The sequence below is a fragment of the Pezoporus occidentalis genome, unplaced genomic scaffold, assembly GCF_034315485.1.
Source record: "Pezoporus occidentalis ecotype Australia unplaced genomic scaffold, CSIRO_AGI_Poc_V1 ctg130, whole genome shotgun sequence".
Lineage (NCBI taxonomy): Eukaryota > Metazoa > Chordata > Aves > Psittaciformes > Psittacidae > Pezoporus > Pezoporus occidentalis.
Window position 1 is genome coordinate 1,684,386 of NW_026913104.1, and position 470,553 is coordinate 2,154,938.

Below are 470,553 nucleotides of genomic sequence, written 5' to 3' on the forward strand. Positions count from 1 at the left end.
CTAAGTATTGAAGCACCTGGAGGAAAAAGCAATTGCATAGTTTTACCATTTTTACCCTGTCATGTATGAAGATGCAGCTAAAATCCAGCAAGTCGAGCAACAGGTAATTTCCCTCTGTAACGAACCCAAGGCATTGATGGAGTCAGCCCCCCCCACCTCCTTCACTTTAATTTTAAATTATTTATTAATGTTTGCATTCCCCACTTTTCATAATTCAGGGGGATTTGAGATTTTTATGTTTTCATTAATTGTAATATCACATGTGTTAAACAAAGTAGTAGGTTACTGTGAGGCTTTGCATAAAGCCTTGTAATTCACAGTGCTGGTGGTTAGTAGCTTGATCCAGTTTACTTTAGAGTATCAAAATGCCATTAAATGACAGCAATAAATATTTACCCCCATTTTTTGTGATGCAGTGAAGTAGTTTATGCTTTTGCAATTTCAGTAAAATTAACTCCAGATCTACTGAACTAAAATCACTGAATGCATGGAGAGGCTGCAGATGGCTGCTAGTGTTCTCTGATTGGTTTTATAACTTGTTTTATGAATTTGATAGCGGACTAAATGCTTACAATCCCTGCAAGATTTAGATATTTACCCTTGTCCTTTGAGGAGCAGAGAAGCCAAAGGTAGGCTGTCCCTAGCCACAGACTCATTGAAGACATAACCCAAAATTACAGGATTAAAAAATAAGAGTAAAGAGGTAATCTGTTCAAACAGCATAGAAATGCAAAGCACAAACAGGATGTAAATGTAAAATCTACTGTTTAAATCATGTCAAGATGATACACTGAGAACACCAGTTCATTTATCCTGGTCCACCTCAGTGGCAGTTAGTAGGTGTCCTTTTGCATTAATGCTAGGCAGCAATGAAGCACTTTTAACACTTGTGCTCCACCCGGTAAGGACTACAATGCCTTTGAGCAACAGCAGGATATAGAGAGACTGCCATTAAGTCAGGGCTTGCAGTGCAACCTGCATTTGTCCATAGAGCTTGTATGTTAAGTCTTGGTGGGCATCTAGTTTGTCAGGGATGCACCCTGGCTTTGTTCAGAACTGGGACACAGCTATTTTACCCTCTAAACTCAAACCAGTTCCAACGTACATGCTGTCTATGCACTACCCTCAATTACAGCAACGAGATATGAGATACATAACACATCCTTCAATCACAGTGCTCCCCATGCCATTGCATGGCAGGACACATTACACAGCATGACGCTGAGGGGGCTGTCAGCCATATGGATTGAGCAGCTGGCTTTGCATATGAACCGTACAAAGAGTCCTGGGCTTCCTTTTAGAAATATAGTGCTGGATCTATATAACAGACAAAACTAAAACGTGGTACAGACGAGGGCATTTTCTCCTAGGCCAACCAAGCACAGCAAATGACAAAAAAACCTCCCATGCAGTTATTTGTTATTAGTACTGAGAAACATTTTGGTCACCCCTATTCCTTGTACCCCTATTTTCTGGCACAAATCAGGGGACCTAAAGTCAAATGTGTCACCCATAGTACAGTAGTGCCATCACTAAGAAACACAGAATTACTATCTCAGCTGAACATGTTGGGGGAACTGTGAAGAAACTGACTTGGATTGGAGAGGCTATTCAAGCCAGAAGCCCTGTCCTGCATGCCCTTTTGGATCAACCAAGAAAAGCTGTGACTGAAGTCTGAAATTCAGGTGAACAGTTTCAGTCCCATATCCCTATTACAGAGCTTCTACATACTAGAACACCAACACAGCAAAAGACAACGTGTTCTTATTATATGTGCCAGGCTTAGTACACACTTGCTCACAGTATGTTTTCCACCACAGATTTTGCCATCAAAGATTTGCTTCTACATGGGGTTTCTTATCTTTGAAACAGAACTCCCTTGCTTGAACAATATGAATGTCAGAGAACAGAAACAAGGCTATTTCTGATGGTTAGACTGAGAGGCAGAGCATGCTGAGCCATTCTTCTGTTTATTGTGGTAACACAAATGCATCCCAGGTGTATGCGTGTGGTGAAAATGCCTTTTAAAAATTAAATGCTAGCTGTCCCATTTGTGTGTTTCATTCTAACTGTTCAAGCTTCTTGTAGCAGGAATCATCTTTTTCTTTCAGTTTGGTAACACCATAACAGATGCCTTTGAACGTTACCTTTGCAAGAAGCAGACAAGTAGGTAGGATGGCGGTTTGGTTGGTGTCATTGCCCTCTCCTGGCCAGTTTCAGCATAACCCTTGTACTTGCCCCTGTTTAATTCCAGGCAAGGAGCATTACAAAGCACCGTTGCTGCTCCATTTCCTGTTGCTGTGATGAGACTGTGGTCGTGTCACAGCAGCACCGCCAGTATCAACACATAAGCTTTCTTTCAAGACTTTCATCCAAGGACTTTAAGACACTTTATCAACATTATCTGATTGTTTCTCTTATCAGCCCTTGAGAAAGAAAGACCAATGCCCACAGTTCAGCTTTTGAGAATAAAATTTGATCTGGAGAAATAAAAGCAAGTGAAGATGATTCAGAAGCAAAGGCTGTGAGGCTTGTGAGACCAGGACTCCAGCAACAGCAAAAAGAGCTGCCTAATGCAGCTAATGCCTGTGTGTCACCGAGTGTCCCCTCCCAATGTCTCCATCAAGCATCCAAAACAGAAGTCAAAAAAAAGGGACTCCTGTAAACTCACAGAGGATGCAGCAGGCTGTGGTGTGTATCGAGGCACTGTGTCCATCAGAGTTCCCATGCTGGATGCTACAGCTCAGCTCAGTGAAAATGTATCAGCACTCCTTCCCCCTTGAAGCCTGAGGGTGAAAACCAGATGTATTAAATACAACAGTTGCACATACCGACAATTATATTCAGGGATTTTCTGGTAATTTGGATTGTTTTTTTTTTGCTTAGTCTTCCTTTAGAAGTTCGTAGTGAGGTCTGGTGAAGTGTGGGAGTTTGGAAGAGTTAACAGAATGGCTTAAGGATTCCTTGAGAAAGGCTGAACAACAGTAGGAATTGCTTTTTAACAGTAATTAAAAGGTGGGCAGGAGTATAACCCTTAGGCAGATGATCACTTTCACCTTGGTTGTGTCATCCTGATACAATTCTAGGGACCAAAGGTCAGGGGTAGGAGAGGATGGGTAACACAGGTGGGGGTGCTGAATCTGTTCAGGGTGGAGGTATTTCGGGGCCCATTCTGCAAAGTGGGGCTCATAGTGAATGAGCAGGGAGGCCATAGAATCAGAATCATAGCATCAACTAAGTTGGAAAAGACCTTTAAGGTCATCAATTCCTACCTTTACCCCAGGACTGTCAAGCCCACACTAAACCATGTCACTAAGGGCCTCGTCTACATGGTTTTTGAACATTTCCAGGCGTAGTGATTCCACCATTTCCCTGGAATGCTTGCTCCAAGAAGAAACTTTTCCTAATATCCAATCTAAACCTCCCCTGGTACAGCTTGAGGCTGCTACCTCTTGTCTTATAATTTGTTACTTGGGAAAAGAGACCAACCCCCACCTCCTTTCATTAGGTTTGGGGCAAGGATCTGAGGCCTCAGAGGGGCTGTGTGGCTGCCAGTTTCTCTGGAAACAGAGTCGACCCAGAGGGACTGGAGCATAGGAATCCCCAGGAGCAGGGCTGGCTGGCGGAGACCAGGGTATGGGGAGTGGCAGGACCAGGATGGGGGCCTGGGGTCCTGGGCGGTGGGGAGCCCCCGGGGAGGGGGTGGCACAGGGAAAACCAGGGTCCCCTTGATGTGTGGTAGGGGTGCTGGGAGATGCTGAACCCGCCCCACCAGAGCCCCGCGTCCTGCCCCCTTACCTTCACCCGGGCCGACCGCGGCGCGTCGCCGCTTGCCATGGGAACGGAGGCGGGACGGGGCGGACCCACGTAGACCACGCCCGGACGGGGTGGGACCGGACGGGACGGGACGGGACGGAATGGGGCCGTTCTGCTCCGTAGCGTTCGTCGGCAGCAGCAACAGGTCCCTTCGCATGGGGCGGGATAAGAGTCAGGAAGCCTCCAGCTGGGGGGGTCCAGGCGCTCTGCAGGCGTTCAGCCGGGGCCGCGTGCGCTCTCCCAGAGTCCCAGTGCATCAAGTAGGCAACAACCTCCCCCCAAAGTGCACGTTTATTAGTTAAAACTAAAAATTACATCTTTAATGTTCAAGGAACATTTGATACATTAACACTCGTTTAACACCTAAACATAACAACCTCGGGAAACACAGGAGATACGCTGTTGGAAGCTTTTAATATTCAGTGCAAAACCAAGTCCTTTAGAAAAAAATCCTTACTGCAGAGCATGTGACTTTCACATTTTATCTATTCAAGGCCTGGTAAACAGGCAAAATTAGTGCTCTTGTTCCCGTGTAGAGCATCTGATTATCTCTAAGATATGCTGTACTTCCAGAAACAACAAGTGCTAGCTACATATGGAAGCTGGAGCTCCTTAAGGAAGAGATGAACTACCATTCCAGGCTCTGAGGCATTCATTAAAAGATACTACTGTAGCTCCCAGTTAATTCAGAATACAAAAGGGCTGATCTAGATCAACAGACATGACTAACTAAAAGCAAGTTCCTCTGAGCCAAACCCAGTCCTACTTAGGTCTAGTGCAAAACTGGTTTAACCTGATGGATGTGCAAACTTGCATCACTCTGGGCTCAGGAGCTTGACCTCAGTGTCTGTGCAGCTTGGTGTCCCCAGCCCCAGCTCTTCTGCTGGGTGAGGAAAAACTTCAGTACCACATGCTGTGTGTGCCACTGCAATAGCAGGCTGTTTCACTTAAATTGTGTTTAAAAATAACCCGTTGGAGTCTGTACCTTCTAGAAAACCTCCAATCTCCTGAAAACAAGTCCATACTTAATAATGTGTCTAAAAAATCCAATTTCTTCCTATGACAGGGAGGGCTTGAAAGGAATTGAAGCCAGCATCCCTTTCTAGTTCTTGTACCAGCGATTCACGGCAAGGAGGTATACAATTGGTGCCCAGCATGAACCAGAGCTAGCAGCACTGAGTGCTAAAGTGTCTCATGACTCCCTGACATACTCTTGTAAGTAAATCCTGTGCCCATTCAATCCTCCTCAGTCCAAAGGCCAAGTTTTCATGCTGGGCATGGAGTACAGAAAGGAACATGGAGGAGAAGAAAGAGGAATCATTGGCACTCAAAAGAACCAGCCCTTAGAAGAATATAATCCTGTACCTATTGTAAATGAAGGGCTTTCTACTGCAGACTTTACAGTAGCCCCCCTGAGGTCAGCTGGATAGCATGGGCAAAATAACCCTTTTCAGGTAGAAAAATATACTGTATCCATTATAAAAAAAGGGGCCTTCTCCTTCAAATGTTCCTCTGGCCTTATAGTGGCCCTGCTGAGATGGGTGAAAAGGTAGAAAAGATTGGTCCTCTAAACACTTCCATCTTAGCAAACACTGCCCTTGCCAGCTTTAGTTTTGTAATGGGCAGGAATTCCTTCATGCCTTGCATTTAGCTGAGCCATAATATGCAAAATTATGTCTGTTTAGACATTGTATCAGGGTGTCCATTTTTAAATGCTGGCAATAAACAGGTTGTCCCATGATGTGCATTTAGCTATGTAAACCATTATTTAGGAACAGAATGTGGCAACCATTGATTTAGTGCCTGAAGATACCGCTTGGGGGGCCTGATCAACTGACAGTGCTGCAACTGCCAAATGCAGCTCAGTGGCAGAAGCCTTTCTGATGATTGCTATACTGGATTACTAACACTATTTTAAATCCATAAACAACTTCTCAAAGGTGCATCTGGGAGGGTCAGCAGAAAACACCACATGGTGTGTGCTCTGTGTTACTGGGGTTACCTAAGGTAGACAGTACAAAATAAGGAAAGCGGAGGAACAGTGCAAAGCCCTCTTTAAAGTCGACCAGGATCCATCCCCAATATCTCAGGCATGCAGACAGCTGCTGTTCTCTAAGGACTGATAACTGCCCTAAATATAGGCAGTGGCTTTTAAATGCCTGCCTTGCAGTTAAATTGTGAATTTTCCTTGTTTCATTTCCAGTCAGATCCAAGAGCTCACTACTCCCTTTCTGGGCTTGTTGGGATAAGGATGCGTATCTGTACATCCCTTCAGTGAAAGAATTTGTTCTGTACCCCTCAGTTAATTCTGCATTTCTGGCCTTGGTTTTAGCATGCTCTGCATGGTTATAGAACACCGCTCTTTCTTTGAGAAAAGAAGGATTTACATAGGACATGACTTCAGTTACAGTGGCAGGTGTTGGGAGAAGACATTGCAGTAGACACTGTTACAAGTTTCATGCCATTTCTTCACAGTATCATCCACATGTCATTCTGCACACTGCAGAATTTTCTTAATGTTGACATAAAATCCGATGACATCTCCCTTGTCCCAGTATTGAATCCTGTACGCCATGTTCCCAAATCCATCTGCAGAGCAGCACTCAGCTCGTCCTGTGCCACAGCAGGAACTTTCTCACTGCAGCTCTGAGCTGTGAATTTTAGCCTTCATCAGCCAAGAACAACTCTGTCTTCTCACAGTGCTGAGAGGAGATGGGTTGCCAGTTTCAGAGGCAACTCTTCCAAGAAGAGGTGATTTTTGCCAGCAGAATCAGATAGGAAGCTACTCATCATATGAGAATAAATATGTCTGTATCCTCCAAAGAGAAATGCAAGTGGAAGACACAGCCTCTCCACACTTTCTCAAGGAGAGCTGACATGTCTGTGAGGTTAGCTTGTGTCTACAGCCTTAAGTCTGTGAAATCCTTTTGCTGCTGAAGGAGAAGAGGACCATCAAGACATTATACCAGGGTCCCATTCTTACTATCATATTTCAGCCTGGGCCGGGGAAAGTTGAGGGTGGCATACTCTGTGGCATTCTGCATTTGTAAGTTCTTCACCTCTGCTGCAGAGCGCTCCCGGACCTTGGTGAACACTTGGATGTCTGCGTAATGAATGCTGTCATCCTGCTTCATGCTCCTGGGTTTACTCACAGTGGCGTAGACAGGAAACTCAATGACATCTTCATACATCGGAGCCTTTGAGGAGAAAGAGCTCTGGAAGGTCAGCTCCCTGGGCTACTGCTACACACACCATCCCCAGACCAAGCAAAGACACCCTTCACACCTTCCCCAGCATCATCCAAGCCTTTGACACCCCAGGAGCAGAAAGAGATTTCATCTTACTGCTTCCACTGCACTTTAGGGGGAAAAAAAGGGCCCCCATCACTGTGCAGCAATGCATGTTGCTCCCACAGCCATTAAAGCCTATACAGAATGAGACAATTCATGGCTCTGAATAAGCTGCCCCATGTCCTCCCAACCCATGTTGCCTAGGATGTGGTGGTCAGCTCTGTCTCTTCTCAATATAGTTAGGAAAACAACTCTGGGAAGCTGTTTACCTTCCTGTCAGGCTGATGCTGTTGGCTCTCATGTCTCACATTAGTTCCTGAAAAAGAAATACCAGAGGTTCAGATTAACAAAACCATTGTTCCACCTTTGAATGCAGAAATGCAGTGTCTGTCCCATGGACTCTCCTCACTGGACAAAAATCAAATTTCCATCTCATCTGACACCCTCACTCATAATGCTGTCTCTGGGAGCTGCCTCCAAGAAGAAAGCCTGAGCTTATTTCTTTGGAAAAAATAAGGTTTCCTGGGATGACAACATGCTGTGGACCGCAGTGTTCTTGGCAGAACCTAGGACAGACACAGCACAGAGAGCTTCCTTGTTAGGCCCTTGGAGATGACAGATCCAGTTTTGACTTCATTTCCTTTGCTGCCTGGTAAACATATTTTGCCCAGCATGGTCCAAAGGCCACTGACTACAACTGGGATATTAAAGGAACGCACTTTATTCCAGGGGACTGATGTCAGGTGGATGTTTACAGCCCTTACAGTATGGGAGGGGACCTCAGCCTCACAGATCCAATTCATGCCACTGACTAATGTTATCTAACCAGGGGCTCAGTGACTACGCCCTTTCTTGACCTCTAAAGCATTTCCACAAATCCTTACCTTGCTTTTCTTTCTTTCTTTTAAAAGGCGAAGGACAATTCCTGAAATCAGAGAAAGATGTCAGCACTGAGAAGCCCCAGCCTCTGCTGTCATAACATGCAAACCCAAATGTGCCACCCCAGGGTACCATATCTGTGGGTACTGAGAAAGGCCCAAGAAGTGTCTCACAGAAGAACTACTGAGCCAAACCAGAACATGAGTGACTCTTGCAAGGAAAAGGTCCAAAGGGGAGTTGTGGAGTTGTGGAGATGTGTTTCCTTCTCCTTTGGCACAGCTACCATGCCCCACAGACACCCCCAGATCTCCTTGCCTTTCAGCCCTGCCTGGCTGTTTGATGACAAACAGATGATGATGATAACAGATTTCACTGTGGATTTGCAACTACATTTCCACAGCTGTATGATCAAAGATGCAGTATATATGCATGGATATTGAGCATGCCCTCAATTGGAACAAAACCCTTCTATTAGGGCTGGATGCTCTGATAGCCCCACACACTCCACTTTGCTTGAAGGAGCAGCTATGTGCAGACCTTGTGCTAATTTAGTGTTTCAGACAGTTTTCCTGTTGTCAGATTTCCACTTAAAACACAACCAAACCAACCAAGCACTTAGTACAATCCAAGCCAAACCCTAATCTTGGCTGTACCTGCATGATCAGAAAGAGACTAGGCAAATACAGCTATGTTCCAGCCACAGAATGAACAGGAGGTGAATTCATTTCAGCTGTAACAACAGAGCCAGGAGCTGAGCCCACTGGTGCTGGCAGGAGCATAGGCTGCCTGGCAGAGCAGAGATGTGTCCCATTCTGGGTCAGATGCATGAAGGCAATGTTATCGTTCCATCGCACTCAGAGGGCTGGCTGGAGCAGAGCAGGAGCCAGCCCTTGTGTGGCTCCTCCTGCATATGCATATCCATCTGGTGCTGGCCGCTGACCAACACAGCATGCAGCTGAGGGTCTCACACAGGTCTGTGTCTCTGCTGCAGCACTTATAATGGGGCTACAGAGCTACCAGATGGTTCCCAAGAAACACTTTATGTCCCACATTGTGTGCATTTGCCAGACAATCCTGCCACAGGCAGGAACAATGCCATTCCTGAGGCAGAGCTCTGCCTTTCCCAGCTTCTAGAGGCAGTTCCTGTGGGCGGGCAAGCAGGACAGCGTGTGCTGTAATGTCTTTGGCACTAATGGCAAAACAAAAATAACCATGAATGCAGGCAAAGCACTTGGAGACCTTCAAAACGGTCACTAATGATTAACCAGGCTTGCTAGATCAGGGAAGTCAAAGGCAGCTTTGGGGAAAGCAGGCTGGCCATGTGCCGATGCAGAAGGATCCAATGCTCCTTCTCATGCCTTAGCTGCGTGCAGCCCCACAGAGGCAACAATGGCCCTCCAGTCCTCGACAGGCACAATCCGGGGGGCTGTCCCCACGAGTCAGGTCCCCAGCTCAAGGCAGCATTGCTTTTTCTTGTGGTATTTCTCACTTGGCTCTTGCAGCTTCCTTCTCCACTGTCTCTGTGAGCTTGCAGAGACTCCAGGGCCCTCCTTTGCCAAGGCTCATGTGCTAAAGCACTTTGCTTCTCTACAGCATTCAGCCACTCAGTATTCAAGCTGCTTTTGCTTGTTTTGGTTGCTTTCCTTTGTAGAGAGCACATTAGCAGCCAGTGTGTAGGCTGGAACTATTCTGAGGCTGTCTGCACGCTAATCACAGCCAGGCAGGAGACAGCATCTCCCAGCCTTAGATCTGTGGTATTTAGAACGGATATGGCAAGGGAAACTAGAGCAGGGCAAACCTCTCACCCCTTCTCAAAACCAGGTCAAACATGTTGTAACTCACTCACAGCCAGCTAAAAGCACATTGTACATTCTACATGACAACACATATGTCCCTGCTCCTGTATTTTATTCCCCTTTCCCCATGTCAGTGACAGCCTGATTTCTGTCCTACACAAGCCTGCTTTGCAGTTGGTCCTGAATTTTGGCGTCTTTTACTCTCCATGCACACCAAAGGCCCTGAGTACTAAACAAAATGGTGACAATACCCAGGGCCTGCCCCCCACAGGGCCATACTTGCAGAGGTACCCAGACCTGAGGGCACACTTTCCTTCACTGGTATCTTTCTTGTGTGAATAAACTTGCTGTAATGACTTTTCTTTAAAGGCAACTCAGGCTGTCACTCCTTGCTCTGTCTCCCTTAGGGCCTGTGCTTTGGTAGTAATCAAGACAAGGATTTCCATACAAAAGAAGGTGATTACCTATCTCCCCTTAGCCCTTTTTTAAGTCTCACCGTCATTTAGAAAGCTCAGCTCTTTGCTGACACAGCTGTGGTGCCGAGAAAATACACAGAAATAAAAGTGCAAGAATCTCGAAACACCTGAACTAAAATTAAGTACCATTTTCCCTTTGTCACCAAGGTAAAGCTATGAATCATGCAGACTTCTGCAGAGGGGCTTCAAAGAACCAGTCTTCTCTTAACTGTGGTCCTCTGCTGTCTATGTGGTCCCATGCTAACAGCACATTCCTATTTACCTTGGAAGGACCTCTGTGCCCTGATCCTCCTCCTTTGCTTCAGCCACTAGGTGATGCTCTGCCTCTTGTCATTATTAAAAAGCCCTGATGAATTTCTAATACTTTTAACAGATGCAGTGTTGGAGAGAATGCCCTCGGAGCTTCATCTGATATTCATGGCTCTCCCCTTGTACCATGCTCAGAGCTGAAAATATTTCCACTTGGCACCGAATGATGCTCCACTGTGCCCTTTTTCTCTAAGCAGGAGGTCCAGGGCACAACATGAGCCAGGAGGGATTAAACTGTCATCCTGCTCCCAGGGAGAAAGAGCAACATCATCTGAAAAACGTGGCCCGGATTTCCCAACTGCAAATAAAGCCCAGACAGAGGCAGGCGGGGAGAAGGGCTGGAGAAGCTGAGAGTAGGATGGCGTAGCTGACCCTATGAGCTTTTAATGCCAGCACTGCCCCAAGGGCCCCTCCCTGCACTATGCCAAAGGGACAAGTATGGTATCTACCTGCCCAGAGACCACTGGGGCAAGGACAGGGATTTAACCAGATCCTTCCTAGAACTGAGCTATTCTCAGCTGCTGGCATGGCTGTGCGAACCCAAGCTACCAGTCCCATGAGGGCTGAGGGATGTGAGCAACAAAGCCCCCTCTCCTTTCCCTTTGACAGCAGGGGCTGCCCCAGGCTGCCGCCCCCGCCCCGGCACCTGCAGTGACCCAAGTGTCCGTACTGACTTGCTCTCGGTTTCGGTGTGAGCTGGCACGGTGCAGTGCCGAGAGCCGGGCAGGAGCCATCTCAAACCCAGCACCAAGAAGCAAAGCTTGCAAAGTCCACCCAAACTTCAGCTCAGGCTGCCCGGAACTTGCGCTGCCATCCCCGTATCTGGCGGATGCCGGACTCACCATGGTCGCCCGCAGCTGCAGCGATTGCCCATGTCGCTCCCTCCTCCATGAAACAGAAGTGTTTTCCGGACAGGGAGAGCGTGTATTTCCTGGTTCCTGCTCGGCCCCTGGCTATTCCAAGGGAGTGTCTGGCAGTGTCGGATTTCTCTCCATGCTGTAATGACGCTTTGCTATAGGCCCGTGCGTGCCATCTACCGGAGCGCTTGCCCTGGGCTCTCCGTGCCCCAGGGACAGCGCTCACCTCTTGCTACCCAGGTAGGAAAGGGCAAGGCAGCAGCATCCCTCTGCCCTGGGGCTAAAATGCTGCTTTGTGATTTGCGCAGTGGATGTCCCTCCGCTATCCCGCTCTCCCACCAGCGCAACCAGCTGATACCAGCAGTGATGCAAAAGAGAATGAAGGAGGGACTTCAAATGTTCCTGATCGAAAGGACAAACACCAGGGTGGGAGCTTTCAGTGTGTTCCTGCTGTTCATCATTGCAACTCCAGCAGGATGTCAGAAAAATGTGCAGCACAGGCTGGCATCACCTGGGAAAGAAAGTGTATTTTCTTGGGAGGGAAGGTGGTATCCCAGCAGAGGTGGGAGCAGGCTTGCAGGTCTACCCTCAGCTGAACTGTAGTGCTGCTGCTTCTGCCACTGGCATAAAGGCATATGAAAACTCAGGGACATTATTGGGAATCTTTTTTCTTACCTATGTAGATTTAAGTGTATAGATTTTTGTTTTTGAGAATGACAGAATCCCATAAGGGACCTCGCAATATTAAGGACCTGCAATACAGCTGTTAGGCTTACCCCTTAGGGCCTTAAACAAGAGCATTAATGTGTATTTTACCTTTTTACCCCTGTTGAGAGCCCTTCAGACTGTGCTGGGTCATTCCTAGACTAAATGACAGGTAGCTGATCTCTGGCATCTCTAAGAGCTGATGCTCAATACTGAAAAATACCTTGTCAATGTAGTCCTTGAGCAGAAACTGTGCTCCACAGCTTTGATTTGGCAGACAACCCCAGTTCTGTGCAGGTCTGAATGCTTCATGGGATGTGCTGACAAGTGGGTAAGTTTTAATTCATGCTTCTGGCAGGCTATCTCAGGAACCAGTGCTAGTCCCCTATTCCAGCTGTACCCATGTTCTCAGCCAGGCTCACAAGCATCATTTATCATCTGCCCAAGTGCAGAGCAGAGCCTGTATCTGTCCAGAAGTGGAAGGAGATGAGTTCTGAACTGCAGGGCACAGCTGCTCTCTTAGCTGAACCCTGGATGAGCTGCACTGTGACCTTCAGAGCCTGAGTCTTGCTCAGAAACTGCTCGTCAGCATGTGGCTGGAGAAACTGTTTGGTTTAGTCTGCACCACAGCAGCCCAGGGAGAATTTAGAATCAGATTTATGTGGGTAAATGGGATTTAGTCCTGGTCCCAACAGGACCATGTTCTCAGGGTTCTGCAAAGATCTGGTCATCTCAGGAGTCTGTCCCTGCTTCGGAAGTTGCAGACTGTCTCTGGGTTTGCCACAGACACTGTTGGTTTAGAGAGCCAGTATCTGTTTTGATTTCTGGGATAACTTGGGCTTTGTTGCTCTGTGGACAAGCAAGAAGAAAAGGCTGGGAGACTGTTCCCATCAGCCCCTTTCACAAATATTGGAGCTGCTGGTGTGAGCTCCACCAGAGAAACAGAAAGGCATCAAAAACATTGGCAGAGCTGGAGATCACTTGGCTGCCACTCTGCATTCCCTCCTCAGTCTGTGTCTGCAGGGATGAAAGACAGCATGGCTTCCAGCGCTCCTGCTCAGCAAACCGATCAGGATATTTTGTGCAAAGCCTTGCAGGGTGCAGAGGAGCAGCCCAGTGGCTGACACCAGGCAGTGCCAACCCCTCTCACTGCATCATTGCTGAGGCATCTGTCTTCATGCTCTCAGGGACAGCGTCTGGGTAACAAGCTCTGCAACTGGCACAGCATGAGCCTGCAAGTGCCCAGCAATAGAGAATGAACTCATTGGAGAGCAAAGGGAGGGCTAATAAAAGTCAGAGGGGAAACAGAACGGTGTAATGACTACTAATGCTGTGCATTTCTATTGCCATAACGTCAAGGTACCTCAGCCATGGAGGAACTGGAGCCATGCTGCGATAGGTGTGGTTCAAGGACAGAACAAGCTGACATTGCCTATAAAAAATGAAGGGCATCCCTCAGCAGTACAGACTGTGAGTGTGGGGTACCTGATCTGCACTGCAGGGAAGGAGTCTTAGCGATCTTCCTGCTTGCTCTCATAAAGCCTGCAGGCAGGGCTGCACTTAAGTTAGCTCTGATCTTCACTAATGGTAGGGGCCCTGAGAAGTTGAAAATAGCTGCACAGTGGTTTGCTCTGATCTGGATCTCACTTTGCCTGGCAAGTGTGAAAAAGCAGCCTTGTATCACTGTTTCAGCAACTGAGGAGGTATGCTTCACGGGACAGACTCCTGAGCAGAGCATTTCTGGCCCAATTTATTCACGGAGGAAGAGTTCAGAAGTCTGCAAGTCACATCCCAGCAGGGAGAGGGAGAAGCTCTATCCACAGGGACCTTGGTACCTCCTCTTTCTGTGAGAAGGCTGCACTGAGGCATGACAGGGGCCCCCATATTTGGCCAGTGACACAGCATTTTGGCTTCTTTAATTGGCTCTGACAAAAAAGGATTGCAACTGGCACCTGCTGAGCCCTTGGGGCCATCCCAAGGCAGCAGCTGCCACTGACAGCAGCACACACGATCCCTGGCCCAAAATCACAAGACTACTGAGACATTTCTCATGTAGCCGGTAGCATCACACTGTCTGCAAAAAGGACCAAATTCATCCCCCCTGTGACTCTACAGAGAGTGCTGGCATGTAAGCAAAGCACTTGGGATCTGAGCAGAGCCTTTCCTTTCAGCAGTTTGGGGTTCATTTCCCTCATAAGGGCTGAAAAGATGCATGTGTGAACAAGCATTATGTCCCATAAACTAGAGGGCTGAAGTAAGCAGAGGCCATGGGTTGGCATTTATTTAATTGGGCTAACATCAGCTGCAGGTCTGGAAATGCACAGTGAGCCTCCAAGAGCTCATCACTCTGCATCTTTTCTCCTTGAGGATGTTGCCTACTGTGGTCTCCCTACAACAGCAAGCAGCTCCAGCTGCACCTGAGCCAGGAGAGTCAATCACAAAGGTCCCCCTGGTGTCCCATGGCCAGAGGTCCTCCAAGTCCTCACTGATGCCATTTCCACAGATGAGCTCAGTGTGAATAATCTACTGCTCTGCTCCCCACATCTGGAGCAGTTAAGGCTCTGTCCATCCTTCTGCTGCAGAGTACCTTAGCCAGAAGGAACATGAATCCAATGGAAACAAGCGAAGATCAGAGGCAGATTTATTCCTCTTTCCTCCTGAGAGCTGCAGGCACTTTTACAGACCAACAAGCACCTTCCATCTCCATAAAGGTCAGAAGCAAGACTCTGAGATCATCTGTTCCCTCTTCCCAGTACCCTTCTGGGCTAGAGCAAAGCAGCTGTTTTAACAGTCCACTGTGACACAGCCTCACAGTTTAGAGCAAGAGTGACCCTTGCCATCTGGGATGAGAGGAGAGCACCCTGCATGGTGCTCAATGAGCACTAGACCTAGGAGAAAACTTGCATTACAGTCCCTCACACCAACTCACACCCCTCTTTTTTTTGGTTCCAAGTCCCTTTTTCCAGCCATCAGCCTTAAGAAGCAAAAATCTGGCATATATATGGCTGCTCACAGCCCTGCTAAACACTGATGATGGGAAATAGGGGTCTGGCACCATGGATTCCCCATCCCTGTCCCACCCACCTTCCCAATGAAAGCCCAGATTAGGGGCCTTTAGGACTCTTTCTTCTCTTTTCCTTCCCCAGACTGTTTTTGTTTCCCCACTGGCTGCTCCTGTTGAGTTATCTTCACCTCGTTGACTCTGGCCTTTATCTCCTTCCCTGTCCGGGGAGCCACAATGCTTAAAATGCCATCATGGGACAACGTGGCTCTCACCAGCAAGGGGTCAACATCCAGAGGAAGGATATAGGTCCTGGTGAACTCTCGAGAGATGAAGCCGTGGCGATCAGCCTTCTGTGGGTGCTGCCCCATCACCTCCAGCAGGTTGTCCACAGTGCGGACAGTGAGCTCATCCGGCAGGAAGTGACAGACATCCAGGAATACTTCGAATTTGTGTTCATTGAGGCTGATCTCAGAGGTGCCTCGATCCAGCTGCTTATTGATCCGAGGCCTGATGTAGTAACCATGGTACAGAGCAGGTGCTAAGATCTCACATGGGGACACACCTGAAAATGAGATGCAGTGAGGAGTGTGGGGTTTCCAGGGGAAGGAGTCGCCGAAGGATGGTTGGCAGCAGACAGGGGAGGCTGACAGGAGGAAGCTAGGGCTTGGCAAACACCTTGGTTTTGCCACCACATCAGCACAATATGGATGCAGTCTCTTTGTTCCTACCTTTGTATCCCTAAAGCACATACACAGCCAGATGCCTGCCAGACACGGCCTCGCACCACAAAGCCAGGAACTGCCAGCAAGAAAAGGACTGGTTCCAGCTTTTGCATGTCTGCTGGATGAAAGGAGAGGGATTGGTAGGTGCACTGGGTGCCCTGCAGCGCACAGCACACAGCCAGGGATGGGCATGGAAAATGCTGATGGTGAAGAAACTGCCCTGAAGAACTAAAGGCCTTTTGTGTGCCATTGTCCAAGAGGCTTTCCTTGGAGCTTTTTGCATTTTCACGCTGTTGTGCTGGTGCTGAATGGTTCTGCTGCTGCCCACATTCCTTCCCCTCTGCCAGCCACTGCCCAGCTTTGTGCTGAACAGCACAGCTCAGCTTTTCTCTACAGCCCCCGGCTGCAAAAACTGCCCCCCCCACCTCTGCCCCCAGAGCATTTTGCTCCATGTTTGCACAGCGTATGCATGAATGCCAGACCACTGGGGGCATGAGGGAGGACAGGAGAGACAGCAGTAGGCATGGATGGAGGAAGTGGACCTAAAGAGAGAGACCCTGGACGTTCCCTGGATATCCCCCACCTCCATTTGGGTTCTTGCACTTAAAATTCCTTGGCTCCACCTTACCTAGCCTGCTCTGGAGCTCAATATCCCCAGGGAGACTCCACCAGCCCTCCTGCAGCAGAGGAGAGAAAGGTGCTTACCTTCTCCAAAGTTCTGGTCATAGATCTTGCTAGGGTTGGCAAACTCATACTCCGAACTCATGGGGTAGGCATGGGGGACAGTCCTTGCAGCCATGGTGTGTCTTTCCAAGCACTCACTGCCTCTGAGAGTGAAGGCTGCAGATTGCAAGGTTTTAATTGGGTGAATTCCACAGGGAGGAGTGTGTGATAAAAAGATGGACCAAAATAGCCACAAGCACAGGCCCCGGGATGCCTTGCCAGGGTGACGACGGAAGCTTCTCACTGCATTCCACTGTCTGCAGTCAGGGACCTCTCAGGAAAATGCCATACCTCCTCCCACCCTGTGAGATCCCCTCCTCGAGCAAGGGGTGCAGGAGGCAAATGGGCAGCCAAGTACAGCAGGGAGGTACAGAGGTGAGCTAAGGGAGGCTAAAGCAGAACAGACCCCCGGCTCTGCTGCCTGTGGTGCTCACAAAGGCAAGGGCAAGCAGGAAAGTTCATTGTAAGTAGGCTCAAGTAGTCCCTAACACTGGTCCTGCTGGCTGGGCAGCACCCCATGGGGATACGGCAGTAGCTAGTGATGGCTGGTGCCTGATCAGGTCATGCACAATCACATGAAGTCACTATCACACCCATTTCCCCACTGCGAGCTTAGGACTCAAATCAGCCCTTCCCATGCCCTACACACAGGAGGTTCATTTACCCAGCAGCTGAGCATATGGCTCAAGCCTTTTGTTCCTATGAGTGGTGAAGTGGTGCAGGTAGTTAACAGGATTCAGATACTAATGGCTCTGCATCCTGAATGGTGCTGCTGCAAGCTGCCTGCCCAGACTGTTCCCTGTCCAGAGCTTTGGCACAATGTAACGAGACCCAGAGAAATGTTTGTGCCAGAGATCAAGAGTTAACAGTGATCTGAAGCTGGCACAGATCCAGTTTTATTGAACTGGGGGTGGTCAGGGGGAGGGAGGAATGGGACATGGATGGGGGAAGTATAGTGTACCCTGAAACCAGAGATTTCCCTGAGTCCATGTCCCTGCAGTTTGAGAGCAGGTGCACTACTGCTGATGTAATGGGGAATTGGAGAAGGTATTTATGGCCTGAGCTGCTGCACAGAGCAAACCCTGCTCCCTGTTCTTGCAGCCACACTGAGATGAAGAGGGCCAGAACCTTTTGCAAAAGACTGGTGGTGCTAGCAGTAAGAATGATGTGCCTCTGGGCCAGTAATTGTGTTTAAGTTGCAAACAAACACAGGCAGAGACTAACTCTTGCCCTTTAAGGACAGTTGCTGGGCTGATGCTATTGCCATGATTTAGGTTCACAAATGAGGCAGGAATTAAAATGTGTGAATGAAGGCATATTAGAAGCATAATTACTGGAAATCAGCTTACTGCAAGGGCACAGGCAGATAGAGGTAGCTTGGATCCCTGAGAAGGCATGTCGCAGTGTACCATCTTGGAGGCTGTTGGCACAGGATCACAGAGTAGTTTGGTTTGGAAGTGACCTTAAAACTCATCCAGTTCCAGCCCCCTCCTGCCACTCGCAGGGACACCTTCCACTAGACCAGATTGCTCCAAGCCCTGTCCAACCTGGCCTTGAACACTGCCAGGGATGGGGCATGAGATGGACTAAACAACTATGATAGTCAATGAAGACATGCCCTGGGAAACTCCCCATCATGCCTGGTTTATCTCTGCTGACAGCCCTCTGGACTACTCTGAGGTCATAGTGTGGGGCTTTTCTGCTCACTCCAGCCAAGTGGTTTCTGCAGTGGGCAAAAGATGAGAGGTGTTGGGCTGAAGCACTGTGAGGAAAGCCATCTTTCGTTCACACACACCAATGGGTATCCACTAAGGCTTACTGGGATGCAGAGAACTGCATTGCCAAGGGTACCTCGGCAAAGACCTCCTGGAGTCTTTCCTGCCCTCCAACTAAAGCAGGCCTGTGCCCTCTTTTGCCTTAAGGAGGGGCAGAGCTCTCCCTAGGCTGGTGGGTGATGTATGACTGAAGTCTCAGTGCTGGCAGTGGGAACAATGGCCCCTTGTCATTTTCCCTGTAAGCCAAAGATAGGAGTTGCATTGATCCTGCTGGCATCCAAAGCAGCTGGGAACATCCGCCAAGCCTGCCTGGGTCTCTGCAGATAAACAGCACGTGGGGAGCAGGGCGGGTGGCTGGGCAGTTTGGCTTCTTGCTGCCCCATTAGGCTCCTTTTCTTCTTCTCCCCTTCCCCCTCCTCCTCAGCAATGTGTTCAAATCCCTCAGACAGCTACTGGGCACCACTGAAGGGACCAGCCCAGGAGTGGGACAATAAAATCCCTGACACCACTGTTCAAGAGGCCTGAAGGGGGGGGAAGATCAGGCCAGCTGCACGGGTATAAAGCTGTCCTGCGCTCCCGGCACAGCACTGCAGCACAGTCGTTTGCCAGCCACCTCCAGCGCACTCCAATGGATATCACCATTCATAACCCCCTGATCCGCAGACCCTTCTTGTCTTGGTTGGCACCGAGTCGTATCTTTGACCAGATATTCGGAGAGCACCTGCAGGAGTCAGAGCTACTCCCTGCTTCCCCCAGCCTCAGTCCCTTCTTGATGAGATCCCCCATTCTTCGGATGCCCAGTTGGCTAGAGACAGGACTCTCTGAGGTAATCTTCCCTTCTTAATGATCTTTGTTATTGCTGTGTGCACATCCTGATGGGTCTGGAGCTGGAGACCCATGAGAGCTGAGATCTTGGAAGCTTCTTATAGGTGGTTATTAGGAAAAGGCCGAGGAAAAGGGTGCTGTGTTTGTGTCTCTGCTCTTCTGCATTAAGAACCTCTGTATGCTTGTCTAATCATTTGTAACTGAGTGCAAGTATTGCCATATCATTCGGAATAGAAGCAAACTGTGGCAAACGAGCTGATGGAATAAAGGAAGAGCCCTTATCTCCCTGTCTGCTGTGCAAAACTTTCAATCCCACTCCCTCCTGAGAAGCAAACAGAACAGGGGTAGTTGGCAGGGGTAATGAGATACTCATGTCAGGCAGTGTGGGAGCTCACGCTGAGGAAAAAGGGGCCTGTTTTAGAGAATCGCTGCTGAGAAGAGAAGCATTTTAAGATACAGGACCCAAAAGATCATGAAGCAGCTGGCTGCTTACTTCAGGGGCTGAGCCAAGAAGCACGTAGCTCCAATAAACTTACCTGTTCTGTGAGTCAACTGTCTTATTTTCAAGTAACTTTTAGAGCTATTCTAAGACAAAGGATTGAAAGTATTGTTTTAATCTGCATAATGTTTCCCTTGATTTAGTGACCTGAATCTGGCTGTTCCTGAAGCAGCCATAAAAAGCACCACAGGTAACAACATCTCAGTCAGTGGAGAAATCTTCTGGAAGGAGGAGGAAGCACTTAGCCTCCCAGGTCAAACTGCAGAAACCAGTAAGCAGAGCTGGCACAGAGGCTGCCTCCACATCCCAGAGCAGAGCTCCAGGAGGCTTGCATGTTCCTGACCATGAATGCAGCAGGAAGGCTGACACAGCCAGCTCTTACAGCAAAGTTCCACAGATGTGCCCAAGACAGGCAGAATGTGCAAATTCAACCTCAGAAGGCAGCAAAAAGCAGTGTTTAATAGAGGTGATAAAGTGCAAAATGGAGGGGAAAGAGGCGAGATTAGCAACAGGTGATTTTGAGTTTCAGCAAAAGTCCTGCTGCTCAGATTATGGAGGTGAGCAGTGAGGCTGTGCTTCTCACAGTGACACATTATTTGGGTTATTAAAGAGCAGTGATACAGGGGAAAGATTGCGAGCTTTCATATGAGCTTCACTCAGCTGTACAGGCAGGGTTTCTTTTGCTTTTAAGACTTGGCAAAATCCAGCCACAGAAACTGGAAATCTCCAGACATTCTGTAAAAAGAATTGGATGCAAAACCCGTACACCAACAGAAGAGTCAGTTTTAACAAATTCAGATTTAGAATCTCTTCCTTGCTTCCAAGGAAAACATCTATCAAGAGAAAGCATTCACATTTTAGATACCGCAGTGATGGGCATTAATGTAACAGGCCAGCAAAGGGCAAAGCCACCCAGATCAGAATACCAAGTCTGACACTGCATGTGTAGATACCACAGAGTCTTGAACTGCTGTATTCTGAGAGTCTTTTTAAGCTGAAGCCCTCACCCGCTCTTTTCTGAAGCCACCTACTTGTTTTGCAGATGCGACTGGAGAAGGACAAATTTTCTGTAAATCTTGATGTGAAACATTTCTCCCCTGAAGAGCTAAAAGTGAAGGTGCAGGGGGACATGATAGAAATTCACGGGAAGCACGAGGAGCGCCAGGTACTTCTACTTTAATTGTATGACTGATTGATAGAGTCAATGTGAACTTCCTCATCTATGGTTAAACAAGGAGACTGCAAAATAATCCTCTGTGCTCATCTCAAATAGTTCTGGTTTCTTTATTAACCAATCCTAATGGAAGATGCTCTGTGCAACACCCCACCCTGCCCAGATGATCCCAGGCTGGGCAGCAACAGGGTGAAGATTTATTGCTGATGTTACATGAACTGTGAACTGAACTGGAAAATCACCTTTGAAATGGGCATTTTTGGGCCTCCCTCTTTCTGTGAAGAGGCCAGGAATGCAGGGAGGCATTCCACAAGCTAACAACAAACTGTAATAACTAAACCACATAATGAATCAGTGCATTACCCTGTTCTGTTACCATGAGGCTACCTCTTCCTGAAAAAGGCCCATCTTTGTAATCTTTAAAGATTGTATTCTTTCAGCATTGCTTGCTGGCTCAGGAGACCTGTGTGGCAATTGGACAGACAGAAGTCAAAAGCCATGTCCAAAGCTGTATGCAGCAGGGTTTGCCAGTCTCCACCTCCCTCCTACCACTGCCTCCTTGCCAGAAGGAAACGAATACATGTAATAAAATAGCTATGTGACTGGAATTGTCAGCTTTAAGAGCTTCTGGGATCACAAAGGTCTGTCAGTCAGGAAATACAGCATTACTTGTAGCTGGTGGAAGCCTATAATCCTGACATAGCTTCTGCAAACTTTTTTGGCTAAGAAAATAATCAAGTACTAGGGCAGAGATCAGCTCACTAGAAAGCTGTGTATCTCTAATGTTCTGGGGACCGTCAGGAACGGGGGTAGATGGCACTGCACATGAGTCTAGCTGCTGCATCTTAGGAATGACAGCACACCACTGTGCAATGAGACCAGTCTCAGGCACATATAGCTCCTTTAAAAAGTGCATCTGCATGCACCTGCAGCCTAGGCAGGGCAGTGCCTCACTTCTGCCTGTCTTGTCTCTTTAAAAAGAGCATCTCATAATGAAAATTCTTCTAATTTTCTGAAAAGTTTTCCTGTGAGAGCTGGAGCTTCCCAATCTCGGACTTTACGCAAAGAGCCCATGGTTTAGGTGGAACTGAGTGAACATTTCTAACCGGGACTGTTCCTTCTCTTCTCCTTTTGAAGGATGAGCATGGCTTTATTGCCAGGGAGTTCAGCAGGAAATACAGGATTCCAGATGATGTGGACCCTCTGACCATAACTTCATCACTCTCTCTGGATGGTGTCCTGACTGTGAGCGCACCAAGGAAACAAAGTGATGTCCCAGAGCGCACTATCCCCATCACCCGTGAAGAGAAGCCTGCCATCGCAGGAGCCCAAAGGAAGTAGGCTGCTCTTCCAAGTCACCCTGAGGGGGCCATTTGAGAGCACTTTTCATCAGATACCAGCTATGCTGAATGGCTACTCTTATTATTTATGCTGAGAAAGTTTACTAACAAATAAAACATGAATAAGCAGCTTGTACTTTGTTGTTTTAGCACTGAGCACAAGGAAAGTGGTGGGTCAGAAAAGCTGTGTGAGGTTGCTGTGCAGGGAAACATACCTGGCATTATTCTTGCTTACAGCTTTGAGTGGCAGGTGTGTCAAGGAGAGTTTGTCTTCGTATTCACAAACACTTTGCTAGTTTCACTTGGTGTACTCTGATGTTTTGCAAACATCTAATTGCATGAACCTTCTCCTTCAATGTTGCCAGAGGATTTCAGAGTGTTTCACAAGCAACAGAAACGTTTTTCCAGTGGAGACTAGACTGGTAAAACAACTTCATGACAGTCAAACCCCTTTGAAGTGTGGGTATTCGATAACAACTGACTGGAAGACAACTGCATCTTAAATCTCTAGAATGACTCATGTTATGGACAAGCATCCAAATGCTGCCACCAATTCAGAGCAGTTGCAGTTTAAAACTGCAGAGCTGCAGTAAACGCAGGTATATCTAGAGAGGAGAACATTCTGCTCTTGTGATGCAAATCACATCACTTTGAAACCATGTTGTCAGTGCCCTTCAAGCAGGAAACAGGATCTGACGTCTACACTATTAATCTGACTTATGCAAACATTGCTGAGCGGTACAAAACACAAATCTTTTCTATAGAGTAGGCTTTTGTTAGCCTCAAATTCGGGAGCAAGAAATAGGATTTTTGAGCGAAAGTTCATTGGGGATAAACGTGATGAGGTTAGCTAGACAAGAATACTTGAAATGCAAATACCACTCCCTGAATGACTTGAAATACCTGTTCTGTGATGGCACAGGAGTGCAACTCAACAATGAGAAAACAACCTTGTCATCTCCAAGCACAAATGTCATTCAGAAGCTCTTCTTTAGCTACACTACTGATCCAACAGACTGTGTTTCAGTTCTGTGCATGGACTTTTTATTCTCCAGTGCTTTGACTTGTGGTAATCTGAAGAGAATGTTGTTTCAGTGAATATACTGAAAACCTCACCCCACGGGGCTTTTGTTGATAAATCATTTCATTGGTGGTGCATTTCCAGCCATACTGGGAAAGTTTAGAAGTGCTGCCCAAGTCCATCCACAGCTCCCCAAGGCCAGTAGCATACATTAAGGATCATGGAGGGAGTTGTACATAGAGATCTTGGGCATGATCTGGCAAGAGAAATCAACAAGTCCCTAGGATCATCTTAGATCTCAACAGCAGTTAACATGACATGGAATATTGTCCCTTCTACTCCCACAGTCACTGGAGAGGGACTTCCTATACTTGTCTGTGTGACAGAGGGCACCAGAGAAGAGCTGTGCTCCTCCTTGAGGACAAAAAGCTTTTTTGATTGGTTGATTTTTGTTTGGGTGGTTTGGGTTTGTTTGGTTGGTTTTGTTTCTTTGTGGGTTTTGGTTTGTTGTTTTTTTTTTTTTTTTTTGGGGGGGGGGGGGTAGGGGATGGTATGGTGTCTATTTCCCTAAGCTTTGATCCTGCATTTCTCAGTACCGAACACATCTCAGAATAACTTACCCACCCTTTGAAACGAAGTGATTTAGTCAAGGCCACAGGGACCTAATGGGCAAACTGACCTCAGACCTCATTGCAGGCAGTATCTCTGTTGGAGCTTGCTTTTTGAACAATTTTAAGCCTTCCACTGTCAGTGACTCCTGAAACACTGTCCTTGGCCTCTGCAGCAGCTGCGGGCACACAAATAGAACAGGCACCAGTAAAGCACTGCTGTTCTCTCTCAAGCCCTAACTCGCAGTCCTGAAGCTACACCGTCTTCTCAGTTATAGCTGCTGGCCTCCCCTGGGGCGCCGGCAGCTATCTGGGCTCTGTGCAGAGGGTCCGTGTCGGGGAGCGGCTGCACACAAAGCAACCGGAGATGGCCGCAGAGGCCCCGGCTGCGCCCGAGAGGAGAAGCCGCTTCCGCAGCGCGTCCTGCGGAGCCCCGCCGGGGCCAGCGGCGGTGCGGCCTGATGCCACCGGCAGGCGACCGGCGGAAACGTCATGAGGCAGCGCCGGGCTCCGGGCGGAGTGCGGGTATGGAGCCGGTGCGCCGCGTCCTGCTCATCGGGGAGGGCAACTTCTCCTTCGCGGCCTCGCTGTGCGGGGCCGAGGGAACCCACGTTGTGGCCACTTGCTACGGGAGTGAAGAGGAGGTGTCCGGGTGTGGAGGAGCAGCGGAGAACATCCAGCGTCTGCGGGAGAAAGGTGGGTTCGCACCCCCGTCGTTGTGGAGGGAGGGTGGTGGCGGTGGTCCTTTCTCACAGCGTCCTAGGAGACGGGGAGAGGAACGGTGTCGGTAGTGCTCAGCCCTTAGCTCTCACCGCTGTTGTCGTGACAAGGCTCTGGAGCGGCGGCATCCCTCCCTTAGAACGAGGATCCGGCGCTCCCATTGCCTCCTCAGGAGCTGTGCCGTCACTCTATAGCCCTTCACCGCTCCACGCACCTAAGACGACTGCTTTTGCCACGAGGAATTTGAATTGTCCAAATCGATTTGCCCTAAGATCTAATCAGGCTGAAACAGAACTGAAACAAGTAGCCAGCAGAAGACTCTGCAAGCCAGGAAAGGGAACCTAGCCTTTGTGGTTTTCCTAATGCGCGGGTGGGAAGACGCCTGGTAGCTGCTGCTCTGATATGCTTAAAAGTGGACTAGAGGGCTAACTGCTACCTTCTTTTAACATTTTCCATAACGATTAACATCAGTCTTGTTTTTCGATTACTGTTGAAGGAGCTGAAGTTATGTTCTCAGTGGACTGCACCAAGCTGAAGGACTATTTTTTACCAGGAAAAAGAGAATTTGACTGTATTCATTTCAACTTCCCTCACTGTGGAAGAAAGGCTGGGGTAGTGAAGAACAGAGAACTTCTTGCGCACTTCTTCCATAGGTAAGGCAGACATAGCTCTGTGCTAATTAAGTGCCATGATACAGATTTCTAGCTGTGTTATGTGTGTTTTTCTCACACTGTAAGACTTCTGGGTGTAATAGCAGGATTTTTTTTCGTTTCCTGGCTTTCCTTCCAGCTCTGCAGAAGTGCTATCAGAGGAGGGAGAGGTCCATGTGGCTCTTTGTAATGGACAGGGTGGGACACCTGCTGATCAGCCAAGGAGAGAATGGCACAACAGCTGGCAAATAGTGGCTGTGGCAGCAGGAGCTGGATTTATCTTGAGTAATGTTCATCCTTTTAAAGCAGAGACGATCCATGGATATAAGTGTACAGGCTACAGGTAAATGTGGCAAAACTGAAAAGATATTTGTGCTCTTATAATACTTAGCACTAGTATGGTCTTTTAGTATCTTGTTTGTTGGAGAGAGGAACTTCCTTTAATTTTCTTTAAAATAGCTACAGTTCTTTTTTGCCTGTGAACAGACTAGCCAAGATAAAGTGCAAGCTTCTTGCCAAACTACCCTTTAAAAAATAAATTTATTCTAGCATTTTAAAGGTCAAAATGGCCCATTTGAGAACAAATGTGAATCTCGGCCTCGAGATGGGAGGATGGCTGTGGAACGTGTATCTGCTTAGCAGACAATCGAGAATCACAGCATGGTTGATGTCGGCAGGGACCTCCAACAATCATCTAGTCCCACCCCACAGCTGAAAGCAGAGCCAGCTAGCTTATTCCAGTGCTGGACCACTCTCCCAGGCAATGTTGCATTTTAGCACCTTTTAACAAGACCTGGGATTCAACAAGAAGCAATTTGATTCACTGCTGTAGTCTGGTAATGCCTGTGCTGAGTGGCAGTGGTGATCCTGACTGTTCTCATTCCTTTTTTACCAGTGAAAGTGCAATTAGTTCTTGATTGTAACATGGAGAGAAACACCACTGTCCTGAAAACATGTTAGCCATTTCAACACTTCTGATGAAAGACTTGGCTTGTTTGGGTAATTATTAGAAACCTTTATATCTGACACTGTTTTGGGTAAGTTGCTGGGCTCAAATTATGATCACAGGAAGGTATCTCAGGGAAATCTGTTTAGTGGTGTGTGTAATTCACACTTTTATTTTCCACAGGGGTTTCCTAGAACCAAATTCAAATCATCCGGTACGGACAGTAAAGGAGAAGCTCACTGCAGAGCTTTGCCAAGCCTTTCCGTTACAAAACATTGACTCCTGCCTTCCTCTGCTCCACCAAGGTCAACTCAATGGTGTCTGTGACTCAAATATCTTTTGGATCATTCTGAACCCAGAGGAGACTCCAAGCACTGAAGAAATGTCTAATGGACTGGCAAATGCAGTTTCATTTCACCATGTTGATTTTTGCAGGGATGCAGATAGGAATGGCTGGGTGGATGTACAAGAGGGATGCCACACTTCAAAGCGGTATTATCTTAGACCTTCCCTTCTACCTTATGCTCAGGCAGTAGTACAAAGAGGAGCTTTTCTCCCAGAGACCCTTTATGTTATTTCTGGGCTGGTTTTCAGGAGGTGTTTTATCACTCCTCACTCAATGCCTGTTTTTCATGAGATGTTTTTTGTAAGCGCCATTAACAGAGGTACAGAGAAAAGCTATATCCAGATGTTGGTGGATAACATTAAAACTAGCATACATTCTCTTCACCAAACTGTTTCCAGCTTTAAACTGAGTATCAACCTGCAGGAAGCAATGAGCTTTGAAACAACTGAGCTAAATGACTTTGCTGCTTTTGAAACTCAGCTTAGTAAAATTCAGTACTTAATCTGTGTGGAGACAGATACTTCAGGCTCCCATGACAAGGGCTCCTGTGTGGGAGTTATAAGGACAGCTCATTATGAACTAGTAGGCAGTGAACTGGTTATTGTCTTTGCTTCATTGAATCTTGACCTCGTAGCCATGCTGATCTGTGGAATATGTGGTTGGCGAATGCTCTGGACATCAGACAACCGGTTCCTCCATCAATTTCCTAGAGGAGAATTAAGGCTATTCAAGAGTTTTTCTCTCTATCCACCTTCCTATGTGCATGATGTCAGCTTTTGGGTTCCTGATGGGGAACAGTTCGATGAAGTTGCTTTTCACACCATTGCCAGGCAGGTGTCGTGTGAAACGGTCACGTCCATCCAGTTAATCGACAGTTTCCAGCAGTCAGAGACGCGACGGAGGAGCTTGTGCTACAGGCTGACCTTTCAGTCCTGCGACAAGGCCCTGAGCCGTCAGCTGGTGGCGGAGATGCAGCTGCTCCTCCGGAAGGAGATAAACCAGCACTTGGGTGTTACTGTTCGATAGAGAGGTGTGTGTTGGTTTCGGGTGATTGAGCACTGCCTGTGCCTTGTATTGATGGGGAAATGCGGTCCTCGACACCAGGTGCTCCGCAGCGCCCATCGCTCCCAGCTGCAGGGCTTTTAGGGGTTTAAAAGGACCGCCCCTGGGGCCGGAAGGGGAGAGGGGTGGGTTTGTGCTGCGTAGGCGGGGTCGTGGTACGGGCGGTGAGCCACGAGCCCAGCGCGTGCTGCAGCCCCGGGCGCCTCGCGGGAAGGCGGGAAACTCGAGGGGATGCTGCACGCGCCGGGCTCGTGCCCCCTCACCTCAGGGGCGCCTCGCGCGTGGGCGGGAAGAGCGGGAGCGCGCATTTACCTCAGGGGGCTGAGGGGGCGTCTGAGGCAGACGGGAGCGGGACCCGCCGGGGGACGGGACGGGAGCCGGTGCCGCCGGGGAAAGGGTAGTGATCGCCTCGGGATGGGAGGGAATCGGTGCCGTCGTCTTGTGGGGGAGGGTCTGTAATTGCCTCAGGATAGATGGGAGCCGGTGCTGATGTCTTGGTGGGGAGGGGTCTGTAATTGCCTCAGGATAAATGGGAGCCGGTGCCGTCGTCTTGGTGGGGAAGGGCCTGTAATTGCCTCAGGATAGAGGGGAGCCCGTGCTGATGTCTTGGTGGGGAGGGGGTCTGTAATTGCCTCAGGATAGATGGGAGCCGGTGCCGTCGTCTTGGGGTGGGGAAGGGTCTGTAATTGCCTCAGGATAGAGGGGAGCCGGTGCCGTCGTCTTGGGGTGGGGAAGGGTCTGTAATTGCCTCAGGATAGAGGGGAGCCGGTGCCGTCGTCTTGGGGGGGAGGGATCTGTAATTGCTTCAGGATAGAGGGGAGCCGGTGCCGTCGTCGTGGGGGGGGAAGGGTCTGTAATTGCCTCAGGAGGGATAGGAGCCGGTGCTGATGTCTTCGTGGGGAGGGATCTGTAATTGCCTCAGGATAGAGGGGAGCCGGTGCCGTCGTCTTGGGGGGGAGGGATCTGTAATTGCTTCAGGATAGAGGGGAGCCGGTGCCGTCGTCGTGGGGGGGGAAGGGTCTGTAATTGCCTCAGGAGGGATAGGAGCCGGTGCTGATGTCTTCGTGGGGAGGGATCTGTAATTGCTTCAGGATAGAGGGGAGCCGGTGCCGTCGTCTTGGGGGGGAAGGGTCTGTAATTGCCTCAGGATAGAGGGGAGCCGGTGCTAATGTCTTGGTGGGGAGGGGTCTGTAATTGCCTCAGGATAGATGGAGCCGGTGCCGTTGTCTTGGTGGGGAAGGGTCTGTAATTGCCTCAGGATAGATGGAGCCGGTGCCGTTGTCTTGGTGGGGAGGGGTCTGTAATTGCCTCAGGATAGATGGAGCCGGTGCCGTTGTCTTGGTGGGGAAGGGTCTGTAAATGCCTCAGGATAGAGGGGAGCCGGTGCTAATGTCTTGGTGGGGAGGGGTCTGTAATTGCCTCAGGATAGATGGAGCCGGTGCCGTTGTCTTGGTGGGGAAGGGTCTGTATTGCCTCGGGGCGGGTGGGAAGCGGTGTTGTCAGGGAAGGGTCCGCGTCCGCCCCAGGGCGGGCTGGCGGCGGTCGGTTCCCGCCGGCCGGGCTGGGCTCTGCGCCTTCCCGGGAGGCGCGCGCAGGCATCGCTGCAGGGGGTGCAGCAGGACCACGGAGGATCCAGTCTCCGCCTGGAGCGGCCCGGAGCAGCAGAGAGCTCTTCACCCTCGTCCCTGCAGGGAGCCCCGGAGCACCCATCCCGTGAGAGGAGCTGATGGGTGAGCGTTTACCGGGTGGGAGGGGGGGGGGGGGGCGGGGGGCAGGGGGCCGAGGGAGGGGGGGCGGGGGGCAGAGGGAGGGGAGTCGGGAGTAGGTGTGGGAGGACGGCGGGGCCGGTGGTGCTGGGGACAGTTCCCACGGGGCCGGGCGGGGCTGTGGGGAGCTCCCGGTCCCTTTCGTCCCTGACCGCGCTCTCCTGCCTTCGCACCGGTCTGCGGAGCAGACAGAGGCGGCGTCCGTCGTGTGGCAGTGATAGGCAAGAGCGCCTTCAGCCCCGGACGCTGAAGAGGAGCGGAGAGGGGAAGCCCGGGAGACTGAAGAGGAGCGGAGAGGGGAAGCCCGGGAGACTGAAGAGGAGCGGAGCGGGGGAAGCCCGGGAGGCTGAAGAGGAGGAAAGTGAAAGGCACTCTGGGCACAGGGACCTCCTTGTCACGGGGGCTGGGGTCACACAAGGGCGTCACTGGCACCTTTGGGGTGCCCTGGCTGGCTTTGAGCTGGGTGCCCTCCTTGTCACCAGGGTTGGGCTCTTTGCTTTTGCCATGTTGCTCCGTGGGTGGGTAGCCTTCCCGGAGAGAGGGGCAACCTTGTAAGCAGGGTGAGAGCCACCATCTCCGCAGCCTGGGGTGGGGGGAAGAGGAGCTCCTGAATATGGGGCGTTGTGCTGCAGCCAGGTTAGCCAGCCCGTACCTCGGGCTCCGTGGGGCTTGTTGGGAGTGCTGAGCTGAGGGGGACCGCCCTGTAAGAAGGGCTGTGTGTGGCCCCTCTGCTGGGCGGGCGGTGTTGGGAGGGACCCCTTTAATCAAATGGGTGTTTCTGTCCCTGACCTTTCAGAGGCATGGGGCTGAGATGGGTGGTTGGGCGTGCCCTGCCCTGGGCTTCTTTCTCTCTGCTCTCAGTACCTGGGGCAGTTTAGGAGGGTGGACGCTAGTGGGGAAGGTGGGAGGCTGGGGCGAACCTGTCTGGGACCTTCCTCTGAGGTTGATGTCCCTCACTCCCCCGGGCGGAGGACCTGGTTTTTGCTTGAGCCCTCACTTCCTTGGCAGCCGTCCCTGGACAAGAACATTGTGTGGAACGGTGCCAGTGAGCACCACGGGTGAGCTAGACGAGGGGCGGTGGGCTGAACACAAGAGCACTGCCAACACCTTTAACTGGCGGTGCGCTGCGTGATCTCCCTGTAAACACGGCTGGAGTCTTTGGCCTTTTGCCACGATGCCCCACGGTTTGGCTGCCCAGAGAGCGTGGCAACCCTGTAAGGAGGGTGAGAGCCACCGTCCCCGCACCCGAGGGGGAAATGGAGCTCTCTGGACCCCTAGGCCACCCTGTAAGCAGGGGAGGGCCGTTTCCCTGCCCCAGCAGCAGCTTTCTGCTTGCTGGTGGCCTACCCAGCGTGACCCCCTGTTGTCAGGGCGTGTCACAGCGTTTTCCCCTTGGCGTGTTGAAGCTCTCCGGCTTCCACGCAGCCCCGGGCGCGGTCCGAGGCTCTCCTCTCCTGCTCGCAAGTAGGGTGACTCCCCAGGCATTGGCTGCACGGAGCCCACGCTCTCTTTGTGGAACTTCTTTCCTTGTTTGTGTCTGCGATTGTGTGCGTGTCTTTGCGTGCGTGTGCATGAGCAGGAGAATGAGCTTGTTTAGGCCCTTGTTAAAAAAGCTGCAGCGTATTTAGCCTGAACTTCCCGGGAGGGCAGGGCTCTGTGCAGTAACAGGGGGCCCCCCTCTGAGTCCGTGAGCGGAGGGACGGTCTGGACTCGCCCCTTCTTTCCAAGGACGGCACCGAGCCGCTTAGTCGCGGTGCGGGCAATGCGACCCGCCTGTAGTCAGGACCTGGGTCTCTGCCTGCGTGGCTGCCTGTCCCGCTGGTGCCCCGCCAGCGTGACCCCCTGTTGTCAGGGCGTGTCACAGCATTTGCCCCTTGGCGTGTTGAAGCTCTCGGGCTTCCACGCACAGCCACAATAATCGGTGGAGCCCTCTGTCCCCTAGAGCAGCCCCAGCTCGCTTTAAGCAGGGCTTGGGACGCTGTTTTAGCCAGCCCACAGGAACGAACCCTCCCTCGCCCTTCAGAGGGCGCAGGCCCACCTTTGGCTGGGCTGACCTCCCCCTGCTTGGGGTCGAGGTCGCTCGCTGGGCTCCTGCAGAAGTACAAGATGATGATGGTGACGATGATGATGATGTGCTGCAGCCACGAGGCCCGCCCGTAACTCGGGCGCAGGTCGGAGCCTCAGGCTCCGTGGGGCTTGTTGGGAGCGCTGAGGTGAGGGGAGCCACCCTGTAAGGAGGGCTGTGAGTGTCCCCTGCTCCCAGTGGGAGTGCTGGGAGGGCCCCCCTGTAAGCAGGCGGGTGTCCCTGGCCCCAACCTTGCAGGGGCAACAATTCGGAAGTCGTGTCTTCTCACGCCAGAACTGGAATGGCTTCTAAAACGCCAGGGAACGGCCCTGAGCCAAGTACCTCCCCCACACCCATAAAGACCCTCCCCAAAGCACTAAGGATGCTGTAGTGTGACTGCAGCCCCGGTGACAGGGACCGTCCCTTTGCCCGGAGTGCCTTTCTCTGGGCCCTTCTTCAGCCCGCTGCTTCTCCTCCGGCTCGCTCTTTCCTTGCAGTTCCACACGCGAGGGATGCCTCTGTTTAACCTTCTCCTCCGGGGCCTGCTGCCAAGGAACCGGGGAGCCTCTGCCCACTCCTCCGCCCGGTGGACCGCGGGGCGCCCGCCCCGGAGGAACATCCCTGCTTTTGTTTGTCCAGAGTCCTGGGCCTGAGAGCAGAGACCGAGCGGACCAGGGCACGGCGAGGAGGGTGGGATGGGAGCAGGTCGAGGGTGGCCGGCGGCGCTTGCCCGCCTCAACCACCACCCCGTTTGCAACCAGCTGCTCGGCGTTAAAGCGACAGCTTCTCCCGAGGGTGGGGGGAGAGACCCACTTCAGGAGGTTCTGCCCAAGCCCCCCGCCCCTCCCGGGACCTGCCCTTGCCAGAGCTTCCAGCGATTCCGCTGCCCCTAGGGCAGGAACTGCCCCGCACTCTACAGAGCGCGCAGCTGGCAGCCTGCGTGGGGTGACCGCCCCCCTAGTGGGGTGCGGGTCAGGGTGCCACTGAACGGGAGAGAGGGGGCCCCAGAGGGGCTTGGGGACCAGGGCCGCCCCCTCCAGCCGCTGCTTTGCACGCCCAGCAGCGCGTGCCCAGGGTGCCGCCTCCGAGCACGCCTCCAACGCCGGCGAAGCCCCGGAACCTCGCTCCGGTGAGAAAAGGCGAGTGCCGAGGTGTTTGGTTGGGGGGGGGGTAGGGAGGGAGGGGGGGGGGGGGGGGGAGCGTATGCTGCGGGGGCGGCGGAGCAGCGGGGACTGCTAGGCCCTGACTGCCTCCTCTGGCCCCTGCAGCGGCTGCTGGCGGAGGGGTCCGTCGAGCGTGGAAGGACCAGCGGGGCAAGAGCGAGCGAGGAGTGGAAGTGCGGGAAGAACGCGCACGACAACGCGGTCGTGAGCAGGAGATGTCCTGCAACAGCTTTTGTCGCTGCCCTTTTCCCAGCTATTTACTGCGGCGGGTACCCAATAAAGCGCTTTCTCCAACCGTCTCCTGTCTGTTTGGCTACTGTCCTGCCCGAGTTTGCCCGGGCAGGGACGGGGCCGTAGGCCCTCGGGAGCATCCACCGCCGCGGGGCTGCTGCCGTCTCGCAGTCGTGGGAAGGGGCGACCGGCGGCTACCATAGCCGTGTTCCGGCTCCGCTTCCTCTGCTGCGGGGCGCGCTCCGCACTCCGGCGGAGCGAGCTGACGGCGGCCCGCGCAGGCGGCGTGGAGGCGCGCGCCCGTGCCCACACCCGGCATGGCGGCCGGCGGCTTCGGCAGCGCTGTCGTTCCGTTCGCTCGGGCCAGGTAGCGGGGTTCTCGGCTTCCCGTTCTCGGCATGGCCGCCAAGGGGGCTCGGCAGCGGCTGCGAGCTGGAGGTGGCGGGGAGGCGGCCCGGCCGCGGTCGGAGGCCGCGGTCACGGAGGAAGCCCGCTTGGAGTAGGTGCCGGGGCCGGCGTCGGGAGGGGGGGGTCCGCGGCGAGGCGAGGCCGGGACGCGGTGGGCGCCGGGCGCGTGCCCTTGCAGCCGGGCGGTGCGAGCGGCCGCCTGTCGTGGGCGGGTTCGCAGCGGCATCCCCAGTCGCCGGCGGGGCCGGCTCCGCTGCGAGCTCCCGCCCAGGTATTTCCGGGTCTTTGCGTCCTGAAAGTGCCCGGAGCGAGCCCCCTGCAGGGGCTGGTGCGTGCCCAGCCGGCGCCGTGTGTGCCGTGTCCTGCTGCCGTGCGTTAGGCACCCAGGGCCCTTGTTCCGTTATGGTGTGGGGTGGAAGATGGTTCTTCCTTGGCACGGAACCGGTAACCCCCCAAGAAAGGAGTGAATGAAAGAGACTTAGGTGACAGAGATGCAGATACGCTTGTCTGTTCTTTGCGTAGCATCGCATTGTTAGTCTTGAGCTAGTTGCCGGGTCTTCTACGTGTGTATCTGTACTTTTCTCTTTGGACTAGATCACCTGGGAGCAAAGCAGGACAAGTTTGGGCTCCTGAAGGATCAACGGCTTTTAAGTGTCTCATTTCAGCCAGGTTCTGTGCAGCTCTCTTAAGCAACATCTCTGACTGCGATGAGACCTTTAACTATTGGGAGCCGGTAAGTGGCTTTGTCTCCTCCGGGATACTTGAGAGTTTGTAGCTGGCTGTGCAAATGCAGCTTTATCTGGAACCTTGCGCTAATCTCTGCGTTTCAGAGAAATTAGGGATTCAGGGGTGAGACATGCAAACCTGTCTGCTCTGTGTAATGCGTGTTTGTTTAATCTGAATTGTAGACGCACTACCTCGTTTATGGCAAGGGGTTTCAGACATGGGAATACTCTCCAGCCTATGCCATCCGCTCCTATGCTTACCTGTGGCTTCATGCCTTACCAGCTTTGTTCCATGCTAGAGTTCTACAAACTAATAAGGTAAATCAGCCAGCTGTGTGGGTGTTTCTTTTCTGATGAATAAACATGCCTTTAGCCTGTGTTAAAGAGGTGCTCTGTTTGTTGTTGGAGTGAAAAGGACTGGTATTTACAAAACACCCCTTTGTTTACAAATACCCCCCTTCCTGTAATAATTTGCGAGGCTTTGTAAACTGACTCAATGGGATCCAAGGAAAAGTGATTGGGAAGTTGCAGAAAAATCCCTTAAGGCTAGAATTTGTCTTAGAAGCTGTGTTTGAGGGGCTGGTTACTGGCCTTTTGAGTGTAAGCAAATCTGGCGACAGTTAGCTGGCAGCCCTTTGCTCTCATCCACTCTTGAGACTTTCACCCTGATGTTTTAGAAGCCTGAATTGTTTTTTATGCCCATTGTCAATGACTCTTTGCTTGTTTTTCCAATAAGCTATAATAAGTTACTATTTTGCAAGGAATATTGCAAACTGAACTCATTGAAATGTAAAAAAAGCACCAGATGCCTTCTGTTTGGGTATCCGTGCCATACTTGGCATATTTCTGCACAACAGAAAACAAAAGGGGGCAGTTCTGTACATTCAGTGGACTGTGTGCACTTTCCGTGTTTTAAAGGACTTCAGTGTTAGAGAGCTAGGCCTTGAGCTGGCAGGACCTTCAGCATCCCTTGGGGTTGGGATTTAGGTCTCCCAAGAACAGGCTCTTTGACAACTGCCACACTTGCTAAAAACTTGCTAAAATCAGGTGCATGAGCTTTACTGCAAACCTTGTTCAGACTCTGAGTATGTTTCCTAGGTTCTTGTGTTCTACTTTCTCCGATGCTTCCTGGCCTTCCTGAGCTGTGTTTGTGAACTCTACTTCTACAAGTGAGTGTTAAAAGCTGTCTATAGAGAATGCTTTGGAGTCAGGTAACACATTCAGTTGCTGCAACAGGAAATGTATTGTGAAGCTCATATCTGGTAAATTGGGCTACTTCACAGTGAACCTTTGAAACGTATTCTCATGATAACTTAATGAAGTATTGGTCTAAATTCCACTGTTAGGACAAAATTATATTCTTAGATCTGCCACCTCCATCTCCATTCTAGTATTTTGTTGACTACACTCCTTTTCTGATACCAGCAAGCAGGGTGGGTGTGTTGTAAACTGAGCTGTGCTGAAGGAGACACTGGTACTGTGTTTGCTTACCATAGTGAATTTTGGTTTTGATTGTTGCTGTCTGTAACGTATTTGCTAATGGTATTTACATCCACTAAAAGCAGTAGCCTGAACATATAATTATCTTGTCTACGCTGGATTTTTTGTCTTACCTGCTGCTGCTTCGTTTGGGGCTTTCAGACTATTAGCTTACATGATTTTTGTTTGCAATAGCCTGGTTTTTAGAATGTGAGCTGTGGGGTTTTGCACATTGGGCTTTTGTGAGGGGTGAGAATCTTAGACTGATGTTGTTACAGCAATGCAGGCTCCCTAAGTTCCTGAGATTTGTGCAAACACAGCTGGCACTGCTATAAGCCAAGTGTTTTGCACTAGTGTAATTAACGAGGATCTGAAATCCCAGGCCAGAGGCAGCTGTGTGGCTCTTCAGGTGGCCTTCAGTGTCTGACTAATGAGGCTCCCCCACCATAAAGGTGTCAGGATACTCCATGGATTGTTTGCGGCTCTGCATGAACTGGATACTGTTTGTTTATGTGCTGAGGATATTTTTGGCCTCTAATTCTCTGTTGCTTCCTTAGGGCTGTATGCAAGAAGTTTGGGTTACATGTGAGCCGGCTGATGTTGGCCTTCTTAGTACTCAGCACTGGGATGTTTTGCTCATCTGCAGGTAAGATTGCTTAGGAATAACACTGACCATTACTTTGTCCATAGAAAACAAAGCCAGGTTCAGAGAGAAGATCCACAGTACTAAAATATCTCTTTAGTAATTGTTTGTTGTATTCTGCTGCATGTATTTCTTTGGCAGGTGTGATGACAGAATAGGTGTTGATTCAAATTATGTTCCCTGTATCATGCTCTTGTACCTTTCAGTTTTCCAGGGCGTGTTTGTTTTTATTGCTGCCTCCAGTTTCTCTAGGATGGGGCTTGCTTTTTAAAAGAGGTTTTTGGAGGGTCATGTTTTAGCATTGTTGTTTGCTTGTGTGTCCTGTCCCCCTGGCTGGTTGTACACGTTTGCTTAGCCAACCACTATAAGACTTATAGAAAACATAGAAAACACCTGCCGAAGGTATTGAGGAAGGTGCAGAGGGAGACTTTGAGCAAAGTTTTTTTGTATTGTGTGCACACAAGAACTTAAAGGGAAGTACCACAGGTTATGAATGTTGAGATTTTCTCTTTTACCCTTTTTCTGTTTATGGTGAGTGGAGAAAGGACTTTCCCTTTGTTTTTGCAGTGTCATGGGTCTCGTTCTTCGCTTCTCACCAGTCTCTGCTCAGTTGTTTCAGAGACTGTATCCAGTCAGCTCATACCTGCTGCCACTTGAGCAGGTTCATTTCATTCTTTTTTTAACCTAGCAGAATATGGAGGATACAGCAAGTGTTACAGGTGGTAACTGTGGATGCTGTTGGTTACCCCTGCTGAGTGCAACCAAGGAGAGAGGCCTTTGTACTTAAAGGAAGTATTTCTTGTCTTGGCAGAACAAGAAAAAGAATTCTCTTTTATTTTTGCATTCACTTAGATGAACATGTCCAGTACAGCATCCCTATTTCAATGGAGTGAATGAGAGATTATTAGGCTTATCTTGGCCTTGTGCAGTTCTCCCACTGCGGGAAAGCTGTGCTAACCCTATTTTTTCCTTGTGTGGCAGCTTTTCTCCCCAGCAGTTTCTGCATGTACACCACGGTGATTGCCATGACTGGCTGGTATATGGACAAGACCTCTGTAGCTGTGCTGGGGGTGGCTGCTGGAGCCCTTCTGGGCTGGCCCTTCAGTGCAGCTCTTGGGTAAGGAGAGGAGGGTTCAGAAGTTTTGTGCTTTCCAAATGTTTCTTGCCTGCTTGGGGAGAAGGCAGGGGCTGGAGGAAAAAACTAGCAGGGACCAAGCTGTCAGCCTAGTCCAGGATCATTGCTACAGGCTTCCATAGCCTGATTTCTTTGATTTTGAAGGACCTAGGTTGGGATGATTTCCTTACCCTAATATACTGAGGGTGAAACCTCAGTTGGATGACTGGAATATGGAGTAGAGGCAGAGACAGTGGAGTTATGGTTATTTTCCAGCTACTGTCCCACTTGCTTTGAAGGGGTAGAAGAACCTGCAGTGAGGGAAGACAATGTCTCCAGTTGATAGCTGGTCTCTCTTTCAGGCTTCCTATTGCCTTTGATTTCTTGATACTGAAACAGAGGTGGAAAAGTTTCCTGGACTGGTGTGTGGTGTCATTGATCCTGTTTTTGGTAAGTGCCTGCAACAATGCAGAGAAGGAGTAGATTTGGCTTGCAATAGAAAGGGTGGGTTCTGTTAAGAAAATCACATGGAGTTTTTGGGCAGTCTGGCCAAAAGCTTTTGGCACTTGAAGTAATAGATGCTTTTTTTCAGGTGCCCTTGGTAGTTGTGGACAGCTATTACTATGGGAAGCTGGTAGTTGCACCTCTCAACATTGTTTTATACAATGTCTTCACCTCTCACGGACCTGATCTCTATGGTGAGTTTAAGACAACAAGACAGAAAGGGAGTCGGCGGTTTTCTTGCTACTGTCTTGCTCCCGTGACCCATCAGGTCTTGATTGCCAATCCTTTTTCTGGTGTACTCTTAAAGCAAAAGCAGCCGCCAAGCTCCAAGGGGATGCAGTTCCAGTTTTTTGCCACAGGATGTCTCTCTCGAGCCGGGAATCGCAGGCCATTGTCGGATTTCTCCACGCTGTAAAGATGCTTTTGTTTGCTTTCAAGTTCTGTTACCCGTCGTGAGATGTCTAAGGGCCACAGCAGAGAACTGTAGTAGCAAACGTGTCTGGATGCTACGCCAGTGCTGTGGGCGGAAGCAATGCGTGTGTGTGTTTGTCAGCTTTGAGTTCTTGTCTGTTTCTCACGGTCATGGTGCAGAACCTTGGGTAAGTGGATAACAGTGCAGAGTCCGTAACTCTTTAGGTGCCAGTATCCTAAATGGCCAGTACCTTCTGAACCTTGATGGCAATGGTGTGTTGTTTGTCTGGGAGCTGCCACTGCACTAAGTTCTTCATATCATCTTATTTCTGGAGCTGAAAAGCAGAAAAGTATTACATTTCTAGCAGGGCTTCAGAGAGGCTGGCAGAGACCTCAAGGAGCTTAGGGTGTAGGGTCCTTGCGTCATCTGTCATCTGTTTCCGCCCTGTTGAGATATTCTAGGAGGGATTCGACAGTGGTAAGCAGCAAGGCTGCAGTGCCCTCCAGGCCATGTTTGCTGGTTCCTTTGTAGGGCTGCTTTGGGTGGTGCTGAGTGGTGATTTGTTACTTGTGCTGTGACACAGCAGGGCAGCAGCTGCTTTGCCATGTTTCTTCATCTCTGCAGGAAGGCTCTGAAGTCAGTTGCTGTGAATTTTCTATAAGTAAACTCCAGGCTTTGTCTCTGATAGGTTTTGGCATGGGCTTCTGCTTGACCTTTTCCACAGTGGTGCGTGAGTTGCTTCCAGAAGCCTCTAGGGACCAATCTATTCTGAAGTGTTTTATTCATAATGACATTCATATAACATCCTCAGGCTAGTAAAAGAGCTTGCTTGAAATTGCTCTTTAATGTAATGCGGCCAGGACAACGCTGTGTGTTTAGAGAGCTTCAAGACACTTGGGAGAAATAACACTACCAGGGGAGATGAGAGTCTGGCCAGTCCGTTTTGGCTCTGGAGCTGGGATTTCCCAACTTTCACATGATGAGAGCAGGAGCTGCTGGAGGTTGTAGAGTCCTCAACCCATATCATGTTCAGTGTAAGCACCACAGTATTTTCCCTTTTGCCTGTGTTCTGGAGTTCTTCAGGCAAGATTTTTTTGTTTGTTTGTTTTTTCTTTAGCAACACATTTCTGGATAAATACAGTCTGTGTAATAAATACTTCCCTGGGGTGATTAGATTTCTCCAGCTAATGGAAAGTAGCTTATAAGCCTATATCCCTAAGCCTGATTCTGAGGCTTTGGGGTGTTTCTGTGTACATTTCTTCTAAGAATGCGTAATTTATGACAAAAGTTTGGTCCCACTTCCTGTAATCAGCCTTGGCTGTGACTTGCAGTGTGATGGAACTTTGGAAAGCTTTGTTCAGCTTGGGTGGGAAGGTGCTGGAGCTTATTTATATGACATCTTGCTCTATTGAGTCCTGGTTCTTAAACAGAGTGAAAATAAGTGAAATGCAGAAAGTAGACTATTTATTATATGTGCACTGAATCAGGCTTGCTTAGAAAGAGGGTTGTTGATCAAATTATTGTGACCTGCTCAGCTCTAGCATGTGGCATACTTGCAAGAAGTTAAATCTGTCATGGTCTGAAGGTGATACTGTGGAAGCATGTTCCCAACAGTACTATGCATGGAGAGTTTCTTAGTGTCCCTCCCTGCTTGAAGGACATTGTTCTGGCCCAGGACTTCTTGCACTGGGGTTGCTCTTTTTTTTTTACATTGCATTCTTTCTCACATCACTCTGGGTCGTTGTGCATAACAAGAATAAAAGCATTTTGCCCTGGGAGGCATTGAGACTGAATGCCTCTGAATGGGTGAGTCATCACAGTGACCAAGCCTACTGCTTTCTGCCTGGTGTCTGTGAATTATTTAATTTGCCTGTGTGCACTGTTCTCTTTGTTTGTTTGTTTTCCTCATCCAGAGAAGAAAATCCCTCATTGGAGAAGGAGGCTCCAGTGCTTCATTCTTAAGGGCAGTTCAGTCTCACTGAAAAAAGAACCCTGAGAAAGCGGGAAAGTAGCCTTTTTGTTAAAGCTGTGCTTCTTCAGAACAGCTGACCTCTTTATTAGCAGAGCCCCTCAGGACACCTCAGGGCCTTTAAGGCTGTATCTGGATTGCGGAGGAAGTGTGTTGCATGAAGTGTCCATAGTTGCTGAGTCCCAGTAAACTAGAGAAAGCCATAGTTCATTTCCTTTACTTGCCATAGCAGCCAGGGCAGGTGGAAAGGTGACAGAATGGTCCTTGATATAATCCTTTACAGATCTGGGACTTGGCTGTGCAGTTTAACTGCAGCCAGAAAACACCAGAGGGTTAACAGTTTGTGTCAGTTTAAGAAGCTTTGTATCTCATTCCGGCATCTTCTATGATAAAGTGGCTGTGGTTCATAGCAGTGGGAGTGGGGAAGCAGGCTACAGAATCCAAATCTAGTCCTTTTTTTTTCCATATAGGGGGTGGCCTTGGCATTCTACTGAAATAGTTACTAGAGTGGCCGAACCATGTTAACCTGCTGTAAATCTTTGAAAACCTGCACTGTTGTCTCAGAAGAGAATCTGTGGAGGCAGCAGGGCTGGGAAGAAAGCAAAGCCTCCTTTGCACACATGTTTTCTAAACGTCCACTGAGAGATTTACAGTGTGATAGCCCACGCTGCCTTGGGTTTTCCCTCACAAACATATCACAGTCAGCAGCCCTCATCCTAGGAAGGGTAGTATGCTTTAGTCCTAAAATGATATGCTTTCTGTATGTGTTCAAGATCTATCACAGTGATTATTTAAATTGCAGTCCTTAAATATGGAGAGTGCCCAACGAAGTCTAGAGAAGGGGAAGGGTTGTTGCTGCTATTAGAATGTTGCCATACAGATAACTGTCATGTCCATCATTTGACATGATCTTTCAATCTACAGTACCCGATATTCAGCCTTTCACAGGCTGAGGATTTTGTTCTTGTAGGACTTGAAAGAATTAAGAGGCAGTTGGAGGGAATACCCCCTAATCCTCAAAATCCAAATCTGTAATTGCTGTTTGCTTTCAGTGCTTATAGTTTAGGTTTCCTAAATGAACCTCTGTTGCTTGGACTTGGCCTTAGTAACTCCAATGACATGTTTCTAACATTACTAGTACAGCTTCTAATCATACTTAGCTGTAGGAGCTGGAGAGGTTTCAGGTTTTCCTTGCTGCTTTTCAGTTGTCTGATTAATTTCAACATGGACCCTATTTAAGTGGCTCTGATTGCAGGAAATTGCTGTGGCATGTGACGCATGTCACAACAGTGCAGTGATTAAAGCCCCCGCGTGTCATTTACTGACTGATTGAGCTAATCACACAGAGAGAGTGGAAAATGTGTGAGAGAAACTGGCATTCCTTATTGTTCAGGATTTTAAGCATCCTGAATTAAGAGTCCAAATAAATGACAGTTGGACTGTGGAATTTCTTTCAATTTATATCATTTGAAGCTTGCAACAAATAGTCAAGTGTGTCGTGTTAGGAGGCACAGTTGGCTTGCTCCTGTTTGAAGCTACACTGTAAGAACTAATTGAAGCAGGGATATTTTAAATAGTGTTGATTCTAAGGAGGCACCAAAACTAGCATCTGAATGAACTTCAGTGGCAGAGTCTTCGCCGGGGTGAAGTATGAATGTGAACTCTTTCTTGTTCCTTTTTAGTACATTTTCTATTCTGCCAGCATGGAGCATACGTCATCACTCCAGCATTATAATGATCCCTTATTAACATTGTGCTTTTTTGTATTATTCCTCTGTTACTTCTCTGCAATTAGAAAGGATTAATTTGGAGCAGAATTTCCTAGTTTTACAGATTTCTGCCTCCAATTTCTTGCTGTGGAGCCTTTCTTAATGTAAGGGTGAGTTCTGTGTCACAGAACTCTGCTGGGCAAGGCTGTTAGAGTGGCCTGTGATTCATGAGCAGCAGGTGTGATAAGGACTGTGACCCAATGAAAAAGGAAGGAAAAGAATGGTAATTTTTGAAAGGGAAGACAATGAATTTTCGTGGGCAGCTATGCTCGTGAGATACTCTGGTGCCTTTGTATGGCTATTGACTAACTCTCATGCCACTGTTATGGTAGTTTTATGGGTGAAGGGCAGAACAATGAGACTGCTTTGAGATGTCTCAGGCTTATTCCATGTGGCTGCATCCTCTGTCCAACTGCAAGATGTTCTGTCCACACCCTTTCTCTTCTTTGGTTCCACTATGCTTGCAATGGGGAGAATTGATTTCTGCTGCTGATTATCTCAGCTTGTGTGAGGCAGAGAAGGAATGAAGGTGTTGTTAAACCTAGATCTCATGCATGCTTGTATCTAGAAACTCTTGTTTCCTTTTGTCATCCTTTAGGAACAGAACCCTGGTCCTTCTATTTCATCAATGGCTTTCTGAATTTCAACGTGGCGTTTATTTTGGCTCTGCTTGTGCTGCCATTGACTTGTCTCATGGAGTGTCTGCTTCAGAAATTTCATGGTGAGTGCAAGACAGCTGTGAGAGCCAAGCACAGACAGCCCAGATCTCAGCCTTGTTGCTAAAGGGAGAGCTTTCCTGCCAAAGAGCAGCTTTGCTTTATTGGAAGTGAAACTAGGTTCACAGAAAGTCTTTGGAGTAATAGGAAAGTTCTAGTGTTCATTATTCAGTCCAATATTGACTCCAGTTGGAGTTGTGCTATAGAAGGAATGCACAGTGAGATGCGTCTACTTATGTGTTGTGTGCAAAAGGACAGAAACATTTCTCTTTTTAAGGATGATTCCTGTGTTCTCTGCTTTCAACTCGGGAGGATCGGCGTGTTATCAAGGCTGAACTATCCATACCCAGAGTAAGCTTAGCAAGTTGTATGGTACATAACCGTCAGCCATACATGCAAGTGCATTAGAAATAACCCCATCAAAAATCTTAAGGGAGAAGGAAACTAAGTACCCATTGTTGTTTCCATCTTATCTGCCACTGAAAATGGTAATCTTTAGAGTTATTTGGAGAACCTTTTACTGCCTCTTCCATTGCTACTTTTTTATACCACTGTCATAATGATTTTTAGCAGCAGTTGTTCTGAGAGAACAGAGTTGTTATTTCCTTTTTGATTGTTGGGGCAGAGCCTACAACAAATGGGCATCCTCTGGTCTCTGCTGCTCCTGCCTATGTTGGGAGCAGCACTCTTCAGCTTGCAGGGCTTAAGCTCTGGCAGGGCAGTCTTGATATCACGTCCTTTGGGAAGCCTTCCCCATAGGTGTGGATATACTGAAGTAGAGAAAAGAGGACCCAGAATATTCCCTACATCAGGTTGAGCTTTCTCTTAAATAAAATGCCATCAGTTTTAAAACATGACATTTGGCAATTGACTCTAGAGAAGAAAAAGGTGTTGAGGAAGTGTGAATTCTTCTTCACTGTTTTCCTAGGGAAGATTTATTAAGTGTCATCAGCAGCCTTCAGATTCATTGGTCCAATTAGTGCTTCATTCTCATTTTTTTTACTGAATATAAGAAACAAAAGCATCATAATCCTTGCTGAAAATGTACGTTAACGGGTTTATTCCTTATATCTGTTCCCTTTATATAAGGGACATACTGTCAGAAACCAGTAAAAGCTCAGTAGGACATCCTGTAAATGCAAGATTTCCTGCTGTTCACTTGGTGCTCTTGTACTTAACAGCAGGAACGATTCTGCCAACTGCTTTGTTCTTATTGTCTGTGAAATGCCATTAGCTTAATTGTTTAACTCTTCTGTTGGGAGCACCAAGGGGGCAGAAAAGGGACTGAAAATTGTCAGGCGCTGTAGAGCCCTCCTCAGTGTGACTAAAATTCAGGGTAATTGTTGTTATTTTTGAATCGGTTATTTCCTCTGTTAAGCAGAAGGTGCCTCTGAGACCTCTCATGCTGTCATTTTTGTAATGAAGCAATGAAGGTAATGGAAATTTCAGTCACTAAACAACCATTTGTAAGTGGAAGGGTAGGTTCAGAGGAGATCCTATCTGATCTTTTCATGTGCAACATAATATACAGCAGGAAATCTGGTATTTCTGGCTGCCTGTTTAGACATGTAAATTCTTGATGGGTTGTGTCTTTTGCTTTAATTCAGTAACACAGTCCCTTATTTTCTGCTTTTGGTCTTCTAAAGTCTGTTGAAATTGTTAGCATTGTATCAATCTACGAAAATCCTTAGATCAAATTCTGTACTGACTCTTTGGACATGTTACCTGGATTTTAGCACACCGCTGCTTGGAACATGGTGTGTTTGGGTCTGAAGGCAATGGTTTGGGTCTGAAAAAAGGGAATTTTGATTGTGAGAATAAGTATAAACCCCTTATTCATACATTACTGCTTTGCTGAGTGTTTGTTTCTTTCAGTTCAGAATCTGGGCCGTCCCTACTGGCTGACACTAGCCCCTATGTACATTTGGATCATGATCTTCTTCAGTCAGCCCCACAAAGAAGAGAGGTTTCTCTTTCCCATCTATCCCCTCATCTGCCTCTGTGGTGCTGTCGCTCTCTCTGCTCTTCAGGTAAGTTTAAGTGGAATATGTTTTTTTTTAATGAGCTCATACCTTTAGGAAGCATAACTGTTAGCTGAGTGCTTTGACATCGCTTCCCAAAGTAAGGGAGCATCTACAGAATATTTGTGTCTGTGACACAGTCTGTAGTGATTACATAGTTCAGGACTGTCCTATGCATAACTTTTGATCATTGTCTTTAGTATGTTAGCTGGTACAGTTTTGTTTTTGAAGCATGTGTTATGGATAGGTCTGAGACTCTGGAAGCAAAAGGCACAGCTGTTCTAACACTGTGTGTGTGTCTTGCTGATTTTACAAGCTGAACCATAATCTTCCTCTGCAGGTTGATTGAGAGTATCTGGAAAACTATTAGCCCTCTTTAAGATGTGATGTAAAAGCAAAAATGTTTGGGATTTCCCTCCCGAGTGTCATACAGAATGAATTCATCTAATAATCTTGGACTTCAGTGCAGACTGCTTAACAGCCCAGCAAAAAAAGATCAGATTTCTTGGCTTTATAAGGTGATCAGAAGTGAAGTCATAAATGGTTGAGAAGATTTCCTTGCTGCTAATTGTTTCATGATGACTTCAAGTTGTTCTCTCATCCCAAGTGGGAATTTCTGGTGAGGAAAAGTTGCAGTGCTGTAGTGTCAACACAAAACAACATCCAAGAGATGTCATAAGGATTAGTAACTTACAGCATTGTGCCTCCTTTGTCTGCTGTTAAGCAAGCTTTAAGGGGTAGGAATGTGTGTATGTAGGAAATGCGTTTTGTTGTGTTCTAGTAAGAATCCTTTGTTAATTTACAAAAAGGAGAAGTGTTTAGGCATCTGGAAAATGCACTGGACATTTGAAAGAGCCAAAAATTGCATGTTTAGTAAATATCACTTGAAACACTTCACAGAGTAAAGCACTGATGTAGATTGATACAGATCTTTCCAAAGCTGAAAATTATTCATCTTTCCTCTGTTAGAGAGGTCCAGGAATGCAGTTACTAGTTTGTTTGAGCTTCTTCCAGCTGTTTGGCCTCATTCTGCTATTACTCCTCTGTCCTGCTGTGCACCACTGATGGCTGTTCTGTGTTGGGCTCCCCATCACCATTTCTTGCATCCCTCAAATCACTCTAACTCTTTCCCTGTTCAGTTGCTATTCTGACATTGATCTTCCATCACTGCTGATGCTTTGCAGAGCTAAGCTGGAGCACTTCAGATGAGTTTCAGTCTTTACATTCGTACAGGGTCAAGCTCTGTAATGTCAGCAGCTTCATGGCTCTGAGAATTGCTATGTGCTGTCAAAACATTCATTGAGGGAGGTGATTTAGGACCTTTGCCAAATATGGCTTTAGGAAAATCTGTGGTATATTTCTGTCCTGCATATTTTGACAGTTTGATAACATGTTGTCCAGTATTTAGTATCCAGCTGAGAGCTTAGAACTGATTGCCCACCAGTACAGGCTTGTCAGAGTCTACTCCTCTAAACCATGTGGATCTGGCTGTTACAAGAAAAACGCAAACAAGACAAGAGGAACAGAAACAAGATTAGGATAGGAAGTGAATAATCACTCTTGCAGAAAGGCAGAGGAGGAGGGGTGGACTATGCCAAGTATGCATGTAGTTCTGGGTATTCCAAGAAAGGCTTTTAAAATAGTAAAACCTAAAGGGCTTTCCTTTAATAATTTCAGTGGCTCATGTTTAAAGGTGGATGCAGAAGGTGCTGTGTATTTTTATCCACTTCAAAGCTGTACTTTGTGCAGACAGGGTAAACAACCATAGGTCACTCAGTGAATCTGGGTCATGGAACTTCTGTTAGAGAGGAAGTCAGTCCAGCATTGAAAAAGACGCCTGTCTATGTAGGGAAGTACTACAGAAGTGTCTGAAAGGGACAGTTGCTGCTGGTTCACCTGGGAACAAGCAGGCTGGAGCCGTGGTAGAGAACAGTTCACAGTTTGAGTAGAGGCTTTCCTAGGGAAAAGAGCTGAGAATGTCTTTAAATACCCTAGATTATCCGTTAAGAAAAATGATTGAGCCATGTGAAGTTCTGTGCTTTTTTTATGTGTCTGAGTGAAAAAAAAAAAAGATCAAAGATCTCGTGGGAGGTGCAGGCACTGCTGAAAGGTCCTATAAAAAACAGAATTTTGCTGAAGATATCACAGTTGAAGTAATTTTGTGCTCTCTGTTTAATCCTTCCTCAGAAATGTTACCACTTCATATTCCAGCGCTACCGCCTGGAACACTACACAGTCTCCTCCAACTGGCTGGCTCTGGGGACTGTCTTTCTCTTTGGCCTTTTGTCCTTGTCACGCTCTGTTGCCTTATTCAGAGGTTGGTATATAAGATTTGTTCTGTGCTTTCTTGGGTATTGGTCTTGGCAAATCTTAAGGCCTGCCAAAGTTGTGTTGCTTTGTAGCAGCACAGTAGAGGTAGGGAACCTTGTAACCTTGGGTGTCATTGAGGGAAAGGTGGGAGTTTTAATGGTCACCATTAATGAATGATTGCATGTGTGTCTTTGTATATGCATATTTGTATGTATATATTTGTAAGTATGTATGAATGTATGTATGTATTATGTGCATATGAATGAATTACTAGAATTTTATTAGTGAAAAATCTGCCGCCTTTCACCTTCAGCAAGTGCAACTATACTGGTATAAAACCTGTATCCAGACTGGTATCAGAGCAGATACTGTCATTTTCAAACACGATCCCACTTGAAAAAGCAGTTTTCCATTTAAAACTTGTGATTAGGTGCATGTGTCCTTAATGTAGATGGATTAGATAGGGTCCTTAAGTACTTTCTTGAATCAAAGCCATGCAGTGAACCTTCTCATCTCAGCAATATTTTTTTGCTTGATGGTAGCTATTCACAGTCAGGACAGGAGAACATGAATAAGGGTGGTAGGGTACAAGCACTGCTAAATTGAGGGGGAGCTTTGGAATTCAGCCACTTTTTAGCATAGAGCAATTAATTTATTCAAGAAATTATCAGTTAAAAGGTTACATGTGAGCAATTTATTGTAGTCTTTCAAAAATAGTAATGTGAATGTCACCTGTTTCTTTACCTTTATTTAAACTTTCTGCCTTCCATAGGCTACCATGGGCCCCTGGATCTCTACCCGGAATTTCACAGGATTGCTTCTGACCCAAGCATTCACACTGTGCCAGAGGGGAGACCAGTTAATGTGTGTGTGGGAAAGGAGTGGCACAGATTTCCAAGCAGCTTTCTCCTGCCAGATAAGTAAGTCATTTAATGTAAAAGGTACAATTTGGTGAGATTCATAAGAAGGGGTGTTTCTCGTAAGAATTATTTATGGGAGTAACCTTCAAGACCTTGTGTATCTGATGACACCAGTCTATCCAAAACAAAGGGTTCTGAAGTTTGTTGTCATCAGACTATGTTGGCCACGAGCTACTGAAAATTTGTAGTGTGACTGCTCCTCTAGCAGGTCTGCCTACCTTCAGGAATGAAATGTCCTTCGTTATGCTTTTGGTTTTCTCAATACAAAATGTTACTAGCTCCTGCATTTTCCTGCTGGGCTTTCTGACACTGTTCTCTGCAGTTGGCAGCTCCAGTTTATCCTCTCAGAATTCAGAGGCCAGTTACCAAAACCATTTGCCAAGGGACCAATGGCCACACGGATCATTCCCACTGATATGAATGACCAAAACAAGGAAGAGCCATCTCGATATGTAAGGATTATATTCCTGTTTTCTTTACCTTACTGTATAATTTGTATTAATATAATGCATATGATTGGGTCTCCCCATTTTATTTCTGTGGGACTGTACAAGTTACAGAAAAAGATGGGCTCTTTGCAGCACTTGGAAATTTCCCCATTTATGAGTGGTTTCTGTTTGCATTTTATCTGCTTATTTTTCATTTAAAGACAATAAAAAAGGAGAAGTGGAAGTAATAATTCTTACTTACTGCAATTTTGGGTTTAGTATAATGTGTTACTGTGATCACAGCAAAGTGAACTGAATGAGTAATTTGAAATCCCTCAAAGTGTTTGTCACTAAGCAGGGATTTAATTTTTCCTTTGTATTTTCCTTTATTTTTAAATATAAATGTTTACACCATAATTGCAACTGAGAAGGAGGACTTAATTTGGAACTTTACTGAAACAATTCCATCAGTGATTTCAGTGGGAATCTGTAAATATACACTGGTGCTATGAATTTGTTACTTTGCTAGCTTGTATTGTGTAACCTAAAACCAGTGCACACATACGAATGTTAAAGTTATTGTCAGCTGTCTTCTTTAAAATTATTGAGCAGGTTAAATCTTAGCAGTGCACTAAATATTCTTTTCAGTGCAGTAAGTATTTAGTCATCCTTTCTTTTTTTGCCTAGAGGGTTGAATGAGAGGAACTGCCAAGAAATGCATCATATTTTCTTCATTCTCTCTTAGCACCTTGGAGGGTACCTTTGATATGTCTGTCAGTATATAGGAAGCACCCACATGTAATGGACCAGGTCTCTGGTTTACATGAATGATCTGGCTGAAGGTGATAAACATATACTTCATTATGTGGCTCCTGTCTTTGGTCTGTTAAGACATTGTACGAGCACTTTGCGATCTGCTCATAAAAGTGGATACTATACTGTCACACAGGAGCAAATCTTGTGGGTAAAAGCAGGGATCAGTCTTCTGGGTTAAAACACTCTTATTTTGAGCCTCATTATGTAGTTACTGGAAATGGGAAGGAGGCGTGTTCCCACCTGAGAGCAGCTGTCTGCTGCAGTGTATTTAATTTACCAAATCTTTAACTGTGGCATATTTTTAGCACAGACAGCTGGCTGGTGCACAGCCTGTGACTAATGGAGCAAAACACACTTTTGTTTCATGGTTGTGTCTTAATGTCACCCTACAATTTTATTATTTCTTATGCAAGCAAAAGGGCCTAGGACATTAGAAGTTAGCTACCAAATGTGAATTTTAAATTGACTCCTAAAACTCTTTCTTCTGGCCTGCTAATGACACCAAGAGGACAAGATCTTTTTTTCAAGCTTAGAGAGCTTATAAGTGCAAACACACCCAGATTGCTTTAAAAAATAAAAAGTTACCAAGCACTGGAAAGGACCATCATAGCAAATAAATCTAAACAGCATGAGTCTATTGGTCATTTAAAGGGGAGAAAACAAATCATTTAAAAGGATTATTTGAGCCACAGAGCTTAAAACCAATTAATGGCTACAGAAACAGGACTGATCTCTCAGTTTCAGGTGTAAGTCTTTATTACCGCTCTGCTTGAAAATTGAAGAGTAAATCTTGGTGTTTCTGTTGCCATGAGACACTGGGGAAAAGAGTGATTTGATCTTCTTGTTTTGCAATTCTTCCTTCTTTAATCATGTTGAACAGCACTTTACTTGTACTTCTCCTATTTTGGAGATGCATTTGTCTCTGAAACTGCTAAGAAAGAGGTAAGGAGTATTGTTTCTTACAAGGATGTATCCAAGCAGAAATAGTACGTAAGGCCTAAAAGCTGAAACTGTTAAAAACTCCTCCCTTCAGAGTTGTTGTTTGTTGAGCCACTATTTTCACTTCTTTTCCAATTGCCTTTAGCACTGTTTTGAATGGTAGAAACCACCTGAAGCTTGGTCCTATTTTTTGAAATATGTGTTTGATCAGTAAAAAGTCTCCGGTTTTGCTCAAAACAGTTGAACTTTAGCTGTGGTAAACCAGACAAGCTCCAGCTGTACTCAGACTGGCCAGGGTAGCATCCATCCAGACACCGAGACACATTTGGCTACAGCAGTACAGCAGCAGGCTGTGCCCTTAGCTTCATCTCTGTGCTATACTGTGCCCACTCCTGTTATTCAGGATGTGATCAAATTCAGTTCTCCACCACTTAGCCTAGCAGTTACATTGAATAAAGGAAGAATGAGAGGAGGAAAAGGAAAGGAGAACAGAAGAGGACAGGATGTAATTCCTTACAGTTCTGCTCACTAAAGCTGACTTGTTTCTACAAAGAAACATTTCAAGGTCTGTACGCCACTAAAGTCTTGTGTAAATCCCCAAATAAATACATACGTGCTCTGTTTGCTCTCTGGCTAGGATGAATATTATCCTTAGCTTCAGCGTAACTTGAAAGAATGCACTGCTCTACTGGCAGTGGTAGAAGGGAAATCTTTCTTTCACCTGGCGGAAAATCCCTATGCATTGGAAGTACCATCCCTTTAGGGAGCATTTAGCGACAGGAGAGAGATCAGCCTTAGAGCTTGAGGCATTAACTTGTCTTTCCCTGAATGATTCTACATCACTTAGAGGAAAACTTCATTAATGGTTTGGGAGTCTTTTTGCTAATGAGCCAGAACCTCTCTCAGAGCCTGGAATGTTCTCTCATACAGTGCAAGTGGATTCAACATTCTCCTCAGCTGAGTTTCCCATGGTGTGATCTCATTTGCCACTCAGTTTTGATGCCACAGAGCCATCTGGTATCCACCTGATAGAACTTGCTTTGCTCCAGTGGCTGAATATCATTATGCCAGCAAAAGCTCAGCCTTGCTGCTGTCTGCTGCATTGTAATAATATAGCTACCTTGGTGCGCTTTAAACATGTATTAGGCTTGGGATTAGTTCACTTCTGAAAATGTGACATAGATCACTTAAAGACAACTAGATCTTCAACAGGAGGACTTCAGCCGTTATTTGCAACTTATTCTCTCCTCTAGATGTCTTGCACTCAGTGCAGAGGTTTCTACACAATGTAGCCTCTTGCTGGACTACCTTGTATGAAACTTACCTCTAATGGATATTAATAAAATTTGTCCTGGTAGGAGCTCAAGTTGTCTTTGCAGCTGGAAGTTTGTATTGTCTTGGCAGTTATTCCTCAGCAACTATGGGGTACCTGTGAGGAGGGGGCTGTTAGCCAGAAAGGATACAGGGTATTTGTATAAATGAATAGTACCTCCTGTTCGTATCCAAGAGCACTCTCCCCAGCAGGAAAGAGAAGGTTGCATAATGTGAATCTTCTGAGGACATTGCCCACAGCTCATTTAGCTGGGCAGTCACATGCATAATTCATTTGTGTGACGCTGCTTCCTTGAAGTGGTACTTCCTCAGCGAGGGACCCTAGAACTCTCCTCCTGTAACCACACCAGTAGTGGTAGTCTGTGTTCCCTCAGAAAGGTTTTACTTGAAAATGTTCAGAATATTTTACCATGTGTCCTGCATGAAGCATTTCACCCGTTGTTAGAAATTTAACCCCTTCTCATTGATAAGTAACAGCCTGTATGAATGAGCATATACAACCAGAAGCCTACAGGGAATAAAACACACAAATGTCTGTCTTTCTGCAGATTGACATTTCCAAATGCCACTATCTCGTGGACTTGGATACAGCAGCTGAAACCCCAAGGGAGCCAAGGTACTCTGCCAACAAAGAAGACTGGGTAACCATTGCCTACAAGCCATTCCTAGATGCTTCCAGGTATGCTTTACATATTTGAGAGGGAGGGAGAAAGACTGGAAAGTCTCTGAACTAATTCTGTTTAGTTATCCACTTGCAAAAGTAGTTGTGTATAGGAGGGAAAGATATATTGGCAAATGCTAGCTTGTAATCTAGTTTCCAGTAAAGGCAGCTTGCTGGCTACAGTGGAACCTTTGTCAAACTTCTGCTTGCAAAATTGATGACTTAGGTTGCTTTGAAGGGTGAAGCAAGCTGGGAAGGGTGTTGAGAAGGATTAGTTTTGAAAAGAACCCTCCATGTGCAATTCTTGCTGAAGTAATGTTTTTAGTTTTGCTTTCTGAGGAGATGAGGTGTAGTTTCCTCCAACAGACTTTTGAATCTGCTGACTTGTTCCAGCTAAATTCAAGGCAGGTGTAAGTCAGTCTCAAAGAGCATGAGATCTTAAAGCTTTATGAAAGGTGGCAGGCAGAGAGAGGAGGCAGTCTCGTCAAGTCAGCAGGATCACACCTTTATTAGGCTTCAGAGAATCCATGGGAGAGACCTGTGTTAGAATATGTTTTTTATTAGTTCTGCTGCTCACTGAACAACTTGCTTGTGTGTTTGAACAGGAACTTCTGTGAGAAGCAGAGATTGCAATTGCTCTTTTTCAGGCTAATAAGGGGTGGAATCAGGGTTGTCAGAGTGGTAATGCTGTTAATACATTCCTGCGAATACAGAAACTCTCAGCTGTAAGGAGATGGTTATTTCATATAAAGTCATTTCAAGCTCTGGTCATGTGTCTGTCACAACAGGACAGTTCTGTAAAAAAAAAAAATCTCTGTAAAAAAAAAAACTAACGGAGAGTTCAGTGCCCTCCTATTTTCTATGTGAGACCTTATTACTTCCTAGTAATAGGACCCTCCAGAGAGGGTGGCTGGTAAAAGCAGTTGAACAGTGAGAAAGAGTGATAAGGTTAGAGCAGCTCCCAGGAGTGCTCTTATGTTCCCAGCTTGCTGACACAAACAAGTTTTTTTGGCAAGGTCTTTTATGAACTATGTTTTCCAAGAGACCTGCTGTTACATTTGGGCAGGACTTTAGGGAAGGAAAATGAGATGGCCAATGAGTCTTGTTAATGAGGCAAAAGAAGCATCTGCGTTAAGAGTTTTGCAAAGGACTGTTTGTGCAAAGCATGTACTCCTGCATGTGCCTTTCTGCTTTTAAGACACATTCATGTGTTTTTAAAGCTGGTTTATCCTCTGCTAAACAGCCAAGCTTTGATTGTTTGGACCGCATCTGAAGTCCTTTGAAGTCAATCAGAGGTACTGAGTCATGTCCAAGTGACACTTTAAGCTACCTTGGCTTAACCATGGGGCTGTAATGTTGGCTGGAATCAGTGCAAGGAGTTAAGCTGGAGTTAAACACACAGCTCAGTGAGGAGCTGAGTCTTTGTCACTCTCTTCACTGCTTTAATGCTGTTTCTGCAAGTCACTCATGACATTTTTCTTTCTTCTTTTCCCCTTCTTATTGGGAAATTGATAGCCCTAAGGAATTTCCCTACTTACAGCTAAACCCCTGCATCCTGCCATGCATCTGTCTTGCTGCTTATGAATTTAGCTGAATACATAGGTAGATGTGGTGGTGCAGCTCTGTACTTCTAGGGGAAATGCTGTCAAAGTACTTCCTGCTAGACTGAGGCTGGTAACTTAAATTCCTAAGCTTGGCACTGCAAACCTGTGCAATCATTTTGATTTGATATATGATACTGTGTGTTGCATTTAGATCTCAACTCCAGCTAGATTCCTAAGCTGTGTGCTTCTTGTTGGCTAACTGTCTCTGCAAGCCCACAGCTAAAATCTGCTAACCCACTCAGTACAGGGATGTTGATTTCTGTGTGTGGTCCTTCATGTCTGGCTTGTGAAGGGAGAGTGCATGTGACTGTTACCACTGGAACTAATAGCTTGGCTTGTTATAAAGGTAGCATCTCACTATGGAGCAGCAGGGAGCTGCAGGGAGATCCTGAAACTTCAGAGCATTCTGACCCTGTAATGATGAGATGTAAAGGGAGAATACTGACGGTGGGGAAAGCAGAACATACTTACTGGCTATGCAATTGGCAAGACCTTAGAAAAGATCATCTAAAGGTGATGGGGAGGAAAGAGGATCTTTCTAGCTGCTGTGTCCTCCTTAACAAAAGATGCTGTTGCACTAGTGGGAGACTGGAATAAAAGAGGGTTTGCAGAACGTGTCCCAGGAGGAGATCAGGCAGTAAGACCCTTAGCCCTGCTGGTGTCGCCTGTCAGCCTCCTCTGCTCCTGTTCTTGTTCTGCATGGAAATTCTACATGCTGTTCCTTACCAACGGCTCACAGCTGGAGGAGAGGGGAGGTGTGGTGCCTTCACCAGTGGAGGAGGCCAGGTTGCCATAGCAGCAGCTCTGATTTCCATTCCTGCTGTTAGTACCTTCAGAGCTCCTGCAATTTGGAGCGCTGGGCTCTGTCCCTTCAGCAGTCGGCAGGTGGGGCAGCTTGAGGGCACAGTGCTAGTGAAAGACTAGAAGGTCATGTGCATACCTGGGGCGGGTACCACTGGTGCTGAGAGAACCAGCAGTGTCTCCTCATCTTGTCACCCTGCTTGTCTGACAGATTCTCTTTCCCCTGAAGAAGAACAGTAAGCCAGAAACCATGGCCTGTCTGACTTGGTCATGTATTTTATATTTCTTTCTGTAGTTTGGCCTTTGGAGAAGAGGTAGGGTGGATGAGTGATACAGGTGTTCAGCTGAAACTTGGTGCTCCCTCGTGTCTGTCCAGGTCTCTTAAACCTTCCCTATGTTGGAGTTTCCCACTTGAACTAAAAGTTTATTAGGTTCCCACTAATCTCCAGGAGTTTGTTGGCAATGAATGCAAGAGTGAGGAGCTTCAACTCTGTAACAGTGGTGGCAGGTAAATACCTATCCGTTGTTTTGCATCTGAATATTGGCATTTTGCTGCAACATCTATACAGAGGGTTTGCATTTCTGAGCATGTACCACCCCTCTCCCCAGCTCAGCAGAATGACACATCTCAAATCTGGCACCTGCTTCCACACAATTGTGAAATGTCCCCTGCTATTTATGAAATGAAGTACAAAACACTATGAAAATGCAGTCTTTTTAACAAAAGGCAAGGTGGAACACAAGTGTCACTTCAGAACCTTGCTGTGAGGGGAGCTGCCAGTGTAGTTTTCAGGTCTGTAGCTCAGTGGCTGCAGAGAAAGGAGCATTAGGGGGGAAAATTCCCATCACACACCTCCCCCCCCCCAACCCTGAACTCCAGCTCTTGTTCTTTGAAAATAAATGACCCCAGCAGTTCAATTCACTCCTGCTGAACTGGAGGCTTCTGGGACTCACTGCTAGTCTCACATTGACGTCAGCAAGTGCAAATGTAAATCTCAGCTGGCTCTGATAAATGGTGCTGCTAATTGAATTAGGGAGCACTCCAAGCCACCAGCTAATTATGCTCCTCAGGAAGCTGCTTTGCCAAGGTCCATTTAATTCTATATTGGCTGAGCACTCCGAATCTGGCACAGAAAAGGGGAAATATATTACAGCTCCCCACCGAGGGCCACATATTTTCCATCTCTTTAGGCTGAGTCGTCTGCTTACTCCAAACGCTTGGGTTTTCTATAGAAAAAAAATATTCTTAGTGCAAAATTAATGATTCGGTCACGTTGTTCTAACATATCATTACCCTTGTTTGATAAAAGGCTTTGTTTCATTCCCTTTAATGGTGCTTTATTCCATGTTACGTGACATGTTTTCCCTACTTTTGTTTTATGAGTGGCTAAATTACTTCTTAGGTATATTGTTGGTACAAAATTTAACGCATAGAGGAAATACAGACATTAATGAGGTTTCAGAGAGCTTTGAGCATGAGTTTCCTGTGTATGCCTATAGTTAAAGGTACTAGGTCCTGCCCATGTGTCAGACGTTCAGCATCCTCCTGCCTCTTCTTTTTACCATTCCATTCTATTTGTTCTTCTCATGCTTCTTTCTGATTTCTGTTGTTTCTGGGGTAAGAAGTTCAGGCTACAAGATGCAGTTTGGAAAAATCTCCCACCACTGTATTTATCTAACTAACTGCTTCCATTCCATGTCAGTGTGACATACTCACTTAGCAGTCCTTGCTTCCATTCCAGAAGAGCCTACACTGACATTAGTAGAACAGGACTTTGAGTTGCTTTCTCCTGAAGTCCGATAGGTAACTGACAGAAATACCCTCAGTACTAAATGGCACTGTGGTTCTAGCTCTTCTCAGCCTACTGGTGAATGAGCATCTCTATCCTAACTGGGAGCTTCTCTGGGTGCTGCAGCAGTCACTCCCCTAGAAACAAAAAAGCTGGGAAAGAATTCAGACCTCCCCTGGAATGTGGGATACCTTCCGTGTCTGGAGCACAGCAAGAGCTGGGCAGAGTTCGCCTGTTGATTAGCTCCAGCCTAACACCCACCGCTGAAGGAGCCTTGCTGCATCTCTGTTCCAGTAGCGTGGCACGATGCTCTTGGCTACCCAGCTTGGAGTGATTGTGGCCTTGATCTTGGTACCACCATGCTGCTTTGGAGCTCTATGCTGATTAAGGCTACGCACACTCACAGTCTCTGGGGGACAAATTTAGAATCAAATGCAAATAGAACATTATATATATTCACTGTCATCCGCCATCCCAACCCCTTCCATGTGCCATCTGTTGTTTGAGGTTGCTGAGCCTGACAAAGCAAGGTGACAGGAGGTTAAGGTTCCGTGCCTGAATATAAAGCTCAATCATGACTTTGTGAGCTGTAGGTGCATCAGCAGCTATGGTTCTGATATGGCTGCTGCTGAAAGGAGGCATCCAGGGCTTTGCTACTCTATAGTTACCAGCAGCAGGGAGAGCAGCCTTGTGCTTGTGTCCAGTCTGAATCTCTTTTCAGTGATAAAGTTGCTGGTGAACAAATGCAAAGGCTGACCTTAGAGCTCTGGAGCAGATGTTGGTGCTACCTGTTTACCATGCCGTATTCAGGGTTTCATATTTTTTTTCTGAGATGTGATTCTCTGAGCACATGAATATTATTATTTTTCAGATGCTTCTTTTTTATGTTGCCTCTTTTCATCTTGTATCCTTAGTCTGGGTAATTGGAACCAATGTAAACTGTTCTCTTTTCACTTTTGTAAGTCTCGTTAGTGAAGAGTCATTTTTCTATGGCACCAGCAGCCTGACTAACACCTGGTGGAAACCAAGAACTCCTTCACAGTTTGACTAATACATCATTTCACTTTTGGGGTCTCTTCTGGCTAAATGAATTTTACAGCTCTTTGTTCCAGGAGCACGTACTTGTTTTGGGGGAGGAGTACAGGATTGTAGATCAGGTGTGGCCTTTATATACTAATTCACTGGATTGTTATTTGTCATGAGTACCTTGGCATTATGTATGACATCCAGTGGTGGGAAGAGCACCTATCTTTCTGTTCTATGTTTTTCATCATTTTCCACCCTCAGTATTTTTTCCCATCAGTCATTCCTGCCTCTCCTTTTTACAAACAGTGTTCTCCCATTTTACTGCTGATGTAAACTGTGAAGCAGTGAACACTGACATTTAAACTGCTGCTAGTAAGGGCTGAGTTACCAGCAAAGTTAAGAGCATGTAGAGAGCTTTTGTTGCTCAGAGCTGTTGTTTCAGGCTGTCTGCAACCTCGGGGTAGTTACACTGAGCTGGCTTATATGGGAGGATAGTTTTGCTACTATCAGCTCCTGGAATATCCTTTTGTTCTAAAAAGCAAAAGCTGAATCCTGCACATTCTCAACATATGCCATAAAGATCACAGGAGCACAACCATGTGAGCTGTATTGGGCCTGTATTTCAGAATGCTAAAGAAGTAAACGGTATAAGGAGTGCTTCTCACAAAAAGTGTAAAGAAGAGGAACTTCAGACAGGATAGTGGTGTTTCTGCAGAACTGTGAGGGGTACCAGCACTGAGGTTAAATACAGGTGCTTAGTTTCATTTCATCCAGCAATTAGACCCACCATTACTGGGTGCCCAGTGCGCTGTACAGCGCTGGTCTGGGCAAGCAGCCAGTATGTAGATGCATCCAGGTCAAGGGGAGGATGTGAAGTGGGTGCTGTTGTCTGAGGCTGTCAGCTCTGTGTCTTCACTGAGCAACTGAAAGTATTTTCAGTGCTATGGACTGTATACTTGGGACCTCAGCCATGAGCTGAAGGTGCTGCCTTTGTCTCTGTCCCTGAGCTGAACCACACACGATTATTTCAACAGATTACTTCATTTTAACCCAAACACACATCCTGAGCTCTGGGGATTTTGGCTAGTTTCTGTACCTTTCTTAGGATGTAGCAGCAAGCTGGTACTCTACCTTGTTTTTCATTTTCCTTCTTGTAAACAGCATCCCAAGCAGCTTGAACACAATTGCTTTTTCTTGTTTTTCTTTTCTTCTGCTTTGCTAAAGGGAATTGAAGTGAAACCACACCAGTCACAGATAACAGCCATGGTAGCAATGGTGGGTTGTCAGCCTCAGAGGAGGAGATGCCAGAATAAGTTCAGTAGTGACATGATGTTCATTAGCCACAAGAGATGGAGGAGGCAAATCAAGCATTTGTTTTCAAAGGGATGCCTTTGCTTCTAGTGACTGGCAGGAGGGCTGACCTCCAATTTCCAGGCACAAGGAAATGACAGCTGCAAAAACTGTTCCTTGTTCAGAATACACCAAAATTACCATCTTCTGCATAGTTATTTGCTACTAAGAGATTCTGCTTTGAACACGTTCTGATTCCAGCACCTCAGGAATTCACAAAGAGCAGCCATTTCCAGTGATTCTTTTATTTAGAAACTTTGCTGGGTGCTTTACAATTTGTAAAGAGCCTAAGTATTATCACTGAGCTTTTTGTTCTTGCAAGTGAAGCAATCAGCATTTTCATATCCTAAAGCACAAGCCCAGTGTTTGGCAAAAAGCAGGCTTACAAGATGCTGGATCTTGAAAGGAGGCAATCTCACAGTTAGGAGGACTTGTAAATTTTAGGAATTCAGACTTGTTCAGCTCTCTGAGGGTAGATAATACTTTCTGCCTCAGTTTCTCCTCGCCAGTGTGGGAAGAATACTGTTTAGCCTGTCACTTTGTTTAAAGAGGGAAGATTTCATTTGACAAAAATGCCTTGCTTTGTGCTTGTATGGCATCTTATGTAACAGGACCCTGCTGCGGAGTGGTGCTATGCCGATGCAAGTAGGTATCACCAGTCTTTTCCTGGGCTGTCTTTTACTCCAAGTTGCAGGAGATTAATTACAGTAAGGCTGTCTAAGAGCCCTAGAAGCCTCCAGGGAGATGCAGTTCACAGTGGCAGTTCCTGCCATTGTTTTTTTAGGCTGCATTTTTGAAAGATATCCAGTGCTGTCCTATAATAAGCAAACAAAACACATTTCAGCTTTCTTCTGAAAAAGTGACTTGAATTGGGTGTCCAGAACGTTGGCTGTGTTACCAGCAAAGCCATGTGAATTGCAGTGAGCAAGTATGTGCTCACCGTACCATCCCTGACCAGTTAGCATGCTGCAAATGAAATTTGAGTGCTGCTGCTGCTTTTCCAAGCTTTATGTGGATGGAGTTAGAGTTATGTCTGTGAAGGGTGGATAGTTTACCAACAAGTTGATTTTGAAGAGAGAAACTTCAATGCAGAGTAAGCAAGACTCTGCTCCAGCCCTGTTTTCAATAAATTGCTCAATTTTTGAAGCCTCTAGCAAGGTTCAGTGTTGATGCTGAAGGACATTTTGTCTGCTTCACATTTAAACCTGGATTGTACTATTAGTTTGCTCAGTAGAGAATACATGCATTTAAAATGTACTCAGCTAGCACAGCTCCAGCAATTAGCAGCCGAACAAAAAGTACTAATTTGATGAAGCCATTAAACCCTCCATGCTTGAGTACTCCAGTGGTTCAGTTGTTGCAAAGTGCTGTGAAATGCCAGCTCCCAGCACCAGCAGGGCATGGAGTGAATGCTGGCAGCCTGCGGCAAACTCCCTTGTAGGCTTTAGAGCAGTCCATCCCTCTTTAATTCAATACCTTCAACACAAGAGCAAAACTTCAAAATGCCAGTGCCCATCAAAGCTTCTGTCTGCCCTCCAGACGTGTGGAGGAATAGGCAGCCAGAAAGATTGGCTAGAAAAGAGGAGATGCCAGGAGCTAAATGCAGCCTTGCTATTTTCACCTTCATAGTGTGCCCTGAGGAACGGGAGGCCTGTCTCTGTGTGATACCAAAGGGCTATATTGCCTGCTTTTTGGATGGTGATATCTGGGATCTAAGTTTATTTCAGTAATTACACCACCTTCCTGCTCTCTCTCCCTGATGACCCTACTGGAATGGACAGTCGGCATGCTGAAAAACTGGGCAGGCTGCTGCTCTTAAACTGGTGGTGCTGGAACTAACCAGCTTCGGTCCCATTGACAAGGAGAAAATGGAACTGGGCTTTGTATGCCTGAACCATTAGCATTCCTCATGTCACTGACTCACCAGCCCAAATCTTTTGCAAAGCCTCATTTGTACCATTTTGACCATACAAGCAAATGAGCACTCTAAGGATGATTTGTTTTTTCCTCTCTGGTTTCAGGTCCTCAAAGCTGCTGCGTGCATTCTACGTCCCTCTCCTCTCAGAACAGTACACATGGTATGCAAACTATACTATCCTGAAAGCCCGGAGGTTGAAGCAAACCAGGAAAAAAATGGGAGGCTAGCAACACACCTGGGCATCAAAATCAAGGGCATCTGCTGACACTCTTGGACAACTGCCTAAGCCATCTTCAGTCCCCTTTTTGAAAGACTGTGCTTATAAGATTCATGAACAAAGATTTCCCATGAAGTGATTTCACTCTGCAAGCTTCCAGCTGTAAAAAGGGTGCATCATCTGCTTTCAGTTCTCGGTGTCAGGTCTCAGCTCTGCCTACACGGAACATATTGGTAAGAAACCATTTGAAAATCCAGCAGCCACCTACGAACGTATTATCCCTGCTGCTCCCTGTGTTATTATATATTACACCAGAGAAGAGAAAGATGGAAAAGAAAAAGGAATGACAGTGTGAGGTTCTACTCTAGGTTGCAATTGGGCACTGGGAAAATCCAGCTCAGCCTCTCTCTCCCACTGCCCCACATCCACCGTCCTCATCTGCTTAAGTAGCGGTCACCTTCTCCTGTGGAATTATTTTCAGGTAACAACATTTAGGATTTTTTTTCTTAAAAAAACAAAAGCAAGGGGAAGAGGAAAACACCCGAAAGACAATTAACTGCCATGCACTGAACCTCAAGGAATGAAGTAGCACACACCACAGAAAGAGCCTGAAGTTGCTCTGTCCAGGAGACACTTTCAAGGATGTGCTTTTGGGAGAAAACCCCTCAAACTTAGGAGTTGAATCAGTTACCTGCTTTAATGGAATCCAGGGTGAGGGTTTTATGTGTGAAAGCAAGGGTTTGTTTGCTGTTTGTAATAATTTTGTAACAATACCTGTAATATCCTCTGAATTCTAGACTACAGCATCTTAAAATTTCTGGAAACATCCAGAGAGGAGAGGAAGGATTAAACCTTTTCTTTGCAGTTCTGTTTCCCAGAATAGACAGTGTGTGTTAAATTAGTACAATATGCTTCAGAGCAATGCTGTATTTATTATATCTCCATTTTTAAAACATGCAGTATCAGAAGCTAGATGGAGTTGTTTTCACTCACATCCTTGGATTTCTGTGGGGAAGAGATGGCATGAGATGGAGCAGAGAGGAAGTTCCTTTTCCCAAAATGCTGCACAACTTCAGTGCTCCACTGTGATTAGATTGGTGTGTGTGTGCAGTGACAGAGCAGGTGGATCAAGAAGCAGATCTGTATGTTTGGAAGCTGTTAGGATACAAACAGTAGAGCATGTGCCTCTGAAGATACATGTGTTGGTCCAGGTGCAGAATGCAGTGCTAGGGAGGTTTCTTGTGTTGTCTGCAGGTTAACAGCTGAGCAGGATGTGAAGGACAGGCTCTACTGATGAGGCAGTGATCTAACAGGCTACTACTGGGACAAAGCAGGAGGAACTGGATGAGGAGCAAGGCATGGGTTGAATATATCAAATGAAACAAAATATCACCCTTCATAAGAGTCAAAGGTGGAGCTTCAAGGTTTTCATCCAAGAAACTGGTGTGTTGGCTGAGTTGGTCTGGAAGCTCAGAGTCACATTGCAGATCAGTGGTGCAGTGTCTGTCTTCATACTATTCCCCCACATACCTCCAGCTGGCTCTACCCCTCATAAAAGTTTACATATGTGGAACAGGGCTTTATGGTGCCTGTAAATCAAAACCAAAACTCTTGCCCTGCTTGTTGCCTCTCCCTTTGCTAATCCTGACCTTAAATCAAATAAAGAAACAAATGCACCTCTCACTGGTGCTGTTTGTGTGACTGTTCCATGTTGTCATAGCCCGTAACCTCATGTTTAATGTGAAAAGACAGTGCAGTAAACAACCATTTCAAATTACTCTGGCAGCTCCACCTTCCTCTCCAGGTTGGGGTGGTGGTGGTGGGAGACTGATAACTTGACAATAATTAGGAGTTATCAGTGTTTTCCAGAGGAGTGCAGCTAATGGTAGTAAACATAGGCGCAGCTCCAGGTAGTGGACAGCTGGAGAGCTTTGCATTCCAGACTTTCAAATCAAGCCAGGGACTCTGTTTTGCTGCTTACCATGCAGACAGGTGGAGTCAGTCCTGGAGAATCTGCAAGCTAAAGAGATGAGGCAGAGAAAGAGAAGGTTGTTGCTGTTGTTTGATGACAGGAGTAGGTCATGTTTTAATGCTGATTTCATGGGGAAGTCTCAGTTCTGCAAAGAACTTGACCCAGCAACTCATTTAAGGTCACACGTGAAGTCTGCCTGCGAGTTCTTTCTCATCTAGTGAGTCTTTGGCACAGAACCAGCTTTCCTGGCAGCAGGTGAAAGAGCCAGGGCCTCTCTTCCTTTAGTCCCTGCTAAAGCATAATTGTCAGGGGTAGTGCTACCAGGCAGCCAGGATGTAGCATATAGGTAATCTATCAATCCCATCTGAGACAACTGGGAATTGCTGCTAATTTTTTGTTTCTATCATAACAATTGAGCCATAGGTGAGACTTCTGAAATATTAATGCTCCCTCATGTTTTCATAATTCACAGGTCAGGACTATTGCACTCTGTGCAGTGCTAAGATTAAGCAAATAAAAAGAGCAGTAGCAAGGAGATTGCTAGGAAATAACCACATTTGGTGGAGTGAGCAGTACAAGTCCAAGGAGCATTTTCATTGGAAGCTGAGGAGGAGACTAAGAACTGCCTACCCAACTCAAGTTTAGCTGAATAAAGGATCTTGCTTTTTGAATGTGGATGTGGATGCAAAGAAGTTTGTGCCAAAAGGTGGAGCTGTATCCAAACCAAAACATTTTAAAAGGTATTTTGTAGTTTGCTTTTCTGCTTTTGTTAGCAAGATCGAGGGAGGGGCTTCTTTCTTGTTTTATTATTTTTCTTCTATTTTTGCTTTGACCCTAATTAAAGCTAATGTATGATCTCATGGTGAGGAGGCAGGTTTGGGACAGCTAGTTTATGATCTTTGTTAGAAAATAAATCAAGTCTTGTGGTTTGTGAGCTTGTGGGTAAAGGGTCAAACCACAAATTGCTGATCTGTCTCAGCTGGATTCCCTGCCTAGAGTTGCCTCAGGCAGAGAGGGGTGTTGTGACCAAACCTGTTTAGTAGCCCATCAGGACTGTGTAGGCAATCCACCTTTGTCTCCTTTCTGACTTTGGAGAAAGGGCTCTTCGTATTATTTGAGCTGGTTCTGGAAAAGAAGGTATCTAGATGGCTTTCTACAGTGCTGCTAGTGTCCGACCTGACACACTGACAGAAGCTGGTTTCTTGGTAGATCAATAGATGGGCACAACCTCGTGGTCGTGACTGCCTTGATCAGGTGTCTGAAGCAGAGAATGTACAGTGGTTACAGTATTTCTGGCTTCCTCTTTGCTGGCAGTATTTCTGTAAACTGAGGCAGAGAGCACTGCAAGTTGGACAAGTGCTGCTATGAAATACTGGGACCCAATAAATTTCATCTTGTCTGAGCTCATCCAGTCTTTGTAACAAGGAGCACCGTGGTAGAGAGTCCCTGAGGAAGCACCAGCAATGAAACAGATTGACACTGTCAGAAATAGGCTGAGGGAAGTCACGATTTCCACAGAACTATTTTTTTTCTGCTTGTCTGCTGCAGAAGGATTTAAGGTCCCTTTCAGTTTTGCTCCTGCTTTCTCTGCCTGTTCTGGGGTTCATCTGTAACTTGCTCCAAAGGCAGGTGTATGTGTAAGCTAGTCATCATCACCTACGGGTTTGTCTGGGCTCAGGGGAGCATCAGAAGAGGGCGCTCCTGGACTCAACCATGTTTCCAAGGATGTCCAATGTAAATTTGCTCTTGTTTTGAAAGGAAAATAAAAAGGACACTGCATCTCCACAGGGATGATACTTATGCTTTTCTTGACTCAAGGTTTTTTCCTGTTTGAAGTTTTTTGTCTTTTTTTCTGTAAGAAAATTAATTGAAATAACAAACTCTTAGAAGTCAGGAGCTGAGAATGTGTGTGAAGAAGTAGGGGCAAAGGAGTTGAGGCATGTGGGGCAGATACCTTGGACATGAGTAACAGTTAATGAAATGTTGAAGCCTGCGTGTAGACGGGGAAGGCATCAGGCTGACTTAGCTGAGGATGCCCCAGGCCAGCTATCAGGTGTGACTGGCAGATCTTCACAGGAGCTGGTTGTTCTAGGATAGGTACATGGCATATTGACAGCTGGTCTGTCATGTCAGAGCGCAGCTGCTGTTTGGCAGCTCTTCTCTCCATAGGAATGGGGAAGCGCTTCCATGTTGCACTGCCAATGTAAAGGAGATTCCTGTAAAGCATGGTGGGGGAACATGATTTCCAAAGCAGACTGTGTATCCTCTGAGTGATAGTGAATGGACTGGACTTGGGGTTTGGTACCTGGGACAGTGATGGTCAGTGGTCAGATATGGTCAAATAGAACTGCTGTTCTTCTCCCCTAATCCCCTGCCTTGTTTCTAGGGAGCCTAATGCTTAGACAGTTCTTAGTTGTGGCTTTACTGGTAAGTACGTGTACTAAGCTCAGAGGCAGGGACTATCTTAGCATTTGACTTCACCTTTCATCCAACAAAAGGTATCAAGTTAGAAGGTTATATGTTTATTTTGTTGCTGTAAGAGGGCTTAAAGTAGCAGTGGAGAGAAGCCCTGGTAACAAAACTCTGTGGTTTGAGTGCCTAGCTCTCCAGGCACTGCTGGAGGAAAGAGCTGTGAATTTCTTTCTCCTCCAGCAACTGTCAGAACCTGAGCATCATCCCAGCCTTGCTGAGATTCAGCGCATGTCCCCGTGAATAACTGCACATGTCTCTAGCTGCTTGCCTGGAGAGGTACTAACGAGGCCCCATCTGTCTGCTTTGCAAACTCCAACTGTGTCTGCTAAGCAGCAAAAAAAGGTCAGGCTGGATGTGCAAGGTGAGAGAGCATCACCCTAGCAGGATTCCTGATCAATGCAGTGTTCTGCTGCCTTCCTACCTGTTCTTCATCCAGAGGGGAACTGCTGTACAAGACTGTAGAACTGCAACCAGGACAGGACAGAGTTTTGTTGTAGGATCAGTGAAGAGGCAGGGCCTGAGGCTGGATGCAGGGGTGGAGTTTCCCTTGTTTCCTCCAAACAAGTGCATATGACTGGATGCCTCAGTAGAGACTAGACTAGAGAACGAGGAAGTTGGGTCCTGTGCAATACTGTCACTCACTTGTAACTCCATGAATCGTGCTTGGGAGGTGAATGACTGGGTACGTGTTTAAATATGATTGACAAAACATCATGCTTCAAACAACTGTTTCTAGAAAAAGGCAAGCTTCTCTGTGTTCCGCCTACAACAGAGAAGGCTGCTCTGGCCTTCTCTAGTTTCTAATAATCCACATGACACTGTTGTAAATACTCCTACCTGGAGAAGGCAAAGAGGTGTCCTCTCAGAAGTTTCTTCTGTCTTGTGTTGAAATGGCCTGGTTGGAAAGACTGCCTGGCTAGTGAACAGCAGGGTGGAGAGCTGATCCCCGCAATTATTCTGCCTCAGAACATGCTGTCCAGGTGCTGCCCTGTGCTGCAGAGCCCAGCCCTGTTTTCTTCCTCATACAAAGGGGAGGCTGTTTTGACCTTTCCCATTTTTAATCTTCCCCTCCTACTTGGCTGGGGAAGCTGCAATTTCAACACGTTGTATCTGAGTCAGCAAGAAACAAAAACAGGGCCACTGGATGTGGGTTTTGTGGTGAATTCATAAGCAGTGTCCCTGCTACCAGGTCTGGTTTGAGACCAGCTCAGTGGTCAAGGCATAGTAGCAGCGATATGCCGACTGGGCTTGTCACCTTGATTTTAGGGACAGGTAGCTTTCTTCATCCCTGACATTCTTTCCACTGCTGCAAAATCCTTGAGGCAGGTGCAGTCCTTGCCTGCATTTCACAGTGCGTTGCGCTGTGGATTCCTGGACTCTGCTTAGTGGTGGTGCAGGTGTGAGAATCCCATGGGCCAAAGGAAGAACTGCTGTTACTAGGCTACTTGGCTTCTTAGCTTGTTCTTTAGACAAGGAGTGGGTGCTTGGCTTTTCATGGGAAGAGGCTTTTATACTTCTGCTCCAGCATCTCTGCTGGCTCTCGCTGCATCTCTGAAGAGACAGAACCTGCTGGTACCCTGCTGGCTTGAGCCCACTGCAGCTGGACTTGGATCCTCCTTTAACTCACGACTTCTCAGGAATATGCTTTGGGGACAAGCAGGAGCTTTTCAGCAGCTTTATGCAGTGCTGTCTGAATCACACAATAAAAAAGTCCAAACCCTATTATTAGACTTTGGAAACTGCTGCCTTAGAGACAGGTTTGCTTATAAATATCCATTATTTTCTCTCTGGCTCTTCACTAGGGAAGCTGGCAAGAAAACGGAATCTCTGTGTCTCCAGGATTTGCCTGCCCGTGCTGTTGTTGCTTCTTTCCACCTGAGCTCCTCCAGCCTCCCAAGTTCTAGCTGTGCTAATAAGACATTCACTTCAATATCAGCAGGGTAGCAAATGTGAACTATTTTGGAGCGGGACAGGAAAACAATAAGCAACTGGGAGAGCACTTGCCATGTAGATAACGCAAACCAGTTGCTTTGGTGGCTAAAGCAGAAGTGCAGGGGCTAGTTCCCTACTCAGCTCCAACGCTCCCCTGTGAGAAAGCCCCAAAGCTTCTTGAAACAGGGATGACAACATTTCATTTCTCTGCCCTGTTTGAGGAGGGGCAGATTTAAAGACCTCCAGAAATCAGTGGAAATGCTGATTTTAAAAAGCTTTGCAGCATGCCTCTGGACTGCACTGGCTATCTTGTAACATGTGAATATGTCTGGCCTAACAGGACTGCTGTCTCATTCAAGTTTGTTAGCCTTCCCATCCTTATGAAATAGCAGTCTTCTCCCCATGCTGGTTCTACCCAGCAGATTGCCCTGACTCTCCCACCTCCCTGTGCTGCTGCTCTGTCTCTTTCAGTTGCTTGGCATGAGTACAGACAGGTATGCAAGTCTCCTAGTCTATCACAGGAATGCATCTCTGGCCTTGGTCAAGGTAAGTAAGCACTGTGCTGCCTGTTGTGTGGGGCAGCCTGAACCACGTCTGCTCCTGGCATGCATGAGACAAGAGGGCTGCGGATGTCTCACCTTCCTGGATGCCTATCTTAGTGAGAGCGGTATGCCCTGCCTGAAATCCTGCTGTCAGTAGGAAAGTTTTGACTGTATGTGTGTGTGCATGTTGAATTCCTGTGCAAGTTGGGCTGCTGCCTGGCTGTGGGAGAGTCCTCTGTGTGCTTTCCAGATTTCTGCAGGCATTTAAAGCTATGCAATATTGATAGTACACCAGGCAGGGTGGGAAGATGGAGGTGCTGAACAGGTAGGGAGCGAGGAAACTTGATGCCACCCCACCATGCCAAGAGTTTTCATTCTCCCTTGCTCAGGGATGCACCCTTTGCTACTGTGCACAAGAACTGAGAAGCTGAACCAGGGCCTTCTGGCAGAGCAAGGCCCCTCCCTTTTATAAAGCAACCCAGAAGACTTTCCTGCCTAATTTGGATTATTTTTGGATCTCATTTTCTGTAGAGTTGACACCTATTGACAGATAATCCATGTCTGTAAGGAAAGCTGACAATTAACTGCTTCCTTTCAATTAGGAAATTATTTCAGTTATTTCCTCTACCTTATAGAATTTGTAACAAATATATTACTGTCTGTCCAAAATAAATAGTCATCCTCATGTGGAGCTGGTGCAGAATCCAAGGCTGTACTTGTCTTTCCCAGCAATAGCAGGCCTGGGGATGAGAGTTGCTGTGAAGGAATAGATGTAATCCTCATTCACTTTTGACCACAGACAGATGAGAGGGAATAATAGTAACATAGGCAGAGAAGAAATGGGTGGTATGATTTCTACTTTTTGTGACAATGTGGAGAACAAGGCAGAACTGCTAACTGTAGGAGTTCTTTTATTTTTTCTTACATCATAAAAACTCTATGGAATTTTGGCCACAGCATATATTCCATGGTATTCAGGCAGGGAGGTATTTTCTCCTAAACACAGGGAAAGCAAAGATTACAGGTGCTTGCCAACAGACTCAGGGTTAATGGAACTACCTCTTAAATGTCAGTTATGGTCCAGCATGCCTGCTGCATTAATGATTTACAAGAATAGCAGTGTGTGTATCTGAGCTTTCATTATGAGAATGGCTGTGATGTCTGTGAGAGTCAGATGATTAGAGCTGTGTTACAACCCCCAAAAGCCTTCTTTTAACTTTGGCTGTCGGGCAGTCACCACACAGGGCACTCAGATTGCACTGATAAAGGACTGTGCATGAGACAGTCCATGAATTTTAGTGCTTTTTACTCATGAGTTCACAGATGCATTCCTGTGGACTTTTATCTAACAGTGGGGTGATGAAAATTGTTGATGTGCTTTTGTGCTTGGTCTTCATGCCCTAAATAGCTCTGGTGAGTTCTCGATCAGCTGACTGAAATGCTGATGGTGTTCGGAGAGCAAATTCTGCTAAGGAAAGCTGGTGCAGGCAAAAGCTGAGTTGTTCAACCTGTAGAAAGGACTCTGACAAAAGAGGGCAGACCAGTGTCCAGTATCTCCCCAGCAGGAGCTGGGTTTAGTTTCCTTTTCTGGAGCACTGGAGTTTCTGGCAGTCTGTTCTAACTCCATGGCCATCCTCCTCCACTGGGACAAGGAGGTGTGCACACTCCCCAGGCCTGTTTACCCTTAGTGGTGGTATGTGAATTCCTTGTATGTTTTTAGGTTACTCTCTAGAGGCTGCAGGCAGGCTCTGAGATTTCTTTGTACATGAACAGAGCCATTGTGCAGACCAGTTGTTTAGTACCACCTTCCAGAAATATTTGCTAAGAAGCTTCCTTGAAGTTTTTTGTAAGCCCAGTGTGCTTGCTAACTTGGGAGGGCTCCTCTTCTGTGCCAGAACTGCCCTCACTAAAAGGAGAATGAGCTGGCTTTTTCCAGTTAACCAGTCAATATTTATTCTTCCAAGCAAGCTGTTAAAATGCTGTTGCTCTCTTGTTTTGGTATTTGTTTCTCCTGTCTTGCTGGAATATTGCCCCAAAGTCTCCCACACTGGCAGCTCTTGTTTGTGTAGCAATGACATGTGGGCGTTCATAAAAGACAAGGTTGTGGGAGCCTTCCAGTGATTGCCAGGTCATGTTTTCATTTTCTCTTCTGAGTGTGGAGTATGTTTCAGCCCATCTGCTTCAAGAAAGGCTGGAGTTTGGGAAGAGAAAGCCACAGGATCATTTGTTCAATCCCAAGGTGAAATCTTGCTTCCACTGAAGTTCATGAGAAAACTCCTGTTGACTTCAGTGGAGTTTATTTATGTTCTGTGTTACCAGCACAAAGGCATTCCAGGTCTGGTTTTGGCAATTCCCACCTCCTCAGTTTGCTGTCTGCCTTTTTGTCCTCCATCACTGTGTGCCTGGGCTGCAACCCTAGTGTTCCTCAGCAGCTCCCTGAAACTGCGACAGAACACATAATAAAAAGTGGGATACTGTTTACCCTGGTGAGAATGTCAGAGGCATCAGAAAAGCCCTGTCTCATCAGACCTTCAGTACAGTGATGCTGGAGTGTGGGTAGCCTGACCCTTAGGCCTTTTTGCTGAGTTCAAAATTAGTTCCACCTTAGACTGATAGAAATGAAGCTGGCACACCTCTTCCATCTCCCCCTCCCCCATAGAGTTTAGCATGGTTTTGATCATAGTCTTGACATGATTTTGTATTTGTTACATGTAAGGATACATGGCATCAAAACGATGTACAACAGTAAATGTCAACCTAAAGCTCTGTGCACAAATCCATGATTCTCCCACACTGGCCTGATCTTGACAGGATACTCTTCAAAACCCCAGGGTACACGTTTTTAAATGACATTTATTAAAGCTGCTTGTGTGTTAAAGTTCCCTTACAGAAATGGAAGGAGTATTTGGACTTTCAGATAACCATGATTCTTCCTAGTGTGGAGAGGGAAGAGAGATGCCCTAAATTAAGAAAAACTCCTTTGAACCTGTCTGAGTAGATCAGTGCAGAGGGATTTCCACTCTGATACTGTGTTTCTGAAGCTGGGATGTAAGCCAGCTCCCACATAGGAAACTTTTATCAAGTTAGCAAAGTTTTACACCTGTAGTTTGCTGAGGCAGAGTGGTTAGGGTAGTTCTGTAATAGCCAGCTCAGTGCATGAACTGGAGGAGTCATTTCTAGCTGCATTTTTCTATGCCATCAAGCCATTTGCATGTGTACTGTAAACCATGCTAAGTTGGGCTCTGGTGATGACAGTCCACACTTACATTACTTGCTGTGTAAAGGTAACAAGGATGCTCCTTAGCAATAGCTTTTTGGGGAGTCCTGATAGACATCTTGGCCAAACCTTGTCTTAATGGATTTTTGTGTGTGTGTACGACTTCAGTATAGCTTGCATGTAGCATTAGTTGGAGCTTTTTCACTGCAAGTCCTTGGTCTAGCAGCCTGCTCTTTTTTATTTTCAGTTATTGTGACACTTAATTTCCTTATTACTGCAATTTCCTATAATTACCAAGCATTTTTTTTGAGAGAGGAATTACATTTGCTGCCCTGCCTTTCAGAGTAGTTGCTGCTGCCTTTCTGGTTTCACTAACAAGAAGCTTGAAGATCTTCACTGTGCAAATTATTTAGTTTGTTTAAATTATTTGGCTCCAGGAAGAAACTTTCCCTCTCCACTAGCAGGGGAAGGCAGCATGGTCCTTAATTGTATTCTGCAGCTTAGCCAAGTGAAATCTATCTTTATGCCCTTGGAACTGAAGCCAAAAGAAAATACCCCCCACTGGTCCCTCATACTTTGCAACTCCTCGCTGAGTGAGTCTGCTTCCAAGTGCTTGTCTCTCTTGAGATTTAAAACCACTGGGGTAATTATCTGGTTTATCTTTGTTTAAAAGTCCAGGTAGAAAAGACTGGAAAGAGTTTTTGTGAGAGAGGAAGAGCCTGGCCTGGACAGTTCTGGAAAGCATATCTCACTCGTGTGCATTATGTTTGTGTTGATGGCTAGATACAAGCCCCTAGCTTGTGATTAAAGGCACTAAGCTGACTCAGGTCTCGAGTTGAAAATACAGCTTTCCTTCTGTGGTACTGCTTGTGAGTGTAAGCCTACACCATCACCTACCATCTGTCTGGATGTACTGTAGCGATGGCATTCTTCCTTGTGATAGAGTGTGAAAGCTTGAGCAGAGATGTTTCTGTCTCCCTGGTCAAAAAACCTGTCCAGTGTTGTGCTAACCAGTAAAGCTCCTTGTCCTTCATACAGCTGCAGTCTCTGGCCTCAGAGAGCGAGCTTAGGACAACTCTGCCTTAGTTCTGTGTCTGTGTGGGGTAACTGTTCTGTGCTGGGCCTGCCTCAGAACTGTGAAAGCAGAAATAATTTGTCAAAATGGTATTGACTTGCTGGTACCTAGAAACTGTGTGGAAAATCATGGAACCTTTTCAGGTACTGTTTATACCCTTGCAGGGAAGGGGATTAAAACTCATCCAGCCCCAAAGACAGGTTGTTGTTGTCTTTCGATAGCACAACTGGGAATATGTTGCCCTAAACCTATCAGAGTATTAAAGCCCCAATTAGGCTGAATTCTAAGAACATGATGAGGACCATTTGCAGCAGCTGTTGGGCAAAGTGGAATAGGCCTTGTTTGTGCAGCTGTGGAGTACACAGTTCTCCTCTTGCACAACTTGTGTTGCTTTGACTGCTTTATTCCAGAGAGCTTGTACACCACAGCGCTGGGAACAGTTTCACAAGCTAGAAAATGAAGTCTCCAATGCCTGCTTCCCTCCAGCTTCCCTGGCAACATGGTGCAGGTTAGCTTGGTTGGACGGAAATGGCTTCTTCAGCCCTTGTGGGTGTATAGTGTTAGGTAATAACTGAAGAAATGCCATGGCATGTTTTTCTTGAAGGCAAACTTTTGGATAGTTACATTCTTTTGACTGATGGTAATTTACAAAGCTTAAGGAATTTTTCAGGTGATTCTAGGTTGACTTGGTGTGTGATTACTGAGCAATTATGAGCAGATATAAATAATAGTGGATTTAAGTATGTATAGATGCTATAATTAAACACTCTATTATAATATTTATTAATATTTAATTATAGATGATGAAGTTTCTATATAATTCTGTAGAACTTGACTGATATTCCTGGGGAGGGGACAGCTCCTCTGTTTAACTACAGCAGTGTCTAGGGAATAAAATGCTGTCCAGACCACTATTGGTCTCAATGTATGATCTCAGTGGCCGGAGCCTAGTTAGCTTGCTGGGAAGTGCCTGGCTTTCATGATGGTTTCTTTCTGTGAGTACATTAAGTGTCTTCCCAAACAGAAAGGCAGGATGACCTCATAACAGGGCAGTGTGGACACAAAAGGTTGTCTTAGAGTCTCTTTGCTCATAGCGTCTAGGACATACTCTTGAAAGTAGGTGCTGTGTGTAATGGCAGACTGGTCTGAAATGTTGTGTTCCAAAGTGGAGCAAGACAGTAAGGGTGAAGTGATGGGTAGAGGACATCAGTTAATAATCTGGTTAGTAAGTGCAGAAAATCTTTGATGTGGTGAGTGCTAAGTTGCTTGTTCTCTTACCTCTAGATGGAGGGAAGAGCCCAAGATTTCCCACCCTGTTATATTGCTCATTTCATGTGACGGGTAGGATGGATTTTGCAATTAAACGTAAAAATAACTTTATCTGTGGATTTTATCATGGGTCTTCCAGGATTTCTACCTGCTTTGAAAGACAAGCCCCCTATGCAAGCAGCTTTACCTAAGCAGAAAAGGCAGCAATAGAGAAGGAAGGAGACTAATAGCGAGGGCAGGGAGAAACCATGTCTGAGGTCCCTCCAAAGGAGAGTGGCTGCAAGGCCTGAAAATTGCTTTGATTTTGGTGGAATTTCACATTTTTCATGGAAGTTCTTTGTTTTGTATGAAAGGCACCTCAGAAAACTGCCCTTGCATCCCACAGCCTATGGTGTGCAAGAAGGGAAATATTTACCCGAACCCCTCCTGTGTGACTCTGCCTGTGTCTGAGACAGCTACCTTACACAGTGAAAGCTGCAAACACCCCTGTGCTCATTTTGCTTCAGTTCTCTTGTCCTTGCCTTTGGTTTACTGAGTCACAGTAAAGACACAATAAAGACTGTACTGTCTCCAAAATCCCCTGTGACAGAACAGATCCCCCCCAGCAAACTTTTTAGCTTAGCCTGCCTTATGACTGAGACCTGCTTCAAAAACAGGGAGAAGGGCTGAAAACAGAATGCAGCAGCTGATCCTTGCTCCAAATACCCTGAGTGCTTAAACTACCTATTGCTTCAGGAGGTCAGATGCTAGTGGCTGTCAGCTGCCTTTCCTCTTAGGAAATTTTTTGGCCATTTTTCTTTCTGTTTAGATACACCCCATAACCCCTCACATGCTGCCTTCAGTCCAGAAAAAAAATGCTATGTTTCTAGAGAGCTAGAGGAGTGCGTTCTGCACGATTGTGCAAGCCGGGGGGGTGTTTGCGGGTTATGGGAAGGCCATTGCAGAGGGACAGTGCCTGTAAGAGCAACATACTGACTTTTTTCTGTTTTATGGATCAAACCCTAGGTGCCAACATCACACTGAGGATGTTTTCCACAGACCAAGGTGTTTGGTAGTAAAAAAGAGCTTTTTATGTGTTGCATTGTCTTCCTGGAGCTCTCCTTTCTGTTTGCTAAAATTGATGCTTGGATCACATCAGCCTCACCCCAGTGGCTTTTGCACCAAGAACACCTCTAGGATGTGTAGATTGGAGCAGGCATGCAAGCACCAGACCATGCACAGCCTGCAAAGTGTGGCACCAGGCAGATGGACAGCACAGTTGTCAACCTTAATTCTGTGCATCTGGAGCATTTGGCCTGCCTGGCTGCTGCTAACAAGGTCTGATTGCCATTACCTGTGAGCATTCCAGAACCATCTCCCTGGTGGAGTGGGATGTAGGTAGAGTGTGTGGTGATTGCTGCATGGGCTTGCTGATAGCTGGTGACATGGAGGTAAGACTGGAGGAGTAAAGGGGATTTGATTGTGGGGTGGAGGTGTACTGTGAGGGGGAAGCTCACTGGCTGGCTGGAAAGGGGCTGGGGAGGGCAGGTGAAGGGTGTCTGGGAGCTCCAAAAAGAAGGGTGTTTTGGTGATAGAAGCAAGTCATTGCCTGATAGGATTGAAGGCTGGTGCTGTGGCAGGACAGTGAGAGCTGCACCTCTGGCTGCAGGGAGCAGTTTGTTCTCAGTCTGTGCAGAGCACGTGCTGTGTGAGATGTGGCTATGCTTGGCAAAAAGGGTAGTGGTTCCACAGCACCAGTGGCTCCCTATAACCACAACCTGATGCTGGGTTTCTGTATCTTGTGTGTAGCATGTCTGTGTTAGGTCCTGTCCAGACTGTAGAATCCCTGCCCTGAGTGGCTTCTAGTCTTTCCTAGGAGATGGTTCCTGAAAAACCTATGCTTATATACCGATAGCCACTGCTCTCTGTTAAGTAGGATGCCTTTATGTAGTTGACTTGATCTCAGAGGTGAGGGTTGCTGTGGAAAACTAACTGCTAAGTACAGATAATCTTTGTTACTAGGTGAAACGTGCAGCTGTTAGTTGCTTTACAACTGAACATCTCTGAGCTGCTCAGTGACTACAGGAGGTCTCTTGGCCTGAAACGTATGTTTTCCCCATCCCCCTGCGACCCAGCTAGGAGCAATGGAGGGCACACTGTACAAAGAGGGCTGTAATAAAGCTGCCAGCAGCTGACGTTGCTTTCCCCTCTTGAGGTTTTCAAGGCTTTATTTTTAGGCAGTTTACAATTAATTGTTTTGGAGAAGGAAAAAAAAAAAAAGCCATTGTGGCTTCTAGGAACTGTTGATATAAAAATCAGCCCTTGTAAAGACTCATATTCTGGGAGGAATACCCCAGGGAATGACAAAAATCTGGGTAGGTCGTGCCAGGGCTCTAGGCAACATGTTTAAAATAAAGCAAAAATGCATGGGTATTTCTTGCACTTTGTACTTCTCACTCAGCCTCTAGTTCTGAGTCAGGGGTAATACACGTATGAGCTGCTTATGAACCCTTGTTTTCTTGTTCTTGCTGTGTTTATGTGTGGATTTATCTTGATCAGATCATGTCATCTGAGCAGGTCTGAAGGGAGTTATCAGGACTTGTTGGTGCTCAAGAAATACTTGCTCAGGGAGCTAGACTGTCTTTGTGGTTCCTTTGAAGGAGGTTGTGTGAGCTTTTCTGATGGTGATTTTGTTGGTGTGTTTTGCATTTTTTGTTTGTTTGTTTGTTGGTTTGGGGGTTTGTTTGTTTGTTTTTATCTCTTGGCCAGTGAAATTTGGCTATTTCTGTTATTTCTATTTCCATCAGCAGCTCTGCAAATAATCTGTCTTGCCACCGCTCCAGCCATCTTCCTGGGGAACAGCTTTCTCAGAGCACAAAAAGGGTTAAAGCACTTCAGAACCTTCCTTGGCTTTCTGTGCTAAATTACCTTAAACTTTTGACAAGTAGGATGGCCTAGACAGATGTGTTGACATGGCAACAGCTCCGAGGAAAGGCTTGTCAAGAAAGGAGACCAGCTGGCCTCCAGTCATGACAAGGTACTGCAAGCAGGAGGCTGCAGCTAGTGCCCTGGCTGTGCCCCCACATCTTGCTGTCAGGGCTCTGATTAGTGTGAATAATTTACGTCCCTCTAACAGCCTTTAATGCAGCTGCAGTGACGTGAGCAGCGCTAACAAGACTCAACTGCTAATTTGCTGCATTAATAATGTCCTCCTGCTTTTGCTCATAGCAAGTATATCCAGGGAAGGAGGTTATAGCTGGGTTTTCTGCAGGAGTGGTTCCAGTTGTGCCCGTCTTCACCCCAGACAGCCTCAGAGCTTACAGTCTGCAAGGCTGGGAACCTGGGGTGGGAGTGCATGCCTGAACTCTGACAGGCACGACCACTGGGTTTAGCTCCCCTTCTGCCTGCTCTGAAGGCAGCAGACCCAGCTTGCTGGAGAAACAGTGTGGCCTAGTGGCTGGGGTGCTGGGCTGGGGTTTGAGCACTCAATTTTCCAGCTTTGCCAGTGTTTGGGGGTTTCTGGGGGAGTGATGGAGGTGCAGAATTCTGCCTTTATAGGTACTTACAGAGTTACTTGCCTACAGCACTGCTGTTCCTGTACCTACCATTTCCTGGGTGCTGTGCTCTGACATTCTGACAGTATTTGCTGGTCAACACTGCTGTGCAGTTCCCTTTAGTTGTGAATCCCTCATGCAGATCAGACTCTGTATACTGGCTTGTGGAAGGAAAGGACCCCAGGTCTTGCAGAGCTATAAGAAGGGGCTCTAATGGCTTTGTAGGTGTTTAAGCATCTGATTCCTGAGACCAGCAGTGAAGTGGCCTCTCCAAGTGACTAAGATGTAAGCTGTTAATTGTAAACAGAACAGGCTGTCCTGGAACAGGGAAAGGTTGCCTTTCTGAGAGGTTTTCTTTTTGGCATGCATGTATTACTGTACCTGTCTCCTGGTACATTAACTTAGCAATGGTGCTGTAATACTGTGCTTTCAAAGAAACAGATACCCCTGAGAAGCAAAATGTATTTATTTCTTGCTGGGGGTGGTGGTCCTGGAGAATACTTACTCCATCTGATGTAACATTTTCCATGCAAGCCGATACCTGGGCTTCCCAGACCTCTTTGCAGCACAGTGTGCTCAGCAGGCTCTGTGGAAAAGGGTAATGCATACCCAGGTGACTTCAGTACATGGTATTATTTACCCTATTGACGTCAGCAGCTGCATGCTCTTGACTTCTCTCACTATAGCAGCCTGCAGGAGACGAGCTGCAGAGAGCTTATGAACTCCCTAAATGTGCCTAACCTTTCCAGAACTCAGCATATAATTCTCAGCTAAGAAAATGTCCTATTAGCTTTCCGTGTGCAACTCATTTTGCTCCTATTCCGCAAACCAACACCGCATGGATTCTTATTAAAACACTGTAGCTTTTATTTGCTGTTAAGTCAGTTCAGCAGGGACTTACATAAAACCATATTATAGCATTTTCCTTGCAGAAAATTACCACATTTAAGTACCTTTTTGAGCAAAGAGGTCTCTTCTGAAACCACCATATTTAAACTCTTTCCTAGCACTGAGTGACAGCTCTATGGGAAATGGAGCCGTCCCACTAGGAATATTGTATAGAATCCTTGCTGGAGAGCCCTAGAAAAATGGACAGATAGGACTTTTGAAATGAAGTGCAAAGATCAGATGTACAAGTCTCCTTTCCCTGAGTAGCCTTTTACTGATATCACTGCTTGTAGAGGGGCAAAGAGAAATTGATGTGTCTCATCATAATTTCATTTTCGTTTTAGCAGTAGGTTGTGCTTGGTCAGAGTGTTTTGGCCATCCTGGTATTATCGTTTGGTGCTGCTATTGGGTGCTTCAGTCTCAGCTTTGATTAAAAAGTATGGCTTCAGCAGTTTGGGTTAGAAAAAGCTGCTTTGATGTGAGCTGAGTGTAACAGGAGCAGAGCAGAGCTGTCTGCCTGGGTTTGCAGGCAGTTTTTGAAAGAAGTCACTCTGAGCCATGTACTGAACTGCCCCTTGTATGTCTGTAGCTTTGTAAGGCTGGGTGGGAGGTTAACGAAAGTTCCTATTTCATACTCCTGCAGTCTGGCTGGTGGGAGAGGGAAGATCCCACACTTTGTTTAGAAACGGTTGTGGTTAATAATGTGGCAATATAGCAAACCACAGTGTGGGTTCTTATAGGAGGGGAAGAATAGTGTATTTTAAAACAAACCCGGCTTGAGTTGCTTACACCCTTGTACCCACATGTTGATGAGCACGTTGCTGTGATGTGTATATATCCATGTGGTCTGTTTGGGACTCCTTACCATGATGCTGAGGAGAGGGATGGTGCCCTAGGATATCCTGCTTGTGTCTCTGGTTGTTCTTAGATTGGTGGTGATGGTCGGGTTTTGGATATGCCTTTTGACCCCTTTAGGAGCTGAAAAGGTTCAGTTTCTTAATATTTACCCCCTTCTGGCCCCCACCACTTACTCTGTGAGGCCCTAGGATTAACTGCTCATCCTTTGTAGTATTGGGTGATTTTCTAATATAATACGCAGTTTTCCTCTTTGGTGTCAGCTTGTGGATAGTAAGTTATTGGCACTAAATGGTTTTCTCTGTTGCTGAAACTGTAAGTGTGACTTTTCATTAGGAGCCTTTTAAATTAGAACATACTGTGAGCTACACATGTCTTTCCTGGTTTCAGTTTCCACTCTATATTGGGATTTTGCACTCAGATTAACCTAAAATCTCTTTTTCTGTCTGGATGTCCATGCTCTGTTATAATTACTATTTGTTCTACTGATTTTCAGCCACTGAGAATCAGAATAACCTGTCCACATCTGGTTAATATAATGTTTGGTCCACACAGAGTATATTCCTTTAGACTCTGAAACCTTAGTGTCACTGTGTTATTCTCTGTATCTTGAGGTGTAAGCAATAGTCCAGGTGCTTTGCAATCACCACCATAAAGCAGTGGAAGCAGAAACATTCCTTGCTTTGCAGTTGCCATTAAAAGGCGTATCAGTCCCCACTGAGAGAGAGTGTTTCCCTTGATTGGTGAAGCTTTCAGATTGAATCTCATTGTTCTCTTTTTTTTTTCCCCTTCCTTCCTCCCTACATGTTTTTTACCTCCCTGCTGATTGTCCTGCTCCAGTTTCTTTCTTATGTCTTCCTTGACTCTGGTGCAAGGTGAACAGACTCGTAGAGATGCTATGCACCAAATGCAGACGCAGTTTTAAAGCTACACTCGGATTGTAAAAGCCTAATCAGCAGAAGAGATGTGTATGCAGTCTGCTTTCACCCCATGCATAAACTGTGGTGATGGTTGGATGCTACCTCATGTGTATTGTGTTCCTGTGACAGCTTTGCTGCTGACCCATCTGCCAGGGACTTAAATGAGCACAGTCAGCCAGATAACAGTGAAAAGGAAAGCTCTGCTGGCCTGAGGCCCAGCAGGGAAATGCTGTGTTCTGCAACTCTGCAAGGGATTTAAAGGCTCTGACCTAGTCTGTAAGTCAGAATTTATCTCAGTGAGGGGGAGGGCTTTATCCTGTCTCCACTGGAATAAGGAGGATTTAGCCTTTGCATTTTGGGACTGGGGAGATGGGGAGGGGGGTCTCTTCCAGGCAGCTTTTAAGGTTAGTTGAGGCAACCCCTCAATGTGTGACCTTCTCTGGTTCTGCTGACCGCTAGCAGTGAACGGCTATGTCTGTATGGGAAAGTTCTTTTTTTCCTGTCCCTATGTAGCCTGTTTGTGGTGCTGTTGGGGAAGGAGTGACTAACAGTCCCTGCCTCTGTGCAGCTTGAGTCATGCTGTGATCTCTGGCTGACGTCTCTGCTGAAGCGGGGCACGCAGGCACACACTGAGCTTCACCCCTCGCTTGGATCATTGCCCAACATGGGAGTTTTAGGAGTCAGCAGAGGAGCAGGGTATGTGGGAAAGCAGCCGTAAGGGATCTGTTGAATGTGTCAAGCTTGGTGTAGAGTTAAGGCACAGTGTTACCGATGTCCTGTCCAGGTGCATAGTCCAAAGGCTTCTTGGTACTTCTGATTCATGGAAAAGTGGAAGATGATCAGTCAGTCGGTCAGTACTGTTACAAACCAAGCTGCTAACTCTGTTGCAAAGTGTTTTGTGTCCCAGTGTGTCACACAAACTGCTGGGCTGCAGCTGCTCATGTCCAAGTCGTAGCTGAGGTTGCTACATAAATGCTATTGCAGTTTCAGTATAGGTGAATCTGCTGGGTACTATGCTCATTTTTACTCAACCTGGCTGAGGGCCACAGGAATGGTGCTAGTGATACTGAGGAAAGAGCTATTGAGAGGTTTTTCACATATACGCTTGCATCATGAGCTTTTGTGCCATGTAACTATTGTTGCAACCCTATGAAAGAACTTTAACTGTTTCCCTGTGTTAGCAGCCTTCTGGTCTCTGATGATGCTCCCCCTGTGAACAGCATGGCATTTTGCTTCTCCACAGAGCCTCTTCTGGAATTGCCTGTTCTCTCTCTGAATGTAAGCTTTCTACCTAAATTACCAGAGCAGACATGGTCCACTTGGGGACATGGTTGAGTGGTGGACTTGGCAGTGCTAGGCTATCAGGTAGACTTGATGATCTTTTAGGTTAAATGATTCTGACATTCACCCTCAATAGGACAGGAGTGCTGTAGTGCTTCAAGCAACACAGCAAGATGAGTTTTTCAGTGCTGTGTTGCTTACAGTCCTAGAGGAAAGAAGCCTCTCTTCTAAGAGCAAAGGCAAAATCAGGGTAAAAGGTTTTAAGCACTTATCAGGATGCAATTCATCAATATCTTTATCTTATTCTATTCTTGGGAGTGGGGCTTTGCATCTCAGGAGGGTTCAGTTCAAACTTGCTATCTGAGCAGAGAAGGGGGAGAGCAGAAACCAAGGCTAATCATTTCTGATTCTACAGAAAAAAAAATATTTCCAGTTTTGCCAGATTTTTTTTTAATCTCAAGTAATTTTGAAGGAATCAGCTATTAATGAAGGTGGAAAATGCTTTAAAAATCTTGTGGCACAAAGTTTTCCAGTCTCTACAAAAGGCTGCAGTGACCCATGATTCTTTGGTCTGTCTTAAAGACTGACAGATGACCTTGCCTGTGCTGGAGACGTGCTCCTGAAGTGTTTTGTCATTCCCTGGCATAGCAGGCAGTAATGATTTTTGTTATTGTTGTTGAAACTGTTAGAATGCTTTGTCCATTCACGTGTGCCTTCAGAAATGAGTGGTATCAACTACCCCAAGTACGTCAAAATGAGAGGAAGCCAACTTCAGTCTAGAAAATCCAGTCTTTGCAGCGGACATTAATTTTCTTTTTTTGCCATTTGTACCTTGGTGCCCCAGAGAGAAAATAGCCTCAAGATACTACATAGAGGCTGCTAAGAACAGAGGAGGGGTAGGGGCTGCTTTAGCTCACTAGATATTTAAAAATGAAATGCACATATTCTTTATTTTGTATTAATACACTGTAACTGCTTTACAGAGTCCAGCATCTCAGTTGCATGTAAATACTACAGATGAACTTGCCAAACTGGAGCTCACAAAACTAGTGCATTTTTCCCAAAGCCGAGACTAAACCCTCTAAATCCTTAAAAAAATACATTAAAGAACGTACCACACACACACATATTGCACTTTTCTCCATATGAAATTTTTACCCCATATACATCACACCAAAGTCTCTTCAAAGGAGTCTGTAATACAAGATAATAAAGCTAGTAATTACTTTAACAGTAGTGTACACAGTTCTCTAATGTTAGATGTAACAGATTTGAACAAAAAAGCCACTTCAGAGTAGTACAAAGTGGTGCCCAATGGATATGCTGCTCTATTAGAAACCTTTTAGTTTAATTGGCTTGAAGGAAATTACATGAAATGTTAAATATGCTTTTGGTGGAGGGGAAGAGTCAGGCTAAACTGTATTAAAGAAATACTGTAGCTTTCCCCTTACCAGCACTGCAAAGCTCAAATGAGCTTAGACTAATTGGCACATCCTGATAAATGAATCACAGAACTCACTAATAGTATTATATTTGAGTACTGAAATGTTCAGTGTCCTGGAGTTGGATGGGGAAGGAAGAGGTTACAGTTATGGCAGTAATCCAGCTCCTGGAGCAGAACTGGGCCTGACTCCATAGGTGTTGTGTGTCCTGTTAGCAGTTCTCTCCATATAGCTCCTTGAGTGGTTGGTCTGATATTAAAATTCCAGAAAGTGTTTATTATGCTGTGGGTAGGGAAGGAGGAATGAAAGGACAGGACTCTTTGTTGCCTCTTTTTGCAGTAGTGAAATGCCTGGTCTGTTATGCTGCAGTATTTGTCAAGCTGTTTCCCTTCCCTTTGTTAGTCACTTAAGGTGTCATAGGGATTTCTGTGGGATAGCTGTGTCAGAGAAGTTTCCTTTTGAAGGGAAACCACACAACAAAAACCTTTTTTATCTTGGCTATTTAAAGTAAAGCTTTCTTGCCCTCTTTATCTTGCATTGCAGAAGTAGTGTATAACCCTGTTCTTTAAATTCTCTTTTGCTGATGCCTTGAGAATCACTGTGATATCAGAGGTAGAAGCTGAGCACTTACAGATTGAGTCCAGCTGCACAACTGGACCGATACCAGAGCAGGCTACCTAGCAACAGGAGTTGCCTCTCTAATTGTAGTATATATGAAGCCAGGTGCTTCTGTCAGTTGTTAAACCCTTCCTTCACACAGCCTACAATGCAGTGACTAAATCCTACTATTCCACTTTTAAATGCAGTCTTATTGCTGTAAATGCTGGCTGATTATCCACCTTGCTAGGCTCTCATTTGTAGTATCAAAGATCTTAGCTCACCAAACTTTCCAGCAAACAGGGATGTTTCCTACACGATCAGCACAGTTTCTCTGCCATTCTTTGTGCTTTAATGAATCTGCAATTGTGCTTAATGTTTGCTTAGAAAAGGGCTGAACTGTCCAGCTGTCAGCCTTGTTTGTCTATAGTCCTGTAATGTCCCACAATAATTAAAGGCTACAGATAAAACTCAAATTAGAGATCTAAACTTTCTGCAGATTCCTAATCTATGCTCCTCCTGTGACTTACATTTCAGGACTTAAAGTTCTGAAGACACAACTGCTTGTTGAGTATTTCTTGAAATGGTTGATACATCAACAGTTCGTGATGCTAAATATTGCTGCAATACTTTCAATGTTATATATACATGAGCAATCAAAACACTAAGAAAGTTAAACACATTCCACATGGTGGAACATGTGCTCTGAAGGGACTTTGGCTAAAGCAAGGATATAAATGGGGCATTGTCTACTTTCTTCAGAAAAAAGCATATAGGCTGATAAAGAACTGAAAAAGGCACAGCACTATCACTTCACAGGGTTGGTTTTTTAAGCTCATTGTTTTTATCCTTAAATTCTAAACCCCTAAATAATTGTCCAAATATACAAAGCTCAATAAACCACCAGTAACACATACTGCTAATTCAAAATACAGTTTGTTTGCTTGCTTTTAAAATGCAACCGAAGGACAGATGGATCCTTTCCAGTGATCAGAACTTCTCCAAGACAGAGCCTTCCACAAAGGCCTGCCTGCAAAATGGGTTGATTTCAAAAGCCACCCAGGTGGACATTTTTGTTTTTGTTTTAAATGTCATTGGCTGGAGCTCTTGATTTTTGTCAGGGTACTTCTTACCTTCTATCTCCCTGTTAAGCTAATCCTTTATACTTCAGTATTCTGTTCCCTACCCAGAGGTCTCTACAAACCACTGTGGTGCCCTGTGTCAGTTCCAGGTATCTTTTGACAAAGTCAACATGTCACTTAGCAGAGATCCAGAAGCTTCCCTTAGTGGGCAATTAAGAGTTCCTTGGCAGGCTTGGAAAATACTGTTTACTTGCTAGCAGGAGGAAGTGGAGGCTGCCTGAGATGCCTGGTGATCTTGGAGACTTACCATCGAGTAGTTCCAGATCAGTAGCTTAACCATCAGTTGGATGCCGAAGTACAACTCTCCTTTAATTCCACCTCACGCTACTGTTTCAAGAATACTACAGTTGCCATCAGCGCAGACCCAAATCTACCCTGAATTTCAATGAAAACTATTGCTTTTTATTGCCAAGAAGTACAATGTGCACTCATTCTCATTTCTCCAAGTGAATGTCATAGAATCATAAGGGGCTCTAAAATTCACCTTTTTTACCTCCTCCTATGCAAACTAGTTCTTTGGGGGATGAAACTGCACTATCTGTTCTCTAGCCCCTGCCATCAGCCAGAGGGGCCAGTGGCCAAACACTTCTTGCCACCTCCTGCTTTTGTTTTCCAGTCAGGTGGATTTTCAGTTCCCCTGTTAATTCAAGGGTTGGAAAATTACCATGAATTTTGGGGTAAAGCCAAAAAAAAAAAAAAACCCAAAAAATTCACATGCTTCTCCATTTGTCCTGTCTTCCACTCATGTTAGTTACCCCATGGTATTAATTCACCAGGACATAGCCACTGTGCTGGGGATCTACAGTCTCCATCATTTCACAATCAAAGAGTCCAGGCAATTCCGATAGGGCTAATGCATCATAGTTTGACTGGGACTCATGAGATGCAGAGCTGCTCTGGCTGTCGGGCAATGCTACACTGCTCTGTTGTGCTGGGTCCATGGAATACTGGCACTGGTCTGGGTAGTCTGGCTCAGAAGAGGTGACAACAGGCAATTCACAAGTCTGATATGAATAGGGTAAGGACTGTGGTGGCTGCTGCACCTGAACTGGTGACGACAACCGTGATGAGCTGGTGATTGGGGATGATGGCAGTGGATCCAGCTGTACTTTCTGGTATTGACTGAGGAAGGGGTCATATTGCATTTGTTCCGAGGAGGGCTCCATCACGGGGCTCAGAGGCTGCTGCAAGCTGAACTGGGTTGACTGCTGCTGCTGCTCCTCCTGGCATGAAAGTGGCAGTTGACTTGACCTTGGGTATGAGCTCTCAGCTATTTGCATCTGGTTAAAATAGGCCTGCAGCTGGGACTGCTTCTGGAGAAAGAGTCGCTTCTGATGCAGCCTGAATCAAGGACATAAACAGCAATTATTTTTGCCTTTTGAAGTGTTAAGCCACTAGCATGAGTCCTGCAGGCTAGTCACTCAAACAGTGTAGCAGGGAGTGAAGTGCAGAATTGGACAATTTCTGGACAATCTTGTTTATTAAATTTTACAGCAGGCCAGAACCTTTCAGCAAATACACACAGGGTGAGTTTTTAGACCTCCTTTTGACAAGTTTTTTAATCACCTAGTGAACTGGCAATTAAAATCTTGGCTATAATCCATACATGTTTTTCAGAGGAGTTTTTTTTCTAAACTGATGTTATACAACAAGAAAAAACTGGTTTCCTGTACTGTAAAATTATTGCATCATGGGTATGAGACAGGAAATACCTCGGTGACTGCAGGGCTTCCCAGCAGGCAGAAATACATGATCCATGTTCTGACTTACAAGATATACTGCAATATGTAGGTTATAAACAGTGGGTGGTTTGGAGGATGAGGGTGCAATTAAGTATGACCATGTTAGTAGTAGGGTAGCTTCTGCCTATGCTTCTATACACCCATTAGCACTAACTGAAGTAGGCAGGTATTTGCTGTTTACCTGCATTGTAGCAGCGTTAGCTCATAAAGAGCTCCTAGCACAGAAATTTGTAAGTACGTGGCAGGACTGTTGCCCCTCTTTTAAAAGGGGGGCTGCGTCCTTACACATTTTAAAGTGAAGCTTTCCTTTCCTAAAGAATTTATAATTGGACAAAGATTGTTCCAGTTCTCTTATTTCTCTTGAGAGTTAGAATAAATAACATATCTGCATAGTCTGAAAGCCTCTTACCTGTGCTCTTGTAACTGCTGTTCCAGACTCCGGGGCAATTCTTTGCAGTATAGCTGGCAAGTATTCTGAGCTTTTGACAGTAGAGTAGGTTTCTGCAAGAAAAGCAATGCTGTTTTAAATTGCATTTGATTTTAATGCATTAGTCCAGAAAGCAAGTGAAAGAATCCTTAAGACAGTGTAACTGCCCAAGCTCCATTTTTCAGAAGCTGTCAGTAGAGCTACTATCTAAAACCACAGGCCCTACTGTTTATTGGCTTCTAACTCTTAGACAAAGAATCTCTTTGCTTGATAGATGGTATGATAAAAATTTAATGATGGATTTCTTTCCAAGTGAAAGAGAAGCTGAAATCTGGGGAAAAGAAGTTTCTTTTAAAACTAAAGCCATATGAAAATTGGTCTAAAAAGAAAAGGGGGGGGGGGAGGCAGAGAGTAAGAGCCCCCCAGGGGGTCAGAAGTGGCTCCTCAGATGCCGATGCATAACCTTTATGAGGTGCAACACTGATAATAGGTATTCGCTAGCAGTTAACTTGAAATTGCTTTAATAACACTATACAGTTAAGAGACTGAGTAAGAAAACAGCAGTAACATACTTTTTGCATAATGAGGGTTAATGTCTGGCAGAAATTCAGTGTAATTGGAAATTCAGCTGTTCTCCACTAATTTAGCCTTTGATGGATTTTCTTGAGTAGCAAATCTAAAAGGCTAGTTTGCTGTCTAGTAACAGCAGAGGGTTTCATTCAGTGGAGGGGAGGTATGGTACCTGGAGCCTGTGTTGTAAGTATTGTGTTTCTAAGCTCTGTCGTAATAATGGGGGATGTGCACCATTAGGGAAAGCAGATGCAGCTTCCTGCTGCTGCTGAGATCCTTCCTCCTGCAGAGAGAAGAGGAACAAGTTTCATCCCCAGAAAAAGCTTTTCTCCCTCAATCCTTTCTTTAAGGATGTCCCCTGGCAGAGGTTTCACAGTTGCCATAAGGACTGGTCTTCGGTGTCACTCACCACTTGGACTGCATGGCAAGGGAGCCTAAGTTACAAAGCTTTGAACTATCTCTGCTGCAAGATGGCAGAGTTACACCTGTAACTAAAATGATATATATTATACATACTGAATTTTCTCACTTGCCCTCTGAAATAGTAAATGTACATGGTTAGAAAACTGTCTGAACTCTGAAAGCGTTTTTGTGCAGCTGTCATTTCACACCTTCAGCATGGAAGGTGAAAAGCTTTCAATAATGGTTGAGAGGATATGCATGGAGTAGGCATCCATACAGTAAAATGTTGGATTCGGAAAGCTCACAAGGCCATTGCACTGAGATATCATGAGGATGGTAAAGGCTGGCCTGCAAATGCCCATTCTATATTTTGCAGAAGACAGAAAGGAAATGAGAGAACTTTATCTGTAAATTAGCTCTTGGCAGATCTCTAGAACACCTTATTCTTTCCTTGTCTGTCCCAAAGCATTAGCATCTGAAAGATGGAGCTTGATTTCTGTACCTGTGAAGGACTATTAATGAGATCCTGCAACTGGGTGGCAGTTGATGTGAGAGAAGGTTCTTCTTCTGATCCCATCTGTTCATACAGCAACTGGACTTTGTTTAGTTCCAGGATTCCTTTGGTTCGTGCCAGATTCTGGAGGTGTTGTCTAAATGCTACAATTCCTGGGGAACAGTTGAGCAAAAACCCTTCTCAGAAAATCAGTTAATTCGGACCTGGTTAGTACAACAAATGTGAGATAAGCTGAATAACAACCAAGTTACAAGGTGGCTTGGTGCTTCTTGTGTATGGAGTACATGTACTACCATGTCTAGATATAATATGTCATGACAATGGTTATAATTACCTTGTGTGAGGGATGTGTCTGAAGCTCTGCGCCCCTCTCGGAAACTGACAGGAGAGCGGTTGTGGGTCTCTCGCTTTTGAGAGGCAAGTGCCTGCATGGCTGGATTGGCAGGTCTCAGACCCAAGAAAGGTCTTGTCATTCCGGGGGCTTGTTGGTTAGTTAGTACCATTTCTTTCAAGGAAGGGGTGTCTTCCAGGAATTTAGTATCTCTCTGAACGGATCCCATGTCATACTCTGAATCAATACTGCCCAGAGAGGAGTTTTCATCCAGTGAGTAGACTTTCCCTATGACAAAAACCAAAAGCCAGAATAAAAGTGAAAGTCCAGCAATAATTTAGCAAAGCAGAGGAAGTGCTACAGGCTCCAGTTCTTCCTGCCAACAGTGACTGTCTTAGAGGAAATAAAACAGATAATCAAGGTTCATAAGGCAATTGTCATTTAACATTTGCAGTACCAGAATGGGGATTTGCTACTGGTTTTTGCATTACTGCAGGAGTAAGACACCATGCAGATGATGCTCACTGGCTTGCTTGGAGAGCATCCAGTTTTGGGTTTGGTCATTTTTTTGTGTTTGCCTGCCTCTCCCTGATAATTCTTGTAAGACTGTAGCCTGAGCTGAAAGGCTTGGTCTTGTTGCTGACTTTGGAATACCCGAGAATTCAGAGGTTTTGGTTTCCCCCATGTCCTCCTCTTCCAGCACACTTTTAGGGGATGAATGATTTGGGGCATTTAGTTATGTGGAAAAAAAACCAACAAACTAAATCAATTTGCCAGACTTTACTAGTTGCCATTGGGGTTGTACGTGACTGTAGCAAGCTGTATATTTGCTGCTTTGGTTTTATACTGTCTGTACAGCAGGTTTTGGGGTGTTTTTTTGTGGGTCCCCCCCCCCCCCTTTGGCCTTTATAGCAAATACTAAGTAACAAAACCAAAAAGCTTTGATCTATGCTTGTCACTCTTAAAACCTACTCGTTTTCATCCTGGGCTTATTAGATTGAGTGCTGGGAGCAGGAAATGAGGTTTGAGATGTCCGTGCTAACTTCTGTACCTGTGCCTGGCATCATCACCAGCTGGTTGGTAACTTCTGCCAGAGTGTGACGTCGCTTCCCACAGCGAGCTGCTTGTAGGGCTGCAAATGACTGTGCAGGGTCATCTTCCGACTCGCCTTCTGTCTCTATTCCTTCATCAATAGAAGTTTCCATCATGCTGGTAGGTAACGATTGGCATCCTTTCCTAATCGTCACGGGAGGTACAGGATCCAGTAGGCAGCCATTTACCTAAATGGTACAGGGAAAAGATGTACAATTTTCAATGACATACACAGAACATTACCTCCAAGTGCTAGAAATCTCTGCCTGTCATATAGACTGAAGGCAGCCTGGGTATTTAAAATGTGTAAACCTCCCTATAAGCTACCGAGTTGAGTAAGACTTGTTAAGAATTGAATGTGACAGGCAATTCCCTCCAGGTAGGCTCACCACTGACATCTTAGTATTCAACTCCCTAAATGTAAGCACTTTCATTTCCACAGTATTATGTTCTCTTTGTGGTGTTTGTGTGGTTTTGTTTGTTTGGGGCTTTTTTAAAGAGTTATTAAAAACCTTTGCCAGCTTAGTCACAAACATGTAATATTTATGGAGTGCACAATATTGCTGTTTCCCCTTACTATACCTAATGCGCTCCTTTATCATGCTTAGATAAGCACTAAGAAAAAATAGTAGTGTATTTAATTCTGCAGTATCCTTGCAGAGCTGCAAAGATTTTTTCCACAATAATACAATAAATGCACCCTTTCCAGCAAAAGTCCATTTGGTTCATGGCGCTCCTCTGCAAACAGAAGTTGCCTGGAAAGGATGTGGAATCCCCCTCCTTGGATTCAGTCAAACTTATACAGCACTAAGCAACCTCACCTAGCTTTGAAGTTAGATGTGCTTTTAGCAGAAGGTTGAATTACAGGTCCTTTAGGAGGTACCTTTCCAACCTAAAATACTTCTAGGACTTTAATTCTCTTTTTATTCTCCAAATACTTCAGTTTGTCCTGAACGTTTCTGTACTTTAATTACTTATTTGCCATATACAACTATATGTTTCGAGGTTTTGAGGACTGTGGCCTGCATGTGGTGCCGTTTTGGGGTGGGTATTGTCTTCTGGAATACCTTAGAAGCTCTAATTAGTTTCTCATTGGACAAGTCACTCCTAAGGTTTTGGTAGGATCAGGTTGGGTAAAATATGGACAAAACAACACATTTAGCATAAAACCTGACACTGTTACAGCTACTGGTAGTACTCTAGGAAAATATTTAAAGCAGTATTAAAAAATAGCTATAAAAATTTTTGAGCATCAGTAAAATGATGATGCTTGCACAGGAAAATTCTGGATCTCCTGCCTCTATTTTAATTTAATGGATTGTATCTTTAAGCTTAATTTCTTGTACACATTACTTTCCACTTGTGACTTTCCCATTCAAATGCCTTCTACTGATCCAGCAGCAAAAGCACCAGAAAGGATTTTTAGTGAACTGCTGGAAAGGCAAGAGAGAAGCAATACCATGTGAGCAGTTGGCTCTCTGCAGTTTACCATAGCATACAGATCAGAACTTGGAAGCCTTTGTTCTGTAGTACTTAAGACACCGAATATTCCTGAGTCACTTTGACACCTTACAGTAGCAACCATTTGTTGATTACTCTGGCCAAACTGCATCTATAAAAGTAAAAGGGGATGCAAAATAAAGTGTCAAATGTTAATTTCCAAATGTCTTTGAATGGTTTTTTGCTTTGTAGCTCCAAGAGACCACACAAGGAGTTACTTAAAACAGCGATGAGAACCAGGGCCATGCTCCTAGTGTTGGTAACTAACCAGTGAGTGAGCAGTAAAAGCTTCAAAGTGGCAAGTGTGAAATCAAGCCCCTAGCTGGCACCAAGCAAACCATAATATGCTGAAATTAACAGTTATAATGTCATGTCATATGGGAGAAAATACCAAAAGTTTAATGCGAATAGTAATGTAGTTCACAAACGTAGTTATTTTAAGCTATTTCCCCTTCCTCACAAAAGCTCTTAACTACTAACTCCCATGTATTACACTTAGTCTTAGCTACCCTGCAGAGTATTCAGAGTTGAATGGCAAAATGGATCAGACTACAGCTTGCTTCAGAGACTTGAGCTGTAACCCACATTGTAGGGCTGTGAAGCCGTCATATCCTATTAGAGTTCAGTTAAGTCTGTTAACTGTGGAGGTGTGGAAAGCCTACACAAAGTCTTCCAGTCTGATTACAGGAAACAAAACCCATTAGATGGAGCTGCTATTTTACTTGGTCTCCAGTGAAGGTTTTACAGGCGCTTCTAGTTACAGAAATGGCCTAGCTGAGAACTCCTACAGCCTATTTGAAATGCTGCAGTTTTAATAGTTTGACAGTCAGAAGGTCCTGCTGGCTATTTACTATTCAGCATAAAAATTAATAAAACTGTATCACTTTTGGCTGGCTTATTATGGAATTGGCAGAGATATGGAATTTTAAGTGCATGGTATTTTAATTGCTTTAATTAGCAATGGAAGCTTCCACTTAAGGTTCCATTATGCCTTCCTGTTCTCATCTGTCTGAACTTTTGGATAATTTAGTATAGATAACCAGCAGTGAACCATTTGTATTAGAAGCTGTATATGAGGAATCTTCAGGGCCCTTAAAAATCCATGAGAAGAAATAAAACCCAACCACTAGGTTGATTCTTCTTTTGCAAATGACAGTGTGGTAACATTGCAATGTAAGCAAAGAATACAATAGGCAGGTTAATGATCAGAAAAAGTCACAGCTGTTGAAAGTTATATGCAAGAGAGAAATAGGAAAAGAATCTTGGAATACTTAGGACTCTGACACTAAGAGAGTATTTTAATTTAGGCAAACCAGCACAGTGTGTTCTGTCCAGCTAGTACAAGAAATGTGTTTAGTACGGTCAAGTATGCAGATATGAAAGGTCTTTGTATTTGACTTGCTGTCTACCCTGAGAGTTTACCCAGGAATTAACCAGCAAGAGTTTTGTGGACAGCCAGTGCTTGAAAGTGCCTTGAGCAGATTGAGAACATTGGGTCTTTGAGGAAAAGGCTACTGAAAAGAGAGAAGCAGCAGGGTTCTCCAGTTCAGCTGCCCACAACCGTCAAGATACTCGAGGTATACTAAGGTCAATTAAGTGCCATTAGCTTGGATTAGCAAATCCTCTGGCCCTGATTCTGCAGTGCTTTGTTCTAGGATGATGAACTCTGAACTCTGTCAGAAGGAACTGATCTTCCATCAATTACTGAAAAGCTACAGCTACTACTACTACCTGTGCTTTTACTGGGCAGTAATTTAAAGGGCAACAATCTTTTTTAGTCTCAATGATTTCTGACAAAACACTAGGGTGATTTTAAGCTGTACCTTTGGTGTCTCAACTCTTTCTTCCTCCATAAATGCTGTGTCTCCCTGGCAGCTGGATGGAGGGAATGAAAAGGCTTCTGCTCCTGAAGCTGAGGGAAGGCCTGGAGACTGCAACAACCTTGCATTTTGTGAATGCAAGTTAACAGAGGGTACCACAGCTTGTGCCTGGAAATGATTTTAAGAAATCCAAAACCAGAACGATTTTAGGTAGAAAACAGCATACAAGGTCACAAATTAAAAATATACAGTAAGTAGACCGTTTCCAAAGAAGAAGTATAAGGCTTATTTCCATGTTCTTGATGAATTACCTTCTTAGTCTTTAGACTTTAGAAAAAGCACCACCCCCTGCAAAACACACAAATGCCAAACCCCAAACGTCATTAAGCGAGCTACTTATTGAAGCTGAGCACTTATGAGTAGTAAAGACAGTGTTATGGATCCTCTGGTGCCCTCCAACTTCTGAAATACTAGAAATGCTTCTTATACTCAGTACACAATCTGTTAATATTACCTAGTTTCGGTGACTATTCTAACATGCCTGTAGGAAAAAGTATGAGAAAGAATGGAGCAGACTGGATCTGAAAGAAGATACTTTAAAAGAGGGAGCACTGTTGAAGGGAGAGATGTGCCTCAGGGAAGGCAAGCATTGCACAGTTAGGAAAACAGTGGCTTTCACTGTTTTTTAACCTTAATTTCCTGAAGTGCAGCATGCATGCAACTTGTCTGTCCAAAAGGAAATAAGTAGCCTTATACAGGAGCCTGTGGTGCCACCATGTGTGAAAGCAAATTATCTTGTTAGGATAACTGCAAGATTGCTTGCAGTCCTAAGGAAAATGTGGTAATATGGCTATAAAATACAGGAATTTAGTACAGTAAGAAACTACCTTCTAGGAGGTTGTTTTTCTTCCTCCTTGTTTATGTGTCTCCACCTGCTTTTAATGAACCTTATGATTAATAATCTATCCTTAGAACTACTATCTAAGAAAATAGCTGGTTTTTATCTTTGTCAGCCATTTTATTCCTGGACCTGTGTTTTCACAGCTGAAGCGATTTGGCTTTCGTTTCACCAGAACCCAAAACCAAATAGTGTCTTGCCATCTCAAGTGAAAAGGAGCAGCATGGTTGTGATTTCTCCTGGCAATGATCTGGGCACTTGTTCTATACAGCAGTAATAGAGTACCTAGCAGGCTGTGAACTTGAAAGACTGCTTACTAGAGACCACAATAAATCTGAGTCATCTTAGGCCAAGTCTTTCATGTTTCCAGCTATGTATTAATAGAAATCAAAAGCTGTATTTTTCTGTGTATCTTAATGAAACAAAAGAACATGTGAAAAAAAATAATCTGAGAATTATTGGAGTAAGACATGATAAACTGTATATGACCTTTCTTTCTGAAGGGGAAAAGTAGACTGAATAGCTCTGGAGCCTGTGCTCAATCCGGCAGTGTAATCAGCGAGGATACTAAATAGACAGTCTTCTGCAATACGAGGGCTGGTACCAGATGTAAGGAGCACCCAGAATTGCTCTGGATAAAATAAATGTAACATCCTTAAGTCTTAAAATACATGAGTCATCGCCTTGGCTCTATGCACATAGAGGTTTTGCAGCCATGCTGTGAAGCCTCCCATGAAATTGGAGTGTTGCTGGGTCACAGGAGAAAAAGTGGTGCAAACCTTAAGAGAAAGTACATCATTTAGGAACAGATCTGAGACTTGAGCCATTAAGACTCTCATGATAATGATATTTTAATCAGGTACTTAAGATATTACAGTGAATTGGCATCTTAACCTGATAGGTTGTTTGAAATATTTTCTTTTGGATGCCTCTTATTCTTTGCCACACTTCATTTCATGGGAGTCAGTGCATCTAGAGAACAGCAGGGGAGAAAGTAATTGTATTTTCAACGGGTCCCTTTAGAGTGACTATGTTTATGACACAAAGTAGAGCCTGCATGCTTTTAGCCCCCATGCTAGCACAGCTCTCCATAAATTCAACAGCTTGTTTGTCAATCACACTGAAGATACTCTAAGTGTTGTACAGTCTCCAGAAATGGTATTTCTCTAACATTTTAACCCATGACTGCCCAGCAATAGGCTCAAAATTCTCAGAAATGGAAGTGTTCCAATTAGAAGCACAAGCACAAGTACTGAACCTGGGAATTAAGGTTAAACCAAGTGGATACCCAAAAAGCTAAACCCATAGTTTGATTCTGGACTTAAAAATACAGTTAAGTTCCATTTCTCATTTAAAAGTTCATCAGTTCTCTCAGACCTCCTTTCTGCTCCCTGCCCCACCCCAGGGTGGGGAGGAGGCTGCAGCAGCAGCTGTAGGAGGCATGCCAAACAACTGATGATGATTTGTCATCAAACAGCTCTGACAGGAGGTAGATCCAAAAAAGTCTTTACAAAACCATACTGTGAGTCTGCATACTATAGAAACCAGAAAACAGCAATGGATTCCAAGTGAATCTATGTAGAAACACCCTTTTGAAAAAGAAGGGTGTCTTGCACAGCCTTAAACCCATCTCTGCTAGTAATGAGACCTTACCTTGGCTACTGTCTGTTCAGCAATTGTGCTTGGCCGACGCTGACGAGCATCAACTCTCTGTTCCACAGGGAAGCTACTCCGATGGGATTTGAGTCTTTCCACTAACAAGTAATAAATAGCAGCAAAGTGGTTATAACTCTTGTTCTGCAGAGACTGAAAAAGAGAAGCACAAAAGTGTGAGTACAGCCAAATGTATTATCATTTATATTCTATGAGACCAGGCAGAAGACAGAATTGCAGGGGGGTGTGTGATGAACAGAGGCTATTTAAGAGGCAGTGGGGTGAGCAAATCTTCTCAACTGAGAAAGTTGTTTCAAACCAGAGTGCCATGTCAAAGAAAAGCATCAACCATCATTTAGTGGCAAGCCAGCATAAGGTACACAGGTGAAGTTGTCTGTGGGCCCACTGCACAATGTTTGCATAACACAGAAGCCTCCTCTCTGCTAGGGATTATTTTTTAGTAAGCTTTCTGGAGGGATGTCTCTCCTCTTTCTGATTAGCTTGCTGGCACAGGCAGCAGTAGGACAGAAGGGCAGCAGCACAGCATGTTTAAAATGTTTGCCCTTACTAGGGTCTCACCAAGTAAAATATAGCTCCGGTTTTGGCATTTTGTCCCGTTTCACCCCCCCCCCCCCCTTACCACCAACTGTTGAAACAAAGAATGTTGCAAGCAACTCAAGTACTAAATTCTAGTGACAAAAACAAACCAGGAAACCTTCCACCTAGGGACAAGTATCTGTTTGAGTCTACTTTACCTCAACAGTTTTCTGTTGGTCTATTCCAAGGCTGTGCATTAGCCGTAAGACCTGTTCATTATACTCTCCAACGGAAGGCTCGTTCTCCTCTCCTGGTGGATAAAGAATAGGTCTTTGTGCAGGAACTTCTATAAGCATCCACTTATGCTCCTTAATCTGAGCAATAGTTAACCGTTTGGATGGGTCTAGGACCAACATTCTTCTAATCAGATGTTCACACTCTGTTAGGAAAAAAAGAAAATTACCAACGTGCTCCCAGAACAGCATGACAAGAGGAAACTGCCTTACTTCTGCCTGACTTCTCTGCTAAACACATTTCCTTAAAACAGCCTCTCAAAACAAGGTTAAAAGTCACATTAAGAAGGACAAAACCCCAACTTCTTTAAATGCATGATATGGCTAACAGTGCCATTTCTCCTACACAGCTTCCACATGACAGTAATGGTAATATTTTATGCCTCTTTGAAGCTGCTTGTGCTGTTCTTAGTACAGAGCTACCATAAACCAATAAAGCTTCAAATAATCTCTGTGAAGCGTGGTGGGGACTACTTAGCATCCTTCTCCAGCAGTCTGACCTAGCTTGTCCAGGCTTATAAAACAAGGGATTGGCAAAACTAGGGTTTGTCTGAAGTTATTTAATTCCACCCTAGTGGTTACAAAAGCAAAGGTAAAAATAATGTCCCTGTGGCTGTGAATAATAGCTGGTGGATCTTCAGGCTTATCTGTTTTAATTCTAGGACCAAAGTACAATCAGTAGCTTTAGGTGCCAGAATAATTCTAAACACACCAAACCATTGCTGCTTTCTGCTACCACATGCTGGGCAGCACTAAAACCATACATTTTTCTTCAGATCTCAGTTGTTTTTTTGGAAGATGAGGGCATGACAGATGAACATGCAGTTTGTATGTGATAGGAGGTCAATGGAAGTTCCTTTAAGGGAGTTTATCAATCTGCCATGCATTTCTAGCTGACAGTGATACTGCTACAGTACAGTAGTTACAAGTCAGTCCATTCAGGTAGTTATAACAAGTAGTTTACAGAGAGATTTCTGGCTATTTATTCCTGTTTCTCTCTCCTGTTTTCACACCCTTCCCCACTCCCTGCATCACCATGTGATCAGCAAGGGGAACGCAGACAGCCTGTGAAACAGCTGATCTACACTGCAGGCACAGCAATGACTGCAACTCATACAAAGATACCTGGATCTAGCTTGCATACCCATGTCAGCAAAGTCACAGAAACACAATACAGTTCAGCACTGGCCACAAATGTGCCTAGGATGCTGAAGGGTTGCCTTGATTCCATAACGGCATTGCTAAAAGCAACCAAATGCACTATAGCTACACAGCAGTGGTTGTTTTCCAAGGTGGTATGCAGGAGTACATGCCACCAGAAGGAAAATAGGGAAGACCGTAATGTTTTATACTACAGAACCCTTAACAACAGGGCTGAAGAAACATATTTTTAATTCACTTTGAAGAAAAGCACAGAAGTAGCATATCAAAAGAGGATCTGATTCAGGGAGATTGTTTTGAAGTAATTTGGTTTAGAGACCCTTTAATACAGGGAAGCTGAAGGACACCATCAAAGTGGTGAAAAATGCCCCCACTTGTTCTTATCTGAACAGGCATGAGAGAAAGTGAAACTCCATAGATAGGGCAACTAAATGAGGGAGAGATCTGTCAAATATAAAGTGCCAGATACATGACAGTGAGATCCTGGCATATGAACTGGTTGTGCACGTTTTGCTTTTGTTTAGCAGACACTGTCAAAAAGCAGGAAACACCCAATACACAACTGAGGTTTTACAGCAATCCTACTCTCAGCATATTGTCTTTCCACATTGAAATGTCTATGGCATTGTAGGACAAAAGCTAATGGCTACACACAGATCTGCCTTTCCCCCACATCCCTGTATTTCTGTTCACAGTAGGATGAGATTTCCTCCAGCTTCCATTTAAACTCTCTCTGCCTGTGGGTACAGCCACACTGCAATCTCCAAACCTTGAGCAGGGAAATATGTGTTGATTTGCCTACTAGCAGGCTAACTGCAAAGGCTCACCTAGGCTTATTTGTGTTTCTTTTGAACAGGAACAGTCTGCCATACCATAATCTAGCGTGCAGATGCACCATCTTTTGCTGTATTGCAACAGAGATTATTCTAGAATTTACTCAAGATTTACCACACCAAGAGCATTGTTACCTTCTGACATAAAGTAAGGGATCCTGAACCTTCCTTCAAGAACTCGCTGCCTCAGTATGGGGAGTGTTGGTCCATCAAAAGGTAACGCTCCACAGACCAAAACATAAAGAACTACACCCATGCTCTGTAAGAAAGAGAATATGACTTTCATTTTTCAAGCTACAAGTTAAGTTTGAGGTTGGCTAGCCAAATCCTGTCACAGAAAAAAATCCAACTGTAGTCTACAAAAAGGAGTTGGATTTCCAAAGGTTCCCTAAATATTAAGAACACCCAGCTAACCCAAATGGCTGGTCTTGCAGTACCTTGTGCTGATAAGCAGGTAAGCTGAAGTGTAATGGGTTAGAGACTCTGGCTGCTAGCAGGAAGCTCCACTCAGATGACTGAATGATACCTGAAAAGTGAGTCCCAACTTCAGGTGAGAATGAGAGGTACTTTTTATTAACCTCAGTGTTGCTCAAACAAAACCAAACCTCAGACAGGAGCTTCTTGAAATAAGAAACTGTAACCTTTTACATTTACCAGCTTGCAAAAGCCTGGGCAAGCCCCACAGGTAACTGAACAGTCAGCTTCAGGAGAGCACAGTAATTCTGCACTGCAGTGTGCAGGGCTGAGCATGAGGGATTATTTAATATGAGCCAAAGGAGACAATCTGGGCAAGAGCTCTCCTCCAACTGCCAGACTAACTTTTGAAAGTATGCAAGTTAATTGGCACTGCAAGTGGAAATAGGCTTAAAGTATATGCCAGAAAAATACAGTACACTAGATGAAACAACCGCACCAGACCCTCGTGCCAATCAGGTGGCATAAGATAGCCACAGCACTGGATTTCTCAAGGGGAAAAAAGAAAGTGGTCACTTAAAACTTCGTAAATACAGAGAAGTTTTAAAATGAAAAAAAAATTTAAAAAGTCATTTTTCTTCCTTCCTTAACCTGCCAAAAACTGCGTTGTGGATTGTTGCATTCTTCCTGCAAGCTTCGTACCTTCAGCAGACTTACTCTGTGATTGCATGTTGTAAAGAGATAAAGAATCCTTAAGTCATCTCAGAAGATAAGTAGACTATTATTTTTATGCTAAACAGACATGTGCTTCCCTTCATGGGCAGGCAGATTCTGTTAACGGTTGAGAATGTTATATATTTAAAAGAACATCAGAGATTCACTTGTGATTCAAACAGTGCCTGTGCTACTTGAAACAGCATAGCTGAGGTCTGCTGTATGCTTATTTACCAGTTACTAAAGGTTCAGAAAGACCGTAGCATTTTTTAAATCTAGCTGCATATATATGTGTGTGCATATGATTCATGCCTACACACCATCATATGTACCTAAAAGCACGGTTCTTATTTATACTGTTAATACAATCAGATTAATTTAAATCTGATTAGCAGCTGAAAGGTGACTTTCCATGTTTGTGTAACAGGCTCTGGTCAAAATCTCAGTGCCTGTGTTGTAATGCTGCGTGCAATATTATCACTGCAAACCTGATGCCAGAGCAGGGACTGCCAAATTCAACTGTCTCTGGTTGCTTTTGGATATGAACCTATCATTGCAAGTACCAGAATACTAAAACCAACAACCTCCCCGCCGTCCACCTGAACAAAAAAAAAAAAAATCAATCCCAAACAAAACCAGATTAGGAATGAAAGCCAGTCTCTGAGAATGCACGAAAGGTGCACAGCACTTCTTCAGTTCATTTCAGTCCCTTTCCATTTCATAAGGATGTGGGTTGTGCTCTCTGTCCTCTTCCATTAGAGCAGTATGCATGGAGACACACTGATTCAAAACCATGCAGTTGCCTCAGTAGAAATGTTTGTGACACAAATATGCTTGTTTCCCACTCAAAGAGCAAAGCGGTTGTTCTCTCTCCTGTGTTTCAGTGACTCAGAATCCTTTTAACCTCATGAAGAACTTACAAGCTTACAAATTCAATTCCCACTTAGCACAGAAGATACTAAGAGCACTGAAAAAAGTGAAGTTCATGCCTTCAGTCAGGAGACCTTTTGGAGGAGTTACAGCTTTTCATCTAGTGGCCTAACGTATACCTACAGTGTACATTTAATAGACACCTGGAAAGGTAACTTCATTTCCATTCTATGTTAAGAGGCATTTTATGACACCCAAGAAATAAAGCTGAAGGGAACTGCTCGTCTGCAGCTTAAGAAATATCAGGAATGATTCCTTTGTTCCAGTTTCCTAAAAGTTTATGTGAATTTGGTTAAAAAAAGAATAATGATACCCAGATATCCAGCTGGGGTCCCTCGTATTGCTGTCCTTCAAAGACTTCTGGGGCTGCATACGGCGGGCTTCCACACCATGTTGTCAGAGGCTCACCACTCTTATAGAAATTTCCAAAGCCAAAATCTGTTGAGAAATTAAAGGGAAAGTCATTCCAAACTCCTGCTACATGACAAGGAATAATGACATGCACTAGGCCTTAAAGCCCACTTTCATTCATGAAAGGCTCCATCACAATTTCTTTTACCTGTACTCCCCCTGGAAATATTTATTGGGATGCTGAATGTCCCATACTGCTATTTTCATGACAGCTGTGTAATTCATAAAACACTCTGCAGAACTTCACAACCTGGAGGAGTTTTGAGGAAACTTCTACCAGTTTGCTAAATCCAAGTTTATAAACTGCTATCACTAAAACTCAAATTGACAATCATGCATACATATGAGCTTATTTACTTGCCAAGAGATATCTGAGATTCAGTACTCAATTGGAGATATCCAGAGTTTTTGTTAGGTGCTCTCTAGCCTTGAATACACAACAAATTCTGACAACAAAAGCATCAATGTTGGAGATGGGAGAAAGGAACTCTGCCAAAAGCAACAAGAATGGAAAACAAAGCCTTTTGCTAGGAAGGAAACTCTGCTACTGGAATAGTCTCAGCCCTTTCAATATACAACTGAAATTTACCATCCCACAACTAAGCAGTTCTTTTAAATGTTTCTTTTTATGGCTTAATGTGGGACCAGACATGGGTCCCATAGGACTTTGGTATTAGTCACCATTTGCAATAATCCAATAGTGAAAAGCAAAATGACAGCCACTATTGCATAGAGACAAAGTCAGATAGTCTTTTTTTTAACTTCCCTTGTTGCTGCTCCCCCAGGTTGCCCTTTCCACCTCCCACAGAACAATACAGCAAACAACATTAATGTTGAGGAAGCTCGCTTAATGACTGAACTGAAACCAGCTATTTTCAACATGCAGAGAGTTTCAGGTGGCTGTTACCACTCCCTAGTGCCCATATTCTCCAGTGCCTCGTACATCCTGTCATCATTCTTGCTCCCTTTGCTTGGTTCATACATCATTTTCTTCAGCATTCTTTACTCTTCCTGCAGGCATCCACTGCAGGATACCCATTCTGAATACACTCCTTCCATGACAATCCTCAGTATTTATACACAAGGCTCTTATTCATCAGCCTTTGAATAAAGCCTTTGCAGCAGTGTTTGGATTCACCTGTTCATACCATAAATCAAAACAATCGCTCTGCTGAAGTCTGGTGTTTTCTCATGGAATTCTATGAAACCAGCATTTCTCCCTGTTGCTCCCAGCATTACCACCTTGTACTGCTTAGACCTCTATTCCACTTGTAGTGAAGGCCACCCTGTATGTTCTCTGTGACAACTGCTTGTAATACTAAAGCAACGAAGAAGTTGTCAAGGAGAGAGTTTCTTCTTAAGATAATCATGATTTTGCCCTTGTAGCTAACCAGGCTCCTGCAGAGTAGTACTGCAGGCTGGTGTGACTCAAGGAATCGTGAAAGTCGATAGTGTTGATAAACAGTAATCAGGCCGTTGATTTAGTACTATCAAGCACTGAATACCTCAGAGGCACGTTAATTTAGTGCAACACTGATATCTGGTACACATGGCACGCTCAACAAGTTAAATGTCCAACATAAGCCCAAGGTCTCTGTATTAGCTCAAAGTCAGAAAATCAGATACCTCATCTCGGAGCAATGAACTTTTGAGTTCATTCATAAAGAGGAACCTCATTTGCCTATGTGTAAGAAGGCGCCAATGCCAGAAAGACTATGTGAAGGTCAGAAACATGACAACCATAACAGAGTCATGCTCTCCAAGCACACAATACCCAACAGTTGCATTAACAGTTACGCAATGGCATCCTGGCATGTCACCATACTCTGGAGGTGCAAATGGCCAAGGTCAGCTCAGATTTTAAGTCAACATAGAAAACACATTCGTGCCATCCTTTCATTTCCAACCTCCTTCAGCTGTAGTAACAGAGTGGGGAAAGAACAAAATCTTCTACCAAAAACTCCCCCAATCACTGTATGTCACCTGCCTTTTTCCTATCACAGCTGGACTTGTTGTGAGGGATTTTTTGTTCTCTTTGAGGTTTTTCTTCACATGTAATTGGGTTGGCAACCCTGACAATACTTCAGGAGACATGAAGCAACTACTTCTCTCAGAAGCATTTTGCCATCTGTGTAGGTATCATTAAATCTGATCTCTCATTTAGTTTAAATTTGTCAGATTTTCAACATCCTCTTAGTACTGCAGATAAATATCAATATCTGTGAACAGCAGCTTCTACTCAGATGCCACCCACATAAATCTTTGTCTCAGATTCACAAGTCCATGTACATATATTTGTAAGCACAGCTATAGAAAGCATGACCTGCTTGGAAGTTCACAAGATGTCAATTCCTAAGAAAGTGAAACTATCCAGAGTAAAGTTAGTGATTTGGTGAGCATGAACACATGGAAACCACTTCACAAAGAAATGTGAACAAATCTGAACAGCAAAAGACAGAACAGTCTTGAAGCATGACTGATGAATGTAGTAGAAAGTTCAGGTTTATGCCACAATTAGGATTTATGTTTTTTTTTTTGTTTGTGTGTTTTTTAGTATTATCTTTACAGGCTTAATTTCCTAACACATAGTAGTTTTAATTATGGTTACCAAAAGTAGCTCAAGAGCAAAGACATTTTGGAACTGAATGGCATCATCCCTGCAAGGCTGTTCCCTATCTGAGCAATAGAATTACAGAACTTACACTGTTGAGACAATGCTTGACTGGAACAGCAATTGGCTTGCATCTGATGGTCTTGTGACACCATAGATGATCAAGTTTTATTAGGCAAATCCACAAATGAAAGGCCTCTACATTGATACTAGAAGCAGCAGCCAAGGATGCACTCTGCATAAGCACTAATACAACAATATCAGCTGCTGGGGTTTTGGGGTAGGGACAAGCACGAAGGGGATACACTGCAGAAAATGGTATACTCTTCCTGTCATTGCTAGGTGGATCAGTACAGAATTCCTCATGAGTCTGTGTGCCTTGTCTAGGAGTATGTATCTTATAAACTTGGAAAACAATTCCTTTATTCTGCCTTTAATCTGCAATTCTACAACATTAATTTCTTCCCTTTTATATGGGTAAGGAACACCAGGATCTTTCAGTTATGAACTTCTGCGGAAAAAAATAGCATGCATTGACGATACAAAGCACAGGAAGAGCCAGATACCTCCTAATTGATACTGGACTTTTTCATGTCACATAGGACTTAAAAACAGTGTTGCACATTTCAGCAACCTGCTCTCACCTTCAGAAAACAAAGTATATTCTATTGTTGGAATAATTATCTGTGTTGGGAGATCAGCATTATTTGTTAGGGTACATAAATTATTACGGTTACCTTTTATTGTTTCCATTACGGTTTCCACAATTTAACCTTCAAAGCACATTAAATCACTTTTTAAGAACTCAAGAATTCATAACACCCACAAAAACCATTTCAAAGAAAAAGTTCAGGATTTAGGTAGGATACAGGATGCTTGGTCCATTGGGCTTCCTCAATCTTTAATTATCACACTGTCAATTTAGTTGTCCCACTTTTTGGAGTGTTAGAATGGCCAGGATTCAATTAAGCACAAAACAATCACCAGTCTCCCATTCTCTCCCCCCTTTCACCTTGTTTCTACTTTGCAATTGGTGATCTACCGTAATCACTCTAGATCAAAGGTAATTGTTTTCAACCTAAGAACACTGTTAAGATTTCTCATTCCGGAGAAACAGATTTTAAGACCATTACTGATGTTTAAGGGAAAAATGTGCCAGCCCTCAAAAAAACCATACTCCAGCCACAGAATTCTGAAAGGCCCGAAATTGGACTCATTACCAGAGGACTGAGATTATATAATGCAGTGATCATCTTAACATTTGCCTGAATCTGCACATTAAAAAAATACGACCATTTGCAGCATTGTGTTCAGTTGAATAAACTCTGTGTTTGTGCAATCTGCAAATATTGGCTCTCAACATTTGTGGTATTTTCTTTCTCAATCTCATTACCCCCTTTAGAATAATCTTAATTTTAGAAGGTATAATTTTTTGAACATACATCATTTAAATGGAATCTGCTTTCCTGTTAAAAATGGAAAGAGACTAAGATTTCAGACCCGTTTGCAATTTGAGAAATGGAAGCTCCCTGCCAGAGCTACTACAACTTTTGCTGTACATCTAGCAATGTGAGGTAGTCTCCAATTTGTACCTCTAAAAATCCTTTAGAAGGGATACTAGCTTCAGAGCTGTAATTAATCCATTCTTCTAAAATTACCAACAGAATTCAATCTGCCTGGCTTCATAGAGCCTTAGGGATCTTTTGTCATAATAGTAAAGTGAGCAAAGGACATTATCAGGAGAGAGGTTACTGATAAAGGAAAGGTACGAGTGTGTTAGAAACAAACCTGACCCACTTCATGAACTGAATGCTGATCAGCCAGTTCTGACGTCAATGCATATTTTACTGTCCACCAGCAAGACAAACCAGCACTACAACCTACTTCAAAATAACAGTCTCTCCTACCTGATCTGGTTCAAACACAGTAGCTTTACCATCAAGATGGCATGATTTCTGCAGACATCTATAAAGTCATTTTAATCTGGCAGTTTTGTGGGGCTGGAAGCATAGGGAAGCTCACTGTCCCATCCGCAGTTCAAAGCTGGATTTAATTTTCCCAAGTGCACAGAAGCTTCACTGTGCAGACAATGAGTGAGTTTTATTTGATGACAGCATAGAACAACAGTGACCGATAACTGAAATCCAGTCCATATGATCCCTTCTAAAAAAAACCAAAAGGATACAGGAACAATTCCAGCTGTCTACAGGGAATAATTTCAAAACAAAGAAGGTTTACCTTGCTAGTGCTAAAAACAAATCTGATGTCAAACCTGATGGAGACTGTCTGGTAGGGCATTCCTTATGTGCTGCCTTCTCAGTGGACACTTTATTTGATTAATACCTTCTTTTATGTTATACATGCTAAAATTTAAGTTAGAGGCTTTTGCTCTGAACTACCTAGTATCTTCTAGAAAGTAACAGTCTATCGAAGCTCTCACCTCAACATCTTTATGCATCTTCTCTTTCTTGTCCTCTTACTAAGAGTGAAAAGAAAGATCCTTTGAATTCTATCTATTCTCTTCCTTATAAAACAGTATTAACACAAAACTATTTCAGTCCAGCCTCCTCTTGTTTAAGCATAAAAGGTGGTAGTCTCATCAGCTGACAGGTTTAGGAAGACTTCTTTTTATTCTGTATTTGACTAAAAAAAATCGTTTTAAACAGTAAAAGCTTCAAGAAAAACCTTAGAAGCATTAGAATGAATCAAGAGGTCCACTGGAAGTTAGGAAGAGCCTGGAATGGCCAGGCATATCTACATGAACTTTATAGCTGCTTGGAGTGATCAGCAAAGGACAGCCCTGTGCATAGTGCTGCGGCCCAATGCAAACACTGACGCTCCAGAGCTTTCTATCAAAAGAATTCATCAGTTACTGTGTTGTTTTTCAATTGCTTCATTAATTCAAATTAGAGTGTAATTCTAGCTCTCAGAGTTGTGATCCTGGCTCCCCTTTGTTCTTCCACAGATTGATAAATGAACCATGAGGAATATGAACCACTGGAAGAGACTGTTCTCAGGGACCTACACAGCACCAGGTAACTCCAAAATCACAGATAAACCGTTCTGTGGAATTCATCATCTGTCTCCTTTACATAGACAAATAAAACAAATGACCCAGCACAAATCACTACAGAAGTTTCTAGCAGTCACAACTGTCCTCCAGCTACTTTATCACCAAAGCTGGGCACAAGAATTGTATCAACCTGAGACAGCTTGACAAACATACACAAAAGAATCAGACCATATAAATCACTGCCAGTTAATGTGATCATTTACATATAGACCACCTGTAATTAACTTTCTGTAATACAGAGGTAGAGCACAAAAAAACCTAAGGGAAGGAAAGAGACTGCAGCAGCTGATGGAATCTAGTAACTAACAGTTATGAATGCTTTTTGTCGTTGGAGAACCTGTGCATTGAAATTCCCTGTAATGGAATAGTCCATGTCTTTAACCTTTCTTTAGTTAATGAGTCTCCTGAGATGCCTTTGAAGTAGTGTTTTTGTGAGCTTGTGTCATGCTTGCACTGCAGTGTTCAGGGAGGCAGGGAACCTGCATCCCTGCAGTGCTAAAGACATCCATGAAAGGAACTTCTGAATACGGCCCTGCTCCAGTGCAGTTGAGACCTGAGGAGTTCTGAAATCTAGCCAGGCTGAACGTGACAAGCTACGGTGCAGAACACCGATGTGGAGGAAGAGAAATTAGAAGGGATAGAATGTGGTGGTGAAACTAGTGTGAAGAGTGGCAGATCAGAAGGTGGGGAAAGAATACATAGGTGAAAAGTAGCACAAAAGTTCCCTTTAGTTCAGTTACTCATAGTAAGGGGGTCCATGTGACTTGCAGCCCTTAGACACGGTATTTACTGAAGCCATTGTCCTGGTAAATACAGTTGTATGTCAGTCATAAATTGCAGGTGCTATGACTGTCAGTAGGTGCTAGAAATAAATGCAAGTTTATCAGAAATGAGAAAAGTAAATATACACTATGAATGGCAGTGCTGATGAACCGGCTATATTAAACCTCAACAAAGTACCTAAATGCCCTATTAGTTCTCAAAAATTCTGAGACATCACCGCCAACTCAATGTCTTTGTTATTAGTTATTATACTTGGGTCACTTTGTTTTAAAGTCCAGACATCATCTCCATCCCAAACTGTTTCTTTAGCTTTCTTCAGGTATCAAAATGCCCTAAATAAGAACTTATACCAGAACTGCATCTTCTCACTACAACAGCTGCAAAACCCTTTTCATCTGATGATAGCTTTTAGTATTTTTACAATTTAACATTAATACAAAAGCCTACAGCAGAGTATAGAGAAAATTAAAAGATAACCATAAACAGTTTAATATCAAATGAAATGAAAGAGGCTACTGCAAAGGCTCTGCTATTAATTTATATAGAGCATTAAATAACAATTTTTACAGCTTTTATGAAGCTGCTGTAAAATTCCCACTCTGAGATGCTAAAGAGCCATGAAATACAGAGAACGTGCCGAAGAACAGATTAGTAAGCTTCCCTCTCTAGCTTTAGAGATGGTTTTCCACACTCTTCCTTCTCCCCCCAAAATTCCTACCTTACATTTAGATTTGACAACACACAGTAGCCTAACGTTATGAAAATCATGATTCTGGTAATCACCAAGCTGTATTTTCCTTCTCCTCAGTTTTAATTTATGCATTACTTAACCTTTCTGTAAACTATTAAACCATGTGAAAAAGATGCTAGAGGTGGAAATGTGGTGGTAAAGGAACAAGGATGAATGTGTTAAATGTACATACAAGACCAAAGGTCAATACAAAAGCAACAAACATATACAGTACTTTTCATCTGAAAGGTGAGTGATTATTGTAAAACACTTTGTAGATTTCACATTCTGGTAAGATGATTTGAAAGGATTTATAAGATTTTTCCTGAGGGTGAAGTTAATCCCCAGAATTAATTACCTAGTCTTCCCAGTGTTTGCTGTAGTATTGCAGAGAAAGGGGTGAATCTTTGTGACAGAGATGTTAAACAGTTAAACAGGTGTTAACTTCTCCTTTAAAATCTTTAAGGACACTGTCTACATAATCCGTAGACAAAAAAGAACGAATCTTTTGGAGAGCTGCTGGCACATTTAATGCTTTTCTGCTATTTTATCCTCACAGAAAAAGCAGTAGAGATTGAGATACATTTTCAGTTCATCCTTTTCAGAGATACCAGAGAGGAAGTTCAAGGGTAAAATAATCCAGCAGCGATCTGCAACTCAGAAATCATAGAACAGTTTGGGTTGGGACTTCTCAGCCTGACTGGCTATATATTCACACTTCTTTCTCAGAACTAGCAAGCTTACTCCTATACAAACTAGCTTCTAACAGTAGTTAGCCTTCCTTTCCTGCTCCCATATTACTGATGACTGAAGTTCAACAGTCCTCCAAATTGAGCTGTTATCTAGCTTTCGCATTCCAAGTGTCGCTAGGCTAAAGTCAGTATGGAAAGAGTCATGGAATTGTAATGAGTTGACAACCACCAAAATGATTTCCATTGCTAGCAACATCTGCTGTGTCTAAATTTATAATTAAAATGAAATCATGCATGCGAAAAGAATAAAATCAATAAGCTTCCATTTTGAGTTTTGCTAATGTCGAAAGAAGTTATTTGATTAACTCTGTTTTAACCTGAACATCTGGCAGCATTATAGACATGTTATGACACCCACAATAAATGACTATCACTCTAAAAATTATTTCCTTTTTCCTGAAAGTATAATAGAGCTAATCTAGGAATTATTTTAGCTACATATAACTGTGATACCCATAATGCAAAAATATTACATGTGTTAATCACTCCAATTTTCTGTACCTGAAGCACAGCAGGATATCTTGGGCTATCCAGATATTACTGGCACGGCCTTCATAAAAATAAGATGTTATTCAACATCATCTACATTCTAAGTACCTGCTATTTTGATGTTCATGTTGTTGTCAAGCAGAAGATTTTCAGCCTTCAGGTCACGGTGAACAATCTTGCGGCCATGGCAATACTCCACCGCTGAGAGGATCTGCCAGAATTTGCGCCTGGCCTCAGACTCGCTTAGACGGCCATGGCTGGCGAGGTAATCTGTGACAATAAAGCAGGTTTAAATGGCAAAGACAGTAGGCAACAACCCTGAAATTAAATCATTTCTCTTAAAGTAATAAGCACCAGGAAACTCACAAACTGTCTCAGCCAATCCCAGTTTCCAAGCCATTATTCTCTCATCCTCCCCTCTAAAAGAGTAGAAAAAGGGATAACAAAATCTGCTGTGTAATGAAACTCTATTCTCGGTTCCTTCTTTTATAGTTACCCAACTATTCTGATAAATATTTTCATGTAACTAATGTTATATGAAATGTATGTTATATATGGTACTCCTGTGGAATGGAGAATGCTTGGAATAACTGGCTTTACCATCATGAGGTTCTTTAAGCTTTAGCTGCTGTCAGTTCATGTAAGCTTCACACCACGCTTCTCCCTCTAAAGCCTCACAGGGGCTGTGTGGTGGCTAAAAGTATTTTTTCTCTGGAAATAAATCAAGTATCTATAAGGTATCCAACCTGACCTCTCTCTTGTCTTCACTGCATCACAAGCAGAAAGAACATTTTGTTTTCATATTTATATGTTGTGAAAACTAATGTTAGCCCTGAAACAAGCGATAGCTCTGAAACTGAAGACTTCATTTATCCTCAGGAACAAAACCAAGCAAAACAGCAGCTGTGAGAGTCTTGACAGAAAGAGCTTCTATAGCCAATTCTATTCTTTCTCTTACAAGGCATGAAATCAAAGAATGAACTGTTAAGATGGTTTCAGAATTGTCTTCAACGTCCTGCAAGGAATGAAGTTAATGGCCAAGATGCAACAATATAGATGCTGTACCCAGTAACCACAAGCAAGGGCTGAGCATATATACACATAGCATTCTCCAACCACTTGCTGCATCACAACTAGCACTAAAGTTAAACAAAAAACAGTGAGCAAAAACTAAACTGCTAGAGCTGCTGCCAGCCCTGCCTAATTATCAATGAAAGAGAAAGTCCCACGAACAGGAATCACCATTTACAGATCAGCTGACACCAACATTTCTGAGTTCAGTTAAGAGGTTAAACCAGCTGCTTCCACAAGGTGAAAAGGGAACATGATGTTATGGAGGTTTTTAGCCTCCTTCTGTTTATAAGGATCCTTGAAAATTTCATAAGTAAAATGATTAATCCCATCTTCTATACCGGTTATTTAATCTCAGTGATCCTGGCTTTGTTAGGGTGCAGGGGTTCTGTTAATAAAACATCATTTACAGGCTTTATAGATGCTTTGCAATATTTTCATTTAAGCTTTTCTGCTTTCTTTACAATAAGCACAGAAGGCCTGCGCTTTAAACTGTACTTTAAACACACTCCAAATCTGAAAATATGCTTTCAGTACAACTTTGCTGATTGTGCACTTCTGCTTCATTGTTACTACAGATAAAGACAGAAAAATACATTGTTCAGGAGGAGGGGGCACAGATCCACCAGCACACCCTGAGGATTTTTGTAGTTATTCAGGAAAACATGGAAAAGAAAGTATTTTTTGTTGTATCATATAAAACCAACCACTTTACTGACCTTGCATTATTATACATCCTGAGCCCTGTGCTGCCACTTGGGTCAGTAGACGGCATTACCATTACGTGCTCCAGACAGTGTCATATTGATTATCAAAGTGAATTCTGCATTATTTTTTCACTCATGCAGTTTAAGTAAGTAAATGCAATCATTAACATACCATCTTCCTAGCATGTTCAGTAAAACAGGCTTATTTCAAAGATATTTAATGGAACGGTAATTTAGGAAAAAGTTCTATACTCCATTACCAAGGAAACAACTTTGTTTTACTTGTGGCAGGATTGAAAGGATTTCATGTGCTGCTGCTACTGCCTTGCAAGCACAGAGGTGGCGGCTCCTGAACGATATGAAGTGGCAGACTAGGGACCTCAGTTGCAGTACACTCATTTCAGCATCCCTTAAAAAAACATTTTTAAGCAAAGCACATTAGACCTGATCCCTGGATCCTGCAGATCTGAAAACTCTCCTCAGAGCTTCTAACTCACCTAAGTCTTAATACACTTCAGATGATTTAACTTGGCAAAGCATAAGAATAAACAAAAGCGTGGCAGTAAGGGGAGATCATAATATTTGCAAGCGAAATATCATTCAGTCACAAAGTGACTGATAAATCATATCATAGCAAGGTGAAGTCAGATATCAAAGGCACAAACTAAATTACAATGAATGCAAGCCAGCTCTTTAAGCTGTTAATCTGTAGTTTGTTAGCAATGCAGCAAACAAGTTAATGAATCCAAACTCGTCATTTGCTTTTATGGATCCAGTCTGTCAGGACTTATTTAAAGATTCCAAACCACTTTGGCCTTAAGTATTGCACCAAATCTAGTAGTCTTCACAGAACACATCATTTAGTCTGAAATACACCTCTTTCTCTCCTGGAGAACTAGAGCATACCACAATCTATCTAAATACGTGACACTACGTGCAAGGATACTGTTTGCACATGAACTAGCTTGCAAATAGGAAAGGCTGGGATACAGGCATCATGGCAGCCTCTGGGTGACAGAAACCACTTTAAGCCAGCTGAAGTTTGCCAGAGACATTCTGCCACACAGCTGGAATCTGGACACTGTTTGAATATGCGTATATATACTTGTGAAGCCAAGAGCCACGATTCTTTAGTTTTTACTGCAGGTACCTAGAGCAAAGTACCCTGTACCTTGCAAAGACACCCTCATACCTTGCAAAGACTTAAAGGCAGCAAAGCTACCTGTGCTTTCATAAAGATACCTTTTGACAAATCTTAAGCTCATGTCATACCTTCTGGCTATGTGTTTCTATGGTAGGTTTTTCTGCCATTTTTCTATAATTAAATAGAAACCAGACACTATCTTAGACTCAGCTTGATCCACAGCAGAAAGCAACAGGACTTTTGTCAAAAGGCAGCTTCCTGTCCAGCCTCCTCAGTAGTCCAAAGGACATTAATTTACTGGACAATCAAAAGCTTAAGATGTATTTACTTCAGAACACATGACTCTGAGACATTGTCTGGCAAACCCAGTGGTCAGCGCTAAGTATGGTTCTTCATTTAGGTAGACAGTGGTACGCATCTTAAGTTTGGTATGTTAAGGCTTTTTTAAAGAGTACATACCAAAACAAGCACAATGAAAGATAATGAAGATGATTGTTGTGGTTTAAGCACAACCCAGGACAATGATTAAGGGATTGGAGAGATTGTCATACAACGGGAGTCTAAAACAGCTGTAGGTGTTCAGGCTGAGGAAGACAAGGTGTAGAAGGGAATCTTATTGCGTGCATAAATACTTGACAGGAGGAAGACAACTGAGCCACTTTTCTCAGCAAAGGTATCCAACTGAAACAGGAACTTTAATTTACACCCATGAAAAAGTCTGTTTCTGTGCAGGTGGCCAAATGCTGGAACAGGTTGGCTAGAAATGGTAGCCTCCATCCATGGTCCTGAGCAACCTGCTCTGGTTGACTCTGCTCTGAGCTGCAGGGCTGGATTAGACATTCCCTATAAAATCCCTTTTGACCTCAACTCTCCTGAGATCTGCATTCAGTGTTAGGCACTCAAGACATCACTCATCTGGTTCAAGCTTAGTAACGAACAAATATTCCCTTATTAGGGGACACACTGTATTTCTAGTCTTAAGGATGCCTATTAACAGAAGCAGTGATAATTGGTTAGAATTTCAGCTAAGGAAATCTACATTTAACATCAGAAAGAATCTTTATAATTAAAAGAACTCAGATCCTAAATAGCTTTGTCTAGGAAGGTTACTGAATCTCTCTCTAGGGAGATTTCCAAGAATGATGCAGCTGATGCTATGACAAAGCTGGGACACGGCAGATAGCAGCTCAAGCCCATTCCAGTTCAGTTTTCTGCATCTCTGCTCAAAGCATGTATGAAATTACCCAGGACAAACTACTAGGTATAACTAGGCTCTTACAGGTGTAGACATAATTAAATACTAATACTTTAAGAAATCAAAGAAATGTTTGAATATCCCTCATGTGGAAGCATTTCTGGATATACTTCAAGTTTATTCTTCACTTTCTTTCCCCTCTGCAGCCTGCATTCTGGTAATATATACAGTCACCGATGAGAACTAGCTATTCAGAACAGGTTCACTGTAGTTAGTTTAGCTAACAGATAATCTGCTTCTCAGCTGGTTTAGAGACTTCAGGTGAGGGATGCTGAAGGAGGTTACAAGACAGTGGCTGTGAACTTTTAAAAACAGAGCAGAAACAGGTAGTTAAAAATTTCATAGCTCTGTAGAGCATTAAGCACAACTGAAACCTTCTTAATTCAAAGGTTTTTATTAAGTCTGAAGACCTTTTCAAAAAACAAATCTAAACTGTAGCAGCATTTGAAGCCTCTAGGCTAAACACACCATTGACTGCAATGACTTTAACTAGCAAAAGGCAAATTCAGATTTGCTGTTGAATACAGAAAATTTCACTGAAGCTATAAAGACTGTTAGTACAGGGGTTAAAAATAATCCTGTCCATGACACTTGGGTACAGGACTCCAGAAAAGCATCCCACTACTTGTGTGGTTTGAAAACTAATGGCATAAAAGGGAGACTATTCCACACATTGTTAGACTTGATATGGCAAATTCAGTACACCACAAGCACAGTCAAGACAGGAAGGACGAAGTGCTCATATAGTTTGAGTAGTCATCCTTCTACTTTAAGATACTACCCTACTTTTCTCTACTTTTACAGTTACATCAAAGTTGCCATGGACATGGTATCCTGCTTATGACACAAACAGTCCAATGATAAGGACTTAAAAGGGGGAAAAAACCCCACCAAAACCAAATACTGAGACAAGAAGGAACTTTGAACATTTGAGTTCTGTTTCCATGAAATCCATTCCCCCACCCCCCAGTGTAAAAAATAGAGATCAGCCAGACTCCACCTCTTCTGTGCTCCAATTACCAGGGCCCTTTACATGCTGAACTCTACTCCATTGCCCTCTAAGTTCATTTGGCCTAACTGTTTCAGAGAAACTTTCTCAGCAACTCCAATTTTATTATTGGAACTCAAATGCATGCGAGAAGTCTTAAGTACCTGGGTATCAAGCATAAAGAAAAGAAATACTAAAAAGGAAAAGAAAGAAAACTAAAGAAAATTAAAAAGAAATACTGAATTTCACACAAATTTAACACTGAAGTTCTACTTGAGTGATAATTATGAGAAAAAGAACAAGAATTAATATGGATTTGACTGTGCAAGTCCATACAGACAACCTAAAATGTTTATTATACATGTAACCTGACATCCTCTCCTGCCCAGCACATATTTCCTGAAAACATTAAAACATCACATCTGATAAATTTGTACACAACTGCACAAGAAACAGATTCTCCTGTTAAAGTGAATATCGTTTGGGTAATGTTCATTATCAGGCTAAATGTTTCAATAATAGTTTTTCATCTAACTCAATGCTGAAAACCTGGCAATTCTGACAGCTGAGAGTTTACCCTGCACTGTTCTATTTAACAAGCCTTTGTCTTCTGCTGAAGGAACATCAGTTAACAATTAACTAGTGTACATTGTAGCAGTTTTTCCTGAAGTTATTAGTCCTGAAATAAGGAACGCTGACTTTATTCTTGACAAATAAAGGAAAGTGACATACTACAGTAAGAGGGATGCTTGGGCAAGACAAATATAACTGACAAACTTCAGAAGTCAACATTAAAATGTTGAACATGAAAATACTCTCTTGCTTACCGAAAATTTCTCCATTTTTGGCAAATTCTGTCACAAGGTACAACATGCTTTTGGTCTCCATCACCTGTTGACAGAGAAATCACATGAGAGGATTTGTGGGAAGAGCAAAAAGCAAGCACCCAAATGGGTACATATTTTCATTGTTTTCTTCTGGTAAAGGACATGAAAGTCTTTGCCTTGCACATACAGTTATCACGATCTTTCACTTGGATGTTTCAAGTTACCTCAACAATTTCAAGGGGAGCATTTGTATGCTAAGAACAAGGATAAGCTTTATATACTGCATAAAGCCAGCATCCAGAGGAGGTGGATAGGATTCTTATCCACAAGTGAGTAACAAAATCATATCCTCAGTTTAAAGCCTTTCCTGTAAGGAATTAGCCAACTTAGTGTTCATGGCCTTGAAGAGAAGGTTATCACCCAACAACTCAAAATTCCATCCTTCATGATATCAGCTGTGGAAAGCCAGCCAAGTCAGTTACCTTGCAGCTTTCTTCCTAATGATCTACTCCTCAATTGCTTAAGCAGCTAGTCAGGAATGCATTGCACAAATAGAATCATCAAGATATACACCCAAAGTGAAAAAATCCTCTGCTTCCAAACAGTAAGTCCTTTAGGACTTCCCTTCAGTGTATTACTACAATTTCAACACCCAACACACTTTGGGCCTATTTCAAGAATCACAGTGAAATCATTCAATCTGAACTGCCTGTGGACAAGACCTTGAACTCGATTTTTGTATTTTATTTATGCATAAGCTTTAAAGTACTGGAACATGGCTCAAAAATTTCTTCTTTTTAGAGGAATGCTAAAAAAAAAAACAAAACACCCCAAACATCGTTATGATAGAAGCAGAATTAGCAAATCACTGAAAAGCCAGCTGACAGAACAAGATGGCAGTTCTGCAGTCCCTCCTGCAGCCTTGTTTAATTCTACAACAGCTGAGCATGCAATGACTGAAGTGTCTGTATCAAGAAGGCAAAAAACATTTTGGAAAGACTGTTTTAAATTAACATCTGGAGACAGGAAGCTGCAACATTGTATTATATATTGATTACACATATATATATTTATGGAACCATTCTTAATCAAGCCAAGATCAGTAGCTTCATTACCTGACTTTGACAATCCTCAGTAAGTCCTTGACATGAGACAATTCAGAAACTTGTAGTGTGGACACAGTACAGCAATAGGCACATTATACAAGCAAACTACTAAGACAATTAGATTGAAGGGTTTTGTAAAAATAAACTCGCCTCTCTACCAAATGCATTTCTAACAAGCCAATCCCTTAGTAAAAGGGATAGTAAAGGGGTAAGCATTACATACAATTACCCTCTCTAGACTCTACCACTTCTGTGATTTATCATTCGTTCAGAAGGAACTGTGGCAGATACTACTGAAGCTAGTTACAGATTTAACTCCTCAAGGTCCACCTCTACTCAATAAATTGATATTTTTAAGAGGAAGCAACAGTCTCTTTCCCAAAAGATGGAAGCTAAACAAGTCTAAACCAGGATCTTCACCTTTATTCAACAGAATAATTCCAACACTATAGGTCCAGGTAAATCCGTCTGCTCACATTGTCTTTATAGACATCAGCTTTAATAGCAAGGGTTAACTGAAGTACAAATGGCAGCAGCCTCAAACATTCTACCATATGCTAACAGGAACAGAAAATGAAACAATATAGAACTAACCTATATTCTACTATACAAACTATGCACACTAAAAAAAGTCACAAACATTCAAAAGTTTTCATTGTCTGCTTTATCACAAGTGAAGGTTTTTCTCTTATGTGAATACACATTGTTATATTGTAATTATCAATCCTTTATGTAAAAGGGATGCATTCAATTCCACCACATACATAATTCACTTTAGGATGAAGTATTCAATTGTCCACATCCACAACAGAAGTGAAATGCAAGATTCCACAAAAATAAATCCCAGGTTGAACTAGTTATCTGCATCCAAGTAAACACGCTTCAAGATACAGTGTTTGGGAAGCTGTTGCTTAGTGCGTGCATTTACGTCACAAGTACGTCTGCAGAATCTCAATTTACATGTCCTCATGTCTTATCTTTGGATGAGGAAAAAAAGGCTGAAAGTACTCCTTAACCTGCATTCTGAGCCAAGACATGGCTAGGGAAAACCACTATATCCATACAGATCCTCCCAGCTAGTACTCAATGTAGACACATAAGGCTGAATCTCCCTATCCTCCTACCTTATCTACTAACTGACAGCAAAGTTTCATCACCAGGTATTTCTAACTCAGCTCTCTCCCTAACGTAAATTAACAACCTTCTGTGTATTTTAAGCAGATTGCAGGTACACTGGAGTATCTAACATGGCCAGCCTAATTGGTACCACAGAATGAACAAGACCAAAACTGATGTACTTTCAAAGAATTTAAATGCTAACCCAATGCAAATCAATTCCAGAAAAGCTAGAGTTTGTCATGGGCTGGTGATTTGCCAAAAGTCATTGGCCTAGAGCAAGCTTTTCATACAGGAGCAAATGAGAGAGGGGAGTAGGAAAAAAAGAGACACCACTAACCATACCTGGTAAAGCTTTATTATGTGTGGGTGATCAAGCATTTTCATTATCTGCACTTCTCGGTAGATCTTCTCCAGATTCACAGCATCCAGCTGAGATTTGTCAATGATTTTTATTGCCACCTGCAGACAAATCACAAAAGTCAGATTAAGACTCCCCAGTGTATTCCTCATTAGGTTGCCCTCATTACAAAGGGAATAATAGGGAATAATGCAACCCTAGATAACTCGGAGGTTTCTTCTAGCTCAAAAATACACATCGCCCACTTAAAACTATAGCAGCACCACATTAAACATGTCAGTAGTCCCATTAAAGTGGCTTCAGGACTATCACCTACATCAGCATGTCAGAAAGAGCGTTTTACATAAAATGGAAGACACAGGACCGGTGATGAAGGCCAGTACTCCAATGAGCCCGGGTGCAGAATGCTCTTACCGGTAGCAGGTGGGAACAATCAAGGACCCTTCATGAAGCAGTGTTGTAAAGACAAAGATCATCTTAAAAAGCTTAATGGTATCCATTTCTGGAGTCAAGGTAACCAATTTGAATCCCAAAATGCTAAATGATATTTAAAATGATCCTGTTGGCTCAACACAAAGTATGGTAGATCTGTGCAGTTTCAACATTTTAACTAATTAATATGCTACTACAGAAGGACATCTGCAGCTCATCTGTTCAGAGAAAAAAACTGTACAGATGTTTGTCAGTCAAACCTTGTAAACAGATCTCGATTAGTTTAGAAAACACATCTTGATCCTACTGACCTTGTTTTTAGCCAATACCTGCAAAATGAATTACAAGTAATTACACGTGCTTTGGAAACGAAAAATTTCAATGTGCAAAATATAGCTGCATAAAAACCATGCAAAGGTAACAACACTAAGGAGTATTCAATATATAAATGGTGTTTATTCATCCTGAATATCACATTATTAATGCTGAAGCAGGAACAAACAATATATAAGTCACACAAACACTTCCAATTATAACTGCATTTCACAAACTATTGAACTATGGGAGACAGCTGCTATGCAGGAGACAAAAATCCACAGGAGGTGAATCTCATTATCTGCAGTAAGGCTGATTATGGACCCACCCGAATTCAGAATTAACTATTTATTGACTTCATTTCAGTACCCTTTTGCTTGATAACCCTTTCAAAAGTCACTGTCTTCCCCAACCACCAGAAAAATAAGACAAGGCTGAGTGAATAAACTAGTATAGCCTTGTAATCAGTGAAAAGTCATTCTGATTTCTAAGATGCAGGATGCACTCTTACAGAGCTGAAGCAGAACAGGGCTATTTTCCAAAGCAAGCAAACAGTTTTTTGAAACTTTTTTCAAAAGATAGGATATTGCTTGTTGTTTTTTTTAACCAATGTCCCGTTAATGTAGAACTCACTAAGGCTGGATTTATCAAAGGCCAGTACACATTGATAAGAATAATGATATTACACCCATTTGGCAGAAAACAAGAAAAAAAGGCTTGCATCCTGTAACATTTTCACCCTTAATCACGAGTTAACTCCATAGCCTTAATCCTTCAAAATGTAACAGTGGGTACCTTGGAAGAAGTGGTACCTAAAATGGCATTCTGCCACTCCACACAGCCTTCCTGTCCTCCCCAGCTCTCTGCACCATTCAATATCCTAGGTAACATACAGCAATTCAGGGGATCCTGATACCTGATCTTTTCAGAAGATGCTTTCCCCGTTGTCTTTTGCTTTTATTTACAGCTCTCTTCATAATGCATCTGCTCTGCCCTCTTTCAAATTACACTGCACTGAGAAGTGTTTGGGAACAGTGAAGCTCAGGATGGCAGGGTCCTAAAAGATTACAGGTCTCCCTTTGTAAGTTTCTAACTTGACTATGAAGATATTCGCTAAACCATGCAAATGAAACATGTTTCTGCTCCTATTTGTTCCCCCCCCTCATCCTATTCCCATTCTTTCCAGTTACAATATTAATTTGCTATCTTACACTTGGCATATGTATAAAACTTGATAATAAAGGCCTGGCTTCACATATGCAAGGAAAAAGGGCAGGAAAAAGAACAGTAACATGCACAGGACTGGACTTCCCACTTGGTCTTGCCAGATCTGCACTCCCTTTGACTACTCCCTCCAGCAATTGCTCATTCTCTCAGCAGGTCCCCTTTCGCTCACTTATAAAGGCAGAACAGCAAGCTGCTTCCTTATTTGGTCTGATTATATGCCATGTGGCAGCAGAGGATGCAAACAATCATTCGTGCTGCTTAAGAAAAAACACCACACAAAACCCATACCTTTAATCCTCCCTGGCCTTATTTAAAATCACACCTAATGAAATGACTTCTGGTTACTGTTTATGCTGGTTTTGCAGGCACTATTTGGTAGCCTAAGAAGAAATCACTTCACTAGGAAAGTTACAAAACGTCAAAGTAATCAAAACAAAGCACTAAAGCCAGACAAAATTCTTGTACAGCAGGAAAACATTTACTAAAAACAACCCATGTGTCACATTTCTCCCCTTCCTCTATTTTATACTGTCTCTCTGGAATCAACAGACCCACAAGCTGGTTTCTCCTTCATTCTCCCTATCTAATCCAGTTTACCCCCGTTATTAGGGTGACCTCCAGAATTAAGAATGGAGCTCACCATTTCTTATTTACAAATCAATGAGAAGATTAATCTGTAGCAATCTTGCATTCCCATCACAAAACAGCAATACAGCTTGCAGTCAAGCACCAAGGTATCTCCAATCTTGGACAGATCAGGTGTTCAGGAAAGCCTAAATGCCTCCTTCATCAATGCAGAGTAGTGAAAAAAAAAAAAAAAAATAAAATCAGGCTGCAGTGTTGTTTTTTTTTTTTTTTTTTTATTTCATGTTTAATGGCAACCTAATTAAAACAGCAATTGACACAGACAGCATCAGCTTCTCAGGAACTTGAGGTATTTCCAGTAGCTTCTTTCTTCGCCTCTTTCTTACTTCACATAATCCACACATTGCATAAGCATTACCTAAAACCTGCCTCACTTTCAACTTTTAAAGCTGCCTCCTTCCCTGGCTCTGGTTCATTGAATTTCACCTTACAGCTGCGTGCATTTCTTCCCCATAGTAAGGTGTTTTAGGAAGCTCTCCAAATCCAAGCAAAAAAAAAAATACAGTAACTTTCTGCTGTTTACTAATCTTTCATATAGGAAATGTGTGCATTACAGAAAAACTAGTAAAAGCAAAGCTATGTATGATTTCAAACAGAAGAGGTTAAGTCTAGCCTAGAAGAGGAAAAATAAGTGAAACTGCAGCAAAGGATTAAATAAGGGAGGTTTGGACAATCTGGGGGAAAAAAAACCCACACCACAGCAGCTTGCTCTGAACCTCTGTTCATCTGTCCATCACACTACCATCAGATTGATTAGCACTAATATTTAGACTTCCTTCTTCTGTACTTCTCACCTCCTCCTACTGGGGAAGGGGAGGATTCTGCAACTGTACAGCTACTTTTTCCTAGTGAAAAACCTACCTTTACAAGTACATTGACTCTTGCTGGGTTTTTTTCCAGTACAGTTTGGCACTTCCACAGTTTGCTCTTAAATTTTGAGTATTCCTTTTACTGAAAGTTCAAACATGCAGCCTGTGACCACTTCCAAGCCTACCTACATGTGTCTGTGCTGCCAGCTTCCTCCAGAGATAGACATTGTTCTGCATGCTGCAGTTCCTAGCTTTTAACATCCACAGAGTTCCAACAGAAAAAGTCTTCTAACTTTGTTTTCCCACCTAACAAAATTATCCAGTTCCCCAGGAAAACCTACGTATTTCATTTGTCCTTCTTCAGTTTTAAAGATTAACTACTTCCATTTTCCCTTCAATTTAATAATCAGTGCCTAGTGTAGTTTTATGTTTTCCAAGGTTAATAAGACTATGCAGCTATATAATAATTTCAGTTACTAAAAAGTAATTCTACATAAAAGGCATTTTTCATCTTTACAAGGTTGAGATTTTTGAACAGATTTTATTGCCTAAGAAGCAACAACCAGTGAAACCGCATAGAGAAAAGAAGCATTTAAAAAAAATAATATAAAAGGCTCATAAATTTGGAAATCATGGCTACAAATCCTCCTATAACCTTCACTCCACTTTCTGGCCAAGAACAGTGCTTCGTGTTCCAATATGTCCTACTTTCTTCCCTTTCCAGAATTTCCCTATCTCTCTTGTATTTAGAAATACAATTCCCAAAGACTGTTGCAAGACTGAAGCCAAATCCTTCTCCTGAAAATGTAGGAGCAAGAAAACAAGTCTTCAAGTCACATATTTCTTGAGCAGAATAACTCCAGAAAAGTCCTCTTTCAGTAGTCATGAAACATTTCCTTACCTCCCCATACCACAAGGGAAAAGTGATCACAGATTTAGTACAAGCCACAGAAGGTTAACGCTCCACAGGAGCACACAGTAACATACTTTATTGTCTACACAAAGACTCACAAAGTGGTAACACTAACATGTACCACTGATGGAAGTATTATGCAGTTACAGCTTTTGAGTCTGAAAAGACCTGTTCTGTTTAGACGCTGGACACCGAGGTACAACAGTGTATCAAGGGCTTGGATACTTACATAAAAATGTTTTTATGAAGATACCACCAGACACGAATGACAGAGATAAAGTGCTCTTTATTAAGTCAATTAATACTGAATTCCTACAGGCAACTATGGAGCTAGAAAAATGATGTTACATGTGACTTTGCAAACATTGGTAAACAAATTGGTTTGGAACACTACAAAAGGAGCCACTGTCTCAGCAGGCTACTTGCTACCTCTGTCATCACGTTGAGATGCCTTTTGGTCTGCTACATCTGTACTCTGTTCAAGAAAAAAAGACAAACAAGACTTCTTTAGTTGGATCATTCAGTTAACAGCTATCACTAATATAGTCAAAGTGTGCGGTATAACCACATCAGTTCACAACCTCTCAGATATCTGATAAAATTCTACGCACAGCTCTCCACTAATTATCTTATTTGAGATACAAGAGGAAGAGATAAATTAATGAAGAACAAGCTATATTTCTATTTTTAATAGGTTTTCGATTTAAAAAACCCATATTACATCAAACCATATTTTGTCTCACAATGTGGAATTATTTGGTACTATTAAGCAGTTGGTTTTGAACAGAGTAAAAGCGTGTGCCTACTTGAAGGAAAAGAATTTCCTATTTGCAGTCCTTGTACAACTCTTAATGTGCATATTATATACATGCATACTGTGGCAGGCTTCTGTAGGAGAAACAGCATAGTAGCAGCTGGCTCCCACTGCTTCCACAGTCAAATGCAGATTAGATATCTCAGTTTATTCTGAATCTTCATCATTCATGCATCTTGCCAGGGCCACAGAAGATACAGAGAAAACCCACTTGGAAATACTTAAAATCCAGCAACTTCTTCATAATGATGTGAAGGAACAGTGCATTCAACAGCAACGGCTCACTTTTGTCCATGATCTCAGCTGTGTCATGATGACAGGAAAAAGGGAAGTAATTCTTAGAGGTGGAGAAACTGCTTCAAGATGGGAAAGAGTTTCCTGTCTGAAAAGTGTTTTGTCCTTGAATATAGAGCTCGCTAACAACTACTAGCATCTTGCACAGATGGTGGAACATCACTTTGATCTTTTGAAGACAGTGCAGAGAGACAGCCTGCACACACAAATGAATTCTCATTTCTCTAGCATGGTCAAGCATTGCCACAGCACATGCAAACTAACTCTAATCTGGCACGTACCAAATTGAGGACAATTACACAAGTTTTCTGACCCTAGTTTTGGCCTTTTTAATAGTTATCACTTCTCCTAAGGATAATAAAAGACAACAAACTGGAAAATCCCAACCAAACATCAGTATATAGTATTAGCACATACTTCAAATAAAAGAGGGGATCCTGTTCCTTCCCCTATCACTAGTTTTTGGTGCTTAAATTTGTATTCCAAACTATCACTGCAACTTTCATGACTGCTTTTAATGTAAAAATATTAGGAACAGCATGCATTTCCTTCCCTCTTTTACTAACAGCCTAGAGAGCTGGCCTAACAAGTCGACATAAAAGAGAGGTTTGTCCATGCCAGTGCAAGCTTTAAGGTTTCATGCAGGTTACAGAAATTCATATTTGCCTTGTTAACCCAAGGCATCCTAATAGTAGATAAACTGCATTAAAATTAATCAACACAACTTCCTGCAATCTGGAGCTACTCCAAATTGCAACAGCAAAGTGCTTGGCTATCACAGATTTATAAAGGCATTAACCTCCTTTAGGGTTATGCTCAACCTGTGAGCTCACACCCTCTGCCTCCAGATATATGTTCCTCCTCTCCCCCTTGCCAAGGGATCCAGAGAGCTGGAAACAGTTAAATCAGCACCCTCAATATATATATATGTTTGGGTTTTTTTCTGCAGTAATGTCATTTTCCTGCTGAATTACTCCACTAACCCAAACTTCATGCTACATAGCAAAGGGAGCAGCTGTCTCTGCTTGTATCTTTCATTTTTACACAGACCTAAGCACATATTCACATCTAAACTAGTGTCACATCTTGTATCAGGAGCTGGTAATTTTCAAAGAGAAGTGCAAACCACGTGTAACATACCAGGCAGTTTAAAAGCCTAACTGTGAACCATAAGGCCATACTAGTCAGAAAGGTTTCATTTTCATCTGAGGAGCAATGGCTAGTATTCTTCTGTAGATGACTAATCCTTAGGGGATATTAGTTAGAGTTTTGGGAGGTGGGGAACATGACTCTCTCACAGCCTATTCACAAAGGCTTTTCTTCATCTTTAAATTGCATTGCTTCTTTCCAAGTAGTACCTTCATCTATGGCAAGAGCTTTTCATTACTGTTCACTGCTTCATGTCATCGTATTTCAGCAGATGAAAATATCCATCTTCTTGAACTTTATGCTTGCAAATACTTCTGCTCTCTTTTAGACTCCTTCTGAGGAAAAATTTTGCTTATTTGTGCATGCCTCATTAACAAAAGTTGCCCTGAGATCACAGGATTTCTCGGCAACAGGATAAATAGGCAGGGCAGGAAAGCACGTGAATCTGAATGGCAACAAATACAAACAAGCAGCAAAGCAAAGACCACATGCAACCATGCAGCCCCTTCTGGGGCACTCTTTATGGACTGTCATTAGTGCCATGCACTACCTCTATTACTACAAATAGGAATCAACCCCCCATTTTTCTTCTTTTTGACTATTAAGTCACGCAATTTTAGTATTGCAGCAATACAGGATTCTAGTTATTATTTCTGAGTTTGCATAACCATCTACTACCCTGTCTTACGTGTATCTTCTGCTTCATGCCTAGTTTCTTTTTATTTTCACCGACACTTTGCTAACATTTTATGGAACTATGCTTACTATTTGCAGTTCAAGTTAAAACTCTATACTCTGATATGCAAGTTTTCCTTAAAAAGGATGGATTCCTTACATAATCCCCAAGTGCTGACCTTTCCAGGCAAGAAGAGCCCATCTTGCTTGAGAGTTACTGGCTAGTCAGTTACACAAGCAAACGTACTGATGCTAAAAAAGCCCAACAACAAACAGGTTCTGAATGTAAAGGGTTTAAATACAGAGATTCACGAGAAACTTGGACAAGGAAAGTCCTTTGTAAAAGAGCTTTCTGAGCAAGTCTCAACAGCAACACAGCGCAGATCTGTCTGCAGTACAGACGTAATGGGACACAAGTACAGCCTTCCAAGAAGCTAGTAAGCTGAATATTCTTTAGCTGCAAGTTTTGTAAAGGCACAAATGAATGTGAGAAATTAGCAACTCAAGAAATTTAAGCAACAGTTTAGAACAAGCCTGAGAGACAAACATTAATAAGCAGGATTTCCACGTTAGATGTATACTGAACTAACAGTAAATGAAATGAAGTGGTCCAAACTTGAAGCGCTAATTCAAAGTAGCATTTGGCTAGAATTAATTTCCCCTGACATTACTAAGAGTAATCATAATAGGTTTCCCCTTCCTCAGAGGCCACCTAAGAACTTTCAGCAACTAACTCAGCAATTAAGTTCCAGATAAATGTTCTTGGATCTCTTACTGCAGAAATCAGTGTAGCTGTACTGAAAAATGAAGGACTTTGATATCAGCCTTCAATACAGGCAAATTTGCTGCAAAAGTCATGCAGAAGATCAAAAGGGTTCAAACTGGGCACAGAGTTTCTCAGAATAAGAAAGCTGGTTAAAACATTTCAAGACTGTATTAGAATGCACCAGAATTCAGCAATTTCTTAGGACACTGATGGAAAAATCATACCAGAGTTGGGAGCTGCTATGCTCTGTTTTCTGTAGCCTTTGTTATTTTGAACAATACTAAAGAAATACACTTTCTAAAATGACAAAAATTAAAGTTTTCATCCCCGTCACAAAGTCTGCCACAGAAACGAGAACTAAAAAGTAGACAACAACTTACTAACTTCAAGTGAAGCATTTATTAGTTTGGCATATGGCATCAAACTTGGGTACAGGTCACTAGTGTTGCAAGGGCTTTGCTTGGCTATTCAGTAATAGCAAGGAAGGAGTTAACAATAATTAACAGTTTATTCTAAAAGTTGAGAAATAAGACAATAAGAGAAATCTATTTTAGTACTTGGGGGATGCAAGCCTCACCTATCACTGCATGGCCAGAACAATGTTAGCATTGCAGGTTTGTTTTCCATAACTGAAGCCCAAACTAAAAGCATTTTTCATTCCTGCAAGGAATGATGTTACCACACAAGACCACAGAAGCTGAATAACTGCAGTTTTTTTTTTTCAGTTTTCTACCTTGCACTTCAGATGTATTTTATTTACTTTTGCCTGGTACAGAGCAGCACAATAAACTCTTCTTCAGTAAACAATGAAAGCAACCATTACAGCCTTATGAAAAGCTTAACACTAGGTGTTGTGACTAAAACCACCTAAAAAGAAAATATAAGAGGAAGCTGATCTTTCAAAGCCATTACCCTCATCAGATACCAGTTTTTAAAAGTGACCATAACTACATTTTATCTATACAGACTTACAGTAATTTGTTTTAGGCAAAGCATAAGATATAAGAATCCACTGACTAGTAATCACCAGGTAACACAGGCACAGAGGGGAGAGGGGTGGTGGTTAAACAAAGAGACTAAAAATGGTTGAATTTGGTTAACTGGCAGGATTATGAACTGAAGAATGAAGAACGACTTTAAGAAATCAGGGGATGCGCACACAGAGACATTCCTTTGCTAAAACAGATTACCGAGGCGTATGACTGCTCATCTGCAAGTACTGGCCAGGTCAGGCAACCGTCTAACATTCAGGACATGAAAGTGAGTACAACACAAGGTTTGAACCTTCCCTGTTAACAGAAAGTTATCACTGTCTGATGGTTATACTCACGAACTAAGCCAACAGCCGCCTGACCCCTGCACCCTCCCAACCCGAGCATCCTTACTGTGACAGCAACACACCGCCTGTGGCCTGAGCCACTTGGGGCATCCCCCTAGAGCTAGACCAGGCAGAATTATCATTGCCCTTGCCAGGAAGATGAAAGCAAGAAAACAAACAATAAACGCCGGCTAAGGCTCCTGCCCGCAGCCGAACACCTCAAGTAAGAGATACCCCCCCTCCTTACAGAAGGAGGCTCCAGTGCCGAAAGGGACAAAAGGAGCAAGCAGCCTGTAAAGACGCCGCTGCGCGCTCCGCCGAGCCATCCCCCCCCCCCCCCCAAATCCCTAGCTCCCGAGCAGACCCCCGAGGCCAACTGCCCGCCCCCCGCTCCCCATCCCGGAGCACAGCCGCGGAACCACATCGCTCCGCGCCCGGCTCCCCCAGCACCCCGCAGCCCTACGGCCGCCGCCCCTCGTTCCAAACCCCGGGAGCTCCCGCGGGCACCCGCGCTCTGCCGCCCAGCGCCGGGCACGGCGAAGCCCGGGAAGGGCCCGGCCGGGGCAGAAGGCGACCGCGGCCCCCGCAGCGGCGTCTGGTTTGGGCTCACCTCGCTGCGCGTGATGCGGTGCCGCGCCAGCTTGACCACCGCGAAGTTGCCTTTGCCCAGCGTGCCCTCGATGTCGTAGAAGCCGACGCGGACGGGCCCGAGCCCGCGGGGCAGCAGCGGGGGGGGCCGCCGGGGCTCGGCCATTACCATGCTGGGCGCGGGGGGCGGCGGCGGCGGCTCCGGCGCGGGCAGCGGCGGCAGCAGCTCGAGTCTGTCTGCGGCGCCCCGGAGCCCTCCTCCACCAACCGCACGTCACAGCGCGCGTCAGCGCGGGAGGAGCCTCGCCATGGCAACCGCGGCAACCGCGGCCACCGCGGCGGGGCTGGACCGCACCGGGCTGGGATGCGCTCCCCTTCCCGGCGGCCCCGGCACCCCCGCCGGAGCTCCCGACCCCGGTGCGGTGCGATTTGAGCCTCGTCCCAGCTCTCCTCCTGCTCTCCGCTGCGCCCCCAGCGAGGCTCTTTGTAGAGGGGTGGAGGCACCTTGAGCGCATCGTTAGCAGGAGGAGGAGGAACGAGCCAGACCCAGGTGACTCTCAATGGAGCCCTCAATCAGGGTCTCCCTAGCCCCAGGGTACAGTAAGAGCCTTGGGCTACTGCACCTGGGTCAGGGACCCTTGAGTATATATTATCCTGAGGGAAACACCCTCTCTCTACCAGTGAGCAGCATTTTCAATGGGCCAGGCTATTCCAGATCAGAACGATGCCTTTTGTTAGTACATCAGCCTGCCGAAATCCTGGTTATTGTTATGCAGTACTCATGTTGAGCACTGTGTGCAGTTCTAGGACCCACAACTTAAGAAGAATGTGAAGGTATTGGAATGCATCCAGAGGCGGCAACAGAGCTGGTGAAAGGGCTGGAAGACACATCCTGTGAGGAGCAGCTGAGGACACTGGACTTGCCTAGCTTGGAGAGAAGGAGGCTGAGGGGTGACCTTACAGCTTCCTGAGGAGAGAATGTGGAGAAGGAAGTGCTAATCTCTTCTCCCTGGGATCCACTGATAGACTGTGTGGGAATCCCTCATCAGGGGAGGTTGAGGCTGGATGTTAGGAAGAATTTCTTAACAGAGAAGGTGCTCAAACCCTGGAACAGTCTTCTTAGAGAGGTGATCAATGCCCCAGACCTGTCAGTGTTTAACAAGTATTTGGACAATGCCCTTAAGAGCATGCTTTAACTTTTACACTAATATGGTCAGGCAGCTGGACCAGATGATTGTTGTGGGTCCCTTCCAACTGAAATAATCTGTTCATTTCCTACACACCTGGAAAGACAGATTTGGAAGCTTTTTTAGGTCCTTTGACATAACATGGTTAGATGCCTTTCAGAGCTGACAATGTAAGAGTGAAAAAGGTTAAGGCCTTTTATGTTAAATTTCCTTTCCAGTACTACATCCACCTAGTCTGCTTTATGTTTGCAGTATTTACACATTAGCTTGCTTTTGTCTTTAAAATGCCATGCTCATTTCAATTCTGCAGCAACCTTTCCCCTCCTGGTTTACGCCTGTCCCTCTCTCATCGCTCCCTCTCCCCTGACCCATCTCACACTGGAAGACTGGTACGTTTTGACATGTGGATACCAGGAATCGTGCCTGGGGGCTTTGCTCAGTTCCACTGACTAAACGAAGCATGTCTAAAAGCTGATGATACAAGAGCACACGTGTCTGAATCAACTGCACTTTCAGCAGCAGTCACAGGCCTTTCATGAACACAGAGTGCTGTGCATGCAAACATAGCAGAAAACAGTATTGCCACAAAAAGTGAGTGGAAGAATGCAAGAAACAACCTTCTGCCTCTTGCTTTCCCTTTGTATCCACATCTTGCAGATAAAGCTGCCTCATACATGTGGAAAGTTGGTTAAATTTGTTACGTGTCAAAACAGCAATGACTGTTCTGCAATGGGAACTGAAGACATCCGTGAAAAGTTAATGCTTGTCCTTCACTGCACTTGCAGTTCATGAGATTCCTCTAAGGAATGACATTTTGAGATGACGCTGCTGACTTAGGCTGCTATGGATAATAACTGTGCTGTTACTGTTCTATTTATCCCCTTAAGAAGCTCTAGCAATGACTAACTGATGACTTGAGTTAGTCAGACATCCACCCTTTTAAATGATTGATAGGTGCATGAGCAAGCTTACCATAATCCTACTTGAATAGAAAATGGTGTCATCCCAAACTGCTACTTAGGAGATTTCACCCTGTTTCACCTTGTAGGATGCTTCATTTTCTTCAGAAACCCGAAGCACTGACCAGTCAAGAATTCTAGTATGAGGCAAACTTGGTGTGTTCAAAGTAATTTTTACAACACTGTTCAAAAATGTTGCCTTATTCACAGTCACTTTATTATAAGTAGAAAAAAAATAGTAATAAAACATTTACTTGCTTTCTGCCCAATTTTATCCTGTAAAGTCTCACCAGACTGGTGTAAAATCAATTATTAAGTCAGATTTTGTGTTTGCAATAGAAAACTTTTGTAGAAACTTTATTCTGCTAGTCACCACACTGCCATTTTTGGCCTGAAAGTTCAGGTTACAAAAACAGTTCTTAATAACTCTGCTAGCAGAACTGCAGTCACAAAACCATTCTTTGTCTAGCAGCCTTTAACGGCCATTGATGGCTTTTGCTGTGCTTCAAGGAAAGCGATCCAAGCGCTTCTCACAGTGGTACGTACAGAGGAGCTCTTCAGGCCCTTTCCAAGACTCGATTGAATGACACAAACTGTGGAGCAAACATGCCCTCTTGTGGTCAATGTTCCTGCGCAGAATACTACGGCTGTGGTGCTCAACTAAATGGAGATAGCAAAGAAATGACAAAATTATCTTGCCTTCTAATAAGTTCCAGCTGAGCACATGCAGCTAACTCTGCCTGAGTTCAATAAGCCAGCAGTTCCACACTTAGTTGCCAAAATATAGCTTTACATGCTTACATACCTAATCCCCAACATCTGGCTCAAGCATTTTCATCTCATTTCCTATTTTTCAATGCCTAAAAGATGCTTAGTGTCTGCCAAAACAAGAAAAAAAAAAGGGAAGAGATCAAGTGTACAAGACTCAAAGTGGATAGAAACACAATTGCTTGATAAAAACACTAATTGCTGCATTAGAAACCCCGGACACTGCAAGCATCCAGCAATGACTATTCTCCTAAACCAGGCTTTTGCTCTGCAGGAGAAATGGTTGCAAACGTGGTGTCATTTTCAAAACAGAAGACTTTTATCTCATTTCCTTTTTAGGGGACTACTTTTTTAGGGGCTTCATCTTGCACCACTGAGTCATGTGGAGGAACAGTGCGAGATCGGCAGACATTCTGTGACACCACAGATACGCATGACAGCCATTGTGCACATCAACTTCACCTGTAGCATTTGGGAAATGAGAGACGCAGCTGTGGCAACTAACCAAAATATTTCCAGGTTTATAGCAGACAGCAACAGCACACAGATCCAGAAAGGACTTCCTGCATATTTGCATTGGCAGGACAAATCATGGCCATGTCATGCACTCATTTCTGTTGTTGTTTCAGTCCCACATTAAACACCTTCTGCCAAAGCCTTTGCCACAACTTTGTTTCCCAGTGGCTTATGCAAATTGGTTTTGCTTCATTTCCCTATTTATTTATTCCTGTGCAATGGAGAAGATCAAACTTTTATGGAACCCTGTCAAGAGCTGAATGTGTTTCAGGTGCTTCATAGACTTGTTTGGCAGCAGAATGTTGCTCTCCTGGAGCCGGAAATACTCACCTGCAGAGCAATAGGTGAGTAATATTTGTGTTCCTGTTTGACATGCTTTATTCGTTTGGTCATTCTCCCTCCATTACCTTGTCTCTCATCAAAGGAAAAAACAACTCCAAAACCCAGATGGATCCAAAACCCAGAGCTTAGCAAATCGCTAGTGTAAAGCCAGACAACAAAGATGTAACCGTCTTTTGAAAACTGCATACTGAGGAGTTATGGCTTCAGTAAGCATTTTACGGTCTCAAGATTGCCTCAACCTGCACCTTTGTTTTAGCTCTAACCAATAGAGAGTGTCAAAACTGAAGCTTTTAAATGCAGGCAGAGATAAACAAGCATCTACTATTTTTATTTAGCTTGTGAAAAGATCAAATGTGATCTAACTGAATAAGTAAAAAACATTACTTGCTACATACAGGGTTAGGTGCCAGAGCTGCTTAACCAAACCATATATTTTAATCAAATAAATTTTTATACAGCTTCTAGACATGCTTCAAAATTGCTGCACAGATCTGCTGGTTAATAACATCAATTTTATCTATTACAAGGCCTCATTATTGTAGTCCCCAAAACACTTCAAAGTCAATTATTAGATTTTAGGCTTCCCTGTAAGCCTGTGAATTGCTGTTTTTTCTGTTTTTCATATGGGACTGAGGCACTCATAGTTAAGAGCAGACTGAGACAGAGTACGGAGCTGAAACCAAATGGCCCCAGATACATGATAATGCTCAAAATGCTTTCTTTCCTTCAGTGCAAATATCCAGCTTCCAAACATTCAACATACTTGGCTTTTTATGTTGCAATCCCACTTATTAGTTCAATGGGATACAAACAAAACTCCATTTTTAAAGAACAATTCCATTGGTGGAATAATTGAAAACAGAGCAAGTACAGTGCTGGTTTACTCAAAGCTGAACATATTTGCCTTGAGAATCTATAAATCAATGGATGAAGCAGTTGAGATGCCAGATCAGGCAGGACAAACAAGTCTTAATGGTCTGACTTTGCAGTGTTTTCTACACATATGCAGCTACAAACATGCCAAGATCCCTAGCAAAAAGCTGTACAGCTCTGAATGCAACCCCACATTCATGACTTCTTTATTAACAGCTGGACCCCATTCACAAACTCAAACTGGCTCTGTACTGAAAAAAAAAAGACTCCAGAGGCCACAGTGCTGCAATCAGTACCTATGAGAAACCATAGGTTTATATATATCTATATATATCCAGTCACTAGTGACTTTTAACACCTTTGAAGGTCAGTTAAATAAATACAGATTTTTGATTGCACTTTAGTTTCAAAGGCATATCTTTGGAGTACAAAAAAAGAATAAAGAGAAATAACAAGCCATTCCCAGGGGACAGGAGACTTGATGCAGAGCAAAATATATACATTCTTTTCAGTCTGGATCTTTAAAAACCCATATTCTTTCAGAAAAAGAGAAGAATATAGGGACAATGCAAAACTAGGATAAACATCACGTATACTATTATTAAAACAAGTGCATAGGGAAGGCAGGTTAGCTTGTATCAACATTCACTTTGTCATCCATATCCCAGGATTTGTTTTGTTCCATTTCCTTAATATCCATAAATCTCATTCTCCACCCAGGCCGATTCCTTGCTCCTCCCCACATGATGTCCACACATCTCATAGATATCATTGGTCACAAAGCCACTTTCAGTACTGGTCAATGTCACAAAGCCACTCGATGTATTTGTTGCTGCACCACTGTAATCACTGGGGAAACTGTCAAGCACCTTATCTTCCTGTTTACGAAAGGAAGAATTCTTAGTGTCAGGCCTGGTTCCAGCCAGATCTGCTTCTGATTGCTTCTTGATGACTTTGTAAATATCCAGATTTGGACTGTTTCTGCTGTGGTTAGACAGCCATGCATCTTCCTCCTTTGGGCTTGCATCAATTTGCTCCTGTCTCCTTAGGGATGGAGAAAAGGGGACAAGTCATATGATTTTTTACAGAGGCAAATACAAAACAGTACCACACCTCTCAGTAATGTAATGATGGCCCTTGGGGAAAGCTGACACTTAGAGCCTGGACTCCGGATGACATTTGTTATTGCTTGCTTCCAGGTGTGTTCTATGGCAGGACCTGCTGAGGTAGTCCTTGCATTCTGGTGCCAGCTGAGATGCTGAGGCAGCAAAACTCTACACTGACACTCCCAAAACTACAGCCAGCATCACCATCAGAGGTACTGTACACACAAGGAAAGCAAGGAGAGGGAACTGGGAAACGTTACTTGCTCCAAATGTATGTCCTTTTATTTCCAATATGTTTTTCACTTTTTAAGGGGATCTGATATTTCAAGTATTTTCTTTAATAAGAAAACTTCAGTGCTAACAATTCAAAATCATCATCTTGTTTTACACTATTCCCTAACTACTATAGGTCTGTGAAAATAGTAAAATGGCCTAATGTGATTTACTTGAATTTTTACTTCACAAGTTACTTAGCCTGGAGCTAACACCTTTTAAACATTTATTTGGCTGAAATACGACACAGTTTAAACATATATTTGACTGAAAACAGTCCTCTCCAGAGCATCTTGCAGAATTCTAATGCTAGCTATAAAATGATTTCCAGAACAAGGTATCATATATTCACTAGTTACACAAAAAATGTCACTTACCTCTTCACAACAAGCCAAAACCAGAAGATGCCTATAACAACTATGAGGAGCAGCAGTACAGGAATGCTGGGAATAAGGATGTAGGCAAGACTCTGAACAGGTTCTAGGGGTGAAAATAAGATTCCAGCTTTTATTCACTTCCAGTTGCATTTGATGTGCCCAGAACTTCATAGAAAACTTAACTGCTGCAAGAGGCAGCATCATCACAGCTCAATGGGCTTCTAGTTTTGCTAATAATCTAACAGTATGTCCTTCTCAAAGGCAGCAAGTCTAAGAGTCCAATCATCTACTTAAGCAGGTTAAAGTAAAATAAGCTCAAATCTTCAAGATTATGGAAGCCAATAAACACAACATACCTTGGGCTTTCACAAGTGTTACATTAGCATCTTTTCTATGGTGCTCTTTTGGGAATAGTGGGTTTAAGGGTTCTGTTGCAACACCTGGAAAGAAGCAATATTTCAGATGTTATTTGAAAGAGTTTAAGAATCAAAAAGTGAGGGTGAGAGGAGATTGAAGAGACTGTCAGCTGCAAAGACGTGCAAGGTATATTGGTACTATTCTGCTTAAATTTCTGCAAGCATGACCAGTGGTCCCAGATACTGCATCAACAAACAGCAATACCGTGTTCCTGCAGAACGGGTTATAGAACAGCACAAGGAAACGGCAGGGATACTTCTAGCATAGCAGTTTTCAGTGTGTGATTGTTCTTAACAATGAATGTCACAGGGTATTTTTTACTGAAAGTTATCATGTCATTAAAAAAAGGCTCAGATATCTGTAACTTACCTTTCTGGGAATTCTCTATTGGAGCTCTCGTTGTCTTCTCTAAAAGAGAAAAATATATGCAGTTTCGTCATAAGCTTGACTAGGGAGACCAGGTGTACTGAATATAGTCTAATAGCATGAGCACCCTTCTTCAGCATTCTCTGCCCCTCAGGCCACGTTTGAGGTATCAAATGCTTTATAAAAATCCCCCGAGAATTCATGAAGTCACAAAGCAAGTAGCTACAGAGATTGTTTTCCCCGTGACTTGCATGAACCTAAAGACATCTGTCTCTCACCAGATATTTCCAGTAAATCTAAGATAGGGTTTCCCTATCAGTTATAGCAATTTTCTCATACTTCCTCTTGGGGACTGTGAGCAGGTTGGGTTTTTAAAGCTACAGAATGACTCATTACCAAGGGAATATTTGCAAATGAAGTTATTTTTCATGTTGCATCTGTCATCGTTCCATTGAAACATGTAAGGACCTCCAACACCTGGTGGGGCAGATGGCTGGTAGTACATCACAACACAGATTTCACTCCCACAGGATGGCTCATCTACATACCAGTTCCTAAGAAAATACAGCAAACATGTCAAGTAAGACTTGACATCACTTTCCATGATACTGCAGAAGCTCACATAGAAATACAGCATACAGGGCACCACAAAGGGCAGAATCTAAGAGGATGACAGCTCAGCACACCCCACCCCACCCTCACCCCCCACTTCCACTGTGTAAAAGTAGGAGTGCTGAGCACTTCATGAAAGCTGATCAAGACAACAGAAGTAATTCCAGATACACCAAGGTATTCAATATGGAAATAAACCCCACACATGTCAAATCAAGCAGAACTTTTGAGGCTAAACACGTTTTGGTTCTATGCTGAACAGAAATGTGAAAGTAGTGAAAACAACTCCAGTAAACTCGTATTGGTTTTAAAGGTTATTGCATTTATAGTTTAACTACAGCAAATGCTGTAAGACTCATGTCTACAATAAATACTGAAGCTCTCCAATCTTACTGTCTAGCAGGAAAAAACGCTATTCCCTCAGCAAGGAAAAAGAGACAGGCCCATTGCTTAGGACACCAGGGACAAAACTTCAGGGAATCTGAAGCAGAGGGACCTTCAGGTCAAAATACATTTTCTTCATGCCTAATCAGAGATTTTTAAGACCAGATCACTTGTTCATCCACCTCCTTTTAGCAATCAGAAACTACCAGTCTAGCCCCAAGCTAGACATTCTAGGTGCTTCATATGCAGCAAAGAGAAAGCAGGGTCTACAAAGGGTAATTTGTCTACCCCTTACATCTGGGTGGGATTAATTGCTCTCCAGAGATACTACCACTTGTCAGTGACTGCAGAAGGAACACAGAGGACAGCTAGAACAACACTGGTTGACTCTTGAAAGAATCCTTTCTGACTGCTAAAGGCAGTTGACAGTCCCTAGCCAGTTTGCTTCCCAGAATTGCCCATAGGTACCTACCGGAAGTTGGATGAGCTGCCATCTGACCAGAAGTAGAGGTTCTGGCAGTCTGTACTGTTGTCTACCTCCTTTTTCCTCCTAAGCCCTATCCAAAAGTCTCCATCAGAAGCTAAGAGACTGTCAATGAATCTTTCAATCAGTCTTTGCTCTGCTTCTGTTTCAATACTGACTAGATGTCCACCATCAGTTCTGCAGGCATGCTGTGCTTCTTCGTAGCTGATCCTGCGTGAAGCATCATGAAAATAAACTATTTTGTAGCACGGTGGCTCTGTTCCACGACGACAAATTGTCTGTCCTGCAGAAATGGAAAGACCTGTTACAGAAACTGCGGCTGTTAGTAGCAAACCTGAATGCTAATACTTCCATTTGGTTGAGTTTCACACTGTATAACAAGGGTTCAAGAAGGCTTTTTTTTAAATTAATATTATTTTTAAGGACTTAAATTGGCTAGAATTAGAGATCCCCTTACAGAAGCAGAGATAATTTATCTTCTGGGGTTTATGTGCTACTTTCATGGAGCGTACACTCAGTGTATTACGATGTGTTCACACAGTACAGTTGTCAGCATTGCTCTGCACTGTCATGTTACTGACTGCCCAGGAAGTAAACAATGTCTGCTTTCAGACTGTCGTAAGCCAAGGACTTTCTCATGCATGAAGCAGCGGGGCTTATTTTGATTACAAAGAAAGGAAAGATCAAAGTGAAAAGATACATAATCTAAAATTATGCACTTGTATGTTTCTCAGCAGAAGAGTCCCAATATTTAGACTGTGCAAACAAACAGTTTTGTTTTACTTAGTAAATATTTCTATTCAAGCACCGGGCAGGCACAATCTGCTAACCTAAATGTTTTTATAGCAGAGAAACATTTAGCAACATTTGCAACATACTCTGAACAAATGGGATGCGAGGACAGGTCATTATGAACCCCTCCATATGCTGCCTTTTCTTTATTCTTCTACAGCCATTCTAAAAGTGAGACTTTAAACACCTTTTCACTGGAATTTTCGAGCAGTTCAGTCCTAAGAAGCACAGAATCTGCTGCCATTTTACACATAAAACTGGCTGTACCGCAAAAGCAGTATTTAAAAATACATCTTTAGGCATAACCTATGTTTCCCTCCGTAATGTAACACTTATGCAGGCTTGTTGAAAAAGAAAAAAGAGCTTACCTCTTCTGAGGGATATGTCCACTGCTATTGTGAGAGACATAAGAAAGTTACTGAGACATCACATTGTTGTTAACAGCAGCAACTGTCTAGAAACAGTGTCACAAACTGCACTTGGTTTCTTTTCCGATACACAAACATATTTTTTTCTGCATTAACTGGCAGAAAATCTGTCTTCTCAGACAAACTTGCCACTGCTTTCAACTAGGGGAAAATCTATTGTACTTGATTACTGTCTAGACTTCACTGCTGGTTAGGTTCCCAAGTATAATTTATGTAAGAAGTCAAATGGATGTGTAGCTCTAACCAATGCTGAAAGGGTTCCTCATGTTTTCCCGCTATCTCCTCATTGCCTAGATGGGATCTGCCTCAAAGCCTGCTGAGCCTCGATAATTCAAGACTACGGATAAGTCAATTATACTGAGAAGTATAAATTTCATGAATAGAAATACATCCTGAACCCCACAGCTGGCAGCAGAGTCCTCCAAATCACTCCCACAAAAGTCCTACTGCAGACAAGAGCTTCGCAGAATTAAAAATGGATTTATAGATATAATAAAGCTATTTGCCTTATATTAGATTAACATAAACATCTCATGGGTGACAGTGTTCAGGCTTTCTGCTAAATATCATGTCAGGCAGAAACTTCCCCCAGACTGGCTGTTCTGTACCCTAAAACCAGACTAGACTTAACTAGTTTGGGTACTACATCCAAAAATTACTGCTGGTTGAAATTTGAGCTGCCGTATGTCATCTATTCCCATGAAAGGCATCTAAATAGGCAACATTCCTTTGCACAAAATCAGGAGACGAGACTCAAGGAACACTTTGTAGAGGAAGAGTAAGACAATCTGGTGTTGTCTGGAAACTCAGCCAGGCTGGTAGTTACCACTGACAAAAGTGGTTCCATTAGCCAGGGCGTCACTGGAAATTCCTAGGGCTGAGGCAAAAATACAGCAGAGAAGGGTTTCTTATCAGAAGAGGAAAATGAAACTGGACTACCAGCGTACCCCTTTTACAGCCAGGAACGAAGGGCTGCTCCCACCCAGAGTGGAGGATGTGGAGATCTCTCTTGGGCAGGGCTAGCTGCCGCTGGGAGTTAGGAGAGAAAAAAATCACTGCTCTAGGTAGCGTCGCCTATGTCGCGACGGCTCTACCAGCCAGCCGATCCCCCCTCGGGCCAGGGGACGAGTCTCGGCCGGGCCGCCAGCCCCCTGCCCGGTACCCAGCGCTTCCCCGGACCCTCGGCGCCGTCCCCACTCAGCGGAGCCGGGCCAGCGGAGGGCCCGCCCGCCACCCCGTACATACCGCTGAGCAGCCGCGCTCCCGCAGCCCAGCCCAACGCGGCGGCGCACAGGGCCGCGGCCGCCAGCATCGTCCCCGGCTCCGTCGGCGAGCGCTGGAGGCCCGGCTCGCTGCGCTGCACCGCGACACCCCATGCGAGTGGCCCGCGGCCCGGCGGCCGGGGGAGAGGGGATGGAGGGCGGAGAAGAGGCCGCCGCCTCATCCCTCCCACACCGGGCTCCGGGCCAAAGTCCAGCAACGGGACCCGCCTCCCTCGCGGCGCATCTCGCCTCCGGCGGCATCCGGCTGTCCAGCTGCTGGGCACATGCTAAGCCAGCACCTCTTTAAACTGCCCCTTTCCCAGCCGCGCTTCAGACAGCCCATTACTTCTGCGTGTTTTCCCCCGCTCCAGCTTTATAATTTCTCTCTCCCACCTCATAAATGATAGGGCGTGAGGGCAGGATACACCTCCACTCTCCACCACGTGTGAGTCATAGAGAGCAAACCTGCAGACCCTCAAACCTGCAGACCCTCCCCACGCAGATGGGCAGCTGTCTTTAAGAAACTGCTTCAGACCTTCAGACAGAACAGGGGAACTTCCAAACACAAATAAATGCTGAGCCTCATGCCCGGTGGCTAGGGAGGTGATGTGTACCTGTTTCTGGGATCGGTAGCTCTCCAGTTAAGACTTTAATGGCTCAGTCTCTAAGAGCTTTTTACAGGTTGCAGAAAGGGGTAGAGCACCAAAGTGAGTGAATACAGGAGCTTTAGGGGGTAGAGTTTTTTCAGACAGATAGTAGCTAGCGTTGATATTTTAAGAGGAGGTTAGTGATTTGATGAAAGCCTTAAAACCTCTACCAGCTGTTGGGAGTCCAGCTGGAGAAAGTAATCTGAGGTAGGTGCTGGAGCTGAACTAAGGCTATGGCTTTGCAGCATGTGGCACGTCTGTGAAATGCAAACATCAGTGGTATTTTAGAACTGAACTTTTACATTCCCTAAGTCCTTGGTGAACAGAGTTTGAGTATAGTTAATAACAAGATGCTGAAGCAACTTAACAGCCATGAGCAATTAAAACTGGTTTCATGAACTTGAATGAGGACTAATATTTTGATGGGACAATTTTATATTTAATTTCCTGTATTTTTGAAAACAAAACAATTTGAAATGAGGTATGTCCATGTAAGTGACATATGTGTCTATTTCCAAACTGTTAGGTCATATAATTGGAAATGCTTCAAATACAGGGAAGGATGCAAGAACCAAGCATCTGACCTGGCTAGCCTGAGTTGTAGGACGGAAGTCAAGACTTTATCAAGCCAATCTTCATTACCCTGAAGCTCCACTAGTACATTCACTCTTTTGAGAACTTTTGACAAAGGAAATCCTGTTTGTGAATTACATTTATTTGTGAAAGTTCCCCCCCCCCACTTTTATAGACCAAAGTAACCAAAATAATTAAAAGGACAGAAAATAATTTGTATTCTAAATCCACTGGAAAGCATTTCGGTATGTCTAACAGCAGCAGCGCTGTCAAGATGTTTTCTCGAATTACTGGCAAGTAAACATTCTGCCACTTGCGTCTCCACAACTGAGGAATGCACTGTCATGTGACAGCAGCAAAGTGATTACCAAAGATTTGGCTACCTTCAACATGAAAATGGCAGTGGCTGACAGAAGTCTTTGTTGATCTATTTTTAAAAGAGATCAGCTGCAAGCATTCAGACACCATGTATAACACTGGACTATAAAACTTAGTGTCTTTGTTGTGCAATCTTAATATTATGAGGCACAGGCCTTTCACATGGTTTCTACTTCTGCAAAGACATTTCTCAACATGCCCAAAGCTCTTGCTGTCCATTTATGATTCTGGTAAATTTAGCGCTTATGAAATGCATTTGAAAGCTGTCCAGTAAGTTCAGAAGATTTCAGATCCTGCAAATCAAACATCCCAGGACCACAGCTGTCCATGGGATACAAATCTGGCCAGGTACACATTTTGCCTCCCAAATATTTTAACATTATTAGTTCAAAAGCCAACTTTGTTGAGAAATATTTATGCCAATGTTAGCCAGGAAAACCTGGTACTTTAATTGAGATAGAGGGTTCACATGTGTGACAGAGCACCAGAATAGAAAATGTGCTTTCCTGATGCAAATTATATGAATAGACTATACCTGGCACAAACGTGAAGAAAATACAAGGCCGTCTTCCTGTAGAAATATGTAAGCATGTCTTTCCTGTTCTAGAATTCCTTGCATCCCAAATCCTTAATTGACACTCTTGCGCTTTATTGCCCTTTCCTTTTATGCTGACAACTTAAAAAAAGACATAAATGAAACAAGCATTTTCATTTCCTGCACACTGAAAATGCACCAAACTGAGCCCCCTCTTTGTCTCACAGTACATTAGTGTAAGATGTCAGCAAAGAACAGAATTCAGAGTGATTTTGAGCCAAGAAGGGGAAAAGAGGAAGGTTATAAAAAACACTAGCAATACTAAAGAGTTTGTTGTTGTTTTTTTTAATGTGCTAATATGGCTCCTGAGTATAGAACTCACAATTGTGTCAGAAAAAAGGAGACTCATATTTTGTTTCAGGCCTAGCTTTAATGTATAGAGTTGGACAAAGCAGATATACTTGGTTCAGCATTTTACTAAACTGAGAAGAGGAGGTAGTTAATATGAACCAACTTAAAAGCTTAGAAGGGGAGGAAGAAAAAGGAGGCTTTTTTGTCTGAGTACATCATTTCTGAAAGTATTGTTTGAAATCTTGTTTTCCAAGTTACTTCTCAAACCACTGCACTTATCAGTTTTTGAATTTCTGCTCTAGTCTTTACTATTAAGTAATGAAATTGTATCAATTAGGATATGTAGTTCTTCAGAAGGACAGATGCTTAACCTTATATGGGGTAAAAACTCATCTATCTCTGCTTTATGTCTTGTAAATTGCAAGTGAAGGAAAGAAGTGCCCTAATATAATACAGACCTCTTATTCTTGAATCCGGCCAGCCCAAGTAAAACCATTATAAATCAGTAAGTTCACTACTACTAATAAAAATCCCTAAATGCAGTTCTTCCTTTTATTGCTGAGATTTAGTTTATGATGACTTTTTAGGGAGCAGAGCAAGTGAAACCAGCATCCAGTTTAACAACTTTGTTACAAACTGAGTTTTAGTGTTTCAGTGGAAGAAAAATAGACACAACAATGAAAAAACAAATAAAGCAATTAACAATGGGCAGGCTATGAAGATTCATTTGGCACATTAAACTGAGAAACACATAGTTGTATTAAAACAGGCTTAATTCAAGTAACTGAGATCCATGCATTATATATCTCTCTATAAAATACAGGTGCTTCAGCAAAGTGCTGCCACAGTCCTTACTGTCATTCAGACAGCAATATAGTCACTGCTTCTGCTGAACTTCTCAGTCCCAAGTTCCTGTAGATTGCAAGATTTCTACACTTCCTCATATTTGCCCTGTTCCCTACCTGCCTCCACCAGTGAGGTCAACTTCAGTTCCTGTCTCCTACTCCCACAAGCATCTCCACATTTTCTGTGAAAATGTTGATGTACCAAGTCATGCTCTTGAGCTAATTTGCAAGACACACAATCTTTTCTCTATCACTTTTCTGTTCTGTTGGCTTGGAGAAGGAAATTAAGGCCAGCATGTGGTAGCTGACTAAATTAGGGATATACCCATACAAAATAAAATGTTAACATCAAGAAACAGTCAGTTATACTTTCAAACACTTTAATGAATTTATAATATCATTGTCTTTGTGTGGTTTTCGGATTGGATATTGTCCAATAGCTGTATTTATCTCGCTTAAACTTCCTTGCTTAAGCTTTTATGTTTATTGCTTCCTGATGTTTGGCCTGAGACTTTCAGAACAGGCTACAGGATCCTCTTAGCTTAGGGAATTTGTTGAATAAAGCAACCTTTTCTGCATGTCAATTAGCTCAGATTTGAAGCCTTTATAATGTTGACAAACTATACTGGAAAGCTTGTGGGAATCAATGAATCACAGAATAGTCCAGTGAAATGAACATCCAGAAGACAACAGCTTTGTTGCCATGTGCCTCATTGCTATCTCATATAAAATGAGCTAACTGATTAAAATGGGCATTTCTAATAAATGAATTCCCTGTCAGTTTGTGAAATAACAGTGTTAATGCAGATAAGCTTTCATTCTAAAAAAGCCTATCCCTATACCACTGTGGAGACAATATTCACTTCCCAGATCTACGCACAGAGCTTCCAGGTTTTGCTCTCCCATGCTGCAGGAACAGAATGCCTGAATCAAGTCTGAAATCTGGATTTGAACTCTTATAACTCCTGAACGACTCTCAAATGACTCCTATGACTGATCATAATTTGAACATTATTCTTATTTCATTCAGTGCATTAATTTTAATTCTCTTAGACTGATGTGAGGCTTATAGCATGACCTGTAGCTGTATAAAGTAATTTACTCATTGAAATTAATCAGTCATCTTTATGGCTGCCAGATGCCCAAAGCTGCAAAACCTTGCTATCATCTATTGTTACTGAACTTAAGAGAATGGAAGATTCGGGGGACTGTTGCTAGCTTCAGTCAGAACTCAGAAAGAAGGCTAATGGATGGTAATGGATGAGATGCATTTTGGAATTATTAATTGGAAAAGGAGGGTTGCTGACTTGCAGGAGAGACTTGCAGACCTCAGCACCTTTCTGTACTTCTTGCAAATTGCTTTTGTCTGGCCTGCTTCCCAAATACAGGCTAGAGGCTTTTCAGTGAAAATGTGGAACTTTTTACTAAAATGAGGAAAAAATAATTATAGAGTCAATGCTATTACAATATTTAATACTAGTTTTCTTAGTTTCCATTACTTGTAGTAATTTTGTTCACGATATATACATGGAACACTAATTTACCAGTTAGATCAGTAGGGGCTTTAGTAGAAGTTTATGTTATTGTCTCAACAGCAAGCACAACTGTTGTCTGCATATTATTTTTCTTGGTAAAATAGTAGGAGACACTCCAAGCTCTATATATTTGGTCCCATCCTGACATTTTGCAGGAGATGAACCTCAGTAATCTCAATACCATGTCACTTATTTTACTTCTTTTCATGACTAATTTAATGCTTGAGTCACTGCATAAACATTCATATATATGCCTTATAGCATGCTAAACCTTATTGATCCTGTCCATCAATTACAGACTACAGGAACTGTTAACTAAAGTGCTGAGGGGCAGATAAATGTCAGATTGCTGTTAGCTTTTGTAAAACTCCACTAAATCAGAAAGCTCTGTGCAGCCCAGAAGGCACTCCAATACTCAGTTATGCCTTCCTTTGGAATGACAGCATCATCTATAAACTCAGTTTTGATGTTGTCTGCTAAAATCTACAGTTTAGTCTGCAGCTAAGTAGTTTCTTCAAAATCTGAAATGGCTTGGTCTAGCAGTTCTTGAATTATACCTCTCTAAAAATAACATCTAAACCTGTTCCTGAGGACAGGGGAAGGCAGAAGCATTTCTATGGAAGCTGATTTAATAATCACCCACTCCCAAATTTCCCGCATCTCTCACTCAATCAACTCTTGGCACTAGCTGCTGCTGGGCACAGGCTAATGGAGAAGATCTATTAATAACTAAAACAACTAATAAAGAAACTTATGCTTTGAGCTGTGCTTCAATATCTCTGTGCCAGGTTTTGTGTGTCGAAGTGTATGCAGCACTGGTGGTTTTTTTTTCCCCCAAACAATTATCCACTATTGAATTTGGGCACTCTCAGTTGGCTGCTTTTAGATACTAAATCAGAGCAGACATGTGCTTACTATGAAGAAATTAAGTACTCAGTTTACTGCTTTCAGCCCTGCCCCAAGCCAGCATGCCCTGATTGGGACTAAGTTTAAGCTAACCATCAAAAAATGAGCTTCATCATTCAAACCACACAGGAGACCAGGTCCAGGTGACATTGCTGATTATCATTTCATTTCAAAGTTCCAGTATTCCACCAGATGACACACAGCGAATGGAAACATTTATGGAAAAAGAGTCAAGATCAGCAGTTCTTACCTGCTGGAGATATTTTTGTTTTACTTTAGCTTTCCTCATGCATTGAGGTTCTGAAAACCTTTCTCACTATTTTTCTCACTCTGAATAAGACAAATGAGAGGTGAACAAGCAAATGTTCCTACTACCACTGTCCTTCACAGAGGGCATCTGAACCATGGTATACTTCGGGGCCGTTTAGAAAGTTAGTGATCTCAGTGTCTGGATCCCAAGGTAGGAGGCTGAAATATCTCAGTTGCGCAGAATAAGGGCTGTGGCTCTTCTGCCACCCAGAGCTTATTGGCATGAGGCATTATTCATTCCTGAAAATTAATTCCTCCCAGAAAGCTAGGCAACAAAGGTTTAGCGAGCTGTGGGCATGCAGTGCTTCATACTTACTTGTAGAAACTTGTGGCCCCTGGAGAGCAGCATTTCTCTCTGGAAAGTAAAATCATACTAAGGGTGCCTGGGAAGGTGGGAAGTGGTGGTGCAGGGAGGGAATAAGTCCCTGAAGAGGTGTATGGGGGTCTGCAGAGGGTGCAGGGCTCAGGAAAAAGGTGTGGGGATGCAAGGGGAGGTGTGAGAAGGCTCTCGAGAGGGGCCCTGTGAGGAGCGTGAGGCCCTGGCATGTTGCAGGACCCTGGGGAGAGGCGTGCAGCCACAGAAACGATGCAAGGCTTCAGGCAGGGTCCCTCACCTGGTGGGGTATCCCCACTGGGTATGGTCCCTTTCTGGGCACAGCCCCCTCATGTCTCAAGTGCTGAGGGCCTAGGCAGGACTCGAGCAGTGTAAGGCTGAGATGAGCGCAATCAGAATGGGAGAAGAAAGAAACCGTTCATTTTTTTTCTCATGTTTCTTAGTGTCCTGAGCACAAACCAGTTGTGAATGAAGTGTGTCACACAGTAAGGTGCAGTTAAACTGGCTTGACAAATGCTCTGATGTCTCTTGCATGTGCGACAGGCAATCTAGTACATTTCACTTGTTTCACTGTCTATTAGATGCTTCTGCAAAGAGGGCAGTCCGTCTGCCTTCTCTTGTCAACATTCCTGTGTGTCTGCTTTCCACTGAGGTATCTTCCAAACCTTTTTACCTGGCTGTGTGGCTAGTGATTGTTACTTTTGGCAATCAGCTAACTACACTGCCTAGTAACTAGGCTGATAGAAGGGACAGTTCCTTTTCAACTCTTACTTTGATAAAGTCCAGGGTTTTGCCAAAACCCTCTTAGAGCAGGTTCTAGCACTGTTAAGTATTTTCTCCATTATTAAAATTCTTGAGCGGTAAGCAAAGTGGCCAGGGGAAAAAACATTTATAGCATGCAGTGAGTTTAATATTGAAAATCATTGCTCCCTTCACGTCATAGCTTGTTAAAAGACATGAAAGCTAAGGGAAAATATTTTCCTAATACCTGAAAGATAAACTGAAGGGTGCAACCAAAAAACTTCTTAGTTCAATCTTGGTGCATAAAAAATGTCTTCATGTGGCTAAACAATTTAAACACAACAGACAGCATTCTTGGTGCAGGAAAGTGCCTAAAGATTGTAACACCAACTTCAAGAGATCTAAGATTTCATTTGATATTGCCAACAAATACCATCCAATTCGGACAGCTGAAATTCTGGAAATAAAGCTGTAAATGGATACACATTATTAATGATTTTGCAGTAGGAATAAAGACGTTGTAAGGAAGTTTTGTAATGCAGTTCTCTTTACTGAGGTTGTAGCAGGGAATCCTGTGCCTTGTTTTGATGGCAGTGAAGTTAGTGATTGTAATGGATACAATCAGCTAACTACACTGCCTACAAACCAAGCACTACTCTTAGCATGGGGTCGTGGCATTCAAACCTAGAAGAAAAAGAAAGCACTTCCAGTAATTACATTAACATACTCTATCCCCTCAAATGCTCTTATAGTAACAAGCAATTGACAATAATGGAGGGTATTGGTCATACCATCCTTAGTGTTTTTCTAGTAAATCCAAAGTCTTTTTAGCACAAATTAATTGGTCTTAATAATAAAAACTGCAGTGGCTGTATCACAAAGATAATGTTAGGAGTACAAAGACAAAGAAATGAAATATTAAAATATAAATTATTATAACACACCACAATGGAAATGGGAAATGAGTAAAGCTTTGGCATGGAGTCCTTGCTGCGTGAATGTAGAATAAGTGGTAGCTGCTTTCAGAGATGTAAGTAGAAATACAGCTGCAAATTTCAGCCAGGAGAAAATGTCCAACATGAATAACATTCTGACTGGTTTGCAGCACGTCAGCTGTTAGTGCTTATGTCACAGCGATCCTACTTATCCTTGTTCTCCAGTTGGGGCATTTGAGTTAATGTTCTACTGCACAGGTTATGTGCAATTTCCATTTCAAAAGAAAGTGCATGTAACTACAGCAGCAGGAAGAATGGTACCATTTTACTTATTTCCCAGAAAAATATAGGCAGACAGATAGTGCTGGTAGTCAGATGTCAGGCTGCTCAAACCTTTTACAGTAATTTGTGGTAGCTAAAGAAACTAGCAAATTCGTTCTGCAGAACAAAACTGACTGTGTATAAGTAGTTATAATCAAATATGCCTTGTGTCTAATACATATGTATGCATTTAATAATGAGATAAACCCACTTTGTATAGATTTATCAGGCTGTTCCTTAATTAGAAATGTGTCAGAGTCTGTGAGATTGCAAGGATGAGTTTGTCTGCAAATTAAAGTTTTGCTAGCTTTCACCCATAAATACCTTATTGTTAAAATGCATAAAAAGGATTCAGGACTTACTCTCAAGAAGCTTACCTTGGAATACTCCTGAGAAAGACTGCATTTATAGTGAAATGTTTAAAAAGATTTAATGAAAAGGGGAAAATGGCAGCTTCTTCACTCTTCATTTCCTTCCCTTTTCCATGGCTAGCACAGCAACCTATTCACTCATCATCCAGCAGTCTTTCCCTGGTAGACATGCCTCTGCAGATGGTTCCCTAGGTGACCTCTGTGTGCCCCATCTCTTCCCCTGGGACTCCTGGGTTGGAGTGTCCCCAAGTCCAGGCTGCAGGTCAGCCCCATGCCTGTAACCTTTGTGTACACTCTGTCGTCATGGTCACTCAGCTGGGGCTTGTGCATGGAGGCTGGACTGTTGCTTTGAAACGTCCGGATGGCTCTTGCCATAGGAAGCTTTGTTGCAAAAGAAGTATCTACGGGCAGAGTCAATAGGAAGCACAGGCAGAGTTTCCACCCTGCTCCTGTGGGCTAATGGCTGCAGTTGTGTCACAGATGCTGAAGGCGATCCAGGCTTTAGTATCACACTGGCTAGCCAGGCTGACATATGGGTACTCAGGCATTAGCCTGGTTTTATTCATACCAGGAGACTAGTCTTTTCATGGTTCAAATACCTTGTCATTTCTGAAAATCATGGCATGCAAATAGTGAGGAAGAATGAACTGACAAAAGTAATCAACCCTTGATTACATTAGCAGAAAACTTTACAAGGCTACTGCAATAGCTCTTAGACTGCATAAAATTAGCTCAGGTAGCTTTGCAGTCTTTCCTTTGCTACCTAATTTTAGAATATGCTAGATCAGCAGCGACCAGCAGCAGTTTTTAAGTTTACTTTATTGCTTAAATTGCTGAAGACTGATGATCTTAAACTCTAGCAACATGAGGTTCTCAAGCACTTAAGATTTTCTTCAAGCACATGTAAGCTTTTCCCAAGCACTTAAGATTTTCTTCAAGCACATGTAAGCTTTTCCCAATTCCTGCTCATATTCAATATTGTATTCATATTGTAATATGAATTGAAAGTATTAGGTGCCAAACATTGCTACATAGCCCCATAAGCCAGTTTTTCTCTTCTGCAAAGGAAGATAACAGTTTATAGAATGAGGATAAAAGCAGGTCCTGAAGTTAACTGCTACAGATGGAGTAGGAGCCTGAGCATCTTCTATAGTTGTGGAATATGCCACCTTAGCAGTTACATCCCTTCTGCCCTGCATGACTCTGTTTTCACACTACTGTGGTTTGCTGCCTTACCTGCACAATATGGGTGTTCTCACAGACCTTATTTTGCTTCTACCCAAGTGAGTGTTTTCCTTGGGCAGGAGACTCCTCCTGATCAGTGTGATTAGCATGGTCATACTGTCATATGTACTTTGCTTAATAAAATACAGGACCCATGGTAAAATCTTTAGCCAGAAAAAATATTTGTAAGTACCCGTTGCTTAGGTTTTTATGGGACACCCACTGAGTACCTAAGTAATCAAGTAAAGATGAAAACCTTAGTCGTAACATGCTTCATTTCTGAAATGCCTATTCTGAAGCCTTCACATCAGGCCCAGAAAGTGTCTATTTATAAAAGCTGAAAGGGAAAAAAAACTGTAGAGCAGCCAAGATGTTAACATTTTAGTTTGCGGCTTTGCTTGGAATCACTTTCTGTCTTGCTTCAATCCAAAATAATTCTTTGCACAGAGACTGCATGATTTAAATAAAGGTACAAGTTTTTAATACACAGGTATGAGGCTTCTTTTCCCTCCATCTTAATGGCATAGTAAACTGAATTGATGATGTGTTCATGCAGCACTACTATTGTTTGTACATTGCACTTATGTGATACTATTAAATCTGATCAGGACAGTATGTATCATGACAAAACAAATGCAAAGTGCTTTTCTCTAAGAGGATTGTCATCTAGGTTGCTTTGCCGTAGGGAAATAACATATCAGTAGTTAAGAGCTTCAGCTGCTTACCTGGAGATATTGCCTGTTATCCATCATCCACAAGAATCAAATGGCTTGTAGAAGGAAGATTGCTACTAGCAAGGTGCACTTTGTTAGTTCCATGTACTCAATCCTTTAAAGCAAGAAAACTGCAAAAACCTCTGCAGGAGTGACCTTGCCAGTAGTGTTTAGGGAAACAGTGTTTGCTCTTGGTTTGGCCTGCAGTTACTAGAGAAACTGTCTCTGATTCTCTCCCTTTGCAGTTCATGCCTAGGCTTGCCTGGTGACCCAGGAGACCCATAATTTAATCTGGCTAAGAATGCTTGTGTGGAGTTAGGAGCCTGATCTGAATCCCACTGAAGTCTTTGGATAGATTTCCATTGATTTCAGTGAGCTCCAGATCAGTCCCATGAATGTTCAGATACTGTAAATGCAGTGGTTTTTAGTGCTTTGGGGTTTATTTTTCATTTTGAAAATCTGCTGGGATAGGAGCATAATTTGTTACCTGTTACTTAACAGGTCTCACATTGGGATGGACTGTTCAAAGTTTGCTTTTGGCATTTTGATTCTTAGCCGATTATTATCCAAACAGAGTACCCAGGCCTACATTTTCTTCAAGTCAGTGACAACTGACAGCATTATGAAAGACGTGAGTTTGATGAATCTACCTGATTAAAAGAGACAGTTTTTCTCATCATTGAAATGGGAAGCCAGAAATATACTCTCTGCTATTATGGCTTCAGTGCCATTAACAGAAACACTTTTGAACTCCTGTGTGATAGTAAAAATATCAAGTTAAAAAGTTCTCAGAACCTGACTTCTGTATCAATGACAACTCCAGTAATTAGAGCCAACTGGATGAATTGCTAAGAACTTTGCTTACATTTTCCTGTGTTTGTTGGTATAAATGTGTGCAGTTTGTCCTGGTTTTTGCCTCCCAGCATTCAAGAACTAGCACCTTAGTACCTGACTGATTGCAATGCTGTGATCTGGTTTCTCAGGTGAAGAGTTTGTTTACTGCTGATTTGCTGTTTATGTGTTAACTATGGGAACAAGTTAACCCAACAAAAGGAGGTGTTGTAGGGATTCAGACATCTCCTTGCCTGGCCTTTGTGGAACCAAGTCACTTCACTCTTTTGTCAGAGAATTCTCAGGGCAGGCCTGGACACGTTGGAGAAAGTAAGAAGGCAGGAGACAGTTCAAAGTCCCTTAAACCAATCCCGTAGATCCAAACCAGCTTGGCATTTATTGAGGAAAAGACAGTAACTGAATAATTCCTGAGACTGAACTGTGTCAGGGTCAGATCCCGCATAGAAACTATGATCAAGTCATGGACTCCCCTTGATACCTCATGCTGATTTGCAGTGGAAATGTTATTTTAGCCTTGATATTTCAAGAATAAAAGAAAAACAAGGTTTATAGGAAGAAGTCATATCTTTTATTAGATTAGAATATGATACTGTGAAAAAATTACATGAAAGCAAAGAAATCAGACTAAACAACAACTTCCTAAGCTTTGGCAAGTAAGTCAGCATCAGCCCTAGAGGAGTTACAATCTGTTCTTGTGGAACAAGAAAGATTAATGTTATGATAATTACAGTGTCATGCAATTTTTAAGATAAGGAATACCAAATCTGAGGGCTTTCTAAGGGAACTGTGTTGAGTTAAATCTGCTAGAATTAGTCAAATGCAATTTTAATAAGTAATTAACAAGCCTTGTACTATTTTGCGCATGGTAAACATTTCACGTAAATATTTCACAGATACTTATGGGATAGGCTGATGGACACAACAGAAAACAGTGCTAAATCAATTAAATAAACCCTAAAAGAAGGAGCTCTTATTTGAATAAAACCATGTAAACTGGAAATAGCTTTGAAAGCAGCATGCTAGTTAACCTAATGGTGCACACCTGAGGATAGTTACATTCCCCAAAGCCACATGATTTCCTATTCTATATAAACCATAAATGAGCTATAGTAGAGGAAAAGTGAGTGGGCAGTGTTTGGGTGTTGGTCTTTTTGCTCTGGTATAAGTGCTATAGATTCTTGTAGTGTTAGATGTATTTTATTGATAGCTCTTTGAAGCTGTTTATAAAGTATTTCAGGTTTTCAGTAACTCTGGTCTGACATAGGTAAGGTTTGTGTTCTTTATTGTTTTCAAAAGAGCTCTATAGCTGTAAGAACTGCTGGTTGTTATGATATATAATGAGTGCATCTTTTAAACTCTTTTTTTAGTACTCTGTTAATATTTTTAGCGTAAGTACTTTCTAGTAAGACCCTAAATTGGTTTTATTAACCAAAGCTAAATTTGTCAGTTGTTTGGCAATTGGGCTTCCTAGTCTTTGTCTGGCATGGCTTATGCAGGTTATGCCATATATATCTCTGGAAACTGATAGCACCTTAATGTTATTAAATCTCTTTAGTGTCTCATCTCTGCTGATGACTATCCAACAGCTGAAGCACCTTGTATGCTTAAATTTAAAATGAAAGATGAAATTGCTGCCACAGTCTTCTTCATCACAAGGCTAGTGAAAAAGGAAGATAAGCTGAGCAAGCATAAAATGGAGAAATTTGCAGCTAAGCTGACAGCAGTACTCTTTGAAAAGTATAAGAATCACTGGTACTTGGACAATCCATCCAGAGGGCAAGCTTTCAGGTAAGAGGACCCTTAGTAGAAGGGGAGGGGGAATGAAGTCTCTGCATGATGTTCAAGATGTAGTGAGTACCCTTTCAGTGGCTGGAGCCCTTAAATTGGAATCAATGCCATGAAAATGAAAGAGGATCACTTAGCTATCCCTTAAGCTTGAGGAAATGAATCAAACTGGTAAAGATGCAGTTATTTGAAAGTCACTTCAGTGTGTGCCTGTGTAGGTATGACTAGAGAGCTGAGGTAGAAATCTCAAGACAACATACACAAAATGTTTTAAGTAGTCCTCAGACTTCTTGACTTCTCAAATGAGAAATCCATGTTGTCTAAAACTGACTTGTGGAGTTACTGCAACTGCTTTTAATCCTCCAGGAAATTACCCATGAAGTGAGTCGCTGCATTAAGTATTCAAAACAAACTAAACATTGGATGTATCAATCAGTTTATTGCACTGAATTGCTGGTTGGTGCTATAAGTGAGAACTTGTATCAGCAGCCTGACTGTGTTGTGCAGAACTTGCCAAGTTGTGGTCAAACCTTATGCCCCCCTGCATTTTGTTCTTACAAGGTGTATAAGAATAAACAAGCATCAGACAAGAGATCCACTGCTGGAGCAAGCTTGTGTGCAGAGTAATGTGGACTTCAATAAGCTTGGTTTGCCAAAAGAGATGACACTATGGGTTGATCCTTTTGAGGTGTGTTGCAGGTGAGTTAAAAGCTGTGGCTAATGCATGCCAGGTGTCCTGTACGAAACTTCATCAACTCCAAGGTTGTTAGTGCAGTCTGTCTCTGAGGGTATATCTACTTACTGATGTCAGCTGACTGGTAATAGATGTCCCTACTGCTAGTGCAGCTGTGTTATACCAATCCATCACTTTCAGATATGGAGAGAAGAATCAGCCCTTCACAATTGCACACTTTGAGGGAGAGGAGAACCCAGAACTTCCTCAGCAGATCAGCTGTGCTGTTGAGAGAGCAGCACTAGACTATGATTCTAGCATTTCTTCAGATGAGGAGAGCTTCAACAGGGAGCCGAAAGCTATCCCTACTGTCAGCAATCCTAACAGCGTTTACCAGGTAAGCATACAGTAATGGTATGTACTTTTCAAGTAAGAGCTAGCATCTGTCCTCTAGGTTCCCTCATGAAGAAATGCAATAGACTTAACACTTGATGACCAGACTAAACCCCCCTTGCCCTTTTGCAAACACATGTTAACATTATCTCATTTCTTGCTGTTTAGTTCAGTGACTACTACAGGACACCCATACAGCCCTGGTCCCAGTATCTTCATAGGAAGACCTATATGACTGATGGCTCAAACTATATCCAGCACAGGGGTCACAAGTTCTACAGATCAACAACTGCTTTCACAGGACTGTATGTTGATAGATACCACTGGGTCAACCCCAAGCGGTAGATCTGTGGTTGCCCTATTATAGACTGTTGAAACATTGAGCTATGGTGTGTGATGAAGGCTGGCAATACAGAGTTTGATGAAAACAGAAAGCACTTACTGTCTAATCCCTATCTCCTACTTTGTGCATTTGAAACTTTGGGGTTTTATTATAGTGCCTTTTAAATGTTTTATAATGTTAACAAGATTTAAAATTAATATGAGACTCTATTTGTAAGATAAAAAGGAAAAGCATATATCAATAAAGCTGCTCATGTTTTTTATAAAAGCTGTCTGATCTGCTATCAGTGTCCAGAAGGGATCTAAAATGCTTTTTGCTGAAAACAAAAGCAGATTAAGGACGCTAGATGCACCCTCCAAGGTGCTCTGAATGATAGTCTACTTCCTTCTGGAGAAGGTAACAAAATCAGCTAGGTTGTGAGTAAAAGCTCTACGTGTCACAAGCGGGATCGCTTCTCTGCTCCCCTTTCAGTGAAACTTTGGTATATGCAGCTGGGCTTTTGCCTCTAGACTATAGCTTAACTGTCAGAAGAACACGGCCTTATGAGCACTAAAGGGGTGAATACATGATGTTAGAGCTTTCCAAAGCTACACATCGCCTTGTAGAGAGATGGAGCTGTTATCTCTAAGGGTGTTTAGCCTACCACTTTGCAATATTGTGGCACATAGGAAGATGTTCTCATAGTTTGGGACAGCTTGAGTCAAACTATCCTCTACCTAGTCCAATAACTGCAGACATATGGAGCCTGCCCTTTTAAAAGTCTGCTTAGCTTTTGTGTTTTGGTGGTTGTTGTTTTGTTTTGGTTTTTTAATGTGTGGGTATTGCTATCTGGGGTGTTCATTAAACTGAGTAAAGATGTGAGGAGAGATGTCTGGATTACTGTAATAGAACTTGTACTCTAATTCCTTAATCCCTTCACTGTAATTACTAGTGGGTGTTTTTCAAGCAAAATCAAGATAAGCATCTGTATGGAGTGAGGGTGCGAACAGTTGGTACAGTGATTCTGAGAGAATGGAATAGATCAGTATTTGTGAAGTTATAATAATCTGGATGTTTACCCTGTTGAATACATTGATGTATAATGAGATAACAGCATGAATGTTGATGATCTTCAGTGATTCATGAAATTAAATCTTCTCTTGTGCCTCTGTGAATTCTTGTATTTCTAGGGAAGGAAGGATCTTGGGTGACTGCTCTTTTCCCAGCTGCTTTTTACCTAAACCACGGGCTGCTGTGGGCAAAGAGCTGATGTTTCATTTATCAGCAAATACTGAATGTTCCATGTGTTTCAGGGTTTGGGTTTTGAATGTGGGAGGAGGAAAGACTTTCTCCAAGTTTAAGAGCCAGGCTAGTCTTTGCTGGTGCAGGACTTTCATTCCAGTATAGGTGGTACTATAGAGCAACTGAAATATGGTGATTTCAGAGCAAGTAAAGGTTGCCTGGGCCAGGAAAGTTGCTTTTAGTTGTGGTGACCATATCTCTTGCTGTGTAACTGTGTAGATATAGTTACTTGAGTTGTAAGTGTGAGGCGTCCCTGCCCATGGCAGGGGGATTGGAACTAAATGATCTTAAGGTCCTTTCCAACCCAAACCATTCTATGATTACAGCTTTCACTGTCTCATTAAGTCAGAAGAAAAGTGCAACTGTCAGCTGATGTCTGCAGAGACTTCAGAACATGTAGTGAAGTGATACATTAGTTGAGAATTATTTTTTTTTAATATTAAGTAGTCTTATGAGCGATTGTGTATTTTTCTTCTATTTCTGGTTAAATAGCATTCCAATAGCATTTGACTCTACCACTTGGATATACCCAGAAATATCACTTAATCTAAAGGCTTGTCACATGAATGGTTGCATTGCTTTCACTTCTCATTTAATGAGCCTTTAGTATGAAGGAGGAAAATACACTACAGGTGAAACAAAACCACAAGTGTTTTTATTTTCCCTTAAAGCCCGAGGACAGATTCAGAGGACCGAGTTAGAACCAAACCACTGAGTGTTCTCTTGTGTACCACTACAACTTTCTGCCTAGGTCTAATTTCTCTTCTAATGCATTTATTTGTTTTACCAAACAGTCTTTCTCCAAACCAGTTATTTCAAGGTAGTAAAGAAGCAAGTCTTCATTGCCTTTACTCTTTAAAAACTGGTGTTCATCCTCTATGATACGCACCAGCTCCTCAGTTAACACATCCACTTTATCCTCAAGTTCTGATGTGGACAAGTAAGTATGTGTTTCCTCTTCAAAGCTAAAAAAAGAAAGTATATATAAATATATATGGAAGGGAATGCTAAAAATCATGCAGTAGAAATGCCATTGTTTAAAATGGCATCTCTAGACTCTTCACAAGAGCCAACCAGAAAGACAGATTTCCCTGGAAAGTTTTCTGTTACAGTGAAAGTGATGGTAGCTTAGGGAGAAGTAATCGCTCTTTCTGTGACACAGGCTGGCATCAAATCTAAGCTCTCCTTTATAGTAGAAAGTGAGGTAATGATGAAGAGGTGCCATGATTTGTTTTGTATCAACCCCTCCAGATGGTTCAGCTGTTGCTGTCTTTCTACAACTGTTACTAATACTTCTTATCAAATCACTCTTACCGTGTCCTCCATCCAGACCTGCCCTTTTCATGGCTGCTTGAGGTATGAAGGAAATGCTCTTTTTTCTTCACAAGCAACTTGTCATTTACTGGTTCCTCAAATTCTCTCTGGAGTGAGATGTTGTTCTTTGTGTTATGCAATAAGCACAGAAGTAAAGAAAGCAGATCAGTGTTACTTTTACAAGCCTTTATTTGATTTCTTAGGGAAGGTGAACTTTCAACAAGACCAGGTCTCATGATATTTCTTATTACCTGCTCAAAGGCTTCCATGTCTGTGAGGCTTTTCACTTTGACCTCAAAGAGTTGGGAGATGAGTCTTACTTCCTCCTTGGAGAATGGTTCTTTCTTTAGCAACAGCTCATTTATTCCATAACATTTATCACCCTGGCGAGCTGCTGACAGCTGGAGCCTCAGAGAGAATGTTTCAGTAAGACAAGCCTTTAGTGCCTAGAAAATAAAAACAACTAAAGCCAACTACCAACAAAAGCCCCTAACCTGTATTCAGGCAGGATGTTAATACATGATATGGTGGATTTTTCTACTGAATTGCTGCCTACACCTACAGGGAAGAAGTGTTCTTTAGCTACTGAACATGATTCTTTCTGGTGTACAGCCACTGTGTAACAATAATAGCAGTTCAGGTAACACTTAGCTATTTTTATTGTATCTCTCCTTTTAATTTTTATTATTAGAAGCTCTACAAAGATGTTAAACCCTCCCTTTTAAAATGGCATTTTTTTTTTTTTTTTTTTTACAAACACTGCTATAATGTAATTACTTTTGGAATGTGTTGACGTACCTGATGAAAAAGCCTCAGAAAGAGTGGGTTGGTGTCATGGTTGAAGTCAGCAGCAGTGATATGAGCTAAGCAGTGCACAAGGAGGAGAAGGAAACTTCCTACAGAACTCAGGCAATCCTTTAAAATGAACAGCTTGTGCTTTGAATGCTGAGAAATAACAAATATCCAGAGCTGAGATGAGCACAGCCGTAGTCAGCTCAGCTGATGAAAGTCTTCAAATGGTTTGTCTCAATTTTAGTGAAGTTAAAAGATTCAGATTAGAGTCCTGGGGATAGCCATGTAGACACGAGAGCACCATTGTCATAAAGCACCATTTAATACTCCACAATGCAAATCTAAAGCATTCTTGCATTCTGTATCTAGACAGTTTTATATTTGCATATTCTGAACTTCTCTCTCACCATCCCAGAGTAATAGAAATAAATAACACTAGACAGATTCTATAATTTAATTACAGCAAGTAAAGTGCCAATACAGTGTTGATCTCTATAAAGCTGACTGTAGAGAATTTGGGAGAAATGGAAGTGGTAGAATTTGGACATGAGAAACAGGGTAAGCATTGCTGATTTAATAAATGTGCTTTGGGTATGACCTTCCTACTAACCATCTATTCAAACCCAGTATCCTGGAGTGCTCTGTTTAGTTTGTGTTCAGATATATCTGGAGTATACCATTAACATGTGAGAATTTCTTAGATCAATATTTTTTTCCTAGAAAGCATCAAGCATATTACAAATTGAAAAGTATGAAACATTTTTGCATTTTATTTCTTATTCCTGTAACTTAATGGATATGATAATGAGAGAAATGGCTAGATGTGAAGTTGACAAACCTGATAAAAGAACGAGTTTCTGAAGGCATTGCCGGTGACATTACTAAGAGGTATGCTGGAGGCAAGACACAGGTTAATTTCTGGAGCCTGAAAAGAGAGGGAAAAATGCTTCTGTAAAAAGTGTGTATGTACATCAAATCTGCGAAGTAAGATGGGATTAATGGGATAAAAGTTCATTTAAATGTCAGCTTTGATTTGCGGCAGGTTCACAGAGCCAACAGCTAGCCCTGAAAATGGAGACTGTTTAAAAAAATCAGCTAATCATAGCAGTTCATCTTGCCAGTTTTCTATTTAAGTAAATGAAAGTCTACTCTAGCCCTGGAGCTTTTGCTGTAGTCACCATGATTTTTATTACTTTTTGATACTCTTATGAAAGACCCTGGAGAGTTTACCTAGGCGAAAGCCATAGTGTGCAAACTGTATGGAAAAATGAAAGAATCTTTGTTCCAAGTTGTAAAAGAAAACATGTTATCACAGTATTATGCAGTATGCAGGGATTTGGTAATGCAAGAATTAAGCATGTGATCAAGAAAAATACCACAATAAATATAAGAACTGATCATGGATTGTGTGGGAGAAAGGGTTGACTTCACAACAGTCCTACACCATTGTGGAGAAAACAAATGAAAGTCAATCCCCGATGCTTGCATGCTTGTCCTTTCCTATTTCCTCTTACCTTATAAGATCCTTTGAAGCCTGTTGGCTGAAGAATTTTTATTATAACCATCATGTGGAAGCATGATAGTTTAATATATATAGGTGAGGATATTAAAAACTTACATCAATGTGCAATCTGAGAAACCGTAGGATGGAGATGCCGTATTGATAGATGACAAACTCTCTTGGAGAAAGGGTTGCAGGATCAACTACTGTTAGTTCTTCTTGAGTCGTTAATGCATCCTGTATACCTTGATAAGTACTTGCTTTTTCTGCAAGAACAGTAGCATTTCATTAATTGGTTTTATATTTTTGTTTCCTTTGTCCGAGAGGTAACACTGCAATACAAGTGTACTGCATTTCTCATCTCGATATGAAGATAAACCCCAAAATTTCACTTTTCCTAGGCCTAGAATGGTGACATTAAGCACATGAGTATGTGTCAGAGCTGATCAGCAGCAAAGTCAAGGTTATTGTGTTCTGACTTATTCAATGGTAGAACACTTTTTCAAAAGAGAGCAACTTTATGATGTTTGTTCAGCAAAGTCTCACCATAATAAACACAATCAACAGCTACTTGAATGATGAAACTGAAATCTTCACATTACACTTAAGTTCTTACTTTCTGGTATAAAAGAACAGAGCTGAAATTTACTTTTGTCCAGCCTTTGGCTTTCTAACAGCCCAGCTGCCACTGCATGACTTTGGAGCTCATCGTTCACATCTTTCAGAAGACCAAGAAGAAAAGAGGATTTTATACACTTTGTTTTATCAGCACCTGTGTAAACAAAAATGGAAATACTGCTTTCCTAAGCAATCCATCTCTTAGTGTATTTTTTCTTTAGAGAATGTTTCACACACTGAAATTACATAGACAAGTAAGGCAAAACAGGCAGTTTTGCTGCTTAGAACATGACATTGAACTCTAGGCAAAGATGTTAATGTTGCAGAGAAAATATCTTTCTAATCAAAACTCTTTACATTATCCAATGCACTAGTTTTATCTTTTTTTCATGTATCTCAAACATTAGATGGAAGTCTGCTTAAAAAGGAAGAATGATATGTTGAATTAAAAGAAAAACACCCAAACAAAACAAAACCCTAGCTCTAACCACTGACAGAATACCCCCCCAATAGTTACTAAATATGTTCTTTGTCACCAATGCAAATGAGCAAAAAAATTCTATCTGCCTTAAACTCTATCAATAGTGACTTTCTATCAAAGTGTCAAATTCTGCATCTCATCAGAATTGATAGGATTTTTTTCCCCCTAGCTAATAAATACAACATTTGCCTAAATTCTCTAAACCCAGTATTTGGTTTATTATAAGGGCTCCATCATTGCTAATTCAGTTACAGGCTTATGCAGATACCAGATGTGGCTCACATATTGTTAAGCAACTAAAAAGGAGGTAGTTGGCATGAAAAGGAGCCTCTTGTGAGTTCGTTTTGTGCAGCTCTATGTGTGGGGTAGTAGCAAATAAAGCATCTTAAGGTTTTTACCATACAGAGAAGGTGGTGTGAGCTGTGGATTCAGAAGAATGATCCTGGATGCCATCAGGTGTTCTGCCTGCTTCAGCACCTTGATATCTGTGAGAACAGTATTTACTAGTTCATTACTGCAAACAATTCCAGGTAGGTTTCTGTCTGTTCCTGTCATTGTTCCATAAGCTAACCTCAACTTTTCTATGTAGTATTTGGGCCTAAGGGATCAGTTTATAAATCAGATGTTAGGAATGAAAGTTGTACTTTTTGACCAAATGTCTAATTTTTGAAAGAGGTTTAAAACCAGAAATATGTTGGAATCTCTTCAAGGGGCTAGATAAGGAAATCTTTCCCTGTCATTCTGATAATTTTGTTACTCTTTGAACTGTTTGCTTTTCAGGAAGTTCTGGGAGTTGCTTACAGGGTGATAAGGGAGCAACAAGGCCAACTGGACTGCTTGATGCACTTAGTGTACGCTTTCCTTAATTTTAGTTTTGCTGCATGAGGAAATTATTTTTCATCAGTTTCAAATTTTTTTTTTGGCCATATTTCTGTGTTTAACGGAATTCCAGGACTGTGCTATCCCACTTTATCAAGCTAATGAGTAAATGAATGCCTGTTTACTTCATAGCAAAATTGTTGGAAAAGACTCTGAAGTATTAAGCAGTTGATCACATGTGATAGTGCAACTGATCCCTGTGGAACCTTTTCAATTCAAAGAAGAGGAAGTTCTCCTGCTTACCAAGTAGCTGCTGATGTTTCAAGAAAAGCATTACAGAACTGCTAACCCTAAGGCTGGAATAAGCTCAGCTCTGCAGATGCATAAACATCGTCTAGGTAAGGGATTTAATTTTATTCACGTCCTAGAAAAAGCAAGCACCTATATAAGTATCCAGCTTTACATTTGAATTTTGATAATACACTTTACTTGAAAGGGTGAAACCCTGATATCATCTGAGCTGAAAATTCTATGCCAAACCTGACTTACTCTTAGTCAAGAACAATAGGAGCTGGTCATCTGCCTTGTGATGTATCCCTGGGACCGAGTAAGAGTTGGTGATGGATGAGAGAGGGCTGTTGCTTTGCTGAGTCTCTTTTTCTTTTTTTGCCTCTTTTGGTTTCATTCTCAACCTCTGTAAATCTGGGTGAAAATCCTTTCCAAAGAAAGCTTTCATTTCAGTGCATTCTTTCATCAGGTTCTACAGTGAAAGGAAAGGAGATACAAAAGTAAGTACTTATAAAAAGCACAATGGAAATTTCATATTTGGTTCTATGAGAGCTTTTCTTTACTTCTCCCCTTGCATAAACCTGGGGTCTGTATTTTAGAAACTTCTACTCCTTTGCATTATTCAATTGCCTGAAAACAATATTAAGCAGCAAATACAGAGACCTCCAGCAGACTGTCATCTTACAGAGTGAAAGGTTTCTGGCAGTACATACTTTGTGTAGGGCAGACCCTAGCTGCTAAGTGTGCTTTCTACAGTTAAATTTCTCAAACTCTATAATGATTAGCACTCTGTATGAGATATGCCATTGCTGGAGTACCAGTCTTTGTAATCCTTCAGTAAAAAAAGAGGGAAGCTGTGTGAAGGGAGGTAGTCACATTGTACCCTATCGTGCTACTCAGCATATGCTGTGGAACCAAACTGTGTGGGCTTCAAGGTGACATTTTTGTTCTGAAATGAAGAAAACTCTCTTAAGATCTATTTGTTCCCTTGTACTTTCACTTGGGGGACAGCCTACTTTTGAAAGCTGTGCTTCTCCTATCCCTTTCCAGCTACTTCCTAATCTCTACATTTAACCATTTTCATGTATGTGTCATGACTTCAGGACATAATCCACACAATGTAGCTGCAATCGTGTCTCACTACCATTATGCTGTTAAGCTAATGTGCATCTGACACAGCCTGTTAGATTAGAGAAAATTTGGGATTTGCTGTTTTCTAACCTGCAATGGATCAAAATGACTTGAAATAGTCATCTTTGTTCTTTTACTTCCCAGGAAGAGTTTCAGCTGTTCCTCCAGCCTTCTCATTTTCTGCTGTCTGAATTCTTTCAGTTCATTGGCTATGATGTTAGCTTCATTCAGAAACTACAAGTCACAAAACAAACCATAAGATCTTGGAAAGAGTGATACTTGGAGAACAAAGTCTTTTGTGCAGTAACAGGAGCAATGCAAATTATTTGGCATTTTCTGAATAAAATTCCTAGGTAATATATCTTTAGTTTTACCTTGTCCTGCATGCAGCCTTTTAGATTTCTGACTATTTCCTTAAACTGTGTCTCTCTCAGTTGTAACAACCTTACAGTTTGTATAAATTCCAGCACTAAAAATATATACTCTGTGTTGTCCTTCAGGAGATATGAAATGTCCCTGGTGTCATCACTAATCGATAACTCCTGAAAGATAAAATGGTCGTGTGAAACAGAACATGAAATTTGTGGACCTTCTTTGGTTATCTTACTTTCTCTGCAGTACAGTGAGAGCAGATTTAAGTCAGAGTTTTTGCAAATGCCATAAAGGAAGCCAGGTAACTGTATTTTACAGTCTTGTGCACCGTTTATAAAAAAATAAGGTTCTCAAAGGAGTTCTAAGTAAATCTATGTTAAAACGTGGATCTGAAGTATCTGATCTTTAGTAGCTATGTCCAAGGCTTTTCCAGTTCTTTTTGGCATAAGAAGTATAATATACTGCAATCTGGAGTTAGCTGTCCCTTCTCTATAAATAGACACAATTCCTGAGAAGTTTGTAAACTTCAAAGGGTAGTGACAACACACTGGAGGAATTCCAGATTCTAAACCAAACTATCAAGAGAATTTTACTTCTACAACAAGCTGTTCCAGGCCTGTGCCCTCCTTTTGGGACCTCAAGGCAATTTTCTTGAGCTTGTAACAATCTTGTAGCAGAACGACTGTTTGCCGCAGGTGTCTCTGAGATAGGATGAAGTATGCCATGAGATTGCCTAACTTCTCTCCTTCTGTCTCCTGGATCACTTGCATTTCTTTGGCTTGCATCTGGAAAGAAAACATTACAAAGTCTTACAGATTACTTGAAGACTTGTGTCTAAGTGTGGAAATGTTCCAGTTCTCACTGCAGGTGTGAAAATAGGAATCCAGAGGGGGAAAAAAAAAATGAAATGCCCTGAAGAATAATGAAATCTATCAACTTAAAATGGGACTTCAAAAAGTTTCCTTTGATGGCATGAGTCAAATAGTTGCGAACCACATAAAACATTGCTGAACCTAAAATAACATGCCCAGAGATTTTACTAAAGTCTCATCCCTCTGTATAGCTGTTGGCAAATGACAATACAATGCTTTAGCTGATGTACCTTTTCTTCTGTTTGTGCTTGAAGTTCCAGTCTGAATTGTGCCTGCATGTTTCTCAGTTCAGCTTCTGACTCTTCCTTTAAACCTTTAAGCAAATCCCCTTCCTGATGATGCCTCTGGAGAAAAGCCACTGCTCTCGCTACTTGCTGTTTCTCTATACTATGAGCAACCTCTCGGGCTGCTTCTTCACCATTATTTTTGTAGCCAAAACTGTTCAGGATCCTCAACACACCTTCTGGACAAGTCAGAATCTGGAGCAGGTAAGCACAGTTATAGGAGCAAATAAGTTGTGTTTTATAGACATGAGCTTGTTTCCAGCATTAGGTTTGTAGTAATTGGCAGGGCTTTTGACAGCAGGGTTTTGCCATGTGCCTGCACATATGCTCCAGCCTGTGTGCCCTGCACATCCTGTAGGCTGTCAGGCAGGATGGACATCTGGGCACTCACAGGCTGTGTGAATTACCTTTGAGAGGCTCATGCAGGGAGGGGTGAAACATGAAAATCATGAAATGCCTCTACCTGAAGGCTGCTGTAGACATCCAGGACTCTGTACAGACATGTTTGCCTCAGAGCTTCCAGCTTTACTATCTTTGCTGCTGAAACTTGTAGTATTTGAGTTAGAGAGTCTGGTGAATGCTTGACTTCCCAGGAATGTAGTTTCTATCAAGCAAAAGAGAATAAAGGGCAAGGATTTTCTACACGAAGTAGCACTGTGGTCACCAGGATTAGTGAAATCCAGTTTCCTACAGAATTGTGATGGGAAGCGTGAGTCAGTTTGGACTAGTCTTTTCTCTAAGGGGCTCCAGTGGAAACTTTTCCTACTTATAAAGGCATGGAGTCACTGCAGGTTTTCCTCATAGGGGTTTTTAAAGTCTGCTTGTCTCCTCTACCTGCCTGTTTATTTGCATCAAATTTGTAAGTGCTTTAGTTTCCAAGTCCTCTATTCCCCTGCAAAGTTAAGTGAAATCAGGAAATGGATTAAAAAGTTTGGCATTAGCTTAATAAGAGATAAGCAGACATCTGCTCCCAGAACAGATTTATAAACTGTAGAATTACTCTCTGCATTAGTAAAAGCTGCTTGTATAAATAAGGTTGTCTCAAAGGTGGAATTTACCCACCTGGAGCATTTAAGTTATGCCTGTAGCTGCTCTGATAGTACAGCCACTCATGTAATGCCTAAACTTAGTATGTGTGTTTGTATCACCCAGTGAAGATTACATTCATTCTTGCAAAGCAGTGAGGTGATAATAGCAGGACTAGCATAAAGAAAAATAAGCAAATGCTTTAAACTCACTTGATGCTCAGTGAAGTTAGAATCTGGGATTTGTAAACCAAGAAGACAAAATGAGAACTGATGCGGAATTTCTTCCAGGAAATGCAGGGTCTGTTTGGGCAATACTAAGTTTGGGCTGAGACCTGAATGCTTGATTTCTTCCAGTTGTTTCTGACGGAGGCTTTGTTCAGTGTGGTGGTGGTGTTCTGACAGTTCTTTCAGAAGCGAGTCCTTTGTGCTGGTTGCTTCTGTTCCTTTACTGGTCCTCATCCCCTGAAATTATAGACATAGCACCTGAAACATCTTCATGATCAGGAGCAGCAAAGAAATGAGAATTGACTCATATTGAACCTGAGAGCTAAAAATCGTAGCAAAAAATAAGACATCAGTGTTTGTTTAAGTAACCTAAGTAGCCTGATTTACTGTGGAATTAAGCACCCAAGTGTTATTGAAAATAAGGCCACTGTTTCTTTTGCCTTCACATTGAGAAAAAACCCTAGTTCAGTTTCTGTTTTGCCTTGCAGCGGTCATAACAGAAGATTTCTTTCTTCTTTAATAAATCCCCTTTTGCATCAATTTCCTTTTTGAAAGTCATGTGGGAAAATTGAAAGGAATTCAAAAAGGTAATGGAAAACTTTATTTTCCTGTGTATCAGCTGAGAACTCTAACACAATGCCAACCTTACCCAACTTCCTGTATGGTATTCCTTTTCCTCAGCCTTGGATAATTCATAAAAGGCAAAGATAGTGTTTATTTCTTCTGTCAGTAAGGACAGTTCCATATGTGCCAGTTCACAAGCATGCTTCTCAAAGAAAAACCTACAACCAGATATGCATGAGACAGGACTGAAGAGACATCACTAATTTTAAACAGTCATTACTATGAGGCACCTCTAAAATTCATATGTACATTGCCTGGAGAACAAGCAGTAGACTGTAATAGGTATCTTCTGTTGAGCCACATGCAAAATCCAAATATAAGCCTGCTAGGGATGAAAGCTTTTACACTTGCAAAGAATATATATATATTTTGTAACTGAAAGTGCAGAAGCAGTTAAACAAGGATTTCTTACCTTGTCTGGATTTCTTGTACGTGACTGGTCCTTTCTGAAAGTGAAGTGGGCAGAGCAGGTGAGGCTATGGAAACTGAAGCAGTTTCCTGACTTGTTTCAGCCCTTAATGCCTCTGAATGAGCACCAGATGCTTTTAAAGTGGTTGATGAGTAGCCTGTAGAAAACAACAGAATATATTTACTGCTGAGTCATTATTTGGGTACAGTCAAACCCTATTACACACTTAGGATTTTTTTTTTCCCTTAAGTGTACAGTATTCAATAGTTAAAGTAGCAGTGCTCTTGGGCTAGAAGGAAAAGCAGTTGAACAGCTTGTATTCTTCATTTCTATTTGCTCCTATACGGCAGGCAGACTTGTACAATGTAATATCCAATTTTAATATTCTCAGCAGGGGAAGTAAAAGCTTTGCTATTCATTGTTAGGTTTGTACTGCATTTTCTCTTGTCAAACTGAGGTTAGATTTTCCGTTCTGCAGGAGCTGCAGAACTAAAAACATAGAGATAGTTCAGGTGTATAAAAATAATGTTTTTTTTTTTTTTTTTTTAAATTTCCAAAGATTAAAGCAGCTTACCTGATGTCTCAGGTGATATACTGCTTTTGCTGTTTTCCTCCAGCATCCGAACAGTAGACTTGAGTAGCGGGATCAGGTTTTGTTGGATGACCTCATGTGTATTGTGTGAGATCCCACAAATGCCATAAAATCTGGTTGTCTGATAGTTTTCAAAACACTGTTGCGACCCAGAGAAAAGCACCTGAAACAGCATAAAGCAGACAAACCCCATTTCATGCCTGTCAAAGGTATAATTTAAAAAAGCATCCTGGCATTCTTTCTGTTCTTACGAAAACCTTATATTTTCAATTCATAGCCAGGCCTATGCGAATTGTGCAGTGACTCAAGAAGATGCTACAGCACTTTGCCTCAGAAGATTAAAAGCCTTTTGCAACGGTTATGGTCCCGTAGCTCCCAGCTCCCAGATTTTTCCATGTCCTTCAAGCTGTGCTTCTTCCCTAGGAAGTACAGAACTTCAGGTATCCAGCTGTTTAAAATCTCTCAGCAAATAGTGAAACTGACAACTTGGCAGTTGGACTAGATGATCGTTGTAGGTCCCTTCCAAGTGAATTGTGCTATGTTATTCTATTCTAACTTTTTTCCTAACTCTGCTGTTGAAAATCTGCCTTTTGAAGTGAAATTTCATTGAATTTCCAAGCATCAAATTCTTTGATATTTACTTTCTAAATCCCATTTTGGAACTCTCATTTAAGTTTTTTGTTATTTTACAGGGTTCTGATTTCTTGCAGCAGTGTTCTTGGATGGATATTCACAGAACATGGCAACTGCTCATGCTTTTGTTAGAAAGTAAGTAACATGATTGTTTTTTATTTGCCTCAAGGTGAAATCAGTACCTTTGTCTGCTGCATTTGGATATTTGACAAGTCCCTCAAGTATTCCAGTTTGGTGTATGCAATCTCCACACTAGCTTGTTGTTTCAGTATATGTTGCTGAGATTCAGAGGCTAGAGCAAGTATGGCCTGGAAGAAACGACACAAAATATAAGCCTGCTTCAAGTGAATTGCAAATTCTGGCTTTCATTTTCTTTCTTACAATATGGCAAATCTCTAGCTACAAAGCTGGTGTATCTGTAACAACTCTAGAGCGCTGGTCTGGATAGCCCTTAAAGATTTTATATGGTAGGTTGCATTTATTCTCTGTCAGTGACTGCTCGGCTCCTAACAGTGCCTCTCAAAGGTAGAGCAGAGTTCTGTGGGTTGAGACTGAGGATCTTCAGCCCAACCCAGCAGTGACCTCACCTTTCTGAGCTTCAGGTTTGTTACTGTCTCAGTACTTGAGATGTGGATCCTTTGCTTTTCTCTCTCTATCAGCTGCATGTATATTCGTTCTTCTTCTAGTTGCATCTTTTCAGCAAACTCCATCAGCTTTTCCAGTGCTTTTCTGATCTCCAGCAGAACCTGTATTTCCTGTTCTTTTTCATCTCTGTCAGCTATAAACAACAAATATTAGCAGTAGCACCCATCTGATGATCTGGAAATTCACAGAGCAAATCCAAATATGCCTTCTCAATGTGCTTCACTGCACCTACATTCTTTATCTTTTAGAAAATCACAATTTTCAGATACTGCCTCTGTGTTGTCTTCCTTCAGGAGGACAGAAGTAGTTTGTAAGGCTTAAGCTAACCTGTTGGAAGGAGCAAACATCACAGAAAACTATGTACAACCCTGTCTCTCTCTCCTCTGGTTGCAGTTACCCCTTTGTACCTTTGAATAGCAAGGATAGTTCAGTAGCCAGCTGGCTACTAAAGTATTTTGAAGTTCGTCTCTCAACTTCCTGCAGAGAGGACTCTTTGAGAAAATGGCATATTTCCTCAATGCCTTTCACTTTTTCCTTGTATTTCACCTGCAAGAAACGGAAGAGGAGTGGGAATTTTAGATAATGTTGCAAACTGCTGTGATACTCTTTCCTCTGACAGATGAGAGCAAAGGGTTGTTGAATTTGGCTATTGCTTTTTCCTAGCCTTTTAATTATCCTGATTGTGTAGAGACTGACTTCATAGCCCCTTGTTTCTGATATAAACCACTATGAACTGTGTTGTCTTTGTGTAGCTGGAAATGGTTGCACTGAAGTAGCGACACCTCTGTTTACAGTTTTGGTTTGCATCATACTGGAGGGCAGAGTGACTGGAATTCAGAGCACCACCACCTTGGGTACAGCATCAATGATATTTGATTTGATATGTGCGAAGAAGACTGCCGTAACAAAGTTTTAAAGACCTTTCCTGAAGCCATCTGCAAAATAAATGCACCATACCTTCTGTGCTTTTCCCTCTTTTGCAGCATCAAGGACATGAAAAAACAGTGAGTTAAGCCTCTTAAGAAGCCCTTCTTCCTTTTTTCTCCTGCAATGCCAGTATATATGCCTTGAGTTTATTTCCTTTTCTAGAAAGTCCAGCTGTAAAGCAGAGACAGACAAAACAGTTCAGATTTGCAGGAAGGTGATAGATTATAAACTTCATTAAAGCTAGTGATGTAACCTGCATTCAATGCTTTTGGCAGCATATATGCAACTTTGTTGCCCCAGAGGATGAATGCTTTGCAGTGCTAAGTCTCTGTATGTTATTTTGGGGTAGGGTAAGGATATGAACTAGAGAGTACAAGAATCAGCAGAAGAAGATACAGGTAGGGCAAGAAAAAGTTGATAATGAAAAGAAGAGATGTAAGTAAAATGGTATACATGTATTTCTGTTCATCTTGCACTGTAAGAAAATACTACTTATGGGGCATAGGAAGAACTAAAATTTCCTCTGTAGTGGAAAAGCATCAGCAAGGAATTTCCCACAGATCTCAAACCTGTAAATAAAGATAGTTTGCTAGAGCTATAATTACCAGATCTGGATCTGCAGCTCTTCTTGGTAAAGCTCCAAGAGACTGAACAGTAGGAATTATATTGTGTGTCCAGGGGTTGGTTTGGGCACCTATAACAGGCCCAGTTTCACCTGTAACTGGACTTATGGTTCTGGCACCAATAGTGATAGGGACAAGGCCTGTGAATAAAGAAAGACTAAGTATAATACTTCGAATTTAGATCATGAATTCTAGCTGCAGCCCTAGCTGGCAGCTTTTAAGTTCAAAAGGAACTGAGAATGATTTCAAATCACCCAATGAAAAACAAACTGAATTTTCCTGAGCTGAAAATGCTATGTACCAGGTGTTGGACCACTGCACTGCAGACCTTCATCTTCAGATAGCGTCAGTTTACTGCCCTGTCACTGAGAATAACATCAGAATAGTTCTCCTAAAGAGTACAGTAGATTTTTGAAGGTATGAAAGCCACCATGTGATTTGGTCTCAGTCCTAGCTCTCCTTCGCTGTTACTCTGGTGTTGCTTGTTCTGAATATATACACCATGAAAATTGGTATTTTCCATTTAGTATTGAAGTAGAAACTCATCTATTTTGGTAGGGTGTTTTCCTCACCCTGAAAACAATGTGTCCTTGTCTCTCTATTGTTTACATCATTCAAATCAATTTCATACTCTACCTTTTCCATTTCTATCTTCCATGGTTCCTGCAAGTGGAAAAGGCTGCCTAGTATTCCAGTCACAGTCTATTCCCAGAATTGGCACCATCAAACCAGACCCACCAGGATCTGGGATTTTCATTCCAAACACTGCAGGGATCCACATCTCTGTGCTAGGATATTTGATCATACCTAGTTTGTTAAAAAAAAAGATGAGAAACATAAACCATTAAATAGTCTTGTGATAAAAAGAACTGTTTTCAGAGGCTTACAGTGCTGATATCTTGGACAAATCCTGTGATGTAAATGGGTGCATTGCTGTAGCCTTCAGTGTAATGACACCTGTTTACTCCTTAAAACAGGCTGGCTGTTTTATACGTACCCAGTTTACCACCATTACTCTTGAGACTTGAAGCTATTTGCAGTTTTTTCTCCAGGCTTCGCAAGCTATGTATTGCATGATAAAACTTAGTAGTGAAAGACTTCTTCATATCTTCTACTGAAGCCTTTAGTGCTGCTAATCTGTCTGCTACCAGACAGGTATCTTCCACAACTGATGCCTTAAACTGTTCTATAGCATTCACCACATGACTTTGTGATACCAGCCAGTCAGCTTCCAGCACTGCTTGGTAACTTCCACTGTGGGGCCGCACCTCATCTTGCCGAAGGTGAGCTCCGTGTACCCGGGTGGTTTTCCCACTCAGAGGTTCGGTGAAGGCATCTCCAAGCAGCATTATGTTTCCAGAAGGACCCACCAGCCCACCTAGAGGTATAACTTCTCCTGCAGTCAAGAACAGGGAATGAGAGTCAGAATATCACCTGGCAACTTGTCATTATGGTCTGGTCCTTCCCGTTCGTAAAAAGGCACAATGATAATTCACTTCAATTGAAGTTAAAATAGGCCTTATGAGCAGTGCATACCTCACTCAGTGACTTGTGAAGGGCATTCACCTACCAGTGTTACTATCCAAACCGACTCCGAGTATTGGAACAATCTTGCCTCCCTTTGGCTCAGCCATCGGCCCCCCGATCTCCAGAGGTGTCAACATGCCAGTGAGGGGGTTAAGGTACGTCCCACCAACAGCCAGCTTTTGCCCAGTGTGAGGATGAATCGTAACTCCAAGCACTGGAACTTCTATTTCCGTCACTGGATCTAACATCAGTCCTCCCATAGCAAACAGATTTTCAGAACACAGGACTGGAAGTTTTGTCTTCACAGGTAGGCCAGTGTTGGGACAAACCGGGTAAGGAATGTAAGGGAATATGGGCACTTCAGCCTTCTGACGCTTACCTGTGTGTAGAACCAGAAGAAATTTAACATGGTTATGCAAAGTAATGCTAATGACAAGGAAGCTCTAGAGCTCAGAATGGAGACTATGGAGCTTTCAGAGGATGCTGATAGTAAAGGTCTGTTGTCTTTAGGTCCAGAATGAAATGAATGAATTTCTAACAATTGAATGTTTTTTTTTTAATATAATTTTTAATTTGGCTACTCCTTTAAAGTTGCAAGTTTCTCAGCTTATAATGGTTTCTACAATTTAATGAAGAGAGGGGCTAAAAAGTGTCAGAAACAAGGAATGCCTATCATTTCCTTTTATACAAACCATCTAATATGTCTTATCCACAGTAAGTGGATAAGTACTAGATGAACAATACTTCTAATGCCATGCTAATTAGAAGCTTTTGCAGATTTTCTTTAGGTTTTGTTATGGGAAAAGTATATGCAAGTATAGCACATTGTGGTTTTCTGTTTGTTAGCTGTTTGGTTTTTGTTTCATTTTAACCAGTGCTCCACTAAAACTCCACGAACAGGCAGTTTGAATAATTATTATTGCTTTGTGGCACTTACCTGAAGCAGAATCAACAACACAGACCAGCCTGGATATGATGGGATCATAACCAATGTTGCCAGCTACATAAAGTACCTTTCCAGTCTCAGGATGCAGAAAACAATCACTAGGTACTGGCCCAGGGCACTGCCCAGTCAGCAGCATGGTGCAGTGTGGGTAGGGATTTAACAGTCCAGTGATGGGATCCATGCAAACAACATCAGGTGCTCCAGCAGTGCCATTTGAGCCTAAAAGCAGTTTACAATAGAAGAGCAGGGTGGCAGATGTGTGAATAAAGAAACTGATCTTTCTACTGCCTTTTACAGAAGATTCTACATGCAATAATACTAGAAAGCAGACAAACACATTGGATTACTCTGATGCTGATTGAACTTATTGAGACTTGTCTACAGAATAGTTCATTTCCCTCTCTGTTGCCAAGAGATAATTAGCAAGCACCCAGCAAAGATTTTGATAAATGCACATCTGACATTCTTCCTAAGAAACAATGTGGAAGAGTTCTGCTAATGAGCTTGGTTTTGTAACAACCCCTTAATGCACAAGTCGTTACTGGATGAGGACTTGGTTTTCTGAATACAATCTCTTTTGACTTTGCTATTAGTTTTTTGAGATCTAGCTATTTTTCATGACCTGTATTTTGTCACCTGTGCTACACCACCCCACCTACAATTCCTTACACATTCACATCATTTTCAAACAAATTTCTTGAGGTTGTAGTTACCCACTAGCTCCTGCTTGGTAAGTATCCTGGTTTTAGATTTGTTAAGAAGGTGGGCTCCCATTCCATCACCCAGCACGCCCCATGCTTTGAGGCGGTGACTCTCTTTTGTTATTATGCTTGACATCTTGCTGCTTGCAACCTCTATCTGGGTTAATAGGCTGAAATTCAAGATATAAAGATGGTTACTTTGCCATTTGAAGATAAGGTAAAACAATTTAAAGGGAGCAGTAAAGGAAGAATTTTGATGGATGTGGAAATAATATCTGCAGTTTGACAGAGAGCTTGATGAGCATTTGCTTTGGCTAATGCAATAGAAAAGACCACTTTCCTGTTTCTCTCTTTTCATGTTAATGACACCATTCTGATTCTGCAGTGGTAGGACCTGTCAGAACATGGGTGGCATATTGTCTAGAACTGGTGTGATACCCCAGAGCCAAATTGGTTGGTAGCACAAGAAAGACCTTCCAAAATGTTGTTGTCCCAAGAATAAGATGAGAATATCTAGGCTTGCTTTACACAAACATGAGAATTATAATGTGATCTTTTGGATCAAGTATCCATTTTTGGCTTCCAGATGTATGTACTACCAACCACAAGCCAACCCAATTGCTTGCCACAAATGCTTTCTAGCTAGCAAAAATAAAGCTGCAGTAGAATTTTGTATCATGTTTACTACCTTGAATAGTCTGGCTGAGACCTTGTTGTTTGGTTTCCTTTACAAGCCACCTTATTTGTCAGCATCTCTGCCAGTCTCACCACCTCTCGCAAGGCAGAATTGAACATGATGCAATGCTCTTCCTGACCTTTCAGATCATGCTGTAATAAGTGTATCTGTTGATTTACATTTTCCTCGTATTCAGCAGCCAACCGCTTCCTTTGCTGCATCTCTTCTTCTGCCTAGGTGGAATATAAGATGCAGGTATCTATTTTTTGCTTGTTTGCATTTGGATAAAACTTTTCTGCCCTTTAATAAAGTGGCAAAGATTAGAAATTTAACATAATTTTTGTTTCACGCTTAGAACTTTTGTAACAACATAAACAATTTCAGTTCCAATGTTGAAAAAGAAGTTGCAACGCACACTTGAGCAGAAGAATTTATGCTGAAACCTCTGCTAGCGAAGCAGAGAGACAAGAGCTCCCAGAAGAAGAGATGGGATGTGCAGATGTACCAGACAGATCAAACAAAAAAAAGAGAGCAATCTCTCAGAGATTCATCTCTGTGTTAGTGCAAAGCAGGAGCAGCAACACCTTTAAATGTTTTAAAGGCCCAGAAGAGCCTGTGTTTCACAGACATCGCAGTGTTGTTTTGCAGCCTATGAAACATTAAATGCCTACAATTCCAAAAGTGAAGTTTTGTGCGGCCGTGCCTAAAATTATGAAAGTACGGAGAATTTCATTTGTTATTCTGTGTGTAAGTGTCACTGAGCTCAGCTCTACCTGCTGTTTTGCTTTTAAGTAGGCTTCTGTCATTGTGCTCTCATAAACTTCCATCACTTCTGGGGTACTCAGTGTCTTTATCCAAAGGTTTTTCAGTGAAGATATTTCACTTGTGAGCTTGCGATAGATAGTTTTTACCTTTGGTGGAAAAAGAAAAAAGGTTGCATTAGGACTGTAAGAGATGATTTAGAGATGGTAAAGCCTCTCTTCAAAATAGATACCTCTGTGTAATTAGAACCCATGCTGCTGCCTGAATTTTCAGTACAAAACACATTAGTGCTAGTTTGTCTCAAATTAGGGTATGATGATTTTGCCAGAGTAGTCAACTGGTAACTGCATGCTGTAATTCCAGCTCCCTCTGCTGTCCGTTTAACCACAAATGGTATCAGTTTGGTGCAGAGGTTGCGTAAGGCAACCAAAATGATCTGTCTTAAGGTCACTACTCTTTGCACTATGTCGCATGGTATGAACAACATAAGAATATAGGTACATATTTGTGTTTCATGTTCTAAAAACATGAAAGTCGAAACAAAGCATGTTCCTAATAGCCAAAGCTTCGTGAAATAATGGTAACAAAGTTACCAGTTTTAGGCTCTTTCTACATAAAAATAAGTAGCCCCAGAATGCAATTTACCTCATCTTTGAAATGGCCCAGTTTGGTTGTGACAGATAGTGATTGTCTCAGCAAAAGCTCAAAGAAAACATCGGTATTAAATGACTCAAGGTCTATCTGTTCTTCAGACTCCCAAACATCACCCCTCTTCAGGAAGCCAGCTGAAACATGGATATTCATTAATTAGCTTTTTTTTCATTTAACGCTTTTTTGAACAAAGAATCATAGAATTGTAGAAGAGTTAGGGTTGGAAGGGACCTTAAGATGATCTAGTTCCAGCCCCCTGCCATGTTGCCTAGGCTCTGTCCAATCTGGCCTTGAACACTGCCAAGGATGGAGCATTTACCACTTCTTTGGGCATGTAAAACAATTTAACAGCCATTGTACATTGCTAAACATGGGATTCTGGCTCCGTTATGTGCAAATACCCACATAGACACACCATTGTTTAGCCTTTTTGCTATCTGACCTGTTCCATCAGTGCTGCGAGAGTCATCATCCATACTACCTTTGTTCTGCAGCAAGGGGTGACATTTTTTAATGGAAAAGACTGTTGATACATTGGAGGAATAGCTGTCCAGATTATACTTCAGCTGCTGCCTTCGATATGGAGGGCGGGTAGTGCCTTTCTGTGGCCAGCTAAGTCCCTGACAAAGAAGCTGCAACACAAAACAAAACAAGGAAGTTCCTTTTCTTATTTTGACATGTTCTATTAATGTGATTCACATGTTACTCACTTAACAAGCAAGATGCATCATCACCTGTAAGGCAAGGACCCTGATGAGAGTTTGTTTTCGAAGTGCATCATTAAAGTCATCTGTTCTAAATCAGAACAATTACTAATCCCAGCAGATAAGGCTGAAACCAAGGGGAAGGAAGTGTAGTTATCTGTTGTTTGGATCTGCTGGATGAATAAATCACATTTTCTGCCATTACCTCACTGGTCTGGTTGCAGAAAAAGCCTGTTCATTTCAGAACATACTATAAGCATAAAAGAATGGCTGTCTGGGGACTTAACAGTCTGAAGGACCAGCTTGTTTTTTAATTGTGAAACAGAACATCTGATTTCAGGTATATTGGGATCAATGGGACTTTTATTCTGAATAAGAAGTGCAAAACTGAATGGCACATGAGTGACGACTGGAAGAACTTATTTATGACTGACAGTTCTTTATAATGGCATTCCAGGACTTATCTATGTCCTCTTATTTTGAGGCAGGCTTGGTCAGACATTAAAGAAAATATAATTATCATCTTATTGATCTTGTTCCTTCCCAAAGAGTTGTGAGGAATTTTATTATGGTTTGATCTAATGAGGCAGAAAACAGGACTGAAATTCACCTATATCTTCAATGTCTCTAAGTGACCTATGGAGCAGGTAAATATATTGGGGCTTTGGTGGTACTGCTGCATAGATTCACAGAGATGAATTTTACCTCCTATATAAAACCTGAATTACAGTCTATCCTAATTATTAGCCCTGTAGATGATGCCTAAGGGAACAGATAGCTTGCAGATTAGTTGTGCAAAATTTTATCAAGGGGTCCTGTCTTTGCATTTACAATGTCCCTCTTAGCAAAGAATTTCATATTCCATACAAACGTTTGGAATTTTGAGTAACTACTACTTACTGTCAATACCACAGAGGCAATAAGCAGTACGAGAAGTCCTGTGATCACTGCAGTAACTGCTGTCCAGTCAGGTTTCAGTAGGAGGTCTTGGTTTTTTGCAATGCCCACCTGTACAGCATATCTGGGTGTTGTAGGGAAGAATGGCCCCTCTTCATAGCACTGTCCTCCAAGCGGCATGACCCTAATGTACTTAATAAAATAAGCATAAGAAAGCTGGTGACATGTCACCGCGTCTGATTTAAATATGCATGATGATTTAAACATTAAATGTTACTTTGCCTGTTACACTGAATCAAAGCTTAGCAGCAGTTGCACCACTTCGCACTCATATATGCAGCACATATGCATACATGTACCACACCTGTAAACTCACCTGTACTGTATGATGTACAAAAACTAAAAGATGCTCACTATTATTTTTTAAACTTCCAATGTTTCCAAACATTTGTATGGAATATATAAAATTCTTTGCTCAGAGGGGCATTGTAAATGCAAAGCCAACATTCCGTGATACGGACCATTTTTTTGTGCCGATTGCTACTCAGCTGTAGCACATAGGTACCAGGATGCTGGAACTGGAAAAGGAAGAAGAGGAATTGTTGGGCTTCTCTAACTTCCTCTCTGAGGCTTCGAAGGTCTCCCCAGTCAAATTCAGCATTCGTGTTGTACAGGTTGTTTCTAAGAGCAGAAGTAAAAAAGTCAGTTCTTGTCTCTACCCACCTTTTTTGGGTAGGCTTATAATTACAGCAGAGATTTACTAAGGTACAGTTGCCATTTAAGGTTTGTCCATACCAGCAGAAAACAGCATCAGTGTGAGTTTGGGCACTGCACCTACAATTGTCCACACAGCTCTACTGTTTACTAACCGCTTGCTTTGTTTTGGGTTGCTCCAACTGGTTCTCCCCCCCAGAAATGTGCAGTAGAGTAAGTTAGCCCTAAGCATCGTGGATATTTATTTAGCAGTGAAGAGATAGTTACTGAGACCCCTTATACGTGTTTAATCGCTGCAATGTCAACATGGAAACCACATGTAGGTTTTGTTATTGATTACATGTCCCTGGTGTTATTTGTATACTTTGAAACTGGATGAAGGGCAAAAAGCAAATCAAAATAACCTATAGGGGAAGAAACCCACAAAACCACCCAACCAAAAAAAAGCCACAAAGGAATAATGAAAGCTTTCATTGCAGTAAGATCTATTGGTTTCCATTTGGGTTAGTTTACCAAAACCTAAACCATAGCTCCAATTAGATCACAAAACTCAATAACTACAAGAAAGGGAAGAGAACTTAAGGTCGACTAGAGGGATTATACAGCATAAGTCAGTGAAAAGACAAATTATAAAGAGTGTGAACAGAGCTCAGAAATAGCATCAGCAAGACAACAGGAACAGTATGTATGTATTTAATAAATGAAAGTTTTCTTAACAACTTTCATGCTGTTTCCTACTGTGCCACAATGTCTTCTCTGTCAAAAAGACATTAAAGTATGTTTACTAATGAGATTTACACTCTTCCTAATCATGTGTTCTCTTAATTCTATGTTGAAAAACAGGAAAACTTCAGCCTTGCTCTCTGTAGCTTAAGTGCATTAGAAAGGTTCTATATTCATCATTTGTACTTACACATCATAAACAGGGTAATGCTCCTTGGAGACAATGAATATGATAGTAACATTAACATTAATGCATGTGATGGGATTTAAGATGCCAGTAAATATGATTTTTGATGTGGAGTTTGAGGGTTTCAGGCTTTGTACCCAGGAATGTTCTTCATGGCGAGACATAACTGTAAAAGCACAGACCTTAAGTTTGGATCATTACTAATCATATTCTGTCTACAGAACAACTGCAGGATATAGCATTTGCTTTTACTTTATACGACTAAGCTTTATACATGCAAATTTTGTTTCCAAAATAAGGCTTACTGTCAGGACAACATGCAAACATGCCACTGGCTTGCTATAGATTTGAGGATTTCTCTGCAACTGCTAAAGAGGGACTCAAGTCCTGCTTTCCAAGAGGCATGCAAGTGGAAGGAGGGGTAATAAGGAAGTGATCTCACATGCCCAAAGCTAAAAAGAGGGTGTATAGAAATGAAGAACAGAGCTAAACTATGGATCAGAACTACTAAACCAAAGGAGAGATGTAAGAGGAAATGAGGGAAGCTCAACTCTTGCTAGTTGCTCCTGAGCTCTGCCCTCCCTCCATGACAGTCAAGGTGGTCATGGCAGCACACACAGGTGGAGGCAACTTTTGCCCATACAGCTGTTTCTCATTGCACCTGGGGGAAAGGCAGGGAGCTAGAGAGAAGCAGTCTGCTGACCAGTGGGTTTGGGCTGTGACTGCAAAGGATCAGACTTTCAGTGCAGACAAGGTAAAGCTTTATGTTTGACTTTGCTCAGTGTGAACGGTTTCTCCAGGAGTTTGAAGATGGTGAGGTCTGTTTGATTTAACCATTGTTATTTTCTGGTTAAGCTGGGACAAAGCACAATTAAATCTTAGAGAAGCTGCATTAAATACGTGCTTTGGAGCTTTATGGGAGAACTTACCTGAATCTATTGCTGAAGAAGGCCGATCCTTGTTATGTGATGAAGCCTCATTTAGCATGAAGTTGTGGAATAGTTGTGGGTCAGGATCATACACCCCTAAAAATCCTTTTCCTGAAGTGGTATAAAAAGCATTGGTCACTTCTTGTTTTCAATAGGCTGGGTAGTGCTTTTTCTGCTAGTTTATAGAGCATCTGCTCACCAAAGACCCCAAGTAACACTTAAAAATCTAAACCCAAATGGTATACTTTTTAGTTCTTTCCTCTTATTTTTGAGTAGTGCTTTGATTGGGCCTCACTCCAAGCCTATAGGTTTTGTTTGGTGTTGCAAGACCTGTTCCTTAAATAGCATCTGGTTTACCTTGGCTGAAGTCAATGAAACTGAGCAAATTATTACATCTTATTGTCATTACTAAACTTTGGTTTATTTGCATGGTTGTGCAAAGAGTGCTTTTAGGATTATGGCTTTGTTCAGGAGAAAAATATGTTTAGCTACTTCTGATTCTATTTGGTAAACACCCATTGATATCTGAAGCCCAAGGGAAAATCTTTATGGACAAAGGACCTGAGAAAGGAGTTCAGGCAAATCTGTTTATCGTAATTTGGGGAATGGGAGGAAATTTGTGAATATCTGTCCTTTCTTGTACTATTCAAAATATACAGATTTCAAATGCCTGTTCTGGGATTGAGAAGGATGATTTTTGCATGGAGTTATTAGTTTGTATTGCTGCATGCTATCAGTTTATATGCATCAAGATTTCTTATTGTTTGTGTTATAAATAGGCTTGTGTGTATAAAAGCCATTTAATATACAGATAATACTATAACTGTTCTTATTCTTTCCCTTACCACTCATTTTCACAATGAATGCTGGATGGGTATATTTGCTTTGTTCTGAAGTGCAGGTGTCTTTTAAAGAGAAATATGGTCTCAGTAGAACTCTTCTTAATTCTTCTAAGAAAACAGCAATCTAATAGAAAAAGAGTTCAAAGATTTCTTTTTTTTTGCATTAATTTTGCATACAGTTGTAATATAAGATCACATACAGAAATATGCTGTGCATAGAATAGTGTCTGGGGGTTTTGTTTCTTGCTTTCTGTAATTTCCCAAGAAAAAAGGAATGAGGATGTTCTTTGGTTAAAGGGTTACTAGAAGTCTAAAAAGCCTAGCAAAATAGGTAGATTGCGGAAATGACTGCAGCTTTTACCTTGCTCCCATTTCTATAAGTGACAAAAAGCTGAGCATTTTTGTCTGTACAGGCGACCTGCAGAATATCTCTTTGTTGTCTTCTGCACTGAGAGTTACACACACTCTCCAGACTGTCAGTTTGACAAATGCAGAGGCCAAGAACCTTATCATATCCTTGATAATCTCTGGGGACAGTGCAAACCTGCAGAAGGAAAAAAAGGGATAAAATAGCAGTACAAATAATGTCCAGGTGTTGCTTAAATGAGGAAGGGAATCTGGCTTTCCTGTTTTGGGTTGAAGAAGAGGCAAAGCCTCCTGTGAAAATGCCAATAACACTTGGTTACCATGCTCTCTGTGCCTTCTAAAGGAAGAGTTTGAGCCGTTAGGGTAGTTTCTGTGTGATCTTTGGGTTTAACTAATGTAAAAACTGAAATACCTTCTCTGAGCAATAATGAACCCATCCTTCCTTGGTTAAACACTGTCCTTCCTGATTTCGCGAAGCTGAATCTCGACAAATATCATAAGCTTGTCTGACACAGTGTCTTCCATCATTTAAGGACCTCCAATAACCTGGAGGGCATGTGCAGTGAGCATCGCGGGGCTGGAAGAAAAAACAGGCATTTGCTTAGGAACCTGCAGTCTCATGCAGATACTGTTCTGTACCTTGCTGCATTAAGCACTGCACATTATCTGACCAGGGTCAGATGAAACTTTGATGACCATACACATACACTTTATCTTCCAGCAATGGGGGGAGGTTTGATGTAGCCCTGAAGAAACTCAGAGCATATGGGGACCTGGTGTCCCCTTCCCCCTCCCTACATTATTACAAATGAGGTGTAGGATTAAAGATTGTTGATACTAAAGAGAGAGAGACTGAAGAAAGAAGTGCAGGTGAGATAAAGAAGATGAAGAACAAAGTGTAAAGTAATACTGATATGCGTGAAGGCTGAAAAGCTTTTGCAGGACTGCTCCTGTACCTGAAACACCTGGCCTTTCCCAAGACAGATGCATGTCTCTTGCCCTTCTGCAGGCTGCATTGCCTCTGAGCCACATGGAAGACATGTATTTTGGCCGGGCATGGGATTGAAGAAATCCACTGGGCATGGCAAGCAGCTGTGCGATACCAGTGCTGCTCTTTCTGAACGAAAAGTTCCAGGCGGACATGGAACTGGTGTAATGCTTCCTTCAGGGCAGAAAAAGCCTTTGAACAACAACAGAAATGCTCATCAAATTTTCTTCTATAATGCAGCTGTATTGTTTGCATCTTTCTAGTTTAAATATTGTAGCTTATTTATGTCATCATAAACCACTTAAATCAGTTAAATGAATCCTGCTTCGACAAAAACATTCGTCCATTTCATTATTGTTTTACTATGCAGCACAGAAAGGAAGTCTTCTGATGTGTAAATCTCATTACACTGCATGCTCTGTTCTTGTTGTTTAAGCTTACTTACCTTTTATAATAGGAATTTCAGCAAGCCAAGTTATTATCTAAGATCTCCTGTAGCATTCAACAAAATAAAAGTCTGACTGCATTTTTATTGAGCAGTATATGACTGAGAAGCATTCTAAAGAAGCTAATAATCTCTGCTAAGTTATCTACAAATACCTGCTGGACAAATTGGCATATTCTCTTCTCTTTCGTTGCAATAAAGTCCACTTTGACAGTCATCATTTTGAAGTTGTAGTTTCCCATTGCCACAAGGCAAGCTTGAAAAAATAGAGAAAATGAAGAGGCAGAAGGCCATTTCTCTATCGCACCAACTAGCTTGATTTGCCAAATGCGGGTAAGTAACAAACATGCATAAGGAGAGTTTTCCTTTCAGCCACTGAATATTTGATGGTAAGTGAAAGTTAAAACATGGTAATGTAGTGGTGTAAAATATTCATGGAAGTTATTTGAGCCTGTTGTACTCCCCTACAGGTCATATAACAGAAGCTGTACTCTGTCCAATCTAAAGAATTTATATATGAAATATGACTGTTGCAGCACAGATAAGGGTTTATTTATGGCTATAGAAAATTGGCTACTGTACTTTGTAATATCAAGTTTTCAGGGTCCCTACAGCAGCCGTGATCTTTCAAAGTCTGTGAATCCGTGTTTACCAGAAAGGACCATCAGCTAGTATGGCGTGCATGGGGTTTTATTTTTGGGATAGGCAGCATAGTTTATGATGAGCATAAGCAAAAAAACCTGTTAAGCAATTTGTGTCTTTTGGGTGTTTACAACAGAAAATGGGGTTATGCATGGCTCTGTTTCTCAAGAGCTGTGGCAGCTCCTAGAATGCAGTTCAGGGACCCGCTTTTGAGTGCGCTCCTCTTTTTGCCATTCCTCGTGGGGGTTTTAAACGGCAGGAAAACCCGCAAGCACCGGTGATCCCGCTAACAGGAGCGCAGGGCTCTCTCCTGCCGCAGGTTCCCTTGTCCCACAGCAGGGGGCAGTGGGGCTCCTCCTGCCGCCCGCAGCCCGCGGTGCGGCGAATTGTCGGCGAGGGGAGGTAACGTAACATCTTGGATTAACGGGCGTTGGAGGCACTTCTGAAACCTTCTCCCCCTTAACAAAAGGCAGCTCCCCATGTGTCATGAAAGCTGTGTCTTATATCTAGCACAGGCTTCTGTTTTGAAGAGTGTAATCAAATATTCAAGAGCATTTCTGGATGATGCTTCCCGCTGCTCTCCTCAGTTTGTGCCTTCTGTAGCAATAGTAAATGCACACACATTTCTTAAAGATCTTTCACAAAACTACTAATTCAAAGAGCTGTATTTGGGCTGGACTTTCTAAGGATACAATAAATGAGTGATTTCCAGGTATATTTTGAATTTCAGTCGCTGTTCAGCCTGAAAAATAAAATATGAAGGGAGGGTCATTCAGAGAGAGGAGATGTTTATTTCTGGTTTTGCAAAAGTTAGGACTGTGTCTTAATTGCCAGCGTGTGGGTTGCCAAAAACTATTGCTGTCCCTCTGGCAAATACCTGATTTTACAATGAAGGGTTACTAGGTATACAGTTTTCTTTTATATGGGTAGTAATGGCTGGAGTCCCCAGCCAAAGGTTGTGCTTTATAGGGGAATGTACAATACAATATCCACTAAAACGGTTGGGTTCTTAAAGTGTGATTTATTTAGATATGAATTGCCTGCACTTTAAATTACAATCCAAAACATTCCCACTCAATGACTGCCTAACGCTGGAAGTGCCTAAACTTCCCTCCTTGTTTGAGTTTGCATTCCCCAAGCATAGAGATCTCTGTCTCTGAGCATGCCTGGAATTGCCTCCATTGGAGAAATCCTGTGCATAGGTCTGCCTAAAACAGATTGGAATGCAGGAACTAGCTGTGATTCTGCCTATTCTCCTGTCCCTGCAGGGCTTTGCTTTGGTGCCTAGTCTTAGAGCACACCTAGTAAATTCTGGTAATTGCCAAATTAAGGGCAGCCATTTCTTCTTCTTTGTAGTCTGTCTGCCTCTCTCTTTAAATCATAGATAAAGCCAGAGCCATCTGCCAGCCAGCATCCATGGGGCTGGAACACTCACACAGAAATCAGAAAGGTACTTTCAGTTCCTTTCTTTCCCAGAGAGGTTTCAATCCATGTCTCTTACCTCATAAACTAGTGCATTGCTGCCAATCAGTATCTGTGAGCAGTGGGCGGAAAGCGAAAGGGAGGTAATAGAGGAATGAGTGCCTAATCTAGTTGCTCTTTGCGTCTGCTAATGTTGTTGTCTAGGGAAAGCAGTGTGTCGTTGATATTCAGCTCCTTCTTTCCAGCAGTGCATCTGTATTTCAGCCAAGCCCTGGAATCCACTGGAAGTCTGGAATATTCCTTTTCTTTTTTTTTTAATTCTAGGGAAGATGAGGTTGGGCAAGCATCCCATTCCTGGGTCTGATAGAGTTAAGATTTAGGGAATGCAGCTTTCATAGCACTGTGAAAATGACCACAGGAATTCCCTTAGGCATTAGGTTTCATAGGTAAAGAATATGAGAGGCAGTTTAGTAGCTTTCCTTCATATAGGAAGTATTTTATAGTCATGTATCTGATTTGCTACAAGACCAGCATCCTGTGGTAATGGGTCTGGGATAAGGAAACAAGTTGTGATATCATTGTCCCTGTTGAATCTTAGGTTAGTGATTGCTCTCTGTCATGAGCAGATGCACAACTTCCTTTTTCCACAGAACTGATATACAGTGTTGCTCTGTGTGTGTCAAGCTGCCATTTTCCTGGCGGCGATTGGAGTTTAATATCCCCATAAAACATTTCATGACTGCAATAAAGACCCAGAATTGGTGCCTGAGTCATTTTCAAATCCCTGGATGACATGATGACCCTTAGTCATTACCTGTCTTAATTCTTCAGTCCAGCCAGAGAACAGAAAAAAGGGGAGGCCAAATACAGGAAACTCCAGTTTTTCTATTTATTTTTTAAATAAGATGGAAAAATAAGTCCTATTGGGTAAATAGCCTTTAAAAGCATCATATTGAAGACGGAAATTGGAGGATTCACACCTTCTGAAGAGAGCAAAGCAGTCTCTTACTGTACTTTTCTGGTATGGGACTTGTAATCCATCTCTGATGCACATACAATGAACTTAATCATCGGTGGTTTTCATCTATGAAAGACCAGATTCATCTTTCAAGCTGTATGTTATTGCTAGCTGTTTTTCTTCCTGGGCATCAATGTTTGAGAACTATTTAGTATTTTAATTACATGGTATCAGGATAAGTAGGTACTTTAAATATCATAGTAAGGCAGTCAAGAAAAACTTGGGGCTTATTTCTCTCTTATTCAGTTGAATAAAGGTTTCTAAACAAAGCAAAGGCTGTGGTCACACAGCCATAGGTGGTGTTTGTTCCTCCGCAAATATTTGACCAACATACTCCAGAGTTACACAGATTATCTGGAGAATAAACTTTATGTGGAAAGGAAATAATGTTTACAGTAGACTGTGACTCTGCTAAAGGAGGCCAGTTACATTTAGATAATGGTTGCTCTACAATCATATGGGTTCTTGGAAGAGAAACTTACGCAAATGCTGAAATAGCTTTAAAGAATTCCAGTGAAAGGCTGGGCTGTGACAGTTGGCACATCAAGTTACTGATAGTTTTTGATGGCATTATCCACAACTAATTCTCAGAGGACTTATTACTCTAAAAACTACAACTTATCTTGAGCCTTTGCACCTTGCTCCAGGGTTAGGACCTAATGACAAGCTTGCAGTATTCATGGTGCTCCCTTTCAGTTTTACAGCTGGCTGAACTGGGAAGGGAGGGTGAGGGTAATTATGTGACCCCAATTGCAGAAAAAGTCAGAAGACTTACAACTAGTTCCTGCAGACCTGCTTGAAGGAGTTGTAACATACGACATGTATTTATTTTATTGTGCTTGGGTTTTCTTTGTTTTATGGTTGTCTTTAGTTTTGTGTGTGTTTTGTTGGGTGCGGTTTGGGTTTTCGTGTTGGGTGAGGTGATTTGTTGGGCTGTTTTTGGTTTGTTTGTTTGCAATGTGCTTAAGCCCTGCAAAAGAGGAAGGCATCTTTCTCCACATAAAATACAAGCATGTGACAGCACAACCCGGAGCTTTGTTAGGGGTATTTGTCATCTTCAGAAAACAAACACCACCCATTAAATTGAAGTGGTGAAAGTGATCCAACGTGTGGAAGACTCTCGTTTTATTTTCATTCCTCTTTCCATGCCTTCTTTGGTATATTTCTCTTTATTCTTCTCTATTTACTGCTCATCTAGTTGGTTCTTTTTGGGTAGTCAAATGAGCAAAAGGCTTGGGGCACTTGGGACTCAGCTGCAGTGTTGGAAAACAAAAAAGCTGAAGACAAGTTATTCTGAGATAATCCTGAAAAACCAGACCAATCATAATTTAAACAAATGAAAATACAGGCCAAAGAGAGCCCAGACATTTTCATGTCCCAGGGACAATACAGAGACTGGAAGTTGCTAGGGTTTTTTTGCTTTGACTTTCTATTTTGGCAATGGCAATGTGTTATGGCTAGGTAGATTAAAACCTTGGAGGGTATAAATTAGCATCTCTGCAGCTGAGCTCTGATTCTGGGAGAGGAGGTAATGTGGGGAGTATTGTGTCACATGGCTTTTGCTTCCTCAGGGAATTAAAATACAAACTTTATTTCATCTGTAAGACAAGGAGCTGAGGTTTTGTTTTACAATATTGCCCTTGTTTCAGCTGGATAGAGCTGTAATTTTCTTCCTATACAAATAGACAAGTATTTCATTGGAGATAATGAGCATAAGAAATAAAAATCCACTATTGAAATGATGTCTGTTACGTACATAAATGTCATCAAGGTGGACTTCGATAGTGTACATGCTTTGCAAGCATTCCACTTGGCTGTGAACTTGAAAAACTGCTGGGTTCTGTAGAACCTTATCTTTTTTTAATATCAGGAAAGGGATTGCCTTTGTGTGTGAGTAATAATTCCAGTGAAATGGAAAGGTCGTGCTAACTAGGACTCAAAGCACACACCTGGAAGCATTAGAAAATGAAACCAGAAACTGTCCAAGGACTTAAAGTTCTAGTAATTTAATTTCTGTTCACTGGTATATCCTAGAGTTGTTCTAGCAGGAAGATATTTCTTGATTAATTGAGATGTGATTTCATCACAGCTTGAATGGAGGTGTAAGCATGCCTTTTATTCCAGCTCCCTAAAGAAAAGGATCAGAAAGATGCTTAAGAGTCTAGTGAAGAAAATGAAAGCTGAAGTTTTAAGGGGCTGTACTTTGTGGACTTTAGAATACTTTAAGTGTCAGGGTTTGTGAGGATGGAAATATTTTTTGGCCTTTGTGTATACCTTTGAAGGCAGGTTCTTGTGTGTTTTGTGCCGCTAGCGAGCAATTAGCTGTGAATACCTTTCTAGAAGTAATTGTGAAGTATTCAAAAACTGGTTACTCATCAGCAGCAAAGGGATCCAGAGGGGTTCATTTAAAACAAAACAAAACCAAGGCAATCTTAATATTTAAAATCTGCCACTAGATTTCTGTTGTATTAATTCCTGCTGCATCCTTTCCTTTACATCTGAAGTGAGTATTTATTCTGCGTTACACAGCAACCCTCTGGTTACTCAGTATTATGATTTGTACATATACTTATCACACCACAGACATTTCAGTATTTGTGTTCAGAGATCTTGTTATATCTCAAGAAATGAGACTTCTGTAAACTTATTTGGCTAGTGCTGATAGGTAGAGATAACAAATAGAGATAGATAATCAAGAGCTGGGACCTACCCAGACTGGCTTCTCATGGGTGTAGCAGTGAAGTATGTCTAAGCATGGAGCAGAGCAGTGCCTGGAGCCTTCCTGATATCAACTGGTTAACACCTTCGTGGGTTTTTATACCTGAAAAGTGAGGTTTTATGCACTGGAGACTAAACTCTTGCTGCTAATAGAAGTGAACCCTGAAACTGTGCGACTCAATTAAATGTGAAGTGGCTTCAAAGCAGATGACAAATAAAAAATGGTAACATGGAAACCCAGGGAAGAAGGAATAAGCGTTGTTTCCTGGGGATTGCAAGAAGCTCAATAAGAACCCCCTTCCCCTCGGGGGGGGGGGGGGGGGGGGTGTCCCCCTAGGAAAAACACTTCCTGGTAACCTCAGTTTAAAATCTTTTCTCCTCTTAGAAACCACATGGAATGAGGGATGGAGGAAAAAAAAGTCAGGAAAATGATGGTGTGGTACTTCAGGCACAGGTGCTATGTGACCATATCTGCACGGGTTTAAGTAACTAGGGCAAGTAGGGGTGCCCGAAACTCCAGCCCACTTAGACTGTCTCAGGACAGAAGGGAATTCTTTAGGGCTGATCCTGCAATCTCCAGATACTCAGGAGCATAGCATGCTTATCCTGAGGACAAGTGAAACTTCCAAGTAAACAGACTGAAGAAGTGTGCAGCAACACTGAACTGCAGGTGCTAGCTTTTGTTCATATATGGCTGGGACAACTGGGGTCATAGTGATTGCTACAGCTTGAGAGATCTCCTCTTCAGATTGAGTGGAAGCCAGTATAGTTTCCTCTTTCCTTGCCTCCCCCTCTGTGATCCCTTTTCAAAGTGCTTGTGACACAGTTTTTCAGTTAGTGGGACTCCTTTCTCTAAATTTAATTTCATCTGTCCTGTTCAGCCCAGCTGCAGAAACATGTCTTGTTTTAAATTAAACCATTTGGTTTCCAAGTTTCTCTAGCCACAAAGAAAGTAGGAAAAATAAAACTTGATGGGTGAGACTGTTCTAAAAGAATCTGAATCAGCCAAGAGCTCAGCCTCTCCCTCTTGTTTGGCTCAGAAACTTGGCTCCTCTAGCTCTCCTTGCAAGTCAGACTGCTTTCCATCACATGGAGAGAGATGTGGAGTTATGGGAAACAGGATGCAGAGTGGGGTGCAGGAAATGTCAGTGTTTTTTTCTTGAATGCCAGATGTTGATCCATATCCTCAAATGGGCTGTGGAGAGAGTCTGGTGTCCAGCATCCCACTGACTCTTCTCTTGGCTCATCATCTAAAACATTTAATTCTTTTTGTTTGTGTGCTATAAGGATTTTTTGGTTTTTTTTTTAAATGTAATTAATTTTCTTCTATGTGTTTTACTTACAATCATGGCATTGTTCTCTGTTTAAGAGAGCAAACAGTTCATATGCTTCTCAGTTAAGTTTTCTTGGATCTGGGAGATGATGGCTTGTTTAAGCAAAATCCAGCAGCCTTAGGCAGTCTTTGATGCAAGAATTGTGGATATGCAGCAAAGCATGATTTCAAGAACCCATTTTAGGGGCTAAAAACAAACCAGGAGGTGGATTTTCTGCTGTGCTCAGACTTCGTTGGTGTCAAGCTGAGGTGACAGGGTCAGAAAGCTGCTGGATCCCTGCAAATTTTCATACACTTATGCCAAAAAGAATTTGGGTCCTGTTGTTCCATTTGGCACAAGCAGTAATAAAGAATAATGCTGGAGCATTTCTGCCATCATTAGCTACTGAAAGCAGCTCTCAGAGGAGCTGTTTGCTTAAGACACCTTCCATAGTTAATGGTCTGTAGCAGGTTTTCTTGCTGCTTGCGGACTTTTGTGCTGCTGAATATCTGGGCTAGAACCCCTCTGCTCTGATTCCTGTGTTATTTCTATCCTTTCAGTTTATATAACACCTAGAAGAGCTTCTGTGTGTTTGCCGTGCAGGTTCTTCCTTATCCATAACATGTTTTCCGTGATCTTTTAGTCTCTTACAATGCCATTTGTCACCCCTACAATTTATTCTGTGTACATTTCATAGATACAGATGAGCTGCTTGGTCGCAAGGCTTGTGCTTTTTTTTTGTCACAGCGTTTTATAGTAGCCTATCCTAAGTAATTGTGTTACCGATACCTAGTGGAAATATGTCTGTGTGCACCAGAAAAGATGTCCAGTAGAGCTCGATGACTTAGCATTGCAGGCCTTTTTTCTCAGGACTGCTCTACTTGTTGACTGTGTAGTAGCAGCATCCAAGCATCTGTGCTTATGTTTCCTTCTGGAACCTTAAGATGTTGATTTTGCAGGAGAAAGATCTAATATTCAGCCGAAGTCCTAGTGAACTTCAGCTCTTAGGGCTCTGGTTCAGATACTTCTTTTCACTCAATTCTTGGTGAGAAAAACCTAGGAAACTGGCATGAATACCACAGGATTCTGTACATCCATTTGAAGTCCGTGGTTGCTTGGTCATTCACTTAATGTACAGGGTCTGTGGCCTTGTGACTATCACTGATATTAAATACGTGCAGTGTCCATCAGAGTCCTGCTAGGAAAATAAAGCCTTCATCCTTGTCAGGGCCTTGAACATCCCTCAGAACTGCTGGAAGTGCTGAATCTGGTCTAGCTGTTTATTCTTATCTTTCTTTGCTGAATTGCTATTAATTCAGTGGCAATGCTTTCACACTGCTTTTAAAAACAATTATGCATGCCAATACTCATGTATCTTCAAAGGAGCAGGGAACCTGAGTAACCACATAAACCAGTGAATGACACTCATAATATGGGGCAAGAAGTGAGGTGAAGAAGGAAAGCAACTTCTCTAAGTATGGCTTGTGCCACAGTTCAAAGGCATGACTATAGCTTGTGGGGAGCACATGTGATCTGATTTAGAATGAACTAGGTGTAGGAGTTATACCACAATTACTAGCTTGGCCACCATAACTGGTGCTGAAGTGTCAGAAGCACAGCATTTGGGTCCCAGGCATGCCACAGTCTAGATGTGCACCCTGAACCTTATGCTGCTGTGGTTGCTGATTTAAAAAAGGGCACAGGGCTGGGTAGTTTTGAGCCAGATTGATAATGTAAATGCAGCTCAGAAGAAGTCTGCTCTCTGCTGTGTGCCAGACAGATTTAGTGCTGGGAATGCTCCTGCCGTGTCCTGCTGCGTGTGCAGTGTGGTAACTCTTTCCCCTCTGCTATAAGTATGGTGGTAGAGCCTGTGTGAATAAACCATAGCACATGTCTTGAGGTCAAGAAGTCTTTCCTTGGAGTTCAGTGACCTGAAATCTTTTTGGCACCACGATCATGGAAGCCAATTTCTGTAATTAATGGGAAAAAGGATTTCATAGGAGCAAAAGGGTATTTCCAGAGCAATAGGCTGGTGTTCATGTGTACATATTCAAAACTTCAGTTTAAAGACAGTTGTGGGTGAAGCTATGGAGTTCATTCTGAACATTGTAAAACCTTCTGCTAAGATCCTGCTAGCACTGTTAACTGAGGAGTGTTGAGCTGGGACTGTCCAGAGATCTATGGGCAAACTTGCACAGTGTGTGTGGGACTGAAGGAAGTAAAGGTAATGCTTCAGTAAATGCTATCAATTTCTTTGAGATGGTCCTGAATTAGTAACAGGCCCAGGTTAAGGAGCTGCTTTGCCAGATAAGGTTTTCCTGTCATGATGGTAAGAGAAGCAACAGCCTTTCATCTGAACCATCAAGATCACTAGGCTTATCTAGTGCTGTACATAAAGGTCAGAGCTAATTTCTAGTGCTGGCCTTGAAAACAAGGAGGGATTTTTATCTTTTATTGAAGAAATCATCTTTTTGCCCAGCTGTCTGGGGTAAAGCTGGTGCTTCTACACAAGCACCTCTGGACTCTTAAAGACAAAACAACAGCAAAATACCCTTTCTACTTGTTAGCTTTTAAAGTCTGCTTAATTTGTGCTTTTTCATGATAGTTACTTCTGTTGTGAGTGTAGCATGGCTATTACGAGTACATAAAAATCAGTAAGTTACATACTGCATGAAATAATACATTTATTGACAGGAAGGAACAATGAAACAATGTAAAGCGTACCTACTAATGTCAAAGCAATAAATGTATAACTGTTGTAGAACATACTTTACAAGCTAGTTCAGCTTTGAGTATATTGAATAAATGATACATACTGATAGCTGAAGATTCCTGTTCTTTTACCTGAATGATTTCCGTGTGACTAAAAGAAATCAATTAATAATTCATTCTTATGTGGTAGTTTTCTACACTTTGAGATATCCTGTAAGCAAATTCATTTCTTCATTAAGAACGCTTATTGATACACTTCACTATTTGTTCGCCATACTGCTTCATTCTTGGTTCTGTAATTGATGCAGAATTTCAGTTTTCATTGTAAATAAGGAGTCTTTAATTTCAGTGGGTGTTCAATCTGATCCTTAAACCACGTGAATGGAAGCTGAGTAACCTGGAAGATTGTCATTAATTCTCTTCAAAAGCATAAAAAGTTCTGTAAGCACAGATGTGAGTTAAAATGCAAACATGAAGGAAGAATGAGTGGAGGGGGGGCTGTGGAGCAGAAAAAAATCATTAGAGAAGAAAAAGTCTTTATTTCCAAGTAAAACCTGGGGCAAAAAGTGAAGAAAAATTCACATAATTAAAACACAGAGGCACCTATGGAAGGAGGCGGTTGAATATTCTGTAGTGTTCTGTAATTCATCATGTGAGTAAAAATCTAATATTTATTTTATGAAATACTTCAGAAGTTTTTAAGTATCATGTCTCATTCTGACCAGAGAAAATACTAGAGAGGAGAGTGGTATTTAGGTGTTCAGGGCAGAAGAATCATAGGATAAGACCCAAATCCCAGTGGAATTAAGTAAAACACTGTCATTTTTCAGTAAAAGTTAATTTCTGTTGTGCAACATAGCTCGCGGAGCTTAACACTTAAGGATATCCAATAACAGGAAAGTAACCTTTTTTACAAGAAGAAAATGCAAAGGGTTCATTAAAAATATATTCCCCAAACATGCTGAGTACTCAATACTGGATCCTGCCTTGGCTACACATGAAAAATCTCCCATTTACTTCAACAGAAGGTACACATGTGAGCTGATTGCTGGATCAGTGACTTCGTAGGTTATGTAAATGTAGATTGCTCCATATGTAGCAAACAGGAAAGTTTCATAGAAACCAGCTAATTCACAATCAGAAGTTAAAATAAAATGATACTAAGTCTGGGAAGAATTATTTTGACAATTATTGTCTAATTTATAGGAATTCTACTGAATACTTGGCTATCTGGCAGCATGGAATAATTTTAGCTCCTTGTTATCCTTTTAACTTGCAATATTGCTTAGTATAAACAATGGCCTTTAAAACCGTTGTTATATACTTAAATTTTGTACAAGTATATTTGTTACGTCACCCAGAGTGAAAGGAATGGATTCAAAACACTTTCTGTCCCAGACTTCACCTACGATCCATTATTGGTGGCAAATTCTGATTGCATAAATAAATAGCTCAATTTTTGTTGAGAGAACATGCTCAGTTACATGGTGTGGGTATGTTTTATTTTGATTATTTTTTTTCCCAATAGGATTGCCTGAACGCATAACAACTTCAGCCTTGGCCAAATTGAGCTGGTCTGCAGGAGGTATTAAAGCTAGCCCATCAGATTCTGTGTTCCCATAGTTCATGTTTAGAATTACATAGTGCCTGTGATTTCCAGCACACCTGAACACTGAATGTGGACTGTAAAGAATAATCTTACACTGGTACTTTTAAGACAAGGATCAATCCATCCAAGTTGATTGGTTTTTTTTGAGCTAGGCACCTGCATTAACAATTTGTTAGAGCTTCAGAATGTAAAACACCTGGAACTTGAACTTCAGAAGAGAAGTGCAAGTGATCAGCTTTGTGAGAAAATTACAACCTATTCATTTACTGGAGCATCTAACACTGAATGCCTAATACTGTTGAAACCTGGCTTGAGGGTTTTCTCCATTTATTGGTTTACTCTTTAATTCTCAGCACTGAAGAGATATATACAACAGTCAATTAAAGCTATAATACATTTGAAGAATTTTGATGTCTGTTCTCTGTCTGTACTTCAGCAACAGTTGGAGCACACGAACCATGAAGTGCAGATAATGAACTTTAGCAGCATTTCCCTGGAAGGCAATAAACCAACAAATATTCAGCTCAATCTATATGCTAAGTGTTTCTTTAATGCCACATATTTATTGCCCTATTTTCCACTTGGTTTTGGATGAGTAAGGAGTTTTGCAAGCAAAAGAGATTCTGACCAGAACGCTGGAGTTAATCTGAAGTGTATTATAAATCCCTGGGCATCTTTCCCATCAGTTCCATATGATTGTTATATAGCAATTCAGGGAAGGTGCTGGAGCTAGCTACTGTATTACAATGGTTGAGTTGCAACGATGCTAACTAGAGAAATCAATTTCCTGCCAAGAAATACCTTTAAGAATGATGTCAGAGGTCCAAAGATGGTATGGAAAAAAGCTCAGAAAAGTTATCTGTTGATGAGGGACCAAGCGTTCTTCTTGGAGCATCCAGCAAGCCGTAACTCTATACAGATAAGGAAACCAGAATAGTAAACTTCCAGCATTAACAGTGATGTAGGTTTTGTCTCAAGAACTTGTACTGGTTTTGACATGTGAAGCCTAGATTCTTCCCCTAATCATAAGTAAGACTGGAGAGTATGGCACCTTAACAGTCCAGTCAGAAATGAGCTGGATTGAAATTGTTTGTGCTATGTTTTATGTCCTACAGAGCATAACTGTTAAAAAGGTAAGTTCCTAAATGACTTGAAATGTAGCTTTAAGTTTGTATTGCTAATTGAAGTCTTATTATACTATTGGTGTCTGTATATGTACACTGGTGGGAACCCTTATCTGACAGAATGAAAAAAGACCCTAGAAAAAGTAGAAGGGCTGCAGCTTTTAAGCACTGCATATTTGCTTAATCTTGGGCAAGAATACCAGAATCTATGGCAGATAGTACATTGTTTCTGTAGAGCAGAATTTCACCCTTGACACCTAGTCCTCTGTTAAGCACTCAGGCTTCTGCTTTTCACTGTTGGTGTTTTGCTTCCTCCACCAAAACTTTAGCAAGAAATGCTGATACTCATAGGATAATCTGGTTAACTTTTGGCCCTGTAATGCAGGTTTGGGGTAGTTTTGGTGTTGAATGTGTGTGCCAAGGGACAGAGAAAATGAGCTCTTTTAAGAAGCCTCTGAAGGTAATTGAATATAGTGGCAATACTTGGGCCTGTAGCATTCCTTTATTAACATGAGAAGAATTTCCCTGGTGTTGCTTCAGAGAGACCTCTATCTGGCTTGGTGTGCTGTAAAATGTTGGAAATGAAGGTATTGTTGCTAGGAGGAGTTTGGACTGGGGACAGGCGTGAACAATATGCTGGCAGCACTTGCATGCAACTAGATTGCTCTAAATAATAGCAAATATAGCAGTCCCTAGAGCTGAGATGGGACCAAGTGTAGTAAGAGCTCATACAGTGCTTTTTCCCCAGGAATTCCCAGGGGATTTCCTGCCCTATGCAAGATAAGGCAAAGTTGGAAGCGTCATCTAATGTGTTTATAAGATGGTACAGCTTACATTACTGCTTTAGTTTCTTTGGTACAAATGCTAGAGCTTGTGTAAAAGTAGCTATAGTTACCTTTTGAAGAATGTTCTGCCAGTTAGATTTATGACTCTGAAGCAAACACATAAGTTCTGTATTCTCCTCAATTTTTAAATAGGAAGTGGTAATTTGACATGAATTTAGTACCTGCAAATGACAGCAAAACCCATGATTGCTAAAGGAAAAAGAAAACTTAAGACCACAGCAAGCACCCTGTTGCTGGTCCTCACCTGTAACTCAGGCTTTCCTCCCATTTGTAATAAGCAGTTAATTCCTTCCAGAATTTGATCTTTGCGTAGTCTGATAAACCTTCCCGTGTCAGTATTGGTATCAGTCTTTTGAGATTCGGTTACTAAGGCAGTGTGGGCAAGAGCAGCACAGTGCAGTGGTGTTAAACCTGAACAGAGCAGACCACAGAGCAGTCAAAACATCCAGTGCTTGAGCATGTCACCAGAGTAAACTATTCCACACTGGGTTAATCATCAGAGTGCTCTATTCAAACTGATTGACTCTCCTCCTAGATCTTTCAGTTTTAAACATGAAATTGAACATTCTTTGGCCCAGATAAAATCTGTAGTCTGAGACTTTTGGAGTCTACACTAATCATCTATGCAGCTAAGCTTTTCCTCTTACCGTAATGGTCAGTCAGATTCACTTCCACACACACCCCGTTGTTTTTGCAATTTTTCAAAACCTGAAATGAAGAAGCTTGAGATAAGTGCTCATCTTTGACAATGCCAGAATACTACCTCCTCCAACTCCATCTTACTTTAACCACAGCAGCCTAAAGCTAATTTTCAGGCACAGAAAACCCTCGTATATTTTTAAAACAAGAACATTCATTTGTTGTCTTTGCTCTGCCTTTTCACAGTATTTGTACAACATAAATGACCAACTTACCTCTAAAACTCTCAAATATCCATTCTCTGCACACAGATGGAGTGGAGTTTTCCCTAAACTGTCCTGTTCGTTGACATTGGCTCCTAGGGATATCAGGTCACTCACCATCAGATGTTGGTTCTTTTCTGCGGCAAGATGTAATGCGGTCTAAGAAGAGAAGAATGGGAGAAAAATCATTGTTAAAGACAAAAATTTGCAGAGCACTTTCTCCCTGTTCCTATTTTCCTGTCTCTGCAAGTAGACACAGTAGACACACCCTGTCCAAAAGGATGCTTGGTGCTTGACTGGGGTTTGAAAGATGTTTGTATGTGATAGAAAATGCCGCTGTCTTGGCAAGTTAGCATCCTACCCGTTTCTCTGCATCCTTCTCGTTGATCTTATTTAGAGTTGCAAATCTCTGTGCAAGTGCATAAGTCAGAGCTCTTTTACCCTGAGCAACAGCCTTGTGCAGCAGCCTGGAATAGAACAGAGTTTTAAACAAATAGGAGACAAAGTAGTGGTTAAAATACTTAAAAATAAGAGTGAGAATATATTTTAAGACATGAAATGTTAAGGTTTGCAAATGCCAATATCTTGGGATATTTAAGTGCTTAATTTATTTAGTCTCTATATAAATAACGGAGTTGCTGATTTTTATCTGTCAAGATTTCTTGGTCTTCCTTTCTTACTATTATGCCATTCCTCTTCTCTCCAACAGCGACTCTATTATTCCTTTCTGCTAACAATCTTCTATTTCCTCCTCCTTTTTTAACGCATCCTTCGGTACAGGGAAAAGAGTATAAGATACTGAAAAATCAAGAGAAGGGAGGAGGGCAGCTCAGTGTCTTCTATGTATTCAGACTCCCCAAACTACTCAAAATATTACAAGTGTTTCTCCTGAATTTAATCCTGAAAAAGATTAATTTCCCCCTCTCCTTGTAAATTTGGGCATGTCTTCTTTTCCTCCTGGAAGAAAACATAATGCAGGCATTGATTTTATTTATTTATTTCTCCCTTGTCTTGTAGCATATCCTTGGATAAGTCGGAATAACTCTGATACTTATTGCTGTTTGCTATTTTTTTGGTGGGGAAGGACGAAGGCGATAAAAGAGAGGGGATGTTGACACAGAACTAATACCATTCACCATCCAGTAGAAATTAAATTAGCTTATTTGTTGTGTTGTATGTTCTTTTGAGCATGTAATCTGATGTTTAAATATTTCATGAAGATAAGTGGCCTGCTGGAAATTTTATGTGAATATTACATAAACATGGTAGTAGTAATGTCTGAACTTCTTAATTGTGATTAAATTTGTTCATGCGTGAGAATCTTTTTTTCTGTATTGCTTAAAAAGATGCAGGAAAATATGGCAGTGAGTCGCTTATTGTAACTTTATTATAATACTGCTGGAAAGTCAAGTCTCTAATCTTATTATTGCACTGAAAATAATTATTCTGAATTAAATGTGGTACTTCATGGAAGAGGACTATGCGGTGTTTAGCTTTCCTAGGCTGGTTTTAAATACATTAAATTGGGAAAACAGGATTGTCTATGGGAACAGGAATTAATCTTTTTCCCACCAAGACTAGGACAGTTTATGTCATGCTTTCTGTCAATCTGATTTGGTACCAGCTTCCCCAAACTATCTGAACTGCATGGAACCTAATAAAAAATTTTAAATGTGTGTGTGTATATATATATATATAATTTATGGACAGCTATTTTCTCTATTAGCCATCCTAGGGAGAATGGAATCAGTAAAACCTTTGGTTTCATTCCATTTCTAGCAAAACAGCCACTCCTAGTTCTTTGGAAGTCTGTGCTCTAGACTACCAGCATATAAATGTTTTGGTGTAATCCTCCCACCCATTTTTATTACCAACTAATAACACAAGTAATTATCCTGAGAGTGTCTGCATCATGGAAAAGATCTCTTTTGCATATCTTTCCTTTTTTTTTTTTTTAGTAGCAGTTACTCGTTTTGCTTGATTTTCATTTTCTTGTGACCACCTACATATAGAACTCAGCCTTTAATACTGTTAGCACTTTGAATTTGTCCTGATATCAGCTTTGGTTTGGCAATACTACTGTGAATATGGAATCTTTCTATTTTTACTATCTGCCTACAGCCGAGTGTACTGAGGCAAGCATGGGCTTCCTATTGAGCAAGGAAGCCTTTGCTACAGGTATGTCCAAAACTAGCTGTTGAAGCCTCGGGACAAGAGGTGCCCCAGGAAATAGGAATCAATATATTTCAACAGAAAAATTGGAGACCTGTTGCCATTTTCATCAGGGGCAAGCAGTTTGTCTGCTGGGATATTTCTCAGTAAACTTTCTTCCCTGTGTAGCTGGAACTGGAAGAAAGAGATGGCAGAAAGATCCTGCTGTGTGAAAGAAATTGGGGTTGACTTTGAATATCCTTCAGTGTCTGGAGAGCTTGAATGAGCTTCCAGATGCATCTCTGAACAGCCTCTTGATGGGTTTGTGTGTGGAGATGTGTTCTGTGAAGAATGCCTCAGGAAATCTCTCTGGGTACTTGTGCATGCATCCTGTATCCACCAGTTACTCTCTTTCTCACTTGTCCTTGAGGATAATTCAGGTGAATTGGACTCTTGCATGTTTTTCAGATCATGGTGAAAAGAAGTCTCTACCTCTCCTCTCGATACTGAGTTGAAATCTTTAAAACAGCAGTATGAACGCAACATGGTTAAGCTGTGGCGTCTTTCCTGCAGGCCACCAACTGCCTGTTTGCTTCCTCCAGTTTCCCACCGGGAGGCTTGCAGATCCATGGAGAAGCCCTGCCAAAAGCCATCTGGCACAGAATGCAGAGACTCCTCTTTCAACTGGCTTTTGTTCAAGTCTTCCTGCAGTACCTCCACCAGGATATCGAGGTCCTCTAAGCCTTTTAGCGTTTGCCCAACGTTCTGCTTGCTCTGAAACAGCAACAAAAGTGGGGAGGGCAGAAGATAGGGGAGAGAAATCAGACATGAAGTGTCCTGTTCTCACTCAGTGATATAATACAAAATGTGCCTGAGGAGGCTGGCAGCACGGAGTTGAAGGTGTTATGCATACCTGTCTAAGCTGTTTCTCTGTATAAGGGTGAACTCTCCTCTTTTCTGTTGGAAAGAAATGAAGAAATAAGCTATTTTGAGTTGGGGGGTGTGGGGGGTGTGGAGACACGTGCAAAAAATATTAGGATCAGAAATTTTGCCCCAGGTAGGTAGATAACACATACATGGTGTTGCACAGCTGGCCTGCTCCTGTAATTTAAGGGGAGCTGGGAACCAGCATGGGTCACTAACCACATAAGAGAAGTGGTCTGGCTCTTCGGGTACCTAACAGTGATGATGCTACTAGAAAAGGAGGTTCTGTTACCAAGAAAGGAGTTTTCTAACCTCTTTTTCCTGAGGATCCTTTGGTTACCATCTTCATTAATGAGGCTTCCTGAGGAGACAAAAACACCCAGCTCAATCTGAGATGCTTAGACGTAAGAGAAGATAAAACAGCGGCAAATGTTGTAGCACAAAGTGAATTCTGTCCTGTGCTATGTACATTGAACATCAGAGACTGCAGGTGAATAAATTTCCATGAGCGGGTAATTCATGGCAGCCTTATAAAGATCTTTACAACAGACCAGGAATTTGGGAATCAACCAGCTTCTGAGGCTGTTTTTGCAGGTTGTTCAGAAATTGGAGTTGCTATAGCAAAATTGTAATTGTTTCTTAGCAAATCTTTGGCTTGATTGCATAGTTTATAGCATCCAGGGCATGAAGAGGTTCTTGCTGTTACTGTCTTAGAGATGTTCCTAGCACAGGCCTTTGTCATGTTTAAAATTTCATATATTCTCCACCTCCATCAAAGCCATTGATGTGGTGGATGGAAGAAGCAGAGGCTGTAGACGTAACCTCTCCAGAACCCTGGCAGAGTTGAGTGTGTGATTTGAATGTACCGGGATCCCAGACCTTTGGGAGCAACCTTTCTAAACTCAAGGAGAGTCCTCACCTTGCTGTGAGCTGGGTCCAGGCCTTTGGAAAGACGAATTTTTCTCAGTAATTCCCGTACTGGCATCTTTACTCTCACACCCATGTAGCGCTTCTGAGGGGGATCAGATCTAAGTCCAGAGTCTGGAAAAGTTATAACACAATGCTTAAAGTAACATAAATCTCTGAGCTACTGTAGGATAGTGGGAGGATGATGTCACCCTGAGAGAAGGACTGTGATTCTGATGTTCATCATCAATTGTGGGAAATTTCCACATCACCTCCCACATTCCTTAGCTCTGGCCTACTTCCTACTCAACAATTACTTTATTTCATTGTGTCCCATGCTACAACAGACTGTGGAACCTCACAAAGGGAATTATTTTCTTAAGAGACAAAACAAACCCCAAAGCTGGCTGTGGGATCATCAATCTGAGGGCATAAGCAGAGAGCTGAGTAAACCTGCAAATTACCACATGAAGACTACTGTCAAACCGTAGTGTGCAGAAACGGCTTCAGTTCTTCAATTTTGAGTGAAAGAAGAGGAGAGACTGTACCAAGTGTAAATGTGGCACTGGAGCTGGAAAGAGGACAATAGGGTAAGAGTAGCAGGCAGAAGGAAATCCAGATGAATGCTTGGGAAGAAGAAGGTAAAGAAGTCAGATGTTTCTGGTTTAAAGCTTTCAGTGGTGCAGAAATAAACATACTATCTTGAGGCTTGGCTTAGGGCAGGTTTTTTTAGTGCCCTTCAGCTCAGGGTGTCATAGTGACTTAGAGGCCATGATTACTTTTGGGGACTATGTCAACACTATTTAGATTACTGCCCCTCTTAGTCATGTTCTGATTTTCATCTGTCTTTGCAATTTTCTACTGTCCTGTGGTTTGATATATTGACTTCAATGGAACAATAAAGAACAGAGTTGTTTCAGAATTGAGATAGTGATGCTATGTCCAGAGACTTTCTCTAGTGGTTCTTGATGTATTTGGAAGCCAATGTGGTGTGATCCAAAGGGAAGCAATGATTTTCTGCAGTGAAATGAAATAGTTATTTGAGAATATATGCAGTTGTCCAAACAAGCTTGTCTTTGTCAAAACAAGCTACTCTGTAATTGTTTGTGTTAGGTCTTCTTGCATCTTGTACTTGAATCCCTAAACTTGAAAGTCTTGCCCAGATTAGGAGCTTAAATGTGCTGCTTTTGAAATACCTTTTATGTAACTGTGTCCCACCCTCCTTCCCCCTTCGAGAATTATCTTCATCATGTAGAATGCATTCAGTAACAGCTATTGTCATTATAAACTGATATCTTTATTGCATTAGCTTAGGGTCTTCTCAACTAGTTAGCACATAGAATACACCACATAGAAAGTCACTGTTCCAGTAAGTCTGAGTGTTGGGAGTTGGAGTGTGGGCTACTGAGGATTAAATAGTATTTACTGAGGATAAATAAGGATTTACCCAGCAGCAATGCTTGCTGGAGCAGAGAGAAGCTTCTCTTCCTACTGCAGCTCATGAGGAATAGAAACATCACTTGTGATTTAAACACTTATGATTAACCCACATGGCAGCCTAAAATGAAAAAGGTGTATGAAGCTTGGGTGAGCAGTCAGCATTAAGTAAAACATGAGGTGCCTGTGCCAATATTCCTGCTTGACCAAAATATGTGTGTGTGCTCTGTAGCCAGGCAGACTCTAGCAGCTGCTAAGTCCTGTGGGGAAGAACTGTAGGGGCTGAACAGATGGAAATGGTGCGCTTCCCCAAACTTGGGATGTCTCCGAGTAGGCAATATTGGCATGGAAACCAGTCACACAAGATGCAGTTTCTGGTTGTGTGATACTGTTTCTCTTCCCCACTCCAGGCATGAGAGACTGACACCTTTTCAGAAGGAGGGTGTTGAATCTCACGTAGCAAATAGTGGGTTTTGAGTATATATTTAATTGCCATTTTGTGCTAAGATTTCTGGCATTTCTCAATGTTTAACCTATCACTGAATAATTAAAACTTTGTAACCTCAAAAAACACAGTTTATTTCTCAGACTGCTCTAGAAATGGGAATAATTCCTGTTTTGGACTGGTGTTTTAGTGATGAAACTCTGTGGAGTATTTCAAAGGCCTCTCTGAAAACCTTTATAAAAAAATCCCCAAATACCACTAATGTATTATTATCTTTCAGGCTATTTTACAGTAAAAATACTGTTAGATGGGTCAGATTAAATGTCAAATGTAACCTTGAAATTGAAGAATTCAGCAAAGGCAATGATTCACCAAATACACTTTCGTATGACTTTATAATGTTAATAACTAAGAAGGTAATGTCTATTACCTTGCTGTTAGATTCAGAACCAAACTTGTAGTTCAAGGAGCATCCTTTACAAAACAGAGTAATTTCTGACTTCAGCAGCAGACCATAACAAAACCAAGACATGAGTAGAAGTGTGCTGTGTATCTTCGATATTATTGCCACAGAAGCTTAGTACATGCTACTGTTAGTACAGCTCTCTGCTCCCATAAAAGGAGTTGCAAGTCAGTGTATTTTACCACTTTGCAAAAGCAGCATAATAGTGTTGCATAAAATAGAAAAGGTGAATAAAGATTTGGTCTTACCAGTGGGAGCAGACATCTCTTGAGGTTTACATGAAGGAGGAGGGTAGATCTTGGGACTTGCAACATTAAATTCAGTTAATCCAGAGTCTGGCAATGACGGGCTCTGTTGAAAATAGCTTTTGGGACTGGCTGTTTCTCCAGGCAGTGGAGATCCCTGGCCTGGACTATAGCCAGAGATTTCATTTTCACTGATGTTTTGATTGACCAGTAATTCAGGACTCATGCAGACTGTTTGCAACATCACCACTGTGTGTGTCAAAAATGATGAAAAAGAAGAGGGGAGGAAAAAAGCTTATTCAGTTGTCTAAAAAAGCCAAAGCAAAATCAGTCCAGTTTCGCATTGAGAACGTGGTAATTGCATTTAATTCTCCAGTGTAATGAGCAGCTATGAGCTGAGTTCAGCTTCCTTCTCTTTTTAGTAGCAAGTTACAGCAGTTGCAAAAAAAGCCAGCCTTGGAATCCCAGCAGTCACTGGAAACAGCTTTTGAGAGTTTCTTGGCTGCGATTCTCACTTGTGCTCTTTATACTCAGCTATGTCTTGAGGGATGTCAGCCTGAGAAGGCCCCACCCTCTTTCCTAACAATTAGCAGCAGCTGATGAAGAAATGACTTTTCCCAAGAAGAGATTGAGTACAAGCTGAAAAGTGGTTTTCCTTAGGTATGAAGCAGAAAAATTGAACTCTGGTTGATTTACTGAAAGTGGCTTTGAGTAGGGAAAAGCAGCTTCTGACTCAGAGTAGTTGACAGGGTTGTGCAAACAAGTAACCCATCCTGAAGTAAATGTTTTGTGAATTCTTTTCTCAGGAAAGAGCCAAGGCTGTGAACAAGGACCTATTGCTCGCAGCCTTCATGAAGCAAAAATAAATATGCATCCTTAAACATGAGATTTTAGCTAAAGAAGGACAGCCCTTACAATCAGCATAGCTTTGAGTCTGTGAAGAGAGAGAGGAGTGCTATGTGCTCCATTAAGGACAACATCGTTTGTTTGGGGGTTTGTTTTGTTTTAGCAAGGAAGGGTTCTTGAATACTGTGACAGGTGCAGCTACCAAAACTCAGCAGGATTAAGTAACCACCTATTTGGATGGATACTCTTCTTACAGGAAGTCTGTTTCCTTGTCACAAGGGGACTTCGGGACCATCGTTCTCATGTCCCTGGGAAATAGATTTCATTGTAGAATCTGACTTGTGGGCTATGACATTTTGACTCAATCAGCAGATATTTCTCTCGAGGACCTAGTCTGGAGAACAATTACAATGCTTATTAAATGCAGCAGCTTCCTTAGCTGTGTCTTGGAAAGCATTCCAGCTTTACTCCCAAGCAGAATCATCTTACTATACCAGTTTGAGCAGAAAGCAGCCAGACTTTCTGGAGCAAAATAAAAGATCAATATTACATGCATGTTTTAGTTTAAACCGGGTAATGACTCCTCCCTACAGACCTGCACAATCCTCCATCTTCTCTGTACTGAGAGTAGTAACTCCAGTCTCAGGGGTGTTGAAAGAATTATTTAGGTATTGATCAAAGCCAGATTTGATGCTTGTAGGTCAAGTGTAGAATCAGGAACCAGTCTACATGCAGTAGCAGTGCAAAGGCTATTACTTGGATCCCTGACCATAGATCTTACTATCTAGTAATGTTACTGTTTGGATCTGAAAAACATGAATGCGCAGGGGAGAGGCAAGGTTAACACATCCACATATGTGCATGGCTGCCTATGATTTCAACTAAAAAGGATGACACAGTTCTCTATTATTGCTGTGAAATCCACAGGGCTCTGTAGGTCCTGCTTGGGAACAAAGGATGTGTAGTGAGCCAGTATTGCAGTTTCTTCCTTAGTGGATTGTAAGAACCTCGCTTAAGGGATTTGTTACAGGATATTTCAGAAGTTACAAGGTTATTTACCTTTCTGACATTGAGACAGCCACAAAGAATGTCTATTTTTAACTAAGGACACATTCTGCTCTGGTAAATGTTTTCCTTTTGTTTCACCCACTTTGCCTTTTACATTGTATGAGTCTAGGACAATCTGGAGGTAGGATCTAGTTCCTTAGTGACATGAAACACTATTATTCTGTAAATGGTATTGCTCAAATCAGTAGCCTCAATTAAGGAACTACTCAACACTTGTATAGGTGGGAGAATTTGGCCTACTGCAAACAGGAAATTACTGTGGTGAATCATTGTATATATTGGGCAGTAAATCACACAGGAGATTTATCATCTTTCTATTCTTTTTCATACTCCAACCCATATGCTGAATAGTTCTTACTGATTGTTTACAGTATGCTATTACATTCACAGTGAAAGCAGGAATTAGCTTGGTTTTATGGTACAGAAAGGACCAAAATACATCCCTGTAGGTATGAGAAGAGAAGCAGGTTTCTAAAACTAGCAGCAAAAGCCTTGGAAAGTGACCACTACAAGAAACAGTCTCCAAGGTTTTGTATTTGTGTAACTGGGAATCTTGTGGTTCTCCTGCTTCCAACTTCAATAGGTACCCAATATTTTAAATGAATACTCTGTTACTCTAATTTCAATTAATGAGTTCTTATCAGCCTTATTTCATATATACCTATATACTTACAAATATTACTGGAGATGGATAAAGGTCTTCAGTGACAGTCTTCTGGGGAAAGGGATGAAGTCAAAACAGAGGCTTGGTCATAAACAGAGCTGCCTGAGCATTTAGAAGAGACTGGTTTGTACTTCCCACCTTCTGTTCATGCTTCCCTGTAGGAAAAAATTGCATGCCAGATCTTTGGGTTTGTTTTCTTTTTCTCTTTTAATTTATTTCCTTTTTAGGTATACTGGTTATTTACTGGTATACTGTGTTAGGTATTCTGATTACTGATGTAACATTTACAGCAAAAATGGCCACCGCCATCTGGAAGTTCCTAGTGGATAATTGTTACTAGAGCAATTCCTTTCTGACTGCTTAGTGATGGGCAGCTCTGCGAATCTCTCCATGTAAACTTTCAGGTTATGCTGCCAGCGGGTAGAACTCCTTTTATATCTTTGAATGTAGGATGAACGCTCTCTAGCTTCCTTCATCCCTTGTTGCTACATGTTTCTTTAGTGCACACACCCACTTTAACGGCATTTGTTGGGTTAGGTGTTTGTCTGTCTTTCCTTTTAGATGCTGCTGGTTTGCCAACTGTTAACTCTTCTAACTATGAAACCCTTTGTGGCAAAGGTTTCCTTTGTTAACATTTTATTTCACATATGTAGGGATCAGGAGACAGTGGGATTAATATGTACTATCGTACAAGCCAAACAAGGCTTTCTCCAGCACAAGCTTTCAATGTCTGATTAGAATACAAATAAAATATCAACCATATGCATGTAGTTCTTTTAAAAGGTGACCATTGCACTGTGTAAAAAGGTCTTGAACCAAATGGATGACTAGTAATTTAGAAGGCACTTACTGAATAATGAAGCTGCATAAGATACAGTACTAGTGCAGAATATGAATGGATTTTTCCTTCTTCTGAGCATCTCTCCTGGCAAGCAGTGCTCTGTTGCAGAGGTTCCATTTGCATGCCCTCAGTGGAAAGCTTAAATTATGCTGTGCTCTAGATGTGCATACTTCTAACTGCTGGCATCCGTGCTGCTGGTGAAATGGGGTTGTGACATTACATTTGAGTTTGTGACACACTGAGTTTGTCTCACATTTTCATAGCGGACAGGAATACCTAATTAGCTCTGCTGAGACAGGGCATTGGGTAACTGCACCTGGGATGTCTGCTGACAGTGGTGTGTATATGCTGCTTCAGAAAGAAACAAACTGTGACAGATGTCTGTGCTGAGCAAGTGAACCTGAGCAGCTCTTAGTCATTCCAATGACTCTGAAGTATGAGCTCTACTTACCTCTTGTTGCAGTAGCCGTGGAGCAAGACAGACTTAATTCTTCTTTCCCACTGCAGTCACTCAGATCTCCTTATTGTGTCTGGTAATGATGTCTTGTTTTCTTTTGGCTTTGAAATCTCTAGATTTATTAGCTGAAAGATGGTGTATAATCACTTAGTGGTGATTATTTTCTTTCAGTAGCCTTTCATGCTCAGCTTTACCTTTAGGTGACAGAAATTAGAACATGGGATGTGGACAAGGTCAGTTGTCATATGTTATGCCTTCAGAATGCATTCCGCCTTTCCTTAGGGATGCTATATGATGCCATCTCGTGTATGTTTTCCCTCGCAATGATCATCTTTCCTGAGAAGGCAGGGTATCAAAAAGATTCTTGTTTATTTGCTCTGTTCTGACAGTGCTTTGTACAGATAGCTGGGTTCCTCCACTGACTTCACACAGTATTCGAGGTCTGAAGGCATCAGAGCTTGTGAAATAATCTGAAGTCTGCAGAACGGTCCTCACTGTAGAAAATGAAGCTATGTAGTGAAGGCAGAAGAGGAAGAGTGGGTTGCAGCTGTAATGAGGTGCAATTGACAATATCATTGTCACTTTTTGCGTGATTGTTATTGTAAATTTCCAAGAATTACCTGCCACTGACTCATCTTTAATGATGCCCCATGGCTACTTCTAAAAGTTTTCCTTGGATTCAGAGCTCCCTGGCGATGACAGAGACGGCGTGCTCAGACTGCTTTTACCTACCTGCAGTACTTTTTATTCCACCGTGATGAAACTTCTCCTGTGTCAGACTGACGGTTTTACTCAGTCCCCCACAGATAGCAACTAAGAAATTCTCCAGACTGTCTGCACCTTTTCAGATGGTGACAAGTAAAGGCAGTCCTCCTTGTGACATTCATTCCTAATGCTGTTGTATGTAGTAATCAGAGTCCGTTAACTATCAATGGCATTCAGTTATCGTCTAAATTGTCTGGTCAGGTTTTGAGGAATTATAGGTTATCAAGGGGGAAGAGGCTATTTTGATCTGCCCATTTTCAATGCTTTAGGGCATCTGCAGGTGCGATTTGGTTTCTTCTCAGTACAGCTCTGAGAAATATCAGTCTTAAACATATGTAATAGTATGCTTGGATTTTGGTGTATTTTTGGAAAACATAGTTAAGGAGATGAACTAATTCTGAGCTACCATGAAGTGGTTTGCTGGTGTTCCTAATCTTATCTGTGCTATTAACCTGAAACTGGCACATCTGGTCCATTCTGTGAAGCAACAGTGACCTCCCATGGGCACAGATGAGCTGTCAGTGCTGTGTGTTTCTGTTTCATTGACTTGACAAATCCATTATGGAATTGATTATCTAATCCCAAATAATAAGCAAAATTTCTCAGCTTTCCAAATAACTACTCAGGTATTAACCTTGTTTAATTTGGCATAGATTTTCACCTATACCTGTCACAAATACTAAACGAGGTTGAAGGCAGAAGTTTACATTTAGGGGCCTAACCTGCATACAAAGACAAAAGGAGAAAAAATCCTGTTATTGGGAGAATTGTGGTGGGTTATTCTTTGGGTGCTTCTCACTTTGTTTTTTCAGAAAGAAAGGTTTTTGTTCAGACAGACCTTGGGAAGATGTTGCAAGAAGAAATTTCCTGATGTTTCCTCTGTAGTAACAGAGTACCAGTGTTAAGTGATTTCTAAGTATGGCTCAGCACTTTGTTGTCAAATGCTGAAAATCTATGGTATTTAATTTTTCATCATCCTTTTAATTTGCGACAATTCAAAACCAAAACCGAGCCAAGAAAAATCGAGAGAGCAACAGAAAATGTTGTTCCTGGTATCCCAAGTTCTGTCGCTGGATGGTGCTGTGAATCAGATCGCGGGAAGCCCTCGCTAGCAAACAAATCACATCAGCTGCAAAAAGAGAGCAGCGTAAAGGGGAATATATAGAGAAATCTCCTGTTGAGATGAATCCGATTTACCGGTACTTCCCTGTGCTCCCCAGTGTTGGTTTAAAATGCCCATCAGTGAGGAATGTGGCAGAAATGCCATTATTATTACTTTTCTCTCCCTGCAAAATTGGTGACTTAAACTATGTCAGATCAGCCCACGTGGAAGCTCAGGTGAAATTAATTTCATAGGACTCAGAGAAGGTAGCATTTAAATGTGGGTATTGTAGGACGCAAGACACTGCATGGCACAGGTTGTGTTATGTGACCTATGGCTTGATTCATGTGCTTAGATATCTTGTTATTTTATACGAGTTGCATATCCCACAGCCCCTTGAAGAGTGCACTTCTTCTGTGAGTGCTGGGTCACACCTGCCAGCTCCCCACAGATGTCTTGGGTACCCCAAAGCATTTCAGCAAGCAGAAGATGCACATAAGGCAGTTGACTCTCCCTCTGAATGTCTTTATAATGCCTTGCTATAAATGTCATAGCTACTCCTCCTTTCTTCTACTATCTGTATGTTTCTGAATCTCAAGATTGAACTGTTCTGCTGCCTGCTATTCGTGTCTTTGAAAATGTCTCTTTTTGTCTCTCTGAATCTTATTGGAATTTTAAGAGAGCTGTGAATTTAACTTAGACATCTGTACTAGAACAAAGCTCTGGTAAAAGAGAGGTCTTTTACTGGCTCTGCAGAGAATCGAGTCAATGTAAGGATGCAAAGTCAGGGTTAATATTTTGTGTCCGTGAGCTAGAGCCACAAACACGTATTCTTTTTCAGACTGGGCACTTGAGCAGTCTTCTCTATTTACAGTCTTTTCTTTCTTCTTCTTTTTTTTTTTTTTAAGGATCATTTATCTGCTTAGTTACTGAAATACAATGGCGTGGCTGGCAGCCAGTTAAAATACCTCGTTTCTCCAACTCTTTCACAATATTGTCTCATTCCTGCCCCTGACAGACACAAGTGCATGGGATCTGCTGGTCTTCTGTTGGGAGACTGTTGCTACTCAAAGAGTTTTGCTTGCTTGCATTGAGAAGTGAGTTATTCCATATGAACAAAGGTGGGGAAGTTGAGGCTCAAACCCTTACATTTTCAGATTATTTTCCTACAGGTCCTTTGTCTGCAAATCCTTTCTCTTCATCCTTGTCCTATCTTGACTGAGATGGCTATAACATGCTTAATAATCAGGTTTCTTTTTCTGCTTTATCTCAGACTTGATGGTGATCTAGTAGAGAATGTCATGTAAGAATACAAGATTGCTTTCTGCCATGTTTTATCTTATAGTTGTCTTAGGTCTGCCTTTTCTGGCATGGACTCAGTAAAGCACTTAAGTCAGGAAGGTAAGTGCTAGCTTGACATTGACCATAAACATGTGCTCCTTGAATTGGGGCCCTTGCACTTTGTGGTAGTTATATATTCCATGAAGTTCCTTGGTGTACCAGTTTTGTCATCAAGCTAGGCATGTATACAAAGGTATTGAGTTTGCACTTTAAAGACATGTGATGATGCCTGAATAACTGGGTACGTCTGGCTGGGCTTGACACAGGCTCAGTTATGGCAAACACAAAGAAAAGTCTGGTGATTCTCCACTGGGTTGCTTACAGGGCAGCAACCCGTGAGGGGAGAAAACACTAAGATGCAAATTGTGTAGGTAGCTATGATAGTTCAATACATATAACTCACTGCACCAATCAAAACTATATGAATTCTATGTGTGAAAGGGTGACATAAGGGACATTTAATCCCACAGATGCCTCCTCATCTCCTATACTCTGCTTCCCCTGGTATGTTTTTTGGAATCTAAGCCTTCTGTCTGGGTGTCTGATTGTCTATGGGATATCAGAAGATTGTGTTCAAATGAATCTCTGTATAAAGAGCAAGGGCTGTTTCATGTCCTGCTGGTATTCCCTATAGGGCAGCCTATTAGTCATGCAGCAAGCCAGAGCAGCTGAATGAACCAAGAATTAAGGTGGACCAAATTGCAAATGCTCTCCTATTAGCTGCAGTTCGCTACATAAAAATTTGCTTATTTAGAGTTAATAATTAAAGTTAATTCATAAGTGGGGATAAGAAAATAAAGGTCCTAAATCCATTTTTCCCTTCTGGACAAATACATTGAAAGTCACAAACAACAATGGTTTGTAATCTGGGGTCAAATTTCAGAGGCTTTTCCCTATACACTGAGATTATATTTCACTCCCAGTGGCCTTCATCCAGATTCTTTCAACACTAGGGAAATGACTCCTACTGAGTTCAGCTAACACAGTCCTACCATGGCTAAATAAGAGAGAAATGTTTTTGTGCAGACCTAAAAATACTACTTGCTTTGTGTCTGATTGGGCACGATTCTGCCTAGACTATGTAACAAGAGCCACTGACTGTGGCAATTTCCACTGTAGGTGGGTCAGTGTGGGAAAGAAGGGGCAAGTGCCCCTTAGCTTGCTCTCACAGAGATGGGTAGGGTCAGGATGTTACTTTGCTCTTTGGCAGTTATTGGAAATGTGAATGCTGGATCTTTCCTGATTAGCTTAGAAACGTAAAGCTCCTTGAGATTTCCTCTCACTCACAGAATTTATGCTGTTTGTATCTGAAAATGCATCACACTTTTCTGGGACATGCCTATCTGAAGCAAGCATATAATACCTGGTCTTTACAGCCAACAGTGGGGAAGATCAGAGATGCTGGAGCTATTGCTATTACTTGTAGTATTATTTCAGCTCCTTTGCTGAAACAGGAGTAAAAATACTGTTATCCCTTATCCCCAACCTAAAGCTGTCACTTTGCAAATGGGGAAATAATGTTATATTTTAATAAAATAAAACAAACCAACAAACATTTCCTGTAGAAAATGAAGGCAGGAATTCCCTAAGATTCTGGCTGGCCTGAGAGGACACAACAAACAAACACCTTCTTACAGTGAGTAGTTGAGTTCATGCTATCGAAGTTAACACTTAATTGTGAAATTTGATCCAGGCATTGCTACACTAATCTCTGGATAATAACACAATGAATAAAAGCAGAACCCTGAAAAACAGCTCTGTAAAATTCCCGAGGTTACTGAACTACTTTATTTGTTCAGTGTTGTGTATAGTATTGCTTTTTGGTTTTCTTTAATAATTGTGACATCTGGTATTTATCTAAAAATGAGGAAGTCCACCCTATTTATCAACAAGGCTAAGAATTGTATTCAGCAGCATTCAGTTCCTTTGTAGTGGAATAAACTAGGTGTTTTATGTATGCACAGCTCTCTCGTGACGTAGCTTTAATAACCAAGCCTTTATGTTCTTTTAAGCTTAGGCACAAAGTTTCAGGAGAAATATCACAATAGAACTGGGATGTATGAGGCATCTCACAGGGGCCAAAGACTGGTGAGGTATATAGAATGATAAAGTCTCACTACAGAACTTTAAGAGAATGCTTGCTGACCTTTATGGGGCCTATTCCTGTTACAGCTGAGCATGTGCTTAAACAGTCTCCTGAACTGAGACTTAAGCAGTAACACAGTTCTGGGTGTACTTAAAGTGTATTAATTAGCTACAGCACTTGGTGGAGGGGAGAAAATGTACTAAGCATTCAATGATTGCTTCCTCCTTATGTTTCAGAATTGCATTCCCTTTTCATTGAAGTCAAGGAAAGCCTTGAGGTAGATACAAATGGTGACAGTAACCACAGCCTAAGTAAAACACAGTGTTTGCATGCAGCTTGTAAAGCATTTGGTAGTTCTGTTTCAAAGGCGGATGTGTTGCTCAAAGCAGTTGTAGAACTTTGAACTGTTGAATTGTCACAGCAACTATTGCATGGTACACAGCGACAGCTTGAAAACATCTGTCTGCAGTTGTTAAACAGGCAGAAATGTGGAGTGATTGTCCAGAGCTTTTCTGTTACAATGCAGGACAGCCAAATACAGCAACTCTGTGCTTATTTCTCCAGGCACCTCTGTTCAGACTTTCTTCCCAGAAAATTAAAACCTTTCTGTTGCGGATATGAGCTCCTAGAGAAGCTCTCCATTTCACACCATCTTTTGCCATCGGCAGTTGCTTGTGTACAATAAGCTTTGTCAAGCATGCCACGTGCTGCAGAAAAATCACGTCTCTCATAACCCTCCAGTACTAGTCCAGAGTAAATCTTCATTCTGTACAGCTCATGTCTCCTGGAAATCCATCTAAGAAGACAAATTAGAAAAATGCTACTCTTGAGTGGTTATATTTTATGGCAATATATTTATTTGTGATAGGAGCAATTTACTTAGGATTGTTCTTGCTATAGTCCATATCATTTGCTTGAGCCATGAATAAATAAATGATTGTGATGCCAGCTTTTGAGGATCTCTCTGACCAAACCAGTCTAACCTGGCACTTGTTTGGGTTGGTTTCTTGCCACATGTAATTTTTTTCTCTTTAGCAGTAAGTTCCCATGAAAGTGCCAGTATATTCCCCCTTGTTGAGAGTTAATATTTCATTAGCATAAATCATTTCATATCTTGTGGAGTCTGACCTAATTTCTCTGAGTACAAACCTGCATCAACTCCTTCTTTGTCGTTTGTATTCCTGTGTAAATTCCAGTACCACTGCTTTATGCTATATAGCTACTGCCTCTACAATTTCTGCTCTTCAGACTCAGAGCTCCTACCTCTGTCAGCAAGTCCTCCTTTCACCTAAGGATTACACAGACACAGAAGAAATGGAAGCACCAAACTCCATAGTGTGATACCTATGATTTTTTCATGGCATACTGGTGCTCCCTTGGAGAAGAGGAACCAGGCGATGGAAATGCCCACAAGAAAAATTTTACTCTCATCAAGAGAGCATATGTGTCTCACTTCAGACCACAGTCTTAGTTGTTTTAAATGAGGGAAGTTCCACTGGTTCTAGCAAGGCTTTGCTTAACTGAGCCAATGCGCACAGCAGAAGTGCTGTATTCCTACAGTAAACTGCATCACGTTCCAAAAATCCATACTTATCAAGAAACAGAGGTGAAAGATGATGCAACTTTATAGGACATGTAACTGACTGAGAGTACGTTTGTGTAGGGAAATGAGAAAATGCAAAAATACAGGTGTTGCTTGGAATTTGCTCCTCTTTATCCAGGGTTAAGAGGCTAATGGAAGCACAACTAACACAAGGAGATCCTGCTTAAAAAAAAAAGAAAAAAGAATAAAATAAAAGAAGAATTAAATATTTACCTACTAAAAGAAATGCCAATTGACAGATTAAATATGCAAGTTCTTTGTTATCATTCCAATAATTCCAGAACAAAAAGTTGGAGCTAAAGGAGGAGCAAATACCTGGTACAAGCCTTACACCTGTGCAAAGCAAGAAGAGACTTGCCACCTGCAGTTCTCTTCAGAATAATGACCCCTAGAAAGTCTGCAACTCTTTCTCAGTCCTTCTGTACCCTTTCCTATCTTTGGTGCATTTTTTTATCCTCTTGCCACTTGTATATAATGAAGGAATTCCTGAGAAGAACTGAGCTATCTAATCTGTAAATTCCCACATGGAAGTAAACCAAGACAATGTAACTAAATTGTTTTTGGGGGACCTAGACAGATTCACACTCCTGATGGAGTGGTCACTGATGTAAGTGGTGTGTGAACAGACATTTCTGATATATTTGTTGTTAGCTTTAGTGTGAGCCAGGAGCTATGGGTCCAGCTTTATGTGGGATATATGCCTAAGAACCATGAAAGTTCAAGTTTCTTCAGTATTGAATGTGCTTGAGCTTCAGTGGGTAATGGATGCTCTAAACTTTGCACTGAGTGAAACTTTCTGGAAGAAATCCTGTTGTTTCAGCCCTTCTCAGGCTATTGCTTTCGTCTCTGGATAACTCATGTCCTATTCTCTAGCCACTGAAAAGGACAGAACCTAGTATTCAGTGAAAAGAGGCTGGAGATGGCCCCATGTGTTTGGGAGGCTTTTTTCTGTTGTGATTACATCTACATCCCCTGTGTGTGATGTGGTATGTAGTAATACTGGAAGCTCCATACTTTCTGTCTCTTCCCACGTGATAATTAGCACCAACAGTCACAATCAGATCATGGTGACCTAGTACTCTTGGCTGAGCAGTATCACCTTGATTTGGTGGCAGCTTTTCATGACTCTGCAAGTTCAATGCATTCATATAAATAGTCTTTTTAAGGGGCTATATGGATGTATGTTTTAATTTGCATTTCCACTTAATAAAGAGCAGGGAAATTACTAGTTAGCAGAAGTTGGTGGGTGAATTGCTATTCCATTCGTAAGTGTCCAAACCTACCCTGATTTTAAGAGCAGTGTTTCCATTGGTTTTATAGGGTACTGTGCAGGGATGGGAGGTACCCTTTGAAGAGTACCAATACAATACATGGACAAGGACTCAACAAGCTGTTTCAAGCTTCTGCAAGGCCCAAAGGCTTAGCTTGCAAGTAGCTCACGGTGTAGTACATGTATAAATATTTTAATGTTCAGAAAACACTTGATTTTCTTGAATTATTGGAAAGCTTGAAAATCAGTCCATGCAGTGGAAATAAATTCTCGAGTCTCAGACTCAGTCCCTTAAAACAAACATTTAAAAAATCTTTTTAAAGCACCAAAAAGGGATTCTCCCTCAATTTTTCTGCCCCCCCTGAATCCTTCTTATACAAGCAGTATTATGTAAACAGACTGCAGGTGCCCTAGTAACCCAGTAAACCACAACAGCCAGAGACACGTGCTGGAAAAATATACAGGGAATATGCAGCGTGCACATCAGATGGCACCGGGAGCTTTTACAGTCAGAATAAGAGAGCTTACAGCGCTATTAGCTAGACATTTGATGCATCAATATGAAAGGGAAAACTTTTGTGCTCAGCAGATTAGGCTGAGCTGAGAAAGACTTCTTCTGAGAAATCTTTTGAATTCACAATTGTTCCTTAATATTGTGCATGCAAATTAGTGGCTTCTCCTTTAGTGAAGTTTCACTGGAAATCGGGTGTCAAAGATGTTCTTTCCTACCTAGCCTCACTTTTTTGAGGCTGGGTCTTGCTGCTGAAGTGAGTATATGGGAGAAGACAGCTGCTGAGACTTCTCTTGCTGGGCGCCTTCATATCTAGCCATGAGATCTTGCTGCAACTGAGGTTATTATATGCTGTTGCAAATAAACCAACAGCTTATTTTTCTTGACTACTTGTAGGTAAAGATGATTTCAGTTTGCATGGCTCATGCCCTCTCTGCTGAGGGTGCAAATCGAGGGCAGATGAATGCTAGTGTGCATGGCAGGCTTTCAGAGGCGGATGTTTTTATGCTGGTGTTATTGAGGCACTGGAGTAATACTACACCTCTCAGTAATAGTGAGCTTCATCCAATCCTTCATTGCACTCTGTGGCTTTCTGTACATACTACTTTCCCTCAGGACAAATTGTTTTTGTTACAGCAAGCTGAATGGCAGCTGATATAATCAGTAATACCCGGAGCGATAATTCTGCAAGGCTGTAACTTGCATTGGCTGCTGTGTTTGTTCTTCCCAGGGAGTGAAGTATTTAACAAAGAAATGGACAATGCTGTAAATATGTTGCTCAATAGGATAACTTCTGTGTGCATTTTGAAGACAGAAAACCGAATGTATCTGATACCATCAAACTGCTTGATTCCAAAACCTGCTGCTCCTTAAAATGTCAGCTCTCTAACCTTCATACAAGTTTTGTTAACCTGTGCATTCCTGGTGATGCTGCTAGGACCAACTGTGCTTTAGGAAAATGGGGGAGAAACCCACTAGAGGAGGAACGATGTCTGTGTGATATTTTACATGCTGCTGAAAGCTCTTCCTGTTTGTTCTCAGGAAGGGCTGTGTATGTGCAGGACTTAAACTAATCCACCCTGCTAAGAGCTTATGCTTGGTGCAAGGCCAGTTGAGTTGCTATATCTTTGGCTGGCACAGGACCTAGGAAGGCTTGTTTCTGTGTACTTGTGAAGACCCACCTAGCTGTGATCAGGGGAGTGGGTTTGTCTAGTGTCAGATTCATGGCTCTGATATCAGCATGATGTGAACTTGAAGAAAGGTCTTTGGTGCCCGTGGTTGAATTTCATATACCTTAAATTCAGTATCAATAAACTAGACACGGAAGTTGCATCTGGTCATCGAAGTTCCATTTACAGTCAAGAAAGAAACAGGCATCCTGGGGGAATTCATCTTAACTCAGATAGGGTTGCATGAATTAGCTGTTGGAAGTTGTGTTTCTCTGGACTAGAGATGGGGTATGTAAGCACTTAACTGAATTTCTCTTCACAATTAGTGCAACGGGTGTGTTAATACTTCTCATCTTAAGGGTTTTTTTGCTGTTTGTGAGCAACTGAAGGCACTCATATTTTTTTCCACGATCTATGCCCAGGAAAGTATAGTTTGAGGCACCTGGCCTGTGCTACAAGAGAAACAATAGCATGTTCTTAACACTTTCGGAAAGATCCTGATACCTCAGACCTGGCAAGGAAGTGCCTTAAGAGGCATTTTACTTGCTGTTACTGTTTCACCATCTTCTCTGAGAAAGTTGCCAATTTGCTCTTGAAAGATTGAGCAAATCTTACTTTCCTTGCAGGACAAGGGGTTGTTTTCAGCATGAGTCAACAGCAATAGGCTACACTCCATTAGGCCATTTATGCCTTGAGCCAAATCCAAGCAGTCAGAAAAATGTAATGGTCCCCATAAAACATGTTGTGTCTTGCCTTATTGTGCTTCTACTGCAAACTTCCTAGCTGCTAAGTGCCATCTTTAAAGGAGGAATGGAAAAGGAGCAATCAAGAAATTCTGGCCACTGGGTTTCATGCCTTGTGCAGGAGACAGACCCAGCATGTTAATGTGAAATCAGCATTTGGGTGTGACTGGATTTATCTTTGCCAAGTCTTAAGGACATCCAGGTTGAGGGACATAGGTAGTGTGTTAACCTCAAGTATGGGTGAAGAGGGAATACAGTTGTGACCTGGCCCTTCTTCTGTCTGCTCAGGCTCTTCTCAGCCTCTTCTCTTCCCCATCTCACCTATTTTCTGTTGTCAACAGCTGGGTTTATTTTGGCTTTTAATGCCTGAAGATACCTGGAATACTTTGCATGCTTTGCTGCATAGTTTGTGCTTTAGTAATTCCAGAAGCAGATGTCCCCCAGTGGAGATCTTTGAGCCACAGTAGAGACAGGTCCTGGAAATCATGGAGCACGCCACAAGCCTTGTTAGCCTGTGTTAATTTCCAGCAAGATTCTCACCTGGTAAGGTGCTGAGTGTTGCTGCAAAAGCTATAAAATAGATAGTTTTGTGTGGCCTTGGAACCAGCGTTAATATTATTGAAGATTTTGTTCACTATTTTCCCACTGAACATGCATGGAACAGCAAAAATTCTCCCCTTATTTGGTAGATGATATCAGAAATTCCAGATAGGAGGAAATGGCAACAGATGGTATGGTAGAGCTTTTGTCCAAGTCAGGGAGTAGTAACTTTGGTTAGTAAACTAACTTCCTTCTGAACAGACAGATTGCCTAGGGTCCTCTTTCCAAAGCTTATTGTCCCGAAAAGTTCTTCTTTTAAGTCTTCTCCAGAAGTAGTAAGGGCGGGATATAAACCAGAGATTTCTCTTGGTTACAGAGGATGGAGGGTAGTACAAGCTTATGGAGAGCAGGGCTTGAAAATTATCAGAGATACACTCTAATCCGCTAATGGGGTTGTCTAATGAGCAGGAGCTTTCTGCAACTGTGTTTGTGAAATGATTGTGACTGATAAAATCCCTGTGTGACTACAGTCAAATGACTTAAACCACAACCAGTCATCACTGAAGCATACGCTTAACACTAGACGAGTGTAAGCTTTCATCCCAGCTAATATATTGCACACTTGAAATGAAGCACAGGCTTAATGGTAATGCAGTGAAGTATTTAGTATCTTCATCTTGTAATTCCTACAATCATTTAGGAAGAAAAGCAGCAGCAGTGACTTTTCAAGCTCACGAAGAGTTACAAGGTGTGATTTGTTGTCAACTGGCTTAAAAAGTTCAGTGTCACAACAGAACATTATTGTCATGACTGAGATCTTTGTGGAAAGGGATCATATATGTCACAAGAACAATTTATGCCAGTAAGCTGGTTTTAATGTTTAGGCATTAAATTCTATATTATTGGTCTATGAATAAATAAGTTTAGGGGTACTTGTTTTCTAATGTCTTGAAAGGAACTGATTTTCACAAGAAGGAGAATGTTTGGTTTTGATACAGCACTGTTGTGCTTCGGGTGTTTATGTTTCAGTTAAGAGGCTGAAATGTTCCATTTGTTATGACTGATAAGAAAATACACTTAGTTTTCACTGAACTGAGCATATACAAAGCTTGAAAGGGAAACGGAAAACAATGTTTTTCCCTATATGAAAATATTTAGCATCTCAGTTCAGTGTGTTTGTTCACTTGTTTTGAATGTTTCTTTAAATTCTTACAAAGAAGAATCAAATCAGAACAACTGAGTCATACTATTTTCACAATATTGAGATGTTTAGTTGGGAAAGTCCAGGTTTACCTCACTGTAACAGCTTATGATTGGAATAGGATGATCTGATTTGTTTTGTTTTCCTGTGGTCTTACCAGATAGAGCAGAAAACTTTATGTAAATTCTGGAGCCTTAAGTACCATCAGCATAATGCAGATATTTGTGCCCTGCACCCTGACCTTGTGCCTTCAAAAGATTGATTTCTGCTGGTGGCTGAAGAGAAATTAATTCTTGGCATAAATAGACAACGTTCCTATTTCTGTCTGTCAAGCTCCAATGAATTTCTTCCCTGTTTCATGCGCAGGCTTGACTGTGATAAAGGTGCAGAATGTGTTGACCGGAGAGCCGAGTGTTCACCTTCTTACCTGGTCCTTGCAAAGGGCAGCTAGGGGAGTGTGTGTGTGTGGATGTGAGGGGAAAGGCTGCATTGGTCCATCAGTTTTCTCCAAGAGCAAAGAGGAAGACAGGCATAGAGAATAGGGGATCTACGGCCAAGTGTTTCCCACAGTTTTCAGGGCAGTGTTGGCAGCTTCTTCCTGAAAGCTGTGAATTTATTCACCTGGTCATAGCGTGCCTGCATTTGGCACACTTCTGTGCGCTGCACTTGAACTCAAAGAGATCCAGGATTTTTGCCCTCAGTCCATACAATTGTAAAGGAATAAATGATTTTAAATTTGTTTCATGTGTAATCCACACTGCGTGGAGCTCTGTCCAATATGAAAATTCTGTCCTTCTGTAAGCATGAAGGCAACTTAAAATTCTTTCTTTGGAAATTACCTGACCTTGTCTAATCTGGAAAACAACAAAACAAAATCCCAAACAAACAAGAAAACACCACCAGAAAAAAAACCAAAACACAACTGAGCCAATATCTGCGTTTAGATCTCCCAAAAGGTTACGACTGCAGTTACAACTAGTGCAGTGCAAAAGCGGACAGATCATATTGTAATCTAAAAAGGATTAACAAAACAGAATCTCTGTTAGTCAATATCCAGTGTTTTAATTAGATGTTGGCACTTTTTGGTGACATAGGTACATGAAGTTGAAAGGAAAAAAGCTCGAATTTTAATGCATTCAGAAGTCATTTCCGCTTTTGATCATATGCATTGTCATTTCTCCTTTGCTTCTTGCCACACTGATATCCCTGGTAAGTTTTACTTATTCAGCATTTCACAGACAGGCTGTGTCAGGAGAAATCCCCCCATTCTTTCTGCAGAACTTGTACAAAGTATTTCACTTTGGATTTATGTTGACTAGAAGAAAAGCTGTTCCTCAAGCACAGTGTGAATGCATCTTCATACATTAATCATAAGCAGTCTTCCCATGGCCCTTTGCCAGCGAGGGTACACCGCAATGAATCGCTGAATCACTCAGGCCAAATAGATGACTAGGAAGTGGACAGTAGTTATGAGAGGAGAAATGCAGCTTGCAGGATCTTTGCTACAGAAAGGTTTTTCCAAAGAGACTTTTGCTAATATTTTCAGAACTAGTTGTGCATTTGACTGTTGCACAGGGATTGCTCTCAGAACACACATTTCTGGCTGTATTTGCCTACTTATTTTGATAAAATATTATTCTCAACCCCCTCAAAAAACCCACCCAAAACAAAAGAACCAAATGCAAACCAAACAACTAAGAGTGCAAAAGAGTATGTAACTGTGATAGTCAGAACGCTTGAAGTTTCTGTATCTCGCACTAAAAGTGTAATCATTGAAGTTTATCAGATTTTGTCAGGCTCCAGTTGGAGTTCCTAAAATGCTTTGAAAGCTCCTCTGTAGAAGCAAGCTGTAAAAGCTACATGAAGTTGATGAAGTTGTACTAACTGTAGTGTCTTACTGAAGAGGTGCTGGGTCATACAGTACCTGGTTATAGGACTGATATTGCAGGAGAGAGTACGAGTTTAATGAATTCTGATAATGAAGCCACATTACAGGAGAGGGTTCCTGAGGCCTGAGTTTCTCACATGGTAAACTTTCAGCATCAGTCTTTCCCTGCCTCTAAGTACCTTAAAGATGAAATTTTGTGGAAAATAAACTAGGGAGTGTACAAAACTATGGACAGGTAAATAGAAACAAAGGAGAGAGTTAAATGAAGAATCAAGTGCCTTCATTTGTACTTGCACCAGAATCATCAAGTACAGTAATAGCTGGTTTCTGTACCTGCATTTAATAGAATAAAACATTAGCCAGTGAGAGTCCCAGCCACTGAAGTAAAAGAGATGGGAGTTTTCATAACTGAGTCCTACAAAAGAAAAGCCCCTAAATTTCCAGAGAGCTGCCAATGTTAATCAAATGCTTTCTGTGCATCTGGAATGAAAGAAAATACCCTTATCTTTCTGCACTGCAATAGATCACAGAGGGATTACTCCAAAATATGTAGCATAGATGGTTAGCATTCAATGCTGTATTTTAAATGAGAATGTCAGAGGAGAACACATTTGAGCAAGAATGATGCTACTGTTATCAGGCTAAGTCTGTTGCTGCTTGGTGTCCTTTCCAAAATGAAGATTCCAGATTTTCAATGGATGTACAGTACAAGATCAAGAGAAGAAAAAGAGGTTGTTTCTGAATTATTTTTTGAGCTCATACCCTGATCTTACCACTTCAAGTCACAGCAACAGGCTGTATTGTTTCCCTTACAGAATTGTTGGCATTGCCCATGAGACTAACAGCAAATCTTCTGTGCCTGAAGGGTTCTGAAATGATTCCAAAACTCTCATTTGCAGAGGGAATATTGTCATCCTTGCTGAGCATGGTGTTTCTCTGCTGCATTTCCAGCTCCTTTACTTGTGAGAAACTCGTTTATTTCCCTAATCTGTACAGAGTAGCAGTTGTTCTTCCAACTGTTGGTGTGCGTTAGGTAATGAGGTCTCTTTCTTTTGGGTCTCTCTGTGATTCCTGCCTGTAGTGAGTGTTAGAGAGGAGATTATCCAAGGCTGAGCTGCAAGATTTGGTATTTGTGCCTTTGCAAATCTCCTGCTCTTTGCTTTCTCAGACTGGTAAAACAACTTCTGAGTCCTAAACCCCATTTAGGCTGACAGCGAGGTAACCAGCAGGTGGCAGTTTCACCCAACTAATACGAATGCGTTAGGCAGCAAACAAATTTGTGTGTAAATATGACTGCAAAAGTGGATTTCTTTTGCTTTTACCTAAATTACAGCTTTTGCTTGTGCTCCATCGCCCCTTGGATGATACTGACGACAGAGTTTCAGGACAATGACAACTGCCAGGAAGCAGTAGATACGGCTTTTGATGGAGTTGTTGGTGCAGTGTTGTACTCTAAATCAGTACTGGTTTTGCGCTCAGGAAAGAATTGCTGTGAGTGTATAGGGGCTGTTTATTTTAGACAAGTGGGTCAGATAATTCAAATGTGAATATACACCTCTGCATCCAAAGGCTGGTGTATGTTTGAGTAGCTTTCTGAATGTGCCTGCTGCAAAGCTTTCCACTGACTTGCAGAAACTGCAGATTACATCTCAGTAAATCCTGACTGAGCTGCAACATTTGCTCAAAGAAGTTACTTTTCTAAACACAGAATTGTAGTTTTGTTTCATGGCATGAGAGAAATTTGTCACTCACACTGGGTTCTTTTTAATGCCAACAGTTTGCTTTTGGACAAAATACAACTTTATAGTGTCACAGTAACGCGTAAAATGAAAAGGTATATGCATGGAGAACAGTGACTATAACAATAAAGGATCCGCAAAGACTGACAGAAGTCTTTAGTGCAGCATGTTACTGGCTTCTATGCAGGACCACTGTAAAAGGAAACCTGTTTGAGAGTCCAGTGGGAACATGGAACAAACCTTTATGTTGCGTCACTTTCACAGCTGATGAATCCCCAAGCTTTCTTGCTGTCTCACACTGCCAACTTCCAGAGCTAGTCATGCGATTTGTGTGCGTAACATTCAATGATATTCTTAATCCTCTTTTCTCTTCATGAATCATTTGAGATCTTTTGATTTCTGTCAAATTCAGGTTTATTTTGGGGGTGGTTCTTTGTGTAATTTCTCAACAGATAGCTTGGATGGTTGTTTTTCACTGTGTTGGTGTGCACAAACTCTGGCAGCCCGTAAGTCACCAGACTGGTGTTACTGTAGGTGGGGAAGTTACCAAGATGCCTTCTCCTTTCACCCCTTAACACCATCTGCTTTAGCAGCCACTATGTGACATGTGAAAGGAGAGAGGCTGTGCAACTGCTCTCAGTGCTAGCTTACCCAAGATTGTCTGTCAGAGGCAAGCTTGCAAGGTGCACAGCATAAACAAGCTAGTTCAAACACCTAACTGCAGAGAAAAGGACTTGAGTACACAGTAGCGTGCCTGTGGTCCCAGGCTGGCTTTGTGAGCAAGCACAGAAGCTTAGGCTTGTGGGATCATCACTGTTCTTGGTACTCTCGCTGGCTCAGTCAACATGAGATCACATCTCACTTGCAGGTGCAGTATGGACGCAGACTCTGTTGTGTGCTATTGTTTCTGTTGCCTGAGTTGGTACTGGAAACTTGAACTAGACGTGACTGCTACTCACTCACAGACAAACACCTGAATGTTTGAGGAGAACGGGTAGGCTGCAAGCCAACAGTGCTGAACATGGCCTCTGTGTGTGAGCACCAAGAAGTACAGGGTAGATCTTCGAGCATGTGTGCATGATCACTACAAACAGCTTGAATATTTAGCTGTAAGAAGTGATGGGGTGTTTTTGGTTGGTTGGTTGGGTGGGTTTTATTGTTTTTTTTGGTTTGGGCTTGTTTCTCTTTGCAGGAGGTTAAACTTGGAGCTCAGGAATAGAGCAGATAATCTCTCAAAGAGTATGAAGTACAAAAAAATCCTGGAAAGGTCTCTTCTAGAAGTTACTCTGTGTTAGGAAACAAGTGATTGTTCATGGGAAACTCTCATTTAAGTGCAGACATGGTCTCAGTGTGAGAAGGATGCTTGGCTCGGGATATTTACTTTCATTTTAGTCTAGAACTCAGAACTTTCTTGAGAATGCTGGGGAATAGCTTCACTTAGGCATCTGTGTGCAGAAATTGTGAAGGATTTCATGCTCTCCTTTGCACCTCATGTTAGGCCCGATCGGTATGAGACATCTTCTTGTGTGAAAAAAATATGTGCAGTAACCCTGGAATGGATGTGGAATGTCCCAGGTTCAGATCCTCACTGACTGAGAGGTCAGGAGGGGCCATGGTGATTTACACTGCCCAAGGACTTGATCTCTAGGGCTGAGCACATGTGAAGGCTGCATCATTTGTTCCTTATCAAAGCTGAGGTATGAATCAGAACTTGTTTCAGAGGGCAGAGTGGGAGATGTGAGGCTCACATAAAAACGAAGGAAGAAGAATCACAAGAGTTTATGGTACGATGCTTGTTTCAGTGTTACAGTGTGTATGTATATATAAAAGAAAAAGTGATACACTCCTCGGAAAGTGCATCATTAGTAAGCAGCCTTGTATATAGAAGGTTATCCCCAAAAGTTTGGCCTCTGTTCTCGATCTTACTGAAGTTACTTTTTGGAAAATGATTCTTGGTTACTACACCAAAAGTTTATCTGGTAACTGTATGTAAAATATGGAAATGGATTATTATCAGCCCCCAGAATAGCACTGGGCTGTTTCATCTGTGGAAAATATGCCCTTTTTTGCAACTTCCTCATTTTAGATGTTTATTATGACAAGACTTTATCTGCCTGGCATCGTATGTTTAAAGTATTGATACAAAGACATTGAAACCAGTTTAATCATGATTTCATTTTATCCACTGCTTTTCTAAGCATAATAAAAGTGTAGTTAAAGGTGAGATGATATACATATGTAGATTTCTTAAATTAGAGTCTGTATATTTACTTTCATTTATTATGGAGCCTGCCTTCACATGTATGTAAGACTTGGTGCATATAAATCTCAGTCTGTGCTTCTACTACTCTGCAAAGCACAAGTGTACACAGAGTGTATTCTTGTGCTTAAAAATAAGGTCTTATTCCTGGTGGAAACCCGCCTAAAACCATGGTTTGCTATGCTGTTTTCCAGTAGCTTGGAATGAAGGTATTTCCAGAAGAAAACTGCAACAGAGTACTGTTCTAAACACCTTCTGACATTGTCTTATGCACTGACTCAAGGCAAACCTCAGGAAGCTCTTCCAGTTTTTCCTGAGATTGCCTTGTGCTGTAAGCTTTAAGTAAATCTAAATATATGATCGGGCCTTGGCTTTCAAAGAACATAATTTGTCAGGAAAAGATTTCCTGTTGCATTACAAGCATTTATCATAATTATACAAATTTAAGGGGCTTCTAAAATGAAGTTCCATTAGTTTAGGGAGAAATATGATATCAGTTTTGTATTGGAGGTATTAGAGTCCATAAATTCTTCCTGCTTTGCTATAACTGAAACACCACTAAAGTCAGTTTCAATATTCTTTGTTTCTGGCTACACTGGGCTATAGAGTTAGACTCTAGCTTACCTGCCCATCTATAAAGTATTAGCTAACAGATTGCCTGCTATTACTAAGCACTTCAACAGCAGAGAGGATGTTACATTGTGTGGCTGGTAGTAAGCATTAATAGGGATATGCAAAACACGGCTAAACTATGTCCTTGTGCCTGAGAACTAAGGGGTAGGTGCTATTTTGGAGGGCAGCAATGTGGAGGTACACATTCCTTATTTCTTTCCAGTCTGTATGCTTTGGGGTTTGCTTCTTTGTGGTTTCTGGACAAATCTTTGAGGGAATACAATTAATTATTCATCTTCATTTGACTAATCTGAGGTTTTCCATTAAATGCAACCCTAATGGTATGTTGCAAAATGGTTGGCAAAATGGACCTACTCCTGAGAGGTGTTTGGAATTGCTGAAAGAATGAAATACTTTTAATAGACTCCTAGCCGAAGAACTGACCAGAATCTGCCTCATGTTTCATATGAGAGAAATTCATGAGAGCAAACTTTGGGGCAGTGGCAATTCAGTGATTGAAAACAGGAGAGGAAGATAGGAATCCCAGAATCCTAAACTCACTGTGCAGCTTCCAGCAGATATTTCTCTGGGAATGAAGCTCCTAACTCGGGGTTACTTGCGAAAATTCATCACAATGGTCTGATTTTTAGAGGAAAGAATGTCAAGAGATTTAAGAGGTTCATGCAATGGTATGAACAGGTAAGATATCATAGTGCTATTATTAATGCTAACAGCATTCTTGAAATCCTGTGGCAAGCCTCTCCTAGGCTTTCTTTGGCTTTGCAAGCTATTTTGGAAGGGCCATCTCTTATTTAGTAGGAAGTGTTGTATTTTGATACAAAGCAAACCAGAAAAAGGCTTCTTTTTAAAATGACAGACACCCTCGTTTAATGAGGCTTGAAGTGTTTACAGGTGTTTCCTCAGAAGTTCAAACTTAGTGGCCCCAGGGAGTTGAGATTCTCATAAGGCAGGAGCAAACACTCCAGTTTTGTATTTTAGAAGTGTTGCACATTTAAAGGGGCAGGCAAACATGGTGTGTGGGCTAGTTCAGTCTTGCTGAAGTGCATGGAGACAATAGTTGCACCATCTGGAACAGCAGAATGCTGTCTTATGTGAAACAAGACCATCCTTAGTGCCACAGGTCAAAATCTTACTAAAAGACTCTTGTGATTTTTCTGCTGTACAACCTTTTGGCCTAATCTTGCACATCTATGGGAAAAGCCCCATGAGTGGCAGATTCCAGGGTTGGTTGTTCAAATACATTCTGGTGATATCAAGTGCCTTCTTTGTGCATAATATCTTCCAGAGTTCACTGCTGTTGGAACTGCTTAGCATCACGAAGAACAACATAGAGTAAGGGAAACTATAGAAGTGGTTGTGGTTGGAGGATGTGATGACATCACAGGGTTCAGCGGGAGCATGGGGCTTTTAAAAAGCTCAAAGAAACATCCTGACAGTCAGTTATCACATCCCTGTAAAGGAGTAAAACACACGTTTAGCTATTAAAAAGTCGCCCATCTTCATCAAAGAGAGCAAAAAGACTCCGTCCTGACACAGAATATGCACTGGCAAAAATGTAAGTGACCTCTGATTTGTTTTTCATAACTGTGGTAATATCTGAAGGTTGTAATGAATAAATGAGCATTAACTTTGCATGGGAGATAATACTCACGAAAAGATGCATGTCTCGAGAGGCAAGTGATAAGGCATGATGCTAATTTTCCAGCAGAGATATTAACACGGGGCGGCATTGCTGCTTTGTTGGCATTCATCACTATGAATCAAGTGGAAGACTATGATTCATAAAAACAATAACAGGATGCAGGTATGATATCAAAGGTTACAGTGGTTACATACCAGAAAATTTTCCTTTTTAAAAGTGAAACCTGTGAGAAATCTTATTTCTGTGCCTTTTTTGATATGTACTTTTTTCAACTAATAAAAAGATAAGGAACAAAGCAGTTGAGGGCAATACAGTTATGACTTTACAGGAAATCAGTTTTCTTGTTTTCAAGATAATTTCACTCCTCTTGGCCCACCTTTGCTTGAATAGCTTACTGATCATAACACAGGTAGGTGTTTGCTGCTTACAAGTTATTAAGTCTCACTATGGCTGTGTAGATGATGCTCATTTTTGCAACTGTGTTACTGTCCTTTTCCGTTATATTAACCTATGCTGTTACATCAACCTATAAATAAATAAATATACCTAAAAAGCTAATTACTTAAGCATTTGCCAGGCTCTTATCTGATATGGTACTAACATTAATCTTCTTTATATAATAGTTCGTAAGTTGTTCAGAGGTCATTTTACTACACCTTTCTGAGCTTATTAATGGTGAAGTCTGTTTTCTCCATTACCCATTTCTCCTGCCTTTTTCTCAGTTGAACACTCTGGAAGCTGAAACGCGTATTTGTGAAATTATATTGTAGACTGTAACGTGCTGTAGCAAGAAATGCTGACTGCATATTCAATCCTGTTTCAGTTTGTCTTGCAAGTATTACGCATCAAGCGGGAGCACTATGGCAACACACCTTATTTCTCCATTTTATCTTGTGCTGTTTTCAGATTCAGCAGGTATATGATGTGGAACATACTGGAGGATGATTAGGTTCAAGATTTGAATCTAATCTTCCATCTCAGAAGTCCATTAATGGTTTGTTTGGGTTTTATTTTCTGCAATGACAAAGCAATAGTAGCAACCTGATGGTTTAGGTAGAACAAAATTGGTAAATGAATTTAACTAAACTTCTTTGCACTTTTTTCTTTGATACATGCAGCGCTTTCAAAAGTAAGCAGAAATTACAAGCCTTCCTGAGGAGATCAAAACCTGTATCTTGATGTCAGCCATTCCCTGTTGATAGTTTCTAGGCAAGACAACTACTGGCCAATACCTGCCTGTCCCTCTGTACTCCCTGAGCTTCTCAAAACTGGAATCTCCTGTTATAGCAGTGCTTTCTGGCTCTTTGGAAAGCCTGAATGAGACACAGTATAACTGCCTTGATTTGACTTCTGTTTCTGAGGAAATCCTTTTCACACTGGTCAGATGAAGCAGCCAGTGAAATGTGCAGTCTTCTCTCTGACTCCTGGGCTGGTTACTAGAGCAGCCTGCCATTAGATTTGCTAATACACAAAGGGCTGAGGCAGAATTTCTATAGGTGGCTCTCCCATCTCTGCGAGTCTCCTTTTAGTGTCAAGTGTCAAGACCTGTAAGTGTCTCTGGTGCACCTATATTTCCTGTTAGTGAGACCAGCTGTGGCTTCACATTTCCTACACCATCTGGTCCAAACCACCTGTGACCACATGGATGTTCCAGTACCCACATGTGAGTCATTGGCTTGCTTTAATGTATAAATTGATTCAGAGGCAATATGGGTGACCAGAGAACTTGGTTTGTGCCTGCATGAGCTCCTTAGGCTTATGGGAAAGCATAAAAGCTCTGCTCTGCTCCTTACTTAGGAAACAGGAGATCTCTTATGCCATGCAGAGAGTTTCTGTGCAACTAAACCAAAAATAAGTTACTTGGGTATTCTAGCAAAAGGGCATCCTGGATAGATAGTTGGACAGTAAGTCTGTGGGGAGCTTCCGAGGGCTGGGTGAAGCTTTCACCCAAGTATGGGACAATTATCCCATATTCAATGTAGAAAAAGATGGCTCTAATCCTGGCAAGAGCAACAGTTTTGTTTTGCACAGCTGTGGTACTGTGCTTCCAGACAGTCGGGTACACGAGGCCTAGGCTGACACAGCCATGCACTCCCAGAAAAGGATGTCAGGGTTTGACACCAGGCTAGAGAAGCACAGGGCTGTGTACTCAAGCACATGTAAAAGAGAACTTTATTCCACTTGGGATCTGTTAGAGACAGCAGGGATGTGGCAGTAACTGAGCCAGAAGGAAGACAGGCACAAACTGAAATGCCAGTGGAAGTCAACTGGTGTCAGGCATTTTATTTCTCAAGGATTCTTTGCAAATATCATAGTATAGATCTGGTTTCTGGATGAGAGTGGATTAAAAAACCAAGACAATTATTAAGTCCAACTTTATACTCTTAAACAGCAGGATGACAGAGGAATATAGGCATATTAGTAGGTTATGTACCATTATGTTGCCAGGGGAAGCAAGGGGCACTCTGGATGCTAAGACAGTCCTGCCTTACTGCTACAGGATTGGCTCCTTGGCTGGAGCTGCGTTTGTAATTCCAGTCAAGTGCAAGTGTCAGCTTGAAAACAGCGGCAGAAGTTTTTGTTCTATCTGTACCTGTGTGAGAGGAGACTAGACAGAAGCCCTGGCAATCTGCTCCATCAGGATGCCTTGACTTGGATTAAAAGTGGCTTTAAGTAAAATAGGAGGGTTTAAAAGGGATGCTGTAATTTCTGTATGTTTTTCCTAGCTATAAAAAAAGTAAAACTCAGCAAGAACGAAAAACCTCTTCCAAACGGAAAGCCCAAGAGTGACACAAGAGCTCATTTAAATAGGTGTGACCTCACCAGGAGGAATTTCTCATGGGCACCTTCTGAAAGGCAGTTTCCTGCTTCTTCAGGGGATGCTTCTGTAGAAAGCCCTACAGGAACAGAAGGAAAACTAACAGACCCTGCCCTCAGCTGCTGTGGTCAGAGGCTCTTGTCCTCCAGGGAGTCTCGCATGGCTGGCCCTGTGCACTGGAAATGATCCCTCAGGGTCACGGCACAGTGAGCTGCTTTGCAGGAGTGGGGCCCAGAGCTTCCGCTCAGCAAAACCCCAGCGAGTGTCTCAGCCTGAAAGCATCCCCTCCCACTGCAGGAGCGAAGTGACTGGCTGGGGCTTCCCAGCTTTTGGCAGGATTCTGCTGAATGGAAGCAGGCCTGCTCTGCAGGTGGGCAACCCTTCAGGGATGGAGAGTACCTAATGGGCAGCACTGGCTACTTTCCTTTTACAGGTCTCTGTGCAGATAGTTACTTCATGTTGTATTGTGAAAGCAAATGAGTGTACCTTTCATACAACTGGTTTCTGTTATGAGAGGCTGAAATTCTGCAAGAGTTTCACCTTTAGATGATGCTTTTGGCTAGGTGTGCTTGGATTCCCGTGCAACTGAGACACGTGAATTTGCACCTTTGAAAACCCCTTCCCAAATGCTTTTTGAGTGCATAAAGCTTTTTCTGCCCGCAACAGATGTGGGGCTCTGTACAGCCTTTCTGAAAGTATCAGGTAATGAGACTGAGAGGTGAAACCGCAATATACTGCCCCTTGAGTTTTAATTTTGGTAAAACCCCACTAGGAAAGATGGATAGTATGAAAGTTGAGCCCATCCATGCTTTACAAAGCAGGTGTCAGGCTCTACAAATGACCACATAAGCAATTAAGTGGAAAACTTGTATTACTAAAATGGAAAGACTATTATGGGCTGGGAGGAATTAGGACACGCGGGTGAGACTTATGGTTAAGATACTTTCTATCTCAGCTTCCCCTTCATAATAGGGTCTCTCTTCTTCTGAAGCAGATAGATTTTATAGCCCTCACTGCTACATGGCTGGTGCATCCAGGTCTTATTTGGCCCTTAGAAACTCTTTGCTTCTGTGTGTGTGTGTTCATTGGTGGGGTGTGTGTGATAGAATAATCAAAGCAGCAGAGATTGCCAGTCACTCTTTTATCTTGTTTTCCATATGTCTCCAGATCTCCCCTTGATTTGTGTAATCCAGGTGGATAAATAGAAAGTTAACATTTTGTTTGCCAATCTGCAAGTGGTCAAAGGTATCTTTATCAAAATAAAGATACTTGGCATAATTCTGAAATAAACTACTGACTTTGGTAGCTCCAATGCTATGAGAGAGAGTAGAAAGACCCAGACAAATGCTATACTGAGTTGTTGGTAAGTAAGTGAAATGTTTAGTCTATTGATTTAATTATGCTCAGAAATCTACTGAGTTTATTTCCTTGTGCTGAGCAATGAACCATCACTCGGCTCTTTCACTCATGCTCTGAGTTCTCTTGTTTATTGTAGGGCAGATTCTCTGCAGATGTTTGTTTAGTGCTTTGCATTTAACTAAATCCTCATTGAAATACCCACCCATAGTGTGACAAACAGAACAGACAATAATCCACTCCTGTCCAGTTTTCCTTGTCGGGGTTGTCTACAAAAAATAATGGTAACACTTCAAAGGAGATTTGGAATGTGTCAGATGCACAAAAAAGAGCTGCATGCTCATTTGCAGAATCACAGAGAAGATGGGCCATAACATGCAAACCCGGGGCCCTGAAAGACATAATTTCAAATGGCAAAGCTATTGACAAGATAATGAAGCAAGCAATAGCCTAATGGGATATGGATAAACGTTTTCTGAGTTGTTTCATGTTTTATTTGGCAATGCTGTACCCATATGTGATTTTGTGTCTGAGCGCAGCATGGCATTATGAGAGCCAGTCTGAAAATGTATGATTCGGGTCTGTATTAGTCACTTTAGGGCAGGTACAAGGGACTTGGTATTGACTAGCCACCAGGCCCTTTTATGACCAACACAACTCACTAAGGTGGGTCTTGGTAGAAATAACTGATTGTTTTTCTAAGGGCATGAGCTTCAGATGGGTCACTTCACAGTGTGAAGCCCTGACCTTATTTGCTGGCTAGTTACACAGTTTCCTTCAATATGTTAAGAGTGAACAGTCATCTTTCTTTGTCTCTGCTTTGTGGTAAGTCCAAGGTAAGGAAAGCAAGCACTGAAATTCATTTAACTGTCCAAGATTCCAGAGAGTAAAATGATACGGAGTAATTCAGGTTCTTCATCCCTAGTGCTCAGCATCCTCCAGGGTATATCCATTTTATAACTGCTCCAAGCAACTAGTCTCTGGTTATGAGATGACCAGAGATTCTGGTCCCTCTGACCTTCATTCTGCAGTGCACTTTAAGCCTCCCAGCTGAATGGCAATGCTTTAAGTGACCACAGAGACCTGAACAAATATTACTCTACTTACTGCCTTGCATAAACAGGTACTGGTGTTGTGATTAGAGTCAAAGCATCCAAGTTCTGCCTGTTGCCATGGGAATGGCTGCAGTTGGATTACCTTTCCAGCACCATCTAAATACTCCTTTGGGAATTGGCAAGTTGTTATCATAAGGACAATACAAACGCAAGAAAGCCAAAAGGAATAAGAACGTTTTTTTTTTTTTTCTCCTGATTGTGTAGATTTTTAACGTTCTGAGGTTTCAAGGGGAATCTAACTGCCTAAGGACTGCAGATGCTCCTGTGCAGGGATTTCTAGAAGCACTGAAAAGTACTTTTGACAGTTCTATCAAAGCACTTACCCTTGGGCAGCCAAATATCTTTGGAGATCTACCAATTGGGTGACCCTTCCCTCAACTTTGTACAGGGATCCTGGCAGAGCTAAGAATTGGACTTAGATTTCCTTGTCTTTGCTTGCTGATCAGCTACTATGAATGGCTAGGTAGGCTGGATGTAAATACAAGGGCAGCTGCTTAAATAGTTCTCATACAAAGGATTGCCTGCCGAGCTCTTAAGAGCTACGTTATATAAAACCACTTTTCCACTGCGATCTATGATGTACTATCCAACATTATCCATATCACAAAAGCAGCAGTCTCAGTTCTGATGTCGGAACTGATCATCTAATCAGACGATTAATTTCCAAAGCAGTAACAGACCTAAAATAACTTTACTAGCTTTAACACTTGAAAAATATATATAAATATATTGTTGGAGGACACTGTATCTGAAGGCAATGTAAAATGCAGACAACCATGCTGAAATATTTTAAGTGAGCATTGATTTTTAGATTGGATATAAGGAGGAAATTCTTTCCTGTTAGGGTGGTGAGGCACTGGAATAGGCTGCCCAGGGAGGCTGTGAATGCTCCATCCCTGGCAGTGTTCAAGACCAGGTTGGATGAGGCCTTGGGTGCCATAGTTTAGTGTGAGGTGTCCCTGCCCATGGCAGGGGGTTTGGAACTAAATGATCTTAAGGTCCTTTCCAACCCTAACTATTCTATGATTCTGTGTCGTAATCTAGGTTTGATCAGAGGCTAATCAGCCAAGTAGTGCATACAAAGTTAGGCCACTTTTCCCTTTTATTAGCCAAAGTTCACCATGTACGATAAAAATGTCAGCAGCTGCCTAATATAAGTTGGTGTTCAGGATCCAAGCCAGAAACTCACGAGTTTGTTAACTGAAATCTAACATTTTCTTGTTATTCAAGAGTTGCTGCTTGCTTTTTGGCGTTACTGCAAATAAGAAAAGCTTTTCGATTGTGTTTCCTTTCCATTTTTTATTATACTGGAGGTGAAAGAAGAAAAAAAGAAAAATATTTGCACTGTTAACACTGATCAATCGATAAGCTTATCACATGTCAGTGTGTGAGCAAAGAAACAGTAAATCTTCTGACACAGTGACAAGTGTGTCATTTGCTGCTGCAGGCAGGTAGTCCTGCAAACTCTTAAAGATTAGCAGTGTATTTCAAACCGAAAATTGCCTGATGGGAAATGATTCTGACTTGTTTGAAAGGATGAAGGTTTCAACTGATCTGCAGTTCATGTGTGTGTGAAGGCCAGTGGTGCTAACATGAAGTTTAGTGATCTGAAACTTGTCACGCTTCAACACTTGCAGTCTTCCAACAGCTGTTTTGCCATTACCCTTCCTTCCAACTTCAGCAATGGTTAAATAAAAATGTAGAGGAAGATGCATTTTGAAGTTGCTTGCTTTAATTGCTTGGCAATGCCTTGGTATGCTTTCCCTGCCTGATCTTTTACTCAGACCAGCATTTCATGGATGCTATTAAAAAGAAAGTATATCTAAAAAGACTGCATATAGATACTGTACTGACAAAAAATCTGAGGATGAAAACTATCATGAAAAAAAGGGATAGTGTTGACTGGTCACTAGAATCTCTGGACAGCTCTCAGGTTCTCCACAGCACAAACAACTGTAGGCCAGGGTTTATAGGATTACCACCCAACACGCTGGACTACTCAGCATTTTGCTCACCTTGGGCAAGGGGTCTTGTGAAGCATGTTCCTGAAGCTCTTGTCAGCCCATGAGCTGGGTTGGAGCTGCTTCCCAAAAGAGACAGCAGGGTCACCATTGGCTGTGCCTGCCACGTTCAGCACAACTTGGCCTCGGAAGGAAAAATTGTTTTTTTCCTAGGTGCAAACCAGTTGGCAAAGGGATAATCAATGCAGAGAGATGAGTGTGCTGACCTCAACAACAGAGCTAATAGAGTTGTCAAACCTTCATCCAGGGTCCACTAAAACTGGCAACCTTCGAGCTTGTCTGTGCAGTCTGGAAGTTTTCAGTCTGAATTGCAGAGCAGTCTGGGATCAAACATTATGGGACTTCTGTTGTCACTTAGAGTTGGTGGGGACTGCATCGGGTACCTTTTCATTAGCTGTTGTGTTATCCAGCTGCTTTGAAAGATTACTCAATGGTCTTCAAAGTTTGTGCTGGGCTTTTGTCGAAGTTCTACAAATACAGCAAGTGATAACATTGATGAAAGGAGCCTGAGCCTATACACACACTATAAATGTGTAAGGCAACCTGATAAAAACATTGCAGTGATCCAGAATATATTTACAAGTAGAAACTATTACAAGTTTTGTATTGGCTGGATTAGATTCCTTCCTTTTTTCCTTGACTGCTGATGCTTCATACTGCTCAAACTTCAGTTGCAAATCAAGATCCAGTGCCTATTAAGAAACAGCATATGGCTGTTTTATGGTCCTTGAATTGCATGAGACAAGCCAGAACATAGCGGGTACTTGAGCACTGGAGCCCAGGTGTTCTGTTGCTTTCATTTGTTCCAATGGCATTTGGCCATGCAGACCATGGTGCATTCGCAGGTCATTATTTAAATAAACATGTAATTGAAACTTGGACCAAAGTAGGCTTCATAGCTTATTAAGACAACCTTGGTATAAGGAGTTGGAGACTACTAAATCCAGGTACTTCCTTTACCGAGGATATTTTAATTGTCATTCTTTCTCAAATTGCTTTTAAATGATCCTATTTCTTTTGCTTTGTGAGGAATTGTACCCTGAAGACAAAAGCAATTTTGCTGTGGTTTGTCTGTAATGCTCAGACCTGGTGTACACTTGAAGAGTGGAAAAGCAGCTGTGCTAGCATTATTTTTATTTCTGTAGGTCAGCTTGGGGGAACTGAAATATGTTCTGCAGACTTTGGGGTTTTTTTCTTTTTTCTCTTTTTGGGGGGTTACTCTGCTTACACCGGAAACCCTCAATAGGTATATTTGTCAGCTTTTACAGTAAATTTCTTCTTTCCCTTCCCCCAAACATGGAGCCAGAAACTACTATCCTTCCCCACCCTAATTCTGCAAGGAGGCCCTTTCAGATTGGTGTGATGACTCAGGGATAAGATACTACCCAAGAGGTACAGTTCTGCTTCTCATGCAGTCTATAGCAGAGCTCATATTTGCTTTGGCAAAGTTGATGTTTCACACAGCATAAAGAGCAGCAGCAATGTCTGACCCTGAAAAGTAAAGTACAAATAAATAATTTCCAAACGTAAATATATCTCTTATAAAATGAATAAAGCATTTTAGTGATCGTCTTTATTTCAGACCTCCTGTTTAGTATTAGCTCCTTCTCAGCATTCTCAGTGCACCTCATACCATGGCACTTTTTAGCACTGTCTATTGTTTGCACTCAGATAAATTTATACAAATTAAATTTAAAAAGCAAAATGTCAACTGTATTAAAAGCCCTCGTGGATTCTTGTATGCAGAAGAAGAGTGACCTTGATTCTTTTTAACTGCATTTCCAAAGCCACAGGATTCATGAGAATGCAAGTAATCCAATTTAAGTCCCACAAAGAATGCCCACAGAAAGCAAATGTGGATCAGGCAAAGGCTGAAAAATCATCTTATCTTCAGCTGCTACTTTAAAACAGAGTATTTTCCCAATATGCATAAAATGTAACAAAGACAAAAGTTCAACACACAAATACAGTGCTGTCTGGTACCAAAAGTATTTATAATGGCTAATCAAGATACTGATGTTGACTTAAAACGTCTGTATTTAGTCTCAGTTTTTCACTCCCCAGAAAGGTGTTAGAGAAACATCTCAGTGTGCATACAAGTGCATGTAACTGTGAGAGATGATCATAAGTAAAATGATTCATATTGTTCTGTGATGTGAAGCACAGAATGTAAATCTGAATAAATGCTTCCTAAGTGGAATAATATTTCAAGATTTGAGCTGGTTATCCACCTGTACTTCATGAAACCAAAGGCCAGTGGTGATCTTGAGAAATGGAATCTTATCAATTAGAATATTTACAAATCAAAGTGCAGTAAAAAGGGCTAGGTAGCTACTAGTGTTGGCTTTACAAATATTGGCCCTCCCTAGGCTTTCATATTCTATGGTTTCCTTCTGCTGTCAATTGCCTCCAAATACTTAATGTAAAATATGGGTTGATAACACTGGCTTATAAAGAACTGTGTTTCCTCTACTTTCACTTGTTGCAGGGCTTCATGATAGGCCTGCTTAACTGATCATAAGCTTTACTTTTTAAAACAGATCATAGTCTATGGGTGTAAGCTCTGGGATGTGTTAATATAATTGTTTGTGAAGCTGTGTCACATCCCAGCTCACCAAGTTATAACCCCCCTGGCTAGGTGAGGAGCAAAGCTCTGGAACAGAAATGTGACTCTGGTCCAGGATGACACTTAAATATAACTGGCTGTTCTCAAAGCTATGAGATATGCCTGTCAAACTAGTGATGAGTTACATGGCTTCCCAAACAAGGATGTTTTTCTAATTGGGGCTGTATTGACAGGTTGTGTCTAGTACAGAATATAATGTATTTCTCTTGATTATCCAATTTTTTTTTATCTACCTGCCAGAAATTACATATATCATAGGCTTGATATCTACTAACCCATCTGTATTATACCTCTGTTGGATATGCTCAATCTGATTTGTCCTTCTCATGGATGTAAATCACTGCACTGCAGATTAGTGACCGGAGGGAACTGCAAGCCTGCTTATTTCAGGTTAGGTCGTCCTTATGATCCATCTGTGTGATCACAGCAACCAAGCAGCAATGGCAGAGAGAACACCTATGCTGCCTGATGTCATGTATGGGCCAAAAGACACCATTAGTTAAGGAATAAGATGTTTATGAACCCAGACTCCAGCCAACTTGACTAGTGCAGCCCACAGATGAGCAGAGCCTCTGGGAATGGCAGGAAAGGAAAATAAAAGTCACCTGCATTTGTATTTTTGTTCTCAGCTTCTGCTCCAGAACAGCAGCCGCAACCTCGCCCCTACCAAGGTGTCCGTGTCAAAGAGCCAGTGAAGGAGCTTTTGAAAAGGAAACGGGGCAATGTTCATAACGCCAGTGCAACGGCAGCTACAACGGTAGGAGAAAAAAACAAACACAAGCAGAAAGTTCTTCCTCAGACACTCAATGACTGACCAGGTCTGGCATGAGCTGGCAATGCTTTGGCAATGGAAGAAATCTTTGCTTCTCTAAAGCATTTTGAAGGCAGTGCATCCTCATGTTACCTGGAGATACTACTAAATGTATCTTTAGGTGGAGTGCCTTTAGGGTGCTGAACACCTTTGATCAGCATTGACCTAATGGAAAAGTGAAAGTGTTTTGCACTTGGCAGGATCTAACTCCTAGAACAGAAAGTGGCTTAGAAGCAGCTTGTTCAAGAGCACAAAAAGAGACAAGCCAGAGCCATCCTTGGCTATCTGTTTCTTAGTTTCAGCCTACCTCTATCTGTCTGTATCAGGAGGAAGGATATTGACTGCCTGCTCTCTGAAGAGGAATTCCCTCTGCAACACAAGGTTTAAATTCTATAGAGGCAGGTATTCAGGCACTGACACTGAAGTGGTAGCTGATAATCGTCTGATAATAGCTAATATGCTTTGTCACTCAGTGCTTCTCAGAGGGGATTGAATTTAATGCTTATGGTGTTCATCTCTGAATATTTTTTTTCCTCTCTTCTAGGTTGTTTTGCCCCACCAGCCTCTTCCTTCCTATTCACCAATGGGTAATGTTCCCCTGACTTTCTAAGTGTTTGTCAGCCCTGCTGCAGGGAAGGCTATGCTGAACTGGGTTTTAATTCTCTCCTGTTTTTTTAGGCCAGCCTTGCACTGATATGGATGCTGCTGCCTCTGCATTGCCTGTCACAGATGAAGGACCGCTGTGTTCTGGCTGGATCCCCCAGCCCTCTCCCTCATCCTTACAGCCTCTAACTCAGTGGACCACTTACCCCGATTATGTGCCCCACGAAGCAGTTGGCTGCCCGTACACAGCAGATATGTATGTTCAGCCTATGTGTCCCAGTTACACGCTGGTTGGACCTTCATCTGTTCTGACTTACGCTTCTCAACCATTGATCACCAATTTTGCAGTAAGTCTAAAATACCTAGGTACAAATGACAGCAATTCCCCACCTTCTAGTGAGAGCCATGGGAACTGCAGCATGTAACTAGTTAATTTATTTAATTACTATAATGTTGTGTGTCTTTGCACCCATGCTACATAGTTGTTCTAGCAGTGGCTCTCTCTGCACTGTGGACATGAGTGTGGTTTGAGCAGGAGTTTTTCCATAACTTTTTGTTGTGGTTGCAATGAAATAGGGCATACTTCGCTGCCATTTCCCCAGCCCTTTGCACTCCTCCAGACTTTCCATGTTATTAACACATACACTGTTCTTTGCTGTTGTCCTGGGAATGAGTCATCTCTCATCAAGTCAGCAGCAGGACTACCATTGCCCTGAGTTTTTTCAGGTCTGTTAACAGTTATTAACAGTAGGAGAGTACTGTTTGCAGCTCAAGGGTAATAATAGGGAATATTACATTTACTCTTGTCATCACTTCCAACTTGAGCTGTTCTTCTGCTTGGATTTGGAATAGCTGAGGAAGCAGAATTAAAGTAGTTCACTGAGTGGATGCACATTATAGTCAATAAGTCGTTGAATAAGGATTAGGGCACAGTCCTAAGCAGTATCCAGGGTATCAAGCAGTATCGTTATTTAATTCCAAACAAGGCCAAAACAGCACATCAACAGAGCAGAATATTTGGTTTCAGACTGGCCAAATCTGACCCAAGATGATTTGCCCTTCCTTAGAGGATAAGGACAGAAAATTCTGTTTCAGTAGAACTCAAGCGGCTTATTTTCCTTTCAGTGTTTCAGTTCAGTGATTGCAGCTGACACCAAATCAGCCAAGGTACATGCCTGTGTCCTGTGCCTTCGCTATCATTTCAAATATGGCTCTGCCTTGGCTGACAGGGGCTGGTCAGGTTAGACTACTGCAGAGGCCAGAATAAGCCACCTTCAGCCTTGTGGCAGCAAAGCTGCGGCCATGCGTTCAACCTGGGAGAGTGACTGTCAAAGTATGCAGTTTTCAGCACTGGGTGTAACTGTCTCATGGGCCTACAGTGAGGGTGGGAATGGGAACAGAAAGCTAGAGGGAACTTGACATGACTGTGAGCTACTGGCAGCAAGCACCTGGGACACCCACAAGCCACTGCTCTCATGGGAGCCAGCGTGGGAAAACTCACACTCAATGTAACACTTCACCCAGAGAGACAGGAAAAGGGATGTTAAAAGCGAGACCAAGCATCCTTAGTTTCTGGGTTTGGGTCCTTCCTCTGCTCCTCATTGCCAATGGGTTTATTTTGTTTTGTTTCTCTTCCATTTTAACAGCCCCGAAGTACCACCCCCGCTGTAGTGCCTCAGCTTGAGGTGACGGATCAGCAGCCGCCTCTCACATACTTCCCATGGGCTCAGCCCCTCTCTGCACTGCCAGCCTCCACTTTGCAGTACCAGACAGCTTCTTCCACACTTTCTGGGCCACAGTTTGTGCCCTTGCCCATCTCCATTCCTGAACCAGCCCCGCAGGAGCTGGAGGATGCCAGACGAGTCATCAGCACACTGCCCATTGAGAAGCTACTTCTAGAAGATGAAGACAACGATACGTATGTTTTAAACCATGCTCTCTCTGTTGAAGGGCTTTAATTTGTGCATCTGAGGCCTGATCCTCACCTACTCAATACTCCATCTGGCACCACAGTGAATTTTGAGTACAGAGGAAAAGCAGGCTTGGGGGTGGGAAGTTTACTTGTGATTTTGGAATCCACCTTTAGCACACCATGAGTTGTGTGTTGTGTGAAACTTGCTTTGTCCTGAGGCTTAGCACAAGACTTCTCTGCTGTTACAGTTCCTGCTAACTCTCCCAGGCAGGCTTTTGGTATTGTATAATTCTTGTGCCCAGCATCAGCACAAGGTCACTTTCATCCTCACACATAAGGCATGGTCTCAAACTGAAGTAGAATAGTGTAGCCACGGCCAACTGTAGCATTTGTTGAAGGTACACTTACCTCTGAATACCGACAAGACCTAGTTCAGTAGGACTGCTTTTCAGAGCTCAGTGTAAATGCCTTGTGTGTGTGTGCCTCCCTGTCTGTGGAGGAACCTCTACCTGATCTGGGCCACTGGAAAACATTTTTGGCGTTTAAGTTGACATTTTTCTTTCCTAAATTGAACTGTTCCTTTGGAAAATAGAAAAATATAAAATGCAGTTTTGTTCTACTGGTGCTGGTAGGTGCATTAGTCTAAAGACAGAAAGTCAATACAGCTGAAATAAACGTCAGTGCAGTCAGACATCCCTATTTACAGAGCAACATGAAGTAGCCTAGATGAAACACTTGAGTTCACACAAAGGTATAACTCGTTCTGTAGCATTTGAGTGTGAAGTCAGTGATGTCATGCTGAGCCAGAGAACCTTAGTAACTTCTCTTGTGCCTTACTGCTATGGAACATTTCTCTGTGCTGTAACATCGCAGGCCCACAGGTACACACATTTTCTTTATAGCTTTCTGATTTTCTTTCCTGCAAGATGAGTAGCTTTACTTTGTCCTCTATTGCAACTGTGAATATTATTGCTGATGTTCAGGAGTGCCATGCCACAGGCAAATATATTTGCAGGAGATATCCTTTTCTAGCTCTCTTTATTGTTATCATAATAAACAGGGGTCTCTTTAATGGTGAACACAATTTCTCTGGGTTTTTCTGCTTTCTAAAGCCCAGGATCCTCAGGTGATTTTATTATTTGCAAGACTAACTGCAAAATAACTTATTGCACTCTTTATTACCTGGTGTCCAGCACTCCTGTTGCCACCCAGGCAGTATGTCGAGTGACCTTACACTTTATGCCTGAGTGAGGTTTGCAAGCTCAGGATGAAAGTCTTGAGGACTTTGAAAGCGTGTTCTGTTATTTAATATTGACAAATTTGGAAGATATAATCAATAGATCATGTAAGTGATCATAAAGGTGTTTGAAAATAGCAGTAGTTCAGGTGCATAGAAATTAGTGGCTTATATTTGCAGAAAAACCCAGCAAAGAAATTAATTAGAAGGAGCTTAGTTCACCGCTGCTTACTCCAGTTTTATAAATGCAAACACATTCAGTAGGTAAAACTGGGGTAATACAGTTGTGAATAAAGCCTGTGGTTGCTAACATTGCTTTTAAATTTCTTTCACTCCAATGTATGTAAATTCTGTGTGTGAATATAAAACAATGATGAACTGTTTCAGAATTTCTTTCTGGGTTGTTCTGGTTAGAGAGACAAAATCTTTTTCAATAAAGATCTACAGTAACTTTCATATGCCTAGAGTGTTTTATTTCCTGTCCAAAAGGGTAACCCAGACCTGGCTTAGCAATCAATTAGCTCAATAGCAGATGTAGAGGCTAGAACCACCGATTAGCTGTTAGACTTTCTGTTAATTTTGCACATTAAGGCAGATGAAGTAGGAGATCCATGATCCAAACATGGCCTGGAGGCACCCTTTACTCAAGCATTCTTTACCCACAGAAGCATTCCTTCAGTTCAGATGTTATTTCAATCACTATTATCCTCTATTATCTGGGGATGTTTGGGTGTGCAGCCACAGCTAATGGTCAGCTTGACGGAAAATCAGACTAGCCATAAAGTTGCATTTCTACTTCCTGAAATTGCAAGGTGTGACTCTGGAGTCCAAAACAGCCTGAGGAAAGGAACAACTGCCCTACCACTTTCTGACTGAAGTGTACCAAATGTTGCTGGAGTGAAACAAACCCAGGGACTGGCACAACTGCCTGTAGGATGGGAATTGCCTGTTCACACAATTAGGACCTGGGGGAATGGAAGTGTCAAGTGGCTCTGTGTAATTCTCTCCAGCTTCAGCGTAGAGCCAGACAATCAAAGTGAAGAAGCAGTGACCTGTGTTTCCCATCACGAAGGGCCATGTCAGCAGCAAGGCCATTAACTGCCATGGGTAGTGACAACTCCTTGTCTTATGCACATGATAAGGACTCCCTCTTTCCAGTAGTTTTGATAAAGAAGTGGAGCTTAACAAGCTGTTTACAAATACACCATTTAGAAGAGGCTATTTGCTACCCTAGATAGTAAATTATCACCAATGCATACAAGGCTGTATCACCCCAATAAGCAATACATACATACGTACAATATGGTACGCTGGGCCCCAACACTAGGCTTTGTGGAGGACGTGGATACCTCCCAACACAACAGCAAATCTCACCTGAAAGAAAGTGCTGAAGTGGAAAGGAGACAGCATGAGAAAGCTCAGGAGTGCTGAGGGCTCTTGAGCACTGCAGTTATTTTGAGGTAGGAAGCCTTTTGCATGGGAAGGGCGCTGTCAAGATCATGACCTTTGGGGCTTATAGTATGGTTTTGTGGAACACTGGGTACAAAACCCCCAAAGTAGCTATACTGCCCTGAAAAACTGTTTGCTCCCAGGATGGTTCACAACCAAGCAGTGATCAGTGTCTTTATTTACTATCTTAGAATTCTACATATTTATGCAGCTAAAGGTATGAGGGCGTATACATTGGCAGCTGCAGAGCGCATGAAATTGCTGCGAAGACTTGATGTCAAGGAACACAGAGGAAAGGTAATATGGAACACTTTCTCCTGCAAACAACTGTGTTTGGGATGGGCATGGGCTTTGCATGACTGAGAACAACTGATGCTCTGAAAAATCTAGCTGTCTCTGTGTTACTGCAAAGGAAGCCATGGGCACTGATAATACTTGCTTCAGTGCTTTTAAATGGAGTTTCAAAAATGCTAAACTTGGGTTGTCATCCATATTATGGCCAAAGAACACTCTAGAGACCTGGAAAACACCCCTCATCTCGTGACAGCATGGGTCCTAATATGTGGGATTCAAAATTTGTCTTTGGTTCATGCACCACAGTTGTTGCATTTCTAGGTGCCATTTAGCCCAGACTGCCTTTCCCTTTTCCTTGTTCTGTGACAGCACCTCTTCTAGACTCACATTTTATCTGCTGTGCTACTTTTTCCAGACTCCTCTGCTGGTGGCTGTCACTGCCAGGCAGCCAGCTATTGTCTATGATTTAATCCAGGCAGGAGCGGATGTCAATGCTGTAGACAACAAAGGGCAGTCAGCTTTACATCTTGCTGCAACATATGGCTATGCCCAAGTTCTTCAGGTAGGAAAAGCTTTTATGCTTTAATTGCTAGCAATATGAACCTACAATAAAGTCTCAATATTGATGTCTTCCAATAATTTCCTCAGAAAGCAAGATGTCAATAAGCAATGAAGGCTGACCAAAGTCTCCTTTTCCATTGTGTTAGGAATCGACTTCCCAGGTTATTCCTGTTTCAAGACAGCAGCTAAATCAGCCTCCTGTTACAGAGGAAATGGCTTTAGTGTATCTGGGGGGGCATATAAATTCTGCAGATCATAGGTCTGCATCTGCTCATGGGTCCTCTGAGGATGTGTGAGTGGAAGTGCCAGGGGGTACCTGGCAAGTTGGCAGTCCATATCCAGTATTCATTAGCTCTGCCTCGTGCACACCTTGGGTTAAGTCATGAGCAGGCAGTATAACATTGAGACTTCTTTAGAAAACAGTGTTTTATACAGTGGAGGAAGTGCTTTACATCCAGATGATTCCAACAGAAGCTCCCAGAGTGCCCTGTGGTGGTTTGCTTTGTTTGTGGCTTTTTTCCTTACATGAAAAAAGAAAATGCACACAGGCTTGCTCCTCGGTGTGGTCAAAGCCATGGAATGCTTTATGGTTTGTTTGTTTATTTAATTGGGGTTTTTTCTTAGTGGATTAAACACCTAATCTCTAATCATCAGGCAGCTCAGAACTACTTGTCAATATTTGATCTGTATATACTATATTATTGTTATGAAAAGGGAGCACAAGCCCTAACCGTTCTGGGTAATCTTTCTGTAGAAGGATTCTGTCCTGTGCCTTGTCTGACTCCGCAAGGTTCTGGGTGAGTCACTGCACTGCAAAACTTCTCAGCCAAGATGCTATAATGTGAACAACTTTATTTAATCAAGACTAAAACATGCATTATCTGTAATAATATATACAAGGAGCTACTTGGCTGTCTCACATCTAAGCTATTATTTTCTTAAGTTAAAGAGTTAAAAATTTTACTCTTTTCTAAATCCAGGCAATGCTCATCTTTAGACCACTATTTCGTCACATTTATAGGGTTTGCATCATCATTGATGCAGCCATTGCAGCAAGCTGTGGTTTTAACCTGTCACACTTCTGCTCACCTGCTGCACATTAAAAAGAAAAAGTAAATGAATTCAGTCTGGTAATTTCCAAAATCAGTGAACTCCCTTATCTAAAAGATCGGCTGTATATGTCAAGGAGAGTTTTTCATTTATCCATGTCAAGAATGGCTCAGAATAAATATGAATTGGTGTTATTGGTACCTTTGCTTAATATAGGGTGAAAGCAAGGAGGCTAGCTCTTTTGAGCTGGGGCAATGACTTGATTTTATTGTCCTGAACTGAGAATTTAATGGGATGCTATGCTTAGGTGGGGTTTAGGAAACTAGGGACTATGAGCATCTTGTGTAACCCTGAATGTTCCTGTTAGGAAATACGTTTAAAGCACTGACATCTAGTGTCAAATAAGGACTTAGTTTGTAGATAAATGATAGTTATCTGACTTTTTGTTTTTAGATTTTGTTTGTTTTGACTCATTTTGGCTTGGACAATATTCTGCTGAACTAAAATGTTCCAATTCTCTCTTGCTTCTAGGTTATACTGTCAATAGGTTTCCCTCTTGATCTAGAAATGAAGGATTTTGAAGGTAAAAACCTTTGCACAAATATTTTATGGTAGTATTAAATAAAAATAAACACCAGCTGTTTTGTTGTCTGATGCTCAGGTGTAGTTGTTGTGGTGTCCTAGGAGGCCAGAGTGGCCTCAGAAACTGACTGGGTAAGGTTCTGCTGTGTGCTCAAGTACCACAGAAATCAATTGTGCTGATAATTCAGCAGTGATTCAATGCACAATTGGAACTGAGCACACGATGGAGAGCCCCAGAAAGTGTCTATACAGCCAACAAGTGCCTTTTGAAACAGAGAAGGGCTTGTACTTTAGCAACAGAGGTGCAGAGATGCATACGTTTCCCAACCAGGTTCTCTTCCTCTCTGTACATCAATAGTGTCATTGGGACTGTTCTTATCGTCTCCCATACTTGATTTTCCAGGGCATACTCCACTCCACTGTGCTGTTCTGGCCCACAACTCCCTGCTCCGAGAGCAGGGTTGCCAGATGTTGCCTGAGGAACAGCAGAAAAAGCTTCAGCACCAGAGTGAAGAGCTGGAGTCCTGTATCCAGCTCCTAGTGCAAACAGGAGCCTCCATCTACAGCAGGGTAAGGAATCAGCTCAATTATATGCTGTTTCTTTGTGTGGGAACTCCCACTTGTCCTGCCTGATGCTTGTGCTGTGCTCAAACTGTAGAACTGGAGAAAGAATGAACTGCTGACTGCACGACCAAGCCTGTTCCACTTAAAAGTGACTGTTTGCAGAGTTAGTTGCTGCCTTTTGGAGTTACTTTATTGCAGCTTGAAGCAGAAACTGGACAGTTTGAGGGCCACCAAAGGGAAGAAGGTGCTCCATGTGAGCTGCAGAGCTTGCCTGGGCTTTTCTCTGATTTATGTAACATCTTCAGGTTGCTCTGCAGAACTTGTCGTTGTTGTTTTCTGTTTTTATATAGGATGTCAAAAGCAACAAGACAGTTCTTCATTATACAGTGCAGGATGGGAACCTCTCGCTGCTCAGATACTTCTTGGAGTTGAATGCTTTCAAGTCCAAGGACTTTGTCAACAACAAGGTGAGTCAGGCCGTGTGGGGACAGGATTTGTGTGCACATCCACGGGCAGAGATGCTGAGAGCAGTGCGAGAGCTGTGCTGCGATGCAAGGCTGATGCAGACAGAGGCATTAGGAGATCTTCTGTTCTGTTCTCTTTCCACAGATGTTTTTTTCTGGAGGGAAAGAGCAACAGTTTGTGAATCTGAGCTTTTTCTAAATTTCTTTTTTTAACCTGAAATTGCATTTTCCAGTAAAGAAATGTTTCACCTGGAAAGCAGCACCTTGCTTGAACTGAGAGTTGTGTGCAGGTCCCTCTCCCAGGTGGCAGAAGCTTACAGTGCAAAAGCGAGATAACCGGGGAAAAGGAAAAATGTGGGAAGTGGTTGCTTGAGGAGGAACATGAACTTTATCACATTAGGCTGAAGACTGAGAAAACAGATCTGCAATGATGCGACGGTTTGGTGTTGGCAGCAATGTAATACTGAATGACAGCAGTTTAGGGCAGCCATGTAACAAGTAATCTCTCCTGTCAAGCATGCCATTCACAGGAAGGACAAAGCTCCTATTTCAGTTAAGGGACATGGTGGCTCTTTCTGCCTTAAATGTTATTTGTTAGTCTTCTGGCTCTGTTTGTGCCTGGATGCAAACTGGTTATTATGATGGCTGCCTGCAAGTTTGAGCCTGGAGAACCAAAACATTCACAGGGCCCGCCAAGCCCTAACAGCTGCCAGGAGCAGTAACAAAAGACAGACGCATGCTATGGGCAGTGAAACAGTGGCTGACATTGCCATGCAGGTGAAGCATGGGGAAACCAGCTCTTGCAAAAAAGAGAGCATCCTTGCCAAGCATGCAGAAGCCTAAGTGCTGTGGCAAGCAGATCTAACTGTAGGGGCCTGAGAGCCTGTTTTAGGCACTCTGTCCAGTGCTGCTTATTGAGCTGAAGTTTTACTAACATTGGTTCCTCAGTGCAGGGTTTCTGGAGGCACAGCCATTCCCAGGTTGTATAAAGCAAGCTAAAAACCTTCCCAGTGATGCTGTTGTCACCCATCCCCTTGCTGCCCCATACTTCACCTCTGAGCAGATACCGAGCAGTGACACTATCTTGCAGCTGTATCAGCTTCACCCATCCTCCTAAGCAAAAATGCTGACATTCCTGTGCCTTAACTGAGACATAGCTCTGTACAATCAGCTTGAGCTTCGCCTCTTGACTAGATGTCCCCTCTCAGCAGGAATAAGTGCATGATTCTGGGTGCTTCTGTAGAAGGAAAGGACAGAGGGGAGGACAGGGCTAAGGATCCCTGTTTTGAGAGGGTCAGAGCGTTAGCTTTTCATTTCAACAGCTTCAGTCTCTTAGCCTTGCTTGTACTCCATAGAGCACCCACATGCTTGTATCCATTCAGAAAGGGATTTAATGTTTTCTGTCAACTCAGTTGCTCACTTGGGAAGCAGGTACTGGGCAGCTTCACAATTTTTTCCCCTACAGATCTCTGCTGGATTGGAGGAAACATGTTTTCTCTGTGTTTGTGGTTAATAACACTGGGTTTCTGTTTTTCTGTACAGTGAAGGCCCTTACGCTGCCTTTTCACTACATTCTTTCTGTATCTTTTAAGAGCCATTAGGCAGGTGCTAGCTTGTCCATGGGAGTCTGCTGTTGTCTTCTGATCACAATCCTGTGAGAGCTTCCTACTGTGATAAGATCACTTAAAGTCTTCAGTCTTGTTGCTGAGCTGTCTGGGGTAATGAGAAATATAATGGCGAGGTTGTCCGATGCCCATCCTGGCTTTTTAGCTCTTCCAGATACGAAGATGACAAGAAAACAGGGATGCTGGAAGTCATGTTTTAGTTTCCCTGCTTTCACCCGCTGCTTGATGTGGTGTCTCATTCCAAATCCATTTCCTTGTGGATTTCACAGCAAGAAAAGCATTGAGGCCTTTGAGATATTTTTACCATGAAAGATTCCTAGAGCCCATAACCTGATGCTCTGGACCATTGTCTCACATAAGCCCTATAAAAGTCAAGACATTGCCAGACTGCCTTGTTTTCTTAGCCCCATGCCTGGATTTGGAAGCTATCAAGTGCTCCTGCCACAAAGATACAGCAAACAAATGCAGATGTTTCCATTTTAACAAGAAGCCCTATAAAGAGCTTGTAACCATCCCTTAACTCTATGGGATGATAAAATTGACAAGGATCTGCTTGTTCAGGGCTTGTAAAAAAAAATGCCTTGCTTGAGAATGACTGCTAAGATTTTGCTATCTTGTTTCGTGCATCAGTGGTAAGTAGGGCCTGAAAATCATATGTATTCCTTCAACAACTGGAATAGCAATACACTTTGCAATTGGTGCCCAACTGTTCCATGTTCATGACAAGTATATGATTGTTTCTGAGAGGAAAAAAGAGTACGGCTGTCTAAATGAGACTTCTTGCAGACTAAAAATACCTTGCCTTATGCATTTGCTTGTTAGGTGTTTCATTTAAAACCGTTACCAGTCATACCTGGCTAGGCAGGGGCACAGATTTCTACACGGTCTGGTGGTACCGGAGTTTCTCCGCAGCAAATCGCTGCATCCTCCGTCCTGCGCCCTCTCGTGGCTCCACGACAAGTTTTGTCCTTTGTTTCTGTGCAAATCCTGCTCCTGGAAACTCAGGTTTTTGTCTGGAGTGCTGGAAGGAACAGGTTTGGAGCCCAGCATGATTTATCTTGCCTGCTGCAGAGCCAAGCCACCTACAGCCCTGTTTGGTCCATGTCCAAAGTCACTGAGGGACATGGGCTGCTGGGCTACCAGGATGGCCTCGTACCTTTCAAAGCAGCACGTTTTAATGCTGTTGAGTTTGGTGGCCTGGGAGGACTTGCACAGTCAAAGACGCCTTGTATCCAAGGGATCACTCTGAGCCCTGTGTATAACCTACACACTGTTGGGACTGGCTTTCACTTGTGTCAAGGTCTCTTTGCAACTTTCTGGCACTTGCAAACGATTGTAAAAAGGAGTAGTGGAGCTGTGTGAAGCACAAATGAGTCTGCTGTTGTAAATCCTTGCATAGCGCATGTGTGATGGGTAACACTGCATAATGTGGTTTGTGTCACTTTGACTGACTGAAATGCTTCCAGTGAAATAGTTCCTATTGTTTCTCCTGGATAAATATACATGATACAGGTCTATCTGTTAGCTGCAGCCAAAGCATCAAAGGCCCCCAATTTGTAGTGATCTATGAGAGACAAAAATCTAAATCCACAAATCACCTGCACAAGCAGCTGTACATGGGAGAGACAGAGCAGGGACACTCTCTCACCTCCCAGTAAGTAATGTGAGGCTTCTTCACCTCTCATTTCACAAGTATTCATTTCTGGGATAATTCTGAGTAGGTGGCACAGCTTTTTTTTCTCCCTTTGTTTTTCTTTCTCTCCTCTTACATTAGGCCCATGGCAACACAGCTCTGCATATGGCAGCCGCATTGCCTCATGACAAGAACCAGAAAGAAATTGTCCAGTTGCTCCTTGACCATGGGGCAGACCCAAGCATCCGAAATTTAGACAATGATCAGCCAATCCACATGGCTCCTTCTGGAAAAGCTGGAGATCAGGTACATAATCCACATTGCTGCTGCTTCTTCCAAACACATCTGTGCACTCCACAGCTGTTTGTCCTTACTAGGGGAACAGCAAGGACAAGTCATGACATGGGGCTGATGTTGCATGGTGTAGGCTTGGGGGTTCCCCACTGCAGTAACTCTGTAATCGAGGAGCACAAAGCAGGCATTAGCTGGCAGTCCAAATACATCCCAGGAGGTGTCAATGGGTAGTTCTTCCACAGTGGTAGCAAAGCTCAAGGTATGATTGGATTTCATACAGGTATGAAAAGGCTCCTGGAGCTCATTGCAGTCCCTGATGTGCTTATATATGTATTTAGTCACACATATAAATTCACGTTAAGTATGTATATGTATGCCCTGGGGTGTCTGCATGCAGTTTCAGAGGGTACGTTGTGAACTTCTACATTTTTTTGGCAGGTCAGGCATTTGCTGAAGAAAGGGAAAGTTGCATCTACATTCATTTCCTGTCACCAAAGTGCCACATCCTAGGTTGCCTGCAGCTTCCGGAATGGCTTCCACCTCAGCTTGCTGATTGCACTCTTAGGAAAACTAAAACATCCCTGTTCCTAGCATCTTTAAATCAGGGTGGGATGACAGTGTTTCTCAGCCTATGGACCATGAATAACATATCAGAAGATGAGCTTTCAAATATCTGAAAACTTTATTTTGTTAACAGAGTACTAATAAACCTCAAGCATTGCTTGCAAGCAAAGAGGCAAGCAAAGCAAATGGCTGTTACATAAATAACCAACCTGTACTTATTTGGTGGCAACTGAAACCTGTAGCGGTGAAAGAACACAAGCCAAGTTTGGTTATAAAAGGTTGAGAAATACTGCTGTCGGACATGGTCAGCCTGTGCCTCTTGTTAGGTTCTGTAACAGAGGTACTGGTTGAAATATGATGTGCAATTACCTTCACTGTGCCTGCTAGCCTGGGAATGCTGGAACCTGAGGGGGAGGAAAAGACCAGATGGAAGAGGTCATGTCAGCTTGAAGAGTCATCCATGGCTGTATTTTACTTGAGTGAATAGACATTTGGACTCAAGAGCTCCAAGAGAGGGTTTCTGCAAGCTGCTACTACCCCGTTTCTTAGCACTTTGTGAAAGAAAGCTGAAGCAGCTGTCCATTGCCACCCTACTTAAGAAAAGAGATGCTTGTAAGTGCAACTACATGGGGAAGGTTCTCAGCAGTACAGTTTTGTGTGGCTCCTGAGTGCTTCCCAGTGAAGGGATTCTTCTTTGAGTCATCTGATCCAATCCAAGTTTCCAGCTCTGATGGCAAATAGCAGCTCTGGAAGCACTTCAGGGCGAGGAGCTGAAACCTCACCTGAGCTAATGCCTGTATAGGAGACCAAGGCTTTGTTTGGGTCTTCAACAGCTTTTAGGCATGGACAGGGTAGAAAATCTTTGAGCTGTGTGTGCATGAACACAGCAGGGTCAGAGTGCAATGTGGTAAGTGCTTTTCTATTCCCATTATTATCTAAGGGGGCGTTTTAATAGATTCTTCTTATCCTTTCTGTGAAATGATTTGTGAATTGCTGTGCAATCAACTGGCAACAATGTCTTCTGGGTCAATAGGATTGAAGGTAGATGCCTGATGGAAGAGAAAGCCATGTTTTGACAACCGCTTCACAGAGGGTGTCTCGTCTTCAGTACATGTTCTGAATTAGAGTTCACTGATTTCTCAGTGTTGCACAAGTTATTATTTCTAACAGGACTAAACAACAAGATGAGGGGCAGACGTCTGAAATCACTGCTGTAACTTCCTTTATCGCCCACTGACTAACTCAAATGAGGGTTTTCTAAAGCACTTGTCACACTCCCAGACCTGGACTGTTTAAACAACTGTTTGGCAGAATTGAACAAAAGTTCTTAAGAAATGCAGAGATCTCAGCTTTCACAGGCCTCATCTCTGCTGTTTCGCTATTGCTTCTCACTACATCATATTTACAAACCTGCCAACATCCGCTGACAATAAAAAGCAGAGTTGTATTTGCATGTGTTTGCATAAATTTGCATGTATCTGGGCATAGGCCAGCAAAAGCATGTGCTTTATTACTTTGAAGGGATGTTACAGCAAGCCCTGAATTGAGTGATAGCTGCATCAGTGAGTTAGTGCTGTGTGTCAAGACAAAATGATCAATGAAATAGCCATTTCTTGAACTTGCTACTAATAAGACTGTAAAATTGTGACTAGCATGTGGCATGTGATGCACTAGGGAAAATGTAAAAAGTTTTTTTGCCATTTGGAAATGTCTATGAGATGGCAGAAATCCTTTTGCAGAACGTGAAAAAAAATACATGACCTGTTTACTAGAGTGGCTTACCTCTTCAATTTTGTATCTGCCTGCTGTTGGATGTTTAATACAGGGCAACACCATCAGTGACTTGTAGTCTGTAAACATCACCATCTCCAGGGCTTGAGGGAAAATATCAGCCTGGGGGGGAATGGATGTGGCTTCATTCAAAGCATCGCCCTGGCAGCCTGTTACTCAGAGTTGACAGATGAGATTTGCAGATGGAAGAACCCATGACCGACCCAGGAAGGATTTGTTCTCTCTACAGGCACATCTGTGTTCAGCTTCCCAAAGCTCATGCATTAGAGGCCTGCTCTGAAGCCAACCACAATCAACAGTGAACAACGTTCATATTGTCTTTGGCCTGGATCCACGAGACAGTTGGAGGCTGCTGCTTCTCCATGCATATAAAGCACCTTTCCCTGTCAAGCCAAGCAGTTCCTGGCCTGTGTGTAAAGAAAATCCCTTTTAAGGCTCAAAGGTGGCCTGAATGTTAAGACTTCTGTGCTGGCTTAAATTTCATCTATTTGAGCAGTATCTTAGTTCACAGTTACCCCTCAGTTTTTGATGGTTCTTTCAGGGAAGCTGTAGCTTTTATAGCTTTAGCAGTACTGGCAGCGTGTGATACCCCTTTATTTGCACAGTTTATCTCTTCCTATCTGTGGCTTTGGTTAAATTGCTAATAACAAAGGCTTGTTATCACCAAACAAATGTTCTTAAGTGGCACCATAGAAAAGTCACCAGTCAGTTGGCAAGCAAATCTTTTTGATCAAATACCCTGTGCAATTGGAAAAGAAGCTGAAAATAAGAACCTTTCATGTTCTCTATAACGGCGGGTTACTTCTGGAGTTATTCATGGCTTTTGTAAGAATGGGGTGATCCTCACTTTTGTGTAAACATGTGTTTATACAGGCTGGCAGAACTTCAGCTGGCAGGGACTCGTGAAATGCCAATGTTTCAGTAGTGCTGTGCCAGCTCTGTTGGAGATGTGACCCAAACTACTTTCCTTTAACTCCCCCTCCCTTTTTAGGGGGACGAAGGAGGTGGGGAGAGAAAATGTTCCTCATAACCAGAAAACGCACACTCAACTTCGAACAGTCCTTCTCTGTTGTTTTTGAAGGCTTTATTTCCTTTCTTATGTCAACAAGACATCATTATGTCAATAGTCAGCAAGCTTTTACTTGCATTGCATGTGTCACCTGAAGCTATTGACACAAAGCTGGAGATCAGTGTCTAAAACATGTTTCCAGTCCCTGGCAAGGGGATTGCAAAACAACTGGAGGAAGAGCAGCAGAAAAATAGGAAGAGGTGACAAGGGATGGAGGATAGTGCTACTTACTTCATGGAAGCTGTTGTAAGTGTGGAAGCTCAGTGGTGAGACCAGCCCAGCCTTCCAGCTTGCCCCACTGGGAGGAGTGGGGTTTTTTTGCCTGGGTCATGCGACATCTGAGCAGTGGGAATAAGAATGGGATGTAGGGCAGTTTGTAGTGCTCATGCTCACACTGCCATTCTGAAGCAGTCATGCCTAAACAACAGCCATCAATGATGAGCACAACTTCTCCACTGCACACCATTAAGTGCAGTCCTCTTTGAGATGCAGTGTGCTCACTGATAGCTGGACAGATGTTGATAAATGCACAGTCTGCTGATAGATAATGTATTAGATTTAAATATCTGCCTGATGTGGAGGCAAGAGATATGTCGTTAGACTGTAACACTTTACTAGAGTTTCTTGGTGGCACTGCTGTGTAGACTGGGGTACTTAAGAACCTTGCTGTAAGATGTGTTAATATGAGCACTTGTCTTGTTGAATGCTTACAAGCCATTTTCACCTGTACATTCACCAGTACAGCTAGTTAAATGATGTATTTGTCTTCCCTACTAACTTGTAGTTGTTTTTCTTTTAATTAGTGTTGGATTTAATATGGAGAGGTGCTTCTTTCTTTCCAGGCTGGGTACTCAGCTGAGAAATGGGTGGCTTGGCAGACTGCCTCACCAAGTGCTATTGAAAGGAGGTGAGACATAGTCTTAGAAAAGTCTGGGTTTATGCAAGAAACAGGGAATCCTCAGGTATGATAACTTTCCCCATTATCTACTTAAAAAAATAAATCATTTAGCTCCTGTTCAGTTGATCACACTGAACGGTGAAGAAAACCTGATATCAACAGACCAAACTATACAAAGAGCTGCCAAACTACAGCAGCTTCTCACTGAAACCCAGCCTTTAGAGGGAAGCTGGTGTTGATCAGCAGCCAAAGATGTTTGGCACTGGATTCAACCCCTGTGCAGGCCTGAGGGGCCTTTCTGGCACATGACCCATAGGCTAAGCCCTGGGCTTGCATGGAAAACAGCAGTTTTCCTTCTCTGCAAAATTGCTAAAGAATATCATCATGGCAGTCTGAGCAGAAACAGTGGCCACAAAACTGCAGATCCATGTCAGAGCAGGGTAATGTACAGCTTTCTCTGTAGATAGTGTGCTGGGTGCTGAGATACATATAGACTACCTGCTGCAGACTCTATCTGCTGGAAAGGGTAAGCTGCTTTCATGCTGCTGAGAATTACTCCCTGTATAGGTTGCTGAATGTCTCTGTTCCTTACCTTTATGAGAAACAGGGTCAGGATCCTGCATCATCAGCAGAAAAGCACATGAGGAATGAACAGGCTTCAGCATATGTACCAAATTATTTATTTGTATCAAAAAGGGCTTAATTACATGTGTTTGGTAAGGCAGCAAAAGAACCCCAAACCACCACCACCACAACAAAACACCCCGATACCCCTGACCATATGAGACAGGAGGATTAATGTAGTGCCAGTGTCATGTAGAAAATGTGTGAGTAGTGAAGAATAAACTGAACTGTGTTAGGCAGCACAGCTTTGCATAGTTCATGGGCAATTAATCTGATTTGGATACAGTGGATGTGTAAAACCACAGTCCCCATTAGCTATAGCAGATGTCACAGTTCCTATCCCTTCTGAAGAAGTCATCGGCCATGGCCATGGGTGGTAGGTAGTCCATGCAGTCCGTGCTGGAGCAGGGGAAGTACTGCGGGACCCTGTTGTCCCCATGCTGGGAGCCATAGGCAGTGCAGCAGCAGGCAGAGGTGGTGTATGCGGAGGGGGTATGGCAGGACCATTCCTCCGCAGGGTAGCTGTAAGTCTCGGAATCCAGAGCAGAGGGTGGGCTGTGGGTCAGTGGCGTGAAAGGAGACAGCTGAGGAGGAGAGCAGCTATAGTTCAATGGGCTGGACAGATCAGCCGAACTGGGGGATTCAGCAGCCTAGAGTTTGAGAGAAAATGAAAGAAAAAACAAAACAAACAACAAAACACAGGATGTTTCAGGGTGCCATCTGGGGACATGTGGACAGCTGTCAGGGTTTCAATGCTATCACCTTTCTTGGGGGGGTCTGGCTAGCCGGGGAGATGGCTTGGCCCTTGGAAGCTTAAATGCAAGAGTTCCTGTGACATTAGTGTTAATAGGGAGCTTGTCTGTGAGTTAGAGAACCCCTAGCAGGAAGTGGGCTATCCTTTGCAGAAAATCTGCAGATCTGTAGAAAGGACATTCCTCCCTGTTCTGTTCCCCTGAGACACAAAACTTACCAGGCCCTGGTTAAAGCAGTGTGAGACTGGCTGGAAGGCATCCGAGGTGTAGTGTGAGGACGTCTGGAAACCACTGAAGGCTGGGTCTGAGGGTGCATCTGTCTGAAGACAGGAATCTACCAGTTGTTCCAAATAGCTAGGGCTTTCTTCACAGGAGAGGCAATTTGAAAACTGCCATGATGGACAATAGTTGGGAACAGAAGAGATGGGTTCTGCATCAAAAAGTCCTAGGAGAGAAGGTAAACCAGACAGTAGCAGATTATGTCTTCACAAAGGGCAGGTGTTGCCCCAGGTCAGGTTTCAGTATTCTCATATGTTCAGTAGCCCTACAGATTTAGACAAAGAAAAAGGTCCTTCCAGTTCAGGGTGAATATTCTAGGGAAGCAGACACTAGAAGGAAAATGATCAAAAGCATGCAAATAACTTGGGGAAATCTAGTCCCTTTGGAAAGCTCCAAAAATCTGTAAATACGGCTGGAAACAATTCTGGCTCCAGCCGTTTCAGACAGGGATCCAGCTGGAAACTCCCTCAGACTCTTGATCCTCTAGCCTCCCTTCAAATGTCAGCTGTTTACAGACCTAGAAGTTTACCATGCAGTGATTTATGCTTCACAGCTTGGCAGATGGCTTGCGCTTTTGCCTCACCCAGTCTTCAGATGCAAGGTAGCTACATCTAGAGGAAGAAGAGCGTAACAGGAGAACAATTTGCTCTTTAATACTCCAAACAGGCAGTCAGGAGACAAACCTCTGAGCAGACAAAATGGAGCAAGTCAATGATAACGTGGCATTGCACCCACATAGTGTTATGAGTGAGTTCCTAGAAAGCCATAGGGTCAGATTCTCAACGTACTGCAACGCTCTTGCTGGGGTATGAAAGCATATCTGACTCTTCAGAATGATCACCTTTTCATGCTGCGTTCAAATATGGTTAAAAGCAAAGTCTGTCCACATGGAGGGGCACAGGCCTGAAGGCAATGGAACTGCACATAGGTAGAGAGTCACCCAGAGTCCCAGTAGTTTGCAAGCTCAGCGTGGCAGTGTTTAGTTGGATGTGGGGAGGAGGAAGGAACGATACATAAACAGATGGAGACTTTCCAGCCTGAAAAAGCTGTGGTATGTCTCACAGTTCTTTATTAGCATAAGCAAATCGATTCCTAAATATTGATGGATGTCCATACAATGTATATATCCACACCTGCCCAACCTTTTAGGTCTCTGCTTTGGCTGTAGAATAATTGAAGGATCTGTACGCTCAAGCTGCTATACCCTCCACCCCTCTCCACTTTCCTTGGATATTCACATAGAGGAGGAAGAAACTCTTTGTGTTGCTGAAAACCTGACACTCCTCTTGCTCCCATGGATGCTGCCAGGAAAGTGAGAACAGCCAGCTGCTGGAGCTCAGCAAAGTGCTCCAGTGCAATCTGACCCTCTAGATCCATTCAGACCCACAGACTGGAGCCTGGAGACGGTGATGCCAGCAGTGTTATTCCCTAGGGGATGAGCATCCCTTATTGAAGGAGACCTCTCTCCTTGCTGTAGGAAAATAAACTGCACAACTGAGAGCATGTGATCGTGCTCCTGAATGGGGTAATATGTACCCTGCTGGCCTCACAGGATCCTCATCTGCATTTTGTGCGCTCCTTTCAGGCGCTGATTGGCTGCATTGCCTGTTATCTGGTGGTGCCTGCCTCAACCAAGGGCTGGAAAGATTCTGGGCTGTGGGAAAAATTGGGAAGGGGGTGGGAAGGGACATGTGGATGGGCTTTGTACCAACCTGGGTGAGGTGGAGACACAGACTCTGGAAACTGGATGCTGCTGCTGCCCCAGGAAACCTGACCAAAGAGAAGGGAAGAAAAGGAATTGCAGATACTGTAACATAGGAGAGCGCTCTTCTGTGTGCTGAGGTAAGTCGGATTTCTCTTCAACATATTTATGTAAGCCTTATTTACCTGGTGGGTGTAATATGGAAAACTTCCCTAGCATTAACAGATTAATGTGCATAACATGATTTTTTCTTGAGCCTTTAATGGCGCTGGAGGAGCACAACACCAGCTTGGTGTAAAGCTCTATCAAGAGCACCTTGTTAGGGTGCTCTCCCTATTCCTGTTGATTCAGTAGAGATGTGGCTCCCTTTGAAATTAACACATTAATTTCTAGGACCACAATCCATAGTGGAGGGATCCCAAAGAATTTGTAGGGATAAATATGATTGAGAGTAGTTAACAAATTGTAGGGATAACTCTTGAAACATAACTAAAGACAACTGCAGGTATCCCTGTGGCTGGGCACCAGACTGGATCGCCGTGTTTGGGATTGATGTCATTTGAGAACCAGCTCTGCCATTGCTCCCCACTCTAACACAGCTACGTGCCTCTGTGAAACTAGACAGTCTCATTTTGTAAGGGATGCTGGAAGCTGGAGCAGACAGATCAATTGTTTTAGGAATCCAACCTTCCATAGTAAAGAAATCCCCAAACATCAAGCATCAAAACTCCTATCACTTTTGTGGTCAGGATTTTAGTCTGTAAATACAAATACTGGGTTGGGTTTTTTTCCCCCTCAGTTTTAATTCATACAATTTCCATTTAGTTTCCTTTATTAAAAATGAGTGGCTCGTTTCTCCAGCAACAACTTCCTAGCTCATCCCCATGCATTTAATTCATTAAATAGCAGCTATTCTGGACTGAAAGTACCCACAGGAGTACCCCTCCTCTCTTTGGCTGTAGCTACGTAACAAGGCAGACATAGCTATACCACTGGCAGCAGAAGTTTCCAGTTTCAGCTTTTCTCAGTGCACAGAGGTAGCTTATCCTGCCAGCCCTAACCTATGGGGCCTCTCCAAGACAATGCATACCTTTTGGAAAGCACAAAGGCAACCTCCTGCGTTGCCACTTTTTCCTGTGTGGGCAAAACAAATGCTGTGTAAACTTGCTATGGGGAGCAAAAACCAGTTCCATGCAGCCTGTGACATCTGCTGTGATGGAGAGGCTAATTCTGTTAGGGCTGGAGGGGAGGAGTAGCCCAGCATCTCTAAAGCCAAGCACTTCTGTGTACTGTTCACCCAGGCCTCCCTGCCTGTAGGTTGCAGGCTGATCAGCTTTCTATGCAGTCAGCTGCAATGAGGTGCAGGAGATGGAGATAAATCTGAAAGCTATCCAAAGCTGTAATGTCATGAACCAGGAAGAGGTAATGATTTACCAAGCTCTTTATGCAAATCCCTAAGAGTGGCTGGAGCTAGAGGACTCCTACAAAGACTGGAAAAGTGAGAGAGTGCATGTGTGTGTACACACACAGATCTCCATCCCCTCCTTTAGAAGGGATGGGGCTACGAGCTGCCCAGATGGTACTGAAAAACATTAGAGACCTGAATTTAGTTGAGTATACTTGAATACTATGCTAAGGAGCCCTAATGGAGCAGGATGGAGCCTTGCTTAAGGGGTCTTTGCCCATGCTTTGTTTTCTTCCTTTCTGCTAGACAAACTTTGGGGCTGTTGCTTCAGCCTGACTATGCCATATTTTACATGGGGGGCAGTTACCATGGCCTGCCTTGCTTATCCAATGTAATGATACCGGAGTTGCTGTTGGACCAAAACTTGCCCATATTGGCCCTTTTGTTGCAGAGTGAGTTATGTTTCTGAAGCACCAGTTCTGCTTTCTCCCCGCACTAAAGACTTGTCACCAAAGAAGTGATGATTTATGTTGTGTTTGGATCACTGCTGCATTTACTCTGGCTGAATATTCTTCTCCCCCAAATTCACCAGCCTGCTACACTCAGGCAGTCTACTTGACCCAGAGATTACAGTCTTGGAGAGAAAGATTAAGAGACAAGGCAGACACCACAAGAGTTTTACTTACTGCTGCACTGCTTGCTGCTTGTCGTGCTCTTCTCTGCTGCAGTAACTCCTTAACTGTAATCTTTACTCTAACACCTTGATATACCTTGGGCTTTCCTGAAAGTATGTGTGGGAAAAAATACTTAAGATTGAAGACTTTCAAAACCTAGAGCAAATAAAGCATTTTTTTTTCAGTCATGCTTTACATGGAGTCTACTTAGAGCAAACATGATTAACTTGTCATTGATAAGTCACTTGTAATCACAGTTTATAGCCCTCTTCAATGCCTGCTTTTCAAGCCTGCGGCAAACAGACATTTCTGGAAAAGATGGTGTTGATTATATTCGGTAATCACATGTGTTTTATTTGTTCCTATTGCATTGTCTCCCCCCCCCTCCCTGGTGTACTAATACCAAGCTCCATCTGGTGCTTGGTATTTTAATTTATTGAATCTATATAAAATTCCTATCATATTTGTCTCCCTTAGGACCTGAAAATAAATCTGTCAAGCCCTTCATCTGGCAGATGAGGACCAGGAACAAAACAATGGAAAAATGTGGGCAGTTACTCAGAGGTCTAAACAAAACCCAAATAAAATGACTGCTTTCATGAATCACTTCTTGCAAAGCCTAGATTATCTCTGTCTTTTGCTCATTCTGTACAACACCCATTGATTTCAAACAAGCATTTAGGATGTCTGTAATCCAGCCAAACCCAGTCAGCATCATCAGTCACTACCTGATGAGGGCTTTTCAGTACAGGAAATGGTAAAGAATTTACTTATTGTGAAAAATCACTTTCACTTGCTCTACTCGCGGTAAAACACCCAAAGCTACTCTCTGTATTAACCAAACAACATCGCAGGCAGCTGACATTCACACCCTGAAGGAGGCAGCAGAAATCAAACCCACAGGAGGAAACGAGTGCCAGAGCAAAACCTGGCCTTCCAGTGCCACCTCTGGGACGTGGAACAACACACTCGCCGAGGCAGCTGCACCAAGCAGCAGAACGGAGGACCTGTGAAGAGATCCTGGCTGCTCTTCAGTGCCCATCTCCTGCACTGCAGACCCTAGGCAACTGTCTCATCCTCTCACCACAACATGCCACGGCTGGCAGGGATGGGGCCAAAACAGACACCAAACACCAGTGTTGTTTCATCCTGCAGTCGGCTGCTCCCTAGTGAAGGCAGCAGGTTGCAGGTCCCCTATCCTATTGCGGCAGCAAGAAGATAGAGCTGGATTTGCAGGGTCCACCTGCATATGCTCTTCTGCTGTTAACCTTTCTCTACAGCTTCATCCTCCTGTCCGGCCAGCCCTCCTTCTGCCCCCTTGGTACTCTGGGTGAGGACGTGCTGTAACAGGCATACAGGTCCCTCCGGAAAGGTGACAGGCTGAGCTAGGTCTGCCTCGAGGGGAGTATGCTGAGCTGTGCTCCCAGCAGCTGGAGATTATTCACCTTTTTCTGGTTTGTTTCTATTCAACAAACTGAAGATGGGGAAAATGAGGGGAGGAAAGGGTTGAATTTAAGAAACCAGGCCTCCCTATAGCCAGGGAGCTACAGCTGTAAGAGGAGTACATGCTACATACAGCCTCAGCTCTGATCTGCACAGGTAGCACACTATGAGGAACTTAAACCAGCAGATGAGGTAAAGACACATCTGTAACCTAGGGGCTGGGTATCAGAGAGCTCCCACCCCTGGTTCCCATGGCAGAGCTTTGTGCCCCAAGGATCCTGCTTTTCCAGCACTTTAAGGCCCCAGCGCAGTCTTGTGCAGCTGAAGCATCAAGAGCAGGGCTGCCACAGCCAGGCTGTGGATGGAAGGAGCAGGGTGATTTAGCTGGGGCTGGGGTTCTAGGAGCAGGGTGGTGAGGGTGTGCAGGGGGTCAGCGTGGGGATCAGGAACAGGGCGATAAATTCATGCTGTGTGTCCGGGTGGGCTCGGGGCAGGGGGCTGTCGGGCCAGGCTTAGGGTCAAGAGCTGAACGGGGAAGGCACAGAGAAGCAGAGGACGAGGGTGCGGGGACCGCGTCTCCCTCCCCCGCCGCAGGGCTCGGGACGGCAGCGCCTCCCCGCCGGGAAGCCACGGGGATGGCTGCCGGAGGGCGAGCGGCGCCCCGGCTCCCCCCAGCCCTGCCCGCTGCCCTCCGGCCCCGCCGGCTGCCCCGCGGCGGCGGCCCCTTGGCCGGCCGGGGCTGGCACTTGGCGGGCAGCAACAGCGCTTCCCAGCCGCCTCCTTCCCTCCTCCTCCCCGCCCTCCCCTGCCGAGTGCTCCTCGGCCGGGAGGCGATTGCCTCACTCGCGAAGTGACCCCGGCGAGCCCCGAAACAGCCCCAGAATGGGGTGGCGGGGGGATACAGGGGAGGAGGCGCAGCCGGGCTTACCGGACATCCTGAGCAGGAGTGGGCAGCACCTCCCCGGGCGCCTGGTGCAGCAGCAGTGGTGGCCCTGGCCCCGGCCCCAGAGCAGGTGAAGGGGGCAAGAGGAGACAGGCTTGAAATTTGGGGGCGAAGGGACCTGCCTGCCTGGCAGCAATGACAGGTGGATCCCGACAATATTATTGTTTTATCCCTACGGGTATAAGTTTGAGTTTTTCTCTCCTAATGCCAAGTATTTAAAACCTCTAGAAACCAATGATTTGACAATCAATGATTGCGCGATACTTTCAATTTGAATATTCAAAGGCTCCACAAAATGGGCTATCTTTTTGTGAAACTGAGCACATCCCCATCTAGCAGAGGGTCTGGGGGAATAAGATTTGGTAGGGCCGCCCTCCCCACCCTTTGCTTTTGGGACATTTGCAGGGTTTTATCCATCTTGCCCCAAACAAAGCAGATGCCTCACAACTGGCTCAGTATTTTCCCCTCAGATGCACAGGCTGGGCTCCAGCCCTCTCATATTTCATTTGCTACCTGCAGAGAGGACTCTACAAGGGGCTGAGCTGCTTTCTACATGTTTTTTTTTTCACATTTTAAGGCTAAATACTAAGGTTTTGGGGCCCAAATGGCAGTGTGCATGTGTGGTGCTACACCCTGGATGCCCAGGTAGCTGAAGCTCCCAAACCCCACTTCCTTCCACAGCACACCCTTCCCTCTGCCCAGATACCAGGCTTATATTGGAGTTTATTTGCATTTTCCCCTAATTCAGACTATTTGCTCTCTTTGCACAAATTGCTCCCCCCCCCCCCCTCCTTCTTGCATGCTGCAGTGCTGGCCTGCCCTGTGTGCTGTAAGTGGTGGGGTTTCGGTGTGTGGTATTATGGCACAGTTTCTGGATAACCCTTCATCACCATGCAATACTGATGTAGCTGGGATCTTTAGGTTGCATTTAAACTTCTCCCTGGGCACTGCAGTCTCTGCCATGCCCTGGGAATAGCTGGCTGCAGCAGAAAGCAGGCCAGGCTGTTAATAATCTACCAGCAGTGCAGTGTGGCTATTGTTGCAGCTGAATGTTTTCCTTTAATTGAACAAATACACTTGGTTTCTGTGGGGAGTGGGCTCAGCTGTGATGCTATTCCTTGTGCTGAAACGTGGGTGTGAAGCCCCTTGCTTGGGGTGGCTTTGTAGGGATGCTTTCCATGGATCACTCTGGGTAGGAGCCCTCTCTTCCTCCCTCTGATGCAGCAAAAGAGAGAGTAGGGGTCACAGGGGAGTACACAGGCCTGCCTAAGAGGTTTGGGACCTGAAGCCCCTGCTGTGGCTGCTGGTGATGGGAGGGTAGATCCAGTGAGGCTATCGTGGTGTGGGGGGAGCTGGAACTCCTGGGAGCCCAGGGTAATGTTTACTTCTGTAACCAGAGACCGCAGAGCAGAGAGTGCAGGCTGCTCAGCTCCAGCCCTGCCTGAGCTGTGTGCCTTAAGGAAACAAGAAGCACCCGTGTTTGGGTGTTCCTGCATGTCCTGGGTTTCGGAGCATTTCCAGGCTCACAGACCTGGTTAAGATTTGAATGCCAGAGTGGGTCAAATACTTCCAAGACAGCTCAAAAACTTCCTATCCTTGCTTCTCTCTCAGAGCCTGATGGAAATAGAGCCAGACTGAAGTTGGTGTCCCTGTCCATGCAAGGCCCTTGAAGAAGGTACGGCTGAGATTTGCCACTTCTGTCAAGCAGCAGCTACAGACAGCGATTCGGGTGGTGCTGTCTGTTGTGGAATGGAACGATGCTGTGGGCTCATGCAGGTCTCAGGTTTGGTAGCACAGGGGACTGGGTGCAGGGCAAGGAGACCTGCACACACCTGAGATGCTCTGGGGCTCCTTGCCTTGCCCTGGCTGATGGTCAGGAGAGCAGCTCTGAGCAGATGCCAACCTGGGATGCTCCATGCTGGCTGCTCGCAGGAGCCTCTGGTGCCCAAGGTCCAAGCATGGGGAGGCAGCCGGGCTCACCTCGCCCCATGTTTAGCAGTGTGTGCGGAGGAGTCCTGGTTGATGGCTCTTTCCCTGGGCTGAGCTTTCCATGTCTCCACAGGACCCCACTAGCAAACAGAAGGGCACAGCCCATGGGGATAAGCAGAGGTGAGATCTGAGGCACAGAGAGCAGCTGGAGTTTGCTTTTTCAAGCAGGTCTGAACAAGGCTGGGGAATCAGGAAGCGTTGGGAGGGACCCCAGTCCAGCCAGGACCGGAGCTGGGTGCTCCTGGCCAGCTGTGGGCTCCTCTTGAGGCACGAAGAGCCTGGGACAGCTCCAGGGCTACTGCTGTGGGCTGCAAGGCCCTAGGGGTAGAGGCTGTGCTGGGCCCCTGAAGACATCAATGGGTCTGCCCAGTATGGTCATTGTGTGCACACTGGGGTGCAAGGACATTCCTGGGCTCCAGGAGGAGGGGTGCCAGGGATGGTGCTAGGTGGTATCCCTGTACAGCAAAGAGCTTTATTTGTGCAGAGGACTGGCCTGGCTGCTTGGCAGCTCTTTGCAGTGATGCTTACAGGGACCCAGTATCGTTGCCTATTTCTAGGTGCAGCGCTGTATCCCCAGTTCACAATGCCCCACAGAGAGGTGCCTGTAGACAGCATGGCATGAAGCGATGCTCTGGGCCCGATCCTGAGACTCCAGTGCTGTTTATAATCCCTGGATTGTGCTGAGAAGGCTCCAAATGTCCCATCAGCCTCAGGATTTGAGAAGAGGCAAGGAGGGCCTTAAAGCATCTCACTGCTACACACTTTCAGGCAATGGAGAGCTCCTGTTCTTCCTCAGCAAGGATTTGTTGCTGCTTCTGTGGGTGCCAGGCTGGGAGGTGAGATGGGGCAGAGCAGGTAACCTCCACCGGCTCTGGATGCAGCAGGCGGGACCGGCTGCATGTGCGAGGGTTGCGCAGGACTCCTTCGAGTGCGTGTTTGCGGGTGCAGAGCTACCTCTAGTGGCAGTGCGCCCCGGCAGAGCCCTGGGACCTTAAATCAGCCTTGGTCCCAGTTCTGGGGCCGGGTGGGTATCTCTAGGCAAGGGGCTGTCAGCATTCTGCCTTATGCCCACTGACTCAAGGCTTGTATTTCTCTGAGGGAACAGCTCTGCGTTTTCTTCAAGGCAAAAAGGAAATTGGGGAGGGTGAGCTTTGTGCATTACAGGTCAGGCTTCCTCCTGCACAGAGCATCAGGCAGGATGGTGTTCCCACAGCCTGCCAGGCCCCCAGCTTTATTTGGTTGTAGCTTCCTGTGCTATAGGCTCTAATGTGTCATGAACTTGCTACTCTGGGCATAACTTTTGCGCAAGCTAATGTCATTGTTCGTAGCATGCTGGAGTTAGGAACTAGCATTTATGCTGCTAGGTAACAAGATACCATTACACAGACTCTGTGCTATTAAGGAGGCCCTGCCCCAGCCCCAGCCTTGCTCTTCCTAAATGTTTTCTGGTAATGCTGTGTAAGGGGTTTAAGGTTCAGAGCAGCCTGTTTTCCCAGCACCTGAAAAGAAGTACCAGAGATCCTTGTTTGTGCAGATGTTTTTCAGGCTGTGAATTTTACTTGTAGCACAGCGGGACTGTGAGCAATGACTTTCATAAGGCACTAGAAGGCACCACTATAAGCTAAATGTGGTACATCCAAGTGATTGTACTTCTAAACAGAGCATACAGCACTGTACAGTGTTGGCATCCTCTGTTTAAAGGACCATCTTTAGGAAAAAGCACACAAGTAATTAATTTGCTTCAATAATGGTCCATTCTTCTTTTCCTCCAGCTCTTAACTCTCATCAATAAGTTCTCCGGCCTTCATAAGTCCCCAAGATGGGACTTCCATCATCTTTTGCCCAGGCAGAGTTATCATGCAGAGGTGATGTCTCTGAGGACTGCTCTGTTGAGAGGTGGCTCATCCTGGAGGTAAGCTCATTTGCCACAGTCATGATTGGTGAGAAGGTGTAGGGTGAGGTGGCAGCATAGCTGGGGGAGTAGTGGACATCTTCAAGAGGGTGCAAAGGGTAGGGCTGGGCTCCGGGGATGGCTGTGGTCCAACCTGAGCTTCCGTATGGGGAAATGCTTCCTGATTCGTGTGAGGAGAGGCAGCTGGCACTGGCAGGCAGTGGCTGCAGAGGGTCTGAGCATGCACCATCCAGCTGGCTGAGACTGTTGGGTGAGGTCTGCTCCCAGGGCTCTCTCTGCACGGAATCAGGGAGAGAAAGCAAGAAAGAACCCTTAAGAATAAAAGCTTGGCATATCTAGCTTGGCTTCACCAAGCCAAGCCATCCTCAGCGCCTAGCTGGGAATGCTCACATCAGTTCTGTTGCTCTGGAGCAGTATTTGGTATTAAAGCTTTTGCAAGGAAACATCTATGTTGTCAATAGCAGGACTGACCATTCCTGACCCTGCAGGGCCCAGAGTGAATGGAGAAGTGGCATTAATGGGGATAGGCAACAGCCTGGAGCTGACTAAGGATGTTTCTAGAAACAAGGAACTTAATGCAGGAGCTGTTTTGGGGAGCAGGGGAGGTTGTTAATTTAGGAGCTGGTCTCCAACAGAAAGAGGGGATAATGACATGAAGGTCATGGTCAAAGAGAACAAACATTGCCCTTCAGCCCTGCCCCTTCTGTTGTGTTCTCTGCTGTAGCTGCCTCCTGTAACAGCCACATCCTTCCTGCATAAGTCCCCCTGACTTAAACCCAGCTTTAAATTGGGTAAACTTTCATTGGGTGACTGAGAACCACAGACTCACTCACTAGTAGGAAGTGCGTTGTGTCATTAGGTAAAGATGGCAGGAGAGGGGGCACAGAAGGGCTGAAGAAGGAGCTGGTACCAGCTGTGAGGGGAGTAGCATGGTAATCCCCATACTGGTCTGTGAGATACGGGTCCAGAAGTGCTGGGAATGCCTGAGTGGCAGACGAATCGCTAGAGAAGGGCTTGGAGCCTAGAGGGGATGAGTAGACATCACTGACAAACTGCTTTGTGGTGTGGAAATCCAACTCTGTGGTGAAGGATCTCCTGACGCCATAGTAACCAGCCGTGGTAGGTGAGCCTGCAATGGCAAAGAGAAAAAATTGGCTCAAGGGAAACCATAACAGCAGCACCAAGAGAGCCACAGAGCTACAGCCACTGCTGCAGACACAAAGTAGAGCCCTTTTCACTCTAGAATCACCCAGGGTAGGAGTCGCTCCTGTCTTCAAGCAGGTGTGTCAGCCCAATGGGCTTTTAGCACCTCAGACTGACCTGATCCAGCTGATGTCCCCATCTGCAGCAAACCAAGTGTGTTTTGGGAAAGCTTCAAGTATGAGGCCAGAGTTTGCTTCTTCCTTGCTCTGCTACAGCTCTTGGGGAGGAGGATGGTGTTACAGTCTCATACCCCCTTTCCCTGCCTAAGAGTTTAAACAGGTAAGCTCCTGGTTTCATACTTTCTCTCTGCAGCTTCAGGGAAAACTAGAAGACACAGAGGGAAAAGAAGGGCTTCTGTGTGGCACCTCTACCAAAAGAGATGGGAACTGCTTTAATTACCTTTTTCACCTCTGGGAATGTCATACAAGATTACAGAGGCTTTTCTTTTATTATTGCTGTTCCTGTTTTGACTTTTTCAATTACTTTCCTCCTGGGCTCTCTCTGAGAGGTAGCCCTACTCCACTGCTCCTTTGCTCACTTCATGTGCTTTGGAGGAGAAGAAACAGGAGCAACAACAACTGTCCAAGTGATACAGAAGTCATTTATCAGTGGAGGAAAACCTCACCTGGCATTTGGACAAATGATGACTGTGGTGTGCTGATGCTGCCCTGCAAAAGATAAAGATATGTTAAAAAAGGTCTTTTCAAAGCAAGGCAGCTCTCTAAGCGTGTAGTTTGGGAAGGTGCTGGCATCATTCCGATGCACTATTTGAGTCTTGGTGCTATCAGCATGAAGAGCTTAACTCTAAGATTTCAAGCCTCTAGCCTCTGAGGTATTAGCAGATGTAGGCTAAGAAGAGATTTTGAAGTCTTGTGTAGAGCTGATAACAGTAGAAATATCAAGATAACTGGCTGCTTTCTCATGGGCTGCAGGGTCCCTTAATGCAGGCATAATGCTGAGCCTTCCGTTTTGGTGTTGGCTCAGAAGAGGTCTCAATAAGCTGGTCTCTAAGCCCTTGGCTGGTCAAAACAGGAAGATTCTGCGCTGCCTGTGTTCTAGCCCAGCTCTCTTGTGCTCCATCTACCTGCTGCAGAGCTGCATTAGCTGGCCCCTCCTGGCAGAACAGGCAGGCTGTTCCTTCTAGTTCCTATTTGGGTGTTACAGAAGTATCGATAAAAACAATCTCTTGGTCCCTAAGGAAGAATTAGCCTTGAGTGACCCTGGTGCTCATGGTGGCTAATTCCTTGCAAGTACTCAGGCAAAGCCATCTGCTCCTCTGGATGAGAGCTCACACACAGAGTTTGACTGAGTTCTGTCTCCTGACTTCCAAGCCCACAGAGCAGAAATACCATGCCCATGGCTGCATTACTTCAGCTGTGCTGTTGTAGTGGCCAGTGATGGTGGCATGCAATTTTCAGTTTGCATAGTGCAAACAGGAGGTTCCTGCCATAGCAAGCAACCAAATTTAGAGGTTTAGATTTGAATTAAATTTGCCAGCGCCAGGACTTCCTTTTACTGCTGAGGAAGGTTTGCAGCTGCTCCCTGCTCCATCATGAAAATGAGCTCTGAGCCCACACGAGTCACGCAGGCTGCAGGAGTGGTACGAGGCATCAGGAAGGAGCCCTTTGGCTTGTGGTCAGATGAACGTGTTCACGCTGCAGGTTCAGGACTTGCACCTGCCCCCAGCTGGGACATTTTTGGCCACAGACCTCAGTGAGGATCATAGCTGGATATGCAGGCTGCCCTGCAAAGCTAAAGCCTCCACATGCAAATCTGGTCTTGGCAGACACCCCTCTCTCAGCATCCATGTCACTTCAGTGCCAGTCTCTAGTATGAAGTGTTTAAAGTTACCAGTGTATCTAAGTTCAGCTTTGATCCTGTGTGTTCAACAGCTACTGAAACCATCTGACTGTGTGTGTCACAGGCAGCAAGTCCTCTTGCACATGCCTGTGGTGAATAGCCACAGAGCTAACATTAACTGTGAGGGTTTTACTTGCCTTAATTCAATTTCAAGAGCCTCTGCAGCAGCCCATCTTTGGCCTTCATCACAGCAGGCACCTACATACTTGCAGAGACCTCCATTTCACTTGCCTCCTGGCTCCTTACCAAGTGATGAATGGCTCAGCTTAATTGAAGCACATTAGTTCATTTCCTCCCTGCATTACTTCCTTTCAGTGCTGTGGGACTGGGGTAGCTGGATCTTCTGCACCACACCAGTGTGTCTGTTTAGCATCACTTGTGCCCACAGTATATTCAGCTGCTGATAAGCTTGGTCTCAGCCTGCCTCACACAAGAGCAGGCAGATATACTGGTTAGGGGTACTCCAGAGAGCTGTGTTGCTTCACTGCCTTGGTAACCTGGGAGCGTTGTTCAGCTACAAGGCTGCCTTGGGGGCCTAAACATAAGGTTGCAGGTCAAAATAATGACCTGGTCCTGCAGTGGGGCTCTATGGTGCCCTTTGACTGTACTTTGGCTTCAGTGTATCTCATCTCCAGACCCAACCTGTAGCACAGCAGCTGGAGGAAAAGACATTAACAGTAAAAGCAAAGTTGAGCCTAGGCAGAGCACCTCACTGGTTTGCTGATGGCAAGTATGGAGAATGATCCACCCCTGGCCTCTGAGTCCTGCTGGGCATAGCGCTACATCTGTGTACCTAGCAGCTTCCTCACCTGAGGAAAGAAGGTAATCCTGCAGAGGGCAAATGCTGGTTTCATGCCTACAGTGGGAAACAAGTCAGATCTTCACTAAAGCCCAGGACCTTCTGCCCTGCATCTGATGCGAACTCAGAAGCCCAAACTGTGTGGATTTCATCACAATACACACTGGTTTCTTGTGATTTGATGTATGCAGGGACTAGTTGTCATGAAATTGTTGCTGTTCTGCTGCTTCAGTAAACAGCCCAGTGGCTCACCTCCGATGAGCAATGCCCTTTCCTTAGCATCATGAATCTCCTCTATAGACCTCCCCTTGCACAACAGCGGTTTACCGATTTTGGAGCAAACATCATGTTCAAACAATAGATGCAGCTAAATTACACAGCATCATAAATACACAAAGGGGTGTTCAGTTATCTGCTGCTTGATTCGGGATTATATTATGTCACATGAACAGAGCTGCACTTACAGCTGTTCTTTTCATGATACATTCAAGCAAATACAGACATTTGCCCTGCACAATAATTTTTTGTGCCTTGTAAGGAATTAGTAACAGGGCTGATATTGCATTAGATTGATACACAACTGCTAAGCTTTGGAATACAAAGCAAAGTGTAATAAAGCAAGCAGCAAGTGGTCTACAGTTCCTAGGGCTTTTTATTGCAGCTGTTGAAGCTGCTTTCTTCATAAAGAGAGCAGGTAAACATGATAGTCATCAACCAGGATCTGTTGTCTCAGTGAGCACAAACACAACACTTGCTTCCTGCTGCTCTCCAAAGCAGTCTTCCCAAATGCCTCCTGGTGGGAGCATGTGTTTCCCAGTGACTGTCCATGGCTCAGGGCAGTCTTCTGCATTTCTGCAGTTAGCTGAAGGCTGTGAAGATATCTATGGCTAGATCTTGCTGTGTTTGGTAGTGCCCAAACTGGCTTTCTGCCTGTTTTGTCACAGAGTTAACATGTGAAAGTAACAGTGAAAAAAAAAACAAACTTGGAAGTCCCTTTGAGGTCTCTGTTTTTTGCTGAAAGCAAAAACCCTGAGGCAAGTGGATGGGGGGAAAGAGCATTAACACTGTGTGTTCTGCTGCCAGCCATTTGTGTCTTTGCTCCTGCCCTTTCCTTCCAGGACACAGTTTCAGCAGCTTGACTGCATCTCCTCATCTGTCAGAAGGCCACATTGCTCCCAATCAGCCTGGAAGGAGGTGCTGCTGTTTGGTAAAGGTGAGTCTCAAGAGTACACAGAGAACGGCTTACTGTGCTACCAGATGCCATGTGCTGGCACCTGCAATATTGTGTCTTCTGTGCACAGCACTGCTTCTCTGGCTAGTGATTGAGAAAAAACAACATAGTGCACTATAATTTAGGTTTCCTGTTGCTATAGAACCACTTTAAGAAGAAATCATCTCTAACAAACTGATGCTTGGCCTCTTTCCAGACCATAAAATCACTGCATCTCTTCTGGCACTCTAGTATGCCAGAGAGGAGCTGGAAGCAGCACAGCATTCTGGGAAGAACATCTATTTTTGTGGCACTGAGTTGAGTGTAGCTAGTGAAAAAGGAAGTTGACTTGGAAGGGTGTCATATGCAGGATGTGGAAGGAATGAGAAATTCAGCATTACTGATCTGCTTGGGAAAAACAGCCAAAGGACTTCAGTCCCTCAAAGGTTCACTAATGCAAAAAATCAGGGAGACATCTGTGATCTTTCAGGGCAAACACGAACGCTGCAAATGGTTTTTGCTATTCTAGGTCAATGTTGGCGATGCCCTGAACTCAGCATAAATGCTCTTTAAACCAGAGGATTGCATGACATGACTTTTCTGGTTCGGAAAAAGGGCTGTGTGGTGGTGGAATGCAAAGTGACTTACACTGAAGTGGGAGGCACTGCTGTGCCTGGATCGTTTCTCAGCAAGAAGGTCCTTGACTGTGTGCTTCACCCTCACTCCTTGGTACACCCGTTTGCCAAAATCTGTAGGGACTGAGGAAATGAAATGGGCATTAGAGGAGTTTATTGAAAGCATAGAGCAGCTGGAGGAGGTTGTTATGGAAGAAGCAAATTCATTTCCTCTGTATGACAAGTTAGGAAGGAAGCACATAAGACTGCTATTATTAATATAAAATCATCCCTTAGGAGCCAAACACCCAGGCCTACTCATTTGCCCTACCTTGTATTTCAGCACTGGGTGCCATGTGGTTTCCATGCACATCCCTCTGTGTCAGATATGACTGGCTGAGGGGGTTTGGTTTTTCCAAAGAGAGCTCTGGGGGGTCCTATGTTTCCTCTTTGGGTCAGTAAAATTTGCTTTAACTGCACATCCCTACTGCTTTCAGCAGAGGTGGTGTTGGTTTAGCCCTTCCCTGCCCTTCTGGAGCTGCTGGCTTTCAGCACATCGCTCTGTGAGCTTTGATGTCAGCGCAGCAAAGGTGGAAATACCCCAGGGAGCTGGAATGGCTCCTGTGAACAGTGATGTGAATCACAGTGCAGATCTCTGCAAAGAGAAAGGAACTGTCTGCTCAGTGTGATTTGTATCCACAGTGAATACAGACAGGCACTTTGGGACTCTATTGTTTTATCAAGGTTATCAAGGAAGGCACAAAGAGGGGTACAGTGTCTTGGCCATGTCACCCAAGAGGCTGATGGCAGGCCAGGATCCATTTTCTTCACCTGACTGGATTACAGCACAACCTGTCTATAGGGTCTGTGTGACTTTGGGTATGAGGCATTTGTCCTCTTCCTCTGCCAGGATAAAGCTTTGCAAGATCTGCCTTGCGTACAGGTGTTTTGGCACAAGTGAGGGCAGAGAGGTGCAAGGTACAATACTAGGAACAGCTCTTTTATCTTGGCTAGCAGGCTATGCCTGAACAGAGATCCCACACCTGTGGAGCCAGGGAGGGATGTCCATATGGGCTTTTATTGAGATCTTCCAGAGAAGAGCTTAATTTGAAGCTAATCCCTTGGAAAACACACAGCCGTGTCCTCTGAAGGGAACACAAGCAGACATTCCACAGCTGATGTGTTTGATCTTTAAAACTGTGTTTTATCGTTTTGCCTTTCTGCTTTTCAGGATGCGTCATTTGGCTCCATTTATCGCTTTCATTCATGTGGCATTGTGGCCCCAGGTGCCCATGGACATTGAGAGGTTAGAAAGGGAAGAGCAGAGACTTCAGCCAAGACTAGGCAGAAGGCAAATATGTTGCAAGAGACGGTACCCCAAAAGGCTTATGATCAAAATAGAGGTGAATGCTGAGTCTGAATATGAACCAGTGAGCATCTGTGGACAGACTAGGACATGGCTGGAATGGGTATCAATCCTTGCAGCTGAGAGGAATCTCTATACTGAATCTGGCTTTTTTTGACAGCCCATAGCAGAAATCTCCCTCCTGTAGTCCCTTTCCAGGGCTGTCTTGCTGAGAGCAGTAGGAAGCATGGTTACCTGGTGTGCACATGTAGCTGGAGCTCGAAAGCTGTGGAAGAGCAGGCATAACTGGCAGAAATAGCTATGCTTTCCATAGCAGAAACGTTGCACCTTTGCATAAGAATTCATTTAGAGATAAGAGTGTTGATATTTGATGGAAAAGTCTCAACTGTATAGCACAGTCCATTGAGTTCCATCGTGGTTTCACACCTGTGATAAATTGTGCAGCCTTTGCTAGCTGCATCCAGTTGAAGATTCAGGCCTTGATTTAGCAGAGAACTTCTGGAGAAGCACTGAAGCCAAGCCTTATGTTGAATTTTTAGAATGGGAATATTTCTAAAATGGCATCGCTAGAAAAGCTGTGAGCAGCTTTTCTTCATTTATTCTGCAGTCTGATACTGCCAAATCCCACAGCCTCTCTGTATGAACTGAACTTGCTTCTCTGTGACCTGTTCTAGAAAGTGTCTGATGCTCTGCACTTCTGCAGTCCTGTTTTCCTAATGTATTTACTATGGTCTAAAGACATTAGACAAACACTTCCACACATCCTTACTTTTACACATGGGTGCTCTTGAAGTTACTTCACTTATGCGCTCACAGTTATTCCTCTGCTCAAATTCAGAAGTAATAAAAGTAATGGCTCTGCCCTCTAGCCCTGTTTTTAACTTAGCAGTCCAGCCCCACAGAACTAAACCTGTTGCTTTCTGTGAGTTATTTATCAGGATCTGATGCTGAGCAATTGAAACTCCAGATAACTCTGCTGTTGCCAGCACTGGGGAAGAGAATGCTCATTTAGGCCTGAGTTTATATAATTTTCAGGCAAATTGAATCATATCATTTTGATCTAACCTCATTTTGGGAAAGTGCTGCATTGTGAAGGAATAGAAATTCAGCCTAGTGAAGGCAGAACATGCTAATAGATGCTATTAAGTTATTGTGACATTAAAGATGCCACAAATCAATTTTAGAAAATCCTTTCTGATTTTAAAATGAGCCTAAGGACAACATGGTATGTTCTTTTGCTGATATTTCCATAGAGGCTTCTATTTACGCTTGTGAAAAGGCGCTGAAACTCACCTGTTTCCATTGTCACTGCTGACAAGTCCCAGCTCTTGGACTCTGCAGGAGTTTGTAGAAGGGCTGTCTGTCATGAACCTCCCAGCGCAGAGTGAAGTCTGTGCTCATACTCCACTGGTAAAGATCCAGTTGAGCCTGATGGAAATATGTTTTTGACAATTTAGTGATGTCTCCATGATACCTTGTTTGGGATTTGCTTAAATGCAAATCTCTTGATGTGTGTTTCACTCCAATTTGCATGGTCAGTGCGGATCATTCCCAAAGAGTCCCTTTCCTGTCTGAGCAGACACTTCATGGATGAAAACTGAAGTTTACCAACAGAAAAATCCTAGGTTAAAGTGAAAGGCTGGTATGTTTTGCAGCGATGGGCCATGGCCTTACAGGTGAGGAACCTGGCTGGAAAAGCAAGGCCTGGGACAAGAGCATCTTGTCATGTGTAAGTGTGAGATACCCATGTGCTGTTGAAGATGAACACAGCGGGGCTTATTCTGAGAGTAGTACGGTCTCTTCTGCATCACGCAATTAAAACTGGGTCTTTGAACACTGTGAACCCAGGAAGCTTTGCATATCATTGAGAGCACCTGTGGGGAGAGGAGTAACACTCAGCCAGGGATACGTGCTCATGGGACCAGCTGGAGCATCCTTTAGCAACCCAACAGGCTCCTGGTGGCGGGGGGGGAAGCAGAGTTTGGCTCTTAGTTATCAAGCAAGGGGTTCTCTTTCAGAAAGTCTGAGATTAGTCTCCACTGAGATGCCAGGAAGGGAAACAGCAGCCAGGAAATGACCTGTTTTTACAATGCTGCTAGACCCAGATTAAAGGGACTTTTGGCCAGGCCTGCTATAACCATTCCTTTGTTCCCAGCCTCCAAATGGTAGCAAGACTGTTTCTGCAAAACAAGAAGCAGAGTTAAGCCTTAAATTCTTATTTAAGCCTAGTAGCTTGTATCCTAGTTCTGAAACATCCACATTTGCTGTAAGAAAGCCATTTTCCCTGCAGCACGGGTAGCACAACCTGTCAATACGCTGAGGATAGGTTTTTGGTGAGGCAGATGATCTCTAGAGCATTTTGTGTACAAGCAGAGCAGGCACAGCATTGCTGTGCTCATTTTACATGAGCAGGACAAGACTGGCGCCAATCTGTTCTTCATTATTAAATATTTCTCCTTTTGTGGAGTCTGCTGCCAGCTTGCGGGACTATTAGGTAAGATCTGTTCCTCTTTGTAACTCTGTGTACTTTGCCCAGTGCTGGCCTAGAGATTAATTTGGCCTGCCATATGAACTTGAAATGCAAAGAACAGCAGCTGGCAAAGGCTGCATCTACTCAGGCCATTGAGGCAAGTGGAGAAAGCAGAGCTGAAATAACATCCTGAATAATTCCCAGTATTCTTAACTTGCAGAACCACTCGGGTATTCTGCCTGCTCAGACATGGAGCTCAGGACCAAGAGGACATCACACAATCAAGGCACTGTGTGCCGACTCTTTTACCATGCATATATGCCCTTACATAAGACAAGTCCTATTGTGGTCCATCCATTCTTAGCCACCCAATCCTGGTACCCGCAGGTGTCTTGGGTTTGGCTGACAGGTAATAGAATGGGCAGGAAGCACCAGGCAGGTTGGGGATGTGTGGGCAGATGTGAAGTCCAACAGAAGAGGGCTGTCTGCACTTTATCAGCAGGAGGCTTAGTTTGCCACCTGCTTCCTGGCAGGCTTCCCAGATAGTTTTGTCTTCTGCGCTGGATATTTATATACTTTCTTTAGGATACACAGGTTAAATCCCAGTCCCATTCAAGCTCATGGCTTTGCACTGTCTACCCTGGCCAGGTGTTTTCTGCACCGGTTACAAAATAATTACATTGAAAGCAACAGATCCTGCAGAAAACAAATAAATGGAGATAAAATAATAATGCTACTAAACCCCCAACAAACAGATCCAGATTCTAACTGAGTCAATTTCAGCACGTACTTCCCATTCACATCAGAGGGGAGAGCTGGTGTGTATGACAGGAATTACAGAAGCCATTGTGTGTTAGAAAGGCACGCTTTGTGGCACATTTTATGCAATTTTAGTTGGATTTAGCGTGGCATTTACCTGTGCCAAAGCAAACTTTGAGTTTTGTGTCTCCATTTGGTGTTACAAAAGCGTGGCACAGCAGTTGTAATGGTCAATGTATATTTGTTTAATTCAAACTGTCATTTCAGTTACTGAGTAAAGAGAATATGTTGCATTATCTCACAGCAGGAGCTGCAATCCTGATGCGTTCTGTGCTCGGCGCTTGGCTGGCATGCTCAGTCATGCGGCTTTTGACCGCAGTTTTGCACTGTGAGAACTCTCTTGTTTAGAGAAGGAAGCATTCTGAAGCGACAAGAAATTAACCTATGTGGCAGCAGCGAACCCAAATGTTACCATAACCAAACGTGCTTTAATCCCAAAACGACTTCGCTCGCAGGTCAGCCCCAAAGGGGGCCGGAACCTTTGTGAGCCAGCTCCGCTTTCCAGCGGGCCCTCTCGGCCGCTGTACGCGCGCCTCCAGCTCCTGCGCGGTGATTGGTCTGCGGCTCGGAGGGGCAGCCGCTATTGGAGGAGCGGTGCAGTCCGTTGGGTTCCGGCGCCCCCCGGCGGGGCAGAGCCGGACGCAGAGTGCGGCCGCTCCAGCGCTCCGCTCTGCCCGGGGCTCCGCCGGCTTTGGCCGCCGCTTCGGTGCCGCTGGGCCCCGCGGTTCCGGGCGGTGCGGGGCCGCCGAGGCCTGCTGGCAACGCCGGAGCAGCTCGTGGCCGCGGCGGTGCGGTGAGCCCTCGGCGTCGCCGCGCTGCATCCCCGGCCATGGCGCCCGCCAAGGCCGGCGGCAAGGGTGCCTTGGTGCTGCAGTGCGAATGGCAGCTCTGCTCGTACGTGGCCTCGCAGATGGAGGAGTTCTGCGAGCATGTGGCCCAGCACCTGCAGCAGCACCTTGCCAAGGAGCGCCGGGACGAGATGGACCCTCTCGGTAAGGCGCTGGCAGCCTCGACCGCTGCTCTCCCACTTGTATGAGCTATTGCATTGTGTGAGGATCCCCCTGTCCCCGAGGAGAGCAGCGCTGCTGCTGCTGGACTGCATGAAAAGAGCTGTGGTGTTCTCTGTGTGCTGCAACCTGAGCTTTACTTGGAAAGTTTCCACCAGGCTGTTAGAGCATGAATATTTCCTGTTTTCTCAGGGTGTAAATGTCATCTCTCATTAATATCTGCCTGTTGCAGAGGAATACACGTGTTTGTGGCAGGAATGCGGTTTCTGTTCCCTGGAGAGCTCAGCTGACCTCACTCGCCACGTCTATTTCCACTGCTACCACACCAAGCTGAAGCAGTGGGGGCTGCGGGCCCTGCAGAGCCAGTCAGATGTGAGCCATTGCCAGCTGGATTTCCAGAGCCGCAATATCATCCCTGAGATCCAGGAAAACTTCCTGTGCCTCTGGGAGTACTGCGAGGTGAGAACAGAGAACCCAGTTTTGCTTTCGTATATTTCATCTTTGGTGCAGCCAAGGGAAGGAGAGCTGCTTTTGTCCTGCAGCTCGCCTGCGTGCCTGCCTGTATTTGTACCTGTGTGAAAGAGCCTGTTGTGCTCAGGCTGATCTCTTCACCCTCTTTTGTTTGTCCCTGCTCCCCAACAGAGATCATTTGATAATCCCGAGTGGTTCTATCGGCACGTGGAGGATCACAGCTTCTGTTCAGAGTACAAGGCAAGAGGGAAGGAGAACCATGTGGTCCTCTGTGGCTGGAAAGGTTAGTGAGTGCATGCAAGGCCTCTCTAGAGAGCTTTGCACAGGGCTGAGTTGCAGATGTTGTCCAGGAACATTAGGGATCACATTAATGATCTCGCTTAGTGATCTCATCCTGCTGTGACTCTTCTCTGGGGGCTTTTTGGAGTTGATTTTTGCTAACCAAAACAGAAGCAAGAAGCCTGCCATTCAGTCAGGTTGCAGATGGTGGCCCATGTGTGAAGGATCTTAATCCATTAATGGCATTCTGTTGCTTCTGTTCAGACTGTGACTGCACCTTCAAGGGGCGCTGCAAACTGCGGGAGCACTTGCGCAGCCACACGCAGGAGAAGGTGGTGGCCTGTCCTACCTGTGGGGGGATGTTTGCCAACAACACCAAGTTCTTTGACCACATCCGCCGTCAGACTGCACTGGACCGTAAGCTCCTGTGGATGGGTTGTAAGCAGTCCTCTGGCTGGGTTATTTGGCTTCCTAGAGGTGCCTGTTCTCTGTAAGCAAAGGGCATGAGTGTGCTTGGAAGCAGCCTGGCTTTTCTGATGGCTGGGACCTCAGACACTGCTGCAGGCAAAGCTGTTCATCCTGTAAGGACCCAGGCAAAGTCAAAGGCAGCAGATGGGCTCTTGCAGCAGCACTGGGATTTGTTTGTTGAGTTCCCTCAAGCTGTGCTGATGTGTGTGTGTGATGGGTTGCTCCCTAGCTCTTGCACTGGCAGCACAAGGAAGCTGTGCGAAGGGGAAGCAGATTGGTCTTTGCAAGTGATTTTGTTTGTAGTCAGTGTCTGCTGTCTCTGCCTGGAGAGGGTTCCCAGTTGCCTCTTTTTCTCACTTGCAGTTCTTTGTGCTGTTCTCTCTGCTCTGATCTCTTTTCTCACCACCCTGTCCTTTTTCTCCCTGCCCCTGATGCTGCAGAGCAGAGGTTTCAGTGTTCTCACTGCTCCAAGAGGTTTGCCACAGAGAGACTGCTCCGTGACCATATGAGGAACCATGGTGAGTAAAGACCCCTTCTCCCAGCTGAGGCCATGAAGAGTGTGTGCTCTTCCCTGTTTTGCAGTAATGTTTTCCACCCACTCTTTCACACAGTGAACCATTACAAGTGCCCAATGTGTGACATGACCTGCCCACTGCCCTCCTCCCTGCGCAATCACATTCGTTTTCGGCACAGTGAGGAGCGGCCATTCAAGTGTGACTATTGTGACTACAGGTGAGGACCAGGGTTCTCCATCTTGCCGCCCAGAGGCACCTGTGTGTGTGTGCTTCACAGTGTTCAACTTTGTTCTCTTATCATTTCCTTTTAGCTGCAAGAATCTCATTGACTTGAGGAAACATCTGGAAACTCACAGCAAAGAGCCAGCCTATCACTGCGAGTTTGAGGCTTGTAGCTTCACTGCACGCTCCCCCTGCTCCATCAAACTGCACTGCCGGAAAGTCCATGAGGTACAAAGAAAGCAGAGGGCTATTCTGCAGTGTAGTGTCTCCCAGTGAGGGTGAGAACTGCTAGTGCAACATGCTGTACAGAAGCATGAATTAAAAAACTAGTCATGCGAAGTACCCCAGGCTGAGCAGGGCTGTAGGAATGTGAGGTCAGGTTGCACTTCTCTCTTATTATTGCAATAGTACATCCTATCGGCCTTCTTGTAGAACATGATTCATCCTTCCAGGCCCACTGATCAGGCTCATGGGGTATTCACATCCCTTTTTCTGCCCTTCAGGGTGACTTCGAGCCGCGGTACAAGTGCCATGTCTGTGACAAGTGCTTCACACGTGGAAACAACCTCACTGTCCACCTCAGGAAGAAACATCAGTTCAAATGGCCCTCGGGACATCCTCGCTTCAGGTACTGCCCAGCCTTAGCTTCTTATTACCTCTTCTCTAGTACAAGAAACAGCTGAAACCACATCCTGTGTCTTGCTGAAGTAGAGGCCTGCCAGTGCTTGGGCTCTGATATTTACCTGTAATGTGCTCAAGACCCATGTACTTTAGGGTTTTTATCATACTTGCACAATATCATATATGAAGTACTGGCCGTTGCAACCAGTGTGCAACTTCACAGTGCCCCTTCCTATCTCTGCTCAGGTACAAGGAACATGAGGATGGCTACATGAGGCTGCAGCTGGTGCGTTACGAGAGTGTGGAGCTAACAGAGCAGCTACTGAAGGACAGAGAGAAGCGGGGTGAGGCACTGGATGGCTCAACTGAGTGTGTGGTGCTGTCTGAGGGTGAGGGCAACCTGCAGGGCATCATTCTGGAGGCCTCAGGAGAGGCTCAACCGGTTGAACACTGTGCTCCTGAGCTGCAGGTGACCCAGCTACCCTCAACCTCTCACTGTGCTGACAGCCCTGAGCCAGCATGGCCCAGTGTCTTCGCAGGAGCAGCACTGTCATCGGGGAAAGAACCAGGCGCCCCACCCAACCCCATCATCCATGTGGTGAACAGGACCAACGAGCATGGGGAGACTGAGACTGTGTATTATGTCATGGCCAGCACCTCCTCAGAGGAGCAAGTGGCAGCAGCCAATGGGCTGGCTATGGAGCTGGAGGAGAATGTCATGGACCGTCTGCAGAAGACAGCTGAGGAGCTGGGCATCCAGATCGTGTGAGGCGCTACCTGCCTCTCTGCATGAGGAAAACTTGGGCCTCCATGGGATGTGCTGGTGGGGCAGGTTGAGAAGTGCTTGAGGGATAGGGCTGAGCTTTTCTTCATCTTCCTGCAGCTGGTGAATTTCCTCCTCTGCTGGCCCAACCTCAGTGGCTGCTGGTTCTGGTCAGCACAGGGAGAGGGGAAGGACAGGTCTCTCAGTTGTGGTCAAGTGACCTGAGCTGGAAAGAGCTGTCCGTCTCCTCCTTGTGGGGATTAGGGACTAGCAAGACTCTCCCACCCTTCCAGGAGGTTTGGCCTTTGCCTGTCACAGTGCTTCCCCTCTTGGTCACTCTTTGGTGATGTGGTCCCTGCTGCTGTGCAGCTAAGTTGTTAGCGCTTGCTGAGCTTGGTCCTCAGCTAGGATCTCCCCAGGCAGGATGGTGTGCTGAGCAGACACCAGCTGGAGCCTCTTCCCTGGGGAGATGAGTGGCGCATAGCAGAGCTGTTCTCCACGATCCATACTTTGTTCTCCAGGGGTGGCATGTTCTCTGTTTGCCTTCAGTACTTCCCTGCACATCACCTCTTCTAGGTTGTTCAGCTGGTGCTGTCAGTGGTGTTTGCACCACTGGTCCCGTTATGCTGTATTGATCCCTGGGAGGAGAAGGCTGGAGGTACTGTCCCTTGCAGGCTGATGCAGCACTGGGGAATTGGAAGCTTTTTTACTGCATTTGTCCTTCTCTGGGTTTCTTCCCCACATTGGGGTTTGGGGCTCCTGGTTGGGCAAAGTGTTCTCTGGCAAGACAAATAAAAGTCAAGACTGCTAAGCCAGTCAGTGTTTGGTGTCTGTTTCAGCCCCATCCCTGCCAGCCGTGGCATGTTGTGGTGAGAGGATGAGACAGTTGCCTGGAGTCTGCAGTGCAGGAGATGGGCACTGAAGAGCAGCCAGGATCTCTTCACGTGTCCTCTGTTCTGCTGCTTGGTGCAGCTGCCTTGGCGAGTGTGTTGTTCCACGTCCCAGAGGTGGCCCTGGAAGGCCAGGTTTCACTCTGGCACTCTTGTTGCCTACATGGGTTTGATTTTTGCTGTCTCCTTCAGGGTGTAAATGTCATCTGTCTGCGATGTCTGGGCTTGTGAGCAGAGCCAGCTTGCCCTTCGCCAAGTGAATTGGATGAGGATAGTATGACGCTGGTGTCCCTGGAGTGATACCCTCATCACCCTGTGTGTGGAGTTGATGTGCTGAGATGAAGGCAGGAAAGCACTCTGCTGATATGGGCTGAATGCTGACTTTCCCCTCTCTTCTCAAGCAGTTCAGCAAAAGCTGATGGAATTCCAGGTTAATGGAGGAAATCACTTTATACTAAACCCTTGGCCATCTGCTCACTTTCCAATTACAAACGCTGGGTGTGATTTGTGGCTGTGCCCTTGGGATGGGGTGATGAGAGCAGCCCCATAGGCTTGTGTTCTGAGTGAGGGGCAGCGTGCTCTGCAGTTGCTGGTAAGGAGCAGGGATGATAGTGGGCAGAGCTGCCTGCTGCAAGCTGTGTGGAAGGTTTCCTGGGGCTGAATCCATGTGAACACAGCTAGGGCCGTCGGCTGGGCACCTTGTGCTCAGGGTGAGGCAGGGTAGGAGGCAGCTGTCTGTCCCAGCAGCCCTGACAGCACACAGTGCAGGAGGATGTTGCTAACTCTGGGTAGAGCATCCCTGTGCTGCTGAAGTGATATGGCTGGGTCTTGCCTAACCTTTCCTGCCTCTGCCCAGCTCTTGCTCCCCGGTACCTGGCAGAGCTGGATTAAGGATACCTTGAGAGAATGGCCTTCTGCCAGGTTTCATTTGCAGTACTTCCAGCTTGGCCCTCTTTCCAGCATGCGGGCCTCAGGGCTCTGTGGCCAAAGCTACAGCTGCAGCTGCATTATCTTGGACTACAGCGCTCCTTCACAATGTGAGTGCTTGGTGGTGGGAGTGAAGACAAGGATGTGGTGACTGGGAGGAGTTGTCCCTTTAAACACTGGATCCAGGGAGGGTAATCTGCCAGAGATTATCTGCTGGGGAGAGGATTGGCATTAAAGGAAATGTCTCCTCCCTTTCCCCTTGTCCTACAGCATGGAAACCAAGTTCACTTTCTCCTGGGGAAGTAGAGAGAGGCCTTTGATTTGAGGGATAAGGGGAGGAGGGCAGAGTGTGCGCTATGGGACTGGGCCTCCTCTTCCTCGCCGTGCTGGCCACGCTGGTCTCCTGTGAGGACCCAGAAGGTAACAGGGTGTTTGGGGAAGAGGGCTTTACAGGCTGCCCAGCACTGCTGGCACCTGGCTGGACTGGTCTTTTGGAGCAGCGAGCAAGACCTTTGTCGTGCCCCTGTGGTGAGCACAGGGGAAGTGGGAGCTGGTCTGCACAAGAGCTGGGTGCTGCTAGAGGATGCACTCCTCACCACAGCAGGGTGTGAGCTGGGATGAGCCTTTGCTGGGCTAGTACCACCTCCCTGCAGATCTCTGAGGACTGGGGAGCTGGCAGAAAGGGTGGTCCCTGGCCTCAACCCTGCTCTTCCTTGCTCCCTATGGCACCAGGACACCTGGACACTTACTGGTCTGGCACAGCACCCATCTGTTTGGGAGGCTGCAAGGGAAAGCACAAGGAGCTGAAGAGGAGCCAGTGTGGGAATGGCAGCTGCTGCTGGCTGGGATACAAGTCCTTCTGCAGAGGTACAGCCAGAGCACGGATAGCGGGGGGGATTGGGGATGGCTGCAGAGCTTGGCACAGCCAGCTTGGGGAGGGCAGGTTGTGTGCCATGCACGTGTGGAGTCTCTCCAGCAGTCCCGGGGCACCTGCAGATCCTGCACAACACCCACAGCCTTATGTGGGTGCATGCTCTTGGGCTGCACAGGGTGCTAGCCCTGCACTGCCCTCAGCAACCTCCCTGTCCCCAGTGAACTGCGGGCGACCCGAAGCAGATTTCCACTCGGTGGTGTACGGTAATGACTGGTGGGTCGGCTCCGTGGTGCGGTACAGCTGCAGACCTGGGTTCCTGCTGCTGGGGGACCCAGCCAGTGCCTGCCAGTCCGACGGCCACTGGACCCCCAAGCCTACCTGCCTCCGTGAGTACTGCTGGGTGAGGGCTGCAGGCAGGTCTCCAGTCTCTTTTCTCCCAGCTGTAGGGCTGGTGGGCAGCCTGTCATGGGCTCTGGCTCTGCTCTTGCAGGGATCTGCCTGCGAGGTCGGATTGAGATCAGTGAGAGGGACATCACTGGGAGATGCTCTTCATCTTGCAGCACCCAGGCCCACCTGGGAGCCTTCCTCAAACGCGGCTGCATCAAGATCTCGGGCTGTGTCACCAAGCACTCGGGCTGGGCCCGCTGGTTCCTGCGCTGTGATGTCTGCGAGTGTGACTGCTATGTCCCGTGTGGTGAGTCCTGACAGCTGCTGCTCACCTTTGGTAAGGGCCTCCCTCATTGTTTTGTGGGAGAGGGTGACAGTGAGAGCTGGGGGGTGCCAAACAGCTCAAAATCTGCTGCCTTTGCTCTCCTTACAGCTTCCTCTGGATAGAGTTGGGCCACCCAGGGCTGGCCCCATGCCGAGGGAGGCTTCAACCCTGGATATCTGCTTACCTTCATCAGTGTCTCCGTTGCTGTTCTTCTTTCTTAAGCTCCATGCATTTCAAGGCTGTCATCTAAGAGGAGAGGAGATGTTCTGGACTCGCTCTCTTGTAGGGCTGCCTTCCTGCCTGGCCCCATCCCATGACTCTCCATTGGCAGGGGATGTTCTATGAGCAGCAGGCACTGAGGAGCTGCATGCGTTTCCTGCAGCTGGGCTTGGGAATGGTGCTGTCTTGACCCCCATTTGCCTGGCTGCTTCCTAGAGAAGGTTCATGTCCCCTTTAGGAGGGAGAGAACACGTGCCTGCTCACTATCTCCATGCCATGGTCAGAGCTCTCAGGCCAGAGCAGCCTGACCAGTGCTGCACCACCCATTGCTGAAGAATCAAGTGTTAGAGTGGGACAAACTGCCCCCCAGCCTCCCTGGGAGTGCTAGGACCAGAACAGCTAATTGCGTGAGCTCTCAGGTACAAAGCCTTTCCCATGGCCATGTGGTCCACACACTGGCTTCAGGGCATGCTTCTTTGAAGTGTCTACACTCTTGCCCTGAGAGCCCCTTTCCCCAGGGACTTTTAACAGTTTGGGGACACATGGAAGCTGATGTCCTGCAAGTAAAATGGGTAAGGAGGTATAAGAGGCTGTCCTGAGCACAGCAGGACCCTCTTTGGTCCCATAGATGGAGGAAAAGACCTGGTGCATGGGTCCCCAATGTCTCCTTCCGAGCACCTGAGAATGGAGCTGGGCTGTGGGCCCTCATTGCCTACCATGGGGCCTGTTAGCCTGTGCCCTGCTGCTATTAATGTGGCCTTTGGCAGGAGCAGCCATCACGGGCACTGTGGTAACCCTGTGCTCTGCCACCTCTCTTCTCAGGAGTGGGTTTCTGAACAGGCTTCCTTCCCTAAACTCTTTGTTCTCCCCTTCAATGATCATTCCCTCCTCACTGGGGCTGTGCTCAGTGGCTTGCATTCATGCTGACACTGGTATCCGGCTCCAGCCTTGTGCTCCCTGGGAACTGCCCTGGCTCTCTCCGAAGCAGCAATGGAAAAGTCAGGTACTTTATTCCCCCAGGGAAGGAAAAGGTGGTCTGGAACACGTGTGATGGGATTGCCAGGGGAGCTGGAGGACCAGCACCACCACCATGGGTAATTAAAAGTATGTTTACAGGAAATTACACAGGTTTTCCCATCATGCAAAGAGATTCTCCTGCCTCCTCTGTCACTGAAGCCCTGGACAGAGCCCGGACAGGCTCCCCCTGCCACTGATAATGTTCTGAACATGTGAGCAACCATGGGAACACCACTGTGATTAAGGTCACTGTAGGAAGGTCCTACAAGCACTGGACTCCCATCCCTGCTGGCCTTCCCCTTTGAAACAACTTCACAAAAGGATGCTGCAGCAGCTGCTGGCTGCTGCGTGGCCACCAGCTTGGTCTCAGTAGCTCCCAAACCAGGCTTGAGCAGTTGAGAAGGAAGGGGCTTTGACATTGAGGGGTTCACCTCCAGCCCCTGCTTGTGCCCACCTGCAGGGACACAGGACTGTTATGGTACTGTGCAGAGGGACCTGCTAACGGTGAGTGCCCTGGGGGTGGAAGTCAGGGTGCTGAATACAGACCAAACTGGATAGGTCCAGCGTGCCTTTTGCTCTGTGAGGAGACTACTTAAGACTCTGTATGGAGCTTGGCTCCATTACTACCTCCTTGTGCCCTCCCTAATCCCAGCCTGTGGGCTGTCCTGCCCCACTGGCTGAATCTTCTCTGCCGAGGAGCCAAATCACTGCCCTAAACTCTGTCCCAGTCCAAGGCTGGCTGTGGGAGGGGGGAAGCTTTCCTTGGCTCAACAGATGGTTTTTAATTAATACTCTTGTTAGTGCAGCTCATTTCCATATGTCTCTCGTGTTTAAGTGCTGTGGTGGGGGAGAGGTGTGAGTAACAGCGAGCGTGGAGCCAGGCGTGGTGCTGCCGAGGGCGGGGATGGCAGGTCCTGCTTGAAGAGATGCAGAAGTGAGTGTGTGATGTGGGTAAAGCCCTGAGCAGGTGCATTCCTCTATCAAGCCCCTATTTGGCCACCTATATCACTACCAGCCCTGGCTCTTGATGCCTGGTATGAGCTTCCCAGGCAGCACTCTGTGCTGCAGCCCCGGTTTCACCCAGCTTGTGCCCCTCTTGGGGTGGATCTACAGCGACTAAGCGGTGTCAGAAGTGTCCCGGGCAGGACTTGACTTAGGGGGTGTTTATTTCACGGAGTTTTGGGCTGAGGTGGCAATGGAGGGAGCTGCGGTGAGCTCTGTCCCGTATGTGAACAGGAGCAGGCAGTGAGGAGGGTTGCTGGGAGCATGCGGAGACAGGGCTAGTGAACCCCAGGCTTGTGCGCTAGGGATGCTCAGGGCCTGGTAGCTTGCAGGGAGAGGAAATAGGGCCGGTCCCTTTAAGAGGATTTTCGCTGCCTGGCAGTGCTGCCTGCCTGGGCAGCCCATCCTGCCACCCTGAGAGGCAGCGGCAGCCACAAAGCTGGAGGAGAGGGGCATCGCCGAGCAGCCGCGCTCGGGTGTGCTGATAGCGACTGCTGGGCGGTGGTCGGAGGGACCCTTTCCTTCCCTCCATCCCTTCCTGCCCGCCCGGCCGCCGCCCAGCCCAGCCCTGCGGAGGGATGGGGAGGGGACCCCGGCTGGAGACCCGCGGGGACAGCGCCCAGCCCGGCTGCCGGCGCTGAGCACCGGCGGAGCCGCCGCCGAGCCGCTCCCAGCCCCCGCCGCGGGCATCGCCCCTTTGTCTGCGGAGAAGTGAGAGGCGGAGGGCGCTGCGGCGGAGGGAAGCACGGCCGGACCCCGCCGAGAGGAGCCCCGCGCCCGCAGCCTGCAGGTGAGCCTGCGGGGACACCCCTCCGCTGCCCGGGGAGCAAGGCAGAGCATCCTGTGCCGGGGATGGGCTAAGCCGCGGAGAGCGGCTTGCGGGATTTAGAGCTCCTTGTGCGCCCGGCCGAAGGAGTCAAGGTGAGCCCGAGGGCGCTTTGTGCCTGCGGTGTCGTTCTCCCGCTCCGAGCCCCCCGCTGCCGCTGGCCCGCACCCTGGGGGCTGCATGACACGGCGGTGCCAAGCGGGTGCTGAGCGCTGGGGTCCTCGCTCCTACCTCTTCTTCCCCGGGGCTGGGGCGGGCTTCCTTGCAGTCCTGAAAGGGATCTATCTGCAGCGGGGAGAGGGTTGGGAAGATCTCGGCGCGGCTCCTTCCAGGGAATTGTGTGTGTGCATTGCAGCTACAGCGGGGAGCTGCCTGCAGCCTGCTCTCAACACAATGTAGGTTAGCGAAGCGATAGGACCCCAGCCTTGGAGGCGACATGGGCGCCGGGCCCAGCCTCCTCAGGCTCCTTTTCCCAGGGCTGTGGGCATCCCCAGCCTCCCCCCAGTCTTTGGTGCTGCAGTGGGATCTGGGGTTAGAGGGTTCCACACTCTACTTGGCTTAACATCCCCCCCCCAGCACCGCGGAATCTGCAAGGCAAGCGGAGATGCGAGGAGCTTGGCCGTGCTGCAGCCGGCTGTGGGGAGGGCTGCAGGCAGATAACACTGCCCAGCAAGAGAACGTTTGGGCAGGTGTGCATATTAGCATCATGCAATGGCCCCAATTAAGTACTGGCCTGGTCTCTGAGGCTGTGTTGGTAAGGGCCAGGAAGGTGAAATGAGCCAAGGGAAGCAGAGAAGGACTCGCAGTAGTAGGGTCCCTTCCCTGTTCTATTAAGGCTGACCAAGGAAGCCCATGGGGATCCTGGACACCAGCTGAGTGTCTAATCAAGGCAGGTTTGCCCTGCCTCAGGAACCTGGGTGAGGCATGCTGTGCTTTGTCTGAGAAGCTGGCTGGAAAAGCCTGCTTGCTTGGGACTCCATGCCCATGTCCCCTGAGTCCTGGATGGGCCAGGCACGGGCAGCTCCTGGGGAGCCCTTAGGGCCCTCGAGGCACCTCTGGGCATCTCCTGTTGAGGGCAGAACATCAGTTATCCCACCTCCTATCCTGTGCCCACCATGGTGGAGAGAAATGGGGCAGCTAGCCAGCAGCAGTAGGGCTGAACAGCCTGCTAGCTCTGCTGCCAGAGCTGGACCAGCCACAGGAGGTGCATGAATTATTGACTGATCACCTCGCTGTAAGCCCCTAGGCACAAGTTCAGCTCTCTGGCCAAGTCCATCCTTCTATCTAGCTGTGGGAGCCACACTAGAGCTGGGCAATGTACCACAGGGCAGAGGGGGCCAGCAGGAAAGGATGTGGAAGGACTTGTAGGCTGGTTTAGGGACTCACAGTGAGTCAGTCCCTGTGCATCTCCAACAGCAGGATGGCAGAGAAGGGTATGGATCCCACATGTGTCTCCATTGCCCTGGAGGACACGGTGTGCCACGCCAGCCCTGCCGATGCCCCGCTCCTCACCACCCACTTGAAGAAGGTTGAGAACCACATCACAGAGGCCCAGAGGTTTTCTCACCTCCCGAAGCGCTCAGCTGTCAACATCGAATTCATTGACCTGTCCTACTCTGTGCGGGAAGGCTCCTGGTGGAGGAAGAGAGGTAGGAGCTGCTGGCTGGGGAAGGGCAGCGGAGGGGACCTGCAGGGTTATCGTACCCCTGGCTGGGTGTCCAGCCCTGGGGTCTATCTGAGTGCTAGACATGGCACTGTGGCTGGCTGTCCTTGCTGGGCACCCATGGGTGGAGGGCAGGCTTGTGTCCTGCAGCAGTTGCTGTGCACCTCTGCTGTGCAATGCCCAGGGAAAGCAGATTGCATCTGAAAGAGGTCTCTCGCCAGGGAATCCTCTGCTCAGGGCTGCATGGGGGAGATGGAGCTAATTTCCAGGCTCAGGGGCAGGCAGGATGGATGGGTTTCCCCAGTGCTCTTGTTTGGGGTATGATGGCTGTGTGTGATGTGCCAATAGCAGGAGACCCCAAAGGGTGCCACAGCTTAGAGCTTGGCAAGGAGAATCTGTGTGGTTTGCAGGGGATTTCCTCCCTGCGCAGCTGACACCGTGGTCCTCTTTCCTGTGTACAGCTCTGGCCGAGAGCTCAGGGAGGGGAGAGGGGAGGCAGATGGCGGCTGGTGGGTGGTAGTCTGCTTTAATTAGCTTTCTCAGTTAATGGGATGCTAATCAGGCAGCCCCATGAGATGGAGGGGGAGCTGATCTGCAGAAGCCGAAGGCAGGCAGGGATGAGCCGGGGTCTGGCATGAGCAGACCAAGGGCACAGGGCTGCTTAGCAAGGTGCTCTGCCACCCAGGAGCCCTGGATTGAGGCTTCATCCCGTCCTGTTCCCTAGGGCTCTGCAGCGGGGGAAACTGAGGCACTGAAAGACAGTGGGGGCATTCTGAATATCCTCAGGATGAGATTTGCCCATTTGGGATGCTGAGGCAACATCCCAAGGGGAGCCATGGCATAACTTGGGTTCCCTAGGACAGAGTGTGCTGTAGCACCCAGGAGTCCTCGGACCCGCTGCTTGCCAGTGAGCCAGTGCCCTGCAGGGACGGAGGGGGAAAGGCTCAGGCAGCTGGACCAGAGAGGAGCATCCCAATGGGTGCTGGGATCTGGGGATGGCAATGGGAGGGTCTCTCCCCCGGGGCCAGGTGGAGGAGCTGGCGGGGGGAGCTCCCGGTGCCTTTGTCCACAGCCCCCACGATCCATCCAGGCTCCCGCTGTGCCTAAGCGGGAGGTTACTGGCAGTCAATGAACGCAAGTAACCGCTGCGCAAGCTGCAGTGGCGCCGACGTGAGCAGCATGCGCGGTGCCGGAGCTGTGTGCGTGGTGCCGGGATGCGATGGGGGGGGCTGCCGGCCGTGCTTGCTCTGCTGTGGTCATGTACAGCCCCCTGCCCTCCTCTCCTCACCCTTGCTGCCCCTCTGACTCCGAGGGGTGCAAAGGACGAACCAGGAGTTTGTGGCGCTGGACCCCCTGTCCTGGGGATGGACAAGACAGAAGGGCTACCCCCGCTAGTGTGGTGCTAGGACTATGACCTGTACCTGTATGGGCTTGCCCCAGCTGGTGGGCTGGGGATGGATGTGTTGCTCTCACCTGACACCAGCTGCCACCACGGGATGCAGGAAGGGTGTATTTTGAACAAGGAGATGCTCAGAGCTGGTCCATGGTTCAGCATGGTCCTAGCGCCCTTCAATACTATTGCTCTCCTGCCAGGGCTGTGTTTTAGGGACAGCTCCTGAGAGCCTGAGGCTGTGCCTGTTCTCTGCTCCCAACACATCATGTTCCTTCTGCCAGAAAATGCTAATCGGCTGCATTTAAAGCAGAGATAATTCCAGGTCTGATTAGCAGTGGCTGCTGCTGGGAGCCTCAGCATGAATGCCAATGAAGGCAACAGCCAGGCATCCAGCAGGCTTGGGGACTCTGCCTGCCCCATGCTACCCTGCTTCTCATTGCCCATCTTTGCTACCCCTATGGACAAGGATCTGAAAACATGCCCAGGATCAATGTCACACCCTGGTAATCTTCCTCGGCATCTATGTGCCCTGACCCAGGGAGTTCCCTCGCCTTTGCTGGGACCAGGGCATGTGCCCCTTTGGTGCTGGAAATCAGTGGGGTTAGCCAAGGACCAGGGTCAGGGATCATGCTGAACATGACAGCTGCTGTGGCTGTAGCCCTGGGGATGGCGATGGACACAGTTTGGAAAGCCAGACCCATGCTGCTCTCTCCCTGCAGGGTACAAGACACTGCTCAAATGCCTGTCAGGGAAGTTCTGCCAGCGGGAGCTCATCGGGATCATGGGCCCCTCGGGTGCTGGGAAGTCCACGCTCATGAACATCCTGGCTGGGTACAGGTGAGGCTGGGGAAAGCCCATGGGTCTGGGAGTGCAGGGCCGGGGGCCCTGTGCTGCACTCCCCCGACTCCTCTTTCCTGCAGGGAGACGGGGATGAAGGGCCAGATCCTGGTGAATGGCCGGCCCCGGGACCTGCGCACCTTCCGCAAGATGTCCTGCTACATCATGCAGGATGACATGCTCCTGCCACACCTCACTGTTCTGGAGGCTATGATGGTGAGTGACGCTGGAGCCAGGCAGCCTGCTGGGCTCTGTGGGCATCCTGTGTCCTCAGGCACTGAGCCCACGCTGACATCAGGCATTTCCAAGGGCTCTGGGACATGTGGGCAAAATCCTGCTGCTGTTGCTCCCTTCATCCTGAGCCACTGCTCCCAGCCCTTGGGCCATGGTGCAGTTGGTTCCATTCCCTACATGTGACAGTCGTGTCCCCCTGCCCATCCTCTCCCTGCAGGTCTCTGCTAACCTGAAGCTGAGTGAGAAGCAGGAGGTGAAGAAGGAGCTGGTAAGTGCAGAGGAAGGTATGTCCAGGACCCTTCATCTCTCCCCAGGATGGAGAGGAGGGACCCTGAGGGGACCAGGGGATGCTGAGTGGCTCCCAACAATGGAGTTTGAAGGGAGGTGGCAGGGATGGGGTGAGGGCCCATGGGAGCCCATGGTCAATGAGGCTGTCTCACAGGTGAATGAGATCCTAACGGCTCTGGGGCTGCTGGAGTGCTCCTACACCCGCACCAGCTCGCTGTCGGGGGGGCAGCGCAAGCGCCTGGCCATCGCCCTGGAGCTGGTGAACAACCCTCCTGTCATGTTCTTCGATGAGCCCACGAGGTGAGGGGCTGCCCAGCACTGCCTGCCCAAGCTGGGCTTCTCCTGCTGGGGGGCGCCGGGGGGGTCACACTCCGAGCACAGAAGGGCTGCAAGACCTGAGGGTGGGATGTGAGTGTGCCCACCTGAGCCCCAAGAGGGCTCAGGGATGGCAGAGCTATGGCTGCAAAGGGATGCTCTTTCTATCAATCTGAAAAGATGCCCACAAGCAAGGGCATCTTTAGGATGTACTCCTCCTTCTCTCAAATCTCCTCTTCTCTCTCTCTGCTGTCTCTTTCTCCTCCACCCCATCCTGTGTGGCCACAGCGGTCTGGACAGTGCCTCCTGCTTCCAGGTGGTTTCCCTGATGCGGTCCCTGGCTCAGGGTGGGCGCACCATCATCTGCACCATCCACCAGCCCAGCGCCAAGCTCTTTGAGATGTTCGACAAGGTTTGGGCTGGGCTTGGACACAGGATTCTTCAGGGATGCAGGGTCCCTCTGGCTCCAGACCCAGCAGAGAGGCCATGGGAGGGATGGGCTGCAGGCCTTTGACCTGGGACTTGTGTGGCACACAGCCTTGCTGGCCAAGGTGTGGCAAGGTTGCCCTGTGTCACCTAGGGCAGGGAGGTGGGTAGGAACAGGTGACAGTGCCCCTGTTTGCTCTGCACTTCCCATATCCTGGCTTTTTCTTCCAGCTCTACATCCTGAGCCAGGGCCAGTGCATCTTTAAAGGCATCGTGACCAACCTCATCCCCTACCTGAAGGGTCTTGGCCTTCACTGCCCCACATACCACAACCCTGCTGACTTCAGTGAGTGCTCCTACAACAGCTGGGGCCGTGGTGGGGAGAAGAGGGTGGCAAGTTCCAAATCCAGTGCCGAAGCCCCATGGAGCAGGGCTGCCTGCACCCTTCCCTTTATGCACTGGCTGGGCAGTGCTGCTCTGTGATGCAGCATCCCTGGATGCCCCAACCCCTGCCCCATGGGGATAGCAATGGCAAGGCTGGCTCAGCACCTCTCATGGATCCTGTCTGCCTCCACAGTTATTGAGGTGGCCTCAGGAGAGTATGGGGACCTCAACCCTGTCCTGTTCCGAGCTGTCCAGAATGGCATGTGCACCATGGCTGAGAAGAAGAGCAGCCCTGACAGATCAGATCCGTCATGCCCAGCGCACTGTGTGGCGGTGAGTGGGGATGAGAGGACCTTCCTCCGGTGACAGGGAGCAGCAGGTAACAGGGTGCCCACCCTGGGACACTCAGTCTCCTCTGCCCCCAATGCAGAGATGTTCAATCAGCTTCCATTTGGCTTGAGCAACAGCAATGTGCTTGCTGCTGTACCTGTTCTCTCACAGGGAGCACATGTGAGCTTGACCCATGTCTCTGACTTGCCTGTTGTCTTGCAGGACGTGGACCACATCGAGAGCCACACATTTGCCACCAGCACTTCAACTCAGTTCTGCATCCTCTTCAAGAGAACCTTTATCTGCATCCTAAGGGACACGGTGAGGACAGGGGAGGCTGGGCCAGAGCTGAGGGGATGGGGCCTCTCAGTTGCTGTGGACAGGCAGAAACAGGAGTTGAATGGGGGCTGGAGTGGGGCTCACCCTCGAGGAACAGGCAGGCTGTCCCCTGATCTGCTGAGATGCTCATGGGATGCAGCACTGAGCCCCTGTTCCTTCTGTGCCTGCAGGTGCTGACCCACCTGCGGTTCATGTCCCACATCTGCATCGGGGTGCTCATTGGGCTGCTCTACCTGCACATCGGCAACGACGCGGGCAAAGTCTTCAACAACACCGGCTTCCTCTTCTTCTCCATGCTCTTCCTCATGTTCGCCGCACTGATGCCCACCATCCTCACCTGTAAGGAATTCCTTCCCCCGACACCTATTCCCTGCTCCCAGCCCAGTGTCAGAGGGGGTGCTCCAGCAGCGTGTCTGCAGGGTGGTGTGTGGTGGAGCCAGATGTGCTGGGGAAAAGGGGGGAAATAAGAGACAAGAGGGACAACATTCAACTGCTATTTGGGTATATTGCAGTTGTGCTCTTTATTTAATGCTTGGCTATAAGGTACTTGCTGGCTTGAAGCAGAATGCTGGAGTTTTTAATGCTTTGGGTTTTTCTTCTGAGAAAATGTCTGCATTTTCAGCTGCTTCACCCCTCTTCCACTTCCTCAAAAGGTTTGCCTAAAAAGCCCCATCTAAGCTGACTTTTCTGTGCAGAAAGTTCCCATATTGGTCACTGACTTTGTTCCCTGGTGAAGATTTGCTCGCACACTAACGGTGCAGGCAGGAGGCTGCCTGGTGCTCTGTGCTGGGACAGCATCACATCTGCCTGCACCAGGGCAAGTGGGAGCAGGGGCTGGAGCAGCCCAGGCCAGGACATTGTTGATTGCTAACTCTTTCTATGCAGTTCCCCAGGAGATGACTGTATTCCTGAGAGAGCACTTGAACTACTGGTACAGCCTGAAAGCCTATTACCTGGCAAAGACCATGGCAGATGTGCCCTTCCAGGTGAGCTTTCAGCTGGGCTGAAAGTGTGGCCCCAGTGCTGATGTGCTTGCCTTGGCACAGCCAATTGCCCGGCTACACAGTTCCCTGGGCTGGCCTTTGAGGGGTCTCTGCATCCCTCCATCCCCTAGGAAGGGTCTGTGGTGTGAAGATGTCCATGGGTCCAGCACAGTGCTCTCTTTGCTTGCCCCTCTCCAGATCATCTGCCCCATTGCATACTGCAGCATCGTGTACTGGATGACAGGCCAGCCACCTGAAGCCACACGCTTCCTCCTCTTCTCTGCTCTGGCCACCGCCACAGCTCTGGTGGCCCAGTCCCTTGGGCTTCTCATCGGAGCTGCTTCTACTTCTCTGCAGGTCAGATGGGGCCCTGGCTTTACCTATTACGTGGAGATGGGAGGGAAGTTGCACGGGTCCCATGACAAGGAGGGATGGAGAGAAGTGTTGCCCATAGGCATGAGTGCCTGTGGACAGGGACAGGACACTTAATGGTCTCTGCTCCCCAGGTGGCTACCTTTGTGGGACCTGTCACTGCCATCCCTGTCCTGCTCTTCTCCGGCTTCTTTGTCAGCTTCAAGACCATCCCCACCTACCTGCAGTGGAGCTCCTATGTCTCCTATGTCAGGTGGGACTCCATGCTCTGGGCTCCCGTAGGCTGGGGAGAGAATGGGGCTGCCTGGGACATGCAGTGATGCTCGTGGTGTGCTCTGCCTTAGATACGGCTTTGAGGGCGTCATTCTCACCATCTATGCCATGGAGCGTGAGGACCTGGAATGCCTCGAGGACTTCTGTCCTTTCCAAAAACCCATCAAGATCCTGCAGGAGCTGGATGTGGAAGAGGCCAAGCTCTACCTGGACTTCCTCATCCTGGGCATCTTCTTCGTCATCCTGCGGCTCCTGGCTTACCTGGTCCTCAGGTACAAAGTCAAATCAGAGAGATAAAGGGGCCATGGGGCCCCAGTGCCGTTCCCAGGCCTGGCCTGCTCTAAGAGACATTCTGCAGATGGACACAGCACTCCTGGCAGGTCACGGACCACAGCGGAGGCATTGGTAGGTGCCAGCCAGGCCTGGCTCAGTCGAGAAGGGTTTTGAGACATCTCGGAACTGTTTTAACCTTTCCATGCACTCTTCATTGCAAACGTTTTGTACAGCCCTGGCACATGCCACTCTGTCCCCCAGGACTGCCCAACCCCACAGAGCTTGGGTCCCCTCTTGTCACCTCTGCCCGGCACTGCCCTTCTCCACCCAACACACCGGGACTCTGGGGATGGTCCCATGGAGGCAGCTGTCTGCTGAGCAAGGTCAAGAGGAGAGTGATGTCCTGGGGCTGAAGGCAGGAGGAGACACCCACAGCATGGATCCACAGTGCAGCCCACAGCCCTGTTGCTTGCCCTAGGCAGCAGCATGTGTGTCAATGCTAAGAAGAGCCCAAAGATGCAATAGGCCAAATTGCACAAGGCTTGAGTGCTTCCTGTCACCATAGTCACAGAAATTACTGCATCCTCTTTTTCTTTCTGCTTAAATCCTCCCTGGTTTTTGTTTATTTGTTATGTTTTGGTTTTTTTTTTCTTTTTTTTTTTTTTTTTTATTAACCAACTGCTTCCCATTCTACATGGAAGGGAAAGGGATCCAGCAGGCAAAGGAAGGACCTGGGGCTCTGCTCAGACTTCTGCTTGGATGCTATCCTCGGAGATACGATCTTCAAACCTGGGGATATGGCAGGGTCTGGGAAAACAACAGTATTCTCATGCCTTTGGGTGTCTCATGTTCATTCCCTATTGTCTTCGGGGTCTCAGCCAAAAGGATAGAATCAAAGAATGTGGAGAGAAGTGACTGCTCCCTCCAAACGCTTGCATGAAGCAGGGAAGATTTAGGTTCCCATGCCCTGCTAGTGCAAGGTGGCTGAAAAGCAGGGCTGGGCTCAGCCATGCCATCACCGGAGCCTCTACTGATGAAGGACAAGAGCTGGCCCTGAACCCTTCCCTTGTACCATCTCATTCCTCACCCGTCTTCCCACGGCACAATTGTGGCTGTCTCAGCAGACCAAGGAGGATGAGCAACGCCGGCTGTGCAAGGAGGGGATGCCATCCATCCCCAGGGACACCCAGCCTCATCACAGTGCAAAGCTCCCACGGTAACACTGTGCAGGAGGGGGTCCCACAGTGCCAGAACTGGAAAGCAGGTGAGATCTCCCAGCAGTATTCTGCACTGGGCAGCCCTAACACTGAGAAGGGCTTTGCACTTTGTGACTGTATCAAGAAAAGGTACCTTTTGGCAAGTGCTTCTCCACACTCCTTGAGGATGGAAGGCATTTTGGCACCTCGCTGGCTCACCAAAGGAGCAGAACTGAGACCAGAGCTGGTGGGGCATCAGCACATGCTGCTCTGCCAGGAACACAGCACACTGCTTAGCTGCATAGCACCGGCCCGTCCCTGTGGGTGTTCTGGAACTAGTGTCGCTGGCACTGGTGTCACAAGGCTGCACTGGTCACTCATGCACACGGGATGGCACTGCAAGCATGGACGTGGGGAAAGCAGCTCTGCCCCATCCTGGCATGCTGGGCCCTGATTCCAGTGTAGTCTCTGAGGTGATGCTGCTGGCACTCTCGGAGCAGCAGGGAATTGCAGGGCAAAGGCCAGATTTCAGCAAAATCATTGAGACTGTCCTTTGCTTTAACTGTCTCATGTTGGGACTGCTCCACACAGCAGGGTCTGGCTGGCCTGCAGGTGGATGGCAGACACACGGCAGATGATGCTGGGCACTCAGCAAGGCCGTGTTTCCCCTGCCTGGACAGTATTGCTGTGAGGAGCTTGCATCGACGGGGCTCTCCTGCACAGAGGGTTCAGAAGCAGGATATGCCCTGATGCCCTTTTCATGCTGAGCATCGGGGTTTCCCTCGGGGGCTTTTGTCTGACTTTCTGCTGTCCCTCACAGAATTCCCCTCCACTCTTGGATCTTCCTTCACCGCCACCTCTGTGCCATGCCCTGCAATGGAGTTGTGCCAGCTTGGGAGCTGCAGTCTCCTTGGCATGATGCTGCCAGCTGCAGCCACAGGGTCGAGTGGGGAATGGTCCCCGTGTGTGCTCTGTCATGAGGTGGATGAATGGGCAGGGAGCCAGGGGGTGCTGTGGGCTGTCACCCTTCTCCATCTCACTGTCCTTGGGGCTGATGGGACTGATGCCTCACTTCTGTCCTGCTCTCGGGCTGTGGCTGGTTCAGCCTTGCCTTGTGTAGAGTGTGCACTGCTGGGCTGAGGGTTTTCCCTGGTGGATACCAAGGTGGTGGGAGGTGCCAGTGATGTCGTCTTGCACAGCTTCCTGCACACTGGAGGCATTGCCATTCCCAGCACTGAGTCCTGCTGGGACAGCCCTGTGCCAGCACAGCCAGCGCCACTACCACTCCCACAAGGACCACGATGAGATGGATTAGCAATGGCCCATGTGTGGAACAGAGGGGGATACCAGAAGGCACCTGTGATTGCCACTGCCTGTGTCCCTCAAGGCATGGGAATGCTGCAGCAGAAGCCTCTGCTGGCCAGCCTGCGCTGCTTGCAGAGAAGCCCTATGGGACAGGCTGCCTGAGCTTGGCATGGCCAGAGGAAGACTGCCAGAGCAGGTACCTCCGCAGGTGGCTGCTCAGACCAGCCTGTCCAGGATGGGGCAGTTGGCAGCACCTCCAGGATCTCCAGGACAGTTCAGCACAGCCCAGGCCTCCTGTGCTGGTGAGTGCACGGGTTGCTGACTGGGTATGGGGCCACTGCGGGGCAGAGGACCAGGGCAAGCCTGGAGATGGAGAATGGATGTGTCCCCAAGCTGAGCAAGGGTGCTCATCCCCAGGGCCATGGCAACAGGAAGCCCGAGGAGCCTTAGAGAAGGGCACCAGCACTCCCAGCGGGCCTTGCAAGTGAATGTGTTGGTACCAAGGGGCTGCAATGAGGGAGGGATCTGGGCACAGAGTAGCAGAGAGGGACTGGGTCTGGCAGATCCTGCCCCAGGCAAAGGCAGTCTTGGTGGTGCCCAAGGGCAGATGGTGCAGGAGGAGTGAACTGAGTGAAAGTGTCCTGAACAGGGCCATCCATTGCCCCTTCCCTCTCAGTGAGGGCAATCCCACAGATGATGGAAGGCACAGAGAAATGCAAAGGGACCCCTTGGCAATAACTCCGGTCATTTTGTGGTGTGGAGCCAGGAGTGCCCAGACTGGGTCTTGTGTTGTCCTGCCAGGGTGGGGAGCACCCATGTGCTGGGCCCGGCACACAGCAGCAAGGATGCACTTTATGGGAGCAGGGCTGTGGGTGCGTCTGGCTACGGGAATCCCACCAAGGAACGCGTCTGGATAATCACGAGGAATGTGATGGAGGAGAGCAGGCTTCTTCCTCAACACCTCCTCTTCCTCCCTGCCCCTTGCTTTCCCTTGCAATGCACTTTGAATAGATGAAGACAGGGTTCAGGTGCCCCCTGGGAGCACCGGTTGAACCTTAACCCATCCAAAACTGCTTCAGCTCCTTAGCCTGGCTCCTTCAGCCCATGGGCACAGTTCTATCAGGTACTGCCTCTCCCTCATGTGTGCGGTGAATGCAGGCAGGCAAGCAGGGCTATGACCTTTCACCACCATGCATGTCCGGGCCACCTTTGTCACACGCACAAGAAGAGCAAATGCATCATCACCTGGCTGGTACTAGGGTTTGCTGGAGGGAAGATTGGGATAGGACAAGGAGGGGATGGGGCTTCTCCCAGGCATTCACCCCTCTCAAATCAGGCAATAAACCAGAGTTTCCTTTCCCCTGTGTGTGGACACACCATTTGTCTTGTCCCTGCTGCCACCAGCAGCCTGTGGCTGCCTGAGATCTCCAAGTGCATTCCTGCTACACTGGACCCTGAGGTTTTCTAGCCTTTGCTGCTTCCACGTGTGCACGGGAGGTTGTACTGTGGGGTGTAAGTGTGATACAGAACAGGCGTGAGCCATGCAGAGGTGTTGAAATCCATGTTTCCACATGACCAGGAGTGAGCTGCTTTTTTCCTGGCACTGTTTGCCAAAACATGATACAAATAACACATCCAAGGTGGAGGGATCCTGCTCTTGCAGCTCTAGCTCTGCTGTGGCAGTCCCATGAGGGTTCTTCTGCCTTGCTGGGAGGAGGCTGCGAAGCAGGACCGGGGCACTGCTGCCTAGAGCTGCAGCCTGGCAGGAACCAGGCAGGGTGGAGGTGAGCTCTTGGGCTCTATGGGAAGCATGGGGCTGCTGGCAGGGCCCTGCCAGCTCTCTGGGCTGTGCCATAGGTGCAGGTAAGTGCCCTGCAGGTCCCAGCTTGCTGCTGGTACTCGTTAGTGTCCAGAGTTCCCCAGGAGCTGTTGAGCAGGCGGAGATGTTGCGGCTTATTTCAGTGTTCCTGAGATGCCAGCTGTATGTGTTGGATTTCACACATCAATAAAACTTATATTTATAGTGTACTGCCTGGGTGCCTCCCCTCCCTGAGTGGCCAGAGGACATGCATGCGAGGGGAGATGTGTGTACCCATGGGTACACCAATGGGTGTCCCTGCAGCGGGGTGTGGAAAGGGGTACTGGGGGATAGCACACAGTGATGGGGACAGGCACAGCGTGTGTGCAGGGGCATCTCTGTCCATGCGGTCTATGTGCAGACCTCTGGGGTTATCCAGGGCCCCAGTGCCCCTGGTTCAGCACTGCCTATGGTTGGGCAGGCCAGCACTTCCCAAGCCAGCACCCAGGGAACAAGCAGTATGCGTGCAGCCCTGCAGATGGTCTCAGCATTGCTAGAGTGCATCTGCAAGCAGTGAGAGGGTAGGTGTGTATGTCTGTGCGTGTGTCCATGCACTTGTGTTACACAGCCAGGCAAAACCGGGCAGTGCCGTGCCAGCACAGCTTCCCCCAGGCTCTTTATTATGTGAGGCTGCTGTTGTCCTGCTCCCTGCACCATGCTCTATGTGAGCACAGGCGAGTTTCACTGTGGAGCAGAATGTGTCCTTGCAGGCTCCTGTTGCATAGCTGGGGATGGACAGCCACCAGATGTGTGCAGAGAAAGCTCCCCCTGCAGCATTGCTGCCAAGACACCAGGACTGCCCCCACACTGCATCCTGGTGTCTGGGGGTACACGTGGTTTTCCTTGCTGTTGTGCCTGCTGGCTTCTCCGCCGTGTCCCCGGAGCAGGACCATGGTTACTGTTCCCACCCTGCTTGGCAGAGCCGGCGGCTGCTGTGCGCAGGGCGGGATGGGACAGGCTGGGGATGCGGAAGTTGCAGCTGAACAACAGCCGCCTCCAGAGAAGAGCCTCTGCCCGGGACCGGGATGGAAGGACGTGGCTGAGCAGCACCGGGCTCAGCGCCTGGCAGCACCCGGAGCTACGGGGTCAACCTCCCTGGCGAGGAGCCCCACTGGAGGTAACCCTGCCGCTTTCGGCACAACCACTGCTCTTGCATCCCACAGCCCCAGCCTCACCACTGCGCTGAGCTCCAGGTCCCCGCACCGCCAGGGCCTCAGCCACCGTGTCCCTCCGGATACGGAAGCAGGGAGGCGGGATGCTGCTTGTACCAGGGGTCCCTGAAGGGGTACCGCAGCAGGCGGGCGGCACGGGGCCTTCCGCATGCGCTGGGTAGCAAAGGGTGCTGGAAGGGACCTAATGGGATGCATTAGAGTTTGCTGGCTGCTTAGTCGTCAAGGGCAGGACACGGGGGTTCAAGGTCAGCTCCACTGCTCCCACCCTATGCCTCAGTTTCTCCATCTAGATGACATGATGAGGGACTGCAAAAAGCCCACTGGGGGTTGCTTACACTCTCCCTGCCTTGCTTCAGTTCCTCTGGATGCTGGGGGCTGAGAGTGCAACCTGTGCTGCCGAAGGATCTCCCTGCTGAGCTGGGGCGGAAGCCTGAGCCAGCACCGGCACAGCCGGTTTGGCCGGACTGGACTGCATCGGAGCAGGTAAGACTGGGCAGGGCACTGCTGTGCCTCATCCCTGCGGAGCAGAGCTGCTGACCGCATCCTGTTCTGCGCCACAGAGCTGGTCCCATGTGGGACAGCAGCGTGAGCACTCCAGAGCCCCTCATCCACCTCTGGAGATGGGAGCTTTGCCTGTTAAAACCCTGTGCTGAGCTGAACCTGATGCAGCTCTGAGGAACCAGCTGAGCCCTCACAGCCAGCCTGTGCCCTGGCCGCTTTAAATGGGAAGAGGCTGTGCTCAGCACCCGTGTGCTGCAGCCACCTCAGCCTCGCAGGCGAGAAGGTTCAGCACTGCCAAGGATTCAGTAAGCCCAACCTGCCCCATGGGCTGTCCCTTCTCTTTCAGGCAGAGGATGTCACGGGCCGTGCAATGCCAGAGCTGCCTGCCCTGGGGCAGCTGGATGCAGCTGCATCGATCCCTGCCAGGGAGCAGGGAGACCAGAAGTCTGTATCATCTGTGTGCTGCTTCAGTGCCAGGTGAGCTGGGCTCTGTGCCTGTGTAGTCTATGGGTCACCCCACAATGAAGCAAGATGTGAAGCCAGTGAGCTCGGTGGTGTTAGTTCTGCTGGGCTGGAAAACGCCATCCCCGACCATGTTCATTCTTCTTCCCACCCCAGGCAATGCAGGCAGCTACTTCTCCAGGAAGATCCTTCGCACAAGCAGCATCTCCTTCAACAGGTAGAGTGCTGCACAACTGGGGCATGGCCCATTCTGCCCTGTGGCTTTTTGCCATGGGACCTGGGTAGCTGACCTGGCTGCCTTAAGACAATGGGGGCTCTGTGGGCAGAGATGCTGCTTTGCTTCCACTTAGAAAACAACCTAGACCCTACTCCCTGCCTGCTCTGAATTCAGCCCAGCTTCTCTGCCTCACCAAGATTTGGTGGGGATGCATAGCACTTAGCACCCTTGATGGCCTGCCTTCAGTTTCCATCTGTGCCCTCTGTTGGTGCAGGGGAAGGAAGGGGTGAGGTGGCTCTTAGCACTTCAGGTGGCACTCACCTGTGATCTGCGCACCCTGCCCCAGGCAGGGCTTGGACCTGCTGCCCCTGTCCTACTTATGACACTCCTGCTCCTCTTGCAGGGGCTGTGTTCACTACCATGGAGGGAACCAGGAGCGCTCAGTCCGGCCCAGCACCTCTCGCCTGTCCCATCTAAGGAATGTGGCCTCTTCTGGTAAGCTCAAAGCCCTGCACTGCAGGGGATGGAGGGTCCTATATGATAGGTTGGGGGCAGTGTGAGGGTTAGCAAGAACTGGGTTCTGTCCTCCCTTCTACAGCCATATCACTGCAGTGGCTTGGGGCAGGCAACATCCCCAGTGCCCTGCTAGTGAGAAGCTCTTATCTTGTCAAGCACCTTCTTCTTCCCAGATGCCATCAAGAAACACCAGAAGAGCCTGTCTGCATGGTTCAGTCACCAGCCCAATGAAGAGAGGCAGTTCGGCCCTTCCTTCTCAGTGGATGCAGTCCATGTGGACCCAGTGATACGGGAGAGCTCCCTGGAGGAGATCCTGAAGCCCTCGCCTGGCCTAACCATCCAGAACCAGCTCCAGCAGTCCTGCAGGCAGGTTATCAGCCTCCAGAACCTGTTTGACGTGGACTGCTGCGGGCGGCAGGTGAAGAATGTGGTGCTGTACGGCACTGTGGGCACAGGGAAGAGCACCCTCATCAAGAAGATGGTGGTGGACTGGTGCCATGGTCGCCTACCCCGTTTTGAGCTGCTCATCCCCTTCTCCTGTGAGGACCTGTCCCATAGTCATGCTCCCATCTCCCTGCGGCGCCTCATAACCAAAAAGTATCAGCACCTCCGGGACGTGGTGCCGATCCTGGGCACTTCCAACCTCAATGTGCTTTTCATCCTCAATGGCCTGGAGCGGCTCAACTTGGACTTCCGTCTGGCTGGCACAGAGCTGTGCTGTGACCCCAGTGAGCCTGTGCCTCCTTCTGCCATTGTGGTCAACCTGCTGCGTAAATACCTCCTGCCAGAGGTCAGTGTCTCTCTCGAGCTGCTTCCTGCTGGAGAAAGGCTGGGGGTGAGCCCTGGGGCACTGCAGGCATGGCCTTTATGCTCACTGCTTGTGGTCCAGCTTAGCTGTGCGTGAAGAGGCAGTCTCCATTCCTGGAGGTGCTCACTGTTAGTGGTGTCGCTTACTGGTTTGTCTCTGTGGGATCTTAGGGGAGGTCTGGTAAGGCAAAGAAAGCAGTCTGTTGGGCTATGATCTTCCAGACTCAATACATGTCTAGCAGGGGATGGGGAAAGCTCTTCTGTCCCTCCTGCCCAGGCCAGATTTGAACCAATGCTCTTTGGCCAGCAGATCTTTGAACCCCAGGCCCTGCGTGGTATGATCCTTGCACACCTATATGTGGGTTACACACCTGGGACCCTATTGAGCTTAGATCAAAGCCAGAGAAAGGGCAGCTCCAAACTCACCCAGCCCTCTGCTTCCAGGCCAGCATCATCGTCACCACACGCCCATCGGCAGTGCGCCGGATCCCTGGCAAGTACGTGGGTCGCTATGCCGAAATCTGTGGCTTCTCTGACACCAACCTGCAGAAGCTGTACTTCCAGATGCGCCTCAGCCAGCCCAGCTGCAGTGTACGGGATGGTGTGGGTAGCAGCTCAGGTGAGCCGGAGAACTTAGTGGAGATGCTGTCGAGGAACTTGGAGCGCCACAACCAAATAACTGCTGCCTGCTTCTTGCCATCTTACTGCTGGCTGGTGTGCACAACCCTGCACTTCCTCTACTTCACCAAGATGGTACCTCCCAGCCAGACCCTGACGGGTATCTACACCAGCTTCCTGAGGCTCAACTTCAGTGGGGAGGTGCTGGACAGCACCGACCCCACCAACATCTCCATGATGAAGTACGTGGCCAAGACGGTGGGCAAGCTGGCCTATGAAGGGGTGATGTCCCGCAAGACCTGTTTCTCAGAGGATGATCTGCAGCGGTGCTTTGAGGTGGAGATGAAGACTGAAAGTGAGCTCAACCTCCTGGAGGTGTTCCGCAGTGATGTCTTCCGCTTCTTCCTCAGTCCATGTGTGCAGTCAGGCAAAGAGCACACCTTTGTGTTCACCATCCCTGCTATGCAGGAGTACCTGGCAGCCCTGTATGTGGTGCTGGGCGAGAAGAAGACGCTGGCACAGAGAGTGGGGAAGGAGCTGTCGGAGGTCGCTGGGAAGGTGAGTGAAGATGTGGCTGTCGTTGTGAATATCATCTCCAAGGTGCTACCCTTGCGCTTCCTGCCAGTGATCTTCAACCTGCTCAAGATCTTCCCTCGCTACTTCTCCCGGCTGAGCGGGAAGGACCAGGATACTATTGCCCACACCATGGCAGAGGAGCTGTTCAAAGAAGAGGACTACTACAATGATGATGTCTTGGACCAGATCAATTCCAGCATCCTGGGTGTGGAGGGCCCTATGCGCCACCCTGATGAGGCTCCTGATGATGAGGTCTTTGAGCTCTTCCCCATCTTCATGGGTGGGATCCTGTCCCGCCGTAACCGTGCCATCCTTGAGCAGCTGGGCTGCTCCATTAAGAACCTGGCAGCCTTTGAGATTGCCAAGGCCATGAAGAAGACAGTCATCAGGAACAGCCGCAAAGGGCTGCCCCCATCTGAGCTTATGGACTACCTCTTCTTCCTGCATGAGTTCCAGAACGAGCGCTTCACAGCCGAGGCCATCCGCTCCCTCCGGACTGTCAACCTCTCATCCGTCAAGATGACCCCTCTCAAGTGCTCTGTCCTGGCATCTGTCATGGGCACCACAAGCCATGAGGTGGAGGAGCTGAACCTGAGCTCCTGCAACCTTGACACAAGCAGCCTGAGGATCCTCTTCTCTGTCCTGCTGCGATGCAAAACTCTTCAGTGAGTACCACCTTCTTCTGCCCTTGGGCAGTGCTCAGAAATGGGTCTCTCCTTCATCTCTGCCCATCACAGGGATACACTAGGAGCCTGAACATGGCGAAGGCAGGGAAGGGCATGCAAGTCCTTGTTTTTTCTCAGTGCAGACCTAGGGAACTACAGCTTCCGATATGCAGCACTCCTTAAGCAGGACACTGCATGCTGGGATTTGCAGTCCCAACACACCCTTTGGCAGGACTCTTTGGGCAGCTCTGCATCCAGTGCTGCAGGCTGGGATGCCAGCTCCCCACCCTTTGTTTAGCACCCCCGTGTAGCTGACTCTGCTACCGCTAACTCTGGGCAGCAGATGGGCAGCCGAAAGGTGGGCTCCAAAGGGTGGATTCCGTTGCAGTCCGCTTGTGGAACTGCAGCCTTCCTGTCGCCCAGGGGGTGGCGGGCTGCTCTCAGCAGAGATGGACTCGAGCTGTGCAGCAGGGATCTGCAGCACTTCCTTCCCCCGGGTGCTCAGGCCGGCTCGGTGGAGTCCTGATCTCTCCTTAGACCTTCACTCACCGCCGCCGACCCTGGACCCCTTTCCCCTCCCTTGCTGCTGCCGGCACTGGCTCTGCTGGCTGATGCTACCCAAGCTCTGGTCCTGTTTCCCTTGTGGAGAGGAAGCCTTGCGTGTCCCTGTCTGGGGATAATGATGGGGAGAGCCAGGGGACATGGAGAGAGAAGGGTTGACAGCTTTAAAGGTAACAGCCACTGCGGACCTGCCACCTCTTTGTCTTGCTCTGCATCAGTCTACAGCTCAACAGCCTGGGCTCTGATGCCTGCAAGGAAATCCGTGACCTGCTCCTGCATGACAAGTGTATGGTGAGCGGCCTGCGGTGAGTACTGCCTCTGTCCTGCATGAAACTGTCCCTGCTGCCCACCATGTGCCCGGCCTCGGCATTGCCCTCAGCTCCTGTATCCACAGGCTGACAAACAACCCCGTGGGTGAGCAGGGGGCACAGTACCTGGCTGAGGCGCTGGCTGGCAACCGCTCGCTGACCCGCTTGTCCCTGCTGCACACCGCGCTGGGGGACCGGGGTGCTGAGGTCCTTGCTCAACACTTGGCCAAGAACCAGCACCTCCAGGAGCTCAACCTGGGCTATAACTCCCTGACAGACGCGGCCGCCCTGCAAGTGGTGGAGGTGGCCAAAAAACACGCAACGCTGGACAAAGTGCAGTGAGTTCACTCTGCCCTGTCCCTTCCCTCTGGCGCAGTGTCCCTCCCTGTGGTACTGAGCCTGTCTGCTTCTGTGTCTTGCCTCCCTGCCCTCACAGTGTCTCCCACTCCTTTCCTCTCAACCCGCAGTCTGTACTTCAACGACATCAGTGAGGATGGCAAGCGGGCGCTTGACAGCCTGCGCATGGACCGGGATGGTGTCAGGGTGCTGGTCTTCCTTACAGCAGGCACTGATGTCTCTGACTACTGGTCCAATATCCTGAACGTGGTGCAGAAGAACCTGCCTTTCTGGGACCGCGAGCGGGTCCGGCAGCACCTTTCCCTAATCCTGCAGGACCTGGAGAGCAGCCGGAGACAGACTGCCAACCCCTGGAGGAAAGCAAAGTTCCTCCGAGTTGAGAGTGAGGTCAAGAAGATGCTGGGGAAGCTGCAGCACGGGACCCTCTAAACCTGCTGTCCATCCACCCAGCCAGGCAGGGAGCAGTGCTGCTGGGGAGGAAACACTGCGCCCTTATCCACGTGAAGATGCCTAGTGGTTGGGTGCTACCAAGGCTGTCAAAGGTGCTGGGTACGTGGAGTTCAGCCCTTATCTGTGGGCAAGGCTGAAATGTGGGAGAGCTGTACAGATGCCAGGCCAGGAGCAAATGGGGCTTGTAGAGATCCAGACCCTGCCGCCTGTCCAGTGCTGGCTCAGACCTGAGCCACAGCAGTGTCAGAGGGGCAGGACTCAGGTTAGCTTGTGAAACCTTTGGTAGTATTAAAGTGCGCTGCTTTGTTTCCACTGAAGCACATCAGTGCCATGACTCGACCTCCTCTCTGGGCCCTTCCTGGGGGAGGAACATGGAGCCACTGGTGCAGTTGTCCCTCCAACAGTTGGAGTGGAGGGCTCTGGCTTTACCCCATCTCACAAGGCAAGGATGGGGCAGCCCATTTCTGCTCCATGTCACACCAGCTGGCCTTCCCCACTGTGGGCTGCCTTTGGGGGCAGCTGGAAGCTGATGTTTTAGGGTGCTGGTCCCTGCTCCCAGCTCTGCTGGGTGAGGGCTGGCAGTGCCCTGGCGCTGGGAGGGCAGGGAAGACACTGGGGTTGTTTAACCATTAAACCTGGCGCGTCTTGTAAGAGGCGTGGACGCTGGCTCTGCTGCCACTTCACCCTGTACCTTGCACCCTCTTGCATTCCCTGCAGCCATGAAGCAAACAAAAGGTACGTACTGGGGCAGTGGGGCTTCATCCTGCAGAGACCCTTCCTCACACGCAGGTCTCTCCTTGTTTCTGCATCAAGCAAGGCAATATCAGAGCCCAGGCAGGCCATGGCAAGTTGCTAGAGGCATCCAGGAACATGCAGATGGACATTGTGGGAGTGGTTGGCAGGAATTCCCTCTCCCTGGGTTTAGGATCCTTGTGCTAGAAGAGGTGGGGAGGGGTTCTGTGGGGCTATGCAGAGGGGAATGTGTTTGTCTCCATCTCCTCACTCCAGCCAGCTCTCTGAGGCACTGCTGACCCTTCTCATCCCTCACTCAAAAGCCCTGTAAATCCTCAGGTCTGTTCCCAGCCCACTGCCTCCTGCACTGACCTCTCTTCTCCCTCTGCAGGGCTCGAGGGTGACAAGCAGTCCATCATGTAAGTGCTGAGCTCTCCCTGGCCACAGGCTTCCTGGGGCTCATGGCCCCACAACAGGGCTGTGCTGAGGCACATCCTCAGCTGAGGGTTTTCCCTGAGTTGTTAGCTCAGGAGAGATGTGGAGGACAGTCCAAGAGGGAGATCCCCTCCTGGCTTTTCCCAGGAGGAGGAGCTGTATCCCCAGCTGGCCCCGTCTGGGAGGAATGGGGCTCCCCACAGCAGGGCAGGGGGAGGGCTGTGCTGCTGAACTAATGTGGCCTCGCCTGCCCTTTATCATTTCAGAACATTTGAATTTAACCCCAAAGATGGGATAGACAACCCTGCCTTGTCGCTGACTGAGGACACGGGTAAATACCTTTATCTTCCCCATGGTGTGCCTATGTCAGCGTGGGCTTCTGGCAGCAGGGCATTGCTGGGGTCCTGAGCTCTCATGTGCCAGGGAGCTCTGGCAGCAGGACTGGGGAGACCCCAGCCCAGAATAGGGTAGAAAGCCTGTGTTAGGATCTCCACAGGGCTCCACTCACGGGCTGTGCCCCCATGCAGATGGTGAGGCTGTGGGTGAGCCCCGCTTCTACCTCCTGAGCAAGGGCAGCACGGAGACCTTTGGCTTCTCCCTCAACGAGGAGCTGGGCTGCCAGGGCCATGTCATCCGCCAGGTCGAGCTGGGGGGGCTGGCCCAGCGCAGGGGACTGCAGGATGGGGACCGGCTCCTCCAGGTCAATGGCCACTTCGTGGACCACATGGACCACCACAGGGTAAGCCGGGAGCATCCCAGGGCTGGGGGAGCTCACTGATCCTCCCTGATCAGGGATCCTGATGCCATAAGCTGCAGTTGGAGGGGTGCCCTGCCCAGGAATCACAGCCTGGGTCCTTCCAGGTGGTGCAGAAGATCAAGGCCAGTGGGAACCAAGTCCTGCTGGCAGTGCTGGATGGTGACTCCTATGAAGCATCCAAGGCCCTAGGCAGGGACCTGTCCCAGATGCTGCCTGCTGACATCCGCCCGCGCCTCTGCCACATCACACGGGACAAAAGCGGTTTTGGCTTCAGCGTGTCAGGTCCGGAAGGTAAAGCAGCGGGATGCCATGGTCCTCCCTGACACAGCATCCCGCTTGCCCCAGGCTGCCTCTTCTCTTCCCTGCAGGCGTGAAGGGCACCTTCCAGCTGTCAGTGCAGCAGGATGGGCCAGCGGAGAGAGCAGGGGTGCCACCGGGCTCCTGGCTCCTGGAGCTGAACGGGGCCAGCGTGAGCAACTATTCACACACGCAGCTCACCAGGAAGGTGGGAGCTTGCAGTGCGGGTGATGGGGGACCAGGGCCACCAGTGTCACTGAGTGCCCTGCATTTCCCATCCAGCTGAAGCAGAGTGGCAGCAAGGTGACGCTGCTGGTGGCATCCAGTGCCGTGGAGGAGTTTTACCGCCTGCGTGGTCTGCGGGCCACGGCTGCCTTGGCAGACACCTCCTGGCTCCCCTTCAAGGTGCGGGAGCTGCACATGGTGAAGGGTCCGGCTGGCTATGGGTTTCTGCTCAAGGAGGATGACTGCAGCTCAGGGGCCACAGGTAAGGGCATCAGTCTGACCCTGAACAAGGTATGTCTGAGGGTCAGGAATAGCTGCAAGCCCTGTGCCCGAAGCAGGACCTTGTCCTCACCTGCATGTGGGGTCAGCAATACCGGCTCCCCTCTGGCTGAATGCCTATGTGAGCATTTCCCCCCCATTCCTCTGTCCTGCTGTGGCAGGCCAGTTCATGTGGGATGTGGATGTGGGGCTGCCGGCTGACCAGGCAGGGATGAAGGAAGGGGACCGTCTCCTTGCTGTGAATGGTGAGAGCATAGAGGGGCTTGACCACCAGCAAACGGTGCTCAGGATCCGTGCCCGTGATGACCAGGTGACACTGGTGGTCATCGACCCTGCTGCCGATGCCTTCTACCACTCGGTAGGTTTTGGGGAGCACTGGCGTACTGCGAGGCTGGATGATGGGGTGGATGCCTTGCCTCAAGGCCTGCACAGTGAGGTCCTCTCCAGGGGACCTGGCTTGCCATGGAACACCGAGAACTTTGTTATCCCTCTTCTACTCTTCCAGATGGGGCTGTCCCCTCTGCTTTCCTTTGAGGACAATGACCCTGCCTCAGGCTCCCATACATCCTCCCTGCCCTCTCCCAGTGCCTCCCCTGGACTCTGTCACGTTGAGGTGGGACCAAAGGGACCTGGCTCCTGGCTGGTGGCTGCTGCCAACAGTATAGGTTTCACACAGGTAAACCCTCTTGCCAGGCCCCTGTGGCACTGCTGCTCATAATCCTGGTACTCTCCTGCCCTGCCTCTCCTAATATTTCCCTGGCGCCTATGACACTGGCAGGAACAGAAAGACCCCTCCAACCTGCCCATTGGGTTAGGGTGGAATGTGGTGTGGTGGATGGATGTGCTGCTCACGGTGTGCCCACCGTGTCCCCACAGAGCCCATCCCAGGAGGAGCAGAGGAGGCTGCAGCAGGCGTTCTAGTGACCCAGGAGCACCCTGCCTCTGGCCAGGCTCCCCAGCACAGCACCTCATCCAGCCCATCGGTTCGTCTCTCCTGGCTCCCCAAAGAGCACAATGCTGCTCATCATGGCCATTGCACATAGAGCTGCTGTGTCTCCATGCCTGCAGTGGGGCTTGCAGCATCACCCCTCCAGAAACACATCTCCACTGACTGAGGCTGGCTCTAAGCTTTTACTAACTGTGTCTCTTTGTAACCTGAAGACAGATTTTGCCTGCCCAGCTGCTTCCAAGGATATCTAGGGACATTGCACTGAAGGCTTTGCCCAGCTCCCAGCTCTGGGAGCTCCAAGGAGAGCCGAAGAACTGTCCTCCATGCCATGACTCAGTGGACTAGGGATCCTGAGGCTTGACTCAGCCCAGGGCTGGCCTTCGGTCCACTGTTTGAAGGGGAAATGGAGCAGCAAAGGCCAATGGGGTGCTGGAGGAATCCCCCACTTCTCAGCCTGTTGGCTCAGGTTTGTCTCTGCATGGATGTCTCTCTTGTGCTCCTTCTCTCATCCTTCCTGGGAACCAGTGGGCAATGAGTGTCCACTGCCCATCACAGCACTGTTCCTGCATCACTTGTTTGGGATGTGATTAAAGGGCAAATCCACACTGCTGTTCATGTGAATAATGTTATGGAGAGGACTGTGATTCAGCAGTGCATCCCAGGGCCAGACAGGAGCTGTCTGCTCTTACCTAGCCCAGGGCTGCTGGAGCACTGAACAGTGGATTTGGAAAGCTCTCCAAGTGTGCTGATAGGGAGGTAGGGACTGAGAGCCTGGTCCCATCTCAGGAGCTCCAGGGTGCTATAATCTCTAAGGGCTTGAGGCTGAGCTCCTGTAGGTGTTCCTTGTGCTCCATGGCAATGGTCATTCGTACTTCTTTCCAATGCTGGCTGGTCTTTGCCATCTTGGCCAGCACAAGATCCAGGTTTACCTGGGTGGTTGTGGAGTGTGGGGACAGAGGCAGGGGATACTGAGCACGTGAGCACAGGAGGCAACCAATGCACAGGAGGATGGGGACAGTGTGCAGCATAGCTCCTGCCCAATGCCTCTCATTCCCTGGGGTGGCAGAGGGTGCGATCAGAGCATCCCCTTTCCAGCCAGCATCTCCCAAGGTCAGGGATGCACTGGGAACAGGGCTGGGCTTTGCCTTTAGCTGCTGCTGTGCTGACAGTACAAGGCAAATACCTCCCATCTCCCCGGGCACTGGCACGGGGCAGGCATGCCGGGGGGCCATACCAAGCTCATCCTCTAGGCTCTTCACCTTGGTCTCCAAGTGCTGGCTGGGGACTGCTGTCTGCTCCTGCAGCTCCTGGTATTGCTGGGTTATTTCTGGGAGCCAGGGAAGGGAGAAGGGGACAAACACGGTGACTACAAGAGGGACAAGCAAGCAGTTGCTGTGCTCTCACCTGGGCTGAGGCTCTCACCTCACTGCCAGGGATGGGGCAGCCACAGCTTCTCTGGGCACCCTGTGCCAGCGCCTCAGCACCCTCACAGGGAAGAGCTTCTGCCTAAGAGCTCATCTCAGTCTCCCCTCTGGCAGGTTAAAGCCATTCCCATTGGCCTGTCCCTACAGGCCCTTGTCCAAAGCACTCACCCAGCTGTCTTGTAGCTCCTTTAGGAGCTCCTGGGATGACCCCATTGCTCCAAAACATGTTTGTTAAAAAAAAACCATTTTTTTTAAAGAAAAACATTCTTTAGACCTTTAATAAATAATTTAATTTTTAATGAATAATTTCATCTTTATCTCCTTTTTATTGTTTTTATTTCATTTCTGTTTCTAGAGTGCATAATGTATGTGTATGGGCGTGCACGTGCATAAATAAATAGATAAACCGGGGGGAGGGGGAAGGGAATGGGTGGGATAACGTCATGACCATCTTCCCGGTGACGTCATCCCTCCTCCCCCCGCGTGCGCAGTGCAGTGCACCCCCCCCACCCCACCCCCCCCACCCCCCCCCACGGGTGCGGCGCGGAGGATGCGGGGCCGAAGGTGGGTGTGGGGCTGGATGAGGGGGGTTTGGGGGAGGGATGGTGCGGTGTGTTAATGAGGGGGGGGGGAATTTTAGGGGTGCATCGTGGTGCAAGATGCGGAGTAGGTTTTGGGGGGTCATGGGGGTGCAGAACGGAGGGGCTTGTGTTTTGGGGTGTGCTTGTGGATGCTTGTGTTTGGAGGATGCTTGTGTTGGGGGGATGCTTGTGTTGAGGGATGCTTGTGTTGGGATGCTTGTGTTTGGAAGATGCTTGTGTTGGGGGGGATGCTTGTATTTGGAGAGCTGCTTGTGTTGAGGGGATGCTTGTGTTTGCTGGATGCTTGGGGGGGGCAGTGTTGTGTTCATGGGGTGACTGTGTTTGGGGGGATGCTGCACATCAGCATCCGTGCAAGGATGGTGCATTGTGGGATGCGCACGCGCTGCAGCAGGGGAGGGAGCAGGGGGCAGAGGATGGTGCTTTGGGGCATTTTGGGGTGTTTGGAGGGGGGTTATATGGAGAGTGCATGGGGGGCATGGAAGTGCAGCGGTGCAGGCATGTTGGAGTGCATGGTGCAGGCGTGGCGTACGTGTGTGGGATGCACACACGTGCTGGGTGGGTGCATCCTCAGGGACATGTCGGGGGGGTACATGCATCTGCTGTGTGCTCCCTAAGATGCATGCACCACTCGAGCACACACATCTTCATCTGCACATCCCCGTGCACGCGTGTGAACATGCACAACTGTGTGTGCGCTGCTCACACACGTGAACTGTTCTGTGCACAGTGCGCATGTTCACCTGGAAGTGCACACACGCACATACGTGGGTGTTCATGCACCCTGGACACGTGTGTGGGGTGTGTGCACAGAGGTCGTGCTGCAGACCTGTGGAGGTTCACACACACACACACACACACGTGGGGGGGTGCAAGTGTGCACAGTGGGTGTGCAGACATGCTGCACATGGACTCAAAGTCCCAATCTGGCCAGGTTTTCCCCAAAAAGCTGCTGTGTTTCTGCTCTCCTCCCCAGGGGAAGCATGCCAGGGCTGGGTTGGGGTAGTGGCACCTTTACTGGCCTATTCCTGGCTTGCTACAAGGTTATATTTGCTTCCTATCGGGCTACTGATATTAAGATACTACCCCAATACTCTCAGTAATCTTGTGAAGGAGGAGTAAAACACTCTCAAGACACAGCTGGGATGCTGCTAAGATGCTCTCAGGAGTGTACTCAAATGCTGACAGGATACTCTGCAGATAGTTACTAAGGCACTTTCAGAGTGGCCCTAAGATATACTGTGGGTGCTATGTGGATGATACTGGAATAGTTAAAAAATGCTGCTAAGGTACTATCAGATCACTGCCGGGATGATAATTTATTTCCAGCATCTTTCCAGGGTTAATGCTGAGATAGTGTTATGAAGGCATCACTGGAGTAGTTGTAACACACCATCAGGATACTCTCAGGATACTACAAACAGATACAGTCAAGTTGCTTTCAGCATAGTAAGAGGGCACTAAGATAATATCTTAGTGATATTACATTGCACTACCAAGATACTATCAGGACACTATAAAGATGATAGCTATATACCATTTCATCACTTTTAGGATCCTATCAGGACACTCCTCATATACTGCTGTGATACTATCAGGGCACTGTTAGGATGTAATTAGGGTGCTATTGGGGTGATCATGTCATAGTATCAGGATATTCTTACCTGTGCTAGTACAACATCAGGGCAATGCTGTGCTATTCAGTGGCTCCTACTAGGATACTCTCAGTGCAGCGCAAAGGTACTGTCAGGACTCTGCTAAGATGTTATCAGGGTATGCTGGTAGAATATCTGAGATACTACAAAGGCACCACTAAAGATAGTGGTAAGATACCACTAGGATGCTATCAAGGTAACACTGACATTTTGGGGTATTGTCAGCATATTACTCATACTAGTATGATACTTTCAGGCCACTACCAATACAGTAGTCATATAAGGGTACCACTGACTTACTACCAGTTCAGTAAAAAAGGTAGTGTTATACTTTCTACATACTATAAGCATAGCACTAAGCTACTTGGGCCACTATCAGTGCTTTGTTGCTGTTAGTAAAGACTACTAGTGTAGTGTCAGGATATCAGTATATTTCTATGAAGACAGTACTAAGATGCTGTTGGGATGCTAATAGGATACTGCAGAGATATTGTTGGTTGTGTAATAGCCCTGGCAGTAGGGTTTCAGCCAGTACAGTGTCAGCAAAGGCAATGGGGAGCCCTGGTGTTGTAACCTGTGAGTAGCCTCATGGGCACCCTCTCTCTGCAGCTAAGGCGGCACATCGGTGTGGAGGAGGATGGAGGCACCTCTTGTAAGCCTGGAGGAGGAGTTTGAGGAGGGGCCCGGGGTTGATGGGGGGACCCCGCAACGCACTGCAGACCCGGCTCTGGCCGAGCTGGAGAGCTTCTCGGCTGAGATGATGAGCTTCAAGTCCATGGAGGACCTGGTGCAGGAATTCGACGAGAAGCTCACCGTCTGCTTCCGCAACTACGATGCTGCCACCGAGGGGCTGGCCCCTGTGCGGAGCCATCTCCAGGCACAGGAGGAGGAGGAGCGCCTCCAGGACGAGGAGTGAGTAAGGCCCCCTTCCTTCTGGGGGTGCGGGCCTCATTGATCACCTGCAGAATCCTACCCTGTGCAAGCTGGCTCCCTGCATGGCAGCGTGGTCATGCGATGTGTAAAAACAGAGGTGTAGTAACCCATGAGTTGGCCCCCTCACAGCCTGCGTGCCTCCATGTGAGACTTCCCTGACCAGCTCTTGCACTGCAAGAATCTTATGAGTAAGGGCTCCCATGGGGTCTGCATGCCACCTTGCACACTAGCAAGGCACACGCCACATGCAACTCAGCCCCCTGCATCGCAATGTGGTCATGCAGCAGTATGGAATAGCTGTGTAATATCCTATGAGTAGCTGTGTAGGATCCTATGAGTAGGCGATTCTCCTATGAGTAATGCCCCTGTGAGGCTTATTGCACCCCATTTCATGCTTGCAAGGTCTCCTCTACATGCAAATCAGCCCCCTCCACTGTGGCGTGGTGATGCTGCACCTTGAGAGTAGCTGTGTAGGATGCTTGGAGTTGCTATGTAGCATCCTATGAGGAGGTACAGTGGGATGTTCTGTGTCACATTGCAGGGGATTATGGAAGGCTCAGTCTATGTGAGGAGAACCCCTGGGGGTAGGGTGAGTGTAAACCTGGAGTAATGTATGAGTAGGGCTTACCCTCCTGTTTGCAACATGCAATCTCTGCACCATGCCAGTGAGCAGCCATTTTGGGGCAAATTCCCCCCAGTATAGCGGCACTTGCATTAAACCCTAGATTTTTTTAAAAGAAACACAATTTTTGTTGCAAAATGCCATTTTTAGCCAAATTTGGGTGGTTTTTTTTCAGCGATGTTTGTATATTAACCTCTTTCTGGTGGATATTTGTGTGTTTAAGTGGCATTATTCCCCCAGGTGGCAATCCCTAACACTCATTTTTCGCCATGCAAAATGCTTGTTTTCAACCCCCAAAACTCCCAAATGTCCTTATTTTCGTGGGTTTTTTATTCATCAAAACCTGCTGAAACCAAATTGATTTTGGTACTTGACTGAATTGATGTTTTTTAGGGGAAAAAATGCGTTTTGGCTCCATGCAGGGACTGCCGCGCTGTCGCCGGCTGCACCGCTTTGTGCTGCTCATTGTGTCCTTTTGGGTCACTTTGGGCAAAAACAGAGTGTTTTTTTTTCTTTCCTTCTTGAATGAGCACTGTGTACGCAGCGGGGGATGGGCTGGCCCCTTAAAGGCGTTTTATTTCCCTCATTATTAACCATTTCTTGCCATATTTAACCCAGAAAGCCGCTTGGTGACCCTATGGAGTACTGGCCCTTTAAGAGCAGGGGGTGGAGGGGGAAGCAAATTTGGGGGGATGATCATTTATTGTTTTCCTTATTTGCTGCAGGTTTGTGTAAAATGGGAATATTGGGGGTTTAGTGTTCATTTGGGAAATATGGCATTTCGGGGGGATTAAGATCAGGTGAGGAGGGAAATGAGAGAAATACCCCAAAATGAGCAGTTTGGGGGGTTGGGGGGGGGGCAGGCAGTTTGGGGGGTTTTAGAGGGGATCGGGGTGCACAGGGATGTGATGCTGGGTTGAACTGAAAAAGCCATTTGTGGGGGGAAAATGGGTGCATTTCCTGTAACGGAGACATTTTCTCATCTCTTTTTGAGCCTTTTCTCCCATTTTTGGGCTTCTCTCCCCTTTCCCCCATTTTCCTTACATTTTTTTTTTCCTTTTCCCCCTCTTTTGGTCCTTTTCCCTCTTCCCCAGTTCCCTATTTTCCCTTTTTTCCCTTTCTCCCCTTTTCTTCTTCTCTCCCATTTTCCCCCTTTTCCCTTCCTTCCCCCCCCTTTCTCATTTTTTCTCCCATTTCTCCTCTTTTATCCCATTTTCCCTTCTCCCACTTTTCCCCCTATTGCAGGGCAGCATTTTGGGGAGCCACAAAAGCATTTTGGGGCGCTGAACAATTTGGGGGGATGTTCTGGAGCATCACAGTGGCTTTTTGGGGGGTTTCTTTGGAGTATCAGGGCAGCTTTATGAGGTGTCTTAGGGTGTTTGTAGGCAATGTTTCAGGACAGCATTTTGGGGGCTTTCCCAGTGGTATTTTGGGGTGGTTTGGAGCATTTCAGGATGGCATCCTGGTGCATTCTGCTTTTGGGGGGTATTTTTGGGTGTTCCGTGATGGCATTTCAGGGCATTCCGGAGCTTTGGGATCTTTTTGGCATTTTGGGGTGTTTCAGAAGAATGTTTTGGGGCATTTTGGGGTGTTCCAGAGCAGTGTTTTGAAGGGGTCTGGGGCCTTTCAGAGGGTCTTGGAGCTTTGAGGCAGTGTTTTAGGATGGCATTTTGGGTGTTTCTCGGTCTTTTCGAGAATTTCAGGATGTTTTGGAGCATTTCAGGGCATCCTGGTGATGTATTGGGGTGGAATTTGGGGCATTTAAGGCATTTTTGGGCATCTGGAGACATTTTGAGACATAAGAGTGGCCTTTTGGGGTGGTATTTTGATGGCAATGTTTCAGTATTATCAAATCATCTCAAGTGCTGGGGCAGCATTTCAGGGTACTTTGGGGTATTTCAGGGCAGTGTTTCATGATATTTTGAGGAGCTTTTGGGTCTTCTAGGGCAGTATTTGGGATGTTTGGGGCATCTCGGTGGGATATGGGGGTTTTGGGGTGCAGGGGAAGCATTTCAGGGTGTTTCCAGGGGTGCATCTTGTGGTGTTTTGAGGCATTTGGGGATCACTGCTCACCACCCGCCTCCCTGCAGGGTCTGGGATGCTCTCACCGATGGTTTCGCCCCCCGGAGCTCCTCCCGGCCCTGGCTGCTCCCCGGGGCTGAGGCCTCTGATGGCACCGACCACCAGGTACTGCTCTGCATCCCCCCCTTGGCTCCCCAAACCCCCCTGTCCCCACATGACCCCTTGTTAAGCATGGCCTGGTGATGCTTGACAGCTGTCAGTCAGCCCCAGGGCTCTGCATACTACCCAGAAATGGTATTTTTGGGGTGCTGCAGCAACAGTGTAGTGAATGTCCATGTTTTAGGGTAAAATCACACTGAAATGGGCAGTATTACAGCTTTGGTTTGGCAATCTCGTCTCAGGGGTGAGATGGTGTATTTTTTTGGCTAGAAAATAGTATTTTCTTTGCTGCAGTGAGTTTTTCCTGTGAATAGCTGTGTTTGTGGGTGTGGGAGGGCTGCAGCAGTGCCCCCAAATCCACTGAATTTAACCCATTTGGATGGTACAGAACCTGTTGCTAAAGGAGGGGGAGAGAAGGTGAATATTTGGAGTTATTTTTTGCCAAAAAGGTGAAGTAGAGTGTGAAAGGTGGTAAAAAAGAAGATGCCTCCCTGTCCAACATCTGCATCCAACATCTTCATCTATTACCTCCCCATCCAGCATTCCCCTCTGACATCTCCCTAATGTCCCCATCCAGTATCTCCCATCTGACCTCTTCCCCATTCAGCTTCACCATCTATTGTCTCCCCATCCAACATCTCCAGCATTTCTATCCAGTGTCTCCAGCACCTCCCCATCCAGTGTCACTGTGCAATATATTAATGAAAACATCTCTCCTTCCAACATCTTCGTCCAGCATCTCTATCTACCATACTTGTACTTCTCCCTGTCCAGCTTCCCAGTCCAACTCTCCATCCAGTGTCTTCCCATCCAGCATCTCTATCCATCTCCTTACAATGCCTACCCATCCAATACTTCCCTGCTTGTCTTTCTCTCCAGTGTCTCCATCCAGCATCCCCATCCAACGCCTCTATCCAACATTTCCCCATCCAACATCTCCACCCAACGCCTTCATCCAGCATCTCCCCATGCAGTGTCTCCCTGTGCATCGTCCCCATCTGATGTCTCCATCCAACATCTCATCCAACATCTTCCCTGTCGTCACCCTCATCTGATGTCTCCACCCAGTGTCTCCCCCATGCAGCATGTCCCCCTGAGCTGTGGTTCGCTGGTGGCTCTCCCTGTGCCAGGGCCAGGGCCATGTCTGTGTCCATGCTGGGGCCATGCCTGTGCCGGGCCAGGCCTGCGGCGCCACCAGGACCTCCCAGCCTGTGTCTCCTGCAGCTCTGCGAGAAGGAGGAGGAGGAGGAGGAGCTCACTGAGAGGAGTGAGCAGGACTCGGGCATCAACGAGGAGCCGCTGCTGACAGCTGAGCAGGTACCCCTGGTTCCCATGGGTGTTTCCCAAAAGCCAGGCTCGAGCCCCCAGCCCACCCCAGCCCCATGGCAGTGCAAAAAAAAAAAGGCCAAATACAATTATTTCGGGATGCAGAGCATGGAATGCAGGTCTGAATGTAGCTGGAGGCGTAGGCTGTGGGTGCTGATGTGGGATTTGGGTGCAGATGGGAACAGGGGGTGGGGGTGCAAATGGGTGGCGTGGGATGAAGTACAAAAATGGGGTGCAGAGGTCAGATGCAGCTACAGGATGCTGGTGCAGAGGCAGGGTGTGGATGTCTGATGCACAGTGTAGGTACCAGATGCAGGTGGAGGAGGCAGGTTGGAGAGATGCAGATGCAGGTATGGGTTGCAGAGTTAGATGTAGGTGCAGGGCCAGGGTGTGAGTGCACGTGAGAGGCTGTAGCTGTGGGCTGTGGCTGGGAATGGGAATGTGGGATGCAGATGAGGATGCAAATGGAGGGTGCAGGGTACAGAGGGATGCAAATGGAGAGTGCAGGGTACAGAGGGATGCAAATGCAGGTGCAGGATGCAGATGGAGGATACAGATGGAGGATGAGGGATGCTGGTAAAGATGGAGGATGCAGGTGTAGGATGAAGGGAGCAGGTTGGAGATGTGGGTGCAGGACACAGGTGCAGGATGTAGCTGTGGGCTGCAAGGTGTAGGTGCAGGATGGAGGTAGAATGCAGGTGCGAATGGAGGACACTGATGCCCTGAAGGTCATCGAGGAGCTGGAAGAGCTGATGCAGAGTTCACCTGACCCCGAGGCTGATCCTGAGGGGGAGGAGGAAGAGGAGGATGAGGAAGAGGAAGAGGAAACTGAGTCTGATGCTAAAGGCAAAGGCAGTGGTGGGAGCACGGAGCCCATCGTTCTGCGGGAGCTGCATGCTTTCTCCCCTGCCTTCAACAACAACTGCTCTCACGAAGGTAAGGCCAGCAAAACCCTGGCCAGTCACTTTTTGGGGGTAATTTCCAACAAATTGAACAACTGAGCCTCTCCAGGCTTCAGGGCTGGCTCGCTCCAGGGCTGACACACTGTTTGGCCAGAAGGGGGCTGTTGGCAGAAGGTGAAGCACTGGCTGCACTGGTGCCTCACCAGTGGCATTGGTCACCCTGCGCATCTCGAGAGCAGGACTAGCTGCACGAAGCATTTTGCGCACTTCAGTGTGTAATTCCCTAATTGCACCATGCTCATCACTGCATGAGGCATGTGACTGGTATTTGCTTCAGGAATAGTTGTGGCTGCCCCATCCCTGGCAGTGTTCAAGGCCAGGTTGGATAGGGCTTGGAGCACCCTGCTCTAGTGGAAGGATGTCCCTGCCCGTGGCAGGGGGTTGGAGCTGGATGAGCTTTGAAGGTCTTTTCCATCCCAAATCGTTCCATGATTCTGTGGTTTATTGCACTGTGCATTGCAGTTGCACCCCCAAGTGTTTCACCAATTGCACTGGGCACCCCATTAACCTCCCTGTTGGCAGTGCTGGGCCGGCTGTCGGCACGGGAGCTGGTGGCTGCGGCGGGGCGGGCAGAGGCAGCGAGCCGGGCGCTGTCGGCAGAGCTGGTGGCCCAGCTGGCACGTCGGGATGAGCTGGCCTTCGAGAAGGAGGTGAAGACGGCGTTCATCGGGGCGCTGCTGGCCGTGCAGGGCGAGCAGCGAGAGCAGCGTGAGGCTGCCCGCCGCCGCCGGCGCGACAGGGGCCTGAGCCTGCAGGGAGGGCGTCCCGAGCGTGGGAACAACATGCCCCGGAAGGTGGGGATGCTGCGGCCGTGGGGACAGGGGATGGGGGGGGGATTTGGGATGATGGGAGGGGAGATGGAGGGAGGGAGGCATGGGGATGTGGGCACAGGGGATGGGGCAGGGCGAGATGGGCTTGGGGGGGTTGAAGGATGAAGGGGCGTGGGATGAAAGGATGCAGGGACAGGGGATGGGGCAGGGGTTGAGGATGGGGAGACATGGGACAGGGAATGGGTGATGGGATAGGGCAGAGGGACATGGGAGAGGGAGACATGAGGCAGGGAATGAGGGACGGAGGGATGTGACAGGGACACAGGATGGGGTGATGTGGAGAAGAGGGGGGATGAGGCAAAGGGACATGGGCAGAGTTAGACGGATGGGGAGGACATGGGGACAGAAGGAGATGGGGACAGGGAATGGGGGCTGCAGGTGGGAGTCAGGAGCTGGGGGGAAGCTGGTGTGAAGGGGGGTGCAATGGGTAATGTCCGTGTCCCCGGGAGGTGACGGGGTGACACATGTGTCCCCAGCGCTTCAGCATGGAGGGCATCTCCAGCATCCTGCACTCCAGCCTGCGCCAGACCTTTGGCCCCACCGCCAATGAGAAACAGGTGCCCTTTCCCCCCTCAAAATTGCCTGTATCTGCCCCCCTTCCATACACACCCCCATTCCCCGCATCACCTCACAAGAAATCCTCCCAGAGCAGGAGTTTGCATTTGGGCAGGTTCTGCAGCATGAAATCCATTCAGTACTCCCCAAAATTCCTGCCCATCAAACACAGTCACAGGACAATTGCAGCACAATGTGCTTGAGCACCAGTTTGGGGCCATTTGTCCCAAGGTGGTGTGAAAACCAGGCGGTTTTGTGCCACCTGGTGCTTTTTGGTGTGTTTGGGTGTTGTCTTTCCAGTACCTGAACACAGTGATTCCCTATGAGAAGAAGGGGTCGCCACCCTCTGTCGAGGACCTGCAGATGCTCACTAACAGTGAGTATTTTTCCAAGCTTCTGTTTTGGGGCAGAATCGGTGCTAGAGCACATCCCATATGGAGACAGGCTGAGAAAGTTGGGGCTGTTCAGCCTGGACAAGAGAAGGCTCCAGGGAGACCTTAGAGCAGCTCCCAGTGCCTAAAGGAGCTACAAGGATGCTGGAGAGGGACTCTTCATCAGGGATGGTAGTGATAGGACAAGTGGAAGGTGTCTCTGTCCATGGCAGGGGGTTGGAACTGGATGAGCTTTTAGATCCGTTCCTTTAGATCCCAAACCAGTCTGGGATTCTATGATTTAGCATCAGCACAGTGTGGTGGATTTGAGAAGCACCACTCTGCATCACTGCAGTGGCTGCGATATGGGTGCATCGTTGCAGTGCAGCAATGAAACTCTGCAGGTGTCTCTGTGGTGACTTTGGGGCTGGTTTGAGGGAGAAAATGGAGGTTTGGGGGCAGTGGGGATGGGCTCACAGCTCTGTTCCTGCTCACAGTCCTGTTTGCCATGAAGGAAGGGAATGAGAAGGTGCCCACACTGCTCACGGATTACATCCTCAAAGGTATCTGCTCGCCTCCTCCATCTCCTGTGCACTCCCCCTGCAGCCTTCATGCAGCTCCTGTGCAGCCCCTGTGTGTGCATCTCTCGTTGCAGTGCTCTGCCCAACCTGATGCCGTGCTGCCCTTGAGCCCCCTCAACCCCGGCACCCCCTGACAATGGGGCTAAACCCGAGGAAAACGGGTCACCTGCGGCCCCCACCCCCCCACCCCTGCACTGCCCCCACCTTTGCACAACTGGGAAATAAATAATTCGTTTCATTAATTAAGCACCCGGCCTCCGGTGTCTCCATCCCCCTGCTCGGGACATCGTTCTGCTGCTTTTTGATGGGGGGAAAAAAAGCCCTTTTTGGGGGTGGAAAAAGACCAACGAGGGCTTTGCTGCAGTGCTCATGAATATTCAGGATATTATAAGATATGCAAATTTCTGGCTAATGAGATGCTGGGGGCTCAGAGCCAGCAGCAACAGTGATCTGAGGGGCAAAATTCCCCTCAAAATCCCATTTTGAGGGGATTTTTTTACCCATTTTTAACTTCCAGCCCTAAATTGTACCAAAATTGCCATTTTTATTCCCAGAAAAATCAACCGGTTAATTAGCAGTGGCTCCTTAAGGAATGAGGGGGCTTCCATGGGGGGAGGGGGGGATAATTGCTCAGTCTGGGGGTTTGTCACTCATTAGGGGAGCTTTGCTCATTTTTGGAGAGGGTAATCCTTTTTGGGGACAAATTCAGGCGTTTTGGAGGGAAATCACTTTGGGGGACTGTTGCTCATTTGGGGTGAGAATTGCTCATTGGGGGGAAACATTTATGGGAGCATGGTGCTTTCATGAAGATCAATCATTTTGGGGGCACTGCTCAAAAAAAATCAATTTTGGAGGAATGTAGTTCATTTGGGGAAATAGTACTTTTTTGGGGGGAAACACTTAATTTGGGGGACCTTCCCTCATTTTTAGGGACAATAACAGATTTGGGGGCAGCATTACCTGTTTTGGGGAGGGTCACTCCTTTTGGGGGAGCATCACTCATTCTGGGGGAGAATCCCTCCTTTTTGGAAAAGATATTTCAGTGTGAGCATCACTCATTTTGGAGGAGAATCACTCATTTTGGGGATGCGTTGCCCCGTTTGCGTACCATCATTTCTTTTTGTGGAGCATCACTCATTTTTGGAAATCATAACATTCTGAAATAAGCATCACTCATTTGGGGGGGGATTCCTCATTTTTGGACAAAAAAAATCATTTTGGGATAAGCATCACCCATTTTAGGGTCAGAATTACTCATTTTGAGATAAGCATCATTCATTTTGGGGGAGAAGCCCTCCTTTTTGAACAATAATATTCATTTCAGGGTGAGCATCACTCTTTTTGGGGCCGTTTCACTTATTTGAGGGGACTTTTGGGGCTTTTCCAGCCACAGGAGGAAGCTGCCAACAAAATACAGCTGCAAAACCTCATCTCGTAGCACTTTATAATAAATGGCCATGAATTAATACTAAATTACAATGAATCCTTTATGAAATTACAGAAACCCAAAATACATTGATTTTTTTTTTCTTTTTTTTTGCTGAGCCACCCTCTCCTGTGGCTTGTTTGGGCTAAAACTCCACCATTTTCCCACATGGGTGGACAATGTCAGGGAGAAACCATCTTTCAGCAACATGATTGAGTTTCCTTCCGTCTTGGTGACTCTCGGGGGTCACCATTCAATTCTGGGTGAAAACCCATTTTTTCCTGCCTCGGTGCCAGTGGGAAAGTCTCATTCCCGGCAGCCTTTGCCCCAACTCTGCATCCAGTCTCAGCCCTTCAGGATGAGAATGGGGTGGTTCTTCTCCAGATTCAGTGGGTGTTTTAGCACATAAATAAAAGGATTTGGGGGAATATCCTCCCTTTTCCAGAAAGTTGTGTCCACAGTCACCAAACGGCCACAGCACTGGGGATAAAACAGGGAGATTTGGGCAGTCTGGTGGGTCAAGAGCACCAAAACCCTCCTCAGATCCAACCTGAAGCAGAACTTGCACTCGCTGTTTCTTTCTCCCCGTGTGCTGATACTTACGCCTGTGAATCCTCTTTTTGGGGGAAAATCCCAAAAAGCATCAGTCCTGGGGTTGTTTATTGGGATTTGGGTTTTTTTGCACCAAGGAATCCAAGTGATGGACGCAGTGGCCCATGGTGAAAGCCCACTGTCACCCAACAGCATTGGAGCATCGCGTGGGGAAAACAGCATCCCCTAAAAATGCTTTTTCTTACCAAAAATGAAGGGGAAAAGGGAAAAATAAGAAAAAAGCCTGAAAAAGAAAAATAAATCCGGCCACAATATGTGCCTTGTAAACATGTGTCCTTCACATCCACACGCTGACGTGCTGGTCCCTGTGCTCCTGTGGGCAGCCAGGGCAGCCACCAGTGCCTCCAATTTGCTTTTTTTCTCACCAATTTTGTTTTTGTTCTTGCCAGGGGTTGGGGTTTTTTTTGGCATTTCTGGGGGAATTTTGTTTCTGGTGCTGTCAATGATTTGGGGATGGTGCAGGAGGAGCTATTCCAAGGAGTCACTGCGGTCCAAGCCGAGGTCAGCGCCCGGTGCTGCTGGGAGGCCACCAGGCTCTTCTTCCAGCTCTTCCTCTTCTTCTTCCTCTTCCTCCATCTCGTCCTCATCCTCCTCATCCTCCTCTTCTTCCTCGGTGCCATCAAGGGAGTCGTCATGGGCTGCCAGCATGGCCTGCTGCATGGCCATGGTGGCTGTCGCTGAGGAGAGGGGCTGCAGGTTGTCCATGCTGAGCGAGCCTGAAATCACACAAATACATGGAAATAAGGACTCCCCAAGTAATATAAAAATGACAACAAAGTGCAAGAACCAAGAACAAGCCAAGCTGAAAGCTGTATCTAGACAGAGCACCCTGTAGGGTGTCCCACATGTCCCAGTCACTGCGCAAGGTCCAACCCTCAATGTTTTTAATGTATCTTCATTAAATAACAAGAAATGATCATTTTTGAGCAAGTAGATGCCCACATTGGTTGGGCAGATCTCTGTCTTCTCTCAGTTTCCACCATCCCTTCTCTTCAACTTCTCTGTTCTCATCTTGTCTGGTCCATACTCATTTACCCTCTCTTCATCTTCTCTACTCCATCTTCATCATCTGTTCTCTGTTTATCTTTTCTCCTCCCTTCTTGTCTCATTTGTCTTCTCATTGCCATCTTCTCTGCTCCTCTTCATCACCTGTTCTTCATCTTTCCTCCATCTTCTGTCTTCCTATCTTGTCTCATCTGTCTTCTTGTCTCCATCTTCTCTACTCTTCAGTTTCATTATCCGTTCTCTGTTCACATTCATCTTCTTCCTTCCTATCTTGTCTCATCTGTTTTCTCATCGCCATCTTATAACCCTTTTTTCCATTTTGTCTCCTCTCCTCTTCCCATCTTCCCCTTTCCTTTCTCCCCTCAGGAGGTATCCCAAGTGTATCCCACAGGGGCTGATCATTGAGGAGTGTTCCTATGCTGAGGAGATGGCAGTGCCCCATTTCTAGTGCCCTCGTGATAGCCCGCTGGAAGGATCTTCTTGCCTTCACCACTTCTTCAACATATTTTTCCCCACAGGGGATAAAAATGGCTCTAGAAGACCTTAATTCCCAATTAAGGCCATAACTGAATACATGGCCACCCCATCCAGGAAGAGCAAGGGCCACCAGGGCTTGTCCTTACCATCAGGATTTGTCCCCGCATTGCCACTCTGCTGCTGCAGGACCCCAGCAGCGATGGAGTTGGGCCAGAACCGCTGGGTGGGCCGATGCTGAGATTTGATTTTCTTTGCTTTGGGGGCAGGGTCTGGGTTGCTGGCATCAAGCATTGGCTGCAGGATGCGCCGCCGGGCATTGATGAACCTTTCCGGGGAAAAGAGAGACCATTGGAGTAATGTTACATCAATTCTGAGTTAGAACAACAGACTTTATAACAATTCAGTGAATCACAATATAAAACCAAACAGCCGGCGGGTTACCCTATTTTATCTGTCTGTGGAATGTTTGATGATGAGACTGGTGGGACACTGGCACAGGGTGCCCAGAGAAGCTGTGGCTGCCCCATCCCTGGCAGTGTTCAAGGCCAGGTTGGACACAGGAGCTTGGAGCAACCTGCTCTAGTGGAAGGTGTCCCTGCCCGTGGCAGGGGGTTGGAACTCGATGAGTTTTGAAGGTCCCTTCCAACACAAACCGTTACATTTGAAGATCCCTTCCAACACAAACCATCGCATTAATTTCTCCAGCTGAGTTGAAGGCTGCTACACATGGGGTTTGCCAGCAGAGGGCACTAAAACATCGCAAACGAAACGCCGCCAATTAAACACCCCCCAGCTCAACCCCTAGAAATGGTCCCTGATTACCCAAGTTACTCCCAGAAAATCACTATATAGCACCAAAACAGCATGAAAAACATTTCTAAAGCCGGCAAGATGACTGCATGGGCCACTGATGCACTCACCAGTTGTTGACTTGCAAGAGGGTCAGGTTGGTTTGAGCAGCAATTTGCCTCTTCTCGTCCTCTGTGGGGTAGGGGTGCTAGAAAAAAAAAGAGAGATGGGCAGCAAAATGACATCCCTGTAAGCAAACCGGCAACCTTCAGTGGGCCCAATACAGCGATGCTCTTGTCCTGAATGCAATAAATCCAACATTTCCCGTTTTAAAAAACCAGGCTGGAAAGTCCCATCCAGTTGCTGCTCTATGCCCTGGGTCATGTTTTCAACAGGTTGCTTGGAGTTGTTATTTTCTGTGTTGCTGCCTACCTTGGGAGTTTCCTTCCCTCCTGGAGACCATCATGAAGCTCTTTGCAATCAGATTCTGAGTGGGGTTTGGCCAAATTATGCAGGAAAAAGGGTTAGGGTTAAGCTTTTCACCCTTGCCCTGCTGATGGGACAGCAGTGCCCTTGCTTGTATCCTCCAAGTTCCTCCCATCTACCTACATTTGCATCCCCCCAAAATGGGATGGGTTTGCAATTCTGCATGTCAAGTGACTGCTGATCACAACCCTACCTGTGGGACAGCTTTCACACTCCAGCTTGATAGAAAAGGGTATTTGGGAGATGTTAACTGTAAAACAATGCAAAAAGTCATGGAAAGCCCCTTTTGGTTGCTTATTCTTGCATTAAGGGCATATTGTTACCACCTGCAGCGAAAACCAGCATGCTCCAAATACTGGCAAAAGAAAAGCGAAGCCACTTAGTGCCTCCAAATACAAACTCACCCCCTTGATTTGCTCATTTTGGGGTTTTCCACCTTTGTATGTTCCCCAGCTTGCACAAAGATTTGGCAGTTGAGGTGCTCACCATGAGATGCTGGAAGAGCCATGAGCGCATGATGTTGGTGGCATGTTTGGGCAGGACGCCCCGCTTGTTCTTGGACTTCTTGTCCTCACCGTCGAGGAGGGAGGTAAGGTCGAGGTTCACCTGCCAGGGGAGAGCACTGGCTGAAAAGAGAGGCAGACAACCCAAAACACAAGCAAAACCAACTCAAAAAGGGAGTGGAAAAAACAGGCACTTGCACGGAGCATCCAAACCCTATTTTTTTCCCCAAAAACTTTGCATTAAATCCACATTTTCCCCCGGGATCTCTATTCAATATCTCCACTGGTTTTACCAATGCTTTGCAAAGGGAAATGGGATTTTTCTCCCTGCGGTGGCACCTGCACAGCTGGGGACTGTGGTGCTAACCCATGATGGTTTTGATATTCAATTAAAGAGGAAAAACACTTTCACCTTATAAAATAGAATCATGGAATGGTTTGGGTTAAAGGGACCTTAAAGCTCATCCAGGTCCAACCCCTGCCACAGGCAGGGACACCTTCCACTAGAGCAGCTTGCTCCAACAACCAAGAAGATGGCTTTCTGAACCTGAGGTTAAAACCCTGCTGCTTGTTAACACCTTCCAAGCCTGTGTTCCTCATCCAACTGATTCCCACCATGAGGAGAAACATATCCATAGCAGGAAAACTTGCCCTTTTTCCCCCAGAAAAATAAAAAATCAACATCTTGCTGCAAGAGAAGTTTTAATGAGGATGCAGGAACCAAACCGAAATCTCAGTGCTTGAGTTAAAAAGAGATTCTTACTCTTTATTTTCCCCAGCTCTTCATCAAACCCTTTCTGCTGGATGAATTAAACATCAGGCCAGCAGGTCCCTGCAACTCCCATGGGTTCCAGCTGAATAAATCATGCTGGTGGCACAGAAAGAGCATCCGGAGGTGCTTGTCTGGGGCTTCCTCCCTGCCCCAATATTCCCTGTGCACATGTTTTTCCCACCATGGAGGGTTTTGCTGCAAGATTTAAGCCCTCAATGGAAAGGTATTAAAGGAAGAAGTTTTAAGAAGCAGTGCACAGGCAATAAAACCTGCCAGCGAGGTGCCACCCATTCCCAACATGCACAGGGGAAGTTTTGCTGACCTGCTCTGTGAAGCAGAGTAGCAGAAAATGATGGTTTCTTGCCCAAATTCCTAGGGAATGGGGGTTTGGAAGAGTTCATGTGCAATGCAGCCAACAGAGATAGCAAGTTGTCCTTATAAATCCTTTTCTAGACCAAATTGTCACCTTATTGCAAGATGCATCCACAGACAAACCCCATGTAATTCATTGCAACGACAGAAAAAAGGAGTAAAACCAGAGCAAATGGCTAAAACAATATGCCAAAATCCATAAAGCAAGTTAAAAAATGACTCCGTCCCATGAGTGCTGCAACTGCTGCACTGGACAGGCAATCCCAGATCCATAATGCAGTAGCAACGGTTTAGAGGGTGTGACATGGTTTAGTGTATGGTGTCCCTGCCCATGGCAGGTGGGTTGGAACTACATGATCTTAAGGTCCTTTCCAACCCAAACTACTCTATGATTCCATATCGTATCTTATCAGATATATCATGTATCAGACATCATAGATCACATATTTCAGATATCATAGATATAATATCTATCACATATGTCTGTCATATGTCATATATCGTTTATCATCTTATATATGATGCATGAGATATGATATCTCATATATCATATACCATATGTCATATATCATGTGTGATATGTCATACTATATTACATAGTATGCAGTGCCTAGTGTATAGAATATAATATCCTATGTAACATAGAAATATAAACATTGCTGTAATTTGTTAGGTCTTTGCTCTAGTTCCTCAGGTACCCCCAAGGTACCTGGGTTTAATCAATGTTTCCTGCTAATTCAAAATTTAGGATACTCCCATGAGTTTAATTCCTTGAGAAATGGGTTTTTCGCTTGCTGCAGCTGTGCAAAATGCTGTGTAAAGTGGGAATGTGAGGTGGGAAGGTCTTACCTGGGCGTTGGGGAGCTGCAGGGCACCAGGGGCGATGGCTTGGGCAAGGACCTGACCCTGTGACGTCACCATTGTCACAGGCTGGTACAAGGCTCCACCTAGGGACAAAAAGGCTCGTGGGGGTCCCAAAACCCCCAAACTTCTCCCCTTTGCTCCCACCAGACTCCTGTGTGGTCCCTACCTGGCACAGCCGGCGAGCTGCTGCCAGTGCTCATGGCCAAGTTGCCCGGTGGGAGTGTGGCTGCTGGCACCACGATGCCCGGCGGAGGGTTGGATGTGGGTGGCAGGGCTGCGGGCGAGCTCTGCAACATCTCCTGAGGGAAAAACCATTAAAAGCATTGATTTTAATGCACAAAGCCATGCACAGGGTTAATATACCTGCCCCATCCCCCCCCCCCCCCCCCAGTAAATTCATCCTGTTGCTTTGAGCAAAACAGCAGGAAAAGGAGTTCTTCATTTTGCTGCAACTGCAAAAGAAGATGAAAAATGAGGATTTACACTTTGCAAAGTGACTTCCCCAAACTTGTCTTCTTTATGCATTCCCATTAGGAAAAAGGTGCATGACAGACAAGAAGGAATTTCTTCAGGCTTCTTCTTTCTATATAGTTTTGGGATGTTTTCACTGGAACTGTCTGATGCAGCATTGTCTAAAAGCCAGGTCAAGCACCATTGTTTCAGCTTTACGTTAATACATTAATAACTACATAACCCCATTTGATATCATTCCTTGCAGCTTTAAGCTAACTTTTTGCAAAAAAAGGGCATTTTTAAAGCCAAAAGCTGTAACCTCATTTCCAGCCCCAGCTCTGGAGCAGCTCTTGCATTCAAGCAGCAATTGGAAAGAGACCAAATGGAATGATTATCTGAGTACTGAATGCAACATTTTGGGAAGGGTGCTGCAATTGAGTGTGGTGAGAATAGAGGGTGATGTACCACAACCTCCCAGATGGGCAGGAATTAGCAAAAAAGATTTATGAAATTATCATTTCAAAATAAGCCCCCATTTATCTGTAATTCACCCAGCTGGAGTGAAAACTGCACTCATTTCTTGCAATAAAAATACTTTCCTTCCTTTTTTCTACCCATTTTCCCATTCTGCATCACCTCCCTGGTGTCCAGGTGGCCTTCAACTACTGAGTAAAATGCAGTAAAAGGTTTTTTTTTTTCCACTTTTTTATCCAATTTCCCTTCATTTTGAGACATTTCTTCATATTCAAGACTTTTGCCATTAAAACCCCTTCCTGTGTTTTCCCCTCCCTTAATGTCGAGCCCAAACCATTGCATCTGAGACCTCTGCCACATGGTATTTTTGTCCTCTCCATTGACGATCCCAATGTTACTTATGTGGAAATTTTGCTGCAATTGCTGTGAATTTCTGCTTTGCCTCCCACACGTTCCTTTTCATCACTAAATTAATTTAAAAAATGCAAAAAACATAAAATACTTATGCTTTTTTTTTTTTTTAATATCCCTTCCCCGTCTCTAACCTTTTTGGGGAAAAACTGGTTTTGGTTTGGCTTTCCTCTCCTGCTGTGTTTTTCCATGATTCCTCCAAACAAAGGGTATCCAGAACATTTTAGACTGGAGATTAGGAATAATTCCTTCCTCAAAGGGTGCTCAGGCATTGGAACAGGCTGCCAAGGGAAGTGATGGGATCACTGCCCCTGCAAGTGTTCACACACCGTGTAGACTACGCCCTTAGTGACATGGTTTAGTGGTGGCCTTGGCAGTGCTGGGGTAAAGGTTGGACTTGATGATCTTGAAGGTCTTTTCCAACCTGGCTGATTTCATGCTTCTAAGTGCACTGGGAAGAAACAATGCAGGATATCAAAAAATGGGAACAAGAACCTGCTCTTTCCAGACGCAGTGGTCAAACTCATTTCTAACAGCACTGTATGACAAAAATTGGGGGTTTTTTGGTGTTATAGAGGAAAACTGTCCCAAAACACTAGCTTGGTCATGTCCAAAAAAGGAATTCATGGTGTTACCGCAATGCCAATGTGAAACCAAGGGTACCCAAAGGAAGTGGAGGCTCTGTCTTAAAATAAATATAGATATCTCCAAGAAGATTTAAATCTATATTTTGCGTACTAATTGCTTGGATAGCAAATGCCAGCCAAATGATATTAACTTGTGATTTTGCTGCAGTGGAAAGTATTTTATATTTTAGGACTCATAAGAAGTTGAAACTTGAGTATAAAAAAAGCATCTCTAGGTGTCTCTGCAGATCCACATCTCAGCACTGACCTTCCACAGCTCTATTTCTCCCAACTAAAAGTCATTTTAATGAAGAAAAAGATGGAGAAGGAATTTGAGAAGAAGTGCTGTCCTGAATATGACCATTAAACCACTGCCAATCTGCTGCAATTCTCACTTGAAACAAGAGCTGGAAAATGCAAGATTTAACCCAATTTAAACATCCCTGGCAGTGCTCTGATTCCCAATTTGATTGGCTATGAAGAGTTTCTTTTTCTTGCAGGTGAAGTCAACTGGAGAGCAGTGAAGACCACTTTGATGTTGAAGGGAAGTCAAACTGATTTACTTTAAGCTTTGGGTTAAATTGGCTTTTTTTCCCTCCTCCACAGGCACCTCCACTCTCCCATCCCTATCTGAAAACCCACAAAAATATTCATTAAATGAAGGGAGGGGGTTAAAAAGGGTTTGGTCTGATAAGGACTCAAGGTTTTCACATGAAGCCCAGTGAAAAACAACCAAGAAAAATGGAAGAAGGGGAACTGCTTGGTGGACCTGCAGGCCAGTGTCCTGGGTTCAGCCCAGACAGTCAGAAACTCCTCCACAAACCAAACCAAAGCCAAAAATCAATGGATAAAATAGAAAATTGCCTGTAAGGTAATGAAGGTTTAGGGAAGGATCATCACAGAGGAAAACCCCTAATGTTTCACCCAAACTTGGCCAACACCAAGAGTCATCTCTAGACTTGGCAACAGATTTCAGAAACAGTTGGAACACCCAACTGGGTGCTCCCTCATCTTTCCAACCCCACCAGGCTTTCTTGCATTTCCAGAAATTCTTGCATTTTCCATCTTAGAAAGCATAAACACCACCAAGCCAAGGACCATCCTGTAGGGATACACCAGGGAAATCCAACCGCGATTCTCCCGTGATGACATTTTGACAGCTCCAGATGTTGTTTTCCCAGTTTTAGTTGATATCCTTGCTATTTTGCATCCAGAATTTTTAAAGGAGGGTGTCCATTGATAAGACACTGCAAAAAACTGAAATGTTTCGCTTCCACGACCAACCTGCTAGTTCTCCTCGCAAAAGGATCGATGCCCTGAGAGAACCTTTTTTCTGAGAAACCTCAGTCATTGATATGAATTATATTTACATTTTTCAGATTTATTTTTCTTTAAATCTCTAAATTAGTTGCCCGTTAACTGTTTCACCTGCCCTCAGCATGAGCTGAATGGGACAATCATTAGCAAAATCATCTCACTTGCCATTTTTTAACCACTGGTCGCATGATTCTTCAGCTCTCCGGAGCATCTCCAGCCCTTAAAACTCAACTGATGGTTATTGAGTATTTCCAGCTTTTGGGTTTTTATCGTTTTCCATGCAAACTCAAGGGTACTCTATGAGCTGAAGCACTCAGGCACTTGTCATTGGTTAGTGCAGCTGAACAGCCCTAATTTTCTCAGCCTATCTTCACACAGGAGGTGCTCCAGCCCCTGATCATCCTCATGGCCTCTTATGGTCTTGCTCCAACAGCTCCATGTCCTTCTTATGTCCTCATCCAATGAGCAGATGAGATGGTGGCTACTTCTGCTCTATCAAAGTGTTTCAGCTCCCATTGCCTGCTGAAAATCCCTTCATCACTGAGCAAGCGTTTCCTCTCCAGTTGGGTCTTTTCTGGGTGCATTCCTATTTATTTAACAACTGCTTCCAAATCCTCACTTGAATTTCTCCAACTTTCAAGTCTTCCCCAGAAGGGAAACATTCAGCAGCTCTGGGTTTGTAGGAATCAGAGGCTCTTGGTACCTCTCTGTTGGCCTTCTTATTTTCCAAAGACTTGTGCTAATTTTCTGATAGGATCCCCACCTCTTTGTGAGGCACTAAATCCTCATTACTTGTCCTGACCGATGCATTCTAATTAGATCAACACTTTAAAAATTAGAAAGAAAAAAGATTGGGGGGGGGGGGGGGGGGATCACAATAGCCACAGGACGGCTTTTCCATCTCATTAACTCCCTCACTTATTATTTCCATGAAAATTACTGATAAAAACCGTGCATCTCCATTTGCTGGGACCGGGAGCTTCGTCGGCTCCTATCTAACATCTCTCTCATCACCCGGGATGCGAGCCGTTGCCATGGCAATGCACAATAATAGAAACTAATAAATTACAAGCGAGATGCTCGTTGAGCAATTATTGTTCTCTTTTATGCAAGTGTCTTGCTAATTTTGATCATAAGGAATGCTCCCATAAAGCGGTAAAGGGATAATAAGTCCATTTCTAGAGATTATTAGAAAATACAGACAGGATGGGGGAGGGAGGGGGGAGTAGATCAATGATTAAGTGGTTTGGTGCTTTCAGGAAACCCAAATAAGAAATAAAACTTTTTGGAGGGCTTCTGCTTCCTCGTTCTGGGCTGCAAATGTCATATTGGAAGCTTCAAACAGCAGTACTTGGAGCCCTGCTGTTAAAAACGACTTCTGTTTTTGTATTTCCACCACCTTAAAAACACCCAGAAAAGCCCTAAAAAGCCAGCATCACTACCTCATTCCTGGGGAGAACCTCAAGAGCTAACTGGGTTATTTTCTGTTGCCACAATTATCTCTGGTGGGATAATGCAAGCCCAGATTTCATTCCCTCCTTCAAAAAACTGAAGGTCTGAGAGAAATCCACAAGAGATACACAATATTGCATCAGGGAAGTTTTTTGTGATGCAACGAGCCAACATTTATCCCCTGCACTGCAAATGCACATGAAAACCCCAGTGTATGGGAAACAGGTTTTTATCCAAATATTAAGTAACAATTCCTTATTTTGACAGAAAAAGCACCAAGGTGCAGCTTGGTTTGGACATTTCAGCTGATATTTCTGCAATACCTAGGCATCTGCTTGTAGTCTCCCACTGTGCTTGAGGCACCAAATGTTTCCTTCTCCCAGCTAAAACCCAAATCATGCCAAAAAAACAGCCAAGGTGGGAAAATTGACCATGCTGTGGGAAAACTGCAAGGCGTGCCAGGGTAAAACAAGGAGCAGCAAAGCCCAAAAGAGACCCAAAAACCTGTTGAGGTGCCTTGAAATTTCTTGACAAGGATGGGGAAAGGGAAAGTAGTGGGGAAAATCACGGTGTTTCTGTCCCTCCTGCCAACAAAGAGTAATATTTCATGAAAAAAATGCAAATTTATGGTCCATTTTCCTGTGTGCTTTGCATGGCTTCTGCAATTCCTCCCTCCACGCACATTTCATTGCTGCAACATAAGTTTAGGAAAAGTCCTCATCTCTTTCTTTTGCAATGACACAAAGATCTCCATAGCATCATTTATTGTATGATATGAGCAAGACATGGGGCTTTTTTCCATTGTTTCTGTCAACTGGGGATGAGTTTTAATGAATTTCCAGGAGGCTACAAGAGTTGTAGAGCAACCCTCAAACCTCATTGACCCAACTCGCCCATTGGTCAATGTGCAGTGATGATGAGTACAGGCGATACTTAAGGTGTTACCTGGGGATGGAGGCTGAGGGAGGAGGGGTTGGGGGAGTAGGGCCCCCCCAGGTCATTCCTGAGTAGGTTGTCACTGTGCATCTTGGTTTTGAGGCAGGTGATGTAGCGGTTGCAGAAGTCCTTGCACAACTCATTGACCTTCTCCAGCTCCAGGAGGTGGATGCGCAGGACCTGAATGGCCTTCACCATCTACACAAGGGCACACAATGGCAAAGTTAAAATCGTTTTTTACCTTGAAGAATAGGGAAAAAAAACCCAACACCCAAGTCAATATTCTCACCCAAAATCCCATGGCAGAATTAAATATTTTACTTTTAAACACACCAGAAAAAAAGAGCCAAAAAATCAATATTCATGCCAATCCCCACTGCCAGAGCCCGTCCTTCATCACCTCTGCGTTCCTTTTTCCCTTCCCATCAATTCCACCTCTGATATCCCAAGAGGAAAAAATTCACAAAATTTATCATTGCCTCCACGGGAATTGCTCTCCATGCCCAAAAAAAGTCCGACAGCATTTGGTTTTTCTCTGGAGGCCACTTCTTCTAACTAGATTATAGGGCTGCAACTCCACCGTAAGCTGTTGCTGGTGCAAAGCCTGGGCCTCATTAAAACGTACCCCATAAACGTTAAAAAATTTACACATAAAACATTCCTCTTGCTGAGCTGAAACCTTAAGTTTTACAGCTGCTGTTTGAAATCTTGCATAATATATAAAATTTCAGCTATTCACTCCGGGGCAATAAATGCGGTTTTATGGAACAAAGCGCCTTTGCATTTCAAAGGGTGTTTTTAACTTGCAAATTTTAGTGGTCATCTTTACAAACTGCGAGTCACCATGGGTGGGAAACATCCCGAAAAATCCAGTGCCAAACCTGGGTGGTGGCTCCATGGCAGAGAAAGCGAAATTTTAGTGAGGGAACATCATGGATGATGGGTTGTAGTCGGAAAAATCCTCTTTTGGGGGGTCTTTTTCTTGCTTTTTTTATCTCCTCTGCAGTTGGTGCTGGCAAAGCACAAGGTGGAGGCGTCATGGCCGAAGTCTCTGCATCCTCCCAGGGCTCAATGGCCATGAAAGTCAATATTCAAGGGCAAAGGCAAGAAGACCTGACACATATATGTATAAAAAATAAATCTCTCAATTATCGCAGCTCATTTGCTTAGGGTCTCATTTTATGTCCCTGCTCCGCTGCGTCGTATATCTGTCCGGATAAAGAGTTACAGTCCAACGGCGTACGTGCGCGGGGTTGTAAAAAATACAGATGCTGAATTAATTGACTGTGTGGCACTCGGCAGCTGATTGAGTTGATAATGGTGAGATCTGACCTTTTTCTAATTTCTAATTATGTGCATCTCGGCGGTGAGGAATACATGACTCTTATTCTAATGATAGCTTAATGCCGCTGGCCTTTTCATCCCTGCTTTGCCATTGCCGATTTCCGGGGAATCAGTGGCATTAAAAGAAAAAAACACCCCCAAAATAACCAAAAAAACTGCAAAAACAATGCAAAAAGGGAAAAAGCATCAGCTCAGAAGCAGATTGAAATGTTGAGTCTTGAGTATTTCACCCAAAATTCCCTCCAGTTAGCGCTTAACACCAATAGGAACGGTCCTTCTTCAGCATCACTTTAACCAGATCCTCTGTCTTGATGAAAGCCAACCACACCAAGTGATCTGAATGGCCTCTGGAGACATTCTGGGCATTGGATAGAATATATACATACAAACATGTTCTAGAGATAGGGAAAATATATGAATATGAATATATCCAGTGCTGCACAGTCACACATGGGATCAGCGCAACTGCCAATGGCCAAATTCCACCTCGGCAGCAAAAGCTGCTCCAAAACATGCCAAAAACCCATAACTGGTATGGGGTCTTTTTAAGAAACCACCAAAAAACCCAGTGAAAACAATCTCTGTGGCCACATCTCCTGCACTGACCATTTGCTGAAGATGTTATGTGTAGTAACAGGTTTTTCTCACAAAAAGGTTTGGATTTGGGGATTTTTCTGCTTCTGCTGGCTTCATCTCTCTCCTCTTCCTAGATCATTCCACCCATTTTGATGTCATTTAAAGGGGCTTTTTTGTGCACCTTAACATTTGATGCATGTTCAGTGCCAAAGTGAAACAATTCAAAAATTCTCTTGTTTTGGTTGCTTGTCCCAGAGCAATTTCTGTTCTTGGCTGTAAGACATGCGAAATGGGTTTAGTAATGTACAAACTGGGCTTTGCATGGCCTGGGATTTTTTTGGAGGGCTTTCCACAGGCTGCTAAGCCACTCTTGATTTAGGGATGTCACAAAACTCTCTTCTACAACTGAAATTGGGCACGAACCATGGGGGATTTAAATCCATCTTGAAGCTGTCTCCTGGTCTTTTTAGGAAAGAGGCAGGTAGGTTTTGCACTCGGAGTATTGTTTGTTTTTTCCCCTTTCATGACAGGTCATTGACAGAACATCATCACACCCTTGATATCTGTAATAGGTAGAAAAAGCTGTGTGGGAATTGCCTGATTTTGCCCCTTTTCTGGGATGGAAATCCCTCTGAAACATGGCCCAGTGGACACACAAACCCCCAGGGAAGGTGTTCTGCTCTTTGCATCATCAGAACTGGTGACCTCTTTTGACCTTAAAAATGTTCTTGCTGGGTACACCACCTTGGTGCCATGGACCTGTCTACCCACACGCTTGCCCTGGAGACCACATGAGGAGGCTTCTTGGATAAAATAATGGCATTTGGGGATGTTTCCTGAGGTCCATGCATGAGAAAAACTCCATTCGAAGCAGAGTCTTCTGAGGCACTTTCCAGCAGCAATTGGCACAGCATGAAATTTGTGCTGCTATGACAGGGAAGCCACCAAAACCAGCCCAGAGTGTCCCAAACCATTGATATGCATCACCCTTTTCGGGTAAAGCTCTTATTTTGCTTTGTTTCTAGGACAAGAGCTGTCCATTACACTTGAAACAAGAAGGTCCCAGACAAGAGCACGATGCAGAGATTGCAGATTTCGAGACACAAGCCAGCCATCTATCTTGGCTGTTTCCAGAACACATGCTGAGCACATAGTATTTGTTGGGAAAACAAGCCACAGGGCAGGATTTTGTTCTCCATGGGGAACTTATGGAAAAATTCTCAGAGAAGGTCCTGGAGAAGCTCTCACATGGTCTATAGAGAACATTACAAGATCACTAACACTGCAAATGGAGCCCAAAGACACTGCCCAAGGCGGCAGATCTTCATCTTCACCCCTACCTTCTCCCTGACCCCCAAAAACCATCTGCCAAGCCCCAGCTGCCTCTACCAGGTTGTCCAGCTCAGGATCATCACTGAAGAAGGGCTTGTGCTCCTGCTCCTGCTGGTGGACGAAGTTCTCAATGTCGACGTCGAAGCTGGCCGAGGTGATGCACTCGGAGCCCTGCGTCGCCTGCTCACACTTCTCAAAGAGCAGAGTCAGCAGTGGGAACAGTGGATGCCTGCAGAGGACAAAGGAGAACCCCCATAATGCAAACTGGTTTAGGTTCCAAGCCCATTTTTACACCACACCATCTACCCATGCCTCCTGCAAGAGCCGGGTGGTTCAAACTTCACTTCCAAGCCAATGCAGGAATTTCTCCCTCTTGACCTTTTCCAACAACAATACAAAGCCTAAATATTGCAAAATTCACCATCTTCTCCACCAGGCAATGACCTCTCTTACATTTTGGTGTTTTAATTCATTGCACCAAAGCTGGCATTTCCAAAATGCTTTGGCTTTGGGATGGCTGTCTTGGAACCATCTGCTGTCCCAGTGGCTTTGAATTTTTGGGAATCAACACCAGCACTTGATCATAATATCAAGATATCACTTGATGGTGATATTTTACCCCAAAATGGTTGGAGATGCTGGATGGGAATGAGCCGGCATTTCTACATGCCCGCAGCATCCTATGGACTGATCCTGCTATGGTTTGTTTCTCCACCAAGAGCTCTCATTGTATCTCTGCTGAGAACATCCATGCCTCTCCATGAAGACGGGCCAAATCCCATTTCTGTTTTACCACAAGATGACTGTTAGAAAACAAAGATTTGCAATTCTCCATGCAAATACACAATTTGGTCTAATTATTAGAAAACCAGCTTACAGTCCTGGAAAATCCACATTTGCTCTAATGATGATGCTGAATGGATGCAGAATCACCTCCTGACCAGCAGGTCGAAGGAGGTGACTCTACCCCATTTGCAGCACTGTGTGCACTTCTGGTGTCCTCAACATCAGAAGGACATGGAGCTATTGAAGCAAGTCCAGAGGAGGCCACAAGGATGATCGGGAGCTGGAGCAACCCTCAATAAGCCTCTCCAGCTGTGCAAAACTATAGTAAAACAAAACAAAACAAAACAAAACAAAACAAAATAAAATAAAATAAAATAAAATAAAATACTATTTATGGAGTATTTCAGGGGAGAAATACAAAATGCTTCTCCAGGGATGCTCTTCCCCAGTTATCCCAGAGCAATGGGAATTTCTCCACCGTTTTATCTCCCAAAGGTGCTCCAAAAGATGATTCTGAATCACTTTCCACTGGTCTTTTCTGAGCCTGAGTCAGGCGAAGGGGTTAAACCCCTTGGCTAAGTCTTCATTTGCAGCCGCTAATACCGCAGCATATTATAGTTTAATCTGTCCTGATCCCAGTTTAATGCCAGGTTTGCCGAGGCTGGAGCAGAGAACGGGAAGGGAGGAAATAATTTCATACTTTGGGCAGCCCTGCCGAGGCTCAGCCGAGGGATATGAAAGGCAAATTCCAGGCGGCGGGAGGAATTATTGGGACTTAGGAACTGGCGGCTCAGTGGCAGGTGCCCACTGCCATTTCCAGAGCCAATTAGGAGCAAAGGCTTGGAATTACCCCAAGGATGGGGTTTTAACAAGGGAGTGATTGCAGCCCAAGAGCAATTTTTAGCCACTTTGCTTGGAGGGGTTGCATTGACCAAGGGGGGATGAAGACTGTTGCTGGCATCACCCTGCACGCTTCACTATTGGGGCAGTGCTGCTACGGACTGCCAGGAATGTCTTGGAATGTTGGCAGGGAGCAGGAAGAGGCATGTGGCCGAGGGGAAGATGGTTTGGTTTTCAGTAGGAAATAAAATAAAAAGGAAAGAAAAAGAAATAAAAGAAAAGAAGAGAAAGGAAGGGAAAGGAAAAGAAATTATGAGAAAGGAATAAAGGGAAGGGAGGAGAAGGGAAGGGACACCATGGGGCTTTGCAGGCAGAGATTATGGCATGGAAATGAACAGTTGGAGCCCATCCTTGCTGTGAAGTTTGTGAGGAAAAATAGACAGGTATCCAGGAGGATTTCCCCCACCGTGGGGGGTTCTGGAGGTGGAAAATCATCCCTATGGCACAGTTTTGGGGCCGAAAAATCTGCTTTTGCTGAAAAAAATTTGCTTCTCCTTTTTCCTTTTTGGGGTTGGACTGGATGACCTTTGCAGGTCCCTTCCAACCCAAACTATTCCGTGATTCTATGAAGATGGTTTTCCAAAAAAAGACCTCGTGTTTTTTTTTTGGTTGGTTTTGAAATTTTTTTTGTGGTTTTTTTTTTTTCATTTTCTTTTCTTTTTTTAGGGGGGTTGGATTTTTTGTTTTCCCATGGAATCCTCCAGATAAAAGGGCCAAACCAGCCCTGACATTTTCCGCAGGAGAGAGGTCGTTTGCAGCCAGTAATAAAAAGGATTCAACATGGGCTAATAAAGAGAAATGAATTCCTCTAATGGCCTCATTTCCCACCTTCACCAGGGCTCTGCTCCTGAGCTGGTGGCAGCTTGGGCACATCACAACAGGCTTTATTTTTACCCAGCTCCAATATATCTATCCTCCCCCCCTAAAAAAAAAACATAGAAAATAAACTTAATGAAAAGAAATTCAGCCCTTTCCCACTTGGAAAAGTCCAGTTTGCAGTGCTGGGGCGGTTTAAGCATTGGTTCCCACAGAAGAAGCCACTTAACTTGTCCACAATCCATTGGGAAGTGCCAGCTTGTTGCATAAAGTCAAGAAAACACTTCAGCTGGGGAAAACTGCAGCAGAAAAGTGCTGCTGCTGGACCAGTCCCTGCTAAGATGCTCCTGCACCAAGCAGGGAGGGGGATGCTTGATTTTTTCCCTTTTTCCTCTCTTTTTATGGGTGATAAACCTCCCGCTAGAGCATAACACCCAGCAGGGTGACTTGTCCCAGCTCTTTTTATATTTCCCATCGCATTTTCCTGGTGATTTCCCTCCAGGTTGATCGACCGATGCCTTCTGCCTTGGTGCAGTTATTGAAAATTAACAAAAATCATCATTTTAGGCTCAGGATATGGCTTTGGGAGGGCTAAAACAGAATTCCTGCCTGCTTTTGCTACTTAATTCCATATCCACAATCCTCATTAACTGCTGTATAGGTGAATATACCGATTTTGCATGGCCTCATTGGGTTCTTTAGAGATAAAAATATATCTGGGAGGTACTTTCAGTTGATAGCCAAAAATCAGCATCCAGGTTTGGGCAACCAAGTCCACACGTGGCACCAGCCAACATATTTCCCTACTTTTCTGGGTGGGAAATAGGTCCAAATTATTCCCAGCATTTTCTGACGTTCAAATTGAGGCTGGGAAAACTCCAAGGGATTTTTTTTTTGTTTCATCATCCCATGAACACTGTAAAAATCTTTGCAGACGTGCAAAGAAAAGGTGTTTTTTCCTGAATGACCTCTTTTGCCTTGAGAAAATTATTTCTATCATTAGCAAAACATCTTAAGACCTGCTCCCAATAATCCTTCGTGTTTTCCTGGGAAACCAGTGGGTTTATTCCCATCTTTCCAGACCTTTCAGACTCGTAATATCTGAATATTTGAAGTTTTTTGATTCACAAGCACCTTTGGCCCTGGCCATTAACCTTAAATCTTAATCCTAATTATAGTATACATTACTGTATACATTGTAATACTGTAAATAATTATCTATCGCTTTAATAATTACATATTACTTATATAATTATATTATTTACATAATTACAATGTTACTTATTGCAATTATATGATAACATTATATTACAATATTATATTAATATTTCCAAAGGCATAAAAAAGGGGTCCAGAGGGGTTCATACATCCCGCACCCATTGCTGCAGCACCCATATGGAAGCATGAGCTTCCTATTTCAGGTTAATAAGTGACTTTGCCACTTCTGGGTGCTTTTTCGGCCCAAAATCACACCGTTTTGCTAGAAAAAAACAGTCTAATTTGAGTTTTTGGGGGGGTGGGAGGAATACTTTGGGTGTGAGATGGTGGAAGATGCAAAACATGACAGGAGATAGGGGGAGATGCTGCAAAATGATGTCTATGCAGGACCTCATTAACCAAGTGTTAATATCAATATTTACTACTGCTAAAATGAAGCAAATTGCAAATCCCCCCATTCCTGTCTGTTAATTAATGCACTAGAATATTAGTGGATTAATAATGCATTAGAAAAATGAAATGCATCACCGAAGCATCACTGAATCGATGCATTAACTGATGCATTGATTGCTGCATCGGTGAATCGACGCGTTCATAATGCATTACAACGAGTGCATTAATTAAATAAGGCATTAATTAAGGCCTTAATTAATGAATGCACACTGATGGTAGCTCGCATCACCTGTAGACAGCTCGCTTGTCAGCCTCCAGCTGCGCCTGGGGGTCGCCGGCCGCGGCAGATACTGGTGCGTTAGGGGCTGCTGCTGGAGTGGCGAGATGCACGGGCTGAGCCTTGGTGGGCTGCTGGGCTGTGGCTGTCATCTGGGAGGGGAGAAAGAAAAGGAGAGGTTAAAAAGGGAGAAAATCAAGTAAACCCGGGGTTTGCTGTGCTTTGCCACTGCGTTTTGCAGCCTTCTGCGGCGAGTTTGTGAAGTTTAGGGAGATGTAGCGCCGCGATGGGACTCTGAGCAGGATGCATTTGCATTCCATCTAAGGTTGCCTTAGGTTTTCCCACTTTTCCCCCAGTTTTGTACTTTGGGAAAACACAGGGAAAAAAACCAAACCAAACCCAACATCTTTATTGCAGCAGCAAAGCAGAGGCAGGGGGTAATTTATTAAGGGATGCTTTGCACAAGTCCCAGATTAAATCAGCTGCAAGGCTGCTGCTTGCCAAGGTTTTTTCAAAGCAGGTATTATTGTCTAGACACAAAATTACGTGAGCCTCTTCCAACTCAGAATGAGTCATTTTTGCACTGGGAGAAGCCAGCCAAAACCAAAATTCAACTTTTCTTTTCCTCCCTGTGCCCAAATCTTGGTCTTTACCCAGTGCTGCCCCAGATCACTGATGCAAGGGGAACTGCAGTCTGTCCAGCCAAAATTACATTTGCTTTGTAATAAATCATTTTTCTAACTAACATTTTGGTTTTTGAGAAATTGCAAGTATTTTAGTTAAACACCTGCATTTAAGATGCGAGCAGTGCGCATGGTAGTAGTGCACGTGCAAATCACTGTGCTTCCTTCCAGTATCCCCTCAAAACTCCTACCCACAGGTGTACAGGTTTGCACCTATTTAGAGACAATTTCCCCTTAAAATTAACAATTGCATTTTAAAAAGCTGAATTATTTGCAGATGGGCTGCAGATGGGTCTGATGAACACTGTATGATGCATTGCTTTATACTGCTAAGACTTGGTTAATAAAAAAAATCAGGGAGAAATTTAATTGATTTAGGCTCGTACACCCCCCCACCCCCCATCCAGTGGGTTTAGCTTAAAATCTCAGTGAAAAATTAATGGAAAGAGGGTGTTTCACCCGCTTTTGATGTCAAAATGCTGTAAAGTATTTAGCATTTGCCTGTTTTCACTGGTAAATCTGAGCTGGGCAGCAAAAGGAAGCCTCTGCTTCTTGCTGAATATTGTATATATATCTTTGGCTAATAGATCACAGAATCATAGAACAGTAAGGGTTGGAAAGGATCTTAAGATCATCTAGTTCCAATCCCCCCATATTCATTTTTGTGTTTAGTTTTATACAAATAAATGATATTATGTATTTATTTGGCTGGTATACTTCTAGACTAATGTCTGTGATTACTTATATGAAAATAAAATGGCAGGTTATATTTATATACACATATATTTACATATATGTATATATTAGATATGTACATTATTGTATGTATGTATATACTACATACATGTACATATATATTATATATTATATATTGCATATTATATATATGATAAATATTATACACGCCTATATAAATACATGTATATATGTGTACACCCAGAGCCTTCTCCAGCCAAATCCACCCTGCTACTCAGGTTCTTGCCATGATAAAGCAGACTTCTCCCTCCCTTACAAGCTGTGTAAACCCAGGCTGGGCCAGCACCTCGACACCTTTTGCTTTCAAAATGTTTGACTTTAATATCTCCTGCCTGACCTTTCACTGCCGATAACAGCGCTTTTGAGTTTTAATCTCTTTTATTGTTCATAACGGCAAAGTTTGCCTCCTGCACCTGCAAATTCACCCTGCACTATTCAATTCCTAACTCTCCCAACCCAGAAACAGGTTTGGTTTCCATCCCTATTCCCTTCCCCAACGAAAATCTGTGGTTCGCTTCCCATTCCTACTCCATCACTTTGGATTTCTCTTTTTTTCCACCCATTTTCTAAATAAACCAAATTGCAAGTGGATTTTGAGATCCTCCACCCATGTCATTGAGTATTTCTCCATCCTCTTTCTCTTTTTTCCCCTTTTTTTCTCCCTATTATTTTCCTTTAAAACAACTTTTCCTAGGGGAGAAATGGCTTTTCCCCCCTCTTTTTTTTCCTTTTTTATTCTTTTTCCCCTTGACACACTCAGGATGCCAAAGCTCTTTTTTGCATCCTGCCCCCAAATCCTGCCAAGTTGGCCGATTCCAGCCAAGTCTGCAACTAATTGGGCTATTACCCAAAAAAAAATAAGCCTCCTCTGCGGCTGTTTCAAAGCCATTACCTCACCTTGGGCTAAAGAAAATAATAAAAAATAAATAAAATAATCCCAAGTCAGTGGAAAATTAGGTGAGAAGATACTTGGATGTGAGTATTTGCAGCCAGATAGGGATGCTGGGCAGGGAGGGAGGCAAAAATGCAGCCAAAAATGGCTTTACAGGGAGCAGGTGGGGAAGGGAAAGCAGGAAAAAGGCAGCAGGCTTCTGGCTCGGGAGCGTGTATGTTTTGGCAGTGGGAAAATAGGGAAATATAGGGGAAAAGGGGCTGGATTTGGGTAGGAAAGTTGCAGGCGTTGGAAAAAAAACACAGATGGGGGTCTGATGGTGATGATGAGGATGAGGATGAAGATGATTATTTGAACCCATCACCCCTTGTCCTATCACTACAGTCCCTGAATGAGGGCCTCTTTCCAGCATCCTTGTAGCCCCCTTCAGACACTGGAAGCTGCTCTGAGGTATTCACGCAGCTTCTCTTCTCCAGGCTGAACAGCCCCAATGTTCTCGGCTTGTCAGTTTTAAAGCCTGACCTATATTATATTATATTCCTGTTTTTACCCTTCTTCAGGAAGAAAATCCTTTACTGGTGTTAGCAGCTCCTCACCAGGTGATGTGGGGGCTTCCTGCAGGTTTAAATGTGATAATCCCTCTTGCTTTAGGATTTCTTTTGAAGTTGAAGACTATGGACTCTGTACGTCTACAGAGCAATGACAGTCAAGGTCTTCAGGGCAAGAAAACCTCCTCAGTCAGCAATATTTAACCTATTCCTTAGCATTTCAGGGTGAAAATTTCATCACACATGCTGAAAACAGTGGATCTGACCCCAAAAACATTCTGAGGACACCAGGAGTTGGAAGGGGGGAGGGTTTGATGGATCCTACAGAAAAATCAGTACCTCCAGCCCAGTTTTCATTTGTGGCTTTTCTGGAAACAATATTTTTTATAATTAGAAAGGAAATTCTATATTTATATCATTTTTATATCCATTTTTGTCCCTGAAAAGCACACTGGGGGGAGTGCAAAGCTGGTTTTAACACTTTCCGTGTTGAAACTGCTGAAAAGTCAACATTTCCATCCAATTCTTATAAGTACGTTTATAGAATAAGTAAAAAAGTAAATTTTTTTTTTCTTTTTTTTTGTATTTTCCACTTTTGACCCTGATGTAACCACCTAAAACACCCTTTTTTTGGGGAGAGCAGATCTGCTTTCATCACCTTCCATGCTGAAAATGCCTATTTTTAGGTCAACCTCTTTTTGCTAACTCTGATAATGAAATAGCTTGAGACTTTTAGTTTTTTCCTATTCATTTATCATGGAAAATATGTGGATTTTATGCAGATTCTTTAATTTTCAACTGGTGGAGTTATGCAGTGAGCGCAATCATGCTCAGTATAAATGATGCTCTGTGTTACCCCTCTGTTAGCAGAACCAGGTGATATTATTAAAGCATTATTTTCCTTCCAAGAGGCAGCTTTTCCCTTAATTTCTGCTTCATTTTTGCACATTTCTGACAGTGAGGGACATTACTTGCACAGCCTCTGTAGTAAAATACCAACACAAAGCTCTCCCAAACCCCTTTTTTAAGCACTTCCCAAAACTCTCCCCTTGATAACAAGAAGTTGGCTGCAGCTCTAATAATTGGGGGGGGTTATTTATGGCTGACCCTCCCCATCTCTTCCCCATTGTTGGGGAGAGGAAATCCATGCAATTTGCTTTTCCAAACCCTAGAAAACCCAAATTTTCATGCAAAAGGCTCACAGCAGTGACAGCGTTGAATCAAAACCAGCAACTCTTGGCTGCAGCTTTTCCTCCAAACCCACTTAAACTGAAAGAAAAACACTTGAGCAACCCCCAAGACGGGGGGGGGGGGGAAGGAAGGATTTAGTTCACGATGCTCCTGAGAGTCCCCAAAATTCAATGTATTAGAAAGAGGGGCAGATAAGGGGTAGGGATGAGGAAAGTAGAGGGGATGTCTCCATAGGATGCTGCGGAAAATCTCAGCTATTTTAGTCCTTTAAATTGCCCATTAGGACTAAACTGGCGTCGTGGCTCCCCGCTGCGTGTTTCGACACGGAGAAGAGAAAAACACTGGGGAAAAAAAAGCCCTTCTCAGAGCAGAGCAGAGCAGTGAAGCGAGCAAATGATGACACCAAAGTTGGAGGAGCCATAAAAACCCCACCGAGGTGTCGTTTGTGAGAAGTGACCTTTTCCCACCAAAGGAGACGAGCGGAAAGGAGACCCAGGGGGATGTAAAAGTCAATTTATTTATTTTAGCTTGCAGAGAACAGGCTTGATTTTGATGGTTTATTTCCTAAGAGGGGAGATTTTGGAGCTTTTGCTGCTATGTAGAAAATGGGGGGGAAATTCAACATTTCCCATAGGACCTACCCAAAAAGCTGTTTTGAATGGGGTGGCGATTCAGCGCTCAATCCAGGTTTTTGCAAGAAGACCCCAAGACCCCAAAATAAGCCAGAAATGGGCAAAAAAAAAACATACAGTTTGACCAAAACACCTTCAATTTTAGAGACTGTGTTGGAGGGCTTTTAATTTTTGCCACTCTGAAATGGACATTTTGGGGTGAAATACTTTGTCATGGTTATTATTAGGAAGGGGCGGTAATAACTGCAGGAGTTGGGGGTCACTAGGGGTCTGCAGGAGACCATGGGTGCTCAGGGACACTCACCTGTGGGGTGTCTTGGTAGGGAGGAGGGGGCACTGTCTGGGTGGCCATCATCGTCAGAGCCGGTGCCGGGGAGACATGGTGCATCCTGGGTGGGAGTCACATCGAGAACCTGCAGGCAGGAGAAATGCTGCTGGATTAAGGGGGATCTCCCCTGAAAAGGAAAAATCAAAAGGATAGAAAGGAGAAGTGATGCTCCTCACACCACCCAGTCCCTAGAAGAAACCCTTCTTCTAGGTTCTTCTATGACTGTTATCATAATTTGATGATTGTTAGAGATTTGTGGTTTTGGATAAGGAATGCCTCGAGGATGAAACAAAGAGGGTCACTGGCAAGGAGATCTTAGCTGGAGAGCAGCCAGGCAAGGGCTCTTGGAGATGATGGCTGCATGGACGCATGATGGATGTGATTGTGATTGAGATGATCAGTAAACATCATATTATATTTTCCCCCCTGTGAACCCTGGTGCACCCAGGGCATTTTCTTTATACCCCTTACGCCTATAACAGCAGTGCTTAAATGGGGATTTCCATCCCTTTTCCAGTTATTCCTCCTTTCTGGAAGTAGGAAGACAAGTCATAAATGCAAAATTTTCCATTTTCTGAAATTACACATCAAAAACCTCATCCAAATTCCACATCTCTTTGCCTTGGCCACCATGGAGTCACATCTTCAAGCACTGAGCGCTCAATCGAAAAGGGACAGCGAATATGAGTTGACCAACCTAGCTGATGCCTATGTTGCATTGATCAACCCCATGGTGACTGAATGCACAAGATATTGCATCAATGTGATTAAAATAATGATTTTTGTTATTTCCCCAACAGCAAAATAGCAGGAAGCAAAATTATCCGCTCCTGAGTGAACTTGTGGAGTACAGCGTTTGGTGTCCAATGTCAAAACTTGGCTCACAGCTACAGGCACGTCCTCAAGGGGGAACACCAAGGGGAAAACCTCCCCATCAGAAACAGCTGCAGCTGGAGAAAAGCAGAATTCAGCACTGCAGCGGTCTAGACATCTCAGTGGGAAGCTGAGAAAAATAAGGCATTGCTATTTTGGGGAACAAAAAGTCCTGCTTGCTATCTATTGTTCGTGCCAGGATTGAGCCTACCTTTAGCACACGGCAATTTATTGTGGGGTGTGAGCTTTTTGGTCAAATATATTCCCAGAAGGTGGCAGTCCAGAGCCCGATTTAATTGCCAAATATCATCTGAGCTGCTACAATCAAGCCTTTATGGGCGTTGAATTGTTTAGAGAACGGGACTTATAGCAAAATGTAAGGGAAAAAAGGGATAAAATGAGAGACAGCTGTTGCCAATAGCAGTATATTTATTTGGGGGGAAACAAATGCACTTGGGTACCATAAATATCCTGGGAAGTGCCTGGTACCCGCAGGAAAAGCCGGACGGGTATTTCACGTGGGAGCCCCTGGCCATGAATCTCCGGATAACAGTGCAAAGCTGTCAGCCCCGTGGATTTATCACCAGCCGAATGCATGGAAGGGTCTAAAGCTGCTATTTTATGCATTAATTCTTTCTTATTTTTATATATATTTTATGCATTAATGCTCTATTTCTTTCCACTCTCCCCCCCCACCCCCCCTTAAATCAATTTAGCTGTATGAGCTCTTGACCATAGGCATCCAGATGATGAAAGGAGAAAAGCATCACCAAACCCCTGCCAATCCCTTGCAGATCAGCTTGAGGCAGTGATCAGCTCTTGGGCAAAGAGTGAAATCTGGGGGACTGGGGGTCACCAAGGACAGGAATTTCATACAACTCCCAGGGTGTTTGCACAGAGGAAAGAAATGGTGAGCAATAAAGCCCGTAAAGGCTCTCTCATTTCCGGAAGCAGTTTTGGCAGCGACCTGAGATCAAAGTATCCTAAATTTCCTTATGAAATAAAATTATTTCACCTATCACTGAAATATTGCCATTAAGTTGGAAATATATTTCCGGAAGAGTATGTGTCTACCTGAAAGAGTCTCAGATTTATCAGCTGTGCTTCTTTTTGCCAGCAATATATTACATGTTCTTTCAAATAAAAATAATTAAAGACTAAGTTGAGAGTTGGGGGTTTTTATAGCATGGTCACTGATGCCTTAAAACATTCCAAAAATCCAAGTCCACAACACCCCAGGTGAATGTGACCTCCTTGATTCATAAAACAGCTGAAAAACCATATTAGAAGTAGGGGCTCAATGCAGAAAACCCCACATTGTTGGACTCCACATTGTCATTTTTAGCAGATACTAATATTAGCTTTGCAAGGTGCAATTCTTGTTTCTAAATCAATGGGGATCATTTTTTCTAGCTCATTCAGCAGCTCCTTCCCTGCAGCAAAACATGCAATTGATAACAGAGGACTCAACATGAGAAATCAGAAAATCAGCTTTTCAGGCATTTCCTCTTCTCTACCCAAAGTTTCAAAGTTATTAGAGATACTTGAGGATGTCTTCCACCCATGGGAAGGTACTTGTCTCTGTTAAGGGAATTCTGCCTTTTATAAAAGGTATTTTGAAGAGAGGATGCTTTGGGATTTGCACTGACGCCGTGTTAGCCATGCTCCCTCCTCAGTGGGCTCTTCACAGAGGCTTTTGCATGCTGGCATTTATGATATATATTCATCTAAGTTGAAATGAAGAAATATAGCTGAGGGGGAAAGGATGGGCACCTCCAGAGGACCATACATCTTGGTCTGAACAACCAGCGAGGACAGGTTCACCCTTGGTGGGTGATGCTAAGTCTTCACTAGCCATAAAGTGAATTAAGAGCAACCCTCTTGCTCTTGAAAGTCTCATTTCCATTCAGCAACCTTCAAACTTTTGCTTATTTTCACTTAAATTCACCTGTGAGGCTGAAAGATGACCCCCAGGTTCTCATAAGCTATAACCCTGTTATGCCACCACCTCATGAAAAATAAAATAAATGCTGTCAAATGGTTGAAAATGGGGAAGAATCCCAGATTTCAAGACATCACCCATTCTTGGCCATGCCTCATGGTTAAGGTTGCTTCCAAGCAGGCTCATGTGATGCCTCATCTGAGGATTCCAAGAGTCCCTGTGCAAGAAATACCACCATACCACCAAATATTATTAATCGGTTTTAGGAATATTTGGTACCCAAATTTCCTCTATCCAAACCCAGGAGGTTTTTTTGCATTGGGAGCATCCTTTGCTCTCACCCAAGATGCTGGTTGCCTAAATGCTGATCATTGAACCCTTCCCAGCATCCAGCTATCAAGTTATCAGAGCAACCCTCTTTCCTACTTTTTCTCCTAAAAAAGCCCTTGGTCAATGCATAAACATCTCCTTTGGGTGCAGGGTGAAAACAGTATTTATTTCATTAACATCTGCATTTGTTAATTTAATATTTTAAAATTGTCCTCCCAGCTTTAGCTCCAGAGAAAGAGGGGACCTGCTACTGAAAATGTCTTATGAGAACAACAATTACCACTAAATATTTCTCTTCTCTCCGAAGATCCCCATCCCTAAAAGGCTCCAGGGATATCTCTGCAACATAAACAGGAGAATAAAACCTGCAAGAGCCAGTCAGAGCTTTAGTAGACAAGGTTAATGTACCTTGAACAGCAGCATTAAACAACTTTGTTCTTTAAGTGGAGAGCTGAAATACCTACTACATACAGTGTTATTTTTATAGAGGAAGACCATTAAAGCACCTTCCAAAACAAACTGGTGCAGCGAAACATCAAAGAAGCTTCTTCAAAGTAACCTGAAAATACTTGCATTTTGTGCAAACCAGCCCCTGGCCCAACAAAAGTTCCCAGAAGAGCAAAATGTGAATCTTTTCAGAGGGCAAAGCAGAAAGCTTTGAAGCGAAACGTAGCTGAGGAACCTAAAAAATGTGCAAACTTCCTCTTGTCCAGGAAAAGTTTCTGATTGCCTTGAGAGGGATTGCAAAACATTAATTTTCCAACAGTTATTCACTGCAAGCAGTGAGCTGTGAATAATTTATGATCAAAATCTTGCCTGATCCTTTCAAACCTTGCCTTGTGCTTTCCATTTTCCAACCCAACCTCCTAATCCCATGAGAGAAGAACCACTGAGCACCCACATTTCTATCATTAAACACCAAATCTCAGTCCCTTTGAAGTCCTGCAATGGGAAGGTCCCATCCCCAAGGTCCCAGCCAGGTTCAGAGAAGCTTCTTGAAGGACAAAGAAAATGATAGTAAATAAACACAATGAGTTTTGGAGAGATGGACTGGCAGAAGAAGCTTAAGTATGTGCAAAACCCACCTGCAACCTCAAAGTAGGCATTGAGATTGATGATTCCAGCAAAGATCACACCACAAACGTCACAATGACTTTTTGCAGCCGTTGCTGCAGCCCATAAACACTTCATGGGCAACACTGCCTTTTTGGGGTGTTTATTTTGCAGATTAAAGCTCACAGGCTTCATCATGCCAATGTCCAGCACTGCAAAAGTCACTGGCTATGTAAACACAAACAGAAACCTGGTTTTGGGTGGGCTCAAAGGGATTGGTCTAAATGGAAGCCTGGGTTTTGGTGGGCTGACAGAAACTGGGCTAACCCAACTGCAGAAGCACAGACAAGATGTGCATGGAAGCATGCAAAGTTCTACCCACCCATGGGAAAGCCCAGAAAACAGAGCAATGCTGCAGCACACCTAATAAAACCCTCTCCTCCCTTAAATCTGCCTCGTTTCTTGCTATATCCTGCTATCACACTTGCAAATTTTCCCTTTGGGAGAGGGAAAGAATTCCCTTTGGAGCCGGCTGTTTTCCTCTTTCCCATATGGCAGATAAATCAGAGCTTTCGACTTGCTGAGTTTTCGCTTCACATCCCTCTCTTGCAGCTCTCCGGCTCCTCCTGGTCTTACCTCATGCCTGAATTTCCTTTGAAAATGCAAAATTCCCAAGGAGAAATGACTCTACAAACCAGAAGACAAAAATAAGGTTTTCCTTGAGGCTTGCCAGGCTTCCTGGTATTGGCAGAGAGTTGTTCCCATCCAAGCCCTGAGCCAAGAAGCCAAAGATTGCGATGTGAGCCTCTAGATTAATTGCCTCAATTTAAACATCTTTCATTTGCCCATTTGAAAGCAATTTTTTTGCTGTATTTCCAGCTTGCATGACAAAAGAGAGGTTTGAGATGTGACACAGTGATTTATACAAGCTCCATCAAGCTGGGGAGTTACAGATAGTTCTGAGCTCCTTTAATTACACTTAATTACACTGTCTTCTCCATTTACTCTGAATGGTAGACCCTAAGATATGTTCAGCCTTGTCTTAACTCAACACAATGAGGCAATTGGAGACAAAAAACGACTGGGAAGTGTTTATGGGGTGAGGCAAATGTGCCAAATGTTTTTGCAACTTCCCAGGGACAAAAGGTACAGCCTGGCCTCAACGGTGCATCTCTGTGGAGAAAAGGACTTCAGGAGGAGGAAAGCTGAAATAGTTTTGTGCCTAGAAAATGGGAGGATCCATTTACAATGTGGAAAATGTCAAGAGGAACCAGGTTATTTCTTAGAAGAGTTCTTCAGGATAATTTCTAATATTAACCACACAGAGCAATACCAGCCTTCTGTTCCGGAAGGAGATTAGGTGGACTACCATCATCACATCTTTCTGCGCCTTTAGTGTGAGGTGTCTGGACTTTGTACAACTTGCTGAATGGGTTGGGTTTGATCTTCTTGCTGGAGATGATTCCCAAGCCAGGCTGTGCTTGTGTCCTTCACAGACATGTGCTCGTTTTCTCCACAGGCTCCAGTTTCCCCCAAGGGGAACAACTCAACATGACCAAAGTACATCACAGAAGCAACAAGCCCTTCCACGCATGTACCAGGGAGCTCACATCAAAATATTGATCAAAAAGAGGGCATCAAGGCAGGCAGGATCTCCCCAATAACAGGTCCTTGTGGTGGCTCCAAAACCCCACAAACCCACCAGAGAAGTCTTTTCAAAGTGAACCCTGCCTCTACCTTTAGTAGAAAGAGGCAAAATCAGCCTAATGAGAAATTAAGCTGCTTCATCACATCCTTAATCTTGAGGGTTTTGGCCAAGGGAAGATCACAGGCAAGAACCAGGGCTGAAAGGGCAGCCTGGGGGAAATAATCCTGCAATAATCTTGCTGTTGAGGCTTTTCTGCACTGTAGACCAAACAGAGCTCTTGGGTTTTCCCCCGAGATGCACCCACCCTAAGTATTCCCAGTTTAGGAAGAAGTCAGGCACTTATTCAGGATATTGAAGGTGGATTTCTCTTTGCTCTTTTAGGAGGGAAGCTGCAGCCAATGGGGTTTAATTTTCTTTTGTCACCTGCTGGGTGCCTACAGTTTTGGCACAGATGAAGACATTTGTCACTCTGACAGGCACTAATTTTAGCCATTGGGGTTGAGTAAAGGACTATGAGACCCTTGGTTTCATGTAGATCTTATTTTAAGCTCTGTGTTTCAGTTATTTTTAGCTGGTGACCATTTCTCCACATCCTACTGATGTGCCAAAAGTTTGCAGTGATAACAGCCCATATTTCAGGGTATTTGTACAAAAATATATCTGTGTTTTCCTCCAGGCTGGCTACGGCTTGTAGGGCTCTTAACAACATGTTATCAACACTTGAGCTTTAAATCAAGACTCCCTACACAGCAAAAAAAAGTATAAATCTCCCCCTAAATGCTTAGTGCATCTAGGGAAGGCATGATATAATTTGGGTGTACCAGAAAAGAGCATAAATTCCCCCAAATAAAGCCCCAGGGAGGTCAGGACTCACCACATCCCGCTCAATTAGTATATTAAATTACTTTTAGTCAGGCATTAAAAGAGGCTTCCCAGAGAAGAGGTGGAATCACAGTTCCTGGAAGTGTTCAAAACACATGTAGATGAGGCCCTCAGTGACATGGTTTGGTGGCCTTGGAAGTCATGGGGTAAAGGTGAGGACTTGAAGATCCTAAAGTTCTTTTCCAACCTAGTTGATTCTGTGATTCTATGGTTCTATATATAAAATTGCCAAATACATACAAAACAAAGCACTCTTACCGTTTCGGGGGTGCTCAGGGAGCTGCAAGTGTGTTCCTGCCACCCAAAAAATGAGATCTTCTGGATAGGGATCACAACCTGGGAAAGCAAAGGATGGAATATGTAAGTATTGAGAGAAATGGTGAAATGAGAAGGTGAAATTTTAAGCAGAGGATGCAGCTTTCTGCACTAGGGATGGTCTTCTGGCAGTGGCAGGAAAACCATGGTGGGCAATGCATTGTTTGCAGGATAGTGAGGAAAACAGGGGGAATCAAGGAAAACATAGGAGGCAATATCCCCTTGAAGGTGAAAGCAGGGCTGATGGCTGAGCTAAATCAGACCCCATGGTTTTGTCTGGGCAGTTTTGAACATCTCCAAGGAAGGATAACTAATAAATTAGATTTTTAGAGGTCGAACCGAGATGGGTCCAGAAAACAGAGGTGTGCTTGTGGGCGGTCTATCCGCAAAGGATGAAGGGCGATGTGGTCCCGTCCTGTCCTTTTCTGTTCCTGGGGGGTGGTGAATCCCCAGCACAGGATCTCACTGAGGGTTATCGGTACAATCCGGGTCTGAAAAGGAGAGAAAAAGGGAAAAGCAATGAAACGGCATTGGTGTTGGCTGTACCCTGAGGTCACATCAGCTGTTGCCATCCCCCTGGTTAGTGACAATCTTCATTTGAGTGTAAATGTGCTTTTACACTCGAGCTCAGATGGTGCAAATTAGGGAAGAGCCAGTTAAGTCAAAACCAAGGGAGCCCCCAGCTGTTATTTAGTAAGGAAAAGTCCACAGAGGTGTCAGAGGTGATTATGCTTCTACCAAGGATCTGGCCTTTACAGAGGCTGAGGTTGGGATTTAAGCAGATCCACTGTCAAAGTGAAGATGGGCTGAGCAAGGATCAGCACAGCTGTGGGGTGTTTTGTGTTTGACTGAAAAAAAATGAATGAAAGATAGCAAATTCCCCACATCTCTGAATATACATCAAATCTGGCAAGCCCCACTGATCTCTAATACCCATCTGATAAACTTCCCTCCATATACATCATCCACAGATATTACCTCTATATTACGTGATAAACATCACCTGAGATCTCTGATATATGTCTATCTACTTTGGTATACATCACCTGGTAGAGAACTCCTCAGATCCCCAAGATATGTCTGATATATGTCCCTTGATTCACACAATCTCTGTGGTGCTCTCAGATCTTCAGTATATATCTGATACATCTACTTTGATACAAATCACCTCTAGACAGCACCTCACCAATATACATCAGACATACACATCCCTGATATATGTCACATGTCTGGAGCATCTCAAATCTCCCTTATATATCTGATCCATCTAGCATGAATACATCACCTCTAGAGAGCTCCTCAGATATTCAATATACATCCAATATATCTACCTTGATATATGTAACCTTGTACAGAGCTCCTCAGATTGATTATATATGTCTGGTATATATAAATATACATGATCTGCTGAGCTGCTCAGATTCGAATGTACATCTGATATATGCACCTCCAGATATACATCACCTCCAGAGAGCTCCTCAGGTCTTCAACATACATGCGATATATCTGCCATGACACACACCACCTCCAGAGAGCTTCTCAGATCTCCAAGGTATACCTGAAGGATGCATCTCTCCTATATGTCACCTGCAGAGAGCTACACCTGTGGGTCTATGGGAGGTCCATGAGAACCATTTTTCCTGGTTTTAATTCCACCTCAAACCACTTGCAGTAATAACACTAGCACTATTTTGGTGCCCTCCCAGCCCATGTCCACCATTGCAACCAGAAGTATGGGTCCAAAAGGCAGAGGTATATGAGGAAGCTTGTAAAGGAAGAGCCACTATTGGAAATCTGGACATCCCTGAGGCCATTCCCCAAGGAGAGAGATGAAAGCAAGTGGGTGATTTCAAGGCAAAATAGGGCAGAAATCCCCAAACACGGAAAGCTTGATGAAAGGGACAAAAGGTCAAGGTACCTCTTGACTTCTCGGGCGAGCATAGGTCCTGCCAAGAGGTTTAGAGACCTAATCTGGGTTTACACTAAATGTTCAGGAGGTGCTTGAGTCCAGAACTCTTCCACTGCAACAGCAGCTGAACTATGAAACATATTTATGATCAAGAATAAAAAACACTCATGGGTTCATGTCTTGGAGGATCTTGCAGAGGCTGACACCAAACACACATTGAGGACCTGGGATTTGATTTGCACTGGATTTGTCCTGACAACGTGATGAAAAAACTCATGATTTGCAGCAATCCTTTGTAAAGACTTTACCATCCTGTGGGAAAGACTATAGCCATCTGGGCTCACTGTGTGAGCAAAGCATCAGTACTGGGGGAAAAGGAACAGATAAATAAGGCTCTGCCAGTGCCAGAACAACTCTGGTACACTGATTTTCCCCCTTGGAGGTCATCAGGGCTGAGGTCTTAGATGCCGCATGCATGTAGGACAAAAGTACAGGCTTGTGCAGCTTTTGCACAAAAGATGCCATTTTTGTCCCCATCACAAAGAGCACCACAAGCCAACCCCACCAGGGACATCTCCCTGAACACTCTTGCAGAGGGAGAGAAGCCTTTTTGAGCCAGCACAGACTTCCAGCGACTTCAAAAGGCATCCTTTGAAGTTTAGCAGAGGCCTTTGAAGTCCTCCCAATGCAAAAGAGAATGGAGGAGATGCCTTCTTCAAGATGTTCCACTGTGGGCGACGCAAGCCAGCAAGATACACGGTGTCCCAGGCACTCCTGGTTACATGGAACAGCTGCCCCAGAGTCATAAATGAGACATCAAACCCCTCAAATGCCCTAATCAATCCCCCAAAATGCCTGAAATCCTCATCTACTTGACCTGAATAACACCCAACAGCACAGATAGGAACCTCATCCTGTACCCAGACTGCAAAAAGCCAAGGGCATCCCTGTTAATAAAGATTTAATGAAGTGTAAGCGAATGCTAATAAAGTTGGCTTTTAGCAAAACTAAATCCAGGATTTTTGAAAAAGGGCTAGGATTTTAAACCAAGAAGGCTTTTCCCAGCGTGTCACCTTGTTTCCAACATGAGCAGATGACATTTCCAACCTCATCATCACAATAAATGTCTAATTGTGATCATTCTTTAACAAATTTAATGTCAGCTCCTCTGCCTTCAGTGGCAACCACAAATGGTGACATGCCCAGTAACACTGCTACGTTTTGCTGAATTATCTTTATACCCCATGCTACACCCAGGAGGAAGCTGCAGTGGCCCCAAATTGTACACCTATGGGGACAACCCAAGGAACCCTGTGCACATGAAAAGCAGGAGAGATGCAGAAATGAAAGCCCATATTTCAGTTTAACTCTTTAAGGAATTCCAGGGCAGGTTTAGACGGAGATGAGGAACGATTTCTTCCCCAAAGGGTGCTCAGGCATTGGAACAGACTGCCCAGGGCACTGCTGGAGGCACCGTCCCTGGAAGTGTTCACACACCATGTACACAAGGCCCCCAGTGACATGGGTTAGTGGTTGCCTTGGCAGTGCTGGGGAACAGTTGGACTTCATGATCTTTAAAGACCTGGTTGATTCTATAATTCTATGACCATGACTCTCCAAGCACTTCGCCTGCCATCTGCAATGAGGACTGTTGCAATAAGCACCTTGGACTTGTTGGGATTTCCCCAGCTTCTGTAGCATCTCCAGCCTCTGAGTAAGGGCTGGAGGTGGATATTGGTCATGCTCAAACGTGCAAAAAACAATATGGCAATTTCATCCTCCTACCTCCCCAGTCCCTCCAGTGATGCACTAACCCCATTCTTGCTCAGAGAGGGTGAAAAGCATTCCAGTATCTGAAGGGGGCTACAAGGATGCTGGAGAGGGACTCTTCATCAGGGACTGTAATGACAGGACAAGGGGTGATGGGTTCAAACTGGAACAAGGGAAGTTCAGGTTAGATATAAGGGAGAAATTCTTCCTTGTGAGGGTGCTGAGGCACTGGCACAGGTTGCCCAGAGAAGCTGTGGCTGCCCCATCCCTGGCAGTGTTTAAGGGCAGGTTGGACAGAGCCTTGGGTGACATGGTCTAATATGAGGGGGGCTGGAACTGGATGGTCTTAAGGTCCTTTCAACCCAAATGAATCTGTGGTTCTGTAATTCTATTTAAACATTGAAGACATTCCCATACACACAAAATATGTCTCTATTCCTGGAAAAGCAAAGCAGTTTTGCTGCAAAACATGGTCCAGGAGAGATGGTGGAGCCCTGCTACAGGCAATCTGCATTATCCAAAAGGAGCACGTATTGAAACATCGGACACTTCCCCCCCTTCCCTGGATGCACACATGTGAACACATCTGGACCCAAGGAACAAAAGCAGCTTCGCTACGCTGCACCGATAAATAATGGAAAGTCAAAGTGCCCCATGGAAGCAGCACCACACTGCTCAGCCTCAGGCAAGACCGCGGCAGATTTGGTACCCATGAGGTCTGGAACAGTGGGATTAATAACACATCAATTTTAATGCAGGGTGGGTTGGGGGGGGGGGGGGGTGTCTTCCTTTTTCTTTTTTTTTTTCTGCTTCACAAACAGCAAAGTGAATGTTTGAGCATCTCGGCGGGGGGTTAATGAGGACTCTGATTAGTTATTCAGATTTGCCGATGCTGCCTCGATCCATCCTCGGATGGGGGAATAACGGGAAAGGGTTTGCAGAAGAAGCTTTTAAAGACGACCTGCTTGGCTTTCACAGCTCAGTTTCAGGGGGCTTATGCTGCAGTGGTCCCCAAAACTGAAACCCTTTGGGGAGGAGAAGCACATTTTCCCATCATTCTAGGGGCAGATGCAAAAAGCTGCTGAGTGCTGGGCCATGCTAAGGGGAAAATAGTTGGATTTGTGTTTTTTTTCTATGTGAAAAAAAAATTCTTGGGTGCTTCTAATGAAATTTGTTTGCAATTATGGTCAGAGGTACATGACCAAAAATGATACATGTGTGGATGAATGGTGGCAATGATGCACAGATGCAAGGATGAACAAATACATGGATGTAAAGATGCATGGATGAACAGCTGCATAGATGCATGGATGAAAGGGTGGAGGAAGGATGGACCATCCCACAAGCCACCACTGGGCTGCAAAACTTCAACATCTTCCACTGCTGCAGTATTTCACACAGCATCCCATAAAAGTCTAATAGAGTGTTTTATGCCCTTGTGCAAAAAGCAAGGAGCTCAATTCATTGCTCCTTTCCCCAGGAATTTTTGAAGCAAGCTGAGTTCACCCACTGCTGGTGTATCTGGGGGCTTATTTCTAGATTGAGGCTTTTGTTCTTCACCTGCAGGTATCCAAATCTTCATATTGGCAGGTATCCAACCTGATGATGATGCAAAAAAGCTGTAAGGATGGAGCCAGAGCGGCATTTCATGGCACTGCAAAGGAGTTCTCAAAAAGGCATTATTTTAGCATTCACTTGAGGAGTCGTTATCTCTTCATCACGAAGAAATACTTTAAGGATGGACAGGGTGGTGCAGCACTCCCTCAACAGTGAATTCATCCCAGCAATGAACATCAGCACTTTTTTTCTAGTTAGGTCTAGAGACTCAGTTGGTTTGAGCATCGCTTAGCTCCATTCAACAGGGATCTGGGGGATAACTCCCTGGCCTACTGGGATCCCAAGAGAAAGACAAACTGGAGTTATCCATTGGATTTTGCAAACACTGGGGCTCTCCATCCCCAACAGGCTCTTTTCCCTGGGAACGCCTCCCATATGCTTCGTCGACAGCGCATTAATTGTTCTGAATTAACAGCTCCTGCTGGAGGAGCAAACAAGCAATTTGCAACCTTAAGATAACACCCAACTTATCTCAAGTGATTTAAGTTGGGTTTGCTGTGAGGGGAAATCTCGCCTGTCTGGCTGGGAATGCACCCCTCAAAGCCTGGCTAAAATCACACCCTCCAAATTTTCAAGGTGGATAGATTTGGGTTTTAAATTAGCATTTTCACCACTTTAATTCCTTTCTAATATCACCCAAGGTGTGGGATTCAAGAAGGAACACCCACCCCTATCTCCCTACTCTTACATGCCTGGTTTCAACAGGAACCAACCGTTAATGTGAAAAGGACTCTACAGAAATGCTGTTTCTCTTACAAGAATACATCAATGCTTTGGAAATGCAAGTAAAGCTTTCCACAATTACAACCAAGTGCCTGCTGCCAGAACAAATCAAAACTCCTCTTGCCACCCTAGTCAAGGTTGAGTTGGGACCCACTGTCCATTGACCCCCAGCAACTTTCCAAAAGCATCAAGGCTGGGTCCCATCAGATGACCAGTGTTATGGATGGAGTCATGGTCCTCCAGCAAGGTCTTCTGCTGCACTCAGGACAGTTCATCTCCATTTTACAGGGGAAAAGGGTTTAATTGTGCCCTGAAGACATTAAGAAGGGACATAAAAATGCAATGATGCATCCTTCAGTGATGCACCTCCAAAATATAGGTCCCACATTGGAAGCCATGGGCAGCCCTGGATCCCCATGGCCAAGCCTCACAACCTGACTACCTCCTGACACGTGTATAAAGTAAAAGGAGAAGCTATAAATCACTTTGGCACCCTCCTTGGGCATGGCAGCCCTGGATAAAAGACCAAGATTCAAGGGATGCAGCCTGACACCAGACAATTCCCAGCGCATCCTGTTACGCAGATTAATCCTTCTTGATGGAGAATTACAATTAGGGCTCAGTCTTAAGGAGATATCAGCAATCAGATATCTTATCAAATGCCACCTCAATTATTCAAATAATCCCTGGTTCTTAGATTTGGGTGCTGTTTAGGGAAAGCGGTCCGATTAATGTGCTGACACTTCCCCGTCACGTCCGACGCCCTCAACTTCATGTCTGATTACGGAATTTGCATTCAATTTAATTTTTTCTCTTCCATCTGGAGTAAATGAATAATCTGAGCACCTACCCCAGCCTTAATTACATTTGTTAAATTAAAAACCCAGGATGGGAGAAATTTAAATGCACGGCGCTCCGCGGCCAGACAAACCTGCACATTCAACCTGCCAGCTCCTGCTCCAATTCCTCTTCCTTCCCCACAGCCAGGCATCAAAGAAATTACAACTAGAAAACAAAAATTCTTTCTAAACGACGAAACAATAGATGATCTTTTGACATTTCCAGCGCTGTTTGCAGGGGAATGAGATAAAATGTAATAAATTCATATACTTCTGTGTGTTTCTTGGCTCCAGCAGCTAAAATTTCCATCTCTTTATGCAGGAGTCCTGGGGAGCAGAAATCCTTGATAATGCCAAACAATTCGACACTTTATTTTCTCTTTACTCTGCACCACGCAAAACACAGGCTTCAAGCTGCCAGCTGCTGGGAGTGAAACCAGATGCCACATCCCTTTTCCATATGGAAACAGAAATCGCCCCATTTCGGGGCATGCATGTGTTCCCCTTGGTCACAGCCCTCCATGACCCCAGGGCTGCCACTGGCATGCAGTAAAGCCTCTTCCCAATAGCAAAACCAACATATTTCAACGGTGCAACTGTCATTTTTTACACATTTTTACACTCAACCTGGTTCAGGCCAGAACCTGCTACCACCAGCCCTAGAGAACAGCAGAGAAGATTTGCCCCAAGCCACCAAATTCCCTAATTTCAATATTAAAAGCGAGGATTAGAAATAAAACCACTGGACTTGACTTTTTTAATATAAATCGCTTTGCAGAAACTTGCTCAATTCCCTTTCTTTTGGAGAAGATGAAACTTAAAAGGCTGGAATTAATAGCTGGACTCAAGGTGGCGGAGGAGAAAAGAGCTTTCCCCTTTGCCCTGAGTGTGCTCACAACTCAGGTGACATTACTGCACTCCAGGGAAGCCGGATTGGACTCCCACCCCCCAAAAGATCCGCTTGGGTGGGTGTAACAGAGCATCCCCCCCAGGCACAGCAGCAGGATTTGGCCATCAGAGAAATCCCCTCCAAGTTGAAGGCTCAGATGCCGTCTGATGGACACTGCAGTTTCTCATCCTTCCCAGCTTTCTTCTGCTTTGTTTTGAGTTAACAGTTATGGTGCCGGAGGAGGAAACATCATGTTTTAGCAATGAGGTCCCCAGTGAGGCTGTTTAAAAATTAATTAGTGCCATGAACGTATTAGTGATGAATAGTAATTTTAGCTTTTGTATCTACTTCTAGACCAGCCAGCAAGGACCTAATGTGGAGCGTACCAGAAAAATTGTTGCCTGTGTCTCCTGGAAATACCCCATTCAACAACAATCACAGACACCAATGTGTTTTCTGTGGAGCCTTCAGATAAATTAAGGTTGTATTTGCTGAGCTGGCTGGAAGCAGCAGGTTCTCATCATCCTAAAACTGCAGATGTCCAAGTATAAGCCTGGCTAGACACACCACGGTTCTTATACAAGGTGGGTGTTGTGGTATGGGGGGGGATGTGGGTCCTAGCTTCACCTGAGACAGAGGACAGAGGTCCTCCTTCCACAGATCCAGGGGTGGAGATCACCAGCCCCAAGGATGGAGAACCTTCAAGGATGGAGAACCCCCATTCCCAAACATTGAGATCCTTGGAGGACTTCTTAACTGCAAGTACAGGGATCCCCTCAACCCTGAGGATGTAGATTCCCAAAACCCAAGGACCCTCACAACCCTAAGGGTGGAGATTCCCCACACTCCAAGGATGGAGGTCTCCCAAATCAAGCATGAAGATCTTCCAAGGAGAAAGAGATCCCCTCCAGCCATAAGGATGAAGATCTCCCCAGAAAGTAAAGAGAGAAACCCCACCTTCCCCAATCCCAAGGAGCACAATCACCCCCTGGCACCTCGGTAGCTGGATTCCTCACCCGACACTGCACCAGGCAGGACCTGGGGGCATCACCCTCGTCTGGTGATGCCCCCCAAACTCCAAATTGCAACTCTAAATGAGCCACCATCCTGTTCTAAAAGCAGCAGGGACCGAGGAGCCTCGCTGCATCAGCTGCTTTCAGGTGGATGGCGAAGCTGAAGGGAATTTGCGGGGACATCTGGAATGTATTAATTTTATGGCATGTTTCATATCACAGACAGGTACTTTGAAGCAGTTAAGTAGTAGCAGGGCAGCACGTCCCCATGGGTGGGCTGCGGTTTGCGCTTTCAGCCCGAGCTGCCCCACCATGACAAAGGGGCTGGAGAGACGGAGCTGACGTTTTCCAAACACAGTTTTGTGCCTCTGGGGGCAAATCCAGTGAGAAATTCCAACCCAAAAGGCCAAGAAAAGAAATAATTAAATAAAGAAACAAACCAACCCCCATGCCTAAGTGATGTTGATCCCCACATCAGGCTCTTAACAGTCCCATCACAAATTGTAAATGACTCAGATAAATTAGATGGCTTAGCAGCTGCGAGGAAAGGCCCTTCTGAAGATTCATTTGTTTCACAGCAAAGAAATTAGTCGGGAATTTAAAATCTTTTCCAGCAGCTTGACGCTGACACCCTGCCAAAGACCACATGTTGCTGCTCGCGCAGCCCTGGGATGCAGCTGGCCCCCGCTAGGAGAAGTCCTCCCAGAGCATCCGAAAGCAATGAAGAAGTGTGAAAATGGGGAGATTTGACCCAAAACACCACCATGGTGAGGGAAAGCCAGTGACTGAGCTGCAATTAGAGAAACAAAAACAGGGGGACAGTAACATGGGGATGGGTCAGAGCAGAGGAAGAAGTTGGGGTTGCACCCTGGGTGCACTGAGATGCAGTGATTTACCCGATGGCTACCCACAAGGGACGACAAACCCACAGCGTCCCTGCTTTTCTAATGCTTCCAGGTAGGGAAACACCAGGACCATGCTGCGCTCACTGCAGATGCCCTTTCTCAGATGTTAATACATGAAATTAATGTGTTAAACCTCCCTGTATTCAGAGGCTTCCCTGCTCCCCACCCACATCCCTCTTAGCTCATGAAAAATTGAGGGCTTCTTTATCACCTTCAGACATTATTTTGCAGGTAGCAGCATCTCAAACCCCCTTTTAGTGGGAGTTCAGAGGTATAAAAGATGCAAAACACCCTAAATTATTCACACAGCATTCCAATCAAAGCCCTGTTACAGGATACCAAGAAGGATCTGGAGACAGAGCCATGACCCTGGGATGTCTCATCATCGCTGTTTGATAGAAAAACCCTTCCTGTATTTACTGGGGAGAAGGGGATGGGCAAGAGGATAAAATAAAAAGATTTCCCCTACGGAAAAAGGGCTGAAGAGCAAGGAAATACAAGGAGCATCCACTCTTCAGGTGCACCCAACCCGAGCAACCCAGTTGCATTTGCCCTGTGGCAATACTGAAGCTTTCCAGAACTTTTGCAGGGCCAGAGGAGCAAAATTAAAGTGGGGCACGGGAAGAGACATTGCAAACCAAGAAACTCCACCCCAGCAGGAAGGGATAGAAGGAACCAAAAAGGTAAAAAATTAATAAGAAACTCAGACGTGATTTTGCATTTCAAAGACAGGAGGTTTCCAGTAAGGAAAAACCCTGGAAGACCTTTTTTTCTTCCAGTTTCTGTTCTCTGGTTTGCTTCTTGCTGTTTCACTGAGCACCCAGGTGCTCCCAAGCTGGGATTTCCATTTCTCTGGCTCCTCACTGGGCCAAAACCCCAACAACCCAGTGCAAAGAAACCCCACCAACCAACAAAAAATAAATGACAATTCCCCCCCAAAAGTAGGACACCAAGTGCCTGCTCATTCCAAACTCAGCTTGATGCTCACTAATTACCCGATAATAGTATTTATATGCTGCTGGCACACTCGGCAATGCAGCTCCTAATAACTGAGGTCCACATCAATATTAATGTCCCGGCTTGACTCTCGATACCCGACGAGAGACAAAGAAACATCACAGCAAAGTGAAAAGAGGGGCAGAAAATGAATTTTTAAAGTATTTTCCTGTGTTTGGCAAGAAGGGAGTGCTTGAGATTAAATGATGGGGTCCCCCCTTGGCATGTAGCAGCAATAAAAGAGAATATAGAGTCTAAATTCCCATCTTGGGCACAGACTCTTCCAGTAACAGAACATTTTTCACCATCCATTAGCCCTTCCCAAAGTTTGAGTTTCTCCATAGGAAGGAGCAGGCTGGAAAAACTGTTCTTCTCATGGGAATAGATTTCCAAAATTTGGGGCTTTCCCTTTACCTCAGTTACTCCGTGACAACTGGCTTCAAATATTCATCCCTGCAAACTTCAGTCAGCTTTTGGCTGCTCATGCCAAAACCCAGCCTTTGGGTTGACTCGGCAAGAAATGTGGCTGGAAATGACTTCCTGAGAAGCATTTGATGCTTCAAACCTTGTGCAAAGTGGGACTCCCCCCCCCCTCAAAATTCACCAATACTATATCATGAATACTTGCAGTAATGTGGCTCTGTAGAGCCTGATGTGGGTTGCAAACGTGCCCCAGAACCACTCCATAATTCCATTACAAACCTCTTTTCTCCATAATTTCTATGCAGAGACACTTGGCACACCAGGAGCATTTAGGCTGAGTTTAAATGGAGTTAATAAACTATTAATAGCCTGCAGTAAGGCTGTGATAGATTTGAGCTGCATGTGATTGGTGCTCCTCGGTACAAGGTGCTATTACTGATGTCTGTGCTCATGAGAAAAATCACAGAGTTCTTCCATGAAAAATGCAGTTCCTCAAGAAAATGCAGTTCCTCAAGAAACTGATGTTTCTTGAGGAAAGATGAGTATTCTCAGGATTCCTTTTTTCCAACAAAATGAAATCTAGCCATCTGAGATTAAGTGTGGACGTGGCATGGCATTTATCCTGTGGAATGCTGGTAATCTGCACTGTCAACCCATTAATTCATGTTGATTAATATTCAAAGAAAATGAATGGAAGCCATAAAGTTAAGTCCAGAAACTCACCATTAGCCTGTTCCCAGATCTTTTGGCACTTCCATTTCCACGGAAGTTGAGAGTTTACCTATTTTTAGACAAATTCCAAGCAAGAAAAAGGCAAATTCTGGAAAGATCTTAGAATCATAGAATGGTTAGAAAATACCTTAAGATCATCTATGCCATGGGGGATTTGGAACATCTTGAAAATACATGTCCCACTTCCCTAACAAACTGTGGTTATGAAGCATTTACTGACACAGATTTATTTGAGCAGCTATTAAAAACCAGCAATGAGTAATGCACTGACCATTCAAAGAAAAGCCAACCTTGCACTGATGGCAAAATCAATGAGAAACACTTCGACCCTTCAAAGAAAACCTGGCCCTGCTTTGATGACTCCAATAGACAACAAGTAACATATTGACCCTTCAGAGAAGAGCCAGCCCTGCGCTGATTACTCCAATGGCAATGAGTAATGTGTTGACCCTTAGAGAACAGCCAACTTTGTGTTGATGACTACACTATGCAGAAGCAGGACTCAAGCCAGCTGCCTGAAGACTGCCATAAAAATCAAATGTTGCTATAAAGTGACTTCAGATATTGCAAGAAATCCCCAGAAAGAGACCTATTTATAACCTCATTTGGCAATCTGGGCTGGAAAGAGCACTCTGTAATTGTAGCCTGGCCATCGATTCTGGTCAAACTTGAGAAGATCTTTCTAAAGGGCCATTGAGTGACCCAGTGAAAATGGCAAGTTTTCAAGCAGAAATTTTCTCAAAGCTTAAATCACCTCTTCATTAAATATTGCTTAGTTCTAACTGGTGGAAAGAGGCCTTGAGGCCTATTCCAAGAGGAGCCATCTATGAGGAGTCAGAAGGTAGAAACGAGCCTTTCCAGGGGAAAAAAAAATAGGATGTCCACTCAAGAGATGCTGATTGGCACCACTGAGGACCCAAAACCAAACCCTTAAAAATGGAGTTTTCTTGTCTTTCTTTTGGGGGATAATGGAAGCTTAATCATGAAAAGAAGCAAAGGCTTCTTCCAACTTCTCTGGCTGTAGGTGCTCATCACCTTTTGGGCATTGACAAAGATTGCTTCTCCAACCAAAACCACATCAACTCACAAGACCCTTCCCCACCAACTTCCAACCATGGTGAGTGAAAAGGGAGTGCCTTGCTTCAACCCCTCCATCAGCACCAGAGAAAACATCCAAATCCCTGCAATGTGCAAATCCCTCCTTGCCTTTCCCCCTCCTGATGGCTGCTTTCCCTCAAGGGACCTCCAAGATGCCCCAAACCTGCCCAAAATCATGACCTACCAAAAAAAAAATAACCAAAATCAAACGAGAAATGGAAACAATTAATGAATTTGGAACCAATTCAAGTCAACACGCTGCACAATCAACTTGCCACGTGGCCTCCTGTGCCTGATACGGCTGATTTATCAGCACTTCATGTTGGTCCCCATTTTATTTACCATGGAATGGGAGCTGCGAGGACTGGGATAAATAAGAGTAAAAGCGATTTTGAGGGTCGCTGCAGCTTTTCAACTCTCCATTGAGATATTATTGGCTGATCTCCTACACAGCTGCTCCCTGCTGAATAGACGCATCCCACCTCCAGCACAGTTGGCCATCGACCAGCGTAGGAATAAATGCAAGTTTGGGGTTTTATTTTTCAGTTGATGTGACTTTGTTGGGGATTTTTATATTTTGGAGGTGAGGAATAAGTGGTGCTTTATCCAGTCATAGAATCTTAGAATCAACTAGATTGGAAAAGACCTTTAAAGGTCCATACCTTTACCCACCAAGGCCACCACTAGACCATGCTACAAAGGGCCTTGTCTACACAGTTTGTGAATGCTTCCAATGATGGTGATTCTACCCTAGGCAGCCTGTTCCAATGCCTGAGCACCCTTCAGGGAAGGAATTTTCCCTAATATCCAGTCTAAAGCTCTCCTGGCACAGCTTGAGGCCATTTCCTCTTATTCTTGCTACTTGGGAGAAGAGACAAACCAGTTTCTTCACTGTCTCCAGTGGGCAGCTGGAGGGGGTCCAACGTGGTGACCACCGTCCCATGGTAAAACGAGTCACAACTCTCTAACTCCAAAACTGGGGGGGGGGGGGGGGGGGGGAGGGAGGGAAGGAGGGGGAATATTTGATTTCTTCACCAATAAATACTCCTTTTTCCAAAGCACTAATCCAGAACAGAGAAAAAGATGAAGTTTTGAAATGCCTCAATGAAATTTGATTTTTGGTTTGAATCAACAGCTTCACTCGGTGCCATTTTAATGCTATTTTATGTTGAAATGTCAATTGGAAACTAACATTTAAAAATGTCAAAACATTTCACGGCTGCAGACGGAACTGATAGGTTTTTTTTTGCTTCCATGTGTCCAAACAGAAAACGCTTTTGGAATTTTACTGTAGAAAAAAATAAATAAATTAAATATCTATATTCAATATTTTGACTTCTTGGAATGAAAACAGAGTTAAAGCATAATATTTCCTACAGGATGCAAACAATATTTTCTGACAAGCTGTAATCATCAAAAAGTAATCTGAACCAACTGTTTGCTACCAGGTCTGTTATAGCTACAAGAAGAGCAACAGAGAATTTTGTTGTTGTAGGCACTCTGAACCCTTTTTTTCCCCAGGTATTTCCATATTTCCACAGTTTTCTCACTTCTTATATCCAACAGGATAAAAATCAGGGTGTACAATACCTGTTTCACCATCAGAAACATTTCCAGTGTGCTGATTTGCCTTACCAGTGGGGAAAAGCTTGGAAAAAAAGATGGTTTTATAGAATCATGGAACGGCTTGAGGTGGAAAGGACCTTGAGATCACCCAGTTCCAACCCCCTGCCATGGGCAGGAACAACTTCTCCTAGACCAGGCTGCTCCAAGCCCTGTCCAGCCTGGTCTTGAACACTGCTCCTTTAGGAGAGGCAACAAGTGATTTTTGGTGGATTTTCACTGCATTTTCCATTAATGACACCTCCTTCTTCATCACTTTGGGGAATTTGGGGGGGAAACAGCACTGGGAGGGGGGGTAGTTATCCAATATAAACACCATTTTCCAGTGATCTCACCTTTCTAATTCCTGCCTTGGCCATGCATTGATTTCCCTGGGTCTAGGAGCAGGGTGAAAAAAGGCAGCAGTGCAAAATGGGATAAAAAACAGCGGATTTGGAGCCGTCTCTGTGCTGTAAAGCAAGTTTTTCATCCCGAAGCCCTCTATCACCTTTGCATCTCCCCCAAATTTCTCCTTTTCTCTTCTTTTCCCTATGCCCAGGCTACAGCCCCGCATGGGGAATAAGCACAATTATCTTGTCTCGCCACATTTTTCCAGCCCTGCCTGAGGTTTAATTAAAGCCAAGCAGAAAAACACAGAGGAGAAGCGCTCTGTTCCCATATCGCCCCACTGCATGTGATGGGGAGGGGGGCAAAACCAGGGAAAAACAAATAGGAAAAGCATAAAGCCTTAATTGTAGACTTTTTAATGCATCAAATCTTCATGGATATTGCTCCTTTATCATTTTTCCTTTAAAATATATATAGAGAAATATATATGGGTAGGTCTGCACACATATATGCATATATATGTACACTAAAATCCACATGCACCCTCTCCCTGTCAAATATATATATATAAAAGGTACTCTAATCCCCTGTAATCTCCTTGAATTACACCTAAACCACCCTCCTTGCAGGTGACCTTTCCGCAAAAGGCTGTTTCTATGCCAACAGCATTGTTTGAGTCGGGCAAGAGCGAAAATATGGCACAATAATCTTCAATTTTGGTTTAATTCGGTGTTGTCACCAATTGCCACAAGCTGGCTGATGCTTGAAATAGGGAAAAAAACATATTAAAAATAACTAACATATATTAGGGTTGAATATTAGGGGGAGAACATGGTAGGCTTGAAGCAATTTAGATTCTGCCTAAATTCCTGGTACTGTTTTGGGGTGAAATTCTCCTCATTTTGGGGTCTAGGAGTAAAATCATAGTGTCTTAAAATCCTTTTCACCTTAAAATGTGCATTTCCATCTCGTCCTGAAAATGACACCCAGGAGCATTGTTTCCTACCAAAAAATCAGGATAGGTAACACTGAACATCTCCATTTTTTTCCATTTTCACTGATTTTTAGCAAATTAGAGGAAGGAGCTTGTCAGCAATGGAAAAAAAAATTAAATTACAGTAAACAGCAGACCTGAACTTGGATAAAAAGCTGGCTTGGGTCTGGATAATGAGACTTTCAAAGATTTTTCCTTACTTTCTTGAGTTCTTTGAGTTCCAACTCAACCCATAAAGCCGCATCCCAAACTGGAACATGCAAGAATGAAAGAGAGAAGGGGAAATGAGATTTTTCCAGCACAAACAATCTGTTTTCACTTGTTTCTGGGTTCTTCGGGTGTGTTTTAGAGAGTGGCACAAGGACTGGTGGCCCACTGGGTTACAACATCCCTCAAAATGCCTTTTTTTTTTCCTCACTGTGAGAGGGACATCATCCAAATTCCTGATCTGGGGGGGGTTATTGGCAGGCAGGGATGTATTTTTGCTTTTCTGCTGACCCGACCCCAACACCTTCACAGGTCTTGGGAGGGGAGATATTTCCTGACGGCTCCATCTCGCAAGGCGCCAAACTAAGAGGATAAAAATAGTGGTTGCCATGGGAACATAAACTCCAGAGTTTGAAAACACCAGAATTAAACTTTGCTCTGATTTTGGTCCTTCAACCCCGTTTGTATCTGTGTTTTGGGTGGGTTGAAGGTTTGGGAGCAAAAATGTGGATTCCAAGCACCCAACCAAGGTTTAAGATTTTTTGCCACAGCGGGATGCATCCCCAAAACAGGAATAAGTTAACTTCAATTATTTATTTGTTTTTAACTAAAAATCAGGATTAATCCCAGCTTGTGGAATCTCCACTAACCCTCCGGCCTTGGAGCTATTGCTCTGTATCAGCTCCATGGATGTATACAGGGCGAAGAGATCCTATACGGATTTTGGCATATTATCCATGAAAACCACTCATGAGACTTAATATTATTGGCTCAAAATACACCATGATCACTTAACAAATACTAAATTGTAAGAATAAAGCCCCAGCACTAATGATGCTCAGCCAGAGCATCCCCTTTCCTGGCAGCATCAAGAGCTTCCAACAAGCTTAAAGCAACTTTTGGAGTTGGTATCTTCAAAACTGCTCAGCCCAAGCAGGGAAAAAACACTCTCAAAGGAAAATAAATCATTTTTCACTTGATAATAAGCAACAGAATTGGGATTGCAAGTGAGGGGATGGGCACCAGGTCACCTACGATGAGCTAAAGAGTAATAAGAGGATTATGAATTAAAAGAAGCATGGGTACTCCTCTGTGCAAAGGTGTATTCCCATCATTAAACTTGAGTCTCCAAAAGCAAAACAGAAGAGGGAATTCCTCACATCCAAAGGACACTGACTCACTGGAGCTAATTAGTTGGTGACACAGTAACTCTACACCAGCACCTGAGGAACACTGCATGTTTGAAGGCTCAGGCCACTGGTTTTGAAACCGCCCCCAATCCCAGGGGATAAGACTCCAGGTGACAGAGACAACGTGGCACCCTGTTGCTTCTACAAATAACTATTCCCATTGCCGTTTTTTCCCAAAATAGGGTGGTTTCTTCATAATTTAATTCTAGAGCAAGCAGGCAACAATCCTGATGGATTTCGAGGGGAAATCTTTGCTGTTTTGGGGTATTTGTGGATGTTAGTGGGATGATGCTCCACTGGGCACAGAAGCAACTGCAGGGAATTCACTTCCCGAGGTGATGCTTCCTTGCACCGTGATATCCCTTCCCACCCCCCAAAAAAAACAGGATGTGGGGAGAAAAGAGCCTCTGTGTCCAAAAAGGGTAAATTTACCCCAAATTCCTTGCTGGGAGAGGAGGCCTGGCTGCTTGCATGCCTCTGCAAAAACCCTAAAAGTAAAAACAGTGAGGAAAAAAAAAAAGAAAATCAAGCAAAAGTAGGGAAGGAAATGCAAAAGAAAATCAAGAAAGAAAAAATGGAGTGAGAAAAAAAACAGGGAAGGAAAAGCAAAAAAAGAGGAAGGAAAAAAGCAAAAAGGCAGGCAAAAAGAACGGAGGAAAAGAAAAAAGCAAGTTAAGCAAAGAACAAAAAAAACAAGCGTACTGGAGCAGGTTTGGGGAAAAAAAGGTTGGAATCAGCTTCATGGAGCCGCTTTCCCGTCGCCCCATAATCCCTCGCTGTCCCCCAGTGAGTTTGTGCAAACACATGTGAGCGGCTGCGCTCCGGCCACGCTCCTCTGAGCTGGGACTTTAAATAAATAAGTTAAAGCTGCTGCAGGCAAGGGGCAGGGAGAGAGTCTGCACCCGGAGCCCTGAACCAGCTGGGAATCTGCATTTTGGGGATGCTGGGAGGCGGATTTGGGGGGATCTGTTCCTCCCCAGTGTCTAAAAATCCAATTTTCTGGCTAGCACGGAAAGGGAAACTCTATTTTCGAAGCCAAAGCAAGCACTGGGAATGGACTGTATGTAACATAGGGCATATCCAGAATTAATCTGTCTTCTTTTTAGTAATGGGGCCAGAAAATTCCAGGTCTGGTTATAGCAGAGAGAGGGGAGGAGCCACAAGGTCACCTAATTCCATTACCTATTATCTAATACCTATTATGTTATAAATTATATTTCTATTTATGATGAAGTTTATGATATATGTTATATATGCCATGATTTATAACTTACCTGTTGCATGGCATATGTTACATGTTACAATATAGGAGAACAATATATATTAGTTATTATTCTATTAGTATATTCTACATTAATCCTATATATTATCTATTTGCTATTCTATGCTATATAACATATATGGGAACAATCATTTATTCTCTAGTATTCCAATATATAGCAATATATATGATAAAATTGGAATAATATTTAATATTTTATGCATTATTCAAATATATATTACTGCATTATATGAGATATGTATGGTACGATATATACGGTTATATGATAAGAGATATATGATATATATCATATGATATATAGAAACAATAAATAATACCTATTATTTCCAAATACAGAAATATTTATAATATAATGGGAATAATACAGCCGTTTACAACCCCTGCCACCAAAACTGCCTCTTTTCCCCCCCAAATCCTCCACTGCATCATTCCAGGGATGCTTTCAGTGCTCCAAAATGATTCAGATGCTCCCAATGGCTAAAAATCCCTGAAAGATTTCCCTCACTGACCACCACACATATGAAAAGGAGATGGAATTTGGTGCCTTTTCCCACACGGAGTTTTTACCTGGACCTGTTTTTCAGCCCTTCCCAAATAAAAACCAAGCCAATAAAGTGAAGATGAAAATATATTCATTAGGATTGATAACACTCATTAAAACTGGCTGTGGAGGAAAGCAGTAAGAGAAGTAAGGGGGGAAAATGCAAATTCTTCTGCATGAAAAGAGGATATTTCCCTAATCGCCCCAATCAAACGCCGGAGCAATTACGTGTGGCCAACCCAACGGGTTAAAATTATCCTCTTCATCTCTGGACACAGTGAGGAGCCGAAGAAATGTTTCATTTTAATAAAAATGAAATCTGGACCCTGCAGAAACCAGCTTCACTAATGACGTGTTTACACAGAAAAAAGACAATTTCTATTTAATGGTGATTACTAGCGAGAAGAAATTAAACTTCCTGGAGTATATGGGTTAGAGATAATGGGAAGAAAGGAAAGTTATTGAGGGTGTGTAAATCAGGAGAGCTGCAGATGGGGGGCTCAAGCCACATGTGCTGCTCACTGGGAGCACACAGCCCTGCTCCTGCATGAGTCTTGGCATGCAAAAATCATGTATGTTCTGCTATGAGGATGCTTGCGCACACGACTACATCTGCGCATGTATAATATACATACACATACACGCACATACATATCTGCTTCGCTTTTAGCCAGTGCCTTTGTTTTGGTCCTGATAGAATCATGGAATGGTTTGGGTTGGAAGGGACCTTAAAGCTCATCCAGTTCCAACCCCTGCCACGGGGGTCTCCCCCGACCCTCAACCTGCATCTCACACTGTGGGGGCACAGCCCATGCACACGTAGGGAAGTGTGCACATGAACACACATGCCAACAGGGACACGTACGAATGCACACATGAGCATGAAAACGCACACGCACGGGAGGCCTTGTACCAAAACGTGCATGGTTTTTACATGCCAAGCTTGCCACATCCCACCAGTGATGCTCCCAGATGCCTGGGGTGATTATTCCACTCCTGTGCCAGGAGAAGAAATGTGCAAAATAGGGTTTGGTCATGGAGCAGCGCTGAAATTCAGGTTTTTTGGCTCATCAGATTGCTGGTGCTGAGCCTTCCTATTAATTTCTTTTTAACTATTCTTTTTTCCAGGCTGAAAATGAATATATTTTGTCTTAAGAAAGCGAAGCTGAACAGTCTTTTTGCAACCAGCTCCTGCAGAGGCTGAGCTAAATTTTGGGGTTCTTCTTTGTGCCAAGGCCATTCCCATCCCACGCCAACCTGTGCAAACCCATCCCGGGGCAAAATCATTTCGACATTGGGCTTTAATGTCTGCTCCTTTATAAAGCAGAGCAAACATCTGCAGAACAAGCCCAGATGTGAGTCGTTCTCTCCTTGCTCCCCCCCCCCCCCAATTCAGGAATTTCAGCTCCGAGGCACATAATAAGGCAGTGTCTGGGATGGTTTAATAATAGTAAAATTAGAATTGTTACCGAAGCGTAATGAAGGAGGTTTGCAAAAAGAAAACCAACCCCAAGCCCGAGCCGAAGTCTCTGGGGAGCAGTTGGTTCAGAGGAACAGTAAACAACGTGCAGAAATGCAACTTAATTATCTTTACAACCAGAGAACGCAACCGGCTGCAGCAGCTTTCAAGGGATGCGGGAGCAGGGAGGTGTGCACAGCGCCCCACTGCAGCCGGAGCATCCCCAAAACAGTGGGAAAACCACTTTGTTTTAGCGGAGTTTTGCTTGAGTTTTAAGGTTTGCCACCCATCACTCGTGGGGATGATCTACCATGGAAAAAAGCTGAAGAAAACCTGGGATTTTGCAGTAAAAATACCCAAATTCAGCTCTTCACCCGATGTTCTACAAGCTCCAGATACAGACTGAGGTTCTTAGGAAGCACAAACCCCTTCGCTTCATTTTCTCATCAGCTCAAGCTAAAATACCCAGGCAAAACAGGATCAAAAGCAGGAATATACCATGGGAAGGAGAGTTTGGTTGGTGCAAGAGCTGCTCAGAGGATGCCAGGATGCACCAGCCCCACCACGGCAGTTGGAAACATATTTGCATTTATATATACTTTTATATATTTACATTTATATATGTACATACATAGGCTGGAAATTGTGCTACTTTAAACTGTGGATGCTGGCAGGGATGCTGGCTAGAGCAAAGCAAGGTTTAAAATCAAAGCATGGGGATGGCTAGGATTAAACCAGGGATGCTGGCTAAAATCAAACCAAGGATGCCAGGTTAGCTTCTGGAGCTTGTCTCTTTCTTCTCTCTGGGAGGTCCCTGCTGTGCCTGTCTGAGACCATACCTCCCAAAACTAGCAGTGAGAGCTGGGCTGGGCCAGCCTGGAAAAGAGAAGGCTCCTGAAGGCGAGACCTGAGAGCAGCTCCAGTGCCTGAAGGGGCTGCAGGAAACCTGGAGAGGGGCTTGGGACAAGGGCCTGTAGGGACAGGCCAAGGGGACTGGCTTTAACCTGCCAGAGGGGAGACTGAGATGAGCTCTTAGGCAGAAGCTCTTCCCTGTGAGGGTGCTGAGGCGCTGGCACAGGGTGCCCAGAGAAGCTGTGGCTGCCCCATCCCTGGCAGTGTTCAAGGGCAGGTTGGACACAGGGGCTTGGAGCAAGCTGCTCTAGTGGAAGGTGTCCCTGCCTGTGGCAGGGGTTGGAACTGGATGAGCTTTAAGGTCCTTTCCAACCCAAACCAGTCTGGGATTCTATCAGAGGACCAAAACAAAGGCACTGGCTAAAAGCAAAGCTCAGCAATGCTCTTTTCTGATCCAGCCTTCTGAAACATGCTGATGCTTCACCTCTCCCGCGGCTGCCGCAGCCCCGCAAGGCAGAGATGGGTTTTTTATTAACCCAACTGAACTAGCAGGGAAAAAAAGACACTTTCTGGCATGGTTTGGATCCCAAAAGGTCCGTCCCGCTTCTAGCTCTGGAGCTAAGGGCAGCCTGAGGCTGTCTGCATCTCACTGCCTGTGTGGTACAGACATGCCTGGAAGTTGGCTTTTCATCCCAACTTTCTTGCAAAACACTCTGCTAATAACTTCTGCACCAAGCGCACAACTTCACTGGTGAGTGGTGATTAAGCTTTTCAAGGCATATTCAGCTTTCATCAAAGGCTTCCAGCAACCCTAAATGCACTAAATCCCCCCCAAAATCTCTGTTTAATTCCTGAGGACATATCAAAACCTCAGGAGTTGGGGTTTGGGGTTTTTTTGACTCCTGTTTGCATTAGTAAATCAACTGTCCCAAGTGCACAGTAATTCAATCAACCCATGTTCTTTACTCACCTTCCATAAAAATAATCCTCACGCTTTGAAATTCAATCAATAGCCCTTTTTTTTTTTTTTTTGCTGTATTTTTAAAAATAAAAAAGGTGATTTTTCATAGAATAAAGGAATGGTTTGGTTGGAAGGGACCTTAAAGCTCATCCAACCCCTGCCACAGGCAGGGACACCTTCCACTAGAGCAGCTTGCTCCAAGCCCCTGTGTCCAACCTGGCCTTGAACACTGCCAGGGATGGGGCAGCCACAGCTTCTCTGGGCACCCTGTGCCAGTGCCTCAGCACCCTCACAGGGAAGAGCTTCTCCTTACATCTTGTCTGAATCTCCCCTTTCCAGAAACATCTGATTTTTCATCACGCCTGAGTTAGGTTCAATCCCCAGAAGTAACTCCAGGACAGAGAAACCTGCAAAAATGGTGTTTTCCCTGCAAATCTGACAGCGATGCAACAGCTGAAGGGAAAAAACAGTCCCAAACCACACACCCAAATGACACCCAGCTTCCAAACAGGACAAAAATCATCACCCTACTGAGCTCTGAAGCCTACAAAACCACTTGACAACATTCTTCTGCCCTGGGATGAAGACAGATTAAGTCCAGGTGTCACTAAAGCCACACTCCATGTGGCATCCTTTAAAAATATTAATTACAAATAGGTTTTATAATCATTGTCACAAGGAAGTGGCTCCAGCATGGTGAGATGCGATGCTCTGCAACCACACTTACCCTTTTTCCATGCGTGCTGTAACACCACAATCCCAGACTTGGAAGGTTTGGATGTGTGGTTATGTGAGCCCTGTGCTTAATGAGGGCTGCCTAATTAAGGTTGGGGTGAGTTGGCTTAATTAGGAGACCCTGTATCAAGTCCTTGCACCATCCCGGCTGCTTTTTGCTCTGAGCCAGAACAATCCCAAATCATACCCTGAATTATCCTGCTGGTCGATTTGGCATCCATGTTCCAGGGAAGGGAAAGCATGTGGAAAACCACAGATTATATTAAATTCCTTGGAAATAAAGAAGGCTGAAAGCTTGGAGGGATGCAACCCCCAAACAGGATGAGGGTGAGGATGTTTGCAAACTAAGGATGAAGACAGCGGCGCGCAGCTGATCCTGTTGGAAGCCCCGAAAGGACAGGGCTTAAATTAGCAAGAGAAAATTAGCCATCAGCTTAACGAACTGCAGGCCTGGTGTCATCCCAGTGCTGGGTTAATGGAGCTCTGCAGCAGCAGCTGGCAGCAGCCCTGGCCAAAAAATGCAGGATTTTGCACCAAATTGGATGCTAAACCACACTTCTGGATGCTAAACCACACTTTTGGATGCAGCTCGTTGCATGCCATCAGGGCCAGTTGTTGGCTGTCGCTTTTAGCCCTCCTGGATGCCCCAAATCCTGCAAAATCTATTTAAAGGAAAGGCTTTTTGCAAAGGGAAAAGCTGAATTTCCACCATGTGTTGGATGCTCCAGCATCGTCTAGTGCAAAATACCACCCCTGCCACTGCCTGGAATCCTGTCTTCCCAGTTTCAAGTGCTTTTCTGCTTTCTAATACTGAAATTGCAGCTCTGGTCAGTTAAAGACACTCTGAGGTTCCCCTTATCAGGAGTCACCCCCATTTTGCAAAGCTGGTTGATACCGAGAAAAGCATTTTCCAAAGGCTGCATGCCTAAAAATGCCATTTTTCCAGGAAAACCTCCAGTGCACTCACCTTGCTGTAAGGTAAAGCTTGAAGGTCAGGTAGTGTCCTAAAAAAATGAATTTTGTAGAGGTTTCTTAATGCATTTTATCTCCTTTATTCCCGACGAGGGAATATGGGTGAGCGGCCCCAGGCTGGGGATAGCATGTGGGAAGTTTTCCCCAGCTCCCTGAAAGATTCCCAGTTCAATATTTCCATTATTATGTGGAAAGATAGAGGTATTCACAAGAAGAAACCCTGATTCCTACAGCAAAAATTGTTTCTTTTAACGGGGCACAGACAGTTTCCACTTTTTATGTATTTCTTCATCTGCATTATCCCATTATATCCACCCAATATGTATATTACTGGACCACAATATGAGATATATAACATATATAATATATATTTTATATATTTATTATATTTTATATATTATATATATTATATATTATATATATGTTAGTGCTCATCCACATTATCCAAATTGATTATATTATTTATATTGTGTATATATATATATTGCATATATATACTGATATAGATGGATAATGTGGATGAAGACACATACATAGTGTCTATATATAACTGTCCTATATAAGAAGAAAGAGGATATTTGAGGGGGAAGAGTATATAATATAAAAAAATATATGTAATATATATTGGATTAATATATTGGATATATTATGTTCTCTATATATCCAATCATAGAATCATGGAATGGGTTGGGTTGGGGTGGGTTGGAAGGGACCTTAACATCATCTAGTTCCTTGCCCCTGCAATGGACAGGGACACCTGGATATAACATAGGGATATAATAGTATGAAAATAATACTATATGGTTATAATACATTCAGTTGAATGGATGTACTACATCTAGTGCATGGATATAATATAATATCTACAATGTACCAATGTATATCTGTATATATATTATATTCCATACATCCATTAAACATAATAGATCCAATGTATGATCTATTCTAATATAGATAATATATCCAAGATATATCTAATATATATATTGCACCTTCTGTAAGCATTAACCCTTTCCACTGCAGTTTATCATCTCCTTTATCAAACTTCTCCACTTTTCTCAAAAAAAAAACAAACCACACAACAATTTTTCTCAAGTTTGGGGCTTTTTCCCCTCCACCATGATGGTGAGAATTCACGTTTTCTATGCTAAGCAATATTCAGCTTAAAGTATTTTTCCCTTCATTTTGGGGTCCCCCTGGCTTCCAAAAATAGCTACTTTTTGCAGATACAGCGAGCATGCTGCAAAACACCAAAATGCTTTGCCTCTCCCCCTGGCTGCTGGGCCAATACGTTTGGTATCAGAAATGGGCACTTTATAGCAATAAATAGATTATTTTAAGACATCTAGACAGAGAGAGAGAAATATATATATAGCTGTCTACATAGCAATATGATCACCGCTATTATAAATAATCTATATAATATATAACATTGACAGATAAATATTAAGATATAGATAGCAATACATAGCTCTGTATATAGCAATAAGATCATTGCCTTAATAATCTATGCTATAGAATATCTAGAAATATAATCATATTGAGAGATATATATCAAGATATAGATAGCTATTTATAGCTATATATAGCAATATAATCATTGCTATTATAATCTATGCTATATAGTGTATAGCAATATAATCCTTTTTAGCAATATATCATTATATATCAAGCATTATATATTAATATATTGCTCATATCAAGAAATATATATTTCTAGTTTCCAAAATTATGTCATGCATTTCTCTCAGAAATATATGCATATATTATAGTAATTGTTATATGCTATATAGCAATGTTATACTGCTATGTACCACAGATTTCTATAATACATAATCTAAGATCATATATTTCATCTATGATGACAGATTTCATATATATAAAATACATCTATTTCTAGGTAAGATTTCTATACATAAATACATTTACAGCAAGAAATACAGTATATCACTATAGGGAAAGCCAGCTTTTGCAAGTCAGCAGGAACTTTGAGAGAACTCATTTATCAAATCCCCCAAAACCCAAAAAGCTTCAAGCCTGGATATGGGAAAACCGTGGTCACCAACACACACCCCACAGCAAAACCCAACCCTTTTATCCCAGGGAAAGTTATCCCGATAAAATAAAAAGAAGTTGTTTAAATATCTCTTTTTTCCCCCCCCTTTTCTTTTTTGCCCACAGAGCTGGAGCTGGGAATCCATTAGCCTTTAATGAAGTGAAACCCTCATCTTGCCGGAGCCACCTCATTTAGCGCAATTGTTTCGCAGCCATTACGGAAAGACAATTACAAGGAAGCGGCGAGAGTAATTGGAAATGCTGGCGGGAGTTGGGCGAAATGATAATAAATAAAAATATTCCCCCTAATAAGCTTGCCAGGAGGGGGGTGGGCTGGAGAAAATCAACATAATTAGAACTGAACCTCGGCGAGGAAAAACAGACAGCGGGGTGGCAAGCGCTCGGCACCGACGAGAGGGAGGAAAGTGGAGAAAACTTCCTTTCTCACTCCCAGACAGCAGGAAAAACCCTTTCCCCACCTGTACGAAGCTGTCAGGAGCACAAAAACGGGTGGAAAAGGGGATGCTGCCCACGGGGATGCTCCTCCAGCACCTGCTCCAGGCTGAAGTTAAAGCAAGCAAAAAGCATCATTGGGTAACATGAGTTTCTCTGCAACAGAGGGAGGGGTTTTAGATGCAAAATGCAATTAATTTTGCTTTATTTAACCCTAAGAATAAAAAAAAGCATTCCAGATGGGGATTTGGGGGTACTGTGCTTGGTGAAGGAAGGAAAAAGGGTTAAATCCTGTTCAAAACCCCACATGGGCAGCTCCTTGCTCCTAGAATGCTGGCTTTCACACACACACCTCCCTCCCACCCAGAATAAACCCTGTAACCTGTGCAAGCATCCACACTCTGTCCCCATCCTCATCATGCCTGGCTGTTGCTTTAGCAGCTGCTCCAAAGCAGTTTGCAGCCAAAACAAAGACCTTTACATTAGGGGTTTGCACCCAAAAAAGCCATTTAGGCAGGGGGTTGCACCAAGAAAGGCACATTAAGAAGGGCTCTGCACCCAAAAAAGTCCTTAAAACAGGGGTTTGCATTCAAAGTCCTTTAAAAAAGGGGTTTGCACCCCTAAAGAAAAAGTCATTCGAAACAGGGTTTGCACCAAAAATAGCACTTTAAGCTGAGGTTCGTACCAAAACAAGCCCTTAAAAACAGAGGTTTGCACCAAAAAAAAGCCTTTCAAACACTGTTTTTGCACCCACAAAAGCATGTTAAATGGGGTTTTGCAGCAAAAGAAGTCCTTCAAGTGGGGGCTTCACCTAAACCAGTCCTTAAAGAGGAGGTTTGTGGCAAAAAAAAAGCCCTTCAAAAGTTTTTTGTACACAAAAAGCCCCCACAGCCCCTTCCCTCTCTGTTCCCATTCTCCAAAAGTGGAGTATATGCTTCAAAATGCTGCTGTTGCAGCTGATCTCAGCATTTCCAAGGGCTGGGTTAAATCCCTACCCCATCCCAGTGACAGCATTTTCCCAAATATAGGAGAAATACCATATAGGGGATTATATTTCTTATCATTTCTTTCCTACTTGGAGTCTGTGTAATCGCACTGTGGCAAGTGGGATAAACCAATGATGCTGGAAGCATCCCAAGCCCTGACTGGGAGGTTCCTAATATATGTCCCCCAAATATTAAAATACCCCCCCAAATAATAAAATACCCTAAATAAAGAGTAAAAACCCCTCAAAAGAATAAAATCCCCCCAATAAATAATAAAATTCCTCCCAAATAACCATATACTCCCCAAATTAAAAAATACTCCACATAGATCATAAAATACCCCCTCAAATAATAAAATACCCCCTCAAATAATAAAATACCCCAAATAAATAACAAGATATGCCCCAAAACCAATAAAACACAGTAAACAAAATACTCCCCAAAATAATAAAATACCACAAATAAATAACAAAATACCCCCTAAAAATTATAAAATAGACCAAATAAATAACAAAATACCCCCAAAATGAGTAAAATACACCACATCTCAGCCCCAGTCCTCTGGAGAGAAGGCAGCTTTCATTTAAAAACCACACACATGTTTTTTCTGTGCCGTTTCCGAGCTCTGTTAAGATCATTATCACAGAATGGGATTGGGAATAAAGCATTTTTATTCTCTTTTCCTTATGATGGGATATTTTAGCTGCGCCACCCCCCCCTCCCTCTCCCCCCCCAGCTCCCATGGAACTCAACCCATGTGGAGAGTTAATGTTTCGTTAATATATCCATTTTCTGTCATTTATATATGTTTTTTGTCTTAATATTCCATAGTTTTCCTCAGTCACCAATTATTTCCTTCTCAAAGGGGTTATCAGAATTCCCCCAGAAACTTTTTTAGCCCTACTGCCTTCTGCAAGCTGCAGGTGATGCTCACGCCACAATGTGAACTCTACATAGTATTAAATAATACTAAATCACCTTAAACAGCATTAAATAGCATTAAATTGTATTCAGTACTATTATATCCTGCAAAGCTGCATGCACAAATACTCAGGAGCTGCAAAATGCCTCCGCTAGCAAGCTGGGATACCAGTGGGCAGAGTCCTGCTGGGAAGATTTTGGGCAAAGCTCAAGCAAACTGGGGGGAAAATGGGCTATTTTGGAGCTTTTCAGGGGGAGGAGGGAAGATAGAAGCAGTGGTGGTGCTTGATGGGAGGGTGAGCAGGATGTGCAAGGGAGGGTGCATGGGGATGCGCATAGCAGGATGAACGGGAGGTGGAGGTGTGCAAGTGTGCATGGGAGCTGGAAACAGGTATGGGAGCAGGAAAAGGAGTGTGCATGCATAGGAGTGCAAACGGGAACTGTAAAGGAATGCATGCATGGAAGGCATGCAAGGAAGATGCCAAAGAACATGCCTGCAAGCACAGAAGCAGCATCCATGGAGCACGCATGGGAGATGGGAGAGTGCATGACACTGTGCACAGGAGTGAGCACAGCGTACAGGGAGCACATATGAAGCACACATGGCAGACACTCCAAGCATGTAACTGCAGCCAGAAACAACACCAAAAGGAAAACCTGTGGGAAAGGTGCAGAAAGTTAATTTTCAGGGAAATTCTCCTTTTTTTCCTTCTGGGGAGGGATAAAATCAAAAGGCACTTTTGATAGGGAGGAGGAAAACTATAAGTTATATTTATACTCTACAATTAGATAAGTAATTGGATAATCTGTATAATTATATATGTATTATTTTATACATTGTATATATATTATGTACTTGTATATATACAGATACACAGTGCAAATGTATATTAAAATATATATGGGCATAAGTGCAGTTATATATTATTATTATTCACTATCTACTATCTACACTGTATATCTATATCATCTATTAGCTATATTATCTATTATCATCTATTTCACATTGTATTTCATGCATACATCATATTGTATATGACATCTTATGTATTATATATTAATCATAGAATGGTCTGGGTTGAAACGGACCTTAAAGATTGTCTAGGTTCAATCCCCCTACCTACAATTACTTATTGTATATTGTATATTTTATATTGTATATTTTGTATTCTATATTCTATATTACATATATCATGTATTTTATGCAAAAACCCATGTGTCAGGTCCTATTTTATATAAAATACATGCATTTTATATGCAAAACCTGTGCTTCAGCCTCTGTTTTACAGAAAATAGATATACTTGAAGTCAAACCCCTCAGTTCAGCCCCCAAAGACACCCAAAACAGCTTCAAAAATACCCCAAATCTTTGCCATCAACAACACAACATCTACAAGCTGATGGCACATCCCTCTTCCCCATCAAAACTTGCATTATTTAGACTCATTTTATGACAGGGCTAAGGTTTATTTCCAGGATCAGGATCTGGCATGTGAACTCTTTATAGGGGTCATATCCCACTTGATAGAAATATGGAATAATGATATTTGAGAGACCTGAGATACAGCTCAATTCCATTTATCAACTGAGATATATTGAGAAATAACAATATCTGAGGTATTAGAGAATATCTCATTTATAGGGACCTATTCCACTCTTTAATCCCAAGGGAATTTGCTTGGACATTCCAATACAGACTGGTGAAAACAGGGATTTTTAGGAGAAAAAATAAGCACCACCATGTAGAAACACACAACTTCAGATCAAGCAGGACTTCCTGAATTTCCTGAATTCACTTTTGCTGAATTCCCTCATTTTGCAGGATTTTGCTATCCTAGAGCTGCTGTTCTCTGGAGGATAATCCACTTGATTCATAAGTAAATTCACCTTTTGCTGCCACATCCCAAGGATCCTGATGACAAATTTGGGGCTACTTTTGAGCCTCAAAATCCCACTCTGATTTTTTCCCAATCCATCAGTCCCAGATAAATCCAAATCCTGAATTTGGAACTTTACCAGCGAGAAATAAATCCCTTTTATTTGACACATAAGCATCCCGATGCGCAACCATTCCAGAGCAAAAACGGGAGGCAGGAAGCATACCCCCGTATTTTGGGCAGGTGGGGGGAGGAAACGAGAAAGCCTTTTTAGGGTTGCAAAACCTAATTAATTTGCCAAGGGGATGTTTGCATCCCACAATCCCTGTGGGAGTTTTTTGGGAGCCAAGTTGGGAAGGTTTATTTAGCCGACAGCGGCAGTGGCCTCACAAACATTCCCCCTCTATCCTGCAGGGAGAACCACACGGACCGAAAGGAGATTTAATTAGGGAAAATCTCGTTAGGCAAACGACATTATCCAAAGACAATATTCCTCTGGACAGGGGGTATGATTAAACAAAGCCATTAATTGGGAAAGCCGCTCCAGCAGTCGTCATGGCTAGAGGATGGCAGGGTATTAATTTGGGAAGGGGGGGGGGGGTGTGTTAATGGCAAGACCCCTCTGTGCTCCCTGAAAAGCCCTTGAGCATCTCATCAGCACACCTTGATTGCAGCATGCAAATTGCAAGGCAGCAAACTTTCATCACCTCTCAAAACCAGGGAGCAAAACCCGTATTTTGGAGACACGGATGCCACAACCCCCAAATTTAGTTGGGGATCGGGTTGGTAGCTGCTGGAAAGCATGTCTGCATCATGCCGTGTGCACTACATGATGCAAATGCTATTTTTTAAGTCATTTTAAGATCTTTTAGCATTATTTCCAGCTCTTACTCAAGTATTTTATACCCTAAGGCTGCAGGCATGTTCACACTGGTCCCTAATGATGCCTGGGAGCACAGTGGCATTCCTGTGTCGTAAGGCTAACGGCATTCCTTTAGACAGCACGGCACGATCGGGAAAGCTAAAAGAGCTGATAGCACAAGCTGCTGTACTTCATAATTCCCTATGATTTAAAATCAGAGGATACAACAATCGGCTGGAGGAGAGAAGAGAAATCCACTGTTCTCTTAACCTTTCACTTTATTAGTATATTGGAGCCACCTATAAAAAGCATCAATTCAGGGCAAGAGAAGCTTTCCTTTTTCCAGGAAGTGCTCTAAGATGCCTTAAAAATGCAGGGGCTGGGGGGGGGGAAGGCAAAAACCTCATCAGATAGGTACCCAGTGAACACTCAGGGGGGTTACATACATATACATTTATATAAGTCTTCTCGCCCCAGCAGCATCCTCCATCCCCAATTTTTAGCATCCCTAAAATGCTTTTTCTCCTCCATCACTTCCTAAGCGACATCTGGAGGAAAGATAGAATATTGCCAAAAAAAACAAAAAGGTGAATTTGGGGGTTTTAGGGGAGGTTTGAAGAGAAGCTCACATAAAAACAACCCAGGGATGCATCAGCTACCAAGGGGAGCGAGAGGACAGAGCAGGGTGACAATGGATGCTGAAGGAACGACCCACCTGATGCCGGCTGGGGCAGCCGGTAATTAAAAATCCCAATTAAATCCCAATTAATTAGAGTGCAGGAGAGGATCTGCAAACACCCTCATCCACAGCACCCTCTAATCTTGAGTGTATTTGAGCCTATTTTAGCCAAAATCCCAGCAAGCCCTTGCATCAACTCCTCCATAAACCGCTGCTGAGGACTTTTCCCAGTCCAGACTTGAAAGAAGGAAGAATCCTGGTTTTCCATGGGCAAGGTGGGTGGGATTTTTTTCCCCTCCTACATTATATTTTTGGGGAAAAAAAACATGCAATTCACGCACACACACTTTAGGACTGTAAGATTTTACCTCCTGAAAATCCCAGCCAGTTCCCTTTTTGCTCCTAAGGTTGGAATAAAATATTGCCAAATAGATAAATTATAAGGAACGGCTGAGCCCCAGAGTGCAGAACAAATTCCCATTATATATGGGGAATACATATATAATATTGCCATACATATACACACATACATATAATATTCCCATATTTATCAGAGAACATATATTCCCTGATACCTCTTTCTCTTTTCCGCAGTATCCCCAAATATATATATGTAACATCCCTCAATATATTACCAAATATATATTCCCAATACAGTCTCCAGTATCTATAGACATATAGATAAAACATTATATAAAATATATATATACTCTCTCTATATATGGGGGATTTTATATATTGGTGAGCATTATAAGTATTATATTATTCTCCAGTATATTCTATTCCTCAACACATTCCCTCAATATATTCCCTAATATTTTATATATCTATAAAAATATATTTGTATTATATTCCCCATACCCATATATATGGGTAATATAATATTATAGAATACTATATATATATGGCAGTATATAATATTGCCCAATATATTCCCTTACTATATTCCCCAATATTACATATTATCTTATATATATGTATAAAAGTGGGGATTTAGTTAAAATCTCATCAGAAAAATGGACTTTGCAGGAAAATATCTGATTTCAACGAAAAACAGTGACAGGCACCAGGCACGGATGGGAATTATGGAACTTGGGCATCAAATACACCAAGAAATTCCTTTTTGGATAAGCCAGCTCAGCATGTTTTACACTTGCAGAGAGGAGTCATTTGGATGACTTTTGGGAATTCTCACTCTAAAAAATGAGATTGCAGCTGCTCTGGTCTGGAATTTGGGTGCCCCATGGGGATGGCTGCTACTTTGGGTGCCCTGCAAGGAGCTTTGCTGACCATGAGCATCACTGGGTACCACCCCATGATCTTGACCAATTCAGGTGCCACATTTGGGGTGTTGCTAATTAGGGTGCCCTGCAAATGCCTTTGGTTATCTGGGGACCCTGCAACGATCTCTGCTGCTTTGGGTGCCTTGCTGGGGTCTTTATTTCGGGCACCCTGCAAGGGTCTTTGCTACCTTTGTACCACCCCACGATCTTTGCTCATTTGGGTGCCCTGATGAGGTCCTTCATTTGGGTGTCCTGTATGGATCTTTGCAAATTAGGGTGTCCCACCTAATTAGGGGTGGATATTGTCCTGGGTTCAGCAGTAGCAGTCATTTTTCTCCTTCTTAGTAGCTGGTGCAGTGCTGTGGTTTTGACTTTCAGCCTCAGAACAGCACTGATTAACACCGATGGTTTTAGTTGCTGCTCAGTGATGTTTACTCTGACCAAGGACTTTGTGAGTCTCATGCTCTGCCACGGAGGAGGGGAAGCCGGGAGGAAGCAGAGACAGGACACCTGACCCAAACTGGCCAAAAGAATCTTTGCTAATGCGGCTCACGAGCAGCAGGTCCTGCAAGGACCATGCACTACACATCCTTGTGGGAGTACCCAAGGCAGCTCCGGGAATGCCTGGCTGGCATGGGAGCATCCCCATCCCACCGGCAGCTCCCGTGCCGTGTTGGCAGCTCGTCTTTTGCTAATTGTACAAAGCTAATGGGGGAAAGAACTGGAAAGGGGGGGGGGGAAAGGGTAATGGCCATCAGGCCAGCAATAAACCAAACTTAATGGTCCATGGGAAGAAATCATGTCCACTTAATACCAGCTTTGGAACTCTAATAGAATAATGGAATACCAAGGGGGGTTTGCTCTATACAGGGGCACAGAGCCCCTGCTGCCCTCCAGAGCAGGAATATTCCAGGAGGTGAGCAGAGACAGCAGGAGCCTCCTGCCAATACCCAGGAATGGGGGGGGGTGGGGGGGGGGGGTGCGGGGAGCAGGAGGAGGGAATTGCTCCTGCAGGAGCTGGGCACCTTTCTGCTGGTCCAGCCACTGGAAGTGCACCTTGGAAATGGCTAGAGGGGAATGCTGCTGCAAAACACCTCACTGGGGCTGTGCCTGAAGCTGGGGAGTGTTCTCTTTTTATTTTCCTTTATTTTAATTATTTTTCTTATTCCCTTTCCTTTCTTTTCCAGTTTTCCCTTTTTCAATGCTTTTTTTTCTCTCTCTCATTTTATTTTTACTCATTTCTTTTCCCCCTGGAAAAGAAGAAAACAATTCCCCTACCAAATGAGGGTGGAAAAATCCCACCCAAATCCCTATCACACCATCCTCAGCACGCTGGCAGCACCACAACCACACCACACAGCATTCCCTGTTCCTATCTTCAGCATCTCCCATTCAATGCTGCTTTATGCCAGGAAAAAAATGGAATGTTAGGATTTTCACTCACCCTGGGATAAGAAGCCAAGTGTATGAATACAGAGGGATGAAGAGGAGGCACATCCCAAATGGGATATGATTGGAAAAATACACATTTTCCAAGCAAGCTACACCACCCAGGAGCCAAAAACCAGTAAGAACCAGCAAGGTTTATTAATGTCCCGAATCACAGTGGTAATGCAAGAATTCCTCCCTGATAGCATCCCAAAACCAGGCTGCAATACCCATCTCGGGCTACAGGATCTCTCCCCTCCAACGATGTCAACTCCCAAACCCACCCTCCATGGAGGCTCCAGAGCTTTTTCCTATGGGAAAATCCTTTTTTTTTTACTCTTAAAAATGCCAAGTGGGGGGATAACTTTTTTTAAATGCTCCTGCTGAGGAGCCACTTGGAGCTGGAGGATGGAAATTATGGGACATCCCAAACTGGACCAAGGATGCTCAGGATGCTCCAGGTCCATGTGCACAGCACAGAAAATAAGCACCAAGCATGACCTACTCAATTCCAAGATTTTCCCTGCAAGAATTCAGGCTATCCATATGGAAACCTCAGCGCTGATCATGGGCACAAGCTGCTTTCATCCTCCTTTCAAAGCAAAACAAGGAGTGAGTGGCTGTTCACCTAAATAAACAGCTATTTTAGGATGGGGATATCATGTCACCAACCAGTTCCCTTGGTTTCATGTGACATCGACCCAGCATCTCTAAAATAAACAGGCAACTGCTTCGGGTCTTACAGGGAATACAAATATGGATGTTAAATGTAATAACACAGGCACCCAAATAATTGATATTAACTTCAAGTTTCAGGAGGCAGGGACCACGTCCTGTATGGATCATGGAGTGGTTTGGGTTGGATGGGACCTTAAAGCTCATCCAGTTCCAACCCCCTGCCACGGGCAGGGACACCTTCCACTAGAGCAGCTTGCTCCAAGCCCCTGCGTCCATCCTGGCCTTGAACACTGCCAGGGATGGGGCAGGATTGGTCCCCACTAGCCACATGCTTGGAGTTTTCTTACTCGAAGTGGTGGTGAAGATGTGATGCTCCATGTGCCAAAACAGAACAAAATTTGGGGGAAATTATTCTTCAATGATTTGCTTTCTCTTATTACCACCTGCAATGAACCCAACACGGATTTTTGCTTTTTAGGGATGAAATTCTCTGATTTAGGATTATTTCCTCTTGCAGCTTCTTACTGCTACATAAATAAATAGAAATAAATTCATGTTACATATAACATATTAAAAATTCAAAGAATTTTCCTAATATAGTCCCATCTCTCAACTGAAAACTATCATTTATCAGCTGGAAAAATCACTTCCATCTCTCAGGGAAGACAAACACCACTTTGTGCAGCTAAAACACACTCGCAGCAAGTCACAACATTATTTTTGACCCTATTCCTGTATCTTTAGGGAACTCGCCTCTGCGTTCTTTACTTTCCTCACTTGCAAAATGGAATGCAAAGTTTGGGATTCATGTTGTAACTCATAAAACCAGCACCAGGGCAAGGATTTATCCAGGAATCAGAGCACCCACGAAGCTCGCGCACTAGAACGCTAGTGGGAAGCGTGCTGGCAGCATGCACGTGGTTCCAAGCGCTGGTTTTCCCTGGAAATCAATGCCATAAGGCACGCTGGGATGCTTAACTCACACTGGAAAAGTTATTTGCATTAGTTGAGTATCATCAGCTTGCAGAGGGTGATTTTCCTCCCACGACAGGGAAGCCGACGCACGCCCTCACTTGCAGCGCTCTCCTGCTTGATAATGTCCTATTATAAATCAATCGATACTTTTCTATTATAAATCAATCAGCCCATAGTTTTCTATTCGAAATCAATCCATCAATAGGGCTCTTTTTATGATAAGGCGATTCAAATTAAATTGAACTAGATCTAGGTTCAATCACCACCGGGCTAACTGACACCATGCGCGCACTCCCCCCAAAAGCAGGTATTTATAGCCGGCATGTCTCATCCCCACTGCCCTCAGCCCCAGCAATTAATTAAATTAGCACAAAGAGGAGCTTGTTGAGGGCTCCAGCCTCCCGAATTCGAGCCGGCGAACAGGAAACAAAGGGTTGGATTCTGTCTGGTTGGCTGAAGGGTGCTGTGTGTCCCAGCCGGGTGCTGGAGCTGGGCCAGTGGTGCTCCATACACACACACAGCATGGCAGCGATGACTCTGGGTGGGAAAAGAGCCCTAGGGGGCTTATTTTAGCCATAGGGGGATGTGGGGTGGATAGGGTGAGCCAGGAACTGGGCTGGTCAGCTTGGGTAATGGGGTTTTGCTAAGGAGGTTTTGCTAAGGGGGAGGTTCCTAAAGGGGTTTTGCTAATGGGGTTTTATTAAGAGGGTTTTGCTAAAGGGGTTTTGTTAAGGGGGTTTTGCTAAAGGGCTTCTGCTAAAGGGATTTTACTAAGAGGGTTTTGCTAAGGGGGGTTTGCTAAAGGGGATGCTGCTAAGGGTTTTTGCCAAGCCCACCCAGCAGGGTATTCCGAGCCACATCCTTCCCAGATTTAGGCTCAGTGTGCCCAAATTGGAGGCCAGGATGCCAATTTGGGCCCATTTCAGCCACTTCTGGTACAGCTCCATCATGACCTGGCAACTGAAGAAAAGGGGAGTGGGAGGGATCTGAACCCCTAAGCCCCCCTCAACTCATCACAGGAGTGCACCAGCACTTAGGCACTGAAACCCTCTCTGAGGACCATTAATTCAGGGTGAAAAAGATCCCACAGGGATAACAGCACCGGGAATTCTTCTGCTTTCCTCCCGTTGAGCCAAATCCCAACATAAATAGTTGCAGGGGAAAATAACCCTATCTGATGTCTGTACCTTGAGATAACCTTGGCCACTTCCCAGGTGCTCTGCTATTAAAGACGCTAGGTAAGGGGTAATGATTTAGTGCGGTGTAGGGTGGGATTAAATGGAAAAGGTTATGTTAAATAGAGGGAAAAGCTTCCCGACAGAAAGAGGTGGCTTCCAGGATGAAGAGAAAGCATGGAAATGCTCAGACAGAGTCAATAAAAGTGACCTGTGCAACAGCGGGATGGAGGGGATCAGGTCTGTATGAGGGAAAGTACTGGGAATGGGGAGCACACCCATGATGGGGACTGGTTTGGGGTAAGTCACATCCAAAAGCTGGAGGAGCATCCCTAAAAATGGATGAGCATCCCTAAAACTGCCCCAGCACCCCTCAAATGGGATGAGCAGCCTTAAAAGTGGATTAACATCACTAAAAGCGCAGCAGCATCCCTAAAACTGCATGATCATCCTCCATACGGCACCAGCATCTCAAAAATTGGACCAGTGTACCAAAACTGCATGAGCATCCCTGTTAAGTGGATGAGCACCACTAAAGTTGCACCAGCACCCCTAAAATTGCCCCAGCATCCCTAAAAATTGCACCACCAACCTCCAAACTGCATGAGCATCCCTAAAACTGTGCCAGGATCCCTGGGACAAGGTGGAAAAGTGGGAAGAGAGGGGGTTTAATTATCATTAGGAGCATGGCAGTTCTCAGATGAAGCTTCACTCAGCCAAGCATCCCCCAGGGAGCAAGCAGGGCTCTACTAACGAAGGGGAGAAGATCCAAGAATTCCCTAGCCCCTATCCCAGGAAAAGCAATGGATAAGGAGGGAAGTTATGCAGCTCCTGGAATTCTGAAATAAAAAACATTTTCCTTTAATTGTGCAAATAAAGCAGGTTCCTCACCCTGATATTCACCATCAGCTTCAAAACCCATCCAGGCTACTTAAACCCAGGGAGGGACATGCTCCAGCCTGATCCTGGGAATTAAGTTGGGACTAAACTTTGAGCCGGCTTAAATTCAAGGAAGACTCTAGTTTATTTTCCCCATCTTAGTACGTGCTGGATCCTTATAGGTTAATAAACCATCCATGTCATTTATTACTGCTTTTGTATTGTTATTTTATTTAGCCATTAATAATTATCTGCCATTTAATTATTAATTATTATTAAGGTTCTTCTTTGCCATCACACTGACACAGCACCCAATTTGCTGACAAAATGCCCCATTTCATTGTTTTAATGGCAATTAATTAATTGCCAAGAGATAAGAGCTGTTAGATCTGGCACTGAGATATAAAGAAACCAATCCCTGCAAGTAAAAGCATTAAAAGACCTTTCCGGGCATAAATGGGATCCCATAAATGGGATTTTCTTTGGCTTGAGCTAATAAATAATCATAAAAACTTAATCTTTTAGTCCTTTTTAACTCCTCCAGTGAAGTTGAGGAACTCAGAATATGGATTTTGGGGTGTTTTTTAGTGATTTTATCTCAATTGGGTAATTCATTAGGAGCAAGGTCAGGGAGGATGGGATGAAGAGCATGGGATGCAGAATGCCTCTGGAAGGGAGACCCCCACTTGCCATCTCTTATAAATGCTTATTTAAATATAATTAATAATTATTATTATTTAATTATAATTATTATTAATAGTTTATTATTAACTGATCAAGGGGCTAATAAAATACATGATCTGGAGAGAGCTCAACTCATCAACCCCATTCACCAAGCATCTTCCCTTTGGAAAGAGGCAGTGGAAAGATGGTGGAAAATAAGGTAAAAAATGGGGAAAATAGGGCAAAATACCCCAAAATGAAGCAGGTAAAAGGCTTTTTATCTGGGATAGGTACCAAGCTCTCCCAAGCGCATCCCAGCTGTTCCCAGCATCACCACTGGCAACAGGCAGCGGGATTCGGATGGAGAAATGAGCTTCAAACAATAAATTCCCTTTTAAATTTATTGCTCCAGAGCATTCTGGATGTCTGAAGCAGTTTACATCCATCACGGTGGGAATTTGCTCAGGGATAAGGGAGCTTGGAATTGCTGCTCTAAAACTTGCCTTGGAAGCTTCAAGTAGTGTTTAAGAAAACATTGGAAGGGCTTTATAAAGCCATAAAGCGCTTCCCACATACCTAGGAGTGATCCATCTGGGAAAGACTCATCCTGCCCCTGCCAAATAAACCAAGGAATAACACTGCTGATCAGATAATGGGAAATGAAGCCACTGGAATTAAATATTATCCTTTTTTTCTGAATTATTTGGAAAAGTTTGGGCTTGCTGCTCACTTGCAGTGGGATTTGGGCACCATGGGAGAGGGGGAGCATCGGTGATCCTGACAGTGATATGGAGCAGCCATCTCTGGGGATGTGCTGGCTGTGCCGCCAGAGCTGGCTGCCAGCAAGAGGGAAAAGAGGGAAAAAAGGGGAAAAAAGAGAAAAAGGGAAAAAGAAAACTAAAAACAAAATAAAGGAAAAGGAGAAGAAGGAGGAGAGAAAGGAATGGGGAAAGGAAGGGGGAAAGGAAGGGGAAAGGGGGGAAAAGGGAAGGGGGGAAGAAAAGAGGAATGGGAAAGAGAAGGGGAAAGAAAAGAAGGGAAAAGGAAAGGGAAAGGGAAAGGGAAAAAGGAGGAGGAAGGAGGAAAGAGGGAAGGAGAAAAAAGAAGGGAAAGGAAGAAGAGGAGAGAAAAATAAAGAAGGGGAAAAGGAAAAAATGTAAAAAGAAAAGGAAAAAATAGAAAAAGGCATAAAAGGGAGAGAGAAAGAAAGAGAGAAAAAAGAGAAAAAAGGGGGAAAGGATAAAAGGGGAATAAATGGGAAAAGGGGCGGAAAAATTGCAGCTTTTCCTATCAGAAGAAAATTCCAGGAGGGGATTCAAGCTCTAAAGTCCAAAGACCAAGCTGAGCATCTCCCAGGTCCCATCACCACTGGCACAGTCGGGCTTCCTGATAGGGGGACAACGGGATTTCCAGGCTCCAAATCCCATTTGCAACCACATCCTTGACAAAATCAAACATCCAGGTGAAATAAAATAGGAACCTCTCAAAGAGTCCAAAATCAGGATTATTTTTAACTGGCTTTATGGGATTTGTTGATGGGAGAAATCCAGCCAGCCCAAAAAATGTGGTTTTGGTTAGAACTTATTCCATCGTTTTTCCAACACCTTATTAAAGTTGAAAGCACCATGGAGAACATTACTGGAGGTTGGTTTTCCTCATCTATCCAGTAGGATTTCACGGCAGCTTGCAAAACTCTCCTCCACCTGCACCGAAATAATCTGTATTTTTGGGGTTCTGCATCCCTAAACTTGAATTTTGATGGCCTTTTGGTGGGGCTGCCTAGATAGGGTTGGGATTTTACTACCTGGATGATAGCTGAAGGATGGAAAGGAAAAGCAAAGTGTGGTATAATGAGAATAAAATTAAAAAGAGGTTTTCAAATCATATAAAATAGAATAAAAATAAAATCAAAGTAAAAATTAAATTAAAATTAGATTTAAAATAAAATTAATGGAAAATAAAGGCTAAAATTAATAATAAAATAAAAAATTAATTTAAAATTAAGTAAATAAAACTTTGAGGGTCATGGAATATTATTTCTGGTTGAAACAGCCCCTAAACTGCAGTTATGGATAAACTTCATCCTCTTCCCAAGCACTCCTTCCCCATCTGACCCCTTGCTCCTCCAGCACTGGTCCCTCAGAACATCTGCATCTCATTACCCGCACAGAGCATCCCACTCAAGCAGCACCAACTGACCAAAAAAGCTCTCTTGGCCTCTTAAGCAAGAAGGAAAACCCAAAATCAGGCACCAGAAGCTCACAAATACTTAATAAACACTAATTTAAATCAAGGTATGGAATAACAAGGGGTTGTTTTCCCTTTTGGAATAGGGAATACCAAAGAAATAAGATCAAACTGGGGAGGGGAGAAGAGCCGAGGCCAAATTCTCATCTTATTTATACAGCTGCAAATCACAGCTGGGCACAGGCGACCTCATCCCGCCTGGATCACGGCTCCATCCCTCTCCAGAGGAGTTGGTTTTCCCATAGGGATTACCTGGAGCATCCCATCAGCCCTTGCAAAACTGGAGGTGGGGACAAAACTGGGGCTAAATTTAATCAAGGATTAATTCCCATCCCTCCAGATCATTGTTTTGAGCCAACTAAAACCACCAGGAAATCATTCATTTTATTCCTAATTTGAGGCATTTGTTAACATCCCTCTTTGGCGATGGCAAAAATTATTTGGGGATAAAGTTATCTGACAGTTTGGGGGAGATGAAATTCCACTGAGAATTGTCTGGATCCAGCAAATCATCCTTCTAACACACCAATAAATCAGCTTTCCACAACAAGGATGAAGGATAACTGGGGATGGGATGCTGAGATGTATCCAGGATACCCTAAAATAAAGAAGGTATTGATGCTCAGTCCGGCTTTCCCAGGGGTCAGGAATGTCAGATCTTCCCTAATTTATCCCTAATGGTGCTGGAAATTTCCCCTTGCTGTCCAAATTTGGGATTTCTACCCAGCATCCCAGGTTGTTCTTCTCTATGCCCTCAGGAAATATTCCTGTGTATCCATCATACCTCAAACCCAACAGCACAGTAGAACTGGGATGCGGATGGTACCTGGAGGTGTTGTCCAGACCCTGCATCCCTAGGGATGAGGATGGATGGGTGAAAGATGCTCTTCCTGGTGGGACCACACAACTATTTAAGTCTCTTGGGAGGAAAACATCCCTGTGATCACTTGGAGACATGCAGATGCTGTCAGTCAACTTGAAAATAATCATGAAGTAATTCCAAAGTTCACTGGAAAAGCCAGAATCTCTCAAAATCCAGAGCTGTCCCATTTCAGGGAGGTGGTTTATGCCTGAGTTGGGGAAAAAAGGTTATTCCCTGATGCTCCAGTGGGATAAAATCCTCTCCTTCCAACACAACTTTCTGTGCTTACTTTAAAAACAGGAGATCTCCTTTAAGAAATGTAAGAATTTCCTTTAGAAAAAAGAGATGTCCTTAAAAAAAAAAAAGGTGATTTTCTTGAAATAAAAGGGGAGTTTTCCTTAAAAAAAGAAAATTTTTTCCTAAGAAAAAGGTAATTTCATTTTAAAAAAGTGTTTTCCTTAAAAAAAGAGAAATTTCTTGAAATGAACCCCATTCTTAAGAAAAAGATTTACTTAAAAAATAATTTCCTTTAAAGTAAAATTTCTGTTAGAGAATATTATTTCCTGTCGTGGTTTAAACCCAGTCAGGCAACTCGCTCACTCACTCCCCCCCGCATCTTTCCCTCCCCCTACTCCCAGAGGGATGGAGAGGAGAACCAAAAGAATGCAACTCCCATGGGTTGAGATAAGAACAGTTTAGTAACTAAGGTATAACACAAATCACTGCTGCTACCACCAGTAATGATGATAAGGGAAATAACGAGGGAAGAGAATACGTCATCTCACCACCAGTCAACCAATAACTCGCCCCCCAAGCCCAACCAAACACAGACCCATACCTCCTCCAACCCTGCAGTCCCAGCCCTTTCGGGTAACTCCCCGTTACATCCTGGGCATGACGTGCTGTGGTATGGAATACTTCTTTGGCTAGCTTGGGTCAGGTGCCCTGTCTCTGCTTCCTCCCGGCTTCCCCTCCTCCCTGGCAGAGCATGAGGCTCACAAAGTCCTTGGCCAAACCAAAACATCCTTGTTATCAGCTCTGATCCCAGGCCAAAAGTCAAAACACAGCACTGCACCAGATACCAAGAAGGAGAAAAATGACTGCTACTGCTGAGCCCAGGACATTGCCTTAAAAAAAATTCCTTATAAAGTGAGAGATTTCCTTAAAAAAAAACGATTTCCTTACTAAAAATGCAGTTTCCTTAAAAAAAAAGATACTTCCTAAAAGAAAAGAGATTTTCTTAAAAAAGGGTGAGATTTCCTTCAAAAAATGAGAGTTCCTCAAAAAAAAAAAAAAAAAAGAGGAATTTCCCTTCCCAAAATGATGGAGGGAAAAGGAAAAATGTTCCTGCAAGTAGAGTATCACTTTCCTCCCGTTGTTTCCCCCTACCCCATGCTGTCAAAGGGTGTTTCATGTTATGTATTATCTATATTATAGACACAGAATGTTTTATATATATAACATTAAAACCAAGGGGTTATGGTCCCCCTGATGTTGGTTTGGGGGTGCCAGGGCTACAAACTGCCTTAAAGAGGAGGATTTGGGGGTGCTGGGAGCACAACATCCCCTGCCCGCTGCCACCAGCACCCCTATTAACCTCTCCCATAATTAGCCGCAAGCAATTAACTTTTGCCCCTAATGAAGGAATCTCAGCACAGGGAGCTCCATAAAAGATAAAGGAGGGAAAAAAGGAAATAGGAGGGAATCCCGATCCCATCATCTGTCTGGATGGCTTAAACCCCAGAAATAAGTGGTCTTTTTTAACCCAAAATCCAGTAAACCCACCCAAAACCCTCTGTCTGAAAACAGCCCCCAACACATCACACCCCAAAAGTTTGGGGATGGTTTTATTACACCCCCTTTTTCCCCACCATGGGAAGATTCCAAATCCACCGAGTCAGCACTTTTAGAGGCACAACACCCGAGACGTTCCACTGGAGCCAGGTTTTGCCCCCTAAAACCTTTTAGGTAAAATAAGTCTAAAACCAAGGAAAATTAAGTGAAATGAAGCCGTTTCCCTATTTTCTGCCTCTCCTCGACAGACAGCTGCCCCCGCATCCCGGCCAAAAATAATCCATCCATCCCCCCCCCCCCCCCCCCCCGCCTTTCCCTTAATCTAATCTCCCCGGCTGGGAGTTTGAAAATATCCTGCTGGGTTTAGGGTTTCCCGTTACCGAGATAGTGGGGTAAAAAGATCCCTAGGAGCGAGAAAAACCGGGAAGAGCCCAAACAAAGAGCCGGAGCCCAAACTGCACTTCGACGCCCAGTCGAGGACCGGGATGAAGAGGGAAAGGGGGGGGGGGCATGGATCCCATGGCGAAACTTCCCGAGCTGCGCGATGCCGCCGGCGGAGCCACCCTCCCGCGAGCGTAAATGTGCTAAAATAATTCAGAAATGAACGAAAAATGGGAATTCGGATTCATAAAGGTGGGTAAGGACCCCCCCAATATCACTGACAACCGCTAACGGGGGGGGGGTGGGGGTGGTTTAGTGATTGTCAACCCCTGTGTGCACGGGAGGGATGCGCCTGGGGGGGGTCCCATGGAGCTGTCCCAAGGGAATGGGGTGCACCAGTGGAATGGGGTGACCCCCACGAGCAGTGGCAGCCTTTGACATGCTGGTGAGGGCCACATTCCAGGGCTGGCATCAAGCCCACATGGAGCCCTGAGAGCCCACCCCAATGGGTGCCCTGTGGGTACTGGTGGGGGGCACCCCACGGTAACGGAGTGCAAAGCTGGGGAGCTGTGGACAAAGCAGCACCCCCTGCCCCAGCCCCATTGGCACGGGGAGGGGGGGAGCAACTTTGCAGCTGCAGTATAGAATGAGCCCAAGGGGGTTGAAACACCCCCGGGCGGGTAGAACTGCAACCGGCTGGGGGGTTTAGAGCCCCTCGGGGGAACTGCTATAGGTTGGGGGGGGAATAAGAACCCGTCGGGGGGCATTACAACCGGTCGGAGGGTCTGCAGAGGGTCTGTAACCGGTTGGAGGGGTTACAACCGCCCGGAGACGGGGGGGGGGGGGTTACTGCAACCGGTCAGGGATCTGCAGCAAGTCTGCAACTAGCCTGGAGGGCTGCGATCCCCCGTGGGGGATTACAAGCGGTCCGAGGGTATTATAAGCGGTCGGGGGTCTGCGGAGGGTGCTGTAACCGGCCGGGGGAGGCTGCAACCGGCTGGGGGGATTACGGGCAGCCCGAGAGCATCGCAACCGGCTGCGGGGTGCTGAACCCCCGGGATCGCTGCAGCCCCCCGGGGCCACCGCAAGCGGCTGGAGCGGGGAGCGGGATCGCCGCAGCGCCCCGAAACCATCGCAACCGGCCGCGGTGAGAATGGAGGAAGGGGGGGGGGGGGGGGTCACCGGAGCGCACCGCAAACCGCAGCGGGCTGGAGGTCAGCCCCGGGCGGGGGGGCGCGGGGGGGAACCGGACACCGGGGACACGCACACGCTGCACCCGAGGCCCGCGCTACCGCACCGGGAGGGGAGGCAGTGCGGAACGGCAAGTTACTTCCCGCAGCGGAGGGGATGGAAAGGGAAACGGGGGGGGGGGGGGGGGGACGAGGAAAGGAAAAGGGGGAAAGGAAAAAGGGGGAAAAGGGGGGGGGGTGTCCCCGCCGCCGCACGTGCCCCGCCGCCCGGTCCGCTTTGTCCGCGCGGCTCGGCTCGGCTCCGCCCCCCCCCCGCGCGGCGGCCCGGCGGTGAGTGACAGCCAGGCAGCCCTACCTGCCCGCCAATCTTCATCACACCGGCACCGGCCTGACAGCGCGGCCGCGATCGCCGCCCGCCCGCCGGCCCCGCCGCGCCGCCGCCGGCACGCCCCGCACCGCCCCCCCACCCCCCCCACCCCCATGGACACGCCCCCCACCCCCCCGCATGGACACGCCCCCCGAAACCACGCCCCCTCCTCCGGACACTCCGCTGGCTCCCCCTGCTGGCCGGCTCCCCTTAGCACCTCCCCTGGGCATCACTCGGACACCCCCAAACATCCCCCCCCCAAACACTTTTGTCCCCAGAAATAACCATTTACCCACCCCACCACCACCATCTGGGACCTCCCCAGGGGACCACTCAAACGCCCCCAAACACATTTCCCCCCCCGACAATATATTTGCCCCCTCAGCAGCATCTGTCCCCCCCCCCAAACAGCATCTGCCCCCTCTAAAAACACATTTGCCCCCTCAGCCGGTATCTGTCTCCTCCAAACAGATTTCCTCCCCACAAATACTGGAGTTGCTTCCACTGGGAGCACTAGGAAGCACTGGGAAGCACTGGGGCACTGGGTCCTTTAGCTAGATTTTCTCACATCTTATCTCAAAAGCCACAGGGATGGATATCTCCAGTTCATCCCAGCCACAGTTCTATTTCTCCTGATTTTCCATCCCCTTCCCTGATGAAAACTGCCATCAGCAGTGGGATTTGTAAGAAAAGCAGAATTTCTGGCCATTTCCTAAGGAATATCAGATGGGAGAAGGAATCACTCAAAATATCCCTGGAATTCTTTTGGGATGGTAAAAATCAGCTCCAAAGAGTTACAGCAGGATGTATGAATGATACCTAAGGGATGGCTGTAAGGTCAGGGATGTGATGGGAGAGGTGGAAAAACAAGCTTAAATTTAAGGCCAGGAACTCAAACCAACTTAATTTTCCCTCTTGAGGTTCCCACATTTCTAAATCCCTCCTTCCAGCTCATCCTGCTCAAAACAAATCCCATCCAGAAAACATTTCCAGGTAACAGCAACATTTGTGCCTCTTACTTGAAAGCAACCTCTGAAAGACATTGACCTCCTCTGGGTTCCCCTGATCCTTTGGAGATGCCGCAGCAATGATTTATGGGAATTTCTTACCTTGTAAATCAGTTGACTGGGACAACGAGCAAAGAGGAGCCATAAACTCTCGAGCATTCCCCTGAATCTGAAAGCTAAGGGAAAGGATGGGAACCCATCATCTTGGTGTCAAAGGACCATGGGATCATCCCCACTCAGCATCTCACCTTGGAAAACAGAGATGGAAAGAGGGCAAGGCTGTTTTCTCCAGTGCCAGCAGTATCTAGCATCCCAAATTCACTCCTTGAGCATCCCACGTCCACTCCTTGAGCACCTTTCTGCTGTAACAAGTCACCCCTGGATGAGCCTGTTTTGGTCTGATCTCATCCTGCCATCCCTCAGTCCCCACATCTGCAGGGCCAGGGATGCTCAGCAGCATCCCTGCTGGGATGCAGAGCCAGCTCCAACGAGGTGTCTGGTGGACAGCAACCCACTCTCCCTGCCCTTAGACCACCCTCCAGTGACCACAGCCCAGGGCTGCAGGTGGTACGCAGCTGGAAGAGATGCACAAACCCCCACAACCACAGGATCTTTCATCAAACACCTAACTCCACATCCCTATTCCAAACCAGAGTGTGGACTGCTGGAAAACCTTCCCTGAAATTTCACCCCCTTCACCTGTTGAGTCTCCCACATCTGGGGGTTGTGCCTTTTACCTGCCACAGAGCTGGGGTGAGGACATCTCAGAGGGATGGTTTCTTGGTGCACTCAAAGTCCATGTTGTGAATAGATCCTTACTGTGAACAAATCCATGATTATTCCTGAGTCCATGGATGCTCTTTCTCCAAAGTGACAAGTTCCTGGAGCAAGCTGGCTCAAATATTAAACATTTGGCAAGAGCAGGAACATCCAGAATAGGGAAAATTCACATTTTTACATAACAGGCTTCGGAAGAAGACAAATGACATCAACTACAGTGGTTTAGTTGCTGTCATTGGGCTGCTCCTCCATAAATAATTCAGTTCCCTTTCCAAAACTGCCTTATTGCTCACATTGAATTCCTCTAAGAAAACTGTGATGGGATACTCTGGAAAAATACATGAGTGAAGCCAAATAAATTATTCAACAATAGATGTTGAAAACAAGAAGGTTTTAGGACACAGCCAAGACTGAGCTTTGCGCTGAGCCTGACTTAAACAGAGCTCAAGGATGGAAGGGGAGGATATCCCGTCCAAAGCAAGTCGCTCAGTGGAAGGATGTCTGACCCCCTTGGGAGTTAAAGGATGCTAAAACGGGAAAACATAGGACTTATTTTGGATCAGATGCTGCTCCAAATAGCTCAGAGGGTGGTGGTACCCACCAACCCTTCATCCCTCCAGCTCAGGTACCGTGCTGTGATCAGTGGAGGATGCTTAATCCAATGAATCCAAAAATCATGCTGGATTTTTACAAGACATTGAGGATACAGATGTTTCCCCACACATTTCAAACCCCTCTCCAGTTACAAGTTTCAAGAAGGGAGGAATCAAATCAGCCTTAAAACCAGCCTCAAAACCAACATAATTAACCTGGTATTGGACACACCAAAAGCTGTGTCCAAACCCAACAATGTTTGTACCAAACCCAGGCTGAAATTAAGGGATCTCCCAGTTTTTAACTATTCAGCTCCTGGAGGATTCCTATTCAGGCCGATTTCCCTCTGCTTGTGGTTACTTTCCATACACACAGGCCAATTCCTCTTCTTCAATATGTTTGGTTTTACCTCTGCACATGATTTTCCTGGGAATAATAAGAGAGTAAATCCAAGATTTATGTCACTGAAAAGATGGCATCATGCATATTAAATAGTCTTAGGCACACCGTGATGCTACACTGACTTTACAACTACTAACAGATAAATAAACAGGAGAATATCATGAAAGGCTCTATCGATAATCCATAGGGACAAGGAGGATGTATTAAGAACAAGTGGTCGATGCCAGGATAGCTCGATATTCCCAGAGGTTTTTCCATGTGAGATTAAATAAGATTAAATCTTATTTCTTCTGTGGGATTGATGGATCGATAATAAAGCTAAAGCCAAAAGAAAGGATTTTTCCCTGTTACCCCCACCAAGCAGCCAGGATTGACTGGGAAGAAATGGGATTTCTCTCACGCTGGCTGAGCAGGGGTTAATGATGGCTTGTTGAGCCGGGAAAGCACTTTGGGGTCCTTCCAGAAGGAAAAATGCTAGATAAATGGCAGGTTATATAGATTTTGATTAGAAAAGCCCTGCTGCCAACTTCCTCCTTTTAAACGTTTCATTTCAGGGCATAATAAGTCCACGGCTGGTTCCTGCTGCTCCTTTAGGCTCTGCCATGCAGTTACTTCGAGCATCCGGCTGACTGATCCTTTCCCAAGCATTTCCAGGAATAAAGGGGGGAAAAAAGGAGGATCTGGATGTTTAAAGTGACTTACCTCCAGCACTTGAGCAACCTTTGGAGTCTGCTTTCTGAAGGCAATATCAGCCACTTGAGATAGGGATGGGCTGGAGGGATACACACCAGGATGAATAAAACATCTAAATAATCATAAAACTACACCTTGTCCAAATACTGTAGGAAAAAAAATGGGATTAACTAACGGGATAAGCCAGGGAAAGCAATAACACTCCCCTCCCAACTTATTTCACTCGGATATCTGCAGTACTTGGGTACCAGGCAGCCAACAAAAGCGACGTGGTGATGCTGAATCCTGCCCTTTTAAATTTTGGCTCCACCTGAGATGTTTCTTCACCTGAGATGTTTCTCTACCTTGGCTGGGCTTCAGCATCCCTTCCCCATCCCCGTTCCAGATCAGCCCATGCTGGGAGCTCAACCTCCACCCTCAGCATCTCCTTACCAAGCAACACAAGCCAGCACCAGCGCAGCTTTGGAGGAGCCGACGAAGGGAGAAGCAGGGAGATGGTCACAACTCCTTAAAGATGCAAATTGAGAAGCAACCATCATAACAAGGAGCTCTGTTAATTCTCTTACAAGATGCAGATTTTAATGCTGACTTTTCCTAGGCTTATTTGTTTTATTTAGCAATAAATTTAATACTGGCTCCCTGAAGCAAGGAGACAGATGGACTATAAACTTTGAATTTTGAGAAGCTTTACTTCCTTAGGTTAGTGTCATCTTTGATCTCTCCTGAAATTACATCTAGGGAAGTTTGCAGGGATTGAATTCTGCTTTTTTACAGCCCTCAAAGCCATTTGATTAGCTGCCTTTGAATGTATTTTTTGCACAGGTTACCCAAAAGGATCTTAAATCCTGTCTAAATGATTCATAGCCTTGGCTGTTGGAGGTATCTCAGAGACTTGCTAATGGACCTGAAAAAACCAAAGCACTACATAACATCTCCTCTGCAGGCAAGGGGAAGTAAAGTAAGTGCTATGCATCTTTTGGGATGCAAAGCTCTCTAGATCCAAAACCAAAACTCCACGGCTGAGCTAAAACGGTGCCCTTGTAGAACTCCAGGCAGCCGGTGAATGGTTTTGGAAGGACCATGAAATCACAACACAGCAGGAGGGACTCATCTGGATACACAAGAACATCCTTTTTACCACTGACTCTGAGGTGTGTGAAAAATCCAGACTTTAACTGTGGGGTATAAGATCCGCATCCCATGTGCTCCAGAATCCGGGAGAGGAGATCTTAAGGGCACCACCATGACATTGGAGTGAAGCTCCCAGGAGCCACGCGGCGCTTTGTCCTTGCGTACCCAGGTTCAACCAGTTCCCAGCTAATTTCCCCACTGCCACACACAAATAAGGAAGGAAATTAAATCTAAAAGAACAAAACCCAACAAGAGCAGAATCATTTCCAAGCTGCTGCCTGGGGAACAGGAGGGAAAAATCGATCCACGGTAAATGAAAAAGGGTGGGAGCAAAGAGCCAAGGAGAAAAGGATGATTCAAACACCAAACAGGCTTGGCTTCCAGAACGAAACCCTGCCTGAATGTTCTGGGGACCATTTCAGTAGATGCTGGTAGCTCACGGTCACCCAGCATCCCACCATGGATGGATGCTGCCAATGCCCAACCCCTTCCAATAAGGAGACGTTACTGACCGCTCGATTACGATTGAATTACTACGGATGAACTTATTACGGGCACATTAAAGTCTAATGAGTGGCTGGTGATTAATGTCATTATGAGGAATACCAGAAGAACTAATGATGATGAGCCACTTAAAGTGAAGTGTCAAGGGTTTATTATCGATGACTCTTTGGTTTCTTGCCTAAAAACTCTTTAGTTGGAAGGAGGAAGAATATGACAAAGGTAAAGCAAAAGGTCTCCAAAAGCAACAACACAAGAAGGTCCCATAATAAAACTCATTTAAGGGTAAGATTTATGGGAAACAGCATTTCCTGGAGAAATATGTTGGAAACCAACAGTTTCTTGTAAACACATCTCACCATGTGCTTTAACACCTTTGGGAATGCCATTCTGAAAGCAAATTCTAATTCTCAGCATCTCCCCAGACCTGTTCTTGCCTTTATTTCTCCCCTCAACCTCCTCATATTCGTTTTCCATCAGTTCTTTGCCTTCTCCTTTTAGCTTTGCCTCTGCTCCATCACTTGCAGGGAGGGCTTTACAACCCAATTTAAGCCTCTCTGGTGGTTTCTCACCTCCTTTCCCTCCTTGGTTGGATCAGATTTTGCTGCAATATCATTCAGGGGTGTTGACCCCCTGGGAAAATGTCACCCCATGTGGGCATGATGACATTTAAGCATCACCAGAAAATGACTATATGACTTTCATTTGGAAGGAAATCCCTGTGCTTTAACTTTGGAGAGCCAAGTATCAAAAAGCCTTTACTTGGACCGAGGTACAAATGTACAGGACTGAATTAAAATTGCTTTTAATGTAAAAAGCCACGAAAACCCTCAAAAAAAAACCAACTTCCTCCCAGTTGGCAGCATTTTGAACATAACAGGTGATGACAGAGACATGCCGTCCTCCTCCATCCACCTTTTCCAAGTGCTTCTTGGTTGGGGTCAGACTCATCCCACCATGGGAAACGCTTTTGCTCCTCCACATCCCACCAACCAAAACTTTTCAGGGCTTTTAGAGGCATCTCCTCTAGGTGGGATGGGTTTTTCCCCTTTTAAAAGTGACTTCATATCCCATTTTATTACTTTCTGAACGTTGCAGGGTTTGTTCTCTTTGAAGTCTTACATCCTCATTTCCCGTCAGGACGATTAAAATTGATTTCCGCCATCAGCAAGAGAAAGATAATCTGAAGTGGGCTCCTGAGGGAGAGAGCTGAATCCCCACGGAGCCATTACAAACCCTCTCCTATTATTTTAACTTTCTTTTCTTCAGGATTTCTCTTTGGAAAAGGGCAACTTAGCACTTCTCTGCCATATGTGTGCTCCAAGAAGAAGGGGGAAACTCTTTTAACCTCCTCTATTTCCACTGCAGAAAGCGGACATGGGGATTTAAATAGCTCTTGTTTACCACCACCACTCACCCAGAGGTATTTTTAGAGGGGTAATCAGATCCTCCTGACGCCTTTGCTTGGCTTTCTTCAGCTCCGCATCCTCCGGCCCCAGCCCTGCACCTGTCCCGGTTTGTATCCAAGGAAGACAAAACGGGATGGGGTGTTCTTTCCCAAGTGCATTAAGCCGGGTGATTCCTGGTGCTTCCTTGCAGGAGGAAGAGGGTGGGATTCAGGCTAGAAAATCATCTCCAAGGTGTAAAACCTCCAGCTGAAAAGAAAGACATGGAAAGAATGGGCATGGAGGGCGAGCAGTGCTTAGGGATCCAGCTGTGAATGCCTTCATCTACTTCCTAAATCAACTAAATCTGTAATATCCTAAATTAAAAAAAAAAATCAATTAAAACCAATTAAATCATTTTTAATAATTTTTAAACCTATTAAACAAATATAAACATTAATTAAATCAACTAAACCCTGAGCAGACAAAATAATCTCCAAAAGACACCAAAACCACCTCTAAAATAGAAATATCATCTTTCCAGGCTGGAGGATCTCAGGGTCTTGCCCCTGTCCCACTCCTGCGTTGCTTTACAACAAATCCATAAGCAAATTTATGCAAATGAGGGGGGGTGTTGGTGGTTCCTATTGCAATTAAGGGGGAAATAATGAGCTTGTATCAACGCTTCAAGACCTCAGCTTATCCCAGCCACCATCCCAGCCCACAAGAAGCCACCCCAAGAAGGAGGTCCCCAGCCAGGTCCCCACCATCCGACCGAAGGCACCTCCATCATCAGGCTGAAATATCTTTACAAGGGAGTAATTTAACGCCATCCCCAGCTTAAGCTCCATATCTACCGGGCGTGAAATTAGTTCCAGCAAGCTGCAAATTTGCTGCTAATAAAAATATTTAGCAATTCGCTGGTCTTTAAATCAGGAGCAGAATATTTTCGTGCTTGCATCAACGCTTGTTTCTTTCTCATTCTAATATCCGAGTATCAGGGAGCTCCAGCCATAAACCTGCAAGTTTTACGACTGCGCAAAGAGTTCTAAATCAATTCCCCCACTGCTCCCAACCTTGCCACTGAGGGGCTGATCATTTCATATCACTTGATATTAGACATTACTGGCCATTGTGGTCACCAGGATGAACTGGGCATGGGGGATTTGCAGGGTTTTAACTCAAAAAATGCCATCTCGAACCTAGGGCCTGTTCCTTGAGTGACATCTTACAAAGGAGCTTTGATCCATGTGATCCTGCCTTGCAGCCCTTGAAGGAAGGTGACTTCTCCGTCCTCCTGGGCCAAGCATTTAATTAGCCTCAGCACTAATTGCATCTCTCTGCCAAGTTCATTTTGTCCACTTCCAACATCAGGATGTTTTTCCATGCCTTTGCCAAGAAACGCTGCAATTCCCTGATCTTATCCTTAGGAAAAACCACCCTGTGGTGATGAAGCATCCTTCAAATCATTCCTCATCTGATGCCAGGGGAGGCTGAGATAAAGAAGAGGGTGTTTAGGATGATGTGTTTGGTTGCAGCTGGGTTGAAGAAATTTCTCAGGGAGCTCATGCTTGGGAAATATCACATCGATGAGGTTGGTTTTCCCGGCTACCATGTCCAGTTCCTTAGCTGTGGATTTATGGCTTGAGCTCAGAGAAACCCATGGCCCTGCTGAAATACCATATGTGCCATATAAATAAATATTATAGGGATATGTTGGGCTGCTGGGAATCATTTCAACTCCAAATCTTAGCGCTTGAGCTACCATCAGACCAACTGTGCTGGACACAATTGATGGGATTAAAACCGACAAGCAACATGGCTCAAATCTGATCACTGGATGTGATTGCTGGGGCAGATCAGATATATTCCTTGACTTCTGGTCAAATATCTGGGATGTGGTGTGGGTCAGCAGCAGGTTCAATAGCTGAATGATTCCAGCTCTGTGCTACAACCACTTGAACTTGCTTGACATTGTCATTGTGGCATCAAGAAACTACCAGGTAACACCAAGAGGAGATGAAGGAGATAATAAAAAGTGAAAAGAGCCAACTGATATGGGAACAGATTAAAGATGCCATTGTAAATTCTGTGGATAAAAGGTAGAAGGGAAAATTCAGTAAAGGAAAAGCCTCGCTGGCTGATGCACAAAGATTATCGCTTTTAGATGGAAAGCTAAAGGATGGAGGAGTCCCTTTGAATACAGGGCTATGTAAAAGAAATTTGGGGGTTTACAAACTACTGGGGTCCAAAAATGCAAAATAAAGGGGAAAACGGGGAAAAGCAAAGGGAGATTCTCAAACAACAGAAGCAAATCTGATGAGGGCCTTAGTGATGTGGGTTAGTGGTGGCCTTGGAAGTGCTGGTGTAAAAGTTGGACTTGATTGTCTTAAAGGTCTTTTCCAACCTGGTTGATTTTAGGATTCATTTGATTTCTGATTGCCAACAGGAGCAGGGAGCATGGGAATAACAGAGAAGGGTTAAGAAGGTGAAGATGGACATTGCCAACATGGGTTTTGCAGAGAAAAAGACCCCCCTGTGGTGGGATTAATGACACAAGACAGCGCAGGAGAGCTTGCTATCAAACATACACTTTTAATGTGTTGGCATCAGGTTCCTACTCGATGCCAAGTGAAGGCAGGTGTTGGAGACAGTCTGTGCTCTGCTTGCTCAACTGGGGGATGTCACGCTGGTGATTTTGATTTCATCGCAGGAAAAGGCAGGTCGATGCCACGCAGCATAATTAACCACCAGTTTATTCCTCCCATTGAAAGGAATGGCAGAAAGAAAACAGCAGGTTTTTACCTCATTTTATGCAGTCAAGATGTCATCAGGCTTCAAGGAGTTGAGGGGAAAAACTGAATATATCATTTTATGCTGTTTTTTTTCAGGTTAACAGGTAGATGAGTCCTGAGAACTAGCATAAAGTCACCATCAAACGACACTGGCCAGAAAGTGATGGTCAAGATGCAATGAGGGAGAAAAAGGGTTTAAAAACAGGCAGAAAAAATGGGTTTTAAATGGAAATCCCTCATGTCTGGGTGTTAAAGGCTACTCAGTGCGTTGACAAACCTCCTTTGCTTGGCTTAGTGGCCCTTGACCCCCAGTATGGCTGTCCCACAGCCACACAAACCCTGCTGTCATCAGTTTGTATTAACCAAACCTGCCTGCTTTTAGCCCTAAATAACCTGAGGGTGGAGGCAGCTGAATCTGTAGGACTTGGGGAACTGAAACCTTGTTCAGACAAGTGGTGCTCCCTGCAGCACCATGGGCAGGAGCCTGTGCAATGAGCAACGCTGGGTTAATTAAGCATTGATCCATACACAATAGGATAAGGTGTGGGGGAATCACGGAATCAACCAGGTTGGAAAAGACCTTTAAGATCACCAAGTCTATACCTTTGCCTACCAAGGCCACCACTAACCCACGGCACTGAGGGCCTCGTCTACACGGGGTGTGAACACTTCCATGGACGCTGACTCCTAGGCAGCCTGTTCCAACGCCTGGGCATCCTTTCAGTGAAGAGTCTTTTGTAGTCAGGGCAGCCGGAACGGGAACGGGAATGCCAACGGGAACGGGAATGCCAACGGGAACGGCGGCAGCGAGAACGGACCCCAGTGGCGCGCCCCCGCGTGTGGCAGCGTGGGAAAAATCACGTCCCCGCGCTCCCCCAGCCAATAGGAAGCGGCGGGCGGGCGGCGGGCGGCGCTGAGTGGCTCTCGCGGGCGCTGAGCGCCGCGGTTGCTAGGGGGAAGCGGCGGGGCAGCATGGCGGGCGCGGCGCTGGGGCTGGGGCTGGGCCCCGGCGTGCTGGCGCTGCAGCTGCTGTGGGCGCTGGCGCTGGTGCTGTGCCTGGTGCTGTCCCGAGCCGCCGGGCGAGCACGGTGAGCACGGGAGGGGCGGGGAGAGGCCGGGCTGGGGGCTGAGGCTGAGGCTGCTTCCCGCTCCCCTCCAGGTTCACCGTGGTGCTGGTGGCGCTGGGAGCCGCCGTCCTCAGCGCCGCGCTGCTGCTGTTCCCGCGGGAGGAGGAGCGGCCGAGCACCGCGGCCGTCTATGAGGTGGGACCGCGGCCAAGAGGGGCGGGTGTGCGGGGCGGCACCTCGGGGCGGGGGCCGCAAGGGGGGACCCGAGGCCCCGGGGATGGGCTTTCACCTCGGGATGGTCCGTGGGAGTGAGCCTTTACCTTGGGATGGTCCCTGGGGATGAGCCTTTACATCAGGATGGTTCCTCTGCGCAGGAATTGCCCCCATGCTCTTGTCCTTCCCGGCTCAGCCCTGAGCTCCAGCAGCTTCTGCTCCCCCTCTGCCATCCCTTTTCCAGCTTGGGCCATGTGTTTTCCAGGCTCCCTCCTGCCTCCATCACCCAGCGCACTCTGGATATTTCCCCCTCTAATTCTGCAGCCGTTCACTGTCCCCAGCTCTGGGTTTGCATTCTAAAGCCTGGTAACCGCTCTTCAGCTCTCTTACAGGTTATTCCCGCGCTCAAGCATGGAGCCATCTGTGTGTGTGCGGAGCCCCTGGTCTGTGCTGTCAGGCACAGGGATCTCTCCCCTCAGTTGTGGGTCACATCAGCCTGCCTGAGCTTCCCCAGGGCTCCTCGGGCTGGGAATACACAAAGTTTAGTGGTGTTTTAGGTGCCATTTCCTCTGTTCAGTTATTAATGCACATTAATTACCGCTCTTCTAGATGCTGGGTCTGTGTCAATCCCAACTAAAGACACTGGGAAGTGTTTTGTCTTTTCTCTACCTTGCTCTTGTAAAGGTTGGAAGCGAGATGAAAGGCAGCTGAGTGTGTGTGTGCCCGGGAGAGCAACAGAATTGGAAAGCTTATACCTTCAATTGGACTGTCCCTGCCCTGCCTATCAATAATGCATGACCTGGGTTTTCTGCACCGAAACCCTGCTAACTGCCTCATTAAAAAGAGAAACGTGCAGGAAGAGCCAACGCTTTCACTCACAGGAGACTCTTCCCGCAGCAGCACCAGGGCTGAGCGTGTGCTGGTGGGATTTGTAGGGCTGAGCTGGGCCGAGCGAAGCTCTGCTGTGGGCTCAGGAGCTGGGAGGATGATTCTGTAACCTGGCTCCTCGTTGTGTCTTGCATTGCTGCTGGGCCCTCGTTTTCAGTCTTCTCTTTTCCCCACTGCTCCCCTTCTAAAAGGATGCTTTTGGCCAGGGGGAGCTGCTGCGGGTTTTGTCTTGTGTTTCTTCCCTGTGCTGCTCCTTTCCTCCACATTTCCTTTGTTCAGATGAAAGGGATTCTTCTTCCAGTCATTCCCGCTTCCCGCAGAGAGCACCGGTGTCAGGAATGAAAAGCGAGGGGAGAAATCTGGGGGAACCCCACTGGTTTTCCTCCTGGAGCGATCTTCTCTGACAGCACTCTTCTGCAGGACGTGGCGTGCTCCCTCCAGGCTCCTGTAATGGGTGTTGTGGTCTTTCCTTTTCCTCCCTTCCCACTGCAGATCGTGGACACCTTCTTAATCGGCCGCTTTGTCCTCCTGGCTGTCATGTCCCTGGTCTTACTTGGGTGCCTGTTCCTGTTCCTGATCTACCACCTCATGGAGCCAGTCTACGCCAAACCGCTTCCCCGCAGCTAGCAGCAGCTGGAGGCAGCAATCCCTGCCAAAAGGAGATCCCAGGATCATGGCAGTAAACCAGGAAAGGGAGACCAGGAAGCTGTTCTGGAGGTGAACCCATCGGTTTACCAGGCTCAGAAGGAGCCAACGAAGCAACTGAAGTGTTTTGCTGCACGCAGAACTGTGTCTTTCATCTCTAAAAGCAAAGTTTGGCCAGGCTGGATGTGATTCTGGGCAACCTGGTCTAGCTGAAGATGTCCCTGCTCATTGCAGGGGGTTGTTATTGGATGGGCTTTGAAGTCTCTTCCAACCTAAACCATTCCATGATTCTATGATTGGGCATGAGCACCTTCCTCTCCAGATGGGTTTAAGCCTCTTACAGGTCCCAGAGGTGCTTTAACTTCTCTCTTCTCTTTTCCAGGAGAGTTGAAATCCGTGCACTTTGTGCCACACTTGATCCAGTGCACTGAACCGAGATGGTTTGTTAGTGTGGTCCACAAGAGCTGGTTTGTTACTGTTCCTTTTTCACCCGTAATAAAGCTCTCTGAGAAATCCCTGACTCGGTCTTTCTCCTCCAGGAACATCACCTTTTGCCACCCTATGTCTCTGAAACCACCTTTTCCCATCCAGATGTGGGGATTTTGGAAGGTCTGCATGTGGCTCTGGATTGCTGGGGACCGTCCCTTTGACCAGAAACCTGAGGCTTTGGCGGGGGGGGGGAACAAGACCTCAAATGATGCTAAAAAAGGCAAACTAAAGTTTCCCCTGGTCAAGGATGCACAGGAGAGCCAGATCTGGCCTGAACAACCCTGCCTGCCCATGAAGGGACCCTCTTGCTGCAGCCCTGCGCTGTGCTCAGGGGTGATGTAGCCCCTCATGTAGCAAGACTCAGCTCTCACACTGCTTTTTAGTTATTTCCCCATTTATAGAGAGCTTTTTTTGGCCTTTATGTCACTTTGAACTGAAGATGGTGAGCAGTGAATTGAAGCTTCTCCCAGCCCTGTCCTGACTGCTCTCAGTCACAAACTCCCACTGTCAGGGCATGAAAGAGGAATCGGGCAGAGCCAATGAGCTTGAGGGTGATGTTTCCCCTGCAGATAATATATACTTATATATATAATATATATATACTTACATATATATATACTTATATAAGTGCCCCAGCACTCACACAGCCAGCAAAAACCATGGAATTACCTGTCAGAAAAAGGCAGAGGAGAGTCATCTCTGGTTCCTGAGCAGAGTAAATGCTCAATCCCAGTCCATCCCGAAGCCTGTATCCAAGGGAGTGGAACTATCATGTTAAGGAACATGCTGAGCATTTATGCAATGCAGCGTGTCAGGTCTCTTGGTGATTTGGATATTATGCCTGAAACCAAATTCATATTTAATTCATCATCTTAATAACATCTATGAACATGAAGCCTGGCTCTGGCTCCAAGCCTGCCGTGTCCTTACTCCCTGTGCTTGTGAGGATGATTTGGAGAGGCTTTGGGTCGGATGAACGGCGAAACTGTGGCAAAAGGAGCTGGGGCATGAAAAATCCCAGCCCTAGAAGCAGCAATGGGAAGCTACTCGTGGTTTGGTGCCACAAAGCCAAGATTTGCTTTTCCCCCTCCCCTAAATCCATTTGTAACTGAAGTCAAAAGGGTCATGCTGCGGGGGGGGGGGGGGATTTTGGGAAGAGCGAATGCTGCACTGCAGGAGGAACATGGTGGGTCCTGCATGAGGAGACCATCCCAGAAATCCCATTCATTAGGGAAAGAGCCCCATGCGCTCTCCCCTTTACCTCCCCAAAGACATTCCCAGCTCTGTCCTCATCCCTTGCCACCCCTGGCAGTGGGAACCAGCTGGATGCACTCAGCCTGGGCTCTCTCCCTGTATTTATTTATTCTGGGCACTTCTGCTTCTCTCGGTGCAGGGGCTTTCCAGACAGTTCCTGTTTATTTTTGGGAAAGGAAAGACCGCGTCAAGGAATTGGTATGAGCTGTTTTCCAGGCAGCCCCAAATGGTGATGTTTTGCTGCCATCCCCTCACCCCAACCCTCAGCTCCCGGGGGATAACCTCCTGCCTCTGTCTAGCATCCTGATCCTTACTTTTTCCAGTTAATGTGCAGCAGGAGGGTGGGTTTGGCTTACATCCCAACCTCCTCCTCATTGGGAGCTCAGGAGGTGTTATAGCCAAGGAGCCCTGCTTTCCCCGCACACACCCCACCCCCCCCCCCAGCTTTATACCAAAACTATGAGCAAATGAACCCAGCTTTCCTTTTGCTCCAAATATCCCATTGTGCCAGCCCCATACAAGTGAAAAACCATGCTAAATCCCAGTGGGAAAAAAGGATACCAAAAGACACTGCACTGGGATGAGGGTGGCCAAGCCAGCTCAGGTGGGAAAAACAGCCCTTTTCCCCCCTAAATTCCCTGCCTGGCTCCTTAGATACAAGCGGGGATGCTCCCACACCAGGATGCTGGTACCTGGGGACCCAAGGGCAGCTCCTGGCTGGTGCCAGGGTGGGATGGAGGGAGCACAAGCGTCTGCAGGGGAAACTCCTTGATTTAAGGAGCTGAATCCTTGAATGACGGCAATTCCTCACGCTGCGCTCTGCCGGCACTTAATTACCCTCTCTGGTAAAAGCTGGCCTCTTATTTCCACCTTGACTTTGCTGACTTCAGCTTCCCGCTGCTGAATCCCGCTTTGCCTTTGGCTGCTAATTAAAAAGCCCTTCAGCGTTAGCCGGCTGCTCCTTGCGTAGGTCATTATGTGCTCCAGCCACCTCCTCGCCTTCACAGCATCCCGGCGGATCAACGGCATTCCTTCAGGATGTGTGCAGCCCCCTTGCCAAGGCTGGGGGGCCGTGGTGTCGCCCAGGCTCTGTTTTTACCAGACAGGCTCATAATGAGCCCATTTTAGGTGTGATTCTTGTTGCCATCCATGGGGCAGCAGCGTCATGGTGCTCTCCCGGTTCACACACAGGATGCTGTGTCAAGAGGCTGCGGTGGGGGGGAAGCAGCGGCCCCTTCTCCAGCAAAGGAAGGAGACGAGGTGAGCCTTGCAGACACCTCCCAAAGGAGCCTGGCAGGGTTTAAACAGCCCTTTGGCTGGAGCAAACCCGGGGGATCCCCCCTCTGCCTTCCTGCCCACCCCTCGGTCTCTTGAATCTCAGCGAGAGCTGGGGTTTTCTTTGGCATTTGGTCCAGGTTGGAAGCTGAAAGCCGCTGTGGGCTGTCTGCCCTCTCTCCTCGCTCCCAGCCAAGCGCTGCTCACACTTTCCAAGCACGAGCGGGATGTGGCCCAGGCCTAAATTTATCCCAAAAAAATGAACAGAGAGGAGGTGGGGGGGGGGGGGGAAGGAATAAAGGGAAAACAACCCCCAAGCAAGTTGCTTTTTGCTGTGTATGTCAGGGCTGGTGGGATTTGTTGCTTCAAAATACATTCCAACCCCCCCCAACATCCTCCTCCATGAGGTGAAGGTAACTGAGAGCTCAGCCCAGCATCCCTCCTGGTCCTTGGTCCTTGTGCCATCAGAGGCCACGTGGCCTCAGGATGCTGTGTGGCTCCACGGGATCATCTGCTGAGGACAGACCCTGTCGTGACACCTCTCCCTATGGCTCCATTAGGGTTTGCCTTGGGAGGGGTGTTATTTTCCTGGGAAAAAAGGGTCATTGGGGATTTTGGTTTTCTCTGCCTGCCCTGACCATTTTTCCTGCTTTCTCCATAGGGACCTGCAGGCAACCAGCCTCATTGAGCATCTTTGGTCAGCATGGGGGGGACCAAAGGCCTGGTATCACCACCTAGCCACCTCGAACGTGTGGCTGCCACTCTCCAAGCTGCCTGTCCCCTTTGCCGATGAAATCAGCACTTAATAAAAATCACATCAGGCCCAGATGTTTTAAGATCCAAGGAGGTGAAGTCAATTAGAGCTCAGATTTATACCAGGCAGCTCCCCTCTTGGTGGGGAGCTGGAGCCTGGCACATTCCCTTAATGGTGACCAGGCTGAGAAACTCACCTCATGGCTTGTGAATACCCCAACTCCTCACACACCAAAGCTGCCCCCAACCCATGAGCACACATCTGGCTCTGTCCCTTATTGAGTGATGATGGGGTCTCTTGCCCCCATCTTGCCCTCTTGGTCCAAGTGGTGGGTTGAGACAAGGAGTAAAAGCAGCTGAATTTGGGCTCAATGAAAACCTTGGGGATGTTCTCTATGTAGAATAAGCAGCACTTTGAGTCAAGACAGTGCCTTAAGTGCTTTGGAGCCATCCTCCTGGTCCAATAACCTGAAATACCAAGCACAGGGATGAGGCAGGCTTCCAAAGGAGAGGAGAAAAGCATGAAGAGGGGCACAACCACCACCCCCAAGTTGACACAGACCTGGCCGAGCCCTGCCGAGACACGGCAACACAGGCTTTGCACATTTTTATTAATAAAATGGCCAAAAGTGAAGATTCAGCCCAAAAAGCTGCTGTGCCGAGGCCCAGGGACTGCTCCTCTCTCCGAAGCCAGCCCAGGGCAGCAGCAGGAGCCCATGGGGCTATGCCTCGGCTCTGCCGAGAGGAACACGCTCCTGGCGTGCTCCAGCCTCTCTGCTCCCTCCAGGCGGCTCACAGGGATCCATCAGAACTCCTTAAACCTGCATGGAGAGAAGCGAGGGGCTGAGCGTGGTGGGAGCCCCCCCGGCAGGCGCTGGGACCGTGCTGCTGGAGGGATGCAAAGTGAACCCCGGCCCGTCTGCAAGCCCGGAGGAGAAACAGGATCCAGGAGAAGATGCAGCCACCGCTCCACCTCTGACCAAAGCTCCGCACAAAACACCCCCAGCACCTGCGCCTCCTCTCCACAAGCTGCTCCCAAAGCCCTTGAGGGTGCTGAAGTATTCCACAACCAAGCCAGCTGCTTCCCACAGCTCACAACAACACCCCGGTTTTGGCACAGCCAGGACAGTCCTCACCCCAGCCAGCCCTGGCACAAGGAAGTGGAGCCAACAGCCCTGAGAAGGAGATTTGGGCTGCACTTACCACAGCGCAAGACCCACACTAATGGTCTTTTCACCTGCAAACACAAGATATAAGGGCCAAAGGTTCATGAGGAGTACGGGGTCTGGTGCCCCACTGCCAGGACTGGAAGTGCTTGAAGCTCCAGTGGCAATCAGAGGCAGGGCAGTGCTGATTTGGAGGTATTTATACCCTTGCTGCAGTGATTTGGCCATGGCTTTGATTAGCGAGCCCAGGCTGTGTGTAATCAAGCTCATTAGCTTGGGTGGGCAGGGCAGCCTATAGATTTGGCTGTTTCAAGTGTGTTTAATCAATGCCAATCAATCAGGCACCATGGCTAACATCTTATCAGCCGGAGACAAGGACACGCTGCCCACCCACCCATCCACACTCTCTTCCCTGGCCATCACCATTTGATTCCCAAATCCTGATCTCAACCCTTTGATTATCAGCAGAGCGGCTGTTGGAGGCTGAGCCTGCCAAGCAGAACTCGAAAGCGGGGCGAATCAGGCTTGAGGTTGCATTTAATCCTCAGGGCTTGAGCAGAAATACTCACACCGAGCTACTTCCCATCCAGCACTGACTCTGTCAGCTGCACACTAGAGCTACAAAGACACAAGGACCGCGTGTTTAGCACCAGGAGAGGGCTGAAACCCCCCCGGGGGCTGCCCTGGATCAAGGTGAAAATGTCTCTCTGTGCCTAACATGGGCAGGCGACCCGGCAATGCCCACGTGAAGGTGCAGCAGGGACAGCAAGGGATGGCAAATGTCTTTTCGGAGCGGTACCGGTGCCCTGTTTTGGGGTTGCAGGAGCAGAGGCTGCCCCGGGGTGGCACGTACGTACCCTCTCTTCCTCGCCATGTAGCCACACCACCCGCGGACCTCTTTGACCACCACGCGAGTGAGGAGCTGCAGGAGGAAAGGTGCAGGGTCAGGTCACCATGGGGGGGTGAGGGTTCCCAACCAGGAGAGAAATTTTAAGGCTCTTCCTAGGGAAGATCCCATGAACTGACACCCTGTACGGAGGAGGTCGCTGGGGAAAGCCAAGCAAACAGAGGCAAAGGTTTGGACACAGACTCCAAGCCCCTGTGTCCAACCTGCCCTTGAACACTGCCACGGATGGGGCAGCCACAGCTTCTCTGGGCACCCTGTGCCAGCGCCTCAGCACCCTCACAGGGAAGAGCTTCTGCCTAAGAGCTCATCTCAGTCTCCCCTCTGGCAGGTTAAAGCCATTCCCCTTGGCCTGTCCCTACATCCCTTGTCCCAAGCCCCTCTCCAGGTTTCCTGCAGCCCCTTCAGGCACTGGAGCTGCTCTCAGGTCTCCCCTTCAGGAGTCTTCTCTTCTCCAGGCTGACCCAGCCCAGCTCTCTCAGCCTGGCTCCAGAGCAGAGCTGCTCCAGCCCTCGCAGCATCTCCATTGCCTCCTCTGGCCTCGCTCCAACAGCTCCACGTCCCTCTTGTGCTGCTGCCCCAGAGCTGGATCAGGACTTCAGGGGGGGTCTCACCAGAGCACAGCAGAGGGTCAGGATCCCCTCCCTGACCTGTTGCTCACGCTCTGGGGGTGCAGCCCAGCAGATGGGGGAGTTCTGGGCTCAAGCACACACTGAAGCTGGGTCATGGGGAGCTGCTCCTCACCCAACACCCCCAGGTCCTTCTCCCCAGGACTGCTCCAAATCACTCTCTGATGCAGGTTGCCCTGTGCCTGGCTGTCTCAAGGACCATCCCTGCCCTCCACCAGCAAGCATGGTGGCTAAAACGGAGGCCTCAAACACCCAGGGTAGCAAAGTAGCTCCTGCTGAGGAGGGACCTACCAGGCAAGCCAAGACATCCGCTGCTATCAACATGTAGAACACGTTATTCCAGCCCGTGGGGGAGATGAGCCCTGCAAGCAGTGGCCCTAGTGCAGCACCTGTGAGGGCACACGAGCCATGTTAGATGTCCTGTGCATGGGAGAGGGGACCACAGCACTCACCAGCCATACACACCTATGGATCCTGTGCCATCAATGATGGCTGTGACAGTAGAAAGGGCTTTGGCATTGCCTTTGAGAGACTCATGGGTTCCCTGTTGGGATGAAGAAGTAAAACATCAGGAGAAAAAGCAGCTTCAGGGTCTGCAGCCAGCGTCCTAGTGTGAGGCTGGTTCACATCCCAGGCAGCAATCTCCATGTGGCAGACCCAGCCATGGATGGGAGACCGAACTCAGACGCTGCCTGCAGCCAAACCAAGGCAAAACCTGGATTCCCAGCAGCAGGCAGGAATCCCAGGTGGTTTCACAGTGCATTTGCCCACTGACAGTGGGAGATGCAGAGGAAGATGCCGCAGGGCTGAAGCAGAGTCACACAGCCAACGTGAAAGAGCATAGGAAAACAGCCGTGTTTCAGGGAAGGTAGGGACCAGAGTGCAAGGTGTGCCAGTCCTGCCTTCCTCCGCTGCGCTTAGCTTTGCACAGCAAAGCTGGAATGCAGAAATCCCAGCCACCATCCCTCTGGGAAAGAGGGAGCAGCTTTTGGGGGGTCTGAGATGTGCCTCTCACCAAGTCTGCTGACACGGCCGTGGTGATGAGCGCGTAGGGCCCGTTAACCAGAGCGCCGCAGACAATCAGCATCGCTGCGCGGAAGAGGAAGAGATCAGACCTGGCAGTGCAGGGAGCAGCAGGACGCTGGGCCCCATGCATCCATCCTGCATTTCTCTGTGCTCCCACCCAGCACCATCCTCCACAGATCCCAGAACAGGAGCCCAGGTCAAGAAGAGAAATGAAGGGAGGTGATTCCACAGCATCTCCCATCCCTTTGTGGGATGTGCCAAGGAGCTCCTTACCTATGGATGTGCCAATGCCGTTCTGGCCAACATGGTTATACAGGAACAGCTGGAAAAGAGCCATAAGATGAACCAGTTATAGCTATTCCAGCTGTCTTCTATTCAGCAGCACCCAGGGACAGGACAGAGAAGGTAGGGACCTGAATTATCACTGGTGACAAGCTTTACAGACCCCAGCCAGGATTAGGGAGCCGAGTGCGCCCTTGGCTCCATATCCCACTGTCTGCCTGCCAGATGGAATTCCTGGCCGCTGGCAAACGGAGGTGCTGCCACGATTTATGGCCCAAGGAGGCTCGTGCACGTCCGTGCTGGCTGGAGCCAGGCAGTGAGTTAGTGGGGATGCGGATGGGATGCAGCCTCTCGGCTTTTCAGCAGGGAGAGGGTCAGAACCCAGAGCCAGCCAGGCTTGGATTACAGCTCATTAGCCTCGGGTTTGTGGCAGCAAAGCCAAATGAACTCCATGCAGGTGCTTGGGAAGGACATCCAAGCATGAGGCTGGCAGCATGGGGGCTTTTGGGATGCAAAGCAAAGAGGCAAAAGCTGGACAGACTGAGTGGGAGCCCCTAAAGTCTTTAAACCAGAGCAGGGTTACAGCAGGGTGGAGGAAAAGAAGAACCCCAGAGGGGTTGTTTAAGCTGGTGGGCTCTGCAATCCTCTCCCAGCCCTCAGTTGTGGAACATCTGGGCATGTGGATCTATCCCAGCTCTTAACTCAGCCGAGCGCGTGACCAGCTTATCCCGGGCTTGGGAAGAGGATCACAAGAGGAACAGGCTGTGACTCAAAGGAGCCGGAGCAGAGGAGACCCTCGTGACTGGGTTTTAACCCCGCGTGACAACGCACCACGGGAGCGGCGAGGATCAGCATCACGCAGCACGTGGTGGCTCTGCCCCCTGTGTAGTCAGAGATGAGGCCGGCAAAGATACCCCCTGCAAGGAGGAGTCATGGGTCAGTCACAGCACCCCAGCAGCAAATCCATTGGGATGCTGCAACAGGATGCTCCTTCATCCCCCAGCTTCTTCATGTCCCCAAGGTTACAGAGAATAATATCAGAGTGAACAGCTTTGATTCATCCCTGTGGCTTTCTCCCTGCAGATGGTTTCCCTACACCTACACCCAGCTCTGGTTTCCTCCACACTTGCTAAACGTGTTATCTAAGAAGAATTTGAGTCTGAGCAAGCAAGACCCAAGGAAAGATGTTGTGATGGGCATCTGGATGGCAAAATAAAAGCACAGGGTGTTCAGTGCCTGCTGGGTGCTATGAATGCTGAATAAACCTTACTGCAGTGCTCCAGGGATGGTGTTACCTGTGGAGGGGGCTTCCAGTCAAGATCATGGTTGTCCCCAAATCATCCCTGATCCACCCCCTCCACCCAGGTACGTGACAAACCTAAAATGCCCCCGACATCAAAGAGGGTTGACAGGTCCCCGGCTTCCTTGGCACCAAAATGAGCTGCAAGGAATAGGAGAGGGATGAGGAGATGCTCCATTTGCCAGGCTCAGTCCCAAGTCACCAACCCCAAAACTCACCGACGTTCACAATATAGAGGGGCAGCCAGTAGAGGAAGGTGTAGCTCACCAGCTTGGCAAAGAGCAGGCAAAGGGAGAACTCCACCACACCCTGGGAGGAGAGCAGAAGACATCAGAAGAGCCTCCTTCTCCCAGCATCCTCCAGATGGAACCAGGTTTCCCCCTGATTTCCTGCCCTGGCTTTGCCTCCATCCCCATCAGGATCTAAGGGGTATCCCACAACTCACAGGTATCCGGAGTGCCCCAAGGAAGCTGATGGCTTCGGGCGCCTCAGCTGCCTCCTTGGGGCTGTCAGTGCGATCTGTGCTGCTCTGGCCTGAGGTGCTCAGTGACCCCTCGTTGGAGGTGGCCGCTTCAGGATCCTTCCCATTGGTGGTCACTCCTCCAGCATCCTCCTCATCAGAGGCCATCTAGAAGCAAGCCATTAGTAGGAAATGTGGCTCTCATTGCTGGAAGGGGCTGAAACATCAGATTCGTTGCCAGGATGTGACCCAGAGGATGCTCACACTGGAATAGCAACAAGCATCCTCTGTGATAACCGAACACTGCTCTAATTTCTGGAGTTATGACCTGATTCCTGGCTAGGATTCACCATAAACTGAGCAACCACCCAGCCCAGAACAAGCCCCTTGGGAATCAGTTCAACTCACGTGATGCAGAGGTGGACTGCAGCCGACGTCTTCAGGATCTGCAGAGAGAAAGGAGATCCCATGTGAGCCTGGACCAGCCCCCAAGCTGCAGGGAGAAACACGGAGCTGCATCTCCCAGCAGCAAAAACCCTGGTGAAATCCAAAGTGCTTCCCAAATGTTTTATAGAAAGGCTGAGAGGAGTGACCAGTACAGGGGCTGAGCCTGCCTGGATTATCCCAAAGGATGCTGAGCATCCCCATGGTGGTCAGGTCCCTATCCCTGCTTGCCACAGGCCGGAAATAAGGATTTGGGGTTGCCAAAAAACACTTGGAGATGGGCAAGGTGGTGGTGAGGTGGTGGTTAAGGGTGATGAGGCACTGGAACAGGTTACCCAAAGAAGTGATAAATGCCCCATCCCTGGCAGCGTTCAAGGCCAGGTTGGATGGGGCTTGGAGCAAGCTGCTCTAGTGGAAGGTGTCCCTGCCTATGGCAGGGGTTGGAACCGGATGAGCTTTAAGGTCCCTTCCAACACAGACCATGCTATAATATGATTCTATGAAGGTGAATCACTGTGGTCCTGCTGGTTTTGGTGTTACACTGGTCCTCTGCTGCGCCCTGAATCAGGCCACTCACACTCCACAAGGAAGAAGAAGCAGATGATGCCCACAGCAGCGATGATAATGCCAGGCATGATGAAGGATAAGCCCCAGGCTGAGGAAACCCAGACACCAGCGATGAGCGACCCCAAGATGTTCCCGACGGAGGTGTGCGAGTTCCAGATGCCCATGATCAAACCTCTCCTGTGGGGACACAGCTGGGTTGGGATCACTGGGACGGCTGCTGTGGCCCACAGGGACCAGGACTGGGGAGGGACACACTGGATAAACACTTACTTTCCCTTCCCAAACCAATTCCCAACACATGCCACGACAGAAGGCCAGCCTGTCGTCTGCACCAGCCCATTGCAGACCTGGGAAAAGAAGAGGCAGCCTCACACAGCACCGTCGGACACCCGACTTGATCCATGGATCCCAATTTGGGCTCAAAAATAGCCACCCCCAACCCAAAACTGTCGAGGAAAAGCTTGGTTTAGGGGTTCTCTTCCCACTGGAGCAATCCCGGAGCCATGTGCATTGCTCCTGTGGCTCCGCTGGGAGCGGCTGGTGTTGCCAAACTGGGTGCCCGCCCTGCTCAGCGGGACTTGCACACCCGGTGGTTTCAGCTCCCACGCCATGTGTGACCAGGTTTGATGGGAGTGGAAATGCCCAGCATTCCCTATTGGAAATTGGGGCACCCTGATGCCCAAAAGCCACAGAAAAGGCGGGATGAGGCCGTGGTGGTAAAATCCAGGTCCTCCAGTGCGGATGTACCTGCATGACAATGAAGTACCAGAGGACGTGGATGTCCCAGAAGTACCCGAGGCCGAAGAGTGCAGTGAAGAGCCCGCTCAGCACCATCCCCCCTGACAGGTAGTAGCGCAGGGGGAGGCGCTCCCCGAAAATCCCACTGTGGAGACAGGGAAGAGCATGGACGGGAGCTGTCACAGGTGATGTGTTATCACACCGAGCCAGGGCCTGAATCCCAAGCCAACCCCAGCAGCCTGCTGGGTGCTGCTTTCCCCATCCCGATGGAAACCAGTTTCCTGGCAGACTGGTATGTGGAAGGAAAAGGGTGCAAAGGACCTGGGTACCTGATAAACATCCCGATGGCATAGGCCACCAGGAAGGCATTATCCAGTGCTCCAAAAAGCTCCTTGTAGTTGTCCCCATCTGGAATAGAAACATTAGGGACACATCAGTGTGGTCCCAGAGGTTTTCCCTTCCCATGGCTACTGGCTCATCCGCATCCCCATTCCCAAGACCCTCCTCCCAGGAGCATGACCAGGTCCCTTCCCAGCCCTGATTTTGCCACTGGCTGCTTCATTCCCTCGTGGTGCCTAAGGAGGAGCCTGAGCCTCCAGCCACCACGCAGCTTAGGGCATGGGGGACCCCATTCTGGCTGCCATGGGGTAGATTTGGGGGTGACTGGTGAGGGCTCAGCCTTACCAAAGGGTGCCCAACTGCACCACGTGCTGCTGTTGGATTTGTTGTGGGGGTTTGGGTCCAAAGCAGAGCAATTGGGGTGCAGCTGGCTCTGTGGGGAGAGAAAAAGTGGGACTTGGGATGCTTAGGGACACCCACACCCCTTCTCCCTACAGCTGGGGTGAGGTTGGAGCCAACCTTGACGATGCTGATGGGCTTTCGGGAGAGGTGGTAGCTGGTGTAGCAGAGGAAGGTCAGCACCAGTGTCAGGCCACGGTACCTACAGGATAGAGCGAGCAGAGGTCAGGGATGGGGACACAAGGATGGGGACAGGGATGTTTGAATTAAGTGCAGGAAAATGAGGGAAATTAGAGGGAAAGTGGGGCTTGAGGATGGGGCTGCTGCTCCCAGCAAAGCTGGTGGATAAAGCCCGGAAAATCCCAAATAGGATCCAACACACTTTGGAGTGTGGTGAGCATTGCCAAGGGCTTCATCCTGCACTCAGAGTAGAGCAGAGGAGGCAGGAGGTCAGGGGCAGCTGCAGCACCCAGAAGTCACGGGATTGCTCCAAGTTGAGAACAAAATCAACCAAAAGCCTTTTCTTTGTGGTTTTAACCCATCCTGCTCCTCTGTGCAGTTTCACTTCACAAAAGAGCCTAGGGCCGGTCCCTGTCCTGGTTCCAGTCCCTATCCCAGGGCCAGTTTCCCGATCCAGGATCAGTCCTGGTCCCCAAGAGAGTGACCCAGAGACCAGGGCTGGTTCCAGTCCTGCTTAGTCACTATCCCGGTGCTGGTCCCCGGTCCAGGGTCGCTCCCTGTCCCGGTGTCTGCGCCCACCCTGGAGCCGGTCCCCGGAAGAGTGACCCGGGGTCCAGGGCTGGCTCCCATCCCGGTTCCGGTCCCAGTCCCGGTGCCTCTCTGCAGGAGGGTGATCCCCTGTGCAGGACCGGTCCCTGTCCCCAAGAAACTAACTGGGGATCCAGGGCTCGTTGCTATCCCAGTGCCGGTCCCTCTCCCAGTGACCCCAGGTCCTGGTCTTGGTGCCTGTCCCCGGAAGAGCGAACCTGGGTCCAAGGCTGGTGCCCATCCCGGTACCAATGCCCCGGTTTCAGGGCCGGTCCCTATCCCGGTTCCAGTCCTCATTCCGGTGCCGGTCCAGAGCCGGTGTCAGCCTCCAGGAGCGTGATCCCCTGTCCAGGGCTGGTCCCCACCCCGGTCCCTGTCCCCAGGGCAGTAACCGGGATGCAGGGCTGGTCCCCATCCCGCTCCCGTCCCGCTCCCGTCCCCGCGCGGCTCTCACCGGCTGTCCCGGGGCAGGGCGCGCAGCAGACGGATGCCGGGGGCCAGCGCTGCCCTCATGGCGGCAGCGGAGCTCCCGGTGCCCCCGCGGCTGCTTTTCACCGCCCGGTGGGGCCGTCGCTCCCCGCCCCGGCCCCGGGCCCGCCCCGGCCTCGCCTCCAGCCCCGGCCTCCCCGAAGCTTCCCTCTTCGGCCGCCGGCTCCGGCAGAGGCGAAAACCCGGCTCCAAGATGAGAACAGCGAAACCCGGGAGTGGGGCAGGAGGATGCCAGTCCCCACCCCAGGGCGCCGGGATTCCCTCTGGATGCTGTTTCTGCCAGTGGAAAAGGTCGGGTTTAACCTTTCCGCTCACTGCCCCATCACCTTCTGTGCCCCGGTTTCAGCTAAGCCTGCCCAGCCTTGCTTTGGGATTTAACTGCAGGGATTTAGGGGTCCTGCTCTCCCTCCCCTTGGGTTTCACATCAGGAGAAATCCCCCCCTCCACCAAGGGATCCACTAGAATGGAGCCGAGCAATGGGCTGATTGTGAGGCTGAGGAGCAGCAAGGGCTTTACTCAGCCATCAGTCCTCTGAGCTAAGCACTAACCCTAAACCAGCCAAAAGCCCTTTGGGAGCCCCTCTGGAGTGGTGGGAACAGGGGTGACCAGGGTGTGAGCAAGCGCCTGGGGCCCTGCCAAGGCAACACTTGTCCTTGGCTGCTCGGGAACAAGGCCCTGCCCTGAAATCAGTTAAAACCCACAGCTGCAACTTCAGCCTTTCACTTCCCTGATCCTAGCACACATGGAAACCTCCCAGGCCAGATCCTGCCCAGGTCCCTCAGCACCCTGCATTAGCTCCATAGGGTCTTCTCCTGACGCAAAAGGCAGTTAATAAACAGCATCAGCCACTGTGGAAGAGTCGTGAATGATTGTCCAGGGGGGAAGAGGAGCATCCGCTGGCCTGGTGCCTCCTGATCCCTCAGGAGTGGGATCCCAGAGGGATGAATGGGGAGAAGGAAGGCTGCGACATGCTCGGCTGCCTGCCCTTCCTGCCGTGGTTAATATTGGAGAGGTGGCAGCAAGCAGAAGGTATTCATGATGGGTTATGGTGCAACCAAGAACATGTTACCCAACATGGTGACATCTCTGGTCCAAAAGAATCTTGGTCCTGGCAAAGAGTGCTCACCTGGAAGTTACAGACTGTTCCTAGGAAAAAGGTCCTTTCTAGAGTAAAACAGAAGCTAGTGGATGAGGTCCTCATGTGGAAAAAAGGAAAGGAACAGTAAATAGCTAGCTCTGGAGCATGAGGCCACAGGGGAATGGAACGGGAAGGAACAACCCCAACAGATACTGATCCCAGGTGTCTACTTTCTCCTTATTTCACACTCCAAAGGAGACAAACCCTTAAAACCAGTTTATTCCCAAGCTACAAATCCAGTGCCAGCCCCTAAACTGAGCTCCTTCACTCCAGCCACTGTCCCCACGTGCATGGAGCCAAAAACCTCACCCCAAGTGAGAAGGCACAGGCCAGAAGGACAGGCAGGAGAGGGCACAGCCCTCCCTGCTCCCTGCTTCTAACAGTCACCGAGATACATGGATGAGGACACACACAGGGCTGTATCCATGGAGGGGACACACACATGGAGCTCTCCCATCACAGACGCCTCCCTGAGCGAGTGCAGAGCGTGGCCAGGCCTCGGAGCGGGAGTGTGGTCGAGGAGCTCCCATCCAGGGGGTCACAAGATGAGATGAGAGACCGCAGAGCACGGCTGTAGGCTGAGAGGAGAGAGGCACAGAACCAGCGTTAGGAGATAGAAGCACTTCTTGTGGCCCAAAACTGGGCTCAGCTTCAGCCCTTTACTGCAAACCTCAGGGAGAAGAACTGGTGTTAAGGTAATTCCATGTGCCTGCAGTTTTACACAGGCTTGCTTGGATGTTCTGAAGTGGGAAGCACTATGAAAGTGTGAGCAGCAGGTCAAGGGAGGGAATTCTGCCCCTCTACTCTGCTCTGATGAAATCCCACTTGGAGCAACCTGCTCTAGTGGAAGGTGTCCCTACCCACGGCAGGGGGTTGGAACTGGATGAGCTTTAAGGTCCCATCCAACCCAAACCATTCCATGATTCTATGAAAGCCAAAGAATTTATACAAAGGCTTGTTTCTCCATTACCCCCACTATAAAACAACTCCCAGTTGCTCTGCAGGTGTTTCTCCAAGCTCTGCTCCAGATTCAAGCACTATTGCTGAACAAAGTATAATAAGGGATCCCTCCAGAGGCAAGAGCTCCTACCTTGGTGGTTTCTGTAGAAGACACAGTTGTTGGCACAGGTATCCGGGTGGGAATCCCAGAAATCAGACCCACAGGAGCACAGTGGGGGCAAATCAATGTTGGAGAGTTTGATCTTCTCCCTCATCTGGGCTCTGAGAGCTTCCATGTACCTGCAAGGGGTGAAACATTCACATTTGGAAGTAACACCCGGCTCACTGCAGGGATAGGGGACCTGGCCATACCTCATGGACTCCTTATCTCGCTGCTGTTTCTCCTTCACCTTCCTCACTCTCCTCTCCTCCAGCTCAAGCTGGGCCAGGCTCTCAGAGGCTGCTGCACCTGAGGAGGGTTCCTGCTGCTCAGGCACCTCCTGCATCATCTGCTCTGCTGCCCGCCGCTGGTTCTCCTTCTTGCTCTTAATCCTGCAGGATTAAGCACACACGTGCTTAGAGAAGGAGCTTCCCCATCCAGCCTCCATTTTCTGCCAGTTGTTCTCTGGGCAGCTCCACATCCCTCTTGTGTTGCTGCCCCAGAGCTGGACACAGGGCTGCAGGGGGGCCTCCTTTCGTCCCCACCATAGAAACACCAGCCTGGGAATGCTCTCCTGCCCTTGACCTCCTCCTGCCTGCTGGTTTTCTCCCCACCACAGACTTCTCCTTCCAGCTCCCTCCTGCATCCTGTTCCCATGTGCTCCTGTTGGAAGTGCCACCTGCAGTTCCCCAAAAGAGCTGCTCTTCTGTCCTCTTGAAACCAAGAGCAGTGCCTGGGCTCTAACAGCCACCAGAAAGGACCAACAGCTCCACTTCCCCACTTTCGACTTTGATCATGGACAGCTTGGGTCTTATCACAACCTGTCCTTGCACCTTCCAGGGCTGCAGAAGACCACTGGGTACATCAGAGACACTCCAAGGATCCCACATCTATTCCAAAACAGGCATTTTTAACCAAATCTCCCTCTGCTTCTGTCTCCTTGCACCTACACAGCCCTTCCAGTGGAGTTTGGGTTGTGGAAGTCACACACCAAGCACAAAGCACGTTCCCTTGATAAAGCGCCAATTATGAAGCACAAAGACTTTAAACTGAAGCATCTGCCATTTCATTCCTGCAAATGCAATAACATGTCACGGGCTGATCCCTGCCAAAAGGACTTAAAAATAAAAGATCCAGGCTGGGTAGGAGCCAAAAATGTGATCAAATGAGACACTTTGGATGTTGCTGCAATGGGGAGGTCAAATCCTTCCATCCAGAAGGAAAACACCAAAGCCAAACTGCTCCAGACAAGTTCTACACTCAAAAATGTATTTTATATTAAGAGCCTGAGCCACAGCACCGTAAATCTGCTCCTATAGAAATACAGGCCAAGGCCAACTTAAGGCTTTATACTAAGTACAAAGCCACCTCTGCAGCCTGCAGCTCCCCTGCAACTGGGGAAGAGATAGAACATAAAAGGCTATCACCATGACTAGGAAGTCCCTGGTGTCTCACCAGCGCTCCCAGGGCAGGAAAAGGCCTCTGAATCTCCAAGTTACATGTCAGGAATGTGGCTGGAGGAGCTGTATCCTTCAGCCTGGCAATTCCTCTGTGCAAAGTGACCATGGGAATCCTGCCCCCAGTGCTCCCACAAAACCTGCCCACTGCAGAGCTGGGGATAGACACAGTCAGACCTACATCAGTTTGTTTTAGAGCAAACAGAGGGAAAACATTCCAAGTCTCATTCCTGTTTTGAGTTTGCAGAGCTCCTCCTTAACAAACCCCTGGTAAGGGAGAAGATGATTAAACCACCAAACCAAGTGCTGAGACTTTCACACCAAGGTTTCAACTCTGGAACAAGTGCTAGTAAATCCTTTTATTACACTATACACATTTATAGCTGTGAGGGTGAAGGGTCTGATATTAAAACCCACATAGATAAGATCAGTTTAACAATGTGACCTCACCCCAAAGTTCTAAACCTGGACTGCAGTACAGGCTTTTGGAATCTGTTCCAAGGAGCCACAGTTTGGTGAGATGCAACACTCCCAGCCTGATGTTTCGGCTCCCTACTCCAGCACTGGGACTCAGTGGGTGAAGAAGTGCTGAAGATCTCTGAAGGACTGACACACAGCACAAGAGAGGCCCACAAGCTCACAGCACAAACTCAGCACAAGACAGGCCCAAAGGTATCTCTTGGAGGGGTTGGTCAAGTGAATCCTACCCCAGGGTTAACAGATTGGGCACAATACACCCAGGGATAAGCCAGACAAGTACAGGAGACCTTTCCAGCCTTAGGAAGGGCCCTGGGATAAAGTAAGGAATACCAAAGGGCTGGAGCTCATCTGCATGTACTCACCTGGTAATTCTCTTCTGCCTCTCTTTCTGCCTCTGCTGTTCCTTCACTTGCTCACGCTCAATGCTCATGAAGAGGCGCCTGTACCGCAGGTACTCATCCTGCCGCTGCAGGGAAGAACAGGCACCTTTGAGGAGGACATCTGGGGTTGATACTGAGTGATACCAGCTCTCAGTTTGGTCCTGGAGCAGACAGAAACCTTGCTCCTTCCCCAAGAAAGCCTCAAACACTTCCTGGTGGACATGCCCCAGGACTTAGAAGCTGGAAAGATGGTGGGAGAGGAGGACCAAGACATCTTGGAGCATCAGAGAGCTTTGTACCAGCATCCCGCAGCTGACAATGCCTTCGGATGGAAGCTCTGCCACCTGACAACATCCTGAACTCCCATATTCCTGCAGGTAAAACACCTGGTTCCCATTTCAACCCACTTCACCAGAGCACTACAAGCTATAGTCCAAGAGTTTTGGTCCACTGGGGACCACTGGTTCTCTGTGGTTCACTGGAAGCTTTATCTCCAAATAAACAGGGACACATAGCACCAAGCTGGACCCATTGCCTGCAGGAGAATCACAGAGGTGGCAAAGTCACTGCTGAGACAAATCCAATGCCCTGCAGGAAACAACTCCCATACTGAGCTCAAGAAGAGGTTCAATGTCTGGGCTTTGGCTTAACTCCTGCCTAAAGCTCACACCAAAGCCTCCCACCTGCAGTCAGTATACAGCTAGTCTGATCTCCATGATGCCACAAAGTCTAAGATTTCCTCATCAACACCAAAAGTTTGGGGCTGGGTTTGTCCACCTCAGCAGTGAGAGCCCCATACAGCTAGAGATAAAGGAGCAGGAGAGATCACCAGGCTGCAAGTGAAGAAAGCTGGATGGGAATAAAACACACAAGAGGGAGTGCTGCAAAACCAGTTATCTCTGGGTGGATCAGAGTCAGAGAGATAAAAAGCAAAGGGCAGAGGGAACTGCCAGGGGGGAAGGAGCAGCTTGAGGAGCCCCAGCTGCCACCACCATCTAGAAGGCAGATCTGGGGGCAGCTTGTTGGAGAATGCACATAAAGAACAAAAACAAAACGCAATTTGTCCAAAGTCCTTTTGAGTTTTGTGCTGTAAAGCTGCAAGAAAGCCCACAGAAGAAGAGGGCAGTGTTCCTCCTCATGTCAAGAGGGAAGCAGGAAAAGACAATCATTTCCTTTAGGCATCCAAGATACACATTGTCTCTCTGCATCGCCTGGATAAGCATGAGCTCATGGCCACATGCACGCACCCAGCATCAGGCCTGTTAGGTGCTGAGATGGGAGAAAGCTTCATACTCCCAGCAGTATTCCCAACCAAGATAAAGTGGGGTTTGCTCCTTTCTCTTTTTCTGGGCATTTTTGGCAGCTTCTCTCCACTCCTGCAGCCACAGAAAAGAACACCTTTGTTTTGCTAGGCAAAAAGTTTCTCCTCCAGCCCTTCAGTGTCATTCAGACCCCAGATCTTGCAGGAGGAGGATGTAATAGTTGCACTTGTGGTCATGATGGACCTTAAAAAGAACCTGGTAGGTTTGCCCAAGACCTGAGGCACCATCAGCACAGACAAACTTAAACCCAGGAAGATGCTCCAGACATTGAGGCTGCTCTTGAGCTGACAACATCCCCTGGGGCTCAACACCTCTGAGTCCTGAAATGAAATAATGAGGACTTGGCTCCAGTGGACAAACCTGCTTCTTGGTTTCCTCTTGGTCTACCCCAGGCCAGAGGACGAGGGGAACACGGTGATCAGTGTGCAACCCCTGGGATGGCTCAGGCAAGCTCGACTCCTTCACTGGTCCATCACAGAACTGGAAGATGATGTAAGAGAGCAGCGTCAGCATTTTTACAGTCAAGTTTCTTCACTCAGCAGTACACTTCTCACTGGAAGTGAGTCATCTACACATGGTTCCTACAGTTCTCAGTGGAGTAACCCACCCGGGAGCTGTGCCTTTTTTGGGTGGCTACAGACAGAATGCACGTGACATCTTCATGCAGGAGCCTGAGCACCAAAGTTTTGTCTAAACACTTCTGAAGATATCCCTGGAGGACGTTTCTGGTGCAGCTCAAACATGGATTCACACCTCCTCATCCCAAGCTTCATTATGAACTATGTGAAGTGCACGAAAAACAATAACATAAAGAGTGATAATATAAATACCAAAAGTGCCAGGGGAATTCAACAGCCAAAACCTCAGCATGAACCTCCACCTCTACTCAAGATTTGTCAAGCCAGTATTTCTGCTCCTAGTTGAACTAATCACCACCTAGTGTTTGTTAAGTACTCCAGGTAATCAGAGTCAAACACTCCCACGCTCAGATACTTAAGGGAAGTTGGCCTGAAAACAAAAGATCATCTAGAGAAGGACAACAGAGCTGGTGCAGGGCCTGGAGCACAAGTGTGATGGGGAATGGCCGAGGGACCTGACAGGGGCTTAGTCTGAAAAACAGAAAGCTCAGGGGGACCTTATTGCTCTCTGTAACTGCCTGACAGGAGGATGGAGCCAGGAGGGGGTTGGGTTCTGCTGCCAAGGAACAAGGGATGGGACAAGAGGAAACAGACTCAAGCTGCACCAGGGGAGGTTTAGACTGGAGATGAGGAACAATTCCTTCCCCAGAGGGTGCTCAGGCATTGGAACAGGCTGCCCAGGGCAGTGCTGGAGTCACCATCCCTGGAAGTGTTCACATACAGCGTAGATGTGGCACTCAAGGACATGGCTTAGTGATGGCCTTGGCAGTGCTGGGGAATGGTTGGACTCAATGATCTTAAAGGTCTTTTCCACCCTGGCTGACTCTAGCTCAGTCCTCCCAAGCAGACAGATTCACACCACCTCTAAGGGAGGTGTCCCACCAGCTCCAGGCACAGGAATTGTCCCTGCCAGCTCCTTCCCTTCCAGTCCTTCAGACCAACTGGCCCAGCCTCGTGTGAGTCTCACCTTGTTGAACTCAATTTTGATGTAGAAGTTGTCATCTTGCTCAGCCTGAGGAGGGACTGTCTCCTGGCCTTGCAGTTCAGCTGGAAGATTGTGTTGTCCTGCCAGCAGCAGCTCCTCACTCTCATCTTCTCCAGACACCTTGCAAGAGTCTGGTTTCTGGAGAAGAAGGGTGTAAACATGGAATTAAAATGTGGCTGCTGTGGTGCTGAGGGCTAATTCAACACCCTTGGATAAGGAGCAGCTCTAACCTGAGGGTGCTTGTTCTGTAGAGTCAGTTGAGATCTGGCCCAACATGCTCCAGCATCCCCACAGGGCACGAGAGGCAGAAGATCTGAATTTGGCAAGTGCCAACATTCCTACCAACTGCAGAACCAGAGGAACAGACGTGTGGGGTGAAGGAGAGACAAGGAAAAGACCTCTCCAGGCACTGTTCCGCAACCACAAGGCACTGGTGGATGGTGGGATCTCTGGAGTGACACTCAGCACACTCCTTCAGATGGTAAGTGGGCTGGCTCCCTGGCGACAATTAGCAATATTTTGAGAGGCAGCAGATTGTTTCCTACAAACTAAGAAATCCAAATGCCAGAAGCAAGCCTGGAGCCAGGAATGCGGTTTTTCTTCCCCTGCTGTGCTGTCCCTTCAGCAGCTGTGACAGAAACACAACACAGAAGAGCTGCTTTGGTGAGGACAAGGGAATGGAGAGGAATATTATCGTTTTCTAAGGATGCTCTGAAGCCCCAAAGGTAGAAGGAAAGGAAACTGTGGCAAAACCACCAACTTTAGGGAATGATAAGTGGTGAAAAAGAATTTGGGTGCTATCACACTGGGGACCTTCAACCATCTACCAAAACCTGAAAGCAAAGGCTTGGTGAACAGGATCATTTGAAACCCTTCCTGGACAGGTCATTTCCCTGTGATTACCATCTAGGTATCTGCTTGGGAAAGCAGGGAAGAAACCCTTTGGATGTTTTTGACCTACGAAAAACATCTCTGGGAGACGGGAAGAGTAATGATTTTGTGAATGTGGATCACTCATCATGGGGAATGCAATTCTTCAGAGGGAAGGGAAAAAGAAGGAAAATGCAGAAAACAGGAGTGAAGGAGAAGTAACATTCCCTTTAAAGTGAGCAAATGCAACGTACCTGGGAAGGCAAACAACACAGTGTGGACAACCCTGGCAAAGCCTCAAGTTCTTTCTGTGCCCATGATCCATGTGAGCAGGGAGGAAGCGGAGCACGGGTCAGAGAAGGGATCACACAGGAGACAACACAAGCACGTGGGGACAGAAAATCAAAAGAAGTGCCAGAAAGGCCAGCGCTCCAAGTGAAACAGGAGGGATGAGGGTAACAAGTCAGGCTTCAGGAAGAGAGACTAAAGGACAGGCTACTCAAGAAGGACAGAAGGACAGTTATCAGAGGACACCACCAACAACAGTAGTTTATGCTTCTGGGCACCAGTGCTCAGCCCAGGGCTTGCTCTGGGATACGGGCAGCAGTAACAAAAAGCTTGGACTATTACTGTGAAGAAAGTCAGATTCTTCCTTGCCGAGGTTTGAAGCAGGCAGAAGCTGCCCTAGGCTACTGCCAGGAAAGGCAGACAAGCTGCCAACAGCTTCCACCGCCCCAAAATCTGTGGAGGTCCAGGTTATCAGAAAAGGGTGCAGTAAGAGTCTACCTTTAAATAAAGGAGGGGGAAAGGAGGTGTTAAAGAGAAGATTTTAGCCTGTCTAATGGAAAAAGAAGAGGAAATCACTTTGCAAACAGCCTGTAAGTTGCTAGAAAACAAGATAGGCAGCAACCAGCATAAATCTGTCAAGAGCAAGTCATGTCTAGCTGGTTTGACTTTCTCCTGCAACAGAAGAGAGAGGCCCCAGGCAAGGTGCAGCAGGAGGCAGCCTAGTTTTAACCCAGCTTTTGGCATGGCCTAATTTAAACTTGTGTGAGGAGATACCCATTAGATAACACTCTTCTATGGAAGAAGCAATACTGATTAAAAACACTCCCCTGATTCAGGCTCAGGAGTTCACTGCACAAAAACAGAGTAAGAACAAGGTGGGCTCCACTGGCCTGGCACCTTGACTCCATTTACTGACCCCACCAAGCCATGCTAAACATGCTTGGGCTCAAATGAAGGAAATCAGCTGGAACATATAGCACCAGGAAATCCAAGGAGGACAAAAGCAAAGGGCAAGGCAGTGCACTCCAGCAGCAGTTACAGGGTGGTTAAGTTCAGGGCAGCTTTTTGCACGTGAAGAGAAGGGAACAAGCTGCTGTCCCTCCTCGAGAACCTTCAAAGGACTCAGGTTAGTAGCAGAGCATTTTATTCTCTACTCTCTTGCTTCTGTAACCCTCTGGCCTGCATGGGCAGCTGCATTATTTATGTGAGGCTTTAGTGCTCCTAACAGTGTAGTAATGAATCACTCCACCTTGCTGAATGCACTCAGGACTCAAAGAGAAGGTACCTGTAGTGTCAGAAAGAGCTAACAAAGGTGTCGAGCTCATAACTAGGCTGTTTCTGTAACTCCTGATGGCAAAGCTAACTTCCTTAAACACAAATCCAACAGTACACAGAGGAGGAAGAGCCAGACCAGCCCTTATATAAAAGGTATTTTCAAGATAACAGCCAGCCAAGATGTACTTCACCTTTGATGAACCCGAGAAAGAGATGGGAATGAAGAATTGCAAGACAGGCAGGAAACTGGCTCGGGAGGAGGCAGCGAGACAAAATACCAGGTTGGGTCACTGCTGGTGTTCTGCAGGATGGACAAAGTACATCAGTTTAAGAAAGGTCTTGACACAGAAAGCAGGACAATAGCTGCCACATAAAGCTGCTCCTGAGAGCTGAAGTGACAAAAGCAGGATGAAATTCAATGGAATAAAAGGTGAGGCCCTCGGGACTGACCTTATGCGGCTTCTCTGCACTGCTTCGAGGAAAGGAGATGTTTGCCAACAATCCTCTACCAGAAGCCAGTCCTGGGTGAGGAAAACCTCCCGATCTTTGCCACCCACATGAAACAAGGGACTGATGCAAGGGAAGGAGTTGTTGAGGTTTGCTGAAGGAATAAATGCACCTCAGGGGAGGGCTGATCAGCACATTCCTCCCAGACACCCAGATCACAATCTCAGCCTTTAAAAAGTCTTCTTTGAATTCTTTTTTTTTAGCTTCTCTTCTTAAATCTCTGCAAACAGAGACGTTCTCACCCACATCATCCTGCTGCCCTCTCTGCAAGAATAGTGGGGACACAGCCCTCGGGCCACCAAAATCCATGGGCTAAACATCAGGTGGGTCACAAAAGCTCAGTTTGTTTCATTTCTGCTGAAGAAACTCACTGAACTATGCCTTGGATTTGATAATTAAAGCCAAGGCTTCGCAAGCTCCTTCCTCTTACCCACCCCAGGCAGCCCTCACTCACCTCCTGCCTCCAGAAACCACCAGGGAGTTCAGGGGGACCTGCTCCTTGAGGCACAGTCCTGCAGGACGCCAGCCTGTGCCGAATGTGCTTCATGGTTTTGCTCAGCTGTGTTAGGAGGGAAGGTGAAGAAAAGAGACATGAAGTTATCGCCAACTGCTTTCTGTGCGGGCAGCACCAAGAAGTTCAGCTGCAATGAAGAGATCTCCCAGTGTGCCCTGTCCTGACCAAAGTGCTTTACAAAGGGATAAAAGCTTAACACACAATGAGCTTTATAAACAGGCATCAGGGAACCTACAACCCGAAGGGATTTCCAGAGCTGTCCCAGTGCACTGAAATCCCAGTCCAGGCAAGGTAAAGGGCTTGGTTACAGATCACCTGCTCCCAGACCACTTTGCTGTGATGCCAGAAGCCCCAGATTCCCAATTGTCCCACCCAGTATCCAGCCAGAAGTGATTCTCTACCCCAGGTGGTGCTTCAACTGGAACAACCCCAGCTCCTCGGTGAACAAACTTTATGAAATGCCAGATGCAGCATAAGCATGACTATTAGGAAGCTTTAAACAGTCCCAAAAGCAGGTTTTCCAAGATCCCACATTCCTGGTGCGCAGGAGATCAGATGCAATGAGGTGGCACCACCTAGTGCTACCTATGCGACACAACACAGCAACAAGTCTGCATGGGGAGGGAAAATTCACTGTATCCATAGAATTATGGAAAGGTTTGGGTTGGAAAGGACTTTCAAAGGTCATCTAGTCCAACCCCCTGCAATGAGAAGGGACATCTTCAACTAGGCCAGGCTGCCCAGAACCACATCCACAGCCTCGGATGTCTCCAGGGATGGTGCTTCCACCACCTCTCTGGGCAACCTGCAGCAACAGAGTGAATTAGGAATGTGCTGGAAAAGGAAACATTGCCTGTCCTCCTTTCAAACCACTAGCATCCAGCCTGAGGAAGCAAGGCTGGAAAACCCAGGAGAGGAACTACTCACCTCAGCAGCATGCTGCTGGAATGGCTCATCCTGCTCCCCTTGCCATGGCACCGAGATGGCATGAGGAGCACTAGGAATGCCGATGGTGGATGTGGGAAGGCTCCGAAATAGGCACGTGTTCATCCTGGTCCGGCGCAGCGCGGAGCCTGCGTACTGCACAGCCACACAGCTCTCCCGCTCTGCCTGCAGGACACAGCTATGGATAATGGGACATAACCTCCACCATGAGGGTGGTGAGGTCCTGGCTCCAGGGAGACCTTGGAGCAGCTTCCTGAACAGCTACAAGAAAGCTAAAAAGGGGCTTTGGACAAGGGCCTGTGGAGCAACCTGCTCTAATAGAAGGTGTCCCTGCCTGTGGCAGTGGTTGGAACTGGGTGAGCTTTAAGGTTCCTTCCAACCCAAATGATTCCATGATTAACACATGCTGCATGGGAGCTGCTGGCTCCGTTTGATGGCATTTCTTGGGATGGGCACAGAGTCATCATGCTGTGGAGGGTTTTAGTTTGGAGGAGTGCAAGAGGAGTGACGTGAGCACAGCCTCTCTCAACCACACTCCCAAGCCATGGAAAAAGCCCAAACACCCCAGGGACGGCCCAAACCACTAATATTCCAGGGCATTCCCTTCTTGCTCCACAGTCAGTTTCTGGCAAGTCTCCCTGGCAGTTAAGAATAGAAAGGATTAAATATATTCACAAGGATCATCTAAAACAAGCCCATGGGGGTAAATTGGAATGTGGAGACAGCATGGAAGTGCTGCTTGTGAACTATGTCTGCCTTGAAAAAGGGAATAGCAGGAATAAACTGCTTTAAGTGCAACAAGGAGACATCCACATCCTTCACAGTTCTGGCTATACTTTAACTCCATGCCCAGGACACCAGGACTCTGCTGCTTCCAGGAGAAGCAGTGACCTTTCTGCAGGGAGGCAAAGGGCTTAAAGCTCCCCGAGTACCAGAGCCTGACAGTGTCAGACTGACCTTGCTCAAGGGGACACTACTTGTGGCCACGGGGTCTGCTATGACCACCAGTTTCTCATTTCTCCTTACAAACACACTGACCTGAGGTCTGATTGGGTTTTTTTCCCCCCTGATTTCAGTTTTTCCTGAAGGCCTCTGGCAAGGCAGGGATGGAGATCTACTTACTGCTTCATAGGACCTCTGAAGCTGCAGCTTCCTTCTCATCCTGACCTGCTGGTTCACCCTCTGCTTCACCTCGCCCTGGAATCGCCTCAGCCTGGCCGCCTTCTGCTGCTGCTGCTTCTTCAGCTCCTCCTCCACCTGAAAGGCTGAAGCCTGCAAGAGGTGAAAGCAGATTTCCCATGATTTTTGCTCCTATTCCATCTTCCCTTCCTGCACCTGCAGCCACAAGCAGCACTCGGAGAAAACTCCAATGTTTTGCTTCAAAATCTGTGCAACAGCTTGGAGAACATCTATTGGATTATGATGAGCTTGGACTGAACCTAGCTGGGCAGAGTGTGCACACCTCCTGCTTCAGCTGTAACACACAGAGAAAGAAAGCGACAGCCTCATCCATCAACTCACAGCTCCAGTGAAAAGATGCTCAGATACCCAAAGCCCAGATCCAAAAGGAGCAGGCCAGCCTCGGATCTCATTAATGCTGGAACCATGTCAAAGAAGGAGCTTGCAGAGCAAAGGCTCTGAAGTAAAAGATTAAAAGCAATGACCTAAATGAAATAAATCAATCAGTTGTGTTATTTTCCCAGGTTCTTACTTGAAGCCATGCCAAGGAATTCTGCTGATACCACCATGGCTTAAGGAAAATTGGCATCACTCTTCTGGTTGTCACTGCAGGAAAACCAGAGTCTGAAGGGATGGAGAAAAAAGGGGGATCTGAAATCAGCTTGGGGTTGGATGGTCCCCACATCCCACTGCCTGCCAGGAACGTGACCAGCACCACAGCAAGGTCAGAACAATTAAAGAGAGCACCGAGACAGGAGAAACCTGTGCTGTTTTTGAGGAAACCACTATATAAACCCCATCCCCATCTCGCTCTGCTTCCTTTTGACAACCTCAGCAGCAATTCTGATGCAGGAGGCATGAACAGGTATGCTTTTAATACGATCTGCTGGCTTATAGAAGTATCTTCAATAAGCTCCACTGAGCCTGTGTACCTCACAGAAAGCCCAACACCAAGGGAGGACCTGGAGTTCCAAAGGCCCCCAAGCAGGCAGGAAGACTTGGGCTCCCGTGTGAGATGGAAGCTGTGTGGAATATGGAGATGATTCATCTCCATTTATTATCTCAACCTTTCAGGATTTAAATGACAATGTAGAAATAAATCATCTCCGAAGGGCAGTAGCTTGTGGAACATTTAGACATTAATTACAGGGGACTGAACTCATCAGCCTGGATTTAATGCGCTTTAAGTCCTCTTATGATAACCCTCAAAGCAGGAATCCCTGAGATCAGCATCACTAAAGACGTTCTGGAGTGTTTCTAACAGTGCACAGCAGAGGCTGGCTCCAGTCTCAACTTAGTTTTACTTTTAAACCAGCAACATGGGATAAAATCTCATTCACCAACATCCTTTATGGATGAACAGGAAAGCAAAGAGAATTGATACAGGGAGGGGTCAGGAGTGGCACAGGCACCTCAAATGCAAAGCTATAAGCATGAAATTCCAAACCTGGCACTGATGAAATCATTGAACAGCCAGAAATAGTGAGGAAAATTCATGGAAGAGGTGGAAGGGGGGCACAAACCTGCTGAGTTTTAGCTGTGCTGCCAGTGCTGAAGGCAGCTTCTAGTAACAGGTTGCAAACCCACAGGCCCAGCTAAAATGAACAGTGCAGAAAGCACAGTATGGATAATCAGGGCATCAACAGCAGCTGATGAGAGCACTGCCCGGATCCCCACCTCACTGATGGCTAAACCCAAAGTGTTACTAAAGAAAAATCCAGTTCATTCGAGGGGAATCAGCTCAGGGAGATGCTGAGGGCTTGTGTGAACGGGATGCCAGGCCACATGGACACCGTGGTGGCTTCTGACCCTCCTAGAAGTCGTTAAAACCTATTAATTCTTCCTAGGAGCAGCGCTCTGGCTGCCTTCAGAGGGAAGAAAAGCTCACTGGCAGCTTCAATACCCACCCCCCCGGGTTTAGTGGCACAAGCAGGGGGGTGAGCACCCACAGGACCCCCAGCAGCACTCACAAAGGCCAAGCTCTGCTCCGGGCCCACCGGGGCACTTTCCACCCAGGCACCCACAGGGGCCACGCGGGGATTCCTCTGGGCCAGCACCCGGCAGCTCCGATCCTTCCAGGGGGATGGCGGCATCCTGCGATCCTGTCTGGAGGCTGGGAAAGGGGCTATGGGGTCAGTGTGTGTCCCCCACAGCCTCCCATTCCCTGCACCCCCATTCCTACCACTCAACCCATAGCACCCCATAGCCCAAGCCGTGCACCCCCATTCCCCACCCCTACCACCCCCCCCCCCACAGCACCCCATAACCCCCTTCCATACCGCTCCCCTCACCCCAAATTCCCCCCACACCTCCCCGTTACCAACCGCCACTTCCGCCCCAGCCGCTACTTCGAATGCCGGTGCCACTTCCGCCCCCAGGCCCCGCCCACAGCTCGCTCCCCAACAAGATTCTGGGGTCCCGGGTTCGCGTCCCGCCGCGGACAAACAAGGGGGGGGGGGGGGACGGGACGGGACCGGTGTCCCCATCACAGCACCCCGAAAACAACCCCGTGAGCATTCCTGACCCTCCCTAGAATTCCCCTCACCCTCCCAAAATATCCCGATAGTTTCCCCCGAGCATCCCTGAACCTCTCGCAGAGCATTCCTGAACCCCACCAGAGCATCCCTGAACCCCACCAGAGCATTCCCAGGACCCCCTCCAAAATATCCCTTTATCCTCCTCGGGGGGATGGAGGCTGATCCCTCGTCACTGGGGTGATGAGCTTGGCAGGTCCCGGGGGGGGGTGGGAAGCAGCTCTGGGCATCTTGCCCTGTATCCCGGCTGCCCTATTCAGTGATGCCCGGGGAACGGCACTAATTGGCACCGGAGCTGGAATGAAGCCTGGATGCAACCACAGCTTCACTTTAAAGCCTGAGAAGAGGAAAATAGGGAAGGGGAAACCCCACTGGGAGAGGGGTGCTCATCCAGCTTTGTGGAATGACCCCCCAAATATAATCCCCAATTCTCAGAGATTTAAAACCCACTGGATTATCCACAGCAGAGATGGCAAAACTTAACCATGCTCAACGGGGTGATGCCCCCGACATCGAGAATCTTCCTGGGAGTGGGAAAACATGGAATTGGGGGGGGGGGGGGGGGGGGAACTGCGAATCTGAGTGTTTTCCCCCCAAATAAATGTCAGCTCGAGGCCGCCGGGGAGGCGAAATCCACCAGGACACAGGGCTCTATTGAGAAGGGCAAGAACAACAACAAAAAAAGAAGGGAAAAAAAAAGAATTTATCCGGGCGGAACGCCAAGCCGGGAGCTCCGCGGGACGTGCCCGGAGTTGGGAAGCGGAGGGATTCGGGGGGCGAAATGTGGGGAGCGCCGGCCGCCCCGAGGGGCCACCCCGGTCCCCCCTGCTTGCTGCTCCTGGCTCTGCACACAGGTAGGGGCTTTTCGTGTTTTCCCATGTTTTTTTACCAGTTTTAACACGGTTTTCCCCATTTTTCCTTGGGTTTGGGGTGTATCTGGACAGAGGATGCTGGCGGGGGGGGGGGGGGGGTGATGAGGGTGGTGGTACCCGATGAAGGGAGGGTTGGGAAGGACTGATGAGCTGTTGGGCACCCCCTCTGCTTGGGAAAAGGGGAAAAGAAGGGGGAATTTTTGAGGAATAAAAACTGGGAAAAACACTTTTCCAGGGCCAAACAGGTCCTGCTGGGGGCTGGATCCACCACCCCCACCCTCCCCAAGCTTCTTCCCAGTTTTTCGTCTCCCCCAAGCCCCCTTTTCCTCTTCTTTTTTTTCAGCATTCCCAATTCTATTTTCTTACCCATCCCTCAGATTTCCCAAAAAGCCCATTTCTCATCCCATTTCCAGCTCTGCTCCCCATCCTGCTGAAACCTCCATCTTTTATTCCCTAAAACCCCACCTTTGGGGTTTAAGGAGTCCCAGACTGCCCCATCTCGCCTCTGGAAATGCAGAATATCACGCACAACAATTCTGCACCATTTTACTGCAGTTTGGACCCAAAATCAGCTGTGGAGAAGCCCCATTTCCCTGCGGATGAGCCAAGGGAGTTTTCCAAAGCCACTTTTGCATTTTGCCAGCTTGGATTGACACCCAAAAAAAAATATCAGGACCCTCCACAACTGGCTTTTTCTGCAACAAATAGGGATTAATTTGGGAAAATAGTGGAAAAATTAGGAGTCTTAGTGGGTTTTTCAGCCAGAAAAGGTGAGAGATCTCCATCCCTAAGCCAGGAATGCTGTAGGAAATGGGAATATTGCCTGATTTATTAATTAGCTCCCAAATTCATTACCAGGAGCAGGGCAAAAATAGCAATTCGCTTTAAAACGGGGGAGAAATGGTTAAAAAGCAGCAATTTGGGGGTGCAAGGATTCATTAAAAGCTACATCCCATCCCAGGCCTGGGTTTGCCTTATAGATGCTCCCTATTTTTTCGGGTTGGGGCATGTTTTCGGGGCCAAGCTGGGAATAATGGAAGGACGAACGTTGCATACCAATAGATCCCATGACTTTCCAGGCTTGTTTAAAGCCTTTCTTGCTCCGGCTTCACTCTTCCCAGCTGGTTTTCCCATTCTTTTTCCTCCTTCCCTCTTCAATATGAAGTTTGTTCACCCTCGCATAACAGCATGTGGATGACAGTCACAGATGGCACCCCTGGGCTGGGAACTGGGCAGATGGATTTTTAGGGAAAAAGCTGTTTTGGGGACTTATCCTCCAAATTATCAGCTTTCCCCACTTTTTCCCTACCTTTTTGCCCTTAAAATCAACTCCATGATGCAGTTTGGCATCTTTGGGTTGATTTGGCTGCATCAGAGCATCCAGTGGAGCAGGGATGGGATAAAAATTCCACACACACCCCGCCCCCCCCCCCCCCCTTCAGTTTTTGGCATGATTTCCAAATAGTTCAATTAACCTGAGCACAGGAGGTCTCCTACCACCCACCCCGCATCTTCTCAAGGTGTTGGTTGAACATCCCACCCGTGCTGATGCACCTTGAGGGCACTCAGCACATCTTTGGGATGGGATTCCCTATTTCCCTATGGGCTCGGAGGACCCAGATTGGGGACCCCATTGTCTCTCCCCCCCCCCCCCCAAGGTCTGCTGGCAGGGGTGAACATCACCAGCCCTGCGGCACTGGTGCGCGGCACAGCAGGCAAAGCGGCGCTGCTGTCGGTGCGCTACGCCAGTGCCAGCGCCGACAAGCCCGTGGTCAAGTGGCAGCTGAAGCGAGACAAACCCGTCACCGTCGTCCAGTCCATCGGCACCGAGATCATCGGCAACCTACGGCCCGACTACCGGGATCGCATCCGGGTGCTGGAGAACGGCTCCCTCCTCATCAGCCCCTTGCAGCTGTCCGATGAAGGGGCTTACGAGGTGGAGGTGTCCATCACCGACGACACCTTCACCGGCGAGAAGACCATCAACCTCACTGTGGACAGTAAGAGCAAGAAGGATGTTCAGTGGAGTTTGGGTTCTCTATAGGTTGTCTTCCCTGACCACCTCTGGGGAGGGCTTTCTCTAACTGGGACGCTCAATCACCCCATCTGAAACTGGGAGGTGGTTTTTGGGGTTCAACCACACTGTGTAGCCAAGCTACATCCACGGTGGCGTTTTGATGCCCTCCTCCCCATCCCATGGGCCCATGTGTCTCCTGAGGCATGGTGTCACCATGGCTTCCCTGCTCACCCGCACCCCAAGCACTTTTGAGGAGGGCTTTACCCAACTAGGAGGTTCAATCACCCCATCTCCAACTGGGGGGTGGTTTTTGGGGTTCAACCACACTGTGTAGCCAAGCTATATCCTCGGTGGCATTTTGATGTCCCCCTTCCCATCCCCTGTGCCCATACATCACCTGAGACATGATGAGATTGGACCCATCACCATGGTTCCCCTGCTCACCCGCAGTCCCCATCTCGAAGCCTCAAGTGCTGGTGGCCTCCTCAACGGTGTTGGAGCTCAGTGAGTTCTTCACCCTCAACTGTTCCCATGAGAATGGCACGAAGCCCACCTACACCTGGCTGAAAGATGGGCGGCCGCTGAGCAACGACTCCCGCCTGCTCCTCTCCCCTGACCAGAAGATCCTCACCATCACCCGCGTCCTCATGGCCGATGATGACGTCTACAGCTGCCTGGTGGAGAACCCCATCAGCCATGGCCGCAGCATCCCCGTGAAGATCACTGTCTACCGTAAGCCACCTGCACCCCCTGGGGACAGACATCTCTTGGAGATGCTCCCAGCTAAAATCCAGGGGGGTTGTCCCCCCATTGCTCTCCCCAGGCCGGAGCTCTCTCTACATCATCCTCTCCACGGGTGGCATCTTCCTCCTCGTCACCCTGGTGACTGTTTGTGCCTGCTGGAAACCCTCCAAGAAGTATGGCTGGGGGAACATGGGAGCCAAAGGGGGTCCTCTTCTCCTGCCCCATCCTGTCTTATTCCATCCCACCCTGTCTCATCTCTTCCCATCCCATCTTGTCCTGTCCCACCATATGACCTCATATCTCATCCCATCACATCCCATCCCATCCTGTCCCATCCTGACTTGACCTACCTCATCTCATCTTATCTTGTCCCATCTTGCTACATCCTATTTAGTCTCATCTCATCCCATCCCAACCTGCACTGACCCATTTGTCCTGTTCTGTCCCATTCCATCCCATCTCATTATGCCAGGTCTTGTCTCATCCCATTAGTCCCGTCCCATTCAATCCTACTTCATCCCATCTCATCCCATCCCCATCCAATTCCAACTTGTCCCATCCCACCACTGGGGACCACTGGCCCCTTCCCCAGCAGCCCCACCTCTACCCCATCATGGTGCCGGCGCTGCCCGTTTCTTCCCCTTCCCTAGGGATAAGCGACAAGCAGAGACACAACCAGCTTCTGAATACACAGAGCAGGACGAGGAGCGCCTGAAGCATGAGGGTGAGTGCTGGTGGTGCCTAACACTGGGTAACCAACACAACACCGTGATAACCAACACCGTGCCTCCAACAGCTGAGACCATCCCACGGAGCGCTGAGCACGAGCGCAAGAATCCGGTGGCCTTGTACATCCTCAAGGACAAGGTGAGCGGCTGGTGGCGTGCCGGCAGCACCATGTGCCTGGCGCGCTTCACACGCTTGCCTACTGCTGTTTCTTGTCAGGACTCTCCAGAGGCAGAGGAGGACGCGGCGCCGGAGCCCCGTGGCACGGTGGAAGCGAGTTACCCCAGCTCTCCGGTGCCAGCAGCCGGCCGCTCGCCGGGTCCGGTGGGTCGCTCGACGCGGCGCTACCATCGCTCCCCGGCACGCTCGCCCGCCTCGACGCGCCCGCACCGCTCCCCGCCGGGGTCACCCGCACGGTCCCGCGGCGCCCCGAGGCTCCTGCGCACCGCCGGCGTCCACGTCATCCGTGAGCAAGAGGAGGCCAACGCCGTGGAGATCAGTGCCTGAGCAGGGGGGACACGTGTGTGCCTGCGGTGGCACCGGGCGAGCGGGGACAGCGGGCACCGGCCGGCTCGGCGTAAAGTCACTAATTTGCTATTGATCCCACCCGGAGCTCCCCTCTTCCGTCCCCTCTCTTCCTGGGGCGCCGCTTTCGTGGCTTTCCCGCCGGGATGAGCGCGTGGGGAGCGTGCGGGAGGGAGCGTGTGTGCTGTGCACGGGGAGAACACGCGAGAGGGCATGTGTGGAGCACGCACGGAGCACAGTGTGCACACACTGCACTGAAAGGGGGAGCATGGGGCATGCAGGGAGAACATGCATGGAGCATGACCAAGGGCATACACAGAGTGTGCAGAGAGAACATGTATGGAGCATGTACAAAGGCACGTATGGAGCATGCCCAAGAGTGTGCAGAGAGAGCATGCATGGAACATGCAGGAGGGCACATATGGAACGTGCACAAGAGCATACATGGAGCATGCAGAGATGCCATGCACACAGGGCACAAGAGAGCATTTGCACAACAGGATGAGTGTGCACGGTGTGTGCAGCGATGCCGTGCACCAAGTGTGCAAGAGGTGTGTGGAGTGTGCAGACAAAACATACAATAAGCATGTAAGAACATGCACAGGGCATGGGAACATACCTTGCCCAGAGTGTGCAGAGAGAGCACAAAGGGTGCCAGAGGTGTGCAGAGAGAGCATGTATTCAATAAGCGTGCACAAAGCATGTAAGAGAGAGCATGAGGAGCTCACAGAGAGAACATGCACAGAGCTTGCAGCCAAGACTGCATGGACCGTGTGGGGAGTATGCACATGGGGAACATGCAGAAAGCGTGCATGTAGCATGCACAGAGCATGAGTGTGCACAGAGCACATGGAGAGCACGTGGGGACAGCATGCATGCCATGCTCACAGAGAGCACACACAGCGTGCAGGGAGCGTGACAAGACAACATACATGAAGGGGACACACATGGAGTACACGAGGACAGCACGCATGCAGCACCACATGGGGGGCACATAGAGCACACAGCAAGTGTGCAGAGGGCTCACACAGAGCGTGTGACAGAGCTTGCACGAAGCACGTACTGAACACACACACACACACAAGGAGCATGCACACAGCGCGCCGCATGAGCACACGTGTACCCAGCATGTGCAGGAGCACACGTGCACACCCAAAGCACACAGCCCGTGCACGCAGCAGGGGCACAGTGACACAAAGCTCGCCCGAGCACGCACACGCAGGCGGCCTAAATGGGGGGGGGTCCCTCCTCTCCCATCGCATCTCCCCCTCCCAGGCGCTCCCGGGATATAGGTTTAGGATGGAAATCACACAGCAGCCGGCCCCGGGGCACCCGGGTGGGTGCTGGAGCACCCTGGGGTGTTTGCGGTGCTACTAACCAATAAACTAAACGTAGTACCCGGCCCATGGTGGCACCCTGGGGTGTCTTTGTGGGACAGGGTGCACCCTGGGGTGAGCATCAGAGCTGGGTGACAGCTGAGAGCGAAAGAGCTCGATGCACCCAAAGCTAAGCTTGGGACAGTTCATTCTGGTCCCTACTGAGAGCTCCTTTCTTCTTCATTCTTCTTCCTCCCACCACCATGGATTAGCAGAGATGTTTGTGTCCAACCTCCCCCCGGCACTTCCCGGCCTCTGCGTCCGGCTATTGTCCCCCCCCATCCGGAGCCGGATCCTGCCCCGGTGCTGGCGGGGGAGAGGGGGGGACCGGGAATTCAGGAATGCAGCCCGGGGCCAGCATGGCGGGCAGCTGGGTGCTGGCCCTGGGCTTGGGGCTCTGCCTCAGCGCGCTGCAGCGGGGAGGTGAGTGTGGGGGTGCCCCCCACCCCTCAATACCAGGGCTGAGATCCACTGCCATCACCACCACTTCCTTGTCCCCCCACAGGCTGCCACACCCCTGGCACGGCCATGGCACCCCAAACTGCAGCTGGTAAGGACACCCTTATGAGCGGGGGGGTCACCCCAAAACCTCCTGTTGTCCCCCCACCTCACCCATGGTGTCCCCTTTGTCCCAGTGCTGCGGGACAATTTCCGCCTGCAGCCAAGCGATTTGGTGGCCACGGTGGGACAAGTGCTGGAGCTGGATTGTGTCCCCCCCTCGGGGCACCCCGAGCCCCACGTCACCTGGAAGAAGGACGGGGTGGCCTTGGACTCAGCGGGTGACAGGTACGTGGTCACCAACGGGAAGCTGCGGGTGGCACCGGCGCACCGGAGCGACTCTGGGCTCTACGTCTGCGTGGCGGCCAACGCGGCGGGCAGGAGGGAGAGCCGCGGCGCCCGTGTCTCTGTCCTGGGTAAGACAAGGGTGTCCCATGGGGGTGGTGGCCGCACCACGGCCAGCTCTGGGGCCATGTCCTCCGTGTCCCCATCGCAGAGAAGCCGACCATTGTGCGGCACCCGAGTGACACCGTGGCGGTGGCGGGCAGCACCGTGGAGCTGAACTGCAGCGCACAAGGTGACCCAATGCCACGGGTGCAGTGGCACAAGGAACGTGGGGACCTGCCCTGGGGCAGGTAGGTGGTGGCAGGGTGGAGGTGTCACATCCTTGGGGTGAGGATGGGGCTGATGGAAGGCTGGTGACCCACAGGCATGAGGTGGACCAGGAGCACACCTTGCGCCTCTACACCGTGACGCTTGCCGACGCCGGCACCTACGTGTGTACAGCACAGAGCCAGCTGGGCACCGCTGCAGCCACCGCACTGCTCCGCGTGGAGGGTCAGTGGTGGCACCTCCATGGCTTCCTCTGTCATGGGGAACCAGGGTCACCTGGGGGTCCATGCAAGGGTATCCATTCAAGAAAGCTCATCTAAAGGGAATCCATCCAAGCAGGTTTCTCCAAGAGGATCCATTTAAAGGGGTCTGTCCAAAGTGGCAGGTTGAAGGGAATTTAAAGGGGGATTGAAGAAGACATATCCATCCAAAGGGTCCATCTAAGAGGGACATATCAATAAGCATATATCATGGGGTCCATCAAGGGGGGGTCCATGCAAGTGGTGTCCATCCAAGAGGTGTCCTTCCATGGTGTCCATTTGAGGAGGTCCATTCAGGGAGCCACCAGGCTCTCCAGGGATGGGTATCTGAGATGGGTTCCAGGGGGACCTTGCTCCTGCCTGGCGCTGCTGTGAGCTCCCTCTGCCCGCAGAGCGGCTGCCGACGGGCCGGCGCGATGCTGCTCCTCGGGACCTGCTGGCCATGAGGCTGCACTTGGACAATGGCACCGTGCTGCCCACCGCGGCCGTGCGGCTCCGCTGGCAGGTGCGTGTCCCCTTGGGATGGCTGGGATGGGATACAGGGATGATGTCCCACCACGGCTCATAACCCATCCAACCCCCCCAGATGCTGATGAGGACACCAGTGCTGGTGGGCTACATGGTGCTGTACCGCTGCCTGGTCCCTGCCACCACTTCCTGGGTCCAACATGATGCAGGCAAGGAGCTTAGCACCATCATCCCTGCGCTCCGCAGGGGCTACAAGTACGAGTTCAAGGTCCGACCCTACACTGGACGGACCCAGGGCTTGGACAGCAATAGCAGATACCTCTGGATACCTGAGGAAGGTGGGCTGGGTGTCCCCAGGGATGCTGGGTGGAGGATGGTGGGATTGGTTGGTCTCAGCACCCCTGTCTTGCAGTGCCAAGCGCAGCGCCCCAGCATGTCACCATGGGCCAGGCTGAGATGGGCAACGGCACCGTGGTTGTGAGCTGGGAACCGCCTCCTCCTGAGGCCCACAATGGCATCATCCGTGGCTACAAGGTTTGGGATGATGGGGCTGGGGGGCTTCTGGCCAAGGAGAATCTATCCAAGGGGTTTGTCTAAGGGGGATCCATCCAAGAAGGGAGCCTATCAAAGGTCTTTCCAAGCATGGTCATCCAAGGAGTGGCTGTCCAAGGGGGAATCCAGGCAAGAGATTCATCCAAGAGGAATCTTGACAAGGGGCATCCAAAGGGGCAGACCAAGATGAAGGCTGTCCATCAAGGGGATTCATCTAAGCGGACCCATCCAAGGGGGTCCATCCTGGGCATATTAGTTCAATGGGGTCCATCAAGGAGCTTCACCTAAGGGGGCTCGTCCTTTTGGTGCCTGCAGGTGTGGTCGATGGCCGAGGGCTGGCAGCGCCCCACCAACAGGACCGTGGATGGAGGCACCCACCGCCTGGAAACCCTCATCCCGAGCCCTGGGGCCCAGCTCTGCGTCCGGGTGGCAGCTTTCAATGGTGCAGGGCTGGGGGTCCCCAGCAATGTTACCTGCAGTGCCACGGGTAGGAGACGGGGACCACAATGGGGTGCAGATGGGGACCACAATGGTGTGAAGGCGGGGGTTAAGGTGGCAGCACAGTGGTGACACTGTTGGCATGTTGCAGGGGTGGCAGCAGGGAGCACAGGGCTGGCCCGGGTGCTGCGGCAGCCCATTGTCATCGCTGCCACCGGCTCACTGCTCTGGTTGGCTTTGCTTGTCCTCCTCCTGCTCCTGTGCCAGCGCCGCGCCAGCCGGGACGCTGCCATGCGCCGCAGGTGACCCACTGTGGGGTGAGGGACATGGGGGGCTCCATGTGGGGGAGATGACATCCTGTGACACCCCTTTGCCCTACAGGCTGGTGGCTGCAGACACGCCGTGGCTTGGTGGCCCCTGGAAACCTGGCTGTGCCCCACAGAACCGCAGCAGCAGCAGCAGCCTCCTGGGCAGCGATGGCAGGGACCCCTCCAGTGAGCCCCATGGGTGCAGGGACCCCTCCAGTGACCCCCATGGGTGCAGGAACCCCAAGCTGGTGCCATGGGACCCCCACCCATTCCAGTGTGGCTTCTGTATGATGCTATGGGACCCCCACCCAATTCCATGGGATCCCCACCTAGAGCAATGGAACCCCAATCTAGTGCCATGGGACCCTTCCCCATCCCATGCCTGGCCCTCACAGAGTGCCCAACACCCCCCTGGGTGCTCACAGTTGCTCCTCTGCATGCAGCAAGGCCCTGGGGACAAACAGAGCCAAAGAGGAAGGGGCCAGGGAACACCTGACTCAGCACCCATGGGTGCCCTGGCCTCTTTTATCCTCCAGCCCTGTCCTTGGAGCCATCAAGCCTCGGCCCCCCCACACCCTCCAACCACAGCAGTGCCTGCGGGGGGCACCCTCCACCCCTTGGGGACACGGGGTGCTGCAGGGTGGGACACCCGGGGGTGCGCACATCACCCAGCACCCCAAACCCAGCTCCCTCGGAGCGGCTCCGCAAGAGAGGTGGGTGCTGGGGGGTGCTGGGGGGCACGGGGGGCATGAGGAACAGTGGGAGGTGGCTCATGGCTCTGTGTGTTCCCATGTCCCCCATGAAGAGCTGCAGCAGGTGCACAGCACCCCACTGCTCACCGATGGCCCCGGGCATGGCCCCATCCATGGAAGCAGAGGCGAGTGGGGGCCGGATCTGGGGCTGGAGTGGCCTCAGCGAAGGGGACACGATGGTGGCACAGGTGCGGTGGTGGCTGGAGGGGACCGGCGGCAGCTCCCGGTCTTCAGCACCCCAAAACCACGTCGGGGCAGCGCCTCCCTGGCCTCCAGTGGCACAAGGTCCCCAGTGCCACCACCCCACGGCTGGCACTCGCCGGTGACACGGTGAGTGCCGCTGTCCCCACCATGGGCAACTACATCCACCCCAGCCCCCTGCTGCAAAAGCCACCATGTCCTTTGTACCTGCAGGTCCCCAGCGACCCCCTACCCCAGGGGTACATCCCCAGTCACCCGGTGCCCCAGGGACATGCCCCCGGTCACTGGGAGCCCCAGGGATGTGTCACCAGCCACCAGGCACCACAGGGACCCGTCATCAGCCTCCGGACAGCCTGAAGACGTGTCACCAGGCACTGGGCACTCAAGGGGCTCATCCCCAGCCACAAGGCTCCCAAAGGAGAAGTCTGCGGCCACTGGGCACCGCAGGGACAAGCTCCTGGCCACCAGGTACCCCAGGGACATGTCTCTGGTCACCAGACATCCAGTACTGGTGAGCAGGCACCCAAGACACATGTTCCTGATACCCAGGTACCCTGAGGACACACCACCAGTGGTGAGGCATCCCAAGGACACAACTCCAGCCTCCAGGAGCACAAGGGACACATCCCCTGTCACCAGGCACCCAAAGGACATGTCCCCAGCCACCAGGCACCCCAGGGACCCATCACTGGTGAGCAGGCATCCAAGCGACACATTTCTGGACAGCAGCTACCCAAAGAACATGTCACCAGCCATGAAGCATCCCAAGGACACATCTCCAGCCACGAAGAACACAAAGGACACATCCCCAGCCACCAGGCACCCTGAGATGTCTCCACTCCCTGGTCACCAGAGGGACATGTTCTTGGGCACCAGGTACCCCAAGAACATGTCCCCACCCACCCCAGGGACCCCTCACTGGTGACCAGGCACCCAAGAGATGTGTTCCTGGCTGCCAGGTACCCCAAGGACACATCCCCAGCTACCAAGCACCCAAGGGACATGTCCCCAGTCACCAGTCACCTCTCACCAGCACTCAGCAATGGGCTCTTCACACAGCAGCGGGTGGCCAAGGACCTGGAGATGGACCAGGACGCCAACTGCCCCAGGTACCTCCCATCCCCTGGGATGCCCCTGTCCCCTCGGATCCTCTGTATGTCCCCATGTCCCCTGTAAAGAGCTGCAGCAAGTGCACAGCACCCCACTTCTCACCAGTGGTCCTGGACATGTCCCCATCCATGGAAATGACCCTTGGACACCATCATGGTGGCAGCACCCATGGTCCTCACTGTGTCCCCTGCAGCCCTTCAGCAGCCACCGCGCCACGGTCCATCTCACCATTGCACACCTATGGCTACATCTACGGGCCATCGGCCTCCGAGCTGGGCGAGGAGGAGGACGAGGAGGAGGATGAAGAGCAACCAGCGGCGAGGGGCTCCCCGGTGGGGTCACTGCTGAACGGGTGGGGGTCTGTCTCAGAGGACAACTTCACCAGCGCCCGCTGCAGCTTGGTGAGCTCCTGCGATGGCTCCTTCCTCCTGGATGCCAGCTTCGCCCGGGCACTGGCCGTGGCTGTCGATGGCCTCTGCTTTGGCCTTGAGGACACTGATGGGACCTACAGAGGTGAGGAAGGGTCCCCAGACCCCCTCTCTGTCCCCCAGCATCATCACCCCTTCAGGAAGGTGGCCCCATCATGACACCACAGTGATGCCACCATCTCTGTAGCAGGTCCCTCACCACCGCCATCACCCTTGGAGAGGATCTTCACACCCGGGGTCCCCATCCCACCCTGGGATTGGGGGACAGTGCTGGGAATCCCACGGAGAATAGGGATGGAGGCAGCTGCAGGCACCCTGCAGTATGGTGAGTGCTGCCCCAGCTCCTGGTGATGGGCACCAGGGGTGGTGCTGGTGTCACCCATTGCAGGGTGCTGGACGATGCCTCCTTTTGCTTTGCAGGTGGCCATGGGTCGGGCAGTGGCAGCCCCTGGTCCAGGGCGGACGGTGAGATGGGGACAGGAGGGACAGGAGCGTGGAGGTCTCCAGGGTGCAGGAGTCGTCTCGGCTCAGCCAAAATCCAGCTTTATTAAGTGGTGCCCCAGAAAGGGGATCTTTGCAGCAAAAGCCACCCACAGAGGGGGGATGGCACTAAGGTGGGGGTTGACCCTCCTTCTCCAGCATCCTTGTCCTTCCCCAGTGTCCCCATCCCTCCCCAAATTCTCCATTCCTCTCCTGCATTCTCATCCATCCCCACCATCCTCAGCCTCCCTAAATGTCCTCACCCTTCCTCAGTGTCCTCCTCCATCCTCACCATCCTCGTTCCCCCAACTATCCTTGTCCATCCCAAGTGTCCTTGTCCTTCCCCAGGATCACTGTCCCCTCAACTGTCCTTATCCACACTGACTGCTCTCATTCCTCCTGACTCTCCTCATCCTTCCTCATCATCCTTGTCCCTCCTCAACCATCCTTGTCCCTCCCAACCTCCTTGCCATCCCTCCCAGGCCCCCTTGTCCTTCTGGAACAGCCTTGTGCCCCTTTCAAGTGTCCTCATTGTCAGGCTTCTTATTCCTCCAGAGCATCCTCATCCTTCCCCAGCCATCTTCACCCTCCCCACAAGTCTCCTCATTCCTCCCACCATCCTTGTCCCGCTGTGACCATCCTCCTCCTCTCTCCCTCATGTCCTTGTCCCTCCCAAGCAACCTTGTCTGTCCCAAGTGTCCTCTTTTCTTCAGAGATCCTCAAGCCCTGGGCACCTTTGTCTTCCCCCAGTGTCCTTATCCCCACAAGCATCCTTGTCCCCAGCCTTCTTAGTCACTCCCAAGCACCCTCATCCCTCTGTGCTGTCCTTGTACTGTCAAGTATGCTCATCCCTCCAGCTGTCCTCTTCCCATCCCACCATCTTTATCCCTCCAACTATCCTTGTCTCTCCTCAGGGTCCTCATCCCTTCATGAGCACCTTCCCCACTCCTCCCCAGCATCCTCATCCCTTCCATGAGTCCTCATCCCTAGCGATATCCTTGGCCTCTCTCAGGCATCCTCATCCTTCCTCAAGCAGCCTCATCCCCCCCATGCATCCTCATCCCTCCCAATTGTCTTTGTTCCCAAGGTCTTCATCCATCCCTGAAGAACCTCATCATCCCTCCCTAGCATCTTTGTCCATCCTGACTGTCCTTGTCCCACCCAAGTGTCCTTGTCCCCACCTTACGCTGCCACCCACCAGCCGCTGGCTCTGTGCAACCCTATTTACATGGTGCCACCCAAATTAAAGACCATCGCCCCCACCCCCCGATGTCCCCATCCCTGTGTCCCCAACCCTCCCCCTCCACTTCATCTCTTCTCCTGCGCTGGGCAGGGAAAGGGGGGACCTGGCCGGCGGCGGTGGCCGGTCCCTTCCCCACGGTCCCCTGGTGTCCTGCTGCGCCCCGAGCCATGGCCACGGGAGCTGGTGGAGCCACGGGATGAGACACTGCCCGTGGTGGAGCAGGAGGGTTTGCTGTAGGGGACAACCTCATCTGCAAGGGAGGGGACAAGGTTGGGGTTGGGTGGTGGCACCCCATAACCTCTTGGGGACATGGTTGGTGGCTCCGGCTTACCACGATGGGTGACCTTGTGCTCAGCACCGCTCAGCTCCCTCTCTGCTGAAGGCCTGGGGGTCTCACCTGGTGGTGGCACCGGTGGTGGCGGCAGGTCTGTGGTGGAGAGCGAGGAGAGGGCTGATCCTCCCCTTTTCCCCTTGGAGCATCCCAGTTTTCCCCTTCCTCTCACCTCCCTGCGTCTTTTCCCGGCGGTAGCGGCTGCATTTGGGCTTCAGGTGACGTTTTGGGGTGTCCCTGAGGGTTCTCCCTGGGAGTGACACAGGTTCAGCCCCACCACAGCTGATGGGGTCCAAACCCACCCATCATATCCCCTCAAGGGCTCACCCGTGCTGGGGGGGCAGCGGGCACGGGGTAGGGGGACGTCACCCATGTCTGGACTCGGCAGGGGACTGAGTGCTGGTGGTGGGGTACCGGTGCCATGGGGGCGTCTCCTGGCAAAGAAGGTGTGGGGTGAAGCCAACACAAGGAGCTTGGTGGCCACCATGGTGCTGGTGCAACCAACCCAGTGCTGTGCTGTGCCAGAGCCAAGGAACCCATGTGGTGGTGGGAAAGCTGGATGGTAATGGCATGGATGGGCCTGAAGCGTCACAGCTGGATGGCAGGGCCACAGCTGTATCGCAGCTTCACACCAAGGGTTGCAATGGTAGGGCTGGCTCACAATGGCACATCTGAAGCACAGCTGGATTGCAACCACACAGCTGGGTTGCAACCACACAGCTGGGCAGCAGTTGCACAGCTGGATCACAGCACAGCTGGATTGAAACCACACAGCTGGGTTGGAATGGCACCACTGGACCATGGCAGAGCTAGGCCATGACAGCACAGCTGGATGGCAATGTCCCAGCTCGCTCGTGATGGTGCCCATCACAGCTGCACATCTGGATTGTTAGTCTACGGCCATCCCACAGCATCATGAGTGGATGATGGCAGCACGGTCAGAGCACAAATGGACAGCAGGGATGTATGGTGACAACATGGATGGATGAAGAAGGAACATCTGGATTATGATGGGACATCCAGACCCCAATGGAACACCTGGACCCCAGGGGCATGCAGGGCCAGATAGTGACAATATGGCTGGAATATGACAAGACATCTCGGCCATGATAGGATATCTGGACCCTAGTGGGACATCTGTGCCCCTGTGAGACATCTGGACCTCAATGACATGGTCAGACCATGGTGGCACAGCAGGGCTGGATGGTGAAAACATGTCTGGATTGTGATGGGACACCCAGAGCATAGTGGGACATCCAGACCCTGATGGAAGACCTGGACTAAGTGAGGCCCATCTCCTACCGGGGGCTGTCGATGTCTCGGAGGCGGGGGATGTCCTCAGTGGCCCGGGGCGATGGTGTCAGGGTGGCAGTGGACCGGCAGCCAGAGGATGCGGTGGGTGAGGATACGGCGGTGGCACAGGCGACATCCTCAGCCCCGTACCACCCCTCCATCCCCAACCTGTGGAGTGGGGACACACGGTGGGTGCAGGGGCCGGCATGTCCTGTCCCCATCTAGGTCCCCACACTGACCTTCCAGATGCTTCTTCATCCTCATCCTCCTCCTCCTCCTGCTCCTCCTGGGTGCAGTGGCTGAGCTCGCTGGCCGAGGGGGGTGGTGGCAGCAGCTCTGTCCAGCTTATGGCTGGTGGCTTCACCGCTTGCCCCAGCTTCTTCCCTTTGGTCCCTGTGGTGAGGAAGGATGCTGGGGGGGGCTGTGGGGAGGGGGCAGTGCCACCAGCACCCATGTGTCCCCCCACCCATCCCACCACCCTACTGCGGGGTGCCTGCGGGGCTGGGACATCCATCAACTGGGGGTAGGAGGTCCCATGGTGGGAGAAAGGACGAGGAAAGGTGTGGAGATCCTCGCCGCCAGCCTCAATGGTGCTGTAGACCGGCCCCTCGGCGGGCCCAACCCCAAATTGCTCTGTCTGGGTGATGTAACGGGTGATACCAGCATCTGTGGAGGACAGCCAGCACCATCAGCATCCCTGCCCTTGGCAGGGGGTAAGAGCTAGGTGATCTTTCCAACTTTGGTCCTTTCTGGATGAGCTTTCCAACTAGATGGTCCTTTCCAACCCAAACCACTCCATGATTCTATGATCATGGTTAACCATGACCTTCCCAACCCAAGCCACCCATCCCCATGGTGACCTCTCACCGTTGTAGTATCTCTCATTGGTCCTCAAGCAACTGTTGCCACCACCACTCCATGTGTCTGCCAGCCATGGATAACCACCACCTGTGGCTGCCCTGCAAGGAGATGGGATGAAAGGATGCACTGGGAATCCTGGGAACAGGGTGGGAATACCAGGGGGGTTACCTGTGTGCCGGAGCCGGGAAGGCGACTGCGGGAAGAGGTTGGGATGAGGGTGGCTGGGGACCACGCCGGGTCCCCATGGGCTTCCCATTGGGTGCGTAGGCAAAGGATGCTGCAAGGAGAGAGGTGGATGATGCTGTTGGGGTGGTAAATGGTGAGGGGGGGGGCCCAAGGGTGACACCCCATTGTACCCGTGAAGTGGCTGAGCTCCTTCTTCCTCCGGCGGCGGCTATAGAGCCACGCAGCAACGGCAGCCAGGATGAGCCAACACGTGCCACCAACACCAGCGATGAACACCGGCTGCCGGGCCACTGCAGCCAAGCGCCCGGCCATGCTGCTCCCGCCTGCCATTCCCTTGTCCCGCTGCACCGGGAGCGCTGCAGAAACATGGGACACAGCGGTGGGAGCACTGAGAAGGGACCGCGGCCACCCAGAACCCATGGGTGCAACGAGGAACTCACCAACGCGAATGGGGATGGGGACACTGCGGACGCCCACCCCGGCACTCGTGGCGGCAGCGACCTCAGCGTGGTACAGGACACCGGGGACCAGGCCCTGCAGCATGGCCACCAGCACCGAACCCTCCACACTCTGGTTGATGTGGAAGCGGCTCTCGTTGGCCAGGCACCAGATCTGAGGGGAGAAGGTCACAGGGAGCCATGCGGATGTGGTGCGGTGGTGCCAGGAGGGGATAGAGGGGACCCAATGCACCCCATCACCCTTCACATCTCACCCCACAATCACATCCCACATCCCCATCACACCCCACCACCACCCCTTACCCTGTAGTCCCGGATGACCCCGTTCTGCTCTGCCAGCGGGGGCGGTTGCCACGAGATGCGGACGCTGGTGCCATTACCAGTCACAGTGACACCTTGCGGAGGGGCACTGGGTGCTGCGGGGTGTCATATGTGGGGTGTCACCCCCAGGGTGTCCCTATGGGTCCCACCACCCCATCCATCCACTCTCACCTGCCTCAGGGGTGCTCAGGGCTCGCACTGCACTGTCTGGCCCATGGAGGTGGTGGAAGAAGGGCTGGACCTTGACCTCGTAGTGCTGCCCATGGCGCAGGTCAGTGAGCAGCACCCCGCGGTCCCCTGGTGCCAGCAGCACCCGCGCATCCTCCCAGCGCCCGCCGCGACGCCGCAGCAGCACCCGGTACCCCTGCAGGAAGGGTGCCTGGTGCTGCACCTGTGGAGCAATGGGAGCGGATGGGTGCTGGGTGCTGGCACTGGGAGCTCTGCGCTGGTGGTGTGGGGCAGCACTCACGGTCCAGGAGAGGCGGACGGCACCGGGGGGAAGCACCTCGGGCTCCTGGAGGTGCACTGCCACTCGCGCCAGGTCCTGCTGCACCTTCTCGGGGTCCAGCCCAGGCTGCAGGGTGCTGGGGTCTGCCCAAAACATGACAGCAAGAGGGGACATGAGCATCTCGGTGGTGCCATGGAGTGTGGGTGCTGTGGTGACACCGTATTCCCATGGTGGATCAGGAAACTCATTGGGTGGGGATGCACACAAATGTTTTGGTTGTGTGGGTACCTCCATTAGTACCACTAACAAAGGGTGCTGGGTGCATGGGCACCTCTGTCAACATCAGTAAGCAGAGATGAACCCAAGGGTGATGGGTTCATGGGCACCTCCGTTGTTATCACCAAGTGGAGATGCACTGAACAGTGGTGGGTCCATGCCACCTCCATCAGTATCAGCAACTGAGAACGCACCCAAAGACAGTTGTCACCTCCATCAGTATCACGAAGTGGACACGCACCCAAGGGTGCTGGGGCCATGAGCATCACCAGCCTCACCACCAGGTCTCACCTTGGGTGCACACGGGCTCCGAGGCGCCGCTGGGGTCACTGATCCCATGGGCATTGACCGCTCGCACCAGGAAGATGTAGATGGTGTTGGGGACGAGGCCAGTCACGGTGTGGGTCTCACCCGCCACCTCAGCTGCCACCGTGCGCCACGGGCCACCCTCCTCCTGGCTGCCATGGACAGAAGGGACCATGGTGGGGTGGCTCTGGGCCACCACATCCCCATGCACCTGGAGGGGACGCTCATGCGCTACCTGAAAGCCTCCACTATGTAGGAGGTGACACCGGTGGCAGCGCTGTCCTCGTTCCCTCTCCAGCTGAGGGTGACGCTGCTCTTGGTGACATTGGTGACCACAGGGGTGGAGGGTGGCCCAGGGAGGACCCCGGGCACAGAGAAAGGTGGGGACAGGTCGGGCCTGGCACCTGTGGGGAGGTGCATGGAGATGTGGGGTGGCTTCATCCCCAGCACCACAGTGTCCCCGGTGATGTCCCCATGACCCACCGTGCACCTCCAGCGTGATGCCCCAGCGTGTGTCACCCTCCGGGCTGGTGGCCACACACTCATAGTGCCCTGAGTCCATCACCTGCGAGGGGAGAGCTCCTGCCCCACCACCCTGAGCACCCATCGCCTGGCACCCAGCACCCTGAGCACCCATTGCCCACTGCAGCCACAGCCCTTTGCACCTACCACCCCTTGCAACCAGCACCCTGAGCACTCATTTCCCTTTGCACCCGCCAGTCCTGAGCATCCACCACACATTGCACCCACCAACTTGAGCACCCATCTCCTTTTGTACCCATCACGCTTTGCCCCCCCCACCCCGAGCACCCACCAACCCCTGGAATACACCCATCTGAGCCCCACCAGCCCTGAGCACCCATTTCTATTTGCACCCAGCACCCCGAGCACCCATTGCCCTTGGCACTCGCCACCCTGAGCACCTATTGTCCCTTGCGGCCACAACCCTTTGCATCTACCACCCCTGAGCACCCACCATCCTGCACACCCACTGCCCCCTGTACCCATCTCCCTGAGCACCCTTGGCCCCATCCCACCCTGTGGCTACTGCACTGGCTCACCCGGAGGCCGGTGATCCGCAGGGAGCCGTTCTCCTGGAGGCTGGCGCGGGGCTCAGCACCCACCAGGATATTCCCATCCTTCAGCCACCCCACACTGGCCGCAGGGTCACCACCACCACCCCACACTGGGCATGGCAACCGTGCCGTGGCCCCTGCTGGCAGCACTGTGTGGTTTGTGGGACCCCATTGGATCACTGGTGCTGCAGGGGAAAGGCCGGGAATACCGGGAATGGCGCGGTGCTGGGTGGTGTGGTGGTGGATGCTGGATGTCCCCATTGTCTGCTGCGGTGGGACTCACCTTCTTCCACTTCCAAGTGCGCCTTGGCCAGGATGCTGCCGGCCACGCTGATGGCCTGGCACAGGTAATTCCCAGAGTCGGAACGCTGCACGTCCGAGATGGTCATGGAACCACCGGGACTCACCGCAAAGCGGCCGCTGGGATGCGGGGACTGTCCAGGGAACAGCAGGGTCTGGGGATGGAGGGTGCTGAGCTGGGATCTCCGTCTCACTACACATCCCCATTGCACCCTGGGGACAGGAATGGGGACAGGGACAGACCTGGCTGCCCTCCTTCTGCCAGAACACAGCGGGTGGTGGGTTGCCCCGGCTCTGGCACTGGAAGGTGACGCTGTGGCCGAGGGGGATAATCTGGTCACGGGGCCCGGTGACAAGCTGGGGGGGCACTGTGGGTGTGAGGACACACAAGGGCTTGGGCACTGCTCAGCCAGCACCCATGGGTGCTCCCTGAGGGAACCCCCCTTACCATGCACCATGAGGGTGCCCGAGGCCTCGGAGCGCCCCACGCTGTTGTCAGCCACGCAGGTGTAGGTGCCCTCATCCTCCGGGCGCAGCCGCACAATCCGCAGGGTGTTGTCGGGAAGCACTTCCCACCTGGAAGCGTTGTGAGGGTGTGGAGGGCTGCGGGGATGTGGGGTGCGATGGGGATGTGGGATGCAATAGGGATGCAGGGTGCTTTGAAGATGGAGGACACCACAAGGACATGTGATGCTATGGGGATACTTGATGCCATTGCGATGCCATTGGGATGGTGACACTCACCTCCCTGGTGGCATCTCGCCCTCCTCCTTGCGCCACCGTGCCGAGGGCTGCGGGTCCCCCACTGCCTCGCACGGGAACTCCACCGTCCCCTCCACCAGCACCGCCTGGTTCAGGGGTCTCCGGCCGAACCCCGGGCGCTCTGTGGGGCCATCATCAGCTCCATGGGATGCCACCCCCCCCGCGGACACCCCAGAGCTGCCACCCCCTGTCCCCACGCACCGAGGACCACCAGCTCTGCCGGCTCGCTGTCCTTCTCCCCCACCACATTGGTGGCCACGCAGACGTAGACGCCAGCGTCGCTCTTGCGGGTGTTGGCCAACATCAGCTTCCCACCGCGGAGCTATGGGCAGCCCAACCCAACCGGGGTGGGTTGGGATGGGGTGGGGATGGGGTGGGATGGGTTGGGATGGGGTTGGATGGGATCAACCTCCTTTGTCCCTCACCGTCAGGCGCTCATCCATGGCGCTCAGCCGTGCTCCGTTCTTCTTCCAGGAGATGCTGGGCTCCGGGTGCCCGCGGGGTGGGACACACTCCAGCACGGCCGGTTCTCCTGCTGCCACCACCACGTCCCCGGGGGGCTGCCGGAACTCATCCCTCAACACTGCGGGATCAGCCCTGCCTCAGTTTCCCCATTGCATGGAGCATTGCATGGGGCAGGACCCCCACACTGAGCCCCGGCCCCCCCGGTCCTGGGGACTGAGCCACACTGAGGTGCCACCAGGGACCCTGGTCAGTGGGTGTCAGAGGTTTTCACTCCTCTGCAATCAGTTCTTGGCTATTTTCAGTTGTTTTCACCTTTTTCTTGTAATTTCTTTCCCGTTATTTTCCTTTCCCTTCACTCATTGCCATTTTCCTCCCCTTTTCCCAACTTCAAGTCCAACCCATGGTTTTCCACTTGTTTTCAGTGCTTTTTCATGTATTTTCACCTATTTAAGTTGATTTTTTCACTTAGTTTCATATATTTTTCACTTATTTTCTTTCATTTCCATATACTTTTCACTTCTTTCCAATTATTTCCATTGATTTTACTTATCTTCATTTATTGTTTTCACTTCTTTCCAATTATTTTTGCTTCATTTTATTTCCCATTGTTTTCACTTCTTTTCCTTTCCTTTAACTACTTTGCTTTCATTTCTTTTCACTCATTTTCATTTATTTTCACCTATTTCCAATTATTTCCAGTTATTTTTTCTTCTTTACATTTATTTCCAATTATTGTCACTTTTTTCTCACTTCTTTGCACTCATTGTCACTTATTTCAAATTGGTTTTACTTATTTTCCCTAATTTTCCATTATTTTCTCTTCTTTTCATTTGTTTCCCCCTTATTTTTCCCAGTTTTCACTCCTTTTCACTTCTTTACCCTCAACAAAGTCTGGGCTTCTGCAGCCCCTCAGCCCCACAACCTGGGCTCAGTGGTGACCCCAAATCTCCCCAGAGCCCTAAATCCACCCCATTCCTGTCCCACTCAGTCCTAGCCCATCCCTCTGCCCCAATCCCATCCCATCCCATGGCTGTCTCTGATCTGACCCCATCCCGCCTCTGTCTCCAATCCCATCCCATCCGTGGCTGTATCTGACCTGATCCCATCCCATCTCTGTCTCCCGTCCGTGGCTGTATCTGATCCCACCGCATCCTATCCCATCTCTGTCTCCGATCCCATCCCATCTCATGGCTGTATCTGATCTGATCCCACCCCATCCTATCCCATCTCTGTCTCCGATCCCACCCCATCCCACGGCTGCCCCCGCCGCACGGAGCAGCGCTGCGGGCACTGACCGGCCACATGCAGCGAGGCGTTCCTGCTGGTCGCCTGCCCCAGGTGGTTCCTGGCCACGCACACGTAGACGCCCTCATCGTGCCTCCCGCGCCGGCCGTGCAGGACCCGCAGGAAGAACAGGGACCCCCCCGGCAGCAGCGAGCGGTGGGAGCGCGGCTCCTCCCGGTCCGTCTCCACTCGCTCCCCGTCCTTGTACCACTCCACGGCGGGCGGCGGGCGGCCCTCGGCCTTGCAGCTCAGCGTGGCCGGGTCCCCCCGCGACACCAGCACGTCCGTGGGGTGCTCCACGATGCGGGGAGCCGCGTCCTCCAGCTGCGGGTGCGACCCTGCTTGGAGCACGGGGACCAGGAGGTGAGATGAAGTGTGGCCAGGTCCCAGCCTGTTGTATTGCCCCCCCAGCCCCAGCCCAGCCCACGGGGAGTGCTGGTGGGGTGGCAGCAGGATCGGGCTGGTGTCAGACCTCAGACGTATGAGGAGGGATGAGGACAGGGGGACAAAGCAGCTCCGCTCACAGTAACCCCCCTTTTCCACCCAGATTCCAACAGGGCATCCCACGGAAAATAGATCTGAAGCTAAATTCCCCCAAAACGTTTTTTTTTCCCATCAACTGCAAGTGCTGATTCCCCAGAGCGGAGCTAGGAACTCCTGGATGCTTCGGTTTAAGCCTCAAAATGCCCATATTGGGTCTGTGGGGCTCTGCCAGGCCAATTCCTACTGTTAGAACATGGGAATGATGGTGCACTCATTAATGCTGGGATAATTAATGCTGGGATAATTAATGCTGATTAATTAATGCCCCACTGGTGCTGCACTTCAAGCTGTGCTCACTCAGTGTCCTGCCGCCCACAATACATGCGTATACACACGTATGGAGCTTGCACGCACATATGTGCATGCACATGCCAGGACATGCATGCAGTCATGCACAGGCCCACAGTCATGCATCAGCACATGCCAGCATACGTGTGTGTACTTACAGACACACTTGCACATGTGTGCATTCATACATGCACTTACAGAGATGCATCCTATGTGTGCATGCAAGCAGGGGTGTGCATGCACTCACACACACATAGCCACACATGTATTTATGCACACATGCACTTACACACGTGTATTCACACAGGGCTGTGTATGCACACACAAGTGATGCTCATGTGTGTGTGCATGTGTGCAAATGAGGGCACGTGTTTGCACTGTGTTTGCACATGTATACACATGGGCACACTAAAGCACATCCACAAATGCATGCACACACACATGTCCTCCCTGTTTGCACATGTGTGCACACACGTGAGCATCATGGCATCATGGGGTGTGGGGGGGGGGTGATTTGGGGCGCCTGGGGGGTGTGTTGCCATGAGGCTGGGATGCGTTGCCATGGGGACACAGGATGCTGCAGGTACCGGTACCCTGGGGGGCAGCAGCGGGGGTCGGGGGGGCGCAGATGGGCCCTGTGGTTAATTGGGGCAAGTGGGGGGTTAGGGAAGAGCCCTCCTGTGCTCAGGGAGGGCTCCGGGTGGTTTGGGGACACCCAGAGCCAACCGCAGGGGAAGATCAGGCTGAAAAGGGGGGGAAGCTCAAAAGTGGCTTGAAATTCAGATGGACAGCCCATTCCCACACATCCTCCCACACTTTGTCCTTGGACTCAGGGACACGGGGCTGGTCTGGGACACAGGAATAGGTTGGAGACACTGGGTCTCTCCTGATTTGGGGACATGGAGATTGTTTGGAGACACAGGGCTCGTTTTGGGGACACTGGGGCTGGTTTAGGAACAAGGGGACTCTCCCAGCTCAGGATCCAGGTATTGGACTGGGGACACAGGGACTCCCGGTTCGGAGTCTGAGGCTTGATGTGGGGACAAGGGGGCAGTCTGGGGGACATTGGGTCGCTCCTGGTTCGGGAGCACGGTGTTGCTCCGGGGACACCAGGACAATTTGGGATCACCAGCTCAGTCCCAGTTCACGATCGGGGGGTCGGTGTAGGGACACGGGGCAGGTTTGAGGACACCGCGCTGGTACCAGTTCGGGGTCTCGGGGACTGTCTCGGGACACGGCATCGCTCCCGGTTGGTCGGGGGACACGGAGCCGGTCCCGGCGTGGGGACACGGGCACAGTTTGGACACTGCGGGTCAGTCCCGGCCTGGGGACGTTGGGCAAGTCCCAGTAAGGGACCTGGCTGGGGCTGGGGGGTGCGAATCCGGACTGGGGACAGCCGGACACGGGGACAGCGGACACAGGGCCACGTACCGTTACCGGAGTCGAGCCCGGGGAGGTGCAGCGCGGCGATGGTGCGGTTGATGTCGAGCAGGAGCTCTGAGGAGTTGGAGCCCTCGACTCCCAGCGAGTCCGCGAACAGGTTCATCTGCAGCAGCGTCTTCAGCAGGTACCGCAGCATCCTCGGCTCGGCAAGGTCCGACCCGGCTCAGCTTGGTTCAGCTCTGCTGAGCTCGGCTCTGCACGACACAGTGCGGTTCGGCACGGCTGAGCTCGGCTCGGCTCGGCTCAGCACGGTCTGACCCGGCGCGGCGGAGCTTGGCTTAGCTCAGCCGGGCTCAACTCAGCCTGGCACAGCCCCGCTGGGATGAGCCCAGCTCGGGTCAGCGCAGCTCAGCTCAGTTTTCAGCTCAGCCTGGCTCGGCTCACTTCTGTCCAACTCAGCTCAGCCCAGCCCAGCCCTCTTCAGCCCAGCCCAGCCCGGTTCAGCCCAGCAAAGCCCGGTTCGGTTCGGTTCAGCTCAGCCCAGCCCAGCCCAACTCAGCTCATCCCAACTCAGCTCAATTCAACTCAGTTCAGTTCAGTTCAGCCCAGCCCAGCTCGGCTCATCCCGCAGCACCGCCTCCCGTGTCCGGGTCCGGCGTGGATGGGGGCGCGGCCAGAGGGTGAGGGGGATGCTGAGACCACCGAGAGCCTTGAACTTGGGAGGGGGGGAAGACCCATAAGCGTGTGCGAACGGTGCTGTTGAATTGGTAATTAGCAATTAGCCCCTTAATTAATGTGATGTGTGAAGCAATGCGGCTCCTCCAGCGAGCCCCCGAACATGGGAGGTCGTTATAGGGGGGTCGTTACGGTGGCATTAACGATCTCCTTGGAATAGGGAAAAGAGGAGAGGGGATGATGAGATGGGGGAAAAAAGGGTGTTGGGAGTGTGGGGAGCATGGAGGAGGTTGGGGAGGAATGGGGGAATGGGGAACATATCTGTGTGCATATCTGATAGGGAGAGTAGGAGAAGGGACCTCACATCTGGATGCAGAGCGGCAGGCGAACCCGGGCAGCACATATGGGGAGGAGGTGTGAATATGCCCCAAGGGAGTTTCACATCTGGAAAGCTCTTGGGACACATCTGGGGCACCGAGGGGCTCTGAGATGTTCCGATCTGGGTGCTTTGGGCAAACATCTGGGCACACAGCTGAAGAAAGCCACGGGGATGCCTGTGCACATCTGGAGAACGGGGTGGTTTGCAGCCGTGCACATCTGGAGGTGCAAGTAGGAGGAAGGTGAGTGCACATCTGGAGAGCTCGCACCAGCACACTTCCTCTTCAACCTAGAGCTGTGCTGGGGCCACATCTGGACTCCTATGCACATCTGGGACCTCTCAGCCTCACCAACACCCTCCGGGCTCTCTGTATCCCATCAAATCCGCCGTATCCCGGCACTGTGAGACTCCCATTCCGGAGTCTCAGGGGCGATGCATTATTCATCCTTCCCTCCTGCAGCCCAGGCATGGAGAAAGTAAATATTAATTTCATAGGACCACAAAGCTTTTTCCGTTTCTCCTGCTGGGAATGTGGCAGCCCAAGGATTTCCCGGTAGGATCAAAAGATGAGAAATAAATTATCCATAGGATAACAGGTTTAACCAACTATTATCCAAATAATTCTTCAGTATGGAAGTTGAAGGTGATGCTGGAATATTAAATGCCGTGGTATTCCCCATCCCCATCTCTTTTTGGGTGTTCCCAAAAAGCTGAGCCATGGGGTTGGGATATCTCTGGCTGGAAATAGGGGCTAGAAAGGGGGTGTTAACCCTGCTTTGAGATTTTGGGCCTCTTTTCAAGGAGTTCTTTGAAGAGAGAGGGAAATTTTAATGGGAATCCTGGAGTTTTTTGGGGAAGCCCAAGGGATTAAAGTGTATTAATCCCGCTATGAGGCCCGAGGCTGCAGCGATGGGCTCCCCGGGGTGACATGCACACATCCATCACCTCCGAGATGGGTTTGGGATGGGGAATGGAGACAAAGGAGCCGCCTCATCCCGATGGATTATCCTCTCTCCTGGCTTCATCCCTGTTAATCAGCTGGGCAAACAGCGGCCGCCGGGGCAGCGCCTCCTCGTTAGCAGATTTATGAGCGCGTTTAATTGTGCTTTTATTCCACGATTAGCGGCTGTTTGCGCAGGCTTTGCCCAAACCAGTCCCAAATCACCCCAAAGTTGATTTGGAATTGGGAAAACATGGGGTTGATTCCCTGTTATCCTCGTTATTCCTCCTCATTTTCATTGCATCCTTCCTCATCCTCCTTTTTCCCATAGCTCCACAGGGCATTATCGGGATAGGGAAACTGAGGCACAGTAATGACGAGTGACAAGGGATTTGTCCGGGCAAATGAGGTGCTGGGGGGGAGGGTGTGTGTGTGTGTTTAAATCCTTCACATCCCCGTTATTAACATCCCCCCCGGGGCCCCCCAACCCGGTTTGCTGGAAAATGAGTCTTTGGGAATATTTATGGAGGCTGGGGGGGGGACGCACACATACACGGCGGGGGATAGGGGGGAAAGGGGTGGACAGGGAGGGAGAGGAGCATCTGGGGGGTGGTAGGGAGAGGAGTGGGGCTGGGTGAAGGTAGGGGTTTAATGATGTAGGGGATGGCACTAGGAGGAAATACGGGAATGTACTGGGATAATATAGGGGATTACACTGGGATGTTGGAGGGGATGTTACTGGGATGATATAGGGGAGCATACAGCGATGATGTAAGGGAACATCCTGAGATGCTGCTGGGGATTATACTGGGATGATGGAGGTGATGACACTGGGATGCTGTAGGGGAGTGTACTGCGATGGTACAGGGGAACATATTGGGATGCTATAGGGACACATACTGGGATGCTGGAGGGAATGATGGTGGGAGGCTTTAGGGGGTGACACTGGGATCCTTTAGGGATAACGCTGGGATGTTTTAAAGAATGATGCTGGAAGGCTGCAGGGAATGATACTGGGATGTTGTAGGTAGTGATGCTGAGATGCTGTAGGGGGATGACACTGATATGCTATATGAGATGACATTGAAATGTTTAAGGAGAAGATAGCTGGGATCCTTTATGAAGTGATGCCAGGATGCACTAAGGGAAAATGCTGGGATGTTTTAGGGGAGCCCATTGGGATACTTTAGTGGATGACACTGGGATGCTTTAAGGAATGATGGAGGAATGCTTTAAGGGATGATGCTGGCATGCCCTAAGGAATGATGCTGGATATTTTCATGGAGCATCCAGGGGTGCTTTAGGGGATGCCGTTGGGGTGCTTTAAGGAAAGATTCTGGGGTATTTTAGGGGAGCTTATGGGGACGCTTTAGGAGATGGTGCTGGGATGCTGTAGAGAAGCAAATTGGAATGCTTTAGTGGATGTCATTGGGATGCCTTAGGATAGTTATGCCAGAACACTTTAGGGGATGATGCTGGGATGCATGGAAGGGTGCCGGGATGTATTAGGAATAGTGAGAGACTTCAGGGGAGGACACTGGGATGTTTAGATGAGCCAGGATATTCAGATGATAACAGTGGGATCTTTTAGGACATGGAACTGGGTCGCTTTAGGGGATGGTGTTTGGATGTATTAGGCAATGACACTGGAAAGCTTTAGGGGAGCATACTGGGAGGCTATAGGGGATGATGCTGAGATGATTCAGGGGACAATGCTGAGATGCTTTAGGGGAAAATGCTGGAATGCTTCCTAAAGCATCCCCTAGGATGATGCTGGGATGCTTTAGGTGATGGCATTGGGATGCTTTAGGGGCTGGTGCTGGGATACTGTAGAGAACAATGCCAGGACACCAAGGGCCGATGCTGGGATATTTCAGGGCACGCACTGGCATGCTTTCAGGAATGACGCCGGGATGCTTTAGGTGAGCATCTGGAACTGCTGCAGGGGATGACCTGGGGCAGCTCGGTGTGGGCTGCCCCAGAGGACGGGTGTCAGTCTGTCCTTCCTGCACGCCTGGCAGGCGCAGGAGGCCGGTGGGCTGTGGTCTCAGCCCGCCTCATTACTTCGGGAAAGCCGGAGCCCATGTGTTCTGGAGACGAGCGACTGGGGGTATATTAACATCCCATTCCCACCTCTTTAATATAGAGTTTGTGGAGATCATTTATCAGCCGGGGCTCCCTCCAGGGCAGGGGGAATCCGGGCAGAGCTCGGCAGCTGGGGCACAGCGAGAGGCGAGGGATGCTCGTTCCCGAAGGAAGCCGATTCCCGGTTTAACAGGTAGTGGCTCATGTGCGAATCGCTAGTTTGGGACCGGCACATCATTGGGAAGAGCTCTATCAAAGCTGGGCTTAATTGGGTGGAAGGCTTGTTTGCATGGCCGCTAATGGGGGATCAGAGGGCCGGGGACCCAGCGCTGACGGCCCTACAAAGGCAAGCAATTACTTGCTTGTCTGCATTATGTATTAACCCATCTGGGGCCGGAATATTGCCTTTGAAAGGGAGACAAAGGCAGGGGCGTGATGCTCCAATTCACCCGCCTGAGTCCCTTTTGTGCGCTCCAGGGGCAGCTGGATACGGGATGCAGCCCCCGAAGATGCTGATGGGGACCAGCCCTCAGCATCCGCTCAATATCCCCCCAGACACCGCATCCAGCACCTTCCAGCCCTCACCGTGGTTTCCTGCCCGCAGCCTCATCGCGGGATAATCAGAGCTTTGGCTTTAATGAGCCACCGTCGCAGTTAATAAGTTTATACTGCTTTTTGGCCGTGGTTTTTGGCGAAGGGAAGTTAATTATGGCCAGGTCAGGAAGTTGCAGAAAACTCTCTGTATCCAACGACATTCCCGCTTGGCTTTTGGGCTAATTGTTAATTATCTTCATTGAGTCGGAAGGTTGGCTTGAAGGAGGAGGTGGGAGGGCAGTGGAGGGCAGTGGAGAGCAGTGGGGAGCAGGATAAGAGGTTCACATAGCTGGACTAAGCTACTTGTCCCGGCATTTCCATGTCCCTGGGGAGCTGAGGATGACCACAACTCATTGCAGGGATGAGCCCTTCTGAGAACAGCCAAAACTCATCGCAGGGAGGCTGAGGACGGGCACAGCTCTCTACAGGAACCACTCTTGGAGGTGTTCGGTGGGTTGGGGACAGGGGGGCACCCACAGCCCCTCCCCTACTCCCCTCCCCGCTGTGTCATTAGCCAGCGGTCAAATGGCCCTAATGGGGACGCGGGGCTGCATCGCAATCAGCTGCTCTGGAGGAATAATGAATCTTTCAATCCCTAATTAACCGTTAACCTCATTTGCATCCCGCCCCGTTATGGTGATTGGCGCCTGATTAGCTCCGGCCCGGGGGTCTCCACACAGCGCAGCCCGGGGGGCCCCGCCGTGGCTTGGGGACGCTGTATCCAGCCGTGGTGACACGCTGGCGGGGCTGGCAACGGGGACATGTGCTTTTGGGGGTGCTCCAGCGGTGGGGATATCAACTGGGGACCCTGTTTTGGGAACACATTGTAAGGCTGGTGGGGGGTGCAGCCCTCTGGGGACACGGCGTGGGACTGACATCCTTTGGGGACGCAGCAGGGACATCCATTTGGGGGCAGACACAACGCAGGGCTGGCAGCA

At 46.2% G+C, this 470,553-nt stretch overlaps 27 protein-coding genes and 5 long non-coding RNA genes across 62 annotated transcripts; 19 read left to right on the forward strand and 13 right to left on the reverse strand.

Moving 5' to 3' along the window:
- Window positions 1-4,089: 4,089 nt before the first annotated feature.
- Window positions 4,090-12,093, reverse strand: CUNH11orf52 (chromosome unknown C11orf52 homolog). Of its 2 annotated transcripts, XM_062608693.1 has the most exons (4): window positions 11,409-12,086; window positions 7,991-8,031; window positions 7,376-7,422; window positions 4,090-7,013 (listed from the first exon to the last, which is right to left on the reverse strand). In XM_062608693.1, the coding sequence occupies exons 1-4, from the start codon at window positions 11,438-11,440 to the stop codon at window positions 6,777-6,779; spliced, it is 357 nt and encodes a 118-aa protein (XP_062464677.1). In that variant the 5' UTR covers window positions 11,441-12,086; the 3' UTR covers window positions 4,090-6,776. The 2 variants fall into 2 exon arrangements, with proteins under 2 accessions (XP_062464677.1, XP_062464678.1); XM_062608694.1 differs by lacking the exon at window positions 7,991-8,031 and having other exon boundaries at window positions 11,409-12,093.
- Window positions 12,094-14,752: 2,659 nt separating this feature from the next.
- HSPB2 (heat shock protein family B (small) member 2) lies at window positions 14,753-18,285 on the reverse strand. 2 transcript variants are annotated; one of them, XM_062608688.1, is made up of 3 exons: window positions 17,927-18,285; window positions 16,560-16,694; window positions 14,753-15,694 (listed from the first exon to the last, which is right to left on the reverse strand). In XM_062608688.1, the coding sequence occupies exons 2-3, from the start codon at window positions 16,651-16,653 to the stop codon at window positions 15,243-15,245; spliced, it is 546 nt and encodes a 181-aa protein (XP_062464672.1). In that variant the 5' UTR covers window positions 16,654-16,694; window positions 17,927-18,285; the 3' UTR covers window positions 14,753-15,242. The 2 variants fall into 2 exon arrangements, with proteins under 2 accessions (XP_062464672.1, XP_062464671.1); XM_062608687.1 differs by having other exon boundaries at window positions 16,560-18,175.
- Window positions 18,286-18,383: 98 nt separating this feature from the next.
- On the forward strand, window positions 18,384-22,319 carry CRYAB (crystallin alpha B). Its single transcript, XM_062608689.1, has 3 exons — window positions 18,384-19,178; window positions 20,719-20,841; window positions 21,988-22,319. Exons 1-3 carry the CDS (start codon window positions 18,981-18,983, stop codon window positions 22,189-22,191), a joined length of 525 nt encoding a protein of 174 aa, XP_062464673.1. The 5' UTR covers window positions 18,384-18,980; the 3' UTR covers window positions 22,192-22,319.
- Window positions 22,320-24,055: 1,736 nt separating this feature from the next.
- On the forward strand, window positions 24,056-27,521 carry FDXACB1 (ferredoxin-fold anticodon binding domain containing 1). Its single transcript, XM_062608662.1, is given in 4 exon segments — window positions 24,056-24,515; window positions 25,036-25,192; window positions 25,329-25,590; window positions 26,200-27,521. Coding segments are annotated over 4 exon segments (1,962 nt in total). The 5' UTR covers window positions 24,056-24,280; the 3' UTR covers window positions 27,508-27,521.
- Window positions 27,522-32,870: 5,349 nt separating this feature from the next.
- On the forward strand, window positions 32,871-105,665 carry ALG9 (ALG9 alpha-1,2-mannosyltransferase). 4 transcript variants are annotated; one of them, XR_009962827.1, is made up of 19 exons: window positions 32,878-33,267; window positions 33,771-33,909; window positions 34,085-34,219; window positions 35,000-35,070; window positions 35,938-36,026; window positions 37,005-37,140; window positions 37,500-37,587; window positions 37,730-37,835; window positions 42,390-42,512; window positions 44,383-44,537; window positions 46,716-46,845; window positions 47,611-47,758; window positions 48,081-48,210; window positions 51,822-51,952; window positions 60,527-60,873; window positions 63,085-63,352; window positions 64,782-64,931; window positions 97,574-97,766; window positions 105,596-105,665. XR_009962827.1 is itself a non-coding variant. In XM_062608677.1 (15 exons), the coding sequence occupies exons 1-15, from the start codon at window positions 33,167-33,169 to the stop codon at window positions 60,648-60,650; spliced, it is 1,806 nt and encodes a 601-aa protein (XP_062464661.1). In that variant the 5' UTR covers window positions 32,878-33,166; the 3' UTR covers window positions 60,651-62,323. The 4 variants fall into 4 exon arrangements, 2 of the variants coding, with proteins under 2 accessions (XP_062464662.1, XP_062464661.1); XR_009962826.1 differs by lacking the exons at window positions 63,085-63,352; window positions 64,782-64,931; XM_062608677.1 differs by lacking the exons at window positions 63,085-63,352; window positions 64,782-64,931; window positions 97,574-97,766; window positions 105,596-105,665 and having other exon boundaries at window positions 60,527-62,323.
- SIK2 (salt inducible kinase 2) lies at window positions 81,520-127,370 on the reverse strand. The gene is made up of 15 exons (XM_062608663.1): window positions 127,000-127,370; window positions 117,017-117,133; window positions 114,450-114,513; window positions 108,566-108,727; window positions 99,922-100,046; window positions 97,686-97,809; window positions 95,482-95,702; window positions 94,727-94,879; window positions 92,179-92,343; window positions 88,815-89,043; window positions 87,767-88,051; window positions 87,421-87,584; window positions 86,689-86,799; window positions 85,929-86,020; window positions 81,520-85,118 (listed from the first exon to the last, which is right to left on the reverse strand). Exons 1-15 carry the CDS (start codon window positions 127,147-127,149, stop codon window positions 84,542-84,544), a joined length of 2,739 nt encoding a protein of 912 aa, XP_062464647.1. The 5' UTR covers window positions 127,150-127,370; the 3' UTR covers window positions 81,520-84,541.
- Window positions 127,371-131,054: 3,684 nt separating this feature from the next.
- LAYN (layilin) lies at window positions 131,055-138,347 on the reverse strand. 3 transcript variants are annotated; one of them, XM_062608680.1, is made up of 8 exons: window positions 138,107-138,347; window positions 136,802-136,825; window positions 135,630-135,924; window positions 134,558-134,715; window positions 134,165-134,203; window positions 133,735-133,818; window positions 133,379-133,481; window positions 131,055-132,663 (listed from the first exon to the last, which is right to left on the reverse strand). In XM_062608680.1, the coding sequence occupies exons 1-8, from the start codon at window positions 138,303-138,305 to the stop codon at window positions 132,312-132,314; spliced, it is 1,254 nt and encodes a 417-aa protein (XP_062464664.1). In that variant the 5' UTR covers window positions 138,306-138,347; the 3' UTR covers window positions 131,055-132,311. The 3 variants fall into 3 exon arrangements, with proteins under 3 accessions (XP_062464664.1, XP_062464663.1, XP_062464665.1); XM_062608679.1 differs by having other exon boundaries at window positions 131,055-132,666; window positions 138,107-138,341; XM_062608681.1 differs by lacking the exon at window positions 136,802-136,825 and having other exon boundaries at window positions 131,055-132,666; window positions 138,107-138,338.
- Window positions 138,348-150,809: 12,462 nt separating this feature from the next.
- BTG4 (BTG anti-proliferation factor 4) lies at window positions 150,810-153,154 on the forward strand. The gene is made up of 5 exons (XM_062608722.1): window positions 150,810-150,962; window positions 151,249-151,481; window positions 152,040-152,177; window positions 152,353-152,548; window positions 152,713-153,154. The coding sequence occupies exons 2-5, from the start codon at window positions 151,294-151,296 to the stop codon at window positions 152,887-152,889; spliced, it is 699 nt and encodes a 232-aa protein (XP_062464706.1). The 5' UTR covers window positions 150,810-150,962; window positions 151,249-151,293; the 3' UTR covers window positions 152,890-153,154.
- A 1,684-nt stretch (window positions 153,155-154,838) lies between these two features.
- On the reverse strand, window positions 154,839-180,889 carry LOC134158598 (uncharacterized). Of its 3 annotated transcripts, XM_062608695.1 has the most exons (40): window positions 180,560-180,889; window positions 179,928-180,151; window positions 179,384-179,548; window positions 178,967-179,149; window positions 178,609-178,729; window positions 177,764-177,874; window positions 176,838-177,000; window positions 175,732-175,891; window positions 175,214-175,402; window positions 174,052-174,241; window positions 173,604-173,743; window positions 172,970-173,107; window positions 172,209-172,429; window positions 171,533-171,690; window positions 170,811-171,038; window positions 169,917-170,252; window positions 169,344-169,742; window positions 168,983-169,153; window positions 168,329-168,486; window positions 167,754-167,894; window positions 167,204-167,342; window positions 166,739-166,929; window positions 166,334-166,459; window positions 165,501-165,681; window positions 164,930-165,083; window positions 164,543-164,675; window positions 163,879-164,130; window positions 163,104-163,244; window positions 162,587-162,835; window positions 162,078-162,269; window positions 161,487-161,654; window positions 161,203-161,346; window positions 160,243-160,453; window positions 159,273-159,359; window positions 158,425-158,547; window positions 157,893-158,041; window positions 157,113-157,199; window positions 156,281-156,427; window positions 155,483-155,928; window positions 154,839-155,133 (listed from the first exon to the last, which is right to left on the reverse strand). In XM_062608695.1, exons 1-40 carry the CDS (start codon window positions 180,750-180,752, stop codon window positions 154,902-154,904), a joined length of 7,341 nt encoding a protein of 2,446 aa, XP_062464679.1. In that variant the 5' UTR covers window positions 180,753-180,889; the 3' UTR covers window positions 154,839-154,901. The 3 variants fall into 3 exon arrangements, with proteins under 3 accessions (XP_062464679.1, XP_062464680.1, XP_062464681.1); XM_062608696.1 differs by lacking the exon at window positions 162,078-162,269; XM_062608697.1 differs by having other exon boundaries at window positions 179,928-180,889.
- Window positions 159,659-169,626, forward strand: LOC134158605 (uncharacterized). The gene is made up of 4 exons (XR_009962830.1): window positions 159,659-160,091; window positions 166,211-166,286; window positions 166,623-166,753; window positions 169,502-169,626. It is a non-coding gene; the product is annotated as an uncharacterized LOC134158605 (long non-coding RNA).
- On the forward strand, window positions 177,024-211,398 carry LOC134158603 (uncharacterized). The gene is made up of 4 exons (XR_009962828.1): window positions 177,024-177,588; window positions 210,377-210,452; window positions 210,687-210,727; window positions 210,977-211,398. It is a non-coding gene; the product is annotated as an uncharacterized LOC134158603 (long non-coding RNA).
- Window positions 190,800-201,790, reverse strand: LOC134158599 (NF-kappa-B inhibitor zeta-like). Its single transcript, XM_062608698.1, has 12 exons — window positions 201,284-201,790; window positions 198,704-198,825; window positions 198,097-198,145; window positions 197,774-197,817; window positions 196,976-197,634; window positions 195,071-195,176; window positions 194,722-194,868; window positions 194,455-194,515; window positions 194,052-194,218; window positions 193,858-193,968; window positions 192,640-192,749; window positions 190,800-192,331 (listed from the first exon to the last, which is right to left on the reverse strand). The coding sequence occupies exons 1-11, from the start codon at window positions 201,522-201,524 to the stop codon at window positions 192,654-192,656; spliced, it is 1,803 nt and encodes a 600-aa protein (XP_062464682.1). The 5' UTR covers window positions 201,525-201,790; the 3' UTR covers window positions 190,800-192,331; window positions 192,640-192,653.
- Window positions 211,399-225,349: 13,951 nt separating the features above from the next.
- POU2AF1 (POU class 2 homeobox associating factor 1) lies at window positions 225,350-240,604 on the forward strand. The gene is made up of 5 exons (XM_062608703.1): window positions 225,350-225,562; window positions 236,215-236,342; window positions 236,941-236,983; window positions 237,075-237,346; window positions 238,646-240,604. The coding sequence occupies exons 1-5, from the start codon at window positions 225,547-225,549 to the stop codon at window positions 238,955-238,957; spliced, it is 771 nt and encodes a 256-aa protein (XP_062464687.1). The 5' UTR covers window positions 225,350-225,546; the 3' UTR covers window positions 238,958-240,604.
- Window positions 240,605-241,215: 611 nt separating this feature from the next.
- Window positions 241,216-251,810, forward strand: LOC134158600 (NF-kappa-B inhibitor delta-like). 3 transcript variants are annotated; one of them, XM_062608701.1, is made up of 7 exons: window positions 241,216-241,894; window positions 242,367-242,453; window positions 244,034-244,085; window positions 244,488-244,654; window positions 244,999-245,115; window positions 248,512-248,676; window positions 249,103-251,810. In XM_062608701.1, the coding sequence occupies exons 1-7, from the start codon at window positions 241,742-241,744 to the stop codon at window positions 249,172-249,174; spliced, it is 813 nt and encodes a 270-aa protein (XP_062464685.1). In that variant the 5' UTR covers window positions 241,216-241,741; the 3' UTR covers window positions 249,175-251,810. The 3 variants fall into 3 exon arrangements, with proteins under 3 accessions (XP_062464685.1, XP_062464686.1, XP_062464684.1); XM_062608700.1 differs by having other exon boundaries at window positions 241,219-241,894; window positions 242,307-242,453; XM_062608702.1 differs by lacking the exon at window positions 242,367-242,453 and having other exon boundaries at window positions 241,218-241,894.
- Window positions 251,811-253,551: 1,741 nt separating this feature from the next.
- Window positions 253,552-260,971, reverse strand: POU2AF3 (POU class 2 homeobox associating factor 3). The gene is made up of 5 exons (XM_062608704.1): window positions 260,794-260,971; window positions 258,435-258,529; window positions 256,354-256,411; window positions 254,581-254,807; window positions 253,552-254,260 (listed from the first exon to the last, which is right to left on the reverse strand). The coding sequence occupies exons 1-5, from the start codon at window positions 260,798-260,800 to the stop codon at window positions 253,922-253,924; spliced, it is 726 nt and encodes a 241-aa protein (XP_062464688.1). The 5' UTR covers window positions 260,801-260,971; the 3' UTR covers window positions 253,552-253,921.
- Window positions 254,707-259,025, forward strand: LOC134158604 (uncharacterized). The gene is made up of 2 exons (XR_009962829.1): window positions 254,707-256,483; window positions 257,668-259,025. It is a non-coding gene; the product is annotated as an uncharacterized LOC134158604 (long non-coding RNA).
- Window positions 260,972-264,464: 3,493 nt separating the features above from the next.
- On the reverse strand, window positions 264,465-273,216 carry POU2AF2 (POU class 2 homeobox associating factor 2). Of its 3 annotated transcripts, XM_062608705.1 has the most exons (5): window positions 273,055-273,216; window positions 270,430-270,539; window positions 266,538-266,580; window positions 265,543-265,838; window positions 264,465-264,984 (listed from the first exon to the last, which is right to left on the reverse strand). In XM_062608705.1, exons 1-5 carry the CDS (start codon window positions 273,062-273,064, stop codon window positions 264,583-264,585), a joined length of 861 nt encoding a protein of 286 aa, XP_062464689.1. In that variant the 5' UTR covers window positions 273,065-273,216; the 3' UTR covers window positions 264,465-264,582. The 3 variants fall into 3 exon arrangements, with proteins under 3 accessions (XP_062464689.1, XP_062464690.1, XP_062464691.1); XM_062608706.1 differs by lacking the exons at window positions 270,430-270,539; window positions 273,055-273,216 and adding an exon at window positions 268,582-268,724; XM_062608707.1 differs by lacking the exons at window positions 270,430-270,539; window positions 273,055-273,216 and adding an exon at window positions 268,019-268,207.
- On the forward strand, window positions 273,216-275,299 carry LOC134158608 (uncharacterized). Its single transcript, XR_009962831.1, has 2 exons — window positions 273,216-274,255; window positions 274,452-275,299. It is a non-coding gene; the product is annotated as an uncharacterized LOC134158608 (long non-coding RNA).
- A 364-nt stretch (window positions 275,300-275,663) lies between these two features.
- Window positions 275,664-280,186, forward strand: HINFP (histone H4 transcription factor). The gene is made up of 9 exons (XM_062608716.1): window positions 275,664-276,042; window positions 276,290-276,516; window positions 276,700-276,811; window positions 277,072-277,224; window positions 277,716-277,793; window positions 277,887-278,007; window positions 278,102-278,240; window positions 278,516-278,640; window positions 278,880-280,186. The coding sequence occupies exons 1-9, from the start codon at window positions 275,880-275,882 to the stop codon at window positions 279,400-279,402; spliced, it is 1,641 nt and encodes a 546-aa protein (XP_062464700.1). The 5' UTR covers window positions 275,664-275,879; the 3' UTR covers window positions 279,403-280,186.
- A 207-nt stretch (window positions 280,187-280,393) lies between these two features.
- LOC134158613 (complement receptor type 1-like) lies at window positions 280,394-283,424 on the forward strand. Of its 4 annotated transcripts, none has more exons than XM_062608721.1 (4): window positions 280,394-282,080; window positions 282,306-282,473; window positions 282,578-282,811; window positions 282,908-283,424. In XM_062608721.1, exons 1-3 carry the CDS (start codon window positions 281,831-281,833, stop codon window positions 282,790-282,792), a joined length of 633 nt encoding a protein of 210 aa, XP_062464705.1. In that variant the 5' UTR covers window positions 280,394-281,830; the 3' UTR covers window positions 282,793-282,811; window positions 282,908-283,424. The 4 variants fall into 4 exon arrangements, with proteins under 4 accessions (XP_062464705.1, XP_062464704.1, XP_062464701.1 ...); XM_062608720.1 differs by having other exon boundaries at window positions 282,578-282,781; XM_062608717.1 differs by having other exon boundaries at window positions 282,648-282,811.
- Window positions 283,425-285,243: 1,819 nt separating this feature from the next.
- On the forward strand, window positions 285,244-295,330 carry ABCG4 (ATP binding cassette subfamily G member 4). Of its 2 annotated transcripts, none has more exons than XM_062608713.1 (15): window positions 285,244-285,827; window positions 287,283-287,512; window positions 289,639-289,756; window positions 289,840-289,972; window positions 290,208-290,258; window positions 290,433-290,578; window positions 290,882-291,005; window positions 291,251-291,365; window positions 291,597-291,736; window positions 291,956-292,054; window positions 292,243-292,411; window positions 292,958-293,058; window positions 293,254-293,412; window positions 293,562-293,680; window positions 293,772-295,330. In XM_062608713.1, exons 2-15 carry the CDS (start codon window positions 287,284-287,286, stop codon window positions 293,995-293,997), a joined length of 1,929 nt encoding a protein of 642 aa, XP_062464697.1. In that variant the 5' UTR covers window positions 285,244-285,827; window position 287,283; the 3' UTR covers window positions 293,998-295,330. The 2 variants fall into 2 exon arrangements, with proteins under 2 accessions (XP_062464697.1, XP_062464696.1); XM_062608712.1 differs by having other exon boundaries at window positions 285,246-285,827; window positions 287,280-287,512.
- Window positions 295,331-299,295: 3,965 nt separating this feature from the next.
- On the forward strand, window positions 299,296-305,859 carry NLRX1 (NLR family member X1). 3 transcript variants are annotated; one of them, XM_062608708.1, is made up of 10 exons: window positions 299,298-299,449; window positions 299,861-299,987; window positions 300,352-300,482; window positions 300,624-300,684; window positions 301,088-301,179; window positions 301,374-301,990; window positions 302,452-303,866; window positions 304,646-304,732; window positions 304,822-305,073; window positions 305,203-305,859. In XM_062608708.1, the coding sequence occupies exons 3-10, from the start codon at window positions 300,359-300,361 to the stop codon at window positions 305,519-305,521; spliced, it is 2,967 nt and encodes a 988-aa protein (XP_062464692.1). In that variant the 5' UTR covers window positions 299,298-299,449; window positions 299,861-299,987; window positions 300,352-300,358; the 3' UTR covers window positions 305,522-305,859. The 3 variants fall into 3 exon arrangements, with proteins under 3 accessions (XP_062464695.1, XP_062464692.1, XP_062464694.1); XM_062608710.1 differs by lacking the exon at window positions 299,298-299,449 and adding an exon at window positions 299,480-299,749; XM_062608711.1 differs by lacking the exon at window positions 299,861-299,987 and having other exon boundaries at window positions 299,296-299,449.
- NHERF4 (NHERF family PDZ scaffold protein 4) lies at window positions 305,509-309,821 on the forward strand. Of its 2 annotated transcripts, none has more exons than XM_062608714.1 (10): window positions 305,509-305,641; window positions 306,666-306,693; window positions 306,976-307,040; window positions 307,237-307,448; window positions 307,571-307,757; window positions 307,835-307,971; window positions 308,046-308,250; window positions 308,429-308,625; window positions 308,773-308,943; window positions 309,144-309,821. In XM_062608714.1, the coding sequence occupies exons 1-10, from the start codon at window positions 305,599-305,601 to the stop codon at window positions 309,186-309,188; spliced, it is 1,290 nt and encodes a 429-aa protein (XP_062464698.1). In that variant the 5' UTR covers window positions 305,509-305,598; the 3' UTR covers window positions 309,189-309,821. The 2 variants fall into 2 exon arrangements, with proteins under 2 accessions (XP_062464698.1, XP_062464699.1); XM_062608715.1 differs by lacking the exon at window positions 305,509-305,641 and adding an exon at window positions 306,009-306,277.
- A 1,294-nt stretch (window positions 309,822-311,115) lies between these two features.
- Window positions 311,116-321,501, forward strand: FEZ1 (fasciculation and elongation protein zeta 1). Of its 5 annotated transcripts, none has more exons than XM_062608724.1 (10): window positions 311,116-311,204; window positions 313,504-313,806; window positions 316,540-316,636; window positions 317,855-317,947; window positions 318,685-318,892; window positions 319,381-319,712; window positions 320,225-320,305; window positions 320,604-320,679; window positions 321,172-321,237; window positions 321,330-321,501. In XM_062608724.1, exons 2-10 carry the CDS (start codon window positions 313,532-313,534, stop codon window positions 321,344-321,346), a joined length of 1,245 nt encoding a protein of 414 aa, XP_062464708.1. In that variant the 5' UTR covers window positions 311,116-311,204; window positions 313,504-313,531; the 3' UTR covers window positions 321,347-321,501. The 5 variants fall into 5 exon arrangements, with proteins under 5 accessions (XP_062464708.1, XP_062464710.1, XP_062464707.1 ...); XM_062608726.1 differs by having other exon boundaries at window positions 319,441-319,712; XM_062608723.1 differs by lacking the exons at window positions 320,604-320,679; window positions 321,172-321,237; window positions 321,330-321,501 and having other exon boundaries at window positions 320,225-320,591.
- A 1,181-nt stretch (window positions 321,502-322,682) lies between these two features.
- PKNOX2 (PBX/knotted 1 homeobox 2) lies at window positions 322,683-399,851 on the reverse strand. 3 transcript variants are annotated; one of them, XM_062608728.1, is made up of 13 exons: window positions 399,746-399,851; window positions 354,285-354,436; window positions 353,889-353,966; window positions 346,879-346,987; window positions 341,885-342,024; window positions 337,540-337,711; window positions 334,240-334,428; window positions 328,728-328,860; window positions 328,547-328,644; window positions 326,537-326,656; window positions 325,696-325,772; window positions 324,922-325,100; window positions 322,683-324,009 (listed from the first exon to the last, which is right to left on the reverse strand). In XM_062608728.1, exons 4-13 carry the CDS (start codon window positions 346,960-346,962, stop codon window positions 323,762-323,764), a joined length of 1,440 nt encoding a protein of 479 aa, XP_062464712.1. In that variant the 5' UTR covers window positions 346,963-346,987; window positions 353,889-353,966; window positions 354,285-354,436; window positions 399,746-399,851; the 3' UTR covers window positions 322,683-323,761. The 3 variants fall into 3 exon arrangements, with proteins under 3 accessions (XP_062464712.1, XP_062464714.1, XP_062464713.1); XM_062608730.1 differs by lacking the exons at window positions 353,889-353,966; window positions 354,285-354,436; window positions 399,746-399,851 and adding an exon at window positions 351,737-351,756; XM_062608729.1 differs by lacking the exons at window positions 353,889-353,966; window positions 354,285-354,436; window positions 399,746-399,851 and adding an exon at window positions 350,328-350,446.
- Window positions 399,852-403,019: 3,168 nt separating this feature from the next.
- Window positions 403,020-408,435, reverse strand: LOC134158618 (uncharacterized). Its single transcript, XR_009962832.1, has 2 exons — window positions 406,283-408,435; window positions 403,020-403,379 (listed from the first exon to the last, which is right to left on the reverse strand). It is a non-coding gene; the product is annotated as an uncharacterized LOC134158618 (long non-coding RNA).
- A 1,540-nt stretch (window positions 408,436-409,975) lies between these two features.
- Window positions 409,976-412,394, forward strand: TMEM218 (transmembrane protein 218). The gene is made up of 3 exons (XM_062608735.1): window positions 409,976-410,133; window positions 410,205-410,307; window positions 411,706-412,394. Exons 1-3 carry the CDS (start codon window positions 410,018-410,020, stop codon window positions 411,838-411,840), a joined length of 354 nt encoding a protein of 117 aa, XP_062464719.1. The 5' UTR covers window positions 409,976-410,017; the 3' UTR covers window positions 411,841-412,394.
- Window positions 412,395-416,221: 3,827 nt separating this feature from the next.
- SLC37A2 (solute carrier family 37 member 2) lies at window positions 416,222-425,261 on the reverse strand. 3 transcript variants are annotated; one of them, XM_062608733.1, is made up of 20 exons: window positions 425,106-425,261; window positions 424,004-424,085; window positions 423,830-423,917; window positions 423,475-423,553; window positions 423,155-423,290; window positions 422,678-422,754; window positions 422,418-422,584; window positions 421,805-421,842; window positions 421,382-421,564; window positions 421,155-421,245; window positions 421,015-421,077; window positions 420,468-420,553; window positions 419,628-419,676; window positions 419,344-419,417; window positions 418,794-418,872; window positions 418,620-418,717; window positions 417,653-417,717; window positions 417,365-417,413; window positions 416,833-416,866; window positions 416,222-416,450 (listed from the first exon to the last, which is right to left on the reverse strand). In XM_062608733.1, the coding sequence occupies exons 1-18, from the start codon at window positions 425,162-425,164 to the stop codon at window positions 417,371-417,373; spliced, it is 1,557 nt and encodes a 518-aa protein (XP_062464717.1). In that variant the 5' UTR covers window positions 425,165-425,261; the 3' UTR covers window positions 416,222-416,450; window positions 416,833-416,866; window positions 417,365-417,370. The 3 variants fall into 3 exon arrangements, with proteins under 3 accessions (XP_062464717.1, XP_062464716.1, XP_062464718.1); XM_062608732.1 differs by lacking the exon at window positions 416,833-416,866; XM_062608734.1 differs by lacking the exons at window positions 416,833-416,866; window positions 417,365-417,413.
- Window positions 425,262-426,622: 1,361 nt separating this feature from the next.
- On the reverse strand, window positions 426,623-440,353 carry CCDC15 (coiled-coil domain containing 15). Its single transcript, XM_062608736.1, has 10 exons — window positions 440,188-440,353; window positions 438,161-438,310; window positions 437,021-437,203; window positions 436,034-436,138; window positions 432,622-432,777; window positions 431,377-431,496; window positions 429,677-429,780; window positions 427,590-427,769; window positions 427,369-427,517; window positions 426,623-426,856 (listed from the first exon to the last, which is right to left on the reverse strand). The coding sequence occupies exons 1-10, from the start codon at window positions 440,308-440,310 to the stop codon at window positions 426,735-426,737; spliced, it is 1,392 nt and encodes a 463-aa protein (XP_062464720.1). The 5' UTR covers window positions 440,311-440,353; the 3' UTR covers window positions 426,623-426,734.
- A 636-nt stretch (window positions 440,354-440,989) lies between these two features.
- HEPACAM (hepatic and glial cell adhesion molecule) lies at window positions 440,990-445,716 on the forward strand. Of its 2 annotated transcripts, XM_062608738.1 has the most exons (7): window positions 440,994-441,605; window positions 443,282-443,623; window positions 444,091-444,372; window positions 444,464-444,557; window positions 445,035-445,108; window positions 445,181-445,251; window positions 445,330-445,716. In XM_062608738.1, the coding sequence occupies exons 1-7, from the start codon at window positions 441,533-441,535 to the stop codon at window positions 445,615-445,617; spliced, it is 1,224 nt and encodes a 407-aa protein (XP_062464722.1). In that variant the 5' UTR covers window positions 440,994-441,532; the 3' UTR covers window positions 445,618-445,716. The 2 variants fall into 2 exon arrangements, with proteins under 2 accessions (XP_062464721.1, XP_062464722.1); XM_062608737.1 differs by having other exon boundaries at window positions 440,990-441,605; window positions 445,035-445,251.
- Window positions 445,717-446,461: 745 nt separating this feature from the next.
- On the forward strand, window positions 446,462-454,380 carry ROBO4 (roundabout guidance receptor 4). Of its 2 annotated transcripts, XM_062608741.1 has the most exons (19): window positions 446,462-447,434; window positions 447,517-447,561; window positions 447,647-447,925; window positions 448,006-448,144; window positions 448,219-448,346; window positions 448,774-448,886; window positions 448,968-449,187; window positions 449,262-449,383; window positions 449,717-449,888; window positions 449,991-450,141; window positions 450,221-450,363; window positions 450,684-450,860; window positions 450,953-451,229; window positions 451,314-451,568; window positions 451,650-451,976; window positions 452,060-452,209; window positions 452,404-452,723; window positions 452,826-452,963; window positions 453,059-454,380. In XM_062608741.1, the coding sequence occupies exons 1-19, from the start codon at window positions 447,353-447,355 to the stop codon at window positions 453,187-453,189; spliced, it is 3,369 nt and encodes a 1,122-aa protein (XP_062464725.1). In that variant the 5' UTR covers window positions 446,462-447,352; the 3' UTR covers window positions 453,190-454,380. The 2 variants fall into 2 exon arrangements, with proteins under 2 accessions (XP_062464725.1, XP_062464723.1); XM_062608739.1 differs by having other exon boundaries at window positions 450,221-450,333; window positions 451,314-451,976.
- A 46-nt stretch (window positions 454,381-454,426) lies between these two features.
- On the reverse strand, window positions 454,427-465,218 carry ROBO3 (roundabout guidance receptor 3). Its single transcript, XM_062608742.1, has 23 exons — window positions 464,991-465,218; window positions 462,740-463,066; window positions 461,405-461,562; window positions 461,181-461,301; window positions 460,962-461,100; window positions 460,666-460,793; window positions 460,461-460,585; window positions 460,201-460,372; window positions 459,903-460,102; window positions 459,325-459,406; window positions 459,077-459,245; window positions 458,827-458,993; window positions 458,281-458,402; window positions 457,983-458,202; window positions 457,794-457,906; window positions 457,203-457,644; window positions 457,015-457,123; window positions 456,853-456,944; window positions 456,225-456,651; window positions 455,995-456,153; window positions 455,020-455,126; window positions 454,865-454,942; window positions 454,427-454,788 (listed from the first exon to the last, which is right to left on the reverse strand). The coding sequence occupies exons 1-23, from the start codon at window positions 465,136-465,138 to the stop codon at window positions 454,427-454,429; spliced, it is 4,167 nt and encodes a 1,388-aa protein (XP_062464726.1). The 5' UTR covers window positions 465,139-465,218.
- Window positions 465,219-470,553: the final 5,335 nt, after the last annotated feature.

Bases quoted from the DNA above. Each gene is read 5' to 3' on its own strand.
- CUNH11orf52 (XM_062608693.1), bottom strand. From the start codon at position 11,440: ATGGGCAATCGCTGCAGCTGCGGGCGACCATG. The intron at 7,423-7,990 runs GTAAGGATTTGT...TTTCTTTTTCAG, and splicing joins AAGAAAGAAAGAAAAGCAAG to GAACTAATGTGAGACATGAG. The intron at 7,014-7,375 runs GTAAACAGCTTC...TTCTCCTCAAAG, and splicing joins AGCATCAGCCTGACAGGAAG to GCTCCGATGTATGAAGATGT.
- ABCG4 (XM_062608713.1), top strand. From the start codon at position 287,284: ATGGCAGAGAAGGGTATGGATCCCACATGTGTCTCCATTGCCCTGGAG. The intron at 287,513-289,638 runs GTAGGAGCTGCT...CTCTCCCTGCAG, and splicing joins CTCCTGGTGGAGGAAGAGAG to GGTACAAGACACTGCTCAAA. The intron at 291,006-291,250 runs GTTTGGGCTGGG...TTTTTCTTCCAG, and splicing joins TCTTTGAGATGTTCGACAAG to CTCTACATCCTGAGCCAGGG.
- LOC134158598 (XM_062608695.1), bottom strand. From the start codon at position 180,752: ATGTTTGTTACTTACCCGCATTTGGCAAATCAAGCTAGTTGGTGCGAT. The intron at 173,744-174,051 runs GTCAGATAGCAA...TCCATGTTTCAG, and splicing joins TCGCAGCACTGATGGAACAG to CTGGCTTCCTGAAGAGGGGT. The intron at 158,548-159,272 runs GTAAAAACCTTA...TTGTTTACACAG, and splicing joins CACACCACCTTCTCTGTATG to GTGCTGATAAAACAAAGTGT.
- HEPACAM (XM_062608737.1), top strand. From the start codon at position 441,533: ATGTGGGGAGCGCCGGCCGCCCCGAGGGGCCACCCCGGTCCCCCCTGC. The intron at 444,373-444,463 runs GTAAGCCACCTG...TGCTCTCCCCAG, and splicing joins CGTGAAGATCACTGTCTACC to GCCGGAGCTCTCTCTACATC. The intron at 444,558-445,034 runs GTATGGCTGGGG...CCCCTTCCCTAG, and splicing joins TGCTGGAAACCCTCCAAGAA to GGATAAGCGACAAGCAGAGA.
- NHERF4 (XM_062608714.1), top strand. From the start codon at position 305,599: ATGCCTAGTGGTTGGGTGCTACCAAGGCTGTCAAAGGTGCTGG. The intron at 306,694-306,975 runs GTAAGTGCTGAG...TTATCATTTCAG, and splicing joins GGTGACAAGCAGTCCATCAT to AACATTTGAATTTAACCCCA. The intron at 308,944-309,143 runs GTAAACCCTCTT...GTGTCCCCACAG, and splicing joins ACAGTATAGGTTTCACACAG to AGCCCATCCCAGGAGGAGCA.
- CCDC15 (XM_062608736.1), bottom strand. From the start codon at position 440,310: ATGCCGCCATCCCCCTGGAAGGATCGGAGCTGCCGGGTGCTGGCCCAG. The intron at 437,204-438,160 runs GTAAGTAGATCT...TGTGTCCTGCAG, and splicing joins TTCAGAGGTCCTATGAAGCA to GCAGAGCGGGAGAGCTGTGT. The intron at 427,518-427,589 runs GTATGGCCAGGT...CACCCCTTGCAG, and splicing joins CGAGATAAGGAGTCCATGAG to GTACATGGAAGCTCTCAGAG.
- POU2AF2 (XM_062608705.1), bottom strand. The intron at 266,581-270,429 runs GTAAGTCACTTT...TATCTTTTGCAG, and splicing joins GCAGTGCCTCCCACTTCAGT to GGCAGCATCAGCACACCACA. The intron at 265,839-266,537 runs GTGAGGTTTTCC...TTGCCATTGCAG, and splicing joins ATCATTTGTCCAAATGCCAG to GCTCACCTACCACGGCTGGT.
- NLRX1 (XM_062608711.1), top strand. From the start codon at position 300,359: ATGTCACGGGCCGTGCAATGCCAGAGCTGCCTGCCCTGGGGCAGCTGG. The intron at 300,685-301,087 runs GTAGAGTGCTGC...CTCCTCTTGCAG, and splicing joins AGCAGCATCTCCTTCAACAG to GGGCTGTGTTCACTACCATG. The intron at 304,733-304,821 runs GTGAGTACTGCC...CTGTATCCACAG, and splicing joins TGTATGGTGAGCGGCCTGCG to GCTGACAAACAACCCCGTGG.
- HINFP (XM_062608716.1), top strand. From the start codon at position 275,880: ATGGCGCCCGCCAAGGCCGGCGGCAAGGGTGCCTTGGTGCTGCAGTGC. The intron at 276,812-277,071 runs GTTAGTGAGTGC...GCTTCTGTTCAG, and splicing joins GGTCCTCTGTGGCTGGAAAG to ACTGTGACTGCACCTTCAAG. The intron at 277,794-277,886 runs GTGAGTAAAGAC...TCTTTCACACAG, and splicing joins TGACCATATGAGGAACCATG to TGAACCATTACAAGTGCCCA.
- TMEM218 (XM_062608735.1), top strand. From the start codon at position 410,018: ATGGCGGGCGCGGCGCTGGGGCTGGGGCTGGGCCCCGGCGTGCTGGCG. The intron at 410,134-410,204 runs GTGAGCACGGGA...GCTCCCCTCCAG, and splicing joins CGAGCCGCCGGGCGAGCACG to GTTCACCGTGGTGCTGGTGG. The intron at 410,308-411,705 runs GTGGGACCGCGG...TTCCCACTGCAG, and splicing joins GCACCGCGGCCGTCTATGAG to ATCGTGGACACCTTCTTAAT.
- ROBO4 (XM_062608739.1), top strand. From the start codon at position 447,353: ATGCAGCCCGGGGCCAGCATGGCGGGCAGCTGGGTGCTGGCCCTGGGC. The intron at 448,347-448,773 runs GTCAGTGGTGGC...CTCTGCCCGCAG, and splicing joins CGCACTGCTCCGCGTGGAGG to AGCGGCTGCCGACGGGCCGG. The intron at 450,334-450,683 runs GTGAGCCCCATG...TTTATCCTCCAG, and splicing joins CGATGGCAGGGACCCCTCCA to CCCTGTCCTTGGAGCCATCA.
- PKNOX2 (XM_062608728.1), bottom strand. From the start codon at position 346,962: ATGCACCATGTCTCCCCGGCACCGGCTCTGACGATGATGGCCACCCAG. The intron at 342,025-346,878 runs GTGAGTGTCCCT...CTCCCCTCCCAG, and splicing joins CCTACCAAGACACCCCACAG to ATGACAGCCACAGCCCAGCA. The intron at 325,773-326,536 runs GTGAGCACCTCA...TTTTTTTTCTAG, and splicing joins GGCTCTTCCAGCATCTCATG to CACCCCTACCCCACAGAGGA.
- SLC37A2 (XM_062608732.1), bottom strand. From the start codon at position 425,164: ATGAGGGCAGCGCTGGCCCCCGGCATCCGTCTGCTGCGCGCCCTGCCC. The intron at 421,843-422,417 runs GTGAGTGGCCTG...TTCTCTCTGCAG, and splicing joins CTTCTTCTTCCTTGTGGAGT to ATCCTGAAGACGTCGGCTGC. The intron at 417,718-418,619 runs GTAGGTCCCTCC...TTCCTCCTGCAG, and splicing joins CGGATGTCTTGGCTTGCCTG to CTCCTCACTCGCGTGGTGGT.
- LOC134158600 (XM_062608700.1), top strand. From the start codon at position 241,742: ATGGTTCACAACCAAGCAGTGATCAGTGTCTTTATTTACTATCTTAGA. The intron at 242,454-244,033 runs GTAGGAAAAGCT...TCTTGCTTCTAG, and splicing joins GCTATGCCCAAGTTCTTCAG to GTTATACTGTCAATAGGTTT. The intron at 244,086-244,487 runs GTAAAAACCTTT...TTGATTTTCCAG, and splicing joins AGAAATGAAGGATTTTGAAG to GGCATACTCCACTCCACTGT.
- HSPB2 (XM_062608688.1), bottom strand. From the start codon at position 16,653: ATGGCTGCAAGGACTGTCCCCCATGCCTACCCCATGAGTTCGGAGTAT. The intron at 15,695-16,559 runs GTAAGCACCTTT...TCTCATTTTCAG, and splicing joins TGACCAGAACTTTGGAGAAG to GTGTGTCCCCATGTGAGATC.
- FEZ1 (XM_062608723.1), top strand. From the start codon at position 313,532: ATGGAGGCACCTCTTGTAAGCCTGGAGGAGGAGTTTGAGGAGGGGCCC. The intron at 316,637-317,854 runs GTACTGCTCTGC...TGTCTCCTGCAG, and splicing joins CTGATGGCACCGACCACCAG to CTCTGCGAGAAGGAGGAGGA. The intron at 319,713-320,224 runs GTGGGGATGCTG...ATGTGTCCCCAG, and splicing joins GGAACAACATGCCCCGGAAG to CGCTTCAGCATGGAGGGCAT.
- ALG9 (XM_062608677.1), top strand. From the start codon at position 33,167: ATGGCCGCCAAGGGGGCTCGGCAGCGGCTGCGAGCTGGAGGTGGCGGG. The intron at 36,027-37,004 runs GTAAGATTGCTT...CTTGTGTGGCAG, and splicing joins GATGTTTTGCTCATCTGCAG to CTTTTCTCCCCAGCAGTTTC. The intron at 48,211-51,821 runs GTAAGGATTATA...GTCTTTCTGCAG, and splicing joins AGGAAGAGCCATCTCGATAT to ATTGACATTTCCAAATGCCA.
- ROBO3 (XM_062608742.1), bottom strand. From the start codon at position 465,138: ATGCTGCGGTACCTGCTGAAGACGCTGCTGCAGATGAACCTGTTCGCG. The intron at 463,067-464,990 runs GTACGTGGCCCT...TGCTCCAAGCAG, and splicing joins CGGGCTCGACTCCGGTAACG to GGTCGCACCCGCAGCTGGAG. The intron at 459,246-459,324 runs GTGGGTCATGGG...ACCTCCCCACAG, and splicing joins CATCACGCTGGAGGTGCACG to GTGCCAGGCCCGACCTGTCC.
- LOC134158599 (XM_062608698.1), bottom strand. From the start codon at position 201,524: ATGTTGCAAACAGTCTGCATGAGTCCTGAATTACTGGTCAATCAAAAC. The intron at 198,146-198,703 runs GTGAGGACTCTC...TTGTCTCCTCAG, and splicing joins TGGACCCAGCTCACAGCAAG to GAAGCCTCATTAATGAAGAT. The intron at 197,818-198,096 runs GTTAGAAAACTC...TCTTTCCAACAG, and splicing joins AGGATCCTCAGGAAAAAGAG to AAAAGAGGAGAGTTCACCCT.
- SIK2 (XM_062608663.1), bottom strand. From the start codon at position 127,149: ATGGTAATGGCCGAGCCCCGGCGGCCCCCCCCGCTGCTGCCCCGCGGG. The intron at 114,514-117,016 runs GTATGGTTAGTG...CTCTGTCAACAG, and splicing joins ACATAATAAAGCTTTACCAG to GTGATGGAGACCAAAAGCAT. The intron at 86,021-86,688 runs GTACCATACCTC...CTTTTCTTGCAG, and splicing joins ACTTACAACACAGGCTCCAG to AAACCTACTCTACTGTCAAA.
- LOC134158613 (XM_062608717.1), top strand. From the start codon at position 281,831: ATGAGCCTTTGCTGGGCTAGTACCACCTCCCTGCAGATCTCTGAGGAC. The intron at 282,081-282,305 runs GTACAGCCAGAG...CCCTGTCCCCAG, and splicing joins ATACAAGTCCTTCTGCAGAG to TGAACTGCGGGCGACCCGAA. The intron at 282,812-282,907 runs GTAAGGGCCTCC...CTCTCCTTACAG, and splicing joins ACAGCTGCTGCTCACCTTTG to CTTCCTCTGGATAGAGTTGG.
- CRYAB (XM_062608689.1), top strand. From the start codon at position 18,981: ATGGATATCACCATTCATAACCCCCTGATCCGCAGACCCTTCTTGTCT. The intron at 19,179-20,718 runs GTAATCTTCCCT...CTTGTTTTGCAG, and splicing joins TAGAGACAGGACTCTCTGAG to ATGCGACTGGAGAAGGACAA. The intron at 20,842-21,987 runs GTACTTCTACTT...CTCCTTTTGAAG, and splicing joins GGAAGCACGAGGAGCGCCAG to GATGAGCATGGCTTTATTGC.
- POU2AF3 (XM_062608704.1), bottom strand. The intron at 254,808-256,353 runs GTTGGTACAAAG...CTTCTCTCCTAG, and splicing joins TGTGTCTCCACCTCACCCAG to GACTTTTTGATGCAGAACCC. The intron at 254,261-254,580 runs GTAAGTTTTGTG...CTCAAACTCTAG, and splicing joins ACTGCTTTAACCAGGGCCTG to GCTGCTGAATCCCCCAGTTC.
- POU2AF1 (XM_062608703.1), top strand. The intron at 236,984-237,074 runs GTAATGTTCCCC...CTGTTTTTTTAG, and splicing joins TCCTTCCTATTCACCAATGG to GCCAGCCTTGCACTGATATG. The intron at 237,347-238,645 runs GTAAGTCTAAAA...CCATTTTAACAG, and splicing joins CATTGATCACCAATTTTGCA to CCCCGAAGTACCACCCCCGC.
- LAYN (XM_062608679.1), bottom strand. From the start codon at position 138,305: ATGAGGCGGCGGCCTCTTCTCCGCCCTCCATCCCCTCTCCCCCGGCCG. The intron at 135,925-136,801 runs GTAAGCTCTTTT...CCATTTCTGCAG, and splicing joins GGACATATCCCTCAGAAGAG to GACAGACAATTTGTCGTCGT. The intron at 132,667-133,378 runs GTAAGTGACATT...TCCATCCCTAAG, and splicing joins TTTTGGCTTGTTGTGAAGAG to GAGACAGGAGCAAATTGATG.
- BTG4 (XM_062608722.1), top strand. From the start codon at position 151,294: ATGCTTAAATTTAAAATGAAAGATGAAATTGCTGCCACAGTCTTCTTC. The intron at 151,482-152,039 runs GTAAGAGGACCC...TGTTCTTACAAG, and splicing joins TCCAGAGGGCAAGCTTTCAG to GTGTATAAGAATAAACAAGC. The intron at 152,178-152,352 runs GTGAGTTAAAAG...CATCACTTTCAG, and splicing joins CCTTTTGAGGTGTGTTGCAG to ATATGGAGAGAAGAATCAGC.